This window comes from Lissotriton vulgaris, chromosome 3_1 (genome assembly GCF_964263255.1).
Source record: "Lissotriton vulgaris chromosome 3_1, aLisVul1.2, whole genome shotgun sequence".
NCBI classification, from domain to species: domain Eukaryota; kingdom Metazoa; phylum Chordata; class Amphibia; order Caudata; family Salamandridae; genus Lissotriton; species Lissotriton vulgaris.
In genome coordinates, this window is record NC_141689.1 from 1,253,828,308 (window position 1) to 1,254,405,023 (window position 576,716).

The following is a 576,716-nucleotide window of genomic DNA, read 5'->3' on the forward strand; positions in this document are numbered from 1 at the left end:
TACGAACTTTTATATGGGAGGGCTCCCCGAACCCTGTTGGGCATGGCAAAAGAAGCCTGGGAGGCCGAACCTGATCGCACCAAACCCCTCCCGGAATATGTTGCTAACCTAAAAACTCACTTGGGACAAATAAGAGAAATCGTGCGTCAGAATCTGTTGACGGCACAGGCCTCTCAAAAGCGTCAATATGACAAAGGAACTAGGTCCCGTTCCTTCAACCCGGGTGATCTGGTACTCCTCCTTCTGCCATCCTCAGACCATAAACTTCTGGGTCAGTGGCAGGGCCCTTTTGAAGTCTTACGACAGGTAACCCCTGTGACCTATGAAATAGAGTTAGATCCTCAACGAGGGGTCACCCAGATTTACCATATAAATCTCCTAAAACGATGGGAAGGACCCCGACCTGTTCTATCCAGTCTCGCTACCCCAACAGTCCTCCCTTATGAGGTCTGTTTTGATCCCGACTTGCGGGAACCCCAAAGAGAAGACCTACGTACTGCCTTGACCTCCCTTCAGCAGGTGTTTTCCTCCTTACCAGGCCATACCTCGGTCATAGAACACTGTATTCGGACTGAACCTGGAAAAACAGTGAGACAACGGCCATATCGAGTTCCAGAGGCTCGAAGGACGGTGATCAAGGAGGAGACCGACATGATGCTGAATATGGGCATCATCGAACCGTCCATCAGTCACTGGAATTCCCCTATTGTTTTGGTACCAAAGCCGGATGGCTCGGTACGGTTTTGCATAGACTTCCGGGAGGTCAACAAAATCTCCTGTTTTGATACATACCCGTTACCCAGGGTAGATGAAATGGTAGAGCGCATAGGCAAGGCTAAGTTCATCAGTACCCTTGACCTATGTAAGGGCTATTGGCAAATCCCCCTCCGCGCAGAGGACAAAAAGAAAACAGCCTTTTCAACCCCTGATGGCCTGTTTCAATTTAAGGTCATGCCCTTTGGCCTTCACGGTGCCCCCGCCACCTTCCAGAGGGCCATGAATCAGGTCCTACAACCTCATCCCAAATACGCCGGGGCATACCTGGATGACATTATCATTTATAGCGACAATTGGGCCCAACACCTACATCACTTACAGGAAGTCATTACCTCGCTGGGAAGCCATGGGTTTACCATTAATCCCTCCAAGACCACCTTGGCCGCTCAAACCGTAAAATATCTGGGGTTCCTACTGGGCGAGGGTGTCATCAGACCACAAAACAAAAAAATAGATGCTATACAGTCTATCCCCTTTCCACAAACACGGAAGGAATTAAGGGCTTTTCTGGGCCTCCTGGGCTACTACAGGAGATTCATTCCCCGCTTCTCACAGACGGCTGCTCCCTTAACAGATCTCCTCAAAAAGTCCACAAAAGCCGAAGAGGCCCTACGCCATCCAACCCCGGAATTGCTTCAAGCCTTCAGCCAACTGAAGCAGTCTCTGGTTTCCGAACCCGTTCTAGTTAGTCCCGACTACACCAAGGCGTTTATCCTTCAAACGGATGCTTCAGACCAGGGTATAGGGACCGTGCTGTCCCAGAAAGACAGAGACGGTAGCGAGACCAATCCTCTACCTTAGTCGGAAACTCTTTCCCCGGGAGCGGAATTATGCAGTAATCGAAAAAGAGGCCTTGGCTATTAAATGGGCCGTAGAAAGCCTTCGATATTACCTGGACGGTCGCGAATTCACCTTATATACGGACCATGCGCCATTAGAATGGATGGCGAGAAACAAAGGACACAATGACCGTGTTCTACGATGGTTCCTTACTCTTCAGCCCTACAGATTCAAAACTCTACATCGGAAAGGGGTGGAGCAGGGAAATGCCGACTACTTGTCTCGTTACCCACCCCCAACAAACCCTAGTAGAAAGATGGCTAGGGGAAAGGGATGTGGAACAGAACCTTCCCCTACCTCTATTGGGCGATGGCTCAGTACTGACTCTCTGGCCTCCGATGATCCCAACGCGTCCCTGGCAACCCGGCATACTCCCCTTTCTCTTTCCATGCAGGAATCGAACACGAGTGACGGCAAACCGGAAGTACCTGTCGCTGACCCCGGAAGTCCCGCCTATGGTCCCGGACCGGAACCCGGAAAAGGATGCCGCGGAGAAGGAGCAGAGTTCTTGACGGCGGACTCGTGGCAGGAGACAGCATACCAAGAACTGGAGGCGGTGGACGGAGAGAGCGGAGACCAAGGAGAAGCGAAGACCGGAGGCGAGGAGGAAGAGATCTGGAGCGAGGACTGGTGGAGTCCCCAAGAGGTGGCTGGAGAGCGGCCGCAACTCGGAGAAGAGTTGCGGCGGGGCATGTGAGTACCCTGTCTCCTGAACTTCAGGTCGACTTGTATAGTAGTGTATATAGACCATCCCCTCACCGTATAGCACTCCTAGGAGCACTGTATATACGAACACTCCCCGAGACACTGTACATAGAGAATTCCCACACCGGATCCCTCACTACTTTCACCCTCTGCCTTCCCGCTTGTATTCCCTCCCGTCTTCGACCCTTCCGAACCCTCCTCACTCTCTCCTTTCTCCCACCACAAACCGGGTGTTGGTGTCAACGGTCAGAATCCAACGACGAGGTATAAACTGCCCTGTTTTGTCTCTCTTTAACTCCGAGGGTCACCGGATCCCCAAGCCTAGAAGAAGAAGACGTACCACGCAAGCTCATCCCGGATTATTCCTCCCTGACGACTACCTTCAAGGACCTTCCCTCTTCAATCCTTTGTTGCCTGTACCTCTACAAACCCTACATCTGTGTATGATAATAAAAACAGCTAAGACATAGCTCACTACATACGGCCTCCAAGCCTGTTATTCCGGTCCGCCCATACCCAAAGCCCACAGTGACTTATTGAAAAAAGGCGGAGTGATCCACTTCGCACAGTTACAACAAAAAAAAAATATGAAATGACCAAGACACAAAACTTTTCGATATCTACAGGTCCAACATGCGTTGCAGGCGGTCATTTCAATGGGTCAAACGCTCCCCGGGGCCTCCCCACTAGAGGATAGGATATTAGAAGAACACATGCCCAAAAAGGAGATCTTTATGACATAAAGAAAGTTGGTTAATAATGTGCCTAACCCCCTTCTGCAACTCCGAAAACACTGGGAGAGAGATATTTCGGGGTTGGAAGATGATGACTGGCAGGAAGCCCTTATGTTCCCTAAGGAGGTAGCAATCACATCTAGATTAAGGATTAGTACATCTCAAGGTGCTACATAGACCGTATTTATCAAGTACGGCACTGGTGAAAATGGGTTACAGAGCTGACCCAGGGTGTGACCAAGAAGGAACATTCATCCATATCCTCTGGGATTGTATTCATATACAACGTTACTGTGACACTGTGTATGTCAAATGTATTGGGGAAACATGTTGAGCCCAAGTTAAAGCTATGTCTCCTAAATAAGTGGGACCCCACTGACCTAAATGAGAAAGAGAAGATCTGGGTGTCACTGGGGCTGATAATTGATAAGCGAAACACGGCCAGACTATTGAAAGCACACGAAGCACCTACATGAGTAACTTGGAAGAAATATATGGACTGGTGCATGGTAATGGAAAGAACTGTATACAAGTCACTAGGTTGTCCCAAGAAATGGTTGCAAATATGGGGCAAATGGAACGAATACAGGGGGAACATATGCGAAACACACAGATAGTGCAACATCCTGAACCTGACACGGACTGAGTAGTCCTGAGGGATAGATAGCTTAGAGCGATCAAGCATGGTAAAGGGAGGAGGAATATAATTAATGTGTTAATATATGGATATAAGTACAGCATGGATTTGCAATTGTGTTGTATCAGAGATGTCATCAATAAAAAGAATTGTTTGAAAAAAACAAGATGCCACTGGTCGCCAACAATGCAATTCAATTCCATCAGAACAATCAGCACTCCTGACCTTAATTTTTTTTTTTACAAAGAGAAAGAAATTGATGCACAGCCTTTTCTTGCTTCCACAGTATTTTGCCAGCCCATGGATTTTAGTGGCTTGGGTCTAGGATGAGGAGAATGTAAAGTCCGAAAAACTCTGTGCAATCGCAAAATCTACCCTCTGGAATAAATTCACAAAAAATTGACAATTGTTTTCTGTATGCATAATTTATCTCGCAGACAGATTGTGAATTTCCTCAAAATGTTTTGCTCACTGCTACACGCATATAAAGTTCGGTTCAAACAGCAAACCAGGGAACTGTAATGTGTATTTGAATAAATTAATGAATCTTTTCTAAAGCACCCCGCTACCACCCTAAAAAAAAAAAAAGCTGCAATGGGCCCATTTAATTTTTTTTGTACTTGAAATGTTTTCATGGGTATGGAAACTTTGGCTGATAATGTATTGGACGTATTTTGTCGTAGATCACCAAACACAAAAACAATTTAAGTTACCTAACTTTATACAGTCCCATACTCACTCAGATGTTAACACTTTACAGCAAGACATATCTTATGAATTAAAAAAAAGTGCTCAGAAGTAGGCCTTTAAAATTAACAAACAGCTTATTTCCTTAATAAAATTCAGTGCATTCATGTACAGCCACGCATCTTCATAATCAACATTAATTTATCTTTATTATATTCATGAGCAAATACAGACACCAGTACCCCAACTGTAAGAGGTGAACAATTTTTAATTTTATAATATAAGTGGGTTCTTTCCAGCAAGGTTTTAAAAAAAGAATATAAATAGAATCTTTCCAGCAATTTTAATTTGGAATTTTCCTTTAAAAAACACACAGAAGCCTTCCATTTCCCCGGTTCTATTCACAGGTACTGAGCTTTATTTAAGACTAAGGGTTGGCTTTAGTGTTTAGCCTTTGCACATCCACCAAAAAGCGGCGAACGTCCTGTCTGACCTATATATGGTGCACAGACATCAATGCACTCTAACTAGAGCGGACGGAATATCAGCCACTGTTTAGAGGGCATCCGCAGGATATGCTGCTAGTAATCGACGCGGCAACCTCTTACAAGATGCCTACATTTATTTTTAATCAAATAAGGCAACTGTTAAAAATAATGACTTTAATACCATCACTAAAGTATGTTAACAGGAGATTTCTCGTGTTCCTTTGGTGTTTCCCCTTTTTTTTGCTCAGGATGAGGTAAGGGAACAAGAAATCAATTACTGTAAAATGTATTGTCTATTAATTTAGAATATTCTTCACATTACCAACTAGCTAGTAAGTATTTGATGGAGTGAAACCAAAGATTTGTTTTCGTCAAAGTGGAAACCGTAGCATTTCCATGCGGTTTGTGCACCCTCTGGTACTGTATAAAAGTTCCCTCTACTTCACTAAGCATAGGGTTTACAAAGTGATTTAGACACTGAGGCAAGTAGAGCATTCTCCATGTAAGATGCAGCCGAATGACTAAGAAATCAGTCAAGTAACTTGTATATTTTCTCTCATAAATGTTGCTTATTCATGTCTAATGGAGTGCAGATAAGTATACAGAAAAAAATGTAAAGTCCAGGAGCCTTGGTTTTTCTTTTCTTCTTCAACCGATTTCAACGGCCAGGGGCACCATGATTTCTTGACAGATTTACAGAAAGTACCCCTGAGGGCTAAGGTAGTAAAGAACACTTGCCCCAATAATACAGAGCCACCACTTATATATGCCCAAAACATGCACTTCTCTGGATTACAGAAAGCGATGTCAGAACCATCTCAGTTGTCAAATTTACCAGGTTATTAAACTACTTCTTTGGAGACAATTTATTTCAGAACAGATTTAAAAAAATCTTCGTACCTTGCATGCGGCCGCGTTTCTGCGCCTGTGCGGAAAAATCGCAAGTGGGCGGGTTCATGACGGCCCCCTGCCACCATCAGCACACGAGCACCGTAGTGCATGGCGGCTGGGGGCCATCGTCAGCATGCAAGGGGTTAAAGATGTAAGAAGAACATTGGAAATGTAGCCGTAGAGCTAACCCCATGTGGTAGTTATTTGACTTCACAAATAGATTTTGACAAAGTACTAGAAATTCAAGTGCTCTTCAACAGTGCTAACCGACAAGTTACTTACTTTTGGTTACACTGGCGCGCTGACATCTGTTTCTTCATGAATATATACATATCTACACACACATATACATATATACACAAATGTATATTCGTGTATAGGGAATATTGTTAAAAAGAAACCACCTTTAGTGGCTTCTCAATGATGAGTCGCGACTGGCCATATTACAAATAGGGCGCAGCTTCACCTGGGTGCACTGGGCACAGAACGGGATAGTGCACCTTATGGCAGTCAACGCACTTGTCCACATGCAGGTGAGAAATCATGTACGCACTGATAACAGCTCATTAGAGAAAGGCAGACTGATCTGTTTTTACTGAGATAGCAACCCAGCCTCACATTTAAAGTGGGGAAGGGATCCCTCCACCAGCAGGGTGCAATTAGGGACTGCGCCACCTCCAGCGGGATGCTTGGGGTTCCACTATTAAGAGGTACTCTGGGTGAGTTTATTGATTTTGTGTCACCTCTATGTAGCCGACTAGCCTCTCTGCTTTGGGCTCACGAACTGCAAAGGATTCACTTATTTACGAGGGACCATGCCCCCATACATATGAAGGCACACCCTCCATGGTTTGCATTGGCACTAAATGTGCACCAGCGCAATTCATGTTAATGAAGCACATGCATCTGCATTCTCTTTTGTAATGCCAACGTGGCCCAGGGGTACAAAAAGCAGGTGCCCATGCAGCCTCTAGGGCAATTTATATTATACAGCCCCAGATCACCAGCAGGGAAGCCAAATCCTCCATAACAAGAGGACACTGTTCTTTGGAAGCCTTCTAAGAATTCATGGTTATATTGGAAGGAGACTGAGAAGACATGCCTGTGGGAATCTTATTGGTGAATGCTGGCCTGGAGTGTAGGATGTAGAAAAGTGGAGCAGATTGGATCCTAGCGCTACAAAGGATTTGACATCTTCTTGTGTAACATCAAAAGAAACCAGTGAAAAATTATCTGAAATCGGTGGTCACATAGTGAGGCACTGTGGGCTTACAGTCGACTTCTCCAGTGGTCACGCAGATTCCGTCTATGGATGACACCTAAAATAAAAGTTTCCTACGTAACAAGCATAGTTTGCCAGACGTAACCATTAGATGGCTGAATATTGCAGAGTTGGTGAACTCAGAATGGGTTGATGCCTCAAAAACGCACACCACAGGGACAGAAATGTTCACTACCGAATATAAATGTCAGTACTGAAAACAGCTCATGACAAAAATGTACAAAGGATATTTTCAACTAGTACTGCCCTCTTGTTGTGTTCCTATTTGAGGAATGCATGTGAGGCTCAGACTTGGAAAGACAGAATTTGCATTTGTACAACTTCACTAAACACAGCACAGCCTTAGACATTTGAGCACAGCAGCTCACTGATGTCTAAAGTCCAGAACACACACCAGGGCAAAATGAATAATCACCATGGAAGACTGTGGTCTGCCCTAATTCCATTTTATGGTTTTGTCTATGCTGCAATGAGATCAAAACAAATAACTGTTCCCATTAATTTCCACAACACCAATCCATGATTCATATTACCCACTGAAGACATTTGTTTTCAGATGTGGCACTCTAGAATGCCCTCTGTTGTGTATTCGTCCAATGATTAATCAAGGACATTTCACTGAATCAGCAGCTATAAACATGACAAAGTTTTCTCTGACTTCAGAGTCATGTTGCATGTGGATCAGTAGGGGCAACTGGATTGCTTGCACACATCACAGGGTCCTGCTCCACTTCTGCCAATGGAACGCTGTGATCCCCTACAGTGCAAGATTTATTGAAAGAAATATGTGGCAGAAAAACGGCTTTTAAGAATCTCAGAGCGGAGCGTGTTTCTACACACCATTCAAAATATTGTTCAGCCTCACTAGCCTCACTAGAAGCATGGGCAAAAGTATTGGATATTTATTGGTGGAATCCAAGGAAATCGTGACTATATGGACCACCAGTAAGGAAATAACAGGTTTAGATACAGCGCAGAATCTCTAAATAGGCAATTCTTTATACATATAAATACAAAATCAATATTAATACTCCTGTACCACTAATGCTACTGTTTCATAGAAGCAGCATAACACAAGGATTGAAAGGGAGATCCTCCAGTAGATACTACAACTATACACATGTATCTCTCATTTCTGAATATTCTCCTAATAAACTGTCTTTATATCCATGTAAATGAATAAATTGCTGGGAGCTTACTGAAACCTTAACTAGTTTCATATAAGTATATATTTTCTAAAATAATAAAAGGTATTTATAAACAAAAGGTACAACGAGCATGGAGAAATGGAATGCAGTAGTGCACTTAATGCGTGCCTTTAGTAATCCCAACTGAAAGCAGTTTATATAATCCAGTTCTAGTTATTCACAGTATAAAGAAAGAAGAATTCACCATGCCCCCAGCATCTCCACATTATTGTTTGAAATAATCACTACATACATAAAGAGGTACCATAAAATACAAATTCAAAACTGTACACACAGTGATACATTCATTGGTCTCAACAGGAAATTAAGTACACTCAGAATGGAAGGAAGACAAGCTGTAGGGATATAAGCCGAAAGAGGGCTTCAGAACGCCAACTGTGGCAAAGGTCATTTCCTGTAAATCAGATAAGCAAACAAAAAACACTTTTTGAAGCTACCGTTGGTTCTGGATTGTACATTTTCTTATCACCCACAAATGATTATTTTTTATTATTATTGACGTTTTTTTGAAGTACGTAGTCTCCTAGTCGTTTGCAGTGCTCGTGCAATTGTGCAACAATTTACAATTAAAGAGCAGGTGAGAGAAAAAAAACATCCTTTGTCAGTCAACCTCGTCATTTCATTTGGAAACGCACATGACTGATCTCTAGCTGCCTTAAATCTTTTTTTAAGTCTTGATTTGATAGCTCATGTACTGGTGAGCTTCAATATAACAATCCAACCAGATAAACCAGAGAGCACATACTGAAATCAGTGTATTTAAGTTTGTGGACCCTGAAATCAGAGAATCGCACGTCCTGTAACACTGGTGCTGCCATTTTTTGTGAGCAAGATTTCTCAATATCCCTTTTCGAACGCTTCACATTTAAGTGATGTTTCGTCAATGTTGGTCTTGAGATAGAATCTTTGTAGTACACCTGGTCCTGAAAGCACGTCGGCAGACTTGTGTTCGCGTCTTCACAATGGGCTTAACGAGTACTGCTGAATCAGTTGCTCATGGCAAGGGTTACAGACACGCTCTGGATTGATGGAGGATGGAAGTGGCAGTTCATTGGCTGAGCAGGCATCACAGAAAACACCCCCACAGTTCTTGCACACAGTCTGAGGGGTAGGAAAATACAATATATAAGGTAAATGTGTTCTCTGATCAATTCACAGGTTAATACTCTTGCATAAGAATACCAATGAGGTTAAGGACATATCAGTATCTACTGTTCACAGGCAGTCTGTCTACACATTACTTGAAGGCAAAATTCTCCTCAGAGGCTGCAAACATAGTGATTGATACAAGTGTAGCTTGAGATTCAATACATAAGGCACGTTTGGGTCTGTTCTATAAAATGCTAAGTTTGGAACATAGTTTTAAGTCTGGCCTAAAGACACCGTTAGCTGCCTTTACAGCCTCCTGCTTTCCAAAACCAATATATCATTAGTGTCATATGGTCTCTACATCCCCCTACACTTTCTATCAGTTGGGGCCCTAAAAGGTAATTCCTAGGCTTACTCCTAGTCCCCTTATACACCATCAACCCTGATTACATCCTTCAGCTTCTCGTATTAAGTTTAGATCAATACTACAAGACGTCTTCTCCTAATCCAGCCTAAATAACATTGGATGGCCTTAGGATCGCTCATGTTGAACTCATTCAAAGTCGAAGTCCATTACTTTTCCTCCTCTTCCTCAGCCTACACACATAGTTGTATCTACTGTCCCTTGACATATGACATTCTCATTTTCTGCCAAAAACTCCAGGCTTCTCTTTAACCCTTCTATAAATATGGAGTCATTTACCCATGCCACCAGGGCACATTACCGGATTCTAATTATTAATAAAATTGGGCCAAGTCTCCCATTTCACACTTAGGCAATGCACATATTAATTCACTAACTTATTAAATTGCATTAATGTAACAGCCTGCTTGTGGGTCTCCATTATTATTTCCTCTCCCCACTGGACAAGGTTCTTAACTTGACCACCAACCCCCCATTCAACCTGCCTACACGCACACACTGCTTCATTTCAAAACTAAGCTGGTTGGCTCTCCGCTACAGCACAGACGTTTACAAATATTGAAAATAGTGCATATAAGTGGTGCATCATACTTCTGCAGACAACATATTGACCCCCTACACACCTGTGATGAATTTATAATCTTTCAATCAGAACTTACTGGCAACATAAAGCCATGGCGTGTAATGTCGCAATCTCAGTATACTCACCCAGTAGACTGCCCTGACTGGAATGCATTACCCCAGAGATACACGCATGCCCCAATCTCAATGAGTTAAAAAAAAACCTTGAAATACCTTCACATGGCACTGTACCAATACAACATTAATGAAGCACACAGTGCCAAACCATTAAATAGTTCTACTGCCTTATTTTTCTATTTATGATTGTGCTATTGTTATTTTCGCTCTGTTGCTGGCTCCATCGCAATGCACCTTCTTGCTTCAAAATACTCTCTGGTTTATGTTCATTATCATCAATATTTACCTACGAACTACACGTAAAGTTAACACATGCTTGTTCCATAATATATAACAACAAATGCCGTGGTAGCTGTTCTTGGTGTCTCAAGGGATGTTAGAGTTGTTAATTTGAGATGACACTAAGAGTTACATAGTGTCATCTAAAATGAACAACACTAACATTCCTTACTTGTTTGAGCCCATACAGGACACTTCAGGCAGTTAGCCTGAAGTGGCCCATATAGGGTCAAGCAGCTATCCCTTCGGACTACTAATCCGGCTCTGCTCATCAACTGGTGCTAACATGATTTGCACAATTTAGGTGAAAGATATTCATAAAATAGGTTGATGGCGATCGATGCTTACGCATATGATCTATGTGCTGACAAATGTCCTTATAGCTTCAGAACAAAACATTGGAAATGTTTGAGAAAACTTACTTCTATTACAACACATTGTTACTCAAAATAAACTACAACATAAGAAAAAACATTGGTTATAAAACTTTTATATGGCATGTGGAGAGAGATCCACATCCCCCCCCCAAACAACCTGTTTTTTTCAACAAAAACAATCCCAACACAGCTTTATATGGTAACCCATTACTATCTCTATTTTCTTCATTGAAAAACATGGATCCACAATATATGTACATCAGAAACATATTTGACTCTCAGATATAAATGCTAAATTAAATTGAGAAAAAATAAAGGAAGAATGAGATGAAACTGTTGAAACAGAATATTCACGAGCTATCCCCGTACATGCTTCAGCGAACAAAAAGATTAATTCAACACTGTACTCCTATAACAATTCATGTCTTTCTTTCTTAAGTCAAAAATCATAGAAATATTCAAATAGCAGTCTCCTCGTCAATCCCTTTAGCGCCACATAGTAAATCTTGAAACCGGGTCTTCTGCTAGGCTAAAAAGTTTTGAAGGAACCAGAAATCCAACCTCAAGCTAAATGTTGAAGAATTTATATTAGCTATGTGTAAGATTATGCATCACAAAAAGTGACTTGGCTATGTTAACTCCGATCTACACTGTCATAATTCGATTCAGGGCCCTTTCAATAAATTAAACATCCAAAACATGTATTAAATGTAGAGAGCTTGTAGTCATCATAGTCTTTCTTAAGAAACAAAAAGGTCCTGTTTGACACTCTGCCATGTCTGATCTCTTTCTCCTCGTGGTTCTACTGGGTTTGTAGTTGGAACGTATAGAGATATTTTACTGTTAACATTTGCAACTGGTGATTTATTATGTACTTGGTATGTTCCTAAAGAACAAGCTACTTACCTTCAGTAACAATTTTTGTAGTGGACACTAGACTGGCAGAAATTAATGCAGAAAACTTAGTTGGAATCTTATTTTTAAACAGGCACAACTACTGCTCAAAACTGGTAGGACGGTGGGTTGGTGAAAAATGTGCAAGTATCAATCAAAATCAGGCGTTTGTTGAACGCGACTACTCACCCGTATGTAAGAAGCCTATTAGCCTCATCATTTAGGAATCAGAATAAAGTCTCAAGACGTGTAAACTTCTGAGCATGAGGCAGAGGCTCATCAATGAAACAGAACTGAACCTTCTTCTTGGCTTTCAAAAAACATTGATTTGGTTCAGAATTTAAGATGGCTCAGAGACTGGATCAGAAATCAGTGCCAGTGGATCAGAAGGCATCACCAAGGGGGAAAGCCCTAGGCGATATGTCCAATGGGGGAAGCCCCAGGCGATATGTCCAAGGGGGAAAGCCCCAGGTGATATGTCCAAGGGGGAACACCCCAGGTGATCTGTCCAAGGGGGAAAGCCCCAGATAATATGTCAAAGGGGAAAACCTCAGATGATATGTCCAAGGGGAAAGTGCTGGGTGATAAACCTGGTGGAAAGCTCCAGATGACGTGCCAGAGGGGAAAAGCACCAGATGATAAAACTAGGAGGAAAGCGCCAAGTGATATACTTGGGGGCAGGTGATGTGCCTGATGAGGAAGAGCACCAGTTGATGTGTCCAATACCGATGGGAAGAGCCCGGGTGATGTGCCTGATGGGAAAGCGGACGACAGAGGCGCTGTAGCTTTTAGAGCAGTGCTTGGCATCTCACTTGCTACACTGCCCCAAGCACATAGTGTGTGATCTGGACCCCGAGTTGAGGAGAGGTGACTGGTATTGTGCATCCTGGCAGCAAGCGTGATATGCAGGATGTGGCATAATATTCCAGACAGTTTGGAGTGGTGTCTTCGCCATAACCACCAGATACCACATCAGAGGGCAGGTGATAGACCGTGACGTCATATGTTTGCAATGCCCCTGGACCTGCTGAAAGGTTTATAGCAGCAGTAGCCTCTAGATAATACATCAGCTATGCAGTTCCTGTTCATATTTCACTTTATCTTGCATTTTTAATATGATGTTTTTTCTATACTTGTTTCCTGAAGCCCGCTTGCGCCTGACATCACCTGCACCGATCTTGTGTGCAACTGAGCACAAGCTATTTCCTGGATACTCAGATCACGTGTGGACCCAGCAGAATCCGCTGTGCAAAGGCTTGTGTTGAGGCATGGGACATGTATTCATTGTGGGGAAAGACAAGAGGTAGGCACGAGACCTGTGTTTAGGTAACGGAATCACTCCCCTTGTTCGAGGCAGCACCTTCCACTGTCATCTGCGGTGCAACAGAGAAGGGAAAATGTGCTGTAGTCCCCTACATTTTCTGACATATTATCATGGGCAGCAGTCAACAGCTAGAGATTAACAGGAAAACCAAACATTTAGAAAAAAAAGTTTACCTTTGCTTGCATTGCCCAAGTGTATTTACATTTTCCAGATGTTGTTTCTGAAGTATTTTCATTTCATTAAACATAAGTGGACAGCACATACTGTGAACTGAGTTGCCTCCAGGTGTCTGGGTAAATTCAGGGTGATGCTGGGTGTTTATAATGGCTATGATTGAAAACTCCGGAAACAATGTGAGTATCTCACAGTGCAGGTTGCTGGGCCATACAGGTGTTAAGAATACTTGCTCATCCATTGCTGGGCCTCTCCACATGGAGCAAAAAGTGATGGTAAACCCTTAGGTAATCCATATCAGCAATGTAGTGTCTGTTTGCATTTCACTTCATCTTGGATTCCCTAAGATTATATGCTATTTCCAGGATATCCTTCTGTAGTTTTTTCCCCCATGCAACATATGATTATTTTGTATACTGCATATTCTTGAACTGATTTGCTTCAGGAGTCAAGGTAAGCTCAGGTTGTAGGTGGGCGTGCAAGATGGCACAGCTGATAGCTCTGGAGTTGAGGCAGAAGCCAGCAAGAGTTCATCACAGGGCCTGTCAGTGGATTATTGCCTGTCAGTAGATTATACAGCTGGTGATGCTCATCCAACCCATCACACAGAACAATGCTCAAGTCTGTCTCAACTGTAGTTACTATTTTATAGGAAAGCGTGTTAGGGAGGCATACCCAGTTGTTGAAATATTAACAGCACTAAAAGAAAAGAAAATAGTGTTTAAAGAGGAGGAGGGAGAAAGAGTAGGTGGATGTGTGTTAAAGGGGGCAACACAAGGAAATACATACAGAAAGACAAGGCGAAAAGACAGTGATGACCAAGGAAGGAGTCAAGTCAAGTCAAGTCATAACATTTATATAGCGCACTACATACCCAGAGGGTTTCAAGGCGCTTAGGAAGGGGAGGAGGATTATTTGTCAAATATCCACGTTTTAAGCTGCTTTCTGAACACTAGGTGATTCTGGGTGAGGCGAAGGTAAGCGGGGAGAGAGTTCCATGTTTTGGCAGCCAGGTATGAGAAGTATCTGCCTCCCATGGTGGTCTTGTTGATGCGAGGTACAGTGGCGAAGGCTTGGCTGGAAGAGCGAAGTTGGCGGGAGGGGGTATAAAAAGACAGTCGAGAGTTGAGGCACTCTGGTCCGATGTCGTAGAGTGATTTGTGTGCGTGGGTAAGCAGTCGGAAAGTAATCCTCTTATTGACGGGTAGCCAGTGGAGGTCTTTAAGGTGACCAGAGATGTGTTCGTTGCGTGGGATGTCTAATATGAGCCTGGCTGAGGCGTTTTGGATTCGTTGTAGTTTCTTCTGGAGTTTTGCGGTAGTACCTGCGTAGAGGGTGTTTCCGTAGTCCAGTCGGCTCGTGACCAGAGCGTGGGTGACTGTTTTCCTTGTTTCGGAGGGGATCCAGCGAAATGTTTTTCTGAGCATGCGAAGAATGTTAAAGCAGGAAGAGGATACGGCGCTGACTTGTCTGTTCATTGAGAGTGAAGAATCCAAGATGACGCCTAGGTTCCGTGCGTGGTCTGTCGGGATGGGTGCTTTTCCGAGGGCTTCCGGCCACCAAGAGTCGTCCCATGCAGAGGGGGATTTACCTAAGATGAGGACTTCTGTTTTGTCTGAGTTCAGTTTCAGACGGCTTTGTTTCATCCATTCTGCGACTTCTTTCATTCCCTCGTGTAGGTTAGTTTTGGCGGTGCTGGGGTCCTTGGTGAGAGATAGGATCAGTTGAGTGTCATCCACGTAAGAGATGATGTTGAGGTTGTGTTGGCGGGCGATAGCCGCGAGGGGGCTCATGTATACGTTGAAGAGGGTGGGACTGAGTGAGGATCCTTGTGGTACGCCGCAGATGATTTCAGAGGCCTCGGATTTGAATGGTGGGAGGCGGACTCTCTGGGTTCTTCCGGTGAGGAACGAGGTGATCCATTCCAGTGCCTTTCCTTGGATTCCGATGTTTCTGAGGCGTTGTAAGAGGGTGCTGTGGCAGACTGTGTCGAAGGCTGCAGAGAGGTCGAGGAGGATGAGGGCGACTGTGTCTCCATTGTCCAGTAGAGTTCGAATGTCGTCTGTTGCTGCGATGAGGGCGGTCTCAGTGCTGTGTTTGGCTCGGAAGCCAGATTGTGAGGGGTCGAGTGATTTGTTGGCTTCGAGGAAGGTAGCGAGCTGGTTGTGGACAGCTTTCTCGATGACTTTGGCCGGGAATGGAAGAAGCGAGATGGGGCGGTAGTTTTTGAGTTCGGTGGGGTCTGCTGTTGGTTTTTTTCAGAAGGGCGGTGAGTTCAGCGTGTTTCCAGTCTTCTGGGAAGGTAGCGGAGTTGAAGGAGCAGTTGATGACGTCTCGGAGGTGCGGAGCTATGACGGAGTCTGCTTTGTTGAAGATGTGATGAGGACATGGGTCTGTGGGGGATCCAGAGTGGATGGAATTCATCAGGCGGATGGTGTCCTCAGTGGAGATTGGGTTCCAGGCGTTGAGGGTGTTACCGGGGGGAAGATGGTCAGCTGATGGTAGGGTGGGTTGGCTTCCGGGTTGGTTGTCAAAGCTGTTGTGGATGTCAGCAATCTTGCTGTGGAAAAAAGAGGCTAGGGAATCGCAGAGGGTTTGAGAGGGGGTGATGTCGTTGGAGTTGGCCGAGGGGTTGGAAAATTCCTTGACGATGTTGAAAAGTTCCTTGCTGTTGTGGGCGTTGTTGTCAAGTCGATCTTTGAATGCTGTTTTCTTGGCTTTTCGGATCAGTTGGTGGTGAGTACGGATGGCGCTTTTGAAGGCGTCCTTGTTGCTGGTGGATGGGTCTTTTTTCCAGGTCTTTCCAAGGGAGCGGCACAGTTTCTTGGACTTCTTGAGGTCGTCGTTGAACCATGAGGCCTTATTGATGCCAAGTTTGTGTTGACGTTTTTTCAGTGGTGCTAAGTTGTCGGCGGTGTTGGATAACCAAAGGGTGAGGTTGGAGGCGGCTTCGTTGGCGTTAGAAGAGAGGGCTGGGGAGGTTTGAAGGAGCAATGTGGAGATCTGTTCTGTGGTGATTTTGTTCCAGTTTCTTTGTAGAGTTGGTTGGAGGTGGATGGTGGGTTTCGGCTTGTTGTAGGTGAAGTGAACGCAGCTGTGGTCAGTCCAGAGGAGATTCGTAGTGTGGCTGAAGGAGACATGGTTGCTGGAGGTGAAGATGGGGTCGAGAGTGTGACCTGCGATGTGGGTGGGGGAAGTGATCAGTTGTTTAAGTCCGAGGTTGGCGAGGTTGTCCAAGAGGGTGGCGGTGTTGCGGTCGTTGAACTTTTCAAGGTGGAAGTTGAGGTCTCCCAGAAGGATGTAGTCTTTGGAGGGGAGCGCGTGTGGGGTGATGAAGTCCGTGATGTCTTCACTGAATTTTGCGCGTGGTCCTGGTGGTCTGTAGAGGAGGGTGCCTCTGAGTGTGGTCTTGGGGTCGATGTGGATCTGGAAGTGAAGGTGTTCGGAGTTGGCGAGGTTGGCATCAGAGCTGGTTGAGATGCGGATTGTTTTCTTATGGACGATGGCGATTCCACCTCCTGTATGGTCAGTGCGGTCCTTGCGTGTGATCTTATAGTCATCAGGGATAGCGATGGCGATGTCAGGGGCGGAGGAAGCGTTCATCCATGTTTCCGTTAGTAAGGCGACATCAGGAGAGATGGTGTCTAGTAGGTTCCAAAGGTCAATGGCGTGCCTGTGGACCGAGCGGGTGTTGAGAAGGATGCATTCTAGGTGGTTGGGGTCGGGGATCTGTGTTGTGGTCGTAGCGGAGATGTTGTCGGTGCCGCTAAATTTGCAGGAGAAGCAGGAGAACGGTCCATGGGTGTGTCCAGGAGCGGCTTGGACGCAGTTGGGGGCGCGACCGGGGTTAAGGGCTAGGAGGGTGGCGGCATCGTAGGTAATGCAGGGGGGCTGGGGAGCGCGAGGGGCAGGGGGTCTGGTGCTGGGCGCGGTCCAGGCGCGGACGGGCGTAGACGGGCTTACCTTTGGCGCACCTTCGGCGCGGGTTGGGCGCGGTCGCTGCGCGTAAACGCTGCGCGCGGGAACTACTGTCATATATGGATAGTGGAGGGGGAGGGGCGAGGGCGTCTCAGCTGGGAGGCGGGGCGGGCTATAGATGACCACAATAACAACACCAACAAAATGGAGGCGGAGGGGGGGGGCACAGCGGAAACGCGCTAACAGAAAAAGCGGCGCTTTTAAATTGTAGAGTGCAAAATTATCAGAGCGGCAGCTAGGCAGCTAGGCACACAGCAGGCAGCACTTATTAGGCACTAATATAAACAAATGCAAGCAGCAACGATACCGAGTCACACAGCAGGAGGACACTGGGGAGCGACCACTCAGCCCAAGGGAGAGGAGCAAGTCACGGCGTTTTCCGGTGGTGGAGCGCTGTAATGGTCAGTGGGAGGGCGTCTCAGCTGGGAGGCGGGGCGGGCTATAGATGACCACAATAACAACACCAACAAAATGGAGGCGGAGGGGGGGGGGGGCACAGCGGAAACGCGCTGGATTTCTCAGCGCTGCCGGTCGCTTTGAGAAACTGTTTGCGTTAAGTAGAAAATCTACTCGAGCGGCTGAAAGAAGCAGTGCCCTGAAACATTTTAAATTCTACTCACAACAAAATTATTGCTATTACTCATTTAGCGCATACGGTTAACAAGCATTGCAAAAGTCAACAGGGCAGGCTTGTATTTGGTGTCAGCTCACTTGTGAGATACGTATGGATGAAATTCTAGAAAACACACAGAGGCACTCAAATACTTGTCACTGCTTTGGTTTACTTGTAAGAATGTGTCTCTTAAAGCATCAAACATTTGACAGTAAAAAGTCACTCCTATGCACACTCGCGACACAAGCTATTTGAAACTTGCCATCTATGCATCTCTCAACCAATAACACTGGCTGTTTTCATGTGTCCTTCCTACTTCTCCTCCAGTGCCTGCTTGGCAGTGTGTGAAGGCCTATGTTACCTCCCCTTATTGTGGCTCTTCATTGCACCTTCAAGCCCCTTCCTTCGGAGGACCCACTCTCCCGCCTTTCTAGTTCTGTTGCTTCCTTTTACCCCTCCCGCTTCTTCCTGTGTCACTTCTTTATTCCAGACCACCCCTCTCGCTCATTAAGTTTGAAAAGGTCCAGCAGTTCCACATAATATTCTCCTTTGCATTACACTTTTAATTTACTATTATGTATTCAATTAATATGCATGTTTACATGAAAATGGCACAGCTTGCAACATATTCTACACTGTTCTGCCAAATTGCTTGAGTTTTTTAAATCCGTCTTGCGGGCAGGATTGATATCTTGCCCCTCATCTACTTTATTCTCCGTACAGCAATGCTGCGTTGGAAAATAAAACATCTGAGAAAGAGGCTGCAAACTGAAGGTATCTTCTGTGGTGTGAGAAAAGGCTGCAATTGCCTTGTTCTGCTTTAAAAAGCTTCGAATGCAACGAAATAAACAGCAACTCTATTAAGAATAACACATTACCAACCCTGAGAATCATCCGGCAAACCTTTTAATATTAATGGGCAATTACTTTAAAGATAGCACCTGATTATGAAAGAGATGGGCGAAATATTTCTTTTACGCCCCCGCCTTCATCCACCCAATGACAGCGCATAAACTTCTATTGTAAATATTTTGTTATGCATGCCCCCCCACAGAGAGCCTCTAGTTTATTTCAGTTTCTAAATGTGATAACTCACTGCTTTTATGTAGCAACAGTTGATACCAAAACTCGTTAACACTGTTGCTACATTATAAAGGCCTTTGAGGCCAGGTTGGCAGGGCTCTCAGAGCCTGTCTGTGCACTGCTGCGTGCCTGCTTTGAATAAAGCAGAAAGCACAGCTGCAGAAGGGGGGAGAAAGGCAGGGGGGGGGGTTTGCTGGTCAAGCATGGCACGTAAGACCTTTATTTCTTTCCACCTTTGAGACAGGGTTTCATAACAGAGGCGTGGTTACCCCATTACTCCTCTGCCACTGCGTAGCAGCTGAAAGCAGGGGCAGTTGATTGGGGATGGGGGGAGGGCATACATAACATAATATTAGAGAAGTAAAAAGTGAATGACAGGGATGTTTTTCACCTTAGGTTCTTCACTCTTGTAGTCTATCTGATGTCGCTCAGAACCTCTCAGCGAAAAACATTCCCATAATTCACTGCTACCCATTTATAATTCTATATATAATACATAGGTACCTGAAATTCCTGTATACAAGCCAGTCTCTAGTAACCCAATTCCAGGCAACTTGTAAAATCTCTAGTTCTCTATAATCATGACCACTGGAATTATTCAATTCGGAGGCCGTACTGTTTTTGGCATAATTATATAGATTTGATGCATTTGCCGCAATCAATCGTCTGCTGCGTAATCTGCAGATTTTAACAAAATACAAAATGTATTTTTAGCTCAAATGGATCAAAAGTTAGTAAAAATGCAGCGACACATGTTACCGCACAGTGGACAGCCCTATGCAAAAGTTAACTGGTCATCTTTCAGTTGCTTATAATTGTATTTGGATGCTAAACTGGTACTAATGAGGTGAAACCTTTATCCAGTGTTGACATGTGAATTTATTTTTAAAATTATGATAGAATACTATCACAGAATGTACTGCCTTTTGTTGCATAATTTGCCTTATCTTGCTGCATAATCTTTCCAAGCCTGCCACATAATTTGGTCCTCCCCTGATAATTCCATTGGCCCTTGCTATAATAAAGTAATGATGTAGCCTTCAATTGTAATAACTTACTACAGTTGAGTTCTGATGTCACAATACCTATTGCCAAAGACAGTAGCCAACGTGAAAGGAACAACACAGAGCGTAATTAATGCTGCAGTTTCAAAAAAGAAAACTTAACATATCTGTTTTTCTAGATGCACAGTGATCAGCAGAAAGGAGATATTTATTGCAACATGTGTATTTCTTCGACATTTTAATTATTTCAAAGATAATATATCTTCAAGTTTTTATGCACTCAAGGTGCAGCATTTAAAAAATGTATATTAAACTGACTAATATATTCTGTTGTGTTTAATTTTGAATTAGGGTTTTTTTCTATTATTGTTCATGTTTGCAAACATCTTACCTCATTCATATGCAAGAGCAACACACCATTTTCTAATCAAAACATCAGTTTGATATAGAAATTAAAATAAAGCTAAACTTAAGACAGAGGAGCCTTCAATAAAGTCCTGCTGCCATTTCTTGCACTGCATCTTGTCTGCCTTTAATGTACTAATGCATGAGTTTGCACATTAAAATCCGCCTTATTGGCTTTGCTTGACTAATGCTTTTTTTTTTATAACACTTCGCTTCCCAGACGTAGACACCATCATTCAAGTCAATACATGTTTTTTCAGTAACTATGGATTACGTTGCAATCTTGTCCTAAAAAAGCATGTAAAGATCTAGGAATCGTTTGTCTAAAATATAACCATAGCAAATAGAATTACCTTATGCTGCTTCAAGCTGGCGTCATCTTTGCAAAGCGAGCACAACTGAGCTACAACAGTTTCTGCTGGCAGGTCCTAGATCATTGATGGTTGTAGGAAGTAAAAAGGAAAACACTAAGATTCAAAGAAAATTCCTCATAAACAAAAGTTATATACACAATTTCTTGAACAAGTTACTTACCTTTGGTAACAGTCTTTCTGGTACAGAATCCACACCTTTTGAATAGTTCCCTGGCAACAGACTGGTCTGGTAAACTTTACATCAGGACCTCTGCATGCCTGTAGGTGGCGCAGTGCAGACTCTGCACTGAGGTCATTCCACTCCATAAGTCATGTACGAAGCCTATTTAGGCGCTACTGCCGTAAGCGGACGTCAGTTGTTTTTGAGGCTGTCTGCACTCTCAGACGCAGAGCCCCAATAGAAAATCGGTTATGACCAGTGTGCAGATTCCTACGCTTGAGAACTTATTAATGGATAGTGTTCAATCACAGAAGGGGGAGGATGAATGATGAAACTGTGGCTTAATAAAGTAGTCTCTACCAGAAAAAAGCATTACTAAATTTTAAGTAACTTGTTCTTCTGATACAGATCTTCTAGCTGCAAATTCCTTATCTTTTGAATAAATACCAAAGCAGTACTTATTCGGAGGTCAATCTGTGAATGGACTCCAGCCTAAAAGTCATGCTTCCTGACCGAAAGAGCAAAATGCCCCTCTCGCCATACCTGCATGTCCAGACAATAGTCCTTCGTCAATGCACTAGGGATGTCCACGTAGCTGCCTGGCAAATGTCCAGGACAGGGACTTCGCATGCCAATTCAGTAGTAGCAGCTTTAGCCCTAGTAGAATGAGCATGTAGCAGATCGTAATGCAAAGCCAATCCAACTGGAGATGGTTCTCTTCTGCACAGCCTTGCTTTTGTACGCTCCAGAGAACCCCACAAAGAGCAGGTTGTCCACTTGGCGTTCTTTGGTACGATCAATATAGAAGCTTAGAACTCTCATGAGGTCCAAACAGTCAAGTCTTTCCTCCTCCTTAAACGGGTGAGGTAGAGCATAGAATGCCGGCAAGGGGATGTTTTGACTGACATGGAATGGAGTCATGACTTTAGGCAAGAAGAATGCCTGTGTCCCCAAAACCAACTTGGTTGGGAAAAAGGTGGTGTAACACGGGTTGACACAGAGAGCTTGAAGCTCACACACCACGCCGACGAGGAACACTGTCTTAAGTGTAAGAAGTCGTAAGGGGCAGATGTGAAGCAGTTCAAAGAGAGTGCACATTTATTTATTTATTTATTTAGAAGCTTATAAAGCGCGCGGCTACCTCTGGCGGAGTTGTCCCGGCGCTAAGATTACCTGAGTGTCCCCAAAGAGAGTAACCAGGATCAAATCCAACTGAGAGAAATAAGAGATGCTGAAGAGCTATTACCGTTTGGTAAACAACCAGGTTTTAAGTTTGCGTCGAAATGCGAGGACCAAGTTAAGGCCCTACTGTGGAATGACAAATGGAGAGCAAGGAAACAAATGGTCTATACCTTTCAAAAAGTCCATAGTAACAGAAAATTTAAATAATGAGGGCTGATATAGCAACCGTAAAAAGGCTGCAAGGTACCCATTAATTGTGCCCTGAGCAAAGCCTTGCAAACAACAAAATGTTCAGATAACTTAGCCCTGAGGGAGGTCAATCTGCAGAGAACAGTACTAAACCATACATTTGTCCCAACGTCGGGCGTATTCAGTTTTTGTCGAGGGACGTCTGGCTGTCAAGATGACAACAACCTCCAGAGTAAGATCGAAGGTGTTCAGCTGTCACCGCTCAATCTCCATGCATGACGGTGGAGAGCGCGAAGGTCTGGGTGCAAAACCTTGCCCTGATGTTGCGACTGCAGGGCCTCTCATAGGGGCAGCCTGTTCAGAGGAAAGATGCTCAAGCCCAGGATTTCTGGACACCACAAGGCCTGCGCCCAATTGAGAGCCACTAGGCAGCAAGATAACTTGGATCTGGTCGATTTTGATCTTCTTGAGAACTCAGGTCAGGAATGCTCTCTGCAGAAAAGCATGCAGGAGTCCCGAGTTCCACTCAAGGTAGAACACATGTCTGAGTGAGTGACCCCTTGGGAAGACCAAAGAGCTGAAGAGCTGACATTGTGCTCTGTGGTGACAAACAGATCAAGCCAAGGTTCTCCCCGTTCATGGAAGAGACCTTGTGCCACCTCTAGGTGTAACTGCCACTCGTGATCCGATAGGTGCCAATGGCTGAGATTGTCCGCCCTTGCATTCAACATTCCTTCCAGGTGGTTCACCAACAGGAAAATTCCTTGGTGGTCCTAACATTTTCAGAGGCAAAGGCCTCCTGGAGCAAGTTCTGTGACCTCACCCAGCACTATTTGTTGCCGTACCATATGGCGGTGCTTTTGTCTGCGAGCCCTTGTACCAGCCTCCCCTTGATGGATGGAAGGTTTTCAATGCCAAGCGGGTGGACCTCAGCTCCAGAAAGTTGAGATGAGCTGGGCCTCCGCTGGAGATGAGAGCCCTCTGATCTCCATCTTTCCCAGATGGTCATGTCAACCCGGAAGGAATGCATCGGTCACCACTGTCAACTTCAGTTGGGATATGGAGAGGGGTCAGCCGCCAACCCAATCGCCCTCCAGAAACCACCACTGCAGATATTTCACAGTCTCTTATGAGATCTGGACGTGGTCAGAGAGGTCCCCTTGATGTTGGTCCACTCAGACTTCAGACCCTACAGCAGAGCCTGCAAAGCCACCTGGAATGATTGGCAAGCAGGATGAAGGAGGCCATCAGTCCCGGTAGCCTCGGAGTCGACCACACTGAAATCCAGGACAGAGTCTGAAAGATCGGGATCACAGCCTGAATATCCTTGACTCTCCTTTTCAGGGCAAAGGCACAAAACCAAACAGTGTTCAGAATGGCTCTGATGAAGGGTAACGTCTGTGAAAGAGTCAGGTGGAACTTCAAAATCTGAAGGTGGTTGACGACTGCCTGGGGCGAGCTCATCTTCAGCAGCCAGTCAACGAGATATGGGTAGACCTGGATCCTTTAAGCTCCGAATTTGTGCTACTGCCACCACTTTTACACTCTTGAACACCAGAGGGGCACTAGTGTGACGACAGGGAGCAAAGCAAACTGAAAATGCTCCTGTTTCAGTGCGAACCACAGGTGAGACTTATGGGCCTGAAAGGTGGGCATTTGGAACTATGCATCCTGCAGGTCCAACACCACCTTCCAGTGTCAAGGGCTGACAAGACCTGGGCTAGTGTGAGCATCTCAAATCCTTCCTTCCTGAGGAAGGCATTGAGAGGGCGCAGGGCTATGACTGGAATATATTCAATATTAGTCATTGCCCAGACAAACAAGCATTGGCATACCCAATAGGTCTCGTCTTTGGGACCTTATAAGTGTTTAGTTATCCAGCACAATATCCTTGGTGCAACAACATCAAGTGTTGTATGGCTAAACACTTATAAGGTCCCAAAGGCGAGACCTATTGGCTATGCCAATGCTTCTTTTGAGTGAGTGGCTCGTGCAGGTATGCTACTGTGAGGTAGAGATGCTGCGAGTGCTTTTACAGGAGCCCCTGTGACATTGTGCCTCTTAAAAATGTATCTTGGGTCTGGTGTAATACTTCGCACCCAATGCATCCTTAAATGTCCCATGTACAGCCGGGGTTGACAATCCTATTACCCCTGCCCTCCAGTGACACTTAACCCATCACAGGTGGTGGTGGTGGATGTGGTGGTGATGGTGGTGGTGGATGTGGTGGTGGACATGGTGGTGGTTGAGGGGGTGGTGGTTGAGGGGGTGGTGGCGGACGTGGTGGTGGCGGACGTGGTGGTGGCGGACGCGGTGGTGGCGGACGTGGTGGTGGTGGCGGACGTGGTGGTGGCGGACGTGGTGGTGGCGGACGTGGTGGTGGAGGACGTGGTGGTGGAGGACGTGGTGGTGGAGGACGTGGTGGTGGTGGACGTGGTGGTGGTGGACGTGGTGGTGGAGGATGTGGTGGTGGTGGACGTGGTGGTGGTGGACGTGGTGGTGGTGGACGTGGTGGTGGTGGACGTGGTGGACATGGTGGTGGTGGATGAGGTGGTGGTGGTGGACAAGGTGGTGGTGGTGGACGAGGTGGTGGTGGTGGACGAGGTGGTGGTGGTGGACGAGGTGGTGGTGGTGGACGAGGTGGTGGTGGTGGACGAAGGGTGGTGGTGGACGAGGGGTGGTGGTGGACGAGGGGTGGTGGTGGACGAGGGGTGGTGGTGGTGGACGACTATTGGGTAGGAGGGTGCTGGCAGAATACAGACGGAGAGGAGGATCTCGAAGGGGGTACATGGGAGAGCAGAAAGAGGCCGAATATTAGAAACAGGTGGTCCCTTCTTATAGCACATGTGAATGTTCCTTAGCACCCCGTTTTTAGTAAACAGGGGGAGCATGGGGAGATTGATTAATCACGCATGATCACGTGCGATTAATTGATTAATCACGCATGATGATCGCGTGCGGAAGCTGGTGTTATATTTAGTAACATAAATGTCAACAAATTAGGTACAAGACTACATCTCAAGGAAGGTGCGGGAAGACCACTGCTTTCAGCTTTCAAGCACTCGCACACGTGGCGGCATCCATCTTGCAGGAGCGAGCAGCCGCGTGGCCATGTTAATTACAAACAGTGTGCCGCTGCTCGCTCCAGCAAGGTGGATGCCGCCACAAGCGTGAGTGCTTCAAAAGTGAAGACCGATTTCTAAAGGCTGCCTAGGCGAGACCTAAAAAAGGCTAAGAGGACCATCCGCTCAAAACTCACAGACCACTTGATAACTCACTCACACCATATTTTGAGACTTGAATTAACCACCTCCAATTTGGCTTCCACCAACTGCATACCATGAAGAGCCATTATAACCACTAATCCACTGTTACCCCTTGCACAACAACCTCCACCATTTATCTCCTTATACTTCAACCTACCCATAGTATCCTAGTCTTAACTGCTCATCACTTGCTTCTGTCACATTCAGCCTATCACTTTATTCTTATTTAGTAACCTTGTGCTATGCAAATACTATATGCACCCTTACTTAGAATGCTTCTAAGGCTCCGTCCTTGATCAGGTTGTCTTCAAAGTATATAATTCCTCTTATGAACACTCACCTTTTTAAAATTTTTATTTTCTTCATCAACAATTTTTAAAGCCTTTTTTACACTTATCGAAATTCAGAACAACGTAATAGACTGTCACACTATCCCATGATGCTACACAACCAACCTGTGTTATAGATACCAGTTTGTCCAGATGGAGGCCTACTTCACATTGTATGCAGCATAAACTATGCACCATTCTATCTCCAGTGATCATCCATGTCTCTACGGAGAAGCTACTGATTGTGCAAGCATATCAGGCAATTACAATACTGTGATGAAAATTGACTTTATATCCAAGTGCCACAGCCGGACATGACGTTATCGTTAGACCATATAACCAAAGGTGAATCTCATAAAAATAGAGCATGACCATCTAAAATCAATGAATTAATTCTGCATATGAAATTGGCGCTCTGTGAAATGGTCTTAGAATGATTTTTTCTTTCATCCACACCCTCCACCAGTCAAATAATGAATCCAATATCCAACCACAGTTCTGGTTAATATTTTTGGACCTCAGCTAAAAATTGTCAGGTTAAGCTAGAAAACTTAGGATACAAATGAAAGTATTGCCATACCTCTGCATACACACACACACACAAACAATCTAACGTCCGTGTAATTAAAAGGGGGATCAGTTAAACTACTATTTACCACCAACCTATTCAAGTCCGATGAGCACAAAATTATTTTTCAAAATTGATGCATCATGCCCTGGCTCTCTAAACATGCAAAAAAAAGAATAGCACAGAATGGATAGCTTGGCTATCAAATTGTACACCACTATCCACCATCACAGCATGTAAAGATATCAATTAAAACAAAATCCCTGAGGCATCGCCTGATCTATTATTCAGTCATCACTCGGAAGACTGAATGCTGAGCTCCCAGCCTACAAACCCAAACCAGCTGCTTAATGAAGACTGCTCTTCATGAGCACATGACCTACTGCTAGAATTCACCAACCTGACTAGTGTAGGTACTTTTGACATGTGACTAACAGTTCCATATACCACATCACGAAGTGACTGGGAAGAAAATGCAGTCGTACCAGTGTCCTCACTATGCTCCTATCACAGCCAAGGTGGCATTTTCAATGACTGGCAACATTAAGAAATGGGACGTATTCTCCGCCCCAAACCAAACGCACAGCGCAATGGGCCACCTTGGCTCAGCTTAATCCATTTTTAACCACTTTAACTTGTTTCCTTCATCTTTTTTCCCATCTTTTTGTTTTAACTCTTGAAATATCGTCCCCACATGGCTTCATATTCCTTTTTTCCAGGTTTCTAATGTTCTGCCTGTGCCACTTCGGGCCTCTTGAAAGAACATGATTGATGCAATAGTTTCGTAAAAAGCAGTGTTTTATTAACTGGAACCCAATGCATTTCGGGCCATTCTCTTCTTTTCTCCCAAACAATTTTGTTTGGGAGAAAAGAAGAGAATGGGCGGTTTTTAAACGTTGTCTGGCAGTGACCCCCGAAGAAGGGCAATAAATGCCCGAAATGCATTGGGTTCCATACGTCCCATTTCTTAATGTTGCCAAACTACTTAGTGTCCTTTGGGCAGGACACCATAACTAAGCTGCACGCAAAAGGAGTACATTGAGACTAACCGAAGTTAAGACAGTACGAATAGGAGTGCATTCCACACCCCCCCTATATTGTTTACACATTTTCAATGACTGGTTCATATATTCTTTCAGCACAAGTGTTTGTGACTGAAGAACGTAAAGAAATAGGGTAAAAACAAAAAATAAAGATGCTGAACATTTGAATTTTGGACAACAGTATGGTTCAAAAGCCTGCAGAACTACCATATGTCAATGGAGACCTCTCATGGGTGGCTGGAAAACACAATGGTTGGTTCTTTACGATCTTTTGATTTTATAAAGGAACCAAACTTGAAGCCAAATGATACCTGCTGACTGAAAAAAGTATTAAGTGTTGAACAGGGGCCCTCTTAACTTATGGATTTAGTCGAACAAACTTGTGCCCACTAATCCATGCTATAAGACATATTTAATCATTACTACAGCATTCATATTATTTATTTCATTGCTCAAGGAGAGGAATGTCAAAGCCCATGAGTGGTGTAGAAGCCGTGTAGGTGGAGATTTATTTCCCCATAACTCTGCCTCAGCTGGGATAGGTCATGAACGAATGAATAATTTATTTGGTTGTCAAACTTTCTGGTGATGTTAAGTGAACAGGAGGATTGTCACCGGGTGCGGCTGGTGAATGCCAAATGGCATCCTGCCAACAGATGTTTTCATTAAAAAGTGATGTGGATTTACCTGCCAGTGCAAAATATTGAATCTTCCCAAATACTCCACTTTGTTTCTTCATTACCACTGGTAATGTACTCCATGCCATCGCTCTTAAAAAGGCCACAAAGTGGGCCCATTCAGAAGCTTCGTGAAGCGCAAATGCCAGAATGCTCATGTGCAAGACATGGTCAGCAAGGATACACAGCACTCACCTGGGAACAGAAGCTCTGTATTAGCCTCAGAACATGGGCTACAAGTAACACAATGCTATGGAGCCAGTACAATGTGTGTGTTCAACTTGTTCCAGATGAAAGCATAAAAGCAAAAACACCGAACTGCACAATGCCGAACATAATAAAAGAAACTGGTTGTGACACTGACCTGTTCCTCTTGCATACTGGATGACACCCTACAAGGAAAAATCGACACTTTACTGCAAGATATCCCAAACATTGTTGCCTTAAAGAGTGCTTACAAGGTCCATATTTTCTGAATGCTATATTAAACAAGAATCAAAGAGTTTCTTGTTTTGTATTGCATTCAAGCTCAAGATGTACAAACAGGCTAAAATACACATATGCTCATAATAACAGATCTCAAACTTATCAACTTTACATCACAGCATGCAGGTGTCTAAAGCTTTTCTTAGGACCTGCTTTATTTAACCTCATTTATGTTCCTAACAGGAGCCTACATGTCCTCTGCCTTCCTAAATCTTTTCTATTGCAAATTGAAGTTTATTAAATCTTCTGCGTCCAGCCAGGTCTGGGGATTAGTATTAACGCATTACATTTATATCTTCAGTACGTTTTACACTTAATTCACAATTACAATTTCATCATAAATAAATCAAAATTATTAATATGCTTTAAACTATTTCTTTTTCATTAAGAGACTCGTACAATGGAGTAAATTGCCACATTTTCCAGTACCAAGAAACATAAAATTGCAAAGACTTTGGGGTCTGTACTAAACTGTTTTTAATGCAGGCTTTAAGCATCTCTTCCTCTCAGGAGAAAAAGCACGGCAAAACAAGCGAATGTGAATTGATTCATAAGCTATTCAGACCATACATTTCTCATTAGAGGCCTCTGCTCACTGCTAATAATCAATATATCATAAAATTGACTGGACCAGACAATAGGTTTCTATTCAAAGTTGGCTGGGCACACTCGATAGATAATTAACAGCCCCCAATGACTACTGTAAAGAGTGAGTTCTAATTTTTTAATAAAAATCCATATCTGATTCAAATACCGTCTCTTTTTCCCTCAGGGTCTTCTTTTTATACAAGCAGCTGATCTCTCACAACCTTATCTGAGACATACCAAAGCCCACATTTTCACACAAAAAAAATCTACTAAATGTATTTCTTTACTCTTATCAGTAGTTCAGACACTCCTATGCACATGTCTTTAAGGCAGTATCCAGCCTTGGATGTGACCATAGGACCTCTACTCAGACAGCGGCAGACCTGCTCAGGGCACACCTTAAACATTTTCCTTCAAATAATTTCAAATTTAGGGGCGGGGGTGTCCACGACTAGCTCATAAGGGTGATGTCTAATAATGTGGGCCTCCTTCGCTTAGTATGCCCTTAACCTAGGCCTTATGAAGAAAGAGACAAAGTTCCTCTTGCAACTGCACAAGCCCTTCGTCACTGACATCCTAACCCTAAACACGGACTACCCATTTTCTTAAAATACAAATGTTTCATTAAAAACAACACTCAAGTATGTAAGGAGATGTTAATTTTTAAGGAAATACTATCACATTTCTACTTAGATTTTTTACTTCCAAGTGTAGTATGCGCATTTTGGAAATGTTGAACCTTAAATTATTTAAACTGCAATATTCATTCAGCTGTCTTTGCAGCTTACTAGGGTACAATCCATACCTGCCAAGTCACTGGTGTATAACAAGATGTTATTATGTATCCAGTTTGTTTTTCTTGGATTTCATTTGTTGGCTTTAAATATTTTTGAAAACTAAGTTTCTACAGTGCAAACACAGATGCGGTTTGTAAAATGCACAGAAAAATGTTGCATTCATACATCTATGCTAGAATATACATTGTTTGCAGGCTTTCAGAACATAAGCCTAGATACACATATCGCAGAGCTTTAGTACATCAACACAAGTGCATGAGAAAACAACTGAGGTTCTTCTTTGCCTATACGGTGTGAGGTATTCCCTCCGATCGGGGTATTTGGGTGCTCAACACCACACATGCTTGCGGTACAGAGACACGTCTCTGGTTTTCTATATCTTTAAAGGACAGCATGCCTTAATGTACATAATGCAGATTCCTCATAGGTGGTTGGCGACATACTTCAATCAGCTGCTTCATTGCCAACCTCTCAGGCCCCCATGCGTTACTGGGGTTGGCTCCTACCCGAGAGTGATTTTAATGTTGTCTTTATTCACCTAGGTTTGTAAGCTACTTTTATTCTGTTCTGAAACTGGATATTACTTCTAAATTAACTTATGTTCTGACTTGTTTATTTGCTTAAGCTAAACATTCATATTTCTACTATAATGCCAGAGGGCTATGTTAATGTCACAGAAAACGGCATAAATAAAATATTCACTCTGCACATTTTCCTGACCATACATAAAACGTAGGGACACGTTTTCTTTTTAAATAAAGGTGGTGTTGCCTGCTTAGAAGGTGCAATTAGATGATCAGTGACACACAGTGGTAAAGGCTTGGAGTCTACCTCACAACAGCGGTTTGGATTGCACTTATGATGTCCTTGACAAGTCAAGTCATTCTGTCTCTATCTACACATTGTGGCATGTATTGAGTGTTAAGGGGAATGAACAAAACCAGTTTCAAACCATACTTGTTTACATGAAAGTTGTTTTTTTGATCCACTTCTTCTCGAACCATTTCTTCTTGTTTGCATTGCCTTTCCTAATAAAAGAAAATTACAGCATTATTTAAGAAGTCCACCATTAATACAGTCCACTTTTCAAAAACAAGCCACACATTCAACTTTGTAAGCAAATTAGAAGTAGAAATTACCATACTTTGAATTTTCATTTTTACCAGAGTTGTCAGCTACTACAAAAACATATGCAATGAAAGGGACTAAACTTTTAAAATGTACTATTTACCAAGGGGTAAATAACCGTATTTCCTATGACATACAAGCAATTAGCAGTGACATTAACGTGAAGAACCAATGAGCTTTATTTTGCAGGTTAATAATAATTGAGCAAAATGTATAAATCCCGAAAAATGTAATTAACATTTTATATTCAGACCCAGCCTTACTAAAGCATAGAATATAGAAGGATAAAGTTACTTTCCCAGTAAGCATCTGTTTTTGGCACGTAGAGCTGTAGATTCACATGCTTTGCATACTCCTGCCATCTAGTGTTGGGTCCGGATGTTCACAAGTTGGTTTTCTTCGAAGAAGTATTTCTAGTCACGAGGTAGGTGACTCCTACTTTCAGTGACAGTGCGCATAGGCATCTACTCCATTGTTAGATTGTTTTCTCGCAGAGGGTGAGAATGGCGATAGTATCGGTAGAATAGAGATGACCATATATGTACCCGGGGAGGCAGGTGGGCGCATGTGAATCTACAGCTGTACATGCCAAGAACAGATGCTTACTGGCTAAGTAACATTTTCCGTTCGAGGCATGTCAGCTGTAGATCACATGCTTGCATAGACTATACAGCAGTATTCTCCCAAAGTGGTGGCTAACCTGTAGCAGTTGCAGTTGTCTGAAAGTGTGTTCTAAGTACTGCTTGGCCTACATTAGCCTGCAGCCTTACTAACACATCTACACAATAGTGTTAGGTGAATGCGTGTGGTGTAGACCATGTTGCAGCTTTACAAATGTCAACTATGGGAATGTTTCCTAAGAAAGCCATACCGGCTCCTATTTTGCAAGTGGGATGCGCTCTAGGGGGAATTGTTAAAGTTCTCTTTGCTTTCGTATAACATATTTGAATACATTTAACAATCCATCTAGCAATACCGGATTTGGATATAGGATTGCCTTTGGGAGGTGGCGCAAAAGCAACAAAAAGTTGTTTTGCCTTACAAAATGGTTTTGTTCTTTCCATGTAATGTAACAAAGCTCTTCTAACATATAGAGCCTGCCAAGGAATCTGGTTGAGGAAAGAATACAGGTAACTCAACCGATTGATTGATGTGAAAGGCAGATACTAACTACATTGGGTAGAAATTTAGGGTTGGTACGAAGGACCACTGTCTTTGTTAAGCTGGAAAAAAGGTTCTTCATAGTTAGTGCCTGTAGCTCACCCACTCTCCTCAGTGCAGTTAATTGCAATGAGGAAAGCAATTTTCCCTGAGAGAAATTGCAATTCACTTTATGCATTGGTTCAAAAGCTGGACCCATTAATCGTGCAAGGACTATGTTAAGATTCCATACTGGGGTAGGTGGAAGTCTTGGTGGTATAACTCTTTTTAGTCCTTCCATAAATGCTTTGATAACTGGTGCTCTAACCAGAGACAAGTGCTGTCTGTTTTGGAGGTACGCGGCTATTGAAGCAAGATGTAAGCAGATGGATGTGTAAGCTAATTCTGACCGCTGCAAATGTAATAAATAACAGATGATATTTTGTATGGAAAAATCTAAAAAATTGATATTATTGCAATAGATACAAAATTGTTCTATTTAGCTGCATAACAAGCTTTGATAATGTTCATACAGTCTGGGTGAAGATTGAGATATCCAAACTCTATGACTTCAGGAGCCAGGTCGCTAAGTTGAGTATCTTGGCATCTGGGTGCCTGATTTCTCCATTGCTCTGTGTGAGGAGACTGCATGTGAGATGTAGCTTTGATGTGGAACTATTGATAACTCCAACAGGGTCGTGAACCAAGGTTGACGGACTCATGTGGGAGCTATTAGGATTAGTGTGAGGGATGTTGGCCTGAGTTTCCGAAATACTGATGGAATGAGCGAGAGAGATGGAAAAGCGTACGCAAATATCCCTGACCAGTTCATCCATGGTGCATTGCCTTTGGAGAGCAGGTGTTGATACCTAGATGCAAAGCTTGGGCATTTTGCATTTTCGTGCGTGGCAATAAGATCTATTTAAGGAAAACCCTAACTTTGAAAGTATGGGAGGAGATCTTGAGGGTGAAGTTCCCACTCGTAGATTTGCTGTCTCCGTCTGCTCAGAAGGTCGGAAATTTGATTGTTTACTCCTGGAAGGTGTTCTGCTATGAGATACATTTTGTGGTGTATGGCCAATTCCAAATGTCTTGAGCTAGGTGTGACAGTTGGAGTGTGTGTGTGTCTCCCTGTTTTTGTATATAGTACATAGCTGTCATGTTGTCGGGCGGCCTAGGACAGCTTTGTCTAGAAGGTGAATTTGAAAGCTCTAGCACCACTAGCAGCTCTAGATGATTTATGTGGATAGCCTTTTGGTTTTGACTCCACAAGCCTTGAATTGTGTGATTCTTAAATGAGCTCCCCAACCAGTGAGTGACTCATCTGCTGTTAGTACTGTCTGTGGAACAGGGTCTATGAAGGGCCAACCTTTTGATACATTTTGTGGGTTCCACCATGCAGAAGGAGAAGAATGCGGCCGTTTACCAACACTAGATCGGTCAAATGAGACTGCAACTGGTTCCACTAACTTGCTAAGCATTCCTGGAGGGAGACGCATATGACGCCTTGCATGGGGGACAATCATGATGCAAGACGTCATCCTTCCCAGCAGTTGCATAGACACTCAAGCTGGTAGTGAGTAGGTGGGTTGAAACGGAGCTGCTAGAGGCTGAATATTGCGAATTCAGGCTGCACTGGGAAAAACCAGAGCTTTTAGAGTATCTAAAGTGGCTCCTAGATAGGTTTGTGTGTTGGAAGGTTGGAGATTAGACTTTTATACATGGACTGTAAACCCCAGTTGGTGCAGTTACTGTAGTGTTATGTGAGTGTGCTGGAGACACTTATGTAAGTGCTGGCTTTGATGAGCCAGTCGCCTAAGTACGGGAAGACATGAATGTGTTGTCTTCTCAGGTGAGCAGCGATTACTGCCAGGCATTTGGTACACACTCTGGGAGCAGTGGTGACTCCGAATGGAAGCACTCTGAACTGGTAATGCTGCCCACTTCCACAAATCTGAGATATTTGCGACGAGCGGGATGTATTGGAATGTGCAAATATGTGTCTTTTAAATAAAACATCAAATTCATGTTCTTAGATTGGAAAAAGATAATCGAACAAAGAAAAAAAGAACAGGCCAAAGGATTGTCAGTGTTCTCACGCTTATACACAAGCTGGTGCCCGTGAAGTCACTTTTCTTTTCTGATATTGCTTTGGGAAGCATGCATAGGAGGATGTCTGTTCCACTCTTGAATAAGAGAAATACATTTTTTGATACACTTGATGTACAATGTCATATACATGGTTTGGATTTTCATTATTGTTTGTATCATTTTTTCTATAGTGGCCCCTGAAGAAGGGATTGAGTAATCCCGAAATGCATTGGGCATACCTGTATTTTCCAGGATTATTGGAGAAATGTTTATTTTTCGTTGAATGTTCATGAGCTTGCACAATATTTCAGTTACATGCAAATCTATGTTTTGTTTATGCAAAGTATTCATTTTATTTGTGTGAACAATACAGATGCATTATAAGAACAACGTTTAAAGTATGAGACATTCATTGTGGTTTATTTTGGATGATTCATTTTGGTGTTGAGTTATAACACATTGAGTAACTTTAATACATTTATTCACGCTGTGCACCCGGTATACTGGTGGTTGCTCACCCAGACACCACATGCAAACTAAGTGAGGCGCCATGGCGGACATTTGTAATCCACAGGACTCGCAAAGCTTCAAGAAAAAGGCACACTGCTCTGTCGATGAAAAAACAGCAAGTAGGCCGAAAATGTGTGGAAAAAACGCCAGTGAAAATCTGTGTGTTAGCGCGGAAAAGAAAGAACTAACGTCAGAGTATCTGGGGAGGACTTAAATGGACTCCGATTACGTCATATCTGGGAGAGGACGTCACTGCGGAGTCGCTCAATGCCCTCTACCGATGCGCAGATGTACTTATGAGAAAAAATCGAGATCAAGTGTGGCGCCTGAGGAGGATTCTAAGATAAGGCATCTGTGGTTAGATGTCTATCAGATAGATAGTGCTGATCAACCTCAAGGCAATGCTGGCCAACCAGAACACCTGTTTTCTGAATGACTCATTCCTCCTAGATTTTCTGTCCAGTGAAGATGTCAGAAATACACATTGGTTCACGTGCAGGTGAAAACCTGGACAACAGACTCTTCGCAGTAGGATGTTACATCTGACATTTATGCCAGTCTGTACCCAACAGTCTGTTTGAGGGTTTTATTAAAGAGTAGAAGAGGTTTTAAAGAAGTTTGCCCAGGCTTAAGTATCTCTGTCAGTGTATTAGTTTTGACTTCCGCAGAGGGGAGCTTGAAGTGAAGGACCTCAGTTGAATGCCGAATCACAATAGGAAAGGATGTGCTCTCTTCTAGCTTAGCTGGAGGGGGAAGCAACTGGGTGGTAGGATATATATGGAGCACCACAGCCTACGAAGTTAAAGCAATGTTCTATCTTAGTCACACTGAATGGGGACCAGGGGTGCCAAAATAGGTTTGGGGAGAGGCCTTGATAAAGGTCAGGGTGAGTTTGCTTCAGAGTTGGACTCCACTAAAAAAAGACTCCAGTCAAACGAACTGGTCCAAATCTTGGTGCCAGAATGGAAGTCAGCACAGAGGTCGGTGCAGAACCCAAGTCGGCACATAGGACTGATCCACCGGTGGTAACCAGACAGGAGGCTGCTGCAGATCCTTGGTGCCCGAAGGCAAGTCGGAAAGAACCAGAAGAGTGGCAAAGATGCACAGCATGGCCTCCCTAAAGACCTCAATTTACAGCAAGGTCATGGATGGTCTGAGAAATTCAGGGTGCATCAGTATCGGCTACAGAATCAGCTCCTCTGTGGAAAGGGAGCAAGACAGAGTGGCATGACAACATCCTTGCACCTTCTTTAGATACAAAGAGTGGTGGGATGGGGATGATTTATGCTTGGCTTTCTTGTGTTTCCTCTTTGACTTCAATTTAGGATTGCGAAAAGACTTTGATGATGACATGTCGCCAAAACGAGTCTGCTCTCTGGACTTCGACCAGGATTTGCAAGTTTTCTCCGGTGTTTCGCTATTAACCGCTTTGCTTCTTCATCCTGGATCTCCTTTGGGTACATGTGGACACAATCCTGGCTAGATTGGGAGTCGGCCCCAAACTCAAACATCAAATACACACCTTGTGGGGGTGGTGTGACACAGACATCTGTTTGTGACAGACTATGCAAGGTTGAAACCCTGTAGTCTTTGGAAGGGCCATGGTTCCCTTGCACACTCCTTTGAGAATTTTTTGTGTGAAAAACTCTTGTCAACTAATGAAGGAAAAAAAGGAAGCCGAGCTCTGGATCTATATGTCTGAAGGCACAGAAACAAAGGAAATTAAATCTGCACACCAAGGTAGTGTTTATATGTGGCTCAATTTGTCTCTTCCGGAGCAGAATAAAGTCAGCGCGGAGCTGCACAACACCTCCTACTGGCATGAGGGAGAAAAGCTGTTTAAAACTCCTAGATCCATTCTGGTGCCTGGGGATATTCTAGAACCGAGGAATATGGAGTTAGAAGTATTCAACAGAAATTTCATGTTTAACTGATTCATTACAAATTCATTTAAATAATTTATCACACCAAGTGGGTATCACAAAATGTATCCTCGGAGTATGAAAGCCTGATTGAGATGTCAGATAGATGGGAGTAAGTACAGACACATGGGGATGTCTTGTTGCCAGATTGATGTATAGTGAGCAGTGGTTCATACACTGCGGTTCATATTCTGCAAATCTTATTGAATATATTAAGCTATGTGTTCTTAGTCTGAATTCAAAGCTACCTAAAATGAAAACCGGATACAAGTTTGCTGTTCTTTGCCTTTTACTTGCTCACAAGAGAACTGCTGTACATTGGCTACAAGTAGCTGGCCCGCAGGTGAATATGAGGTGTAAAGGAATGTCGGAAAAAAAACTGTAGTAGAGGCAGTGCATATTCTCAAAATTAGAACTCATGCCAAAGTAAGTGAGGATGTGGACATGTAGTGGGAACTGTCACAAGATTTGCTCCACCCTCCAGATTACCTTCCATCCACAGTTCCTGGATATGTTCTGCAATATTTAGAAATGTAGACTAAATGTGAATTTCATTTTATGTTTTAATCCTTTCAATTGTTAGAGTGCACTTTCTGGTGATTGCTGCGCAACTATGGATATAAACCTAGTGCTCTTTGTTTTTTACTGAAAGTCCGTTAAAACCAATAAAAAAGTTTTTGGGAAAGTGCTAGAGATGGGTGTTTATCCTCATCTGCAATTGTTTATACCTTTTTAGGAAAAGCATGATGGTATCCTAAGTCAGGGCCTGATTTAGATCTTGGTGGACGGGTTACTCCGTCACAACGGTGACCGATATCTCGTCCCCCAAAATATAAATCCCATTATATCCATTGGGATTTATATTTCGGTGGACAGGATCAATCAGGCCCTTAGAATTTAGGATCGTAAGACGACCAGAGTGAATATCTGCCAAACATCTGGTGCTTGGGTTCTTTCTGGGTAAAAAACTCAGAAAGAGAATGTCACAAAATTCAAGTTGCCACAAAATTAAAGTAGCCAATATTTACTGACTTGGTGAGAAAAAAATTATTTAGATGTATACACCCCTAAATTGCTTGTATCTCAGCTTCATACAGATTCTGTTGAAACCTCAGAACTGGACCTCTGACAGAACCCTACACTAGCCTTATGGTCTGGCTTTAATGCAAAGGAGACCTGCTTGGTGGGACTCGCCAAAATAGGGAAATAATTTAGACTACGCCCCAGCTTCCTTTCAAGTGCTCAGAATTAAAAGTCTCCATCAATTGAAAAAAGATAAATATTAGAAATACAAGAAATACAAGAAAGATGCTTTGCTGTTACCAAGAAAGCGGGAAGTTATTGAAGTTAATTTTAAACCCTTTTATAGTGATAATGTTTTAAAATTCCACCTCAATGTTGTTGTCAAGTGTTTAGGTATCATTCAAGGATCAGATCTGTGCTTTACAGAAAAAGAAATTTACTATACACTTAAGCTACGTCTTGTAATTAACTTTTTATTGCAGAATGCTCACAACATATCCAGCAATGTGCATCATGTAGGACTGAAAAGAAAATGTGTATATTTTCCAAGTTACTCCTACATGCTTTACTGTTGGGCCCTTCCAACAAGGTTCATTCACTCTGAGTCAGACTGCTGCATTTGTAATTTCAAAATTTGTACCACAATATAATTAAGATATCTTATCCTCGTTTTAGAATAGGTGGGAAAGGGTGCCTATGGCAAGAGTAGCTGACATTTGTAGACTTACTCTGGTTTATCGCATTTAAGTTGAGTCACAAAAATTCCATCTTCATGTATTACTGTAAACTTGTGACAGTCGTAGATTTTCAGACTCACTTCTCCACCATACTTAATGATGCATATTATACACCACCTGTTGAGGTCCCTCTCTCCCCCACAAGGCAAACATTTACCCTGTGACAAATTCTATGACTGCATTCCCCTGAATCAATGGGTATGTTTGGGAGAACTTCACCTCATTTTCACAACTGGACATTTTTTTTTGGGGGGGGGGGGATAATTTTAGATATGTACATACTGTGGAAACTCACTTAAAAATGTTGGTTAACACCTACAAAGATATAACTTGTAGGCGTTCACATTACATGTAATTGCCAGACACCTTCAGTGGAAACATACACGTTCCCATCCTCCAACCCTGAACTTACTTTTTAGGAAAAGCCGCTGTGAAAATTACATTTCCACCATTATAACTGATAATTATCAATAGTGAATACCAAAATATGGCATTTATGTTCGCTATTCCAGTTGTTTATGTACCAAGGTAACACTTCTGTGTACTAAAATGGCTGAGAATTGGGCTTAGACTCCTTTACTGGAAGGAGAAAAGCCAAACACATTTATCTTCAATCTGTATGTAATAAACTAGAATAGTGCACACAAACTAGAGCAAAGCAAATGCGCTGAAAAGTCCTCACACTTTTGGGTTCATTCTTGTGGGGTTGCGGGAAACCTCTACTTTGAGCTGGTGAGGTTCTTCTCGATTGGATGTTGTTGGGACCAGGTGACCGCTTCTCCTTCTCCCGCTTTAATTCAAGCTCAAGATGAGATCTGCAGAGAAGAGTATTAACAAAACTAAGAACCACATCTTCCTGCCCAACCAGTAGACAGCATAGCCTCAGTCTATCTGAAATGTCACAATAGTTGGACACTACAAGGCAGCCAGGGATTGGGTGGCTGTGGTCAATTGTGTATAACGATCAGCCACATATATCAAGTTATAAATCCACATGGAAATCTGTATCTGGCTTGCCTGTTGCATAACACCAAATCTGTACTATGGCTGTGATTGCATCAGGATAGGTGCAAATGAGGAAAAAAGAAAGAAATTCAGAGACCAGGAGAAAAAAAGAAAATATTTAATTGTGCTATTCTATTAGCCAATGTTCATATAGGAAATAAATGAAATCCCATTCTACCGGAATTCCGTTTCTTAATTGGTGAACTGCCAGCAAAGTCACTGCTCCTAATGAACAGTAGATTCTCCCTTCATGAGAGGCAGAAGCTTATGACTCTCTTAGGACTGCCTGATGTCTGCTACAAGCAATGGCTACAAGTTTCTTAGATCAGGCAGAAAGTGGCCAATCAGAACACGTTAGTCAAACACGTTGAGGATTTGTTTATAATCTAACTGCAAAGGATTTTTGAGAAGCCATGCTTGTAGTCCTTTGTATGAGTCATTAAATTTGGAGTGTTGGGGAATGAAGAGCTGATAAACAAATCCAGAACCTGGATGACTAACCGCTTACTGAAGGAAGAATTGAACAGATTAATTCCACCTGGTACTCCCATAACCCACAAACACTCTGTCTGGACCGTGTTCTGTGGAAGGACCTCATTCCCTGGCTGGTCTAGTCAAACAACAATTCCTGAAGAAGACACTGCACGTTTCTTTCACAAAACCTCTTAAGGAGCATGCATACACAATAAAAGCTAGGCATTCCTTCCTTGACGCAGGATTCTGTTATTACACTACAGTGATAATCTACTGGTTTAATAACCTAAGCTCTCTTTGACAATACAATTTTAGGCCCTACCTCATTATATGCAACCAGCATCTTGTTCCCCCCCCCATATTAAGGTATGTGTATACGGAGGTAATGTGCACTGCATCATGAAAACCAAGGTCCTTCGATCCACTAAACACCAAGAAAAGCTAATTGAGAGACAGACTTTGTCCTTTTTTTGCAAATAAGTAAGATCGATCTTGAAAAAGGGTTGCCATCCCTCTTGTAACAGTACATTTTCTACAAATATAAACAGTTATGTAAACATTCTTCTCTATTACCCCTAAATTATCCCACCATGGTCTCTGCCCTAAAGAGATCTGCAAATCAAAGTGGGCGCAAGAGGTCAAAAAGCATCACACCTCTCTTCCAGGGAGCAGGACTTCTAAATATCACCTACATGTGGTGCCTGAAAACTAACTATACAAGGAAAGGCGACATGAAGCCCTATTATTCCAACCACAGAACCAGATGAATATCTGGGGGACTAATAAAAGAGCTGAAGAAAATATATTGTCCAACGATCTATTAAACATCTTGGAATTGGTGTCATATTGGAAACCAACGTTATCTGAATTTTCAGACAAAGACATTTACTTGTCTAAAACAGACAATCAAAAATCTTAACTTGGGTACTTCTTTTCTTTCACTGGTTACTGTTCTTTAAAATCTCTGTTTTTAACTTTACAGAGAAAAACAAATGAATTATTTAACAATATAGAGTATCTCAAGACTTAAGGTATTTGATGCAAGTGACCCGTTTATGTGTTTGCTTCCAAGCTTTCCATAAAACAATTGCTGTGCCATCAATGTACAATGAATCTTATTGATTGATCTTCTTGAGACAACTTTTGTTTTACGTTTTGCAATCTAAAATAATCACGTAAAGAGCAAAAGAGGCAGTTTGTTTATTCAATTGTTTGTAAAGATGAAATTCAAGTCAGGAAGAATCTACCAGTGAATATTTTCGGCAAAAAAGAACGAGGACGCTTTGGTTTGTCACTGAGAGTAGGGGTGTTTTCCGTGGACTTCCATTAAGTCATTTCGTCCAGTTCTCCTGTCTGTATACACAAACACAACATTCATACAAGTGCATGAACTACTACCTCTTGCATCACCTTGAATGAATCTTGCAGATTAATGCATTTATCCAACACATCACTTCAAACCTTGGGGTGCAGAGGGGAGTGCCAGAAAAGCTAAACATACCAAGTCGGTCTGTATTATGCCTGCAGTAAATCTCAATAGGAGACAAACTGTCCATCATCGACCCACAAAACGTTAGCAGTAAAACCGCTAACAAAATAAGAGATCTGGTACCATATACATATTTTTCACTTACTGTAACATCTCTGTGATTATAGAGGGTACGCAGAGATGAAGGATGAAATATTGCTAGAGCATACCGAGTTTACAGTTAAGAAAATTGTGGAAATTATTTTAGCCACATAATTTTTAAAAATTTTTTTACAGAGTTTTATTATACCGCAAACTTGACCCAAATTGGGTATCAGAGCGCTTTACATAGCACCAGTTGCATTACATGAGGCCACATTAATCTTTGTTAGGCACAGGGAGATTACATGATTTGCCCAGAATCACAGGATGTTCAGCGTCATTCCAGAAAATCGAATCCAGTTCCCCAGATTCGAGGTCGACCGCCCTAGCCGTTAGGCCCACTCCTCTCCCAAACTCCTCATTATTAGCAGCTAAGTAACTCCATGTCTCTGATTACTTTTTTTAAAGATTTCCTATAAAAGCCAGCCCAGGTTAGGAAGTAGGACCTGAAGAGTCACATAAGCTCTGCCAAACAGATAGATTCTGCTGCACTGAGTGCCCTATTCTCACATTTGCCGGCATATCCGAGACCAGGTAGAGTTACTTTGCTCCCTTCCCACCCTTGCAAATGTCCGAGTCCAGACAACCTCTTGTGGTGTGAGATTAGAAGCAATCAAAAGCATGGCCTACCTGCTACTTTATAAGAGACCATGCTGTGGGAAATGGTCAGTCTGACGAAGGCTTCTCCTTTAGACTCAGTCAGAGGCTGTCATTCACTTTTGGCCTCATCACTTAGGAAGTTGTAATACTAGTGCCCCTACGTGCTCCTATGGTTCTGAACCTCTTCTTCAGGCTTTGAAGTAGCAAAGAAGTTTGCATTTTAAAGCGTAAGTTAATAGATGCATACGACTTTTAAAATAGTGTTTCACAAGGCAGATATGTTGCTTTGGCATCAATTTTTAAATCTGTGAGCCAATCCAGTGTTCCCTAGCAGTGCTATTTTTAAAGACACGTGTGTGCAAGGTTACTCAGCCGAAGGCTATCAAAATACAGTAGAAAGCTGTGGGTATGATAATTTTCAGTGGGAAAGTCGGATTTGTACATTCAATGATAAACACACGAAGTAAAGTTAGCACAGTGGACCTATTAATTGCACGAAGCGAGCTAACTCGCAACAAATCCAGATGACCCTTTTTTTCTTTTGGTTTGGAAGTGTGATGTAGTCGACAGGGTCTGACATCACTGGTTGTTCAAACATTAATACAAATACACTGCCAGATTCTAACGAGGGAAGGAGAGGAATAAATATAAAAGTCGAAGTGCAGCAGAAAGGAAAGCCTGCACAGCATTATCTACCATGTGCCAGAAACTGTGACATGCTGATGAAAATATGTTCAAGCAATACAGATCCTTTCTGAAGTGATGGACGTATTTATCCCTATTTCTCAGGTTTCACATGCAGAGGCAGGATACACAGTGGTAATTTTTAAACTCCATTGTTTTAGGAGCAGCCATTGCAAAAAGCATAAGAAATGTTAAGATTCATTTGCACACATGACTGATATGTAAAAAATGTACCATAATGAAGTGCATGCATAAGGTGGTGTGATGTACTGAGACGTTTATAAACCGGATACAGTAGCTAAACGTGAAGCTGGTGACATGGGGACTCTGATGGGTATACTTGGTGTCCGAGCTGTGCATTTGGTGGTCTATATATGGTGCAGGAACACATTTCAAAAAGTGAAGCGTTTGCAAAGGGATGGCATGTGTGAGAAGATTCCTTTCAACAATGCTAACTCCCTCTTTGCGTGCCACTACTCACACTTCTAGTGAGTGCCAAGAGACCTTATGGCAGTACTCCATACACTAAGTCCAATGACGTAAATTCTCTTTTGATATTTATTTGCTTTAAAGGGTCATAGCTTCACCATGAACAGTTCCTACTTGAAGTTTATTTAAAAAAATTCCTTTTCCCACTGCCCATTCATTGTGTCCAACATCCTAAAAACTCCCCCTCCTTTTCATCCAGTTGTGACAAGCTCACATGTTCACTACTCACAAACTCCCTTTACCAACTCACTTCCATTATTTATCCATACTCAAACCACTACTAAGCACAGGAGAACTTGAGAGCACAAACTTAAACTTACCACAAATAATCCATAATATAAAAGAAAGCACATATTACTAATCCACTAACAATTTAACTCTAATCTTGGGTTCCAGAGTAGGGTGCGACTCACCTCAAAGTGCTTCAACACCTCGTATGGGGTAATAAGCGCTAGTTAGCACTATATAAATATAATTTACAAATTACAATTGACACGCATGAAGCTGTGCCGATCTGCTACTCTCTGAGCTGCTGGAACAGGTCTATGCATCCTCAAAGATGGAGCACTAAAGGAGGAGAACGACAATAATCAGCTAGTGGTAACATTCAGTGAAGAGCTGGTCCCGAAATACACAAGGCACAATTTTTGCATCAAAACAACAGTACACATTCACTAGGTAGATGCCATTGCTATGCAATATGCCCCAGTTGTATCAGCCTCATCACCTGATGTGTCAATGTTGTGCAATTGTCCAAATAAACTTGCAGGCCCGCTACTGTTCTTCGAAGCTTGCCATTTTTAAAAAAAAGGGAAATCATCCACTTTATTTTTATATGCATTGTTTCTGGAGTGCTGCTAATCACTGTTAAGCTACCTAAAAGTGCTTAAGAATAACAAAGCCTAGGGTTACTCGCAATCATGCATTGTACTATAAAAGATAGAAAACCCGGTCCTATTCAAACTGCACTAAAAATCATGCTTTGAAGGGAGGAACATGCATTTAAGATACAAACTCTTATACGGTCCCATCTGTTTCACCCTTAAGTTTTTACCGCAGCCAGCCTTCTCATCCATGAAGCTTTATCGAGTTGTTTCACAGAGTAGCATATCTATCACTAGAAGTAGTCAACAAAACAATGTCTTCACCGCTGTTTCACGAGCTGTTCCACGTGTAGCTGCAGGCTGTCGATCTTGTCCCCAAACTCCTGCTTGAAGAGCCTGTTAGCGTCCTCTGCTGACTGGCGATCTCGCTCTGCCTGTCGCAATCTGGATTTGAGCCACATGAACTTGTGATAAAAAACAAAAGCCATGGTGGGGAGGAAAAACGAGTTTTAAACAACAAAAAATAATAACCCAAATGAAATGGCGTAGAGGGGAAGAGCAAGTAAAGCATGGGAAAAAACAAGAAGGAAAGTTTGAAGGAAATAAAGGTAAAAAAAATGTTCCGCACAAAAAAAAGTGGTGAAGCAGGCAGAAAACAAAATGTCTTTTTAAATTTTTTTTTTTTTAGCTTTGTTTAAGGGGTCAAGGCCAAATAGTGATAGATTTGAAAATCTAGCTGAACATATCACATACACATTTTTAGCTTTTTTAGGTCAAATCCGATTTTAATACAAGTTACATCTAATCTTTACACATGTAACTGGAAATTGCAACACAGGATATCAGTACTAGTATTTGGGTTTGGTGCATTTCTTCGCCTCTTTCACAAAAGGTGCATCTGACAAAGTGCACACAGGCATTTACACCTAGGCATTTTATGCTCCTCAATAAAACAGTACATAAAACAAACAAAATTAATTGGTCCGCAAGTTGTTTTAATTTCACACCACAACATTTCTGAAGAAAGCAGGGTTGATTTCTAGTTTTATGTATGGTTTCTAATGATAGCAAAAACAAATGAAACTAACAACATGGGGCACATGTCTGCCTAGGTTTCATCAAACGTACAACAAAAACCGCGAGAAAAAGAAAGGAGATGAGGGGTCAAGCCAATACCAGATGTCTAAGTAATCTATGCAGTTGTGACACCTCACATCCAGCGCTCATTAGTGCTTCCATTGTGAATGGGCTCTTAAAAGAACATAAGTGGATGATGCAAGGAGGATCGCCCTGCTGTCAATCAGTCCAAAGAAGCACACATCGAAACACGCAACTGTCCAAAACATTCTTCCAACTGGGGTATCAGGGTCTGTTTGGAGGATTTAGAGGACGAGGGCACATCTAAAGTCATTATAGAAGTGGAAAAACATACTGAAGTCTTCCTCAAGCCTGAAAGTCTGCAAATGACTTTTGAAGGGATCCCCTGATCAAGGACCAACGAAGACTCATAACCATAAATTTTGAATTCCAAAGTGGAGACGTCACACAAATGGTAACAGAAGGAAAATAGGGACACATCAATTTAAAGTTTCACAACCCAAGAACCGGAAATCTCAACCTGTGATTTCACTATCTTCTGCATAGATCTCAGCACTGAACTAAAAGCTTTAGAAACGGCCGCTAGACAAGGAAAACACCTCGGCGAATTGAAGCCCCAAATAGAACACAGTAATAAAAGTCCTCGGTTATAAGTACTCAGATGTAGGTCCCAATACTGTACTTTCTTTTCCACTTTAAATACCTTTGGAAGTGAAAAGAAACTCTAAACTCTACACAGTAAAACGCAGCATTTTGACACTGTGGTGGCAGACTGAGCTTGCCTCGGATATTCACATCTCTTGATCAAAGCAGTTGCTCTATTTTTAAAATGCTCTGAAGCAACCATGAGGTGGCATGTTGGAGCCATCCAAAACATCTTAAACCAAAATAAAACGTTTTCATGAGTGGCACTTGAGAATGCTGAGGTGTCTCAGGGGGGTTGTCCCATCATCCATTTGTGTTTATTTTTCACTTACTAGTCATTGTAGAACCTTCTACTTATTACAAGGCTGTATCTACATCTTAGTGAAAAAGTATATATTATGATTATGATTTATCAAATTAAGACAAGAACCTTAATTAAAATGTTTCGAATAATGACCCACGTCCATGGGGGGCTTAACATCTACAAGCCCAATAACCAGGAAAGGAGGGAATGTGAACCGGTGGATGTTCCATCAAAAATGCACTATTAAGGATCATGAGCCGTATCCTAAGGACGAACTGCACTTTACAAATCTTGATGCCATTTCATTGTTTGATAAATTGCGCATGTACAGTCAAACTCTATCCCTCCTCTTTCAGCACAAATACAAGGCCCAGTACTTCCACAACAACAAAATGTTGTCAACGTTTTTCAAATTTATACGGAGATTAGGACCTATGATTTTTTTTTGGTAGACATATCAAATTCACCTTATCAATGGCTGCCATTCTGCAGAAAATGCAAACCGCCTGTGAAAAAGGCAGCATGAATTGAATATTCTGGAGGCTAAAAGAGAACAGTGATGCTTTGCTTTCCAAAATGCAATCAATAATTTGGGAGTGTCAGAAAAAACCTTGTTTGCCCGCTGCCCAATCAAAGAAATAAAAATATGAGAATATCTCAAAATATAATAAATTATCTTATTACATGTTTGCTTTCATCTGCAGCTAGACCAGCAAATATTACAACTAGCTAGGTAATATTTTTAAATCACCCATACACAAACAGTATAAACTATCCTGTTCTACACAACCAAAGAGCGAGTAACTTGCAAAGCAAAAGTAAATCTCTGGTGCTCAGTAGATTATTCTGAAAATATTATTTGATAACAGACACACAAGATGCATGACAAATCTGCATTTAACAAAGGAATAATGGTTTATTGCAAACACTGTCACCATTAACAATTATGTGTGTATCATTTTTTTTATCATCAATATATACGTGATTGATTGGAAGCACCAGCACCAGTATTTTTAAGTGAGGAGAGGATGGAAAACAGGTATCGGAGCCCCTGGCCTGACCATGATTGAGCCTGGATGCACCTCCTTGAGATGCTTAGGTCTGCTTAGTTCCACTTGGGTCAACAGTCGCAGTTACTACCAACCTAAATGGACAAAAGCTTGCGAAGGAGAGTATCCAAGCTCAAAACCATGGTCGGGCTATGGATGTGATTTAAAAACACTCGGCTGGTGAATGTTGTTGATATACATCTGTTTGCACATACAGACTGTTTGCATTAAACAATGACTGTCCTTTGGTGTGCTTTACGGTCATAAAACCTTCTATTCTAGCACCACATTTATATATTGATTATTCCCACACATTTGTCTAAAGAGTTATTTGTTTCTCTCACTGTCATCAAAGCATGTGCAGGTAAGCATTTAGTCAGCTTCTCAATGGGGCCTCATCACTTAAACTCAATAAAGTACATTCATGTCGCTTCTCTATTTCCTCCCGACAAACCATGTATCGCAATACCCAGGGACTTTCAATGAAGAGCAATAATCAGTAATTCAATTTCGAAGTAGGAGAAGAACTTAATCTGGTAATGTGGTTGATCGCCTGTGTGCTTTTCTTTCCTCAACTTCTTCCAAATGCTCAAAATGCTGAAAAGAAATCATATTTCAGCGAAATCAAGGATTGCACCTCAGATTTTCTAATAAAGTCTTCTAGGGACTGGGGTTGTCAGGCCATGTAAAAGATGTTCCAGATGTAAGAAGAGGCATACTCCAACAGGGTGAGGCAAAGAGGCATTACTAAAGCAAGGCAGGAAGGACGTCTGTTGAACTTGACAGCAGCAAAGTTGCACTGCTGTCTGATCTTACTGGATGTAATCACCACCAAGTCTACTGGGACGTATGTTCCCTGTATACTAACTAGCCTTATTTTCAAATATGTTTTAAGTAAGTCTATCTGGCAAAACCAAATATTAAAAAATAATCAGCAGTTCAGAATGCAGGTAAACATTTTCCGAGATCGCTGGTTTCCGCTCTCAATAGGGTGAGGCCCTTGGCCCCTTTCCAGCCCTCCCCCGCCACCATTTCCAAGCCACAATAATCAAGTTATAATGTCAGTTGTGAGGGGACCGGTTGCAGAACGTCTACTGATGTTTCTGTATGAGTTTGTTTGCTGCACTGTTTAAATTTTTTGCCTGTTTCACCAAGTCCTTTTCACTATTCAAACATACAAGGGGTTGAAAGAAGATGTGAGCAAAGGGATAAAAATGATAAGAAAAAAACATTGCAAGAGAAGAAAACCAGTTAAAAACAGTTACTATAGAAATAACAAAATTAGTGCAGAGATCACAAAATAGACAGGCGGAGGCAGATATTAAAGGCATGCAACTTCAAGTGCGCATCAAGAGCTCCTCAGTTACCCTTTACTGGAGCTCTTCAATAACTAATCAATTTTATTAAATTATATACAGGTTTGATAACATTTCCTCTTAATTAACCCTTCACGAAACAGCACGTTCTGATATTTTTGATTTGTAAGAGTTATTCACTCAATGATAAAAACCTTTTCAGTGGCACACATACATTTTGAAAAATCCACACATTTATAAAAATGTCCTAAATTAAGAATAAAACATGGTTCGATCTAAGGCTAACCAACTAACCTAGTTGGTTTTGGTGACTTTCCCAGAGATATTCAGTTAGTAGAAGGCAACAGTGCGCTACACAGTAACAGGCAGGGGGATATCAAGGGATGGAATGCAAATGGGTTATTACTTTAATGCACCATTTACAATGAGCAAATTGATGCATATCACAGACTATCCCCATTACTCATTGAGGTTTATTTAGCTTGCACTAATGCATAACGAGAAAAGAGAAAATGTCTGAAAACCAAGCCTTTATTTCAAGGCATTCCCTTGCACAACATACAAGTTGCTGAAGGTCTTTATTCCCACCCAAACACACTTATTAGGGTGTTTCCTTCCCCAAAGGCACTCACTGCAGTTTGTCTATCACACTTCTTACGGAACAACCCCACCCACAGATATTTTGTCCTGCCCACACTGTGATTTTGGCAGCTGCTAGCTCGCAGATCATAACCAAGGAGGCATGAATTTAGGTAGAATATTTTTTAAATAAGCAGTTACTACAAGGAAATTATGCAGACACCGGTCATCTGACTGACACCCATTTCTTCACATCTACGACAATACAACTATAAAAGCCTCGAGTAACCGTCATGCTACATAAGAAATTGTGTCGCTTCTCATAGTACACTGTATCCTGACAGAAGCGGTCTTCAGTGTTACCTTTGTTCCAATTGTTTAATGGTAGCCGCCATCTGATTTGTTTTCTCTTCCAAGCGGCTGCTTAATTCACTTTTCTGCTTTGCTGCCAAGTCTGAACTCTGAAAAGGGAAATTATACATTTCAGTAATGTACTAAATAAAAATATATTTCAAACATCTATCTATGCAGAAGAAAACAGCAGAATTTACACTTTGACAAAATGTTCAGAACATATGTCATTCCCATGGGTCGACACTTCTGTCTTGCAAATAAGTCATTTGATATTTATGAGATGATATAGCGCCTGAATCACCCCGAAAGGGGTAGCTCTGCGCTAAGGCTGCGTGCTACAGCCAGACAGACATATCTATTAGGTTTTTAACAGTTTTCTAAAATGTAAGAGGTTATGGCATTTGCGTAGTTGGCAGGAAAGTTAATTCCAGAGAGTAGGGGCGCGATGCATAAAGGTCCTGCCACCCAGACAAGCTTTTTTGATTCTCGGGATGCAGAGAAGTGACTTGGATCTAGACCGAAGAGACCTAGAGGGTGTGTCCCTTGTTAATTTGTTGGACATGTAAAGGGGTCCAAGCCCGATAAGAGCTTTGAAAACGGTGCAACAGATCTTACATTTCACTCGTTTTCTCACTGGGGGCCAGTGGAGTTTGTTTAGAAGCAGTAGCGAGGCTGTTTGAGGGGGAGCATTTGCTACTAATTGGGCCGCGGTGTTCTGGACTACTTGCAATTTGTCCAGGGAGGCCTCGTTGGCGGAAGCCAACAAAGCATTGCAGTAGTCCAGTCGGCTTGCATCAGTGTTTTTCGTGTGAAAGTAGGTAGTAGAGGGAACACTTTTCTAAGAAGACCAAGTACGTAGAAGCATGTTCCAGCAGTGGTGGTAGCATGTGCTTCTAATGTTAAATTCTGGTCAATGCGGATACCCATATTCTTGACCACTGTTTTCGGGGAGTGTGCCGGGCCCAGTTCCTCCGGCCACCAACTGGGTGACCAGCTTATTGCCGCGCCTCCAAACAAAATAATTTCCGATTTCTTGGCATTCAGTTGGAGGAGTTGGCCTTCATCCAGGAGGCAATGGTCTTCAATCCTTTTTGAAAGGATGGGTTAGGTGTTAAGGCTGGATTTATCAAAAGAGAATAAGAGCTGGGTGTCGTCCGCATTGGACATGGGACTAAACCCTAAAGTCTTCATTAATTTGGCTAAGGGGGTAAAATATATGTTAAAAAGGGTAGGGCTCAAACATAAGCGCTGCGGTACGCCCTTGGTTACTTTGGTGGTCTTAGATCTGAAAGGGCCCATGGTGACTGTTTGAGTTCTGCCCGTTAAGAAGTCTGCTAACCATTTCAATGCAGCCCCTTTAACCCCAAGGACCTCAAGTCCCTCCAGTAGGATTTGGTGTGAAATGGTATCAAATGCCGCTGATAGGTCAAGCAGCACTAAAAGTGCTGCCTGACCTTTGTTCAGTGCCATACTGATGTTATCAGTAACCTCTATCAAGGCAGACTCGGTACTGTGCTTGGCACGGAAACCTTACTGGGGACATCTAGGCAATGTGCAGCTCCTACAAACTCGGATAAGTGCCTGTTATTGTTTTTTTCAAGTACCTTGCTTTGCAAGGGAAGCAGAGAAATGGTGCGGTAGTTGGACAGTTTTTAGGGGCTTTTAGGTTTTTCCGGATAGGGACAACTTGTGCAGCTTTTATTTCAGGAGGGAGTCTCCCATCCCTCAGGGAACGGTTGAGTATGGTGCAGATAGGGGTGGCAAGTTGTTTAGCAAGCCAGGAAGTGATTTTGGCTGGGACTACAGCCAAGGGGGACCCTGACTTAACCTTAGTTAGCTGAGACTCCATCTCTTGAGGGATAAGGAAAGTTATGCAGTTGAACGATGTTAGATGAATTTGCTAGGCGTTCTGTGGAGGTGTTATTGCAGACGCTGCTGGCCGCGGTTATTTTGTGGTAAATAGCATCAATTTTCTGTATGAAATAGGCTGCTACGTTGTCACATAAATGTTGAGAAGGAGCTTCTACAGTGTTGGTTGGCGATATGTAGCTTACGTGCGGACTTTAGATTTTTGTGGTACGAGGATAGTGCGGCTTTGAATCTCTTTATCCTGAGCACTATGTGAGTGTCACCAGTTACGTTCTAATTTTTTACATTGGTTTTTTTCTGTCGCAGGAGTGGGAAATACCAACTGGTTTGAGTGTGGTTAGGAAGGTGGGTCTGTTGTTTCAGGGGTGCAACTTGATCAACCGTGGATTGTAGGATGGAATTATAGTGGGCTAGCTGTTCTTCCACACTACCTGTATTTGTATCACTGATCCAGGTACGAAAAGGGGTCTGGAACTGGTCAGGGTTGAGTTTGTACCATTATCTGTACCAAGTTTTGGGCATAGAGGGATTTCTAAAATTAATAATTCGAAAATCAATCTGAGAATGGTCTGTCCAAGTTAGAGGGTGGGTTTCCCCACAAATGATATTGGAGGAATTAGTTAAAAGTTGGTTTAAGGTGTGTCCTGCTAGGTGTGTGGGGGCATGACTGATCTGCAGGAGATTAAGGTTTGCCAGATCTGCTAAACAAACTGAAGCATCAGTGTTGGCAGTATTTTCACTGTGGATGTTAAAATTGCCCAACAGTAAAACAATTTGGGTGGAGACAACGTATGGGGAGATGAGTTCCATTAGACTATTGGTAAAATTGGACAATGAGCCCGGGGGTCTATATACGAGGGCACCTTTCCAAATCAGTTGGGGATGTAAGTCCAATCTAAAAACTATACATTCTAGTGTGTACTTACACATCCGGTCTAGAATAGAGATAGTGATGGAATCCTTATGTAGAATGGCTAAACCTCCCCCCGTCCTTCCTGGCCTATCGAGCTTTAGGATTCGATAGCCGTCCGGGAGAGCCATCGCAATGGCGGGATTGGAGGAGGGCTTGGTCCAGGTTTCAATATGGGGTCGTTTTCAGACAGGAAATCCCAGATGTTAACGGTGTGTTTAGGAAGGAATCTTACATTGACCAAAAAACAATTCCAACTTAAATTAGTGGGCAGAATCTGGGCACAAACTTGTAGGGTACGCACACCTGGTCTGGAGTTCATTCTCAGATCAGGAAGTGGGCAATGCGTAGAAGAGTCTTCTACGACAATGCTCTGAAACCTACACTTTCTGCATGTAAAAGGACCTTCTGGGCAAATGGAGAGAGGAGGGGCAGGATGTAATAAGTGCTCACAGGGGCTAGAGCAGTTGTGCTTGATCTTTATTAAATCCTCTCATGTGTGTAGGCATTGGCTGTCCATGGTGTAGACATTTTCTAGGGAAAACTGACATGGGTTCCGGTTCCAGGCGACGTCCGGGCACGGACGGGTGTAGACGGGCTTGCTTTGGAGCGCCCGCTGCGCGCCCGCTACGCGTCGAGCCAGTCATTGATTAAATAAGGGATCAGGCCACTAGACCGTCCCCTCCGTTTCCGGTAGCCGCCGGAAGTGACCCGGGTCGCTTTCTTCAGCGCAATCTCCCTCCACTCAAACGGGACAACCCGCGATGGACCGGGGAGGAGCGCTCAGAAGGTTACTGAAGGCAGGTTATGGTGGGGGGGATCAAGAGGCAAGTGAACATAGGAAAGCAATTTTAAAAGTATTTTGACGAGTGAGAAGTGCTCTAAAAAGTCAGACTTAATTGTTGCTGGAATACAGTGTGCATGAAGAGCGTTGGTTATGCAGATCTAGCTGTGCGCATCCGCTACGGGTCGAGGCAGTCATGGATTAAATAAGGGGTCAGGCCACTGGACGGTCCCCTCCGTTTCCAGTAGCCACCGGAAGGGCCACCGGGTTGCTTCCTTCAGCGCGATCTTCCACCACTCAAATGGGTCAACCCGCGGTGGCCAAGGTGAAGTATAGAGTAAAACACCTTTCAAAATGGAGCTACGTTACTTATTTTGAAGGAAGCTACTCTGACCTTCTAAGCAATTTGGGAAATGAACGTATTGCTCTTCGTGCTCCCTGTAAAATTTATACTCTTATACCCAAGTGTGGGTTTGAGAGTCTCTAATTCAGTGGCCAAGCGACATCCTGCACCTCATCATGTCACTATGAGCTGCCGATTATGTTTTCCTGTGAGGTGACCCGTATCTCACAAACAACATGCAGAGTGGCTTGCACGGCTGGACTATAAACGTCTTTAATGAGAGTACCTTTGAAATGCCACATATACTGCTGCTGCGCCGGTGGAAGAAGCACAAAGTCTTTGTCAGAACCTGTACTCTGTTAATATCATGTAAATGCAAAATACTATTTATTGACATAAGTGATGTTGCAGTTTTAATAGCTGGTCAAAAACGACCAGGTCACTGAGAGATGCTCAGAGCTCCTACGTGCTTTTATACTTTCTATAAGGAATTTCGGAGGGGCAATCCAAAGACAAACTTGTCTTTGTTGAAGATAATGAGGGCTCTTTAGATGAAAGAACTTAAAGCTTGCTGATTCTCCTGGTAGAGGAAATCATCACCAAGAAAGCAGTCTCTCCAGTCAAAACATTGATGTCACAGGAGATCAGCGGCTTAAATGGTTTGTTCATATGCAAGGTCAAGAGCTGGTTTAAATCCACTATGAACGACAAGATAGGGAAACATAATAAGACATGGGCCAGGGGTGGAGGTGCACGTGGAAGGCACCCACGTGGCTTCAATATAGGAATGAACTGAAGATAGACTTCTTTAAAGACTACGATGCAACAGCAGCGCACTTCTGCAAGGAATTAGAAATGCCTGCACTAAGAGCTGCACATTTAACATCCTCCACAAATGTTATTTGACCAAACAACTTCCAGGGCCTTCACCTTTACGTCTGAAGAACAGACCTAAAGTAAATCGAAAGAACTCCAGTTGCTATGCTCTGTTCTTCAGACATACAGGTGGAGGCCCTGGAAGTTTATATGCAGAATCTGTCTCCGACTGCAAAAGGAGTCCCCTCTGAGCATAAGCAGAACAGGGACAAGCTAAGCAGATCCAAGTACGATATCCTCCTTGGCCAGTAACGTGCGTTCAGGATCATCCACGCATAGGCTGGGATGGCTGGCGATGCCAAAAGGACATTCTCTTGGATTATCCGCAAAACAGGAGGGACTCCATATGAAATGGAGAGAAGGGAGGCCAGCGCCGGGGGAAAGCTGCAGCCTTCCCCTCTTAGAACTCATGAAAAGGGAGGGAGGTGTCCTGATTTACTATCTGTAGGACGCAATATTCCGTTGTGTTGCCCCTAATCGGACAGATGGTAAAATACCCTTACCTCCCATGCAGGCTACAAATGTTCCCTTGGGGGTGAGCTAAAGCAGTTTTGCTGGTGGCATGGGAGAGGAAGAATGCAGCTGCTGGTGTTTGTGATGGCCTGTTAAGCCACAAAACATCCTGTTCGGGTGCAGGCTATTGGCTTGACTGCTTCATTGATTGGGATGGCTGGCGTTGTCAAATGGACATTTCCCTGGACTAACCGCAAAACCGGAGGAACTCCAGATGAAACTGAGAAGCAAGGGAGGCAAGCACCAGGGTACAAACAATAGCAGGCCCTTCTTGGAATCTCATAAACGGTCAAATCTGCATTTTCTTCAAACAGATAAGACAGTGGAATACAACCTGGGATGCCATCGAATTTACAGAGGTCCCCATCGAGCAGGCTACTGAGTCCACTGTGCTCAGTCCTGACTGGAGGATCTACTTAGCTGCTCCTATTCACTACACATGACTGCTGCAAAGTAGCCTCTTAGTGGGCCAGAAAGCTTGGCACAGCCATAAAAGTCAGCTCCCACAGGGTGTGCAAATAGCATGCTAGCAGGTAGGTTACATTTGTGGAGCAGACAGCAAGATTCCTGAGAAAACCACCATCCACAATGCTTGGATATTTTTTGCATCCCGATCGGGAGGGGCCATAGGGAAGAACCCTGGGGTTTGCTTTGTTTGGAAAGATGCCTGCCTGCACCATCAGACTCACAAGGGAAGGATGAGCAGAGCATACAAAAACATCAGGTCTTCAGTCAACAGCAGAGTGTGACCTCACTATTAACCGTCTGGGCAGAGGTTGGTTTGTTCTAAACAACTAAAATGGGTTTCATTAAGGTCTGGCTGAAAGAAGTACTGGCTATGAGGCCAACTGCAACACCTATGTCAAAACACTCGTCTTTTTCCCTTTCATGGGCAAGAATAGTTCCAGCACTTCACCTGCCTTCATCAGGACAGCTGGGACTGACACCACTTCTTCCGACAAAGTCACCTTCTGGAAAATATAAAACCAGCTGACTTTTGTGTTAGCTTTTTTTAGGGCAAAATAGTCCCCCAGCATCAGTGCTTAAAAGAATAGAGGTTACCTGCCTTACTACTGCCATCATTATCATTCTGGACAATGCCAGGCATCTGTATGACATCAAATTATAACCAAATAATGAATGCATCCTTTTGAAAATGTTGTCTCTAGGTAGGGGATCTATAACAGTCTCTAACCAGCCTCTATGCCTGGTATCCAGAATGCTTTACAGGGGGCTTGGTCATGGGAAGATTTGGCCCACTATGCAAGGACTCCAAAGATGACAATGGCAGCTCTGAAGACGATGCTATGCCAGTGCATGTACAACCAGCAAAGTCTATGGCAGAGGGAGGACCTCCCCTGGCACATAAATGGGTGGGGGGCCTACCCGCTACTGGTGGTTCAGTCAGTACACCCACTACCACCATGGGGGTAGAGGGCACACTAATGAGGGCCTGATGGAACAAAGCTAGCATTGCCCGAGAGAAGGTTGCAATTTGTGCAGGACGGGAGAGAGCTAGGGCCTGGCAACAAGCTCAAGCTCGGACATTGAGGATGTAAATTAAACATGGTGACGGATGGAAGACCCATCTCAAGAGTGGGAACAAGAGCACGGCTTGACGAAGACCTACGGTATTTCTCACACTTCTACTTGGCTTTGCCCAAGATCTTGAAGGATAAGCTTCAAAATGGTGAATAGCCCAACCTAGAGGAAGCCCTTTATCTAGAACAGCTTCAAGTTCTGCGCTCGTCAAAAAAAAGTCATAAACAACCTGACCCTCCTGTTAATAGATAACTATAATGTGTATAAGGCCACATTTACTGCAAGGCCTGGAGTGGAGCTTGGGACGCAGTCACCACAAACCCATATCATGGGATAAGAAATAGTGATACATTTATGCTGGAAATGGCACTGCTAAAACCCAGATTTCCTGGAAGATTACATTCTGCAGACACTCCAAAATTTGAACCTGGTGAACGAAGGTTCCCTGCTGAAGAGCTACAAAAAACTGGTCACCCAGGTAGGGCTTATATGGCTCTGTTATGCCATGTACAGGGTGGTGTCCCGCCCTGATGGCGAGCCCTGCCTTACCTAAAAGAGAAGGAAAGCTGCTTTGATTTTTATAGATGCCAGTCTGGCGTTTGAAGGAGATACAAGCGAAAAGGAATCTGCAGGCGTACGTATCCATCCAAACTTAGCTTAAATTTCCAAATCTGCTGCAACACTGCAGGGCACTTCTTAACTCAGAGGGTAGTTAGTCATAATTGACATCCAGAGATAAACCATTGAAAGTACTCAAAACTAAGAATGAGGATATACTGTGAACTTTGAACTGAATTACCTTAAAATCAAGGAGAAGGGGCTCTATAAACCAAAGAGATAGAGTTCCCAATAACCATAAACTTGAAAAAAGGATTCCCTTTGGTCAAGATCTATATGGCGCACCATTCATGCCTCAAAGATACTCCTATCCACCAACAAGCATCGCTCCTCACTCCGAATGTATCAAAGCACTTCTATAACAACAAATTAAATGAAAAATGTATATATTTTAATCAGTAAAAACCTGCCTATTTGTACAATTTATATCATGAGAGTATATTATAAACACTTTAAAAAAAACACATGCATCCAAAACACAATTACAATATCCCTAAAGGAGAATGAACACAGATAATCCAGCTTTTTTTTGTTAAATTTGGACAATTCAGCTGTCAACTAGAGACAGGGAATCAAGACCCATGCCCTCTACTGTTTATAATGGATCCAAATTAACACTTTCATGACGAAGTAGATTGTCTGTGTTCATTCTCCTTTAGGGATATTGGAATCATTGAGAATTGTGTTTTGGATGCATGTGTTTTTTAAATAGTGTTTTTAATGGTGAACAGTCATAATATCGAAAAAAATATCGAATTGACAGAATAGCTAGCTTTTTATATGGAATGGACAGAATATCGAATTGCCAAAATATAGTGGTGCAGAATATCGAAATTCAGGTAAGAAATATAGATTTCCATAATATCGAAGTTAGTAATATCGACAGTCATAATATAGTTGTTAAAAGTATCGGATTTCCTATAGTGTTTTAAGTGCTAGTATATGTGTTAAAAGTATGTATAATTTTTGTAATGTATGTTTGTATTTCTTTAAAGTAATGAATTTTATGTTATTTAATTTTGCGTAATTTACTTCTGTAGCGGGTTGTGGGTTTATAGGGGAATAGGGTGGGAAGTAATTTAATTATAGTAAAATAAATATTAATTTTTAGGAATTAATTATTTTTTATTTAATTTTGCTTTTTAGTTCTGTAGCGGGTTTATAGGGGAGTAGGGTGGGAAGTAATTTAATTGTTATTAAGTAATTATTTTTATTTATTGGTATTGATAATTTATTGTTCATTATTAATTGATAATTATTTTGAATTAATTGGTAATTAATGTGCATTAATTAACTGATAATTATATTAATTGTATTCGTTTATTATTCATAGCGGGTTGTGGGTTTATAGGGGAATAGGGTGGGAAGTAATTTAATTGTAATTAAGTAATTATTGAAATAATTTTTGTGCATTGATAATTTACTGTTAATTATTAATTGTTTTATTACTTATAAAGTTTTGGTATTGGAAATTAATTGGTTGTTGATTATTAATAGGTAATTAAGCTTTAATAAATATTTGTTGGTATTTATTGCTAATAATTAAATATTTTGTAATTGTAATTAATTTTAATTAATTTTTTATTGGTAATGATAATTTATTTTTATTTAAATACTAGCTGTACCTGGCCACGCGTTGCTGTGGCTCGTCTGGTTAAATGGAAGAGAAAGAAAAGAGTAAGCGCACGTTTCTAATATGTTTAATTTCACAATGCTTGTGGGTATACAATATGTTTTTGAGACTATTGTCTGTATGCGTCCCTTGAAGTTGTTGCGCAGCAAGCAAATCGATAGGGTCTGTTCGGCCTTTCGATTAAAAACACGTGCGTATTGGACACGCCCGTATTCAAATCCAACATTGGGTATATATAAACGCACGCTAATGTTGCAAAGTGAACCAACTCCTCCCCCCTCCCTCCACCCACTTCCTGGTCTGCCATCCTGACACCAACTGTCCATCCTAATCTATGTAGACTATTGTCTCTATGCGTCCTTTCTTAATGTTGCAAAGTGAACCAACTCCTCCCCTCTCCCTCCACCCACTTCCCGGTCTGCCATCCTGACACCAACTGTCCATCCTAATATATGTAGACTATTGTCTCTATGCGTCCATTGTAGTTGTTGCGCAGCAACCTAATCGATAGGGTCTGTTCGGTCTTTCGATGAAAAAACACGCGTGTACTGTGACACGCGCGTATACGAATTCAACGTGTATATATAAACACGCGCTACTCTTGCAAAGTGAACAAACTCCTCCTTCCTCCCTCCTCCCACTTCCCGGTCTGCCATCCTGACACCAACTGTCCATCCTAATATATGCAGAATATTGTCTCTATGCGTCTTTTCTTAATGTTGCCAAGTCAACCTACTCCTCCCCCCTCCCTCCACCCACTTCCTGGTCTGCCATCCTGACACCAACTGCCCATCCTAATACATGTAGACTATTGTCTTTATGCGTCTATTGTAGTTGTTGCACAGCAACCCAATCAAGAGGGTCTGTTTGGGCTTTCGATTAAAATCACGTGCGCATTCCACACGCACGTATTCGAATCCAACATTGTGTATATAAAAACACGCGTGTATTTGAATCCAACGTTGTTAACAAATTTCAAAGCAATCCGTGAAGAACTTTCGGAGATTTACGGTTTTGAACAAATGAACATTTACATTTTTATTTATATAGATAAAATCATTGCTTTCCCTACTGTTGCACTCACTGGAGTGGGAATAGTAATTTTCACCCTCATGTATCCAACGCTTTCCCTACTGTTGCACTCTCTTGAGTGGGAATAGTAATTTCCACCCCTACGCTATCCAATGCTTTCCCTACTGTTGCACTCACTGGGGTGGGAATAGTAATTTTTATCCCTACGCTATCCAACCTTTCCCTACTGTTGCACTCACTGGAGTGGGAATAGTAAATGTTACCCTCCCACTATCCTACGCTAAAAATATTGAATATTTTTTGTTAATATTACGTTAATATATATATATGTATTAAAAAATAAAAAATCTTTTTTACTTACATTATTCTTTATTAATTTTAGGTTATTTAAGTATTTTTAAGTATGTTTTAGTTAATTATATTTATTATTTCATTAATTTTACATTACTTTTAAGACATTTAAAAAATTTGATATTTTGACTATTTTTTTACAACGATATTTTGGCAGGTCGATATTTTGCTCCTCGATATCGTCAGTGATCCGTTTTAAGGTCTCACTGAGTCAGCGCATGCGCTGCTCTGCGAGACATTTAGTAGGTGAGTTTTCAAAGTGCTACTTGCTGGCCTAGCGCTTGGGTTCACGTGAGCGTGCACGCGCGCAGCCGCCATCTGTCTTTCACAGGTCATTAGCACCACTCGGCCGCACGTCTTGTTTTTTTGCGTCCGCAGTGAATTTATTCCTTTGGACCTATGTCGTCATAACAACCCCACCCCCTCGACCGGTCGTACCACTGCTGTCCTGAGGAACAAGCACTTGTGCTGAAAGAGTGTGATTTGTAACACTTTGAAATATTTCACACATCAACAGATTTAGTGTTGCTAAGGCTGTCTCGGGCTGGTATTTCCTTCCTCTGGAACAGCTCTTGGTTGGTGATCGGTACATCTGTGTATGTTCAGATTTCTCCTGCCTTTCTGATTCCATTAGCAAGCATAAGCAATATAATTTGTTATATCATTGTGATGACTATTTTCCACCAGCGACGGTCTACAACTTTAAAAACAGCTCACATGAATCAACAATATGAAATTAAATATGGACATGATCTGTTTTTTCTTCAAATAGTTTGTGTGAGATGCTGTAATTTCAATAATATGAACATAATACAGTTATTCACTTTTGCAACTGTGGCGAGAACAAACAGAAATCAGCAACTGGCAGGTACATGGCAAAGAAAGAACAGCGCAGGATTTGTCCAGGGAGGAAGCAGTCCTGCTGCAGGCCTCCTTAGTGTTTTTCTACCAGAGCCCCTCCTAATAGCTTCTTAAAGCTTGAGCGATTTCATCCCGGATTAACAATTTCTGGTTGTATACGGAGTATCTTTAAAGGAATGAACACTACACGAAGCGCTCTGCGCATTCATTTCTTTTCACCATTATAAGAAGTTGTTTACAGCTATAAAATAGAACAAAAAACCCCCATCGTACATTATTAATAGGATTCACGGTTTTAAGGAATTTACTCTTTAAACTTTTCTGTCTGCATTTATCCATATTTATTGTTAAATGTTTTTTGTGCATTTATCAATAGTTACTTTATGTTTTCTGAAAAAGTGAAGCTGCAGTTTGTATATTTCCACTTCTATTTAACTCATGATGGCACCTTTGCCCTTTGGGCTTTAGTGTTATAAGAAGGCATACACGGTGCATCACTGGTATATATAAATTAGCATTGTAGTGTAAACATGTGTATGTCTGCAGCTGTGTAAAGCTTCACTAGAAAACCTTTTTAAGTCCTTTCTCTGACAGTGGACACAGCTTTGGTCTCGCAGTGATGACTTACTGCATTGAAAATAACCGAAAAGAAGGCTCATTTTCAATTTCTTTCCACTATTTAAAAATAAATACATACAGAAAAACAGGTGGTGTTCTGACTATCTGTAAAAACAAATCAGCAAAAACAGTAATCGGGTGCATTATTAATAAGTACTTCCTAAATCACGAAGGAGTTTCATAACCTGGTAGAGGAAGGAAGATTAAGTTCCAGTTTCTAAATTTAATTTAATGTTTTATTTTGGGGTTTTGTAAAGGGCTTTTAATGGCCTCAGATTGTCTAAAACCAGGAAGCTCATAGAGACGTATTCCTTACTACAATGGTCACGTGAACACTTCGCCCAAAGCCTTGCAAGATCTCTAGCCTTTTGTTTCTCCTGCTGAAGGAAAATGCTACTTACTAGTATGCATCTGTTCTTGGCAAGTAGAGCTGCAGAGTTACACACTGTGCATAGATGGTCACCTAGTGTTGGGGCCGGATGTTTGCATTTTGTTTTTGTTGTAGAAAAGTCTTTGGAAGTCACGGGACAGGTGACTCCTCCTTTGGATCATACTGCGCATGGGCATCGGCTCCGTCCCCAGATTGTTTTTCGCCATTAGGGAAGTGATGGAGCTGTACAAGAAGTAGTGATGTCCATTTGATTTGTATCTAATTAAGATAATACTGGAACAGATAAAGGCAGCCGGGGAGGCGGGTGGGCCTGTGTAACTCTGCAGCTCTACATGCCAAGAACAGATGCATACTGGTAAGTAGCATTTTCCGTTCGAGGCATATGAGCTGCAGATTACACACTGTGCATAGATTGTATAGCAGTACCCACCTTTAGCGGCAACTACCCGTATCTGTTGCAGTTGTTTGAAACTGAGTTTTTAGTACAGCCTGTCTCACTGTGGCTTGTTGTTTAGTTTGCACATCTACACAATAGTGTTATGTGAATGTGTGTGGTGTAGACCATGTAGCTGCTTTGCATATATCATCTAGGGGAATGTTCCCCAAGAATGCCATTGAAGCCCCTATTTTCCTTGTAGAATGGGCTTTTGGAGGAATTATTAACGTTAATTTGGCTTTCTGGTAACATTTGTATGCATTTAACAATCCACCTAGCTATCCCCGATTTTGATATGGGGTTGCCTTTATGTGGTGGTGAAAAAGACACAAAAAGTTGTTTAGTTTTACGAAAAGTTTGTGTCCTTTCGATGTAGTACAGTAATGCTCTTTTGACATCTAAGGTGTGTAGAGCTCTTTCTGCGACCGTTTGTGGCTCCGAGAAAAATACGGGCAGCTCAACAGATTGATTTAGATGGAATGGTGAAACGACGTTTGGAAGGAATTTAGGATTAGTACTAGAACCACTTTGTTATGATGCATTTTCAGAAAGGGTTCTTGAATGGTAAATGCTTGTAGTTTACTAACTCTTCTGAGAGAAGTAATAGCTACTAGGAAAGCTACTTTCCAAGTTAGGAATTGCAAGTCACATTTATGTAATGGTTCACAGGGATGTCCCATTCACCGTGTGAGGACAATGTTTAAGTTCCACACTGGTGCAGGTGGTGTTCTGGGAGGGATTATTCTTTTGAGTCCTTCCATGAAAGCCTTTATAGCTAGTACTCTAAAAAGAGATAGATGTTAATATTCTGTAAGTATGCTGCAATGGCAGCAATGTGTAGTCTGATAGACGTGTAGGCTAAATTACACTTTTGAAGGTGTAATAGGTATCCTATGATGTATTGAATAGACACATCTAAAGGATTTATGTGGTCGTTTTGACAGTATATCACAAACCGTTTTCACTTAGCAGAATAACATGCTCTAGTAGTGTGACGTCTAGCTTCTTTAATAACGTTCATACATTCTGGAGGAAGGTTGAGGTAACCAAACTCTAGGACTTCAGGAGCCAGATCGCTAGGCTGAGCTGAGCTGAGCTGGGTCCGGGTGTCTGATCTCGCCATGGTTCTGTGTTAATAGGCGTGGAGATAGGCTTAGTTTCTGGTGTGGTACCACAGATAGTTGCAGCAGCGTGGTGTACCACGTTTGTCTGGCCCAAGTTGGAGCAACTAGAATGAGTGTTAGGGAATGTTGCTGTAGTTTGCGTACCACTAACGGAAGTAGAGGGAGAGAAGGAAAAGTGTACGCAAATTTCCCTGACCAGTTCATCCATATCGCATTGCCTTTGGACAGAGGGTGTGGATATCTGGCGGCGAAGTTTGGGCATTTTGCATTTTCGTGGGTGGAGAAGAGGTCTATCTGAGGTGGTCCCCACATTTGAAAGAACGATTGAAGAACTTGCGGATGAAGTTCTCACTCGTGAATCTGCTGTGTTTGTTGACTTAGCAGATCTGCCATGGTGTTTTGTACTCCTGGAACGTGTTGGGCTAAGAGGAAGATCTTTAGTGGAATAGCCCATCTCCATATCTGCTGTGCTAACAGAGAGATGCAGAGAGTGTGTTCCCCCTTGTTTGTTTATGTAGTACATGGCTGTCATATTGTCTGTGCGGACTAAGACAGCTTTACCTGATACTTGTTTTTGGAATGCTTTCAGGGGTAGAAAAACAGATAGTAACTCCAAGTGGTTGATGTGGAGTAACTTTTGTTGCGGTGTCCTCCTGCCTTGCATGGTGTGATGCAGTAGGTGAGCTCCCCAGCCGGAGAGCGACGTGTCCGCTGTCATGATTATTTGGGGAACTGGCTCTAGAAACTGTCAGCCCTTTGAAAGGTTTTGGTGCTCCACCACTGCAGAGAGCGATGAGTCCGACTGTCTACCAACACTAGGTCCGTTAATTGACAACAAGCCTGGTTCCATTGGCATGCTAGGTACTCTTGAAGTGGATGCATTTGCAGACTTGCGTGAGGTACTATAAATATGCAAGATGCCATCATTCCTATGAGCTGCATGAACACTCGAGCTGGAAGCAAGTGTTGTAGTTTGAATCTTGTTCGAGTTTGTACACTTGTTATCCTGGCTGGAGAGGGATAGGCTAGTGTTAGTTGGATGTTTATAGTAGCGCCAAGATATTGCTGTATGTGTGAAGGTTGCAGATGTGACTTCGTATGATTTACTGTGAATACCAAGTCGTGGAGCAGTTGAATTGTAGCACGAGTGTGTTGTACACACTGGTTGTATGAGCTGGCTTTTATGAGGCAGTCGTCTAGGTATGGTAAGACATGAATATGCGGTCTTCTTAAGTGTGCTGCTACCACTGCTAGGCATTTGGTAAACACCCTTGGTGCATTTGTGACTCCAAATGGGAGCACTTTGAACTGGTAGTGCTGCCCGTCCAGCACAAATCTGAGATATTTTCTGTGCGTTTTGTGGATAGGAATGTGAAAGGAGGCGTCCTTGAGGTCTAGAGTGACAAGGAAGTTGTTTTGTAACAGGAGCGGAAGGACTTGTTGGAGTGTGACCATATGAAAATGATCCCACTGTATGTAAATGTTTAGAGGTCTGAGGTCTAGGATAGGTCTTAGAGATCCATCCTTATTTGGGATTAAGAAATATAGGGAGTATACTCCTTTGTTTTGCTGATGCATTGGGACTATTTTTATTGCATTTTTGTGCAGGAGGGATATCACTTCCTGCCTGAGCAGTGACAAATGTTCCTGTGACATTGGACGCTGCCTGGGTGGTATGTTTGGGGGGGTGGATGTTAGTTCTAGACAGTAACCTGACTGAATTATTTGAAGCACCCACCTGTCTGATGTGATGTTTTCCCAGGCTGGTAAGTGTTGTTGTAGTCTTCCCCCGACAGGAGTGGAATGGGGCGGGGGAAGGAGAGGGGAGTCATTGGGCAGGGGTAGAGGTAGAGCGGGAGTTGTTGTTTTTACCTCTGCCCTTATTGTTGTTACCTCTGTAACCACCCCCTTGGTAGCCCCTACTATAGGTGGATTGTGTGGGGGCTTTGTACGAGATAGAAGGTGTGTCTGAAGAGTATCCCCAGTGGCGCCTCTAACATGGGCGGCAACATGAATATCTGGGAGCCTGCGACTGCAGGGCTCCCATAGATTTGGCCGTATCTGCATTCTTTTTCATCTTTTCAAGGGATACATCTACATTGGGTCCGAATAAGTGTTGCTCATCGAAGGGTTGGTTAAGTATAGCACGTTGGACTTCAGGTTTGAACCCGGATATGCGTAGCCAGGCATGTCTACGCAACAAAACACTGGTGTTAATGGCTCTGGAGGCAGTGTCTGCTGCATCAAGTGCACAACGAATGGAGTTTTGTAATATTTTTCCCTTCTTGGATAAGCTCATTTGCTCCATCTTTGTACTTATCAGGGAGGTGCTGCTTAACAATTCTAATTCGTCATAATGTGCCCTGTCATATCTTGCCAATAATGCTTGTGTATTGGCAATACGACACATTGAGACGCAGTTCTTTGCCCCGATGCGTCAAGGAGCTTAGACTCTCTATCTGGTGTGGGAGCCTCACCTGATGTTTGTGAATTTGCTCTTTTGCGTACATCGGAAACCACAAGCGAGTCTAGTGGTACTGGGCCTTTAATATATGCTGGGTCTGAAGGGGCAGCTTTACATTTCGTCTCTATTCGTGGGTTCATGACCTGAGTTCTAACTGGGTCTTTGAAGACTTCAGAAGCATGCTTAATCACTCCTTTAAGCATGGGTAAAATGGATAAGGATCTTTGTGCATTATCAAAGGTATCCATTAGGAAGTCTTCATCTACAGGGTCTGTATGCATGTCCACCCCATGATACTGCGCAGCTCTGTGTACCAACTGATTGAAGCCCATAGTGTCTTCTGGTGGGGAAGGCCTAGAGGGGTATATGTCGTCCTGAGGGACATTTGGGATGTCTGGGGTGTTATAATCCTCCCACGGGTCATGTGAGCCTGGAGGAATAGATAGATCATCTGCATTACTCCCTATATCATCAGAGCTATAATCCCTGTTGTAATCAAGCGCCAGGACGCCGACTGGTAACAGCGCGCTCTATAAGTGTTAAAAATAAAATAAATAAATAAATAATCATCTGGTATGGTAGAGGATGTAGGGGAATGTTGTGGTAGGGGCTCAGGTGGTGATGGCATAAGTGGAGGAGAAGGGGAAGGAACTCAGAGGAGAGGTAGCCATGTCCTTTTTTGGATGAGGAGCCGGTGCAGGTGTATCCAGTGGTCGTTTTTTTAAACTTAGAATTAATCAACCAGTGATTGGATCTTTATTTCAAATCCTTTTTATTGGAGAATGCAAATAATACACAAAATACAAGAAATACCAAAGAAAAAGGAGTCAGAGAATAATGCATGGTTGAATATCTACGGTACTATCAGGAAAGTGATATAGCCAGGATACATAACACGAAAGAGAAAGACGTAGCATATCACACACGGGCAATTCCAATTGAAAGGCATTATACATAACATCCATGCATAATTTATTGGTCCTGTGTAACAGGTGCAATGAAATAAAAGGGGAGAGAGAGGAGAAGAAGAAGGGAGGTAGGCAAAGAGAGGGGAGGAGCTTAGGGAAGGGAGCAGAGGGGAGAGAAAGATAGAAAGTGAGTAAGTGAGACAGCAGCAACATGACATAAGCCAATTGTCTTAGGTCAGGACAGTAAGGTTGCAATTCCGGAAAAATTACCATTGTGACACCAGTTACGGGGCGTGAGACAAGATGTACAACAGCCGGGTTAGCCTAAGGTGGGTCGTAACAGAGCTCTAGCGAATCAAGTAAGCTCCAGAGTTTGGTATGAGGTTTTCGCCAGGGAGATGAGTGAAGGACGTCATTATCTGCTCCCCTCAGTGAAGACCATTCCTGCCAAAGTTTGAAGGAAACGTCAGAAGCGCTCTTCCATTTACTCAAGATGACCTTACATGCAAGTCTGAGCATGAGGTCCAATAGACATCAGTCGTGCTCTTTTGTTATTCTCGGGTCAATCGCTCCCAGTAGGACATACGCAAAGTCTCTGGGCGGTTGGAAGTGGAAGGTTCTTTGGATGTAGTTATACATTTTATACAGAAATTTTGGAGTAGTGGGCAGTGAAAGAGCATATGTGCCAGGTAGCCCACATGGGATTTACAGCTCCAGCAGAGGGGATTATCAAGGAGCTTGAGCTTAAAGAGTTTTTCTGGTGTCCAGTAGGATCTGTTTATTCACATAAACTTGGTCTGGGAAAATATCGGTGATATTTTATTATAGAAAGGAGTGAGATGGATCTTATCCCAGTCGAATATCAAGTTAGAGGAGTTAGGCTCAGTTTCCCAGCCCCGTTCACACTTTCTGTGGGCTTTCTGAGGCATGGGAGAGAGGATTTTGTAAACTTTCGACACCATATGACCCATTGACATGAGTTGGAATAATTTATTGCAAAGTGTGGGTACGCATGATGGGATGGCTCTGGCAGAGATAAGGGCTTTAAGACGTAGGAACCTATAAAAATCAAGCGGTTGGAGGTAAAATTGTGATTGTAAGGTGGCAAAAGCTAAAGGTGTGGACCCTTCATATATATCTTGTAGTGAGTTCAGGCCCTTCTTAGTCCAGTGTTCCCAAAAGAGGTATTTGCCTTCATCTTTAAAGGCCGGATTGAACTAAAACGAAGTTAAGTTGGATTTAGAGAGTTTTACTTTAACTTTACAGTGCCTCTCTAGGTTAAGGGGAGCCCTTTTGGTGTTAAGAAAGATATACTTGGATTGGGGAAAGGCTGCGACATCCATAGTCATTATGGCGGAGAGTGGTAAGTTTTTGATGATAGACTTTTCAACTTGGACCCATATAGGAGTATAACCCTGTTGAGCATGGAACCAATTTGCCCCTTGTTTGCATAAATAGGCCGTCTGGAAGCATCTAAAGTTTGGTAACCTATTCCCCCTTTATCTTTTGGTAGGTGGAGTTTTCGCAAGGAGATTCTTGGTTTCTTTTCCTGCCACAAAAAGATATGAAAAATCTTATGTATCTTGGCGAGGAAGTACTCAGAGAGGAGAATGGGCAACATGCTTATTAAATAATTGACAAGGGGCGTGATCATCATTTTTAGGGTTTCTGCTCTGCCCCACCAGGACAAAAATTTGGGATCTTTAACCAGAGTCTTTTGTGCAGGGTCTGGGTGAAATAAGTCCTCTGCAGGAGGCCGGTCTTTTGGCGCGGAGGGAGGTTTCGGCACCGAAGTAGCTTCTTTTGGTTTTATGGCAATATCTTTAACAGGAGAAGCAGGAGTCTTTTTCGGCTCAAATGGTTTTTCCGGCTCCGATGATTTTCTCGGGTCGGGTGCATTTTTTTCGGATCCAATGGTTTTTTCGGTTCCGGTGGTCTTTTTGAATCCGAAGCGTGTTTGCTTGGTACCGACCTGGGTTTCGGTGCCGAGGGACTAGTGGTATGCTTCTGCGCCGATTGTTTCGATGCCGGCGTGGTAGGTGATGTTGTCTTTTTCGGTGCCGGTAGGTGTGCGCCGGGACCGCGAGAAGGCCGACTCGAGCCAGAGTCGCCGGAAGGCTTAGCTAGCTTCTTAGCCGGGCCCGAAGGTGGGGCAGTAGAAGCAGTGTCTCGGTGTGCACCCGAGGGCTCGGGTGTGACCAGAGCCTTCTTTGGATGTGTCGAGGAAGGGTCGGGTCGACGGTCTTACTTATGACCCGCTGTGCTGGAGTGATGTCCTCGACTTCGGAATCTTCTGCCTCGGAGATGCTGTCGACGCCATGTTGTTTTGGGACGTCGACGCCCTTTGCGAAGATGTCGTCTGGAATCGGAGCTGAAGATCGAGCCATTGTTCTCCTAGCTCTTTGGTCCCGGATCGTCTTCTTGGAGCGGAAGGAGGCACAAGCAGAACAGTCTCTTGCCTCGTGCTCCGGGGAGAGGCAAAGGTACACACCTCATGAAGGTCAGCGTGGGGAAACTTTGACCCACATTGAGGACACTTTTTAAATGGCGTCCTTTCTATGAGCTGGAGTCAATGCCTAGTTAGGCCCGAAGGCCGTCGTCGATGACCGGAATCGAAATCTTCGATGTTGAAGAGTAGCGTCAACTGGAAACACGTTCAAAACTAAATTCTGGAAGCTGGTGAGGATTCCGCGTCGAAGGAAATCGGTTCCAACACGGAGCACTGGAAACACATCAGAGCCCAGTGGCGGAAAAAAACTATCGGGGGATGGAGCCGATGCCCATGCGCAGTATGATCCAAAGGAGGAGTCACCTGTCCCGTGACTTCCAAAGACTTTTCTACAACAAAAACAAAATGAAAACATCCGTGCCCAACACTAGGTGGCCATCTATGCACAGTGTGGAATCTGCAGCTCATATGCCTCAAACATAGGTTCTATATAGAATACATTTAAAAAGTTTAGTGTAAATAGAATCTCAAAAATGTGAAGTTTCTAAATTACTGTAAACAAATTCAAAACATGTTTATATAAGTCCTTATGGAAACTGACTTTGTGGTTTACAATTAGGGCTCCATGTTTTATGTTGGTTTTACCTCTCTCGCTCTCTCTACCGCTCTACCCACCTCTCTCTACCCACCTCTCTCTCTCTCTCTCTCTCTCTCTCTCTCTCTCTCTCTCTCTCTCTCTCTCTCTACACACCTCTCTCTCTCAACACACCTCTCTCTCTCTCTCCACACCTCTCTCTCTACCTCTAAATGGCAGACGGAGCCTGATAGCACTGCTTGTCCTAAAAAAAAAAAAAAAAAAAAAAAGGATTGGCATAGCCAATAGGTCTCGCATTTGGGGCCTTATAAGTGTTTAACCATGCAACAATTAATGTTGTTGCACCATGGATATTGTGCTGCATAACTAAAAACTTATAAGGTTCCAAAAGCGAGACCTATTGACTATGCCAATGCTTGTTAATATACTGTCATGATATAAATTGTACATATAGACAGGTTTTTACTGATTAAAATATATTTTTCGTATAGTTTGTTATTATATAAGCGCTTTGATATATTCGGAGTGAGGAGTGATGCTTGTTGGTGGATTTGAGTATCTTTGTGGCATGAATGGTGCGATATAGATCTTGACCAAAGGGAATCCTTTTTTTTTAACTTTGAACTGACACAAACATGCTCCTCGTTCTGCCTTTTAATAGCACACTTGCATGATTTGTAATCCATGCTTCACACATCTGAATTACCAGAGTGATCATGCCGAGATAAGACTGCGCGCTCCCCCCTCTCCTGGCTTCTCATCAAGATAGGTATTGGAGCTATTATCATACTGGCATCAGAGTGCACGCCTTCCTTTTCCTGGCTTCTCACTAAGACACCGGTGACGGCAAAGTTGGGAAGAACAATTCCAAACAACCCAAAAATAAAAGAGCTGCTTCTGAACATAGAAACATCCTGAAGACCATTGGTAAACAATAATGCGTCACCCCCATCTACTGCATTTGGCAACTCTGTTGTCTTTCATTTTCTTTGTAACTTTATCAATTATGTTGTTTTCCTTTATTTGCAATACTCTACTATTTTGCATTCCTTCCATAACTGTATGTGTTGCCACTATCAGCAGGTTCTTTTATTTTAAAACGAAACATTTTAATTATTTTGAGCGGATTACCTTAGTTTTATTGGTTTGAACTTATTTTCTTAAAAGCAGTTTATTTTTGATTTCCTCTTCTTTGTACCACTCTCTTCACATATATTAAGCTTATTATCTATGGTGGGGGTTAGTTAGAGAAGGACATCCTTTCTAACTTGCACATTTTCGACGTGTTGGAATCAGAGTAGCAAAACAGGGTGTCAATGCCGTGGTTAAGGCAAACATGTCTGGATCTGTATGATGCAAAGGACTCCACATGCTGTCAGTTTTCGGGGAGGTTGTTACTCCCCCCTCCTTTTTCATAAAAAAATGTTTTATAGATTTTCCATTAGACAAAGCATACAATGCAATAACAAGCGCCATAGAAATAATTAGCATTGTACATCTCAGTCGGACAGTATTACACAAACCCATGGCAACAGCATACGACTTCAAAATGGAAATACAGAAGGAGAAAAGCATGACACAACCCTAGTTAGAGTATATTTAATAAAGTGCGTGCATGCAAGCTTCTCAACCTGAAGGTGAACTTGTGGCAAACTAGGAAAGGTAGGGACAGGAAGAGACTGGTGGCACTCCGGGGCGACTTGTGAAGAACTAACAAATCAAAATCCAGGATAAAGTGGCGATATCAGCGGACTGCGTGACCATATCTATCCTGGGAGAAGGGCCAACAATATGGAGAGAGGAATCAGGAGCAGATGAATGCACCCAAGAGTTGCCAATAAAGGAGTAACTAAGTGTGCCCTAACTAACCTCGTGCTTGGTGACCATACCTGCCTGGAAAACTGGGCTCAAAGCTTGAATGAATCATCCAAACATATGTGAGAGGGGCTGGTCTGAAGGAGGAACTCGCAAAGAAGAGGCTTTATTCTGTTGAGGGTCAGTTAACTGGGACAGCAGATGGTCCCAAGTCAGAGCTATCGGCAACAGAAAAGAACTCTGGCCTCCTCCCTATGTAGGGTCATCACCTGGCCCTTCGCCTACAGACTAACAGTATATTTTTAAGCCGCACTGCTGGGATGTGATACATTTTTCTAGTTCATTGCAAGTGCACGCTTCACAAGCACCAGGGCCACGAGAGTTTATTATCCCTTGTCTGTAGGGAGGTGAAAATGACAGTTAAAAGATACATTTTTAAACAAATGAAACCATTGAAATTCACCAATTCTAGTTATCTCAAGTAACTAACCGCACTCTTTCCATGTACTGCTAATTACCTCACATTTACATCACTCATATTGTATTGTAATTGCATTTATATAGCGCTTACTACCCCTGACGAGGCGTCAAAGCGGGTACTCCAGGACCCATAATTATTAGTGTTGAATTAGTATAGTGAAATATGAAAGTAATTTAAGTGGTGGAGAGGTTAGTCCATTTATTTGGATTCGGAAGGATAGAAGAGGAAAAAAGGTTTGTATTTATATAGCGCTTGTTACCCCTGATGGGGTGTTGAAGCGCCTTTTTCTTTTGGGCGAGTAGCATACTCCGAAACTCATGACTTGTTCTAAGACATCCTTGTTGCATCTGAAACATCAATGATGACAACACTGCACAGAGGGGCTGCAAGTTACGGTTACTTTACTGCGCAAGTTATAGATTCTTGAGATGACCAATGGATCTGCCTTATCTGGGCGCACAGCTATGGGGCCAGGAAAATGTAAATCTGACACAATCTGAAAAGAAATTTATAAGGACACTGCTGAACCTACCCCAAAGCACTCCACACCTCCTGCAATTTATACACACTGGCATTCTTCCAACTGCTTTAGGATGTAAAATTCGACCTCTGCTGTACTACCATAGATTATGGTCCACAGAGGAATTGGCTCCATATACGCTCCCTCTTACACAACTAATGTGCACAAAAAAACTTTTGGAAAATTCTTTGGCTAAGGTTTGTCAAGGAAATTACTTTCAAGCTCGATTTAACAGTTCTCTGGAACTCCCCTGATGATGCAGCCTCCATCCCTAGATCCATGCTAAAAGACACACTAAGATGTTTTCTATGGGAAACCTATGCATCTTCTGTTAGGCGCAAGGAGAGTAGAACATGCACTGAGAATAATGAGAACAGACAATGACGAGAAGATCTATATCTGTGTCACAAAGTTCTTAATCTCTGCGTGGACAATTCGAAGCAAAGTCCTTGCGCTGAGACTGAATCAGGATGCAGTATGATTACAATGGCTACTGAAGATCTTTCACACCAAAATGCCGCTTTACATCTACCATAGTTATGATTCTATATGATAATGTTGGTATGCTTTTGCCGGTGCTATCAACTGATTGCAGCTAAGCACTTGCACTTTAAGAGATTATCTCCCTTTCTAATGGTTATTCGTACACCCTATTACTCGGGAATTACCATCTAGTACATCAATGAATAATTTTCCGTATTGGATATGTGCTGTACATTGCCTAATGCTATTTTAACATTGTTTACCACAATTACTTTTTATATATGGATATGTTCTTATTATGATCTATGTGGTTTTATGTACTTGTTAGATATAAAATAAACCTTTTGAATGGGTACTTGAGTTAACTATAACTGGTGAATGCGATAGTCATGTAAATACAAACAATGGGTGATACACTTGAAACTTGTATCATATGAGACACCATGATGGACATCATGCTTGTATTTCACTTCTTGATGTACATTAGTATTGTGTTTTAAAATGATTTTAATGAAGTTAAAAAGGCTTTGTGTTTATTAATGTTTGGGGAATTGTATTTATAACAATTTTTATTTGAAAGTGATGTATTGTTAGATTTTACCTTGTGCATGTTCTCTTTAGGATTCTTCACATTGTAATATTGTTGATGTATGTTTTGTTTCTGTTGCATTACAACCCTGTAGAATTACACAGTGGCTAACTAGACGTGTTGGCTTTGTTTTTTTGCTGTACAAGTTTGGGTACATATGACTATCGCAAAAGCAAATTAAAGAAGATATGGAACAGTATACATGTTGCATTGGACGTTTTTGAATTGTTACTCTCTGTTGGTGCAGCCCTACATGGGTTTTTTCTAAACTGTGGCCATTTGGCCCACCATTGAGCAGCGGGTGTTTATAATGAGTGCACAGCATGTTCCTGTAAATACTAAATTAGGGCCAAGTGGAGGTGCGGTTCATTGGGGCCCGCTGGTATTCTGGAATTGTAACATATACAAATATTCAATGATAAAAACAAAGGTTAAAGTGATGTTCTAGCTAGGCATTTCTCGGATTGTATGAAATGCAAGGCCTGTACTAATTATTCCACCTGTACCAAGATCCGAGTTCCCAACAGTACCAAGCAACACATTACCAGGGGCAATTTTGTCAGTAACACTGAATACTGCTTTACTGCCTTATCTCCCCCTGTAGGAAAATTTACATAGGGAGTACAATTCATAGAGTTAGGAAAAGGGTGTTGGAGTATAAACGGGCCATTAGACATAATGACCAAAATTACCAGATAGCACAGCATTTCAGTAAATGCACTTCCAAAATGTTTGTGGTCCTTGACGCCCTTGCTCCGAATACTAGAGGTGGCAATAGAGAACAAAGATGATTGATTCTAGAATCCAGATACATTGTGAACTTTGAGACACTTACACCAGTGGGCCTGAACTCTAGTGAGGAATTGTCTGTTCATCTGGGGCAATGAACGAGAAAAGTGAAACTTTGTGCATTTTAGTTCTAGTTTTTTCTTTTGACGTTTTAGACAAGGTGGTGCCATATTACAATAAAAGGCCTGGACGAACACGTTATCTAACTTCAGTAAAGCTTTTTCTGGTGGAAATCCTACTGTTTGTCTTTAGCCCAATAAGGCCTTGCCGTGAGCCATGTAAAATGTTACTTGTCAGCCCTTACTATGGCTGTAGGTTCAACCATTCTTGTTCAAATCACCTGTTGAAGTAAGATTTGTTAACGTTTTGACATATATGTATCCTCCCAGCCAGATGTGGCAGCTTAACTGGGCTTGTCTCTCCTCATGTGCATATCCTCCGAGCCTATGTAAAACTGTTGCGGTCTCTACTGACCTTGAAGACTGCCCTCCTCATTGCAATTACATCAGCTTATTGCAAGGGTGAACTGCAGGCACTGTGGATTCACACACCCTACACCTAGTTTTTCCAGACACATTGGCGCTGAGAACTTGGACGGCCTTCATACCAAAATCCATTGCTCTACCAGTGTTTTCTGCTTCACCTGTCCCTTCAAGAGGAGTAGGGGTACAGTCGGCTGGACCCCAAAAGTGCTTTAAGCTTTCGCATTAGTACAAGGACTGCTTTTCCTTGATATCTGCCATGCTCTAAAATGGGCCCATCCTGATGGAACCCCTTCGTCTCCACTGCCGGCCTGCACCATCAGCAAAATCAGCAACTTCATTTACAAAGCCATCATGATCAGCACCCTCGCTTATCTTTCAAACGAGCTCTCCATCTCTGGTGGTTCTCAGCCCACCTTCAGACAGGACACCATCAGTCTGGAAACTAAGAAGGGTAAAACATTAAAGATACAAGGCGGCAGACCTTTTCTATTTTCACACCCAGAATTTGGAATTCCATCCCAATATCCATTAGGACTGCCCAAACACTGCTCGATTCAGCAAAGAGCTGAAGACTCACCTCTTTAAAGAACCCTACATCACAATGAAATAACATGCTACCTCTCAGATCACTCACTGACTTTATACTGGTCTTTGACCCTGTACAGGGCTTCTCTGCCTTTTGGCTAGGTTTTTACTATAGAAATAACATACACATACATGGGCACTGGTGCATATGTTCATGTAGCACTACTGCCTTGAAAGCCATGTCCAGCAGGAAGAGCACTGAGCCCACTCGGTCTCAAGTTAGTATTCAGCACACTGTAAACAATGTTCATGCTACGCATCTGAGGGCGCGGAAATGGAAAGGAAAGATTAGAAACTGCTGTTAGCGTGCAGTGGTGGCACTTATGAGCACCTGGGTTGTGTTCTCGAGCAGTATGGAGTCAACACAGATCTGCACCACTCCACCTACTGGTGCAGAGGAGCATTGCCACAAAATTCTCCAGATCCACACTGGCGCCCAGAGTGGGGGGTGTAGGGGGGCTGATGGGGCGTTATAAGGTGAGGAACCTGCAGGTATAAGTGTCTATCACAATTGGTCCCAGTCATGCAAATGCTACAAATCGGGCGCCCTAGTTAGAGTTCCACAGATAAGTGTTCGTCCTACTTAGGGTTCAGATAGGTCCAATACACTTTAAGTAGAGCGGACAGAATATCTAGGATGAAGCACTAAACAAAGTCCCTAGTCTTGAATAACTATAGCTGATGTATTTAACCCCTTAGATGCTCATGACGAGCTGAGCTCGTCATGCAGTACACTGCTCGTGTGCTGATGACGAGCTGAGCTCGTCATGAACAATGGGATTTACAGATCCTCAGCACAGGAGGGGAAAAGTCAAAGCACCCAAGGTGTTAATTTAGAACATGTGAGTGGCAAAGGATTCACTAAAGTCAAAGTATTAACTGGGAATACAGTGGCTATGTATTTTATATAGTTATACAACAAACTAGATGAATGTTTGGCAGTTTCACATCACTTGCATAAAAATACATAATCAACACTACAGTGAAAACTTTCTCCTCTCCATACCTGCAACTTAAAGGCCAGTTCAAGCTTTATTGCCCTGAGATCATCAAGCTGCTGCCGGAGAGCTGCTAGTGCATCCTGCTTCTCACACACATCTTTCTCCAGCATCTTCATGGCCAGTTCCATTTCTTGTCTCATCCCAATTTGGACTTCTAATTCTTTCTCCACATCCTGAAAAGCAGACCAGGTGATATTGATTACTATAAATCAGGAAGAACACATTTCACAAATCAGAAAATTTTTCCGAAAGACTTCAAGGCTATATTGCTTCACATAATGAATATGCGTATCTGAGAATGATAACCAATACATTCAAAGCTTGTTATTCAAGTCCTAAGGCATGCTTTTGAGAACTGCCTCAGACTGTTACAAGACAATCAGCATTGTACCACAACGCATGAGGAAGAGCAATGTAAACAGTGTTACCAAGGAATGTGCTATAATGTACAAAGATCCCCCCAACTTTGAAATAGCCTCTTTACCAACTCCCAGATCCCACTGGACTTAAAGCACAAGTTACTTACCTTCGGTGACAATATATCTGTAAGAAACATTAGTAGTGATAGATTCCTTACCCCCAGGCGTCAGACTGGATCCGGAAAGTTTTTTCGGCAGCAGTACCCCTGCAAGTCGGTACGTGTCATCGTGCAGCTCCGCGTGCGCCGTTGGCACCAGGATGACGTCGCCAGAGCTACTTAGATGTGCCCACGCGGGCTGACGTCAGTTCTGTACACGACTTTCCGTGCCAGGAATGCAGAGCCATGCAAGAAACTGACCACTGGTGCCATGAAACTTGGGCCATGAAAGGGATGACCTTAACCCTAGAAATCAGTTCGCAGAACGGGGAGGATGGGTGGGGCAGTAAGGAATCTATCACCGCTAATGTTTCTTACAGATATATTGTTACCGAAGGTAAGTAATTTGTGCATCTGAAAGAAACACGTAGTGATAGATGTATTACCTTAGAATAGATACCCCAGCAATACCAACCTCGGTGGTGGATCTGCGAACCAAGATCACACCAGAAAGTTCTGGAGAACAGAACGGCCAAAGAAGCTGTCTCTCCGGACTTGGCTGTCCAGGCAGTAGTGCTTGGCAAACGTGTGCAGCGAGGCCCACGTAGCTACCTGACAGAGGACTTGCAAGGGAACTCCTCGTCCCAGAAGAGTAGTGGCTGCCGTCGCCCTCGGTAGAGTGGGCGCGCAACCCCACAGGTGGGGTCCTTTTTAGCCAAGGAGTAACAAGCCTTTATGCACAGAATGACCCACTGAGAGATGGTCCGCTTGTGAACAGCCCGACCTTTCTTGGCACCCACGTAGCCAACAAAGAGCGGATTATCCACCCAGAACTGTTGTGTGAGGTCCAGATAGAAAGAGAGCGCACGTTTTGGGTCCAGGCGGTGGAGCCTCTCTTCCTCTTTTGAGGGATGCGGAGGAGGAAAGAAGGTGGGCAAAGTGATGGTCTGCCTGATGTGAAAGGCAGTGACAACCTTTGGCAGAAAAGAAGGACGAGTCCTTAGAACAACTTTATCCAGATGGACAGAGAGAAAAGGAGGCTTAGAAGAAAGAGCCTGGAGTTCACTCACTTTCTGGCAGAGGTGATGGCAACCAGGAAAGAAGAGGGCAATTGTGAAGTGGCTCAAAGGGAGCTCACATCAGAAAAGAAAGAACTAGATTCAAGTCCCACTGAGGCAGCACTAAAGGAACAGGAGGAAACATGTGTGTGGTGCCTTTCAAGAATCTATTTACAACAGGGTACTTGAAAAGGGAAAGCTGACCTGGAAGCCTTAAAAAGGCAGAAATGGCCGAGAGATAGCCCTTGATAGTGCCCAGAGCATAGCCCTGCTGAGCCAAAGAGAAGAAAAAGAAGAACCTCTGAAAGAGGGGCAGAAAGGGGATCTACAGCCTTTGCTGTGCACCATGCCACAAACGTATTCCACCTGCAGGCGTATACTGTCTTAGTGGAGGGACGCCTGGCTGCCAAGATAACATTACAGACTTCGGGAAGCAGGTCGAAAGACGTCAACTGCTGCCGCTCAAACTCCACGCAAGGAGGTGGAGACTGGACAGGTTCGGGCGGAAAACCGTCCCCTGCTGCTGCGACAGAAGATCCTCCCAAAGAGGCAGACGGATCAGGGGATCGATGCTCATACTCAGTAGCTCAGGATACCACACTCTTTGAGCCCAGTCCGGAGCCATAAGGATGACTTGGGCCCGGTCGCACCTGATCTTCTTCAGCACTCTGGGCAGAAGTGATATAGGCGGAAAGGTGTACAACAGACTGCAACTCCACTCGAGACTAAAAGCGTTGCGAGCGAGTGCCGCCTTGAAAATTTCCAACAAGCAGAACTGATGACATTGCGTGTTCTCTTCGGATGTAAATAGATCTAACCAAGCCTCTCCCCATTGCTGAAAGAGACCTTGCGCCACATCCGAGTTCAGACACCATTCGTGATCCATCATGCACCGGAGTTCTTCCGCCCTGGCGTTCAAAGAACCTGCCAGGTGTTGAACCACCAGGGACATGCCCTGATGTTCCAGCCAAGCCCAGAGGCGTTTGTTGCAGTACCACATGGCGGTGGTGTTGTCGGTTAACATCTGCACTACTCACCCCAAGACAGAAGGAAGGACTGCCTTCAGTGCAAGTCGGATCGGCCGAAGCTCCAGAAGGTTGATGTGGAGATTGGACTCCGCCAGAGGCCTCTGATCTCCGCCTCCCCCATGTGGCCGCCCCATCCAGAAAGGACACGTCTGTCACAACAGTTTGTTCCGGTTGGGGAAGGGAGAGGGATCTGCCATTGACCCAATCGCGGTTTGTGAGCCAACACTGCAATTGCCGTGCAGTGCCCTCCGAGATCAGGACGTGGTCGGACAGGTTGCCCTCATGCTGTGCCCACTGGAACTTCAGTGCCCACTGCAGAGCCCGCATATGCCATCTGGCATGATCCACCAGCAGGATGCAGGAGGCCATCAGACCCAGTAGTCGAAAGGTGATCCTGACCGACACCGGGGACAGAGGCTGAAAGATCGGAATGATAACCTGAATGTCCCGAACTCTCTGCTCGGGAGGATAAGCTCGAAACTGCCCCAAGTCCAGAACCGCTCCAATGAAAAAGAACTTCTGTGAGGGAATCAGGTGCGACTTCAGCACGTTGATTGAGAACTCCAGCAAATGCAGGAGGTCGGCCGTAGGCTGGAGGTGGGAGACAACTGCCTGGGGAGATAGGGGAAGACTGAAATCCCTGATGGGCGCATATGAGCTGCGACCACCGCCATGACTTTCGTGAACACCCGATGGGTGCTGGTAAGGCCAGAGGGGAGCACGGTGAACTGAAAGTGCTTGTGGCCTACAGTGAATCGCAGGTAGCGCATGAGGGCAGGCAGGACGGGAATATGAAAATAGGCATCCTGCAAGTCCAACGCCCCCATCCAGTCTTGGGAGTCCAGGGCAGACAAGACCTGAGCAAGTGTGAACATCTTGAACTTCTCCTTTCGGAGGAAGCGATTGAAGTTCCGAAGGTCTAAGATAGGATGCAGAACCTTTGTCCTTCTTTGGAACCAGAAAGTAGTGGAATAACAATCACAACCTACTTCTGGTGTCGGAACGCGCTCGATGGCCCCCTTGGCCAAGAGGGCCGCAACTTCCTGCTGGAGAAGCGCCAAGTCATACCCGGACATGCGGTGGTACTGAGGTGGCATGGCTGGAGGTTTGTCCCGAAGGGGAGGGAGTAGCTCCTTCGGAAAATTTGCAGGACCCACTTGTCTGAAGTGATGTTACACCAGTGGTGGAGATGATGGCATTTTCGTCCACCCACTGGCATCTGATGGGCCCGAGACGTCAGACTAGGAAGGCTTTGAAGTGGATTCTGCGGGGGTGGAAGTGGACTGGCCCACCTGCTGGCCCTCTGAACCGCATTGACGGTTCCCACGTACGTTACCACGCTGAGGTTGTTGCTGCTGTGGTCTGTAGCCCTGCGAACGCTGTGTAACGCCCCTTCCATGGCCACGAAAGGAACAAAAAGCAGAAGGCGGAGGAGGCCGAGTGGCCGACAGGCCCAAGGACTTGGCCATAGCCTAGGAGTCCTTGAAGCGCTCCAACGCACTATCTGCCTTATGGTCAAAAAGGCAATGCCAACTAAGGGCATGTCTATCAGATTGTTCTGGACATCCCCTGCTTCATTAAAAGGCAGCAAAGGCCCCGAAGAGGTAGGCGCCGATTGGAGCACTTCTATCAGAAGATTAGCCCTGGCGGCCACCGTAGGGAGTTCGAGGTGGAGAGCCTCGGCCGCCCTTCGCAACACCACTATGTAACTGGCTCCCTCCTCCGTAGCCATGGTAGGAGGAGACAGAATGCCAAGGTCAGGCGAGATGTCAAGACCATTGGCCTCCCCCAAATCCTCTGCCAAGTCCGGATCATAAGCACAGTCCTGTGCTAGAGGGTCCTCAGACCCCTCCCAGTCCTCCCCTTCAGGAGGGACCTAGGACACAAAAGGGCCCATCAGCGTTGGCGTCGGGTGACGCCGATCCGGCACCATGTCCGGGTCTGAGCTGAACCTGGTGATGACATCCCGAGGAAAGGGCGACGTCGGAAGTGGTGCCGGTGAGCTTGGCGCTGGTGGAGTTGTCACTAGGTCAACCAGCGTCGAACGGGATCCAATCCCGGATCCTTGGGGGGCCTGCTGCGTCGGGCCAGAGCCGCTGGCGACACCAAGGCCGGAGCCACTGGAGATGGCAAAGCAGGACCCCCAGTCGGGCCAGCGGAGCCTGCAGGTGCACCAGCGGGTCCACACGGCATAAAGAGTCGGGCCATAGCAGAAAGAAACTCTTGCACCTGAGCAGGCGTCGCCCCTGCACCGGGAAAGACTGGGGGCGACGTCGCAGGCTCCGCCGGAGCCGAGGGGGTGGCACCGCCCGCAACCTCAGCTGTGACGGGAAGTCGATGCTTGCTAGACTTCTTCTTGGAATGCTTCAACTTACCTGACCCCCAGTGCGAAGACTTAGTTCCAGAAGAATGATGGTGACGACTCCGCGACCGGTCCCTCGACCTCCCACGGGACCGGGAACTCTAGCAGCGCGGAGCCGACTGCCGGACTTCAAGCGACTTTTGGGAACGCAAAGTCTTCGGCGCCTTGGCCCGGCAGTCGGGGCACGACTTGGGGTCATGGTCGCGCCCCAGGCAATAGAGACACAAGCGGTGTGGGTCAGTCACCGACATCATGCGGTGACAGTTACCACAGTTCTTGAACCCGGGAATCCCTATGACACCAGGAGTCGATAGACTCGAAAAGATAAGGTAAAAGGCCTCAGAAAACGTAGTCAAAAAGTGACTGGGGGTACTTGCTCTTCTCAGATCTGCGCTTGCTGGCGCAGAAAATAAAGAACTGACGTCAGTGCGCGTGGGACCGTCTAAGTAGCTCCGGCGAAGCCACCCTGGTGCCAACGACGCACGGGGAGCCACACGACAACACCTACCGATGCGCAGGGGTACTGCTGACGAAAAAACTTATTGGATCCAGTCTGACGCCTGGGGGTAATTCTAAGGTAAGGAATCTATCACTACGTTTCTTTCAGATGTGTACAGTTAACTCCTACCACAATGCTACAGAAACTCACAGACACCCTGTTCCATCTACTAAGTGCAATAGAAGCCACAACTCATTCTACCTTCTTCACATACTCCAAAACAAAGAATTTAGTATGGCTAGATAGAAAAAATGTGTCATAATATCTTCAAATCTTTAAAGTCAATGCCAGCTTTCAACCCATAATTCCTTGAGTATACTTCACATGTGAGTATCTCCCATCCAACTGTCTCACCTTTAACACATACATTTGATGCCACCTGTTTTTGCCATCTAAAATAATAGGAGTTCAAGTTCCATTTTGAGCAATCTTCAGATTCATAATTACCTTATACCCTTGTTGGACAAGTTACTTACCTTCAGTTACGCCTTATTTGATAAAGACATGATATAGCTGTAGATTCCTTAGCTTTGAACTTCCATGCTTCAGGCTAGAACCAGAAGATTTTTGATAGCAGTACCCCTGCATGCCGATGGTTCGTCACGATGTCCGCGTCATCTATAAAGGCGCCACCCGGCGCACTGACAGTACTTTTCACGACTTTCCATGCCAGAAGCGCAGAGCCATAAAGTGACTGACCCTGGTGCGTTCAAAAACAACTAGGGCCCTAGGAAAATAGCACTGGCACTAAAAGTAATCAACATTGCGAGGAGGATGGGTGAGTCGGTATGGAATCTACGGCAAGATCATGTCTCTACCAGATAAGGCGTTTCCGAAGGTAAGTAACTTGTCCATCTGATAAGAGACATCTTGCCACAGTATCCTTAACTTGGAACAGATACCCAAGCACTACCATCCCAAGAGTTGGGACTGCGGAAAAGCTTCAAAACAAAAAGTACTGCAAGACAGAATGGCCAAAAATGGGCCACCATGCAGTTCTGATTGTCCAGGTAGTAATGTCTGACTAACTTGTGCAGAGATGCCCACGTAGTGCCTGGCAGATGCCACGAACCGGAAGTCCATGTGTAATTGTTTCCCATATCAAATGGGAATAACGGCACAAGAGGCATGCAGTGTTTACCGACCAGAAGGCTGGCAGAAGAAAAGATCTTCCTACTGAAGCTGTCCAGCCTTTTGGATTTCCTGAACGGGGATGCGGAATGGAATGCGCCACAGGAAGTGTATGCTTGGACTATCAAGCTTTGTGGTGTGGAGAGAAAAGATAGGTTGCCCAGGGCAGTGGTAGCGGGCACTGGTTCTATTCACAGGAGTCCCTGTACCGAGCTTGGACCCGGTGCCTAGTAGAACGTCGGTCAAGGCCTTGTTGAAAGGCAGCAAGGGTTCTGAGTTGGAGACACCTCGCTGCAGGACCTCCGTCAAGATGTTAGTCTTGACTGCCACCGTAGGAAGCTGCAGGTTCAAGACCTCCGCAGCCCTACCCACCACCATTGCAAAGGAAGCCCCCTACTCCATAGCCAGGTTAGGGGGAGACAGCATACTAGAATCTGGAGAGGTGTCCAGGCGGCTGGCATTATGCAGGTCCTCATGCCAGTCCAGGTCTTGATCTGGTTGCGAAATATCTAAGGGATCCTGCTGCCCCTCCCAGTTCTCATCCATTCCTATCCGTTCAGAATAGGGCAGGGTAAAAGGCATGGAGCTGTACAGTTCTGTCCGGTGGAGGTCCAAACGTGTCTTTGTTGTCTGGAACAATAGAGGAGGCACCAGTGACGCCAAGGATCTTAGCATCCGATGCGGTGTCGGGGAAAGTCGCAGAGGTAAGACCGGCACTGGTCTGCATCCAGGAATGAGCCGGAGTGGCGGAACCCACAGTATCTCCTTCTGCTGAACCTGTGGAGGCCTGAAGGAGCACCAGCAGGTTCAGGCAGCCCATAAATGGCGCACATGGTGTCATAAAATTCTTTTAATTGGGCGGGGGTCGCTCCCGGACCCGGAAAGGAAGGGAAAAGCGAGCCAAACCAGGCACCAGCTCCACGAAGTGGGGCTTCGAACGCCAAAGCTCCTCCGTCTTGTCACGTGATGGACGGGATGCTTCGACTTCTTGTGCTTTTTAAGGTGCTTCTTACCTTACCGCGATAACTAAGCCTGGGAGGAAGAAGACTTCGGAAATCCCCCCCCCCCCCCCCCCCTCCTCCCCGGGGGCCGCACTCAGACCTTCCTCTCGACCTGGAGCGAGATTGAGCAGGCGACCTCCGTGGTGCTGTACGCCAGCCCACAATTAGCTTTTGGGACCGCTCACTGAAAGCCTTCGGCGCCATGGCATGGCAATCGGAACCCCATTTTGTGTTGTGGTGGCGCTCCAGGCACCAAAGACACTCCAGATGGGGGTCCGTGACCAATATGGCGCGGTGAAAGGCGCCACACGGTTTGAACCGGGAGGGCTTTTTGGACATGCCTACACACCAAAAGGACTCCGCAAAAAGTGTTTTTTTTTTTAAAAAGTTTGTCAAAAAGTGACAGGGGGTAGCTCTCTACACTGGCTGGCACGGAAACAAAAACACTGAAGTGCGCGTGCTGCCTATATAGACGGCGTGGACGTCATGACGACCAACCAGAAGCCTATGATGTCATGCGGAGTCGGCTGACGCCCCCTATCGGTGCGCAGGTGTCCTGCTATCAAAAATCTTCCGGATCCAGCCTGACGCCTGGAAGTTCAATGGTAAGGAATATGCTGATAGATGTCTCCCTCAGATAACCACACAAGGACAACAACCTTCTAATCTATATCTTGCACTCAAATTCTCATCATAATAATCTTTGAATGTACTTTGTGGACTTTGAAATTGTGCGTCAAACACTTTAAGATCAACCACCTTCTTTCCCCCTCACTGTTGAAATACCCAGATTTAATACAGACATTGCCATGATACATTTTATAACCCTAAAATGATTCACCCACATTGTGGAATGTTCTACTGACCAGGATGACCACAATATTTCACCAAAATCTTGCATGGCAAATGGTTAATAACTGCCAATTGCATGCACTTTTCGATCACCTGATTTACTTTCTCAAGTAACTTGCTCTGTAACTGTAAAGAACAAGTTACTTACCTTCGGTAACGATATATCTGTAAGAAACAGTAGTTAGTATTAGATTCCTTACCTTAGAATATCCCCAGGCGTCAGTCTGGATCCGGAAACTTTTGCGTAGCAGTACCCCTGCGCGTCGGTAGGCGTCGTCTGCAGGCGTCCCCTGCGGCTCCGCGTCCATCGTCGTGCGCCGTGATGACGTCGCTGGAGTATATAGACGCCGCCTCCGCGCGCTGACGTCAGTTCTTTGTACACAGCTTTTCCGCGTCAGAACACGCAGAGCCATGAGAGAACCAACACTGGTGCCATTTGAAACTAGGGCCCTGAAAGGGATGTCCTCAACCCTAGGTATCAGTTCGCAGAACGGGGAGGATGGGTGGGGCGGTAAGGAATCTAATACTAACTACTGTTCATCTGAAAGAAACAGGTTAGTATTAGATTCCTTACCTTAGAATAGATACCCCAGCAATACCAACCCCGGTGGTGGGTCTGCGAACCAATACAATCCTACACCAGAAAGTCCTGGAGGACCGAACGGCCAAAGAAGCCATCCCTCCGGACTTGACTGTCCAGGCAGTAGTGCCTCGCAAAAGTGTGCAGCGAGGCCCACCTAGCCGCCTGGCAAATGTCCTGCAAGGGGACTCCCCGGCCCAGGGCAGTAGTAGCCGCCGTGGCCCGAGTGGAATGGGCCCTCAGCCCAACAGGAGGCTCGTTCCGAGCCAAAGAGTAGCACGCTTTGATGCACAGAACGACCCACCGAGAGATGGTCCGTTTATGTACCGCCCGTCCCTTCTTCGCACCCACGTAGCCAACAAACAGTTGGTCATCCACCCGGAACTGGCGTGTGCGATCCATATAAAATGAAAGCGCACGTTTTGGGTCCAGACGATGGAGCCGCTCTAAATCCTTTGAAGGATGCGGAGGCGGGAAGAAGGAGGGGAGGGTGATGGACTGCCCGATGTGAAAAGCAGAAACTACTTTGGGCAGGAAAGAAGGTCTAGTTCTCAGAACCACCTTGTCTGGATGAATGGACAAGAAAGGAGGTTTGACAGAAAGAGCCTGGAGCTCACTCACTCTCCTGGCAGAGGTGATGGCAACCAGGAAGGCTGTCTTTAAAGTCAGGAGACGGAGAGGACAGGAATGAAGTGGCTCAAAGGGAGCACACATCAAGAAGGTTAGAACCAGGTTCAAGTCCCACTGAGGCATCACAAACGGAACAGGTGGATACATGTATGTGATGCCCTTCAAGAATCTTGTTACAATGGGGGACTTGAACAAAGAAGGTTGATCAGGCAGCCTCAGAAAGGCCGAAAGGGCAGAAAGGTAGCGCTGATAGTGCCCAGAGCAGAGCCCTGCTGGGCAAGGGAAAGAAGGTAGAGAAGAACCTAAGAAAGAGGGGCAGAGAGAGTATCCACAGCCTTTGCTGTGCACCATGCCACAAACTTGTTCCACCGACAGGCGTATACCGATTTCGTGGAGGAACGCCTGGCTGCCAGAATCACATCACAGACTTCAGGAGGCAAGTCAAATGGCCTCAACTGCCGCCGCTCAATCTCCACGCATGGAGGTGGAGGCTGGACAGGTTCGGGTGGAGGACCGTCCCCTGCTGCTGCGACAGAAGGTCCTCCTGAAGGGGCAGGCGGATCGGGGGACCGACTGACATGCTGAGTAGCTCGGGATACCAGTACCTTCGAGCCCAGTCCGGAGCCACAAGGATGACTTGGGCCCGGTCGCGCCTGATCTTCTTCAGCACTCTGGGCAGAAGTGGTATAGGCGGAAAGGCGTATAACAGACCGCAACTCCACTCGCGCCGAAAGGCGTCGCCGTGCGAGTGCCGTCTTGGAAACTCCAACGCGCAGAATGCAAATGCTACTTACCAGTATGCATCTGTTCTTGGCATGTAGGGCTGCTGACATTCATATCTGTGCATAGATCGCCGCCTAGTGTTGGGTCCGGATGATTGCACATTGTTGTCCTGGAAGAGTCTTCGAAGTATCACGAGATAGGTGGCTCCTCCCCTGGACTACAGTGCGTATGGGCATCGACTCCATCCCCAGATTGTTTTTAGCCATTGTGGCCGAGATGGAGTGAACCTTGTGAATGATGACCATGCCATGAAATGATATGTAAACCCTGCAGCTGCTACAGGCGCGGGAGAGGAGGGCGGGCGATATGAATGTCAGCAGCCCTACATGCCAAGAACAGATGCATACTGGTAAGTAGCATTTGCAGTTCGAGGCATGTGGGCTGCTGAATTCAAATCTGTGCATAGAATACATAGCAGTCCCTCCATTAGCGGCGGCCGCCCGTGCCAGCTGCAGCAGTTTGGAAAAGTGTCTTGAGAACAGCCTGCCCTACAGCTGCCTGCTGTTTGGAGTGCACGTCTACACAGTAATGTTTAGTAAATGTATGTGTGGTAGACCATGTGGCTGCTCTACATATGTCCTCTAAGGGAATGTTTCCAAGGAATGCCATAGAGGCCCCCAACTTTCTGGTGGAGTGGGCTCTCGGTGGAATTGTAAGAGTGCGTTTAGCTTTCGCATAACAGATTTGAATACATTTCACGATCCACCTAGCAATACCAGCCTTGGAAATAGCGTTACCCTTGTGGTGTGACGCAAAAGCAACGAAAAGCTGCTTAGTCTTTCTAAAATCCTTGGTCCTATCAATGTAATACATTAGGGCCCTTTTAACGTCAAGGGTGTGGAGCATCCGCTCCGCCAGTGACTCAGGATTTTGAAAAAACACCGGCAACTCAATTGTTTGGTTTAAGTGGAATTGAGACACAACCTTGGGTAGAAATTTAGGGTTAGTGCGGAGCACTACCCTGTTAGCATGAACCTGGAAGAATGGCTCTTGGATTGTGAGGGCCTGCAGCTCACTAACCCTCCGTAGCGATGTAATTGCCACTAAGAAAGCCACTTTTCAAGTCAAGAACTGAAGTTCGCAAGAATGTAGTGGCTCAAAGGGAGGACCCATCAGTCTTGTAAGAACCACATTGAGGTTCCATTCTGGAGCTGGTGGGGTCCGTGGTGGAATGACCCTTTTGAGTCCTTCCAGAAAAGCTTTGATAGCAGGCACTTTGAAAAGTGAAAGGTGCTGTCTATTCTGGAGGTATGCGGCCATCGCAGACAGGTGAATGCGGATGGAAGTATATGCCAAATTACACTGGTATAGATGGAACAGGTAACAGATGATGTTCTGAATGGAAGCATCAAGTGGATTAATGTTGTGGTTTGCGCAATAAATGACAAACCGCTTCCATTTGGCCGCATAACATGCTCTAGTAGTGGGCTTTCTTGCCTCCCGAATGATGTCCATGCAATTGGGAGGAAGGTTAAGGTAGCCAAAGTCTAGGACCTCAGGAGCCAGATCGCCAGGTTGAGCTGTCGCGGATCCGGGTGCTGAATGTCGCCATGGCTCTGCGTCAGAAGGCTGGGTGTGAGATGAAGCCTTTGATGCGGTACCACGGACAGTTCTAGAAACGTGGTGTACCATGGTTGGAGCAACCAGGATGAGAGTCATCGAGTGTTGCCTGAGTTTGCGTGCCACCAGCGGTATCAGGGGTGCTGGGGGAAAAGCGTACGCAAATTTGCCTGACCAGTTCATCCATATCGCATTGCCCTGCGGTTGCGGGTGTGGGAACCTGGCGGCGAAGCTTTGGCATTTTGCGTTCTCCCTTGTGGCGAACAGGTCTATCTCTGGATGACCCCATCTTTGAAAGTACGGCTGGAGTACTGATGGATGTATCTCCCACTCGTGCATTTGGTGGCTGTGCCTGCTGAGCAGGTCTGCATCTGATTGTCCTTGCCTGGGAGGTGTTCTGCCATGAGGAAGATGTCCCTCTGAATGGCCCACTTCCACATGCTCTGAGCCAGATGAGACAGCTGCGGAGAGTGTGTTCCTCCCTGTTTTTGAATGTAGTACATGGCCGTCATGTTGTCCGTCCGGATCAACACGACCTTGTTGCACAGATGTACTTTGAACGCCTTTAAGGCCATGAAGATCGCCATCAGTTCCAACACATTGATGTGCATCTTCTTTTGCTGTAGAGTCCATAGTCCCTGCACTGTGTAATGGAGTACATGCGCTCCCCAACCCTGGAGAGAAGCGTCCGTCGTCAGGATAATCTGTGGCACAGGCTCCTGGAACGGTCGGCCCTTGCAAAGGTTTTGTGGATTCCACCAATGCAGAGAGTTGTATGCCCGACCGCTCACCAAACACTAGGTCTGTCAATTGCCCGTGAGCCTGAGTCCACTGACGTGCTAAGCACTCCTGAAGCGGGCGCATATGTAGTCTTGCGTGCAGGACAAGGGAGATGCAGGAGGCCATCATGCCTATCAACTGCATGAACACTCTTGCTGGAAGCGAGTGCTGAGGTCTGAATCTTTGGACCAGCGACTGAATGCTGTCGATTCTCACTGAATTCGGCTGCGCAGTGGCCGCCAGAGTGTTTATTGTCGCCCCCAGATACTGCCGTATGTGGGCGGGCTGGAGATGGGATTTTGGGTAATTCAGTGAGAACCCCAGATTGTGCAGAAGGTTAATAGTGTGGGACACGTGGTCGGCGCACTGCTGGTTCGACTTCGCCTGAATGAGCCAGTCGTCCAGATAAGGGTAGACGTGGATGTTTTGACGCCTTAGATGCGCCGCCACCGTTGCTAGGCACTTCGTGAAGACCCTGGGCGCCGTGGTGACCCCAAAAGGCAGAACCTTGAACTGATAATGCTGGCTCTGAATGGTGAACCTTAGGTACTTTCTGTGAGAAGGATGCAGGGGAATGTGAAAGTATGCATCCTTGAGATCCAGAGTTGCCAGGAAGTCCCCTTGCCGAAGCAGTGGGAGAACCTGCTGCAGAGTGAGCATATGGAAATGCTCTGACAGAATGTATAAGTTGAGAGGTCTGAGGTCTCGGATGGGCCTGAGGGATCCGTCCTTCTTTGGAATGAGAAAGTACAGGGAGTAAACACCTGTACCCCTTTCTTGCAGTGGAACGAGCTCTATTGCCCCTTTTTGCAGCATGACGTTGACTTCTTGCTGCAACAAGTGCAAGTGCTCGCCGGACATAGGACGGCTTTTTGGAGGTATGTTGGGTGGAGTGGAAGTGAGCTCCAGACAATAACCGTATTGGATAATAGATCTGACCCACCTGTCCGTGGTGATGGACTTCCACACGGGCAGGAACTGCTGGAGTCTCCCCCCGACCGGTGTTGCGTGGTCGGGGGGCAGTGACAAGGCGTCACTGTTTGCTGGCGGTGGAGGACCTGGAGCTGTTATTTCCACGCCCTCTGCCTTTGACGTTGTTGCCACGGTATCCACCCCGACCCTTGTTGGTATATGAGGATTGGGTGTTACTTTTATAGAATTGCGTGGATTGTGACGCCTGACCCCTCGAGGTGCCTCTGTTATTGGAGCGGCGAAAGGAACCACCCCGAAACTGCTGGGACTGCAGGGCACCCATAGATTTAGCAGTGTCAGTGTCTTTCTTCATCTTTGAGGGTGGCATCCACTTCTGGCCCAAACAGGTGGTCAGGATTGACAGTTTGGTTTAGGATGGTAGTCTGAATGTCCGGTTTAAAGCCTGAGATTCTGAGCCATGCATGTCGGCGCAGTAGAACGCTAGTGTTTACTGCGCGTGAGGCGGTACCAGCTACATCTAGAGCACACTTAATTGAGGCATTAGTGATAAGTTTTCCCTCCTGAATCAACATTTCAGCAGCCTCCTTGTACTGATCTGGTAAGTGCTGTAGAAGGGTCTCTAGAGTGTCATAGTGTGCCCTGTCGTAGCGTGCAAGTAGCGCCTGCGTGTTGGATATGCGCCATATATTGGCTGCCTGCGCAGCAATACGTTTCCCTGATGCCTCAAACACCTTTGATTCCTTGTCTGGGGGAGGAGCATCACCTGTGGTCTGTGAGTTGGCTCGTTTACGTGCGTTGGAGACAACCAGAGAGTCTAGCGGCAACTGTCCTTTGATGTACGTCGGATCAGTGGGCGCTGCTTTGTACTTTTTGTCAATACGAGGATTAATGACTCTTGCCCGGGTGGGCTCCTTGAAAACCTCTGGCGCATGCTTTAACACTCCTTTGAGCATTGGCGGTGTCTTGACAGTTTTTTCAGCCACTGAGAAAGTGTCAAAAAGAAAATCGACATCCACTGGGTCTGCATGGAGGTCGACGTCATGATTGGCTGCAGCCCTTTCAATTAGAGCGTTGAAGGCCGCAGAGTCTTCTGTCGGGGAAGTTTTTGCAGCAAAAAGTTGTGGCTCGTGTCCCGAATGGGGGTCCCCAGGGTCTCCCCCAGCAGACCATGGCTCAGTGACATCCTCCGAGTAAACTGGATAAGCATACTCATCCTCGTCTTCTCCATCACCCTCCCCAGCATTGGAATGAGTGGGTGAGAGTTCCTGACCTTGCGGAGATACAGGCTCCATAGGGGCAGATGTACCCGCAGAGTCCAACTTCTTTTTAAGTGGGATGTGGAAGTGCTCCAACGCTGGATCCGGCGTGATCTTCCGTTTAAGGAGAGACAGCTTGCCTGTGTTGGCGTCGATGACCACCTCTCGACGCTCCTCCTCCGCCAGTGGGTTTGGAACCACCGACGATGCCTTCGGCGTCGAAGCCAACTTTAAGGGCACTCCGGTCCCAGGTTTCGCAGTGAAAGCCTTCGGCGCCGTCCTAGGCGGCAGCGTGAAAAGAATCGGCGTCTGCGCCTTCGCCGGTTTCACCAGAGGCTTGGGCGACAGTCTTCTTTGGCTCGACCTCCGCGGCCCCCTCCTGAATACGCTGAAGGGACTCCGTGACCTTCTTGGTAAACGAAGCAGAGGGACGGACCGGCTCGAGAGAGTCCTCCGAAGCCGGATTAGGGTCGGCGACCAAGGCCGCAGTCTTCGGAGCCGACGCAGCTCCCCCCTTCGCCTTGTCAACCGGAAGCGGTGCAGCCAGAGACTTGGGGTCGTCCTGGCGCTTCTTCGGGGCCTTCTTATGGTCATCGACCTTCTTGGCGTCGACGCGACTTTTGAGAGCGTCGACCAACTTCGGCGCCGACGCAGCCGCGTCGGGCGCCTTCGCCTTCGACACCGCAGTCTTCGGATCGGCCATTTTGGCGTGGCTTTTGAGCTCGGCGGCCATCTTGGATTTCTTCGGCGCCGAGGCCTCCGAAGCCTTAGATCCAACCAGTGTGACTTGCCCTTTCGGTTTCGATACTGGTGGCGTTGAAACCGATGGTTTCACTTTCAGTTTCTGCACCTGGAGCGGTGCTGCACCAATGTCCGTGGCCGGGCCGGAAGGCAGAGCCGTGGGACGGGTATCGAGGTCTTGGGTAAGGCCCGAAGGCGATCCCTCGACCTGGGCCTCATAATGGTGGCCGGCCCCGGAGTCAGTGTGAGGAAGCTCCTCCTCCGAGCTATCCTCTACGGTGGCAATGGCCCCGTCGTCGTCCCCTACCTCCTCGACGACTTCCTCGAACTCCTCATCTTCCGCGTCGTAGCTTTCCTCGACCTCTGACGCCGGGTTAGAGTCCGAGACATTTTGGATGGCGTCGTCTTCAACATCCTCCTCGAAGATGTTCGCCGGAGGGGGTGCCGAGCTCTGGGCCTGCAGTCTAGCGGCCCGTCGTAGCTTGAGAGTCTTCTTCGACCGGAACTTGGAACAGGCCATACACTTGGCCTCGTCGTGGTCCGGTGACAAGCACTTGTTGCACACTGGGTGCACATCGATGTGCGGGTACTTTGAGGCACACACTGGGCACCTCTTAAATGGACTTCGTTCCATGATGAAGTAGTCTGGAGCGTCGTGTAGGCCCGTCCGCGCCGATAGCACGCGGAAGGACAGCAGGTGTTCGGAGCCGATGAATAACCAACCCGAACGATAAACAATACCGACGTGAGTCCTAAAGACCTTTTGGTCTCAAGTAAAGAAAGTTAAACAACTATCGATTCCGACAGGGGGAACCGAAACACATCCGAACCCAATGGCGGAAAAAAACAATCTGGGGATGGAGTCGATGCCCATGCGCACTGTAGTCCAGGGGAGGAGCCACCTATCTTGTGATACTTCGAAGACTCTTCCAGGACAACAATGTGCAATCATCCGGACCCAACACTAGGCGGCGATCTATGCACAGATATGAATTCAGCAGCCCACATGCCTCGAACCTGATGACATTGCGCGTTCTCTTCTGTGGCGAATAGATCTAACCAAGGCTCTCCCCATTGCCGAAAGAGGCCTTGCGCCACGTCCGAGTTCAGACGCCATTCGTGATCCATCGAGCACCGACGGCTGAGTTCGTCCGCCCTGGCGTTCAGAGAACCTGGCAGATGTTGAACCGTCAGAGTCATGCCCTGACGTTCCAGCCATTGCCAGAGGCGCAGAGCCTCCTGGCAAAGGGTCCACGACCCCACCCCGCCCTGCTTGTTGCAGTAGCACATGGCGGTGGTGTTGTCCGTGAACACCTGCACTACACTCCCGTTGACAAAGGGGAGGAATGCTTTCAGTGCCAAACGAATCGCCCGGAGCTCCAACAGGTTTATATGGAGCCGGGACTCCGCGGGAGACCAGATGCCTCTGATCTCTGCCTCTCCCAAGTGGCCTCCCCAGCCCTGGAGGGACGCGTCCGTCACAACAACGTGCTCCGGTTGGGGAAGGGAGAGGGATCTGCCTCTGACCCAATCACGGTCCGTAAGCCACCACTGCAGTTGTCTTGCAGTGCCCTCTGAGATCAAGACATGGTCGGACAGGTTGCCCTGATGCTGGGCCCACTGAAACTTCAGGTCCCACTGCAGAGCCCGCATCCGCCACCGGGCGTGATGCACCAGAAGGATGCAGGAAGCCATCAGCTCCAGCAGCCGCAGCGTCAACCTGACCGAAACCCGGGATAACGGCTGAAAGATGGGAATCAAAGCCTGTATATCCTGGACTCGCCGTTCCGGAGGATAGACCCGAAACTGCGCCGAGTCGAGAACCGCTCCGATGAAAAGGAGCTTTTGAGAGGGACACAGGTGTGATTTCAGCACATTGATGGAGAACCCCAGCTCGTGCAGGAGGTCTGCCGTCATCTGAAGGTGGTGGACGACTGTCTGGGGCGAGCCCGCCTTCAACAACCAGTCGTCTAGATAGGGGAAGACTGAAACCCCCAATCTGCGCAGATGGGCTGCGACCACCGCCATCACCTTGGTGAACACCCGTGGGGCGCTGGTAAGGCCGAAGGGGAGCACGATAAACTGAAAGTGCTTGTGGCCTACCGTGAACCGCAGGTAACGCCGGTGGGCCGGCAGGATGGGGATGTGAAAATACGCATCCTGCAAGTCCAACGCTACCATCCAGTCTTGCGGGTATAGAGCAGCCAAGACCTGAGCTAAAGTCAACATCTTGAACTTCTCCTTCCGGAGGAAGCCGTTGACGTTCCTTAGGTCCAAGATAGGACGTAGGCCCCCTTTGTCCTTCTTGGGTACCAGAAAGTAGTGGGAATAGCAACCACGTCCTACTTCTGGCCCAGGAACGCGCTCGATGGCCCCCTTGGCCAAGAGGGCCGTAACTTCCTCCCTCAGAAGTGCCAAGTGGTCCCCCGACACACGGTGGTTCTGCGGTGGCATGGCTGGAGGAGTGGTCTCGAAGGGGAGGGAGTAGCCCCTTCGGACGAGCTGCAGCACCCACCTGTCCGATGTTATTGTGCGCCAGTGGGAGAGGTGATGGCGAACCCTGCCCCCCACCGGCGTCACATGGGCCTGAAAGCACGGACTAGGAGGATTTAGTGGCAGATGCTGCGGGGGGAGGTGTGGCCTGACCTCGCCGCTGTCCCCGACCGCCACCACGGCGGTTTCCACGGCCGCCACCGCGTTGATAAGTCTGTTGCGGTGCGTGGCTGGTAGCACGTGTGGGACCGCCCATTCCTTGGCCACGAAAGGAGCGAAACGAACCCGTTTGCTGGCGCTGGGTCGAGAGACCCAAGGACTTGGCCGTGACCCTGGAGTCCTTGAAGCGCTCCAGCGCGTGGTCCGCTTTGTCGCCAAACAGCCGACTGCCATCAAACGGCATGTCCATTAAAGCATTCTGGACATCTGCCGAGAAGTTGGCGGATCTCAGCCAGGCGTGGCGACGAATCGCCACCGTCGTGGACATCGCTCTGCCCAGCGAACCGGTCGTATCAAGACCACACCTGATGGAGTATTTTGCTGCGTCTCGGCCTTCAATCATAGCCTTGCCGAGCTTAGCCTGTACCTCCGGCGGGTATTCAGGCAGCAGGTCCGCGACAGTATCCCACAGAGAGTGGGTGTAGCGGCCCAAGAGGCACGCGGTGTTGCAAGTCCGCAGTCCCAGACTCGGGGACGAGAAGACCTTTTTGCCATATTGGTCGTACCTCTTTGATTCCCTGTCGGGCGGGGCCGACGGGAATGCGGTTTGGGAAGTGGAGGCCTGGATCACCAGACTCTCAGGGGTGGGATGGGTGGACAGAAACTTGGGGTCGTCCGAACACGGACGGTGGCGTCTGGCCACGTTCCTATCAACAGGCGAACCTGAAGCGGGCCTGGACCACGTGCCCAAAAGAACGTCAGTTAAGGCCTCGTTGAACGGCAGCAGTGGCTCCTGTGGGCATGACTGCGGTTTGAGGACCTCAGTGAGGATGTTAGTCCTCACGGCCGCGACGGGGAGCACAAGGTTTAGGGCCTTGGCAGCCCTCATCAACACCACTGAATAAGCTGCCCCCTCCTCCAAAGCCACGGTAGGAGGTGAGACAAAGCCAGGGTTGGGGGAGTCGTCCAGACCACTGGCGTCACCCAAGTCACCCGTCCAGTCCACGTCGTACTGACACTCACGTGTCAGAGGGTCCTCAGATCCCTCCCACTCCTCTCCGTAATCTACATCTTCACCATGTTCGGAATCAACAATGTAGACCGGCTCCTCGGGGTTGACAGGCCCCATCGGCGTCGGACCCGGCGTCGGGTGACGCCGGTCCGACTCCGCGTCCGGAGTCTGAGAGGGAATGGGGGCGGCGCTGCCCGGAGCTGGCGCCGGAGAACCGGTGCCGCGTGGGGGCGGTGCCAGGGGTTGCCCCGATGGAATCGGCGCCGGAGAGGCCGGTTGACCAGCCGGCGTCGACCCTGAGGGCCCCTGCGGCGCCGGGGTCGGAGCCGTCGGCGGCGCCGGAGCACCCGATGGCGTCGAGGCAGGAGCACCCGAACCGCTAGGGCCCCCAGACGGGATCACAGGGCCCGAAGACGACGCAGAACCCGCCGGAGGAGACAGGGCCCTCATGGCCATGAGAAACGCCTCTATCTCCTCGGGCGACGCGCCCTGCCCAGGGACCGCAGGGTATGGAGCAGGCCGCGTCGGCGACTCACGCAGAGCCGCGGGGGTGGGGCCACCCGAACTCCCGGCCGCGTCGGGGGGAGTCGGGGGTACGATGACGACGCCCCGACTTCTTGTGCTTCCTACCTGAGGAACCAGATGAATGGTGACGACTCCCGGAGCGCTCGTGACGGCTCCGCGACCGCTCCCTCGATCGCTCCCTTGACCTCCGGCCGGACCGGTACCACTCTCGACGCGGGGCCGACACCCGGAGCTCGAGCAGCTTGCGGGACCGCTCCCATCTAGCTTTATTCGTCAAGGCCCAGCAATCGACGCAGGCGTCCACGTCGTAGTCGGGGCCCAGGCACCGGAGGCAGAGTCGGTGATGGTCCGTGACCAACATCGTACGGTCACAGTCGTCACAGTTCTTAAAACCGGGCATCCTACCGGCACTGTAAGAAGAGTCAAAAAGATCAAAGATCAAAGATCAAAAACTTGGTCAAAAGACCGGAGTACTGCACTTCTCGGATCTGCGCTAACTGGCGCGGAAAAAAGAAGAACTGACGTCAGCGCGCGGAGGCGGCGTCTATATACTCCAGCGACGTCATCACGGCGCGCGACGCAGACGACGGACGCGGAGCTGCAGGGGACGCCTGCAGACGACGCCTACCGACGCGCAGGGGTACTGCTACGCAAAAGTTTCCGGATCCAGACTGACGCCTGGGGATATTCTAAGGTAAGGAATCTAATACTAACCTGTTTCTTTCAGATATGTAGTCACACATTTCCTCTTTTCAACTATCCATCAAGTACTTACATTTTTTTCCAAGTAAAACTATCCTAATACAAATTAAAGTAAATAAGGAATAATTGTCTTTGAAAAATACACTCTAGGAATTCAGTTGCTCTCCTTATTGGACTTTTGCCTACAAATTCTACATCTGCCACTTAAGAGGAATAATGAAAAACATGAAAATGAAACTGCTTCTATCATCTAAGATTTCAATCAGTCCAAAGGAATATCACTATGCTGCAAGGCTCATGTTAACACCCATCAGGATCAAGTCCATGTACATGTCCAGCATACTTTGTTGCTACTGCTGCACTAACTGCAATCTCCACCTGTGTCAATCTCTGCCAACAAACAACTCTTGCAGTTTCCTTTTTAATTACGCTGCGGCCTCCACTGCCCTAATGGCCCAAACTTATCAATCTTGCTCTTACCACAGCCTGTCGAAAAGGGTATTTTCTTGTCACTCTAGGATCTCATACTCATCCTCCACCCAATTGTTTTATGTACCTTCATGCTGCCACCATCATGTCCCGACACATCCACTACATTTCTCTGAAAGTCTGCAGGTTATGCAAACTTCTCCACCTCATTTTCCATTATTGACCCTAATGGCAACCTGACCACCTTCTTTCAGTACCTTCCGAACCCAGTGTTCCTTCTGTATACTCGGTTAACTCTTCTTTCATCTTATTATGAATCACTCTTGATACACAGTCAAGCTACCCTCCTATTGAAAATGCACACTACCAAGTAACTGAAGCTGGAGTTTGGCTAAGGGAGACAGCCTGTCCCAGGACTTTGTTTCATCTCAAGGGGTGGAAGAGGAGGACGCCTCATGAATTCACCAGTGTTATTTAGCGCGTTCTACCCCCCCCGCTGCATGGGACGCTGGAGGTTGCCTAAAGTAGACTACCTGTTTCATCATAAGGGGCAGGAGGAGGAGGATGCCCATGACTTCATCGGCGCTATTTAGTGCGTTTTACACCCCCTCCGCGCTGGATGTGCCCGGGCAAACCCCATGCCAAGAGCTTGTCTGTCCTGAGTCCATCAGTGCCAGAAATAGCCAGACCAGGACCAACCCCCTAGGCTCTGCCATTAACATCGGACCTCATGCACCAGTACGTATGCCAATATTCTTAGAAAGTTGGCGTTTTATTACTTTAATCATTCTGTGCCTCTGCCTGTTCCTAGGGTACATGTCTGGGCTGGATGACAGTTGGGCTCTGCGAATTCCCTCTAGACAGTTACAGACAAAGGGAGCCTAGGTGTGCCCTGCATATCCTGATGGCCCATCACCAGGCTAATGGGTCTTCCTGAGCTAGAGTGGTGGGAAGATTTGACACTTGCAGCTGAATAGGGCTGTGCCTGTCCCACCCAAACAGCTGCATACCCCCTGTGGTGTGTTAGGAGGCAGGGCCAGGAAGGGCTGGGCTGTGTGCACTACAAAGACCTTTCTTTGAAGTCTCCCTACTGCAAAGGCTAAAATAGGTATAAGTACTGGACCTCAGACACCATGTACTCAGAACACTTCTGGACTGAGGACATTCTACCAGAAATTAGAGCTGTTGTGCTGCCAGGAGGGACTCCCACTTTGCTGCTTGCTTTGCTCTGCTGGCCTGCTGCTTCTCTCTTGGGAGTGAGAGGGTTGGACTTTGCTCTCTATATCCTGACCCTCAACGCTTCATTGACCCCGCTATCCCAGTGGAACCGGCGCTTCGCCTGGCATCATCCCCGGATGTCAGCGGCTTAATGACTCTGCACAGCCTCTAGCAACCAACGCCTCACTTGCTTCAGTCACACCTCACCTCTGTGGTGCAAAGCACCGTCTCTGAGTGCTGATGTGCCAATGACCTGCACAGGAGTGGGAACAAACATCGCACCTGCCTATGTGACGCCCCTTCTCCCCGGCGCAGTGCAACATTGTGGTGTCTCAACGTTTCCAAGGTGCTGCACTGGGGGTCTGACTCTATAGCTGGCCCCCACTCCATCGCAGTCAGCCCGAACTTGTGGATTCAACTCCTTCAAGCACATCAAGATAGCCCCAGCCACAACTATTGTGTTTGTGCATTCAATCTTGAAAAATTCTTATCTTGACTAGTGTTTGTCGGACGTTTGTCGTTTTGGTCTTGTTTTACTTAGATAAATATTAACTATTTTTTTAAACTGGTGTGGAGTACTTTTGTGGTGTTTTCACTCTGTCAATGTGGGTGTGTGTGCACAAATGCTTCACACAGTGCCTCTTTAGTTCAGCCTGACTGTTCTGAGCCAAGCTATCGGATGGTGAGCACAGCTAAACTCAGTGTGTACTACACTTACCCTGACAAGAGTGTGGGTCCCTCCTTGGACAGGGTGGAAATCACTGCGAACAAGAGAGCCCATTTTTAACAGAGGCAATAAACCGGAAGCCCTGTAAAGATCTAAAAAGGATGTTTTCTTTTACATAACAAGCAAACATTCCTCACTAACATTTTTTATTTGTTATGCATTCCCTCCATCACCTTCGTGACCCTCCTAGTTCACTTACCAGAAATCTGTACTGGCTTTTGCAAAAAAACATAACGTGGCTAGGGCAAGCACAATGATTACTGCAGCATGAGCATGGAAAAACAAGTGCACCACCTGCTTAAATGCTTACATTTCATACCATGACGAACTCAAAGAGGAGCCCTCGGTCATTGCTGCACACTTGGAGCACTGAGAACCATGTATTCAGCAACTTGATGCTGCAATCAACCTGCCTCCAAACTTCTGTTATAGGTCCAATTCTCTGGAGGTGGACGTGACCAATGACAACCCTAGTATTGCCTTTCACCCCTCCCTCTTTCTCTATAAATTAACAGCAAAGGTTGTGTCAGATTTGCTAGTTCCACCCTGCGTTAGTGACAACATGAGAAGAGAAAGGCTGTGGTGGGACGATTGAACTCTTACCCTACCCAGCCTGTGACATAAGAAATGGTGAGGTGAAAGGCAGGTTTGGACCTTGGTCCCTACTACAGGTTCAGACTGGGCTTATAAGCCCCCTACACAGAGGTGTTTTAAAATGCTGCACTTTTGTGCTACCTCCAATGATGCCTTGAATTACGGATCAGAGGGCTGAACAAGTTTCATCTATAGATTAAAGGACACATGCGCAGTTGAGTCGATCATTTTGGCTGCACTGTCTAGTTACCATTAAACAGTACAGAAGTCTATTCAGTCTTTTATGAGCCTCTGCACTGTTTAATGAAATAAAGGGCTGAGACAGGGTGGGCACAGTCCCCTATGATTAAGACATCTCTTTTGTATTAAGATGCACTGTAGTGGGTGACTATATTTAGGTCACTCCAAAGGACTAGCTAAAGAAAAAAGTATTTATGTGGTAGGCTCTGATCTATTTTATTGGACTAGCAAAAAAAGGTACAAACACAGTACAGTCTATTCACTTTGGACAACACACAATATCCTCTTGTGGATACATTAAAATTGACGAAGCGCTACGTTCCTCAGAAAGAGAAATGTTGGCTAATGTCACTGGTGATGGCTGCACCCTAGCAGGTTAAAAGAGTTGGACCCTTTTTGTCACCAACTGAAAATAAACTTTTTTTTTAGTAAGGAAACAAGAGGCTCATTTGATTTTAAGAAAAAGATACTTCTATTCACTAACAAAGCGATACAAAAGGGGATGATGGACGGAGCGTTTGAGCAAATCAAACACTCACCCCCAGTCAACTGATCTGGGTTTAATCCTTCACCATTCTTTAGCTCACTCAGCCACCCCAGTTCAGACATGGCCATATGCAAATCAGTGCGACCCTGTGCCCCATGGGAACAGTCCAGCCCGAACTGCCAAGCCATGTCTTCCCAGTACCGGAAACAAGCATCCTGGGACAGGTTTCGGATTCAAAATCCTCATCAGCCAGGCTATCTTGAATCCAGTGGCCAAGTGAGCAAGGGACTCACGTCTGAGCATACCCTGCCAACTTAGGGCAAACAAAGCGATACAAAAGGGGATGATGGACGGAGCGTTTGAGCAAATCAAACACCAGTTCAGACATGGGGGTGAGTGTTTGATTTGCTCAACGCTCCGTCATCATCCCCTTTTGTATCGCTCTATTCACTAACATGCAAAACCACTGCAGGTACATTTTTGTAACCAATAGAGACGTTCTATTGTTGAGTTAATCTCCAATTTAACCTAAAAAAGTGTCTTGGTAAACAATCCTAAAAAAAATAAAGCTCCCAACTGCGTCATTTTAAGGCAGTTTGAAGGGATGAAGTACTAATTCAATAAATATGCAATATGCCTGTAACAAACAGACTGCAATATTCAAATTAATTGTGCAAGGACATAATGCATTAAAAATCATTTATATATTATTTAAGACTCACTGTGTTTAATGGTGCTATAGATATATACAGATACTGTTCATGTTAATACAGAAAAAAACATCTGCAGATGCCCCTGAACTGTTTTTAACATTTCATGTACTTCTGATTTTCAATGTAATTTATGAATGTGGGCACTGATGAAAGCACTCACTGCTACATCCACTTGGATGGTAACTTAATTTACTGTTGCACTCATAGGGATGGTGGCCTGCCAGGGTCAGCAGACCACCATTTCTGTGACCACTTTTTAAATAACGTAGGTTTTTTGTGTGGAATTTCAGCCATTTCCCTTAAAGGAAAACAGTATGTATTTCGAAAACAAAAATGAAAAGGTTTCTTTCCATGGGATCACTGCGTACTCCGAATTTTTTTTGCCACCCCATTCACAAAGGGGAAGGAGTCCCTCAGGCACCCCTTCCAGTTTGTGAATGGTTTACCACCAATTTGAAATTAGTATTGATCTGCAAATCTTTTGCGACCACATTCTCGGTTGCAAAACATTCATACATACCACTGCGACTCGCTATTAGGAAGGGACGCCCTTTAAATGCCTCACCCTAATAGCGACTCGCAAACCTGAATTGGCGAGTCGGTAATAGGTTACCAACTCAAAAAATAGGGTTGGTACATAGGAAAACGCATTTTATCGGTTGCAAACGGCCCGATTGCCCATTTACGACAGGTAAAATGCCCCATACATCTGGCCCTAGGTGCATTTTCAATACAATAATGCAATATGCCAATACACAATTAAACTGTATATTGCATGCTGATACAGAAAGTATTGTACATTTTACTAATAGGCATTCACACCAACGCACTTCCCCCAAATGGTCATGAAATTACTCAATTGAGAACATGCATCTTTCTGGATCTATTTAGGATGTGCCTTCATTGTATTTTGGGTAATAGGGTCATTTTGATGTGGTAATAACCCTCACGTTCTGCGATCACAGCTAAAAATGTGTACCATTTCCAAAGTATTATGGCTTTTTACAAAGAATTACAACAAGAATCCTTTATCTAATGCCTCCAAGCTTTGCATTTTCTTACCAGTCTTAGTTGGGTTTCCTCTTTCAAATGTTTCTTTGCTTCACTCACTGCGCTTCCATTTCCTGTTCTGTCAGGCTTCGTTGCCTTAAAGAGAGGAAAACAGAAAAGCAATTAGGTATCTTAGTACAGACTGTAAATATTATAATACAGAGAACAAAATAAAAATTACTTTAGAGATTATCAATTGTACCACAGAAACAGCTGTAAAGAATATTTTGCTTCATAAATTTCTAACTGAACAATTCATCATACAAATGCAATTGTAGCTACTGAATGAAAAACTATTTATACAATTAAAATGCAGTACACTGCCATAAATTAATATTTAAAGTGCAAAGTGCTACCCCCCAAAGGGATCCCAAGCCAGAAAGTTCAAGAGCTCAATTGGTGGTAAGTAATCTAGTCCCTTGGTCTGTAATAGTCCAAAATAATTATTTTAATTAAAGGTGACGATAGTGTTCACTGCTTCTAATAAACAGCTCTTGCAAAGTCAATTGATCTGGGATTAATGCCGTAATGCATGCAGGCTACTAGAGAAGTAGCCAGCAGGAGTGGCCAGCGGGGGGCTATAATTGTAAAGTAGCCCTCATGACGTTCAATGCAAGCACTTGAGTGGAGGTGGTAAAATAGATCCAGACAGTCAACTTCATTAAGTGAGAGATGCATACTGGCCTGAGCCTACACAGGATTGACAAAGTCTCGAACCAATGGCTGAAAGAAGTAGACCAAAAACCCATTTTACGTGTACTGTAAGCCATAGGTGTGTCTCACAGCAGCACTTTCAAAGCCCAGATCTCAAAAGTAGACACGTTGGCAAGCCCTCACTTCCCCCATAACAGCACAGCCACAATACCAACTAAAATAAAAGGAAGGTGGAGGTTTATATATATACAAGAAAGCGTGCTACAGCGACACCGCAGAAATCAGTAATCCCAGTCCAAATTATCCATAGTTCTTAACGCCGGTCAGCCATTCCAAAACACTTACAGCACATTCATTAGGTGGTGAGATCCCCACAAAGGTGCTCTATAACCACTTTATGATATACTATTAAATGTATGGTAGGAGAGTCCAAATGTGGACCAACAGCCATGGGGACAGGGTGGCACGAAAAGGAGGAGCACAGACAATGAGGTAGTGCCCACACTGGGCTTGGCCTACAGGTCAGGCCTTGAGTCGATGAAGGCAGGGATCATCCCACGGCCTGACAATAAGCAAAATGATCAACCAGGTAAACGAAGCACGATACTGGCTGAAGTTCAACTTCAGCACCAGTTTATCTATGTCCCCTGCCTTTAACAAGGAAATGATGGTTCACCCACCTACTAAAATCATATCAGACCACAAAGGAGGTCCATCTAACAAATACAATCACCTAACAACATCATCAAGTAAGCCAGAGGGAGGGACCACTCTGGGAGAATCTGCAATGACTCCAAACTTCTCACGTTTGGAACAGACTAAACATACAGGTGGCAAAATAAACACAGGTAGTGATGGTAAGTCTCTCTACTGCACCTTATGGGGGATAGGTGGATGAACATGAAAAAATACCTATTCAGCAACTAATGACCTGGACAACTTCAATTTGGAAAATCTGACATCATTCATAATGCAGAAGCAAATTAATTCTGAACTCGTACTATTCATGCAAAGCCAATACCCTATTGAGCGAAACTTTTAGATTAAGCAAGACGCCCTTGGGCATTAGTCACACTCTATAAATCTCAAATCAAATATTGGTAAGAAGCCACGGAGGCAGCAGGATGCAATGTCTGCCTACCCAGCAAATACACTGAATTCAATGGCATTGTTCCTAACCTCGATGGTGGAAGCACGGAACATACAGCAACTTAAGATGGTGGTCCAAATTGGCCTACTCTCAAAAAGTGTCATCTCAATCTGCATTCTCCCCTTCTGAGCTCACTGTTTCTGCAGAGAAATAATTGAGAAACTAGGGATGTTACTTAGCCTGTTACATACAAAGGTAACGGGCTGGCTGCAGATTGAAAAGGAAATCAAGGGAGGCTTCATCCGCCATTTGATAACGCCATCATTAATACTGCCTCTAAAGCACAATTACATAGTAATATCTGCATCTTCACAACTCGCCAAACCAATGAATGAGGCCACCAGAAGAACATCTAACACGTATGAAGACAGCCTACCAATAACTTCGCTGTTTCAACCACAACCAACAACCTAGCAGTGGTGGGTGGCACTGTGGAAGGTTCTTGTTTGAATCAGATTGGCCAAAGGAGGTCGGAGCAGTACGAAAACAATTCTTCTATGCTTGGGGGGGGGGGGGGGGGGGGGGGGGGGGGGTATCACAACCCAGAATTGCCCAGGACAGCTTTTAAGGAAGAACAAATAGAGGACAAAAAAAACTCTTCAAAAAGAACGGTAAAGATTACAGAAACATGGGGGCGGAGCTAGCCTGCAACAGAGATGCCTGCTTGAGCCCTGGGCTCCCCCGCTTCTATCACAATCCTATCAATAATCCTTGCTATAGCAGTGCCCTACGAGACCTGGAAGGCTGTATTTGTGGCCCGGAATGACGGGGGCTGCTGTCAGGCGAGTTTCACCCCCACACGCTATCGGAGGGCGCTGATCCGGCCTGTCTGGCCTGGATGCGCAGTGAGCTGTGGTGCGGCCTACTGAGCGCCGCTGCTCGAGTCACTGCCACCCCCTGAGAGACGCAGCAACGGCGACGATCCGGAACGCCTGCAGGGAGGCGCTGATGACCCGAGACTGCTGTGTGCGCCGGGCGGCCCCGGACGTGAGAGAGGCGGTGAGCGGGGAGCTGCGGTAAGTGCGGCGCGCCGCCTGGGGCCTCTGCCCGGGCACCCTACCTGAGCGCCCGGCTTTACTTGGGCCTCCGTGCCTACCAACTCCCGGAGGAGATCTCCGACAGGCGCGTCTGGCACTGGTGCGCGACCCGGATCGCCTTGTGCCTCCCCGATATCCCCTCAGCACTTGGGGGGCCCGCGACCACTTTCTGCAAACGACGCCGAGGGGGCAGTGCCAGCGGCCCAGGGACCTGGGGTAGCCCACCCACTGCTGGCTTTGAGGTGAGGTGACGAGGCTGGTGGATAAGAGCCGCAGGAGCAGTGTGAGGCATTCTTCTTTCGGGGGTGTTTGGCGTACCCCCCCCACACACACATTTGCCCCGGCGATCTGAGACTGGCGTGTTGTGGAGCCTGACTGAGCACTGTCGGCTGAGCTGCGTGGGGCCTGGGGGTGTGGGGGCCAGGTGCGGTACGAGAGCTACGCCTGGAGGAGGCATTATCACGCTGGAGTAGTGCTAGGCCTCTTGTTGTGGATGTTGGTGATTTGACCCTGTCTTACTGCCCGTGAGGGTCGGAGTGTAGAGTGGGGCCTGCTCACTTCCTTCTGGACATCCCTGTCACTAGTGAATCACAGCCACGAAGTGCGTTGCCCTGCACCGGCCTAGCAGGGAGTGAAGTCCGAGAGGGAGCGGGGCCCCTCTGATTCCCAGAGCACGAGATCGGAGTTGCCGCTCTGCAGGCCTAGCTCGGGCCACTGGATGACTCTGGTTCACATTCTGTTACCTACGTCAAGTAGACAACTGAGGCGGAGATCGCGCTGTTCTTGCTATAGGAGGGTCCTCAGCACTTCTGTGATTTGGAACTGGCGGGGATAGAGGGACATTGTGCCGTCATGGGGCGCCCGGACCGGTCGCAGCCTAAACTGACTTTTGATAACAAAAAATCTAAATCCAGCGACCCCCCGTCGAGGATGGAGAAAGACGGAGCGGGGACTACGACAGAGGAAGACACGGCGGAACCGGACATACGCTGCATATTGCTAGCCATGGAAAAGAATTTACAAGGCAGTATCACCTCCTATGGGGCAAAGATGGACGCCCTCACATACCGTATGAACCGGATGGCGGAGCGGCAAGACAAACACGCCGAACGTATTGATATGTCGGAGCGACGCATAGGTGAGGTGGAGGAGGCGCAGACAACTTTGGTCTCTGAACATAAGCAGCTTGGCAGGGTGATCCAAATTTTACAGGACTAGGCAGAGGACTTGGCGGCGCAGTCTCGTAGATGTAACATACGCATTACGGGCCTGCCGGAAAGTACACAGATGGGAAACATGGAACTATTCGTAGAGGCCCTTTTGAAAAAACTGCTGGGAGAAACAGCCTTCTCGGAGATGTTTGTTATTGAGAGAGCGCACCGCACCTTGGGCCCGAGGCCTAAACTGGGGGCCCCCCCGAACCCCATTGTGGCCAAGCTACTTAATTATAGAGATCGAGACACTGCTCTGATGTTTGCCCGAGAGAAACAACTGCTGACCTGTGAGGGCAGCACACTCGCTCTCTTCCCAGATTTTACGGCGAAGGTGCAGGAGGTGCGGTGCAGCGCCAGTTTGTCGCAATGAAGCCTCAACATCGTGACCTTGGAGTTGACTATGCCATGCTGTACCCTGCCAAGCTGAGCGTCAACAGGCAGGGGAAGTCCACAATATTCACGGACCCGAGGGCGCTCCAGAAGGCCATGAAAGATTGGAGCAGGGAAACGCGGCATTCATCCGAGGACGGCCGGCCTGACTCCTCTACAGGTGGATCCATGAACGATCAGGACTGAGATTGTGGACTATGACTGGGTGAGGTACTCATATCCCTGGGGAACTGAATTTGTGTGACCCAGACTATGGATCCTGACATGGCTGTTTCTTGGCCTGGACTGCGGTCTCTGCTGGGCCCTATCTTTTGGGCCTATGTGTCACTATGGGCCAGTGACTGAATGGGATATGCGGGGGGGGAGGGGGGTTGTTTTCGCTGACGACACGTCATTACTGTTACATTAATTGCCCTTAAACCCGCCACTATACTGTACGTAAAGTGTTTGGTGCCGAGTGGATGATAGGCGATGCAGCTCTCGTGTCGGATGACATGTAGTGCCACTGACTTCCTCTTTGTGCCGGATAACATGGGACATGATTGATGTCAGAGACAGTTGTTACTGATGATGGGCGATATATTCCGATATAATGTGCCGATGTCCTACATTGTGTTAGGGGAATTGTTACTCTTTCTGAGGTCACTTGCTATAAATTTCTTACTTTCTTTTAGAGGCGGGGTGGCGGGACGCTGCAGCGAGCTACACGAAGAGACATTGTTATAGACTTGTTGTAAGCGAGCTACCTACGCCCCTGCGTGTTGTACACCTTTTTACGTGAGGCTCCTCTAACTGGGGGTCCTGTTTCATCTTTGATTTGTATTTTGTATTGGTTTTAAGGGTGGTGGGAGGAGGGACGAGGGAGGTGGGAGGGTTTGGAGTTAGGAAGGGGGGCTGTAGTGGGGTATAGGCTGGGAGGGGAGATGGGACGCGGCCGAGTTGGGGTTGGGCAGGCGTGGGTGGGAATACGGGATGATCCTCATGTTCTTTCTTTGATGCCGATTGCGGGTGGCGGGGTTGTTTTGCTGTATGTTCAAAAGGGAGCCTTGCTGGCGCGAGCACGATGCGACGGACACATAGGTCAAGGGCATGGAAAGTTACTTCTGATTATTTACACAAACTATCTCCCACCGACATGACGCAGCAAGCGCATGACGATGACACCATTACATTACTGACATGGAATGTTAGAGGCCTGAATGACCACAGAAAGGTCAGGCGTGTCCTTCAGTACCTCTCGAGACATGAAATAGATATAGCACTGCTTCTGGAGACCCTCTTGCGCCCTGACAGTCCGACGCTAAACTATAGGGGTTTGTATAACATCCACGCTGCCGGTTTCACCTCTCACGCCAGGGGCGTTCTAATTTGGGTGAACCCTAAGACCTCACTGACATTGACCCCTGTGGCTACGGACGGGGAGGTACGGTTCGTCATCCTTCTACTTGACGTTGGCCTCTAGGATGCGGGACCTTTGCGGGGAGTATGTTTTGTGGGGAGGTGATTTTAATATGGTCCGACAACCTGCGCTTGATAGGTCAGATGGCCCCGACAGGCACCCTTTGGCCTCTGCCAGAGTTGGCCAACTATGCACCCGGCACAGGGGGGATATACTCAGCTCCGCATGATATCCACACCAGCATAGATTACTGGTTTGTCACCTCACACCTCCTCTCTATGGTACAGTCGTGTGTAACGCTACCCCGCACTTATTCGGACCATTCTCCGGTGCATGTTACTCTTAGGGACCTGGCGAGACGTCCTCCTCCTTTTTCTGGTGTCTTCCTCCATATTTCGGGAGGAATTAGCGAGAGCCATTGAGGAGTTCTTCGACAGGAACGTGGGTTCGGTGGACTCCTGTCTGATGGTCTGGGAGGCCTTTAAGGCTTATTTTGCGTGGAATTGCGATCTCTAAACACGTGGGTGTCCTTAAATCCATTAGGGGCCGGCTGTCCTTACTGGAAAATAGACTTAGGGATATCGAGGCGCGGCGACTCCATGACGCTGGAGCAGTGCTGGCTCGGGACTTGGCTCAAAAGATTCTTGAATATCATGAAGAGGCGGACGCCGAGGTGAAACACTTAGGGAAATATGCCATTGCGAGATCATATGGCGAGGGAGAACGCCCGGGAGCGGTGCTGGCGCGAATAGCGAAGCAGCGTAGACACTGCGCAACGACGCCTGCACTGCGAGCCACACAAACTGGGGAAGATTTACCTGACGCTCAGGTGGCGGCCCGCTTTCGGGATTATTACGAAGAACTATAAGCCTCCAGGGGGCCGACTCCGGAGGAACGCATCTTAGACTACTTAACACATATCCAGCTACCATGGCTGACCAACACACATCGCGAGTTCCTAATTGGCCCATTTGAGAGGGAAGAAGTTGTTTGGGCATTGTTGTCCATGAAGGCTGGCAGCGATGGCTTCCTGGCCTCCTTTTACAAAACGTACTCTGATTTGCTGATACCCAGATTATTGACGCTTGTCGAGCAGATGGCGGAGGCGGGGGAAATGCCCCCCACGATGCGGGAAGCTATTATAGTAGCTATCCTTAAGCCTGGGAAGCCCCCTGAGGACTGTGCTTCATATCGGTCGCTGTCGCTGCTTAATGTTGACGCGAAGATATTCGCGAAAATCATTGCCAATCGCCTCAGTCCGTTGATCCCTACGCTTGCGGCCCCTAAACAGGCGGGCTTTGTCCCCAACCGCAACCTTACCTATAATCTGCGGACCGTTTTCGCGGCATTCCAACACACACGCCAGGATGTGCCTGCGGTAGCAGTTTTCCTGGATATGGAAAATGCCTTCGATTCTGTCGAGTGGCCTTTCCTCCGACTGGTACTGCGCCGCATGGGTATGGGTGATCTTTTCCTCCAGCTATTGAATACACTTTATGCTTCTCCATCGGCGCGGGTCCGCATAGGCTCGCTCACGACTGAGCCCTTCTCTATCGGCTGTGGCACCAGACAAGGCTGTCCCCTCTCTCCCATCCTGTACGCCTTAGTCGCGGAGCCTTTAGCTTGCGCTTTACACGAATACCACAGCCATTGTGGCATCCGATTCCCCACGTACAACTTGATTGTGTCGACGTATGCGGACAACACTTTGCTCTATGTGCAACAACCGGACGACAACCTCTCGACGGTGCTGCGCGAGGTGGTATTGTTTAGTTCACTTTCGGGGGTACACGTGAACTGGAGCAAGACAATGTTTCCGCTCACCCCAGCCACCAAGAGAGTTGATTCGGACTATCCCATTCAGTGGACTACTGATTCGGTCCGCTACTTGGGTATCCGGCTACATACGGACTCGTAAGTTGTCCTTAGGGAGAATTACGGGGTAGCGATTTCTAAACTGGAGGATGATGTGAATAAATGGATAGGTCTACCCTTGTCATTGATGGGCCGCATATCCTTGCTGAAAATAATAGTACTCCCCCGCTTTTTATTCCTATTCAGTATTATTCCTATGGTCTTATCGGGAGCATTCTTTCGGCAGCTCCACGCTCTGGTGCTGCGCCTGGCATGGTCTGGGAAACAGCCCAGGGTAGCATGGAACATCCTCACCCGACCCTACGAGGAGGGCGGCCTTCACGCTACAGACTCGGAGCTATATTATCGCGCAGCACAAGGCGCGCATGCGTACGGCTGGATACATGGCCCGACCGACGTGCCGCACCTGCGTTTTGAAGCAATAGTGGCTGACCAGACTCCGCTGCCGGCACGGATGTCCCGGCCTAGGGACAGACGGACGGGTATCCTAGCTTCACTGAACGTTGTGACATGCCTGGCATCACCTGATGGATGCTCAGGCTTGCTCGCTGCTATATGCCCCGGGAGCACAATTGGCCTGGTGTTCGTGGCTTGGTCCCTGTAGTGATAGAGGCGTGGTATCCGCTCTAACTAAACTGAAAATCACCAATATAGGCGACCTCTTTACGGATGGTAGGGCTCGCTCCTGGGAGGACTTGGACCAGGAGGACGGCTCCGGGCCTCTGCTTCTCCCACACTTTCAGTTCCACAGGGTTAGACATGCTTTGAAGGGGCTGCTGGGCGAGGATATGGCTGAGCCCCAGACGGTCCTGGCGTATGACTTTGTTGTCACTGCTAAGACGCCGGCTAAATTAATTACGAGCTTATATCGCATCACCCTTGCAGAACGGACAGCACAATATGCTAAGACTCGCTTGGCATGGCAGACTGATTTAACCACTGACCTCCCTGAGGAAAAGTGGAGATACTGCTGCGCTAATGTTGAGTGTCCCTGAACGGCCATCACCGGCTGATGCACTTTAAATTCCTGAATAGGGTCTACTACACCACTGAAAGCTTGTTCTGATATGGGTTAAGGGAGAGCTCCGGCTGTGAAAGATGCAGGGTTTCAGACTTTTGGGGCGCGGTATATGACTAGGTGAACAGAGTCACCGGACTGACGCTGACCCCATCTCCGCAACTGGCCCTACTGGGGTATTCTAAGGATATTGCGCCTGCACGGCAAAGGCTTGTAGATATGGCCTTTTTGGTTGCTAAGAGACGCGTCGCGCTCACTTGGATGCGCGGGCCGACCCCAACGCTAGCTAAATGGTCTAGTGATATGTTATATTGTTGTACGCAAACTGAACTATATAGTGAACTGCTCCCTCCCCGTAACCGTCCTAAGAACTATTGGGCGCTGTACCTGGAGAAGAGGTCTGTACACGATGCTAGTGACCCGAGTGAGCCACACTTAGTTTTTGGAGATGGGGGGCCCACGGGAGGACTCATCACAGCACACTGACGTGGAGACACTTGTTTAACGAATGCAGACTGAAACTCCGGTTTCTGGGTGCGGGGAGTGCGGCGGAGGTCTGTGATGTGGAAGAGAGGAAAACAAGTTACTTACCTGTAACTTTGGTTCCCCAGTATTGGTAACTTTCATAGATTCCCATGCTTTGTATCATTCCCCGTCGTCAGAATGGGAGCCTCTGTAAATAGAAAATACCTTAGTAGTAAGCACAAAGTGAAAAAATAGGCCTAGGCCTCATCTCATGTTGTAGCTTATCCACCTCTATGTAAAAGAGACCAAATTCTTGCAGTAGCCAATCAGAGCAGCCTCACCCCATAGAACCTTCCTGAGAGAGCCTAGGAGCCTCAGATTTCCGTAGCCATTGTGAACAGCAACATCATAGGACAATAAGGCTGAGCTTTCCCAGGGGAGGAGGGTGGGCGCATGGGAATCTATGAAAGTTACCAATACTGGGGAACCAAAGTTACAGGTAAGTAACTAGTTTTCTTGCCCCAGTATTGGAACTTTCATAGATTCCCATGCTTTGTATCCGAATAGCTAGCAGTAAAGAGAAAAAGCATATTTTGTAATATGTGTACCTGTAAATGTCATACATAATCCTGATCAGAAAAAACAGATACACATTTGCATCACAAAGCAGAATAATAATAAGTAATACAAAATATGCAAACTGGAAGGTCGGATAGTAAGGAAAGCTCACCGACTTATTGGAAAAGGTTCCTCAAAACCGCCTGGCCCACTGCTGCATCCTCTTTCACAGAAGAATCCAAGCAGTAGTGGCGAGTGAAGGTGTGGACACTGCTCCATGTCGCCGCTCTACATATGTCCTTGATCGGGACACCTGAGAATAGAGCCACCGATGAAGCCATTGATCTCGTAGAATGAGCACGAACTGCTGGTTGAAGTGGTTTTCCCGCTACTTGATGGCAAAAGTGTATTGCACTGGATATCCAGCGGGAAATGCAGGGTTTAGAAACTGGACACCCCTTCCGTGGAGCACTGAATGAAACAAAAAGCTGGGAAGATTTTCTGAATAGCCTTGTTCGCTCCAAGTAGAACTTGAGACATCTGTGAATGTCCAAAGAGTGCAAAGCCCTTTCAGCTGGTGTGGAGGGCTGCGGGAAGAAGGATTTTAAGACTACCGGCTCATTCAGATGAAATTCTGAGGGTACCTTCGGAATAAATTTTGGATTTGTCCTTAGGTTGAGAACATCATTTTTGAATTTTAGAAAAGGTTCCTCAATTGTGAAAGCCTGGAGCTCACTAACTCTTCTAGCCAATGTCAGGGCCAAGAGAAGAGCCAGTTTCCATGAGAGAAACTTCAGGTCGGCCCTATGAATAGGTTCAAATGGGGCCTTCATTAGATGTGAGAGGACCAAATTAAGATGCCAGGCTGGTGGTGGAGGCCGGACTGGTGGAAAAACCCTGAATAAACCCTTCAGGAATTGTTTAATGATCCTTGCAGACCAAAGGGAAGGACCTGATGATGACCGTCTAAATCTAGAAATGGCCGCTAGATGTACCTTTACAGAAGAAGAAGCCAATCCAGATTTCGCAAGAGAAAGGATGTAAGGCAAGAGTTGGTGCGGTGCAGAAGTATATGGATGTAGACCTTCTCTCAGACACCAAAGGCAGAATCTCTTCCACTTAGCCCGATAGGTTTTATTCGTACTAGGTGCTCGGGCCTGGGCCAAAATGTCTTTACAGTCTCCTGAAAGATTTAAACCCTGGAACTCTCTGAACTCAGGAGCCACGCTGTCAATCGTAGTGAATTCAGGTCTGGATGCAGAACCTGTCCGTGAGCCATTGTCAATAGTGATGGAACAGGACGCAGGAGAATTGGTTGATCTTGGGAGAGGAGAAGAAGTTCTGTGTACTAAAACTGCCTGGGCCATGCTGGTGCTATCAGAATCATTCTGCACGGTTCCGCCTTGAGCTTGCGGATCAGTCTTGGGATCAGCGGAATAGGAGGAAAGGCGTAAACAAAAGCACCATACCAGGCAATCAAAAGTGCATTCTCCAAGGACCCCTAATGGTGAACCCTGCTTGCGTAGGACTGGCATTTGACGTTTCGGGGAGTTGCAAACAGATCGATGGTTGGGGTCCCCCAACGTGCAAACAGTTCCTCTAGAATGGTCTGATCCAGTTCCCATTCGTGGCTGATAGTCTTTTGGCGACTCAAAGCGTCCGCTGTGGCATTGAGTGTTCCCGCCAGATGTTCCGCTGAAAGGGTGATGTGTTGGATCACCCAATTCCAAAGCCTCTGTGCTTCCTTCGAAAGGGTGCTAGATCTCGTTCCACCTTGCTTGTTTATGTAGTGCATGGCTGTGGTGTGGTCTGTACGAACCAGCACTGAACGGTTGCGGATCCTTGGAAGGAAAGCCTGTAAGGCTAGACGAATGGCCATAAGTTCCAGTAGATTGATGTGGAACTTGACTTGGACTGGGCTCCAATGACCACTGAACTTTAGTTCTTGGAGGACCGCTCCCCATCCTGTTGTCAATACCATGGAAGATGGTGGAAGTTGGAATGGTAAACCTACTGAAAGATTGTCTTTTAGCAACCACCAGCTGCTTGCCTTCCGCATTTCCGGAGTGATGACAATCCTGTCGTCGAAGGAGCCTGTCACTGGATGCCATTGTTTGTCCAACTGTTCCTGCAGTGGACGCATTCGCAGCCTGCAGTGTGGTACGAATGGTATGCAGGATGATATCGATCCGAGAAGTGATTTGTATTTGCGAACTGACAGAAACTTCCGTGTCTGTAGAAGGCGAGCTGAAAGAATTAGCTTGGTTTGGCGCTCTTCCGAAGGAAAAGCCAGGCAGCACTCTGTGTCTAGGATCGCACCCAAAAACTTCGCTGTTTTGGAGGGGCGCAAAATCGATTTTTCTCTGTTGAGCCTAAGGCCCAGTTGCACGAACAGCTGTCTGCAGCTCGTGACTGCCCTGGACGCCTCTTGGAACGAAGGAGCTTTTAGCAGCCAATCGTCCAGATATGGGAAGACTTCGAAAGACTGCTTTCTGAGAAAGGCTGCCACCGGAGCCAGTACCTTTGTAAAGATCGAAGGTATTGCCTGTGAGCTGGATGAATGGGTACATGGAAGTAAGCGTCTTCCAAATCTAGGGTCGCCATGTAGTCCCCTGGATTGAGAAGGCAGAGGATGTCCTGAAGAGTGACCATCCTGAAGGACAACTTGATGAGATAAGTGTAGAGCTGCCGTAGATCTAAGATCGGACGCCACTTGTCCTTCATCTTCCGAACCAGGAAGAACCTGGAATAGAACCCTTTCCCCTTTTGGGAGAGAGGTACAGGTTCTATTGCCCCCTTGGTGAAGAGTTGGTGGGCCTCGAGATGAAGGAGTTTCAGATGTTTGGGTGTAAATGGGTCTGGAGCTCTCGTTTGAGGAAGATCTTGGAACTCCAACTTGTGTCCTTTCTTGATGATGTTTAGGACCCACTGGTCTGTTATGACCATCAGTTGTTGAGGCAATGGGCAATCCTGCCCCCCCCACTGGTGTTAATGAGGGCACAGGAAACAGTAGAAAGATCCACCTGGCCGCTATTGTCTCTTAGTATTATCTCTCCTCTGCTGCCCTTGTCGACCTCTCGGCGGGAGAAAGAACCCCTCTGTGAATACTGGGGTTTGTATGTTTGGCCAGGTTGGGAGTTGGAAGAGTAGCGGTGCTGATTGCCGCCTCTATAGGAGGAGAATCCTCTACCTCTTGCTCCTTTGAAGGGCACTTTGCGGTATTGTAAAGTGCCTAAGGACTTGGCCGTATCCGTATCTTTCTTTATGCCCTGTAGGGCGTCATCCACGTGTTTGCCAAATAACATTTCCCCATCGTATGGCAGATCTAGAATTTTATTTTGTACCTCCTGTCTGAGCCACGTGGCTCTCAACCAACCCTGGCGTCTCAGAACTGCCGAGCCGGCTAGCGCTCGGAAGGCCGTAGTTGCTATATCCATAGCGCAGTCGATTACCTCAGAAGAGGCTCGCTCTCCTTTCAGTAAGATCTTTTTGACCTCATCCTTAGATGCATCCTGAAGTTCTTACACGAACGGGGAGAGGTCACGCCACATCTGGCGATCGCATCTCCCCAGAATCGCCAAAGCATTAGCCGCCCTAACGAGGAGGCTGGCCATTGTGGAGAATCTTTTTCCAACATTGTCCAAACGCCTGCCCTCTTTATCCGGTGGTGTCGTTAACGGCGTGGATGGGTTTTTAGATTTACTCTGTGCGGCCTGGGAAAATGACCGAGTCCGGTTTTGGTTGACTTAGTAGACAAGCCGGGCTGCCCTCTGGCGCCTTATATTTTTTCTCCAGTCTGGGGAGCACCGGGAGGACCGTGGCCGGATTCTGCATAGCCTTTAGGCCTTCATACCAAATATGTTCAATGATGGGGATTGAACGTACAGATTTCCGGAATGGTTCTTTGAAATCGTATAAAAAACAGTCGGACTGAACTGTGGTAACCGGAAGACCAAATCTCTTGGAAGCTCGTTCCATCAAGTTGTGAAAGCCTCCGATATCTGCTGGAGGAGAGATTGCGGTATCAGGCCCTGTGACGTCTGGATCTCGAAGGTCATCCTGATTCCAGTCTACATTCTGGTCAGGGTCAGGGTCCACTTGCTGATCTACATCCGATGAGGCATTGTCATCATCTGTATCATCCCGAACGGGCACCACCTCTTGTGGATATTCTACGGGCTCTGTGTCACGCCCTCTTGAAGGCAAAGAGTGTCCTGCCACAGGCTGTGATAACTGAGGCGGAGGTGTAGGAGGGCGTACCTGTTGAACCTCCTGAGGAGTAGGAAATCGCCTCAGATAGTCCTGCAACATTAGTTGTAGATCAGAGATGAGAGTGGATGGCATCGCCACAATCTCCTGCTGAGATTGACTTGAAGGTTTCTGCAAAGGAACCTGCATGCTTGGCATTTCCTGTTGTTCATAATAATCCTGTGGAACATTGTTGTTGCTCCATTTCCCCTTCCTCAGAACTGATATCCTGAATTTTTACTTGTAAGTCAGAAGGGCTATAAGCCTGGCCTAAATCGCTATAAGCCTCTTCTTCAGAATCCTCATCCAGCAATAGGGTAGGAGGAAACCGTTGGACTTGCCGTGGAGATGTCATTTCCGGTGTTATTTGCCACCTTCTGTGTGAAAAAACTATTTTTCCAGCCGTCGACGACATCGTCGGCGGAATCGTCGTCGACGGTAGTGTCTTCAGAGACTGTTTCGCCGACGAAGAAACTGCGCTCGTCGTCGAGGATTGAGTTGTCGACGGGGAGATGGTCATCGTCGACGATGGTTGGATCGTCAACGGGACCGTCGACGAACTCGTCGTCAGCAGCAAGGTCACAGGTGTCGTCGACATGGTCGTCGACGACGTTGTACTCGTCGTCATCGCCGAAGCGACTCTCGTCGTCATCGTCGACATGGAGAAAGTCATTTTCGTCGATGATGAACAGGCATCAGGCGTCTTAAACATCGTCGACAGCGCAGGCGCCGTCGTCGCAGCCGTCGTCGACGAGCCCGTCGACGGGGCTAATTTTACAGACAAGTCTTTCTTAATAGAAATCGTCGGCGTACCTGTGGTTTTCACCATCGACAAACGCCGTTTCTTGTCTGAAACGACCTCTCGAGTAGTAGTAGAAGGCTTTTTCACCCCTCTATCCTTGTCAGAGGGTAGTGAAGTCACAGGGACGATCTTCGCCTTTTTTGAAGGTTGCGACTCCTCAAGCTTTCCCTGCCTCTCCTTTTCACCGTGGTGAGGAGATTTTTGGGAAGCAGGCCTATCAGAGGTCCCTGGCAAGGCCTTGACAAGGGGCTTGTCAGAAGTAGTAGGGGGAGACCTACCCCTCTTTTTCGACCTTCTTGATGACACCATCGAAGAGGAGCCCTCACTGTCAGAAGACATAAGTTCTTTGCGGTATTTCATTTTCTGCAGCCAAGTGAGGAGACGTCCCTCTCTGTCCCTCAAGGTCTTGGTGGAGAAGGTTCTGCAAATCTTGCAGTCCGTGGCCTTATGATCCGGATATAAGCAGTATATGCAGTCTTCATGTTTGTCCTCAACAAACAACCTCTTTTTTGAGCAAGTAGCACAGGCTCTGAAAAGTGCTTTCTTCTCTTTGTCAGACATGACGAAAAAAATAGGCACAAGTTGAAGAAAAAATACTAAGAATTGAAGAAAAGTGAGCAGAGCTCAATGGAGACTCCCTTGCACAACGTGCGGTAGAAAATCTGAGGCTCTGAGGCTCTCTCAGGAAGGTTCTATGGGGTGAGCCTGCTCTCATTGGCTACTGCAAGAATTTGGTCTCTTTTACAAAAAGAGGTGGATAAGCTACAAAATGAGATGAGGCCTAGGCCTATTTTTTCACTTTGTGCTTACTACTAAGGTATTTTCTATTTACCGAGGCTCCCATTCCGACGACGGGGAATGATACAAAGCATGGGAATCTATGAAAGTTCCAATACTGAGGCAATTGTATATATGTCAACATTGGTACCTGTGTGGGGAGTAATGCCTAGGTCTCTGATGGATGTGTCCATGCCAAAGAATTACTGTGCTATTACAGTACATATTGTACTGTATTTGCCAGCTCTGTGCTCCTTGATTGTAAGTTGTTGAAATGCCAATAAATACATTACAAAAAAAAAAAGAAGATTACAGAAACATCTCAATCTTCTTCCTAGCTAACACTCAGACGGCTAGCTGCGAAGATGAAAAAACTACGGGAATGATAACAATAGCCAGGAAGTAAAGTCCAACACTCAGTTCAGGCAACAAGTTAGAAAGAGATCCAGTGGGTCAATCAACAACAGTAATGACCTAATCAAAAGCAGTGGCACTGGAGGTGGAGCAGCCACTAGAGGTAGGACAAGTGGAAATCAGGTTGAAGAGGGATGAAGTCCCTAAAAAGACCTAAATTAACACTGACTAACCAACAATAACATAAGTTGATTGCATTGGGAAGGCCGAAACGCATGAAGCTGAGATAACTAGTAAATCAGTCCATCCACTGGCAAAGCAGATATTGAATGTGGAAACACAATGCAATATTGCGTAACTCTAGGCAAGTTACCACAACCAGTTGACGCACGACTCAACGAAGGGTCGGAAAAAAACTGGTACCTAGTATTCATGGCCCAAAAACCGGGCTTCTGCAGTCTCCGTACAAGCATCTACTGATACAAATCGAGATTACATATTCCTACCGAACATAAGAAGCAGTACCCATTCTGGAACAGAAAAAGAAGCTGTCAGTTGAGTTAATAAAGACCCAGACACCATATATCAGCCTGTCAAAGCAGCCTGGCCATAACCTCTCTCAAATGGAGGTCAAGACAGCAACTATCAGGGCGATGCAGCGCTCAGTGCTGTTTCTGCCCTTATACCAAAGTGAAGGTTTGCATGACAACTTAAACAGTGGAACGATTTCACATCTTTTTGCTGCTATTCGCATCCTTTCCAAAATTAAATCATGCAACACTGAGTGTGTAGCATTTTTTGAGGAGAAATGCCAAGCAGGAGAAAAACCTCTAAGGAACACAAAAATAATTTTCTACAAGATGGATGCAGCCACCCTCATTATGTCCCAATGAAAAATCTTTGCCTGGGGAACTGACGCACTGTACGAGGCAGAGTCTACATATTCATGGCTGCTCGGACAGCTCAAAGCCAAAAGGGAATTTGTCCCCCAAAGGGCTAAACATGAGCTGGTGCTTATCCTGCAAATCGCCTGTGGTCCCCTGGTAACCTCTGGAAAAGAGGACAAAATATCAATTATTGCAGCCGGTGAGGGGAACGGTCCAGTCAATCGGAATATCATCAACAACAAAGCAGCTCATGGAGAACTATCAAAGGAGTGAGGCTGTCTGCCAAGAATTTTATCAGCCACTGTCAATTGTTGGCTAAACATATTTTGGGGAAGTCTTGATCTAATAATTAATAAATTATCCCTTGTTTCTTGGAATCTGGCAGGCGCCTATAAACCTAAAAATTATATAAACCTCATTAGATGGCTCAATGGATTTTCAGTAAACTGCATGTAGGAAACCTGGGCAAAGTATGAGATAGCACTAATTGGTTACATCTCAAAGGTAAAGTCTGCAATTAGACTTTCAGAACATGGGAGATTACGGAGTGGTCTGGGCACTTGTATGCCATCCTAAGTGAACTTCACCTGGTCCTCAGTCTAGGTTCATTCAAATTATATCTTGGTGCCTGAAATAACTTTTCATAATAATGAAGGAGTTCATCTATACAATGTTTACATTCCGCTTGACCTGGTAAGAAAGACTTCCTCATGACACATTATTACAACATCTAAGAAGCTAACCATCAATATTTTCAGACCTTGCAATCATTGTGACTGGGAACTTCTATGAGGTACTCTCTTTTGAATTCTTGCAATCTCCGGGCCGTCTATGAACTAAATAATTTTTACTACTTCCCAGAAATGGTATCTAACCCCATAAAGTGAAGCTGTAGCAGTAACCAGTTCTGATCATCTTTTTTTCAACAATAATCTCAAATACAAATATTTGTTTTCATCCAGATATACCAGCCAGGCCAATTGATGAGACAAGCCACGTAGTAAAAATCCTGGTCTACACCTTAATCGCCCCACGATAACTGGAAACAATAGAATTCTTCCAAATAGCTCGTAGTGACAAAATATATCACCCTAGTTCTTAAAATTACATAAAAAGTGGAACTCAACAAAAACTTTTAAAAAATCTCATCTGAGGACTACATCTCCCGTCAGTGCAAAATAAAATGGAACATTCATTCACAAATTAAATCCAAAGAGTGGAAGGAGGTTGAAGGTAAGGTTCTTCTTTCAAAAATAGACCAGATGAATGGAAAGGAACTTATCGTTTCTGGACTGGCTAAAATGATTATATCATTGGTAGATCACCAGCAAATCAAGGAGCACCGAAGATATGCAATAAAATAGGACACGAGTGCCAAAAGTAAAGAAGAGACAACAACTATCTGGTACTATGTAGAACTAAAAGTGCTCCGCAAAGGACCAAATAAATTAGTCAAACACCACCAAAAGTGTGGCGCGAGCACAGCAAAAAATCCTCACGTACAGCAACTAAAAAAAGAAATCAAAACTAAGTACTGGACAGCTAAAGCTGAATTTATAGCTAGGAAATGGGTGGATATCAACAAATGGGCGCATGTCAGGGCCTCCACGGCATTCTGAAGGCTAATGCATATAATCATTTTTCCTGAGCAATCAGTAAATTCCACTGACTAGCGGAGATGGTAGGAATCTTTTTTAAACCTTTATCATGTTCATCAAAATAAAACGCTGTCAATAGATGGGTGTATAAATTCTCCTTTAATGACCCAATCTCAGGAGCAAATAAGAATAGCATTAGGATAGCAAATTATTAGGTTGACACCTACAATTTTCTATTAGCTATCACTAATGATAAAGTGGCCACAGCTGTAAACGCATCGAGAATTAATGGAGCGCCAGACCAGAACGGAGTCCCCATGGTAGTATTCAGGCAAGATTTAGCAATTTGGACAACCACATTGTACATGCTCTATAGGGTGATATTACCTAACGTCATTATTCCTGACAATTGGCTATGATCAGTACTTCAACCCAGCCATAAGAAGAGGCTGATCAACAACCTGCAAAACTACAGAACGATTGCCCTTCGGGATACAGAAACAATGGCATTCGCCAAAATTCTATTAAGTGAACTACAGGACTTGGCTGTTAGCCTGAACATACTTCCAAAATTCCAGATTGGTTCAGGAAAGACTGTAAAACATTAGCCAACATCACAGAAATAAGTCTACCTGCAAAGAAGGCTTGAAAGCCGAATTCCTCTCTATCTGCCTATTTTCTGGACTAGAGCGAGGCCTTTGATAAAGTGAACCCCAATACCCTATGGGGAAAAACTGAAGGGCTGGGGTGTCAGTCAGATATTATGAGACAGCCTGTCTCTTAATATGTATCTACCTGCTTTATCCTAACTGTTTCCATTCTATTCTATTATGTACCTTCCCCCTCTAAGTTTCCTTGTACACTACTTGCATTTCCTGTAAAGCGCTCTGATACCCTTAAGGGTCCGGTTCGCGCTATATAAAACTATAAATAAATATAAATTTATCATTGGTTTGTATTAAGCTGCGCAATGGTCCAACAATTTCAAAGAAAATCTCCAATAATCGGGACCCAAAACAGGGCTGTGTATTGGCCCCAGTTCTTTTCATCCTCTACACTGCTGATTTACTACCAGCTTTGGGCTGACCTAAGGATTTATCCTCCTAAAATCAGGGGCTAACATGCAACCCTGCTACGGTAAACAGATGACACAGTATTGCTTGACTAAATGGGCCTACAAAGTGCCCTTAACTGTCTCCATAGTTACAATCAAAGCATGACCTAAAAATAAATCTGTGAAAAAAAAAATAATAATAATTTGGCAATTGTTAAGCCAAATAGAACTGAAGCGTCAATAACCAAAATATATTAACAACAGAGGCCTATTTATGTGTAACGGTTTGGCTCAATTCAAAACTAAAGCTCGACCTCCAGTTTCGAACTCTGTCCACCTGCTGTACGGAGCTCCAAAATCAACTGAGGAAAATCTCCAAACTACTAAATAGACTGAAAGGTATCTATAGTATGGAAATATTCATTGTTGAAGTTGTTCCAGCAATTTAATGTGGCTCTCCTATCTGGGGTCCCATGCTTCACAGAAGCCTCAAGAGATTATATTCAGGAGCAATCAGGGCATTATTTGCTTTACCGAAGAGCATAGCTGCAATCCAGCTAAGGCTTGAGTTTGTACTAATGAATATGACCATATTTATCTATTTATATTTCACGAAGTAAAAAAGCTAGCAAATTTTCCTAAAATCCATGATAAGAATGACAAGGGGTACCTGGATAAAATCTTGAAAGATCTACAGTTGGGGAACCTTTGGGAGAACAAAACTAATTACAATCACTTCCAAAGATTGGTAGAATCTGCAGCCTAGAGCCTCTCCTTTAGGCGCAACGTTGAGGCTCTTACAAAGCTATCAAAAGCACAACTATTATTGTCAACTTTAACCTTGCCACATCCAGAACCTTATCTGTTTGTTAATCTCAAACAATCAGCACAACTGAAATTTATAAGATGCAGATCCCTGTTTCTACCTTTAAAGTCCACCTAACCCTGGAAGAAACCAGATGGGTGTGCCTGTTGCAAACGCAGCAGAAATAGTCCTGAACCGCTATTGCATTTAATATGCTTCTGTCCCTTCTTATTGGTCCTTAGAAGGAAACTTCTGCATCAATGGTTCATTCGACTGGGAGTGAGAACAATCAAAACAGCACTCTGCCAATGGCTGAGTGAAACAGATATGCAGCTTATGTCAAGACTACTTACATTTTTAGATCTAGCAGTTGCATAACTGAAGAAAACAAAAGCAAAATGGCACACCCAGCCATGCCCTAGCTGGGTCTTTCAAACAGAAAGCACATTATTTAGTGTTATAGCCCTAAACGGACCAAAGTCTTACACTCCACCAACATTAATTTCACTGGTGGCCAATTCTGGCATGCAGAGTCAGCGTGGTGATGGCTTGTTGCTTGCAGCATGGCACACTTTATACAGCTGTGATTACAGCTGCCCTCTCCTGGCATACGAGGGTCATCCGACTGTTCCTGCATACTTGCAACGACCCAATCAGTCTCTCCTCAGACTTCGTGCAGGGATTCCACTGAGCAGGGCTCCCCACTGGACCTCGTTCGCTCTAACTCTATTCTTTTTCTCACAGGGAACACTGGTCTTGGCAAGCAGGCAGGCAATGGTGCTCAAGGTCAGGTGATCTTGGTTTCCCTGGGTGATGTCCCTTCACCCAGCGGGAACACAAGCAGGCCTTGGCCCCCAGTCCTGGTCACAGGCAAAAGTTTTGCAGAGCTTCCCCCTCCTCATACAGCTCATCTGGCTGCATGAAAAGGTTAATCTCAGATGCCAGCCCGACTTGTTAGGATTCTCTGATCAGCAGTATCTCCTTTCTTAAGATGTGTCAGGGCAATATCCTTGAGATCTGTCATGGAATAAAAGAGCAGTCTATTGAAAGTGTCTCCACCCAGCTCACATGAATCCAGCAACACACAAACTGCCTGGGCATCCCTCTCTTCCTCATGTCTTTACCAGGCAGGTCTGGGCTTCCTAAAATGGAACCCAGGGGTCCTCCACATACTGTGCCATTGCAGGCACACTAACTCTGAGTACTTTCACGACACACTTTCAGTCCAGCACTGTTCCTCCGTGCTGGATTAGGGACAACAATACTTCAGACAGTTTGGCCTGTAATGGGCCGATCTATTAAGAAGCGCACCAGGCCATAAACCTATCCAAATAGCATGTATATACAGGTTTGGTTGAGAGACCCAAGCAGCCAGGATGACAACAACTTTGGGATGAAGGTCAAAGACACTAAGCTGTTGCCTCTGAATCTCCAAGCATGGAGGTGTGGGTTGTACAGGTTTGGATGCTGGACCCTGTGCTGCTGTTGCAACACGAGATCTTACAGAAGGGGAAGCCTGATCTGAAGACGGATGCTCATGTCAACAAGTTTACAATACCATATTCTCTGTGCCCAGCCTGGACCACGAGGATGACTTGGGCCTGGTCAGTCCTGATCTTTTTCATAATCGGTGGAAGGAAAGGTATCAGCAGGACTGCATACAGGAGTCACGAATTACACCAGACACAAAAATTGTGTCCAAGCAAGAGGCATCTTGGAAACCCCAACATGTAAAAGTGCTGAGATTGCCCGTTCTCATTGTGCCAAAGGAATCGGGCCACGGTTCTCCTCGTTCACGGAAAAGCCCCTGCACAACCTCTGTATATAACTGTCATTCGTGAACTGCAAGTTGTCAATGGCTTAGTTCATCTGCTTTGAAGGTCAAAGAACCCACCAGTTGGCGAGTCACCAGAAAAAAACATTGGTGTAGCTATGAGCAGAGATGCACGGCCTCCTGGCACAGAGGCCATATCCCCAACCGGTCCCACTTTTTGCAGTACCACATAACAATTTTGTGGTCCGTGAACAGCTGCAGCTTCCCTGGAAGGCAGGAAAGCTTTCAACGCCAAGTGTGCAGGTCTAAGCTCCAGAAAGTGGATATGGAGCAGGGCCTCCACTGGAGCCTAGATGCCATTAATCTCCACCCCTCCCAGATGCCCCCTCTAAACCAGAAGGAATGCATTGGTCGCCAAAGTGAACTCTACATCATGTAAGGTGAGAGATCTGCTGCTGACCCAATCACGGTCCAGCCGCCACTTCAGATCATCAGTCTCCTGTAAAATTTGGTCCAGATACAAGAGATTCCACTGATGTTCTGCCCACTGAGATTTCAGATCCTACTGCAGAGCTCGCCTATTCTATCTTTCTTGCTTGGCAGCAGGATGCAGGAGGCCATAAGTCCTTGTGGCCTCAGAGACATCCTCACAGAAATCCAGGACAGAGGGTGAAACATCAGGATCATAGCCCTAATGTTCTGGACTCTCTGCTCTAGGGGTTAGGCACAAAAGTGCGCTGTATCTAGAATGGCTTTAATGACTGGGAGCACAGTGATAGAGTCAGGTGTGAATTTGATACTTTGATAGTGAAATTCAAGGATGTCAGGAGTTCCTACATCACCTGGAGGTGTGTGATAACTGCCTGAGGCAAGCTCACTTTCAAAAGCCAATCATAGAGGTAGTGGTAGACGGATACCCCTGACCTCCGAAGATGTGCTGCGACCACAGCAATCACTTTCACAAACACCCAAAGGGTCCTGATAAGGCAAAGGAGAGCACAGGTAACTGAAAATGCTTGTGGCAAGTGCTAACAACCAGACTCCAGGGTCAAGGGCAGTCAAGACCTAGGCCAGAGTGAGCATCTTGAAATTTTCTTTTTGCATAAAGGCATTTAGAAGGAGAAGATGTCATGGGATTTCGAGAAATGGTACAGCGTAACCTCACAGAACAATGTGTAGTAGCCAAATGCCCAAAGATATTGCCTGTCACCTTGACAGAAAATGTTGAATACTGTCTCCGACAGTGTGGCTGTCAGCAAAGTCATGCTAGAGACTTGGGGATGGGGAGTGCAGCAGCTGGTGGGTGTAAAACTGGGCACTGTGGCCACAAAAGGGCTGGGAAGATTATCAACGCCAAGTGTGCACTTCAGTTGAGCCTGGTGGAAATTTTGGAAGCTTCTACAGTAACTACGGAGGAGGCCAAATTGTTGATAGGAGTAGAGAGGCCCAGAGAGAGTGCTGAAGCCTGGATAAATGTAAAGCACTAGGGCTGAGGTTGCTTTTACCCTACAAATATGGGAACCAACAAATGGTATGTCTGTAAGGCTAGCCTGGACGTCTCCGATAAACCCAGTGGACTGCATCCAGGTGTGCCTGCGAAGGGCCACACTAGTGCTGATAATAACTTCCAGAGAATCAACGGCAGAGTCCACAACAGGTTGTGAATTTGGCTGCTTCACGACCATCCATCTTGGCCTGAGAAACAATGGCACTGGATTCTTCCGGGGACCATGGGAAATACCTGGGCTTTAGTTCCACAAGCCATGAGAATAGCAGTCTAGGAGGCAGCTAGTGTGATCCACTTTGATTCTCTGTCAGAGCGGAGGAATGGGAAACAAGTTTGGATTTATCTTACTGGCCAAAAATGGTACCACACGGCTCTCGGAGGAAGGATGCTGACCAAGAAATTCTGGGTTGCTGGGAGCAGGGTGGTGGCGCCAAACAATCTGTCGATTGACAGGTGGCCCTGAGGAGGGTTTGATCTAGGTGCCCAAAAGTGTGTCAATTAGAGCTGCATTCAACAGAAAGAGAGACTCTGAACTTGTTTGGCCAAGCTAAAGTATCTCATTCACCACACAGGTCTTACATTTCTGAGTATCCCCTGTCATGTCACTGGCTTTCTCCCTCCCCAGACTATAAAGTAATCAGTTTGGTCAGAGGAAAATAAATGTAAGGGGGGGGTGTCACAATTGTGTTTCGCAATCCGATAAAAATCATTTTATTGGAATCACTCATGACAGAATGGGCTGAAATCTGTATTTTTTAAATGGTAACACCTGGGAGAGGACCCTGGAGAGGGGCCCTTTCATATAGGCTGTCTGAAACAAAAACAGAGTTTAGCAACAGACTGATAGAATGTCAAGCCACTGCAGTCAACTTTTTACTGGTGGAGGGACTTTAACCCCAAGCCGAACTTAAAACAGACCCTGTAACAACAGCTGCCTACTTATGGATTTGCAATTGGAGTCCTTTGTCTCACAAACCAAAGTCTTGGACAGAGAGTGCTACAGGGAGGCATTTAGGCACCATCAATGCAGGCCTTGGAGTTGTAGCCTGACCATTTTGGCAAACTACATGTGGGTCACACATAGACATTAGCTCACGACATTCCTCAAAGAGCTTGAACCCTGTAGATTTGGGGGATGGGGGGTGTAACATGTTCCCTTACATAATTTAGAAACTTTTTGTCAAAATTCTGCCTCATAGAGATGAAGGATTGCTCTGGATCGGTGTTCATTGGTGTGGATAAAAAGGAACGAAGGCCAGCGCATACAAGTAGTGTCTAAATAGGCTTGTGCATGTCACATCTGGTGTGGAATGACAGACACAGAGATTCTGGCCCCACCTATCAACGCACAGGGGTACTGCTGAGATTCTTCCAGATCCAGTCTGATGCTTGGAGAATATTCAAAATATGAGGAATCAGCTGTTAGAAGTCTATCAGAACTGGAAGAAGATCTTGCAACTGCTGCGTGGAAGCAAGATGGCAGCTGTGTGAGAGGATCCGCGGAGCAGCAGTGGGATGTGATGCAACATAGCTCCATAGATCCTCCCCCTCCACCCCCGCAGGAGTAGCCGTTAATCGCTTGGGATTACCTGCCGAAGGGTCGGTGAAATTCTGTATCACTCCAATGCTGGATTATTGTTGTCGCAGCAAGACAGCAGGTATTGCCGGAGCCTGCAGGGGAAAGCAGACAGCTGGAGCAGCCGGGATTTTGAGGTTGCTGACGGCCGTGCTGGCGTTCTGGGCTCGGCATCGGCAGCGCTGTGGGAGGAGTGCTGTGTTAAGCCGGGCCGAAGTGGAGACACCGAGTTCCCGGAACGGATTTGGGTGGCGGCTGCAGAAACGGCATTCGAAGCGGACTACAGCGGATATGGCCCCCAAGACGGTGTCCGGAGGGTCGGCAAAAGCAGCGGCAGCTGCAAAGAAGAAAGCCCAGGCAGCACAGGCTGCCCAACCTGCTCAGACTGTTCAGGCAGTGCCAACCACGGGGCAGCTACATGATGATATACCGGAGATTGTTCCCCCGGCGGGTGCCACCTGCCGTGGAACAAATAGAGTCACCCGAGCCAACGAAAAAGGGCAAACAAACGGCGACGCGCCTAAGGCAGACTCCCTCTATATCGGAGCTGCTTGTCCGCAGCGGAAGAGGGCATAAGAACACTGCTGCGGCGGCACCCCATTCACCAGCCAAGGAGGTAGTGCTGAAGGACGCTAAAGATCCAGGTACAAGCGCCGAATGCACCCCTTGCCGGAGGATGTAGAATGTATAACAGACACAATGGAGCAGGGTGCTGGGCTGTCGGTCAGCTCGATTGATGCAGGGGGGGTAGTGATAGTCCAGGGACCCCCCCGAGCCTACTGGCACAGGGACGGATGACCAAGTTAACGGGACTACAACCAGCAATGATCCTATTGGCGAAGCCTCACTACAAGCTGCGCGCATACCTGTTTTGGAGAACGATGAGCGATTGGAGGCAGCTACAGGACAGGAGTTGGTGACAGGAGATGATGGCAGGGAGAAAGATATCACACTGCTATGCCCCCTTCTCACCCTGATGACTCTAACGGACTGTAGGGAGAGTGAGCAGGAAAAGGAGAAGGAGAGTAACAAATGTTTCTACTCTCTGTCTGAAGAGGCAGAGTGGTCTGATGACGAGAGGAGCTCCTCTCAGGAGGGAAGCAACCTGGAGTCCGATAGCGACCTGGAACAGACACCCCCCCCCCCCCCCCCCCCCCCCCCCAGCACGGCTGAAAGACCAGCCACCCAGGATAATGCTCACGCACAACCTCAGAGGGATCTGGCCTGGGACCACTCCTCAGCTATGCCACTTCAGGGAAACCCTAATGCTGTGGTACTAGCTTCCCACCCTCCCTTGCTGGACGTTATCTACCAGACTATCCTCACGCACAAGGAAGAAGCGAGACAGGACACTCGAAAATCACAGGCGGCAATGCGTAAGTTGCAAGGCGTTGTCAGAAAACTGTCTAAGGCATATGCTATTTTTGGGGATAGGGTTACTAACCTAGAGGAACGGATTGTGGCAACCGAATCAGAAGCTGCTGCGGCCTCACATAAAGTTGACTCCCAGGACGCCCAGGTTGTCGATATCCAGTGGAAGCTGGAGGACATGGAGAATAGGCTAAGGCGCAATAACCTGCGAGTACTGGGGGTTCCGGAGGGGGACGAGGGGTCAGACATCAGGGCCTTTATGATCAACCTATTTAAGAAAGCATTCCCGGAGCTCTCAGACTGGAATTGGTCATCAGAAATCCAGAGAGTCCATCGCACACTGTTCAGAGTGCGCCCAGGGGCAGTTGGTGATAAGCCAAGGGCAGTCTTAATCTTTCTTGGGAACTTCATCCTCCGGCAAATCATATCTGACAAGGCTAGACCCGATGCAAGAAGATCCAGTGAGGGCTTGGCTTTTTTGTTAGACCGGATTTTTGCCAGGCAACGGTTGAGAGGCGCTGGAGACTCCAACAGCTGATCAAGCCTCTCCAGGACAAGCACACGCAGGTTTATTTAGTTAATCCAGCACAACTTAAGGTAGTGAGAGATGGCAGGACTCAATATTTTTCGTCTGAAGTGAAGGCAAAGGAGTTCCTGGACTCTCTGTAAACTAGGAAAAAAGGAAAAAAAGGGAACAAGAGTAATTAGCAAGGCGCTGGGACTCTCGGGTATCTCGGAGTAGAGACGTAAGGGTCCGAACTGTCACCGGGGTTTATCTCTTTGAACTGCTTTATTGTAACCACAGATGTTTTCGTTTTCGTTACTGGGTGTTTAGCACAGGTGGATGGTTTTTGGCTGTGCGCTTCCTCTTTTTTTTTTGTATGACTTTGAGTCCCGTGGGCGGTAGGGTCTAGGGGTAGGGTACGCTATTTATGCATTCTGTTTTGAAATGGTAATTGCACCCACTGCTGCACACATCCATCAGACGCACAGACCTCGGTCTGAGCGCTTCCAGTGGGAGAGGGGGGGATCGGGGGGGGGGATCGGGGGAAGGGAGTCTGGGGTGGGTACCAAGGGGGGAGCTGGGGGTCACGGGTGGCGGGGTGGGGGAAAAGCATTAAAAAAATGAGAATATACGGTATAAAGTCTGTTTTCGCAAGGTATAATATATATGGTGTGGAAATCGTCCTTATTCAATCTTTGGCAATAAGAATTAGGAGACGGCAGAAAAATAAGGATGTCGAGCCTTAGTATATACTCGATCAACATAGGGGGGCTGAACGACTGGAGAAAGAGCTAGACTGGCGGAGTTTATTAAATCTCAACCCTTTGATATCTTGTGTTTGCAGGAAACGAACCTACCTTGGGCGAAAAGACAGCTGCTAAGGTTTGGTGGATTTGATGTCTTGTCATGCTCCTCTCAGACTTCAACAATAAGGGGGTAGTAATTCTAGGTAAAACAATGCTGGGGGAGCTAAACGAGTTAAGTCGGATCCATTGGGTAGATGGGCCTTGGCGGAGCTGGAGTGTGGCTTAACAATCTGTGGGATTTACGGATCAAATCAGGAAGACCCAGCAGTATTTGAAATACTGGAGGGGGAATGGTCAACCTGGCCTGTACCCATTTTGGTGTGCGGTGATTTTAATATCTCAATTGATTTGACTGAGAGGGTACCATATATGGGTAGGAAGCCAAAGGTCTCCAGGGCACTTCTCTCAACGATGCATTCACATGGTTTAACTGACATATGGGGGACAAAGCACCCCGACGATCCAGGGTTCACATATTTTTCATGCTCTCACCAGAAGTATAGTAAATTGGATTATTTCTTAATTTCATCTGTAGAAATCGGTAAGGTTAACATTATGAAGCTCCCCAAGGTGCTTTCGGATCATAGCCCACTGGTAATCAGATACAGTGGTCTAGGGCCGGTCAGAAAAAGCAGGGCCTGGACTTTCAATCGGAAACTTCTGTCTGACGCTCCGTTCGTGGAACATCTACGGAAATGGGCTCAGGAGTTCTTCGACGCTAATCGATACAGTGCCTCGAGGAACTCTGTCTGGGACTCATTTAAGGCAGCACTAAGGGGGGAGGTTACCAGCTATACTGCCCAGGCTAGGAAAAAACTACAGGCCGGCAAGAATAAGCTCCTAGCAGACTTAGTCAAGGCAGAGGAACAGCACTGCCTTGATCTGACACAAGGGAAGGAAGGTAGGGAGAGTCGAACCAGTATCTGTCTGATTAAAGCAGAATTGCAGAAACATCTGGCCAAAAAGGCGGCGACAGAATACTGGACGTATAGGAGGAAAATGTACGAGACAGGGGAGCAGGCCGGGAGGGCATTGGCATTGAGAATTAGGCAAGATAGTGTTAAAAATGTAATAACCAGTATCCACGAAAATGGACAGGATTTTGTGGAGCCTCAGGACATCCTCTCGGTGTTTGCAAATTTCTATCAAATCCTGTACAAGGAAGAAATAGGGGATGCATGTCTGGATGACCGCTACCCGGACATAGGTCCCAAATTGGGACCTCTCGAGATGGAAAATCTCGAGAGCGATGTAACGGCCGATGAGGTACGGGAAGCATTACTCAATCTGGCTGCCGGCAAAGCTGCCGGCTCCGACAGCATTCCCTTGGAGCTGTATAAATGTCTATCGGCTGAAGTCGCTCTGATGTTATTGGATTTATTTAATGGAATCATCTACACGGGCAAAATCCACGAAACATGGAGGGACACTAATATAGTGGTCTTCCATAAAAAGGGAAAGCCAAGAGAAAGCCCAGGGTCCTATAGGCCGATCTCCCTTATAAATTCGGACAACAAGCTCTACGCGAAGATCCTGGCCACGCGGTTGGGGAGGATCGTTGGTGGGCTCGTCTCCCCCTGGCAGCATGGGTTTATCCCTGGTCGCGGAACGACGGACCATATTAGAAGAGCAATCTCATTGTTTGAGGCCCATGCTGCGGGGGGAAGGGGGTTGCCATGATCCTCCTCGACGCAGAAAAAGCGTTCGACCGCGTTAGATGGCAGTATCTGTGGGACGTCCTTGTGGAGAGAGGCTTCGGCCCAAAAATGCTGACGGCAATAAAGGCCATGTATTGTGACCCGGTGGCGTGAATCCAGATGATGGGTCAGAGATCAGATAAGAATATGATAAGCAGAGGTACCAGTCAGGGATGTCCCTGCTCGCCTATTTTATTCGCATTATATATCGACCCGCTGGTTAGGCAGATACTGGGGAATCATAGTATTAAGCCGGTAATAACCAGCGGGTTCGAGAGTAAAATATTAGCGTATGCCGACGATCTGGCAGTTATAACATCTGAGCCTGCCGAGACCATGCGAACTTTGGTGGAAATCACTAAGCAATTTGGATATCACTCTGGGTATCGCCTGAATGAGGCACAAACTCAGGTAATATGCTCTAAGGACATCGCCAAACTCTATCAACGGTAGGTCAACTCTGCGACTTATCTCGGGGTAATAATTAATGCAGCAACAGGCTCAATCGTCCAAGATCATTTTAATCCACTCTTAAAAAAATCGAGATGGATCTGAAGCGAATGGATGTACTTCATCTGTCCCTTATAGGTAGGACAAATGTGCTAAAAATGACCATGTTGCCCAAACTTCTCTATCTATTTAGGTCCATCCCTTATTTAATTGAGGAGGGGGTGATAAAAAAATGGAGTCTATTTTTAATAGTTTCCTGTGGCAATATGGCAAGACTAGGCGGTCAGTAAAATACATGTCCCTCCCCCAGGAATGCGGAGGTTTAGGGGTTCCGAATGTAAGATTCTATCATTGGGCCTGTTTGCTGACTCAGATGTCTACCTCTTTTGAACCTACACCTAGTGAAAAATATACTCAGGACCCGATCTCCGATTTGTACGCCCTCCCATCAATATATGAACTTTTGATGGGAAAGGAGGCCGTAGGCGCACTGCTGAGAAAAGCTGGTTGCAGATTCTTTAAGAAAACCCGGCACAAGGTTCCTCTTGGCACTTGGGATCTGTGGAAAACACTGCAGAAACTATTACAGATCCCTAGGATTAACACGCATACGCCACTGTGGAAATCTGGTTTCTTTCCGAATCGGAGCGTGGACAGGGCCTGGAAATGCTGGGAACAGCAAGGTATCTAGACAGTGGGGGACGTAATGCTGAATGGCAGTATTATGACACTCGATGCCATCCAGCAGAAGTATGGTTTGCCGACTGGCCAAAGCTTTAAATATTTCCAGGTCTGGCAAACGCTTAAAGCTGTTGGCTCTGACGCTGCTCTTGGCGCTCGCAGCCCCACACTTGAATATCTATTGAAAGGAGGGAATAGGATCCGGGTTATATACCAGGAACTAACCGAAAAGGTGCCTCATGATCTCAAGGCTGCCTGGGCAGCTAAACTGCAAGATCCAGATGCAGATCTCGACAAAGCTCTATACCTGGATAGGCAGGTACTTCGGTCCTCAAATCTGAAGGTACAGCATTTCAAAACTCTCTTTAATCTGTACTACACTCCATCTAAGTTGTATGACTGGGGTATGAGGACGGATAGTAATTGCCCCAGATGTCAGAAAGGCCCTGGGATTTACTGCATATGTTCTTTCATTGTGAAAAGCTTACAGTGCTTAAAACCGAGATCGAGAAATTCCTAGAGGGGCTGCTAGGCTCTAAGATCAGTCTATCCCCGACAGTTATGATTCTCTGGAACGATAGTGAGCTGGGTTTCAGAAGCGGAGAAACTGAGGCATTTATTTTCCTGGCTGTTGCCGTCCTACGTATTCTGCGGTCAGCTGCCTGGAAAGACCCGAATCCCCCGACTTTTTCAATGTGGCTGACCAGGCTTCTCGCTATCCATAATATAGAATCTACGCTGTATTTGCACAAGGGTAGGAAACAGAGATTTTGGCTGTAAAATATGGGCCCCCCTGAAAGAGTGAAGGGAGGGTCAGGTTTTAAATAAATAATTAACCAAGGTTGGGTTGTGGGAGTTCTGATATTTGCAACCCCCCCCTTGATATAACGTATTGATCATCGGTAAAATCTTAGCTGGTTATGTATATATATATTGATGGGTATACTTATATGTTGCTTATTTATATATTCATGTCTTGTACGGATCTTTTTTCTGCTCTTTAAATGCAATTATATCGATTTGTATTATTATATAACCTGATCTGATAGCATTTTTTAAAGACCCATTGTCTTATGAATTGACTTGTATAACTACTGTATAACTACTTGTTTTTGATACCGTATGAATTCAATAAAAAAATAAAAAAGAAGTCTATCAGAACTGTAAATTATTCATGTTTTAAGTAAAGTCTAAACACTCGATGTGTCTATTACCTATAAGCTTCACAGTCGGACCGGTCTTAACAAGGGGTGCCCCTAAGTGCTTTAAGCCAGAATTTTAGAATGGGGTCTGACTGTTCCTCTGTATTACGTACCATAGTCAGTACACAGATCGAGACAACAAAGTCTGACTTACACATTTTAGCAAGGAGTAAAACTGGACTGGAGGCTTGCTTGAGTTCCAATAATTACCAGCAGGGTTATTCCTCAAAAGTGAATGATGAATTAATATACCCATCACTTTGGCCAGGGAAACTACCCACTTCACTTGGGAGCTATCAAGCACTTGGAAAGCAAATTTAAGGATTAGAAAATTCTCAAACCATACAGAACCTGGAAAACCTTCCTCCAAGAGAACCCACCAAGATTCAGGGGATCCACTGCTCTCTAGGACTAGGAAATGTCACATTGAGACAGGACTAATTCTAAGTGTAGAATTGCCTGAGAATATCTATTTGTATTAAAGACATCAAGGATGTGTAACAAGCCGAATTTAGGGGAATAGAGGGAAGGAATAGCTGATTAGGTAAGGAGTACCTCTTCACAGAATTCCTGAATATAGGGATAATCTCAGTTTGTAGATCAAAATGTGTCATCAGCTGGTTATGTCATGGTACGATCCCTGCCGATTTTACATGATTGGGCTAAGGTACCATAAACCCTGTGTGGATATTTGCACTGAAGCTCAAGTTACTTACCTTCTGTAACAATATATCTGTAAGAAACATTAGTTAGTTATAGATTCCCTACCTTAGAATTACCCCAGGCATCAGACTGGATCCGGGACGTTTTTTGGTCAGCAGGATCTATGCGAGTCGGAAGGTGGGGTCGGTCGGCTTTGTGTCCGTCGTCGGCGTCGTGGTCGCCGGGAAGATGATGTGGCAGCTGCTTAGACGCTGCCCTCACGCGGACGTCAGTTCTGTCTTTCCGAGCCAGAAACGCAGAGCCATGCAAGACACTGACCATTGGTGCACAAAACTAGGGCCTGTAAGGCTGCCCTTAACCCTAGAAATCAATTCGCAGAATGGGGAAGATGGATGGGGCGGTAAGGAATCTATAACTAATGTTTCTTACAGATATATCCTTACAGTAGGTAAGTAACTTGTGCATCTAAAAGAAACACGTTAGTTATAGATTCCTTACCTTAGAATAGATATCCCAGCAATACCAACCCCGGTGGTGGACCTGCGAACCAAGATCACACCAGAAAATCTTGGAGAACAGAACGGCCAAAGAAGCCATCTCCACGGACTTCGCTGTCCAGACAGTCGTGTTTGGTGAACGGGTGCAGTGATGCCCAAGTAGCCGCCTGACATGTCATTCAGAGGTGCTCCCTTTCCCTAGGCAATAGTGGCTGCCGCCGCCCTGGTGGAATGAGTGCTGCTGGAAGCTCCTTTTTAGCTAGAGAGTAACAAGCATTAATATACAACACAACTCATCGAGAAATGGTGCGTTTGTGTTCGGCCCGACCCTTCTTTGCGCCCATTTAACCAACAAAAAGTTGATCATCCACCCGGAACTGCTTTGTGCGATCCAGATAGGAGACAGCACGTTTTGGGTCCAGACGGTGGAGCCTCTCCTACTCCTTTGAAGGATGCGGAGGCGGAGAGAAGGTGGGCAAAGTAATGGTCTGCCCGATGTCGAAGGCAGTGACCACCTTAGGATGAAAGGATGGACGGGTCCTGAGAAGCACCTTGTCCGGATGAACAGACAAGAACAGAGGTTTTGAAGAAAGAGCCTGGAGCTCACTCACCCTTCTAGCAAAACTGATGGCTACCAGGAAAGCAGTCTGAAGAGTCAAGAGACATATAGGAAAGTTGTGAAAAGGCTCAAAGGGAGTGCACATTAAGTAAGTCAGCACAAGATTCAAGTGCCATTGAGGTATAACGAAAGGGATTGGAGGAAACAGATGTGTTAAGCTTTTTAAGAAGCGGTTAACTACCGGGGACTTGAAAAGAGAAAGCTGATCTGGCAGCTGAAGGAAAGCAGATCTGCTGAAAGGTAGCCCTTGATAGTGCCCAGAGTAGAGCCCTTCTCGGCTAAAGATAGAAGGAACAAGAGTACTTCAGAAAGAGGGGCACTGCAGGCGTATACCGTCTTTGTGGAGGGACGCCTGGCTGCCAAAATTATGTCACAAATTCAGGAGGCAGGTCGAAAGACGTCAACTGCAGCTGCTCAATCTCCACGCAAGGGGGTGGAGACTGGACAGGTTCGGGTGGAGGACCGTCCTCTGCTGCTGCGACAGAAGATCCTCCCGAAGAGGCAGTCTGTTCGGAGGATCGATGGCCATGTTGAGCAGCTCGGGATACCAGACTCTTCATGCCCAATCCGGAGCCACAAAAATGACTTGGGCCCAGTCGCGCCTCATTTTCTTCAGCACTCTGGGCAGAACTGGTATAGGCGGAAAGGCGTACAACAGACCGCAACTCCACTCGTGACAAAAATCGTCGCTGAGCGAGTGCCACCTTGGAAATTCCAACCTGCTAAATTGCTGACATTGCGCGTTCTCTTCGGTGGCGAATATATCTATCCAAGGCTCTCTCCACTGTTGAAAGAGACCTTGCACCACCTCCGAGTTAAGACGCCATTCGTGATCCATCATGCACCTGCAGCTAAGTTCGTCTGCCCTGGCGTTCAGAGAACCTGCCAGGTGTTGAACCACCAAGGAAATGCCTTGATGTTCCAGCCATGTCCAGAGGCTGAGGGCCTCCTGACATAGGGTCCATGACCGCAGCCCGCCCTATTTGTTGCAATACCACATGGCAGTGATGTTGTACGTAAACACCTGCACCACTCTTCCTGGGACAGGAGGAAGGAATGCCTTCAGTGCAAGACGATCAATGGCCATGTTGAGCAGCTCGGGATACCAGACTCTTCATGCCCAATCCGGAGCCACAAGAATGACTTGGGCCCAGTCGCGCCTGATTTTCTTAAGCACTCTGGGCAGAACTGGTATAGGCGGAAAGGCGTACAACAGACCGCAACTCCACTCGTGACAAAAATCGTCGCTGAGCGAGTGCCACCTTGGAAATTCCAACCTGCTAAATTGCTGACATTGCGCGTTCTCTTCGGTGGCGAATATATCTATCCAAGGCTCTCCCCACTGTTGAAAGAGACCTTGCACCAGCTCCGCGTTAAGACGCCATTCGTGATCCATCATGCACCTGCAGCTGAGTTTGCCTGCCCTGGCGTTCAGAGAACCTGCCAGGTGTTGAACCACCAAGGAAATGCCTTGATGTTCCAGCCATGTCCAGAGGCTGAGGGCCTCCTGACATAGGGTCCATGACCCCAGCCCGCCCTCTTTGTTGCAATATCACATGGCAGTGATGTTGTCCGTAAACACCTGCACCATTCTTCCCGGGACAGGAGGAAGGAATGCCTTCAGTGCAAGACGAATCGCCCGGAGCTCCAGAAGGTTGATGTGAAGCCTGGACTCCGCCAAAGACCTGAGACCTCTGATCTCCGCCTCTCCCATGTGGCCACCCCAACCCAGAAGAGACACATCCGTCACCACAGAGTGGTCTGGTTGGGGAAGGGAAAGGGATCTGCCATTGACCCAATCCTGGTTCGTAAGCCACCACTGCAGTTGTTGAGCAGTGCCCTCCGAGATCTAGACGCAATCGGACAGGTTCCCCTGATGCTGCGCCCACAGGAACTTGAGGTCCCACTGCAGAGCCCGCATATGCCATCTGGCATGATCGATCAGCAGGATGCGAGAGGCCATGAGGCCCAGCAGCCTCAGGGTCATCCTGACCGAAACCTGGGACAGAGGCTGAAAGATCAGAATCAAAGCCCGAATATTCTAGGTTCGTTGTTCGGGAAGATAGACCCGAAACCGCGTTGTGTCCAGAACCGCTCCGATGAAGAGAAGCTTCTGAGAAGGAAGGTGCAACTTCGGCACATTAATGGGGAACCCCAGGATGTGCAGGAGGTCGGCCGTAGTCTGGAGGTGGGAGACGACTGCCTGGGGCGAGCCCGCCTTTAACAGTCAGTCGTCAAGATAGGGGTAGACTGAAACCCCTGATCTGCGCAGATGAGCTGCGACCACCACCATCACTTTCGTGAACACCAGAGGGGCGCTGGTAAGGTGAAAGGGGAGCACGGTAAACAAAGTGCTCGTGGCCTACCATGAACCGCAGAGAACGCCATTGGGCCGGCAGGACGGGGATGTGAAAATAAGTGTCCTGAAAGTCAAACGCTACCATCCAGTCTTGCGGGTTGAGGGCATACAAGACCTGAGCATGCGTCAACATTTTGAACTTCTCCTTCCGGAGGAATTTTGAAATTCTCCTTCCGGAGGAAGTGATTGACGTCCCTGAGGTCCAAGATAGGACGCAGGCCCTTGTCCTTCTTGGGAACCAGAAAGTAGTGGGAGTAACAACCACGACCTACTTCTGGGACAGAAACGCGCTTGATGGCTCCCTTGGCCAAGAGAGCCGTAACTTCCTGCTGGAGAAGGGCCAGGTGATCCTCCGACATGCGGTGGGATTGCTGTGGCATGGCTGGAGGGGTAGTCTCGAAGGGGTGGGAGAAGCCCTTTCGGACTATTTGCAAAGCTCACCTGTCCGAAGTGATGGTGCACCTGTGTGGGAGGTGATGGCGAACTCACTGGCGTTTGACGGGCCTGAAATGAAGGACAAGGAGGGTTTGCAGGCTGCTGCAGAGGCGGGGGGGGGGGCGTTGGTGGACTGGCCTGCCTGCTGGCCCTTGGAACCTCGCAGGTTGTTTCCACATCCCCGCCCGAGCGAAGGCTGGGTAACTTGCTGCGGCCTGTGGCTCTGGGTGGGACGTGGCGGGACACCCTTCCATAGCCACGAAAGGTGCGAAAAGCAGACTGCGCTGGACGGGAGGAGAGGCCCAAGGGCTTGGCCATAGCCCGTGAGTCCTTGAAGTGCTCTAGGGCGTTGTCTGCTTTATCGCCAAAAAGGCAACGGCCATCAAAGGGCATGTCCATCAAGGTGTTGTGGACATCCCCTGAAAAGCCAGTGAACCTCATCCAGGCGTAGCGGCGAAGCGCTACCGACGTTAAAATGGTCCTGCCCAGAGAGTCGGCGGTGTCCAGCCCACAACGGTTCGTAAACTTTGCTGCATCTCTCCCGGCGGTGACAGCCTGGGAGAGCACTGCACGGGCCTCCTCCGGACACGGAGGCAGCACGTGTGCCACCGTACCCCACACTGAGTGCGAGTAACAGCCCAATAGACATGCTGTGTTTACAGACTGCAGTCCTAAGCTGGTGGAAGAGAACATTTTCTTGCCAAGATGGTCCAGCTTCTTGGATTCCCTTTCCAGTCGAGCAGTAGGGAAGGCGCGGTGGAGGCTTGGATCACCAAGCTCTCTGGGGTGGGTTGTTGGAAGAGGAAAGTGGGTCGCTCAGAGCAAGGAGGTGGCGTTGGGCAATCATCCTGTCCACAGGAGCCCCCGTGTTGGGCCTGGACCACGTGCCCAAAGGGAAGTCAGTGAGGGCCTCATTAAACGGCAGCAAGACCTCGCCGCCGGTTGAAGCACCTCAGTCAGGAGGTCAGTCCTGACCGCCACCGTAGAAAGATAGAGGTTGAGATCCTCGGCCGCCCTAAGCAACACCACAGCATATGACGCTACCTCCTCCGTAGCCACGGTAGGAGGAGACAACATGCCAAGGTCGGGTGAAGTGTCAGGAACACTGGCATCGCCCAATTTCTCTCTCCAGTCCTGCTCAGTATCTAGCTGGTCAGTTAAAGGGTCACCTGACCCCTCCCACTCCTCCTCACCCTCCTCTGGCTGCCAATCGGGCTGAAAATGGCCAGGGTGGAACACAGGGACAAAAGTACCCATCAGCGCCAGATCTGGAGTCGGCCGATGCCGGTCCGGCTCCGTGTCCACGTCGGGATGGAAGCCGGGGTCGCCGACAGCCAGGGAACCAACCGGTGCCGAACACAGTAGTGGTGCCAGAGGCTGCGGCCCCGGCAGAGGTGTAATGAGGTCAACCAGCGCCAGTCCGGATCCAGGCTTGGATCCAAGGGGGGGCCTGCGGCACCGGGGCCAAATACCTAGGCTCCCCAACCGAGTCCGTGGGGCCCAAAGGCGCGCCGGTGAGGTCGGTTCGCCCAAAGATGGCATGCATCGATTCATAGAACATAAGAAGCTGGGCGGGGGTTGCTCCGGGTCCCGGAAAGGGAGGGAAGCTAGGAGTTGAGTCGTCTAGCTCCGCGGGCGGAACCACGGTAGGGGCAACACGGTAGGGGCCTCGTCGGATCGGCAGACTGACGAGGAGACGTCAAAGAGGGACGATGCTTCTTCGACCTCTTCTTATGCTTCGAATTACCCGACCCGAGTGAGAAGACTTCGATGATTTGTCGGAATGGCGATGGCTCCGCGGCCTCCCTCTCGACCTGGAGCTCGAACGGCGCGGAGCTGACTTCCAGCGTTCAAGCAGCTATTGGGACCGCTACTGCAAAGCCTTCGGCGTCACCAACTGACATTCGGAGCACGACTTGGGGTTGTGGTAGCGCTCCAGGCAAAAGAGGCACACACGGTGCGGCTCCGTCACTGACATCAGCCGGTTACAGGAACCGCAGGCCTTAAAACCGGGCATCCCTCATACACCTACTTGGAGTCTAAGACTTGATACAAGAAGTCGACAAAAGTCGAGAAGAACTGACCGAGGTACCACTCTTCCCGGATCTGCACTGGCTGGCGCGGAAAAATAAAGAACTGATGTCAGCGCTTGAGGGCGCCGTCTAAGTAGTTGCTGCAACGTAATCCCGGCGACCACGACGCCGACAACGAACGCGGAGCCGACCAACGCCACCTTCCGACATGCAGAGGTACTGCTGACGAAAAAACTTTTCGGATCCAGTCTGACGCCTGGGGGTAATTCGAAGGTAAGGAATCTATAACTAACGTGTTTCTTTCAGATTTAGGCATTAATGAGCCATAATTGCTACCTCTAGGGGGAACATGAACAAGTCTCAGGTAGTCCTCCAAAAGGTCTCCCACATAATATCTCCAGACCTTCTGCACATTAGGAAAGGAATTAGGAGAGTGATAACCAGTGACAGATATAGTCTTAAGACTTTCTTCACCTTCAATGTGTGCATTGCATGTTTGGCCTACGGGGAACTTAAATTGGTTATTTCCCTCACAAGAACTGATATTTATGCAGTCCAAATTCATTCTTCAGTCAGAGAAAGGTTGGAGCTGGAAGGGTGATTATGTCTCCAATTGGAAATCCCAAGCAAGTTCCATTTGCAAATGACACAGAAATAAGGTAACATGGGTCAGGCATGTCCCCAGCCAGAGAGAGACCATTCCAGGCCTCTTGCCTTCTAACTGAGTTCAGCAAAGGGAGTCTTGCCACACATTGAAGACATTTTTTGTATTAGAAGGGATGTTGACCGGAGCCAACTACCATGGATCTCGACGAGGACGGAAAAGTCAGTTATCGATTAATAAAACATGAGAAGTGGGCTAAAAGGAGAATCTATCCGTCACGCCAATTAGCACACTAAAGGATGATTTGTAACATTTTGTCATGGTATTTCTGAGCTCAGACCGCTCATAAAAACTAAGATTTGTGAGTGTCTGAAAAAGAGGTTGGGGAACAAGATGTGGATAGTTCTGAAGGATATATCAAGGAATTTTGTGAGAAATTATAAATTGCCCATTTATTTCGGCTTATTCAGAAAGGTACTTATGTCCGGAGTCCAAACGATGAGTCCTTTACACACATGAAAAATATCTCTGTGACCACAGTACTAGGGGGTATTCAATTTCAGCCTAAAGGCCAATCTTCAAACAAATTATTCACAACCACTCACTTAGTTAAAGGAATCTATCTGATTCCGCCTCTTGTCATAGTTACTGGGAAGGAATCCATCTGTTGCAGACTCCTATCCTGGTCACAACATTAAGGACAAGGGGAGTCTGAAATAACACTACCATTTACTCATTGGAAAAATATATTTATATTATGTCCTGCTAGTCGTCTGCTCTTAGGTGTAGGTTTCCTTCTACCTTCCGTTATTAGTGGTATTCCACATTGTTTCTTATTCCATCTCATTAACGGAGAAGCTGCCCACCAAAGAGACAATAAAATAACCCTCAACTATAAAATTAGGAGCCAATTTAGTCTATGACAATCTTGAAATGCATTTTTAAAGGTTTCAAGTTTGCTTAAAATCTCAATTACCCACATGACTTAATTTAATACATATGGATGACAGAGACCACCAGTAACATGCAAAACATTCCTTTGCATACACTTTTATTTTGGTTATAGACTATTTATGTAGAGCACATTGAAACCATGTGAGTTTCAAAACATTGCACATACGGCGAGAGAGTAAACATACCTCTGGTTACAATTTACATTTGTGCTTACTGTAAAGTATACATAAGTATCTTTTTACTGTGCATGGGTTTGGAAAGCATGTGCAGTTGGCTCAAAATCACCAAAGCAAGCTGTGGCTTTTTGACCCCTCACACCCTCCAATACACCCAGCAGGAGTATTTTCGGGAGGAATTTAGCTACATGGATTGATACCCAGAACTGTGCTCGAAGGTGCACACCACACTGGATTCCATTTTGTGTTTTCTACATTCCAATAGTACGTAAGAAGAGATGTTGGTGGGAGAGCTTAGACAGGAGATGTCAATTGCAGGGCTTCCCCTGAGAGTATTCCAGGGACTTGCTTTTAGTTGGTCAGAGTAAGGAAATTTAAAGAAATCAGAAAGAGGGGGGCTTCTTCCCGACCTGTTTTTCACCCATTGTTCTCTGGAAGGGCTATCTCTCAACTGTTAACAGGGAGTTACAAGAGACAGTCTCCTTAGCTTTTGTGTCCTTCTGGGTCTCTTTGAAAGGAAACACGGACTGCAACCTACCACCCTGCTGATACCTTACGACAAAGACTAAGGCTAAGCCAGTTTAAGAGTAATAAGCAAATGACAAGAACTGCCTGAAATCAGTCTCAGAGCTGTACATTGTAGTCCATAACACACTGTCTGCAACGTGGGTATTAAGATAGGATAGAAACTTCCACTCAGTTCGACAAGATTTTGAATTCCAGAATCCGTGGTCTTCCCACCAGTGGCAACAGAGAAACTCTGTGCTCCAGGGTCGGGGTAATTAAGATTATCTCCCTACACAAGGTTCAGAATCAGTAGCCTGAAAAAATTCAACCAGCCTGCTAGGAGCAGGTACCTGGATCTTGCTTTGAGGAACAGAACGGACTGACTGCTCAAGAGGAGCACTAGAGACCCTTGCACAAGGAAAAGGCTGCACTATAGAAGAGGGATTGAAAGGGGCCTAGGCAAGACAAATCAATGCCACACTGTATTATGGGGAAAGGCCTGAATCACTGTGCAAAGGGTGTAGTCCAAGGGCCCCAATGCATCCCTACAGCTTAGGTGGCTAAATCAACTCCTGAGCCCGAGGGTCTCATGAAACTTGACAGGCTGTGAGGTCTGACACAACAATCTTGCACCTAAAAGAATCCATGCACTAAATACATTCTGATCCCTGTCTGCAGTTCTACTATAAAGAGAACTACAAGTGCAGAGAGAAGATAAGCATAAAACGAGGACTTCGTCACAGGGTGGACACCTACCTTATTTGGGAGGTGAGTTTTGCAAGTGGGCTCTAGGAAGAACTCAGGAAACAAGATTCCCAGGACTGTGAGCACCGCTACCTTGGAGCAGCCCTCTCTCAGTTCGTCCTGGTGCCGTGGAGTATAGTCAGCGAATGCCGGCACCCATATCTCAGGGGATGGGAAGTTAGTTATCTACTTGAAAATGGGGAAGGGGGAAAGAGCTGCGCACCACCAACAAGCCTGGTTAGTCCCCCTCAGATACAGACTATCAAAGAACACCAATGGGATCCTCAGAGATCGTAATTGCTTTGTGCAGAGTAACAGTGTGGACTGTCACACTACAGTTATCCTTTAGCCATCCAAATATCTACCTAATGATACCGGATATTATATACCGTATTCAGCAAGAGCAAATTGGTCAAGACTACCACTTCATTTCTTAAGATTAAGATTTGGCTCGATATTGATTTACTGACCTGTTTCAACAGCCTTATGGAGCTCTGAATCTCTACCCCACCCCACATCTCTGAGTAAGTCTTGGATGCTTGACTTTGCTACTCTAAAGGTCAAAGGTAAAGAGGTTCAGTTGGTGCTTAGTCGTGGGCTCAATACTAAGGTTAAGCCCCAGAACAACAGTGATAAAATGCTCTGATTGTCAGTGTGGACCCAGTGACCTCAGCCTGCCCTCCGTGTAACACGAAAAAGCTCTGTTGTACATTATCGACTTTTTATTAATTTTACGGATCAACTTACAATAAAGGTTTTTTTGCTGTAACATTTCAGTTATCTCTATTGTAGAGTAACACATACCTTAATTATTATCATTGCCTGCAGGATGCCAGTCTAAATACAGTGTATCAGTCCTAAGAATGAGGTACAGGTCAGGGGCATTCGAACATCTCACATTAAACTTTTTGTCAACTTACAAAGCAGTTTAAAAGCATTCTTAGTTTCAGTACCGTTAATCATCTCTTTTCTGTACAATATTTTATTTTTTGATTGCAGACATTGATATAATTCTTATTACAGCGAAATTGCCCTAATAATGGAGAAACCTAGATCAAAGGTAGAACCATTATCACCCTCCACAATACTATTCTAGTTACAATGTACTTGTTCGGATAACCGAGAGGTAGAGATCTGAAGCAGTAACAGTACCCTGTGGGTAGAGTTATTTCAGATTTTAAGGATGAGGAGGTTCTAGGCCGGCAGACATCCCATATGGGATCAGATATTCAGATTTTTGCTTCTGAGGCAGTTTTTCAGAGATTTATTCTAACATAAGACAGGAGCGTGCATTCCCATTGTGGACTGGATTGGGCTTCAAAATGTTTGACGCATGTCTTAAAAGGATCTGGAAGGTGTCGATTTTTTTTTTTTTGATGAGAGCCTGGGTAGTAAGAGTTTATTTCAGCTTTTCAGTTTCACGGATCCTTTTGGAACGAAGTTGATTTCTGAGATATTTAGGAATATTGAGGTGGAGGACTTTGAAGGATAGGTCAAGTGTTTTGAAAGAATGCAGATTTTAAAGGCAACGAGTATATATAAAACCAATGTATATAAAATGCTATCAATTTGGGAGGGTGTATGGGAATCTGGCCGTGACAGTTGGACTTTGCCCATTCATTGCTTGGCTGAATGTGACTGATCTGGCAAAGCATCAGTTAGAAAGGAAATGGATGCATGCAGTTACATCAAGTTATGGGCAAACAATAAGGACTGGACCTCCCAAAGGTCTCGTCTTTGGGGCCTTTCTCGAAGCACATCACCTTTTGTAAGGAGGATAACAGTACATCGTTCTTGAACTAGATCGATTGCAAAATCCTCAAAACAGGCATTTGGTAATCAGAAAAGCACACTTTATAATGCAATGCTCAAATGTCTTGACATTAAGGAGCAAAATACAGCATATGCTGAAACACTTCTTCTACCATAATTGCTGGGTATGAACATGGCTGTGTGGTGCGATGATGAAGAATCGAGTAAAAACTTGACGCAAACAGATTAATGAATTTGAGACAATATTAAGAGTCAATGAAAGATGTGCCGAGTACACTTCCAAAATCTAGTACGCAGAGTTTAAAGATATTCAACTTGGGCAGAATAATCCTTACTTGTGAGGAACAGGTAAGAGGCCTGGCAACCATACACTGATTGACAGGAATTGGAGTTCACATACAACAGCAGCTTATTTTGAGTTCTTCAATTCTCTCGGTACAATACCTGCAATAACAGCACACCAGAGGCCTGTGACTACTGGCACACCCTCATTCACAGGAACATTTTCCAGATGTAACACATCAATGGCAAACCTGAACTGCATTCTTCATTTAAAAAGAGGACCCTCTTAATATTTTGTGAAGCAGATTAATAAAAAAGCAAATAATCTTAAGTGAATACATCTTTAATGATACATATATTTAAAAACCAAATAAAGGTCTTTGAAACATTGTAACTTGAAAATATACCCTAACGACTAAACTTGATGGAAAGGGAAAAGACTCCTGTCTTTTATGTAAAATGCTTGTGCATTTCAGAGAAAAAAAATGTTGTGTGTACACATGACTGTGTACAATGATCAGATCTAGCCACCAATATAAAGGCTGAGGACCAAACCAACCCTCACTTAGCTATGATGTAATTAATCCCTTGCTCAGCCCATTTTAACGCATCACTCATCTGACTCCTGATAGAACCTTTCCTCATGCAGAACACACCTAAGCCACACATTTCATCAGTCAGCCTAAAAGGTCATTCATATACGTCATATATGTGCAACATTCACAGTATCCTTAGATGTCACACCTACATACTGCAGGGTTCTTCCAGCCTAATTTTTTTCAAATTTGAAAATTTCTAAACATCACAAAAATGTCGGATTTAAAAATTCCCTCAAAATGAGTTTACGCAAAGTTGGTTAACTTCACAGATTCCTACTGATCACACATTCTGATTCTCAATCAAAAATGCAAACGGATACAAAAGAAACCAAAGATAACCTTTTTAATATCGATCAGTGTAGAAGTACTCTTTACGAATATTAAGTGGTGTAAAGAAATGAAGCGAAGAGATTACATTTTAAAGACATCACATATCAACAAGAAAAATTAACTAATTACGTTTTTTTTTTTTTGTTTTCATGTAACTGGTGCCTGGCTGTAGGACAGGATTAACCTTTTTATGCCGACGAAGTAGTTCAGCTGTGAGAATTATAGTATATAAAACCTGACTGGAAGTAGATTATTGAGAAAACAGCTTGGAAAATGCACTAATACAATATCTAACATACATAATTCTCTTACAAACATTTCGCCATGCACCTTCTCCCCAAATATGCCAGGACTGATGTTACAACATTAAATCAATCCATCCTGCAACAGAAGTGATGTGTTTGTACGAATTCAAACACACATTTTTATAGGAATTTATGTGCATAGTAGTAAAGGTTGTAGAGCTAATGTTTTAGCAGTTTATGTTTTTGAAACAGAGTTTTCGAACAAACAGAAGCCTGCAGTGAAGTATTTCAAATTAGGTGTAAAACAGTTATTACGGTAAACAGAAAGTCAGACACAAACAAAAGGCATATAGGAACAGTGATTAGATCTTAGTCTGCTGGGGGAACAGAAAATGAATATTTCTCCCAACGAACATGTGACTTAGGATGTGAAGAATATTAAAACGAGTCTAAACAAACTATGCCAACATTTTTACCTAAGTCCTGGGTGGTAGATATGTCGAGCTGTTTATTAGAATGCTTAAAAGTGGGATTTTGCAGCAGAGTATTACAACATAGAAACAGTAATGCTGTGTACAGCAACCCTTTGATTCGTGTAGAAAATGTTACTACCAACCTTACGATTTGATTCAAGCATGTAGGAACTTTCATCCTTCATTCTTTCCATCTCCTCCTGCATGGTTATAATCCTGTTGTTTGCAACAGCAAGCTGTGGATGTAAACAAAACATTGTTTTTTTTTTTTTAAATGAATGAAGACACTGTATTAAATTGCATTAGTGTACGCCAGATCAACTTGGTGGATGATCAGTGCACAGTCAGTAATATCATAGAGTGATATGAATTGTTGATCAAACCCTTGAACCCATTGTGGTATATGGAGAGAAGTATTCAATGAGGACCAAGGTCCTGTTTAATATGTACACATTTATTCATTTAGATGGAACTTCGAGTGGCTTAATAGCCGCCTCTGCAAGACCGAGGTCCAAGGAGAGTGTGAGAAAGATGGTACATGGCGCAAGAGGAAGTGAGGCCAGAAGAGTGGTGAATACCAAGAGGAGAAAAGAGAGCACTGAATCCCTAAGTATTGTGCTGGAGGTGGAGTTACCCTGGGATATGCATGCTGAGAGAAGAGCAGACAGTCACTGCTTTTTCCAACCAGAGCCATTTTGAGATTCTTAAAGACGTGAAAAGAGCCCCTGGACAACTTAAATCTATGCCAGTAATCATACTATTTTCGAATCCTTGGAAAGTGTTCTGAAAAAATTTCCCTAAATGCAGTGGCCGGACGGTTGGTACTGAAAGATGCTGATGGTGTACGGGATAGTGAAGTTGACCATACTTGGAATAGGCAGGCACTGCGGATCTTTTTAGCAGGAGGCAATGCGAACTTTCATGGTTGATTGGTGAATGAGTGGGTCTTCAGTATTTGCGTATGGTTGGCAAGATAGTGTAATTAGTTTTGCAGTAATACATTCTCTACGAAGCAATCACTCTATATTAGAGCACGCACAACAAACAGTAGATTGTTAGTGGAAATTAGTAAATGCAGAAAAGCATAAGACTCAATGCCAACCATTCTCCTATCATCTGGAGCACCATCCTCGTCAAGATTTGTCAGGCCCAAGTCTTTCATGTCTGCAAGAAAACACTTCATCCTAGTGTAACCATCATATGCCGGACCACCCATATAGAGTTCATGCTCATACTGCTTTTTGCACCCCCTCTCCTGTTGCTGCCTGATTCCTATGCTAGCTTTACCCCAGTATGCTCCCCTCTATGCTAAAAACCATTGCCAGCGATGCTGCATTTCCACCTTTCTTTTATTCTACCCACTGCTTTGGAGCTGGGCCTTCACTATGTGTCACATAAGCACAGAAAATGTCACCAACATCTCCAAATTTCTCTGTCACCATTTACTTAACTTGATTTAAAAAAAAAGAAATCTCATTTGCAACGATACTGATGCAGAAGTTGGGAGCAATGTCTTATTTTTTTGCACATTTAGAACTCAAAATGTCAGTCTTTGTTTTCAGATGAGTGGATTATATTACAATTTTTGACTGGAGTAGGGCTTGGTCTCAATATTAGTGCAATATGGCTTGATCTATAATGCTTTCATTATTTATTAGTTTGCCATAAGGCAACATTTGTTACAAACTAACATTTTATCGCATTCCAGATGTCAATCATTAGAGGCCAGAAACCAAACATTTTTATGCAGGTAGTTGCTGTCAATGGGTGTTCAAAATACAAGATTTCTTTATGCAAAGCAGAAACTCTAATTCACATCAGAATTTTGGAGTATATTTGTTCTTGGTCCAGCGTCAGTGTATTAAAAATAAAAAAATCTGCCTATTACATAGACAAATGCTTCCAAAGACGTTAAGGAAAGCCACAGAAAGGAAAATGAAACCAGCATTGGCAAAGCCAAAAGGTTTCACCTATGCAAGATATTTCCTTTGTCAATGTTTTTCTGAAATGTTGCACAGAAGCGTAGCTGCTGTGCAAAATGGCTTAGAGTAAAGAAAAAAAAGTGCTATGAGGCAGCCAGCATTTTGTTTTCAACAGCAGCACAGTTTCCTTTAAGGAAATCAGGCTGCTTTTAAAATAAATGTACAATTTTAAAGCAATCACAGAATGGTGGTCAACTGACCCTTGAAGACCACCATCCCTTTAATGGTGACTAAACGGAGCGAGTTGCAATTTCCAAACTATCTAGTGAATATTAAGTTAAGTAGGTCAGACTGTGGTCCCTTCCAATTCCTTACTTTTTGGAACCAACCTATCAGCATATAGGTTGGTGTGCAAATTAAGTTTCTGCTCGCAAAAATGACACTAAAAAGTGACTATGCCTTTTGTGACCAGTGTGTTCGCACATCTGTCCCTTAGATTTTTCTTGTGAGTGGCAACTTCAAATAACCAGCATTGGCAAAGCCAGTTAGTTTTGCTTTTGGGACCTATTGTCTATGTCAATGGTTTTAGCTGTGTTGTACAGCATCCCAGATGGAGTACAGCATGGTAAAAAAAAGTGTAAATAAGTCTAATAGGCGGCTATCTGTATAATTTTCTAGGTGTGCATACCAAAATGAAGCAAGTGTTTTATTTTTTTACCTCGCGGAGTTGGATCAGTAAACAAAAATAACAGCACGAGTGGGAGGGGAAGCAACAGGAGGGTTATAGGGAGTGAGGGGAGTTTGAGTCCTGGAGGGTGAGGTGGGGAAGCAACATGAGGGTTTTAAGAAGTCTGGCAATATATAAATCAGTGAGTTATGCATATGCCATAGATAGCATTGTGTGCTAGTAAAAACAAATTCATAACCAAGCATTTGGATTCCAATGTCAGTAAGGTAGATTGGTGGGTTAATCCAACTGCTGCAGGAATGAATCTATGTGTGGGAGGGTATTTGAGAGCAATCACATGCTTATTTTAGGATTTGTACAGCATGCTTATTTTAGGATTTGTACAGGAGACGAACTCAACTTAATTTCAATGAACAAGGTTTCCTTTTACAGAGAGCATTTACATACAATTTATCAGAAGGAGTGAAATAGCAACATGTCATTGGGACAATACTAGTCCACACACTGTGCTACCCTTCGCTATCTACCGTACCTTCATCTTACATCTATTCATGTGGCAGTACACCAGGGGAACTTCTGGACCACTGATCATCACCATTTACCATAGAGGGCTCTACGTTAATACCTCACAGACAGATGCAGATGACTGCACCCCTGTTGGCAATCTCTCATTTGTCAACGGTGTCATGAATGCCAAAGCTGGGAGGAAGGCAGTTGTGGAGTGGAGTCAATGGGGAGATTGCAGGAGGGCCTGGGTGCCAGATGGAATTAGAACATTCAGATCAGCATCATCAATGGGAGCTGTCCTGGCATATTTTCACCCAAAAGGAGTTATTGGTGCTCACAAGCCCCTGGTGCCACCAGATCTGGCTCTAGTACATCGTTTTGGCTGATGCACATAAATGAGCTCTTCCCATGGAGCAGTTCTGGTGCTTCTACTAAAGAAAGTGCTGGACCTGGACAGGCAACATGGTCTGCTATACGTCAGCAATCCTCACGCAGATAACCTTGCAACACGAGAGCGGTCTGGGGGTGGGAGCAGCAGCATATCATAGGGCAGGGATATGCATCAAGGAACACAACAAATATGAGGGAGGAGGGAGGGAGTAGCAACATAAGGGAGGGTGGTGGAAATGCGCAGGGCCAAGGAACTCCAAGGAGGTGCGGGAGGAGGAAGGGAGCACGGACGGTGGAAGGAGGGAGGGGCTGGAGACACATGCGCTCTTACAGAGTGCATATAAAAAAGTAAAACATATATACATATATATACATATATATATACATATACATATATATATATATATATATATATATATATATATATACATATACATATACATATACATATATATATATATTCACTGAAAAAACCATAGGTTTCACACCAGTTATAGTTAGGAATTAGCATTTAAAAAACCTATTAAATTCACTGAAAAAACCATAGGTTTCACACCAGTTATAGTTAGCTGGAAATTTTACTGATATAAAACCATTGAAATTCCCACGTTATAGTTAGATGGACTCACTATAACTTGCGCGTGCAATGCACTGCTGATGACGTCACATATTACATCACTCATGACATGGTCAGTGACATCACTCATGACATCACTGATGACATCATCCTTGAGATAGAGTGACAGACCTCCTTTCAGTGTAATGTAACCCATGAAACACATATTCAAAAATAGAAATTAACATTTTGAAAAAATGGAGATACACATAAAAGTTACAACAACCAATTCAATAATTCCACCATCTATATACACATCCACTCATTCACCAACAGTTCTATATAGTCACTCATACATATACTCACTCATCATATGTAGTGATACACCTATACATCCTGTTACACACCAACAGTCATCCAAAAGTTACTCTCACACATACTCACCCATGCAAGTAAACTATTGAACATCCATTTATTTGCATATACATCTAAACACACACTACCACCTTACTTCTAAGGAAACTTACACATACTTACTCTTAAACAATCACTTATAGAAACACATACTTATTTAAACAGGAACTCTTACAATCTCTTACTCTCACATATACTCACTTATATACATCAATATTCACATATACTAGATTAAAACATATGTAGTTACTGATAAAGACACTAGTGAGACAGTCATTCACGCAGTAACACACACATATACACACTCATCCACCCATACAGTCCTGCACATATGCTGTCTTCAAAACACATACAAAGAGAGAGTCAGTCATTCATCCATCTATGTGATAAGTAATACCCCCACCAAACCATACAAACACTCATACTGATACTAAAAAAACATCTAATAACCAATATACCTACACATGTAGCTACTCACCAACCCATGCAGCCACTTATAAACAAAGTGAAACACTAATACATATATTTAAATATTTAAACATTACTCACTAATATATGTATTCACTAACATACACTTAATAAGCCAGTTAACCAGTCAATTTTTTTTTAAAAACCATCCATTTAGACACTTATTTAAACATTTATTCTTCCATCAACTTTTACATATACATATATAAAATATATTTATTTTTCAGAAAGACACACATTCACTGGATGGTGTCATCAGTGATGTCATGAGTGATGTCACTGACCATGTCATGAGTGATGTAATATGTGACGTCATCAGCAGTGCATTGCACGCGCAAGTTATAGTGAGTCCATCTAACTATAATGTGGGAATTTCAATGGTTTTATATCAGTAAAATTTCCAGCTAACTATAACTGGTGTGAAACCTATGGTTTTTTCAGTGAATTTAATAGGTTTTTTAAATGCTAATTCCTAACTATAACTGGTGTGAAACCTATGGTTTTTTCAGTGAATTTCATAGGTTTTTTAAATGCTAATTCCTTTGTATATCGAGTTTCTAACCTTTTTTTTTTTTTTACAATTTGCTGTTTTTTTTAAAGTATTCATTTTTTTAATATAATTTTTTTCTTTTGCGCTCTGGGTGCGCGCTCCGGGAAGCTTTCAGCTAAGCTCTCCGGTAAGCTTTTCCGTGAGCTCATCTGAAAGCGCACCCAGAGCGCAACTGTCGTTCGTGAAAAAAAATATGAATGAAAAGTTAATAATAATGCAAAACATTTTGTACCATACAAATAAAATTAGTTTTTTTTAATAAGGAAAATGATTATGCATTTCTGTAAAAGTTTGATGACGTCACTTCGGCGCGCAACGTAAGTGCCCTCGGAAGCGCCTACGTTCGCGGCGCGTAAACGCACGCAAAAGCGCCTACGATCGCGCTGCGTAAACGCACCGGAAGTGCTCCGGAGCGCGCAGCGTAAACGCGTCGGGTCATGTGACCCTAAAATAACACTTTTCATTGGTTGCTAACAGTTTTTTTTTTACAATGAATGAAATCCCCACCCATTTCCTTCACTTCTTCTTTCACTTTTGTGACTGAAAGACCTGCCTTTTTGCTCTTGCATATTTCTTGGATAATCATGGCTGCCAGACCATCCAGCAGTGAAGATGAGCCTGAATTCATTGATGAAGAGCCTCCTCAGCCGAAGGTCAAAGAGCATTTCATCTGGAAATTTTTTAAGTTTCCAGCAGACCAGAAAAAGGTGAATGCACCAAAAGTGGAGTGCAGGATCTGCAAACAGGTCCTGTCACGGGGTAACCCCCAAAAAAAGTACTCTTTTGGCAACTTTACCATGATTCGCCATGTGGAGAGGAGGCACCCCCAGAATTTTGCCCGGGAAAGTGTCAGGGCTCTGGCACAAGAGGTTCCCAGAGATGGGGCCTCTACATCAACCGGAGGAGCAACTTCTTCTGGGAGAGAGCAATCGCAGGAGCAGGTGGCAAACATACAACCTGCATTTAACCATGGGGTCGTCAAATGCAGATACTGCAATCAACTCCTCACCTATGGGGAGCAAAGTGTCCTGCTCATGGTTCGAGCATTGGAGAACCATCGCTGCCCTTCCCACCCCTAATTTTTTTGTTTTCTTTTTGCTCCTGTTGAGCAGTTTCCATTCCCTGTTTTTGTTCCTGTTCAGTTAAAAGAAGAAAACCAAAAGTTCTTTTCAGAACTACCTCCAATTCTCATCAAAGAGCTATATTCTTAAAAAAATGAAGAGTAAGTGAAATATAGTGCATTGATAATTGAAAGGAGAATGAGTAAGAAAGAACAGAAAGGTATGAGAGGTGAAAGGAAGTGAAGTAGGAGGAATGAAAGAAGGTGAGTGTTAGAAAAGAAAGTTATGACACAGTGAATAAACTGGAGGCCTCATTTCTGAAAAGTGACGCATCGCTACGTGAAAACAGCGATGCGTCACTTTTGTGGACGCACTCCTTATGACATTCCAGATATGTCATATTTAATATATGACTAATCAATTCGCAAGGAGTTACAGATATGTCAGTATTTCTGACGTATCTGTAAACACAAAAGTAACGCATTGCTGGAGTGCGTCACAAAAGTGACGCAACTCCAGTAATGTGTCCTTTCACATGGAAAAAGCACCATGTGAAAGGTTTGCTGTGAAGCAGGCGCAAGATTTTGACGCAACAGCATCCTAAAAGTGACGCACTGCGTCATTATTACCAAGCTTTTTGCAGGGGAACACCCCCTCTGCATGCATTATACCTGACGCTATTTTTAAAAAGTGACGCATCTAGGTACATGGGTCACTTTTTAAAACTCTGCGCCACATTATATCTGCATCAGGTATAATGTATGCAGAGGGGGCAATCCCTCGCAAAAAGCTTGGTAATAACGACGTACTGAAATCTATGAGATTTCTCTGCGTCACTTTTAGGATGCTGTTGCGTCAAAATCTTGCGCCTGCCTCGCGTCACTTTCATGTTTACAGATATGTCAGAAATACTGACGTATCTGTAACTCCTTGCAACATGATTCGTCATACATTAAATATGACACATCTGGAATGTCATAAGGAGTGCGCACAGAAAAGTGACGCATCACACCAGCAGTGTAATAAAATGTGCCTCGTTGCACTATATTTAAAGGACGCAACAGCATCCTAAAAGTGACGCAGTGAAATCTCAAACATTTCACTGCGTCGCTATTACAAAGCTTTTTGCGGGGGAACACCCCCTCTGCATGCATTATACCTCACGCAGATATAATGTGGCGCTTGATTTTAAAAAGTGACCCATCTACCTAGATACGTCACTTTTTAAATATAACGCAACGAGGCACATTTTTTTACACCACTGGTGCGATGCGTCACTTTTCTGTGCGCACTCCTTATGACATTCCAAGTAACGCATTGCTGGAGTGCGTCACAAAAGTGACGCAACTCCAGTAATGTGTCCTTTCACATGGAAAAAGCACCATGTGAAAGGTCTTGCGTCAGTCTAACAACTGCTGTAAAGCAGGCGCAAGATTTTGACGCAACAGCATCCTAAAAGTGACGCAGTGAAATCTCAAAGATTTCACTGCGTCGCTATTACAAAGCTTTTTGCGGGAGAACACCCCCTCTGCATGCATTATACCTGACGCTATTTTTAAAAAGTGACGCATCTAGGTACATGGATCACTTTTTAAAACTCTGCGCCACATTATATCTGCGTCAGGTATAATGTATGCAGAGGGGGCATTCCCCCGCAAAAAGCTTGGTAATAACGACGTACTGAAATCTATGAGATTTCTCTGCGTCACTTTTAGGATGCTGTTGCGTCAAAATCTTGCGCCTGCCTCGCGTCACTTTTATGTTTACAGATATGTCAGAAATACTGATGTATCTGTAACTCCTTGCAACATGATTCGTCATACATTAAATATGACACATCTGGAATGTCATAAGGAGTGCGCACAGAAAAGTGACGCATCGCACCAGCAGTGTAAAAAAATGTGCCTCGTTGCACTATATTTAAAAAGTGACGCATCTAGATAGATGCGTCACTTTTTAAATATTGCGTAACAATGCGCATTTTTTTACACCGCTGGTGCGTCACAAAAATTGACGCACAGGAGGCGCAAAACTGGCAGCGCAAGGCCTTCATAAATATGGTCCTGGATTTTCCCCGTGCTTCGCCGGTGCGCGTACCATGCGCTTCCCCCGCGCAAAACGAAAAAAAAATAAAAAATTTAATGCCCCGCAGGACCCTATTTTAGCCCCTACATCAAACCTAGGGGGTCAGAGGGGGTCTACTCTTCCACCTTATGGTCATATGCCCCTTTTTTAGGTCTCGCCTGTCGATGCGCATGCGCATCGAGCAAGGCGAGAGTATTGGCACTTATCCGCTCTTTATCCACACTGCAAGGAATCGTGGCGATTCCTTGCAGTGCACGATAAATTTAAGCTCAATGCGCATGCGCATTGAGCTTAAATGCGCGTGCACATGCCCCCAGCCGCCTACTCTCTCTCTCAGCCTTCCCACAACTCCGCCCCCTCACTACTTGATTGCACGGCCGCTAGGCCGTGCCTCCCCTACTCTCCTCCCCCCTCCTCCTCTCCTAGCACCCCCAGCCCGAGGCAGCTTCCCCTGCACAGACCCGCTCCGCCCCCTCCCCTTCCCGCCGTCTCGCATTTCCCCTGTCGCACTTCTCCTCCCCCCTCCCCTCTCTTCCCTCCAGCTTGTCCACCTTAACTGCTCCATGGCCTTCAGTGAGAGTCCTCTCCTACAGTCACCACCTCCAAATGCCGCTGCTGACCACTTCATAGATTCTCAAACATGCTCAGTCCCCACGCTGTGGTCCCCCATGTAGCACTGGTTTCATAAATGCGACTGCTCAGATCCAGCAGCATCGACATACCCCGGTGAGGACTTCCTCTTATGCCGCTAGGGTTCCAACCTCACTCCATTTCAGCAAGAATCCATGTTCCATCCCTGGTCTTGGCTCTTAAAAACTACACGTATCATTTCAAGGCGTGCAGTGCCCTCCTCCTCTCCTAGCACCCCCAGCCCGAGGCAGCTTCCCCTGCACAGACCCGCTCCGCCCCCTCCCCTTCCCGCCGTCTCGCATTTCCCCTGTCGCACTTCTCCTCCCCCCTCCCCTCTCTTCCCTCCAGCTTGTCCACCTTAACTGCTCCATGGCCTTCAGTGAGAGTCCTCTCCTACAGTCACCACCTCCAAATGCCGCTGCTGACCACTTCATAGATTCTCAAACATGCTCAGTCCCCACGCTGTGGTCCCCCATGTCTCCACCCCATGCAGCACTGGTTTCATAAATGCGACTGCTCAGATCCTGCAGCATCGACATACCCCGGTGAGGACTTCCTCTTATGCCGCTAGGGTTCCAACCTCACTCCATTTCAGCAAGAATCCATGTTCCATCCCTGGTCTTGGCTCTTAAAAACTACACGTATAATTTCAAGGCGTGCAGTGCAATTGGTTGAATATCTAAGTAAACCCAGACTACAACTCCCAGAGTGCAATAGGTTTACAGATAAACCACAGAACTGGACATGAAACAAGGTAGTAACTAAATTATCAAATACCTCCAGCTAGTGCCAACGATCTTGCTCGAATTCTTCGTGCACTTGGTTAGCTCTCAGGCAGCACTAATGGTGACCAATGACACACTCCGCACCTTTTAAAAAAAGCCACTGACGTCATTTTTTTATTAGACCTAACTGCCATGTTAAACATCATCACCGGCCACCAAATTCTTCTGGACACTCTTAAAAACAGGATGCGCAAGTAGGAAAGCATTGTGAAATGGTACCAATCCTACCTCTCAGAACACTCCCAAATAGTGAAAACTGACAATTCCCTTTCTGACCCCACTTTAATTTCCGTCCGCACCCCACACAGTTGGATCCTAGAACAAATCCTTGACAATGTGCAAGTCAAAGAATCACAGAGGGGGGACTACTTAAAGATCTTGGCATCTTATCTCACCAATACACTGAAGACACGCAACTCGATCTCAAAATGGATGGATTTCCTCAAACGTATCTCCAAGAATTAATCTGTCCTGCACAGCAGCCACAAATGGATGGATCAAAAACAATTTAAATATAATGCCTTCAAGACTGATTTTCTTCTCTTCCCCTCCAAATCTAACCCAACAGTCATAGTCTCTAGTTTGAAACTAAGAGATGTTGACTTCAGAATGGTCACTACTGGGCGTCATGCTCGACGAAAATCCGGATCTCAAAGGGCACATCAAAGCTGTAACAGATTCTGCTTCCAAGGTCTCCTCCCCCCTCCTCCTCTCCTAGCAACCCCAGCCCGAGGCAGCTTCCCCTGCACAGACCCGCTCCGCCCCCTCCCCTTCCCGCCGTCTCGCATTTCCCCTGTCGCACTTCTCCTCCCCCCTCCCCTCTCTTCCCTCCAGCTTGTTTTTTGTTTATTTGACCGGCTCCGCCCCCTCCCCTTCCCGCCGTGTCGCATTTCTCCTCCCCCCTCCCCTCTCTTCCCTCCGGCTTTTTTTTTGTTTATTTTACCCGCCGTGTCTCCGATCCTTTCGCTCTCCTCCCCCCTCCCCTCTCTTCCCTCCGGCTGCTCTCCCCCGGCCAGTCCATGGACGAAGAGCCCTCTCACATGCCTCGTCTCTCCACCCCGGGCACGCCAACCATGATAACCTCCTTGTCCACATTAACTGCTCCATGGCCTTCAGTGAGAGTCCTCTCCTACAGTCACCACCTCCAAATGCCGCTGCTGACCACTTCATAGATTCTCAAACATGCTCAGTCCCCACGCTGTGGTCCCCCATGTCTCCACCCCATGCAGCACTGGTTTCATAAATGCGACTGCTCAGATCCAGCAGCATCGACATACCCCGGTGAGGACTTCCTCTTATGCCGCTAGGGTTCCAACCTCACCCCATTTCAGCAAGAATCCATGTTCCATCCCTGGTCTTGGCTCTTAAAAACTACACGTGCGTGCAGTGCAATTGGTTGAATATCTAAGTAAACCCAGACTACAACTCCCAGAGTGCAATAGGTTTACAGATAAACCACAGAACTGGACATGAAACAAGGTAGTAACTAAATTATCAAATCCCTCCAGCTAGTGCCAACGATCTTGCTCGAATTCTTCGTCCACTTGGTTAGCTCTCAGCAAATTTTCCTTTAAAAATGATGTCCCACCTACTAGCTTAAAACCACACAAGCAGAAGGGAATATCTTGTGGGATTTCACAAACTGAGGTCCCACTTCCTAATTTAGGAGAAAAAAAAAGCCCTGAAGAACCCCTCACCCTCACTCACCCTCAACCCCTCACCCTCACCCTCACTCACCCTCACTCAACCTCAACCCCTCACCCTCAATACCTCACCCTCACTCACCCTCACCCAACCCCTCACCCTCAATACCTCACCCTCACCCAACCCCTCACCCTCAATACCTCACCCTCACTCACCCTCACCCTCACTCACCCTCAACCCCTCACCCTCACTCACCCTCAACCCCTCACTCACTCACCCTCAACCCCTCACTCACTCACCCTCAACCCCTCACTCACTCACTCTCACTCACCCTCACTCACCATCACCCTCACTCACCCTCAACCCCTCACTCACCCTCACTCACCCTCACTCACCCTCCCTCACCCTCACTCACCCTCAACCCCTCACCTCACTCACCCTCACTCACCCTCACTCACCCTCAACCCCTCACCTCACTCACCCTCACTCACCCTCACTCACCATCACCCTCACTCACCCTCAACCCCTCACTCACCCTCACTCACCCTCAACCCCTCACCTCACTCACCCTCACTCACCCTCCCTCACCCTCACTCACCCTCAACCCCTCACCTCACTCACCCTCACTCACCCGCACTCACCCTCACTCACCCTCAACCCCTCACCTCACTCACCCTCACTCACCCTCACTCACCCTCACTCACCCACCCTCACTCACCCTCACCCACCCTCACCCACCCTCACTCACCCTCACTCACCCACCCTCACTCACCCTCACCCACCCTCACTCACCCTCACTCACCCTCAACCCCTCACTCACTCACCCTCAACCCCTCACTCACTCACCCTCAACCCCTCACTCACTCACCCTCACTCACCATCACCCTCACTCACCATCACCCTCACTCACCCTCAACCCCTCACTCACCCTCACTCACCCTCACTCACCCTCAGTCACCCTCACTCACCCTCACTCACCCTCACTCACCCTCAACCCCTCACCTCACTCACCCTCACTCACCCTCACTCACCCTCACTCACCCTCAACCCCTCACCTCACTCACCCTCACTCACCCTCACTCACCCTCAACCCCTCACCTCACTCACCTCACTCACCCTCACTCACCCTCACTCACCCTCACTCACCCTCAACCCCTCACCCTCACTCACCCTCACCCTCACTCACCCTCAACCCCTCACCCTCACTCACCCTCAACCCCTCACCCACCCTCACTCACCCTCACTCACCCTCACTCACCCTCACTCACCCTCAACCCCTCACCCTCACTCACCCTCACTCACCCTCACTCACCCTCACTCACCCTCACCCTCACTCACCCTCAACCCCTCACCTCACTCACCCTCAACCCCTCACCCACCCTCAACCCCTCACCCACCCTCAACCCCTCACCCTCACTCACCCTCAACCCCTCACCCTCAATCCCTCACTCACCCTCACTCACCCTCACCACCTCAGCCTCACCCTCACTCACCCTCAACCCCTCACCCTCACTCACCCTCACTCACCCTCAACCCCTCACCCTCACTCACCCTCACTCACCCTCAACCTCATGCTAAAGATTTACAAAAAAACCCATAAACAATTCTAAAAGCACTAACTCTAATGCTGCGAGACCTATTGCATTTCTAATGCTTGTTTTTCAAACCCCTTGTGTCTCGATTTTACCGAGACACAAGATGGCGGCCGCTCCAGACTGTTTAGAATGTTTACAGAAACACAAGAGCCAATCAGCTTCCTGCGCGCAAGTCGCGTGTCGCGCCTGGAGCGCACTCCGGTGCGCGCACCGGAGAGCGCCTATAGATATATATATTTTTTTTGAACCTAAATTACTCAAAATCCACTGCAGCACATATCTTGAGACATAGCAAAGGCACATCGGGCTACCAGTCCCTTCAATTTTGCCAAGTTTGCTGGAAATCCATTCAGCCGTTCGGGCTAAAAGTGAAATCGACCGCCCTATGGAAATTTACATGGGGAAAACGCGTTTTGGGACCCCCCTTTTATCTCGGCCCCCGCTTGACGTATCCCCCCCAAACTTTCAAGGAAGGACCGGAGCTCGACGAGGCCATTTTCAGGAAATTTTCAGGCAGATTCGTCAACCGGTGCCAAAGTTATTCCAAATAGAATTTTGAGATTTAACATTGAAAAAAATCCTAACTATAACTACCTACTGGCGACCGCCAGTAGGTAATATATATATATATATTTATATATTTATTTCCCAAGGGAGTCTGCGGCGGCCAGTGGAAGCACTTTGGCCGCAGACGGGAAACTATGCTAGGTCCCCTTTCCAGAAATTTACCGAACACCTGGAACACAAATACCTCTTGGAATCCTCTCAATCCAGTTTGCGAGCTAACCACAGCATAGAGACAGCCCTGATCGCAGTCACTGAGGCCTCCTGGACCGCAGAGAGACCGCAGTCCTCATCCTCCTGGATCGATCAACCACTTTTGACATAACCTCCCATCATACTGTACTGCAGGAACACTAAGTATGAACCAACGCTCGGCTCCTGAATAGACTACAGACAATACAAAACTCAGCAGCAAGACTCCTTCACAACCTCCTCAAAAGGGCCCACTTCACCCCCCCCCCCTTAGAAAGCTACACTGGCTCCTGATCCAGAAGAGATGCTACTTCAAGATGCAGACCCATGCATACAATGTACTACACAACGAGGGCACTGAATACATCAACAAACGCCTGACTTTCAATCCAACCGATAAAACGCCTGACTTTGAATCCAAACGATAGGACACCTACGATCAGCTTCCCTCATCCTCACAGAGGCCCCCCTAGATTTGCTAAACCCAGAAGGGTGGGCAGTCCTTCTCGCACCTAGCAACCAAGACTTGGAACAACATTCCCCTACACCTCAGGACCGCACCTTCGATCCAGCAATTCAGGAAAGAACTAAAGACTTGGCTTGTCAAATGAACAAACCATCATATAGCTTCTCCAGTGCCTTGAGACAATCACAGGTGATTTGACGTGCTACATAAATGTTTGACTGAGTGATTGTTTTGGATTGGAGTGGGGTGCGTTGGGGGATTGGAGAGTAGTGGATTGGAATGTGAGGGATGGATTGGACTGGAGTAGATTAGATTGAGGTTGGGTGGATTTAAGTGAGGCGGATTGGGGTGCACTGTACGATTATGTGTTAAAGCATTATTTCAGAAATTACACATAAGAAAGAAACAATGTAGCTTTGCATTAAGATAATCCTCATCTTTTGAGAACAGCGCTCACAAGCAAAAACATAAGAAAACGTGTAAAGTGAGAAAAAAAGATTTGGCAAAATAAAAGGAAATTAACTATAGAAAATAAATCTTTGCAATTGTGTTTGTCCTGCTGGGCATATTGTAGCCAGTCACACGCCTTCTGTTTATAGGGCACTAAAAGTTCAAAAGAACAAAATGGTACCTCAATCACATCTGGAGCAGTGGATGGGCACTGATTAAGTTGAATCAATCAGTGTTTGGACCTTGTTCCACAGAGAGGAACGAAAATGTTAGAACTGCCTTGGCGAATTACGAGGCTTTAAAGACGAGTGCCAGGCATGCCAACAAATGTTAAACAATGGTCAGACTCCAAGCCTGTGTTGTTAACCCCTTCCACGCTGATGACGAGCTGGGCTCGTCATGGCGTAGCCTCCTCGCACGCTGATGACGAGCCCAGCTCATCACGTTACATGCGTTTTGAAAAATCTCAGCGTGCGAGCGGAATTAAGCTAGCGCGCATGACAGTGTTACTCAAGAGACGCATGCACATGCAGGCTCGACCGAAAAAAGAGAGCGGATTAAGGTCAGCTATAAAGAAAAAATTCAAGTGATCAACAAGGATCTTTAGATGTGCACTTCCAGCAGAATAAATAAAAAATGAAACAAAATATTTTTTTTATGAAGTTCAGATACAATTTCACGAAAAACTACAAATTTCATCTAGGGCTACTAGAAGCCAGCAAGTACTCGTAACAGAATAAACTTTATTACAATCATTCAAGTAAAATTGCACCAAATACTCAAACATCTATCTAGGACTACTAGAAGCAGGAGTCAAAGTTTTACAACATACTAAGTGCCTGTTAGAGAAATAAAACCTATTTCAGCATGCTTATTGTCTATGTTAAAGGCCTTAAGAAAGGATCACAAAACTTTGCAAGGAGAATATATACGCAAAGGTATATGACAAAACCAGATCACATTGCTTAGGCAGGTATCAGTGACAGAAAAAGGATAACACCATTTAAATCATAGCCCTATGAACACAAGGACATGGAAGAAGATCTCACTTATATGAAATTACAGAGATGCATCCAAAAAGACTTTGCTTGATAACAGACCAAATGGGAGATAATCCAATTTAGTATTAAAAATTACCGATGTATGTCCTCCAAGCGGTGGGGGTGGGCCCCAACTTTTGCCGTTGGGTCCGTATATTGTATGCTGACCCCGTGCCAGAGTGAAGCGGGATGCTCGGAGGAGTGGCGCTTACGTCGAGGGACGCGGCAGGGGTGCCCCCTTTCGCCGCTCCTCTTTGCACTAGCGATAGAGCCTTTGGCAGTACGAATTCGGTCGGAAATGGCGCAGTGGGGGATTCAGGTGGTGGACACCTGCAACGTGGTGTCCTTATACGCGGATGACGCCCTCTTTTATTTAACGGCACGCGAGACTCCGTGCCTATATTATTGCAGCACTTCGACCGCTTCGGGGAGGCCTCTGGACTGAGGATTAATCGTGGCAAGTCCTTAATTTTTCCTCTGGCGGGATTCGGTGAGGGACAGTTACCGGACATGCCGGATCTGGAGCTGAGATGGGAGCGGTCACGTTCTGGTACCTCAGGATCCAGGTGGCCCCGACCGATGCACAGGTCCTGGCCCGAAACGTGGATGGGATGCTCGCATCCCTATAACGCTCGGTGACATTTTGGAACACCTTACCGCTCTCCCTTATGGGGCGGCTGGCGGTCGCAAAGATGGTCATGCTCCCCAGGACGCTTTATGTCCTTCAGAACTTGCTCTGCCCTATTCCCCACGTATATTCCGCAAACTCAACTCACTGCTCACGTCTCTGCTTTGGGCGGGACGTCGTAGTAGGGTTGCACTACACACCGTGGTCCGGAGCTGGGAAGAAGGCGGGCTGGAGGCTCCAAGATTTGACCTGTATTACTACGCGACTCAACTACTGCCAGCTGCCAGATGGTTTGCGGAAGCGGACAGTTGGGATATGCAGCTCTTGGCCGGGAGGGCTACTGAGCGGTCACTACAGATCGCATTGGGGGAGGGGAGCGGCTGTGTCCCTACCGCACATGGTGTGGCACACGACCGCCATCTGGCAGAGGTTTGTAGAGAGGGTATTGAGACGGGCGCCCTTTCATAGGGAATTGCCGGTTTGAATCATGGCGCCGTTAGTGGCTATGGAAGAACACATGTCCTTTAGGGATTGGAGGGCGGGAGGCTGCACAACCCTGGCTGACCTCTACCCAGGTGACTCATTTCTGTCCTTTGAAGAGGCCGAGGAGACCTTCGGGTTGAGCGGGGGACAGCACTTGCGCTACCGTGGCCTTCAGGAAGTGGTGAAGGCGGCCTGGCCCCAGTTTCCCGAGACGCCACCGACTTCCCATACCCTGAACATCATTCTCTCCTGCGGCAGGGGTAGTAGATTGATCACCTTGCTTTACTCCGCCATGCATCAAGATTCGGTCCCACCGGACCAGCCCTCGTGGGGAGCCTGGGAGGTAGATCTGGGCAAGCCCCTAGACCAGGGACAGCGCAAGCGCGTATGGAACCACACGCGTAAAGTGTCGTGCAATGCACGGTTTAAGCTTACACATTTTAACTTCATGCAACGTACATATTTGACCCCGGTGTCATTACAGCGCATTTCAGGCGACAGGGAGGACACATGTCCCAGATGTGGGGCGGAGAGGGCGGGGTTCTTACACCTGGCCTGGGAATGCACCTTGGTGAAATGCCTCTGGACAGATGTGGTGACAAGTATAATCGCAACTACCGGCCTTCGGATAGACATGACACCGGTCCACTGTCTCCTAGCGTTGGTTCCCAAACCTAAAAAGAGGGATCTATCCTACAAGTTACTACAGCTCATGTTGGTCCTGGCGCGGCGTAGGGTGGCCATTACTTGGATGGGGCGGCGGGCACCGGAAATCTCCACATGGCTGAGGGATGTCCGTGAGTGGTCACTGGCGGAGGAGACCCATATGCAATGCACGCGTAGAGATGTGAAGTTGCAAGACGACCTGCTGGCCTGGAGGGCTATGTGTAGTACGGGACTGGCACTGAACGAATCGGAGGGAAATAGTGAGGAACTGTTCACGCCGGAGGGATCGGGGAGTGATGGGGAGGGGGAGGGGGAGGGGATAGGGGTCTGTTAGCCTTGATTGATCTTTTTGCTTATTCCACCTGCTTCCACATGTTCATATAATTAATCTTCTGCTTTATTATGCTGATTTCTTTTCCCATGATTACTGCCGTCCCGCACTAACCTGTACCCTTAAGTGCCTTAATGAGGTAATCGATCTGTATGCAACGGTTTGTTACTTGATGCCATGTCTAGGGGGGTATGTTTTTTATACTTGTTGTACAACTCAAAAATAAAGTTTAAAAAAAAATAATAATTACCGATGTAGGGGTCAGTGACCTCTCTTAAGATAGCCCGAGGAGAAAGGCAAAATAACAACTGAAATATGATTTTCTAACATTGTCTTCCAGAGAAAAAAGACAGATAGACAACTGTGAAGAAATAAATATTGCCCATGAGCAATACAAAGAGTATGCCTGAAGGATCTGAAACGGATGTGAGATAAAAAGAAATTCTGGAACTCAAATATGCAGAAAAACATTTATAAGCAAAACTGATCCCACACCAAAAAAAAATCACACGCTTTGCATCAAGTTACCTGAAGTGTACAGTTATTGCTGAATATTAGTATTTATTCATTATTTAAAGACAATTTTTTTCAATTATGAGCTTTCGCTGAAAACTATGAGCTATAAAGCAAAAGAAATTCTCAGAAACACAAATGGCAGACAAGAGCTTATTGATTTCAACCCATAGCATATAGGAAGGTTTATAAAAAATTATCTAAGCAGGTAGGGAGTCCGCAGTTGGAGAAAAAACTCAACCTGGGCTCATCAACGTACGTGAAATGGAGAACTATTTAATATAAGATTCTACAGGAGTCTAACACACTCTTTTAGAAAAGTACATACATGTTATCATCTTTATAGCACGTTTTGCATGTTTGAGTTAATAAGTCGACAATCAACACTATAGAAAAATAGATGCCTAACAAATTAAGAAGCAGAGACAAAACAGTTGAGTTCTCCATAACTGATTTGCAGCTTGCAATAGACTTTTCCTTACCCATGAAAATTCAGAGAGAATTCAAGAAAGCAGTTATTGGATTTCTCACTTGGATGTGGAATTGAAAACAATGCACCAATAATTTTGCAAACAAATTAGAGGGAAGCTACATACCACAGGAAGAAAATAAAACAAGGTTCAAACCACTGTTGGTGGGAAAACTACAATGAAAAAGTTTAACAATGGATCTGAGATTATAAACTCGCAAAAATACGGAACTTCCTCACCACAAGTAATGAAGAAAGCTGGATTTTAAAACAGTTTTAAAAATGTACGATTTTTTACAGTTAAATCTTAACACAAAATTAATAATTTTTCAACTAATCCATAGAAATGGCATTGTGCCATTATCTTCCATTTACCTCTTCCGTCAGTTTGGTGTTTGATTTTTCTAAAGCATCCACTTTGGCCTGAAGGTTATTTACAGTAGCACTGTCAAAAAAGGAAAAAGGTAAACATATTTTACTTCCCAATACTGATATTATGTCATATTCAATAATAAGCATGTCCCATATTGTGATGAATAAAGAAAATAGTGAACAACCATATAATTAAGTGTGCAGTAGAACTAAGAGTCCACATGACAACTTAGATGCTTCTGACACCAGACACACAAACCCTGTTTAAAAGCGTTGAACTCAAATAATTGAAATCATCTAAATTGACTGTGTAAATGTATTGCATTTGGGGGTATTTTTTCAAGTGTATATGTAGCACTAGAGGGAAGAGGAGAGAATTTGGTGCAGGAACCGACAGGCAACAGTAGCAGTGGTGACATCTAGAAAGAAAGTGAGAGTTGGTTGCCTCCAGGAGCAGAGAGTAACAAGATCACATAACACATAGAATTAATTACATTGCTCAGAACACCTGTGCGGTTTTGGAGACACAAAATTTACAGAGTTTTCAGACTTTACATGGTAACATTGGCAAAGCCACGATATTGATGAATAGGTTAAAAAAAGATAAGACCAGGGCATCCTATTTCCTTTTAAAGGCAAGGGGTGATTGACAACGTCTTAGAAGCCAGAGTTAGGTGGCTGAAGAACCGAAATACTGATGTTCATGTTTCTTTTCTTCCCACACATAGGGAGTGGCTTCAATCAATTGGTTGATGCAGCAGATTTTACAAGAGTGGCCAATGAAGGCGAGTTTGTTAGCTAAATAATCAGGTTTCAGTGTGTGTATTACATAAAACGTGATTCACGCGTATTTGGGTCTGTTGTGAGCAAGTAGTGGGAGCCCATGAAGATTCCACAGTTTGGCAAGATATGGTTACATTTTCATTCTTTGTGATCTGTCGTGCTACTGACCGGAAGGTGTCTTTAAGAGGGTTGACTGTTCGGTTAGGGAGGCAGTGATGAAGTAGGACAACATGTGGTCTCCCACAGGACAGCAAAAGGTATGTGTCATGGTTTCATCCTACATAGAGAGGATATCTAATGCCAGGCAGTCTGTGCTCTCTAACTAGCATGCACAGTTCTTGGACAGGTAGGAGTCACAGATAAAAGCCAAAAGACTGAGCATTAGTGGCAAGAGACGGGTTGAAGATGTCTTAGTTTTATTTTGTTTAGTCGGTTTATCATCTATTGCCATAGTTTACTACCGCAGTTTTAAAACAATTCTGATTTTTTAGGATTCTGTTTTATTTAGGTGTATTGCATGTTATACAACATAGTAAAAATAATAAAATGGCCCGCCCAACCACATAATGCAAACTACAATTTACCTTAATTGTCTGTTAAGTTCTTCTACATAATTCTTTTGGTCAAGAATGGCAGTAATTTGTCCATCACTGTAAAACAAAATGCTTAACGTGAGAGTATTGTTTGGTTAAGTTTGTTGAAAACTGCATGTTCTGAATTGATTCATTCTCAAAGATATCGCAAATTTTTGTGGCACGACATTATGCATTAGTAAAATTACAGGATTAGGCCACTGTATATAAGTAATTACTATTAAAACACTTTAGAAGTGATCCACTGACTTGCTGAATGGTCAGACATCAACGAAACATACTTCCTACCCGTTTTCCATATTAAGAGTTATTGGGGGGGTTTCTTTGAAGACGTGCTTACCTCATAGCCACAGATCACTTGTTTTGGTGGATTTCTTTTGGTATGAGATATGTACTGTACATGATGGCTAAAATGAAAGACCGATTCAGAAAAGGGGGTTTTAGGCCTCCTCAGGATAAAATGAAACAGAGCACAATATGTGTCTCGAACCATCGTACAGCCAACGGAGAAGGGGATGAAGCATTCCTTACTAGCAGTGGAGCATCCCTCATGCCTGGCTCCTGCAGTAAGATGGTTCATCGTGGAATCACTTCACCCGGGAACGATCCTTGATTGAAGAGTTTATCAGTTACCCTTAGAGGCTGTGGATTCCTGTGCCTGGTTGGTTGTACGGTGGATCGAGGCACATATTGTGCTCCGTCTTTCATTTTATCCTGAGGAGGCCTAAAACCCAAAGGCCGAAACGCGTTGACACCTCGTTCATTAAGTTTTTTGAAGTTTTTAAAGAAAGATGTATTAAGGCAACTGCATGCTGTCCTAATACCAACAAAAGGATTCACATTTTGTATATACATACGGACTCAAGAGACCAACAGTCAGAGTGATTGTGCAGGAATTTTATGCACAGCCCTCAATATATATATGTTTGGAAGATAGAAGCGTTTTTATGGTGACTTTTTGTACAAGACTATTTGTAATGTTTTGCATTGTTATTGTATATAGAAGGATTTGAATGTTTGATGCACTACACCATACAGCAGAACGCTTCCGGTATGGAAAACATGTGAACATAACTAGATGTACTCAATAAAAGAAGAATCTCAGAATTTTTGAGTTTCATCAATGATTAATATATGTAATCATTAGATTTAGTATTGATTGTATTTTTTCCTGGTTCTCAATTTCATTTTCCAGGATTTGATTAGCCCTCGAGAAGTGGGGTTATTAGGGTCATGCCTCTAGAATGTAATATTTAGCCACATTTGATCCCCACTTAGGATAACTGGGGCTCAGACCCCTAATACCTATGGTTACCTCAGCCTCTCTGTATTCCCAAGAGGGCAGGGGTGCTTTCTGCATTCCTTCCCCTATCCCCAGAAGGAAAAGAACATTAAACAGAGAGCAATACATTCTCTAGAAAATCTATGACAATCATTTATTTACCAACTGGGGTCTTAAACTTAAATCATAACCTCTTTAACTCCTATGCTGGCTTTTAACTTCTTCGTCAAGATTTTCATTCCTTAATTGTATGATTGTATGATTTCAGATAATTCGACAGGTTCAACACTTGTAATCCCACTTCTTGTGATGTCTTCGGGTTTAAGGGTCTTGTGATGCAACCTCATATGAAATCACAGGGTTTAAAGTGTTTATAACACCACTTCAACTACTCTTTTGATTTAGGGAACTAACCTGTGACTCCGTTTTTTGCCACATATCCTTACTTATTAAGAGTGTGGCAGCTTTGGATCTGTTACAGTTTTACTGGCAGATATCCAGGGGGTGGCTAGCACAGCCATTCACACATACTTGCAGAAATTAGCATCATTCAAAGTCAGTAGCCACACAATTGATACAGAAACTGATGTACATCTATTTGTTAGTTTCCATTATACAAAAAGCCCTCTATACAGACAAAAACCCATAGGTATAACTCACCCTTCACTGCCTTTTGCTATGCTCCCGTCTTTCAAGTACATAGAAAAATCTATGACTCCCACCTGTCAGAGATAAACATGAAGAATGTAACGTTCATTATAGCTCTTCCAGTGCTACTCCGTCATCCAGAGTAGATTTTAAGAATATTATTGACTTTATAGACAAAAGGCTCTCAGCTAACAATCTGGAAATGTGTTTGTAGCTGTGACCATAAGCAAATGTCATGTAATCACTTGTTTCCCAGTCAATGAGAGGTTCCAATGCTTTCAAATGGTCAACTAAAGTTCAGTTCTCAAAGACGCAGGTTGATCAAGGGCTTCCAAGTAAGAGAGTCATCATACATCAAGACAAAATGTCATATCTACCTGTAGAAACACATCCCTCAAAGGTTGTGCACCTAACTTTTGATTGACACATACTGTAAGTTTAACTGTAGCAGAAGCATATATCCATGCAACATCATGGCCATGAGATTAATGATATGAAGTGGTGATGCCTTAAAGATGCATACTATCTATCTATCGCATAACATTAAAGCACACACTTAAATCTAATGAAAATAGAAAAACAAAACAAATTAGTGTATGTTTGGATGATAGCATTGTTGATCCAGTGTTCGAACGCTCTCACTTGCATACTATACCTGCGAATCCAAGTCTTCGCCTTTCATGCAGAAATTAGCATCAATTACATTCAGTCCGACTAGGAGCCCGGCAATTATTGCACCTTCTTCTTCCATCATTAAAGAGTTAGGTTCATAAAATTCACTATGAAAGACAAACATCAAAGGGTTAATACAGTAACCAGAGTTCAATGTAAAACTATAGCTTCTGGATGAGAATGCATTAAGAGTTTAACAGACAGATCTTCCCGCTACTATTCCCAGCCAGGTCGTAGAGCAAATCATCAACAGATGCCGCACTGAATACCTTAACAACCACCAACTCATCATGACAACTCGCTCTGGTTTCAGATCAATCACAGCACAGAAACCCCCGCTCATCGCATGCCAAGGATGACTTTCACATGATTCTAGACAGAGGAGACATAGCAACTCCCATCGTCCTAGAACTCTTTGCAGCGTTTGACACTGTCTCCCACACCCATCCTCATCCAGCGCGTACACAACATCAGAATCCAAGGACATACACTCAGATGGACCTGCTCCTTTCTGAGTGGAAAGACCCAGTCAGCCAAGCACTGCACACTTCAGACGCTTGCAACCCCGTTGGCACAGTTCCGCCAGCATCCTTCCTGAGCACGACTCTTAAATCCATACACAGTTCCTTCAGTCATCAACCTCTGCTTTCACGACATCAACGGCTTCTCCTACACCAACAACACAGAACTCATTCCCTCCCTGACTGACAAGACGCCCAGTACCTGGATCAAATTCAATACCTACATGACTGAAATTGTTCACTGGATAAAGACCAACTGTCTGAAGTTGAACACCGAAATCGTGATATTTGGGAAGAGCATGTCACTGTGGGATTCCACCTGGTGACCAACACCCATCACCCACAGCAAGAACATTGGGATTGTCATCAACAGCAAACTTGACACAACCACCCAAGTCAACATTGTTTAAGCCTCATGCTTTCATATCCTGAAGATAAGAGGAACATTTTCAAATGGTTCCCAATCAGCACCCAGAAAAATCACATAAGACCTCATCACAAGCTAGCTGGACTATAGGAACATCATTTAAACCGGGATAAAAAAAATATCAACAGAGAGCTGCAGACCAATCAGAACTCAGTGTCCAGAATCACTCTCAACCTTCCACACTGCACTCACATCACAACAAGAGTTTCAATCCCCATACACAAACGAGCGCAATTCAAACTCCTACTTTTCAGGGAAGTACATTACACTTCCCAGCATACCTCAACATTTGTATCTGCTTTCAAAAATCTTCCAGACACCTCTACTTGTCCAGAGGTAAAGCCTTTTCCTACCTAGCTCCTAAATTGTAGAAGAACCTGACGCTGCACAGAACAGCCTCTTCCTCACTTTTGAAATTCTGCAAGAAGCAGAAGACCTGGCTTTCAAACTAAGCCCTAGGTTTGGCTACACCCACACCTGCTCAGCGCCAGGATACCTTCCTGGGTGACAGACCGCTCTACAAATCTGCTTAACATCTGCTTAACATGAGACCTATCTCTAACTCCCTTCAACTGCCTGGTCCTGTCCAATGCAAGTAAGACCAGCCCTGTGCCCTGCCAGTAAATAGTTCTGGACGTCTCAGATTGTTAGCCCAGGGAAAACGATTCTGGAGATTCTTGCCAGAGAAGACACCACTGATGGTCTCGCTGTACTCTCTGCTCTGCTGAAGGAAAGGATGGGATTACATTACCAGAGTTGATTCCACTAAGCAAGCTAGCACAGACAAAAAGATTATCTAATCACCCCTGTGACTTAAGTGCAGAACTAAAATGCATTTCCCCCAGGTCTGCATGTAGACAGAGAAGGATAATCCTAAACAACGCTGGAATCTTCAGCCTCTTTTTGGTGATCAGGACTGATGACTGGGAGAATGTGATTTAGCTGGCCTGGCAGTCAATGCTAATTGCAAGGGGTAATGAATAAAGAGCCCCCGCCCACAAATCTGAGAACTGCACTTCAATCACAGCCTTTCTTTTCCACTGGGGGCAAATCAGGGTCTCCAAGAGAGGGATGAGTCCCCCAGATCTTAGTGACAATAAATGGGGGAAAAACTATTCACACACCAGTTCCAACTCCCCTCTGAGCCCTGCATCAAGCTACATCCTTCCTCAGTCCTGAAGAGGCTGCCCATAGCCCTTCGAGGGGAAGGAGCATAGAGTAGACATGATGAAAAACGAAATCCTATCTACCAATCCACCCCACCCAAAGAGGAGGAAAAGCTACGGGGCACCAGGGGTTATTTTGCCACCTTTTTCAACCAACGAAGGGGGGTAAAATGACAGGATGCTGGTGAGGAGACAGACCATACAGGCACTAGTGGAAAGGGGACTAATGCCCTTTCCAACAGTTGCCCTCCTTGATCATGAATCCTGGGCAGTTGTTTTAAGCCCTTGATAGAGCGAAGGGATTTGCCCATCCCCCAACCCCCAGCCATAATCTTTTCCATATCAAGGAGGTACACATCAAAAGTTACCTCTGAACATGCTTTAACTGAGAAGCTAGTAACAATAAATGGGGGTTACCCTATGCTCCTGAGAACCTTGGATTATTACAGTACAAAAACACAAATGGTCCTGTCAGATTAGCTTACAGTATTTCACAAATTCGATGGGAGGTTGTTCAATCCTCTCATATACACAAATTATATTTAAAAAAAAAATACAAATACACAAGAGTTATGTACATAGAGCATATATTGTTGCAAAATAATTCACATCACTTCATCAACAATTAAACTATAGGACGGTGCCCCTTGCACAGTAAAAAGTAAAAGTGCTTGTGCAATGTGGGAATGTTTATGAACGGAGTACAAAATTGAGCATTTTGTCAATCTTGACTAATGACAGGCCTGGCTACAAAGTCTCAAAATGTATTCTAATTAGGCAGGAAAAGAAATCCATCCACTTCTTTTGCAACTCAGATCGGGTGGCCCCGTAACCCGCAAGGTGAATCCCCGGAGTGGATTTTCATCATTCCTGTACCTGTAGACGCCACAGGGGACCTCACAGGGAGAAAGCCACAAGGAGAGGAGTCGACCATTGCTGGGCGACTTGGCAACGCAGGCCTGCATTACACACCGCACCTGGCCTCACTCAGGGGGAGCCAACAAGGCTGCCGTTTTTGCGCCCTCCGGCTGCATCGCCCAGCAAAGGAGAAGGAACCGTCCTGAAGGTCGAGGCCGGGATCACAGACAGCAGCTGTGACGACTGGTGCAGTGGAGACCGGGCCTTCCCTGAGGTTCTCTTTGCGGCCTACTCCAACCTCCACGTGTGGCGAGCGGAGAACTGCACCGGGGAAGCAGATGTCCCGGAGGACCCATTGAAGTGGGGTACGACAAGTGCAGACTGTGGGCCCCGCAGACTGCTGCGGAGACGGCCCGGTTAGTCCGTGTGCGGTTTGAGGCTACCAGGATGTGCCCCAACTTGCCGGCCTGCGTGGGACCAGCTCCTCCTCTCACCTAGAGTGTGCCTGTGGACAGCGAACTGCATGGACCCTCTGTGGGAGTCAGGGTAGACCTGGGCCCGGGTTCCTGCTCAATCTGGGACCGTCTGGCTTGAAGTGGCGTTGACCCGACCAAGCGCTGCAGAGGAAGACCCAGAGGGACCACAGTGAGTACACACTGCCCCAACTGAAGTAACTCTGGACTTTCGGCACGCTGAGGCCCAGGCTCAAACAAGTGGAGGGAAGTTTTGACCACTACGGGCCCCTGATGGCAGCAGCAGCAGGGCGGGCCTCCGGAGGATAGTGTAGCGGAGGCTGACTGGACTGGGAGTGGGGAGAGTTGGCTCGGACAAGTTCGGTGTGTGGAACCGGGCCTCGACCGTGACTCCTAGGTTCCGATTGATTCAAACGTCGAGGATAGAGGACCTACGCTGAAAGTGGCGGCGGGAGAGAGGCAGGGGCCTAGCACTAAGCGGACCTCAGAAATTAGGGTACACACTGGACAGACACAGGGGGCCTTTACTCTTTTAGATGAAACACGTAACAGTACAAAGGCCAGGTCATGAATCGACGGAGGAGCCACACAATCTGAGACGACAGCGTGGCTCAGTGGTTAGAGGCGGCAGACCCGGAAGCTGAGATCGGCCGTGGACCAGGGTTCGATTCCCCGCCTCGGTGGGTCTCGGGCTCAAAAAATTCCACGGAGTCGACAATTCTCGCTCCGGTGCCTACTCGACTCACGGGGTCACACTCTGCGACTCTGGGCAATAGCTTGCTTAATCTCCACTACGGCCCCTCGCGGCGGGATGCCTGGCTTTCACCTTGTGGATACCCAGCCGGGGTATCTCACAGGGGAATACCAGGACGGGTTCCCTAAGCAAGCGCCTTGAGACCCCTGGGTTAAAGTGTTGCGCTATATAAATCGAAACACATTTACATATAAAGAGGTGTGACGTGGCTTTGGAGGCACCCCCAATCATGGCCATGGGCAGACTGAAGAAAGACAGATCGGTCAAAGATAAGATACCGAAAATGCCCCAACCTGAGAACCCATCCAGCCAGGCGCCGCTACAGAGACAGAAGGGGAAGAGATGCGGAGGGACCAGTCAGTCGCTCATTCATGGAATCCTTCTTTTCCTCCTTGACGGAAGATCTCACCACTATGAAGCGAGAGCTGTCTGCGGACCAGAAAGAGTGCGACGGGATATGGATTCCTTGGGAGAGAGGGTTAACACCTTGGAGGACCATGAATCGAGAATGGCGGAAGAAATAGAGAGCCTCCAGCAGGAAGTCATCCGCATAAGAGAGCAAAATATGGATCTCCAGGCACACACAGAGGACCTGGAAAACAGGTCCCGCCATAACATCTGCATCATAGGAATTGCGACAGGGCTGGAGGACACGAACATTGAGGAACGTCTCTAGTAGTGAGACTGCAACTAAAATAGTCACCTACTGGTACCACACCCCACCCAGAATACACAGATATAACCCCCGCCACCCCTCACATTGCTGGTGACGACGTGGAGCAGAGGGCACTTTGTCCCACCTCTTATGGGATTGCCCACGACTTTCCGCATATTGGGAACAAGTCCTATCAGACATTAATAACCATTTTGACATGCAAATCCCACGCTTCCCGGCATACATAGTCTTGGGCTTCCCCAATAAGCTCCCTTTTCATTTCAAATCTCGCAGAGGCAGGCAGATTGGTCTGGCTCTGGGAACGGCACTTCAGAATATACTGACTCACTGGGGCACAGACAGGACTCCAATCCATCAAGCCTGGCTGAGTAGGTTATGGACCGTGCTAGGTATGGAGCACATTACAATCACACTACAGGGGGGTGGGACCTCGTTTGCAGACTACTGCCGCCCTTTTTAGCTTTACTCAGTACAGAGATGAGGGAACTCACTTGCCCATGTATCTGAAGCTCCCAGAACTCACACAAGACCCTATCCCACACACCACTTCTCACGCAGAGGTGAGAAAGACTAAATGGGCAGCTGAGCATTCAGGTTAGATGGGCTGGTGTGGAGAACTACAAGGGAAACAGTGGCGACACACAATCGCATGAGATCCAGGAGAACTTTATTTACCTTTACTTTTTCCTTTTCCTCGTGTCCTATCTAATTTGTAGGAGGGTGGATGGGAGGGAGGGATAGGGACTCGTCAAATATTGTTTTCTAAACTATGTTTAAGGCTATACATTGTTTTACTGCTACTCTGTCTTCTATGTCCATGGCATGGCTTGATTATAAATTGTTCAATAAAAACGATTTAAACAAATAGCACTGCAGCATTCAGAATAGAGAAACGCTACACAAACACATGGCTTTATGTGACAGTACCACAAAAACAGCTAAGGCAATGTACAAGATTTAAATGGGAAAAGCTTTCAGGAGTACCTCCAGGACGGAGATATGCTTCATATCCGGTGGGCTTGCCTGGCACTGTAGCCTTTCTGGAAGGAAATCGTAATCCGTCAAAAGGAGTTCTGGGTACCCTATTCCACTGAACCCAGAGGTCTTACTGCTAGGAAAGAGACCAGATGCCTTGACAAATCTGATTAATTGGAAACTAATTGTAAATTTGTCACAGGTGGCTAAACAACTAATCACCCTGTATTGGAATGTCCCTACCAAGCACCTATGAGTGAGTCTCAAAGTTGTGGTTATTGATTGCAATGGAGAGACTATCATGGGATTTGTTGGATTGTGGGGAATTTGACAAACTTTGCTGCAATATTTAAACAAAGGGTCACAAACATTAGCTTGTCTCAGATCACTCTGTTCCTTGAGACTTGCAAATGGCTTGATTAAGAAGCAAGAGATTATAGTATTTTTAGCTGACTGTATGAAAAAAGTGGTAAGTTTGAATCTACTTACCTTTTCATTTATATAACTGGGAGCTATTCCCAGGGTGGTTTCTCTTCCTCTGTGGGTAGATGTGTGGGGGGTTGTGGGGGGCATGTGAATGACTACTGCTAAATGAGATGGAATTTTGTTTTGTACAATGTTTATTATACAGAAGTGGCTTGTTAGAACTTCTGTTAGAACTTAATAAAATTCTCTGTGGAAAAAATAATATTTTCCTAAGTCAAGTGATGAGTGGTCAGTGCACACCGAAAATCATTGTAAACCATGGTTCAGCTGCTATTGCTGAATCGTCTAATTTTGGACAACCCATACATTTCTGATTATTGAGAATTTATCAGTAAATTACCTTTGTAAACTGGCCTTCAAAGCAAAATGTTGCCGATGTATACTAGGTTACCACTTTCCTTTCATCCAACAGTCACTATTTTGTGAGTACAATAAGAATTTTATTTGGTTAAAGTTTGCCTAAACTATATGATGAACTCTTGCTGAATTCAGAATCATATCTATTGTTCAAAAACGTTTGGCTTTTTTTTGGTTCGCCTATGGGTTTTTCAAGTGGCTCCTCACATATTTCAAAAATGTGAAATAGAAAAATAAAGACAGACCACCACACACTAAAGACATGGTGAAAAACATTCAACAGGTCCAAGAAAACAAAGAAGAATGCTATTTTAGTACATCAATAATTTTTTTAATGATTTGCCATATGTTTTTCCTCAAACTATTTGTGCTTAAATCACAAATGCTGGTTATCTTTACAATTTCAAAAGTGTGCAAACAGGACACAAGTATGGCCTGGCTACTGTTCTTGTAAAAACAAAATATGATTGTTTAACTGTGTACAGTCCGAGGTGTTAAGAAAGTGCTTAGCACTGGTGTAATTCCCTTATCAAATCACGTTACAATCCTAGATTGAACATACCACAGATCAACCTACAAACTAAAAAAGGTTTGTACTGGCATAAATTAGGTGTTTTGATTACCATATGGATACAGAATGTGTCATTAGTTCATGGGTGAAGGTTAGCCATCCTAATCGCTCAAAAGCCATCAGTTCTGCAGTTACTTACCTGCATGGCGCCTCCACTTCGAACAATAGTTTTCCCACTTTAAACAGCCTTTCCAATGAGGCCTTCATTTTCAGTCCTGCTTGAAGAGGCTAGCCCGTGCATACAGCCTTTAGTACACCTGGCAGTCTATTTGGTGCCTATAAACTGTTGTGGTTCATAGAATATACACACCAGCTGAAAGGTTTTCTTACATAAGAAACAAGTGCTAAAGATTTCCATAAAAATGTCTTGCAAAGGCAAGACATTTTATTGGACAATAGGACAGCTACAGTGACTCCCATTAAGGGCTGCAGTGTTTTTCAAGCTTAAAATTGTACTTTGAAGTTCAGCAACTTTAGACATGCTGTATAAACAACCTTTATAGGAGAAGTCTTGTGTACTAACACATTTCATTATAGAGAGATATTTCATAAGCACCACAGCATAAATAATTGTCTTAAAACACTCTGCTCAGTTGTTCTAGCAAAAGAGGTCTCTGGGAAAAGGAGAATGACTCACCTAAGAAGATCTTTTCTGTTAATAAGGGCCTTCATGTATTCTGAGAGTTTCTTCTGCATTAGTGCTAGGCGAAGCCACGCTCTTCCTCGACCCACTGGTGTCCTGTAAAAGCACAAAGCCACAAATATGTCCTTTGTCAATGGTAATGGAAAATGTGCAAATAATGATGGAGGCCAACGCCTTCCTTGTCACCAAAATAACATATCAAATGAAGTACTGTTGGGCTGCAAGAGCCAGCTCGATGTAAAGGCTCCAAGGGACCCCAGTTTGCACACTTAGACCTCTGTTTGTGTATGTTCTCAATGAATGTACAGTGAAGATGAACTATTCATCCGAAAGCCCTGTTCTTATACCTTGGGCAAGCTAATCACAAAAAGTGGATGACGCATGAAAAAAGAACATACTGCTCACCCAGCAACAACAGCTATTCATTGATGAGGCCTAGTAATATACCAAAATTACTTACTGCAATGCAGTAACTGGAATACACTACATTTTGTAAACAAGCATTAGCAAAGGCAACATCTCTCGTCTTTTTGACCTATTGGCTTTGCAAATACTTTTTGGTTCTACTGAGCAGCCCTGGAAAAAGGTGCTACAACACAAATATGGCGACTACCTAGTTCATGATGCACAACCGGTTTGCTGAGAACAAACTTTAATAATGTTGTACAGTCAGAACTTTACATTGCCTAAAAGCCCCCGAACCATATGTAAGTTGGCAGTTTGCTCTGTAACAAATAAGCAATCAATAAGTTAGATGTTAAAAGGGTGCTGTGGGATTCTGTTGAAGACTTATTTCATGGAAAGGGGCGACCACTCGGTCCCCCCGAACGTATGGCAGAGTGCCTCGATCCCCCCGGGAAGACATTTTTGGGCGGGAGGCGAGTCTCGGCTGGTATGCCCGAAGCGGCGTAGCCGGGGCGCGCTTTTTCCCGCCCTTGAGTGGGCTGGCCTAGACACGGACGCCGCCGGCCACGCCCTCGGGGCAGGCAGGGGCGGGTTTACGCCCGCCCTGAAGATGGATAAAAAGAGACGCAAGACCAGAAGACATCCTCTTCTTCCTGTGCTCTGAAGCTGCACCTCCCCGCTGCACGTGAGCTCGAGACGGAACGAAGAGCCAATTTTGAGCGTTTTAATCGTTCTTGTTTGTTTTTCAGTTACTTTGTTGGAGAATGCCGAAGAAGGTTGGAAAGCGCATGAATACCGACCAGATGCTGCGTGTTCTCATGAAAGAGATGTCCGAGCTAAGGAAGCGGGTGGATAAGAATGAGGAAAGGGGTCCAAAACGTCCTTTGGCGGAAGCAGCCCCGGGAGGGAAAAACAAGAGGCCCAGGAGGGGGGCAGCGGGAGAGGAGATCCCCGGTCCCAGTGCTCCGCTTGAGGCTCCAACTCCCGTGCCAGAGGAGGGGAATCCGATCACCCCCGTGTCCGAGGATGATATGCCGCCCGAGTTGGCAGCACAATTGGCAGCGTGGTTGGGAAAAGGTAACGAGGGCGCCACGGCTGTCGAAGCGCAGGAGCTGATTAAGCAATTGCGTGAGAAACGGGAAGCAGCCAAGGTGCCCGTGCCGGCTGCAGTGGGGGACAAGACACCAGGGACGGTTGCGACCACAGAGGCAGCGTCAGGTGCAGGTAAGCGGCCATTGCCGATCGCGAGGGATGAGTCAACACCCTCTCGGAGAGAAAAATTGGGGCAACATGTTCCCTTGGCAATTAAGGAAAAGATTTGGGCGGGGGAGTATGTGAACATTTTTTCGTTACTTGTTGATCATTATGAGGTGGAGCATGTAAAGAGTCAGAAGGACCTAATGCATCCGAGTGTTTGGCGCGCAAAAATGTCCGCCTTTAAAGTGAATGAGAATATCGCCAATTGGGGCAATGCCTGGGGAATCTTTACATCAATCCTGGGGGAACGTAGGCCTGAGTTGCTTTCCGAGTTCCCAATCTACCAATCACGAATCATGGGGTACTCGACATCGCACCAGGGGAATCATTGGTTTTGTTACGATAATATGTTCAGAAAGGAAAAGGAGCATAATAAAAGTTTAACCTGGGATTGTTATGATGCCTTGACCTGGGATAAAATGAAGGAGTCAGGGATGTTAAAAATGCCGTTGGTGGGAAGTAATGTGGGTGAATCCTCCCGACAATATGCGGGGACGCCCTTTCGATCAGGTTCGGGGACTGACGATCACTCGAAACCTGCCGGCAATACCGGAAGAAAGGGTTTCTGTTTTAATTACAACAGAGGAAAATGTACGAGACCGCAGGGATCGTGTAAATTCAAACATGAATGTAGTGGTTGTGGGTCGTCCCATCCTGAGGTCTCGTGCAGAGCCAGAACGGGTGATAACGGGGGGAGAGGAGGTGCCAAACAGGTCTAATATAGTCCGAGGGGCGCCTTTACCCACTCCCATTGATACCCTGGCAATGATCCCATGGCTCAGTGATTACCCGGATCGTACTTCTGCTGGGGTACTGCGAAACGGTTTTTCGTATGGTTTCCGCATCCCGGTAGGGGACTTTCAGGGTGTGGATAAGTGTAGAAACCAACTTTCCGTCCTGCAGCATACAACCGTAGTACAGGATAAGATCCGAAAAGAGGTGACTCGAGGTCGGGTCGCTGGCCCGTTTAGTGTACCCCCAGTCCAGAATTTTGTTTGTTCTCCCTTAGGGGTAGTCCCCAAGAAAGACCCTGGAGAGTTCCGACTAATTCATAACTTATCAGCTCCACGAGGTCTTTCAGTAAATGAGGCAATCAATCCAGAAGTGTGTTCGGTGCGGTACGCATCCTTCGATGAGGCCGTAGCCATTTTGAATCGCCTGGGGCCCGGGGCGCTGATGGCGAAGTCAGATATCGAGTCAGCGTTCCGATTGCTCCCCGTACACCCAGACGACCAGCGTCTCCTAGGTTTCATGTTTCAGGGTTGTTATTACATGGATAGGTGTATGCCAATGGGGTGTTCTATATCCTGTGCTTATTTCGAGAAATTCAGTTGTTTTCTACAATGGGTCTTCACAAAGAAAACGGGTTTCCAAGATGTAATGCACTACCTTGATGATTTCTTATTTCTTGGGGCAGCCGGGGGTCTTAAATGTGGCCGGGCCTTGGCCGAATTTTGTGTGTTGATGAAACAGTTAGGCGTGCCATTGGCACCGGGTAAAACAGTGGGTCCTACGACTTGCCTCGAGTTTCTGGGGATCGAGTTGGACTCCATTGAGGGGTGTTTCCGTTTGCCGGCCGAGAAAGTGTTGAAGTTCAGGGCTGCGCTGCAACTGTGTATAAATGCATCAAAAGTTACGCTGCTACAATTACAGCAGGTGGTGGGACAGTTGAATTTTGCCCTGAGGGTGATACCAATGGCCCGCCCCTTTTCCCGTTCAATTGCCCAAGCGATGGTCGGCCTTAAAGAAGGCCATCATCGCACGAGACTATCGGCCGAGATCCGCCAGGACATGCGTATTTGGTTAGCATTCTTGGCGGATTTCAATGGTAGAATCGTCTGGAATAAACCAGCCGTGTCTTCTGAGGAGCTGGGGCTATGGACAGATTCGGCGGGAAGCATAGGTTTTGGCGCCATCTTCGGCACAAAATGGTCGGCACAAAGATGGCCGACTTGGTGGCATGAGAAGGGTCTGACGAGTAACATTGCTTTCCTCGAACTGTTTCCCATCTTGGTGGCCTTGAGAACATGGCCCGATGGGTTCAAAAATCACTCGGTCATATTTTGGTCGGACAATATGACTGTGGTCGAGTGCATCAATAGCCAGGCAGCACGTTGTAAACTGATCTTAAGACTGCTTAAAGAAATTGTTTTACTATGTATGCAATTGAACGTGCTATTCAGAGCGAAACATGTGCCAGGGGTGATGAATCAGGCAGCTGACGCACTGTCTCGTTTTCAAATGCAGGCTTTTTCGGGTTTCCTTCCCTCAGCGGACCCGGAGCCGGCACCCTTTACCGAAGCTCTCTGGTCTCTCGGTGCCCCGAACTTCGTCACCTCGTGGGAGAGAGTCTAGCACCAAGGACGAGGAAGGCATATGAAGGGGCGTTTCGGGCCTATTTAGCCTTTTTGGGGAGTGATAGAGAGCGACTTTGGGGTCATGAGGAATGGGTGGTGAATTTCCTGATGTCCTTACGTAGGGCTGGGAAATCGGTGGCTACGGCCCAGAGGCATCGTGCTGCCATTTCCTTTGTTGCCAGAGCACACGCTATCCAGGACCCAACAGCGTCTTTCGTTGTACAGAAAGCGCTGCGTGGGTGGCAACGCCTTGAGGGTCGCAGAGTAGATGAAAGGCGCCAGATAGGTTTGGATAGATTGTCCCAGTTGTTGGCTACACTTCCTGCCACATGTTCATCTCAGTTTGAGGCAGTGCTGTTCCGAGCCGCGTTTACGCTAGCATTTCACGGAGCAATGCGAGTAAGCGAACTAGTTGCAAGGAACAGACTGGATGTGGCGGGGGGCTTGTGCCGGGAACACGTTCAGATCAGGGGAGAAACAATGACTGTCTCCTTTGTAAGGTCTAAGACTGACCAAGATGGGATGGGTGACTGCGTCATCATACGTAGGATTCCTGGGTCCTCCATATGTCCGGTAAAGTGTTTAGAGGACTACCTAGCACGAAGGGTGGCATCATGGGGGGGGATTTTGTTAAGACACGCGGACGCCACCCCACTGACGAAATTTCAGTTTCAGCGGGTGCTTGCGATGTCAGTTGCCGCTGCGGGCTTGAACCCTGGCGAATTTGGGACCCATTCCTTTCGGATAGGGGCTGCTACGGAAGCTACAGCCAGGGGTCTTAATGTTGAGCAAGTGAAACGAATGGGGCGTTGGTCCTCCAATTGTTATAAAAGATATGTGCGGTTGCACATGTTGTGAAGCTGTAATTATGTACTCTGTACTCACGCTTCTTGTTTTTGTTTGGTTTCAGTTACGCAAGCCTACGAGGCGGGGCGGACTATGCAGTCGACCTTACACCGGGCCAGCGGTCAGACTTCACCGGCTGTGAAAAAGGAGGTGTGGGTCGTGGGCCACTCATACGTGAGGCGTGCCGCAGACGTATTCAAAGCAGGTGACATGATTCACGTAGCTGGGGAATACGGGTACAGGATGTCCTTCTACGGAAGGGGCGGTCTCTGTATTGACCAGTTTCAAACATTTTTTGAGGGTTTGTTAGGGCGGACAAGGTCACCGCCGTCTATAGTTATAGTGCATGTTGGGGGCAATGATTTGGTCACCATCGGTAGACGACTACTCCTGGAGGCAATGCTTTCCACTGTAAGTTGGTTAGCGAGGAGAGTTCCGGGGTGCACGATTGCATGGTCCCATTTGATTCCACGAAAGGTGTGGCGGGGGGCTATCTCTATACCTGCTTTGAATCACTCTGTTAGAAAGCTTAACAATAAAGTGAGTAGGTTGTTCCGTTCCAGGACATTGCATTCTATTTCTCATAACTGTATTAATGATGACAGGATGTATTCGGGGGATGGTGTGCATTTGTCTTGGGTGGGGAATGAGTTGTTCTTAGGAGACCTCTTAGCATGGTTAAAATCTTTGAAACATGACCTTTAGGTAGGAGTTGTGGGGGGTCCGGATAGCCGGTCAACTATCCGGCCTGTGGCGGTAAGGTCATGATCGGTGAGCACTAATTGGAAGATCCCTATGAGTGGGCGTCACCCAACACGGATGGGAGCGCTCGGGGGAGGTGGCCTTTGGCCCCTCAACGGGGAGGCGGTCCCTTCTAAGGATGGGTCGCCGGAAGAAGAGGAAAGGCGGTCAAGGCCCCTTCCTGTGTAGGAGGGGTTACAGCCCCCTCCTGGGGAATTTCCCGGGGCCGGTGACATCTGCGACGGCAGATGCGGTAAGTTGTGTGGGGTTGGGGGGGAGGTCTACGATACCTTCTAGATACCTCACACGAGTCTTCGAACGACCTTTAACTGGCGTCGAGTTGATAAGTGCCCCCGTCAAGACAAGGGAAATTGTAGTAGTTGCACGTGAGTACGCCTCAGTGCTGTCGCCCCTCCCAAGTGGGGGGGGGGTATGTCTGGTTAGGGATCTTGACACCGGTTACGACCTTGCCGTTGGCCCTTAAACGTTAGGATGTACAATTTCAATATTTCAAGTAAATGTTTTGTAGGATGTTAGATCGGCTAGGAGAACCTCTGTATTAGAGAATCTGTTAAGGTTAGCCAAACATCGCAGTGTGGTATGAAATTGTACATTAATGTTTAAATGTTTTAATTTTTTGTTTTAATAAATACGGCCGGGGGGGTCACTCCCTCCCACTTCCAAAAACTTCAAGAACTGTTTCCGGTTTCCCTCATTTGGGGATTGTGTTGAGAGGGGGTGGCGGGTATCTCAGCCATATGGAAAGGGGCGACCACTCGGTCCCCCCGAACGTATGGCAGAGTGCCTCGATCCCCCCGGGAAGACATTTTTGGGCGGGAGGCGAGTCTCGGCTGGTATGCCCGAAGCGGCGTAGCCGGGGCGCGCTTTTTCCCGCCCTTGAGTGGGCTGGCCTAGACACGGACGCCGCCGGCCACGCCCTCGGGGCAGGCAGGGGCGGGTTTACGCCCGCCCTGAAGATGGATAAAAAGAGACGCAAGACCAGAAGACATCCTCTTGTTCCTGTGCTCTGAAGCTGCACCTCCCCGCTGCACGTGAGCTCGAGACGGAACGAAGAGCCAATTTTGACCCACCCACCAGCCCCTGAGGACAGCTAGTTGTTTTAATAAAGTTGATCAGTTATTCTATTTCGTTTTCAGGTTGTTTTGGTGTTATGTTGATATTTAATGTGTAATAAAGATTGGTATAATGTTACAAGTTGGTGATTAAAGATTGTCGGATTTAAGGTCCATTGAGACACAGGTTTTCGGTCATAGTGGCCAATGTAGTTTCGTTTAGTGAACACTTGTCGTATTTATTTCGGTCAGGCGGTAGGCGGTAAGGTCATGATCGGTGAGCACTAATTGGAAGATCCCTATGAGTGGGCGTCACCCAACACGGATGGGAGCGCTCGGGGGAGGTGGCCTTTGGCCCCTCAACGGGGAGGCGGTCCCTTCTAAGGATGGGTCGCCGGAAGAAGAGGAAAGGCGGTCAAGGCCCCTTCCTGTGTAGGAGGGGTTACAGCCCCCTCCTGGGGAATTTCCCGGGGCCGGTGACATCTGCGACGGCAGATGCGGTAAGTTGTGTGGGGTTGGGGGGAGGTCTACGATACCTTCTAGATACCTCACACGAGTCTTCGAACGACCTTTAACTGGCGTCGAGTTGATAAGTGCCCCCGTCAAGACAAGGGAAATTGTAGTAGTTGCACGTGAGTACGCCTCAGTGCTGTCGCCCCTCCCAAGTGGGGGGGGTATGTCTGGTTAGGGATCTTGACACCGGTTACGACCTTGCCGTTGGCCCTTAAACGTTAGGATGTACAATTTCAATATTTCAAGTAAATGTTTTGTAGGATGTTAGATCGGCTAGGAGAACCTCTGTATTAGAGAATCTGTTAAGGTTAGCCAAACATCGCAGTGTGGTATGAAATTGTACATTAATGTTTAAATGTTTTAATTTTTTGTTTTAATAAATACGGCCGGGGGGGTCACTCCCTCCCACTTCCAAAAACTTCAAGAACTGTTTCCGGTTTCCCTCATTTGGGGATTGTGTTGAGAGGGGGTGGCGGGTATCTCAGCCATAATGGTTTTGTTGCAGATGGAAAGATGGGAGACAGGTTAATGGTGGTATAAGTGGCTGAACAGGCACAACAGATGAGTGAGAGTGAGGTTGTAAATGATCCGGGGCCTGACACCTGAAGGAAGCACAGAAGAAGAAATGGCTGCTGGTGAACAGAAGGTAGATGTGTCCCAAATGTGTGCAGAAGACTGTTAAAAAGTGAGTTTGCAAAGAAACAGTTGTGAAGAACTATAAGGGAATAAACAGAAAAGAAACACCAATATCTTTATCAATTGGGCCGTCATTGAGAAGAAGGCTTCAATGTTGTCTGTAATGAGTGTCTGAAAGTATGAGAGCTTGGTAAAATCTATGGCCTAGTTAAAGGTATAGAGGGAATGTTTAAAATGCTCAAGATGTCCGACATCCATCTCTTGTAGAGGAGGCACATATTTGACAATTCATTAAAAAAACTGCAGAAGTTAAGAAGGGGCTAAGACTCGGTTGGAGGGGGATCAAGTTGTAGAGAGATACAGATGCCAAGATGTCGTAGTTTGGGGTACTCTTAAAAACTGAAAGGGTGCCAATGGGTAGTATGTTAGATGAGGAGAGCAGAATGGGGATTGGTCCAAGCATTAATTCTACCTGGAGGTACTGATGGGGTAGGCAAGCTTTGGAACATTGTTGAGTCAAAAGTGTTAGTGGGACGGCCATTCAGATTTTAGCCAAACTCCCTCGGTAATGTATACACTGTATGAGTCTGTAAGTGGGTAGTATAAGCGGACAAATCTGAGACTGGAAGACAAAATAAAGCAGATAGGTGCTTGAATAAGTACTAGAGGGGGCAGGGATTTGAAAAAGGGTCCTTTTCTGGTGGAGAAACTAAATTGACTGTTGATTCTGCTTTGAGGTCTGCAGTGATGGTGAAGCCAGAATAGTGGAGGAACCTTAAAGGTGTCATGAATTTGAGAGGTCAGTCATGGTGGGCAAGAATGGATAAATCTTGCAAAAGGATGGTGGATGTTGAAGGAGAGGAAATGTGATTAACAAAGTCAAATGAAAACATGAAGAAAAAGTGAGACCTGTTGAGGGAAGGGAATGCAGATGTTCATTGTAGGAGAAAGCTAGGGAGCACTGTAAAACACTGTGGGAGGAGTATTGTCCAATAGTGGCAAGGCGATTAGAGCTGTGGAGGTGGGTGTAGTACTAATGAGGTAAGTGCAGCTTAGTAACAGAATACGCTGTGGGCATTATGTGGTAGAGGATTACATGGCCTCACTGGTGCAGGGTCAAGCTGACAGGGTGAAACGGGACAAATGGTGCAACTATAACGGAGATAAATTGGTGTCCTTAAAATAACTGGAACATAATTAAACTTAAAACGTGAACAGATTTGTTAGCATGGGAAATGAAATTAAGGCACAATTTTAGAATTTTGTGTAATGAGAAACTTAATCAGCTAGTTTATTTTTTGAAGAGGGAATTATCTATATTTTCCTTACTTAAGACCAGGTAAATCTTTAACACTTGCAGTGATTTCTGAGGCTTCAGGGACTAGCTTTTCCACCAATTCCAAAGGTCCCCAGAACGACTTATTTTGTCCAAGGAATGTCTTCTTGCCTAAATGAAAAAAGTGAAAAAACACAAAGGACAGAAGGAACAATTTAGATCAATAAATTACGATACTGTACAGCTGTGTCATTCTGACTCAAAACCTACTGATTTTTCTCTAACACCTCAGTGTGAAGTAAACTAGCAAGCACATAAAAAGTTAGTTTTGGACTTAAGCCCATGACACTGAAAGATAAATAAAATGCACATCAGAGACATTGGTGCCAGCAAACAAAATTGTTCCCATTATAAAATGAGTCTTTTCTGTACTGGTCTCATCACATATCACATGCAATCCATGTGTCACAGCAATATATCATGATTGGAGAATGCACTTTTCAAAGTGGAGGAATCTGATTACTGAAATCTGTGGGTGTGGGCAGTGGTAGAACTAGACTATTTGCCTTTAACTTAGCAGGAATAAAAATGCAGGCCCGCCCACTAATTCTATATTGCACATGCCAAATAGCCCTAATCCTTAGCCTAGCAAAGAGGTCAGTTAACCGGAGCCAAAAAAGCAAGAGGTTTCATTGGTAGGGTGGAGTCGGCGGCTATACTGCCGCGTGGGCTTTCCGATCATTCCCCCGTCACCATTGATCTTGCTCTGGATAGGGGGCGGCAGCCATTCCGATGGCGCCTCTCTACATGGCACCTTCAACACGAGGACTACCAGAAACATATGGGTGAGGCCATAACATTTCTTGGTGGAGAATGTTGGGTCGGTCACAGATGCTGGGACGTTGTAGGAGGCCCTGAAGCCCACGCTTCGGGGAGTGGACATCAAATGGTGTGCGGCTGCCCGAAAGCCACGCAGGGCGAAATTGGTACGGGCCGCAGCTGAAACTGAGGCGCTGGAGTGCCGGAGTAGCGTAGACGGAGAGGGCCAAGTGGTGGTGACACTTCTCTTGGCACAGCAGTCCTATGCATCCCTGCTGTTGGACGAGGTGCGACAGGTATGGCTGGCGATGCACAGCAGGATATACCAGTGGGGAGATAAATCGGGAACGATGCTGCATCGGTTATGCCAGAGCACGTTCCAAATACAGACCCTACCAGGGATCCTAGATGATGCCGGGGCCCCGGTCACGGACCCAAAGGAGTTGGCCGAAAGCTTTGCGAAATTCTATGCTGACCAGTATGCCCCAAATGAGTGTCTTCCAGAGGAAATGGTGGACTAATTTATTGCAGACTTACCACCACGTTTGGTGTCAGATGAGGTGCGAGAGCGCCTTGAACTTCTGCTGACGGAGGAGGAGCTGGGTTTGACCTTAGGTGAACTTAATACGGGAAAAGCTCCAGGACCCAATGGGTTCCCAAGTGAATTTTAAATATCACTTACAGCTGGGTGCACATTATAGAGCGGCATTGGAAGAGGCCAGGGAATGAGGCAGCCTCCCTTCTAATTGGAGGCACGCTGAAGTGGTGATATTCCACAAGCCGGGCAGGCCTCCAGATCAACATGCATCATACCGACCAATATCTCTCCTGAATGTGGAGGCTAAGCATTGGCTAACCGTCTTTTGCCCCACATTGCCACCCTGATCAGGCTGGGTTCATGCCCCATAGGGCGACTAGACACAATATTCGAAGGGCCCATGTGGCAGTGGCCGCGGTTCGGGACACCGGGGAGCAGGCGGCACTTCTTTTAGCAGACATGGACAGGGCTTCGACTCACTCGGCTGGGTTTATCTGTTTGCACTCCTGCCTCTGCTTAACTTAGGTCCCGCTTCCTGTCATATCTGCGACTCTTGTATACAGACTTGACGGCCTCGGTTCGGGTGGCAGGGGCCATATCCTCCAAATTCTCCTTCAGGCGTGGCACTAGGCAGGTTTGCCCCCTCTCGCAGTACCTGTTCGCCCTTGCTATGGAGCCCCTGGCGGAGTGGGTGCGCATTGATGCGCAGTTGCGAGGATTCGAATGGGAGCACGGACCGTCGGATAGAATTGCGCTATACGCAGATGATGTCCTGTTTTTTCTCACAAATCTTAACAGGTCGAGGCCGCGCCTGCTGCAGATTATGCACATATATGGCGAAACCTCTGGGTTGTACATGAACCCTCGCAAATCGACCCTTTGGATGTTGGGGGAGCGTTCCGGGGTGGGGAACTGGGCATCCACACTACAGGTAGCGGTTGGGGGCATTAAGTATTTGGGAGTGTTTTTATCTGAGGTTCCTACGGTCTCCTGGGAGCGAAATCTGGCGCCGGTTTGGGATCGGGTCCGGACAGAGATGAAGACGTAGTCCTGCATGCCCCTCACTATTTATGGTAGGTTGGCCATCTTTAAAATGGTGGACCTCCCTCGGCTGTTATACCAACTACAGAACCATCCTCATCCTATCTCACTCCACTGGTTCCGACAGGTAGATTCCGCGCTGGGGCAATTTCTTTGGGCTGGAGGCACGTGAGGGTAGCGCTGCGCACTTGTTTTTTGTCAACATGGCTTGGCGACGTCCGATATCCTTTCTTATTACCAAGCCTCCCATCTCCTAGTCCTAAATGAATGGTGGTATGGGGACAGGGGGACCCGGCATACGCCCTGGAACAACACTTTATGGGGTCCAACACGTTACATACAATATTATATTCGGCACAATTGCGGAAGAGGTTGCCACCGGCCACCCAGGTAGTATTTCAAATAATGAGGCAGGCCCTGCGCTGCATGGGATGGTGAGGCACATTGACTGAGGAGACCGCCCTGTGGTATAATGGACGTTTACCTGGACTGGCGTCTCTCCAGGGTTTCCGGGGCTGGGATAACATTGGAATCTCGACACTAGGAAATGTGATGTCGGGAGCGACACTTAAATCTTTCCAGGATCTGAGCGAAGAATATGGCATGCCTCGGTATCAATTTTTTAAATATCTACAGTTCCGTCATGCCCTTACACCGAGCCTGGAGAGTCTTGACTCTCTCCCGGAATTTAGGCCACTGGAGGCGAAGGTATTCATGGGAGACTTGGGGGACAAAAAAATCTCGCATATACCAGACTTTAGTTACACATTGCTCTTCGACAATGCAGAAATTACAGGAGTCATGGGAAAAGAATGTAGGGGCATTGGAGGAAGAAGATTGGCGGTCGGCACTGGCGGCCTCCAGAGGTGCGGCCATAGCGATGCCCCTGTGGCTCATCCAATTCAAGTTCCTGCATAGGGTATACTTTACCAGGGAGAGATTGTGGAGGGCGGGACTGATTGCATCCCCAGACTGTTTCCAATGTGGCCAGGAAGTGGGGACACTGATCCACACAGTATGGAGTTGTAGCTCTTTGGCTAGTTTCTGGAAAGGGTTGTGGGATTGTATGTCCGAGGTCCTGGGGTGGGAACTCCCCCGTACACCAAAGTTGGGTCTACTACATGTGATAGAGGGAGTGGGGGGTAACACGTATAAGAGACACTTATTGTTCCTGGGTCTAACGTTAACCAAAAGAGATGTGGCCAAAGAATGGAAGGATCCCCGGGCCCCCTCAGTGCTGGTGTGGAAGAGAGGGCTAGATTTCTGTATGGGGCTGGAGCAGCCAATCTTTGTTGCCCGAGGATGCCCAGGAAAGTATTACAGGATATGGAAACGCTGGGCGGACTTTCGGGGCCTGTGGTTGGAGCCTCCGGTGGAACAGGAGGATTGTCCGGAGGTGGCATGAAGGGGCCAAGATGGAAGGTGTGTGCATGCTGTCAGTTCAGAGTACAGTTCATAAGAGATGTGAGACGATATTGTGCGACTGGGATGGGTGGGACCCGGGAGGGGGGAGTTGGGGGGAAAGGGAGGGTTAAGGGGTGGGGGGTATAGAATTGTTAGGTTTGATGTTTCCATTAACTCAAAATGATGAGTAGATTGCCAATCATCTGATGTGTATATTTGACCTGCAGTTACCTCCAGAGTGCGGAGCCCTGAGCCATATGTGCAATCTGTCAATAAAATGTGTTTAAAAAAAACAAAACCAAGAGGTTAAACATGTGGACTACTGCAGGTTCACCATGTTTGCAGGAAGTAACTTTTACTTTACTTGCACTGATATTATAACCTTCTGCTTGGTTGAACTGAATACAAAGATGTGATATTCAATTTGATGGCTAGCAACAAAGAATACGTGTTCATGAGACTTGTGAAGTACACAGATTGACAGTATTTAAATGTCCCTTGAATGTAAAGGTAAACAAAATGTGACCACTAAAATCATAACCTGTAAGTTCTATTTACTATTTATTCTCCCTTAAAGAAGTACTAGCCATGCCTTGAGACACACTGCCTTGTTCCAGGGACTCCCATGGCCTAATATCAGTTCAAAATCAAACAACGCACCTTATATCTGTTAAGAGACGACTGACAAAATAGAGCCATAAGGTGTCTGCATCTGTAGCCTATAAGACATTGCTTTGTTCATTACCATCAGCAAAATTTCTACGCAGGATTCCACTCTTTGAATTTAACTCAGCAGACCTGGAGTGCACCTTATCGAAGACTGCAGTATGGCAAAAATTCATGATACTGCTACCTATCCTCCTGCTGCTTTTACTGTTGATACTTCAGTGCCATTTATTTTAAACCACTCACCATTTTACTAAATGGCATGATCATGCCCCAAATACCTTAGTACATCAACAAATTTACCGCTCTCTCATGAACATTGCTCCCCTTTTGATCTATGTGTAACATGTTAAAGCCAGCTGCTCTGCTAGATGATAGAATCTCTTCTAAAGATTGATGTTATGTATGACAAACTAAATGCTCCTGATAATGGCTCTGGAATTTAGTGCAATGCAAGATGAAAAATCAACTTGCCACTGGATTGGACAAAGTACACTAATACCGTAAGGTTTATAGAACTGAGTTTTGAGACTAGATATATCTTCTTCTTTATTTGTCTATGTATTTTTATCTTTGCAACATGTAGATGATTAATTATGCACATAAAATGTTTTAGCGGACTATGTTCTCCAACCTTTTGTAAATATAGTTGCGATACATCAACATTTAATGATAATACTGTTAATCCTTTAAAGCAACCGTCTGGCAGAAGTGTACGAAAGTAGAACAAACGTCAACATATTTACCGATACCAATCTTTAAATTTCAATTGATAATTCTTTAGAGCTTGCAATCCACAAGGAAACATGAAATCAACTGCAAAGCATTTCACAAAATTCCAATCAACTCACTCAGATTACCCTAATGGCACACTGCTTTTCGTCAGACAGCTATACTTTCCTTCCAGTCATATGGAAACTAGGGAACCATCAGCACTGGGAGTATACTGTACACATCTAAAACCTACTACCTCAAAAATGAAGATTCACTATAGTCTCCATACTTTGCAAAGACTGCTGAAGAATAACTTTTTTTTTACTTTAAATATTTATCACCCACCTAGTTCTTGTCCTAGTGGCCAGAAGGGACCTATCACTTGGAATGCTGCTGCTCCACAAAGCATCCAAATAAACTGACAAGCGCTATTGTAAATATTTTTTGGGCCTACAATCTGTGTACAAGCCCACAGTACAAAGAACAGTGAAGGTAGATTAGTGCTTAGACTAAAGCACAACAGCATGCAAAAATGTACAATTGGCGACCATCTATTCCACCTTGTTTTTATAGACGATACTGGAGGATGGTGAAACCATATTATCAACAAAGTGTCCGAGTTGTAGGACGACCAGGACACCATTTAAATAAGTACAATTTATTTTCTTAGTTATCTGTTCAAGGGAATATAGAACAGCTGTGGGCTAACTTACCACTGATCAGTTCCACTCCGATGAAGAGAATGGCTGCAGGGTTCAACAATGACTCGTGAACTGGTCTGTGTGATAGTGGCTTTCCGTTCTTCAGCGAGTTCCTCTTAAAGAGGCCTAGGCAGTTATACAAAATGTGCTTGTTTACACAATAGTGTTGGTTTTCCCAGAATACCTCTCGGCTTTAGTAATGTCCTGTGTTTTGATGGATCAGTACTAGAAGCCACAGGGTGATGGATCTAAGATCTTCTGTTAGTTCCAAAGAGGCTCTTAAGGTTAGGTTTTCCTGTGGGCTAGGGCATATCCTGTCCCTTATCACTTTGCACCTGCGAGTGCCTTTTAGTTCCAGATACGTGCTCTAATAAAGGATATTTCTCACTTACTTGGATACCAAACAGAGCTTATATGCTACGATACCTCGATGACAGTTGTCTGTCAGCAGCAGGTACCGAGGAAGCCACTATATTAGATGCAACAGTATCAGTAGAAGAAGTGGAGTTGGCGGTATCAGCATTGCCAACGGGGAAGGCGGCAGGAGAGGACTCAATACCACTAGAACTTTACAAATCTTTTTAAAAGATCCTGCTATTACCCCTCAGTAAGGTAATACAATGTGTGGCTATCAGTGGGAGGGTACCGGAGTCATGGTGAATGACACAGATTGTGTTCTTTTTAAAAAAGGGTAAACCACCAACAGAATGTGGATCATATCGGCCAATTTCTCTTATAAACGCGGACGCCAAGATATTTTCGAAAATCTTGGCGAGCTGCCTGGCCCTATTAATGCCGGGACTAGTATCTGAAAGACAGCATGGATTCATTATGGGTTAGGACACTACTGTCCATGTTAATATGGCTATCGGAGCTTTCGATTTTGCTGAGAAAAAAAAGATCGATCTCAGCGTGATTCTTTTAGATGCCAAAAAGGCTTTTGAATGGTCAGATGAGATTTCTTATGGGCCATACCGGTCAAAGCTGGTTTCGGATCGCAGTTTCGGTCTTGGGTACAGGCCTTTTATTGTAACCCTCAAGCTAAATTGACTTATATGGGATCTCGATCCATATCATTCCAAGTTTTCTGTGGGACTAGGCAGGGCTGCCCGTTGTCTCCATTATTGTTCGCTCTATATATAGAGCCATTTATATGCACTCTACAATCCTGCATGCATATTAAGCCGTTGGAATCCGAGATCTCTAAGCTTAAGGTAACGGCATATGCAGATGACCTCACGGTGTTCACAACTAATCCACACGAGGCCGTGATAAGCATCAAGAAGAAGCAGAAACATTTGGTGGAGTTTTGGGAAATAAACTGGACGTTAAGACTCAAGAGCTCAATAATTTTGGGACCCAACATTCAATTAGCGGGGTTTGCACTACTGTAACTTACTTGGGGGTAAAGATAACAGCTAAAGTCGATCAGATCATTAATTTAAATTACGTACCACTTCTGATTGAAACTACTAAATTGCTTAAAACTTGGCATAGGCTCTCTATAGGGTTATTAGGTAGATGAACCTAATAAAAATTAAAATACTCCCTAAGTTTCTATATTTGTTTCGGTCCATTCCTTTAAAAGTTCCTAATACATTTTTTCAAAAACTTGAGGGTATTTTCAGCAGCTACGTATGGTGATATAAAAAACCTAGGAGAGAGACTGATTTGTTTAAATCTCCATTCGATCAAGGCGGGTTTCCAGATTTTAAAATTTATTTTTGGACTGCTTTTATGGGAAGTTTCCGTAGTCTGCTTGGTCTTGTCCAGAGAGACTATCTAGGTTTTTCCTATGCAATTTGAGAGAAAAGTTTTTATATGGAATTAGAGATCCAAACTATTTCAAGCGAGCCAGGTTTAAGACCGTTAGATACACTATAAATATCTGGCGAGCTAGGTCTGCTAGATGTAAATTACCAGCAATTCACGAAAAATGTCTACTATGAGGTAATCCTCTGTACCCTGAGGTGTTCCAGGATCAAGCAGGCAAATCTTGGGCCAAATATGGAGTTACATGTCAAGGTGATGTGTATGATGCGAGAGGAATTAAGTAGTTTGAAGACTTACGAACACTTTATAAACTTCCTGCTCAGTTTTTTTTAAGTATCTACAGATAAGAGATTATTTGGCCCAAAATTTGGATGTAAAAATATTAATGCATTCAAGCATCTGGGACTGCTTATATGGGGGGAAAACTAAGTCTTTGATAGGGTTAATGTATGAACATCTGCATAGTTTTAGGTCAGATGGCAGCGAGAAACTAGCACAGCGCTGGAGTCAAACTTTGGGCATAGTTGTTACACCTAGAGTGATCAAACAGGCTCTAGGCCACATTAAGGACTCAGTTCACTCTGTCAGTTTGCAACTTCAGCAAATACGTACTACATGTACCCCGTACAAAATAGCTAAATGGGCTTAAGGGAACACGACAGGGGATAAGATAAATTGTCCTAAATGTGGATTATACGCTGCTAATTTGATACATTTGATTGAGTGTCCAGAGCTGAGGAGTTATTGGCATGAAAATTGGACAGATACTTAGGCTTAAATTGGGTTTGGACCCCTCATTTACTGATCTTGAAATTATGCTGGGCTTCAAGGGGGATAAACCGGCACTCGCATGCCTTTTCTCAATACTGATTGCTGCTGCTAGATTGGTCCGTTGCCCCTTCTTGGGTCTCTACGACACCGCCCTCGGCCCAGGATTGGTGGTCTATCATCAGGGAGACATATGGATTAGAGGCAGCCTTAGCTAAGTCAAAGGGCGTCCGTTCCTTGATCAAGCTAGGAGCAATATGGAGACCATTGGTTTTGGGTGGAATAGTCTAATTATTGATAGTGCTGTATGAATTAATTTTGTGACTCCTCTTAGCTTTCTTTTTCGGTTTCCCGTACTTGTGTTTTCACCTGATGTATACATTTTTTTTTTAAAAAACATTTTTATTGCAGATGCACAGATACATGTAGAAATACATTTCCATAATCCAACAAACAGTAATCAATGCCTACACCGGTAAGAAAGAGGCCCATCAAACCCCCTGTTCTCAACATTGCGAAAAAACAGTAATCAAATCGCCATCACATAAGGGTCACATAGGCGGAGTCCCGCCCTAGCACAGAGGGTGGCCATAGTGTCTATCCGGGCATCTGCTTTTTTCTTTTTGTTTATTAACTGTCCTCCGAACCCAAGTAGCAAAACCAACCCCCCCCCCCTCGCTGAACACAACTAAACAATGCGGGGGAAAGTAAGAGCTCATCCATTGAGTTAACGTGAGTCCGGATAACCTTGAGAATAGTGCATTCAGTGTCCATCAGCCACAGCCCTCCCTTTCCCGCCCCACATGCAAGCCGCCCCTGGACTGTCAAATTATTGGCACACTCCCAGCACACTGGGTCCCCTCCAAATCAGGCCCGCCGCCCATCCCAACATCCCCCCCAAACCCCGGACCCCTGCGTAGGCCTCCCTACCCCGACCCACTCTCCAGCCCAGGATACTGCCTTCATTTTGACCAAACCCTTTTGAACTTCTTGGGGCAGCCCCTAGATTTATATGTCACCCGCTCCGCCGCCATGTAGAGGTCCAACCCCCTCCTCCATTCCTCCATGGTAGGCACGGACTCCACCCCCCAATACTTAGCAATGTCTCGTTTTGCGACCACCAGGGCCAAGGTTAGGAACGTTAGCAGAGGGCGGGGGAGGTCCATATCATTGGTCATTACCAGCAGGGCCAGTTTCAGCTCCTGGACGAGTGGCACTGCCAGGACCTCCTTCAGTTCGGTAAAGACAAGTGTCCAGTATGACTGAATCTTGCCACATTCCCATAGAATATGGAAGAAGCCCCCCCCCCCTCCCGCTGGCAACGGAGGCACCTGTCATCTGAAACCTTCCCCATCTTAAACAACCTGACCCTGTCAAAGTACGTCCTGTGGAGCACGTTGTACTGGATCAGGCGGAGTCCGGATTTAATGGCCACTTCCCTCGGGTGCATTAGGACTAAGTCCCAGTCGATCTCCTCCATACCACCCACGTCATGCTCCCATGCAACCTGATGTATACATTTAAAACTTCCAGCTTATTTTGATGTATTTATGTGCCCTTTTTGATGAAAAAAAATAATAAAAAAAGAAAAATTAAAGGCTATTTCAAGCACGATTTACAGGTTGACTTATGAGGTTGCCTTATGCCATGTTGAAACTTTTCAAGTTTGAGAGAACCATGTTTCTACCAAAGTAATTGTTGTTTGGGTCCCTGGACATAATGTAGTCACTGGGACTTGCACACTAATATTTAATCAATTTTTTGATCACCTCTGTTGTAAAGGGTGATTTTAACAGATGCCTTCCACATCACCATAGGCTCTTGTCCTCTCGTGGTGGCTGCCCTTTTCTCCTGTGTTTGCCTGAGGTGATACTTAGTAGGGTGGTCATATTAATATTTTAAGGTTTCTCTGTTTGACTTTATCATTCTTGTACATTATAAGTGTACATGTTTCAAGGGTACTTCTTATAGTCAGAGCTATTTTATGTAACATCCATTCTGCTTCCTTCTGTCACTTCTGATGAAAGGTTAAATCTCAGAGGCACCTGGACCCTGCCGTTGTCTCCACAGTGAAAAAATAAGCCAGCTTTTGTCTTAACCGATTTTATGCTGTGGTACATCCCAAATGGAAGTAACCTAGGCTTTCCACTTCAAACTTTATATCCTGTGCCTCATCCTTCCAGTCAGTCAGGACAAAACAGGCTGTGGAAGAAGCTGCATATTGTTCATTTGGAGGACTCAAAAAGTTTTAACATACTTTGTGGGAGGACATGTTCAGATTAAGGCATGTGTTGTTGGCCCATGAATGATAAGCAGTGTTTTAGTAAAGAGGAGAATGGTTCCATATAAAGTTTAAAGAGAGTGGGAAACAGAATGGAAGCTTGTAAAATGCTCTGCCAAAGTTCTTCAGAGTTGGAGAGAGACTTTGCCAGTTTTAAGTGTTCGAACCAGTTTTAAGATATGATGAGAAGCAACAGAGGTTTGAGCCCCTTCACACAATTACATAATTCAGAATTTGAAGCAGCGTAGAATGATTTACTGAGCAAAATGCTACTGACGGATGCAGGAGAATAAGACACAAGTAACCTTTGCTTACAACATTAAGTGGCTCATCAACTGATTTTACAATTGCTGTGCTGCATCCAGATTTGAAACCACAAGGAAGTGCATCAAGGAGGTAATTTGTAGATATTCACTTGAGCTGAGATTCTGCATAGCTTTCCAGGACACTCCAAAGGATAAGCATCTTAAGAGGCTGAACAGAAATAGTTGACATCCCTATTTACCACTTCTGGTTTATTTTAAGGGGGCCTTCCATAGTTTAGACACTCCAAGACTGAGTTTTGTCAGTCAGTCAGTCAAAATATTTTATTCGGTTCATAACAAAAACCACAAAAGTATACATAGGTCCAACAAAAGGGAAAAGACATTCAAATTGCAATGTGGTTAACTAATATCAACAGCACATCAACCAAGGAAACAATATATGGCAACAATTTAAAATACTGAGTATTAAGTATCAGACTCATATAAATTTAAAAACATGCACAGTTCATCCAAGTTAAAAGTAGAAATTAATTAATTACAAGCTCTAAAAATAAATCACAAAAAAGTAAGAATATTATCTCAGACTTACTATTTTTTTCCTCAGTCTCATAGCTATATTTAAAAAAGTGGCGACATTAAAAATTTCCCACGTATTGGACAGCAGTTGGAGGTATAATAGGGCAGGTTTCATTTGTTTAAACCCTTTGTCCTTTAGTAGGGGTACAATAAATGTTTTCCGTATCTCCTTAAAATAACCACAAAAGAACATGAAGTGGGCAGTATCCATTATAGAAAAACCATCACAAGTGCATAATTTCAAGTCTGTAGCCTTAGTCCAACATGGGCGCCCAGAAATGAGTAGATGAATTTTATTTAATCTGAACTTGGTTAATAGATATCTGTGGTTCGCATTATTAACAACCTTCAGATATAGTTCTAAGTCATTATCCGATGTTACGACTAGCTGATGGGCTCTCACAGTTGGCTTAGTCAATTCAAAGCCCTCTCTATCCATCTCTCTATGGAGTTCAAAAGCAGTCTTGACCCATTTTACATCTCCTCTAACCAGTTTAGATGTCTCCTCAAATATTTCTGGTCGCCCCAGCAAGACTGCAACCTTTCTGGCATAGCTTAGCCACGGGATAGAATCCCAATGTTCTAGACTAAGACAATCCGTCAGAATCTCGTCGTTCACATCTACTTCTGGGTTCAGCCAGACCGTAATCCACTTTAAAAGGGGCGCGATGGCAATCCGGTCTTCTAAATACTCCACCCCACATTCTTGGTGAACTATAAAACCTGGGGTCGATTGTGGAACGGATAGAATGGATTTTAAGAATGTGTCCTCTGCCACCTGTAGCAACTTAACGTTCTTAAAACCCCATAAGTCTGCACCATACATTGCTATGGAAACACATTTTGCGTCGTAAACTTTTAACACTGCTTGTAACGGTTTTACCCCCAATTTGCGGGAAAACCCCAGAACGGCAGAGATGGACCGGACAAATGCATTTCTTTTCTCGGACAGTTGGGAAAGCCAGCTGGAGCTTTCGTCAAAAACCACCCCAAGGTATGGAAATCTGGTTACCCTAGATAACCTGTTACCATTACAGTGGAGTGTCATCAGCTTCCTATGCCTGCCTTTTGTGCCCACAGCCATGACATGAGATTTAGTGTAATTAACGCTAAGATCCAGAGAGGACATAAATTCATAAAAATAATTTAAAAGACTTTGTAAGCCTACTGATGTGCGCGCTATAAGTGCGGCATCGTCCACATATAATAATGCAGGAAGGGTGAACTTGCCCGCCTTTGGAATATCCTTACAAGTTGCTCCCAGGACACCTGCTAACTCGTTAATATATAATGTAAATAATAAAGGTGCTAAAATACAGCCTTGCCTGACCCCGTTAGTTATACCTATCTTGCCCGTACAATTCCCCTTACAATCATATCTCACTGTGGCTGTGAGGTCCCGATGAAGATCAGCTAGAAAGTATACTATATTTTCGTGAATGCCCATCTTTAAAAGCAAGTCCCATAGCTTGGACCTGTTTACTCGGTCAAAGGCCGAGGACAGATCCATAAATGCTATGTACAAACAACCTTGCTTCGCTAGGGTGTACTTTCCAATCAGTAATTGGAGGTTGAGGCTCTGATCTATAGTACTACGCCCCTTTCTAAACCCATACTGTACAGCTGACAGAGTTCGTGTCCTCGAGCCAATCAGATAGTTTACACAGAACCACTCTGCCTAGGACCTTCGCGGCGGAATCTATAAGGGAAATTGGGCGGTAATTACTTGGCTCACCTCTATTACCTTTTTTAAAAATAGGTACAATTACCGACTGCGACCAGGTCGTTGGGATACCAATTGTGGAAATTCTATTAAATACATTAGATAAAACCTTAGACCATAGTGCTGTGTTAGACTTGAAGAGGTCGGCTGGTACGCCATCAGGGCAGGGGGCCTTATTACTTGTCATTTTACAGATGGCATCAGCCACCTCATCCTCATTCACCACTAAGGTGTATGGGTGAGTAGCCCCCATGTTGAATCGTCGACCCCTGTGGGCACATGTTCATAAACTGACTTAAAATGGGAGAACCACTTGTCCTCCTGAATACCACAGTCTAAAACATTGTTACTCGAATCAACAAAATAGGGTTGATTAATCACTGCCCAGAATTTGGCGCTGTTTTTTATAACATCAATAGAGGTCAGTTCTGCCCAGGTGTCTTCCCTAATCTCCCGCCTCCTCTGTTCTACTGCAGCTTTATATGCTTTCCTTAGGAGTGCCACACATTTCCTATCAACAGGCTTACATTTCAAGGCCTCCTTCAGTTTGCGGTTAGCTACTGAGCAGTTATGGTTGAACCAGCCAACTGACCCGGATTCTTTAACTTTACCATGATGTGTTAAATCAGACATAATTTGGTGACAAACCCTTTGGTATGCCTCCACTACCTCACTGTCCCCTGCTTCCTTGTCCATACATATACGCAACTCCTCCCCTCTACTGTGGGAGAGGTTGCCTAGGAAATCCTCGGGGACGATTTTGCACAATTTAATTCTCCAAGCCTGGTCTGTAGCCCGAATATCTTGTTTATCAACCATATTCAGTTGCTTTTCGGATCTGCGAAGGACACCTCTAACACGTAAAAAAACGGGATTATGGTCACTAAAATGGGACCAGACCGGAGAATAGTCTACTATATTACTCCCTAATGTTAAACTTGTGAAAATGAAGTCAATAGTTGACCCACTACCATTACCCTTAAAAGTTGGTATGTTCACATCATCCCCCATGGGTAGCATCAAACCATTATCAGCCAAGATGTATTCCAATAAGATCCCCTGCTCCGTATGCTCAAAGTGGGAGTCAACCTGATCGATGGGGGCAAAGGATCATTTGGCAGGCATTTATCTGGGCATATGTGGATATTAAAGTCCCCCAAAAAGAGATTGGGAAACAGAATGGAAGCTTGTAAAATGCTCTGCCAAAGTTCTTCAGAGTTGGAGAGAGACTTTGCCAGTTTTAAGTGTTCGAACCAGTTTTAAGATATGATGAGAAGCAACAGAGGTTTGAGCCCCTTCACACCATTACACAATTCAGAATTTGAAGCAGCGTAGAATGATTTACTGAGCAAAATGCTACTGACGGATGCAGGAGAATAAGACATAAGTAACCTTTGCTTACAACATTAAGTGGCTCATCAACTGATTTTACAATTGCTGAGCTGCATCCAGATTTGAAACCACAAGGAAGTGCATCAAGGAGGTAATTTGTAGATAGTCATTTGAGTTGAGATTCTGCATAGCTTTCCAGGACACTCCAAAGGATAAGCATCTTAAGAGGCTGAACAGAAATAGTTGACATCCCTATTTACCACTTCTGGTTTATTTTAAGGGGGCCTTCCATAGTTTAGACACTCCAAGACTGAGTTTTGTGATCGGAAAGTGCAAATATGGGTTGTGCAGAAGGATGGAACTGAATAGATAATCTCTTTGAGAAAGCAGAATGTATGGTTTCAAGGAAATGAGAACAAATTGATTTTGGCAATGATACTTAGCATTTTAAAATGAGTGACTTCTATGAAAGATGACCAAAGGGGGATTAATTTTTGTATGGTATCCCAGGAGGTTAGGCCCCTTGTACAGGAGATACGAAAAGTTCTATTTGATCATATCCTAAAATAATCTTTATAACTTCTCCCATGTATTTAAGGAGAAATTAGAATTCTACCGATTAAGTGTGAGTCCATACTATTACATGAAAATACTTTTGGACAGTTGGTTGCTTGATCAATCTCCATTCTAATAAAGAGGTATTTGGCTTTAAAAACGTGTTGCTCATATTTCTTTTTCTCACTCCTTTCTTTTGCCAAAATTGCAAAACTTTTCTTCAATTGGTGCTACGTTTTCTCAGTGACTTTCTTCATTATGTGTTTCTTTTTGCTGAATACCATTATGATGATTTTTTTTAGAATGGATTCTTTTTAAGTTTTTTGGGTCTGCAATGTATTATTCCGGTTGTAATTTCAGAGTGTTGGTTTCCTCAGTTATTTCCTTCTTGGACCCTTTGTGTTGATGTCAGTAGATGAGCCTACATTTCAGTAAGGGTGTCAAGCTCAAGTTCATTGAGCTGTCTAATCAATTGTTTGGGTCTCTTAAGCTAGCCATATGTTGTCACTCTGAAGAGGAAGTAAGCGATAAGGAATGAAAATGACTAACCTAAAGGGATTGGTTCTTCAGTCTCAGTCTGCAGCAATTAGGAGAATTAAAATGGAGCATTTCAAGTGAGTGAGAGTAGTACATATTTTTGAATCGTTGTTTATTAAGAATGTAGAGACCTGTACCTCATCCAAGGAATATATTGTTACCCAAGTAGATTGCGTTATCAGTTAAGGATTCCATTAGTTTCTCCTGTAATATGTTGTCATTCATTGGGTGGTAGATGAGCTGGTTTAGTGTGAACTGGGTTTGTCATTTTGATTTGCAATGAAAGACATTCATATGGCATGAATACCTCATTTTTATAACCTCATATTTGAAAAAGTCGATTTTAAAAATGAAATGCTGCTGTGTATTTTGGAGGGGCACTTCGACAGTGTATTCCAATAGATAATTGTGCATGGCCTGATTTTTATAAGTGTAGAAGATGACAAAAAATATTTTGCATGGAGACCTCTTGCAGCGAATGCTAAGATCAGTGCAGTGCAGTATGGTACACATGTTTTCCATTAAGTGACTAAACATGCCCTTGTGGTGCATTTTCAGACTTCTTTTAGTATTTCCATACATTCAAGAGCATGGTGGAGGTCTACAAACTTGAAGATCTACGGTGCCAGATCGCATGACGGAGAGCATTGGATTGGGATTATACCATTACTGGACTCAACTGCAGTTTTCAATGCAGGTGCATTGACATATCTAGCAGAAGCAAATACTATTGGTGTCCTGCAAATCAGGTGCTTTGAGAAATGATGTTAATAACTTTTCACTAGATACCGAATTATTGATATAGAGGGGAAAAGTGTTGGCAAACATCATTGACCAGCTGATCCCAAGGGCATCATATAGAGACTGTGGTTGTGGATATCTGGAGGCCATGTTTTGGCATTTTGCATTTCACCTTGTTGCGAGCAGGTCTACTTTTGATGTTCTCCTATGCTGGAAGTAATGATTTAATACAAGTGATTTAATGTCCCATGTAGGAAAGTAGCCCTTTTTGACATGGTCACCCCATCTTTTTGCTTGGTAACTGATGTGATTTTGACTGATGTACACTGGGTTCCTGCTAACCAGGTCCCCAGTACCAGACCTCTTTCCCAAAACTGTGCAACTATTATCTCCAATTGACAAAACCTTTAGCGCCCTCTGCAAGTTCCCAGCAAATGGTGTCCATGGTTTCTAGGGCCTGAGGTACTAAAGAGGGTCCCTAAGGGCAGAAGCACAAATTGTTCTGCCCTAGGAGACCCCTCACAAAGCACAGGCAAGACTGCCATTGCAGGCTACATGTCTTGGTGCAGACAAAATGAAAACACGTGTTACAGATCCCTGTGTGACCTGTCCCCTACCACTGCATGTCTAATGTATAAGTTATCCCTACAGCAGGCCTAACATCCCTAAGGCAGGCCGGACATCCCTATAACATGTAAGGGTTTACCTGAATGAACTGGTATGCCCCTGTGCTGGTCAGTCCTATTACTGCCAGTACAAGTGAACAGGGAAGCCATTTTAAAACGTGCAGGACACCGGTGAAAAAGAGTTCACCAGCTACATGATGGCTTTACTGAGGATGTTTGTTATCAAACATCTCGAATTGGTAAACCCACACTGCTTCCAGTGTTAAATGTATCACAGAGGTGCATCCCGAAAACCGATCAGCCTCTGGCGTGGCTGCTGACTGCTCTCTGCCAGTCTGCCACCAGAGGCACTGTTTTGACCTCCTAAGGTTACTACCTTGCGCTCTCAGGAGGCCCAGAAAAAATGTCTGTTCGGGAAGAGGGTGTCACACCCTCTCCCACAGGATGAGCTGCTGATTAGCCTCCCCAGGCGACAAACTTCAAAGAGCTGCTGCCTTTGAAATACGAATCGAGCTCCCCTCACAGTAGAAGCCAAACCCCTGTTCAACCCCCTTTTGCACCTAGACAGGTGGGTAAATGAGCTAGTCAGGTAGGTGTGCCACCCCCAGGCTAGTACCACATATAAGGTGGGCTACATTGAGGTACACGATTTTTCAGAAGTAGCCATAATTGTGATGGCATACTTAGGAATTCTGGAACACAGTTATGCCCACTTCCCGCAGGAAGTGGTCACATAGGGAGCCTAGCTACCGAAGGGTCAGTAGCCCATAGGATACTACCCTACACCCCACCACCCCTAAATTGAGCAGCTGAAACCAGAACAGCAGATCCTGACGACCTGAAGAAAGAAGACAAGCGATAAGAGACGCACAGCAAGAACAGAAGCCCCAGCAACTGATTTGGCGCCAACCGTGCCGGCCTGCCTTCTGACTTCACCTATTGCACCAAAAGTACACTTGTCCAGCAGCTGTTTAACCCCCAAAGCCCGGAAGACCCGGCTGCCTTTGCCCTGAACCCAAGACCTTTTGAGGGAGAGTGGAACTGTCCCCTGCATCCTACAGACAGCCAAAGGAAGACCAAGAGAACTCCGGCTCGCCAAAACCCTTTGCCGCAAAGCGTCACTGCACCAGAGCCCTCAGCCCGTGTCGAAATGAGCCAACCGTGTCAGCATGGCCCCTAGCCCTCAAAATACTGAGTCCACTATGGAGTGATTGCGCGTGAACTTCCCAATGTCATCTGCAGCCTCTGTTGGCAGGCCCCCTTAACAGAAAGTGTTGCTAGACAAAGTAATCAGACACCCCAAAGACCCTCTGTAACCCAGATGCCCCACCCGAAGAGGACCAAAGGTGTGCCCACGTCCCCTAACATTGCAAGAACCAACGCCACTCTGTTTCAACGGACTGGTCAGCCAGCCTCCTCCTTCCAACTCTTTACTGCAACCTTCCTCCACTGGATAACATTAAACAACTGGCACTGTTTGGCACCTATGTACGCAACCGCACAAGTGCAGCTGGTGTTGTACTGTTGGTGCTACCTTGCCTCCCTCTCACCCTAACTCCTGGAGAAGAGTCCTGTAAGTCGTTGACAAGAACCAATAAATTACATATTCTATCACCATTCTATCTCAAGGGAGCTCACCAAGGGAGTACCACAGGGCTCTTGCCTAAGCCCCACACTTTTCAACGTGTATGTGGCTCCCCTGGCGGATATTGTAAGATCTTATGGGTTCACCCCTGTATCGTACGCTGACAACACTCAGCTTTTGTTCCCCTTTAAAACCTTAACGCCTGCAATAAAAAAATCTTTTGCGGACGGAATGAGGGCAATATCCCACTGGATGGCCATCAATCGCCTCCAGTGCAATGTAGGCAAGACTGAGGTAATGCTGTTCGGGGAGGCCACACTTTTGTGGTCCCCGGATTGGTGGCCTCTGGATTTAGGACCAACTCCAAGCCCCAAAAAATTGTCAAAAATCTTGGTGTGCGCTTAGACAGAACACTCCTGCTTAAAGAACACACAAATCAAGTAGCAGGTTCCTGCTTCCAGGCCATTGATCTGCTACGACGAGTCTTCCCATTTTTATCAGACTCTTATAGGAAGACTCTCGTCCAGGCCTTGGTTATAAGTAGGATGGACTACTGCAATGGCCTGCTGGTCTCGGCAAATGAGGAACAACCACAGAGACTACAGGTGGTCCAGAACATTGCCGCGAGACTAGTCCTCAACGCCCAGCCAAGGTCTGCCTCACTCCCGCTGCTGACAAAACTCCACTGGTTGCCAATTAGACAGCGTGTAAAATTTTAAATCTGCTGCACAATTCACAGATGTCTGTCAATGGACCTAAATATCTAAAAGAAATATTCAAACCCTACATACCCAATCGAACTCTACGATCCAGCAGCCAGCAACAATTCCAGGTTCCTAGGATAAAAAAAGCCAGGCAGGGAGGGCGAGCCCTGTCCTACAAAGGCCCCATCCTTTGGAACTCATTGCCCTCTGTTCTCAAAAATACAACCAACTTTCAATCCTTCAAGAAGTCCCTGAAAACCTTTCTATTTGTCGCCTGTTAGGTCTGTTCCCCCTCATCTCACTGTATAATTACTAGTTTCTGGCTCTTTGGTATTACGAAAGCGCGGAGATACCCTTTCGAGGGTTGACTTCCAGCGCTATACAAGAGTATAAATAAATAAATAAATAAATAAATAAATAAATGTCCTGCCACAGGTTAACATTGCAGAAATCAGAATCTTTGAACTGAAAAATATTGCTATTTAAAAACTTACTTACCTGAATGATTTTCTTCTGATGCCATAACATATATAAAGATACTTGCTATTTTTATAAATTAGTGTGGATCTCCTTGAGTTGTGTGTCTCATTTATTGATCATAGTGAGCACTTCCAGATGTCTTGCACTCTTGTGATAAGCCTATGGCTGCTCAGCCAAAGTACCCCCTAACAGAGCAGCTTGAGGTTGCCATAGCAACCCCCTGTCCACTCAAAGAGCCAGCTTCCTACATCCCATTTGTGAGGTTGCAGAGGACTCCTACTGAGGAGATTGCCTGCAAAGTTGTTTTCCATACCTGGAAGGTCTTCTGAAAGGAGTGATACTTCATAAAAATAGCCAATGGTAGATGTTCTTTCACAATTGTTTTGAATGAGCCCCTGGACCTTTTGTAATTAACACAAATTTGTGTTGAACATTTGTCAGAAAAACTCTTAGTGCCAACTCTACTGCCATTGGTTCTAATACACTGATATGTAGGGAACCCTGTTGTGGGGACCAGTGACCCAGTATTTTGAGTTCTCCCATGTGAGCTACCCATCTTATCAATGATGCGTTCAAATTGATGGTCCCTTGCAATTGCGAGCCAAGGAACAACCTGTCCAGTATCCATTTACTCAGTTTCCAACATTGCAGACTGGCTGAACATTGGGATCCATTACTAGTTCTTCCTCATGCACTGGTGCACGACTACTGCCTGACTGGCCATTCTTGTAAAGAATGCATGTGCAGGCTTGGATATGGAACTTGAGCAGTAAAATAACACCATAATTCCCAACAACTTCATTAATCTCAGCATCTGAGGGTGTCTGGCTTCCAAGAATATCTGTGTTTGTTAAGGAGACAAGTGTGATTTTTTTCACACTGACTGTGAAGCTGAATGGTTTGTTGGGGGTGGGAAGGACACTGACTGGTCTAATTTACTATTTATTTATTTATTTATTTACATTTGTAGAGCGCGGCGAATACCCGTGGGCGTCTCGGCGCTAATTAAGGGATGGATCAGCAACTGGGGTAAAGAAGATATACAAGGCTATTGGTCAAATAACCACGTCTTTAGCTGTTTGCGGAATGTGAACAGGGAGGGACTTGCTCGGATATGTGCAGGAAGGGTGTTCCAGAGTCTAGGGGCGGCAACCAGGACAAGCCTGTCGCCCCAGGTGACTGTTCTAGTGCGAGGCACAGCCAAGAGGTTCTGAATAGAGGAACGAAGAGATCGGGTTGGGACATGATGGAGAAGATTCTGTTTGAGAAAGTGGGGACCTTGATTATTTAGTGACTTGTAAATAATACACAGCGATTTGAATTTGATACGGCTGCGTATCGGGAGCCAATGGAGATCCCTAATGATGTTTGTAACTGGTGCGAACTTGGGGATCCCAGCCAGCATTCGTGCGGCTGCATTTTGGATTGACTGCATCTTATTTGTCACTCGGACTTGGGCATTTAAGAATAGAGAGTTACAATAGTCCAAGGAGGACAGGACTAGTGAGCTGACCAGTGTTTTCCCGGCCGTGTTCGGAAGGAAAGGTAGTATTTTCCTAATCATTCTCAATTTCATATGAGCTGAAGCCGCAGTTTTATTCGCATGTGCCATAAAATTGATGCCAGCATCGAAGATGACGCCTAGATTTCTCACTTTGCTAGCTGGACTCGGCGGGGGACCGAAAGATGGTGGCCACCAGACAGGTGACCAGCCCGGGGAGAGGTGACCGAAGATGACCAATTCAGTTTTTTCTGAATTGAGTTTCAGACAATTCGTGGCCATCCAGTCACCTATTGCCATCATTCCTCTCGTGAATAGATTGGCCACTTCCTCCCCGTCCCCTTTGATAGCCAGTACCAATTGGGTGTCATCGGCGTAGGAGGTCAGGCTCATCCCAAATGCTTTGATGACATTTGCAAGGTCCGACACGTAGATATTAAATAGTGTCGGACTCAGGGATGAGCCTTGAGGGACCCCACACGGAAGAGACACCTTCGATGATTGGTAGGGTCCTAGAGATACTGCTTGTGATCTATTGGCCAGAAACGATACAAGCAGGTCCAGAGCAGTTTTCTGGACCCCCAGTCGTTCGACACGGTCGACTAAGATCTTATGGTCGACCGTGTCGAAGGCCGCCGAAAGATCCAGCAGTACCAGGAGTGCTGTCCCCCCCTGGTCTCGTATGGCTCTGATGTCATCCGCAGCCTTTAGAAGGGCAGTTTCCGTGCCATGACATTTGCGGAATCCGAACTGGGTGTTGTCGAGCAACTGGTGCTGCTCCACAAATTCCGACAGTTGCTGATTCATGGCTTTTTCTATTACCTTAGCCAGGAAAGGAAGACTGGCTATCGGACGATAGTTTTTCAGGTCATCTTTATTCAAATTAGCTTTCTTTAAGAGGGGTTTGACCAATATATGTTTCAGAGAAGCCGGGAAAATTCCGGAGCTAAACATAGTGTTGCAAACATGAGTAATAACCGGTATCAACGTGTCCATAACTGGCATAAGAACTTTGAGCGGACACGGGTCTAATGCAGAACCTGATTTGATTCTTGAAATAATACTCCTTGTCTGATCCATAGTGAGCTCGACAAAGCGGGTCAGTGTGTTATCCCGTGAGGTGGAGGACAAGGATAGTGGTGTAGAGTCCGTGTTTAGAGAAAAAGCTATCCAGTCATCAATTTATGAAAGGACGTGAGTGTGCCTCAGGTGCACTGCCACTAAAGCTAGGCATTTGTTGACACCCCCCCCCCCCCACCCCCCACCCCCCGCCTGGGGAAAACTTTGAATTGATATTAACCCCTTGTATGCTGGTGACGAACCCCAGCCGTCATGCACTACGGTGCTCGTGTGCTGATGATGGCTGGGGTTCGTCATGGCCCGCCCCTGTTCGTTTGTTTACCGCACAGCGGCGGAAACGGGCCAGCAGCGAAGGGGTTAAACTCCACTTATCATGAACCAAACATACTGGCAGTAAGCCAGATGTATTGGGATATGGAACCAAGCACATTTGAGATTGATGGTCAGCATGCCATCGCCTACACTCAGTGGTGGAACATCAGGCAGTGTCATCATTGTGAACTAATGTGATGTAATATGGTGGTTCTGGGCTTTTAGATCAAGGAATGGCTGCAGGGTTCTATCTTTTGGGATTAAAGAAGTACACCGAATAGACTCCTTGTGCTTGTTATTGAGTTAAAACTATTTCTATCACTCCTTTGAATGGAAGTGCTTGTATCCCCTCTCACAGCATCTTGCCATATTCTAGGATGGTGCTGTGCCTTCGGGGGTGGAATGTTTGGAGAGGATGTATGACATTTTAGGCAGTAACCATGGGCGATAATCATGCACACCCACTGGTCTGAGGTTATTTACTCTCACTAAGAGAAAATATAACTTCAGTCTTCCCTCAAAAGGTCTAATATAATCAGGGGGTGGAGAGGTTTGTCAATACTAATTGGCAGGGGTGCCTATACAGTAGGCACCTCTGTTTTTGTTTTTTTGCAACCTTTGCTGTGAAATGTGCCCTACAGTCGTCTCCTACTCATGATCTAGAAGAAACTGATCTGTGTGGGATTCTTGGCCCAAATCTGATTCCACAGAGGATGGTGGAATATCTTAATTATAAAATGTCTCGAACATAACATTTCTTTTTATGGGATGGAAAGGTTCAAACCTTCTTTGAAACAGTTCTTTCCTCAAAGGTGAGTTTTCTTTTCTTATGGAGGTGCCAGTTTGTTGGTTGAGGTGCAAGGAACTTGATGGCCCATAACTGGGTCTGTGCACGTTGTCCTCTGAATGTTATCAGGTTGAGACCCCTATTCTTGTGGCACTGTCAGTGCAGAAATGCCATTTAGTTTTGGCACTTTCCTCGGCCAGAAGACAGTTTGTTTACATCTCAGCTTCGAAGCTTGGAGCCTCTGCTTCAAGAACTTACCAGCGCTGAAAGATGCTTTTCTTTATTTTACGCATCACCTATGCGGGTAGAGTAGAATTCCTTATCTTTTCAAGAGGAGGCTGTTCAGTCTAGGAGCCCTCAAGAGTGCTTTATATGTGTTCCTCAAAGTTGAAATAATTATTTTGCTCTCAAGAAGTTTTCTGAGCTATTTCCCCAAGGGGAAGATCCTTGCTTGAGAATGTTTTTGTCAGTCCTCGGAGTCAGTGGCTGAAAAACAAGGTGAAGTCTTTTTCTTGGGTGAGTCTGTGGAAATCCTTGGTGATTTTTGGTATCCTGAGGCAGTTATGGAAAGATACATATGTAGGGCTCTGCTCCTGATGGGTCTGTGTGCTACTGTATGACCCTTCCCTTTCATGGTCTACATCAACTCCTCCGATGACTTTGCGGATCTAGTGGAGGGGAACTTGGTAGAGACCCGGCTCTGTATAGCGGAATAATTCACCCATCTCTGATCTATTTGGTACTAAATTGTTTTTTGGAGGGAAAGGTATTACAAGCTTGACACACGCTCCTCTTGCGGTACCCTCGGGAGACAGCAGGCACATACCCAATGTTGGTTGAACTATGGGAAATTACTGCTGTACTTTATCTATAAAACAACCAACTATAAATACAGCTCTAAGACAATTTCTTCCGACACTCGGTTTTTTGCAGTATTCATTTTTACCACCTCTGCCAAAATCTGTTCTGGGTTTTCTTTCTGCTTTAATTCTGACATTTTATGGTCTTGGGTCTTGGGGCTATTAAGTACAAGGTACAACATTAGTAACAGAAGAGCGTTATCTCTGGTAGGAAGTGATTAAGTGCAACAGATATTGACTTCTCCTTCAAACAAGCATTGGCATAGCCAATAGATCTTGCATTTGGGACCTTAGAAGTGTATAGCCATGCAACAGTTGGTGTGGTTGCACCAAGTATATTCTGCTGCATAACTAAATACTTATAGGGTCCAAAAAGCAAAACCTATTGGCTATGCCAATGCTTGTTTCTTTTTTGTTGCCATTTTGTTTAAGTTGCCAGATCTACAGTAGCTGGACATGGTTTTTGTAAACAGTTCTTTGCATCAAATGAACCTGTTTTCATTGCTCTGAATGTTGTTTCCATTCTGGTTGTAGGAAGCATTCATTCCCGGGGGTGTGGGGGCTGCCTAGCAGTGTGCATGCGCCGAACTTTGCAAATGAGAAAAAGCCTGGTGCAGGCACAATTTACAAGTGTGGTGTGAGTGAGACCCAGGAAGCATGACTCACACAGGAGTTCATGCACTGCGCCTGCATACTCAGCATGGGTAAGGAAACTCGAGCCACTCCCTCCCAGGCATCGAACACATATTTACCAAGTAACACTGAGAAGAGCCTGCCTGCTGCACTGATGGCTGGTGGTGTGTGTGTCTGGTGAAAGCGTGCACTGACGGCAGGAGGTGTGTGTGCCTGGTGAAAGTGTGCACTGACGGCTGGTGGTGTGTCTGCCTGGTGAAAGCGTCCACCGACGGCTGGTGGTGTGTGTGCCTGGTGGAAGCGTGTACTGACAGCTGGCGATGTGTGTGCCTGGTGGAAGCGTGCACCGACGGCTGGTGGTGTGTGTGCCCGGTGAAAGCATGCCCTGACGGCTGGTGGTGATTGTGCCTGGTGAAAGCATGCACTGACAGCTGGCGGTGTGTTCCTGGTGTGAGTGTGCACCGACGACTGGTAGTGTGTGACGGCTGGTAGGGTGTGCCTGGTGAAAGTGTGCACTGACGGCTGGTGGTGTGTGTGCCTTTTGAAAGTGTGCACTGATGGCTGGTGGTGTGTGTGCCTGGTGGAAGCATGCACTGATGACTGGTGGTGTGTGTGCCTGGTGGAAGCGTGTGCTGACGGCTGGTGGTGTGTGTGCCTGATGGAAGCAGGAGCATTCACAGTGAAAGAAGACAAATAAAACTGACAAAGAGGAGAGGGGTAAGGGAGGGGGAGTGCAAACAGAGGAGCATGATTCACAGCTAGAAGACACAAATGAAGCTGACCAGGAGGGAGGGGGTAGTGCAAGCAGAGGAGCCTGATTACAGCAATAAAAACACAGATGGCAGCTGTGCACGTGCACAAGCTTGTGAACGCAAGCTGTAGGCCAGCAAAAGCCTCTGGTGGCACTTTTAAAAGTCACTTACTAAATGACTTTAAGAGCAGCGCATGCGCTGTCTCAGTAAACTAATCAAACATTTAACCGCAGTCACAGATCTGGGTTTAATCCACTGTTTTTTGCTCAACACGTCAGCCCAGTTTGGACCTCGCTAAATGCAAATTAGTCTTCACCCTGCTCCCCATGGGAACAGTCCAGCCCGAACTGCCAAGCCAGGTCCTCCTTGGACCGGAAACAAGCATCCTGGGACCTGTTTCGGGGTATCACCCTTCATCAGCCAGGATAGCTTGAATCCAGTGGCACAGTGAGCATGGGACCAATGTCTCGGCATCCCACTCTCACGTACGGTGACTAAAGAAAAAAAGAGCAAAATAATGGACAGAATGCTCAACAAATCAAACATTCACACCCAGTCACAGATCTGGATTCAATCCATTTTTTGTTTGCTCGCCACACCATTCCCAGTTTGGAAAAATTATAGGAATTACAACAAGCCCCCCATCAACAAAATCAGAACGAGATTTAGGTCCCATTACGGCATGACAAAGCGTGTAGGGGCACACATGTAAGTAAGCTCCTTAAAAAAAGAGGAACGTAAAGAGTAAGGGACGACGGTTGATCAGGAAGGATCAGAAATGTCAAAAGAGCTGAAATATAATGTTTAACTGTATTGACTGAAATAGCTTGAGCTAGAGAAAGGGGAAACCGTAATACATCATAGAAGCAAGCTTTCAAGGGATCTACATTTCCATTCGTTCAACAGGCAATAAAGGTGTTCTTCCAGCATACACGGACTTCAAAATTGTTGCATTTGCATCTCGCTCCTTTAAGTCCACGCAACGCCATTATTCAGATATTGAGAGGGAGGCTTTGGCGGCAGCATGAGGAATGGAGCACTTCAGGACATATATATATGGGGAAGTCAAGTTAGACTCCGTACTGATCACAAACCTCTGGGAGGTGTAGGCAAAAGTTCTGACAGACTAGCCAGACTGTACAGTAAGGAGTGGTCCCAGTAGGGTAACTTTAGCAAAACCAAACAATTTAAACACCAAATATTAAATCCCTTATACGCCAAAGTTATGTTCAGTATTATTTAATCATATTAAACACACTAGGATGTTCAAGAGCCAGCATAATGTCTGGAAATCATGTACAGCAGAAGTGCCCCACGTGGAAGGAAAGGGGGGAAAAGTGTATCAGGTGAAGGTTGGAAGTACAAAGAATGTAGTGACAATATACACATCACATAGTTATTTACAATAAAACAAGGGCTTGTCAAGCCAGACAATTGCATATCAACAAATTAATAGCCATTGTTTGTGTTACATAGGCCCAGTGACAAAAGCACTGTTGGCCGCACTGGCATCAACATGTGATAAAGTCGACGTTTCGACCACAAGCAAAACGTAGGTCGCTTGGGTCCTTACAAAGGGGTCTTCCTCAGGACTGTGTATGGGGCCCTTTATTGGGCACTCCAAAATGGTGTGGGTGAGCCCGTAGGCTCCTACTTCAGAAAGCGAGTGGATGGCACTGGATTTTTGGTAAAGTTCCTCCCTAAGTAGGTACATTATTGAAGTAGATAGGGCCAAGTTTCTTTTCAGGTTCCAAGATACTTATCCGTAGTTCACTCAAAACTTAAAATTAGCCTCAAGGGTGCGGATATTCTTGGTGTCAATGTGCATCCGATCTCTCCAGACTAGCAGCCAGGTTACAGAAGTACAACTACATAGTTGAATATATACATGGATGGAGAAATGTACAAGCAAATTGTATCTCGAGCTTTGCCTTTGGATTGGGAATCGGTGGACAAGGAGGCTTTTACTCGGAATGGGAAGATAGGAGCTGTGGCAAGTGAGAGTGATGAGGTCCAATGGAGTTTAGAAGTGGTGAGTAATCATGAGAGGACTAAAGCTATGATAAGTAATGAGGTCCTGAGAGAAGTTATTCAACTGATATTGAAAGGTGAACAAAGAGAAAGTACTTTGCTGATGGCTTTGATTCATTATGTTAAGGTGTTGGATGAGTTGTTATGGTGAGAAAATTGCACCATCTGTGGAAATGAGGAAGAAACTATATGGTATTGCGCCTGAAGAGCATTTGGGTCAAAGGCTCAAAAAAGAAAAGGCTGAGTTCAGAATTTTGGTGGCCAGGGTTAGATGATTATGGGGTGAATTGGATACAGCAGTACGAGATACGCATGGAGAGTGAAAAGAGGTTGAAGGTCAAACAGAATTAGGTACTGTGCGCAACGCTGGACATGTTTGGCACAGTGAGTGTGGAATTTATCGGACACATGTTTGGAGTTAGGCATGAGGATAGGTTTGTACTTGTTTAATTTGATGTGCATTCCAAGTGGCTAGCAGTGAAATTGAGGTCTGAAATATCACCAGTATCCACAATAACAGTCTGAAATGTTTAAGCATGAAGAGCTTGCAGAGTGTCTGATAACAGATAATGGTACCCAACTGATATCTCATGAGATGAGAGAATTGTTGTCATCATGTGGAGTAAACATTCAATCACAGCTCTGTACAATCCCCAAGCTAATGGAATTGTGGAAAGGGCCAACCGAATGTTTAAAGGGGCTATTCAGATGGCACTAGTCAACAAATGAAATGTGGAAAGTACAGTTTTGGAGTTGGGCGCATCGCACAACAGAGAATGCTTCTGTAAACATTTTACACTTCTGTTTGAAGTGGGGTAGGAAGCCCCGCATTAAGCTAATACCGTCCTGGTTGAAGGAGCTAAATAAGGATGAGAAGACTCTAGAAAATAGTATCACTAAACATAGTTGGGTGATGACTCAAAATTGTCAAATGGTGAGGATAAAGGTAGAAGCAAGATTGTACCAGGTGAATGTGTAAAAGTAAAGTCAGGTGGAGTGATCAAAGGCTTTTGTACATTCCATAGACAGTTTCAAGTTAAGAAAGCTCATAGCTGGCATGTGGTGTTGGAAAATGGTGAAAGGTAGAAAGAACTATAGGAGAGTTGCTTAGCATGGATCGCATGGGTGCTAGGTCAGGAGGGATGATGATGGGTGCCTCTGCTTTATGCTGATGGGAGATAAGGATAGCTCAACTCTTTCGGCTCAGTTTTGTGCGGTTTCATCTCATTCGGTTTCTGGTGATTGTGGAGCTGGTGAAACATTGCGAGAAGATTTAGGAACAGGACTCCCATCTATTTACAAGATTTTGTGAGAAAAATTATTGTTGCTTTTATCCTCATTTATTACATTTTTTAGAGTGATTTGTGGGTGGGGGGGCTATTCCTTGCTTATTTTTGATGTTTTTAGTTTATCTTTTACAGTTATTTATTGGTATCATTGAATGTTCTCCTTTTGTAACAAGCTAATAAGAGCAAATAAGGAGGATATGCTGTAATTTGGTTCTTTAAAAGACATCAGAATGTTTAGGGATTCCATTGTTTGGACTGTAAGCAATGACATTCTAATCTTTGGCAGCTGTGAAGAACTGGCAAGGACGTAAGTCATGCTTGATCTCTGAGCCAGAATAAATCAATATATACTAAAGATCAATGCTTTAGATTAATTTTCTACAACAACCTGCTATTTCCAGAGCTTCGAAAAGGGAAAACTGTAGTATTAAGTGTTCTATTAACCCCTTCCATGCTCATGACGAACCCCAGCCGTCATGCACTACGGTGCTCGTGTGCTGATGACGGCTGGGGTTCGTCACGGCCTGCCCCTGTTCGTGCTGTTTACAGCACACCAGGGGAATCGCGGCCGGATCGAAGGGGTTAAAACAGGTTATCATGGTTGTAGCAGTCAGCAGTAAATACTGTTCACATTTTGGGGAATTCCATTTCTTGTATAATTATTTATCACTTAACAGTTGTTGCCCCATGGACCAACTCTCACGCCTCAAGCTGACAGAAAATAAACTTTCAACACAGTGACCCACAGGGGTGTCGGAAAGACTCCCTTTAATAGTCTGCGTAGCCTGTCGATCTCTCGTTTAAAACGCTGCCAAATGTATGTCATTCCTATATCCACTGAACATAGGGTCACTCCACGCCTTACAGGTTGTCAAAATATTATCACGGTTGCCATCTTTGATTTTTTTTTTATAACTTTGTTGAGGGTCCTCGATACCAAAATGACATCTTGCACAGAATTATTCTATGGCAGGCTGCATTTATGTAGGAGTTATTACTCCACTTTGCCTCTAGTAACTCCTGCTACCCTTTACCTGTGTGGCGATTCATAGCTTTCTGTGAGGCAGCATGGAGACATTCATACGGACAGAGAAGAGAGGTTGCAAATCATTACTCTATTAGGACAAAAAGAAAAGCTGCCAGACAAAAAGACCTGCAACAAACAGCACACCTAAAAAATTGACTGTGGTGCAGACCACAATTGTGTATGCAAACCACAACAAGCTTTGTCCTGGTCACTGCTTTGCCCAAAGATTGCCTGCAGATCGCACAGAAGGTCTGTACCAAGTGATGAAGATAAAGGCAGCTCAGTGAAGAGGTACCCTTAGTCATTTGTCAGTAGTGGTACAAGCACTTAAATAAATCTCTGCTGCAGTTTTATAAAGAATTCTAAACTCTTGTTAAATACAATTAAGGATTTCTCCTGCTCCACCATTTTCTTTCAGTGAAATTTGAAGGGAAAGAATCTGAGGTCGGTAATGTCACTTAGGCACACAGGGAGGAAAAGGCTAAGCTGCAAATACTATTAACTTATAACAAGCATTTGCAATGCAATAGGTCTCGCATTTGTGAGAGTTTGAGCTATGGCGTTGTAAATGTCAATGTCTTATACCTATATGTTTTGGTTTTGAGTGTAGTGGATGTATGTGGTGTGGAATTATGTGGGCTGTCGCTGTATTGGAATTATTATTATTGGTCTGTGTGGTGTGTAGTGTGGATTATTATTATTAGTGTATTAGTGTAGTGGGATTGTGTGGTATGGAGAATAGACTGGGGTCAGAGCTGCACAGAGTAAGGAGGTACAGGAATGTAGCACGTGTGAGTAGGCAGTATAGAGAGGATACAGGGAGTGTGAGAGAGGGGGCTGTGGGATGCAAGTTGAGACGGGTGGTGGGAGTGTGAAGGAGAGGTGCGAGGGGCAATGGGTGTGTGGGGGAGAGATGACAGTGTTGGAAGTGTGAGAGATGTGTTGTATTGTAAAACGGCCTACTTGGCCATTAAACAGGACCAGACGTGCTTATAAAAACAGCCCACACATTGATCGGTCAGACGAGCAGATTGGGCACTGCTTGATTGCGCTACAAGTGAGATTGACTCTGCAGAGAAGTAATGAAACCTCTGGCTACACGGGGTTTACCAGAGACGCAAGGGGTGAGCAGGTAGAGATGAATTATTACACAAACAAGACATTGTCGCAGTAATTACTTTCCCACCTCAGCGCCCACCCCCTCCCCTCCTTGCAATTTCACCTGAAGATTTCAGTTGTGTTCAGCTGCCAGAATCTCGAAAGCAAAATTAACAGGCCCTTGGTGTTTTCACAGACCTTGTAATTCTGTACTGGGGCTTATAACTAGGGTGTTTCCTTATTTATAGGACAGCCTTTAATGCAGGGATCAGCACAGAAAATAACAAAGTGTGCCATGCCACAGGAATCTGTTTCACTGGAAGTTGTTTCACAAGAACAGCCAAATTACCAATATTGTTTTGGAAATGGTCAGCAGACTACATGACACACTATAAAGAAATGGAACCATGTATTTATTTTAAACAAGGGAAACCACAAATTAAACACAAACATACCACATTTCTTTTGTGATTTTTTTTTAGGTTCAATTGAAAGTGAGGGCCTGGAGGGGGGAGGGGCACTTCCTGTGAATGAATACTACTGCTGAAAGATGAAAGCAGGGAAAAAGACGAGTGAAAACAGGGGGAGAAGAAGAGGGACGCAGCAGAGAAAGTGAGCTGGAGGGATTAATATGTAAAGAATTGTTTAATGGAAAGAAAGTGAGAGAAGTGTATCTGGGCCAAGGTATTATTCGCTATAATTATTGTGATGCAAGGGGTGGGGTGAGATCCCAACAAGGAGACATTAATATGACATATACTTCATGTCCTGACATGCACCATATACGTATCTATAGCAACCTTCACTGATATGACCCCATCCGCAGAAGTTGTTTACAGAAGAGATTTTGTTATAGAAGGACTATAATTTTAATAGATACTCAGAAAATTGAACCTTCTGTGTTACAGCGAAGATAAACTAGTTTCTGTAGTTTACATCCATATTAAAATGTCGGTACTACATAGAAGCAACTGTAGTTTAAAAGGTGTAGAAAGGAAAATATGATAACACCAAACAGGAAAAGGTTGGGAAACTAGGCTTGTAGCTTCCCTGATATACCTATTAAAGAGGGACTGGCATTTCGATCAATTAGAAGAGACTCATTAAATACAGTAAGGTGCATGTGAATGGACATCAGGAAAGGGTGCCGCAACCAGTAGCCTTTTACAATCTCTAGCAAAACCGGCCAGACAAATACAATAAAACATTTCCAGGTACAGGTTATACTACAATTTATCAAACAAAAACCCCAAATTAAACGGTTCATTTTCTTTTTAAAGTGGTGAGAGGGAGGATGATGGCTTTAATAATTATGTCCCTGTCCTTTACTGTCAGATATCCTAATGTAATAACAAGAAAAAATACACCGGAAAAGACTCTGAGAATAGTTAGAGCTACTAACCTTCTAGTCAGTACAACCATTGAAAGCTTTTGGCAATGCAGGCACAAAGGCACGCCTTGGAAAAGAGGGCTGGAGGAATGGGAGAGGTAGAAGAAATAGTACCTGCATTGCAACAGACTGGAACTAATCAAGAGTAATTAATCTATACTTGGCCGGTGCTCCTCAGCTAAGACCGGAAGTAACGTATCGTCTGCGCGAAGCAGTTAGGAGGCAGCAAAGAAGAGCGACACTGGAGACAACCTATGGTAAGCAGCAGGTGGGATCAAAGTCCTTTTACTGAATACAACATGTCTCGCAAACAGCGCATGTGCCCTGCCTAGGCTCAACCTAAAAACAGAAGGCAGTAAAATTAAAATAAATCTGGTTGAGGGGAAAAGCAGCACAAATGGGAGAGAGCAACAAGGGTATGAGTGAGAAGCACAGGAGGAAGACAGCAAAACAGACTACAGGCGTAGAGTTCGGCAGGTGGAGCACACAAAAAATACAGTGGGAGAAGCAATATAAATTGCAGGGGCTCACATTTGGCATGGGAGGCAAAGAAGGGAGAGAGAAAATATATGCACTCTCATAAAATGCTTGAATAGAAAGAAACAAAGAATGCTAAATTTGAGTGGTAGAAATCAGCCATTCAAAAGGATGGTAAAGAGGGCATGCTCCTGGGGAGAGATTATCGAGAAGGCAGCAAGCAGTTGAATAATAAGCCAGCAAATGAGTGACAATAAAGACAACCAATGGAAAGGAATGGGCAGGCAGCCTTAAAAAAGTATTTCACAACCAGAGCGCTGGTGCAGTCTGGGAGGTGAGACCAACGAAGATAAAGTCCCAGGGTTTTAAGAAAAATAAAGCCACAAAAGAATAAAAATCTAAATATAATGGCTATCGATCAACAGTAGGACTATTAAACTTGCATGGAAATAAATAGGAAACTGGGCTGCGCTCCAGCCCAAACTATGCAATAAGAAAACTTAGTATCAACTAAGCAAAGAGAAAATTCAAATTTGACAGTTAAAAATATAAATTGCTGTCCTGTCAGTTACTGTACAACTAAGCGGGATGCCAAGTAAGAAATGATGTATACCTGTTAGTCTTTTGTGACCACGTTCCTGTAAAATGTAATCAGGCAAACAGGCAACATAATTACCTTACTTAAAAAATGCTGCTGCCTTCTAGTAAAAGACTTCTATTTGTTAAGAGGCTGGAAGGAGAAGACGTCCAGGCATCAACTGTCCACTACAACACAAATAGTGTTCGAAATATGGTCAATAACAGTGGGGCTTTAGTCAGGTTTTTTTGGTGCAGATGTGCCTCGTTTAAATTTTGTTGTCACAATATAAAAGAAATAAGAGGTTGCGAGAAATCATTAGGTCTTAGCCCTACATTTTAGAGAGGCCGCTAAAATTAAATCTGAAGTGTATGCGATAAAGATAACTATAAGAGATGTCCACACAACGTGAAGACGTTCTAAAGAAACGCAGAGAGCAGAAAGAGGACTGCATGCACCCAGAGAGGTTCTAAATGTATAAAAATGCCACCTTCCTTTGTTTTCCCAGTTGGCCTCCCCTAAGTTTTTTGTTTTTTTTCAATTAACTTTATTGAAATTCCGTCAATGACATAGAATCAGCACATCACCAATGACAGTAGAATGTGATTACATCTTGTACAATATAGAGAGATATCCATCAAATAAAAGCTGTGGCATCTGGAGCAAAGGTTGTCAGTGGGTAGATAAGACCCTGCCAGCATGGAATAGTAAAGTGGAAAACCATGGCATGGTGATCTGTATAAGCACTGCAACAACCACACGCATAATTAAGGACGTCACACAGGGAGGAGGCACCCATGGACAAGGAAGACCAAAGTGTTAGAGGGCACATTCAATGTATGCCCCCCTTCTGAGGGGGAATGTATCTTGCTGAAGCGTACAAGGAGCGCAGGTCTCATAGCGCCGCAGTAGTAGTGGTAGGGTGCGTTATGTCGCGGGCGTGAGGAGTGGGGGAGTAGTTCAGCATAGGTGCAGAGTTGATCTTGCCAAAGGATCATATCGCCTAGCTACTCCATTTGGGCGCACGGCCACGGCCCCATCTACAGGCCACACAGCGTTTTGCCAACACTAGACAAAAGGACGCGAACTTCCGACAAGCGACAGGGATATGTTCAGTACACTCTAGGAGTGTAATAAGTGGTGATCTGGAGATGGGCGAGGAGGCCATAGCTTCGAGGGCTGTGAGGATCTGCCGCCAGTACATAAAAATTACACCTTTTCTTTAGAAAGGAAGTTGCTTTTTATGTATGAAAAATGCAAATGCGCTCTGTACATAGCACCATCAAAAGATCATTGTGGGATAATCTATAAAGATGGACGACATCTGTTTCTATGGAGACGGAAGCACCTGTCCAACCACCATAACCTTCCCAAACACCGTAGTGCAGCTTTGTATACTTTTAACACGCTACTTGGCATTGTATTGTTGGTTAGTTGCTAGGTATTCTAAAAACGCTGTTGTCACAAAGGAAGAAGTGAGAATGAGGGAGGGACCACTGTTGACCGATGAATCTGCAATTTGCACGACAATCATTAGAAAATTAACTGAGTGTTGCATTTCAGAATTATTCAAAGGGCTCTCATTTGGAGGTCCTGATAAAAATGACAAAAAGTTCCGGCAGAACCCAGGGCGTCGCCTCCCACCCTTTCGATCCGAAGCCGCCGCCATCATCTGCAGCGTCCCCCAGGGCTCATCCCTAAGCCCAACGCTGTTCAACCTCTACATGGCCCCCTCGCACAAGTGGCCACCCATCACGACCTCAACATCATCTCCTACGCCGACGACACCCAGCTCATCCTCTCCCTCACAAAGGACCCACACACCGCCAAAACCAAACTCCACGAGGGAATGAAGGCCGTCGCCGACTGGATGAGGAACAGCCGTCTGAAGCTGAACTCTGACAAGTGAGAGGTACTCATCCTCGGACCCACCCCCTCAGCCTGGGACGACTCCTGGTGGCCGACCACACTGGGAACAGCACCAACACCCACCGACCATGCACGCAACCTAGGATTCATCCTCGACTCCTCCCTCTCCATGTCTAAGCAAGTCAACGCAGTCTCCTCCTCCTGCTGCTACAACACCTTCAGCATGCTCCGCAGGATCTACAAGTGGATCCTGACCGAAACAAGAAGAACGGTGACACAGGCCCTCGTCAGCAGCAGACTGGACCACGGCAACACACTATATGCAGGAATCCCAGCCACTACAACGCATCCAGAATGCCTCTGCCCGACTGATCGTCAACGTCCCCCGCCGCAGCCACATCACCCCCCACCTTAGAGACCTACACTGGCTCCCCGTCGACAAGAGGATCACCTTCAAGCTCCTCACCCACACACACAAAGCACTCCACAACGCCGGACCAGCCTACCTGAACAGCGGACTCCGCTTCTACAACCCCACCCGCCAGCTACTTTCCGCCAGCCTCGTCCTCGCCGCTGACCCCCGCATCCAACGAACGACCTCCAGTGGCAGATCCTTCTCCTAACTCGCCGCCAAGACCTGGAACACCCTCCCTACCCACATAGGCAGACCAAAGATCTACTCGCCTTTAGAAGACTCCTCAAGACCTGGCTCTTCGAGCAGTAGCAGCACCCCCCTCCCCTCGGCGCCTTCAGACCCTCACGAGTAAGTAGCGTGCTCTACAAGTACTCGGATTGATTGATTGATTTTGGTTAAGAATCGACATGTTGATGTAACCAAATCAGATTTTTTCATTTCAACCTTGCCATTTAATAGAAAAATGTATTTCCATTCTACTGTCAAAGGCAGTGCAATAAAACCATAGAATGTTGTGCTCTAGTGTAATCAAAGGAAGCTCGGTCACAGCCGCTTATCGTGGATGTGGGCCTCGTGTGCTGTACAAATAAAAAGGCAATTGCTGTAATCCCTCAAAAGTGTCAGTAATGCATAAGACATCAGTAAAGTGGAGACCAGCGCTCAACGAACAGAGGCCTTACAAAACAGCAGTTGTAGAGATGTGGGCACAGCCCCAGGCAGCACCATGCTTGCTGGAACAGCTAATATGAGGATGTTAGGATTAAGCATCACCTGCCCACCCATGAGCAGACAACCCCACTGTGTAGATACCCTTCTGGCTGCAGACTGCCTCCCCAGAGGTGGGTTCATCATGCACAGCCAGAGGCCCTTCTATCGCCGCCATGTTCAGACCCCAAAAAGAAAGGAAGGGAAGGAACCGGTAAGTTGAGCAGAGCACCCGCTGAGGAAGGTTTGCGACATTTCAGGAGGAAGTGAAGCAAAACACCAAAATTCCTGACCTACGGCCTATCGACGTGGTAGAAGCCTGATTCTCTCAAAAGGATAATCCTTAGCAACAACGAAAAAGAAAAAAATCTATTTGTTTTCTAAGAGTGACAGAGGAAGGGAGCGTGATGGCTGTGATATTTACTTAACTGTCCTTTACGGTCAGATATCCCAATGTAATTACAAAAGACAAATACACTGGCTAAGACTATGTGAATAGACTGTGCTACTAACCTTCTAGTCACTACAAACATAAGAAGGCTTTAGCAATGCATGCACATAGGTATGGGATGTGTACCAAGCATTAACCTGTGTCTATCTTAGAGCTGATAATTACACAGCCTAATATACAAGTTAGCGACACCAGGACTATTTCAAGCAAAGACTGGTGCAATCAGTACAAGCACAGGTAAGAAATGCCCGAGTTAGGGTCCAATCCTCGAGCCATCTCAGCAGAGAAGGGATAGAAAGACATTTGCAAAAGGTGGCCAGGTGACCCATTACATTTCCAACCTGTTGTAAAACAGACAGTCCACACTGAGAGGAGTCCACACGCGCTATCGGCACCCAGTGTCTAATTAGACAGTAGAGCCCGGACACCAAGGCCACCTTAATGCGAAAAAGCTAGTTAGACTCCAAACTACCACAGGACCAAAACCCAACCAGGTTTGTAAACATGGAGGGTCCTGGTTGAGAGAACGATCCTGTTTTCCAAAAGAGAGAAACTTGGGAGTTTTGAGCCGGGATGACAAAGATTCCACACGGATTGAACTTAGACCCATTCTCTCAGCTCCACATGACTACAGATGCATGCACGTACTCTGACCCTGCTTACACTCAGTTCCACTGGGATACTCATGTTTTTAAAGAGAGCAAACTTTCTGGTGTGCTTTTAAATTGTTTTCCAATCGTGCCACATTTGACCTGACTACCAGGAGCCTTCTGCTTCTGCTGTGCACCCCGGTCTATACCGTTTGCGTGGAGGGTGAAGCCAGCTCCATTGCTCCTCGGCCGGCTGGCGAAGGGGCAGAGACAGGGGAGTTAGCGCTCTAGTGCGCTGAACCTGTCTCCTCATATAAACAGCATGCCCTTTCCCCCGCACAGCGGATGCGCACAGCTGGCGCGCCGCCTGCTCGCCAAAGGCAAGCCCGTCGGCGCCAAGATCGCACCAGGGGCCAGGGATGCTGCCTCTCTGCCACAAGTCCCCCACCCCAAGTTAAGGTATTCAAGGCGGGTTCTCTTAGATCTGGGTAGGAGGAATCCGCCGCTATGTGATCACACTTCAAATATTGAAACGTTTATTAGAAAGGGGCTCTCCACTTGTTTGCAGTGTGGCCTGTGCTTCATAGGCAGTGAAGTGAACAACCATTCTAATATGAAAAATAGAGCAATCCTCACGGGAAGGAGGAAGACTCTACAGGGATTTCTTTTCAACTCTAGGTCCCTGATTAAAACCAATGTGCCTTTTAAAGATTTTGTTCTTCAGCATTCGCCGGATTGGCTATTTTTAACCGAAACCTGGGCAAATGAGTTTTCTGGTCCTGAATTTGTAGAAGCTATTCCATTTGGATATCGCCTCCCTAGACTGGACAGGGAGGACCGACAAGGGGAGTGGGGGGGGGGGAGGGGGCGGCGGTTGGGGTGGGGGCTAGGTATCTTTGTCAGGGATACCTTCACCTGTAGGTCAGAACCGCTCACCTTGTCGCCCGATTCATACCAGGCACTATACTTTTCGAAAAATTCAACCCCTACGGAAAGCTTTTTAGGGGTCCATTGCCATAGGCAACCTGGCCCTAGGGCCACGTTTAGCCAGGTCCTGTGCAACCGGTTAGAGCCCTATTTAGAAAGAATGACTTTTACTCTTCTTGGGGATTTTAACTTTCATTTAGAAAACAATGCATGAATGGTTGCGGCTTTTCACAATTAGTTGAATCTTCCACACGTGGCGGGCCACACCCTAGACGGAATATTTTCTAATGACCCTCGGATCGTGGTGGGTGTGCCCCTCCCGTTAGCGTGGTCCGATCACTACACTATTCCTTTTCAACTAAGGGTTATAATATCAGGCAACTCTCAAGTTGCTAATGTGGAAGCAGTCGATAAGCGAAACCTTAATCTGATTACTAATGAAGAGGTCGCCATTGCTTTCGCTGATTTTCAGCACCTGGAACATTTAAGTGCCGATTCGGCTGCTGCTAACCTTTCTAAAAAGATATTAGCAGTGATGGACACTCTCGCCCCCAAAAAACCTCACTACTCAGCTAGGAAGAAGCCCTCTGCACCCTGGTTCTCTGACAGTTTGCGTAAGATGAAACAAGAGTGCAGAAGGAAGGAAAGACTCTGGCGGAGGGATCTGGCTCCTCTGGGCAGAGAGTTACACACAAACAATCCCTGAAGGCATACAGAGCAGTTATCATTGAGGAAAAGGGAAGTTAATACTCAAAGATTTCAGAGGACCTCACCTCCTCTAAGGAGCTTTTTAACATCTTCGGATTCGGTGCAGCCATCTTAGGTGCTTTTTGATAGTCTTTCCTCCTTTTTCTGCTCTAAGACATCTGATATTTATGCTCAGTTGGAGATGATATTTATGCTCAGTTGGAGATCTTAAAAGCTAATCAGCTATCCGTTGTCCTGTCAGAAATCTATCCTAGTGATAGCCCGAGCAATATGGCATAGGCAAAGTCTCTCTGCCTTTCCGAAGCTTACTCCTGAAACAGTTGAGAATTTACTTGGAGTTAAGTCGGGGTCGCCCCTGGATCCCTGCCCCCTAAAAGTTCTGAAAATTACTAAGACAGCGTTGAACCCACATTTCACCACAGTTCTTAATTTAGCCTTCTCACGGGGCCAGTATCGTCCGAGTTGGAAGGCAGCAGTGGTTAGGCCACTTTTAAAAAAAGCCCTCCCATCTCCCTTCTGCCGGTCCCAGCGAAAATCTTAGAATCCTACTTGAACTTTCACTTGAGTGCTTACCTGGGGGAGCATCAAATTCTGGATGGCTCTCAACACTGATTTAGAAGGCCTCATAGCACGGAGTCTGCCCTAACTGCGGTTTTAGATAACATATGAGTCCAGGTGGATGCGGGTCATGCCACCCTCCTGATCTTACTTGATCTCACTGCAGCATTCAACACCCTGTCTCCCCAGAGATTGGTGGAACATCTCAGGGAGATAGGGGGTGGGGGCTTGGCCTTGGACCTACTGGTTTCCTTTCTGGACGAGCGGTCTCAAACACCCAAATCATGGAGTCAATCACGCAAAACGCCACGGACTCCGCGCAGAATTTTAAGAACTGCATGTTAGCAGTCTCGTCATGGATAGTACAAAACTATCTAAAACTGAACAGTGAGAAGACAGAAGTCCTGATTTTTTGGGACAGGTCTGACATTTGGTCTAGGGAATGGTGGCCCGACTCCCTGGGTGCCTATCCAACTCCGTCTCCCATGGTAAAAACCTGGGAGTAGTGGTGGATGACTCCCTATCCATGAATTTGCAGATCTCTAGGACAGTGACCATCTGCTTTGGGCTTATTCGGATTATACGGCAAATGTCTCAGTTCCTTTCATTCGAAGCACGCAAAAGAGTGGTGGTAGCATTAATATTGTCTAGATTGGACTACTGCAACGCCCTCTATTTAGGCATCAACAAAGGCCAGCTGCGCCGCCTGCAATTGGTCCAAAATGCTGCTGCAAGGCTGGTGATGGATCTACCCAACCATCATTCAGTCTCGTCTTCTCTTGGTTCATTGCACTGGCTCCCGGTGGATCGCAGAATTGTGTTTAAGACCCTCTGCCTCACTCACAATGCATACTATGGCCTGGGCCCTTTGGGCTTTAATACCATTTTTCAACAGTATGTGTGCTCCAGGAACCTGAGGTCAGCAAAAAAGAAACTTTACCGGGGGGGGTGGGAGCTAGGAGGAACATGGCGGCCGCTAGCTGAACGGCCGTTGTCACCTTTCTTGTCCCATGGAGTCGCTAGTTTTCCTGCATTTAGAATGTATTATTTATAGACCCATATTGTAATATTTCTGCATAAACTTATATCTATCCCTCTATTAACTCTTGTACGCTCTATATCGTACTATACCGTATCATGGTGTTAGTGCTATTGTAGCTGGCCGGTCGTTGAGTATGCCCCCGGATCTTGGTGTGCGTCAGTTGTCCCGCAGTGAGAGATGAGAGGCCAGCGAGGAGAAGCGTGGCTGGAGGAGAGACCAGCGCGAACAGCGCGAGGGGGACGGTGACGACGTCTCTAGGAACCGGGCACTGGCTGTGGGAGGAGGCGGCCAGGCTACGGAAGAGGCGCGGCTTCGCTTTGTTAGTGTTCCAGGTCAGTGGTGGCAGAGCCAGCGGGAGTTTCTTTGGAGCTGAGGCGGCGAGAGAAGCAGTACCAGCAGTACCAGAAACCGCAAGAAGCATTCTGTCCTGGGAGCGAAGTGGTGCAAGCTGTGAGACAGAGAGCCGCAGGGGGGGCGGAGGGGGTGAGAGTAGTACACGAGCTAGCGCTCTCAGAGGATTTAACCCTCTCCAACTAAATGACAATAACTTCACAAGTATATCGGCAAGGTGTATGGATGTAGAGGGTGGCTGTGACAAAGTCAAAGGCGTCGGTGGCAAAGAGAGTACAAACAGTGCCAGTAACAGAGGAAAGCCATTTCCCCGAGAAAAGAAACAGGTACACATTAAGAGCCGGGACAGTGTATGATTTACCCAGGGGAAAACCTGTATATCCATTGCGCATCTCACCCCCCATTTTGGAAGTAAAGGAACATGCAAGAAGGGGGAAAAACAGGCTGAAGACATCTGAAGAGTATTTAAGCCCTAAAAACATCAAAAGCAGGGGAGAAAATAAAGGAGCTAAAGTGGCAGAGGCAAGTAGTATAAAAGTTACCCCTTCACTCAAAACCTATTATAAGGTAATGTCTAACACCGTTACTACAACCTCTGCTACTAGCTGCCTCCCCTTAGAAGCTCAACCTGCCCAGCATACATCTCTTACTCAGCCTGCTCAGAACAATAAGGGTATCCAGTCCTCTCAGCATACCCAGCCTACCACAGTGACCCCAGAGGCAAGCACCATATGGGCATTGACACAGGGAGGTGCCGAAGGGAACAGCACTGACAATTGTACTGTCCCAGTAGAGGTTGAGGCAATAATACATCCAGACATCGGTCTGACCAATCGATATTCGGCGCTAGAGGAGGATGGCCCAAGCGTCACGCAGGATATCATAACATTGGCCAGAAGCACAGATATATTGAACACAGTGCAAGATGTTCCAAAGCATCAATCTGACTCCTCTGACAGTACAGGCGCCGAGTTCCATATAGATAAACCAGACGCAACTGCAGGCACACTGGCCGCTATACTATTGGCCATGAAGGAAGAGATCACTAGTAGGTTCATAGTATCGGAAACCGACCAAGCCGAGATGGCCAACAGATTTTCAATATCGGAGGACAACCAAGCAGCAATAAAGGCTTCATGTGAGGAACTGACCAAGAGGGAAGATGAGGTTACTCTAAGGACTGAGGCAATGGAGTTGGAACTTCCTAAGATCAAGGAGTTGATGAGAACTACTGAAGCAGAGGTTACTAAGCTATCTGCACAGAATAAGGAACTCAAGGAGGACATTGAGCGTCTGGAAAATTATTCACGTCGGAATAATATAAGAATCTTGAATGTGCTGGAATCCATGGAGGGGGGCGACATGAAGGGGTTTGTCATATCTTTACTGAAGGGGACAGTATTAAAAGATACACCAGAGGTGGATTAGTCGCACGACATACAGAGAGTACATTGTGACCCTTTCAGGAGAAACCTCACAAAACAGAAGCCCAGAAAGATTCTGGTGAACTTTTTGACTTATTCCATAAAAGAACAGATTCTCTCCACTGCACTAAAAGAAGGCTCCATATACTTCAACAGCTCCAACCCCTTTACCTTCTATATAAGATCTGATATATCACACATTACCGCAGCAAGGCAGTGGGAGTTGGGAAAAAGGCTGGAGGAGCTGAACAGCTTAGGAGCCAAGGCGCAGTGGAAGTTTCCGGCACAGTTAAGAGTGATGTGGAATAATCACATGCACCAGATCAGGTCAGGGGAGGAAGCTGACGCTCTTATAGCCAAGATCAGAGACAGAAAAGAGGGGCAGGGGGTGAAATAGATTAAGTGGGTCTTCAATTAAAAATGATGTGTAACCAGTAGGAAATTTTGTAAACAAATAACGGGGATCACATAGTTGCTCCGTTGGGGGGGGGGGAGAAGATGGCTAATAGGCTTTTGCCTATTAGTAGGGAGGGTTCCTCACGGGTAGAGGGGGCACGGGGTCATGGGGGGGAGGAGGGGGTTCGGGTAGGAAGGGGGGCATGTGGTGGGGGAGCAGTGGGAAAAAAAGCAAAAAAATTGACCTCATCTAAACCTTCTGTATATCCATGTCAATTCTCGCCTCAAAAAGGGACGATGTTTTCACGTAGGAAAAGAGGAAGATGGCAGGTGCGATTTTAAAGAATAGAGGGATTATATTTGTCTCGGGGAACGTCAATGGGTTAAGGTGCCCTCAGAGGCAGAGGCTAATCCTTAAACATCTAGAACTATCAACTGCACAAATATGTCTGTTACAGGAGACACACCTGAGCCATGAAGAAAGCATCTCAATTTTTTCTAAGGTTACGTGGGTAAAGTGCTTTGGTGCCTCAAAACAAACAGCCCAAAATAGAGGGGTCGCCATATTAATTAAACAAGGGACGCCCTGCAATATAAAAAAAGCGCAGTCATACTCCTCTGGTAGATGGTTGACCGTTCTATTCGCATTCGAGAATCATGATATGGTCTGGGCCTCTTTTTACGGTCCAAACATGGACGATCACGCCTATATCCACAAATTACAATCTGTGCTGATGCTGGAACCTCCACCATACGTGATAGGGGGAGATTTTAATGTCTTGTTAGACCCCCTTAAGGATAGATCTAATTTAAGTCACTATAAAGGTGCAGTGAAGGTACGTCGGGCATTAGTTAACATGATCCACGATATGGATTTAGTCGATCTATGGAGGGAAATAAAAGGAGACGAGAAGGGTTTTACCTTTTATAGCAAAAAGCATTGTCATTCCTCTAGGATTGACTATATATTTTTGACAGAGGCTCAATAGCCATCCTAGGGGTGGTTTCAGTTCTCCCGAGTCACTTGTCCGACCACACAACGCTACATTTTGTATATCAGATTAAGGAGGTACAGCGGCAAGCAAGGTGGACCCTTAATAGGGCCAAGTTGCTGGACCCCGAGGTGATTGCCGCTGTGCAGGCCCCGTCCTTGGAGTTTTTCTTGCTGAACTCAGGCTCTACAACACCAGATGTAGTTTGAGACGCCTATAAGGCCTGGCTTAGGGGTAAACTCCACGGAATTATCTGTTATAAGAATAAGATCGAAGCTGGGGTATTAAAGGGTATCGCAGGGAAGATAAGTGGCTTGGAGAGAGAAAGAGAGGGTGTCAGTAACGGGGACCGGGAGCAACTCACTCAGACTCTGAGGAAGTTGGAAGAGGCAAGATCAGAATACAGAGGGAAACTGGAAGCTAAATGTAGGGTGCAGTGGGATACCAGAAGGATGCAGAATTACGAATATGGGGAAAAGGCTGGTGCCTTATTGGCATGGAAAGCCAGGTCTGACCGAGCTAGGAATTATATAAAAACTTAAAAATCAACGCCAGCGGGGACATTTCAAATAAGACCGAGGATATACAGTCCTGTCTTCTTTCCATGTTCTCAGAGCTGTATAGAGAAGACCTGGCTCCCCTGCCAAGTTCGATTCAGTCATTTCTCAGCAATAAACAGCTCCCCATACTTTCAGAAGAAAGCAAAATCAACTTAGATGCCCCCTTCACGTCAGAGGAGATTGCAGTTCAGATAAATAAATCTGAAAACAAAAAAGCTGCTGGTTCAGATGCACTCCCAAGAGAAATATATAAACATCTTAAAGTGGAGCTTTTAGAAGCATTGGGAGATACCTTTAATTCAATCTATAGTTTAACGGGAAAGGCCCCCAACACTTGGAAAGAGGCAATAATAGTTCTGATATTAAAACCTGGCAAGGATCCAAAAAAGGCAGACTCTTATCGTCCAATCTCCCTGCTGAATGCCGATTATAAGATCTTTATGGGCATTTTAGCAGGGAGATTGGCCAAACTGATACCAAAGTTAATACATCCAGATCAGAAAGGGTTTGTCGCTGGGAGATATATCCAGGAACAAACGCAGCTCCTAATTGGCAACATCGATTTGACCATCCAGAGGACAGAACCCTTGGCCGTCGTCGCGGCCAAGGTCTTTGATAGAGTTTGCTGGGTATATCTATGGGAGGTTCTGAAGGTTATGGGCTTTGGCCCAATCTTCATACAAACCCTGCAGAACTGCTATCAGGGTACCTCTGCTCGAATATTTCTAAATGGTCTCCTTACGGCGAGCTTCAACATTCAGAGAGGAACTAGGCAGGAGTGCCCGATATCACCTCTTTTGTTTAATTTGTACGTGGAACCATTAGCTCAGATGCTCAGACTGGATGATTCAATCTATCCATTTAGATCAGAACAATATAGCTCAAAAATAGCTCTGTATGCCAACGATGTAATACTGTACACAAGTGACCCAGAGACAGCTATCACGAGGGTGGAAGAGTGTATGTGTGAGTTTGGATCGCTCTCCGGGTTTCTTGTTAATAAAACAGATGTGATGTGTTGGAATCTGGAGGGGTCAGGGACAGTAAGTGAAGAGATGAGATACTTGGGGATCTATGTAGTGAAGGAAATTGAAAAGATACCAGAGTTGAACCTCAAGGGGGTGGTAAAGGAAATTGATAGTCTCGTTAGCAGATGGAGGAATCTCCTCCTGACCATCTATGGGAAAACCAACTTGGTAAAGATGGTTATCCTTCCTAAGTTGTCCTACCTCTTCTATTCAATTCCATTAACATTTCCTAGCAAAAGTCTGATGAAAGTACAGAGTAAGATCAGCAGTTTCGTCTGGCGTGGAAAAAACTCAGACGCAGAATAAAAAAAGGTGGGTTAGCCCTCCCAGATGTAAGGCTGTACGCAGCAGCATTCCAGTTTAAAAGCATACGGATGCTGATAGTGAAACCTGGGGAATCAGCCTGGGGGAGGCTGCTGGGCGAAATGGTGCGGGTGGAAGGGGGGGGGGAGATGGCGAGGCATTTCTGCATAAGTTTGGGTCACCTAGGTTCTTCAAGAGGGTGCGTCTGAAAGTTTTGAGGGCAGCTTTGGAGTTATGGTGCAGGCTCAGGCGCACCTGGGGCATTGGATACTACTCTGAAAATGCCCCCGTGTGGGATGCACCAGGAACACCGGACTGCTTACAGGATCGTTTGGCATTGCCGATAAAGGGGGCAGGTATTACAATTTGGTCCAAATTGTTGGACTCTGGGGGGATATATCCTTGGGAGTACCTGAGGGCAAAGATCAGCCCGGGGCTCAAGATTTAAATACATACAGCTAACATCATGGTGTGAGGCAGAAAAGTGGGAGACCAGAGATTGAAGACCTGTTGCGAGGGATATGCCCATTAAACAAGGACCTTTCTGTGTGGTACAACAGCTTGTTGGAGGTCAAGGACCATGAGACACCCCCCCCTTGCTGCAGTATGGACGGAAACCCCACTTTGGCCGTCAACAGACTCTTTGTATGAATCTTCATTAAAGACCCTGTACAGATCTGTCAAGCCTGCCTGTTTTAAAAAAAAACATTTCTTTGTCATCAATAAACTCCACTATACCCCTGCAAAAATTGCAAAGTTCTCCCCTGACCCTGCCCCCAAGTGCCCCAGGTGTGCGGCACCTCTTGCCAATGACCTACATATCTTCTATTAGTGTCCAACACTGGCGAGATTTTGGACTGAGGTAGGTGACAATTTATGGGACATTTTTCATACCAACAGAGATTAATATACAACTGGTGTTCTTTGGAGATGATGGCCGCCTCAGCCAGAACCTCTCTCAGAAAGATAGGGGTCTATTATTGTATTTGGTTTTGTTGGCCAGAAAGGAAGGGTGCAAGAGGTGGAAAGATCCCCTACCCACGCAAAGGGAAGACTGGCTCAAAGCTGCATTCTCTATGGCACGATTAGAGTACAAGGGCGTGGAGGACAAGATATCGAATATCTGGGACCCACTCGTGAGCTGGGGTAAGAAGCTAAGATTATTGTAAACATCATTGGTCTTATGATTACACCAGGGTCCCTTACAAAATAAAGGGACTGGTCTGATGACCCAAGCGAGTGCGGTAAGCCGTAGGGGCGACAGATTATGAAGGTGGCTTCATAAGACCCGCAGAGGCTTGAAAGGTGAGATGAGGACCAAAAAAAAACAAAACAAAGCAAAAAAGAACCTCCTTGTGGTTCCTAGGGTCAAAAAACATGAGATGGGGCGGGAGGGCCTTTTCATTTGCGGCTGCCATTTGGAAATCTCTCCCGGATTTTCTTTTGGGGCAACATGTACACTCAATCTTTCGAAAGACTCTAAAGACGTGGCTGTTTCCTGAGAGACAGGTTTGAGTAGGAAATCGGATTTGTATGCATGTTAAGTCTGTATTGTAGCGCCTTGATGCCCTTGGGCTAAGTCCATGCAATAAAAGTTTCACATTCATTCATTTATTCATTCATGTGAAGCAGGAAGAGGCAGCGGAGGACTCTGGGAGCAGCATGAAAGCTTCAAAATATCACAAGACCTAGATCAGCCGTAGACAATCCATACGCTTACATCATAAAAAAAATGTTTTAAAACAGCTTAATTCATTAAGAGCAATCACGTTTTGAAAGCAATCAATCTAAATCAAATATGAGCATTGAATTTGAATTTGATAATATTTCAAATGGAAATTACGCTAGTACTGACAGAATACGTGTATATTTTTGTTAAATTGTAATGCTCATTGAATGTAAAAAGAGTAGTTAGAAAAAATAGATATTTCAGTTAGTGCAGCAATTGTACTCCAAATTCAAGGTTTAAGCCCACTTCTAAGATGGCCACCGTGTTTGTATAGAACAAGCCCATTTCCACAGTCCTTTAAATGCACGCCTTGGCAAAGAGGGCAGGGGGAATGGGAGGGAGTGGAAGAAATAGTACCCGCACGCAGCGGACAAGCACTAATAAAGAGGAATGTATCTATACTTGGCCAGTGCTCTTCAGCTAAGAGTGGTAGTGATGTATCAGCTGTGCGAACAAGTTAAGAAGCAGTAACATTGGAATAAACCTATGGTAAATGCAAAAACAACAATTGATGGACAGAATGCAGAACAATGTCATACATTCACCCCAGTACAGAGATCTGGGCCTAAATCCATCGTTTTTTTGCACTCCACACCACCCCAGTTCAGACATGGCCATATGCAAATCAGCCTTGCCCCTGTGCCTCATGAGAACAGTCCAGCCCGAACTGCCAAGCCATGTCTTTCCTAGACTGGAATCAAGCAACCTAGGACCGGTTTCTGGCTATCAGCAGTCTTCAGCCAGGATAGCTTGACTCCAGTGGTGTGGAGAGCATGGGACTCACGTCTGAGCATACCCATCCCACTCGGGGTGACAAATGCAAAAAAAGTGCAAAAAAACGATGGATTTAGGCCCAGATCTCTGTACTGGGGTGAATGTATGACATTGTTCTGCATTCTGTCCATCAATTTTTGTTTTTGCATTTGTCACCCCGAGTTTGATGTGTATGCTCAGACGTGAGTCCCATGCTCTCCACACCACTGAAGTCAAGCTATCCTGGCTGAAGACGGCTAATAGCCAGAAACCGGTCCTAGGATGCTTGATTCCGGTCCAGGAAAGACATGGCTTGGCAGTTCGGGCTGGACTGTTCCCATGAGGCACAGGGTAAAGGCTGATTTGCATATGGCCATGTCTGAACTGGGGTGGTGTGGAGTGCAAAAAAACGATGGATTTAGGCCCAGATCTCTGTACTGGGGTGAATGTATGACATTGTTCTGCATTCTGTCCATCAATTGTTGTTTTTGCGTAAACCTATGGTAAGCAGCAAGCGGGATCAAAGTCCTTTTACTGAATACAGCATGTCTTGCAGACAGTCCAAGCACGCTGCTTAGGCTAGACCTAAAAAGGGATACTAATGGTCCATGTGCCAGGTTGGGTAGGACAAGCGACTTGATAAAGAGAAATGGTATAATTACATGAATGAAGAGCATTGATGGAAAGAGTTGATTTACTGGCCCACCAGCTAGTGACGAGTATTGAAATAATTTTTCTGTCATGCTTTCATGGTATCCTGGCAGTTATGTGTTTTAGAGAATCGCTCTCTTTTCTGTTTCATGTGACTTCATATTTTGACAAATTAAAATGCTGCTCTCACAGGGTGTCCCTCTGTAGTGATTTTGTGTACTTGCCAAAGGGATTTAAAATGTTTGTCACAGCCATGAAAATCAAGAAAATGCAACCTTTATTATTACTTAGTCTTATGACCATCTAAAAAAAAAAAAAACCACAAAGATGACCCTTAGTGCAACAATTATGCATCTTCTCATATAGCCTTCCACTATTTAACTTTACACAAGTGAAGTGTGCCTCTAGAACATGCAACTATGACTTTTCTTGCTTTAAAATATGCAAAAATTATGATTTTTTCCATTTGTGTTCCCAATTCATCAAGGTTCACATGAAGATAGAGCTCTACCCAAGTTTTACACTTCATAGTCAACATATACATGGGATACTGGAGGTTCTTCGCCATACACTCTTTGACAACCAATACAATGCCAAGACGGAGCACTAAAGGAGAACCAAATTTCTATTGATCTTAGATTGGTAGTCTGGTGAATACTGAGCATCAATTTAATGTTCCCCGACGAAAATCATTCATATAAAATGAACTCACATTGTGGCCAAAACCCCATCTTTCTCCAGAGATTCATATGTGGCCTTTGTATAAAGCCACATACTGGCCACTGCACAAAAATATGAGTAACTGTGTATGAGGTCTAAGTGGTTAAAGCTGACATAGGATAAATAGCATAGCAAATAGAGGACAGGAAACAAAGCAATCATGAAACCAAATGAACAAGAATAGAGTGAAAACAAGCATGTTGTATAACAGTCAAAAAGGAGAGGAGTGACCCTGAACCAGGAGCAATACATCTGAACAAGGATCAGAAATATTCTAAATCAACACCTTTGTTCCATATTCAATATGAAATGAGTACTATAGTCTTGAGAAGAACAGCAAGATGATTATTAGTACATAGTAGATTCCATCCTACTTAATCAACACTGTAATATGACTCTTAAACACTAAGACTGAGCAATGTAATCGTATGGGACACATTAAATTATAATGGGGGGCTGTAAATAATGGAGTTATTTTCCACTGAGTATTTCCAAATAACATTGGACAACAAAAAGTGGAAAACGTTTTGTTGGTGATAGTTACACAACTACAGTTTTAATTTCTGTATTCCCATCGCCCAAATTCACTCACCCAGCTCATCTGATCCTACTGATCAGCTGTGCATTAGTAGTGGAGTCAAGGAGGAGACATGCACAACATGACTCTTTACCCACCGGATTCCTTCCTCTAGCTATACTTAACAAATAGTATGTACCTGGTGTCCTGTCACTAAACTCTCGGCATTTTGCAACCCTATCCATATAAGTTTGAAAGGATGCCCTGCACACTTCTCCACCATCCTTAGCAATTCACTCCCTTCTTACCCAAATACACAAGAAACCCCATATATATTGCAAAACCCACCCACTAGCTGTAACTCACTCTAGTACATACCAACATTCCCAATTTAGGCAAGAAACTCAATTTTCGTTTTATTTCATTTTTCTCTAGATTAGAAAATGTATCATTTCAATGTTAGTTAATGGGGAAAAAATGCTACTTACCCAGTATGCACCTGTTCTTGGCATATAGAGTTGTCAAGTCATATGCTTTAGCATAGATCGCCATCTGATGTTGGGTCCGGGTATTTGCCATTTGTTTTTGTTCGAAGAAGTCTTTGCAGTTACGAGGTAGGTGACTCCTCCTTTCGGTGATAGTGTGCATGGGCATCGACTCCATCCCCAGATTATTTTGCCGTAAGGGTGATGGAGTTAGTAAGAGTATAAAGAGATGTCCATGTTAGTGTATCGAAGTAAGATAATACTGCAACTGATAAAGGTTCCCGTGGAGGCGGGTATGCCAAGAACAGATGCATAGTGGGTAAGTAACATTTTCCATTCGAGGTATACGAGCTGTGGATCATATGCTTTAGCATAGACTATATTTCAGTTACTCCCAAATGGTGGCTAACCTGTATCTGTTGCAGTGGTCTGAAATAGTGTTCTTAAAACAGCCTGGCCCACACTCGCTTGTTGTCTCCATAACATATCCACACAGTAGTGTTTTGTGAAGGTGTGAGTTATAGACCATGTTGCAGCTTTGCAAATGTCATCTAAGAGTATGTTCCCTAAGAATGCCATGGAAGACCCTAGTTTGCATGCAGAGTGTGCTCTAGGGGTAATTGTTGATGTGTGTTTAGCTTTGGTGTAGCATATTTGTATACACTTAACTATCTACCGTGCAATACCTACTTTTGATATAAGATTGCCTTTATACGGTGGTGAAAAAGCAACAAAGAGTTGTTTGGTTTTCTTAAAAGATTTAGTTTCAATGTAATAAAGTAATGCTCTCTTAACATCTAAAGCATGAAGAGCATGTTCTGCTACTGAGTCTGGTTGAGGAAAAAACACTGGTAACATACTGGTTGAGATGGAAGGCAGAAACCACTTTGGGTACGAATTTGGGTTAGTCCTAAGAACGACTTTATTTTGGTGAATTTGTCAAAATGGTTCTTGTATGGTTAGTGCCTGGAGCTCACCAATTTTCCTAAGACATGTGATGGCAATGAAGAAGGCTACCTTCCAAGTCAGAAATTGCAGTTAACATTTGTGCAACGGCTCAAATGGTGGGTCCATGGTCCTACTAAGGACTATAATAAGATTCCACACAGGAGAAAGTGGAAGACTTGGAGGAATGATTCTCTTGACTCCTTCCATAAAGGCTTTGATAGCAGGTACACGAAACAAGGACAAGTGTTGTCTGTTTTGTAGGTAAGCCACTATTGCAGCAAGATGCAGTCTTATTGATGTATATGATAAGTTAGCCAGCTGCAGGTGTAACAGATAGCAAATTATGCTTTGAATTTATAAGGTTTTATATAGCGCGAACGTGACCGCTGCAGCAAGGCTGGTATCCGGATCAAAAAGAAATAGCCACATTTCCGAGACTTTGAAAACTTTGAATTGACTTCCATTTGAGGCAAGAATACAACTAAAGTTGTTTGTATGACCTATAAAGCACTGTATAACACACCCAGTTTTCTAGCCCTGAAGCTTGAACAATCCGGTGGTAGCAGACAATTGAGGAGCGCTAGTTCTTTACTTCTGAAACCACAATCCTTTCATAAAATGAGAACTGGTCGCAGAGCCTTTTCAGGGATCGCGCCTAAGATTTGGAACGTTTTACCTCCAGTGGTGGGGGAATCTCTTCCATTACGGCCTTCAAAAAGGAGGTAAAAATACTCCTAATGAACACATTTACACCCTAAGAAGTTATGATCCTATCATAACTGGCTATCTTGCATGGATTGTAAGAGATTATTATATGTTTATTTATTTCCACAATATTGACCTAAGGTGTAATATTCGCTTAAACTGTAATATGCTGTTTCCCTAACTGGTCATCTATGTTATCCTATACCTATGTTTTCTCATACTTCTTAACTCTTGTGAGTAATGATGAATGTCAAATGCATGTACACTACTTATTGAAGCATCAAGCAGATTGTATTGTATTGTATTGTATAGTATTGCGTTTTTGTAAAGCGTGTAGCTACCCGGAGGCATCCCAGCGCTGAGATAGAGTTACACTCTGAGAGGGGTATGAGGAGTAGAAAGGAAGTTATTTGGGGAAGAGATGGGTTTTCAGTGTCTTTCTGAAAAGAAGGTGGCCGGATTCTGCCCGAAGTTTCGGTGGGAGAGAGTGCCAATGTGAAGCCGCCTTTACCGAAAAGTGACGGTCTCCAGTGCGTGTCTTCTTGAATCTGGGCACGGTGGCCAGATGTCTATTATCTGAGCGCAGAGGTCTATTGGGTTTATATGGAGTGACTAGGCTACTCAGAATTGGAGGTCCTTTACCTTGAATGATTTTATGGGAGATACAAAGGGATTTAAAAAGGATTCTCTCTCGCACGGGGAGCCAATGGAGAGCCTTGAGAGCAGGTTTAGCAGACGACCTGAGGGGGGTACCCGTTAGGAGCCTGGCAGCGGCATTTTGGGTTTGTTGGAGCTTGTTGATTGTAGCTTCAGGGGCTCCCAGGAAGATGGCATTACTGAAGTCTAGTCTAGAAAGGACTAGACCTTGTATCAGTAATCTCCTAGAGTGAAATGGAAGGAGGGTAAGAACTTTGCGGGCAGACCGGAGTAAGCCGAAGCAAGTGCCTGCTGTCTTTATAGCTTGTGTCTTGAATGAAAGGTCCTGATCGAGCCAGACCCCTAACCTTTTGATTTCTTTTTTTGGGGTAGGTGGATCCCCAAGACAGGCCGGCCAGATGGAAAAAGGCATTGGGCCGATTTGTGGCCTAACATCATGATGTCTGTTTTGGACCCGTTTAGTTTGAGTGAGGAGTCACACATCCAGGCATGGATCTTTATCAGACACAGAGAAGTTGTCAGGACAATGGTCGAGCTGGGAGAGTGAGACGACCAGTTGGGTGTCGTCAGCGTAGCTTACTATTTTAAACCCGAAAGGGGCGACCACATCCTCCAGGGGGGCTATGTACACATTAAACAATGTGGGGCTCAAAGATGAGCCCTGCGGCACCCCACATTGGAGGGGTATTAGGGCAGATCGTGAATTGCCCTCCCAAACTTGAAAGGTGCGGTTGGAAAGATAGGATGTTAGCCAGGTCAGGGCAGACCCTCGTATTCCTGCTTCGGCCAGGCGCTGGATCAGGATACGGTGATTCACCGTATCAAAGGCCGCACTGAGGTCCAGGAGGATCACTGCCACTTTTCCTCCTGCATCCTGAATGCGCCTAGCCTCCTCGATGATGGAGAGGAGGGCGGTGTCAGTACCCTGGCCTGGGCGGAATCCGGTTTGGGATTTACGCAACCTGTCATTGTCCTCGAGAAAGTGGGAAAGTTGGTGATTCACCACTTTTTCTGTGATCTTGCGGAGTCCAGGGAGAAGGGAGATGGGTCTGTAGTTAGCAAGCTCCAGGGCGTCGAGATGGGGTTTCTTAAGGAGAGCTTTAACAATGGCTCCTTTCCAGCTAGGTGGTACAATGCCCTGGGAGAGAGAAAGGTTGATGAGTTCAGTAGCCGGGGTGACGATGGAAGAAGCTATGTTTCAAGAAGCGCATCGGGACTGGGTCGCTGGGGGAGCCACTTTTGATGGTGGATAGGGTTTTTAGAAAAACCTCCTCGGAGACGGGGTTGAATGCGGAGAGCTGGGGATCCGTGTCCAGGGGAAGATTCTCCTTAAAAGCAGGGCTCTCCGGGTGGGGTAGGGTAGATAGAATATTATTAATTTTCTGATCAAAGTACGTGGCTAATTCGTTGCACTTGGACCCTAACTGGTCCTGGGGCGGCGGAGGGTCAGGGATCTTAAGGAGTTCTTTAACTATTTTATAGGTTTCTCTCGTGGAATTAGAGGTGTTTTTAATCCGGTCATCGTAGAATGTTATTTTAGCATTTCTGAGGGCGATTTTGTACGCTCTGATCGCTTTGCGATAGGAGTCTTTGCTGGCAGTGTCCCAGCCTCTTCTCCAAACACGCTCCAGCTTCTTACATACTTTCCTGAGTATTCTGAGCTCGGGAGTGAACCAGGGAGCAGAACCAGCTCTAATCTGCTTTTTCTCCAGGGTTTTTTTTAGGAAGGACAACATCCAAAGAGTTATTAAGCCAGTTTTTAAAGTTGGAGTCGGGAGCGTTTAAGAGTGGTTATCCACTTCTCCACCGAGAGTTTGGACCAAGTTCTGTCATGAGTGGAGGTGCTAAGCGTTTGTACGCTTTTGATCTCTACCTGCAAAGTGAAAGTCAGGAGAACATAATCTGTCCAGGAGAGGGGCAACGGGGAGCTAGTCTGAAATGACCTAATATTGAAAAATAACGGGTCAAGGAGGTGTCCTTTGTCATGAGTGGCTCCTGAATTCATAAGGTGGATCTGGTAAGATGACAGGTCGAGGAGGAAGTCATTGGCAGCTTTGTCTGACGGATCGTTGAAATGGAGGTTCAGATCGCCTAGGATAGTGAAATTGGGCGCTGAAGAGGCAAGGACCGTGACTGTTTCCAGGAGAGAGCTGGTAAAGTGACCAAGGTTCCCAGGGGGGCGATATATTAGAAGGCCTGGTAAGGACGCGGTGGGAGAAAGCTGAAAGTGGAAGTGGCAGTTCTCGGAGTCTGAGATGCTACCATCCGACATCCTTCCGATAAGGTTGTTTTTATACACTATGGCCAGTCTGCCTCCTTTACCAGATGGTCTCATGTGCGAGTGAATAAGATAACCTGGTGGAAGAGCACGGACTATGTCGGCCTCAGAGTTGGCTGATAGCCATGTTTCTGTAAGAAACAGAATGTCCAAGTTATGGTCCTGTATCAGAAAATTGACCTCCAAAGAGTGTTTCGGGAGAGATCTACAATTGAGTAGAGCCATGCGTAGATCTGTGATGGCATGTTGGGTGAGACGCGATCCAAATGGATCAGTGTTACAAAAAACGCAGCGCGTATAAGTGTGATCGTTATTGAGCACGTAGTGACAATGTCTGTTCCTACAGGGTCTCAGGGAAAGGAGCTCACCTCGGGTGTAGGAGATGGGGTTGTTGATAGAAACGGGCATCGAATCACGCCCTGAGCCCGGCAGTGCCCGGACGGGCCCAGACGGGCTTGCCTCTGGCGCGCCTCCGGGGTTGATGTGATTGTTGTTACAACAAATTACAAATAGTTTCCATTTTGCTGCATAGCATGCTCTTGTGGTAGGGCGTCTAGCCTCTTTAATGACTATCATGCAGTCTGGCGGGAGACTAAGGAAGCCAAACTATGATTTCAGGTGCCAGATCGCAAGGTTGAGTTGGATGGGATCTGAATGCCTTATCTCTCCATGGTTCTGAATGAGATGCTTGGTGGGAAGGGATAGTTTTTGATGAGGAACAACTGATCGTTCAAACGGGGTTGTGAACCAGGGTTGTGGACCCCATGTGGGAGCAACTAGGATCATTGTGAGGGAATGTTGCTTGAGCTTCCGAACCACTAAAGGAATTAGCGGGAGAGGTGGAAAAGCGTAACCAAATATCCCTGACCAATTGATCCATAGCGCATTGCCTTTGGGCAATGGGTGCGGATACCTGAACGCAAAGTTTGGGCATTTTGCATTGAGGTATGTGGCAAACAGATCTATGTCTGGGTAGCCCCACATTTGAAAGAATGGGAGAAGATCTTGAGGGTGTAGTTCCCATTCATGGTTCTGTTGTCTTTGACGAATGAGTAGATCTGCAATTTGGTTGTTTACTTCTGGGAGATGTTCTGAAAGGAGATATATTTTTTGAGGTATGGCCCATCCCCCTATGCTTTGAGCTAGGTGTGAAAGCTGTAGAGTGTGTGTGCCCCCTGTTTTTGTATGTAGTACATTGGGGTCATGTTGTCTCTAGGAACTCTGACAGCTTTGCCTACTAGATGAATCTTAAAAGCTTTTAATGCTAGAAAGATTGCTAGCAGCTCCAGATGGTTTAAGTGGAGTTGTTTTTGTTGTAGAGTACACATGCCTTGAATGGTATGTTTTTGAAGATGAGCAACCCAGCCAGTGAGGGATGCGGCTACCGTGATCACTATCTGTGGAACAGGGTCGATGAATGGCCGCCCTCTGGAAAGGTTTTGTGTGTTCCACCACTGCGGAGAGCGATAAGTGTGGCCGTCCACCAACACCAGATCGGTTAACTGACCTTGAGCCTGGTTCCACTGACGTGCTAAGCATTCCTGTAGGAGATGCACTTGGAGTCTTGCGTATGGAACAATTAGAATGCAAGACGCCATCACTCCGATCAACTGCAAAAAAACTCGGGCTGGTAGTAAGCGCTGCGATTGAAATTGTGATATTAGGTTTTGTATGTTGCGTAATCTGACTGGGTTGGGATACGCTAGAGCTTTGCAAGTGTCTATTGTGGCTCCTAGGTACACTTGCGTGTTGGAGGGTTGAAGGTGAGGTTGACCGTGAATTTCAAGTTGTGAAGCAGCTGAACTGTTTTGTGAGTGTGGTGTTTGCAGCTGCGTTGCGAGTTGGCTTATATTAGCCAATCGTCTAAGTAAGGGAAGACATGAATATGATGTCTTCTTAAATGAGCCGTGACTACTGCTAAACACTTGGTAAAGACCCTTGGTGCTGCAGTTACCCTGAATGGAAAGACTTTGAATTGGTAATGTTTTCCATCCACCACAAACCCGAGATATTTTCTGTGGGCTGGGTGAGTGGGAAAATGGAAGTAGGAGCCCTTTATATCTAGAGTGGAAAGAAAGTTGCCTTGCTGAAGCAATGGGAGCACCTGTTGAAGGGTGATCATGTGGAAGTCGTCAGATTGAATGTAGAGCTTTAGTCGTCTGAGGTCCAGTATGGGCCTGAAAGGGAGCAGTCTTCTTTTTTTGGAATCAAAGTATAGGGAGTACACTCCCGTCCCTTGATGACGTAATGGGACCGATTCTACTGCATGTTTGTGTAACAGCGAGAGGACCTCTTGTTTTAACAGGGTGAGATATTATGATGATATTGCACACTCTCTCGGAAGGATTGTTGGTGGAGTACTGGTAAGTTCCAGGCAAAACCATGTTAGATCATTTGTATTACCCACTTGTCTGAGGTGATTGAATGCCATACAGGTAGGAACTGTGAGAGATGTCTCCTGACAGGAGTGGACTGATCGGGGGGTAGTGGAGGGAAGTTCCTGTTTATTGGCAGGGGAAGTGCGGGTGGAATTACCTCTGCTTCTTCCTTTGTTATTATTTCCTCTGTAACCTCCTTGAAAATAGCCTCTGGAGGAGTTAGATTGGTTGTTCTCCTTGTAAGAGGAGGAGGAATTTTCTGATGACAGTGTTTTTGAGCCACCCCTATAAAAGGAGCAATGAAAGGACCCTGTGCTAGAAGATAATCGTAGGACTCCCATGGACTTTGCAGTTTCGGTGTCTTTTTTTTTCATCTTTTCTAATGAAGTATCTACTGTTGGCCCGAAAAGATCCTCCTCATCAAAGGGCTGATTAAGTATGGAGGATTGTACCTCCTGCTTGAATTCAGAGATTTTTTTTTTTGATTTTTTGAAAACCTTTATTGTGCAGAAATAGCAAACAAATACAGGCCTACAACCATCCGGCCGGCCTCGATAACATTGTAAGCACATTTGCAGGTAGACGGATCCCAGCAGTATCGCAGTACAAGTTAGCAATCAGTCCGAGTTACACTGGATATAGTTGAACTGCCGAGAAACAGGAGTTATGAAGGTTAATTTTTAAAACTTATTAAAATGTACTATGAAGAATAGAGACTAAGAAGGATCAGGGACCAAACAACCATCTAGAACCGGAGCGGGCAACTTCCACCAGCAGTCATTAAACAAGCAAAAACATAGTCAATGTAGCGGCACGAAGCAATATTTTAGGACAGATCATGACTAATCATACTGCGTGCCGATCGTTACCCCCCCCCGACCTAACCGCCCCACCGATCCAAAGAAAGAAGTAAGAAATTAGCAAAGATCAAAAAGGAAGAAAAAAAAAATAAGGCCCATAGAACTGAAGACAAACAGAAGCCCCTCCCCCCTCCCCCCACCCTACACGCATGCAGAGGCTACGGCCTACCCCCCCTGCAGTGTGCCTGTCGCCCAAAAGGAGTACCCGAAATACAGGCGAGAAAGAAATGGAAGAAAAAAGGAAGGAAAGGGAGTCGCATATGAACCGAGAGGAGGGCCAAATCTGTGTGCTCCCGGTCTCCCCAGCCACACATACATCCCCAACCCCATGAAAACAGTAGCCAAATAGCAAATAACAGTTACGAGTGCAAATGGGGAGAGTCATCACATATTGCGCGTCCGAATCAGTTACAAAAGCATTCCAACCCTATTCTCCGCCAGCCAGTAAATCACAACTACAAAGGAAACCACCTAGCCCTGGCCCGATCTTGGATGCCTCCCGAGACATACCCTCCGGGGAAAGCCAGCCCCACCTGAAACAAAGAGACAAAATGGCCACAAACGGGAGAGGAGAGGCACGTAAATACAAAATGGACGTCGCCAGTCACCATTAGTTCCGTCTTCCTCAATGAAGAGCGCCTCCAGGTTCACCCGATGGCACAAGGTCCACAGTGGGGAGAACGGAGTCCGCAAAGAGATAGCAGTCGAGGGGGCCAGTAGCTGCAGAGGCGGTGCCCGAGTCAATAGTGGTGGTAAAATAGACAAAGACTCATTCCTCGGAGGAGGGGGAAACATTGTAGCACAGTTAGGGCTGGCGGACGGCCGTCCGCAGGTGCCAGTACAGTCAAAAACAGTCCACTCCTCAATGTGAACATGTGGAAACACTGTAGCCCCTTCAATCACCGGCAAAGGCAAATCCAGACGTTGCTGGGAGCAGGCCCGCCGCGTCCGCCCCAGTACGAACACGATGTCATTAAGCTTCTCAGCCAATACACGGGAGCCATCTTCCAGCGCAGACCATAGATCACAAAGGGCAGCTAGGACGGCCCCATAGGACAGTACAGACTGCGGTCCCCCCATCTCAACATCACGGGAGGACTCATGCAGTCCGTCCCCCAGCTCATCAGTCAGGGTACTGCAGTCCCAGGGCAGGGGTGAGCGATCTTTCCCATTCTGTGAGCCATCGGGCATGTCCATCCCGCCGGAAAAGCAATGGGAAAGCTGGGGCGAGTGCGGCATGGGCGAGCTGCAATCTGAGCCACTGATGCTAGCAAGGCCAACTGCCATTAAACGACCTTTGCAGAGAGCCATCTCGTCTCCGGTACAGAGCTGGTGCGAATCCAGGAGTGGTCCGCCGATGTCGGACTAGATCAGTAATGGAGACTGCACGGCACACCTCCAGCGCATAACAAAGAAGATGCACGCACAGTCTGCCCCTTCCTCGCAAGTGTGCTGCAATCGCGTTGTGCGATAAACAATGTCAGAGCTACGCAATCCGGTCCATGTCCCCTTCAGGAGGCAACGCTTCCCAACCGCCGGCACCGCCTGGGCCAATCTGGCCGCTATCGATCCGAGTCCGGCGGCGCACGGCGGCTCAGGCACGGTTCCAGGGCCGCGGAGGCCGCCAGACGGCTTCGCAGATATCTCCAGTCACCGGGCAGGCAGAGACCTCGGGGGAACGCGAGCGATGTCAGCGCGTCTTCCCAGGCGTCCCGCTGCAAAAATACACCAGGATAGTGAGCAGGATTTCGGTGCGGGGCTCAAGGGCTGGCGGAGCCGGGAGCCTACGCTTCTGCTCCGGTCGCCATCTTGGCTCCTCCCCCCTGAATTCAGAGATTTGAAGCCAAGCATGTCTCCTCAACAGTATGCTTGTGTTGATAGCACGAGAAGCTGTGTCCGCTGCATCTAGGGCGCATTTTATGGAAGTGAAGGTGATGAGCTTCCCTTCCTGCATGAGGTCGTTAGCTTTAGTTTTATACTCCTCTGGCACATGTTGCATGAGTTTTTCCAACTCATCATAGTAGGCCCTGCCGTAGCGTGCGAACAGAGCCTGGGCATTGGCAATATGCCAATAATTGGCTGCTTGTGAGGCTACTTTCCTGTCAGAGGCATCAATAAGTTTGGACTCCTTATCAGGAGGAGGGGCGTTGCTTGTAATTTGAGAGTTCGCTCTCTTGCGTGCGTTAGATACAACAAAAGAGTTTAAAGGTAACTGACCTTTTATGTATACAGGGTCTGTAGGAGCGGGCTTGTATTTTTTATCCACCCTAGGTGTCAGTATCCTGGCTCTGACTGGGTCCTTATATACCTCGTTGGTATGTTTTAACATGCCCTTGAGCATGAGTAAAGTGTTAGTAGACCTTTTGGAGTGTGTAAATGTTTCTACAAGGGAATCCTCTTCTAGAGGGTCTGTATGTAGTTCCACCCCGTGATATTGGGCAGCCCTGTAGATAAGTTTGGAAAGCCAATGTTGTCATCAGGTGGGGAAGGTCTGGAGGGATACAGGTCAGGGTCATTAGGGTGGTCTGGATCCTTATCATAATCATCCCAGGGATCAGTGTTATGTGGTATGTCCGGATCTTGTGGGGTATGATGATAGTCATCCCCATCCCCAAAATCGTCATCCTACGAGTCAGGTGACATTGGAGGTGGTGAATATGATGGTGTAATGTGTAAATTGGGAATAGGAGGGGGAGAGGGAGGTGTGTAAGGGGGAGAAGGGTTAGTACCTATATCTCTTTCTTCAGAGGTATAGGGGCATCTCCTGGGAGGTCTAACGTCCGTTTTTTAGGAAGAGTAGCCAAAAGGGGTCCAGTTTTTGGATCAATACTAAGTCTTTTTTGTTTTGGACCCAAAGGTGTGTCTTCATACGGAAGTTCCTTGGAAGGAGTATCTCTTCCTTTAGGAGTGGATTTCAGCATCAACGATTTGGGCTCAATGTCTTTTGGTGCTGAGTGTTTGGAGTCGGAATTCTTAGTTTTCGCCGGTTTAGGGTGTGTAGTGTTTGGAGTGGCCTGTTTCTACTCTGAACTTTTCGGCACAGAGGGTGTCGGCTCAGAGCTTTTAGATGTGGAGTGCTTCGGCTACGAGGCTTTAGGCTTGAACAATTTCGGTTCTGAGTCTTATTTTGGAGGGTTTCGGCTCAGAGGTCTTTGGTGCCCAAGGTGTCTTTGGTGCTGACAGGGTAGTAAGTGGCACGTGTTTTTCCTTATGTTTCGGTGCCAAAGGTGTTGGTTCGTCACCCGAATGGGGCTGGCTCAAGCCCGAGCCAGAAGGCTTGTGTTTAGGTTTCATTGCCGGGCTGGAGGGCGGGGCATCTGAAACTTTTTCTCAGTGTCGACCGGAGCCCGAGGTTGATACCGGAGCCTTATCTTTTGGTTGAGTGGTTTGGGCATCTATACTTGCGGTACAATGACCCAGAGTGACGTTCAGGTCTTCCTCCATGTCGGAGTCGGCTTCGGACACGGAGACCAGTTCTTCTTCTTCTTCGGCTTCTGCGGCAGGATGTTCTAGGTATTCGCCGAAGATGTCCGGTACGGAGCCGCAGCCGCCTTGCATCTCGTGGCGTCGAACCAGACGATCACGGATGTCTTATCCGATACGAATGATTAACACACTTCGCAGTATATTTCTTTGTGTTCAAGGGATAAGCACAGGTTGCAGACCTCAGGCAAGTCGGTGCATGGAAACTTAGCACGACACCCGGGACAAAGCTTGAACGGAGTCCATTCCATCCACTGTTGGGGTGGTCGGCACAGGTAGGCCCGACGGCCTGCCTCAAAGTGTTTTTGATTGAAGGTTTTCACAGTGGACACAATACGCGTCAAATAGGAAACCGCAATCTAAAGACAATACCGTCAAGGGTAGAGCATTGCGTGTCGAAGGGTTTCGAAAACAATAACGAACCATAACGCAGCAATACACATCCGAACCCGATGGCGGAAAAAAAAAACTATTTGGGGATGAAGTCTATGCACATGCGCACTATTACCAAAAGGAGGAGTCACCTACCTCATGACTGCAAAGACCTCTTTGAACAAAAACAAAGTGCAACAATCCGGACCCAAATCCAGATGGCGATCCATGCTAAAGCATATGATCTACAGCTCATATGCCTCGAACATTTATTTCCTACTATTTTTGTTTTCTAAATGTGCTTCTTCTTGAAACCTAAAAACAGGCATGAATACCCTTTCCCTCCTAATATAGAAAAATATATGAATACCTGGCTTCCTGCCGTACCATCAGCAACCTTCCTCCTACTCCTCATCTGCCATATTTTCAAAGAGCTGACATGCTCTGTAGGAGAACAGCTGTCAGCAGGCCTGGAACTTTCTGTGAGCCATACATCTATCTAGAGCCCATTTATGGCATGAGAGGAAGCAGTTGCCTATCCCCCACCTCTCTCGAGTGGCAGACACATGAAATCAGCGTACAACATGGTGAACCAGCAACCTAGATTGTATTGCATCCCTCAGGTCTTTAGTGACCTGGCTGAGGAGGTGGATTCGAATCCAGTGGAGCAGAGGGTTCACAGCCTAGTTGTTCACTGGTTTCTTGTCATAACAGTTAATAACAGAGTTTAGAACCCTAAGTCCATGATAAGGGCTTCTTTTGGAAACCATACACAATACATATTCATTATTACATGATTTAAGAGGGTTTCTGTCTTCATTATTAGCAAACCGCTGCTACTTATTGGTTGAAAAAAGAGCCTTCAGAGTATTTCAAAAAGTAAAATTTTGTTCAACTCCAAGAAAGCTATAGCGGAACACAAGCTGACAACACTGCAGCAATCAGCATGGTCTCAGAACAGGGATTCATTACAAAGAAAAGTGAACCAGAGGCTACTCCAATGATTGTGCAACAATAAGGACGAGAATTTCAAAACCCCCAGTGCCTTGAGAGCCAAAAGGGAAAGGATGGAAGAAGCACATGGTATTGCTAAAAGGAGAAATTAAAAGCAAGGGCTATGTAAGGGTCAATAAGTGCCTACAAGTACACATCACTGGAGGAAGACTGGTACCTGTGCAAGTATTCAGTTGAATATACAGGGTAGGTTATCGGGTGCAACAGTAGTGTCCCACAAGTAGTATGATGTTAGTAGTTCAGTCTCTGGACAGCTTCTAAAGATCTCAACTAATATCCTCATGGTCCCGAGACAAAACACAATGACATCACAGAGATACAATGACAGAACACTGAATCAAAGCAAAAAAGGTCGACAGTTGGGCTCAAGACATCAAACCACAACAAAATGTGACGGACTATGAAAAGTGTAAAACTCTTAATCTCCTTGGGTTTTGCGATTGAAGGCCACAGTGCTTCCACAATTAAAAATCACACCAGGTGATCCTGATTAAAGATCTGATTGTGTCGACAGTGAATACGAATTGCTAGGCAAAGTATGTGTTTTCTTGCTTATGTCCGTTAAGATTTGATTACAGATCTAGCACCAAGCTTTTCAGCTTATTTGCAGGAAGGACACGTGGCAAAGAAGGACACGTGGCAAAGAATGTGGAATGAAAGGTACGTCTGTCTAGCAATTACACCAAAAGAATAGCCCAAAACGGGTGGAATATATGTAGGTATTTTAAACGGCACGAAGCACTGTCGGGAAGGAGCCAGTAGAAATGTACTACTTAATGTACATCGATTACTTTTACATTAGGAACACAAAAGAGTTATGAAATGGTAAATACAGCTCCTAGGACAAACAGCCTAGAGGCCTCGCCTATAAAATCTATAGGTTTTATCAGAGCTTTTCTGCCATGCAGTCCAACAATGCAGCTGTTGGGCAGCATGACTACTAAAAAAATTGAAATATGCGATAATGCAGAGCCACATTATATGGTAGGCAAGTGCATGCATTCAACACGCATGTGTGTGCCTACAAAATAACTGTAGTCTTTTTTTATTTTAGTTTTATTTACTATCTGAAATTAGCAGTTCAAACAATAATATCCCCGAAAGTGAAATCTGTTAGAACTAGTCCAAAACCAAAGGGTCCTTTGAAAATATGTAACATTTTCTTGTGCCCTGTCCCATCAACGCGCGGAATGAAGTAAAGGAGCCCCATACTCTGTTACACTGCAATGTGCATCACTCAGCACCAGGGACAGGAAATAACTTTAAAACTTAAGTCCGTTCAATGGCAATTCTTAGGCAAACTTTTAGCATGTCCCTAATATGCCTTTGAAGAGCGATCCAAGAGCTTAAAGGGCACAAAAAAGAAAAGAAGTAAGCTTTTCGAGATTGTAGAATAAGGTTTTTATAATAGAAGACAGTACAGAACGAAAATATTGTGTTGTAGCTGTACTACTCAAAACTTGACTTAGGACAGAGCATCCAGTGATAGTGCAGCGATTTCCTGAAGAATAGCATAGGGTCAGAGGGTGTCTAGAAAATAGCATTCAAGGGAGTGTAGGGTTTGAAGCAAAGATCTTAGAGGAAAAACATAGATCACTGGTAGAATAAATGGAGAAAGGCTATGCTAGATTTTTTTCAAATGAAGTAGCAGTACAAATGACATGCACTTCAGCAGAAAGGCATTTCTGTATTTGTGGATTATGATAGGAGATTGGAGGGAGAAGCAAGACAAATAATTTCAATTCAATGGCAGTGAGTACACATGAGTGCCTGCAGAAAATAGTGGTGGACAAGATATAATACAATTAATGTAACTCTTCCTGGTACAGGTAAGAGTAGAAATAATTGTTCAAGATATAAAAAGGACATTCAGGTGACCGTGAGACAATTAAAATGAGTTGCAGTTCTAGCTCTCAAACTTCTGGTATAAACAAAACAGCTTAATCTAAATTGTGACCTTCAATCCTCAAGTCACATTTACAGTAGTCACAACTTCACAGAATCCTTCCCTTGCCTCCCTGGTTTTCTGTGGGAGCATAAGGATGCTCAGAAGGCACTGTGATTAATACCACAGCTTCGGGAATGTGCTGCACAGCTGCTTGGTATCTGCTCAAGAGGGATGGCAGAGGATAGCAGCCTACTAACTGAACATCCACATCTAAAAAGTTAATACATTGTGCAAACATTTAATGGTAACGTGTTGCCTTTATGACAGAACCAATACTTGGCATTTAAAAGCTTGGATGGCTAGAGTTTAAGTTGGATAACAATTATCACAGCTTCCACTGCGATATCTGTACCGAGAACAACTGTAAGACTGCATTATTATATATACCAAAATATTTTAAGACTAAAAATGAGTAACTGAAACATATGAAATGGCCATTCCACATAACCGATTAGCAAAACCCACATCTGTTTCATACGTTAAGCCTTTTTACTGAAAAAAGGGCAAGGTAGATACCAATTAAGATCTGCAATTCCGGGTAGAACAGGTAAATATGCAGACTGAAAGAGACATCTGTCTTTACTCAAAAGTATGTCTTGTGTTAACCCCTTCTTAAAACCAGCCTTCGCACCTCTTAGAGTGAATCGAAATAGATATAAAGCATAAGTTGCTTACCCTTCAAGCCGTGCTTCAGGCAATGCTCCATCACCACAAAGAACTGCTGTAGCGGTGCGTAGTCAGAGTCCAGGGTCCGGCCCAGGTTCAACGCTGATTCAATCAGGCCTTTGATGCTCAGTTTGGCCATGTTCATCAGGTTCATTCGCTCATTCGCCATGAGGTAATTGGGATCTGAAACAAAAGGTAGGGGGCAGGTTAAGATACAGAGCGGCATAATTTATGTTAGAAGAATTAAGTCTCCTCCCTCCCGTCAATAAATTGGGTGATATGGACATGACCAGAAAAGAAGACAGGAGCTAAGCAAATAGGTTTCATTGTGAAACAAACAGGTCATGGATGGAGGGATGTAGGGCGGACCTTTCAAACTGTAGCTGCACATAGATTGAACGATATTGGGCTATTTATTTGTTGCAGTGACCATAAATATAACTAAGACATGCATCCAATCGCCAGCAAACAATCTCAAGCTAGGATAGGACGGATATATATATATATATATATATATATATATATATATATATATATATATATATATATATATATATATATATATATATATATATATATATATATATATATATATTTTTTTTTACACTGACGAAGCCTGCAAAGGCGAAGCGCGTCTGTTTGGGGTGAGGGGGGGTTTGGTATAATACATTTTTGAAACTGATAATGGTTCGCCATTGCTTCCACACTCCCTGGGGATCTTCCACATACAAGTCAAGCGTGGAAATTCTAGTTTCCTAAATGTTAGAAAACAGCATGATATGAAATGTGTCACTTCGTGCTATGGATGAGCACTCTCCATTTGGGTTCAGCCACCCCTCAGCGAGACAACAAGGCTGCTGCAGAAAAGAAGTACTTGACTGCTGCAGAGAAAAGGTAATAGACAAGACATGCAACACATGCTGTTTTGTCAAAAGCCTTCTAAAGTTAAGCCAATATGGCATCTTCTCTTTGTAAAGGGTACCAACTTTACGAATTACAAACTGCACCAATTTCAATGAGTGCTCCTACCGAAATATACACTTAAATGCCAGGGCATAGTTTGGCATTACTAAGGAAAATAATGATAGAAAGTTTTTGAAAGGTTTTTCAAATAAAAAAAAACTTCATGAGTCAGTAGTCTAGGCTATCATTCAACCTCTTAGACATCAGGGTTATGTCATGCTCATGTCAGGCAGTAAAATGAGATCTCTAATGGCATGTCTTGGAGTCATCATATTTGCCATGGACAACTAGAAGAAAAATGAAATACGGATTTCCGTAAAAAAAATGTTTAGCTCTTAAGTTAGAGTGGAACCCATATATGATACCTACGTCAACGTAAAAGATTGCTTTCAAAAGATTGTTTTCAAAGTATGTGCTAGAATCCGTGTCAAAGGAAAAAACTAAAAACATAGGGAACTTTAAGAATATGTATACTGCAACGACCAAAGAGATATTATATGGAAGACTACAGCTGTTAAAAGGCAAACTATAAACACAACTACAAAATACAATGTGGGGAAAGACCCTGTACGTGTTGGGGGCAAAAGACAAGAATGAATGATATGTATGTTCCAATGAACAAGGTACTTGCCTTGCTCATATGTTCTCCAGTGAGGGGACGTCGCTCCTTTCATATACAATAACAAGCAGTAAGTGGGCAAAGAAAAACAAAACACATTTTATTTAAAGGAACGTTCTCTGAACAGCATCTGCAAGTAAATGTTACGAGTGTATGAAATTTCAAAGCGCCTCTAGGAAATGAGAAAGTAAAGTCAGGCCCGCATTTTATTAACAGCAGCAAGCGTACATACAAGTTGACAGAAAGTTTAGTACAGCTCCGGGTGGCAGTCAGGAGAAAAGCAAGCTGTTACCTACCTTTAGCCGAGTGCTCCAAAGTCAACGTTCGCCTCCGAGGACTCTGGCACCCACAAAGAACCACACAGGTACGGGACTCAAACTAGCTAAGTTGTGAACATAAAGTACACTGTACGGAAACAGCCCCGGGTTTGCAATTAATTATTATTATTTTTTTAAGTTTCTTCCTTCACTCGTTGCTAGGAGTTTAAAATGGCAGCAGTAGATTCTAGAAGTATGTGACTAAGAGTTTCAGGGCTTCCTTTATATGAGCCACTCCACTCGAGCTGCACCCACAAAAAAGCGCCTGCAACTCAAGTGACCTGCAGCCCAATGAGATTGTCTGTAGATAATTAGAATGCCCTGAGCACAAAGAGTCCCAAAATACACAGCATTCATTCTCCCCTATATGAAAGGGCCACCACAAGCCCCCAAACAGAGGTCGCGCAGGTCATTTTTCATTTCACCTAATAGGTGGGTGAAGACCACACCATGACCATTAATTACCAACAGGCGTCATTATGCAACACAGCGCTCTTCCTTTAACAAAAAAAAACTACAAGGAAGCAACGAAAATATACAACCAAGGTAGTGAAAATATTAAAGTCCATTCCAGGTTTAGTCAGATGTCAGTCAACAACAAAATATTTAAATTATTAAACAGAAAAGATTAAAATAAAATACGGTCATCCTCCTAAGCTATAGGTAGGGATGGATGCTCTTCTACAAAACAGTAATTAATTTTAACATAATCAAAGTTTGTTGCAATAATGACCTCTTTTACAGCGAATCAATAATTATAATACAAAATTAGTATAATCTGCCTGCCAGGCTTTCTATTACCTGTCAGATTACTTTTATTAACGTTCATGAGTCCATTACTTATTCTCCGTGAGGTATTATGTTAAGGAGCAGTTCACACGAATAGCTACAGGGGGACACAATCGACCTGACGAAATCTGGGGTACTAAGAAATCAAGGAGCTGGATATGGCACAGAAGAAACCTGAGAGCAACCTATGGGGCCCTACCTTTTGAACAAGAGTGTGCCGGTAAACACAAGAAGAATCAACTCTCAAACAAAGCAAGAATTAACAAGGAACCAGATCTCAAATTCTGACTGCAAAAAAACAGTGGCACCCTTAGCCAAATTGTGGAACTCTTGATAAGGTTTTCATCAAAAAATTATTCTGTTGATGTTCAAGCACACAAAAAAACATAGATAAAAGCATATCTGAAAACACTGATTTTATGGAGTATTGATAAGAGTTGGTGTGACTAAATCCAGTGTCACAGCTCTCCCAATAACCAATGCTCTCGTTGTCAGTGTTATCAACCCTCACTATAAACCTCAAGGTCATCAACCCCATCATCAGGCACTTGCCATCTAAACCATAATGTTCCTCCATTGCCCACCTATCTTCAGGAATTTTTGTGGGGCAACCCCTTCTCCTCGTACATCACCCTCAACCTTCTTGTCCTGTAGTAGGTCATGTTCCATTGCCTCAATCTCTCATTATGGTTCATAAATGCCATTTTTGACATCAGATACAGGCCATTGGTTTTGGCATTGCTAAAAAGAAACTTAAATGATAACACCTGCCAGGACAGAGCAGACAACTTAGAACACATTTCCATGTCTTCTCCCAAAGGCAGGACCTATGAAAAACGAAGCCTTTCCTTTCAAACCTGAAATCCCCTAATTTGATGACTTACGTTTTGTCTGAAAGGATAAACGGTGCTAAATATTTGGGTAGAAAATCTGAAATGGGTATTTCACCTGGCACAGATTGTTACTGCCCATGTCTACAGGGATTTTAAAAGAGTGGTTTTGGTCTATGCTCAATTCACTGGGCAAGAAGGACATTTTTTTATCCAGTGATAATTAAAGGCAATATCAAATAACTTTTTCCTTACAACTTGTGATAAAGATATCTGTTATTTAGTGGCAGGCTATGTCAAGGGCACTTATAGGCAGAACGCAATAAAAAAATAACATCTAATACATGATAAGTAATTTTTGTTTTTAAGGTCTGGTAATGACCAACTGGTGAATGAATTGAGGAAAACGACTTTTGTACCTGTGGAAAAATTCTACTAGCCAATGCAGACAATATTCCAAAATGAATAAGTGAGATTGAGGTTTTTTTGTTTTAAAATGTGCTATTTCGCATTTGAAAAGAATATGAAAATAATGGAGTACTGCATAGCATCCTACAATTTTTTTTTTAAAGGAAAAGCAAGAGCTGTTCAAATTTTGCAGCTGAGAAAATGAAGGGAACTGTAGTCTGTACAATCTTTAACATTATGTGGTGAAGCTATGCATGTGTGTACGAAATACGTAAAGAGGATGTTTCTAAGAAACAGGTATACCAACAAGGGGGCGTAAACTTTTGGTAATCTGTTGAAAAGTTGCCATAACAAAAACAATGACGTACAATGCGGTCACTCAAAGAGTAAACAAAACAGCAAAACACCTTGCTTTAATTAATAGTCCGTCACAAACTGAGTTTTCCCGCACACTCCCACTCACACCATCAATAGACCGGTGTTTATAAAGTGACTGAATTCTTCCCGCCGAGGAGAAACTAGGCCATTTGCACCCCGAGTCATTTAAACCTTTTGAGATACTTTGGAGGCAGCTTCTTATGTTGATGTGTACACTGGAGTAGTTTAGACAGTTTTTTTGGGGGGCGAGGTAAACAAATATTGAAGTCACTCCCAATATCATGCTTCCTGTTTCAAAACACGCTGCAATCTGCAGATCCATTTACTGATCTCCTGTCATGACCTCAAACAATGCATACATAAATAAACATATAACCATCTATATTTTGTAATCGCCTATTATGGCCAAGCAATGAAGTCACTTTCTTAATAAGTAGTGATGCCACAAGACTAATAATAACATGAGCAGGTCTGTAGCCTGATATTGTAGGGCTCCCACTTCCGTAACTCTCCCATGTAGTATAACATATATTGGTTTCGTAAAGCAAAGTTCATCCAGATATAAAGGGATGGACTTTCACAGCGTAAACATGGATCTACTATTACTTGAAAATATAACCTAAATGAAGACTAGCCAAAATAGCATCAAATAGATATAGCTTGTTTCTGTGTAACATTCTGCACCTTAGAAAGAAGAAAGGTTGGAGTGTTATGTAAAGAGCACCGCTGATTGAGGGTCTCCCACAATTACACATGCGGATATTAAAACGTGGTGTTTGGCAAATCCAAACTAATAATGAATAATCCTCAAGTATACTATGAACGAGCACCACACACACACTTGTTTAGAATTAGGGATATTTGCGTTAAAGTTTAAAAAATCCACATTTACACACTCCTCACATGTTCAGAGATTGTTTTTATATAAAAAAAAAGATAATCAATACAATACGTCATATGAAATTGGGTTAAAAGAATAAAAAGACTAAAACAGGAGAGGGTGAGAGGCAGACGCGAAGGTAGCTGTAAGACTCGGGATCTCTCAGGCATTCATTCTTCTTAGGGCTGTCCTGCTGCGGATGTATTTGACAACAAAGTACCTTATGTGGGCCTTGACAAGATGGACGTGTGTGCATGGATGAAGCTGGTTAGGCCATGTGCAGCTCCCTCTGGGTATCCAGAATGTCATACTGATCCGGCCTTTCTCCTCCTTGGCGCTCTTAGTTTATAGCCACGGGCTGTGACAAGCAATGAGGAGGACACACAGTGAAGTGCCTTGCAATGGAGCTCAAGCCACTGATGCACTGGTTTGGGGAGCGCAGTGTGAGGTGAAGGGGTGCCGGAACAGCAACTTCAATCCAAACCAGCTGTGCCCACTGAATGTTGTTGGTAGCAGAACACAGAAGATCCTAGGCTGGACACTGCAAAGCTGATTTCCCAGGCTGGGAGTTGAAGCGGGGGTGAGGTGACCTTGGAGGAGTGACGTCCTAAAATATTGCGACTGAGGGTTGATACATAGGAGACGAATGGCTACTCCAGCTGGTCACTGATTAAACGGCTGACATAAGCTGAGCCGGACTACCATTCCTCCAATGATATTCAATATCTAGTCCTGGAAAGAAACTGACGAGGCCTGGAAAGGAGGACTATTTTACCTTTTACTCACAGAGTTCTGGATGCAAGGCTTGTTCATAAGATCATCCTAGTCCTGGAAAGAAACTGACGAGCCCTGGAAAGGAGGACTGTTTTACCCTTTACTCACAGAGTTCTGGATGCAAGGCTTGATCATAAGATCATCCTAGTATGGCAAGTCTCGCCATATAAGAGAAAGGCTTTCCTATGTTCGCTCTACAGAAAGAGTAACACCTCCGACAAGAAAACTGTGGGACTGGGATCAAAGCTTGAGGGTTTGGAGGAGTGGATGGTTCAAGCCAAAAGCTTCTTGCTTCACCTGAGAAAACAGGCAAAGATGTGAAATCCAAGGAGGCTCACTTGCTGGTACCCAAGATCATCAGGATGACTATAGGAAATGCGTCTTCGTCAATACTGTCTTTGACGTAAAAACTGGAACGACTGAAAAACCAACACACTTCATTGTTCATTCGTATTTCTGGGTTTGCATCAGAAAATGTGGAAAAAATCTTGGATTTGATGTGGGCTACGTTTTTAATAAAACAGTTAACCCTGATGAAAATAGCCCTGCTGTGAGATCGAGCAGGGCTTTATGTCTCAAAGGGGACAGTACATTGGTAATGGACTTATAACTGAGTTACTAGAGAAATCCTAGCACTAGTGTATTTGGAGACAAGCATAGGTTAAACGAGGCAAGGAACATTGACTGGAAGTACTCCTTGATTTTGTCTTGAGACTTTCAGATGGAGTAACAGTTTGCTCCAAGCAAGTAAGTCACTGGTGGGCCTGGTAGTCTCGGACTCCATCAGCTTTGTGGTCATGTTGAGGATTTAATATGGTGAAAAATACTTTTTTTCCCCTCACCTGTTGCTGCAGCCATGGACGTTTCTGGGGACTGGGTAGAAGAGACCAGATTGTGTTGATTATGTTTAGTGTTGAATTCAAAGGCTTTTTTTCAGGTCATTACGGAGTATTCCCTTAAGTCATTTTCTTATCCAGCGGTTTCTTAAAGAAAGGTTGTTCATACACTGGTGTCAAAAGGGTCCTTTTTGGAACCAAGTCAGTCATTTATAATTCTGATAAAACATATTCCTATAATAACTGGTAAGCAAAATAATGCACACCCACGAGATCCTAATAGCAATGGTGAGAACACACTGCATACAAGTGTAAATGCATCTCCTGACCAAAATATAAGACATCAGGGCTATGTCACATGGGAGGGAGGGGGGCACGTGCTGATACGTTAAATAAAAGGAGCTCTTACACTTGGTAGTGAAATGTGTCAGAGGAGGAGACCTCTTTCTCTCACACACCTGAGATTAAAGTTCGCAGTACTGAGCTTGGCAACTGACCGCTCCTACTGCCGCTAAAGCAAATGCAATTCAATTCAATTCAATGGCCTAATTTGGTCAAACAGATCCATTAAGGGAACACAATGGTCAAGAAGTGGAACTGGTTTCAGAGAACCGTTGCCTACATGAGACTAGTGTTGTGTAGGTGGTCCCCAGGTGGTGGATTCCTCTAGAGATGCTGGGTGTTACCTGCATGAGCAACCCAGTCTGGTTACTGTTTCGGGCAGGCTCCTGGGGACTGCCTGAACAGAATTGGTGTGGACCAGAGGACAGACTAAAGAAAAGATTGTTGCACAATCTTCAATCATTTCTTTAACAGTACAACAGGTTGATGAGCTGGGCTTGCTGTTTTGGTTTTACTTCCTTATTTTTTCTTCTAACACAATATGACTACGAGGGCCGGCTATTCAAATGCCACTAAAGCACACGAATCAGACTATTCAGTCCACCACACTTTGGGTACAATTACACACCAGGATCTTTAAAGCGGCAAACCCAATAGGTAAAGCTAATTCGAAAGTGCAAGTCAGTTTAAAAGTGCAAACACCTAAAAGATGTGGGTGTGACACGCACCTTTAGTCTCGCCACGTATTTGCTCCATCAACTCTGTCAAATCCTCCCAAGAGTCTTTGCAAAGAGCAAAAAGAAAGAGGAAAACATGAGAAAATGGCATGCAAACAAGGATTCAAAGAGAAAAGCAGAACAAAGAAAGAAAGTATTAAGGGGTGATGTAGCACTGGCAAGCTTTGCCAACACTAGGACAAATGAATGAAGCGAAGCTAGGATTTAATCCAACATAAAACAAAACATAACATGGCTTTGCCAAGGAGGAGATCCAGGAAGCTGTTATGGTCTGCAATGCATGTTGAAGATGTGTTTACCACAGAGTGGTAAGGGTTTTGTGAAACGATGAGGGTGATTGTTAAAAATGCGCAAGCAAAAACATTAGCTCGTGCTAATCAAACAGAACACAAAGCATGCCTTGAGCAAACATCAGGAACCTACTATTTGTTCCAGTCCAGTGTGCGTGACCATCTCATCACGTAACCACAGGCCTCCAAATCACTATAATAGAGTCGACGTGCTCCTCACTAGTATACACAACCCACAATTAAAAGAAGCCTGGATAAAAGGTGGCAGTTATCCACGAAAAGCTGTCAGCGGAACGAAAAATATTTTTTCGCCTTTCTGGCTGAGGCTGGAACCTATAGCACCTCCGGTATTAAGAGCACACTGCAACAAATAAGCAACGCGAAGATACCACAGCAGTTTTCCGAGACTCACTGCAAGTAACACAAAATGCAGTCTTCTTACAGCAGGGACCCAGGACAACTGAGAGCCGCTGGGATGCTGACCCCATGGAGACCCGCAATGCATCAGGAGGTTCCGCGAGGGTGCGGCAGTAGTTTAATACAATAGTCTCCCTGAGACTAGCGTCCTAAACCTTGGGGTTTGTCCTTTTGTGTCAATCAGGTACACTGGAGGAAGTGCCAGCTGTCACCTTACTAACTCAGCGGTCACAAAAGCACAAAAAAGTGAAGACCCCACTCCCTTGTTTGCACACGGCTTCACTGCTAGTGTGGCTTGTGTGCGCCACCGCTGCCTTTGAGAAGCAGTAACAAAAGGCCCGAACTGTTCTCCTAAATGACCTCTCCGCTCTACTGGTACCGCCGAGGAGTTACTGACTGACAGACAGACAGCCCATGCACTCAAAGAGCAATGGAAGGAGAAAGTGCTGCAAGGCCTATGCAGCCCCTCAGCAAATGGAGAGCGGAAAGCACTCCTCGCTACGCTATGGGTCAGAGGGCAAATGGAGCCTGAGAAGTGATGAACTAGCATTGGAAAAGCCAAAAGGTGTCACCTATGCAAGAGCTTTTGGCTTTGCCAATGTGTTTGAGCCATGCTATAAACCAGTGTAGCTGTTGTTCAGCATAGCTAACAGTTTGAGGCATAGAGGAGAGTGGTGTGGAGTGTCGTATAGTGGAATGGCGAAGAGTAGAGTGCCATAGGGTGGAGTGGCATATAGTGTTGTGTATTGGAGGGGCATAGAGTGGAATGGCGACGAGTGGAGTAGAGTGTCATAGCGAAGAGTGACATAGAGTCGGTTGGCATAGAGTAAAGTGGACTGGTGTAGACTGCATTGGCATAGAATGATGCAGAGTATAGTGGGGTGTAGTGGCATAGAGTGCAGTGGTGCACAGTGGAGCCATGCAGTGGAGGGACGTAGCATAAAGCTGGGCATAGTACAGTAATGCAGAGTAGAGTGGCACAGAGTGGTGCAGCGTGGAGTAGAGTGGTGCAGAGTACAGTGCCGTAGAGTGGAGTGATGCAGAGTGCAGTAGTGCCCACAAGAGTGGCATAGAGTTCAGTGTTGCAGAGCAAAGTGTTGTACATTACAGTGGTGTAGAGAGCAGTAGAGTGGTGTAGAGAACAGTCACAAACTACAATGGTGCAGAGTAGAATAAAGCAGCACAGAGTGCATAGAGTGAGGTGGCATACAGTAGAGTGTTTCAGAGTAGACTGCAATGGCGTAGAGTGAAGCAGTTTAGCGTGCAGTGGTTTAGAGTGCAGTGGCATAGAGTAGATTGTTTCAGAGTAGAGTGAAGTGGCGTAGAGTGGACTGGTGCAGTGTAGAGTACATTGGAGTAGAGTGGCGTACATCAATGGCAGAAAGTGGTGCAGTGGTGCAGAGTAGATTGGCATAGACTGCAGGGGCACAGAGTGGAGTGGTGTAGAGTGCATTAGCATAGTATTTTGGCCTACAGTGCAGTGGCGCAGAGTACAATGCAGTGGCTTACAGTGGAGTGGATGGGGGTAGAGTGGAGTGGGGTGGGGTGGGTAGAGTGGGGTGGGGTAGGGTGGGGTAGAGTGGAGTGGGGTAGAGTGGGGTGAAGTGGGGTAGAGTGCATTGGCATAACTTGTTGCATAGTATAGTGGCATAGAGTGCAGTGGCATACAATTCAGAGGCGTACAATGCAGCGTTGCAGAATTAAGGAGTGCATAGTAGTGTGCACTGGCATAAAGAGCAGTTGTGCAGAATAGAGAGACTTAGAGTGTCAAAGTGCAGTGGGGTAGTGGCAGTGGCAAAAAGGAGATTGTTTCAGAGTAGAGAGGTGTGGCCTAGACTGCAGTGGTGCAGATTAGAGTGGCATAGAGTACATTGGTAAAGAGTAGAGTGGTGTAGAGCAGAGAGGCGTAGAGTTAACTGGTGTAGAGTGCAGTAATGTAGAGTGCAATGGTGCAAATTAGAGCGCAGAGATGCAGAGTACAGTGGCATGATGTAAAGTGGAGTGGTACAGAGTAGAATTCAGTGACGTGGAGTGGCGTGGGGTTTGCATGGTGTGGTAGCACACTGCCATTACAGACAACATATTTTCAATTCAAACGATCATTAATTTTGCACATACACGCACATTTTGTAATAAAACTATACAGCTTACAAATGGAAATTGTATCACCTAGTGCAATATGATTTGTTTTAATATTAAAATATTTGTGTCCAATACTTCAGAACTGACAAACAAATGTGCGCCATTTGTGCTTTGCTAATTCTGATATATCTGAAATACTTGCACAGTTCATTTAAATGTTGAGTGGTAGAAAACAAAATCCTCTACCCCAGTATCCAGCAAGTTTGTCATATACATTCTCTCCCTTAAAAGTCACAGAAAGAAAAGTAAACACCAAGCTACTCATAAGACAGAGCCTGACATTTGAATGCACAGCAAATGCGACAAAAAGAGAACAAGACTTACAGGCTATTTATAGAAAGGAGCACTCGTGAAAGAATACAAGGAGAGGTAGTGAGAAAAGGTTTTGCTCCGTGGGAGATACTAACTGACCCAGGACAGCCTAAAAAAACAAGAATTTGCAATGCAATAGGTCTCACATTTACACCAGTTTGAGCTATTGACATTGTAAATGACAAAGCCTTTTATTTTTATTTTCGTTTTTAAAACATAAATAAAAGGCATGGACATTTACAATGCCATTAGCTTAAACTCTCGAATACCCAACACGTGGTATTCTATATATCTGCAGTGATAGTGATCTCAAACCTATATCTGTAGTGATAGTAATCTCACACCCATATCTGAAGTAATGGTGATCTCAAACATATATCTGCAGTGATAGTGATTTCACACCTATATCTGCAGCGATGTGATCTCACACATACATCTGCAGTGATAGTGATCTTACACCAATATCTTTAGTGATAGAGATCCCACACCCTTATCTGCAGTGATGGTGATCTCACACCTATATCTGCAGTGACTATCGGCAGTGACTATCGGCAGTGACGGTGATCTTACACCTATATCTGCAGTAATAGTGATCTCAGACCTATATGTGCAGTGATGCAATAGGTCTCACATTTACACCAGTTTGAGCTATTGACATTGTAAATGACAATGCTTTTTATTTTAGTTTTTAACATAAATAAAAGGGATTTTTATTTACAATGCTAATAGCTTAAACTCTTGTGTACCGAACACGTAGATATCTATATATCTGCAGTGCTAGTGATCTCACACCTATATCTGCAGCGATGGTGATCTCACACCAATATCTGTAGTGATAGTCATCTCACACCTATATCTGCAGTAATAGTGACCTCACACCTATATCTGCCGTAATAGTGATCTCACACCTATATCTGCAGTGATAGTAATCGCACACCTATATGTGCAGTGATGGTGATCTCACACCTATATCTGAAGTAATGGTGATCTCACACCTATATCTGAAGTAATGGGGACCTCACAACTATATCTGAAGTAATGGGGATCTCACAACTATATCTGAAGTAATGGTGATCTCACACCTATATCTGAAGTTATGGTGATCTCACACCAATATCTGCAGTGATAGTCATCTCACACCTATATCTGCCGTAATAGTGATCTCACACCTATATCTGCAGTGAAAGTGATCTCACACCTTTATCTAGTGATGGTGATCTCACACCTTTATCTACAGTGATAGTGATCTCACACCTTTATCTAAAGGATAGTGATCTCACACCTATATCTGTAGTGATAGTGATCTCACACATATCTGAAGTAATGGTGATCTCACACCTATACCTGCAGTGATAGTGATCTGACACCTATATCTGCAATGACCGTGATCTCACATCTATATGTGCAGTGATGTAATCGGTCTCGCATTTACACCAGTTTGAGCTATTGACATTGTAAATGGCAATGCCTTTTATTTTTGTTTTCATTTTTAAAGCATAAATAAAAGGGATTGTTATTTACAATGCCAATAGCTTAAACTCTTGCATACCGAACACGTAGGTATTCTATATATCTGCAGTGATAGTGATCTCAGAGCTATATCTGCAGGGATGGTGATCTTACACCTATATCTGCAGGGATGGTGATCTCACACCTATATGTGCAGTGATAGTGATCACACACCTATATTGCAGTGATAGTGATCACACACCTATATGTGCAGTGATAGTGATCACACACCTATATCAACAGTGACAGTGATCTCACACCTATATCTGCAGTAATAGTGATCTCACTTATATCTGCAGTGATAGTGCCCTCACACCTATATCTGATGTGATAGTGATCTCACACCTATATCTGAAGTAATGGTGATCGCACACCTATATCTGCAGTGATAGTGATTTCACACCTATATTTCAGTGATAGTGATCACACACCTATATTGCAGTGATAGTGATCACACACCTATATTGCAGTGATAGTGATCACACACCTATATGTGCAGTGATAGTGATCACACACCTATATCAACAGTAATAGTGATCTCACACCTATATCAACAGTGATAGTGATCTCACACCTATATCTGCAGTGACCGTGATCTCACAACTATATCTGCAGTAATAGTGATCTCATAACTATATCTGCAGTGATGGTGCTCTCACACCTATATCTGATGTGATAGTGATCTCACACCTATATCTGAAGCAATGGTGATCGCACACCTATATCTGCAGTGATGGTGATCTCACACCTATATCTGCAGTGATGGTGATCTCACACCTATATCTGCAGTGATGGTGATCTCACACCTATATCTGAAGTAATGGTGATCTCACACCTATAGCTGCAGTGATAGTGATCTGACACCTATATGTGCACTGATGGTAACATCAGACCAATATGTACAGTGATGGAGATCTCACACCTATATCTGAAGTAATGGTGATCTCACACCTATATCTGAAGTAATGGTGATCTCACAACTATATCTGAAGTAATGGTGATCTGACAACTATATCTGAAGTAATGGTGATCTCACAACTATATCTGAAGTTATGGTGATCTCACATCTATATCTGAAGTGATGGTGATCTCACATCTATAGCTGCAGTGATAGTGATCTGACACCTATATCAGCAGTGATAGTGATCTGACACCTATATCAGCAGTGATAGTGATCTGACACATATCAGCAGTGATAGTGATCTGACACCTATATCTGCAGTGATAGTGATCTGACACCTATATCTGCAGTGATAGTGATCTGACACCTATATCTGCAGTGATAGTGATCTGACACCTATATCTGAAGTGATAGTGATCTGACACCTATATCTGAAGTGATAGTGATCTGACACCTATATCTGAAGTGATAGTGATCTCACACCTATATCTGAAGTGATAGTGATCTCACACCTGTATCTGCAGTGATGGTGATCTCACACCTATATCTGCAGTGATGGTGAGCTCACACCTATATCTGCAGTGATCGTGATCTCACGCCTATATCTGAGGTTATGGTGATCTCACACCTATATCTGCAGTCTTTGTGATCTCACACCTTTTTACTGTTAGCACATCACTACAGCAAGGCCAAGAGAAAGGAGCCCCTTGGGTGTGAAGAAGCATCTTGAGACCTCAATAAACAACAAAGCAAGGCTGGACTCAGTTGTTTAGCAGTGAGCTGTGTGTATATATCAGCACAAAAATCTGTTTAAACTAAACATTAGATTTTGGGTGAGTAAAAATACAGTAGCGTGAACGTTTTATTTCGGTGTAGACCTTGCGCAGTGGTGTTTTGTAATGTCGTCACTGGCAGACATTCACATTTAGAAGAAAAGAAAAACTACTTCGGAAACATGATCCGTCAGTACACGCCTCATTCAGATCAGAAATACTCTCACGAAAGCAGTTATGCAAACGATCCAGTCCGGATGGGCTGTCCCAAAAGGAGACAGGCCGGTAACAAAGAAGCCTCATTTTCAATCGGACACCACCGTTCAGCATAAACGATGACGCCAGCCAATGAAAATGGGCGGGGCTTCAAGTCCTCTACTGAAATCTCCTCTATCACAATATGGCTTGCAGAGTGAGCAGCGCATGAGCGCTACAACGCTAGGCGAGACCTAAAGGCTAGCAAATAGAAAGCCAGATAATTTGAGTTACCACAAAGCCAATGGTAAGCAACGGGCAGAATGCCTTGCTAAAGAAGCTGTCTGAATGTTTGCAAGATGTCTTTTGCAAACCAGACAACTGTGCTGTCTGGCAGGCTTCGACCCAAAAATCAGGGGAGTGGAAGTCTTCTTTCAGTCAACAAAATGCACAGGACATCCTATCTCACAAGAATTTTGTTGCATCCATGAATGGTTCTGATTTACTCTACTAAAGTAAACTATTAGACACATGAGAGGAAAAACAAAATGTAGCTGTGGGCCAATACCACAACTGTACAATGACATTTTAGGCTAGAATACACAATACTTTTCTTTTCTTTTTCTAGATTTTTGAGTTTGGTGTTAAGAAAATGAATAGTAAATTAGTTATTCAGAACATGAGGTTTTACTTAAGAAGGATTTTCCAGGTTTATTAACACTAAAGCATAACATTTCTTTAGCAGGTCTCTAAAATATTGAACTAACAAATGAGCCATTGACGTTTGAACATCTAGAGACAGAGTTTTAAAGATATTTACGACCTTAAGCAAAAGGGAGGTGGCCAACTAAAGGCGTTTAAATTAGCAACGTCCCCAAATACTAAAGGCATAAATTCCAACAGCAAGGTGTAATATCCATGTGAGCAAATGCGCTTGTAAAGGCAGAACAGTGGGCTTTCCAGATTGGGTCCACCTGTTAACGTTAAAACCCACAAAATCACGTTTGCTTCTGTATTTATATATAGCAAAATTGGAAGAAAACACATATTCGCTCTGTAGACTTTGAAAATAAATCCCCTTAGACTCGGATTGTGTTACCTTATGACAGAATGCTGATTAAACAAAAACGGAAACGCTAAAGCATGGGCAATGTATATTATGTTTCAATAATTAATCACACTGTCATGTTTCTAAACTAATTAGCAGTCGAGAAAGAAATTACACTCAAAAGCTCACTTCCTAGGCTTCAGGTTTAATACAATCAATAATTCATACGAATGATAGAATTTCTGTGAATACGTGAAAATAATTCAAGGGAGGGTATGACTATTACATTGAAGGATCTGCTTTGAAAGCCTTGGCTTTTGTGCATTAACAAATGTCAAACAAGCAAACTATAACTATACTAATATTTAAGTTCGCTCCTGACAAGATGACAAATTACGAGCCCGTAGATAGTGTGATTTTAAAAGGCAAACTATTTCATTTGGTTTGAAGAGAAACCAGAGTATAAAGTGATTTTAACATTTTATCAGAACCCTCAGATGGCATAAGTTGACTAGCATATACATCTGCCTCTTGTGAAATTAATACATGTTTTAATAAATATTTTTGATTTTGTAGGCTTCTTATTGTGAAGGTGAGTATAAAGCATGGCCAAGGGGGTACGTAACGGGACTGACAGCAGGCATGATTGGGAATGTGCATGGTAAGAGTAATGGACTGGAGAGCAAAATTGGTTCAAGTTTCAGATCACTTCAGACTTCCCAAATGTTCTACCCGTATCCCAGACCCTATAGATACTGTTGGAAGGTGAACAGGGACGAAAACTGTTTTCCAGGTTATACCAGGTGCCGACTGCAGTGCCCGAGACACAGATTAAAGCACAATAGTCATGGGAAATGGATTTGCAGACTTCACTCACTAATACGGAATGGTTGTTGGCTTGTGCCCAAGTTCAGGAAGTTGATAGTAACACCAGGATTAGGCTCACAAACTTTCACTTGTTATAATCAGACATATAGGACCCCTGCTAGGTTACATAGGATCTACACTAACAGGTAATTGGAGTGCCCTAGATGTAACAAATCAAGCGCCACATTGGTACACAGGACATAGACGTGCAGGATGTTACAGACATATTGGGAAAATGTGGCTGGGATAAAACAGATAGTGTCGGGGGAGGGTATTCTGCTGAAGGTTCAGCACAGCCTATTTGGCATGATTTTCGACCCAAGAAAAGAATGATTCATTATAAATGTGCATATTCTGGGTCTTCTGTTTGCAAAATGGTGGGTGGCAATTCACTTGGTGGCCAATGCTTGGCTTTCGGTGAAGAGATGGCAGACTGGGATAAACTGGAATGTGTGCTGGCGGAAAGGATCCACCTCAAACCAGTATGAACAGACGACAAGGTTGAGGCGGACTTCAGGGACTGGGTGGACATGCTTCACCACCTGACTGGGGAAGGGGACTGGTCAGGGGACGACTGTTCCAAAGTGTTGAATGGAGAGTAAAATGGGGGAATGCTAGAGGGAGAGTGTCGGTTCACATGCTATACAATTGATACGGATATAGGCAATAGGGTCAGAGTGGATGGGAGAGTGCTTTCGGTATAGCCTTCAGAGGGTTGGCGTTGTCCTGAGTGAGTTGTTCTATGGAGTGATTCGGGGAGGGGACACGCTAGTATAACATTGTACTGACCTAACCCTGCATTTCCATTTTGAATGCTCATGTCTCAAAGACGGATATGCTCATTTCTTCTGAAAGTACAATAAAAACAGAGTTTAATATTTTATTTTTTAAGCTTTGGAGCACTTTTCTAAATCTCAAGTGTATGACTGTTACATGGCTATTTGAACAAGCATTGACAAAGCCAATATGACACTGACAATTTTTTACATGTTGCACAGCAGTCAAGCTTTTGTGCAACATGGCTGAAAGTTATAAAAAAAATAACGCTACAATGCGACCAGCATTAACTGCTTCAGAGTGCCTTTTAAAAAAAATACAAACTTTTTGCGTAAGTGAAACCTATTGGCTTACCCAATGCTTGTTGTCTGTTGTGCTTATAGAGGACAATCTCTTGATGTTTACTGCAGTGATGTGTTCTTTACAGCAGGGGGAGAAATTGATCTACATTTGAGCAAAAGCTTAACAAAGTGACTATTGTTTTCAGATTAAACGAGCAATTGACTATCCTAAAATGGTAGTAGTTTTTATATTTTTTATTAAAAGATGTTTGAACTCGTAAACAGGACAAAAAGCAATCTAAAATTCAATGCAAGCTTCTCATGCTACGCATCGAGGATTTTCTTGATTTCAAGTAGTTTTTTATTGAAAAGGTTTGAAAATTGTAACATAAGGAAAACAAGGAGACAATGAACATAAATATCAAACAGAAAATAAGAGAAATAAGCGATAAGAAAAGCATGTGGGCACTGGCGAAGGTATCCGTCGTTCTGTAGAATTTGTAACGGAGAGATTAAGTTATGCATGCCAAACCTCCCCGTTAACAATAGCGACAGTAAAATACTGATTAGCATGTTTAATAACCCAGTGATACGCCTTCCAGGATAGGAGTGTCTCAGTACACTCTGCTTTAAGGTAGATTCTGCTATACAAAAAATAAATAAATTAAATTAATAAAACTTTATAACAGATTTGGCCCAAAAATGCATACGATTGTGGGGGAAGTTGATAAAGCAATCTCTGACATTGTAAGCAGAAATAAGACCCAAATATAAACATCATCTGGTTAGGTGTTTTCAATATACACCCCTGTAACCATAAAATACATCATTTTTTACACAGTGATTATGGTAATGGCTTAAATAAACTATTAGCTACTCTAAATATGAAGATCATTTCTGACCCAGATCCCAAAAGAGATATTTTGCCAGAGACTTTTCAACGTAACGGGTCTGGGTCAACAATTGATTATATACTTCTGACTGGCCCCCTTATTGAAAGGGTTATCAAGGTAGGCTCTTCCCTTACGAGTTTTAGTGATCATGCCATAGTCTGAATGGAAATGAAGAAATTAGCAAATGAGAGACAACAGTGCAGTCCTGTTGAAACACCAACTGTGGCTAGGAAAAATGGGATACAGCTAAAATGGGCACACATTGATAAAAACCAAACTGGTTCCAAAAATCGTAGCTAATACACAAGAGGATATACAACTATGCTTAGACTCAGAAGCTAAAGCAGGGAAAATAGTCCCAGCCTTTTGCAACATTTTGAAAAACATAAAAATAACCCTAACCAAAACAAAATACTCAAAGAGAGATAAAGATTGGGGCTGGTTTGATCCTTTTTGCACAAAAGCTAGCGAGGCTCTCTTACATGCCCTAAATGTCAAGCCTAGAAATTATGATCAAATAAGAAAATTGCGGGCCCTATATAAAGCTGCTAGGAAAACCAGAGAAAAGGAAATAAGGGAGGACCTATGGGACAATCTAAATAATGCTGCAAGCTACGGCAATAGCTCTGATTTCTGGAATCTGGTAAATGCACCTTATTTTAAGAACTCAAACAATCCATCATTGGACACAAACGTCGATTAAGAGGCATGGGTATCTCACTTTGAGAATATTTTCTCTTTAAATCCTGGTATACAATTAGACTTCGTAGCAGCACAGGATACACACCATGTGCCTGTATCATTTTCATTGGCTGAAGTAAAAGTGGGTCTGGGTTCATGTAGCTTGGGAAAGGCTCCAGGACCAGATGGGGTCCCAATAGACTTCTTCCAAGAAAATCCAGAGCTATGGATCCCACTATTAACAAACATACTGAATAATATAGTACTGGTGCTCCCCCTCCCTTCGTGGTCTTCAGGGGTCATAGAACCTATCTTTAAGAAAGGGGATAGGGCCAACCCAAAAAATTATAGGCCAATATCCCTGTTGGATACAACATCTAAGCTTATGGGCCGCCCTCTTCTCTCTAGATTAGAGGTGTGGGCTAGAGAAAATAAGATCTTGATTCAGGCCCAATATGGTTTCCAGCCGGGAAGGGGCACAGTTCATCAGTGCTTGAATTTAGCACTGATCATAGACAAATACACAAGAATAAAGGAGGGAAAATTATACATGGCTTTCATGGACCTAAGCGCAACGTTTGACTGTGTGGTCCATGATAAGCTATGGTCTATAATGGAAATGAAGGGAGTCTAACCAGCCATCCTAAACTTTGTTAGGCAGTCGTACGCAAATGCGACGGCAAGAGTGCGTTATACAAAAATGAGAGATTGTACACGATCTTTAAAAATCTTGAGCAGAGTAAGGCAGGGCTGCGTGTTGGCTCCTTTCCTCTTCTCTCTGTATACAAATGGAGTGGAAAAGGCAACTTTGATTTCTTGAAAATCAAATGTTACCACAACTGGCCTACGCAGATGATGCAGTATTAACCACATCAGTGCTAAGGGTATTCCCCTCCTGTGCTGTTACTCCAGGATCCCCATTGTTCATGAGCAGCGAAGGGGTTAATGGCCCGAACAGGGATAGCGCTAAAAAGGCTGATAACTGCGTATGTCTCCTTTATGGAATCACTCCAGTGGAAAGTGAACCAAACTAAGTCCTTTATTAATAGCAGGGGCTACAAAAAAGAAAAGGTGCTGCACTTCAGTGTGGAAATGAAAAAAATAGAGATTGTGGACTCCTTCCCCTACTTGGGCATTCTCTTTGATAAATACTGGTCATGGACAAAACTGGTTGAGGGTAGAAAATGGTGATGGAGAGGGGCACTGTTGCTATAAAATTATTTGCTAGAAAACTGGGTGCAAAACCCCTGTTACCGATAAAAACATCTATCAGGCTAGAGTTAAAGCAGCAGCGACTTATGGTGCAGGGGTCTGGGGGATGGTTCCATCGACACCCCTCCAAACGGCTGAGAATATATTTTTCAAATCTGCAGTGGGACTACCTTCCTCCTTTATAAATGGTATTTTACATTCGGAATTGGACCCCACCCCTACATCTCAGATTATATACACCTAGCTCCTCTACTCCTATGGCATTCAATTTGGAGGAGAGATACAGTCCCACTAAATCATCTAATACTAAAGAGCTGCTTAGAATTGGACAAGTGGAAAAGGTCTAGATGGCTTAGCTATGTGGAGTCATCTTTAGCTGAGATTGGTCTCCAAGAGCTTTTTAAAGATCCACTAACCTGTAGAAAGATCTCTAAATGGAAGGTCAACAATATCTTTATGCTGATGGCTGAGTACAGATATTGACACAAACGGAAGGTGAAGGACGCGATCCAGGAGAGTTAGAAATGCAAAGGAGCAACCTTTCAACCATCTGTATAGACTAAATCATTACAGAGGTTCATTCAACATCTAGCCGGCCTGACTAAGACGGACCGACAATAGGATTCAGAAAGAGACCAGGACTCCATGCAGAGCTAGGTCTGCAAGAGGCTGTCCCACATATATATATACAGTCCTGATGAAGACCCGCCCCTGATGCTTGAAAACACTGCATCGCCCCCCAGGGTCGAAACGTCGACGCAGTCCCCGCTTTTGGCGTGAACAAACTATTCAAAACCCTGTAGGATTCAAGATTGAATTGATGTACCTACAGGATTATTGTATATATATAGTTGTTGATTCCAAAACGTATATGAAGTAACACATTTTACTTGTTGTTTTTTGTGTGTATTATGCTTTAGCACAAAGGTTTTGTGCCATATATGTTTTAAATATTCGTTTTGGGACAGTCATTGAAGTAATTTGTCTTCACATGTGAAAGTATTTGAGTAAAAATGTGCTTTCATTTTTCTTAGTGGTCAGTGTGTTCGTTTGTGAATGTATTAGTACACCTGTCTTGATATCCTGGTTAGGAACGAGACCTGCAAAAGGAAACATTGAAATACTAAAGCAGTGTGTATTTTTGTCCGACAGAACCATTATTATTTTGTCTATTACCCACCCAGGTTCTGAGGGTTACAGGGTTACCCCATTACATGTAATGATGGCTGAGTACAAGCGCAAGGAACTCCTTAAAGAGAAACATGCAGCCTGGGCATATGGCCTTAATCCACCAATAACTGAAGGAGGTTTTTCCTACCTATCAAATGTAAACTGGCTGCAACACAGATTTATATTACTGAGGTTCCGTACTAACCTGATCCCTCTCATATTAGGGTATTCCGCAAAAATATATAATTACGCCAATTTAAGTGCGTGTCCATGCGATAACCTATCATCACAAACAGATTTACATATATTTCTATTTTGCAGCCTATATGAGTTAAGAAAGGAATATCTACCTTAAACCAATTTTAAAGAAAATAAACTTCAAGCAGTGTCAGGTGGCATTATATTTCTTAAAAACACTCCCTGACCCTTTGGTCTTTTAGGTATTTGCGTCATTCCTATGGGCCTGTATGAGGAAGAGGAAAGGGATAGAGCGTAGATTTCCGAGTCTGCAAAACAATACTACAAGCATCTAGACTAAGTATATGAAATGGTTATTTCTTTTTAAATGTTTTTGACCTAAATTCATCTTTATTTAAAAAAAAAAAAAGTGATGGCATTTTTTTCAAAGTTTAAAAGACGGAATTTCGAAATAATTTTAATATGAACTATTTATATTGTGCTTTTATGATCTTTTTATATGATCAAATAAAGATGATTGAATGAATGAATGAATAATGGCTCACAGTAATGACCAAAAGGTGCATTGAGGGATATCTGTAGTAGGCATTTGAGGTGAGTATGGTGTAATGATCAGCTAGAAATCGGTATATGCCCTTTGAAGAGTCGACTGTTAAGGGTCGTCACGGAGGCTTAAAGATGAAGGAGGATGAGTCCACGCTGCTGGTCTCAAAGACCCCCAGTGGTCTCCAACTGTTGCTAGACAGCTTCAATACTTTCTGTGGGCTGAAAGGCCTGGCGGTCAACACGTCAAAAACAAAACTTCTACCGATGAACCCCCACAAATCCTTTTAAGGAAAACGATCACTTGGAGGGATTCCTCTCGAGAGAGTAAGAACGTTTGATTACTTCGGCGTAACTCTCTCTGATGAAATGGCCTAGAAGCACCACATAAAGAAGCAGATCCTTACGCAGAAGCAGACCACTGGGGCTCTGTTGAAGGAGCATAGACACTCCCAGTCTAGACCAATAGCAGCGCCACTGCAAATTTATGATCACAAAGTTGTGGGCTCTGCTCTACAAGGCTGAACTCTGGGGGTATGAAAACTTGGGGGGTCTACTTACCACCGAGAATACATTCCTGAGATCCCTCTGTTCTCTTCCCCAAAGTACTCCACTCCTTCCCTTACGATTTGATATGGGCAGACCATCCATGGTTGACAAAGCACGACTTCCCCCCTTGCTCTTTTGGTTACGTCTGAAACTCACCCCAGAGCTTCCCATTATGTTTGCTGCAGTTGATGATGTTTATTAACTTGATCGCTTTATCAAAATTGGGTGGTTTACTAAAGTCAAATCCTTACTTACATCAATAGGTTTAAGAAGTTCATGGAATGTTAAAGACCCCTGTTTGCTACCAAGTAAGGGGCTGGTCAAGTCGCAATACTGAAACTGGGTCGCCCAGTATAATGTATCAGACTCACTAGGCGGCAGCCTTACATCAGAGTTCTTGGACTTCAAAATCGAAAGCGCGCAAGAGCAATATATGGAGGTCATTACGATTCCTCAGGAAAGAAAGCTCTATATCCAATTTAGATTTGGATCTCTTCCTGTTAATTCCTTCATATCCGCGTGGCTCAACATACACATGTGCAGCTGCATTGCTCCGGCAGCCCTAGTTCCGTTGAGTCTATTGCACACATTTTCTTTGCTTGCCCGCTGAACAAATCGCCGAGGAGCAAATGGTTGGCGCCCGTTTGCAGTTTGTTGGGGACATGATGCCACTAAGAAGTGTTGCACATTCTAAGATCTGACTCAAGACCACTAATTGCGTGTGCAGTAGCCAAGTCCCTTTGGAAAATATTGATAATTAGAAGACATGTTAAAGATGTGAATTGGTGTCCCTACGGTTTCCACTCCATCTACCCAAACTCCCCAACAGAAACAAGGCAGTATCACTAGGCATTTGCTACACAGCGAGTTTCATCTTTTTAATGTGACCTTTAGTGGGCTTTTAATTGCAATCCTTTTTGGCTTTCCCCATGCTATCTGAACTTTTTATTCTTTCCAATTGATCTTTTTAAATTGGCTTTACCTGGACTGTTATATCTTTTTTAACAGCTTATTGTAATTGAATATTGTGAATGTTTGTCATGTATTCAAACTTGAAGTTCCGGACTGCAAGCACTTGCATTTTTTTCGGTCATAACAAATTCATTGAAATACTGCAATGTCTTCAATCTTGTAATTATGTACTGATTGCACTTGCACTTTTAAGTCCGGAACGACCGAATAAAGATTGATTCAATTTGAGTACATACCATTCCACATTTTCCTGTAGACTCAGCACCACGTGGAAAGTTGTATAGCAGTATTGTCGGCACCTCTCAAAAAGATTAGCCATTCCTGCAACATCTTGAAGTTGATTAATTTGAAGTTCTTCCAATTACCCAAAATTATTTTGCAGGGTGAGCATTAAGTCAAGTAGATCCTGATCATTGTCATTCTGTATTTGTGGATCTAAGTATCCTAGCAAAATAAATGAGAATTCTCTGCTTGGTCAGATGTGTAAAGTGCGTATTATGTATTTGTAAACCCTATTCCTGAATGGTTGCAGGATTGGGCAATTGACTACGTATGTGGCAGTTCTCCTACGTGAGAGTCACAGTTCCAGCATAGGGGAGATTGAATAAGATTATGCTTGTGTAGTTTAGCTCGTATCCAGTACGCTCTATTTACGATCATGTATTTCGTTTGAGAGTATGGGAGAGACTATTCCTAAAGGGAGTCATAAGTATGCGTTCCCAGTTAAACTCGATAGATTTAGCATTGGGTTCTGCTTTCCATTTCTTTTTGTTGACTGTATTACATGGTTTGGTCAGGAGGAGTTTATAAATGCTAGAAACTGCATGGCCGCTTTTGAGGAGTTGGGATAGTCTGAGGGGTATAGAGGGGTCCACTGGTCTTATAGGATGTTTAGCTATTCGGACTTTAAGTTAAAAACATTTGTACAAGTCCATGTTAGTCATATCCTTCTCGGTTTGAAGCTCGGAGAAAGATTTTGGGGAGGTGTTCTTGTATAAGTCTTGGATAAAGTGAACATCTTTCTGTGACCCGTTCTGCCAGAAGATTAGGTGGTCATCTATTCTTAGTTTGGGGTTATACCAAATTACAGTCATGTTGGATTTGTTGTGCTTAACAGCGGAATGTGTTTCTAAGCGTAAAATCGCCTATTTTGTATTCTGGATGATATATTTGGAATGTTGTGGGAAAGAAGTGTGTATTGTCATGATAGGGGGATATTCTTAACTAGGTTTGTTTCGACTTCCAGCCATATGAGACTATAGTGTGGGTTCTCAACAAACCAGGCTGCCCCTTGTTTGCAGAGGAAGGCTGTTTGATAATGTCTAAAGTTGGGTAGATCAATTCCTCCTCTCTTTTTTGCCTGTTTGAGTTTTACCAGCGATGTTCTAGATTTCTTCCTTTGCCACAGGAAGTTGGTAAAGGCCTTGTCAATCTTCTTCAAAAGGCCTTTGGACAAAGTCATCCGGAGCATACTAATAAAAAAGTGAATTAGTGGATTGACTTCTGTTTTATCTTTATTGAGCGTGTAGCCTGAGACTTCGGAGAGCTCCTGTATAGTGTTCATAAGGGCCAGTATAGCTGGCTTAGCCTCTCTCTTGACTAACAGATCATCTGCGTAAGCGGCCACTTTGAAAATTGTATTACCAAATTCTATTCCTGGGATTTCTATGTTTTCCCTCACGTGTTGGAGGAACGGCTCTATAGCTAATAAGAAAAGTGACCGGGAGAGAGGGCATCCTTGTCTGGTGCCTTGTCATAGTGAGAGAGGAGAGGAAACTACCACCTGACCCTACTTTTAGCTCTAGGTTCATGATATATTGCCATGATCATTTGTATTAGAGAGATACCCAAGTTGAACCTTTCTAGTATCATTCGCAGAAAAACCCGGTCAACTTTGTTGAACGCTTTTTCCATGTCTAGGGAGATGGCGACAGAAGGGGAGTCAATTTGCTTAGCTCTTTTAATTGCGTGGCAAAATATACTGGTGTTATCACTAGAGAGCCTGTGTCTAAGAAACCTACTTGCAAGGAGTGGATGAGTTTACTAATATGCTTTTGCAGGTGGAGAGACAATATCATGGCGTATATTTTGCAGTCAAGGTTTATTAGTGAAATCGGCCTATAGTTTTTTGTGAGGAGCGGCTCTTTACCCTCTTTTGGAATGACTATTATGATTGCCTCTACAGGGGTACCTGTGATTTTGCCTGTATTTGCAAACGGATGTTATAAGTTCAAGAGAGGTTGTCTTAAGTGGCAGTCAAATGTTTTAGTATTAAATCTTTTTATTAACATATGAGCACACATACATGAACAGCATATGATCATATGGCACCTACGCTATAGGCAAATAAGCACTGACAATAGAATAAACTGAGCCATATCTTGGGACAAAACCAGCACCAGGGCTGAACACACTGTAGGTGCTGACAAACTTTCGCAAAAACAAAATAAAACCCCAAAACCACCCAACTACCCCAACCCCCAGTCCACCCCCCGGCCTCCCACCCACCACTCGTGTTCCAGGTCCACTACCCCCTCTCAAAAAGTATAACATTCCACTAAAATGATCCCCAACGGTCCACAGTTGACAGGCGTAACAAACGCAAATAGCGAGGGCACATGACCTCTCTGAACTACGTGGCGAGAAGGGACAAGAAAGGCTGCCATAGCTCCGAATATTTAGCACCCTCCCCCATCAATGTCAAAGACAGATTCTCCATACCAAACACGTGCCACAGTCGATGTAACCAACCTTGGAATGTGGGAGTGTGCGTGGTACACTAGTGAGATGGGACATTCTGGATGGCAGAGCCTAGAGCAATAGCTATTAATCGACCCCTACGAGAGCGCAATGGATATGTGATGGGATTAGGCAACCCTAGCAGGACATATGAAGGGAACCATGGGATTTCTGTGTCAAAATGTGTGTCAACCTCGTCAATGACTGGTTTCCATTAACACTGAAGCTGAACGCAATCCCACAGTAGATGGACCAATGTGCCAGTCTCCCCACACCCGCGCCAACAGGTTGCCTCCCTTGAGGGATCCATCTTGTGTAACTTCTCCGGCGTATAGTACCAATATGATACTATTTTAGTGAGGGTGTCTGTAAGTCCCATGTGGTATGCGGAGTGTCGGGCCGAGTAGTAAATGCCCTCCCGATCTTTGTTGCTAAGCGTACGCCCCAGCTCTCTCTCCCAACGTGCCTTCCCCGAATTATAAATGTGTGTGTACTTGTCTTGGAGCATGCGGTATAAGTCCGATATAAGCTTTTTATCAGTTTTACAGGTAATTAACCAATATTCATATGGCCGCAAATGGCGATCCGCCTCCGCCCGTACCTGGCTATTGAGCGCCCAATGTCGTGCTTGTAGGTACCGAAGCCGCTCCGATTCCGGCAGGCCATATTTTTGTCGAAAAGTCTCAAATGATCTGACCCCTTCCTCTGCGTATAGATGGTACAAAAACCTACACCCCGGATGCCATTTTGCAAAAGCCACAGTATCTTGCCCGGGTACGAAATCTGGGTTGTCCATCAGGGGAGTGAGGGGCGATGGAAACGAAGTGAACTCATGTTTGATATTAGTGCGATCCCACACCTCCCGCGGGGCCCTGTTAATATGCGAGGCATAGAGGTTGGAGGGTCTATGCTGCCGGCGTAGGAAGGGGACCACCTGAAGCGGGCGACCTGCGACCGCCTGATCTTGGAAAAGCCAATGCTTCTCGGACTCCCATCTGCTCCATTCCACAAGAAAACGCAGCAGAGCTGCTAGGAAGTTGAGAAGCAAGTCTGGGAGGCCGAGACCCCCTTTCTGGGGAGGAAGTGTCGCCAGGCGGAGTTTCATTAGCTGCCGTCTACCATTCCAAATAAACTGAGCCAGCTCCAATTGAGTCTGGCGGATCCAACCAACTGGTGGACACAGCGGGATTGTACGGAATAAATAGAGAATCTGCAGCAGAATTGTCATCTTTATTGCTGCCACCTTCCCCAGCCAGGACAGAGGAAAGTGTCTCCATCTGCCCAACTCTTGTCTAATTTTCTGGCGATCCCGTGCGTAATTGATACGAACTATGTCGTGCAGCGTAGGTGCCAGCTGAATCCCCAAATATGGGATGGCTTCAGATGCCCATCGAAAGGGAAAGTTCTCCTGCAAGTGCGTCCGCGTGTGCCCTTCCAGCAAGAGTTAGAGCACAGGGACCATCCCATGGGCTTCCGTGGACCTGGAACAAACCCACCCCCCTCCCAATTATCCTACCCCAACTAAAACCCCAGGAAAAAGATTTCCAAACATGTCCAAATTGTCCATCATCCTCAGATGATCGGAAAAAGGTCTCATTGGGGTAATCCATACAACACCTAACAGCTCCCCCTCCCTCCGACGACCCTTGTAATAGGCAAGCAGAAAATAAAACCAGCAATTATCGACAGCCACCATAAATCAGCCAGCCTCATCCGCCGCTCTCTGGCCCTCCGCGATCACAGCCGGGGCAGGTTCCCTCACTCTCCGGCGTCTCCTCTGCATTCCCCACCGGGGTCTAGCGTCGTCCGCCTCGGCCCCCGGATTTGCAGACTCCTGCTCCTCCGCCGGTGGTTCAATTCCCAACAGTCGGCAGGCTTCTGACACTGAGCGCAACTGATATAGTTTGTTCTCCATCTTGAAAACCAAGCGAAATGGATGGCCCCAGCTATAGGCGATTTTCAATTGCTGCAAATGGGTCGTGACAGGCTTAAAGAGTCTGCTTTCTGCAAAGTGAGCGCGGAAAGGTCTTGATAAAGAGCCGGTGAATGCCCCTGGAATGTCAACGGTTGCATCTGTCTAGCTTTTTGTAAGATCGTGCGGAAGTCCTGAACACAGACCAAAATGTCAGGAGGGGGCGCCAAAGCCGTTCTCGGGGCCCCAGCACGGTGAGCCTTGTCCAATCGTATCTTCGCATCCAACGGGCGCCCCAGGATATGATTGAAAAGTTCCCAGGCATAGTAGAACAAGTCTCGAGTGTCCTCCCCAAGTAGAACATTGCGTATCCTTATGTTATGTCGCTGGGACCAGTTCTCCAGATCTTCCAAGTGAGCCTGTAAATCAACCTGCTGATCGTGTAGCCTTACAATTTCCTGCTGTAGAGCCACTAATTTCGTGTCGGTATTATCTCCTTTCGTTTCCAGCTCCGCGACCCGTTCTCCTATCCCGTCCACGTCTCTACGCTCCTCTCCGAGTTCACTGGTGAATTCCTTCTTCAATGTGTGAATATCATCTCTTAGGGACGTGAATAGAGATTCTAAGAAGGCCTTAGTGATGGGTTCCGCACTGGGCGCAGGGTCAGTCAACTCTTGTTTTTCAGCCGATGTCATAGTGCCTTGCTGCCGATTCTCCTGCACCTTGGCAAAGAGATCCTTCACTGTTTTGTCCCGTCGCCCCCTGGAGGTGGACATCACCCGCTCCCGGTGTCACCACACTTTCTCAACCCGTCCAACGGCCAGTGATCACCCAGAGGACCGTGCCACCGTCGACAACCTCACCCAGTCCTTTAGTATCCAGCCTCCTGCACGACCGTCAAACAGTGGGGCCCAGCCGGGTTCCTCACCTCACTCTTGCAGGGCCACAGCCTCCAACACTCTATTGGGGGCGCTTCAAGCTCCGCTCTCCAACTCACTACTTCAAGGCCCGCCTCAGCTGCATGGGGCCCCACCAGTGATCGCCAGTGCCCTTGATCTCCAAGTCCCAATTCTGCCTGCAGCGAGTGCACCGTGGCCACTTGGGAATGTGCCACTCAGAATGGCCCCGCCGCCAACTTCTGCACCCTCACACCATCCGCCACCGGGCCTTCCTCCTCAGGCACCAGCGGAGCGCCAAGCCGCACGCAGTCCAGAATGCGATGTTCAGCTCCTAGCGGGGCCCACACCAAGATGCCCCCGCGCCGCCGTCCACAAACCAGCTGGCAGCCCGGGCCAGTCGTCAGCCTGCCGCCACTTCGCTCTCACTCAGCTTGTGGCGGGCACCACAATCGCACTGCACCCCTGCAGCACTTCATACCAATCCACACCACAGCTCCGGGATCGTGTACCTGGGTTCCGCCGACTCCTCACGCTGCCGCACACGAATGGGCTCAGACAGGGTCTCCACTCCAGCGCCAATCCCCAATGAGTTCCCGCTCCTGGCAGCACCTCCGCAGAGACTGCCGCCGCAGCAGTCCTCGCCACCTGCTCTACCACAAGGCAAGGCTCTCAGCTTGCCAGAGAGCGGTACGCTGCTGTTCAGATTCCCGGAGCCCCCACTCCCGCGCTGCAGGCCTGGATTCGTCCACTAGCAATGGCCCCCAGGTCCTCCACTGCGCCCAGGCACTACGACCGCTGGCACCCGTGGGAGAATGGCGGCTCGTCCCCGCCTCGCCAAAGTCCGCCACCAAGTTCCTCCACCATGAAACACCTAATCACCCTGGGCCCGGTGATCGCCTGTGCCGTCTGACCTCTGGCCCCTGCTCCCGCACCCTGCAGCTCACCGGTGGCCCACAGGCACTGTGGGTGGCTCCTCCCGCTGCCGCGCAGGACGCACCACGAGGCCCACGCAAGATGGCGAGCAGGCCAGGAGCGCTGCCGCGCTGCAGGCCCCAATTGCCCGGGGACGAACCCCAACTCTCTCTCGCCACAGGCAACACAGAGCGGCTCTCCATGGCCGCCGCCGGATCTCGGGCTCGTCAGCCCAGCAGGAGGTAGGACAGCTCAACTGGCCCCGCAACGCTCCACCTGAGCACTCGAACTGCGCCGGGTGGCCCTCCACCACCGCTCTGATCCGCTCTACTCTGGACGCAAACGCTGCACCTCAGGCGCTGTTCATCGGGCCAGCACAGCCCCTGCCAAGTTCCGGGCGGGCACCTCCTCACAGGTCTGGCCGACTGCGGCGGTAACGGCCGATAAGCCGGTGCTAAGTAGGGCTGTCGGCGGGAGCTCCAGAGCAGCCATCTTAGCCACGCCCCCCAAATCTCTGTCCAGTCAAATGTTTTGAAGAAAGTTGCATTGTAATCTGGGACTTTACCAAATTTGAGCTTTTTAATGGTGGTGTCTCCTTCTTGGATGGTAATAGGACCACTGATGGAGCACATTTCATGGTCAGATAAGGAGTTAAGTGAGATCTAGTCTAGGAATTCTTTAAACTTCGTGAGATTCAGTTTTGTGTTGGAGTCGTACAGTTTTTGGTAGAACGTACAGTTTTTGGTAGTATGCCTGGGACATAGCAGCAATTTTAAGTGGATTAGGGTGGATAGTACCGGTTTCATCCTTAATAGCATTGATGCTGTTTTTCTGCAGTTTAAAATAAAGGTATGAGGCTAGGGATTTCCTGGCCTTGTTGGCCTTTCATAGACGTAGACTTTTTTGTTTATTAACCCAGACCCCTGCTCTGGTACTATTCATTTTATTGTATTCATATTTCTTGTTTAGTGTCTTGTTTAGCGTTTGAGAGTCCTTCTTAATTATATGAATCTTCTTTAGTTCCAAGATTACCTTCTCTAAGGTGTGTAGTTTCTCATTGGCCTCTTTATTCATCGTGGTTTTCAGTGCCTCCCACTTGGTGAGGTGCGATGTTTCATTTTCCTTGTTTTCTATCAGATAATGTTTAATCGCTTCTTCAATAAGCGCTTTGTGTTGTGTTTAAAACATCATCATTACATCTTCACAGAGGTTCTTTTAACAGTGGTGTTGAGTCTGTAATAGTTACTGTTCTGCTGGAGTGGTCTGGGATGACTCGTGGCTCTTTGGTTGTTTGGTCAATTCTGCTAGTTGAGTTCCCTGAAATCAGGAGATAGTCTATGCAGGAGTACGAACTATGTGGGTAAGAATAGAATGTACTCCCTTTCTGCCGGGTTTCGTAACCTCCATGTGTCTATCATATTACATTTATTGCAAGCTTTTGAGTGCTTTATGTGTCTTATTCGGTCTAAAATGGCAATTTGCGTTCCTATCGAGGTCAGGATCCATTGGGAGATTAAAATACCCCCCTAGAATGAGTGTGGCTGAGTCGGGGATCAGACTAATCTGCTCTCCAATTTCATCCCAAAACTCTGGGACATCGAGGATTTCTAATAGAGCTGTAAGTGGCCTGTTCACGATTACCGACGGCAGGGATGCACTGGGGAAGTAAGAAACTATACAGCCCCCCTTTGTCATATTTCTAAAGTGAGAGTAAAAGCTAAATCAACCTGGTGGGTAATTAAACAAGGGTGCGCATGTAGAGACTTCAATTTTCAATTGTTATTCAAAGTAAACACATTTGAGAACGACATCTACGTTTTTTGTGAACCTTTATGTAGTAGACAAAAGGGGAGGGTGGAGCTTGGAAGTTATTTCATCTGAATTGTTTTATGAGAGACTGCAGATGCATGCACTCTCAGTGCATGTGCATAAGTAATTAAGAAAAAAAAAGTACCTGCTTGCCATGTGGGAGTCAGTCAATGGTGAGCAAAGAGGTGCTGACCAATAGGGAGCAAGAAAATGAGAACCACCTGGCAGCCAGCCAATGGTGAGTAAAGTGATACGGGAGCCAGCCAATGGTAAGTAATGGCCAGGCTTTAAGCCCCCTTTGAGAGATTCTCTCTCTCACAGAGGAATTGAGTCGCACCTTTCCGTGGGTTATTAAATGCTTTTATTAGCTGGATTGCAGCACACGCGCGTCCTGATGCATTTCTATCACAACTAGACCTTTATCAAAGGAAGAAGGTGCTTCGGCAATGTCGGGTGCAACAGCGTTTCCCAGCAGACTGGTTGTTTTTGAGAGGTCTGTCCCTCTAGTGGCTGCCTCTGGAGGCTGGCAGTCTCTCTGGGTCTGCTGGTATTGGTAGTCCGTTCCTGTTGCTCCGAGTGTTTCCCTGCTGGCGGAAGGTGCCGCTTTCTTAGCGCTGCAATTAGTGTCCACGAAATCCCAACTACCACTTTTCAGGCTGTTAGGACACTTCCAACGTTCAGTCCTTGGAGGCTGCTCGCTTCCCGGAAGGCTTACACAGATTCACACAAGGTGGTCAGAGTTCGGGCAATGCGGCGGTCTTGAAGGAGGTGCGTAACTCGAGATATATATATATATATATATATCTATATCTATATCTATATATCTATATCTATATCTATCTATCTATATCTATCTATATCTATATATCTATCTATATCTATATATCTACCTATCTATATCTATCTATCTACCTATCTATATCTATCTATCTACCTATCTATATCTATCTATATCTATCTATCTATCTATCTCTATATATCTATCTATCTATCTCTATATATCTATCTATCTATCTCTATATATCTATCTATCTATCTATCTATCTATCTATCTATCTATCTATCTATCTATCTATCTATATATCTATATATCTATATATCTATATATCTATATATCTATATATCTATATATCTATATATATCCAGGTTTGCCTGCTATGAAGTCAGCCACATATATACACATACACATATATATAAATATGTTTTCAATAAGATAGATTTTGCAAGCGCTGTGCATGCAAAAACTAAAAAGGACTAATTAGAAACTTTTTATACCGAACACAGTGCAAGAATTTTCAAAGCAACACATACATGGCAAACTTTATAAAATGAGAAACAATAGTCTTGGAAAAACTCACAAGAACATTTAGCTCCCTACAAGTAAGCATATCTAAGCAGATAGTGGCCTAGTCACTACAAGAGCACTGCACTAAGTAGTCCATCTTCACCCAGCTAATTATTCCCTGACCTCCTTCAGGTCACCAACTGCTGCACAGCACTAAATATTTTAATGAGTGCCCTAGTCCGATACGAATGTGCTGGTCCTAACACAGCTTTTCTTTGAAATGTTATGGAAATCAAGATACTCCATCGGGTCAGAGAAGACAAAGTTTTCAACTACAATGTTGTGTAACATGCTAGCAAACTCTAGCATTTTACACTGAGTTAATCAAAAACAGACTGGTTTCCTACTCGGATGCCCAAATTCCTAGCTTTAATAAATACAAAATGCTGTTTAGTGCTTCCAAATGTGGGCATTTTTTAAAATTATTGCACTTTACTGGTCAGACCTTCCAAAGGTGTTTTGATAAGCATTTTACACTCATTCTTATTCAGAAAGGTCACATCTCGCTGGGTTCTACCCTCAATCAACGACTGTTCGAGGAAAGGGTGCATCTTGCCGACTTATTCACTCAATCAACCACCGCTAAACTCTTCTCGTCCATGCCAAATCGAACAAGCATTTGCAATGCAATAGGTCTCGCATTTATGAGAGTTTGAGCTATTGCCATTGTAAATGACAATGCCTTATATGTATGTGTTGTTTTTAAAACAGATAAATAAAAGGCAGTAATTTACAATGCCAATAGCTTAAACTCTGCCAAATTCGAGACCAATTGCATTGCAAAGGCATTCGTGCTATAAATAAATTTTGAAAGCGTTAGGAGACAGCGCATCCTGCCTGCAATAGCAGGCAATAGAAAGCTATTTGACAAAATAATGCTTGGAGGCTGTAATTAAAGTGTACCGAGTAACAACATATGTAACAGGGGGTGTTGCCATGGGAAGTTACAAAATGATACAAGTCGATAATAAGGAAGGACTACTAAGCTTATTGACCAATGAACAGCCACAGTTTACAATGGACAATGGCACAAGCCAATAAAAAATATGGGCGGAGAGTGGGCAGTGCTTCAAGTCCCTACCTGAATACAGCATGCCTCGCAGAGCAGGGCATGCGCTGCCTAGGCTTGACCTAAAAAGGGAGTACTAGCAGGAGGAAGAGGAGACTAGGATTGTGATTGGCAGCCTAGGCTTCACTTGTGCAGCCCTAATACACAGCGCAGAATCATTTACCACCATCCCCTTCCCTAAGAGCTACAGCTAAGCTCAGAAAGAGTCAAGGGATGGGTTCCTAGCACTTGATGTCAGCATAATTTCCATCTTTATTTAAAGCAAAATGTAAACTTTCAGCACCACCCATGTGAAAAAGAATCCTTTTACCAGCACGTAATTTCAAACACAATAGACACACATTTACACTTTTTAACATTTAGATTGTTACCGTTATCATACAGTTAAACTTGACTCAATATAATGGGTGTGATGTACGTCTCTCAATGCGAGCCATGCCAAGGCTTCTGAACACCAACGCTACCTAATTTTTATTTCCACCAGCTTACACTTTCTATGTCTTTACCTCACTCTTTATTAGTTCTTTATCATCCTGCGTTCTTACTTGTCAATGTTTTGACATCTTTCTCCCTTTCACTCTGCTGGTCTAAGTAAAAAAAAACAAAAAGTGCCATTTACCAAAAACGCATAACCCGGCATAAAAAGTGCAAAACAATGCACTGCAATCCTCCAGTGAAAGGGGATGGAAGCACACTGCTGACACGTGTCAGCGTCATTACCTCTTTGCATATTGGTCGATGTAGTACGATGTTTTGCGCACAGTACAAAGTTTGAAAATTTCTTAGCTAATGCCAAATTTTTAAAGTGTATCCCTAGACACGTGTTTCTGGGTTCCTCCATCATCAGTAGGGAAAATAGTAGTAGGTTGCTGGACATGCTGCCTCCAACCTGTGGCATCAAACTCAGAGCTCTCTCAAACAGCAACAGAATACACCAATTGGGGACCAGTCTCGACAAACAGAATGGCACAGAAGAAGCATGTAATTTGGAAATAAGAACTAGATTTTAATCTAACTTTTCTTGAATCGGTTTAATATTAGAGATTGAATAGCTGCTTTGAGGTTTTGTTACTCGAAGGCAAATTCTTCGAAGACGATAAAATGGAACTGTTAATTTTCAAATAGCTTTTGATTACACCGTCAATGGCTGTGTACTTGTGTGTATAGAATGCAATAGATCAGCTTTTTTTATAACCATCTTTGGGAGTTTTGAGGCAAACCATAAAGCATAGTACAGCATTCGAGTCATATACAAATACGGCACAGCAACCTGCTCAAACCCCAATCTGAGGTGGCAGCACCAGATCAGATGGATATGTCATAGTAGTCCCTCCATTTTCCCCATTTCCGGGCATGCTACTGCGGGCAATCACAGGCCTCAAAAATTGGATTCTCCTGGTGCGGGCACCAGTCCACTCCTGCACGCCATCCTTTAACAGTCGGCTGCTATTTTTGGTTACAGACACAGGCCACATTTCATTTGGCAACCAAACATGCTGTCCCTAGGAAAGCAAGCTCTGCCCTAGGGTCTCCCACCTCCTCCATCAGCTCTAATAATACAATATGGGGCCATCAATTCCAGTGGGAGAGTTAAGACAGCAGACAACGTATGACCCACCTCCACCCAAAAGGGCTTCTACCAGGCATTCCCAACCACCCTTAGACCACCAGTTCCCTGGGCACCATAACGCCTCCCTCCAGTTATCCTCATCCAGGTACCCCATCCAGGACTCTCACCTCAGTCTGGCCCTTCTGAAACCATCTGGAGCACGAAGGACTAGGTAACAATCGCTGATGTGGCCCCTTTACCCAGCCTCCCCAAATAGATATAAGCCTCTAGTGAACTACATTCCGAGAGAGCTTTGTCTGGGAGCTCCTGAGTCAATAGGGCGTGCCGCAACTTAAGATACGGAAAGAACTGCGAGTTGGATAGTGAGTGGTTGGATTTTAGATCCAGGAATGTCACAATGGTTCTTCCCTGTAAAACATCTCCCAGGTAGGTAATCTCAATGCGATCCCAAGGCAGGAAACCTAGTATCGACAGCCGACCAAGCCATGTACCATGTCACATGGGGGTCATCCCAGTCAGGAGGGGATCCCAACCTGTGAGACGAAGAGTTGCCCTCCAGCAGTCAAAGGAAACCAATTTACATTCAGGTAGAGTAGTTGGCAGACACGCCCTATAGAGAAAATCAAGCGCACTATCAAAGCCCAATGAGCATATTTCTAACCGATATGCCAGGGCGTCCCAACCCCTAGTGAACCAATTATTGATCAGCACCATGTGAGATGCGAGGTGGTAAATACGTCAGCTTTTAGTGTGAGTCGATGTTCCATGTTCAGGCAATTATTTACGATTAGAATGTTCGGGGAGTTGCTGGGAGGCTTATGGATGACAAGACATAAATGAAGTACTATTGCGGGGGTTGTGTTACAATAAAGATACTTGGGTTCCATCACTTGAAATATGTGGTGATTACCACAGAGACTGGTGATGAGATTCAAAATTGGAACAACCCCCTGCACCCACAGTTTCAATATCAGCATGTTCCAGTGTGGAGCGCATTTAAAAGCTGTGTGATCTATTTAAGTCTGCTTCTCATCGCTTTGTAATTTCTTAAAATTAAGGAATTATTCTGGTTCTACAAGTGTATACAGGTGCGTGTACCTGCTCTCTTTGGATAATATCTGCAATCATGACTAAATTCTTCAGTTTAACTTTTGGCTCCTTTTACAGGTTCTGCATTGTTTGAAGTGCAGCTGCGTGCTTTGGAACGCACATGTCTTATCAGCCTTCTGGAGATTAAACCATTGTCAACGTGTGGGTGACACAATGTGACCATTAAGTGCCACCACCTTGCAGGATGTTTCCAGCGGAGTTTTACTCGACTAGTTAAGTCGCAACCAACTTGAACTACTCCGTTCTGATATTTTACTCAGAATTACAGATTCTAGTTCTGTAAAGTTAGATCTGGGCATGTCAAAGGACTTTCTGGCTGTGCCTTGAGAACCTGTGAATAAATGGATAGAATGGAAAGAGTGATTTCTTAATTTTATTGCAACTCTAGAAGTTAATGACAGTTCTTTACCTGCTGAAAGAAAAAAGAGAATTTTACTGCATTGCTTGAGTCCCAAAGGTCTTCGCATTTACCACCAACTACAGAAGGTGGTAGAAGCTGGTGATACTTATGTTTTGAAAAAAGTGATTCTTGACTTCGATGAGAAATTTGAGAATATTGAGGATTATATGTCATATTTAAGAAAATTAGCAGCTACTTGTCGCTTTGAAAATTTGCATGACAAATACATTTTTGACCAAATTGTTACGTATGCTAAACGTTAATGCATACAAGAGAGGTTATGCGTGGAAGGTGAATCCAGTTTGAAGGATAAAATAGCAGAAAGCAAAATTGTAAGAATGTTACGTGAAAGCTACTTTACCCCAAGATCAAAAGTTACAGTAACTCACCAGATAAGATTTCTGAAGGAAAAAGTCGGTACCCACAAAAAGTGTGGCGCAGAGATAAGAAGTCTCAAAGCAAAAAAAAAAAAAAAGCCAACATTCAAGCAAAATTTATGAATGTGGTATGCTTGTAATGTGTAAGCAATTCACATTCTGCAAAATTTGGAAAATGGCCAGCTAAAGTTTTAGGATGCGGTATTTGTGGGCATTTTGTCAGAGTATGTAAAAAAAAGTCAGAAAAAAAGAAAAGTGTGACGTGTACTGGAATCTGACATGGATTCTTCATCAGATGATGCTTCGCTAGATGTCAGTGAATAAAGTACATCAAAGAAAAGTGTGATACTGAATATCAACAGCAAAGAAGGTGGAACACGCCATTGTGGTAGATATCTTTTGAAGGTATGGAATTACAAGTAGCTGCTGACTCTGGTCCATGCACTATTAATGCTCAATCAGTGTGAGAAAACGTATTTGCACCTGTTAAATGGCAATTTCTAGAAGTTCCTTATAGTAGTCCTGAAAGCTATACTGGAGATAAAATTGCCATGTTACACTTTCGACAACTAGTATTCAAATTTAAGAATCAACAGGCAATTTGTAAGTTAGAAGTTGCTAAGGAGGGTCCATCTATTTTGGGGTGGAAAAACCAGAAAGCATTCGATATAATTATGAATCCTAATAATCCAGAACAAGTATTGGTTGCATATTCTAGAAGAGTAACAAGAGAGTGGGTTTTAAAAGTTTTACTTCTGTTGTTTCAGGAAAAGTCAGCAAGTTGAAACATTTCACACTTAAAATTAAATGTGAAAGTAAATGCTCTACCCAAAATTCACAAAGTACGCAATATACCTTTTATTGTGAGGGATGAGGTACGGAAGGAGCTTGAAAAATTACAAGAAGGTAATATTAGTGAGCCTATTAAAGTATCAGAATGGATTTCTCCTTTAGTGGTGGTTAGATCTGCAAATGAAAAGTACGTGGATTTAAGATATTTAAATAACAGTATTAATTGTGATCCGTTTCCATTACCCAGGATTGATGAGATGATATCCCTTACTAGAAATGTTAAGTGATTATTCACGCTCGACAAATACTAGGCATATCACCAAATTTCTATCGTTCTTGTAGACAGCTCACTGCATTTTGTACACCGTCTGGATGTTTCCAATTTTGCAGTCTGCTTTCAGAAGCTTACAGTAGAACTATTTGGTGATATACCGGGTATGACATTTTTTCAGGATGACATCCTTATCATGGGGTGTAACAAGAAAGAACATGAGAATTTGACATGTGAATTGAAAATTTTGGAAGAAAAACGTCTAACCGAAGAAATCACTCCATATAAATTTGCAGAAAGGAAAGTGATGTATTTAGGACAGGAAATTAGTGATCAAGGTATAAAACCAAAAGAGAAGCTTATTGAAGGCAAAGTGAAAGCTCCTCCTCCTCAATACAAGGAGAATCTTAGATTTTTTTGGGTATATCTGAATTTTACTCAAACTTTGTAGGCATTTTTTCGAATGCAACTCATGAAATGCGTGTACTTTTAATGGTAAAGTTACGTTTGAATGCTATGAGGCATGTCTGAAGTTATTCGAAGATATACAATCTGCAATTAGTAAGGCTTCTACTTTGCAGGGATTTAATCTGCCTGCTAGTACTATCTTAACCACTGATACCAGTGAAAAAGGTTTGAGTAGTGTACTTACGCAAAAAATGAATGTGGCAAAAAATTGGTCATTGTGTTTGCGTCCTGATCGTTGTCGCCCACAGAAGTAAAGTACTCTGTAACTGAAAGGGAAACGTTTGCGTGTCTGTGGGCTCTAGAGTACTTTCTGAAATTTTTATGGGGTAGGAAATTTAGCTTGAGATCAAACTGCAATCTTTAACGGAATTGTTAACCACTGAAGATTTATTAAGAGCCTCTTGCAGACTTGCCATAAAGTCTATGCGTGTACAAGAATTTTTGTATGATCTGTAATATGCTCCAGAGGCAAAAAATGTAATGGGTGATTTTTTTAAAGTAGGAAGTCTCTACCTTTGAAGGAAGTGGATCAGAATCTGTGGAATGAGAATTAAATTGCTGGAAACTTCCATGTTGATGAAAAGGGAAATGATTGTGTAAATGAAAATACATGGTTGAAAGCTTGTAACGAACAAGCTATTGATGAAGGTGAAAAATATATTTCTGGCTGTTACAAACGGACCAAAGGTGAAGGTTTGAGAGAGTTGAATACTTTCTGGGAACTGAGAGATGAATGGACCATTGATGGTATTTTCATTTAGAGAGGCGTGAGGGTCCTTCCACCTAAGGATGTCAGAAAGAAAATAATTTCTCTTTGCAATGACGGACACTCTGGTATTACACACAACAAACGAAATGTCAAGTCTTCATATTGGTGCCTGAAAGTTGATTAGGAAATGTAAAGGTTTGTGAGATCATATGTAGCTTGTGAAAAGTTGATAAGTCTTTAAAAACGCTGAATCCACCCTTTACCTATTCAAGTGTCCAGATTTACCATGGGAGGGTGTGGCTTTGGACATTATGGAGCTCATTGTATGGCACAATAATAGTTAAAAATACATCACGGTACTAGCTTACATGTTTCTGAGCTGGAGTAATTGAATTCTTAGACAAGGATTTTTAGGAGAAAGTCTTTAGCATCTGTTTTACCAGAAAATGGTGTGCAGTTTAAATCCAAGATGATGAGAAATGTCTTAATATTTCCTGCCATTGAACAAAACTTTATTGCCCTATATCATCCCAGCGGTAATGGTGTATTTGAGAGGGCAACCAGAGTGTTTAAGGTATTGTACAACTTGCTAATTGTAGAAAGAGAAATTGGAATATGGAAATAATCAATAAAAATGTGTGCTTTTGGAGAAGAATAAAGAAACTATAAAAATTCTATGTAAATGAGTAAGATGTAATGTAATATTTATTTTTTGTCATTTCTACTTCATTCAATGTGGATATGCATTTATTTAGCTACTGTTATTGTCATTTCTACCTTCTAGTATGTTATGCATTTTTTTTAAATTTTTTTGCTAAAAGTTGATTTTTTTGAAAAAGTTATTGCGGAGGGATTTGTAGTAAGTAGTGTGTATAGAATTTAATACACCAGCTTTCAGAGAGCTAGTGAGTAGAATGATGTTCATGCTCAGGTATTTATTTGTGGCAAATTGAATGTTTGGGGAATTGTTGGGAGGACTACGGAGACCTAATTTATGTATTGCAGGGGTTATTGTATAAAGAGTCTTGGATTCTACTACTTGAAGAATGCTGTGATTACTACAGTCTCCTTGTTCATGTGTTTTGAGTATTTGAGACGTGGGTCCCAGGCACTCCACACCACTGGAGTCAAGGTAGCCGGGCTGATGAGAGGTGTTACCTCGAAACCGGTCCGGTCCTCGGATGCTTGATTCCGTTCTGGGAAGGACATGGCTTTTGTAGTTCGGACTGGACTGTTCCCATGGGGCACAGGGTCAGAGCTGATTTGCATATTGCCATTGTCTAACCCGGGGTGGTGTGGAGTGCAAAAAAACGATGGATTATGACCCAGATCTTTTGACTGGGTTGAATGTGTGACATTGATCCACATTCGGTCCATCACCTGTTGTTTTTGCAAATACCGCTCTAAGTGTACTGGGGATGCCCAGACGTGGGTCCCAGGCACTCCACACCACTGGAGTCAAGCTAGCCGGGCTGATGAGAGGTGTTACCTCGAAACCGGTCCGGTCCTCGGATGCTTGATTCTGTTCTGGGAAGGACATGGCTTTTGTAGTTCGGACTGGACTGATTTGCATATTGCCATTGTCTAACCCGGGGTGGTGTGGAGTGCAAAAAAACGATGGATTATGACCCAGATCTTTTGACTGGGTTGAATGTGTGACATTGATCCATATTCGGTCCATCACCTGTTGTTTTTGCAAATACCGCTTTGAGTATTCATGCACACACCCAGAAATTGTATTTGGTGAAGATTAAACTCTTTACCGCTAACACACTATACTACACTGCACATGAATGATGCAACTATTCACAGAGATTGGTAGACACTCCCCCCCCCCCCCACCCCCCCCCCAACTGCCCAAATTCACAACAGCAAGAAGATTACGTCTCAGGATTTGCTCTTCCACATCCATAATCCTAGCAAAACTGCATCAAAGAATGGCCGGAAGCATAGCCAAATGACCGTCACCCCCTCAATGACACTGATCATGTAGTTTTACAACTTTTCCCTTTTTAGGTCGAGCCTGAGCCAGTGCTTATGCGCTGCTCTGCTCTGCTACTAGACTTATTGTAGACGAGTAGAAGCCCCGCCCACTCTCCGCCCCTGTTTGCCACTGGCTTGTGTCATTTTCTGTCCTACATGCTAGCTTCTGATTTATCAATAGGCTTGTAAGTCCCTCCTTAGTACAGCCACCTCTTCATTTGTCACCTCCCATGGCAACTGGCAACTTTACTTTGAGTATTACATGGTATGTGTAATTTAGACTGAGCACAATTTTCTTTAATGAGGTTTTCCTACTGCCTTCTTTACTCCCCCACTTCCTCCCGTTGTCCGTGCCTTATCCCCCCTCCCACCGCCTGCCCTCCGGTTGTCCGTGCCTTCTCCCCCTGCCCTCCCTCCCGTTGTCCGTGATGACTACCATTTGCAATGCAATAGGTCTAGCGTAAATGCGAGACCTATTGCATTTCAAATGCTGCTTATACTTTTTCCTTGCATACCCTGTTTTTCTCCCCATGTCCCATGCAAGTGCTCAATTAATTTTTTATATTTTTTAAACATAGCAAACAAGGAGTGTACGTGCCCACCCAGCTTAGTTTCCCATTAAAAATATCTTTCTCCCCCCCCCCTTCATCAGTATGTAGGGTGAGTATGCTTGGAATACTGTGTGGTGGGCAGTGGGGCTGTGTGCTGAACAAATGGTGTCTTCATAAAGGCTATATTTATTATAGAATACAGTGATGGTTCTCTGCATACTTTAAGGCTACTCCACATTTTCTGTCCTTCAGCAGCACTGAAGCTGCACATAAGCCAGACCAAGAGTTTTATCGTCATGTGTTTTTGCTTGCATTGCATGTTCAGCCCAGAGCTTTGCAATGAACAAATAAAATAGGCAAAACTTTTCTGCTGCGTGGCAACTCTACCTACGAAACCTCAAGGGATGCCAAGAAGATGACTCAATTGGCCTGGAGGGATACATCTCTTGCTGCCCTGCACATTGTAAACATGGGAAGAAGTGCCTGCTAAAGGCGAGCATTTAACATTAGCCTAGCTAAATGTAGCTTTACTTAGTTGAGCTAATAGGTAGCTTCTTTACTGAGATCTTATACCGTCCAGGACATGTAAGTAAATGAATAATTTATCCGATTGAAACGGTTCTCACCATAAAAGATACATAAAATCAGATAAAAACAATCATAACATCTCACTTAGGTTAAAATAGTACATATCCCGCGTTGCAACCCTTCTGGCGTAGGGTATGCTCTTGTCTCGGTAATGTATTATTATGGGAACTCCCACATGACCCACGACTCTTCCTTCTGTACAATACAGTTGAGATAGCGGGCAATAAATACAAACAGCATTTACTCTATTTGGCCCTCACTATCGCCAAACGTGATATTGCACAGTTGTCGAAAGCACTTCTCCCCTGACGTTGGGCAAGTGGAAGGCAGAACTAGATAAATGTACGTGGTATTTTCAGCTTGCGGCTTCCCCCAAAAACAAAGAAAAATTTGGGCGGCAACATATCGTGGGATCGAGCTCCCCCCTCTCCCATTGATGGACTCCTAAAAGAAATCACTGTATAGATACATTTTTCTTGACCTATTGATTCCACATTATGTATAGTCTATCACTCTATGAACGTATCCATGGTATGACCACTTGAGTCTCAAGAATCTGCATGTTTGTTTATGTTATCTCCCCTGCATGTTTGTAGGTATTGCAAGTGTTTAACCCCTTGCATGCGTCTGACGTCCCCCAGCCGTCAGATGTCACGTGGGCGTCTGCATCGGACGGCCGTCGATTTGCACACGCGTGGGATTCGCCCGCACCGCCGGGGAATTCCAGCCGTGCCCAAAGGGTTAAAATGTTGGTATTCCTGCTTTATTTGCTTTTATACAGGTACTTATAGGGCTACGGCCCAAACGTCAATGTAATAACCAAGTAAAATTTATAAAAAAGAATAGTACATATCATATTCTAAAAAAGAAGATTACGAGATATTTAGCTCTGTGCAAAAAAATAAAGACATTAACCAACATTCAGGGACAAATCACCAGGCTAGGTTATGCGCAATTATCAATTAAAAACAAGCCCCTTCATAGGGGAAGGGGACATAGTAAAATAAACAATAGAGTACATTCCAATCCCAAAGAACCAAATACGCATTACTAGCCCAGTTCGATGCCCGAAAACAAGCACTAGTCAAATACAGAGATGTCATAAGGACCACCTCAAGTAAAGATCAGATTTAGACTAGGGCCAAGCTTCCCATAATTTAACAACACTGCTCAGAAAAAAAAAACATATTCACATAAGTTTTAACATTATTCAGCATGAGGAGAAATAACATTGCAGATTTTACTTGGTTGAAATGAAGACCTTTTAAAATTGTCATTAACATTTTCCACCTTGGACAAGTATAAAGTGAACGAAACAATACATAATAAGCCTCAGTCTGGGCCGATGAACTGTCACACTCACAGGGTCCAAGGGTGCCCTGTGCAGCCCTGCCTTTTGGAAAACTGAGTGGCAAAAGAGGTTCAGTTTAAACCTGGCGAAAAGCAGACGGTGGTACACATTGCTGGCCCAGGTCACGTAAGGCTCGATTGAAGATACAGTTTTAAGCGAGCAATAAGCTTGGGCAGCCGGTTTATTCAATTCAAACCCTTCTCTATTATCAATACTGCCCCTCAAGAAATTCTGTTTTAACCAAGTGTAGTCCGCTTTGACAATGCTTTCGGTGCAAAAGAACAAGCTGTAGCGATCCAAGGCTGTCACTTTGTTTTTAATATATTTCAGCCCAGAAATAGCACTCAAATTATCAAGGGAGAGAGAATCCCTAATAATCAGCATATTCACCATTGGTTCATTTTTACAGAAAACTGAAATCCAGCGCAAATGGGTTCTCAGTTTTATGGTATCAGTGATATATTTGAGGCCAAGCTCTTCATAAACAACATAGGTTAGGGTGGGTTGTAGGACAGCCAAAAGGCGCTTGGCAAATTGTTTTTCTTCAACTGAATAGGACTACAGTCCCTATAACCCCAAATATCCATTACCATAGCAGGTAGCCATGACACATTTGGCTTTATAAATGTGGAGTAAAGCCTTTAGTGGCTTACTACAACCTTAGCATTAAAGTCCATAACCGCCCCACATGAACGAGCTAACAAGTCTTTTAGAAAAAAGTAAAGGTCCCCAGGTGCTCCCATCATTAAAAGAGAATACCTAGCCCATTAAAGGTGCGAACATGACTAATCTTGATGTTATTACAGAAATGGGCATAAGGTTTGGATGGTTTGTCTCTGGTGACAAGGATAAAGGATTTTGTGTTCTATTTTGACAGGTCCGGACCAGCCATAAAATCAGCGAAGGTGTTGAGCAGCAGTTGGAGCCGTAATTTCGTCCTTGACCTAAGGATGGCATCGCTTGCATATAATAGGATTGGTAATGATCGTGCTCCAGCATAAGGAGCTTCACATGGTTTACCTGGCAACACCTTGTGTATTAGAGAAATGATTGGTACATGAACTAACCACCCCGAATCTAACGGAGGCAGAAATGCACTGGTGAATGGCCACCAAGGAAGATACCAGCACTGGATCAACAACAAGAGACATCAGCATTGCCTAAAGTTTAGATCGGTTCACCCAGTCGAATGCGGACACGACATTCATGAATCCCAAGGAGAGTGCGCCCTTCTTGGCTATGGTGTACTTCTGGATTAATAAATGCAGGTTCAGGTCGAAAGTACTCGGACCAGGCCTGAACCTGTACTGTGAGTTCACTATGATACTATACTTCCCAGCCCACTTAGATAGCCTCTCCATAGCCACCTGGCCCAAAACCTTGACAGTACTACTGATCAAGGATATGGGCCTGTAGCATCTAGGATCAGCCAGATTGCCCTTTTTAAATATTGGGATAATAATCAAGTGTGACCATGAGCTATAAGAGACTGACACAGAAGCATTTAAGGTGTTAAACAATAAAGGGGTCCAGATAGGGTTACTCTGGGTCCCACCTCCACAAGAAATCAAACTGCCTCCCTCTGCTACCATGGCTTCACACTACTACAGCTTCAGGATCAACAAGTGGAAACACGGACCATGTTAAAGGCTTCTGCTTGCGCTGTGCTCTCCTACTCCTCTGGAATCTGCAGTTGGGCCCCTGCCTACCCCGAAGTGCAGCAGCCAAGTAAGTCATGGGGAGGTTTACCATATAAAAGGGCCTAGATGCATGGGTTTCCTCCTCGTACAAAATGGCAAGCAATTCCTTGCTCAGCAGCAGATAGATCTCTTGCTCAGAGCAAACAGCAAAGACATTCCCAATTTCTCACAAACAGCAGAGTCACCAGTCACTTGTTGCAGACAGCAGAGGTACCATTGGTCTGTCTATCTATCTACGGGAGGAGAGACATTAAGATTAAATCCTCTCGGAAGGCAGTGAACAGGGAGGCTTAGAACACTGGCCATTGATTACATAGAACCTCAGAGACGATGATTCTGGTGAGACAGTGAAAGCATGAGGTCAGGGGAGAACCCACGACAGTGGCAGAGGAGCTTTGACACATCAACGCATGGTAGGGAATTACTGGGACAGGACAAGGATTAGTGAATCAGAAAATAAGAAACTATCAAACCTCTTTCACCTTAGTGCGAAACAGGAAAAACAAGAACCCAAAGTAACATATTTTCATGAGAACGCAAATTAGAAAAAAATACATCCTAGGTAAAAAACAGAAGAACCGCACATTGCACTACAAAAACCTCAGACAGGCAACCAGCTAATACAGTGATTCTTAAACTGTGGTCCAGGAACCCCTGGCATTCGTGAAACCTATTCAGGCCTTCACTCAGGGTTTTATTAACAGATTAATAAAGGTTATATAAAGAAGCAACATGTAAAATTGCAATGTTTAAACGGTTCTATAAATGCGAGGGGATTTGAAATTGAAAGCGGATATTTAGGAAGTATCCTCAGATTGATTCAAACGAACGGAGTAGTGCAAGTCAAGTGCATTAAACAAAATATAGTATGATAATGAGTACATTTGGAACAGGACAAGATCCAATGCCCCTGTAGTATCTGGTTTCCTTTTGCCTGCACATGCTTAGCTTATGTTCTTCTGTCCCTGCGTTCTATGAGAATGTTACCCGTGGAATGCTAAAGGACAGAACGGTTGGTTTTGCAGTCGCAACCTGTTGGCTGCATTTTTGCTGTGTCGTAAAGAATAAATCATCTTTATCAACCATTGCCTGGACCTGCTTCCTTACAATGGCGACGAGAGGACACCTCCTGTCATCTCTGTGACACAGGAACAGATAGTTTCCTTTACCCATGTGTGGATTTCTACAAAGATTTGTCCCGCTGATCATTTTCTTTTCTCAACTTGTGACCAGTTATATCAGGAGGAGTGGATTACCATTTTTGTACTGTTTTTTGCCTACTCTGTGAATCCCTTGTAGCATTTGTGGGAGATTACCTGGCGAGATTGAGGCTGGTGTTGCTAACCGTTTCAAGTTTGAAAATAATCGACGGCTGGTTGCCTAGCACCCTCAGTCTTCTACATCTTCTGGATTGTATCAGCGGCGCTTTCGGACTCCTACAGCAAGCTGCCATCAGAGAACCCGTGGTGAGATCCTTCTTCTGTTCTCCTCCATGTCACTGCATTGCGTCCCTTGCCGCTGCCACCCATCTAGTCTTTGTGACTCCTGCCTGCTTCCATCAAGGTGCAGAGCGTGCACCCAATATCACAGACGTGTTCACGCTGTGTGAGCACCTCGCAGCTGCCATTATGGGTCGTCGTTGTCGGATTCTTCTGGAGTTTCCGGAATTTGACACCTGTCTCTCTTGTGGGTTGTTTCTTGATGATATTATCAGCTAAAAGTGCCAGACAAGCTGCAATTGATGCTCCTACTATCGACAGTAAGTTCACCTGAATATGCACTTTGTTTTTTTAGTATTAAATCTTTTTATTGCTGATTTTATCACAAGCTGTGTGCATCTCTTTCTGGCACTGACTAAGCACATTTCCTTGTTCATTTTTTTTTTCGACCCACAATATCCGCCCGGGCAGGTCTATGCACTGGTTTGACTATCTTCACCTGCTTATATATTTGGTTTTCGCTTCCCAGGAAAATTGAGTTCAACATTTTCCAATCTGATGCTCTCAGAGAGGGTGTTTAGTGCGACTCTGTTGTAGCGCAATCTGACCCTCCTGCCTAATTCCTACAAAGTAAGGGAGAGCCCCCCTCATTCCGTGAACAAGATGGAAGGAGGAATTTTGAACCTACAAGAAATCTGTAGACTGAGAACCGATGGGTGCAGAGCGCAAGAAAAGCATATTTCTGCACTGATTCGGAGGGCCCGGTGGTGTTCAGGACTTTACCACAAGCTACCCTTCCGAGTGGACAAGGCAATATGGATGCTTACAGGGAGGTCATGTTAAGGATGGAGCGGAGGTTCAAAGCCACCACAAGTGTTGCAGGTTCAAGTTTTATAGGAGGGCTCAAAAGGAAGAGGAGTCCTTTGATGAGTTTCTGACAGCCCTGAGGGGGTTGTCCATGGACTGTAAATTTGGTCCTAAGTCAGATGAAATGATAAGGGATCAGATCATTTAACATGTTAAGAACAAGAAGACTCCAGAACAACTGTGGGCTATAATCCTAAATTGGAAGAAGCTAATTCTACTGCAAAGAATTTAGAGCAGTCAGAGAGATAAATGTCTGCGTTGAAAAATGTTAATCAGCATATGAGAGAGGAGAAGGATGTGTGTGCCTTAAAGCGTGTTGAGGTTGGGAAGCAGAGGGCAGATTCTCGTTCGGACAGATGGGGAATGATTGCTGGTGCTACGCGAGTTGTTGGTGGAGGAAGTGCCAGGAGGTGGCACAGGAAAGTCTAACCTAGTTCAGATCAGTGTTACAGGTGTGTTAGTAGTACACATATGGCTTCATTTGCTGGTTGTTCCGCAACCCACAATGAGTGTGTTAAGTGTGGTCGCATTGATCACTTTGCACATGTGTGCAAGAATACAAGGAAGAATGCTAATCAGGCTCCTGGAAGAGTTTTGTACATTACAAAGTTGGGTGCTAGTAAATCAGGGTGCGTGTGCGGAAGTGGAAGTGATTGTGACAAGGGCACTGTGTTGTCCATTCAGCAAGGATGGGTTGTGGCTACTTCCTTAGAACAAACCATCAAGGTTTCTCCTAAGTGTGTGGTGACTGTGTCTGGTGTGGAGTTAATTCTTATGGTTGATTCTGGGTCCCCTTGAACTTTTGTGACTTGCGAGTACTTTATTGAAAGATTTCATGATGTTTTCATCCTTGGTCAATTGGAACCATCGGATGTAGTAGCGGAGAGTTTCGATGGTTCCATCACTTCTTTAGATGGCTTTGTGAGTGTCTCTTTAGTTTTTAAGGGAGGGTGTGTTCAAGTCAAGTTGTATGTAGCAACTAAAAGAGTGAATGTATTAGGCTGGAGAGATCAATGAAAGTTAGGAATTATCTTTAACCCACGTGCTGATGACCCCGTCCAATTTTGCGATGAAACTAAGTAATCCCAGATTTTGTCGGTCGATGAGTGTGAGAGCGGAGAATGTTAAAGGAAAGTTAAGTGACTTTACTCGCAGCTAATGCTGTTCCGGTAAAGCAGAAACTGCTTGGTGTTCCGATCAATGTGAGGGGTGAGTTCAAGATGTTGAATGGCCTGGTGAGTGAGGGCATCACTGAAGCCATTGAATCTGCTGAATTGGTTACCCCACTATTTTAGCATTTTAGTACGCAAGGCTGATAAACAACGGAGATTGTGTGTTGACTTGAGGGCGTTGAATGCCAATATTGTAATCAACTGTCATCCTCTTCCCAATATTAACGAGATGGGGTCAATGTTACAAGGCACCAACGTTTTCTCTACATTGGACCTCAGATCTGCGTATCGTCAGATTGAACTATCAGAGGAGTCTAAGCAACTTATCGCTTTCATTACTCCACAAGGCCTGAATCAGGCGCCAAGAATGCCGTTCGGTTTAGCCTTTGCGGCTTTGTGGAAAAGTTGTGGGAACAATTTGAGGAGACAGATGAGTTGTGAAAGGAAGTGAAGAAATATGTGGTTGAAGGCTGCCCAAGGAAAAATGATGTCAAGCCGGAGATGGAGTCTATGTACGAGGTGGCTGAGGAGCTTGAAATGAAAGGCAATTTACTATTCAAAAATGGAAAGTGTGTTTCCCCCTTGTGGGATTTGTGATACTATTCTCAAGTTGGTCGATAAGGAACATCCCAGTATGTCGGCAATGAAGTGGTTGGTGAGGGTCCATTTCTGGTGGCTTGGTATGGACAGAATGATTGATCGGGTTGTGAGGTAATATGAGGTGTGTGGTCAAGCGAGAAGATGCTGATGGTGAATGTGCCATTTTTGAAGAGTGTGGAATGGCGCAAATTACCCTGACAGGAATGAGCCTTTGATGTATCTGGACCTTTTAATTATCGACCTGCGGATCTCCATCTTGCCTTAGTGTTGGTGGATTACCATTCTAAGTGGCCTGATGTTAAGTTTGTTCCACACGTCCGGAACAGTGCTGTTATCGAGTTCATTAAAGAGGTATTTGTCAGGGAGGGCTGTCCCTCCACTCTTGTGACCAATAACTGGGTCCAATTAATGTCCAATTATATGGAAGCGTTCCTAAAGCACTTTGACATAAAGCATGTTACTACCTCCTTGTACGAACCCCATGAAAATGATCCGGTGGAAAGGTTTCATCTGGTGTTGAAGGGGTTTGTGGTGGAAGCACATGCTTGTTGTGCAAATAATTGGAGAAGTGTGTTTAGAGAGAAACTGTGAATGTATAGGATAACTCCGCACACCTGCACATAAGTCAGCCCTTTCAAACTGTTGAAAGGTAGGAATCCTGCATTCCATTTGTGTCCTTGGTAGTTCAAGAAGAAATGGAGTGGTGTTGGTGAGGAATGTAGCACAAAAGGTGTAGCAGAAAGGGTCAGGGGGAAGCAAGAGAAGACCAAAGAGTGGTATGACAAGAATTGGAGGGCTAAGCCTCATGGCATTGTTGTGGAAGATTGGGTGAGAGTGTGCAAACCTGGTTTTGAAGACAAAGGGGTGCCTACATTTTGTAAAGCCATGAAGGAACACTAATTGCATCATTACTTAGGGTGGCAAGGTGTGCAATGCCAGGAAAGTTGCCAAGTGCACCAAACCCATTAGTGATGGCCAGAGAAGTGTGAGTGGTAATGGGGTCGCAATTTCTTGGTGAGATCCAGGGGTAGGGATGTTGGTAATCATCCAATGGATATTCTCTTAGATGTCCCCGGGACGCGTGATGTGGGGGGAGGACTCTGTGGCTTCCCGTGTCAAGGAAGGTCTTAGGAACTGCACTGCTCCCAAACGATTTGCAGATTTTGTTAAGTAGCTGTTTCATTTTCTGTTTTTCCATTTTTTCCTTTGTTTCTTTTCCCTCTTGTCTTGTTCTCCTCTTTTTGCTCCTATTCCCTTTTATTTTGTTTTCTTTTGTTCTGGGATGGGAAATGTGTTGTCTGGTTTCCTTTTGCCTGCACGTGCTTTGTTTATGTTCTTCTGTCCCTGCGTTCCATGAGAATGTTTCCTGTGGAATGGTATAGGACAGAACAGTTGGTTTTGCAGTCACAACCTGGTGGCTGCATATGTGCTGTATCTCAAAGAATAAATCCTCTTTTGCCAACAATTTCATAGCTAACATGGATTAAATGGAAGGCTATAAGACTTACCCCCGTCTCCTCCATTTTCCCGTAGAGTACCCACCAGGGAAAGCATATGAAACAACTGTCCCTTTTACAGGTCAAGGTGGAGGATCACAAGCTCTGTCTCCCCATACAAAGCAGCACAGTAGGAAAAACCATCATGTCAAACTCTTTTGACCAACTCCGCCCATCCGACAAATACACAAGTGTAGAAACAGGTCTTTCAACAACAAATGTAAAGTGCCGCATGGCCAAGAAATGCACAAACTACTGGCATGTGCAACATCCTCATAGCATAACACGCTAACTTCTGTCTCCAGCAGCCCTGTGACTGGGAATTCCTCAGAGAAAAAAGCATCTTGCAGGATTACTTAGCAGCTCAGTGCCATTGCACCTTAAAACCACAGCCTACAGTTTAGTGATCTTATTTGTTCCATCTAATTAAGCCAACAAAGCAAAGAATCTGGGTGAAATAACAAGGACCTGGTCAGCTATACCAGAGAATGTCTTTGCCATCTCCAGCTGATGAACCCTAATTATAGTGAAACAGGTCCTGGGTTGCTTGTGTTCAAGGTTCAGGGAAGATCTGGTTGGCAGTTCAGGCTGGACCGTTTCCACTGAAGTAAGGTCAAAATTGATTTGCATATCGCTGGGTTCAGATTGAGGTGGTATGGTGTTAAAAATAATGATGGACTGAGATGCAGCCCCAAGCAATTACTAATGCCTGTGTTTAACTCCAGCATTCTATCTGTTACTTTTTAATATATTTAGTATGTCAGTTTAAGTGGGAAGGGTATTCTCAGACGTGTCTCCTGTGCACACTGTCACTGGAACTAATCTATACATGGCAGATGAGCCCTAATTAGGGTTAAACTGGTCCTAGGCTGCTTGTGTTCTGGTTAAGGAAGGACCTGGCTTGGCATTTTGCATTGGACTGTTTCCATTAGAACAGGGTCAATACTTATTTGTATATGGCTGGGTCCGAACTGAGGTGGTATGGTACGCAAAATAACAATGGACTGGAATGCAGCTCGACTAGTTCTAGAGCCTGAGATTACTTTAAGCATTTCCCCATCACTTTTTTCTGTATACTTTAATGTAGACGAGATCCAATCAACAATACTGGAGACCTAGGTTGCCACAAGGGAGCTCATAGCGAAACAAATGAGAGCCTGGATGACATACATGATACCCTACGGAAAGCTCTTGGCATGGCACTGCCATTTGATGGGTTGTGGAGGGCAGGGGTGAGCCAGATGATTCTGTTATTAAAGGTAGGCAGCTCGTATGCATAGGCTTTACTTTTGTTTGTCCAGAATTGCTACTCGAGGAAGGCTGGTAGCAGCCAGATGCCGAAGCTTCACACGTTTGTGCCCATGTTTTGGATACTCCTGCTTGCAGCTAACGTTATCAGCACCTGCTACAAGAGCAATCACCTTGCACAAACTCTGTGCCTGAACTATAGTGAAACTTACATCTGAAAGATAACTACCACAAACCAGTTCTGAAATCGTAAACAGTGGTTCCACAACCCCTGTATAGAAAATGAGAATGAAAGTGGAATCCAAGCCACTCCACCTTGTTCTTGTTCTCATTGACCAATGAAAGAAACACTCCAAAATATAAGGGGTGAGGGAGCACACTGCCTCTCATCCAAGCACAGTTTTCCCCATTGCACTCTAATAAATGCAGTACGCTTACTTCAAAGTTGTTGTAGTTTTTCACCAAAGTTGGTGCCGGTACAGCTGTTTACCCTAGGCATGTGATTCTGGGTTCAGCCCTGCATCAGTGGAGATCAGAAATAATAAAGAGCAGAGAAAAGCAATATGGGGTTGCTAAAATGCTTCACAAGTCTTCACGGGTCACAGTACCATTCTACAGGCACACAGGTGCTACCAAGGTGAGCTCGTCAGCTCATAGGCGACTTTTAAACAAACGGGTTGAGGGAGCACACTGCCTCTCTACCAACACAGTTTCCCGCATTGCATTCTGGTAAATAAGGAAGGCTTACTTCAAGTTGCTGTAGCTTTACACCTACGTTGGTGCAGGCAATGCTGTTACCTCTAGACAATTATTTCTAGGTTTAGTCCTTCATCAGTAGAGAGCAGTAGTATTAGAGAGCAGAAGAAAGTCAACTGGGTTGCTGAAATGCTGTACAACGTTTCACAAGTCACAGTACGACTCAATAGGCACTCCAAAATGTACCCTAACAGATGCAGTGCCACCAGGGCTGGTGTGTGCATGACAGCCAGTCTCGCTGAAATGAGGGGTATCACCTGAAGTCTGCATCTTGCTGGAGAAGCAGTGTTTCTGCCTAGAAGTGTGTGCCTACTCAGGAAGGAGGGCATGTCCATTGCAGGAGTCTAGACTGTCCTAGAGGAAACCCCCAGCTGTCCCCACAGTGTATGGGACATACAGATTAAGGTGACTAGCCAGTGGGAGCATTGGACAGATCTACCTGTTCTTTGAGAGATCACCCAGGCTCCTCGAGCATATTTCTAGAAGAGTGAAGAATAACTGCAAACTTCATGCGAACCAGCATTTCTACAGAGGAGGGTGCTGCTGCTACCAGAGTGCGGAGCAACAACAAGGGACCAGTCACTACCAAAACGAGAAGTCTGCCACAGAGGCTGACCCTGCCACGAATACTCAGCCCAGCGACTGCAACTCCTGTAAACCAGCCATCTGCCAGCCCTGCCTGCCAGGCTGGAGCCTTAAGCAGTCTGCGCTCACAAGAGAGACATGGGACCATCATTGCTGATAAACAGATGTCACTGAAGATGCAGACCAGTGTACGCCAGTGTACACACTAACTAGCGCCAGCCAGGGTGAATTTTCACCTGAGCAAGTAATAGGGACGCACGGCTTCCAGGACCAGAAACCGCAAACAAAAGTAAAGCCAGTATGTAGTCGGGATTTAAAAGTATCCGGAAGACTCTTCTGGGCTAAACGATTATATGAACATCCATCAGGGACATTTTCTTAGCAAAATTTGCACCAGTACCTAATTTTCCCAAGAGTCGGCTTACTGGAGGGGACCACCACGGACATGGGGGTGGGGGAGAGAACACTGTAGCGTGTGAAAGGGGGCACTCAGATGGCTGCAGCCTTTCAGTACAAGGCAGGGGTGATATGTTTAAACCCTGAACCTGATAACTATATAATTGTGTACTCTTGCTTACCACTGTGGTATCAGACATACTTTCTTTTCTAAAGAAAGACAAGCACCGGGCTGGACAGTGATTCACTGGGTCAGTTGATGGTTCACTGGGTCAGTTGATGGTTCACTGGGTCAGTTGATGGTTCACTGGGTCAGTTGATGGTTCACTGGGTCAGTTGATGGTTCACTGGGTCAGTTGATGGTTCACTGGGTCAGTTGATGGTTCACTGGGTCAGTTGATGGTTCACTGGGTCAGTTGATGGTTCACTGGGTCAGTTGATGGTTCACTGGGTCAGCTGATGGATTTACTGGGTCAGCTGATGGATTTACTGGGTCAGCTGATGGTTCACTGGGTCAGTTGATGGTTCACTGGGTCAGTTGATGGTTCACTGGGTCAGTTGATTGTTCACTGGGTCTGTTGATTGTTCACTGGGTCTGTTGAGAGTTTACTGAGTTCCGAGTCTTTGCCTCAATACTACAGCCATAAAAATCCTTTGACTACTTGTTCACGCTATTCATGCGAAGTGCTGGAATGGGTATACTTGGACTATTTTGCAGAGTAAGAGTAAAACGGAACTCAGGACCCCAGTGGCAAACACACTCAAACACCATAGTTTGGGCCCTGTGACCCCGGTCTACCTTGCTGCACACTGAAGTGCGCCTGACTGCTTAGGGTACACAAAGTAATGAATCTGATATAGGCCTTTGAGACTCCGCGCAAATCGCACATATATATGGTATAATTTCCTACGACCTGAGATTACATGGAAAATATCACTCAATTTTACCTTCGGGGAGGGGAGAGTGGAATCAGGAAGGATATTCTATAAATCATTCCATCGGTCAGCGAGGAGAAAACACCAGGATCTATATAGCACAACAAATTAGTATGGAAGAAGTGTTTCATCTTCAGGATGAGGCTCAAAAGCCAAGCAACCTGGAGTATAGGGTGAACGGTAATGAACCCTGCATGGTTATGATAAGTAGGACAGTACCCGTTTCTTGCGGCTTTCCAAATGGGGGAGATTGTACGCTGTCTTTGTTGGGTTTAATTTGAGGGAACCAGCATTCATTAAATGATCTGAGGTGTTAAGGTCTTCTGCAGATGACACCATAATGTTGAGATATGCGCTGTCTGTGAATTAATGAACTAGTAGTACGAGTGCATAGATGTATCCCAGGCAACCTTGTAGACGAGAGGAAGTGAAGGTAGACCTGAATGAGCTGTTCATAAGAAAAGGACCAAAAACACCCAGTTGAGAACAGGTTGCCTGGTACCAATGAATGCGACTAAGGCACGTAGGAGGAGCTGGTGACAAATTGTATCAGAAGCTACTGCCACAACTTAAAGGTCAAATAGGCAGCGATCGCCTATGTCAGGGATGCAGAGGGAGTCATCACATAACTGGAAAGCATCTACTTTTCTGTTGCAAGAGAGGTGTATGACATACTGGCAAGCATGCATTAGGGCTTTGTGGTCTATGTGACCTTGGAGTTTTGGTACCAATCTTTATTCTAAGATGTTCCCAATAAATATTAGCATGTGATTAGATGGACACAAAGTTTGCTGGAGATTGAGATTAGTTTTTTTTTTTTTTTTAAAGATATTTTATTTGTCAAAACATCACATATGACGCAGAACTCTGTGCCCCAGAGACAACTGCCGCATGTAAGATACTGAAATTTAAATTTGACCATTTTCCCCATTTTTCATGAAAATGCAGGAGAATATGAAAGGCAATACAAATAAAATCAATCCCTCAAGACAACCAACCCACCCTCCAGCGCACTGTCCTCTTATTCTCGAGCAACTTATCATTGACTTGCAGTGCCATTGATCCACATAAGAGACCATCATCCACGAAACAGTTTCCTACTTAGGAGCTGCAGACTGATCACAGATAAAAACAAAGTACAGGAGATACTAACATTAGAAGATATGGAGGTCACACAGGGTCTCGGCTCCGGTCCCCCCGCGGCGGCTCAAGCTCCAGACCCAATAGTAAGCCCAGCTCCTCCAAATCTTGTAGTGTTTCCGGGGACACCAGCTGGCCTCAAATATTGTGATCTCCAGGCCATACAGAAGTCCATACCATTTTTCCAAGCAGAGAACGAGGGGGCAACTGCCGCCTTCCAGGCCCAAGCTCTGTCCCTCTTTGCCAATGTGAAACCCAGGAGCATAACATGATGCTTATAAATATTACCCCCGATCCCTTAGTTTTATATTTTTAACATAGCAAAATGTGGCATTTTAGTTAGTCAGCAATTGCGGCTAATAAAAAGATGTGCATGGGTAGCAGATTGTGTGACCATGCCTTCCTGAAGTAAGAATATAATCTCCACAGGAGGCAGCTTTAGCAGAGAAGAGGATTTAGTATGTGTTATTTGAATTGAGTATTGTGAAGGTGTTGCATATGGGAATGTCACATGGACCAACAGCAAGACTATGGTCAGCAGGGATGTCGGGTACATTTTATGTCTTATGTTGTAGAATCAGCAGTCAGTGAATGTATATATTCACTGGGAAAATAAGTGGCAACAAAAAGCTGATGCGCGTCTTTAGAGTTCTGAGAGAGTTTTACTCGTGAGATGGACTGCTGGTACAAGTCCAATTTGATTTTGTGTAAATTGCTTGCTGGCTTTGACTGTGGCCAATAGTCCAGTGAGTTCAGTCAGGTCTTGGAATTTATTTCAGAGTGTATCGATTTAGAACGCATGCTCTTACTTGCCTTTCGGTCCAGGTAAGCCATGGTGTTAATGGATTTATGTTTTTAAAAGGACGTGGTATCAGGAGGTAAGCCACAAAGCTTAAAGTTGTGTTAACTTAATTTATAAGTGAGTTGGTGTGGTGGGTTCAAGATCAAGGAGAGGAAACATTCTCAGAGAGAACAATTATGGATATATTACCTTGCAGGACATTGGTTAGCTGCACTTAAATTTGGTGTTGTAGGATTACGTGATCAGGGTTGGATTGGTAATTAGACCATGTCAGGGAGGGTGATGTCTATTGTTTTTTCTTTTAACTGGGAGGTGGTGTTGTAAGAAGTGAGCTACATGGATGAGGTGAGGGTGTACATCATCATGGTATCTAATTCACCCACAAGATTGAAGCTGCTTATGTAGAGTAAGGTGTTCAGACAGGGAGAGACAGGGAGAGATAGTGAGAGATACTCTAAACTATGTGAATACCTCTATAAAAACGTTCTTGACTGCCCTTCACAAAAGCTTCCACAACAGCTAGGGGTAGAAGGACATGTACATCAGGAATGGTCACTTTAGTGTCATGAACAATGCGAGCCAGCAGGCCTGCTTCAAAACTAAACAAAGGATTCAGGTTGTTAAATGCAGTGCAGCGAAGTAGTGCTGAAATGAAAGCCTTTCCAGGAACCTCAGCCTAACTCCGGAGTTACAGGTTAAGTGGTGGGGGTATAGCTAATATAGAAAATTTCAACAGTAAAAAATATTGACAGGATTTCCAGATTATCTGTGTAGAAAAAAATCCACTATTACATTTCTGCTAAACTGCAAGGAGCACAACAGTTGGGCTATTAAAAATAGTCTCCTAAAAGTTAACACTTGGTATGGAGAAACCTATTAAAATGAAAACTGAAGTAATTATCTCCAGGGCAAGCTCGGACACATAACAACCTTGGGGCTTACCAAGATCTCATATACAGTCATGGCGGCTCTGAAACATTGGTTCCACCTAATGGCTCTTACAGCCACCCTTCTCTCTCTTACCTCAGAGTGACCTTGGTCATGGTCTTGGGGGCCTTTCGCCAAGGGTATTGTCAATTGCTTGTTTATGTACCAGTGAGTCAATGCTGTCAAGACACTTTAACAAGGACAGAATGAATGGGCTCATACTGACCAGTCAAGACCATGTGGCCAACATTAAATTGCCTAAACTCGATTCCCATAATCAGATACCTCAAAATCAAATCCCTATGTGTTTCACATGCAATGCTTTTCACAGTACTCACAAATATTCCTCCCTGAAATAACTCAGTTACTCCCCTATGAGCTTTGTGCTCATACAAGGCTAACTTTTTAAGTCCAATTCAGTATAACAAATCCCACGTGGATGGCTGATTCCTCCCATTCCTAGCTGAAAATATTAAGCATTCAGCAACCGCTTCAAAACTTTCTACTCTCCAAACACCGAGCGCTTTGTGAAATGCAAAGGTGATCATCTCCTACTGTTTCTCATTCTAACTGCAGGTGTAAAAAGCCATGGCACTGATGGACACATGCATTTTTTAAACTGATACAGCCACTGCAGCTAGATCTACCAATGGCTAAATAACAACCCAGCCATTTTAATGGTCATTTTTCACTCTTGGATAGCACGACATAGGATTCGGTATATGTTACATCTCCCTAAACATATGTTGCTTACTGGGTAAAAATAGCTTGTTCGTTCAAGGTAAGATATAAAGAAATTCCTCCAAGGAACAATTTACTCGCGAATATCATATTAGATATATACGTAACACTGCAGGAAAAGCTTAGTTGAGTGGTTTCTATTCCAACAGCACCTAGTTTATTTTTGTAATCTTTCTGAACTTGGGTTACTGATCCATAAGGAGAACAAGCCACTCCTGCTCAAGGTTAGGCAGAGGAGAGCTGTTCCAAAATTGATGACCAGCTCTGGTTTCAGTTTGTCTCACACTGAGGTGCAATGAGACCATTTTTCACTGCACGTGACACTTTCCCCTTATTTTGTAACCTGTGCAGAGCAGACAGATGTGTGTCTAAATATCTGCTACTGCCAGCCTCTGCTGCGATTATTACACCAGCACCACACAATGCATCGTAGGCAACTTGCACCGTGCATCTGACTTACTTTGTGCTCAACGCATGTCTCTAGGTCAGTGGCTGATAATGGACATTACAAGTCTCATGCTGTCAGACCAACAAAAGAAAGCAAATAGGCTGTTGTAGCCAGGCTAAACTGCAGGTAGTCCCTTGACCCTTTTGCAATGAACGAGCAAATTCCACCAGTAGATTCTCCTCTGGCACCCATAATTTCGCCAAAAATGGGAACCTTTTATATCATCATCTGTAAAAGTCAGACGCAAAATATTTTGCCTGGTGTGCTCATGATAAAATTGAGGCAAGTGTTCCATCATAAAACATTATACACCGAGTCAAACATTGATGAGGGAAAAAAACTTTTTTTAAAACAAATAAAACCCTGCAGATTTGGCTAGTGAGCGACAGGGCCTCTTAATAAGTGTTTTTTCAAAAAAGCTGTATTGAAGAGATCAAACAATGTAGTCTTTTAGTAGCTACATTGCAGCGATGAGTGGGCATTGGGCAGAGGATAATGTGTACAAAGAGAGCACATTGACACAATCTTGGGGTATCAATCGGTGCGCACCCCAGGAGCACACTGGGTGATGCACAGATGGGGAGTGTGCCATTGGGGTACAGGGTGATGTACAATAAAGGGGATATATAAATGTTCCCACATCATGTGGGTGACTTCCAGGGGCATAGCTTCAGGGGTGTGTTTGGGGTGTTAAACCCTCCTAAAAAATGTATTCTCTAATAAATAGTTGGGTATCGGTGCTTTAAATTGGGTGTGGGGAGTTGGTTGTAGGAATTCACTTGGGATTTTTTAATACACGCAGACAAAAACATACATACATTCTTGTCTCTGTTTTGAAGGACTTCAAAATGGTTCTCCCTTTCCATTGCTCCTTAAGCCCTCTTGGTGCCCTGCTTCTCATAGAATGTATTTTACCAAGACATGCCAGCATGATTGTTAGAAAATCTGAGGCTCACCCACGACAACCCCTTCCCCACCCAATCTTACTGACCAAGCTATGCCCCTGGCTATTTCAGCCATTCCTGGGTAGTTACCAGCAGTATTATGCACACTAGACATTTTAAGCTAACACTTATAATGCTAAAATAGACAAGCATGTGTAAAGTCAAAAGGACTTGCATTTGCTGCAAGCCTTCTGGCAATTTTGGTCTTGTCATGGTTTTTCAAAAAACGTTTGTTCGGAAAAACGCCCAATCCTCATCAATCTAAAAAGTTTTAACAAATTCTTTGCTACAGGCAAAACAAGTTTTTGGGCCTAAAAACAACAGCAAAAAGTTCTTTACCATAGTAATCCCTGGCACGGAAGTACCATTTTGTATGTCGATGTGTTCCTAGGGAAGCTGGCTGATACAGTGCCCCTTAATGCATGCCACAATGAGAGTAAGAAGAATATGAAAGACATCAACCACAGACTAATGGATGAAGCCCTGGCTGCAACCCCCTTCAGTAACTATGTTATACACATACTTTTAGTAAAATTAAAAGGTCTTGACTAACACAGACATAAAAAAGCCAATCAGTCTGGCATTGGCTGCAAGCCTCTTGCCTTTAAGAAAGGAATGGAAAGCAAAGGAAGGAAAAGAAGAAAGAAAGAAAGAAAGGGAAGGAAAAAAGAAAGTTAGAGAAAAAAGGGAAGAGTGAAAGGAAAGAAAGATGGGAAGAAATTAGGAAAGAAAGAAGGACAAAAATAAGTTAAGAAAGAAGAGAAGAAAGAAGGAGAGAAAGAAAAGCAAAAAAAGGATAAGTTAATATAGAACTGTTTCATTTTGAACCAAACTGGTCTGGAATGCTGTGAATTAGCAGCAGTCAGAAAAGTAAAAAACATTCTGAAAGGAATTTACAACAGCATTGGCAGGAGATGGGATCTGATAAAGATGGAATGTGAATCAGAAGCGTTATAAATACAAAAGCAACAGTAAAATTATAAAGTAAAACAAAAAACTGGCACTGAAGGAACTAGCTCGTGTGCAGATATATTCCGTGTGAGAGAGTAAAATGCAGTCACTCTAAGTGAAGTTAAGCAGAGGCTTAAGTAGGATGACCCATTGCCCCATATGTTGTAGTGAGTGAAAGCAAAATGTGAATGACAGCAGGCCAATGGATGAAGGGAGGAGGTTGAAAACACCTATATGTATGTTATACATGTATATAGTAAAATCAAAAGGTCTTGGCTAATACCAGACCTAAAAAATACAAATCTCAGAACCCCTAGTTCTTTCTGCTGGCTAAGCACCAGAAATGGCTAAAGATATCACACATGACCGGAGCAACTGCACATTGGTTGTCCAACACACTGCTTCCGGAACAGAAAAGAAACTAAGTAATGTATTCACATTTTCAATAACTGTGCTATTCTCGTAGAATTTCGCTAGCCATTTGGACGCTTACTAAGGAAAGATGTAAACCAACATTCTGAATTCAGATAGTAATATGTTAGAAATCTTTTTCCAGGCCCATTGAACTAAAAAGATTTTTAAGTTCCATTCATAAACTGCACTCCACATATGGCTGCACTCAAGGTTTTTCTTTCGCATAAGTCCTTTACTTTTTGTTGCAAAATAATAGGTATCCGATGCAACAAACTTCTACAGTGGCCAAGTCAGTCAAACAGGGGCACTGATGTACATTTGGCTAGCCCAGAAAAGAAAATAACTTGGCTTCCAAACTGCTGCTTTCGGGACAGCTCCCTTTCTATCAGTGTCCAGCCAATGAAAACAGCACGTGCTGCATGTAGAATGTGGAGCAGAAGCAAAACGTCATTCCTGAAGCATGATGCTAGCCGTTCAACTAATGACCATGCCGTTCAACTAATGACTATGCCATCCACTCCATCAGGTATTATGGTTCTGCTATCCCCAAAAGAAACAGGGATTCCAGGTCAAACCTAGCAAGGAAAAATGTAAAAGCAGGTATCCCCCTCCCTTTAGACACTCACGATAGTCTTCAAATATGTGGGACGAAAGAAGAACATGCATATTAGGAGAAAAAAGCATTAACCATGGTCAAGTCTTCATGTTCATTCGAAAAACCAAGAGAGCGAAAGTCCTTCAGACTCTTTCTGCAGCGTTAAATAACACAAAGAATATCAAAAAAGGGGGAGTGAAGAGGTGGTGCTTAACGGCACCAAGGTGGGCGCATCCTCCTCTCCTGAAAGTACAAATAATCAACAAGGTCCACCTCAAGTAGAATTAGTGTATATCCTGGTGTTCCATGAACACCAGGATATACACTAATTCTACTTGAGGTGGACCTTGTTGATTATTTGTGTTAAATAGCACAACACCCACCACGTCTACTGATGGTTTAATCGGAGGAAGGACTTTGGGATTTCCAAATTAAGAGAGTAAAAACAAGCTTTTTACTGTTATCTTGCTGGTAAATCTACCTTCAGATCTCTTAATCCCTTAGTTGTGATACCTCTGAAATTATTTTTTGAAGGATTTTCCAAATGATGCAAACACAAAATCAGATATGCTTTTATTAGCACAGCGGATGGTACAATTTCTCTCCTAATCATGCTAATTAACGACTGTACTGGCATTTTATAGTCAACTGTGGAATATTACTCATCCCAGATTTCCAAAATACAAACATGGGACAACAAAATGACATTACCTGCAAGAAACGGGGGGGAAACGCTCTTTCAGTATGAACAGCTTACAAATACCCTAAACAATCCAAATATAAAACCTTAATTGGTTTACTGCACTGCAAAGTATTCACGACCATTCTTCGAAGGGCTCATTTTCTCTGTTTGGCTGCATAAAATGTGCATTCCACCAACGCATGGACATTGTAAAGGCCAAGAATCACAAGGTTTCTTTGACAAACATCTGTTAACACTGTTTAAAGCCCAACTGAGCAATCCCATGCCCCTCTATGCCACTGTTAGACAGCTTCATTTTTAAGAATTCTTGAAAATGCAGCAATACTTCTCTTCAACTCCACAGACATGGATATGTGCGATCGTGTTTCCTCCAGTCCTCAAACACTCTAGCAGGCCATAAATGGTGTCAACCTCGGAGGTGACAACTTTCAATGGCTTCGCTACAGGAAAAACATGCAGGCTTAGAGAAGGTGTCAAACGTAAATGCAGGAGTCCACGACCGATTTTCGTTCAAGGTAAACGCACATACATTTAACCTCAATGGAATGTATTTACAAATTTGGTGGTTACCTTTAAGCCTACTATGTGTCTGGCCCTCACTGACGTACATAGAACGCCCTTGTTCTAGGTGCTATATAATAAGGTCAGAGTCTGTTCAAGCATCCTTGCACCCATTAACCTGATGTTTGTCCCTTGCTGGCTTTCCTTGTCCACATCTACCTCGTTACTTTGGATTTAATAAAAGTTACATGATTTTTTTTAATCTTGCACACGCGCTGTGCATCACCAATGCATGTTTTGAAGATTCTTCACTCTTCAATATTACCAACACTCACATTTTGGTCTCATATTTGTAACAGTGCTTTCAAGCGAGGAAGAAAATAGTTTCACAAACCTTAACGCTTATCATTTGCAGTGTATAGTTATATCTGGGCCTGAAGACTATGACGACCTCATTCATGCACTCTATATCATTAAAGGCATAAGTTCAACTTGTCCGAAGACATTCTTTGGTCCCGCATTTATGTTGGCATGAAACATTATCTACAGAGACGTGCTGAACTAGAAAAAGACAAGGTAACTTTTGTAAGGCGCTAGTCGACTCTCCCGCTCTTGCACTCTTTCCTGCCCCGTTCCCCCCACCATCTGTACTAGAAAAATGCAGAGAGCATTTTCATCCACATACACTAACTTATAATGCAAATCTCACGTCTTGGGCCCATACAAAACAATTTCAACAAGCACAGGTGTATCAGCCAAACATACATCTCAAATCATACATTCATTCATCTACATAAAATATGCGCAATAAAGTGGCACAGCAGAAAAATATTTACGCACAAAATAAATAAATGTAACAAATTAGGGAGAGGAGTTGGACTAACGGCTAGGGCGGTCGACCTCAAATCTGGGAACCGGGTTCGAGTCTCGGCAAGGACGCGCAACATCCTGTGATTCTAGGCCAATCACTTAATCTCCCCGTGCCTAACAAATAAAATGTAATGTGTCCTCATGTAACGCAACTGGTGCTCTCGTTAAGCGCTCTGATACCCGATGCCCTCGCGTCAAGTTGGCACCGTATAAAAACTCAGTAAAAATTTTTTTTTTAAATTTCAACCATGACACAGGATAAAAAGTATTAGTCAATCATTACTTCTTCGCCTCTATAAGTAGGAAGAAAGTCTTCTTTCTTTTCCAGAGGCCATCCCTGCGGCTAGGCGCAGATAAACCAAGGTCTTGCATTGTCTCACGGGTTCATTTTTGCTAATACGCTTTTCAGGTCAGAATTTGAACCTTAGACTAAAGGCAGGGCCCAACTATTCCAGCGTCAGAGGACTTAAAAATGACATCTTAAATTAATGCGCAAATCCTGAAAGCATGCTGCCAAAGCAATCTTTTCCGTCATCTGTGGATGCTCCCGGAGTTAAAATGATGCACTCAGCAGTGACCAAACAGCCCCAAACCCCAGTATCGGGTTTACAGTCAAGCACGATGCATTTGAGGCCAGTTCAGTGAACCCTAATGAAACTGCTGGATAATGAGCGTAGACAAACGCACATAGAGTAGGATCATTTTTAGAATATCCATACTTAGAAACCAACATAATATTGATTTGTTCTAACATAACAACCCAAGCTGCGATGCATACCAAGCGCCAGAGACTGCATTACATCTGTACCAAGGCTCCGCAAAATTCTCCATGGTATGCTTCACAAGGAGAATGAAGCCCTGGGACGGGCATGCCTTGTCCCATCTTTTCCATGAGCTTTCATAACAGCAGACAACTAGGAGTGTGTGAAATTCAAGTACTTTGCTGTCTGGTGATTAAGCGATTTTTTGGAAAAGTTATGGGAAATAATATATAATTACGTCAAATGCAAATCCTTAATTTGGCGTAACATTTCACTGCAAAATGCATCCACGTATCAATTTTTGACACAAACATTTCATGCTAAAGAAATAACAAGAAAAACACAACTGCCACATACAACAGCTGCTTAGATTCTGGACATTTGTGGTAAAATCCTGACGCAAATGGCGGCACAATAACGCAATGGAGTAAATTTGGGAATTTCACATTAACAAGAATATTGTGAAGTCCCCAAAATTATGCTAACAGGATTTCAATTTCGCTGGGGCCTACACTCAACTCCATTAAATGTCCTCCACTTAGCAACAAAGCATAAACCCCCATTCAAGAAAGTTATGGTGACTTTAGGGCACGATGGTTGTACTGTGTGACTTGTTTTGTTGTTGTGTCAGATGCCACAGGTAAACAAAAACATATGGGCAGTGCATGATGAATTTCTAGCTTACATGTCAACACTAAAGTCTTCAAATAAGGTCCTAATGGGAATAAGTACTTATTGTCAATTCACATAATTAGCCTCCATGTTACGTCATATGTCTCAGTTGGGGTCTTTGCTATATTACGTTTTCCTGCATGTATCCAGCATTACAAAGTGCATCTGTAAAGACCACTTTAGTCTAGTTGGAAATCGGACCTTTCCACACCCCTATACCTTTGCATCACATCTGCAATTTTTTTTCATGTTTGCTGTGCACTATGACACTCTCAGTGAATGTACATTAAGCATGGCAACCAGTGTGTTCTTGGATACCGGACTATGTACACCTGCTACTTGTAAATAACTGAATTACAAGATATTCCTAGGGTTCAGGAAATCTATAAATTACATGGTTTGTCATAAGAACCAATGTATCTCTTCACAAAAAGTGTTAGAATCCGTCTTGTTGCTCAACTTGAAACATAAATAACGTTTTCTTGGCTCGACTTTTTCACATGGCCCATCACTTTAAATACCCTTTTCCCTAGCTTCCTTACCCAAAGTGTTACAATTTTGCAGATACCATTTTGCCGATGACATCCAATTAATTCCCTAACCTACTCAAGCAGTCTCTAAAATACCATGTGGTAATGTAGTGAGCGAGCCCCTGCATAGCGGTGACATGGAAGATAGATGTGACCTGGGCGCTTGCACCGGGAGATTTACCGAACAGACATGGGTCAATAGTGGAGAGGCTTCAAGAACTTCTCAAACATATGAATGTAATAACTAGCATGGCAGAAATCAAGAGTAACTGTGTACGTCATTTGTTTAAAAGCACGTACAAGGTGGTGGTTAAAACATCTGGAAATTGAACAGAGGAATGTGGGATTGAAAGCAGACTGTAAGAAGGGACAATGCTATAACTTCAAAATATTAAAAAAATAAAGAGACTTTAATGAGGCACTTGGTCAACCCCTTATAAAGCAATGCACCGTGGGAAGCAAGGCAAGGAATGAACTACAAGCAACGGACAGGCAGAGAGCTATACTCATCCATGCCCTGCCCTGTGCACAAGGACGAAGGGCGAAGCGCTCTTGTGTCCGGCTAGAGGCAGCACCTGATCCCGGGAGTGAAAGGAGCAGTTTTAAGCAGGATTTATTTTAAAAGACGGTTCTGCTTTCCATCACATTGGAATAGTCACTAATGAAATGATGCATCCATTTTGAGCAAAATACTAAGCAGGGTATCTTTGACCTGTACAATACATTCGACTTCAGTCACGAGTAACAAATAAAATAACAGTTGCTTCCAGGCTCCAAAAACATTAATGACTTCAAGCAAGCTTCAAGAAAGCACGCCAACTCAACCCACGGTAGCACAAAAAGAGGAGCGTCACGCTTCCGGTTACACACAGACTCATTAGCAGTCACAAATCTAGTCATGGTTTACATCCGTTTTTAAATTCTTCTCAGTTAGGTTCTAACATTACAAAACCTGTCAAACCTATTTGTAGCGGTCTAGCACGGGGTGGGGGGGGGTGAAGGGGTCAATAAAATTTCTGTTTTTGCACTGGACTCGGATGTACTTCTCACAAAAATAAATGGAAATAAAAGCTTTCAGGTTTTGTGTGTTTTTACCACAATTGCAGAATAAAGCTACCACTGCCACACATCTCGCTGCTGTCACCCCAGCACGCGCCCGCCACCCCTGGTAACGAGTGAGCCGATTCAGAGCACCACAGGAAGACAAACAATATAAAGAGAAAGCCTGGAAAGCAATGTTGCAAAGAGTGGGCGCAACACAAATCAGAGCAGTGAATTGCAATGCCATTTAAGAGTTGAATGTGAATGCAAGAGGTGGCAGTGACGCCACAGATGCCAATGAGAGATGCTGCAGCAGGTGGGGGGAGGGGCAGAGGGGGACAGAGAGAAGGGGGGCAGCCATGGTTGACATTTCCACCATACCTTCATGGGTAGGCTCGGGGTCCGGAGTGAGCGAGATGTCGTCCAGCTCGCGGAGACAGAGCCACTCCCCGTCCATGGACACCCGGAATTTGCACAGATAGATGGTCTCCATTGCAGCCTGCGTGATCTTGTCTGTCGTGGGGGTTGGCATGTCACTTTGAGGCGTCAGGGCCGACATGATGACTCAGCTGGCACAACAACAACAAAACACAATCCTAAAGAGAAGCTTTCAAAAATACAACGCACAAATACCTCACCGTGTGGGATGACGACAAATGAATCTCTTTGGAAAAGGGGGTTCGACTATCAAAGGCCACTGGTGGGCTCCCCCTCCTTGTCGTTAAAATCTAACACGGCTTTCAGCAGCCGTACAACAAGCTATGCATCCCCATCTAGCGCCACAAAGCAAACCTGTCTCCCGGACGCTGGGCTCTGGCTCAGGGCGAAAGCAGAGCCCGCTGGCTGGAAGGAAGAGGGGCGAAAAACGGAAAAGGAACTCCAGTGGTGCTGAAATGGCGAGCAGTCCGTCCTCGCATCAGCCCGGACGCGAGTGCTAGCAGGACTGGCTGGCTGTGCGCAGTAAGCAGGGTGTTGACCAAAATGGCTGACTAATGAACTGAAATGAAAATTCACACTCATGTGACCAGCTGCTCCCGGCGTAAGCAATTCCCAGGATGCTGTATGGATGCTGCTGATGCAGGAGAGGATTACGCGGATCCCTTCTCTCTCTCTCTGTCACCGACTCCCCGCCTCGGGTCAGGCTGAGCTAGTAGATCCGGCTCCATCAGACAGTGCACGGTACCTGCGCGCATCCATCGCTCGCATGCGGAAACAAAGGCTGGGAATGCGAAACATGGATGGCAGCCTTCGACGGTGCAAATCTCAGAGCATACTGTGTATGCGTTTTTATCATGAGAGTTAAACGTGTCCATCAGTTTATTTTTTGAGGCGCTTTTTTTCATCCTTTTAAATTGCATTCTGGTATTTGAAGTCTACGCGTGAAAAAGGCAGATGAACCTCCAGCCCCACCCTATTTCTTTTTTTTTTAAGGAAGCCAGGACATAACTTGTATTGCAGTGTATGTATAGTACTCACTACCCCTACGTGGCACGCTGAAGCGCTTACACACATGAATAGCAAGCTACCCCGTATGGCGAGTGGCTAGAAGGATTCCTCCTCCGACTACGTGGCAATTGTTTTGAGGTCAATCATGCATGATGGCCACCAATGTGCAGTTAGACCGTTATGGGAAAATTGCGAGAGGCAGTTTGATGGGCGAGCTTATGTGACAGACAGGCACACAAGCTGTAAGAACTCAAATATACAAGCAGTTGTCTGCACCAGTCCAACCATAGGAGCAGAAGGATGCTGTGAGTATGCTTCAAAAAGCGTGTTAATCAGAAAATCGGTTCTATACGGCAACATGTACCAGGCACAGACTGCGTTAACGAGTACAAGGATGCCTAAAAGGGCAAGAATGGGAATTGGTGGCACGTTCTGTAGCCATATGCCTTTATTTCTTTTTAAAGGGCACCATTTACTCCTAAATACATGCACCCTATGAACGAGGAAGGAAGTGGATAAGCAAGTAAGGTCCACACCTGAGTAAAAACTACAAAATCTTTAAAAGGCTCAGATTCCACCTACTGCTAGGCTGAAGGAACTTTGCATTTTGAGCTGAAATGTGTGCCTCAAACCCCTCTCATGCCCCAGAAGGCTCCCAAAGCCAGGTAACCCCTTTTTGGGTCATGCCCCCCCGACCCTAGGCAGTCTGGCACCCTGCGTGTGCGAGAATGAGAGGTAACGCTTCTGCTAGGTTGCTGTCCCGAAAGAGAATAACAAATCAGCAACACATACATAGAACGAAGGAGACGGGGGCGTCACCACGCCAAATGTGGCCTGTGGCAGAAACCCAAGCACAAATGCCCGAGCAAACAATGAAACATACCAGAACATGTATACACCACATCCACAAGCGTCAGGCATGCATAGGCATGCACAAGCATCAAGCATTCACAAACGTCAGACATCCACAAGCAACAGGCATCAGACATCCACAAGCAACAGGCATCAGACATCCACAAGCAACAGGCATCAGACATCCACAAGCAACAGGCATCAGACATCCACAAGCAACAGGCATCAGACATCCACAAGCAACAGGCATCAGGCATCCACAAGCAACAGGCATCAGGCATCCACAAGCAACAGGCATCAGGCATCCACAAGCAACAGGCATCAGGCATCCACAAGCAACAGGCATCAGGCATCCACAAGCGTCAGGCATCCGGCATCCACAAGCGTCAGGCATCCACAAGCGTCAGGCATCCACAAGCGTCAGGCATCCACAAGCGTCAGGCATCCACAAGCGTCAGGCATCCACAAGCGTCAGGCATCCACAAGCGTCAGGCATCCACAAGCGTCAGGCATCCACAAGCGTCAGGCATCCACAAGCGTCAGGCATCCACAAGCGTCAGGTATTCACAAGCGTCAGGCATCCACAAGCGTCAGGCATCCACAAGCGTCAGGCATCCACAAGCGTCAGGCAACCACAAGCGTCAGGCATCCACAAGCGTCAGGCATCCACAAGCGTCAGGCATCAGACATCCACAAGCAACAGGCATCAGACATCCACAAGCAACAGGCATCAGACATCCACAAGCATCAGGCATCAGACATCCACAAGCATCAGGCATCAGACATCCACAAGCATCAGGCATCAGACATCCACAAGCGTCAGACATCCACAAGCGTCAGACATCCACAAGCGTCAGACATCCACAAGCGTCAGACATCCACAAGCGTCAGACATCCACAAGCGTCAGACCTCTGAGGTCCCACGGACACCTTGCTCTTCTGTTCCGCTCTCCCCCGCCGCCGCTCCTGACACCGCGGCCGCTGAGAGGGGGGGAGCGCTGCTAAAACTACAGTTCCCAGCGTCCCCTGCTGGTACACGGGGACGCCGACATCCGCGCCAGACTCCCGCACCCGGAGGCGCATAAGAGCGAGCTGCTCCTGCGGTCGAGCGGGGGCCAAAGCTCGCTGGGGGATATACAATCCTGCTCCTACCTCTGAGGACCCACAGACACCATGCTCTTCTGTTCCACTCTCCCCCGCCACTCCTGACACTGCGGCCGCTGAGAGGGGGGAGTGCTGCTAAAACTACATTTCCCAGCGCCCCCTGCTGGTACACGGGACGCCGACAGCCACGCCAGACTCCCGCGCCCGGAGGCGCATAAGAGCGAGCTGCTCCTCCCGCCTCGCGGGCGGCGCCGGGCAGAGGGCGGGCCATCTGTGGCCATCAGGGGCCAGAGGAGGCCGGGCTGGGCCACCCCCCTTGGATCTTCCCTCAGGTACCTCTGTGTGACTTTTGATTCGTATAGAGACTAATTCGCTTACAACAAAACTTTGGACATTGCATAACATCTGATAAAGTGATTGATAGATGGTTTGTGGGAAGGGCAAAAAACTGATTACATTTGCTGATAGCTGTTGCTCCATTAAGTAGTATCTAACTAGCTCTTTATTTAGCAAAGTGGGTGGCTGGAAATAGTGGAGATTACTGCCATAACCACCATGGCTACTAAACCAAAAACTCCCTCTAATAAGGGCAAATCAGGAACCCCCCTCACATCCACCAAAACAGGGATTGACCCCAACAATACAGTAAGTCATAAAGCAACACCAACAGCTATTGACCTAATGCTGAGGAAGGTCATCTGGGCTGTCACAGGGGAGATAGAGCGCACTGAGAGGCGCTTATCAATGACACCAACAGCTATCCCCCTCACACCCACACAAACTGGGACCTTAAACTTATGCGAATCATTACCAAATGGCAGTCTGGACAACTCACTTGAAGTTGTCCCTTGTGCAAAACCGGTAATAGACGTTGGGGTAGACACGGACAGGGCTGATATGAGAATACCCAGAAATAGAAGTAAAAAACGGGGTAATAAGAATACATGTCCTGCCAACCTGGATTACTCAGGTATTCTGTATGTCCCTCTGTAAAAAACCCTCATACACTCGAGATGGAATCGTGGGTAGCGGTATATCTTGATTCTCCGCTGGAATTATCGAGTGTCTGCATAATCACTGGGTTCTTTGGTATGCAGCCTCCGCCCGGAGGTAGTCATCCAAGGTTGTGTGCAGTAGTGTCCAGTGATTTGTGAGAGTGGTGAATTTAAAATAACTCGAAGAGCCAGAGAGTGAATTTTATTATTCTGGGTAAGAGTTAGTGAAAGTGAAAATATCCTTGGTATGAGATTTGAGAATTGTTAGGGTTCTCTTCGCTACCTATTTTCGTGGGTTAAAAGGTCGACATGTTTCAGCCCTTGTCCGTCAAAGTGATCGTCGGGCTTTCTTCAGGACCGGGTGAATTGGTGAGAAGGGATCATTAATATCTCCTTCCTTATGAGGTCAACTTTTGTGCCTGTGGAAAAAGGGATGTGTCAGAGGGTATTAAAATGGGGCCTTTACTTAGTCCAACTATATGTTATGTGTTCAAGGTAAATTATTTACCATTCATAGCTTCGCCATAATCCTGTCTTGGGTAACCACATACTCAAAAAACTTGCCAATTGAGATCACACTTAAAGTCACAGAGTTACTCTATCATCAACCCTCATTCAGAAATGAAGTTTTTCTTATCGCTGTTCGCAAAAATATCACGTGATTTTTATTGCGTATCTTGCTTAAACATTTGGTATTATCCACTAAGATTTTTTCTCTACTGACTATATATATTCTAAACATTTTACAAAATTGATCTCATCTCGTGTTTAGAATGACTTTTTGTTATTAGCCTAAAGCTGTTATATGTTCCAAACATAGGGCGTGTTCTCAATAGCATGCTCGTTACATACCTCCGCACGTGTTAATCCGTGCTTCCACGGGTGCCTTGGGAGTCTGTTGGGAGGTCTTATCTAAAATTTAAGAAAATTTAAGAATGTTGGAGGTTGGGATTGTTAAGATTCAGCGGGGATAGCTGTACTTATCTGTTTTTTCTGGAGTGATTCCCGCGTTCTACCTGTATATCCTCCTCTGCAACTTGTGCTGACTCTGCCATCCAGGACCCGGTTGTGTTACCTAGTTCCTGGTTCCCTTTTATCCTCCCCAATGGATATGGAAAAAGACTTAAAACTTAGTTAGGGAACATTGTAGTAGCTATAAGTAGTGGATCAATGCTAAAGATTAATTATAATTAAATGAGTGTACATCATCTATTCATGCTGGCCCATGGGATGTTATCATTTAGACCGTGTACATCTGTGCCCAATCGGTGTACCCACCTTTGTTCTTTCTCGAACAGTATGCGTTCCGCATTGTGGTCCTTGGTCTGTAATGTTTCTAGGATCACCCACTGAAGATCATCTACTGTGTGGCCTTTCTCCAGAAAATGTGTTGCCATTTTTGTTGTTTCCTTCTCACATCTCACGTTGCTGCGATGTTCGCTGATTCTTGTTTTTGCCTTACGGCATGTCATCCCAATGTAAGTTTTACTGCAGGGACATGTAATCATATAAATTATGACTCGTGTTGCAGTTTGTGTGGCTCCGTATTGTCCATTTGAAATTTGGCAAGAGTTGTAGTTCTTTTGTCGGTCTCGTGAGTGGACAGACCGAACATGAGCCGCATGGGAAGTGTCCCACAATCGGTGGTAAGTTCCACAGTGTCGTTTCTCTTGGGAGTGCAGCAGGTTTAGGTCTCGTGTGGACTAGTTGGTCTTTTAAATTCCCAGTTCGCTTGTTAGCGAAACGTGGTTTAGGCCACGATATATTTGCTGATGTAAGTATTCGCCAATGCTTGTTTATGATTTTCTTCACTTGATTCGCTATTGGACTGTATGTGGTAACACATGTTAGGAGATCTTCTTGTGGGGCTTTTTCCGTATTCTCCAGGAGTCCCTCTCGATTCTGATTCTTAGCTCTCTTGTTGCATTTATTGATAACTCTCTCTGGGTAGTCTCGTGCTCTCAGTTTTGTACAGAGGTCTTTTGCTTGTGATTTTTAATCCTCCTTTTTGCTGCAATTCCTACGTAACCGTAAGAATTGACTATAAGGAAGATTTTCCCTTAGTGGGCGCGGATGGTAACTGTTAAAGGACAGGAGACTGTTTTTTGAGGTGGGTTTGAAAAAGGTTTTTGTGTAGTTGTTCTCTACGAATATAGTGATGTCTAGAAAATCTATACTCTTTATCAGCTGTATACGTGAATTTCAGCCATTCGTCGTGTGTGTTCAGCCATGTGTGGAAATTCACGAAGCTTTCCATATTACCTTCCCAGATTAAAAGAATATCGTCAATAAAACGCTTCCAGAAATGGATTTGGTGATGGAAGGGATTTTGTTGGGTATTGATAATCTGTTTTTCCAGATTGCTCACGTAAAGTCCAGCCACACTCGGGGCGAAAGAACTGCCCATGGATGTGCCATGTCGTTGTCTGTACATGGTGTTCTCATATTTGAAAAAGTTTTCAGTTAATGCTAGATTACAGCATTCCAGGACAAAGTGACGTGGTGTTTTGTAATTCCACTCTTTTTCAAACAGCACATTCTCCAGGGTTTCCAAGGTTTTTCGTTGGGGCAGACTAGTATATAGACTTTAAACGTCCAATCCTATCAGAATCATTGTGTCTTCTGTATAGGTTATTTGGGTCAGTTGGTTAAGTAGATCCCTTGTGTCTTTCAGATACGTTGGTGTCTGTTGCACTAGTGGTTTTAAATATTCGTCAGCAAATTTGGACAAAGGTTCCAGTACAGACCCAATGCCAGAAACAATGGGCCTGCCAGGAGGGGGTTGACGTGCTTTTTGAATTTTTGGCAGAGAGTAAAAATATGGGATCCTTGGAGTTTTAGTAATTAGGAATTCTCCTTCCTTTGTAGAGATCCAGTTGTTAACCACTGCTTCATCAATCATGAGGGAGATGGTTCTCTGTAACCTCGGTGTCGGGTCAGTTGTTATGATCTCATAGTACCTTTGATCAGAGAGGAGGTCAAGGCATTGTTTATTGTAACCGTCCTTACTCAACAGGACTATACCTCCCCCCTTGTCCGCCGGTTTGATCACAATTGTCTCATCTTTCTTTAGTGTGTTTAGGGCTTGTCGTTCCGTTCTGGTCAAGTTCTGGAAGGGTTTGGTGGTTTCTTTGCTCAGGGTGTCTAATTCATTCATCACAGCTTGTTCAAATGTACCAATTTCTATTGGTACCTGGGAATTTAGTGGGCAGAATTTGGATTTCGGACGTAGTTTTGTATCTCCGTCATCCTGGGGCATCTGGTTGGAGAAGAACGCTTTCAGTTTCAGTTTGCGACAAAACTCCGATACTTCACATTTGGTTTTAAAAATGTCAACTGTTGGTGTCGGTAGATATCCTAAGCCTTTGTTTAGGATATTTGTCTCTTCTTGAGAGAGTACACGATCTGTGAGGTTTACGATGAGGGAGCCGTGCTCGGTCCTGCCTTCGCTTTTGTCACGCTCCTGGTTTGGTACTGGCGTGATTGATCTGACCACGTCACTCCTCTGCGCCGTTGTCTCTGCGGCGCGCGGCCTACCCCTAAAAAAGGATTCCGTTGGTTGAAGTTTGATCCATTCCGTGGTTGGTATTGTTGAGGATTCATCATCGGGGGGCCCGGGAAATATGGGTTCATCCATCCCTGAAAGTGTGGATTAAATGGTTGGAATGGTGATGGACCCATTTGATGTTGGGGCCACATATTGCGTCTTCTTCGGTTGCCTCTGAAACCCTGATTCCCTCTTTTTCCTGTGTTGTGGTATTCATCGCCACTTGAATCACTGTCTTCACCTGATGAGTTGTTATTTGAACCATAATTCGAAGCATTATCATTTGTCCTGTAGTCTTTGCTACTGTATGGGTGAATCTTTTCCAATGAGAACTTTTTTAGTTCTTTTGTTAGTTTCTGCATTTTGGATTCTGTGAGGAATTCTTCCATTTCACCCATCTCTTTGTTGATGTTTTCTAGTTTCGTCTTATAAATTCTTATGTCCACCATATTGTTGAGTTTTGTTTCAATTACCTGGATCTTGATTGTTAGTTCTGCTGTTAATCTTGTCGCTGTTTTTATAATTAGGACCAGATAGTCTTGTGTGCACTTCCAGGATATTGCAGACCAGTCTTTACGGAATGCAAGATCTTTCAAGAATATTCGCGGTGAGTTGGTTACCCAGAGTCCACGAGGTGCTGCGTTTACCCTTAAGTATTCTGTCATAATAATCCCGTGGACTGCTGTCCTCACTTGTTCCTTCTTTAGATCTGTCAGTTCATCCCATTCATTTGTATTGGCTAGAGTTTGGGTCAGGTTTCCCTCGGCTCGGATTGGTGGTTTGGCTAGTATGGCATCTATTTCCTCTATTGAGTAGCTTAGGCCAAAATTTTGTTCTGCCATATTGTTTCCAGGACGGTTGCTACTCGAGGTTTTGTAGTTTTCTTTGTCTATCCAACGATAGTACTTTCTGTTAGCTCCCACTGCTGTTCGCAGCTCAACTATTCTTCAATCAAAGCGGGGGAGAAGGAAATCGACGATCCAACCAGTTTCCTTAGGCTCAAATCTTTAAATCAGTGTGGGGTTGGATCACTTGTCCTGCCAACCTGGATTACTCAGGTATTCTGTACGTCCCTCTGTAAAAAACCCTCATACACTCGAGATGGAATCGTGGGTAGCGGTATATCTTGATTCTCCGCTGGAATTATCGAGTGTCTGCATAATCACGGGGTTCTTTGGTATGCAGCCTCCGCCCGGAGGTAGTCATACAAGGTTGTGTGCAGTAGTGTCCAGTGATTTGTGAGAGTGGTGAATTTAAAATAACTCGAAGAGCCAGAGAGTGAATTTTATTATTCTGGGTACGAGTTAGTGAAAGTGAAAATATCCTTGGTATGTGATTTGAGAATTGTTAGGGTTCTCTTCGCTACCTATTTTCGTGGGTTAAAAGGTCGACATGTTTCAGCCCTTGTCCGTCAAAGTGATCGTCGGGCTTTCTTCAGGACCGGGTGAATTGGTGAGAAGGAATCATTAATATCTCCTTCCTTATGAGGTCAACTTTTGTGCCTGTGGAAAATCGATCACTTTAGCGAAGAGAACCCTAACAAGGGGCTGGTACCTAACAAGGATCACAAAACAACCAACAGGGGAAGGGGCTGGTAGAACTTCCATCAAGTCAGGACAGGGGAGAACAGGGGGCTATACCAATGAGGAAAGACTAATCTAGGTTAAATGCTCGGAGCACTGTTGTTGTGAAAATGTCAGGGGGAGGGCTGAATATAATGTCCTGGAACATAGCAGGCTTAGCCGGAAAATTTGAAAATATAGACTGGAGAAATCACTTACATGGTTTTCATATATTAGCATTCCAGGAGACCTGGGCAGTTGAATCCTCTCCCTACCAAATAGAGGGCTACAAGTGTTTTTTCGTCCCAGCACAAGAAAGTAGAGCGGGTAGGGCGAAGGGTGGGCTAGCATTATATGTTGCTCTTAACCTAGAAGGAGGATGGTTGCTACCACCTTGGACGTCACACACCCTTCAAGCAGTAACAATCCAAGGAAGAGGGCTGAGGCTACAGTTGTTTAATATTTATAACTCAGGCCCAACATATGGGAATAATGCTGTTTTACGGGAACTAGATGGAAGACTCACTCAAGAGGCCAAACAAAGAAAGGGGGGGGGGCAATTGTGTTACTGATGGGAGATCTAAACTGCCACCTTTGCCCTACTCTGCTCCCTGTAACTGCAGATTGGGCCGCTTGCCCGGCCAAGAATGGTCCACATTTTGAACACAGCACTGAGGGCACAATATTAACCACTTTAATTGAAAATCATACACTAGCACATACAATTGACCTGATAGACCCGGGGGTAGAGGGCGCGTTTATCCCAACATATAAAGGAAGAGGTTGTTCTTCCATCATAGACTTTATGTTGCTATCCACTTTTGCTAAAAATCGAATCATAGAGACCAGAACGGAATGGAGCACTTTTAGTGACCATAATCCCCTAATCTTAGAACTAATGTACAATGGCCGCTCATATATGAAAAAACAAGCGGACATAAGACTGAGGCCAACGGATCAGGGGAGGCGACTAAAGTGGGTGAAAATTAACTCCCAGGAGTTTTATATAACATTAATTGAAAAAGGCAAAAAACAGGTTGAAGACGGCTTAGACCCTCGAATAGTAGACGCAGAACTAGTCGAGTCATTTGGGTTGCTGACTAAACTGGCCGACAAATTGCTGGAAGCAAAAGGACCCAGAAAGCCTATCTTACAACCACGTTGGTTTGATACAAGCTGCTCAAGAGCATTAAGGAATTTAAAAGCAAGCCTTAAAGCCAACCCCAGGGATAAGGTAAAAGTGGCCACTTGTAGACACATCTACAAAATTAAGGTAAAAGAGAGAAAGGCCACCCTACAAGCTGAAGTTTGGGCTGATTTAAGAGAGGCATGAGAAAATAGGGATTTCACAGAATTCTGGAGGATCATTAATAGGCCCTGTTTTCAGGATAACAGTACCCCGGTTATTAGTACTAATATCCTACCGGAACAATGGGTTACTCACTTTGAGGGTCTTTATAACCACTCTAAGGAAACAATCCAAGATGAGGGCTGGGATGGTACCCGGAGTTCAGACATAGATTTCTCACTAATAGAGATAACCAATGCAATCCAAGGCCTGACACCGAACAAAGCCCTAGGGCCCGATGGCACACCCCCAGATTTATATAGAAGCAACATAGATCTGTGGGCGCCAATCCTGACAAGGGTCCTGAATGCAGCTATTAGATCTGGTCTCCCACGATCATGGTCTACCGCACTGATTGTCCCGATCTTCAAGAAAGGGAATAGGGACAATCCTCAGTGCTATAGACCGATTTCATTAATTGACGTCTCAGCCAAAATTCAAGGGCGAGTGATATTAAATCTGCTGATGGCTTGGACAGAGGAGCACCATATTATAGCTGATACACAGTATGGGTTCAGAACGGGTAAATCGACCAGTGATCAATGTCTCAATTTGTATTTATTAGTCGCTAAGTACACCAAAGCAAGTAATGGCACTGTTTACATGGGATTCATGGATTTGGCTGCGGCCTTTGATAATGTGAACAGGAACAAATTATGGGCCATGATGTACAAATTGGGAATAGATCCAGGCCTTATAAACATTCTAAAGGAGTTGCACTGGAACACCACTGCTAGGGTCCGCTTTAGTGCAGAAGGGGGGGGGCGCACTGACCCATTTCCGTGCTCAAGCGGAGTAAGGCAAGGGTGCATCCTTGCTCCCTTTTTGTTTTCGTTGTATATCAACTATCTTGAGAGGACCCTTGTATCCCAGAATGTAGACTGTCCCAAAGCAGGAACGCGTCAAATTCCGGTAATTTTGTACGCGGATGACGCGGTCCTGCTTGCACGAACATCACGGGGCCTACAACACCTCAGTGATGGATTTGTGAAGTTCATGGACAATTTAGACCTGTCGGTGAATTTGAGCAAATCCTTCGTGATGGTGGCTGGTAAAAAACCCTCTAAGAAATTTGTGTTCATACATTAAACACTGTAAATACCTTTCCCTACTTGGGCCTTCTTTTTGAGGGCGAAATCCAGTTTAATTCCCTGATTGAGCTACATTGCACAATGCTGGTTTCCTCAAACGGTGCAATATTAAATTTTGCCCGCAGGCTGGGTCGCTGGTGTCCGGAACAAATTTGCAGAGCGTACAAAAATCTAGGGAGGGACATCATCTTGAAAAGAGCTGCACGCCCCAGTGGAGATAGGGGCAAGCGGTGCCACCGCTGGACGTCCAATTTAAGTCGCCGGAGAGGAGCATATAAGTTGCGGTTATAGCGGACAGAGGGGTCCAAGGAGACATGAATTCCCAGGTACTTGAAACCAGTCTCCACTACCTGGATCGGGAATCTACGGGGTAGTGGAGGAAGCTCCCCCGCTATAACATAAATACATGATTTAGTCCAGTTAATGACGAGACCCGAGTTCTCCCCGAAGGAGATGGGGACATCAAAAAGCACGTTGAGTGACTTCTGGGGTGAAGTGAAATAAAGGAGAATGTCGTCGGCGTATAACGAGACACGATCTTCAAGGTCAGGGGCCCACCGGATGCCCCTGATCGAGGGCTCCCACCGGAGCCACTCCGCCAACGGTTCCAGTGCTAAGGCAAAGAGGAGGGGGGGAGAGCGGACAACCCTGTCGGGTGCCACGCCAGAGCGGGAACGAACCAGACACTCTGCCATTGACCACCACCTGGGCCATTAGTTGTTCATAAAGGAGTTTTACCCAGGCAATAAAATTAGGGCCGAAGCCAAACTTTGAAAGAGCCGCCCAAAGGTAAGACCACTCGATGGTGTCAAAAGCCATAGTGGCATCGAGAGAAGCTAGAATGGTGAGTTCGGTCAGCGTCTCAGCTCTCGCGAGAACACCGTGAAGTCTACGAAGATTGAGTGCCGTATTCCGATGGGGAATAAAACCGGACTGATCCGGATGGATCAGGTCGCAGATTACCGTTAGCAAACGATTCGCAAGTAGTTTAGCCAGGATTTTGGGCTCAGCATTAAGCAGAGAAATGGGGCAATAGGAGGTGCACTGGTCACAAGGTTTACCGTCCTTGTAGATGACAACAATAGTGGCCAAACGCTGATCGAGGGGAGGAGACCAGCCTCAAAGGCATCCGTGAACATATTTCGCAGATACGCCGCCATCTTATCAGGCCGCAGCTTGTAAAGCTCGATAGGCAGACCATTCGGCCCCATAGCTTTACCCGAATGAAGGGATCGTATAGCAATAGCGACCTCATCCACCGTTATAGGCGCATCCAAAGTGGACCTATCCTCGTCCGAAATACAGGGCAGCGCGATATCACGCTTGAGCAGGCAGGAATCAGACTCATCTCTATCACTCACCGATCGATAGACCGTCCGAAAATGGTCCACAAAGCACTTCACAATCTCACCTGGGTCAGACACACACTCCCCAGTCAACCGTTTAATCACTGGCACCACACGACTCATTTTCTCATATTTATCCAACCATGCCAGAAGCTTACTCGCCTTATCGCCCACATCACAGTCTGCCCAGCTGATTCCTGTACATGATTTTAGCAGCGTCGGTCACCAGGGCCCTATAAATCAGCCTGCTTTAGCGCCAAGGAGTGTAGGACTGCAGGAGTATCATTACCACCCAATTCGCTCTCAAGTGAAGTGATTTCTTCCTCAAGGCGCACTAGGTTCTCCCGTTTGGCCTCCTTATCGGCAGCGATCAATGACTGTGCACATCCCCTTATTACAGTTTTAAAAGCCTCCCACAGGGAAATAGAAGAAGAGATGGACCCCACATTCTCATTGAAGTAACAATCAATAGCCTTGAGAAGCTCGGAGCGCAGCTTAGGATTCCTTAAGTGCCAAGGATGGATAGGGGGAACCCTGCTCCCACCACAAAAACCGAAAGCTCAAGCAACAAGGGTGAATGATCAGAAATGCCCCTGGGAAGATGGCGAACCCCACGCACAAAGGGAGTATGAGCAGACAACATCAGAAAATAATCGATCCTAGAGAGACTGCTGTGCGCTCCAGAGTGGAACGTATATTGCATGTGCGTAGGGTGCAGCATCCGCTAGACATCCACTAATCCGAAAGTCTCAAGCAGCTCAGATAGCCACAACTGAGACGCCGGCAGGACCCTGGGGGGTAATCGGTCACACTCACCCGAGACCACAGAGTTGAAATGCCCACCCAGTACAAGGATACCATCTGGAAGCCCTAGGAGAGTTCGTCCAAGATCGGCGTAGGTGGTAGCCTGAAGACCCGGGGGAATATATACACTAACAACTGTGAGCACCTTCCCCTCCCACCGCCAAGAGACAGCAGCATACCGACCCCTATCATCAAGGGCAACTTCGTCTATTTCAAGGGGCAGGGAGGATTTGACCATTATGCCGACCCCTCTGGAGCCAGATGTGAATCCAGCATGTGCCACCAACCTATAGCCTCGTCTATCAAGGGCCCTACACGCATTTCCTATCAGATGGGTCTCCTGTAACAGGACTATATCAGGGGAGTGACGTCTGAGAAATTGGAGTACAACACCGCGCTTTATCTTGTCACCCGGACCATTAACGTTCCAAGACAACAATTACAAATCACCCACCCCAACCCAGCAAAGCGCCATAACCACCCCCCCCCCCCCCCCCCCTCGGAACCCAAGAGCAATAGGATAACAGCAATATCCATTGTGCCATAAGAAAAGAACAAATACGAAAACAATAACAAACCCCCCCCTTCAACTCCAACCAACAGCCCGTTACAACACCCCCCACCCTGCACCCCTACGTACGACTAAAATGCCACCCCAAACTGCAGTGTGCCTGTCGCCCCTTCATAATACACTACAAAAAGAACCCCAGAGGAGGAAAAGAGACCGCCCCACCCTGCACCACCCTCGGGCCTAGAGCAATAATGAGTCAATAAAAGCAAAACTCAGCCAGTGAATGTGAACCAAAACCAGACACCAAGAACCAAAATGTCATTCCTGTGCCGATGCACCTCCGTCCGCACCGCCAGGGCCTCCACTCCCATCGTCCATCTCCGGCAGCGAGTCTAGCCAGTCGCCAACACTGTCCGGTCGATCAAAAAAGAAAGTACGCTCTTGATACTCGATGCGAAGTCGAGCCGGAAACAGCATCGCATATTTAAGTCCTAAGTCCCGCAAGCGCTGTTTCACTCCCTGGAATCCCATCCGCTGCCGCTGGACTTGAGGAGTGAAGTCAGGATATATAGAAATTGAACTGTTCTCATACTTCAATGAGCCGTGCCTACGAGAAGCCTGGAGGATAGCGTCCCGATCCCGAAAGTGGAAGAGCCTAGCGATAATAGGCCTCGGGGGAGCCCCCGGTTTAGTTGTCCACCCGGGAAGCGGTACGCACGCTCGACCGCAAAGAACTTACTAAGTCTGGCGGGAGCGAGAAGAGTAACGATTAAATCCTCCACTAGTAGGTCAACGGTAGTGGCGCCGCTGTTCTCAGGTACCCCGACTAAGCGAATGTTGTTACGCCGGGCCCTGTTTTCATACTCGTCCAGACATCTGGCCATCATATCATGCGATGATCGCAGGTTGCCAATCTCCGACTGCGCGTCCGCCATATCAGTAACAAGACTGGAGGCCTTAAGGTCCAAGGCCTTGATCCTCTCGTTGGTCTTAGCCAAGTCCGCTCTAATGAGGGTAACATCAACGGCCACCGTGTCGATCTTGGAGACAATGGCCTCGTATTGTAGCCCCATATCAGTCTTGATCCCAGCGATGGCACGCATTAGATCCTGGAGTGAGACCTCCGATGTTGCCACAAGGTCCGTCCTCGGGTCCTCAAGACTACGGCCAATACCACTGGGGGAACCCTTTGGTTGTGTATATCGGTCCATAACATTAGTTTGGACGGGACCCCCACGGGTCGGCACCCTCGTCTTGCGCTTCTCAGTTTCAGGTTTGGTCGCCATATTGTAAGCCGCGCCCCGAAGGGCCCCTCTGGACCTGGTGTAAATGGCAGATATCGTTAGGTCGCCAATGCAGAGTTTCCGTCCAAAATCGTAGCCTGTGAGTCGAGGGATATGGCTGGAAAGCACAGCGGGTCAGGCCAACGCGGTCCGAAGTCAGGAGTACTTTCAGAACAGTCAATTAGGAGGTCGAGGAGAAACCGAAAGTGAAAGTGACAATGACACCGGTGGAAAGGATGTCCGTTGACCGCTGTTGTTGAATTGCGTCTCGGCCAGCCAGAGCAGTAGAGACCCCGGTCCCGTCCGGGGGCAGGCCAGAAAGTTGAAGACGGTGTAAAAATGATTCCCAAAGTCCGATCTCGGTTCTTGAAAGTGTATCAGGATCAGCGAGAGTAGAACTTCAAAAGCCCATAGAAATATTCAGGGTATTGCAAGGATATTTGCAAGAGGGCGGCGCAGGTCTCAGGAGCCCTCTGCTCACGCGACCATCTTGGATGCCCGTGTAGCTCCTCCTCCCAGAAATGTAATTTAATGAAATTTTTATTGTATAAACTGTATTTTTATGATGATTTTTAATCATCGAAATAAAGATTTACTGAACTGATGTGGTAAATGTTCCCTGGGCTAACCTTACCCTCTTTAAGCATTTTTAGGATGTCAGAAGTCTTCGGTCACACTAACTTTGGGCTCCGAGGGTTGAGGTGTATGTGTGTAGCAATCCTAGTGTCCTTATATATCACATACCAAAACTCAGTTTGAGGCAGACCATGTACCAACAACAAACTCAGTTACAGAAGTCTGGCAGAACAAAAGAGGAACTTTCAGCAACCAGACTGTGGCTACCCAAGAATTGTTTTGGCATTCTGTTCCTCTTCATTGAGGTGTGCCCCAAATATTATATGTAAACCCGGCAGACAGGTCAAACAGGCTTTGACGCTGTAATGTCAAAAAGATATCCACTGTGATAGGGGTCAGTCTGGCTGGAGGGATAAAAGAAGAGCCCTGCCAAAGTGTCAGCTAACATCGGTCTGTGACAGAAAGGACTGTTTGATGTGCGTACCAAGTGTCCTATCACAACCCCAGTAGACCTATCAAGCAGGATGTGACATTCAGGCAGGATTTGAAACTTCAATGCCAAAAATGATCCGCACAGCCCCACCCTGCATATCCCATCAGATTCAGAAGGGTCACCTCTACCCATTTAGATCAGTCTATTGTTTGCTCTTGGGAAGCATTTCACATCAATTCACACCTATTTGAGTGATAATCGCCAGCTGCTAGAAGTGGGAGAACAAATGCAAAGGAGTCTCCAAATGGTTTAGGCTGGGAAAAGGTAACTTTCTGAAAGTGCCCTTTGCTAAATATTTATCACACATTTGATTTTACCATTAAATTGGATTTGAAATAACTATTAAAAGATGCAGTGAATTATATTTCAAACTGTGTTCAAACCAAAATTAGTATTAAAGCTAATAATGTACTTAGTGTTTTCCTTAAAAAAATATTTTTTAACTGCTCACACAAAAAAAGAAGCAAAAATAGTAAATATAACAACATTTTCAGAGAAAGATACATCAGTAATCGTGTGTAGAGCGCAGAGGAGCATTTATGAAGAAAAAAAAGATAGAATAGAAGAAATGAAAGGAGAGAGGGAGAAAGGAAAGAAGTCAGAGAAGAGAGAAGAAAAAGATATGAAAAAAATAGAGAGAAAAAATGAGGATACATACAATCACTAATCCCAATGAAGGCAGGACAAAACCCTGCTCAGTTTTAACAGGGATCGGGGGCCTCTAGCTTTAGCCAATGCAGTTTCCATTTAAAAAATCTCCCTCAACAGAGACCAAAATTTATTTATACTGGGATGAGTGGCAAGTATCCAGGAGCGGGCTATACACAGACGAGCACAAGAATCCATAATAAAGGCTAAGGGTTTCATAAGGCACCCAGTGTCCGAAGAAAGCCCCAACAGCAGCTCCTTCCCCGATACCGGGCTATCGTAGCCAACCCAAGTTGTCAAAGCCAGAACAATGTTAGACTAAAAAAGTCCTTCAACCGAGGGCAAGTAAAAAACATGTGGTGTAAATCGGCAGCATATTCCTGGCATTTAGGGCAGTTGGTCTTAGCAGTTGTTGAGTTGTTAGCCCATTTGGAAATTCGCTCTAGAGTGTAATAGAGCATAAAGATAATTTTATGCTGTTGTAATTTTAGATTGGCAGATATTACAGCTGAATCAATAGTTTAAAGAGACTCTTGCATTTCCTCCCTAGAAATATCAGAGCCAAAAATCAGACTCAGTTTTGCAGCAATTTGTGTACTGTCATCACCCACCGCCCGATAAGTTTTTGATATATTTTGCCCATAGCTCCTTGCCCTCTGGTGCCAACAAGTACAGACAAGAGCGCACATGGGCTAGACAGCTCATAGTCCCTGACCTCTAATAAGATAATCCCTGACTTACAAATACTTGAAAAAAAATAGGATTGTGAGAGATCAAATTCTATTTTTAACAATAGAAAAGTTCGATAACCCTGATCATTGTATAGCTGACCCATCCGCGTTATGCCCTTAAGAGTGCCATTGTTTCCCGATATGATCGTGAAATATGTTAGGGAACAGAGGATTTCCCCATAGCAATGTATATTGGTGCAAGTTGGCTATTGCATAGGTTTTACAGATTTCACGCCATATTTTAGTAATGTGTCTGATTACCTTAAAGCAAACTCGCTTGAAATAGCTAGGATCGGATGTTTGATAGAATAAACCCAGTATTTGGCCCACACGCTAGCTGATATGAAAACCAATTGGGATTTGTTATCAGTTCCTCTGAGTAGATTCTGTAACCGTCCAATAAATGCTGCCCAAAAGTATAACTTAAAATCAAAAAGGTTAAATCCGCCCTTTATATAGGAGAGTTTTAAGTGTCAAATAGCTCTTCTAGCCAGTCAATATCACCAAATAAAACGCCCCAAAGCACTATCTAGGCGTTTGAAAAAAGAGGATGGTACAATAAGTGGAAGAGTACGGAAAAGATATAAAAACTTTGGTAAAATATTCATTTTAACCACATTACACCGTCCATAGATACTGAGAGGCAGACGGTGCCAACTCCGTAGCTTCTCCGTCACTTTCTTTAGTAATGGATCATAATTGAGTGGGATAATTTTGTTGACTTGGCTGCTAAGATATACCCCCAGATAGGTAGCTGTATTTGTAACTCCAAGAGTTGCTGGCTGGGGGTCCAATAGGAAATTTAAAATCGTCTGTGTTTTATACAGATTTAGCTTATAGCCGGAGAAGGCGCCAAATCGTTGTGCTTCAAACATAATTGCAGCCATAGCTTTAACAGGGTCAGCTGGGGGGGGGGGGGAAATCGCAATATCATCCGCATATGCGGTTAGCTTTAAATTTGTCCCATTAAGAATAACTGGATCGATATTGCCATTGATCAATAAGTGCTGAATAAAAGGCTCGATATAAAGAGCGAATAATAAAGGGGATAAAGGACAACCCTGTCGGGTCCCCCTTTGAACTGAGAAAGAGGGAGAGGAGAGCCCATTGAGTTTAATTGTGGTTGTTGGGTGGATATATAGCTCCTGTACCGCCGAGATAAACCTCCGACCTGGTCGAAGGCCTTCTCGGCGTCTAACATCAACATCCCCATCTGCTGACCTATCTGACCGGAAACATTGAATGCGGCAATAGCCGTGTTGATATGAGCAGCGTTGTCTCTAAGGAATAAAGCTGTGCTGATGCTTTGAGACAATTAGGTGAATTACTGGAGCAAGGTGAGCCGCCAGAATTTTAGAAAAAAGCTTAGCGTTGATCAACACTATTGGTCGGTATGAGCTCATATGGTTAATGGGCTTCCCCTTTTTTGGAAAGACAACAATATTAGATGTATTCCAAGAAAGAGGGACCTCTTCTCCTTGAAAAATAGATTTGCATACCTTAAGAAAAATAGGGACCAGTATATTTTTAAAGATTTTTTACAAATTCTAGTGGAATCTTATCCTCGCCAACTGCCTTACCAGCCGGCAGGGCCTTTATAGCTTCATCGATTTCCCATGCCTCAATATATGCATCCAGAGGCTCAGATACCATTGGACACAGAGTTGACGACTGGCATTCCTGCACATATTCCAGAATAAGCTGCTCTCCCGGACTGCCTGAGCAACTATATAAGTTAGCATAAAATTACCCAAATTGTTCAACTACATGGACAGATCTAGTATATATCGAACCATCCATCCCTTTGATCATTTTAACATGGGTTTTAGCATTTTGATCAGCTATTTGATTAGCTAGTAGCCGACCTACTCTTTCACCGTACTCGTACTGTTTGGTCTGGAGCTTGTGATAACTATTAGCAGCTTTATCTGTTAGCCGTCCTTTGAGCTTAGCCTGCGATTCAACAACCTTTTGATATAGCGAGTACTCAGTCACGTTCTTGGTACCAATAGCCGTAGCATGCTAACGCTCCAAGTCTAAGCACCGTTTTTGCTCCTGGTCCCACTGCTGGGAGCCCAACCTATTTTGCCTTATAATAAATTGAAGTGTGACCCCTAATCAGTATTTTCCTATCGAACAGCCAGCCTTGCAACCATGCAAATAGATTTTAGGGCTTTTTCACTGAAAAGATGTGTGACACTAAACTTTCATATGCCCTACTTTAAATACCATGCACCCTGCCTAACAGACATTAAGGTCTCATTAGGAATGACTCAGATGTTTAAAAGAAATGGTTTAGGCCTATCAAAAGGGGTTATTTTGGCAGCTCAAAGTTGTAGTTTGAATCTGCACAGCCAGGCTACAGGCCTGTGGTTATGTTTACACTTTCACTGTGGTGGAGGCACATTCAGTGCTGCAGTCCACTCAGAACATTTAACTTGCAGGCCTTGGGTACACATTTGTACCATATACTCTGGTCTTATTGGGTAGTTAAATATGCCAATAAGGTAATGCACCAATTTCATAATGTTAAAGGAGATAAAATGCAAGTAGTTCTAAAGCCAGCAAAAACAGCCAAGGCAAAATTTGGGGTCACATCAAGAAAAAGATGGTCGTTTCCAACACCATCTAATGCTTCTGTGCCTAGACACAACACAGTTCTTCAAAGTGTGCAAAGGTAGCAAAATAAAACAAAATAAAACAAAACAAAGAAACATAAGCCCAGAAACCTGCACCTAAATACTAAGAGGCCTGCTCAATATAGTCAATACTGGAGTTCAGGTTACCTTTACTATCTATGTGTCCACGTCAATGGTGACTAGAGGCTTGGTTATCAGTTTCCTTACATGACACAGTTCAATAATATCAAACACTTGTTAAGGTCAGAACGGATTATTTGAAGTGGGCAAGTATAGTGGGCTGGCACAAATTATGAAGTAAGCCATAGGTATCCATCTATACGGTCTTATAGCTAGAAAAGTGACACTTACTGTAATTTTCCAGTGATGGAGCAATCCTGTGTAAAGGAACATCCACCAAAATGCTAGAGTTCACCAGTTCCCTTTGTGAAGTGCAATTTAGGGTTATGGGCCGAGCGCAAGTAGATATGACTGACTTCAGAACTTTTAGTACTAGAGAGATTATTCAAACAGTGCCAGAATTAGAATTATCCGGTTCCAGCCAAAAAGACTAGACACCCTGCCAGATGTGGGGATCCACAAAAACTTGTAGAAACCTTTGAGACTGCAGCATGTAGATATTGGGGAGTGTAAGTGTACTGGCTGGGCCGAAAACTATGCAAGCTCACCAGGAAAACATCTCTGCAGCTATGCAACAGAGACTGTGTTTGCCTTTGTTTTTCTCAGCCATCTAGACTGCAGGATTGAGTTTTAGTTTCATTCTCTACACTGATTATTTAATTAGTTGAGCCTTCCGTAGATCTTCCAGAGAACAACACAGCCTCTCTACTTTAAGGGGCAATCCAGCTCCTCTTAAGGTGGGGGGCAGGGTTTGGGGGAGAGATATTGCCTACTCACCAAAGGTCACGAGGGCAAAGTCTTTTCAGAGACAACAGCCTCTGTCCACTACCAGTATGGGAGAACTGCAATCCAGCAGAGGACCGGTTACTGGAAACCATATGATTGGTGCACAGAGTCCTCTTGAGGCACAACTGATCTACAACTCACTGAGTCAGGGATCGACTATTTATGCAACTTTTAATGAAGCCAATCGCACTTCAGTATTTTAAAGGTTCAAGCAACCTCTGAGAAGCACATCTTCCAATTTGTCCTCTGGTTTCTGTGTGCTTGTACAGCAGTCTGGCCAAGGTAACATACATTTTGATTGGTGAACTGTGTAGATGTGGATTGTCTTCAGATGAAATCAAACAGAAGGCCACAGTTTGATATTTGGGTTGGGGGAAATGGTGCATGTGTGTCTGTGTCGGGGGGGGGGGGGGGGGGGGGGGGGGGATGGGATTATCCCCGGTGGACAAAAGACAATCTTCAGGTAGAAACCATCTTGTGCATCCATCACCACAGTGTTCCAAATGGACACCATCATTAACTCTTACTTTATGGACCACAACTAGTTACACAAACCATACACACCCTATTCAAATAAATGTATAGGCATAAGAACTTTACAGTGAAAAGTAAATTTTCAGTCTCCAAAACAAGGGTAAATGTAAAAAAGCCTTAGGCCCGATAGATACTCAAGAGATCACTCCAGCCACTCAGCTCACAAACTGGAATGAGGGGGGCACCAGCTACTCTCACTCAAGTTTTAAGCTCACTTTGGGTCGCCCCTTTTCAGCAGAGCTAGAATTTTCTGACAAACAGTACAGATAAAAACACGGAGCACATCCAGGATACATGCAGACAGTTAATTCACTAGAAGAAAACTTTAGGGCAGTTCGGTAAATTGTATACAACACACCTAAGTAATAGCAGGCAGAGATAGGAATTTTCTCACAATATATACGTTTATCCTGAACCTACAGGATTCATTTGGACTAATAGAATGGAAGGGAATGGCAAGGTCCTAAGTGACTAAAATGAGACAGACATCATGTGCCCTTTCCCAACCAGGACATAAAATGCTGACGATTGGCCCTCCTAGTGAGACGAAAAGAACCTCCCACAGGGTTCAGCTCATTTCCAAATAGAACTCCATTTTAAGCTATGATTGATGACTGCAGTGCATTAAACCATGGCTCCAAAATCTAGCATTCCCTCTCACTTAGGCGCAAGAGGTCATAAGCCCTGTCCTCCTGGAACGACTGAAGAACAGAGAGCAAGATCTCTGATGGAGAGTCTTATGGAAGCCGACAATTCTCTGTTAGGACAACGGGACTTCCTACTGAAGTCTCTGCATAATTGATAAGCTAAGAGATTTCCTTGTGTCTGCAGCCTGACCCTTTGCTACAGGAGTAGCTCTACAGTTCCTGCCAAAGTGACCGCCTCGACAGCGTGAGGGAAGGACCATCTGTTTGGCCGCAGCGGAGGTGAGAGGCGCCGGCCCCGGGACTGCGAGGACCAGCATTCACCACCAACAGCTGGCCCTCTTCCCGCGTGAGCCGCGCCCCCTCCCAGTGCCACGCCCCCTCTACGCCCAAGTGAATATCAGTAAGCCCAGTAACGCGCATCGCGGGACCCGCGCGGGTCGCAGCCCGGGGCGAAGACCGGGCAAAGAGCGGGCCGTTTGAGGCCGTTCGAGAACGTGAGGAGACCGGGCCGGGCCCCCCCTCTAAGTCCTACCACCCCCGCTTTACTACATCATCCTTCTGCACATCAAACAGACAAATCCTCCCCAAACCTATCCTGCTGAAAATGAATACCAGGAGTAACAAACTGAAGAAATTAAAAAAGGGAGGGATAGGAGAACAGCTGTTAGGTCCAATGGACGATTTTCTTACCAAGGCTAATACCTTTATCGACCAAAGTATTAGTTTGATAGAGGGAAGAGTATCTACAGACCTCGCAATTGCGAGGCGATCCTCTATGGGACCATTGGCCACAGCAAGAACTCCAGAGGTAGAGAGTGACTTAGCCAAATCACTACAAGGCAGCAAAAGGCTTAGTCTCCCGAACAACGTAGACCTCTCAGCCTCTCAACTTTCCCTTTCACTTACCAACTCCGACTTAGAAAAGACACCTGAACTCCTATGTGAGCACACACCAGAAGAAGTTAGACAAGCAAGAGGGAGGAGGGAGGGGGCCGTTAAGAAAAGGAAGGATAAGGGGAAAGCAGACATAGTCAATGGAACCGAAATAGCAGAGACAAATGACCTAACTACCCCCCCCAAATCTGGCTTGCCCGCCATCAAGAGCGGCGGATACCACCAACCATCAGGTTTTAGTACATCATTCCTCACCTAATAAGAATATAAACACCACTGTTATAGGCTCACCTGTAATTATTCCCCACAGTAATGAACCAGGTCCTCTTGATCTGGTAAACAAAATTACCTCAGTATTAAAATCCTTATTTCAACCCCTTGAAAAGAGACTAATAAACATCGAGAGCCAAATGCTAATACTTACCAAATCTTTGCAACCTAATTTAACTCGTGAATCCCAAAAAAAGGGAACAAATAATCAATCGGCATCCTCCCTACAAAATAAAAAAACTACACAAACCTGTCCTGTAACAAAACCGCAACCAGTTGTAAAAGATCCAGTAGTAGGAAAACCGCTCCCGGTAATAACAATACCAACCCCTAACCCCAACACACTCCCACAAGCTCCTGCCACGAAAACAACAAAAGCAACCACACCAGCCCCTAAAACGCCAGCTGCCCCAAATATTCCTCAGAGTAAACCAAATCCCACGGTAAATAAAGGTAACACGAGAGGAGCTTTTGATGGAAGATCCTATATGCATCTACCACCCGAAGCATCGCTATTCGTGGTTGTAATGACGGGAGTACCAGAGCTAGCAGGGGAGACTTCAGAGCCTAATTGGTCATTAAAGAATAAGGTCCAATACTGGCTAAACACAAATCGTCCATCTCCCCCTAACTGGACAAGCAGGATAGCAACAGTTAGTAGGACCCCATGGGTGGGACATACAAAAAAAGTTATACAGGGTGATTGCATTGTAATCACTTTTGAGGATCCCAAAGTTGTCGAGTATATATGCTCTTGGGATCAACATAACTCAAGCGGGGGAATAGACACAAAGAGTCTTTCCTTTTTCTATCCCAAAAAGCATTACAACAACCATTTTAGTGAACAAGACAACCTGTGGCGCAAAGCAGTCCCACAGCCTTGGGACTTTACTAATGCTAGATCTAAAATCCCCCCACAGCAGAATGTCCAAGGACCCCCCTGGTGGTCGGTCGACCCAAACTACCACCAACAGGACGGCCCATGGCAGGTAATGGGACCCCGTAATGGAAGAAGAGACTGGGATCAATGGGGTGTTCCACCACAGAGGCACTTTAGACCCAGATATGGAGAAGCTCCATACTGGGAAAACTGGCAGGGCATACCAACTATGAACCGGTATAGCAGTCTGGAGATGGTCGACTGACCATTACCGGATTCCACCGATGATAAACCAACCATCTCAGCTCGGGACCCGGAAAGGAAAATGACCACAGGACAAGATAATAGGTCACGCTCATTGTCTGTCATTTTCTGGAACATAGCGGGACTTCGCCCCAAAATAGACGATGGTTCAGCAGCCCAATTTTTCGAGGATGGCAAAATAATATGCCTCCAGGAAACATGGGCTACTAAAGAGCTACACATCGCAGGTTACAAAACTCTTTTTTCCCCAGCCCTTTCCAGCACTGCGGGCAGGCCCAAGGGGGGTTTGGTTACCTATGTAGCGAATACAATCTCTATCCTGAAACTCCTTAAAACTGAAAATACACCAAATTATCAACTACTCTCTTTTTCAGTTGCCAAAGAAACTACTGTCATCCTAGTAAATCTCTATAATAACTTAGAAGAGGACAAATTCATCAAAACTATTCAGACAATCCAAGAAAAGATCGCTAGATACACAGTATTATACAGAAAAAAGGCAATTGTTCATCTACTATGGGGAGGGGACTTTAACATACACCCCTGTCCACTTTGGAACAACCATCATTGTGGGATAGTGGATGAGCAAGATAATCCCCTCGCCCATTTCATTCACGATGGAAAAGGGGAAGCGATGAACAATCTTCTTACAGACCTGGAACTGTCAATAATAAACAAGCAAAATTCGGATGATAACACTTTTTGCCCCACATACACAGGGAGGGGACATGAGACCACTGTCGACTATGTCCTATCAACGGATGGGCTGAGACAGCTAACTATGGACTTTTCTTTACTGGAAAACAACCTAAGCGACCATTCAGCACTTAGAGTGGATCTGGACCTCTTAAATCACCCAACACAGGCACCATAATTGCACACACTCTTTCCCAAAATTGGCTGGAAGTGGGCAGAGTAAATGGATTCACGGTCAAATGGGGTAAGATTGATCCAGTCCAACTAAGTAATAGCATAATAAAGACCTTGTACTCAAACATAATAAAATGCATAGATTTGGAGTCTGATGATAACACCATCCTTGAAAACTTCAAGATTATTCTGGATAAAATCAAACTAATGCTGACCAGGGAAAATAAATCAAAGAACTCAACAACTCCAGGCTGGTTTAATCATGACTGCACCACCTCACTAACTAAGCTAAAAGAGGCTCTCAGGCAACCAAAAAGGGACAAACAATTGATTAAACATCTAAGACTCCAGTACAAAAAGTGCAGGAAACAAAGAAAACATGAGCTGAAACAGTCCTTATGGAACGATTTACACAAAAGCTCACTCACAAAAAACAGTGAGTCTTTCTGGCGGATTGTGAAAACCCCCTTTCTTTCGGACTCTAGCAGACCTCAGATTGATGTAGCAATAGAAGAGGAAACCTGGGTAAACCATTTTTCCCATATTTTCAAACTAACATCAGCAATTGAAGAAACAACTTATTCTCATCCTCCTGTCGACTTTCCAATAAATATGCAGTTTGACATCCCCGAGGTTCTGAAAGCACTGAATCTAAGTAAAGGGGGAAAGCCCCAGGACCAGATGGGGTCCCTGTGGATCTCTTTAAACAACGTCCGGATCTTTGGGCCCCTATACTCACCCGAGTATGCACCGCAACAGCGAGATTGGGCTTAATGGAGTCTTGGTCCAACTCCATTATGGTCCCGATTTTCAAAAAGGGCGATCGCCAAGATGTTAAATGTTATCGACCGATCTCTTTTTAGATTCCGTGGGAAAAGTAGTTGGCAGAGTAATCCTGGAACAACTCCAACAATGGGCCGATGACAGAAAGATGCTATCGGACCTTCAATTTGGTTTCAGAGAAGGGTTTGGAACTGTGGAACAGGCCCTCAATCTAAGTCTAATTGTGTCCAAGTACGTTCACGCAAAGCAGGGGATAATGTACATGGTGTACGTGGACCTGTCCTCTGCTTTTGACTGCGTCTCCCATTCAAAGCTGTGGTCCCTACTGCGAGACATGGGGGTGGATCCCCCACTACTGGACTTCCTAAGGGAATTATATACGGACGCCTCTGCGAGAGTCCGGTACGGGACAAAGGGAGAACTCACTGCGTCATTCAATGTAGAGCGAGGTGTCAGGCAAGGGTGTGTCCTAGCCCCCTTCCTCTTTTCCCTGTATACAAACGGGCTGGAAGAAAGGATGTTGAGAGGGGGGCAGGACCTCCCAAGACTAAAACAACGCATGATCCCGGCACTGCTCTACGCGGATGACGCTGTAATCTTGGCTCGCACTCCCATAGAACTTCAGAAATCATTAAATAAATATGCTGACTTCATGGGTACACTAGACCTGCACATAAATGTGAAAAAAACGTTCGTAATGGTGGCCGGAGGAGGGAGAAAACGAATAAAGAACATAACCTTAAATAATCAAAATCTTGAGAGAACCCCACAGTATCCATACCTGGGCATAATGATCGACGAGAAACTAAACTGGAAAGCAGCGATTGAGTCAAGGAGACATTTGTTTAGGAGAGCCAATACTGCCCTGATTAGCTTCTCACAAAGACTTGGAAGGAGATCACCAGTGGAGATGCTACAAATCTACTCTGCAAAATGCCTAGCCATTGCCCTATACGGGGCTGGAGTTTGGGGACACGTTAACGCCGGATCTCTCCAAACAGCTGAGAACTCGTTTATCAGATTCCTTCTATCTGCCCCCAAGTGTTCATCTACATATGCATGCCCTATGGAATTGGGAATCCCCTACATAGAGGATCTAATAAAAGTCCAGCCAGTGCTACTCTGGAGGCGCATATGGTTATCTGACAAGAACATGCTGACCAAGGCCATTCTGGAGGACTCAATGGCCCTGGATGATGCGCACAGAATAGCCTGGCTTACCTATGTCAAACGATTCTTCACGGATATGGGCCTAGAAAGATTTTATCTCAGTCCCTTATCTCTGACTGAGATAAGCAAGAAAGAGCAGAAACAGAAAGCAATGAGCCACCTAGAGTCACTCATAATTACCCTGCTTTCAAATAAACAATCTGTACAACACGCAAACATGGTACAGCTAACGCCACAAATCCAGCCTTATCTTGCACTGGAAATTAACTCATACAAAAGAATGCTTTTGACCAGACTCAGACTTAATCTGTTTCACAGACTAGTCGCTTTCCCGCAAATGAACACTTGGGAATCAAAATTGACTTTGTGTCCCTGTGACGAGACTTCCGCACAAACATGTATGCACACGATACTGTTTTGCAAATATTATCTCCCTCACAGGAAAATCTGGCTTTTTTCATTACTGAAAACCTGGGGTCTTAGACAATGTCGTCCGGCCATGATTCTTCTACAGATGTTAGTCTCTGAGCGCACCTGCTATCACACACTGAACTTTTTAAAATGTATTATTAGGCACCGAAAGAACCTTTAAAATTCTTTTTTGTGTGATCTATTTTTATGCTGTAAATTTTATACTGTTGCTTTTATGGTTTTACAATGATAAAAACCGAATAAAGGAATTTATATAATTGATAAGACAAATGGCTGAGATGGTACCAAGAAAGATCTCTCAACAGTAATCAACAGCTGCATGTTTAAAACAAGAGATGCAGCTAAGTGAAGCAGCATAAGCGTTCCTAGAACAACCAACCTTTAAGTAGGAAAAGAGGCAAACACCCTGATGTATGCGAAAAGCCGAAGCCATTCCCATTTTCATGGTGAGAACTCTAGGGTCAGGCGTGAAACCAAAAGGACAAATATACTGTACTGGTCATGTATACCCAATAATACAAATCTGATGTATACCCTGTGATACTGCATAATACTAGGTATGATTATGGAATAATGCATTTTTGAGGTCCAATAAGCGGAACAAACCCCTCAACTGGTCAAATTATTCAGTGGCCTGTATAACGTTCTTGGATGATACCAAAAGAAGATAGCTACTGAACTGCCATAGGTCAAAGATGGTTTGTACACAAAGTTTTTTTCCCCGCTAACTGCAAAGTAGGTGTTATACAGCTGGAGGCCAAACCATCATTGTGAGTATCAGGGACTGAGCAGGAGCACTAAATGTTGGAGGCCGCACTGGGGGAAGTCCTTTTAGAGTAGCTCCCTCAAAAAACACAAAACAGTCTTTAGTAAAGGTCTTCTACATATGCAACATAGTTGAATCGCCTTTTCTGACAGGAATGTTCAGAAGCCCGAGGGATAATTACCCACAGAAGTAGGATAAACACAAAAGAACCAAACTGGGATCTTTTCTCATGTGAATGGAATTCCACTATTGTAGCATGGTCGCCTCTTGTCAGATGCATGACTTGCAGGAAAAGGCAATGCCAAGACACTGTAGATTAGCGTACGGATGACAGGAGGAACAGTGATTTGCTAGGGAATCTGACACTTTATTTTTTTATTTTTTTAGAGGTAACGCATCACCTAAAGTTACTGTGTCCATAGCTTCTCTTCAGTATACTACGAGTATATGGCCCATAGAATGTCAAACCACAGCACATGCCCAGGACCTTTGTGGTCATCATCATGAAATCTACTGCGATGAACCTCTGGGCATGTGCTGCTGCTCCCGGTTTCCATGTGGAGCCAGTGGGCGGAGCAAGTCATTGTGGCCAAGCCCACCTCTGTATCTTTTGCACAACAGCAGAACATAAGGAGGAACTCAGGCAGCCATCAAGAACAGCCTGCCAGGTATCCAAAAAAGAAGAGTGTCGCATAAGACGCACAGCAAACATGAGCTCAGGAAAATATACATCTATTGGCAGATGCACACACAAAGGAGCCCAAGTGGCACCAGTGCACTCCACTATGGAGAGTTGGTCAGTCTCAAACCAGCAGAGGAGGATAGCAGACATCTTCATCACCAGTTTCACATGACTGCACCTCACCATCACCTTCTCGCTACGCTTTGCAGGACTCGTCTTCACTGCTCCAGGACGGAAGCAAGCTACTCAAGGCAACACCAGCAGTGCACAAGATGCTGTCATTAGGAGTGCATAAAGCCCTCTTGCACTTGCATCAATGGCTTTGCCACTTTCATCACCATAATAAACAACATCTTACGAGTCAACTACAGAGCAATGGCAGATTTACCAAACAAAAAAGCCACTTCCGACCACAGCAAATCATGTAGCAGAAAGGCACAGTCCATGACGATGAATAAAAGGTTAGAGTACCAGAACCTTCAGCCTCAGTGGAAGACCTCAGAGAGAGGTCACATCTAAAGAAATGATTAACAACCACAGGGGCTGTCCACAAACCCCGAACCCGGGACAAATACTTATTATATCAAACAAAAATGCTCAGGGGAAAAGAAGTATTAAAAATTGGAAAGATATCCAATATGTAGGTTAAAGAAGCCCTTCACAACAGCCTAGTAGTATCAAAATGATACACTTATTTATTTTGACATTTCAAAGGTTTCATTTCAACATATAAATAATCTCAAGCAAGAAAAAACGCTGGTGTACAAAGACGATACACATAAACCAGACAGCTGGCAACAACAGTACAAATCACAAAAAAGGAAGGAACACCATAAACATGAATACTGTGTCCTTATAGGAAATTTTTAAGCCACAGAGAAGCGTCGACGGCGTTTCGACCAATGCATTATTTAACGGTCATCTTTAGGACTCAAAATTTGTTCTTGAGCAAGAGATCTTCAACTTTAAAAAGTGAGGAGGTAAACCAATTAAGAATTAAGGTCCTCCAGAATAACTGTTCAATAACACAAAGAAGCAGGTAAGTTCGCAAAGAAATTTGTAGCTACTGCAAAATTGTAATCGTCAAGTAATTCATCTGGTCACCCAATGACCCGACTGGTTACACAAGAATTTATCACCAGCTCATTGCCTGTAGGTCGATTCAAACGACAGCAAACAATTTTCACGTGCATGAAGCCGGAACTCATGCACGTGAAAATTGTTTGTACACCAGCGTTTTTTCTTGCTTGAGATTATTTATATGTCGAAATGAAACCTTTGAAATGTCAAAATAAATAAGTATCATTTTGATACTACTAGGCTGTTGTGAAGGGCTTCTTTAACATACATATTGGATATCTTTCCAATTTTTAATACTTCTTTTCCCCTGAGCCTTTTTGTTTGATATAATATACATTTAAAGAAATGTCAAAAAATGAACAAAATCATTTCAAAATAACCAAACGAAATTTCTTGAGGTAAGCTGCTCCTCATGCAACGCTGCATTTGAAATGCTCTCCTTTTGAGGGAGATAAATCTAAACATTAGAAAAAACAGAACAGTGAGATGTCGTATGCTTCTCTGTTTAGCACCAAGCCACCATTTACATCAAATAATGGAAGTCAGGGAATGTTCAACGATTTCTTATCTTGCCCATAGCCTAAAGAAATGTTCTACCCTTTACCCCCAAAATATTTTTTAATTGTTTTGGATTTTGGAATGCCACAACTGGCTGTCAAATATGCCAAAGCCTAACAGAGGTATTATCTAACAAGATCAATAAACGAGAAGTAGTTAATGAATGGAGAATTGCTTTTTCACTGCATTTATTTTAACAGTGTTTGTTGTTTTAACTGGTTTGGTGCCATTGGAAAATAATTCTGCTCTAAACAAAAATCATTTAAGGTATTCAACGTATTGCCGGACGCCACAAAAGATTCAGTCTGGAAGAATCTTATTTACACATGTCCTATTAAATGATTTATTGCATGAGCCACTTTCTTTTTAAGATTGTTGGACACTGGGAAAGCAGATAACTTTAACCCCATGGCTGCTAAGGCAATTCCCCTCCTGTGCTGGCGATTTTACTTTTCCATTGTTTTATGACGAGCTGGGCTCGTCATCAGTGTACGAGGAGGCTACACCATGACGAGCCCAGCTCGTCATCAGCTTGGAAGGGGTTAATTTTCCATCCATCCAGTGAACTGCATAACTGCTGTGGCGTTCTGTCACGGGGCATGTGGGCTGCTCACAGGACGGGCATTCTAGCGCTGCAGGGACTCACTCTCCCAGGAGTCTCTGCTCGGCCTTGACCACCTGGCCTGCGCACCTGTGAGCCCCGCCCCCGGACCGCCATTTCCTCTATTTCTGTCAGTCATTCTCCACGCTTCGCGGGACGCGCCGGGAGAAGCCCGGGCAAAGTGCGGGCCGTCTGTGGCCGTCCGGGGACGACCGAGGACGGGACGGGCCACCCCTCTTACGCCTTCATTCTCAAGGGGAAGGTAGGATTACATCATTATGTCTACAAATTGTGACAAACCTATCACCGCGGGGGGAAGCAAAGGTACATTGGAGAACTACTTCACCAGGGCCTCTGTGGATTTGGATAAGGATAACCTGTTGACTGAGCGTAGGATTGAACGTCGCCGCTCTATCGAGTTCCTGAAAAATAGACCATTTACTGATTTGGCGCCTATATCTGTCCTGCCAGATACCAACACCGATACCTGCAGTGAAGATCCACTGCCCGTGGACAAATTTCCCCTACTCCTCAGAGACACTCCACCGCTCCCTGGTACAGCAACCATCGGTCCTTCACCTAACGTGTTGTCTTCATGCGCTCCTTGCACAGGAGCGGACGTTGAAAATGTGCCTTGTGCTTCAGCTAGGGAGTTGCCTAAAAGGAAGGGCAAGATGCTACACATGACCAAAGCCCTTGGCTCACCACCATCTAAAAGGAGAGGGGGGGGGGTGCACCTCAGAGGGGTAAGCTTAGCCATTCCGAGTTCGGTAAATCCCTGAAAAGTAAGACCACTGTTGTAACTATGACTAAGGCCCCAGCACCATCTGATATAGTGCCAGCAGCAATAGCATCTCTAGACACAAATGTTATATTGCCTGATACCAACCTATTGAGTGAAGCTGGAGTAGTTTCCCCCCTTTGTCAAGAAGCCTTACCACTCTCTGGTACCCGTGGGATTCCATAGATCAGCTATTTAGGTCCTTTATGCTTCCTATATTGGATATTCTAAAGGGGGTGGAACAACGACTTGGTAATTTAGAGGCATTGTATGTTGATAAAGTTGGGGTAGGGCCTTCTACAAACATCCTAAGGCCCACCACTTCATCGACGATTCCACCTCAGACTCCAACTGCCCTTGCCCCTACTCTGGTTGCCTTTAAGGGTCCTAACAATGCCAATATTGGAGCCAACAAACCTTCTGGCAATAACAAACCGAGAGCAGCAGTTGTTCTCAAGAGCTCCAGTAAAGATAATAATACAGCTAACAATCCCCCCAGTAATACCCAACGGAAAACTTCGGCATCCCAGCATGCTTCAGCTCCTGTTCTTCGCCTGGGCATTGTTGTAGCCCCCACTCCTCGCGCTGCCTGGAGGCAGCGCTGATCTCTGTGGCGTTCTGTCACGGGGCGTGTGGGCTGCTCACAGGACAGGCATTCTAGCGCTGCAGGGACTTACTCTCCCAGGAGTCCCTGCTCGGCCTTGACCACCTGGCCTGCGCACCTGTGAGCCCCGCCCCCGGACCGCCATTTCCTCTATTTCTGTCAGTCATTCCTGTGGCAACAGCGGCAAAATCTATAGCCCAGGCTGCAAGAGAACCACAGAAGGGAGGGGATAACCCCAGCGTCACGAACCAGCAATTGGGAAGGGGAAGGTTGAGCTTGCCCACTAATGATAAACTACAGGGCCATAATGTTGAATTACCCCCCGAGGCTGTGCCTTTCGTAGTCGTACTCACAGGAGTCCCTACTTTAGAGGCAGGTAAAAGGGAGGGGCATCCCCAGCTAAAAAACAAAATTCTCCACTGGCTAGGACAAAATAGACCACTCCCATACTACATTAACGGAGAGATAGTCCACGTCAGGCGCCTCCCTTGGTTGGGCAGCAGGAAAAAAAACCTCAAGGGAGATATTGTAGTAATAAACTTTAGGGACCCAGAGGCAGTCAGATGTATACTAACAGGATCCTCGGGGAACTTGAACACTGCCATAGTCCCACACGATCTAACATTTTTATCCAAGATCGCTTGTGACTCCCCCTTTTTTCCCCGTAGGGCCTGTTGATCCTCACTGCAATAAGAATGTGTACATGCCACCCTATAACAGATACACGGGTCATCCGCCTAGGCCCTTTCCTACTGGGAACACATCGGGTTGGAATACAGTCCCTGTTGGTTGCCACAGCATGCTTCCAGGGGGGTCGGACCATTTGTATGGTAACAGGAGTATGGAGCACTTGATCCCCTTTACCCCGTTGGAAATTTCTAACAGATATGGTGTTCTTTCCTGTTTCGATGGCTGTGATTGACTTCCCGTTTCCACCACCCCTCCCTTAACTAGTTCAAGGGTAGGTAAAGGGGAGCTAGCTTGGGTGGACGCTCAGAGTGGGACTAGGTTGATGTCTATATTCCCCCAATCTACCACTGCTCTCTCTATATCCCAAATGGCCAAATCCCCCACATTTAGCCATGACTCATTTAAGGGACAAATGTGCCCTGATTCAGGCGACCCAATCGTAGGAACTGCTACATCTTCCAACCAGTCAATTGAGCCATCTAGCCGACAAAGCAGACATTTAGCGGCCCTATCATGGAATGTGGCGGGTTTGGCTACAAAATTAGACAGCACTGATTGGTGTGATTTTGTGGATACTCATGGAATCTGTATATTTCAGGAAACATGGGCTACGACCGCCCTCCATAGAATGGGGTATGTTACCTACACTGAACTCGCCATAAAGGGTGCTAGAGGCAGGCCATCTGGTGGCTTGACTATATGGGTGGGTGTCCATCTTGGGTTTTCTGTTAAAAGGATTAGCACTAATAGCCGTGACTTATTATGCATTCTCTTAGCTCGCCCAAAAACACCTAAATTAGCAATTATTAACATTTACTCACGTCCTGTTCGTGTGGGAAGGACCTCACAGACTCTAGAGGCCTTAACTAATTTATTGAATAGTCTCCCTAGCGAGACTAAGGTGTTAATAGGGGGAGACTTTAACTGCCACTATGAACCACTTGGGGGGGCCATTCAGATATCATCAGACGAGGAGGACGTCTGCCAGATTCCATTCCCTAATGTCTACCAAACTAAATCCTGGTCACCTATGGTCATGCAGCTCACATCCTTAACGTATACACATTCACTTAGAGCATGTAGCGGTCGCTTTCCAGGGGATAGCCCAGGAAAGTGTACTTATAATGGAATGGGCCATTTCTTCAATAATTGACTATTTTATGGCTAGCTTGTCTTTATGGCCAATGATTTGTAACTTCCAGGTACATGATCGCTCGGAAAGTGATCACAACACTTTGGTGGTAGAGTTGGATCTGCCACAGCCTGAGGCGGTGCCACAAGAGGCTGACGCTGTATCAAGTAATATTAGAATTATACAGGGTGGGAAAAGAATCCGTTGGGCCACTATTAAGTCCTCACCAGAAAATCTGGCTTTCCTGTACAATAGTGTAATTCCCCAGCTAGAGCGGGTGCTAGCATTGAATGAGAGTGCCTCAAATTTTGCGGCAGGCACAAAGGCTGTAGAAATCCATAAAGAATTAATGAAGACCCTGGCAGGCAGTTTTTACAAATCCTCCAACCAGAGCCAACGGCAGCCACGGGACTCTAATCCCTGGTATAACCAGTCATGTAGGAGGGCAAAAACTATTTTAGTATCTGCTCTTAAAACAGGCAGTATGACTTCCATTATGACTGAAAGGAAGGCTTATAAGGATCTCCTGTTCCATGCAAAATCTGAATGGGAAACTGAGAGATGGCAGGCAATCAAACAGGCACTGATTGTGAAAGATGCACGATCCTTCTGGAATCTGGTTCACACCGGGAAGGCAGAGGGCAAGTCTAAGATCGACCCTAACATCGCTGAGGAAGTTTGGTGTGCTTACTTCAAAGATCTTTACTCTAGTCCTGCTTCCCGAACTCTTGAGCTACCAAGTTCTCCTCTGTGGTTGGACCCTAGCTGGTGCCCTCCTCTATTTATTTTGTCGGAAGTGACACTAGCGGTATTAGCACTGAAACCTAATAAGGCCCCGGGGCTGGACAGGATTCCTGGTGATCTTTATAGAGATGAGTTGAAGATATGGGTCCCCTACTTGACAGTCCTATTTAATGCCATTTTGGACGGACAAGAACTCCCCAGCACCTGGCTGGGGGCCGAAATCATCCCGGTTTATAAAAAGGGCTCCCCGCTGGTACCATCAAACTACAGGCCAATTAGCCTTATTGATGTCACACAAAAAATTTATGCCAGACTCCTTTTACAACGCCTGCAGGATTGGATTACAGAGAATAATATTCTTTCCCATCTGCAAGCAGGGTTCAGAGCCAAAACATCAACCATCGACCAATTACTACGGCTCCAGGTACTTTATTGGAAGCATGTGGTCTTGGATGGGGTAGCCTGTATCTAACATTTGTGGACCTCAAATCCGCCTTTGATATGGTGGATAGGAACCAATTGTGGAGCATACTAATCAACATGGGGATCCCTCTCTACCTGTGCCATCAACTTAAAAGACTCCATGAAGGAACCTTTGCAAAGGTACGCTTTGGTAAATCTGGCCAGCTGTCTAGGGCATTTCCAATCAAGAAAGGGGTTAGGCAGGGGTGTGTACTTGCCCCCACACTATTTTCCCTCTTTCTAAATGGCCTTATAGAAGATCTGACCAGCGCAAAATATATTGATGCCCCTAATTTAGCTGGCGCTAAATTCCCTGCACTAATGTTTGCAGACGACACCCTGCTGCTTTCAAAAAAACCAATGGGGATGCAGCGGGTGTTAGACCAATTTACTAAATTCTGTAAGAAAAGGAACCTGGTAATCAACATAGATAAAACAAAGTACATGGTGTTTAACGCCAGCACAATTAATTGCCCCCACCCGAAAATGGATGGACGACCCCTGGAAAGGGTAAATACCTTTGTCTACCTAGGTTTGACACTGAACGACAAAATGAGGTGGGACACTCAAATGTCTAAGGCTAATCTAGGGCTGTCACAGGCCGCGGGGGGAATCTTAAAAGTGCAGAAAACTTGTGTGCATAAACTAGTGAGTGCTCCGCTAGAAATATACAAAGTCCAAGCCAGATCTTCCACCCTCTACGGGGCGGAACTTTGGGGGCACCGACAAGTAAATGAGATCGGTGTTACCGAGAATAACTTTATTAGGCAGCTGCTCACTCTACCAAAAAGCACAATGCTAATACCATTAAGGCTGGGTCTAAATCTGAGGCCAATTGCAGAAGTAATTGCCTCTCGCCCACTCCTTTATTGGCGAAGATTGTGGAGTGTCCCGGAGCTTGAGAGCTATAGAGAAGAATTGAAGACCGTGATGGCCTGTCAGGGTGCAGGTAGGATACAGTGGCTATCATTTATAAGGGGGTTAGCGAGCAAGATTGGACTGGAGAACCTGTGGTCCAAACCTGAGGCTGCATGCCAAGTTATCTCGAGACAAACCCTGGCTGAGACCATAAAACATCATAATCTACAGGAAGCTCTTCAATCAGCCAGGCCCTCCAGTCTCACTGATAGCTTTTTAGATCACAAGAATGTTTACAGCTTTGAGAAGGAACTAGATATGATTGAACCGGTTCTAGCAAAGAAGCTGTATCTACCGTTTAGATATGGCACACTGCCCCTGCATTGATATACAGACAAATGGAAAGAGGGCCCAGCTCGCCCCTTCCCAGGATGTGAAAACTCTAATAAGACCCTAATGCAAGTAATCTTGTTCTGTCCTGCCTATAGCAACAGCAGAAAGAAATTGATTATACAGCTATGTCTGAACCTGGGAGTTAGGAATTATCTAGAGTTTTTTAGAATTTTAAAATCCGACACTAATGCACTAATAGTTACAGCCGTCACCAAGTTTCTGTTCTCTATGTGGCTAATAAGACGGAGAATGCTTCGGAAGTAACAAAGTTCCTGGGCTGTTGTTGGATAACACATCCAGGAAGACTTTGGGCTTCTAATGTATTTTAACTTTTTAAATTTGTTAATATATAACTTATTGTCTTAGGAATTTTAATGGGACTCCGCCAACAAATGGAAATTTGTAGACTATGTATATCAACTGGGATGTAATATGTGTATTTATTCAATGTCTAAAATGTGTTCTGTACTTTTATGGTTCATAAACAAACCGAAATAAAGTTTTTGAATGAATGAATAACTGCTGATTAACATGGTGTGTTACAGCAAACAAATGATGGACAGAATGCTGACAATGCAAATATTCTCCACCGGTCAATACATCTGGGTTAAATCCATTGTTCTTTTGCCCACTACGCCACCCCAGTTTGGATCCAGCCATATGCAAATCAGTCTTGACTCTTTGCCCCATGGGAACAGTCCAGACCGAACTGCCAGGCCAGGTACTCCCTGGACCGGAATCAAGCATCCATTTTTGCATTTGTCACCCTGAGTGGGGCTCTCCATGCCACTGGAATCAAGCTGTCCTGGCGGATGAGGGCTGAAAGCCTGAAATCGGTCCTAGATGCTTGTTTCCAGTCCAGGGAGGACCTGGCTTGGCAGTTCGGGCTGGACTGTTCCCATGGGGCACAGGGTCAAGACTGATTTGCATATGGCTGGGTTCTAACTGGAACGGCATGGTGAGCAAAAAAACGATGGATTTAGGCCCAGATCTCTGTACTGGGGTGAATGTATGACATTGTTCTGCTTTCTGTCCATCAACTGTTGTTTTTGCGAATAACATGGTGTGACACATTTAGACAACTGTAGATTTTTAACCAACAAAACTTGCTTTTTGAATATTGTATTTTTGAGTTTACGGTTACAAAATAGATTGTTTTTGCATTGGTCACCCAGAGTGGGACGGGTATGCTTAGACACGAGTCCTGTGCCCTCCATGCCACTGGAATCAAGCTATCCTGGCTGATGAGGGCTGAAAGTCCGAAACCGGTCCTAGGATGCTTGTTTCCAGCCTAGGGAGGACCTGGCTTGGCAGTTCGAGCTGGACTGTTCCCATGGGGCACAGGGTCAAGACTGATTTGCATATGGCTTGGTTCAAACTGGAATGGCATGGTGAGCGAAAAACGATGGATTTAGGCCCAGATCTCTGTACTGGGGTGAATGTATGACATTGTTGTGCATTCTGTCCATTAACTGTTGTTTTTGTGCGATTAACATGTTGTGACACATTTAGACAACTGTAGATTTTTGACCAACAAAACTTGCATTTTGAATCTTGTGTTTTTGAGTTTACTATTACAAAACAGGCTTTCTAATCTCAGCATGCAAAATGTTCCTGGCCAAATAAATCCAGGCCTCACTTTAGGGGGGTCACATGCCATGGGGCTCATTGACAAATTACTATATTATACATCACCCAGTGAACATCACACTGTGCTCCCTCCTGCACATCATCCTGCACCTCATTGGTACACACAGTCATTTGCTTAACATTACATTAACCAACGAACCCCCAATGCGCATCACCCTCTATTCCCCCTGAAGCACATCACCTTGTGTTCTCCTACTGCACACCAATCTGCAATCAAAGTTTGCTCTTCAGATTATACCACTTGCAGCACATCATCCTGTGCTCTGATGATTACCAGCACCTTCTGCAAAATACAGTTGGTAGTTGGGCGTGACGACTACTCTGACTTCACAGATGCCTGTACGTTTGCTGATCATTGTGGGAGCGCTTGTAAATTTGTTGGACTTTGAAAATAAATGGGTGTGTTGGAACACAAAGGAAACCATTGGAAGATGCTGGAAGGACCCCAAAGAGAAACCAAATATCAACAAGCTCATCAGCAATATTTACTACACTAAAAGTTTCAGAAAACCCATTGATCTGGAATGTGGATCCTGAAGACACATTGATGAACTCCATCTTCAAAGCAGTCCACTACGATGGAAGTCATCAAAAGAATAGGGCAAACTTCTTTTCTTCCTTACTGGAACAATAAAAAAGCAGACAGAAGTGGTTGTCCATTCATGGCCTCAGCACGGATCACAATGCAGCCGAATGTGTTACCCAGGCGGAGCACTACCAACCAGGAAGGGACTGTGATCCCCGAGAATGTGTGAGTCTGGGGTAGTGGAAAACTGTGAGGCTTTTCTCTACCTTGGGCTCTTAAGTCTCCAGAGTGTTATCAGTTTTGTTACAATGTAATATTAAATGCTCAAACATAGTACAACTATATCCACTAAGGAACAACCAATTGAAGGGTGTATGGCTGGATCTTATGTTGGTGACATGCCCAACTTCAAATAACACCGAATAGGTGAAGAGAGGTATTGCTTGATGAAGAGATTCAGAAAGAATAGCATTTACCTGTGCAGCAAACTCAGTGAGTCACAACACTCCCAGTTAACCATCATCTTTGAATGGTTTTGAGGTAGATGGACATCTTTTTGTTACCAGGTTAAACAAATGAGGAGTTAATCAATCCTGGGTCCTTCCATATTTTTCACCATTTTGAATACTAGTTTATCTGTTACCTTAACAGTACCTCCTTAGAGACAGGGAATTCTACCTTTAACAATCTAGGTCTCTTAGGTATTAGTTTGGTATGCAGAGGGCACTCATTCCATGTCATTTGTTTTCCACAAGCAGTGCCCTCTTCCTAAATACGGTCCTCTGATTGCAAGAGAGCACCCGAGCAACACAATCTCAGGAGAGGAGCAGATTCTTCCTCCATCCTGCTTTTCGGCATGCAGGGAACCCTGGTCCATGTTGAAAATGCAGTCTGGGAACTGCACACTTAAATATCCCTACCACAGTGAATGCATCTTCCTTACAGGGCCTGGTGATAGATGCCCCTTTACGGGGTATGAATTAGGCTAGTCCAAGCCTCCTTACATATGCGCTGCTTTTGGGACACCATCCAGGCCCTGCCCGTACAAATTTAGAGAACAGTGTCCTTTACCCCATTGGGCTTGCCCCATACAATACAGCGTCCTTGGTGCTCCACATACCCTGCATTAATATAAATCTGGAGTAGTGGTCCCTTATTGTGCCCTCCCGAGGCATCCTAATTCCCTGCCAGATCAACAAAGGCATCATGCAAGGGGCTGACTCCTCATATTTAGGAGGAGAAGGAGCTGGAGTACATGCCAAGGGGCGACCGCCTTGTAGAGGCAGCCGCTATGGTTAAAAGGCTGTTCAGATGCACTAGAGACTCTGAAAAGAAGCATTTTAAATTTGGGCATGGGCCAACCAAAACCCCACAAGAAGAGGGAAGAACAGGGGGAGCATTCTGAGTCCTTAGACCTTTCAAAACTGCTAGTTGCGCCCCTCTAGGAAATTCACAAGCGCCCCAGAGACAACAACCCTTCAGGGATCCCTTTGATAAGACAAGGAACCGGAGGGCAATCAGGATTCTCCCAGATCCTTGCACCCAAAGGAAAACTAAACAAATTCAGGGTTGTTCACCCAGGGCAGAGCGTGCTAGTATTCCCCCTCCCTCAGACATGTTGTACCCCGAGGATATCTAGCACTTTTGTTCTATGGAGTGGGTCCCAGCAGACAAAGTGGCCGCCTACGAGGCAGGCTGTCTATGCAAACCATTGCCTAAGGAGATTACTAACTGGCTTACATACCCATGCCCACTCTGGAGGGTAAGTTGGCTCCAACCCCAGATGTTATTAGCAGAAGTACTATGTTTCTAGCCATGTTAATGAGGCTAAAAAGGGCATTGATAATTTCTGCCGTTATAAGCTGTTGGACTTGGCAGGATCTCTCACCAAAATCTTAGACAAAATCTTGGACCATTATTTGATTACATTTTTCATCCTATGTACGAACAAACCACCTTGTAGTATTCCTTTACGTCGCTGTCAGGCCCCAGGGGCCTATCACCTCGTAACCCCTGGAATGTTGGCCCAGGCTTTTTTACTTCTCCCTTGCCCTTTGTCGGGGAATTTAGAGAGGGATCTGGCTTCTATGCAGGCCTGGCTTATTGAAAGGCTAGAGGAACTTGCCCCTGTAATTGTTCCTCGAAAATCTGCCAAGCGTGCCTCCGCTCCTTGGTTCACGGAAGCCCTGGCTTTGACACAGCAGCAGTGTAAGGTTGCGGAGAGGGCGTGGCGCAGTCAATACGACCCCACGGCCAAGTTGGCGTACAGAGCTTCCATCAAAGCCTACTATCAAAATATTCTTCTGGAAAAGAAAATGTATTTCTCTAAAAGAATTGAGGCAGCCACCAATTCCTGCAAGGAGATATTCACCATTGTAAGGGAATTTACTGCCCCAAAAATGAGTACGTCGCGGCGTGCCCACTCAGAATCCTGGGTGACCTCATTGGCTAATTTTTTTACCACCAAAATTAAGACCATTCAGGACTCCTTTGTATTAGCGGGGCCAGTGGCAGTCCCTGGCGCTAATGTCCAGGTAGGATCTGGGATTAGCTCTGAGCCCTTGTTTTCGGAATTTCCTTCTTTATCCGTAGGCACTTCTTTGGAGCTCTTAGGTAAATTAAAGTCGGGTTCCCCACTAGACCCCTGCCCAGCCACGTTTTTGGCTAGAATGGCGGTGGTTATAAATCCCCTTGTCAATCCCTTGCTGAACCTTTCTCTCAGTACAGGAGTGGTCCCTTCAGTCTGGAAGCAGGCGATGGTTACCCCATTATTTAAAAAGCCAAGCCTAGATCCCGAGGTTTACGCCAACTACAGGCCTATCTCTCTTTTGCCTGCCTTGGCCAAAATTGTGGAGAAACACGTCCACACATCCCTCTCCAATTTCCTCGAATCTCACAACTTATTACATTCCACGCAATCCGGCTTCCGTACCAATTTTAGCACCGAAACGGGGCTATTGGAAGTTACGGAGGCAATTAAGGAAGTATTGGATGGAGGAGGCAAGGCTATGCTGGTGATGCTCGACCTGTCGGCGGCCTTCAACACCGTCCCCCATGAGGGTCTCCTCACTAGGCTTAGTGAGGTTGGTCTGAGGGGGACGGTGTTCGACTGGTTTAGATCTTTTCTAGCGGGACGCGGTCAAACGGTCTGGGCCCCCCCTTTTTCCGCTATAGTGCCGCCATTGGAAGTCGGAGTCCCTCAGGGCTCTGTTTTGAGCCCTACTCTTTTTAACATCTTCATGACTCCTCTGGCGACACTGGCGGAGTCTTATGGGGCCCAGATCGTTTCATATGCCGATGACACCCAGCTCCTCTTCACCTGTGGGAAGGGGTCGGAGTTTGACGGAGAGAGCATCCGAGGGTGCCTTGGGGCTGTCTTTAAATGGTTCCAGCAAAACAGCCTCAAGTGCAACTCAGATAAATCTGAGGTGCTCTTCTTCAGCTGTCGGTCGGATCCCAATTGGCAGGACTGGTGGCCTGCAGATATGTTCCCTCCATCGGCCTCAACCACGATTGCCAAAAACCTTGGTGTTAAAGTCGACACCGGCTTGACACTGAAGCCTCAGATTCTTGGCCTGGCTGGAGTATGCTTCGGCCTTTTGAAGATTCTCCGTGAGTTTCTTCCTCTGCTCCCGTTGGCGCATAGGAAGATTACGGTGCAGGCCCTCATTGGGTCGCGGCTTGACTATGTCAACGTCCTGTATTTGGGCCTGCCAGAGTATCTTCTGCAACGGCTGCAAGTGGTACAAAATTCGGCTGCGCGGGCCATTTTTGGCCTGCATAGCCGAACGAAAGCATCTGACCTCTTGCAGTCCCTACACTGGTTGCCTATCCGTAAACGGATAGTTTTTAAAGCACTTACTTTGGCCCACAAGGCCTTCAATGCCTCTGGGGCCAAATATATCCAAAAACGGCTGGCTCTTTATCTTCCTGTTAGATCTTTGAGATCAGCGTCACAGTTTCTTGCTGTGGTCCCAGCTATACGAAGAGCACGGACTGGGGGCCTGTCTTTTAAGAGCCTCGTGCCTCAGCTCTGGAATACTCTGCCAATTGCTCTTCGCAGGAACTCCAATTTGCTGGCCTTTAGAAAGGGCCTGAAGTCCTGGTTATTCAGTCAGTAGGCCATGCTTTCTTTCTGCCTGTAGGGTTTTGCGCGCTACTGAGACGTAGGCGCATCCCTGGTGTCGGGCACACTTATATGGTTCGTTGTGAGGGAACACAACTGATTCCACAAAAGTTCAATAAAGAGTTTCAAAGTATCATGTTGCTGTATTTATTTTGAAGTTTTCATTTTGAAGTTTATACATTCTTCATATAGATCATCAAACCATGAATTGTGTCGACATAATTAAATTGGATTAGAAATGCTCCAATGCATTTCGGACTCGAAGAGTCCTTTCTCAAGGAGCGCTGCAACAAAGAACAAAAAGTAGCTCAAATCAATGATTGTACCAAAAATACAATTAAATCATCCTATCAGGTTAACATTGGTGCGTGGGTAAATCAACTGCATGCGTCCACAAAAACAATTCTATGGCAGGACCGGAGGCTTCGGATTATGCCTTACTTTCTTCACTTTATCTCTCACAGCAGCAAGAAAAACATGTAAAAAAAACTACTTTTCCCATGAACATCATGGAAAAAACAGAAAACTGAACAGTAAGTCCTTTCTCAGTCTCTATGCACCGGCAGCAACCATCATGCCTTGCAACCACTTCCTCTTCCTCTTTCTCTTTCTTCGCTGCTCAGCAGCAAGTTAAGTGGTTTTTTCTCTCTTCTCCTGGGTTTCTGGTGGGATTCTGTGGCAACGCGTTGTTTTGTGGTTGGTGCTGGTTTTGCGACCCCTACAGGTCCCCTTTGGCATCGCGGGACGCTCGTGCGCTCCTTACGCGATTTGCAACCCCAGTAGAGTGCGGTGCGCTGGGAGCGCCGCTAGGGGGCAGCGCTTTCTCTGCGTCAAGCGCCCTTTAGTTCGCGTTTTTCTGCAGCTTTGGCGCTGTCCCTTGCTACCCAGTGTTGACACCCTCCGGGGTCGAAATTAGGTTTCCCTTCAATTCTGACGCCCCGAGTGGGTTGTATTGGTTTATTGAACACCCTCACCGGGTCGTAATTTGGCGCTGGTGCGCAGCGCTTGGGAACGCTTGCTGGGTAGCGCCCTAGGAAGCAGAGGGCTGTGCGTTCCCTGGGCTAGTCCCGTAATTTGTGCCTTTGGGCCGCCACATCCTCTGGGTTGCCCAGATCCATATTGTGCCCTTAAGGGTCTTGTTATTGGCTGCGCCGTACCTCTCTCCTGTGGAGCCTAATTTAACTCATCATGCAGGGAGAGTCAGGCCGGTACCATGAGGAAGACCCTCTCTCTTATGCCACCTGGGATGCGGATTTCTACCAGGCGGTGGACAATTCCATTTATAAAGCGGTGGATCAGGCTATGGAACCGCTAGAACAACGCCTGACGGCGCGTTTGGACGAGGCGTACGCAAAAATCGCGGCCCTCATTCCGGCGCCGACTCCGACCTCGGATCCTTCCCCGTCACCACTTTTCCCCCCACCTAAAAAGGCTTGCGTTGAGGGGATCGATCCTGTCGCCTTTGACAAGGTCCGGCACGCCTTCAAGGCGCTTGAGGAACCGCTACCTGTTCCTGCTCAGCCGGCGACTGTCGCTCCGGTTACTCCCCGTACCATGTCCCCAAGGCCGAGGCAGGATGACGACTCTCCGGATTCGGAGGAGGAGGAGGCCTGTTCCTCCAGATCGTGGCTGCCTTCCCAGCAGCCTTCTACGTCCGCGGCTCCTTCAGACATGTTGGACCCGGACGAAATCGTTCACCCGCGCTCCTCCGAATGGGTGCCGGGTGACAAGGTGGCTGCGTATGTGGCGAACCGTCTCCGTAAGCCGGTGGACAAGGACGCTCGCAGCCGTCTTCGGGCGGAGTGTCCCAGACCTTCCCTAGAGGGGAAAGTGGCCATGACCCCAGATATAGACCCCAAGATGGCCACTTTTCTGGCGAAATTTGTCAAAGACCCCCCGAAAGGGCATCGATCGGTCCTGGCGCACGTGCCAGGACAAGCTGCTTGACGCAGTGGGCCCCTTGACGAAAATCCTAGACATGGCGGAGGAAGCTAAGGTGTCGGGGGACGCCATTTCCCCAGAGGTACTCTCAAATTGGGCGCAGCGAGCCATCGTGTTCCTCGGAAATGCTAACTGCGCGCTCTCTACTGAGAGGAGGAGGTCGCTGCTAATAAAGATCGATCCCAAACTGAGTGACCTCACTTCTTCGGAGGCGGGCGCCGTGGCGCAGGGCGGTTTATTCGGCGATCCTTTTTATTAAGGAATTGGGCAAGTTCGTTGCGACGTTTACGTCTTTGGACAGGGCCCAGTCCAACATAAAAAAGGTGTTTGCCCCTCGGGTTTTCGAAGGGGCCGGACGAGGCAGTGGCCGCTTGTTCGGCCGGGGTGCTCCCTCCGACAGAGGCCAAGGCTCCGGACGTGGACATGGACAGGACCATGGCTCCAAGTTCAATAACTTTTACCCCACCAGTCAGAAGTTCAGAGGACGTGGTGTCTATCGTGGCCAACAGCAAGGTGGACGAGGTGAGTGTTCTGCCTTCTGCGACTTTACGGGTGGGAGGCCGCCTGGCGCAGTTCTTCCCTGCATGGCTTTCCCTCACCAAGGACGCCTGGGTACTACAGACGGTTCAGGGCTTTCAGCTGGAATTCCATGGCCGTCCCCAGCAGCCCCAGCGTCCACGTCCCATTACCTTTTCGCAGCGCGATGCGGCTTTGGTGCGAGACGAGGTTTCCGCCCTCCTTCACAAAGGGGCGATTTGCCGCGCATGCGAACACCCGGACGGCTTCCTCAGCAATCTCTTCTTGGTCGACAAAGTAGATGGAGGCCGCCGTCCGGTTATCAATCTCAAAGAGTTCAACGAGTAGCTGGTTTACCGCCATTTCAAGATGGAGGGAATCCACCTCCTGCGGGACGTGCTGCGGCCGGCCGATTGGATGGTCCGGCTCGATTTGAAGGACGCCTACCTGGCGGTCCCGATTTTCCCTCCTCACCGCCGTTTCCTCCAATTCAAGTGGGACGGACAGGTGTACGAGTTCACCACGCTGCCCTTCGGGCTCTCTTCCGCGCCGTGGTGTTTCACAAAGGTACTCCACCCCGCGGTAGAAGCCTTACGGGCTTGCGGTGTCCGATTGATAGTGTATCTAGACGATATGCTTTTCATGGACCAGTGTCCGAGGCGCTTGAGGGCCCAATTGCAGTTTACAGTGGACCTGTTGCAGGGTCTAGGGTTTGTGATTAACGAGAAGAAATCCCTCCTGGTCCCGGCTCAGTGCGCAACCTTCCTTGGTTTCAGCATAGACTCGGTTTCGGCTACCTTGAGTCTCCCCGCACGGAAAATGTGCAAGATTCGCCACGAGTTGCGCCAGACTCTGGCGAAGTCAATGGTCTCGTTGCGGCATCTAGCACGGATTGTGGGCCTGTTGTCATCTTCGATTCAGGCCATCTTCCCGGGGCCGCTCCATTACCGGGCAATGCAGCGGCTGAAGGCGTACCACCTCAGGCAGGGCCTCACGTACTCGCAGCTGATCCCGCTGTCTGCGGAGGTGAGGGACGAAATGCGCTGGTGGCTGACGCACATGGAGGCCTGGAATGGTCGTGCCATATTTGGGTCGGCTCCCGACATTGTAATAGAGTCGGACGCCAGTTGCGCAGGTTGGGGGGCCCGGTGCGGAGAGTTCTCCACCGGCGGCGCCTGGTCTCCCCACGAGCAGTCTTTACACATCAACTGCTTAGAATTGCTGGCAGGTTCCTTTGCGGTCCAGTGCTGGACCAAGGAGCGGGTGCAGTCGTGTGTTCTTCTACGGATGGACAACGTGTCTGCAGTCCGATATATCAACCATCTGGGTGGCACCAGATCCAAGATGCTAGCGGATCTAGCACGGGACTTCTGGCACTTCTGCCTGGACCATCAGGTCTCGGTCACGGTGGAGTATTTGCCGGGCCGCCAGAACGAGGTGGCAGATTGGCACTCCCGCCATCTCCTGGATGCCAGCGTTTGGAAACTGGACCCGGAGGTGTTTTCCCAACTGATGGCCCGGTGGGGGCCGTTCTCGGTGGATCTGTTCGCCTCGCGGCTGGACCATCAACTGCCGAGATATTTCAGCTGGCGCCCAGACCCGTCGGCGGAGGCGACGGATGCGTTCCTCCAGGACTGGTCGAGCGAACAGGGTTATGCGTTTCCCCCGTTCTCCATGATCACGAGGGTGTCGGCGTTGTTGCGCCGTCAGTCAGCGCAGGTGGTGATGATCACGCCAAGTTGGAGGTCTCAAGTCTGGTTTCTGGTTCTTCTGGAACTTTCTTAGGATTTTCCAATCCTACTCCCCCACTCTCCTCACATTCTCCTGAACCCGGACGGGAATCCCCACAGGTTGGTTCAGGAAGGTTCCCTGAGGCTGATGGCATGGCGGATCTCCGGCGTCGCTGGTCTCTCCCAGGCCTTTCGGGGAAAGGCAGAGGATCTGCTCTCAAAGGCATGGGCGGTCAGCACCACCAAGAGATACCGGTCTGCATGGCACAGGTGGCGTCGCTGGTGTGTGCGACGGGGTCTCGATCCCGTGGGGGCGGATGTAGTCTTTGTCCTTAATTTCCTGGCCGACTTGGTGGATGAGGGCTTGGCCTATAGGTCTCTCAATACCTTCCGCTCGGCCATTTCGGCGGGGCATGACCTGGTTCAGGGTTCCCCGATTGGGGAGCACCCTTTGGTTTGTAGACTGTTGAGAGGGGTTCGCCTCTCGTTGCCCCCCGGTATTCAGTCCTCTGGGACGTCAACAGGGTTTTGAATTTGTTTCTTTCCTGGCAACCGAATAGGTTTTTGTCCCGCAAAGAGCTTTCTGCCAAACTGGCAATGCTATTATGTATGATTTCCTGCAGAAGAGTTTCTGACGTGCGGGCGCTTGATGTTTCAGCGCGGACTTTCTCCCCTGATGGGGTGTCCTTTACGGTCAGCAGGAGGACCAAGACCCTTACGAGGGTTATTTCGTATCCGGCCTTCCCGGATTCCCCCAAGCTGTGTGTTGTGCAGTGCCTCCGTGCATATGAGGATATGACTGAGGATACTCGCCCTCCGGGTGAGCGACAATTACTGATTGCCCTACGGAAACCGTACAAGGCTGTTTCTTCCCCGACCATCGCCAGATGGGTGCGTTGGGTAATGCTTGGAGGCGGGGATTGACACAAAGCAGTTTGGTGCTCATTCCGCTAGGGGAGCCATGGCCTCGAAAGCCTTTGCGCTGGGGGCTCGGTTGGAGGACCTGATGAGGGCCGCGGACTGGTCCTCGGACTCCACCTTCAAGAGGTTTTATTTTAAGCCAGTAATAGAAGTAGCTCGGCTTGTGGTCGATAAGCTTTGAACTGGCATAATCCGAAGCCTCCGGTCCTGCCATAGAATGAGAATTTGCCTAGCCTTGGTGCTGGTAAGTTCCAATTCTATTAAGGACTCGGAGGCGAGGATTATCCCCCCCGGGACTTCCTGGAAGAGACCCCTCCCCGTATGGACCGTAAGTAATCTATTTACGTGGTTTTACGTGGTTTTGATGCAGTTCTTAATGGTACTGTTCCTACCTGCATTGTATTATGTACCTGAGGTTCTGTGAGATCGGGTCCTGACTCTGATATTTTCTTCCAGGGACTGATGGACCGAAACAGGATGCGTGAAGTTGACGGACAGAGTGCTTCGCGCGAAGAAAGAGGAAGTGGTTGCAAGGCATGATGGTTGCTGCCGGTGCATAGAGACTGAGAAAGGACTTACTGTTCAGTTTTCTGTTTTTTCCCTGATGTTCATGGGAAAAGTAGTTTTTTTTTACATGTTTTTCTTGCTGCTGTGAGAAATAAAGTGAAGAAAGTAAGGCATAATCCTCGCCTCCGAGTCCTTAATAGAATTGGAACTTACCAGCACCAAGGCTAGGCAAATTCTCATTAACCTTCAATAGTGTCACAGACAGTGTCCATGTGTTATATATACGATCATGGGTGGAAAATTAATAAAGGCGATCGTGGGTAAGAAATTGGTGAAAGAAAGGGTGATGGTTGGTGGTGAAAAATCAGGAAAACGACATGTCGCCGGTGCATACGGAAGCGGAGAGTGGTGGGGTGTTTGGGAAAATCAATGAACCCACTGCTCGTGCAAGTCGAGACTTACGTAATGGTCTTCAGGTCAATGTTTGCGTGACACTGCAAAAGAATAACGGACAAAGACCGTTCAGTATTGGGGAGTTAGTGGGGAAATGCCTGGGCGGGTGGCCGTGGTTTCACAACAGGACTTACTTGGAATGCGCGTGAAGCGTGTCGACAGGGTCTGTGTTCGGATTCCGAGAACTTCGCGGAGTGAACGCGGAGTTCCAGGAAGAAGTTAAGGGATGGTGGAAACCGATGAGGGACAAAGGGGATGGGGGCAGAAAAGTGTGGCCATCTTGGAATGGGAAACAGATGTATAACACAATGGAATCATAGGATGAAAGTAACAAACAAAACTGAGATACAATGTATCAGAAATGTACCCATAGGGGTACTATAGATAACAACTTAATTCAGTTCGGTCATTAAGGCCAAAAGGCTTCTGTGATTGAAGTCTATAAATCCATGCTGTCTCCCTTTGTAGGAGGGTCTTGTTATTGTCTCTTCCTTCGATCTTTGGAACAATTTCAAGAACCAAGTATTTCAATTGAGCCACGTTGTGATTAGCTTCATTGAAGTGGGTGGCCACACTGGATTTGATGTTTTTGGTGCATATATTTGATTTGTGCTCATTCAAACGGATTTTTATTTTCCTGCTGGTTTTGCCAACATAGATTTTTCCGCAAGGACATTTGAGAAGGTAGATGAGATTTGTGGAGTCGCATGTAGCATCTACGTTTAATTTAATGTTGAAACCTCTCATTGGGTGATCGATATTGTTGCCTCTGATAATGTTATTGCAGTTGTTGCAGTGGTGACAGGGGCGTGTGCCCGTATGTTTCACCGATGCGGTGGTGGTTTTTGACCAAATCAAATCCATGGCATCAAGATTCCTCAACAGAGGATACCCAGAGGAAATAATCAATGAGGCCATAAATAGAGCTTCTTCAATCTCTCGTTCGGAAGCCCTTAAGAGCACCAAAAAAACCGACAATCAAAGAATGGCTCTCGTCTCTAGATACTCTACATCCAGTAAATCTTTCAAGAACATTATCCTAAAACATTGGCGTATCCTATCCTCTGAACCAGACTTTGGGGACCTTTTCAAGGAACCTCCCATTTTTGCTTATACCCGCCCTATGAACATCAAAGAGATCCTATCAAAAACCACCACCGCATCGAGCAGTGGGTTCATTGATTTTCCCAAACACCCCACCACTCTCCGCTTCCGTATGCACCGGCGACATGCCGTTTTCCTGATTTTTCACCACCAACCATCACCCTTTCTTTCACCAATTTCTTACCCACGATCGCCTTTATTAATTTTCCACCCATGATCGTATATATAACACATGTACACCGTCTGTGACACTATTGAAGGTTAATTGTTTTTGTGGACGCATGCGGTTGATTTACCCACGCACCAATGTTAACCTGATAGGATGATTTAATTGTATTTTTGGTACAATCATTGATTTGAGCTACTTTTTGTTCTTTGTTGCAGCGCTCCTTGAGAAAGGACTCTTCGAGTCCGAAATGCATTGGAGCATTCCTAATCCACTTTAATTATGTTGACAAAATTCATTGTTTGATGATCTATATGAAGAATGTATAAACTTCAAAATGAAAACTTCAAAATAAATACAGCAACATGATACTTTGAAACTCTTTATTGAACTTTTGTGAAATCAGTTGTGTTCCCTCACAACGAACCATATAAGTGTGCCCGGCAGCAGGGATGCGCCTACGTCTCAGTAGCGCACTCAACCCTTCAGCCATTTGGACGCATTAGGACAGTTCCGTCACCTGCAGGAGCACCTTCACTCCCTCCAAACAACACCAAATTGAACTTAACCATTGTTCAAACATACGCAGTGCGCCGTGCCCACTCCTCTGTTCTTTCTGCATGTCCCTGCTTCTGCTGTGGGTCATAGAGCGCCGGGACACTCCCCGGAGTAGCCGAGCGCTATATAAAACACCACCTAACATTAACATGCCGGAGGCCAAACAATCCAGGTCCCTTATTGTTCGTCCCACCTCTCAGAGACCTTGATGGGTTGGGGTCAAAGAGCCATCATTTTTCTTGGGAACTCTAACTGTGCTGTATTTATTGAGTGGTATAGGAGTCTTCTGATTAAAATGGACTCAAAGTTGGCCGACCTAGCCTCTTCAGAGGTAAGTGATGCTGCCTTTGGTGCCTTTTTAGCAACCACTCATTAAAGAGCTGGGGACAGGGGTTTCCACTTACTTCCCTGGACACAGTGCATGCTTCCATTAAAAAAAATCTTTGTACCCAAGGTTTGCTCTGTGGCTGGACGAGACACAGGGCGCTCAGCGGCTGCTCCTAAAATGCTCCTCAATGCAGAAAATACCTGAAATGGGGCCACTGGCAGAATCAAAGGAACTTTGTAGGTTTTCCCCCCAGAAAGTGAGCAAAAAGGCTAATAGGCCCCAGAGACATGCCACAAGGCACTCCTAATGCTGGACATTGTCCTGGTAAGTCGTCCCCTTTCTTCCATTGTAAGTGTAGGGGGGAAGTTGGGGAGATGGTCATCAATTGGAGACAGCTAGCGAGCAATGCTTGGGGTTTACAGATGCTCAAATGGTTTCACAGAGTTCTATGGCTCTCAAATCAGCTGTCTAGACCACACCTGTTGTCCTTTTCAGAAGAGGACTCACTCCTAATAGACAGAGAGGTAGCAGATATGGAGAAAAAAAGCTGCCACCTCTAGGTCCTACTTTTACCCAGAAGGATTTCTAAGTAGTCTTTTCGTACTGGGTCAGCGCCTTGTCATAAACCTGTGACAGTTCAACAAACAGCTGGCGTTCTGTCACTCCAAAATGGACATTTTACATCAAGGGGACAGGATGCATATATCACAATCCCCATTTTCAAACTATACATCAGGTTCCTCCAGTTCACCTGGAAATAAAAGTCAAAGCCGTTGTCAGTCAGCCTCTCCTCTGCATCATGGTGTTTCCCCAAGATCTTGAAATCCATAATTGAAGACTATAGGGCATTCAACACAGTCTACCTAGCTAACATGCTCCTGATGGATCAGTGCCAAAGGAGATTAGCAGCCCAATTTATTAAGATGGTTGCCCTGCTGGAAAGCTCAGGATTTGTCATCAACAAGGAAAAATCCCTGCTGAGGCCCCCCCAAAGGATGCAACCTTTTTGGGATATGCAATAGACTCAATATGAACTAAACTCAGTCTCCTTTCAAAGAAGGTAGACCAGATTCAATAGGAGCAGAGGAGAACAATGTCCAAAACCAGAACGTCACTGCACCAGAACCACGTGACTGACCTCCATCTCAATACAGGCAATCTTCCCAATACTGCTCAACTACAGAGCACTGCAGAGAGAGATTCGAGACCTCCCACCTGGGAGGCCTCACCTACTTAGAATCAGTACCCCTGTCTGAGTATTCCACGGTGTCCCAAAAAGAGGCATGGAATGGACGAGCCATCTTCGAATGAGACTCAGATTTCATCAGTCAGATGGCAGCAGAACCAACTAGGGCACTAAATGTGCGGCATCATCTACAGAAGGCACTTGGTCCAAATAGCAGCTCAGTATTCACATTACCTTTGTGGAACTTCTCTTGGGATCTTCCACGGTCAAGTGTTTGACCAGGGCAAAAGCAAAATGTTGTGTACTATTCAAGATGGACAACATTTCGGTAGTTTGCTACAAAAACACCTGGGGGGAATGAAGTCTAAGATCGCAACAGAGATACCGAAGCATTTCGGACACTTCTGCCTGGGCAACTAGGTGGCGATTATAGCGGAATTTCTTTCAGGTATGAAAATAGGGTGCTGGACCAGCACTCCAGACACCTACAGGATTCAAGTATCTGGAAGATGGGCCCAGCAAATTTCTGCAGGCTGGACCAGACCTCTGTCCTTTATCGACCTCATTACCTCACAGCTGAACCATCAGGTCAGCAAACAATTCAGCTGGAGAATAGATCCCGGTGAACCAGCGACATATGCGTTCCTCCAGGATTAGAGCAGAGACAAAGGATATGCATTCCCACTAATCGCCATGTTCACGAGAGTCACAGTTCATGTCAAGAGACAGGTGACCGAGGTGGCGATGGTCACCTCATTTTTGAAATCAGGAGTATGGTATTTAGTTCTTCTGAAACTTTCTTGGGATTCTCCAATCGACCTCCCCATCATCCACACATTCTGTGGAATCCGAAGGGCCTTCCCCACCATCTGGTGATGGAAGGTAGCTTGTGACTATTGGCATGGAGGATTACAGGGGACCCTGGAAGAGTCCAGGCCTATCAGAACAAGCTAAAGATCTCATAGAGAAAGCTTTGGCAAAGAACACAGTCAAACGATATAAAGCACCAAGGAATAGATGGCTACATTGGAGTATAAGATGACAACTAGATAGATCCCTTGGAGTCAGAACTGGTCCATATTCTGAATTTTTGTGAGAATGCTATGGAGGGTCTTGCTTACAGGTCAATAAATACATTTCGCTCTCGACATATACGGATAGATGGCTTTCAGGCAGGTAAAAGCCAGATGATAAGCAAGCTATTAACCCCTTCGATGCTCATGACGAGCTCAGCTCAGGAGGTACACCTCTCGTGTGCTCATGACGAGCTGAGCTCGCCATGTAATAGCACATTCTGAAAATTTCAGCACAGGAGGGGAATCTGCTTAGCAGCCAAGGTGTTAAGGTGTATTCAACTTTGCCCCCAGTGCCAGTTTACTGCACATTGTGGGATATAAATAAGGTCCTGAATTTCTTGGTCTCTTGGCCACAGAATACAATATTTGAGCAAGAAGTAATAATCAAGGAAATTTAAGAGGATGCTTTGCATAATTTCCTGTAGAGTTTCAGATACACAGGCCCTAGATATAGCAGGCAGAATGTTCTGCCCAGAGGGGAACACCTTCAGTCTGAATAGGCACTCCAGAGTGATTTCATATCCGCCCACCAGTGACTGTCTAAAATTGTGGACGCTTAAATGCTAAAAAGCTATGAGGCCATGAGCTCCAGCGAATACCAATTTTAAAAAAATATATCTAGAAGGAAACCATTTAAAGTGGTGACGGTCCCACTAAAGCTAGATGGGTTTGTTAGATTATGCAGGAGGCTGGCACTCATGTTAGTTTGTTTGAAACCCACTCGACCAGAGGGGCCATGGCATCTGAGGTTTATTATATGGCAGCAAGGCTGGAGAGCATCAGAACTACAGCAGATTGGTCCTCTGAATCCACCTTCAAGACGTTTTACTTCAAACCTGTGACTGTGGTAGACATTGCCTATCTGAAGGTAAAGTAAGCTCTGAACTGGAACATTTGCCTCTGGTCCAGAAACAGAACGAACAATTTCCTAGCTAAAATAACAGATGGAACACTGATGATAATGCTCTTCACTGTCTAATGTAATCTGCAGAAACTGGATTAGTGCAATGTATATTGAACTCACTGCAGATTGGTGCAGGCTGCTCAGAAGTTCGGCTACGAGAAAATAGTATCTGGGGACCAATAGTGAGCAGAAAATCTCAATTCAAAGAGATATACGATAGGGTCTATTGGTAAATAGATTGTCTTTTTCATGAATTCTCCTGCACATTTCTTTTTAACTCTTTAATTTGAAACGACATACGAAGATACAAATGTGCATCACATTCACTTGAAAAATACCAGTTTATTGTTGATAAACTCGGTCCTACTTCTTCAGCCAAAGCAACAAAGTAGTAAAAACTATGTACAAGACAGATGTCTTCTCAACATTACGAGCTGCCAACAAATAACCACCCCAACAATCAATTTTTCATGTATGGATTTTATTAATCTTCCCTATAAACACAGAGATGGCTATTTATGCTACTCTGTGGATTGTATAAAACAGAGAATGGTAAGGCAGCTATTTGTTATGCATGATAAAATGGGAAAATATTATAAAAAATGTTCAATATGATCAAAGATTGACTGCACCACAAAGCTCTGCATGGTAAAAAAAATCTTCAAAATGATATAAAAAGTCAGTATGACAGACTAGCAGATGCAGTTTGAGAAATATTAAAGCTGGGTTTAAAAAGTGCTTTAATCAGTTTCTGGAAGTATTTTCCCCTATGCGTAGTCCATAGGTAGGCAGCAAAAGTGGCAGACTTCTTGGGCCCACTTGAGAATATACCACCTTACCTGAGTCCATTAAACAGGCCAGAGACATAATGAAGGTAGTGCCTTATCAATCCAAGCCAAGACTGCTTAGATCAAGTACAGTTATTTGTGTTTCCAAACAACAAGACAACAGTAACTGAACGTTCCTTATAATGCCGAAGAAAAGTACAAGAAAGGTGGCACCACTAGAGTCAAGGCAAAGCAAGAGAGAACCAACCATTTAAGGGCAGAGGGATGTGGGCACATTCTACTGCCACAAGCAAACAGCACCCCAAGGTTCTCCACCTCTGAAAAATTAATAAAATTATCAGTTATGAAAGGGAATTCCACCAAATGTTGCCACACGCTCCCCAGTTCCTCGGAGCTAATGCTCACCATGTCATTCTTGGTGTGGTTCAACTTAAACCTTTTTGCTAAATCAAGTGTGCTCTAACAGAGTCAAAAGTGTTTAGCAAGTTTAGGCAATTCTTTAGAAGGTCATGCCAGAAGAGGCAAGACAATTTCGACCACAGGAAATTCTGCAAAAACAGGTTTGAGAGAAGCAGGTGCTAATTACAGACTCCTGCATTGGTTCATAAAACCCACTTGAAAGAAGTCCCCCAGACCAGTGAAACATCCACAGTTCTGCAATAGGATAGCTCTACAATATTAATTAAAAACGCCTAGTTGGTCCAATATAACACAGGCAGAAAAAACACAAACCAGCACAAAAGAATAGTTTGATAATAATCATAACAATGTAGAACCCTCAATTCCCTTATATGAATATTTGTGGCCCGCACACACAAAGCAAAAAAAGTCAGTTCACTCAAGGATAAATCACACTAATATGTGTTTCTTCAATCTTTATTTTCTCATTTCTGCAGTAGCCAACGTGTTTCTTCTTTTTGAAAGACTTCTTCAGGGCTACAAAAACAAATATACAAAATATTGTTTAAAAATCACATAGCTTTAAAAATACAATCTCATATATTTAAATTTTTTCAGAACCAGACATCACTTGATCCTTATTCCGTTTGAGAGGCAAAGAGAACGAGATTAAAAAATTTACAGCATATCATTACATCAACACACGTTATTGGTTTTTTCACTAAAACCGATAATGATTTTTTACTATTCCATGATCGCTACATGTTTCAATTTATATTTATATTTATTAACAGGTTTCTCGAATAGCGTGGACTGTAAGATTTCGGAGAAAGCAAAATAGGTGATTGGAAAGAACTTGGATGGCTAAAGGAAAGTGACAAGTCCATAGGCGCGATATTACAGGTATAATGAAGAAGTATAATACAATTTTTGCAAGTCTATTGACAATGAACAATGACAATTGTGTGACTGAATGGATAAGTGACAGACTTCATCACTTTTAGAAAGGGGGTTAAAATCCATGTGTAAGGAAGAAGGAACGCTCAGTGGCAAATAAACAGTGGGTGAAAAACTTTTTCCATGGAGAAAGCTGAAAAATTACAATATGTTAATCGAATGACGATGAAGTGACAATAATAGGATATGAGGTTTGAAAAGAGCCCTTTGTGTGACAGATTACCTTAGATCTGTCTAAGGATGAGAATAATAGAAATTGAAACATGTAGCGATCATGGAATAGTCAAAAATCATTATCGGTTGTAGTGAAAAATCATAATGTGTGTTGATGTAATGATATGCTGTAAATTTTTTAATCTCTTTGCCTCTCAAACGGAATAAGGATCAAGTGATGTACATGATGTAGCAATGGATAAAGGACGGTTCTCTTAGTAATAGAGTTTCCCATACCGTCCTGAGTTTGGTGATATTTGTGCTGAAATGTACTAAAGGTGTGAATAACTTTGTTCTTGGACATGTAGATGTGTCTTTGAATTGAATTTAAGATCATGGTCTCCTTTTGAAGAGTTGATCTGGTTCTGAAAAAATGTAAAAATGTAAATATGAGATTGTATTTTTAAAGCTATGTGATTTTTAAAGAATATTTTGTATATTTGTTTTTGTAGCCCTGAAGAAGTCTTTCAAAAAGACGAAACGTGTTGGCTACTGCAGAAATAAGTAAATAGAAATTGAAGAAACACATTAGTGTGATTTATCCTTGAGTGAACTGACTTTTTTTTGCTTTGTGTGTGCGGGCCACAAATATTCATATAAGAGTCTGTTGTGGAAGGTTCTTCCACGATCAAGAGAATCAAAAGGATCTGGCTCTGTTGGTCAATGCACCTCTTGTTAATACAATTCTCCAATTTAAAATAAGTGTGGTACTGTTTCTTGGGGGCACATACATCATTGAAAATTGCATTCGCAAATGGTGAGAATTGCAAAAATAGGCCGTTTGCGAATGCAATTTTTACTTTTGGGATGCATCATAATTTGTGCTTTTCGCAGTTTAAGAAATCGCAAAATTGCTATTACTTAAATTGCGATTGCATTTAAGGAATCTCAAATTGAGATTCCTTAAATGCAATGCATCAAACTAAAAAAAATTAGCGATTTTGCTCATAGGGGGAGCAAATTACCATGAAGTTGACCTTCATGGTAATTTGCAAAAACTTTGAAAAATGCACTAAAGTGAATTTTTCAAAGTTCCATTTTACACACACACATGCCCTTGGGTCATGTGCGTGTGCAAGATGTACTTATAGGCAGATTTCAGGTGTGCAACAGGGTGTCCTTTTGACACCATGGCACCCTTGAAATTGCATTCACAATTTGCGATTCTCTAATTGAGAATCGCAAATTGAGAATGTCTTCCCATTCATTCCTTTGGGCCTCTAGGCCCACAGGAAGGAATGGGGAGTTATTCCTTAATTGTGAATCGTAATTTGCGAGTCGCAATTAAGGAATTTTAAGAAATCGCAATTTTTTTAGCAATTTCTTCATGCATAGCCATTTGAGATTCCTTAATTGGGAATCCTTAGTTTTCGCTAATAAGTAATCGCAAATGGCAATGCATGTGGGCCCTAGACCCTTGTTTGTGAATCCAGAACCCTCAATTCAAACTGGGTAAAGTGAAGCAAGCCTCTATGCCCATGACAGATCTGGGATAGGTTCACCTTATGCCAGAACATTTTTGAGACCGGAAATCACACAACAGCTTGCCAGATATTCATCAAATTCTAATGGCAATAAGAAGTGCCTTACCACAAGCCCCTCGAGGGGTGAGTGCCAGAAGCCACTGTGTCAGAGAGGGTTGGTATGCCATTGCAACCATCAATAGGGCCACTGTTGTAAACGACTCCTTCAGAGGCCATAAATCAATATTGTTCAGGTCATGGATGATCGCTCTAGCTGCTTAATGTTTACTACATGTTGAACAGATCCCTCTTGTAATGCAAATAAAGTGTGAATGTTCCTGCATTGCTATTCCTACACATTGAGATACTGTCAGGATGAAATCAGGCTGTCACCTTAAAGAGCTGTGAGCAGTTGCTTGCTCCACCAAACTGAAGTGCTACAAAAGATTTCTTCACTCAAAAAAACAATTCTTGCAAAGATGCAATGGTAGTCCTGAAGGAGCAGATGATCCACTACGCCAAGATATGTGTTGCCATTTCTACTCTTTATGGAGCTGCTTTTTTCCTACAAATGTTGGTTATGACCAAGAAGTGGGCCCTCTGTACAGATATACAATTTTGTGAATAATTCAATTTCTTGATGACTTAGTAGATTGAACAAATACTTCTCATCCGTTTGGTTTCCCATAACTAACTGATAGACCACACTCTTTCCGTTTCTGTTTAATTTCATTATATAGAATATACAATCAATTAGGATAAAGAACCATCACTAGCAAAAAACACATCTGCACTTATAAAAATAAAACAACAGTAACAAAAATAAAGGCCAATAAGATTAGTCCTAAATATTTCTATAAACTAACATCAAGTCATTAATCACAATCAGGACCTGAACGGGTAAGTACATATCAATTTATATGACTAGCTTCATTGCTTCCCGTACAACTTTAGCCTCACAGCCCACATCTTTATTTGAAGCACCTGAGAAGCAAATTTTCCTAAGGGAAGAAATAGAATAAACAGTCTGCAGCACGTAATATATGTTGTGGGTTTCTAAACCTCAAAATACAATGGAAGAGGTCCAATGTAAAAGATGTGTGCCATTGTTTCCCTTGATTTCAGGCAGTCTACAAATTGCATCGTTATACTAATAGGTAGACTATGTGGCCTCAAAGTGGTATTATACTAGGTACAGAAGGAGGAATGAAGGAGGAATCAAAGATAAGCTGTTTAGTCCCAGAGTTGAGTACACCATGCCGGCCTTTCTGTTGTGAGTACTCCAGCGGCGGCTGCTACCATGGAAAACTGGCGAGGCAGTGCAGGGAACAAAAATAACAATCCTATAAACATTCTATAAGCGGTGCCTTGAGAATCAAAAGAATACGCCTCCTTGCAACTAAAGTTGCTTCTGTATTGTTGATTCCAGGATGAGAGGCAATTTGCCACCGGAAGTGGGGACAGGGAGCATCACCGTTGCAGCTCACCTCAATGAGGGAGGATCATGTGTAGCTGAGGTTATGTTCTCCAGATTGTGATTTTAAAATTATGTATCTCGACCCCACATCTCAGAAGAAGAGGTGGCCTCTGAATGAATGAATATATATATATATATATATATATATATATATATATATATATATATATATATATATTCAATGAAAAAACCATAGGTTATAGGCCATATATAGTTAGGAATTAGCATTTACAAAACCTTATTTTACTCGCATAAAACCATTGAAATTCCATATATAGTTAGCTAACTATAAGCGCTAACTATATATCGCGCACCCGCAATCCACTGCTGATGATGTCACATATTACATCATTCATGACATGGTCAGTGACATCACTGATGACATCACTGATGACATCTCAAATGACATCACTGATGACATCACTGATGACATCTCAAATGACATCACTGATCACATCACTGATGACATCATTCATGTGATAATACGATGAACCTCTTCAGACTCTAATAAAACCTTAGATACACTCAGTGTAACCAGACACTCACAGACTGTCACTCATCCATGGAGTTACTCACACACCTAGTCAGTCATGCAAAGAATCAATCACACCTCCATTTCCTCATCTAAACAGTTATACACACCTTACTTATTCAAACATATACTAACACATATTTACTCTCTTATACAATCCCTGATACAAGTTTACAATGTTCCATACAGCCACTCACACATTCACTGGCTCTTATGCACAGTTATTTATATATGTCAACTCTCACATGTACTGTGTTTTACATATGTACTTACTTGGACATGTAGCACTGAGATATCCATTCACTCACCAATACACTCATGCACACAGTCAACTGCCCATACAGATGTTTCCACATGCACTTTTAAACCCATACATCTAGTGAATCCACCGCTCACCCATCTATGCACAGAGTCACACACCTCACAGCCACCCACACACACACTCACTCTCTCAAACAAATACTTGGGCAACCTTTCATTAACCAATATACATAATCATAAAGCAAATGATCAACATAAGCAGCAGTTTACAGAACAACAGACATAATGATGCACAAATTAAGACAGTTTAGTCACTAACCCATGCACTCAGTGAGACATATTTAATCATTCTCTCATACAGTCAGTCATGCACCTACTAAATCCTTCATCCAGAGACTTATACATCCACTCATTCTTCAATATGTAAGACATATTTTGACTTTTCATAAACATGCAGTCACTGGATGTTGTCATCAGTGATGTCATCAGTGATGTCATCAGTGATGTCACTGAGCATGTCATGAATGATGTAATATGTGACATGATCAGCAGTAGATTGCGGGTGCGCGATATATAGTTAGTGCAACTAACTATATATGAAATTTCAATGGTTTTGTGTGAGTAAAATAAGGTTTTGTAAATGCTAATTCCTAACTATATATGGTCTATAACCTATGGTTTTTTCAGTGAATATATATATATATGTTTTATATATATATATATATATATATATATATATATGAGTGGATGTATAAGTGTCTGGATGAAGAATTTAGTAGGTGCATGACTGACTGTATGAGTGAGTGATTAAATGTGTCTCACTGAGTGCATGGGTTATTGACTAAACTGTCTTAATTCGTGCATCAGTATGTTTGTTGTTGTGTAAACTGCTGCTTGTGTTGATCAGTAGCTATAAGAGTAGCCATATGGGTTATTGATTGGTTGCCCAAATATTTGAATGGGAGGCTGAGTGTGTGTGTGGGTGGCTGGGAGGTGCGTGACTCTGTGCATAGATGTGTAAGCAGTTGATTCACTAGGAGTATGAGTTCAAGAGTGCATGTGGAAACAGCTATATGAGCGGTTGACTGTGCATGGGTGTGTTGGTGAGTGAATGGATTTCTCATTGCTACATGTGCAAGTAAGTACGTATGTAAAACACAATACATGTGAGAGTTGAGATATATAAATAACTGAACATAAGAGCCAGTGAATGTGTGAGTGGCTGTATCGATCACTGTGAGCTTGTATCAGGGATTATATAAGAGAGTAAATATGTGTTATTATATGTTTGAATAAGTAAGATGTGTATAACTGTATAGTTGAGGAAATGGAGGTGTGATTGATTCTTTGCATGACTGACTAGGTGTGTGAGTAAGTCCATGGATGAGTGACAGTCTGTGAGTGTCTGTTTATACTGAGTGTATGTAAGGTTATATTAGAGTCTGAAGAGGTTCATTGTATTATCACATGAGTGATGTGATCAGTGATGACAAATGAGATGTCATCAGTGATGTCATTTGAGTTGTCATCAGTGATGTCATTTGAGATGTCATCAGTGATGTCATCAGTGATGTCACTGACCATGTCATGAATGATGTAATATGTGACATCATCAGCAGTGGATTGCGGGTGCGCGATATATAGTTAGCGCTTATAGTTAGCTAACTATATATGGAATTTCAATGGTTTTATGCGAGTAAAATAAGGTTTTGTAAATGCTAATTCCTAACTATATATGGCCTATAACCTATGGTTTTTTCATTGAATTTTCAAGGTTTTGTAAATGCAAATTCCTAACTATATATCCACTATAACCTATGGTTTTTTCTGTGAATTTCATTGGTTTTTTAATAGCAAATATGAAAAGCTTTAAAATGTCAAGTACGTGATAGATAAAAACATTTTCGTATTTATGCACGCTGATGTGCTTTGAACGCTGCCCCCCCCCCTCCCCTCTTTTGCCTTTGTTAGTACTCTCTCTTTGCAGATACAGAAGGGTAGTTAACGCAGGCCTTTACCCCCGTTGTAATCCGTCGTACCTCCTTGTCTCTCCATTTGATTGATTGTTGTCCAAGCATTTACTGTTTTAGAATTGGTTCTCTTTGGATCATTCTCTATTTACAAACAAGCACAAAGTCGCAATACTCTGTTTAGTCTTTGCAGATAGTGAAAAATCGTGTAAAAAAATAAAAGTAATCGAGCAAAATCAGTAGGCCACTAATTGGATCTCTTTTTGACCTCGCTAAAATAGAAATATTAGGAACAACCCTTCTTGAGAAATACGAAAATAGTGAGATGAACTGAGCTCCACACCATGAGGGCTGCAAGACAGCTCGGCTCCATCACCCATCCCGCACAAAATAATGACAAACCCTATGCAAATATTAAAAATATAGACAACACACCAGCAAAGAAATAGGGTAAAACATTTTATTAAAAAACTATTTACATAACGTTGGTTTATAAGATGATGTCAGTAGTGGACCGATGTGTGAATAGATCGAAAACAGCACAAGGCTCCAAGATCCGGATAGCAAGCTCCTGGATGTTGGGTGCCATAGTTTAGAGTTCTGAATTTCAGCCTTTTTCAATGCCTGTGCTTTGTTGAATCAAAATGGCGGCTTGACACAAAGCTGACTCAAGCGTTGTTACTGATGCTATGCAGACCAAAACTGGTTTTCAGTTTGTACATTTTTCTAGATTTTTCAATCCAAGTTTGGTTGACTTTGTAGAACGATGGCTTCAGATTTTCAACATACGGTGTGGTGGCGCTGACTGGGAGGGGGCGCTTCGCTCCTGCCCCCTCCCCAAGTAAGATTTTCATACGTGAAAGTACGTTAATGGTTTTGGTCCCCGAGATGCTTCGATGTCACTACCATTCTCAAATAGCATAAGTTCTGGATGTTGGGTGCCATAGTTAAGAGTTCTGAGCAGCGCTTGTAACACTGTCTGAAGCTTATTTCCTCCTACTGCAGCTTCACTATTCTCAAAGTAAGTGAGTGTCGTTTGTGGACCTGACTGCATTAGAAAACAATATGATATGTTACCTTCCTAAACAGCTTGACGGAGGCCCCTGAGGGGCGCTGTGATGGCCATGGACTCGGAGAAGACGCTTGGCTCCGACACCCTCCCCAAGTCTTATAGCACTGGTGTAGCCTGAGATCGCCCCCGACATAGGCGGCCGGCTCCCGGGGTCCGGCGGTACTTTTTGCCTTTTGATGACTCTTCAATTCTGGACCTTGTCCCACAATCCGTTTGACCTGAAGACAAGCTGTAGTGAGGCGCCCCTTTATCGTTTTAGTTGCCATTCCGCCCGCTTTTGCTACACTGTGCCTCTTCCGCCATTCAGCTGTTTTCCGCCCGCTCTTGCGACTACAGCGTCTCGCTCACCATGTAGTTGAGATGCGCCCGCTCTAGCGGTGCAGCGATAGGCGGCTGCCACAGGACTCTCAAAATGGCGGCCGGCTCTTCGGTTTTGGGCCTGGTCCACTAAAATGGCCCTGGGACACCTTGGAACTCGGACGCTTGTCTGCTAGGGCTTGGATCCCATTCTCGAAAAGCGTCCCCTCAGCCGTGAAGATTCTACAAAAGTCATGGGGGCCTCCGACTCCCGCAGGCTTCTGGTGGGGAGCGGCTGCCATGATTGCTCGTGGAATGGCCACGACGGAGCTACGAGATGGTAGTGGTCTCATGCTGACGCCAGCTTTAGTCTGAAACATCCAGAAACACTGTAGACTACCAATTCGATCAGTTCCGGTAGCGCCCCAACATGACCCGGAAGAGAAGAACTTGCCCTCCCCTCTTTGACTGATGGTTCTTGTTGCCTGTCCCCTCTGTTGTCATTTAACAGAACTTTTTGGACTACTGAAAGGGGTTGTGTTCTGAACGCTGGTTGGTGGAGACATTTAGACTATATTCTTGACCTACGTTGTCGCGTAATGCGTTTTATGACACGCCGCGTTAGCGCACCCGGAAGTGATCCGAGGCGCGGCGCGCAGCGCGTAACGTAAGCATAACAGGTCATGTGACTTGTTAATAAAACTTTTCATTGGTTCATTTTACTTTTGTTAATTTAATGATGAAAAGCTTGGTCATATGACCTAAAAATTACGCTTTTTATTATTTTCGAACAATATTTTTTTTTCAAACATATGTTATAATATTCCAGGCTAATGTACTTTCCCGGAAAATTTACAACTGTCTGGCAAGTAAAATATATTCCTTTTTCGAGAAAAAGGGCGTTTCTTCCTTCCATGACGGAGCCGTTGAGTAAAAGAGATTCGGCCTGCTGTCTTAGTCGCCGATGCGCCTGATTATCAGATTCTTATCGATCACTTTATGTTGCAGACATGAAAAACACAACTGCCCTTGACCATTTATCTTTACTGCGTTCCTACATATTATACCTTTTATCCGTCATGTAATTGGACTGCTTTATTTCACTTGCCTTTTACTGATTCGAAAACAGTCACTAAAAGTAAAAACTTTACAAATGAAAATACTACTACTGTGTTTTGTTTTAAAAACCTTTATTGTGAAAATGTCAGTATACAAATACGGGCCTATAACCACGTGGGCCGGCCACGGAGCAAACTCAAATCGTATATGATGAGGAGACATTTACACTGTAGAAGAACGTAACGAGCGGGCCATTAGGTGACAAGAACAAAGGTGTCTAACAGTTGCGGAATCGGTGGACGTACATTTTGTAATTAAAATACGACAGGGCCACTTACAATAACATTTTCTAGATATACATTTGCGGGCAAAGAGTTACGAGTCCCATTTATACCGGCGCCATTTTGGGCGAGGCCGGGCAGGTCCAAGATATAGTCAAAATGTCTCCACCAACCATCGGCCAGACCAGAACCCCTTTCGGCCCTTTATGCTACAAGATGGTGTCTTCCATTCAGAAAATATTGGTGGCAGCATTTTGAAAGGAAACAGAAACAGCCGTTCTCCTAGTGAGTTTCACATTGTTACATTTAGGAAGAATGTTGAAGAGTAGTATGTGGAAAATCTGAAGCCATTTTTCTACAAACTCTCAATCAGACTTGGATGGAAAAAAAAACCTGAAGAATGTACAAACTGAAAACCAATTTTTGTCTGTATAGCACCAACAGTAACGCTTGAGTCAGCTTTGTGTCAAGCCGCCATTTTCATTCAATCAATAGCGTCCCCCTGCACACATTCAGGGACCTGGTCGTGTCTTTAGATGAAACGCATTGTAGGAAAAGAAGCAGAAAGGAAAAGGAAAAAAGTTCCGCCGGACCTAGTGAAGCTGCAGCAGGTGCAAATAAGCTTCAGACAGTCTTACAAGCACTGCTCAGAACTCTCAACTGAGGCACTCAACATCCAGGACTTGCCATTCGGATCTTAGCGCCTTGTATTTTTGTTTTGTTCTTGATGGAGGGGAAACAACAAAAAACAGGCATTGAAAACGGCTCAACTGGAGCAAAAAAAAAATTACTTCTTGGGTGCATTAGGGCATTTATGATTTTCGAATGCCGTATTCATCAGGTTGATGCTCATGTTGCCATAGGACAGCATAGCACCACAGTGTATACAAGTTAACTTCATATGTTCAGATGAGGCAGGTGGCATATTTAGCATTCACCTTCTTTGATCCAGGAGGGATGGAGAAAAACTGCCAGATGAAACTTGAAACTTGGCCATCCAGATCTCGGCGCGTTCGACTCACTGTACCGCAACAGTGACCGCAATTCAGCTGGACACGCCGTCTTTCGGCGCAGCATTGTAGGATGGCCACACCAGTGCGGCAATTTGCTGGACACCACCTCGGTGCCATCCGGATCTCGGTGCGTTCGAGTCACTGTACCGCAACAGTGACCGCAACTCAGCTGGACACGCCGTCTTTCGGCGCAGCATTGTAGGATGGCCACACCAGTGCGGCAATTTGCTGGACCCCACCTCGGTGCCATCCGGATCTCGACGCGTTGTGCTGCCTTCGGCCTATTCGCACATCGGTCCGCTACTGACAGTGACCGCAACTCAGCTGGACACGCCGTCTTTCGGCGCAGCATTGTAGGATGGCCACACCAGTGCGGCAATTTGCTGGACACCACATCGGTGCCATCCGCATCTCGACGCGTTGTGCTGCCTTCGGCCTATTCGCACATCGGTCCGCTACTGACAGTGACCGCAACTCAGCTGGACACGCCGTCTTTCGGCGCAGCATTGTAGGATGGCCACACCAGTGCGGCAATTTGCTGGACACCACCTCGGTGCCATCCGGATCTCGACGCGTTGTGCTGCCTTCGGCCTATTCGCACATCGGTCCGCTACTGACGCCGCCTCACGTGCCAACGGATTTTCTACGCTTTTTGTAGCCCTATGCCGCAGAACAGGTCATGTGACTTGTTTATAAAACTTTTCATTGGTTCATTTTACTTTTGGTTTCCTAAAGATGGAAGGCTTGGTCATATGACCTAAAAATAACACTTTTCATTGGTTTAGAACATTTTTTTTCCCAAACGATGAAAGCCCCACCTTGTTTCTGGATCATTCAGACTGAAGCTGGCGTCAGCATGAGAGCACCACCATCTCGTGGCTCCGTCGTGGTCATTCCGCGAGCAATCATGGCAGCCGCTCCCCACCGGAAGCCTGCGGGAGTCGGGGGCCCCCAAGACTTTTATACAATCTTCACGGCTGAGGGGACGCTTTTCGAGAATGGAGCCCAAGCCCTAGCAGGCAAGCGTCCGACTTCCAAGGTGTCCCAGGGCCATTTCAGTGGACCAGGCCCAAAACCGAAGAGCCGTCCGCCATTTTGACAGCCATGTGGCAGCCGCCTATCGCTGCACTGCAAGAGTGGGAGCAACTCCACAACATGGTGAGCGAGACGCTGTGGCCGCAAGAGCGAGCGCAACTCAGCTAGATGGCCGCCACCTGGGGAGGCCCGTTCACGCCGCCTCCCCCCCCCCCCCGGGCCGCCGCACGCCAATTTTCGGAGCAGCATTGTAGGATACCAAAACCAGTGCGGCAGTTTACTGGACATCACCTGGGTGCCTGTCGTACATGTTGTGTCAGCCATGTGACACTGGACACAGACCGCTACTGACGAGGCCTCCCCCCGCACCACCCGGGACGCCCCACGCTGTTTTTCTGTGCTGCATTGTAGGATCCCTAAACCAGTGCGGCACCCAGGCGACATCACCTGGGTGCCGTCCAGAACTCTGCACGTTGTGCTGCCTTGGGACTATTCGCACAACAGACCGCTACTGACGAGGCCTCCCCCCGCCCCACCCGGGACACCCCACGCCAATTTTCGGAGCAGCATTGTAGGATCCCTAAACCAGTGCGGCACCCAGGCGACATCACCTGGGTGCCGTCCAGAACTCTGCACGTTGTGCTGCCTTGGGACTATTCGCACAAAAGACAGCTTCTAACCATTGTTGCTTTTTGTGTTAATAAATGTTTAAATGTTTTTAGTTTTTGTTCTGTTCATTATCGTTAAAAGTTAATAAAGTTTTATAACCTTACTTTGTTGGAGTGTTATCTATTTTTTGAAAAACGGGTGAATGGGGCCTTGAATCGGGTTATTGTCATGTGTGGGCTTTGGAAGTGTGCTGCTGCAGGATCGGACATTTCAAACTCAAATGCACGTTCTTTTTCTTACCTTTCCGAAGCATGGAGCGCAATAGCAAGCAGAGAAAGGGTGATGCACGTGTTGAACACTACCTGACCTGGCAAGTTGCTGGCAGTGCCCCCCCGCCCGCTCCTGAAAGAGGGCACACACACACCGCCGCCCCGAGTACTTCAGAAATCTTTAAAAGACCATGCGCTTGTTCATGAGGCTTAAATGGTTTATCACCTCTTCTAGAACCCCTACATCGACCCTCTGACGTTTCATGGAAAAATTACCATGTAACACAATACCAAGCCCTATCAGCTGAAACCCCCAAGGAATCGTGGGGCATATTAGCAAGGGGGTTTATCTCCGCTTTTTTGGCTTTAAAAACCATGAAAGCGGAGATAAAATTATTTCCCTATTATCAAGCTGTCGCTAACACCAGTTAGTGACACCTAAAAGGAGATAGCGACCATCTTGGGCCCGGCTTTGCATGTCAGTGATACTTATCACTAATGACATGCAAAGTGGCGTGCCAAGATGTTAGCGACTGGAAACAGTCCCTAACATCGCTACCTTCTATTACCAACTTTTGGAGATATTCGCACTAAGCGCAAATATCTCCAAAAGCTAACACCTGCCCTGAGCAGGTCTTAGCCATGTTATCCAATGGGAGGTGGATAACATGGCTAAGAGCATTAGGTCGATAATACATGAATATCGCTGACTTTTCTGCGATAATAGCAAGGTTTATCTGCGATAAAAATCGCCGATGTGCGGCGATAATTTTTGTCTCTAAACAAGTTATAGACAAAAATTATCGCTAGTTGTTAGTAATATGCCCCCGGGTTTTTGCTTGCAGAAATCGGGAGGCGGGAGACTAGCACTGAAATCAGTACTCACACGCCTGAATCAGGAGAATTGGCATGTCTGAATTCTCTACAGCTGGGGCCATAAACTACATCCGCAGGGGTAGGTGATAGCCTGGGACCAGCCTGGCATCTAAAATGGCTGCCGTGCACGACAAAATTGTGGCATTCGAAAAAAGGCAAGATGGCGCAGCCGCTGGAAGAGATATATCAACATATATCAGCCTCCTCAGCCACCCTCAGGAAACATAGGGGATTAGGATATGTCTCCCGCACCCCCTTATACCTAGTACTTTAATTAACGAAGCACAAAATGGCGAATTCCCGTTTCGCTACCAGTTTGCGGCCCAGTTCGCGGCCCGTGAAGCGCTTCTACCGTGAAAAATCATTTTTTTTTTATTTTCCCCACGGGACCCTTTAATAACCCCAACAACATTCCTAGGGGGTCAAGAGGGGGATACCTTGCCCCCTTTCATTAAATTCCCCCTTAGTTTTTCACCTTTTCTTCTCTCTCGATCCTACCGAGAGACAAGATGGCGGCCGCTCCGGACTGTCACGCAGCAAAAAAAAAAAAAAAGCTCACGCACAGCCGCTGGAAGAGATGTATCAACATATATCAGCCTCCTCACCCACCCTCAGGAAACCTAGGGGATTAGGATACGTCTCCCGTACCCACTTATAACTAGTAATTTAATTTACGAAGCACAAAATGGCGAATTCCCGTTTCGCTACCAGTTCGCGGCCGCGCTTCTACCGTGAAAAATCATTTTTTTTTTATTTTCCCCACGGGACCCTTTAATAACCCCAACAACATTCCTAGGAGGTCAAGAGGGGGATACCTTGCCCCCTTTCATTAAATTCCCCCTTCGTTTTCCACCTCTTCTTCTCTCTCGATCCTACCGAGAGACAAGATGGCGTCCGCTCCGGACTGTTTAGAATGTTGACAGACACCGGAGAGCCAATCAGCTTTCTGCGCGCAAAGTTCCGATAAGCGAAAAGTAAGCGGACCGGATCGCTGCCCAGAGCGCTGTTACAGATATATATCTTGGTTTGAACGTTAATTTCTCAAAAACTACTGGAGCACATATATTGAGACCTAGCAAAGGCACATCGGGCTAACAGTCCCTACAATTTTGCCAAGTTTCGTGCAAATCCATTCAGCCGTTCGAGCTAAAAGTGAGTCCAACCGCCCTATGGAAAACTCAATGCAAAAAACGCGTTTTGGGACCCCCCTTTTTTCTCAGCCCCCCCTTGACGAAACCCCACCAAATTTTCAGGAGCTGCTCAGAAACAAAATGTGCCATTTTCCTGAAAATTTCAGCCGATTCCATCCACAAACGCCAAAGTTATTAGACATAGAATTTTCAAAAGTCCCATAGGGAATTTATCCTAACTATATATACCTACTGGCGAACGCCAGTAGGTAATATATATATATATATCATTCAAGGTGCCTCTGACACAGAAACGCACTCCAAACTCGCAGCAGGTAACAACCTTCTTTATTGGCAAATTTCACACTTCCGCTGGTGATTCTGGTCCCGACGCGTTTCGAAGCCCCTGGCTTCTTAATCATGGGATGGCAGTGGTGAGTCACCGGAACCGGCTGCAGCCATTTTCATCCAATTATGCATGCGCCCTTCGGTGAGTAGCATGCTGGTAGCTGCAGTCCAATTAATTCCCCTTCAGTGGGGTCCGTGTCCTTCACTCGATTTTTGGTGCCTTTTATATTGTCATTAGTTCTACAGGTAGTTCCAGGGACAGTGATCCATTTAGATCTGCAGCTGCTTGTCGCTTTTGCCTGGCTGCCGGGGTGACAGCCTAGCAGACCCGCTCTTCCAGTTAGCGCGGGCGGTGCATCTCCCACGGCTGAGGTCGCCGCGTTTAAACATCATTCAAGGTGCCTCTGACACAGAAACGCACTCCAAACTCGCAGCAGGTAACAACCTTCTTTATTGGCAAATTTCACACTTCCGCTGGTGATTCTGGTCCCGACGCGTTTCGAAGCCCCTGGCTTCTTAATCATGGGATGGCAGTGGTGAGTCACCGGAACCGGCTGCAGCCATTTTTATCCAATTATGCATGCGCCCTTCGGTGAGTAGCATGCTGGTAGCTGCAGTCCAATTAATTCCCCTTCAGTGGGGTCCGTGTCCTTCACTCGATTTTTGGTGCCTTTTATATTGTCATTAGTTCTACAGGTAGTTCCAGGGACAGTGCAATTGGACTGCAGCTACCAGCATGCTACTCACCGAAGGGCGCATGCATAATTGGATAAAAATGGCTGCAGCCGGTTCCGGTGACTCACCACTGCCATCCCATGATTAAGAAGCCAGGGGCTTCGAAACGCGTCGGGACCAGAATCACCAGCGGAAGTGTGAAATTTGCCAATAAAGAAGGTTGTTACCTGCTGCGAGTTTGGAGTGCGTTTCTGTGTCAGAGGCACCTTGAATGATGTTTAAACGCGGCGACCTCAGCCGTGGGAGATGCACCGCCCGCGCTAACTGGAAGAGCGGGTCTGCTAGGCTGTCACCCCGGCAGCCAGGCAAAAGCGACAAGCAGCTGCAGATCTAAATGGATCACTGTCCCTGGAACTACCTGTAGAACTAATGACAATATAAAAGGCACCAAAAATCGAGTGAAGGACACGGACCCCACTGAAGGGGAATTAATTGGACTGCAGCTACCAGCATGCTACTCACCGAAGGGCGCATGCATAATTGGATAAAAATGGCTGCAGCCGGTTCCGGTGACTCACCACTGCCATCCCATGATTAAGAAGCCAGGAGCTTCGAAACGCGTCGGGACCAGAATCACCAGCGGAAGTGTGAAATTTGCCAATAAAGAAGGTTGTTACCTGCTGCGAGTTTGGAGTGCGTTTCTGTGTCAGAGGCACCTTGAATGATGTTTAAACGCGGCGACCTCAGCCGTGGGAGATGCACCGCCCGCGCTAACTGGAAGAGCGGGTCTGCTAGGCTGTCACCCCGGCAGCCAGGCAAAAGCGACAAGCAGCTGCAGATCTAAATGGATCACTGTCCCTGGAACTACCTGTAGAACTAATGACAATATAAAAGGCACCAAAAATCGAGTGAAGGACACGGACCCCACTGAAGGGGAATTAATTGGACTGCAGCTACCAGCATGCTACTCACCGAAGGGCGCATGCATAATTGGATAAAAATGGCTGCAGCCGGTTCCGGTGACTCACCACTGCCATCCCATGATTAAGAAGCCAGGGGCTTCGAAACGCGTCGGGACCAGAATCACCAGCGGAAGTGTGAAATTTGCCAATAAAGAAGGTTGTTACCTGCTGCGAGTTTGGAGTGCGTTTCTGTGTCAGAGGCACCTTGAATGATGTTTAAACGCGGCGACCTCAGCCGTGGGAGATGCACCGCCCGCGCTAACTGGAAGAGCGGGTCTGCTAGGCTGTCACCCCGGCAGCCAGGCAAAAGCGACAAGCAGCTGCAGATCTAAATGGATCACTGTCCCTGGAACTACCTGTAGAACTAATGACAATATAAAAGGCACCAAAAATCGAGTGAAGGACACGGACCCCACTGAAGGGGAATTAATTGGACTGCAGCTACCAGCATGCTACTCACCGAAGGGCGCATGCATAATTGGATAAAAATGGCTGCAGCCGGTTCCGGTGACTCACCACTGCCATCCCATGATTAAGAAGCCAGGGGCTTCGAAACGCGTCGGGACCAGAATCACCAGCGGAAGTGTGAAATTTGCCAATAAAGAAGGTTGTTACCTGCTGCGAGTTTGGAGTGCGTTTCTGTGTCAGAGGCACCTTGAATGATGTTTAAACGCGGCGACCTCAGCCGTGGGAGATGCACCGCCCGCGCTAACTGGAAGAGCGGGTCTGCTAGGCTGTCACCCCGGCAGCCAGGCAAAAGCGACAAGCAGCTGCAGATCTAAATGGATCACTGTCCCTGGAACTACCTGTAGAACTAATGACAATATAAAAGGCACCAAAAATCGAGTGAAGGACACGGACCCCACTGAAGGGGAATTAATTGGACTGCAGCTACCAGCATGCTACTCACCGAAGGGCGCATGCATAATTGGATAAAAATGGCTGCAGCCGGTTCCGGTGACTCACCACTGCCATCCCATGATTAAGAAGCCAGGGGCTTCGAAACGCGTCGGGACCAGAATCACCAGCGGAAGTGTGAAATTTGCCAATAAAGAAGGTTGTTACCTGCTGCGAGTTTGGAGTGCGTTTCTGTGTCAGAGGCACCTTGAATGATGTTTAAACGCGGCGACCTCAGCCGTGGGAGATGCACCGCCCGCGCTAACTGGAAGAGCGGGTCTGCTAGGCTGTCACCCCGGCAGCCAGGCAAAAGCGACAAGCAGCTGCAGATCTAAATGGATCACTGTCCCTGGAACTACCTGTAGAACTAATGACAATATAAAAGGCACCAAAAATCGAGTGAAGGACACGGACCCCACTGAAGGGGAATTAATTGGACTGCAGCTACCAGCATGCTACTCACCGAAGGGCGCATGCATAATTGGATAAAAATGGCTGCAGCCGGTTCCGGTGACTCACCACTGCCATCCCATGATTAAGAAGCCAGGGGCTTCGAAACGCGTCGGGACCAGAATCACCAGCGGAAGTGTGAAATTTGCCAATAAAGAAGGTTGTTACCTGCTGCGAGTTTGGAGTGCGTTTCTGTGTCAGAGGCACCTTGAATGATGTTTAAACGCGGCGACCTCAGCCGTGGGAGATGCACCGCCCGCGCTAACTGGAAGAGCGGGTCTGCTAGGCTGTCACCCCGGCAGCCAGGCAAAAGCGACAAGCAGCTGCAGATCTAAATGGATCACTGTCCCTGGAACTACCTGTAGAACTAATGACAATATAAAAGGCACCAAAAATCGAGTGAAGGACACGGACCCCACTGAAGGGGAATTAATTGGACTGCAGCTACCAGCATGCTACTCACCGAAGGGCGCATGCATAATTGGATAAAAATGGCTGCAGCCGGTTCCGGTGACTCACCACTGCCATCCCATGATTAAGAAGCCAGGGGCTTCGAAACGCGTCGGGACCAGAATCACCAGCGGAAGTGTGAAATTTGCCAATAAAGAAGGTTGTTACCTGCTGCGAGTTTGGAGTGCGTTTCTGTGTCAGAGGCACCTTGAATGATGTTTAAACGCGGCGACCTCAGCCGTGGGAGATGCACCGCCCGCGCTAACTGGAAGAGCGGGTCTGCTAGGCTGTCACCCCGGCAGCCAGGCAAAAGCGACAAGCAGCTGCAGATCTAAATGGATCACTGTCCCTGGAACTACCTGTAGAACTAATGACAATATAAAAGGCACCAAAAATCGAGTGAAGGACACGGACCCCACTGAAGGGGAATTAATTGGACTGCAGCTACCAGCATGCTACTCACCGAAGGGCGCATGCATAATTGGATAAAAATGGCTGCAGCCGGTTCCGGTGACTCACCACTGCCATCCCATGATTAAGAAGCCAGGGGCTTCGAAACGCGTCGGGACCAGAATCACCAGCGGAAGTGTGAAATTTGCCAATAAAGAAGGTTGTTACCTGCTGCGAGTTTGGAGTGCGTTTCTGTGTCAGAGGCACCTTGAATGATATATATATATATATATATATATATATATTCCTTAGAGCAAACTACAAGGAGCTATTAGATAAGCATGTTGTATGGTTAAGTTATATTGACTACCTTTATGGATTTGGCGGGGTACCAAAGAAAGTGCATTGAACGTCATCTCACAGATTATAGTTAATAATATCAATTTGCACTTCAAGGCAACTCTTAGTCGAGAATCAGTTTGTTTTCTGGATGTAGAGGTTTATATTGTAGACAGAAAAATTGAAACAAAACTACACCACAAACACACAGCTGGCAACACCATCCTAAGCATTTAATACATAACATCCTATATGGAGAAGTGCTTAGAATCAGAAGAATTTGCAGTAACTATAACGATTTGAGGGTAGCCCAAAGAGAAACTAAAATCAGGTTCTTGGCAAGAGGATACTCAGAGAGCACTATTGACACAACAATTAGAAAACCTCAAGCTGCGAGCAGATCAGGGCTGTTGTTTACAACATCAGACAGCGAAACAGGTTCTACAGCAATAAGCCAAAAGCCACAGAAAAAAACAGAGTATAAGGCTAATTCTCAAATACAACAAACAGAAAAATAGTCTATGTAATACAGTTAAGTAGAATTGGCCAATTGTACTAAGTGATCCTGTCCTAGGAGGCATATTACCAAAGAGACCAACCATCACCTTTAGAAAAGCCACCTCAATGAGTGATGTGCTGGTCAGCAGCAGCCCGGAGATCAAAACAAAGACTAACTGGCTAACACAGAGGAAAGGATTTGTAAAATGCACCACATGCCAGGCATGTAGATTTGGAGTTAATAAAACATCTTACTCCGTACCATTTACATATGAACCAACTAACATTAATACATTTCAAACATGCAAAACAGACCATTCAGTATATGTATTGGAGTGCTCCTGTGGACTGCGATATGTAGGCAGCACAAAGCTGCAAGTACACAAGAGAATACTCCAACATGTCAGGGCAATCACTAATTCTGGCCAGTCGTACCCCGTGGCACGTCATTTTAGAGAAGCGCGTGAAAATAAGTTGGAACATCTAAGGCAGTGGTCTTCAAACTTTTTAATTCCGCGCCCCCCCAGTGTAGAAAAACAATTCGCCGGGCCCCCCCTCAAAATATTTCACAATTATTCTATTTAACTGGCAATTTTTAAATACGTCTAGACCTATTTAAACATTGCAATTAAGTTCTGTCACTGTTTTAAAAATGCAAACAAATACAGGATTTCCAAACATACTATTCTGGTGAGGCAGGCCTTGCTAATGTGCAAAGGATCCACAGTGTGGTTATTCGAAATAGTAGTGTGTGTCTTGGAGAAAATGTGAAGTCCCTTCCCTTTTGACACCTTCTCACAGCCGTGATTTAAATGACAAAGGATGTTAATGATGGCCCATTACAGACGTGCTTACTGCTGCTCATTTTTTTAGCTGAAAACAAAGTATAATGTTTCTTCTAGCCAGAGCCTGGCGCCCCCCCTGGGATCACTTAAGGCCCCCCTAGGGAGGCCCCCCCCCCAGTTTGAAGACCTCTGATCTAAGGTACTTTGTAGTAGATTCAGTTGTTTGACCAAGGTGTGGTGGAAACCGAGAGGCAACACTAAGGAAATTAGAAACATGGTACGTTTTAGAGCTCAACACCAAAAGCCCACAGGGTCTCAATTCCAGTGAAGACTTCTATACTTGTCTATAAAAACAATAGGAGAATAAGAGATAAACAGACTAAGTGTTTAACCACAAAAATTGTTATGAGAATTACTAACTTCTGCATGTCCCCGTTTGCAATTTGCTGAACACTGTTTTTTAACTCATTTTTTTATTATTAATGTATGATATTTAATTGTAGGTGGCACTAAAGGTTATTTTGCACTGGAGCCCTTTACAAGCACTATATGATGGGAACAAATGTAGGCCCACTTGGGCTACACCATACAGCCAAAGGTGTTAAAAAAAGACAACAATAACTGTGCTGAGGACTGTTATGGACTCTGTGTGAAATGAAAAATAAGTCAATTGTCTCGAAGGATTCTGTATATGACTGCTCAGTTAGATGTAAAAACTAACAAATAAAAAAAAAATAAAAAACTGAGCTGAAGACTGTAGTAGGCATAGGGGAAACTGGGGAAAACCGAGGTTTACCCAGATACTACTGTAACACTTAAAGAGGTCCTAATAAAAATGTCTAGATACATGATGCAGTCACTGACCAGGTCTATTGCATTTATAGTATCAAATACATGATTTATTTATGACCATCGACATTTTAATATATGGGGTACACATTTTAGAAAATGTAAAATGAACTCATAATTATGTTATTTATTGTTCCCTATTGAACATTTGAAAGAACGGCTATGTTGCTACAAGAGGAATCACTCTCTGAGGTCCAACTCACAAAATCTGCTCTGCCCCCCTCTCTTTAGGAAAGCTCGCCTTGGCGGCAGATATTTCACGGTCAGGGATGCCAAATTATGGAACTCCCTGCCAAGCAACTTTCGCCATATCGAATCAGAGCCACTCTTTAGGAAAGTGGTCAAGACTTGGCTCTTTAGGTCAGAGTAGGTGGGTTAGGTCCCTGCTGTCGGTCTCCGTCTGCGTACTGCCTGCTGCTTTAGCGCCTGGACACCTCTGTTTGAGGTAGCTGTCAGCGCTTTATAAATGTCAGTATTAATATTACTACTATTGGACTGCATACAATTGTGTGAGTCTTTTTTCTATATCTACCATTACCACTTTATCTATGCATTTGTCACTCTAAAAATGAGCATCTTGTCTGCAGCCGCATCATGTGATCAAGACCTACTGAGGCCGAAACGCGTCATGGCGGAACAATGAGTAAATAAACTTATTTGCACCAGCATAATTGGAGTCCGTTTCTGATTCTTCCATATACCAAGGGACTTTAATGAATAAAGGATACATTCGATACAGTTTGATGTTAGAAGTTTTTATGTTCATTTGTCAAGCACTAGGATTGCGAAACCAATAAAATTGCATAACACAGGAGAAAACCAGGAGACATTCACCCTCCGAATCATAACTTCCCCGTCGTAATGTTACTAGTGATGACATGGCCGGGAGTCCCTCCCTGACTGTCCTAACTTGGAACGTTAATGGATTGGGAGACTAGATCAAACATGGACTAGTGTCACAACACATAAAACGACTCCACCCAGAGGTTGTGATGCTCCAGGAAACGCATCTCAGGGGAACACAGTGCGATTTTATCGCTCTTGGGGCTTACAGAGTTCTGGCACATTTTGTGTTCACCTCTGGGTCACGGGGAGTAGTAATTCTTATCAAGAAGAATATTCCCTTTCAATGGACTCGCATTTGGCACAAATCTCTAGGCAGATACGTAGGAGTTCTAGGGATGTGGGGCCGGGTAGAGACCCTCCTGATATGTGTATATGCACCCCTCAGATTGCAGGCCCCAACCATGACAAAGGAAATTGACGTACTGATCGAGACACCGTTCGCACTACACATAGTAGGGGTGGGGGGGGGGGGGGTTTAATACGTAATGGATCCGGTGATCTACCGCTCTGGGGGTGGGGTCTGGTAGACAATCACCACACCACTTCAACCGTTTCTCCATGACAATGGGGCTGACTGACATCTGACAGGCAAAACACCCCCAAACCAGACAATATTCCTTTCACTTGGGGGCTCATGACTTACACTCCAGACTGGACTACATATTTATTCCCAGTGGGGAAGTATACAGTGCAAGGCGGGATGAATATACAGCCAGGGGCCTTTCGTATCACTCCCCACTCTTGGTGGAGTTATGTTTGAGTAAGCGAGGTGGGGTTCGGGGTTGGAGACTAAACCAATGGGACCTTCAGAATACCAAATTCACACAGGGTATCAAGGCAGACACCGACATATACTTCTTAGAAAACAAAGACTCCGTCTCATCTGGTGTGACGGTCTGGGAGGCTTACAAAACTGTGCTACGTGACAGGGCCCAGAATCGTATTGCGTGGGAAAAGCGAAATAAAGACAAGTGCCTGACGGATTTGGAACAAAAGATAAACAAGTTAGACGCGCAGGTTGTTCAGCATAACGATCCCGAACTGTCCCATAAACTGGCAAGCCTGCGAAGGGAATACAAGGAGCTGGCCTCTGACAAAGATATGAAACTTCACCTGGCGACCTTACATCGCCTTTATGAAGTGGGCGATAAGGCTGTGAAGCTTCTGGCCTGGCTTAGTAGACGTAAAGACCAAAATAGGTGGGTAGCAACAGTGATGGACTGCCAAAGGAACACTCAATGCACAGATGAGGGAGTGGCTATGGCTTTTGCCGATTATTTTAGAGATCCTTATAAGGCACAGCCACAAAAATCATTGGTGGAGACGCAGGAGTATCTAGAGGTAATCCAAACTCCAACGTTGGAGGAGGCTGACACTCGGGCTCTAGATGAAGACCTGACACTTGCCGAGGTCCAAGATACGGTGGCAAAACTACGCCCTGGAAAGACCCCTGGTACTAATGGGTTGCTCATGGAATTTTACAGACGATATGCGACCACTCTCTGTCCCCACCTCCTCTGGCTTTTTGACGCCCGAACAGAAGGGATTCTCCCCCCTGGACCTGCAGATGGCCACTATCGTGGTCATATATAAGGAGGGTAAGCGTCGCGATCAGTGTGAGTCTTACAGACCCATCTCTCTACTAAAGTTGGAGGTCAAGATTTCGGCTACACTGCTAGCGACGCACCTCGTGGGTGTGATTGGGAATCTGATTCATGAAGATCCACCCGACTGAACCTCAGACGCATTTACAATTGGCTTATGGAGGTACGTAACCATCTGAACCCACAGGTGTTTCTGTCACTGGACACAGAAAAGGCGTTCAACGCCGTTAACTGGCAATTCCTGGATGCCACCTTTGCCAAATTCAGACTAAGGCCGAAATTCCGAGGTTGGGTGGCACTCATATAATCATCCGATGGCTACATTGAGGGTCAATGGTCGATGTTCGGCTCCCTTCCCTATTGAGAAAAGGACGAGGCAGGGCTGCCCCTTATCGCCCCTCCTCTTTGCGCTTACTCTGGAGTTTCTTGCCTGCACTATTAGGATACACCCTTCGATCCGGGGCTTCCATATCACAAACGCAAAAGCGGAAGAGTAGAAAACCTCCCTTTACGTGGATGACACCCTGCTATATATTAGGTACCCTGAGACGACGATACCAGTTCTCTTTGATTTGATTACCAAATACAGACACCACTCAGGCTACAAAATCAATTGGAATAAATCCACGATATATAGCCCATCGGACGCCCCCCCTAGATTGTCCTTTGCCTGGGGAATTGCGAGAGGTGTTGAGAGGTTTTAAGTATCTGGGTATCTTTGTTGAGCCACACGCAAATGTGTGCAGACGCAAGTATCTGCATGTCGTCGCGGGCAACGTTAAGGCCGATTTAGAGAGATGCAAGGACCTTCCACTCCATGGTGGGTCGCGCTGCACTCTTTAAAATGATCCCCTTGCTGTAACTCTTATAAGCCCTTTAAAATACATACCAACTATTGCCTAGAGATATTTTTATTGAAATCGACGGCAAAATTAGATCTCTAGTATGCCAGGATGGACACCCCAGAATCGCACTACAGAAACTAAGGCGCAACTCCTACAATGGAGGGATCGCACTCCCTGATAAAGAGGCCTATTATTGGGCATCCCACTTGATCTCCATCAAAGAATGGGTGCATAGAGACCACCCCACATACCATCTTGAAAGGAAGACAATGCAACCTCATACACATCTACTTTATCTATATGGGGGCATGGGCAGCTCAAGACTGCTACCGGCGCGACTCAAGTGACACTAGTGGCGTGGAAGAGGGCTAGTAGAACTATGGGATAGACGAAGCGGCTTACACGCTCCACACCGCTTTGTGAGGGGGCCTGGCTTAGAGAAATCCGGTAACTTACCGTGTTCGAGGCCTGGGACCTCCTTGACATCTCCACGATAGGGGAGATAGTTGAAAGGGCAACTTAAAAGTTGGACTAAATTAAAGCAAGAATAGGATATGGCCGATCCTCAATTCCTTAAGTATACACAATTGCAACACGCGTGGCAGGCGGAAAGCATCAAGTATGAGCAACTCCTGGAATACGCTCCCCTAGAAGGTAGGTTCCTACAGGAGGAACTTATTGGTAAAAGCGGTATATAAAACCATCAATAATAATTTTCCAGATGGTTTGCTAGGTCTCCGAACAAGATGGGAGAGGGTTATGGGGTTCCTAGAAGATATCGACTGGGAGGCGGCTTTGATGCATCCCAGGGAGGTGGCCATTAACGCTCGGCTTCGACTAATTCAATTCAAAATATTGCATCGGACATACTACGACAGGGATAGACTCCATAGGATGGGGAGAGCAGAGTCGCCGCTGTGCAAGATCACAAATAGTGATTTTTACCATACCGTCTGGGCTTGCCCCATACTCAGGCCATACTGGTCGCAAGTGATCGGCTTATTGGGATTGGTCTTGGTGGTGACATTACCAATGGAACCCAAATTTGTGCTCCTGGGAATCCCTAGCGAAGTGGACGTCACTAGGGCCAATTGATCTTTGCTTCGTTAAGGTTGGTGGTGGCCAAAGGGGACATAGCTGGGACTTGGGGAGTGACAGGAATAAACTAATGTGATGGACATGTAAATGACAGCAGAGCAAGTCATATCGTAGCAGGGGGTGTCCGAAGAAATTTCACAGGATATGGGACCCATGGAGAAAACACTTTAGGTTGGCTACAGGGGATGCGACGCAGCAGTTCACTGGTCACACAACACAGGAGACCTTGACAGAGACCTGAATCTATACTGTCTCACAAGACTATTCTGCCAACTTACCAACAACCATTTCTCGATCCAAGGCACAGTCCCCCCACAACAAGGACAGTTGATACCGGCATATATTGGCTTTCAATGGCTCATTGGTCGGCAGAGGGAGATGGGTCCAGTGAAAAGGATTATATTCGCAACAATTTGAGTTCTACTTCTGTTACTGTACTATACATGACTTCCTTAGTGCTTATTGTACAGTTGAACAAAATAAAAAATGTATTTAAAAGAAAAAATAATCAGAAAGGAGAGGATAATTCTGAGGGCGGCGCTAAGAACATCAGTGGTAATTGTTTTGATGAGGATAATATGATCTTCCAAAGAAGTTGTTTTTAGAAAGTGTATGATGATAGATTCGGATTCAATATTCAGGGTTGCAGATTTGTTGAATAATATGGATTTTTGAGATATCCGGATCATAAGCCATGTGGTTTTGAGTTTTCCAAAGGCTCTTTTGTTGTTATTTAGTTTTTGTGTGTACAGTAGTGCACGATGGTTGGGCTCTAGTTCACGGGGAGCTTGGTGACCTGGCATTGATCAGAGTACTTCATTACAAGAGATAAAGAGCGAGTTTATTTTGTGCAGAGTAATCTGTTTGGAACTCATATACAAGGCATTGTACTCTACCCACTTAAAGTAGTATTACAATCTATACCCAGATTCGCCCACTAAAAAACGAGGGATGTGAAGCACTGGAGTTCTGTCTTCAGATCTCCCATCAGGACTCCTTTAGAGGCTCCCTTATTTACAGACCTCCAGGCCCTCGAAAACAGTTTATTGCCAAGTAGGCGACATTTTAGAGATTGGGCTAAACACTCCTTCATTTACAATACTAGGCGATCTTAACTTTCACCTTGAGGCAGACCATGACCCAGACACAATCAACCTGATGGACCTCATGTCAGGTGGCAACCTGGAACAACGGGCCAATGTACCCACACACTCAGCGGAGCACACTCTGGATGGTATTTCTTCTAACAACCCCCTATTCGCCTTTACAAAAGCACTTCCTCTTACGTGGTCAGACCACCTAGCAGTACTTTTTAAACTCACTATGCCTCATCGTTCGGTCAACAAACCCTCTAATAAATATGTTGAAGCTAAAGCATGGAAAAACATAGCAGAGGAGGACCTTCATGATTTTCTCACAATCACAGACACTCCTACTCCGACCGATCTGGATCAGGCCACTAAAACTTATTTCAACTGGCTAGAAGGCGCAGGGAAGAAGTTGGCCCCATTAAAAACAGTTTGCCACCACAGAACACGTCCATCTGCGCCCTGGTACTCACAGGAGCTCAAAGACCAGAAACTTGTATGTAAAAAGCTGGAAAGAAACTGGAGGAAGGTTTATAACGACAAAGATAAAAAAAGAATACAAAATAAGCCAAGCACAATAAAAACAACTGTTACAAAATACGAAACAAAAATACTGTACGGATAAAATACACAAGGCAAAAAACTCTCCCAAAACACTGTTCAAAACTGTAAATGACTTAGCTCATCCCAAAGCCCCAGCTATTCCGGCAAGCCAAGATCTATGCAATAGAATAGCCAAATGTTTTTTTGACAAGGTCAACATCATTTTTTCTACATTATCAGACCTACCTAAGGAAATCTCAGTCAAACTGGGTGCCAGCTCCAGTATAACCCTAAATATAAACGCCAAACCTGAACTTACCTTCTTTAGTCCTCTTGCGGAAGGGGACATAGACAAATTGTTGGCTAACACTAAATCAGGCTCCCCCTACGACCCCTGTCCGATAGATGTACTAAAACTAGCTGGTCATACGGTGACGAGTAAACTCACTTCCATTTTTAACCTAATATACAACGAAGGATACTTGCCGCTGTTGAAAAAATCCAATCTGAACCCAGATGACCCAAACAATTTTAGGCCCATATCCAGACTGTTATGTTATGTTATGTTAAATGGCACTTTTTGAGCGCACTGACACCCGAAGGTTTCCTGGCTCCCCCTCCCAGCCACATTAATAGAAAAGAACATGAATAACCAAATTAACCAATTCCTCAATCAGACTCAGGCTCTGGACCCCACCCAACACAGCTTTAGAGAAGGCCACAGCACCGAGACGGCCCTCATTAAGTCCACGGAGGAAATCAGAGCTACTCTGGATCAAGGAGGTCGGGCAGCCCTCATTATGTTGCACTTATCGGCCGCATTTGATACGGTACACCACACATTAATGATTAACCGATTAGAGGAGAAAGGAATAAAATACACTGCCCTAAAACTCTTAAAATCGTTTCTCTCGGAAAGAATTCAAACGGTCAAACTTGAGAAATATGAGGCAGAGGCCTTCTCACTGCCATGTGGAGTTCCACAGGGATCTTCACTGAGCCCGACTCTAATGTGTATGTCTCCTCCCTTGCGAAACGTATCGAATCCTACGGCTTCAGTTTAACATCTTATGCCGACGACACTCAAATCGTTGTTGCCATTCAACCAGAGAGACTGCATGACACAGCTGCCAAATTCCATGACTGCATGTACGCTACAGGTAATTGGATGGCAAATAACTGTTTGAAGTTAAACTCCAGCAAGACTGAGGTTATATTATTTGGGAATAACCCAGTCTTTTGGTCACCTAACTTCTGGCCGAATGCACAAGGACAATTGCCAGTCCCAACCAGGAAAGTGAAGAACCTGGACATTTGGATAGACGACACTCTCAGCTTCAAGGACCAAGTCAACTCAATAGCATCCTCGACTGCATTTAACCTTAGAGCCTGCAAAAAAATCATGCCTCTAATTCCCAAAGAAGCGCAACAAACAGTAGTTACAGCATTAGTGTTGTCCAAACTGGACTACTGTAACAGCCTCTACCTCAAGTTACAAGAAGGCCTAATGAATAAGCTGCAGCTGCAGCCGCTAGACTTCTCTCAGGAACAGCCAAGCATGCATTGATTAGCGGTGTAGTCAAAGGCCTACATTAGCTGCCTATGAGGAAGCGGACCAAATTCAAGGCCTTGTGTCTAGTTTTTAAGGCACTGCAGGGCATAGCACCAAAATTTCTGAAGCAACATTTTAATTGATATATACCTAAAAGAACTCTCCGCTCCTCCGAGGCTAAACTGGTGATCACCCATCGGATAAAAAAAGCCAATTGGGGCGGTAGAAGCTTCATCGCCAATGCAGGTATCGCCTGGAACTCCTTTCCTTCTCAACCAAGACACCAGACCAATTTGATGGCCTTTAGAAAGGCCTTAAAAACCTGGCTTTTCATAAATTAGGTGCAAACCAATGGATTCGGTTCTCTCTCCCAGTATTTATCAGTAGGTACTTTACCCCAGCGCCAGGACACCTCTTTTGGTAACAGCTGCGCTTAATAAATGCAAAAAACATAAACATAAACATTCTATAAATGTGGTATGTTTGTCCTCCAAAAGTTTGTGGATTTATCTAAACAATGTGGATTTATCTAAACAATTAGGTTAAAGCGATATAAAATATGCTAATTCTGGGCAAACCACACCAGGTAGGTCCCCAATGCATCCTCCGCTATACTCAACCTCTTTTCAGTGGGTGTGAGCAGACCATTTACCGGATAATACTGCAGAGACAGTACGGAGACAGGCTGGCAGAATGCGAGAGTGAGTAGAAACGCCTCCGCCACCACGGGCTTCATAACTGGTAACCAAGGGAAGAATGGGGTAAGGAGTCCTCCCCACTAAGAACATCGCTCAATCATCATGTAAGAGTATAGGTGGGAAGAGACACACAAGGGACACCACAAACACATTCAAGATGGCAACTGCCTTAATGGTCTTTTGAATTGTTAATCCTTAACACAGTCCATCTAGATTAGGGATAGAGGCATGGGCCTTCAGTCTCAAAGGGATGAGGTTTTCACATCCTTGCAAATAATTGTTGAATTTGATGAAAGCTTCCCATTCCACCACCACACTGGTAAAAGACAAACAACTATGCAGTGAAAATAGGAAAGGCTACTATAAACATGTGCAAAATGGCATGCTCCCAAGAAGGACCCACAGTACACCACATCTCAAAAAACTACATTGGCTCCTGATTCAGAAGAGATGCCAGTTCAAGATGCTGACCCAGGTCTACAAGGCCTAGCACAATGAAGGACCAGCATATATCGTCAAACGCCTGACCCTAGACCAACTGACCAGACACCTTCGATCAGCTCTCCTCTCCCTCACAGATTTGTCAAGTCATCAGCGGAGGACGCTTCTTCTTGCACCTGGCAGCCTCCCCCTGCACCTTAGGACCGCACCATTGCTCCAACAATTCAGAAGAGAACTAAAGATCTGGATGCTCGAATGATCAAACCTCCACGCAGCAGCAAACAGCCGCAGCACTTCAAGAATCTCAAGGGTGATTTACCGCTATCTATAAATGGTTGATTGATTGATGCTCCGTTCCCAATAACTGTTATTTTGAATGGTTTACATTTCTGAAAACTCTTGGAATTATTTTAATCCTACACATTTACTTTAAGTTGCCTTCAATTGTATTTGTTTATTATCTAGCCGTCTGGGTTTTGCCTGTCTAACAGAATGTGGCACCATATCACTTGGTTTCTCGAACCTGTTAGATTGCATGGGCCTTGCCATGAAAAGTTTAGCTGTTAAACTGGTTAATGTGTGGCTATGCTGCCTTTATATGTAGTAACGGGGTGAATCCAGCTCACATCCTTCTCGTTAATGACCAACAAAGGGTTATTTTGTGCACTACAGATCCCAATTAATTTACAAACTTAGTTAAATGCCAAACCAAAATTGAGGACAAGTCCCATAGCCAAGGTCAAACTGCAAGCACGTCAACACTGCATACTGCAGAGTGGTTATTAAGGATTAGATTTCTGCCAGCTCTGCACTACAGGAATAGCTATCAGATGACAAATCTCTAGGTCTCCCGCACGGGCGACCTGTGCAATCGCTTCAAAGCTGCACGACTCCGGAAGTGCATTGAGCGGCTGCAGCTTCGCAGGCCACTCCTGCACTAGGTGTCGGCAGTGTGGAGTCATGGACAGGCTGACAAGTGTACTCTGTAGATGAACTGTGCACTTACAGCAGCCTTGACACAACTAAACACGTTCATTGCTAAGCAGCGATTGTGGTTTTCCCAGTTCAACATAAAGAGATTAAAATAAAAACATGGCGAAGCAGACTGCGAAGAACAGTGATTGTCACTAGGCAGCGGAAGACAGTGGGAAGCAGTCATGACAAATAAGCATTTCATCCTCCTTAAATCTGATCAAACACGCGCCATTTATCTGCGTGATAACAGTCCCAATTATTTGAGCTCCTGAAGTCAATTTCCTTTGTTTCAGGCGCTAAACATACATTCATTACAAATTACAATGTTTGGATGCAATAAAATGTTTTCTGTTGATTGGAGAGAGGTTTAAGATCCATGCGGTCAAATGTAAAACATGCACTGTACTCAAACAGTTCTCCTTCAAACGAGCAGATGATCTAAACAATAAAATAAAAGGTTGCTCTAATTCCTCAAGTAAGTGAAAATGTTACTTGGCAAACTGACAGACCGATCGCTCTTGAGGTATCTCTTGGCAGTGTTGGTCTGTGAAGAACGGAGTATGAACTGAATAAAAACTGTTTTTCTTTACACAGGAGACCTGAGTGTCGGTCAACCCGGCACCAATTACCTCATAGAGAAAGGAAGATCACACAATATGCGACTTTTTCGTTTAACGCTCTGGAACTCGGACAAACCAACGTCAGAAAAGGTTATTTATCTATGAATGCAAAAGTGCATTTCTTCAATACAGACATCAGCCAGAAAATGACTGACTGACACCACAAAACACGGTCTCACCAAATATCCTGCTATGCCCTTGAAAGAATGAGGCCCAGGAAGTCCAAGTAACAAATCAAGTTGCAATGAGCAATCAAAAAGTGAGGTGTCATTTTTGCATCTGGTCATCTAACAAAATGGCAGAGCTATGATGGCAAAAAGCACGGGCTGTCACTAGTATGTAAAGTACCTTGGAATAGTGGTTGGACCTACATTTGCAAGTTTTGGGATGACCGTGAAAATGAACATTGCACCCATAGCAACTGCCACAATCAATACATACAAGCCTTGGAGTCAAGAACTGATGGGATAGGTGCCCGAGATGAATCGTGAGGCATAGCTGTGAGGTAAATGAGGAATAAAAACATCTAAAAGCCTGCCCAGGTGGAACCTAGCCTGCCCTGGTGCAACCTACAAACAGAAATGAGAAGTGCCAGTACAGTTGTACAAATAGGGGTTGATCCATAATCAACTGGAATTCTGAGAAATATTATTCAATGCAACACTATCATAACTCAAAATGACGGAATTCAAACCGCTCCATATGGTTCTCTGGGTTCTCACATTTCTTGACGAGCATGGGCACGTTTTACCATTACTTTATTTTTTATTTACATTACCAGCTACAGGAGTCACTGCTCTGTAGAGCATGAAAGGCTACAAATGCTGAAAGAGCTACAGTACGCTATTCATTGGTTACAGTCATTACTAAAAACTTCAAACTTTTAGTTTGAGTCAGTAATGCCGATGTCATGAAGGTCGGGTTGTCTGAGCTGGAAATGGGTTCTGATGTATTGGTTTGAACATTTGTGGGACAAATTGAATCATTACCTCAAATGGATGATGGGAGTAATTTAAGTAGGCTGCTGTGATTTTATACACAAATGCACGTGCCTTGTGTTTTAGAGTCAAAGTTCTATGGTGTCAGTGTTGTAAAGCCTAAAATGCACAATATCTATACTAAGCAAATGGAACAACCGTTTAACCAAATGAAATGGCCTAGAAACAGAGTAACAGTATCTAGGCTCAAGTCTATGCACAAAGACGACAGAATTCTGAGGCAGGCTCCTATGGAAGCATAAAGTACACCTTTGTCCTCGGAAAACAATGGGCGGTTGAGAACAGGCCTGGAGAAGAGAACCTCTGCATTGGTCTGTAAGGTGAAGTGTCCCGGCCTTTAAGACGCTTAGCTGCAGAAATGGAAAAAAGGATCCACGAAATAGGAGTTGGCATTCTCTTGGCACTGGTGTTAAAAATAGCTACTTCGCTCCATCCTGCGATATCCAACGATCCCTCCTGATCATATGGCGGCTGTTGTCTTCTACTAAAAGAAGGTGTCAATGAAACAGTGAGGCCCTTGCTCATCAATGTTCTTAATGCCAGATGAGGAAACACGAATGTTGAGTACTGAAGATGTTGCTGCAGTTTGCAATAACCACAGACACAGAGAATGAAAAAGGCTGCAAGAGCAGAACACATCATGCCATTAACGATGACTGTATCTGATCCAGAGCGGAGCGAGGCAACATTGCTTCTAACGAAAGCAGTACCTAGCGTACTCAAACCCCTCGTATAACACACACAAAGCCACTGGAAAAGGCCCACACCACCAATCGCCACCGTCCGAAAACCTATCCATCCCTCCCCCGTGTGAAAACACAGTCTGTTCTTGCCCACTGTGAGATGGGCATGAGGAGGGTAGCATCTGGTGTGGGAGCGGATGACCGTGACAACGCGACCTTTCTTCGTTTCTGTGGGAGGCAGCAAGACAGATGGAGCGACCCAAAACCAACCTATCACACAGCCTGTGAGAAAATCAATCACCAAAGAATCCCCCAGCACCACTCTATCAGGTTTCCTTTTCAAAAGAAAGCATCATGGCACACCGCCCCACCAAACCTCTACATAAGACAGTGCCAATTGCGCACAGGTGCCACTTATACAAATTTATCACAAATATCCTTACAAACACGGAACATTTTTCAGTTGCACATCAGAAAATCTATTTGACTGTGTGTGTTTCTCAGAGACACTGCTGCAGTAGGTTTGAAATGCTCGGTGTGTTCTCATTTTCGATATCAAACTATATTTCTTTGCTTCTACAAAACACATTGTATTTTGCGCATTGGAAAATAACTTATCACATATTTTGCCATAAATTAGGTAAATGTCCATAGACAACTGAATAAACTGTGATCCTTGGTGAATGACGCGCAGTCAATGTGTTCATTCTTGCGACGACCTACTCATGCAAGTTGAGATGAATCTGAGGAACGAACGTCATATTCCGTCAAAAAATTATAACCGCGCTAGCAAACTGCTGTGTGTACCATACTTCTCAATTATTAACTTCAACAGAGATGAACAACATGCCCCTTACACAAGGCAGGCCTTTGCACGGAGAGCACCCCTGCAAGAACCACATGTGACGTCCCTTAATCCTCCGCTTTTCATGATCCCGGTTACTTATAGCAAGTAACTTGAGAGATACAAAGAGCAAATCATTATCTCCATTAACTTAGAGAATATGCGTTTTCTTTGCATCCTGGTACTTGTTGTCCTATATTTACCGTGAGGAGAAACAAAACTGCAAGTACTAAAAAGCATGGGCGTAGGAACTGTGGGGGACGCGGGGGACATATACCCCCCAGATTTTGGAGTGGGGGGACGCAGGGGACAAGGGTGGGTCTCCCTTCTAAGAGGGAGATTGGCAGGCCTGTAGCTCACGAAAAAAGTGCGAGCGGAGCTGCGTGACCTAATGGCCCTGCACTTGACCTGGCGCCTCTCCAGTTACCTTTCTATGAGCCACCAAGGATCCGATAATCACAGCATAAGGTGACGTCAGAGGCCACTCGCCCCCCTGCCTATGCCCTGTTCAACTCTTTGTGTGGCGCAGCACCCCTGAGGCTCCGGGATTTATTTATTTCTCACCTCAGCTGCCTGTAGCCAGTGGGGAAGCACCCAGAGCATCGGTGTCAAAACACCGCGACTTTGACATCGCATCGTCGTCCAAATCGCAAGCTTTTAGTACGCATGCTAAGACTGCGATGTCATTAACATTGCATGCAATTACAATGCATGCGATGTTAATGGCATTACAGCGCAAAGCAGTGGTTATCTTTGGCAAATACAGCGGATTAAGCGGTGGTTTATGCAGCGGATTAAGTGGTGGTTTTATATTTGGCAAATGCAGTGGTTTATAAAAGGGGTTTTATTATAAAAGACTGGGATTATAAAAAGGGTTTTGCCGTTTTGCCATATAAAAATGCTGCGGATTTTACAAGGGGTTTTAACAAAACGGGATTTGTATGCGATGTTGACGGCAAAACGGGATATTAAAAACATCACAGTCACATGCCATTTAAAAATGCATACTGGATGGATGGGTGTATGGGTGAATGGATGCATGGGTGCATGGATGGATGCATGGATGGATGATTAATGGATGGATGCATGATGGGTGGATGGTGGCTGGATGGCTGGGATGAATGGGTGTATGGGTGAATCGATGCATGGTGCTGGGTGGGTGGAGTGGGTGGGTGGATTAATGGATGGATGCATAATGGATGGATGGGTGTATGGTGCCCGGATTACTGGGATGGATGGGTGTATGGGTGAATGACGAGGGCAACAGAGGGCAGAAGGCCACAAAAAACGAGGGCAACATAAGGCAGAAGGGCACGCAAAAACGAGGCAAACAGAGGGCAGAAGGCCACAAAAAAAACGAGGGAAACATAGGGTAGAGGTGCACGAAAAACGAGTGGAACAGAGGGCAAAGGGGCACGAAAAACGAGGCAAACAGAGGGCAGAAGGCCACAAAAAAACGAGGGAAACATAGGGCAGACGGGCACGAAAAAAGAGGGCAACAGAGGGCAGGAGTCCACAAAAAACCAGGGCAACATAAGGCAGAATGGCACGCAAAAACGAGGCAAACAGAGGGCAGAAGGCCACAAAAAACGAGGTAAACATAGGGCAGAAGGGTACGAAAAACGAGGCAAATAGAGGGCAGAAGATGCAAAATGGATGGATGGGTGTATGGTGCCCGGATGGATGGGATGGATGGGTGTATGGGTGAATGACAAGGGCAACAGAGGGCAGAAGGCCACAAAAAACGAGGGCAACATACGGCAGAAGGGCACGAAAAACGAGGGCAACAGAGGGCATAAGGCCACAAAAAACGAGGGCAGCATAAGGCAGAAGGGCACGCAAAAACGTTGTCAAGACGTGCTAAGTATAGTCGCCGATGTGACACGCGATCCTATTACATGGCCACATTTGCGTCGCAACTACGTGCGATGTGAAAATGGCTGGTGTAACTGCCTTTACGATGTAATTGCCACAATGCGAACGCACGTGATGACGTTGAGGCCAATGGATCGTCATACAACCTAGCCAGTGGCAGTGCACTGATTGATTTGCTGACCTCGGACTCCTCGCCCCCGTGTCTGTTGCCTGGCTTGAAGACAGAAGGGCTGCAGCAGCACGCTCCCACTAAGTGTGAGGTCCCTCCTGCGTGAGTACCTATCCCATTGAAGTGACTGACTTTTGGTTCGGTTAACTTGTAAGTAAAGCCAAGGGCTGTTACACTGCATTCATCTGTCGGTCTGTTGTACTCGTTTTTCCCCCTCCCTCCTTCTTGCTTTCTCGTTGCGCCTCTCCCTCTCTTCTGTTCTTTGACTCCAATTTTAGTTTGCTATTTGCTGAACTTTGATTTTACCTGACATTGACATGTGATCAGCCAGGTGTGACATGACAGTGAAATGTTGTGCTCCCCAGTTTTAGGATTCCAGTGGCTCTGCCTAAAACCCATACCCTCCTCTTGTGTAACGCAGACTCAGCTCCAGTGCGCTGGCCAGCAATGACATTCCACAACAAGGGAAATGGAAGACCCATGGCTTGACCACTGTGTATCTAATGATATTATAGAGTACGCTGATAACATTAATGGTAAGCTACATTTATTCAGGCAGAACCACTCTGAACCTGGAGAAAAATATCAGGGCCCTTTTTGCAGGCGCGGCAAGTGTAAACTGAGTTGCCCCATTATCAGTGCTTTAAATTGGAAAAAATAAGTGCAGGTACTCATTAAAATTAGTTAGAGGTGTGGGAAAGGGACGGGGCTAGCGGCGGGGCTAAGGGTAAGATATGATGATACATAATGACCTCTATATCAGTTACAGCACATATCAAAACGCATAAGGAATGCGTTTATGTTGAAAAAAACACATCTTTATTTCATTGGTAGACTAGTGTTGATTATGGCATCTGTTGGGGCGTTCATTTATCTTATATAAATAACGTTATAGAATGTTCTGCTGATTGGATTGTTTGAGAGCTGTTCTTCACACGTTACTATTTCCACCTGCGTTTGGGCCCTTATGATGTTACTACTTGAATAAACATAATTTATCCACTTTACATCTTCATTTCCTGCTACAACAGAGGGGCACACAAAGGAAATCAGCCTTTGTGCTGAACTAAAAGGTGAAAAAAACATCTTTGGGAAGGTAGAGGATTGTTTGGCGCTGCTGCTCGTGCACTTCCCTAAATCGGACAGGATTAATGACTGGCAGCCCCAGCCCATTTGACATGCCTGATGGAGGAACACTTTAAGCTGATAGCCGTTGCGCACCTGATCAACAGTGCAGGGTCGGTTTAGACCCTGTACTGTTGATCACAGCATGACACAGGGCAAGCCCTCTCAGACCTCTGCAGTGGGGCCATTCAATTGAGCACTGATTGAATCTCCAGCAGCGACTCTGCAAACGGCCTTTCATACGCTCTGTGACTTGCAAGCTCCTCGTAAGCAAAGCGGCGTCTGCCCTGAGCTGGAGGAGTCACTGAACCTGAGCCTGCTGTGCTCTCAATGAGGGTACCGGTACTCTTCCCTCAACTAAGAAAAGTGCCGGTACTGGCGGACAGAAAATTCGGAAGAGCCGGTACTCAGTACTGGTGAGTACCGGCCCATTTAAAGCACTGCCCATTATCAAATCTTTTACCATTAATGGCCTGACAGTGTTCCCAAATTAAAAATTGATTTTCCCACTTAAGCCGCTTGTGTTTGTGATTCACAAAAAGTGCAAGAGATTTACTCACACTCTTGAACCAGCATTTGAAATGTGTGTAGCCCTTATGACCTTACTGCACCAGTCGGTGCCTGTCCACCTTTAGAAGTGTCAGCCCTGCTAGGGCATCTTCTTGATAAAACATGTGCCAAGTGCCACATGCCCTCCGAGCTTTCTGTTTGTGTTTGTATGTGACAGCTGTGGGTCATCTTGAATTAGGGACACTCAAGTGGGATTTCAGGAAAAATTATGCTTTTGAACACTATACAAATTAGATTTTCAGCTAAGTGACTTTAGATTTTTACTCACTCCCTTACATATTTTGGGTGCAAGGGCAGGCAATGGCAGAGTACCGGTGGACTATAGGATAGAGGTTACCTGCACCATGTTTGAGCCTTCGTGCAGCTCACACACACTCACACTCTCTCCTAGTTCTGTGTTTCACAATTCTCTATTGCTCTTAAAACTATGTGGAGTTTTACACCTGATGGTATCTCGGCTCAGGATACTGCTAGTGAAGTTTTTGTCTCAAGTCCCTCAGTTTCATTTCTTTGTACTTGTCACCATTTAGCAACTGAGCAGGATGATCTTAGAACCACATTTGAGTAGCCAGTACATCTTCCAAGTCCACTTCTTTCCTGCCTTTCTTAATATTTCTCTTCATAACTATGCGATTGTATACATTTAACGCGCGTACGGTCTCTCACAATGGGCGATTTGTATAGGGTCACTGGAAAGTCCACAAGATTGTCCCTGTCCCCCCCAGAAATTTAGTGTCTCCTACGCCCATGCTAAAAAGCAAATAGAAATTGTAGATTTTTTTTCCTCAATATTTTTAAATGGCTCAAAGGCCCCTTTTCATGAGCACCAGGGGCCGTATTACAGATGGTGCCCTGGGGGCACAACTGGCGTCTGCAACCACTTTGCGCGCCCCCTGGGAATTTTGTTATTCTAGAAGGAGACGCAGATGCTTGTGCGTCCCCTTCTAGAATACAGATAGCGCTGGCGCTTTAGGTGCGTCAGCGCTATCAACAGAGGGCGTTCCCTCACTTGCATAAGGGTGTGCCCTATGCAAATGAGGGGATACCTTTAACTCTGCGCCTGCACCATATTACAGACTTGGTGCAGAGTCAAAGAGGCCCTCAGGAGGCGCACTGACAGTGCGCAATTTAAAAAGTGGCGCACTGTCAGTGTGCCTCCTGAGAGCAGTCCTCTGCTGGGGGTCCCATGGACCCCCCAGACATCCCCTTGCAGGCGGGTGCAGTCAGTGATTGCACCCGCCTGCAAGGGGATCTCTAATCCCCTTTGAAAGTGCAGGTAGGTGCTGCCCGCCTGCACTGTGAAAACACGGAGCGGCTGCTCCGCGTTTTCACATGAAGACCCCTTGGCAATGCAAATTCGCAGATGCCCTGGGGCAGCGCATAAACCATAATGCGGCGCAAACAGTGATAATGTGTAGTACGGACCCAGTTACATTACACAAGGTTAGATTCATGTAAGCATGGTTGATTTAGCCAGAATCATGAGATGTTGAGCTGACGCTGGGACTCAAACCTGGCTCCCCAGTTCCAATGCCACATCACTCCCATAATAAACTTAATGAAATACCAGTAATTGAGTAACACAGTAGTTCTGTATTTGTAACATTGTGACCAGAAGTATGCAAGCCGTTTCATGTCTAAAAAACAAGAATTGAATTTAGTGTTATAGAGGTGCAGCAGCCTCAACTCTGAAATGGAGGCCTTCCAATCTGACTGTCAGCTGTCCTGTCCCACCTTTTCGACTTTAACTGTCTGTGGACTTCTCTAACATTTTCTTCCTTGCTGCTGCTATTAAGTACAATTTTCCAGGGAGGGGAGGCTAGGGGCTTTGTATTTAGGGCAGGTCTTGGCTGATGACTAACTTCGCTATTCCTACCCCATTTTCATCCTAATCACCCTCAGCTCAGCTTCTTCCTGTCACTGCTAACCTGTAGATGAGATACATTTGAAGAATTTCATTTCCCCTAATCCCTGCAACGCTTCCTGAAGCCCTATATTTTCCCTTGAAGTCATGGTCCACAGACCTGGTATGATATATGGGAATACGAATACACACAAACTCCAATTAGCGTCCAAGAAAATTATGGCAGAGCCATTACCAAATTAGAAGACATTATTAGATGGATTCGCTCCCCCTTTCACTTCTAGCCAAAATCTCCATCATGAAAATGGAGGTCCTCCCCAGATTCCTTTTCCTGTTTGTCAATATCCCAATTGTCCCCCCAGCACACTTCTTCCAACACCTCAAAATGTTGCAAATAATGCTGGCCTGGGCTGATAAACAGCCACATGCCAGTTGGGAACACCTCACTCTCCCATACACAAAAGGGGGACTGGGTGCCCCAGACCTAGACCTCAACTATCGGGACGCCCGAGCATTTCACGCCTACTATTGGATACATCAGCAGACACCCCACCCCCATCTACACATTGAACGAATCGCGCCGACTCCTGCCCATTTAGCTATGGCGTTGTTCCGCGTGGCACATCGCTGCACCGGGATTCTTCTTGATTCAATCAATGCTACTATGCACGCTTGGCAAAACCTCCTTAATTGCCACTCTCCATACTTTACTCCCCCTTACCTCCACTACATGGTGTATGTGGCTTCCAGTCCTCACCACACCCGAAATGGTAGAGGCCCTGCACACCTTAGGAATAGACACTATTGGCTCCTTCTTTCGTGACTTGCAGGGGAAAGATTGGAATGAACTGGTGCCGAATGAGCCACCGCCTACCCCCTAAACACTATTCTATTATTTCAGTGCTAGAAGTGCACTGCGCGATCTACATAGGGATGAGCTGCTAGAACTTCCAGAGGTACTTTCTCCACCATGCTTTGCACTCCCCGAGCAGACTGGTCTCACACATATAGAAGACGACTCAGGAATTACGCCACAACCACCACGTAAAAGCTAGATTAGACTGGTAGGTTGACCTGGAACTTACTATCGATGATGACCTGGCGATATTGCGGTGTGCAAACTAAGCGCATTTCCCTTAATAGCAGACACCTCCTCATACAATTCAAATTCCTCAACCGAATTTACCACATACCTGTCCGGCTACACAGATTTTGATTGCATGAAACAAATAACTGCAAGAGATGTGGAGTGGGTGAAGTTGGCTTCATACATCTAGCATGGCTCTGTCCCCCTGTCGATAGCTCCTGGTTACAAGTGTTTGCTAAATTAAGCGATATAACAAAGGAAACAATAAGACCTGATCCGCTGTTAGCCATAATGGGCTACTCAAAAAACTGAGGAAAAACCTCAGACGCCTGGTCGATATGGGACTTCTGGTCGCTAAAAGAGTAGTAGCTATGCACTGGTCGCAAGGCCCCCCACCATCTCTATCCCAATGGTCTAGAGATATGGTATTTTGTAATACACAAGCAGAAGCATATAGTGAATTGCTCCCCCCAGAAGCTACCCGAAAAACTTCTGGAGTTTGTATAATAACTACATCGAAGCTCAGACTTAAGGGCCTATTGCACCAACTAATTGCACACATAGGACAAAGCAGAAATGTCAAATCCCACCAGCCTCCGATTACAAATGCTTGCTGCTGCCTCATGTGTGTGCTACTGTGTAATGATATCTCACGATCAATCCCTGTGAACATAAATAATTTTTTCCTTTTTTCGTTGAGTTCAGTCTGATATTAGTTTTTGTGTTAGATTTAGATTTATGGTAATTGGACAATTTCTTGATTGCATTCTCCTTTGCGATTTATAATTTATATTGTATGTAATATGGTTTTATCGTTTGTTTTCAATAAAATGAGAAATAAAATAATTTAAAAAAACCTGTAGTTGAGAGGGGTACAGGGTGGTAAGAAGAATGGAGAACAAGAGTATTTTAATAGAGCGGCTGCAGCTTGTACAAGAAAAAAAGCATGATTAAACACAGTGGAGGCTGAATTGCAGGAGCCATTACAGAGAGTGACTGGTGCATGATCTGCATGCAGACAACTCCTTGAGCCCCTACAAATGTCAACGACCCAGGTGTGGACCCGGCTTACCTGTGCTAAAGGCTGCCCCTGTCCCTATACATTTTCACATGAAAGTCACAGAAGTAGGTGCTCGCCATAGGCAGATTGCTGTGAGATACATTCATTGATGGGTTGGGGTTTTCGCTCCTTACATTGTGCTTAGGGTGGGTGAAATGTTTCATTCCGCCTGCGGAAATGGAAGAATTTGGCAACTCCAATTCTGCCAATTGTCGTGTTGTGGAATTTTTTCCCACGAGGCTCTAGAAATAAAAGCGAGATTTGGTGTCTCCTAGCGCCATTTTCAAAAGTGAGTGGTCGCTGAGAGAGGGCTGCTTCTCGAGTAGATTTTCTACTTGAACACCAGCAAAATCAACTGAATGGCTGCACACTCTTGTGCAAAACATGTTGAAGTTTGCGCTGATTTTTCAGCGTTGCTCGTACTACTGGCACTAACTTCAACCGCAAGCAGCACAACATACATAATATTTACACCTGCTGGCGAAACTCCACTGAGTTTTTATGTAACTTGAGAATTTCAAAGGGTGAAACTCTGTGAGTTCCACCCACACCTAATTGTATTGTTGTGGAGAGATGTGGTGCAGCGGCCAGAGCAGCTGACTTTGGAGCACAGGGCTCACAGTTCGATCCCCGGCTCCGGCGGCAGATCAGCTCAGCACCATGTGACTCTGGGCAAAAGCTCCCTTAATTTCCACGACTGCCCCCAGCGCATAGAGACCCGTAAGGGTGAGTAGTTTGCGCTTTACAAATACCAGATTTATTGTACAGGCCTCGAAAAATGATTAAAAAGCTACTAGCCCTGCAGGGCTAGTGACTTAAATAATCTACTTGACCTATTTGTAATGCTCTTGACCCATAAACTAGTTTTAAATGATGTGATCGTGGGCAAATAATTTAATGTATTGAGCAATTTTCTTCATTATCACGAGAGCACCTTCAGATGTCAAAGTTTGCATGTCTGCTGTACAAAAAACTTGTTTGATTTAATAGGCAAAACTTTTTTTTCATATATAATACAAATATTACCACGTATAGGATACACATGAACCCTGACTTGCCTCTTAGTTCATTAACAGCATTTTCATCAGAGCGGGGGTAGGAATGTTTCTCAAACCATGTTTAAAAACTATCACTTTTAATATATACATAGCTAAAGCACAAAGTAGTAGCACACTCATTTGTAATCAGCATATTTTTTGTTGAATGGCCAAAAACGTTCCCAATGACATGCAGCTTTACTGAATAAACTATATATTGCATAGACAATGATGTTTGGAAAAAGAGTTTCTGCAAATATGTGTCATTTGCACATCACCAAGTAAAGTGTTTTGGTTTGTTTAGCTCCTATATTTAACTCTTTGTTTGCATCACACTTCTTAATTACAAAAAAATGTGCATTTGTAGTTCCCGATATATTTTGAAATATTTGTGATATTAATGTACAGGCTATTTATTTAAAATGTTTTAGAGAAAAATGACTGACATCTTCAGATAGCTCACTTGACAAAACCCTCTAACTCTTGTAAGAAATAAAAAAAATTAAACCTCATTTTCCAAACAGCAATAAGTTAAAAGACAAACTGACATTTGACCTTTCCTTGAACAGACAACAAATGTGTCAAGATAAAAACAAGATTTGATGGCATCTTTATTGCTTATTCACTTTCTAAATACACAGAACACCAGTTCATTTCCAGCCTGAGTTTACTGGCCAGAAGGGACTAGTAGGTGCTAAAAAAATAGCTCTCGCAATTGCGAGTAGTCGAGTAGATTTTTCAAGGCCTGTTGTAGTTGTACTTATATATAGTTTACTACATCCAACGAGGCACTTAAAACACTTTATAGCGAGTAGCATGCTACTTTGATACCCAAGAATAGGGGTTAATCCAGTGGGTTTTTTTGTGGTTATTGCTGGTGAATGGGATTAGTCTTGGGCTCTCAAGCAGACCACTCCATGTGCCTGTTTCTTTGTACCAAGCTGTATTAACTGAGGTGGAGTGTGATCAGTTGTGGGGGCTACTGAGTTTATTCATGATTGGTGGAGTGAATAGATAGGCTAGAAGAAATAAAAAACACAGGCTAGAAGAAATAAAAACAGATTGTTATTACTATCACATTTGCTCCCAAAACCTTGTGGTGTAGAACAGTAGGGTATATGAGGGGGGCAGGTCGCCCAATTCAGAGCGATTGCTTGAGCTTCTTTAAAAGATGGAGCTTTTGTTTTCAACAAAACAGGTACATTATGAAATTTGAAAATTAACTATTTATCCAGTGTCAAAAAATAATGCTGGACTTGGTTTGACACTAGTTTTTTTTTTGTCAACAGGGCTGGACCATTACATTTTTATTACTATTTCACAAAGTACGCAGAGGCATTGGAAAAAAGTGCAAATCACAAGGCATGAATTAAGAGCCTTACTTCTGAAAACCCAATGTTCGCCTGGTGCAGTATCTCAAGTATAGGCCTGCCCACCAGCCTTCATTACTCGTAACTCCCAAAACCTAACTCTGAATGCAATGTTTGACTGGTTGAGGGCCTTCAAATGAACATACCTGCAACTGATAAAAAGAACTGGATAACCTGTGTTCCGAGAATGGACTGAAGGTTGCGTTATTTCTATGCTGAGAGGGATAGAATATTGTATTGGAGAATTTATATAGCTCTTACTACATATTTGTGGGTTGCTGAAGTACTTGGTTACATAAGGAGCACACTACATCGTCTACGGTGAGGGTTGGAAGGATGTTGTTATTGTTTTGATCCTATGTGGGAAGTGCTTCCAATGTCGTGCATATTGATCATGGGGTGAGATTATCATGTTATGGGACACAGCGGTAAGCAGTGTGGTGGAGGATTAAGTGTGAGAGAGGAGCGGTTTGGCCTCTGGGAATACAGTAGCCAATTATTTCCTAAGAGCAGCTACTGAATGACCATGAAGCTGAAATATTAAAAGCTCTCCCCTATCTAAACGGAAGACAATTCTTTTCATGAAGAAATTGATTATTTTGCTCACTTCGCTAGAATGACCTACACTCTGAGCAGTCAGTGGAAGACTATAAAGTTCGTCTCCTTTTCCACCCTCCACATTTCAACGTCTTTTAGACCTCATACTTTTTTTTTGCAGACGAAAGAGGCTTTTGTGTGCGAAACAATCAATGGATTGGTACTTTTCTGGGCAGTGTACACTGTTGCTTTTAATGTAAAGTTAATTTACCAGAGTGTGCCCAAAGCAACCTTACTGCTTGGTGCTCTCGCTAGCTACTCCGAGTATCTGAGCAAAAAAAAAAAAAAAAGCTATCTGGTTGTCTGCCTTCTTCTGAAAACACCACACCCAAAGTAGCGCCTCTATAATAGCATCACGGTGAACGATTTCCGACTGCAGCTTCTATCGCGGTTTATGGCGAACTCTCTTGATATTGTGACTGAGGCTTTAAGAGGACCCTTTCGAACCAAAGTGCTTAAAACGTAATTAACTAGAATAAGGTTTCCAATCTCTTTAACTTAATGTATTTCCTAAGTTCAAACCAGATGCTATGGAAACACGGTCTCTTGCCATGCCCTGGCCGGTGCCAGCAGTGGGGAGGAGACAATGCAAGATGACACTCAGCTGAGGCAGCATGCATGCATGTGACAGCTCTGTGCGCACGAGGGTCTGGTCTGCTCTGCCCTCTTTTCAGTCCGATACTAATGGAAGCAATTTCAGTCCTCGCTTGCTCAGGTCATGGATTAATGCATGCCCCCAACGACGCCCTGCTGGACCCACATGTACCCCCCATGAACCCGTGCCCGGCGGTACTCACACTTCTTGGACAGCGCCGCTCGGTCGCCGGGCGCCCCCGGGTAGTTCATCATCATCATCAGTAGCGGTAGGTTGGAGGAGGGCGACAGGGGGGAGTCCTCGTCCCCCGCCGCTGCCGTCCGCCCTCCACCGAGCTCCGGGCTGCTCCCGGACGCTGCCTGCTGCGGGCGCTGGCGGGCCCCGGGGTACAGGAAGACGGGCGGGGGCAGCGGCGACACAGGGGAGTCGCAGCGGGCCCCGGCACCCTCGTCGGGGTCCCCGCGTCGCCGCTGGCCGCCCACCATGGTCGCTCCGCTCCAGCCCTCCAGCGGCCGCGGGGACTCCGCCATCTTCAGCTCCGCTTCCTGCTGCCTGCGCTCCCCGGCTGCTGCCATGCCCCGCCCCCGGCGCGCCGCGCCCACCCCGGCCTACGAGTGTACACAAACTCCGGCGGCCGACACCACCGCACCTGGCAGGGGCGGAGCCGGCGCGTCCCAAATCTCAGGTCCCGTTCCTTAATTCATTCCGACAAACAGCCCTATCCTTCAACGGCAGAGAATTTTTTTCATATTTTCTTTGTTCTTCAGATGTAAAAAAAAAATCTATTAGTAGACTGGTGTGGATAAGCAGTGTTTGCTATTGTAAAGAAACAGCAACTCCTAGGGAAAACATCTGTCACACCGGCGAAAAGCTGTCATATTTAAAAGGTCAACAAACACCTTCGTTTGAGTGACAGACCATCATTTTACCACTCATTTGCTCACAAGTTATTTGATATTACCTTTACACAACCTTCACCCACTCCATAAACGTCAATACATGGTCAAACTAGACCAGAGTTATAATGGCTGGGATTTGATAACTACAAAGTTGGGTGAAAGGGGGAGGAGCAGGAGCACAGACCACTGACACTTTAATGTGTGTAAAAAAGGTCACTTTATTGCAGGTGTGCATCACATTATCCTAGGCATACTGTCCTACAAAACGAAAGCCTCACTATACAATGTTGTTCCCTACTATTCCAACCCCCAACCCTAAGGTCCCGCCCCCCACATAAATATGCGTCATGATCTAATACACACCTGCAATAGTAACACTTTTAACTTCCTCTACCATTTAAGAGTGAATCTATAAATGTCTAGTAAACTGAATTTCCTATGACATAACCTTTCAGTTCCTGCCTCAGTCTGGTGTGAGCTTGTTCACACTCTCCCTTTCAGCCTAGTTCGCCTTTGGCAACAATAACCTCTTCTAAAGCCCTGCAAACCTGTGAGCCAATCACCACCAGAAAAATACACTCGCTTAACTTTTTCTGACCCCTCCCCTCTGTCCACCCTGGCTGGACAAGTTCACCCCTGAACTGTCAAATTCCTTGCCAAAAGTCCTTCACTTGCATCAAACACAATTTCATCTCATACCGAGAAAGATGTACCCCTTCTCCTCTAAAGAATTCCACTGCATCATAATAAAGATCAGAGTGTTCTACTCAACCTAGTCCCTTGTTCCTGCAAAAATGTTGCATCTCCCTGTTTATTTTTCACCTTGCCTTGTCTGTTGCTGCTGGCTTGCTGGCACCGCTCCAATTTCTCAGAGGAATAAACTCAGTTATGCTACAAAATACCCTGACCTCTGGGGTTTGCTCTCCTTTAGGTTCTTCTTCATAGCTCGCAATAAAGACAGACCTTTCTCCACAGCCATATCATTTTCACCCACATGTAAATGAAGAATATCCAGACAATATTTCCCCTGTAACAGCCTATTTAGGGTAGGCAGAAGCTCTCAACACCTCATATTCCCATTCCCATGCCAAGTCATCGAAAGAGTCGTGGAGTCAAACCCCAGGACACGTCCCAAGGAACTTGTCCCAGCTTCCTGTTCAGGCCATTTCACAAATAAGCTTACTCTGTCCAAAGAGAAAGTGGCAGACATAGGGGTGCTCCTGGCCGCAGCAATGTGTAAATTGGACTCACTGTCTGGATTGACAGAGGAGGTCTCTATGTCCTTTTGTGAACTGACCAGCGCCTTGAGCAACCTATTCATTCTCCCCAGCAGGGCCCCTGTGGCTGACAAAAGGAAGAAACCGCCCAAAGTACAGGGGTGGTTGACTAAAAACTGCAGGGAGAAGAAAAAATCACTGGTTGGTGCTGTTAAATCTAAATCCCAGGCTGCAATTAGGCTCGCTACGAAGGACTATTCCGAGTCCATCAAAGTAGCAAAACGAGAGTGGGAGGAGAAATTTTGGGCGGACCTCTTGGTTGCAAGTTTGGCAAGGGATGCTAGGGGTTTTTGGAGCTTGGTAAGATCAAGGGATAGGCCTGTTGACTCTCTGCTGACATGCGATATCCCAGCCCAGAACTGGTTCAGCCACATCCTGTCTCTCTACACCGCTGCTGAAGGGGCCCTCACCAACCCGTGGTCACAAGTGGAACACACAATGGATATAGAGGGAAACACTTTTACTGCTAGAGAAGTGGAGGACGTAATCAAGTCCCTGGTGCCCCTTAAAGCCGCTGGGCCTGACGGGATTCCCGGTGACTTGTTACTTGCCAATTTCAAGAAATGGGGGAAGCTGGGTTCTACATTATTAAATGCCACCATGAGGGGAGCCCCTGTACCTGAATCTTGGAAAGGGGGGAGGTTGTTCCGATATTTAAGAAGGGTTGTCGGGACAACCCTGCAAACTATAGGCCCATAAGCCTAATCGATTCATCTCAGAAAGTGGCAGGGAAGGTGATCCTGGGGAGGGTTCTACAATGGGCGGATGAAAACAACATCTTATCAGACTTCCAGGCTGGATTCCGCTCAGGCACTGGGACTATTGAGCAGGCCTTTAGATTAGTCCTACTGCACTGGAAGGTGGTGGTGCTGGGCAAAGGCAGTCTCTACTTGGCATTCATCGACCTCAAGACTGCCTTTGACCTGGTACCTAGGGAGGAATTGTGGAGGGTCTTACAGGGTCTAGGGCTGTCCCCTTATATCCTATTGCTCCTGATAAAATTACACACAGGCAATTATGCGCAGGTGCGGTGGGGTACGAACGGGGAAAAAACTGACAGGATCCCAGTGAGAAGGGGCGTGCGACAGGGGTGCGTGCTAGCTCCCACCCTATTCTCCTTGTATGTGAATGGTGTGGTTGAGTATCTGCTTAAAGAACCTGCAGACGCACCCTCCCGGGCAGGGACACAAATTCCAACACTGCTCTTTGCAGATGACACCCTTCTCATTGCAAAGACCCCCCAGGGCCTCCAAAAACTGCTCAACCGCTTCCAAGAGTTTTGCTCCCTTAGGGGATTGGTGATCAATGTTGACAAGACCAAATACCTGATCATGAATCCTCCCGGGAAACTGGGGCGCCCCCCCGTTTTTAACTCGGCTCCCCTTGAGAGGGTATCGGGGTTCGATTACCTGGGAATTCGCCTTAGTGATTCATTGAGTTGGACTCCGCATATAAACAAGATGCTGCTTAACCACAAAAGGGTGGGAGGAGTGCTGCTTAGGGAACAACGCTCCTCCACAAAAAAACCTATCGCCCCAGTTGTGGAGATCTACAAAGCCAGAGGGGTCAGTGCAGCTCTGTATGGGGCAGAGTTGTGGGGCACAGGTAATTTGGATGTATTAGTAAAATCTGAGTCCAAAATCCTGAAAGATCTGTTGGCTCTCCCTCTGAGCACACCCACAGTACCTGTGTTGCTGGATCTAGGTTGTAGATCAATCGCGGACCAGGCACGACTTTGTCCCTTGCTTTTGTGGGCTCGGCTTTGGAGGGTGCCCGAACTTGCCTCCTATGCTAAGGCCTTGTCTGAAGTTATGGCTATGGGAGGCTGGCACAGGATTAAATGGCTGAGGGATGTTAAATGCCTTTTGGTGAACTGGGACTAGGTGATGCCTGGGATACTCGCTCTGCCCCTCACAAAAGCCATGTTAAAGAAAATTTACTGGGATTGGGTCAATTCTGAACTCATTGTCGACCCACGTCACTGTAATTCCACCTCAGATTTTCTGAAGTTCAAAGACGTGGTGGCTTATGAACCATACCTCGACAAGATTTCTATTCCCTTTGACCGGGCCCTATATTTTAAGTTTAGAATGGGGACTTTACCTGTTAGTGACCTGGTATCCCAGTGGAAATCGTCCTCCCAGTCGTCCCCCTACTGTGCCCTTTGTTCCAAACGGGTCGAGACAGTAGCACATATCCTCTTTGAATGCCCAGACTATTCCGCTCCCAGGAGGCAATGGCTTAAACCATTGTGCAGACTCTTAGGAACTCGTCAGCACTCTGTGGCCCTTCGGATTTTATTGTCTGACACATCCGCCTTGGTGGTTTATGGCGTGTCTAAATTTTTTAAATGGTCTTGGTTGATTCGTGCTAAAAGGCTTTCTCTCTCAATTTAATCCTAATTTTATTTGTATTTATTGGTTCTCAATCATCTCACTGCTTTTATTCCTTTTCATTGTAAAGGTGTTGTACATGTTGTAAATATTGTGACTATTTTATCTGTTGTATTGCTTTTAAGATATTGCATATATCGAAATAAAGCCAATCAATCAATCAATCACAAATAAATGTCCAGCTATTCAACTTACAAAGCCGTCAGCCTCCGGGCCTGGAACTGTCATGGGGCTGAGCCTCGCATTCACACTTTATTAAGTTGACATGAGATTAATTGAAGTTTAAACGCCATTTTTCTTTTCTGCTGCCTTTTGCACACGGCACACATTATAATAAATGTGTAGAGTTTAGCAGAGTGTTTTGCTTCACACGAGAATAATATGTTTTTTTATATTAGCAGCCTTGCTTGGTAAGCTTTGTCTGAACAGTGAGTGCTGAAGCCTTCAAGGTTATTTCAACACAGTGGTTGTTGTTCGGACTGATCAGCGCACGTTCTAGACATAACATATATGCAGCTGTGGCCACCTCTGATTTTGGCGCGTTTAATAATGCACTGCGTAGGCATGATCACACACACTTGGAGAAGATTTGCATGCTGAGAACTGGTGCAGAATCTGATGTGATCCATTTCTGCTAGTACCAGAGGTATGGGTCCGCCTTTGTAATCCCAAGACACCTTCTGTAGATATAAAATAACCTACTAGTTAGTAAGGGAGGGTGAAATATAAGTATATTTTAAACCTGTTTCCATTTAGCATTATAACATGCTTTCTCCCTTTGTATTTTATGGAATAGTAACTATTCTGATAATCTTGTTGCTAATAATTTGTCTTCTTGTATTAGCTAAGATACTGCGCATGAGAACACAGCAAAATAAACATTTCAAACTGGCACGTGTCTTCATTTACTCCCTGTTTGGGACTGGTATGATAGTATAACGAAAGAGTGTTCATGTGTTCCACATTGCCTGAGGTAATGTAAGTTCCATGTTCTGGGTTGTCTAATCATTGGTGTTATGGAAGAGCCAATGAGACACTGATGCTAGTCTGGTAGGGGATGTTGGGTACTAAGGTGAGTTTTGGCACACCCTAATTCACTGAGGATCCAAGTCTCTATGAACAGTTCTGTGTAGGAGCAGAATCCCTGCTACATGACGCCCAACGATGGTGGTCTTATTACATGAATCTTGGTAGTACTTCTATCAGTCCTTAGCCCCTTCACTATTTTTTCCGGATAACAGTGGTGTCGGACAAACCTACCTATAGTTACATAGGTCTTTTCAAGCTTGAATCTTTCAACATGGTTTCCTTTTGAATTACTACCCAGTTGTGCTACATTGTTTTACATTGTACCTCTTCTTCTCTGTGTCACTATGGCTAACGTTGACATACCGCAGCATAGTCGCATTGCGGTCTGCAAGCATTTGCAGGCCTATAACGTTGGCTTGGAGGGCATTGCAGTTATTTTGGTGGTGAGTGCTGAGGTTGCTTACCCATTTGAGATTTTCCACTCATGGGTGATGTTTCCTGCAGCATAGGCGGCTACTCAGGTGTTTAACACTTACACTCACCCTGCTGTGCCCTTGGAATATGTTCCTTATAGGACACAGGACATTCCGATTTCTGCATGGCAGCACCGTGTTTGGTTTGATGGTGCCCTTCCCCACAATGTAACGGCGATTAGATTGGGTCCTTTGTCCATTCCAGGCGCTTCTTGGCTGGTTTTGGCTGGATTCACCCCGCATCCTCGTGCGAGGTTAGTCCCCGTTGCTGAATTACGGACCTTGTATAACTCAGTTATCAGTGTTATTCGGGCCCTAGTTCACTATATTACCCGCAATTTCCAGGGTGGGGCCCCTGGTGTTGCGGCCCTTCCAGCTGGACCGAGCGGAATGAGCTTAGTCCTGTGATGGTCAATGCGGTTATGGGCAAGCGTCCCCAGGATAAGGATGATATGCCTTTTTGGCTTGCCGAGAAGTTTGACCAGCTGGAAGTAGTATTTCCTAATTCGCCCCCGGTAGAAAAACACAGGATTCCTAAAATTAGTTTACCCAAGGACTTGGTACCAGAAGCCGGTGACTGCTAGTCATGGGGTAGGATTTTTGCGGCAGTGTACACAAGGTGCTTCGGCACTCCCTCAATGACTGTCCTTCCGACGGTCATTAAGCGTGTTCAGGACGAACACGGACCGGAGGCTGAGGTTGAGTTGAGAATGAGACTCGTGGGCTCATTTGATGGAGTTTCCGATCTGGTCCTTTCTAATATAAAGGGAGATGCAGTGAAATTTCAAGTGGCTAACGCCTTACGTGATGCCGACAAACCCCGACAGTTACAGAGAATTATTACGGCGGCTTATAAAACCATTGGCTGCAATAGTTTAGGTGTCAAGCCCTTTTCTGCTGAAGATAAAAAACAAACTCAGTGTGCGAAGTCTGAATCAGACGTTCAACCCACAGTTCCAAAGAAAAATTGGAACAGAAATAAAAAACAGGGGAAACAGCAACAGAAACTGGAGTCCCGTCCCCCATCACCAGTGCCTGCGTCTACTGAGCTCGTTTATGATTTGCGCGACCGCACTACGATTAAGTTGCCTGATAGATTTCAGGTTCCTGATAAACGCTCTCCTCGTTCTTTATAGGACACATCAGCCTTTTCGTCCGGTGGTGGAAGCGGCGGCAGAGTTCGGGGTGGCCAGCAGAGTCGCGACCAGCCCCGCCCGAAAGACGGAAAAGGCAAGCAGGACAATTCTTCACAGAAAAGACCCCAGTTTCAGGAAAAGAGAGTTGCCACTTTAACAGCCAGATATGCCACAGATAGTGAGAACGCAGCTTCGGAATAAGACATGGGCACTGACGTTGTTGGACAGCGTGGCGGAGATTACCATAGTACGAGAAGCCCTGCGTCCACTACTGAAGGTGACAGCGACTGACCAATATGTTGTTGTAGGACAGCTGATACTAGAGTAGCTCCCCCTGATAGGCTTTTTGGAATTGTCCTTTTAATTGAAAGTGACATACAATAAAAGGGGTATTTTGGGAAAATCTTACAACTACCTATGACATCTTGTTAGCGGAGGCTGACTGGTCCCCACCTTTTGTTCCTACTGCTCCGAGGGGGGAGGAGGTAATCCTCCCTAGTTTCGCGCACACAGTGTCTAAGGAGCATGCGCTGAATTTTGCAGAAGAGGAGCTAAAGCCCTTGAGCCAGCTTTGTACCGTACTCACTGTGGTTGGGATAAATTTTCCCCGCACCACGAGATTCCCTTATGGTCTATGGCACAGCCTCAACCTCAATATCCCATATGGTGAGAAGCAAAGGCTTCCGTGGCGGAAATCCTTGAACAATTAGAATATCAAGGAGTGATTGAAACTTGTGTGTCACCGATGAATAACCCACTTTTTACTGTGACCAAGCCTGACGGTTCGAACCGTTTGGTATTGGATTACCGGCATTTAAACTCGCATTGCGGTACCTGTGCAGTACAGAATACCCACGGCTCTGCTTTAATGGATGGTCTTGTGCGGAAAAGGTTTAAAACCACACTTGACATATCCAACGTTTTTTTTGCCCACAATTTTTCTGGTCTAAGTTCCCAATGGACCAGTTTTACCAGTGGCGGCAAACATCGCCAATTTAAACGCTTGGCCATGGGCTATAAGAATAGTCCGCGTGTGTTTGCTGCCCGCATTGTCTCTCTTTTGGAGAGAGTGGACCCAGATGCCTGTTCCTATGTGGATGACATCTATCTCACAGACAACGAGATTTGGGCGCATCTGTGTCGCGCTAACTGCATTATTTGTAACTTTGCGGACTTCAGTTACAAATTCAACTTTGCAAAGTCTCACATTGCAGAGTACACAGTGTTGTTCCTGGGCTATGAGCTCAACAATGAAGGTCGAGGTTTAGCTCCTCACTTCTTGGAGAAATGCCCACAGCTGCGCGCTCCTACAACACTGAAACAATTACAGTCCTTGCTGGGATTTTTGAATTTCGGGCGTACATATATTTCCGAATATGCCCAGCGTATCAAGCCTTTGTATGCTTTGATACAACCTACTTTTCCCAAATTGTGCTGGATGCCTGAACATGCAGCCATTTTCCAATCTTTGCAGGCTGATCTTCTAGAATCTAAATTCTTACTGACTCGTGATAACCACACCAACCTCATGATAAGAATTATCCCTGGGGCGGTGGGTTTCATATACCTTACTTTTAACGAAGGTGACACCGTGCCTATCGCTTACAAGTCACACTTGTACACTTCGGCTGAAATGCGGTTTTCCACTGTGGAAAAAGTTTTGACAGCAGTGCAAATGGCGATTCTTAAGGAACTTGCACTGTCACAGGGAAAACGCATGTTGGTTGTTACCCAATATCCTGCACTAGAGGCAGTGACGAAAGCCAGTGAACCAAATTCGAAAGCTTTGCACCCACGGTGGATACAATGGGCTGCATCATTGACGTCTCTGGATGTCACGTTTGTTTTTTATGCCTCCTTGCAGTCACAAGAGTTTTTGCAGTATGAATTTGTTCATCCTGCACCATTGACTATGCGCCCTTTGGAGGATTTCCATTGTATCATTTACACTGAGGGTTCAGCGCAAGTTGCAAATGGGTCTAAGCATGCATACGTTTCAGCTTCCGCCATTGTGGTAGGTACCATGGTGAATGATGAGTTCAAGTCCGATGTCGTACATACTCAGACATTAGGTGACTGTACCGCACATTCGGCAGAGCTCCGTGCTCTGATGCTTGCATTGGAGTACGCTGATCCTAGTGTGACTACTCTTATTGTAAGTGATTCTTACTACTGTGTCCAGTCTTACAATGAAAACCTATTCTTTTGGACTCAGAATGATTTTCATGATTCCAAAGGTAGCACAATAAAACATAAAATGATCTGGGTTCTAGTGGCTGAACTTAAAGAGCAGCTGCCACTCGTGTATGTAATTCATACTCTTGGTCATCAACGTGTGGGAGTTCACGCTGTTGGCAATAGTTTGGCCGATGAGGTAGCAAACACAGCAGTATCGACATATTTGGTTGCAGCGGTTACACGTTCCAAAAGTAAGATTGATGATGACATCTTGGCGGCTGTTGCCGCTACTGAGAAGGGAAGTAAATATCCTAAGGGGTTTCCTTCGAAGTATTCTTATCATTTAAGTCCTGATAAAGTTCCTTATGTGAAAATACCGGACGTTGGTGAAAGTTTGATTCCCAATGCGGACCGCAGGTCCATACTGATTACAGCTGCCCTCGAGGGTGTTGCGTCTGCGCATGCATGCGTTTCAGCTACTGTATCTCAGTTACAACAAAGTTTCTGGTGGCGGGGACTGTACAAACAGACGCGAGACTATGTCCTTCAATGTGACATTTGTCAGCAGATAAAGCCTTCAACTGCTACTCGTCCGCCACAGACACAGTTGTACATTTCTAATAGACCACTTGGTTGTGTTTATTTAGATCACTGCGGTCCTTTTTCCTCTGATACTGCATATAAGTACATCTTAGTTGCAGTTGATTCGTGCACACGCTTTGTTCGGGTATGGCCACACCCCAGTGCTGATTCGCGAACTGTCATAAGAGACCTGCGTATCTTTGTAGGGATTTTTGCCTGTGGCACCTTCCACTCGGATCAGGGTCCAGCGTTCGCCTCTAAGGCATACAAGGATGGCATGAGTTGGGGGCGCTAGAGGGCGCACTAGCAGAATGGCCGCACTGCCGTGAGGCTCCTGCTCCATGGGACTTTTATCCTGCAGTTATCCTGAGAATATGTTTATAAAAAGCGCTGAAAGTTGGCTGATCTGCTAGTCTCACCTTCCGCTAGGATCGGAGCGAAAAGGAAGCAAATCGGTGCCTGTCAGCCGCCGCACCAGGCACCGTGAGGTGGGACCGCGTCAGCTGCTGAACTTGTGTTGACTTGTGGAGCGGCCGCCGCATTTACACCAGTCCGAGGCGTAACACGAGGATCCTAGGCCGCTGGACCGGCAGCCGCCAGATAGTGAGGATGCCTACCCGGTGTTTAGCGCGTGGAGATCTGCGGCCCACTATTGAAGTAAGACACAGGCGACATGTGGGGGAGGATTGCCAAGAAACACACCAGAAGCGCGAAGTGAAGGGAGACCAAGACTGCGGTCCTTGTGGATCAGAGCAGGCAACCGGAGCGTGCTGCATCATTTAGCGGGCCCCGCCCGGAGAATCGCGGGAACCGCGACGAGGGTCTATGCGGGTGACAATAAACCCGAGGGCAAGCGTTGCAGTGAAGGGTGCTGATGCCACTGAGAGCCCAAGGAATAGTGAGGCAGAGTGACGGAGCATTGTCGGGAGTCGGGACCCATCCCCTCCCCCCCACGTAGCGTGCACATTGAAGCTGTCTGCCACCAGCACAGAGATTGAACACTGCACTCCTGTCAGGGGCACTGTGCCTAGACTACAGGAGCACCAGCCAGCCACAACACCTCTGAGTGCTGCAAGAGGCTGTTGAGGGGCCAAATAAGGAGGAGTGGTGGTATGCTGCAAACTCCCACTTGCTGCTGCGTGTGGCGGGGAGGCGCTGGGAACCCAGGGGACTATTGGAACTGCAGTCCACTTCCCCATCGGATGGCACTGGACATACTGGGTTCTACTAGCCCCAGGATTAGTGAACTGCAGAGGGTGTGCTGAGGAGAAGCACGGGGCCACTGAACGTAACAGGGCTGCACGTGAGACCCGCAGGGGGGGCACCCCGGAGCTGCCATTTGGCATACAGAGATCCAAGGCACCCAAAGAACTTGGATGCGATGGGCGAAAGGTATCACCAGAAGGAGGCAGTAGCGGAAGGCCATTTTGGAGGCTCACGGGTGGCGGTCGGAAGAGGACTGGTCGGGAAGGCGGAGGTCACTGGGCTGCCCCTGATAAGGTCGATAGACGCGGTGCCGGACCACGCACACACCCCTGCACTAAGAACTAGAGCACAGTTGAGGAAAGTGGGAGACCAGTGGAAACAAGTGTGATACATCACCTGCTTGCACACGGTAGGAGGTATGGGGAAGCCAGACGCATGCCAGCCCAAGCTTAAATTTGATGCAGCAAAGAAAGGGAATAAGGCTGTACAGGATGGCCAAGAGACGGAGACTGAGGCACATACTGGCGGAGGGGCCACAGCGCAAGCGTTGGATATCAACAACATACTGTAGGAGATCCGTCAGGGATTTGCAACGGTGGTGGACGGTGGTGGATCGGATGTTCTCCAGGATGGATGCTATAGCGCACAAACTCGACGGACACGAAGACCGCTTTAAAGAGGCGGAAAGGCACATATCTGATGCTGATGACATCACTGCCAGTCATACTACACAATTAACAAGGATGGACAAACTCTTAAGAACGATAGCGGCCAAAAATGAGGATTTGGAAGCTCGCAGTCGGCGCAATAACATCTGCGTTAGTGGAATTCCAGAATCGACAAAGACTGCTAGAATGGAAGAATACATAGAGCGGTTACTGCTGGCAGCTGTTGGTACAGAAGCATTCTCCTCGCAGTTCATTGTAGACCGAGCGCACAGATCGCTTGGTCCGCAGCCGACGCCGGGCAACCCCCGCGGCCCATTATTGCGAGGTTGCTGAATTATAGAGATCGAGACGTGGCTCTGCGCGCAGTGCGGAACAAGCAGACACTTTCTTATGATGGTAACACCTTCTCGATATATCCAGACTTTACACCCATGGTACAGGAGGAAAGACGCAAGTTTATAGAAGTCAAGATAAAGTTGCGTGCGGTGAAAATAGATTATGCACTCCTGTATCCAGCGAAACTCAGGGTGATGCATCAAGGAAAACAGAGGTTCTTTGTGAATCCACAACAAGTTGAAGATTTTCTCCGGTTGGTGAAGCGGGCGAACCGAGGCGGAGGAGGGCAGGATGCTTCGCAGCGCCCGGACCGAATTGGCAGCGATGAGGACTTGGAATGAACATGCTCTGTGAACTCTATTGTGTATCATAGGGTAATGTTTGGTGGACGGATGGGTACGACTGTTCAACCTGGCTTGAGGGAGGTGAGATCTTTCTAATTCACTCATTTGCTCCTATGTTCTTGTTGTTCCAGGCTCCGCTCCCCCAGCATAAGGACTGGCACGACACCACAGGGAGGCTTGTAGGGAGCAGGGAGAATGTGTTGCTGTCTAGACATGTCCCCAAAGGGGGTATTCCCCCATGGAAGATCTAAGCACAGGGTGCAAAGGGGGATAACATGATGTTTGCTCCAGTTCGGTGGAGGGGAGGGGGGGATACTGTATACTGGCAAAGTTGGGTTGCTTCAGTGGGAGGGGGGTGGTAGGGGACGGGGTTGGTTGGTTGCTTTATAAGTAACATTGAATGTACAACCTCTTTTTTGGGGGCGAGTTGGTGGGGTGGGAAGACAGAGAACAGCATCGGCCAAGTGGCGATTGGCAGAAAAAAGAGCAGATACAGGGTTGGGTGTGGATTACATGGATTACAGTCATGACGTGGACAACACTTCAACGAAATGGCTAACACATCTATGGGTACACTAAACATTATTACATGGAATGTGAGAGGGATGGGCGACCCCAGGAAATAGGAGTCATATATTATCCTACCTTGACAGACATAATGTGCACATTGCTATGTTACAGGAGACTCACTTTGCGTGTCAGAAGCAACACAACTTCGCCGCCAGATGGGCGGAACACAGAGTATTCTCTTCTTACTCCACTTATACACGGGGAGCAGCAATATTAATAAAGAAACAAGTTCCCTTCAGGCTAGAGGGCACAACGGGAGATGCGGAGGACAGGTTTTGCTTAGCATGGGGACGATTGGGCACCACGTCTGTAACACTAGTCTGTTGTTATGGGCCGAACTCGGATGAGCCAGGTTTTTTTGATACGCTGTGGGCTAGGATTTTTGAGGTAGACACCACTCATATCATTTGGGGGGGGCAACCTCAATGTGACCTATTGGCCTGGATTGGACAGGTCGCACCCTGCCCTACACCACTACACTAAAGCACAGGCTGGGCTGAGAGATATTACATCTGCCTTTCAGCTTATGGATGCCTGGCGTCATACGCACCCACATACACGAGAGGGCACACATTTTACAGAGCAGGTGTGAACATGGGCCCGGTTGGATTACTTTTTAATATCCAGAGGGACTGCCCCCGCGATACACTCGGTGAAACACTTGGCACGCTCTTACTCGGATCATGCGCCTGTGGTGATGGCACTCTCATCTACAGATTTTGCTACACCACGCAGCCCCTGGCGACAACATGCCCCTATATTGCTTGATACAGTGTTCCAGGAGGAACTGCGGGAAGAAATACGTGACTTTTTTGAACGCAACAAAGGCTCGGTGAATAGTGTTGAGGTTGGTTGGGAGGCCTTTAAGGTCACAATCCGAGGTTACTGCATAGCTAAGGGGACCGGTGTGCTGAGGAATATAATGAACTCTCTGCGCGCTCTAGAACCAGATCTGAAGACACTAGAGTCGGACCTTACACAAGATCCACGGGGGGACACACAGGCAACTTTTAGAAGTAAGCTTACGGCATATATGGAAGAGGCGAGGAGAGAAGTGCAATCCGGGGTAAATACTGGATTGCCCGCCAGTATGGAGAAGGGGAAAGGCCTGGTAAGGCACTTGCACAGAAGGTGAAGCGGCCTTGTTGCAATAATTATGTAATAGAAGTGGTGAATCCGGAGGGGGAGGTATGCCGTGATACAACTGCTATACTCAACGCTTTTTTGAGGCACTATCAAAACCTCTATAGTACGACTAGAACACATAACCTTGATTTGGATGACTTTCTGGGAGAAGTAGCGCTGGGCTGGCTAGGCGGCGTACAGAGAACTTTCTTGTGTGCTCCATTTGAACTGGGTGAGGTACGGGATGCGATCATGGGTCTGCAGGCTGGTAAGGCCACTGGATGGATGGTATCCCCGCAGAATTTTACAAAACATATGTTGATCTAATGGCCCCTATACTTCGGGAGGTATATGAAGACGCACTTGAAGTGGGTCATCTGCCTGCCTCTATGAGGGAAGCGCTCATACTGTCGCTGTTAAAACCAGGAAAGGAGCCAGACAAATGCGACTCGTATAGGCCCATGTCGCGCTTCAATTGCGATGCAAAAAGTTTGGCCAAGTTGATTGCAACGCGCCTGAGCCTTATAATGGAAGGCTTGATACTCCCCGATCAATCTGGCTTTGTACCGGGCAGGGCCACTTCCCACAACTTGAGGACTCTGTTTGCCGTCTTAAATAATGTCTCGCCTGACCTGCCACTGGCGGCCGTTTTTTTTAGATGCCACTAAGGCATTCGACTCCATAGAGTGGGATTATATCTTCGGAGTCATGAGACGAATGGGCCTCCCCCGCTGTTTTTGTCATGGATTGAACTGTTATACTGCAGGCCAGTGGCAAAAGTCATCATTAACGGACACGTATCACACACTGTTAGTATCACGAGAGGGACACAGCAAGGCTGCCCCATCTCCCCCCTGCTTTTCGCAATAGCGACAGAACCACTGGCGGCGAAACTAAGACAACGCCACAATGATAGAGCTCTCCGCTGTAATCTACGCCAGGTACTAATCTCATTATATGCGGACGACATCACTCTGTATGTGCGAGATCCCTAGCACAATCCGAATCCAATATTGAGAGAATTTTAATGTCTTTGGGCGTCTCTCAGGCGTTCAGATAAACTGGGGAAAATCATGCATTTTTCCGTTGACTGCGGCTACGACATGCTTCTCACCAGATTTCCCTCTGGAATGGTGTGAGGAAGATGTGAAATATTTGGGGAGCAGAGTTACAAGGGACAGAGAAGAACTTCTGAGGCTAAATTATGGCGGTGCCATGACTAACATAACAGAAAGTGTCACGCGCTGGGTGGCACTGCCCCTCTCTATGGCAGGCCGGGCTTCCTTAATTAAAATGGTAGTACTCCCCCGGCTTCTGTATTTATTTCTAAATATTCCCTTTTATCCGGGTGCCTTTCTCTTCAAATCCCTTAGATCAAAGATGTTGCGTCTAGTGTGGGTGGGGGGGCGGGGGGGGGGGGGGGGGGAACAGCCTAGAATGAAATGGGAGGTGATGGTCAGACCACATTCGCAAGGCAGTTTTGGCATACCAAATTTTGATTTTTATTTCCTGAGTGTGCAGGCCCACTACGCTTGGTTCTGGGTGAAACAGCCTAAGTACATGCCACAAGTGACGGCAGAACACTGGCTGTCGCTCCCCATACCAATCGAAGGAGCGCTGTATGTTGAGGTTGCGAAGAGGGATAGGGCATCCAGCGCCCTCAGGGCACGATAATGGCCTGGCAGCACATACAGCAGATGTTGAACGTGCCAATGACATATTCGCCCCTACTGCCCCTTACTTATCACCCCGCCATGCCTCTATTACAGGAAGGAGTCTTTCGGAATTTCCAACAGCGGACTCATGTACATAGCTGGGGAGATCTGTACCACGAAGGCCAATTCCGTAGTATTGATCACCTGTTTCAATCCACGCAGAAGACGCCACTAGATGTCTTTCTGTATCTCAGACTGAGAGTTGGGATAAGAAATATTACTCCTGATTTTCCTGCAGAGCTGCAGGTGCTGACCCCACTCCAGCTCATGTTGGAGAGGACCTCGCCTAGACGGTGGTTTCGCTGATCTATAGCTCGGTATACACACAAAGGGTGACCACACCTCCGCCTTCACGAGCGAAATGGGATGTGGAATTGGGCTTCGAGCTGACGGACGAACAATGGAGGGACAGCTGTCTGCAAACTGAACGGGTTTCTGCTAGCAGTAGACTTAGGCTCACACATACATTTTTACACAGACTGTATTATACCCCAGCAAAGATGTACAGGTTCAAGTTGAGGGAAGATGTTAGGTGTGATAGATGTCGCACGGAGGGGGCAGACTTCCTTCATCTGGCGTGGTAGTGCCCTGAGGTGAAAGCATACTGGGATCAAGTATTTCATGCATTGCGCGAAATGCTAGATGCACCTTGAAGGCCACACCGCTTACAGTGCTGCTGGGGTATGCCAAACCAATCCGCTCAGAACACCGCAAATTCACCGCGCTGGTGCTCCTTATGGCTAAGAGACGAATAGTGTGTCGATGGGGCAGAGGTCGGTCGCCAAAGTTTAAGGATTGGATTGCTGATTTGGTATGTGCCAGGAGAGATTCACAACCTATGCAGAGCTACTTCCAATGGCCCCCAGGCCCAGAGATGTGTGGGCCCCACTCCAGTGCTACTTGCTAGGTCACCCAAGGGAGAAAGAGTGATAGACTAAAAGGGACGCATGAGAGGAGGTGTAATGGACAGAGAGGCCTGGGGGTGCAAAGGAGAATGACTGGCCAGGGCAGTGGGGATGATACCTGTTAGAAACAGTGGCAGAGGTTACAGAGCTGCTTCAAGATGTATGGACATTGTTTATACTTCTGTTGCTGTGTTAATATATTTGCTTAGATAGGGAATGACGTTGAGTATTTCGATGCCCATATTACTCACAATGCACGCGGATATTTTGTAATTGTTGTATTGAAAGGTACCTTGAAGGAACACATAAGGGATGTATGAACTGTTGATCTATGCCTGCTCTGTATCACAAAATACTGTAAGATGATGCTATAGAACTGTTCATTTGGAAAACAATAAACAGATGTTTAAAAAAAAAGGATGCCATGAGTTCATTGGGGGTCCAACTCAAGTTTTCGTCTCCATACAGACCTGAGGGTGTTAGTGTTGTGGAACGAATGAACCGAGATTTAAAGCAGTCTTTGACAGCCAAGGTTATAGGTACTGGCAGGAACTGGCTAGCCCATCTCAATAGCGTACAACGTGCACTTAATAATCTCCCTAGAAGGTCTCTGGGTGGGCGTACCCCATACGAAATGCTCTTTGGTATCAAAATGTTCGTCCCGGATCTTGAAGGTCTAGACCAGGTGGCGGCTGCTGCCCCCTTTGTCGTAGATGAACATTGTCATGTTTTACAGAATCTACAAGAGACGAGAGACAGTATTGCAAAGGAACACTGCCCTCCACATCAGAAGCTGCGTTGCAGATTCAGGTAGTTGGCTGGCTACCCCGAGTTGGACAACTGGTTCGAGAGAAGATCGAAAACAAGGAAGAATTTGGTCGCTTATATCGAGCTCCAGTTCCTGTACTTGGCGTGCAGGGCACAAGGACAGTCATTTTACAACCACTTCCAGGCCGTAAAGAAAAAAGGTACATCTCCATTGACAATGTCGAACTACACAGAGTGGCCGATTCTTCGTAGTATGACACCAGCAGTCTCCTGTCCATCTTTTTTGAGACATTCAGTTTTGGCCCCGGCTCCTAATACCAGGCCTGACGTTGACCTCGAGATGCCTACAGTTTGCTATCCTTTATTGAGTTCTCCACCTGATGCTCATCTTGATGAGACTGAATATATTTACCCCACAGACTTATCGATGCCTGATTTGCAAACTTGTTTGGCTACAGAGTCCAGATTTTCATTTTACACTGACTCTAACACATCGAAGACCCCTTCAAAAATTTTGTTTTTGCAACATGGTTCGAAAAACATTTTTTGATTCCTCCTTGGACCTACATTTGGTTGGTGTTTTTTTCAATTTACCAGTTCATGTCAATTGGATTTGTGGTGTATTTTTTCCGTCTTGTCAACTGACACTATGTTGAAGAAAGAACATGTATTCAACACATTAATGGAACATTGGCACCCCATTCCTCATCGCATAGATTGAAGAGGGACCTGGCTTTTGTTAAGATTACTGCTTGGCTCGTCTTAGATGGGATTGTGTGGGATGCTATTAGATTTCAAATCCACGGACCCAGAGAGGTTAATAATGTCCCAAATGTTCTAAGGGTTTCTATGGGTGATGTGATTAAACAAAATATACGCTTTGATGATTGGGATGTTCAGGCCGTAGAAGCTTTGTTTTCTGATTTGAAAAATTATGCTGCCTTTGATGCTGAAGATTTGTATTTAGATTCCGCAAATTACAGTGATTTGTTTTGTTATCAACACTTTGGCAATCACTACCTGCATAAGGCTAACACCAGGAGGAATATGGTTAATTATACACAATGGGAACATTGTCCCGCTCCTGTTGAAGGCAGGTCCAATTCTCTTTTAAAGAGGTTCACCTATTTTACTGATTTTAATCAGCCTATTCCCAATGCATTTTATTTTAAAATGAACGAGAAGTCTACTTCCAAGGTTAGACTTACCTACACGAAATTATTATATTCGAAGTCCTTTATAGATCAATTGGCTGTTGGGGGCTATGAACTGTGGAAGGACACTATTGATCTTAAATCTGTTTGGGGTTCTAAAAGTTGGCAAATGCAAGGCACTGTAGCTTTGCATCGTGCATGTCTCATCTCGAACCATATGTTGTTTTTGAATTCTACAATTTCACAAACGTCTTGCTTTGGATTGGCTACTTCTAAAAAAATTAAATGCTCCTTCTTTTCCTGATTTAGAGGAATACTCTGGTTGGGATAATAATAACAACTTTTCAATTAGAGATTTACAGATGCCTTTATTGAATTCTAGTTTTAACATATCCAGTTCGGATCCTAAGAGTTGGTTGCTGTGGCACAAAAGTGCAGATTCTTGCCAACATCATTTTCTGGGTTTAGCTCAAGGCTACACACAGGTTAGGGTGGACCCCGTTTTGAAAGTGGCCATTCTGTGACTACCTATTCAGTAGGCAAATTATGTCAGAGTTGGCTCAAACATTCTACTTTAGCATCAGTTAAGCTGCATTTATCTAAATTGACTGACAATGTTAATCTGAATGATTTTCTCAAGGGCCCTGCTTCCGGCAGATCTAAAAGATGGATATATGGTATTTACAACAAAGTTTGGAATCTGTCCCAGATTGAGGCTGCTTCTCGCATTAGGGCAATAGATCAAGCAAATTTAGTAAAAGTGCTAGCAGTTGTAGATAACAGCATTAACACGCTTTCTTCCCGCATTTACACATTCGATAATATCATTTCGTCTGTTGTTGATATTGTGCCAAGAGGATTTGTCTGTTTTGTACTATGGTCAAAATCAATTGCATTCTATTATGCAATTTGCCTGGACTTTGCAGACGTTGAAGTCAGGAAAAGTGCCCTGGCACTACATGAATACATCATCATTGTTTGCCCCTTTTAATTTGACTGAAAAGCAACGTTTTATGTCTATGAAAGATGCAACTTTTTCTATGTTACATATTGAGAAGTTGGAACCTTTGCCGTTTTCTGTGGCCGAGACAAATTCTGCTGTGTGGCTTATCCATGGGCTGATAACTTTACCTTTTCCTCTGTTCAAGTTCGAGGCCTGCATGAAGTACTACGCAATTGGCAGATGTGAACCTTTGGGCACCGCTTATCTTCATGTAGCTTGGTCACTACCATTTACCTATAGGTGCCTTAGGGAGGGAAAAGAGGTTTATTTGAATGGAGAGGATTGCATTACAACACCAGATCACTTATTAATGTTTAGGAATATCCAATTTCATGGCTCTTGTAATCAGAATGAGCCAAATTTAGCCTGTATTTTAAAAGGTACACCGGCACCTGCTATCATACCCACATTCACATTACTAGCAAACGGTAGTCATTTACTTTTAAATAATGAGGATTGTTGTGGGATGGTAGCCGGCATTCCTTACGAGGTTACAGTCAGTGAACGTGTAGTCTGCTGTAAAACCGTAATGTTTCCTCCTCCACATGGGAAGCTCGATGTTTCCATCTGGCCGTCGATTCCGACCTTGAAAGCAGAGTTCAACAAGATGAGTCGCATAAGAGCTCTTTTGTCTCAAAAAGAAGTCGCCCTCACATCTGCTTGTGTAACATTTGTCCTTCACATGGTAAACACCAGCACAGAAGTGCATGCTTTATTAAATACGGATTTGCCCTTGCATTTCGGTGAATTAATTCACACTATCTTTAATGCGTCCTCCACCACAGGGCTGGCTCACTTTTTTAAAGTTGTTAGCAGTGGCCTTGTGACTTCTTTTCAAACTAGATTTGGTGGGTTCCTGGCATGTTTTCATTTGATTTTTTCCAGCATTTTTGGTGGATTTCCCTTAATTCTCGCTCTGGTTGCAGGCGTGCTTCTGTTGTTTTGTTTATTTCAAAATGGATGCATGTCCTGTGTTGCGAGAAGATCTGTCAGGGCTTTTGCTGCTCCCCAACCGAATGCTTGAATTTTATGGAGCGCTGCCTCTTGCTACATTGAGTGCAGCTTATGGATTATCGTTTCGATTTTCCTTTTTCACATGGATCCAGCCTGTCTTTCATTGCCTGAGTTGCGATTTTGACTGGGCCCTGGATTTGTGTCTCTGCAATACGGTATCTCCCAACGCGGATTATGATCAACTGATGAGTTGTCATGAAGTGCTTTGTTCTGGCGGAGGGATTATGCCTTTGCAGTGATGCATGGAGTCCTGGGACGTTGGAATGTGTTCGCAGTGGCCCATGATTTCTTGGTATGCAGTTACATTTAAGAAGACCAGAGTTGTACTCTGACGGTGCTAGAGGCTCTGGTTATTGGGGAACATGTATGTTCTTTCCCATTGCTAAATTGGAGGGCTGAAATGTTTTCCGATGAGAACAATAACTTCCTATTGGAGGCTGTTGCGACATACTTTGCATATACATTGTTGGAGTGAGATGTGTTATCGTTTCTCTCTCTTCCGTGACTGAGGTCACATGTTAGACATCATATTTTTTTTTTCTCTCGTCTTATGTGGATATAATTGCTTGATTTGAAGTACTTTCTATTTTTGTAGTTTGCTCCCATTTTTTCACATGTGGCAATTTGAACTTGGTTCTGACTATTGTTCTTGAACTCTGCTTTCCAAGTTTGCCCCCTTCTTATCGGTGCTCAGATCAAGGGAGGGTGTTGTGGGGCTGAGCCTTGCATTCACACTGTGTTAAGTTGACATGAGTTTACTAGAAGTGTAAACGACATTTTTCCTTTCTGCTGCCTTTTGCACACCCTGACTCAAATACTGGAGCATGCTGACCAAATGTCGTGGATCAACAACAGCCTTCGCAGTTATCTTACAGTACCCCATCCTAGGAGACCGAGGCTATATATGCTTCCTAAAGTTCATAAATACCTAAGTGACCCTCCCTTCCGCCCCATAGTCTCCGTGTGCGATTCTATTTTTGCACCAGCGGGACGTTTGGTGGATCATTCTTTGCAAAATGTGTTCAATCTTGGTGTAGTTACGTCCAAGACACTACCCATTTTTTAAATCGCCTACAAGAAATTCAAGACCAGTATTCCTCTTCTTGGCTAATGTGTACAATTGATGTCACATCATTGTACACATCTATACTGTTGAGAGATGGGATAGAAGCTTGCGAATGGGCGTTTTTATAACAGCCTAACACGAGTGTTGATAAAGTTTTTTTGCTCGAGTTGTTAACAATCTGTCTTCAACACAGCTACCTCAAGTGGAAAGATGATTTCTACTTACAAGTGAGCGGAACCTCGATGGGTTTTTCGGGGGCTCCCTCGTACGCAAATACCTTTATGTCGCAGTTTGAAAATGAGCACATTTTTAAGCAAGATCACTTGAGTTCCAACCTGGCGTTCTACGTCAGGTTCATAGATGATATGTTTTTGATTTGGAAGAATTCAAGAGAAGCATTGGAACAATCCATCACGGAACTAAACACCAAGTATGAGAGGATTAAATTCACCCACAGCATCAGCCAAGACAGCATTTCTTATTTGGATGTATTGATACACAAAGGAATTGACAGCTTCGAGACATATGTTTATACCAAGTCCACTGACAAAAACAATTTATTGTTGTACACCAGCTTCCATCCACCAGGCTGATGCAAAATCTTCCATATTCACAGATGTTAAGGATGAAAAGAATCACTTCTGACCAAAACAAATTGGTGATCACTTTGCAAGAACAGAATGACAGATTCAAGAAGCGGGGTTATCCCCAATCTATATTGTCACAAGCAGCCTGTAAAACACAGTTACAAGATCGCAAAAGTTTGCTACAAACAAAAGTCAAGAGTGATACCACCAGACATGTATTTGTATCCAAGTTCTCCACCAGATCGAACGCCATCAAGAAAATCATTAAATTTAGATGGGATGTACTTAAAAATGAACCAGATTTTCATGGGCTGTTCACAGAAGAACCGTTATTCGCATACACTCTAAGCAAAAATATCAACGACATATTATCGCCTAAGCAGATAGAACAACAGCAATTTCAAGGTATGCGCAAATGTCATAACTGCGTACATTGCATCAATGTAATTGTGGGCAATGTAATTCATCATACGCACTCTGGAAAGACTATTACACTCGGACACAATGGGGATTGTAACACATCTAATGTGATCTACACAATTAAATGTCCCTGTGGACTTTTATATGTTTGCAAAACTTCACAGAAAGTCAAAATCAGGGTTACTGAACATAAGAGCACTATTCGGACTAAAAGCACAAAATCATATTTCACTGCACACTGCACAGAACATCACCACTCTAATGCTCAGCTCAAATTCACTATCTTAGAAACGTTGGCGTCCAAACCAGGTCAAGATGCTAGTAGATTGCTTGCACAGAGGGAACCTTGGTGGATCAAGCATTTACAGACCCTCACACCAGGGTGCCTCAATGATAGGATTGAATTACAGTGTTTTTTTAAATTACTTTACATATTCAGTCTTGCTGTTTTCACCAGCAACGCATGTTGTCAGTGCACGTGCGAGCGCTGTTCTGGTTCAGATTGTACGTGTGTCTTCTTTTAGCCAATTGCAAAATTTCCCATGTGTTTGTTTCTGGAAGCAGAACTCCATTTCCTATTCTTTTTTATCACTAATATTCATCTACTTCCCACTGATTGTTTTCTATCAGCACTGCTTCCAAGCCAGCATGTGTTTATAACCAGTTTTTCTGGGTGTTTGTTTTTCTCTTGGTAATTATTTCATTTCACTTCACATTTTTTATTCTTTATTTCTATCCAGTGGTGTTCACATTTTCTTGACAAGTTTACATTTTCGATTAGCACGTAGTGTTAACATGTGAAATTCAGTCGCATGAATTACGAGCAAACTCAGCATCTAACACTCCAAGATGTCCGCCATAACCAGTCCGCTCTCGGTTTCCATTATTTACCGAGCATCAACGCTTTCGCGTTTATTAAGCTCAACCACAGTGAAGCGGCTCACGCTTCAGTGCAGAGACGCTGGTGCGATTACGAAGGATCTTTTTCACTCGTGTTAGGTAAGATTAGTTTGTACGCGATCGTTTTCCTTTGGGAAATTGTGTGGTTTGTTGGTCTTAAGGCAGTTTTTCTTCGTGTTTTTCCAGGATACATTTTGTTGTTGGCAACTACAGTGTATGGAGTAACTTTACCCGTATGCCAGTGATGGCAACAGAACGTGATTGAATTATTAGCCATTCCAGCCCCCGGTGTATGCCAGATTTGAGAACATAGTACATACGATTTTCCAGGTAAAGATCTGTACTGGTCAACAACACAGGTGTTCCTACAATTTAGTAACACATTATAGTATGCCAATTATTTTTATTTGTTTAACGCAGCAGCAGAGAGCAGATTTTTCATCGTGAGAGGTGTTGGAGTTGTAGCTACTTTTGTTCTCTTTTAAGTATGTTTCTTTGTGTATCCAATAGTCAGATATGGTCTGGAGTTGCCTAGTCTAGTCTCCTGACCAGTAGATATTGTGTCTTTCTTGCATACAGTGACAACAGTTATTCACAGCAAGAAGAGGATTCTCATTTGGATTTAGTGGTCACATGTGAGTGTTGCCTGCAGGCTGTCGGCAGTGAGAGAATAAGTTGTTCACCACAGCATGAACTAATGAATCACTGTTCTTTCTTTTCACCTTAGTTTAACAATTTTTCAGTTATTTTGGTGCACTATCTGTTATTCAACTTTTCTCACGGCGGTTTATTTCTCCCTTTCTTTTCATAATTGTACTCATTTTCCCTGCAATTGACTATGAGCAGTTACACTAGAGGTATCAGTTTTGTTTCTTCTCCACATCACTGGTGTCACCCTTGGTCACTCTGACGTTGCCTTTGATCAGTTATAACATCTATTTATTATGAATATCGATCATATGTTTGATTATGGATTCATTTTTTTGTTCAACAGTGCCCCTGAAGAAGGGATTTAATCCCGAAATGCATTGGGCATGACCAAGTATTTTGAACAATACTGAAGTATTTCGATTGCATCACTGTTTGATTTACATGATTTTCTGTACATAATTGAATCAATATTTTTTTCTGTATGAATAAGTTTGTTTTCAATACAATCGCAAAATTCCAGTTTTGTATGTCTTGTGATCAAATTTTTGAATAATTTCTGATTAATTTTTTTCATAAAAATCTGTTTCCAAACATACGAATATGTACCTTGACAGTTTAATACTTTAATCTCAGCAGTGTGCCTGGCATACTGGTGGTATTCCACCAGCTATTTCTCTAGTCTTTGGCTGGCAGCCTATCCACCAGGCAGCACGCATCCTTTGAGTACATTACATTAAATTGGTTTTCAGTTAGACTAAATAGGGAGTGCCCAGACCCACCATAATCATTGCCTCTTGCACACGGCACACGTTATAATAAATGTTTAGAGTTTAGCAGAGTGTTTTGCTTCACACGAGAATAATATGTTTTTCTATATTAGCAGCCTTGCTTGGTAAGCTTTGTCTGAACAGTGAGTGCTGAGGCCTTCAAGGTTATTTCAACACAGTAGTTGTTGTTCGGACTGATCAGCGCACGTTCTAGACATAACATATATGCAGCTGCGGCCACCTCTGATTTTGGCGCGTTTAATAATGCACTGTGTAGGCATGATCACACAAACTTGGAGAACATTCGCATGCTTAGAGCTGGTGCAGAATCTGATGTGATCCATTTCTGCTAGTACCAGAGGTATGGGCCCGCCTTTGTAATCCCAAGAGATCTTCTTATGATATAAAATAACCTACTAGCAAGGGAGGGTGAAATATAGGTATATTTTAAACCTGTTACCATTTAGCATTATAACATGCTTTCTCCCTTTGTATTTTATGGAATAGTAACTATGCTGATAATCTTGTTGCTAATAATATGTCTGCTTGTATTAGCTAAGATACTGCGCATGAGAACACAGCATTAGAAATAAACATTTCAAACTTGCATATGTCTTCATTTACTCCCTGTTTTGGACTGGTATGATAGTATAACGAAAGAGTGTTCATGTGTTCCACATTGCCTGAGGTAATCTAAGTTCCATGTTCTGGGTTGTCTAATCATTGGTGTTATGGAAGAGCCAATGAGACACTGATGCTAGTCTGGTAGGGTATGTTGGGTACTAAGGTGAGTTTTGGCACATCCTAATTCACTGAGGTTCCACGTTTCTATGCACAGTTCTCTGTAGGAGCCGAATCTCTGATACAGAACTGAACCTGAAAAGAAAAACATCAATAAGGGAACATATAGGAAACTAGGTGCTCAACACCCCATACCCCCTTTTGCCCTTACATACTGCTGGAAACAATAAGAAGACCATTCACCCAGACCCACAATTTGCTCCATGGACCAACCATTCCTGCCTGCCTCCGTGGCCGCCTGATTCAAAAAGAGTGGGCGCCGTAGTCTGTATCTACCAATCCCAGTCTGGCAAGTGCTTTCCTCAGAATTGTCAACAGCTTAAATGCCGTCACCTGGTCACCTTGGGATCCCTTGAAAACCTCACCCGCAGGAGTCACTCGGTGCCCAATCAATCAATCAATCAATCAGTGACACTTGTAAAGCGCGCTACATACCCGTGGGGTCTCAAGGCGCTGGGGGGGGGGGAGCCGCTACTGCTCGAACAGCCAGGTCTTCAGCTTCTTCCTGAAGGAGAGGTGGTCTTGGGTCAGGCGCAGGTCGGTCGGGAGGGAGTTCCAGGTCTTGGCGGCCAGGTGGGAGAAGGACCTTCCTCCTGTAGTCGCTCTTCGGATGCGGGGGACGTGGTTGGCTGATCGGAGGTGGCGTTTGGGAGCGTAGAAGTTGACTCGGCTGTTGAGGTAGCTCGGGCCTTGGTCGTGTAGGGCTTTGTGTGCGTGGGTGAGGAGGCGGAAGGTGATTCTTTTGTTGACGGGGAGCCAGTGAAGGTCTCGCAGATGTCCGGAGATGTGGCTGGTTCGTGGGATGTCGAGGATGAGTCTGGCTGAGGCGTTCTGGATCCGCTGGAGTCTCTTCTGGAGCTTGGCGGTGGTCCCGGCGTAGAGGGCGTTGCCGTAGTCCAGTCGGCTGGTGACGAGGGCCTGGGTGACGGTCTTCCTGGTCTCGGTGGGGATCCACCAGAAGATCTTCCGTAGCATGCGTAGGATGTTGAAGCATGCCGAGGAGACGTTGTTGACTTGCCTGGTCATGGAGAGGGAGGAGTCCAGGATGAAGCCCAGGTTGCGTGCATGGTCTGTCGGTTTGGGTGCGGTGCCCAGGGCGGGAGGCCACCAGGAGTCGTCCCAGGCGGAGGGAGAGGAGCCCAGGATGAGGACCTCCGTCTTGTCCAAGTTCAGTTTCAGGCGGCTGGTCGTCATCCACTCGGCTACCTCTTTCATCCCTTCGTGCAGGTTGGCTCTGGCGGCGGCGGGGTCGTTGGTCAGGGAGAGGATCAGCTGGGTGTCGTCGGCGTAGGAGATTATGCTGAGGTTGTGTTTGCGTACGATGGCCGCGAGGGGGCTCATGTAGACGTTGAAGAGGGTGGGGCTCAGAGATGATCACACAGTTTCGTACCCCATGCTACTGGGCAAAAGCTCTCTAGTGGGTACACTAGCAGGAGAACTGTTATTCCTCTGGACCTCTGATCCAATTTTGAACAACGCAGGTGTGCCCCTACTTCCGATGCTTGAAAATCAACTTCCCCCCATAGCAACCCCCACTACCCCCAACAATTCTGACACATTGAGGGCTCCAAAAAACATCAATGTATTCAAAGTGGAAAACAAAATGGCTTCATGTGCCAAAGAGCAAATGGCTGGCAAAATCCACATCACCGTGAAAAAAACCTGCCACGTAAGAGGCTTTCTCTTGTTCCCCGCACACCCCTGCTCCCTAGCCCAAACATCCAACATCCACTTGGCCAATTCCCCCGCCGATGGAGCGTACACACAGAACATCTTTCCCATTAAAGTGATGCTTGCCAACCTACCTGAGATCGTGACTCGAGAAAGGCCTTTCTCCATCAAAAACAGAATTAACTGCTCCACATCTTCAATTCTTTCCCACTCCCTAAATCTCCTACAAGCCCTTGTACTCAAAAATTCATCCCAAGCCTGGACATACACCTTCTGTGTGGGTAAAGCCAGATACCCTACCACCAGCTACAACATATTCTGTCTCCTACTGTCCATAACTCCGGTGGCATGTGCGGCTTGACCCTGTCCACTTCCATGGCCAGTCCATGGAACCTCTCCCACGGTGAACAAGACAAAGCATCTGTGATGTCCTTGTACACACATGCAAAAGAAACAAATGATGGAAGGAATGCTGGACAATGCAAACATTCACCCCCAGTCACAAGGTAAATCCATCATTTGTTTGCTCACCACACCACCCCAGTTTGGACCCAGCCGTATGCAAATCAGTCCTGACCCTGTTCCTTGTGGGAACAGTCCAGCCCGAACTGCCAAGCCAGGTCCTCCATGGACCGGAAACAAGCATCCTAGGTCCGGTTTCAGGGTTTCACCCCTCATCGGCCAGGATAGCTGGAATCCAGTGGCACAGCGAGCCCGGCAGCCACGTCTGGCATACCCGGCGCACTTAGGGCACACAAATGATGGACGGAATGCAGAACAAATCAAAACATTCACCCCCAGGGGGCGTGGCTAGTGGCCGGCAAGATGGCTGCTTGCTGTGAAGGATCCGGGAAGAGGTGCCCTTCCTAATCAATCCAGACATCTATCCTGAACTCTGATGAGAGGCGGGGGCTCCCGCAAACGTCCGTGACCGAGTGGCATCGACTGCCGCGGTTCCGGGAAAAATCCGCCGACGGAAACCGGGGTCTGCTGCAACCACAGGGTGGTGGCCTGCTCCTTCTGAGGAAGCCGGGCCTCGATAAGAACACTCACCCGAACAGGCTCCGGGGGAGCCTGCGCGACTGAGGCGGCGGTGGGGCTGCCCCAGGTCCATCCATCGATGACGATAGGAGACTGGCGCGCACTCATAATTGCCAGCAGTACAGAGGGACCAGCAGCAATATCACATAACCTGGGGGCGTACATCGAGGCACAGAGGGGCCTGCGTGTGTGAGAGGCCGGGCCCGTATTTACAGCTCTCGCCGGGCCCTCTCCGCGCGGAGACGCAGAGAGAGACTAAGAACTCGCTGGAGTGACGGGGTCACAGCGAGAGGTACGTCCCGACCCCCCCCCACCCCCCGGAGGCATATCCTGAGCCAGCTGATCCTCGGGCTACACGGAGGACTCAGACCTTGGACTACAGGGATACTACATGTGCGGAAGCCCTAAAACACTAAGACTGGGCTCATTGGCCGCTCTGCAATCGGATTACGACCGGACAAGGACACTTGCATCATGCCCCCGCCCTCCTCCACGCCCCCGGTCCTGGAAGTGGGGAATCATTGACCCTTACAGATCACAATATCATCTCTAGGGGAGAGACCTTGGTTCCCATTGACCCCTACCCTGGTGGAGTTGTGGCCCCCCCAGGCCACGACTGAAACGTTCTCGCTTCCCCCCCCTCGGTCAGCAAACACACCGGAGATCCTGTGCGGGGCGCAGCAAACAAAGGACCGACACACCTCGGGGAGACGTTGGTCACACGCACCATCACGGTAGCTGGCGTCATTGCACGACGGTCCCCACTGACGACCCAGGGTGACGCCATGACGGGCAGAGGCCCCAGGAATCAAAATGCACAAGCCAGGCTGGATAAATACGCCTACGCAAAAGACTTTCCACCGCTGCCGGAGGGGAAAAACTCGTCGGGTGGGGCAACAGGAGATGCAACCGCCAAAAAAGTAACTCTGGAAGGCATAATGGCAGCACTCGCCAGCGTACAGACCACGGTGGGTTCCATCTCCACCGATGTATTATTACTCCGGGCAGACTTCCAGAAAATCACCACCAGGGTTGCGGAGGTGGAGCAGACCACAAAGACTTTGATCATCAACACGGCAGAATTACAGAAGACTGTCTCACGACTCGAAACGGAGAACAAAATGCTGCCCGAAAAACTGGACGACCAGGAAGGACGCTCACGCAGAAATAACGTCCGCATTTTGGGCATTCCAGAGACTGAAGGTACCCAGGCCATGGACTTATATGTGAAGGAATTGATAAAAACCAGACTGCAGCCGAAGGGACTTTCCACTTTCTTTTCGGTGGAGCGGGCGCATAGGGTGCCGGGTGGAAGGGCCAAACCAGGGACGCCCCCCAGACCGGTGCTCGCACGCCTGTTCAATTTCCGAGACAGAGACATCATCCTCCAGGCTGCGCGAGTATCCCCGCAAATTTGTCTGCTTACCTCCTCAATCTCCTTCTTCCCTGACTATACGGCGGCGGTTTCAAAGTGCCGTCGCAGTTTCCTGGAGGTCAAAAAGGCATTACGAGCCCGAGAGGTGCCCTACTCAATGCTGCTTCCAGCAAAGCTGAGGGTTGTGGCAGAGGGGAAGACATGGTTCTTCGAGACACCTGAGGAGACCGATCACTGGCTTGAGGGATGGCGGAAGACGGGCAGACCCCGACGCGGAAACAGAGGGCATCGCCACCGGACCGACGACGAGGAAGTGGGCAGCCAAGAACTTTTTCCGTCTGAAGAGGACAACTCGCAGAGAGTAGACGCAGACGACCTCGGCAATGGATGAACCAGACCTGCGGACAACGAACTTTAACTAGGACACCTGTTTGTAAATGTCACTGTACATAAGCCGGCTCTGGACACTGGGCTGATGCGGGCCCGGCCGGAAAGGAAGGGAAACACTCTCACCGGACTTCGTACCCCCTACAAGCAAGTACACTGTTTTGGGTTGAGATGAAGCACTCTGCTATGTTGGGGTGGTGGGCAGTTAGAAGTCCGTCGGGCATGGAGGCAGGGAGGAGGGTTGGATTCTGGGGTTGGGAAGTTCATGTTTTTCATTTTTCAGTTTTGGTTTATATCGGAACAGACACCATAGCATGGTGTTTACAGGTTGATAGATCCTCACATGACATGACTGGGTTACAATCCCCGTATGCCTCTCATCACTCAAATGGCGACAGACACACCTCACACTAACGCCCGGGCAGAGGCCCCAGTGGTCCCGGTGGCCCCACTCACACTGCTTACGTGGAACGTACACGGACTAGGGAACAAAATTAAAAGAGGGTTAGTACTGCGAGCCCTGAAACGTCAGGCTCCCACGCTGGCACTTCTGCAGGAGACACACCTCACGGGCGCGGCATGTAAGGTGATGGATAGATGGGGGTTCAAAATGGTGGTACACTCCAAGTTCTCAACAGGGTCTAGAGGAACGGGTATCCTGTTATGAAAGAACTATCCCTTTATAGTTCTACAAACCAGACATGATGATCAGGGGAGGTTTGCTGCACTGCATGGTTAGTGGGAGGGTAGACTCATTAATGTAGTGTCAGTATATATCCCCCCTGCGCTGCAAGCTTTGGCGCTCCCGGCCCTCAGTGAATTTTTGTTATCTCTGCCTATCGACGACCTTCTCATTGGAGGAGATTTTAATGCAACGATGGATGCCAACGTAGACAGGCACCCAATGAGGGCCTTAACACCCGAAGTCTTCCGCCTACAGAGCTTCTCAGAAGCGTTAGGACTGGTGGACGTATGGAGACATAAACACTCTGTAGCAAAACAATACACATTCCACTCTTCAGTACACAACAGTTTATCTAGGATAGATTACTTCTTGGCCTCAGAGCCCAGTCTACAACATATAGAGACTGTTGATATTTGGCCTAGGGGTGTCTCTGACCATTCGCCAGTAGTATTAACATACTCTTCCCACCACACTTCCCGCAAACGACTTTACCCGATTTATCCAGGTTACTTACGGGTCCCGCAGATACGGAAGGAACTGCGTAAGACCACCAAACATTTCTTTGCTGAGAACGTAGCCTCGGTTAGCTCCCCAGTCATCCTGAGGGAGGCCTACAAGACAGTCCTCAGGGGACAGGCTATAGCCTCCATCACGGGGTACAAACGCACGAAACACCAAGACCTCATAACTTTGGAACAGGGGTTGCAAGCAGCAGACACTGAACATACGGCTGACCCAACACCCGACTGGGCACACACCCTTCACCTAAAACAACAACAATACAGGGAACACCTTAGGCAAGAGACGATGACCGCCCTTACAGCAACCAGACATAAAATCTATGACTTAGGTGATAAGGTGGGGAAGTTATTAGCCTGGCTGGACAGGAGGGCACGTGGGGCCAGGACTATAGCACAACTACGAACGGCCGAGAGTAATCTTACATCGTACCCGGGGGCCATAGCGCACACACTGGCTGAGCATTTCCGGGCGGTGTACGCTTCATCCTCGATTGCCTCAGAGGTTGAAGCCGCAATTTTTCTGCGGGACATGGAACTGCCTCGACTTGAGCTGGAAGCTTCCTCGGAGCTTGAGACGGAACTTACCGTAGAAGAAGTGGGCGCTGCTATTAAATCGTTACAATCCGGGATCCCGTTAGAGCTATACAAACTTATGACACACACTCTCTGCCCCCACCTACTTGATATGTACAATGACAGTCTGGAGCGGGGGCTACTACCTCTGGACCAAAGAATGGCCACGATTGTGGCTATTCTGAAACCCGGGAAGCCCCTGTCGGAGTGTCTCTCCTACCGCCCAATATCGCTACTCAATGCGGAGTCAAAAATATTAGCTAAAGTGCTCGCCAATAGATTACAAGCACACCTTACCAAATTAATTCACCCGGACCAGTCCGGCTTTATGCCCAACAGAAATACTGCACTTAATCTCAGACGCCTACATAGCGCGTTAGCTCGGGAACATGTCCTGTCTGAACCGTCAGCAGTCCTTTCACTAGACGCAAGAATGGCCTTTGACATGGTGGAATGGGTCTACCTTTTTGCGGTTCTTCCACGCCTGGGCTTCGGCCCCAAGTTTTGTGCGTGGATCCGGCTTCTCCACACAGATCCGGTGGTGTGCGTGGCAGTGAATGGACATCTCTCAGAAATTATACCACTGACAAGAGAAACTCAACAGGGCTGCCCTTTATCGCCGTTTCTCTTTGAGCTGGTATTAGACCCCCTGGCGGCGCAACTTAGAGAGACCCCTCTTCTGCGAGGTATTAAATGGGCGGAGGATTGGGAGGACCGCATTTCCCTCTACGCGGATGACATTCTGGTGTATCTTACGGACCCAGAAGGCGCTCTACCGGTATTACTTAAGATCTGCGATGCAGTTTCTGGATACACCATAAACTGGTCTAAGTCAGTTCTATACCTACTTAAGGGACCTGTGCCGCGACTTCCCCCACACTGTCCACTGGCAGTGACCCAAGATCCATTCAAGGATCTGGGCATACATATAAGGAAGGAACCTGCAGCCTTCTTCTCCAAAAACCTGGCACCCTCCTTGGAGCGCTTGCGTAGAGATGTGGCGCACTGGGAATCACTACCCCTGGCGCTGCTGGGGAAAGCAGCTTTATTTAAAATGATGGGTCTGCCCTATTTTTTATATGCGCTGGAAAATACGCTGGTTCTGGTACCCTTGAGATACTTTAAACAAATAGCAGCATTGGTGTCCACGCTCCTCTGGGGTGGCAGTCCGGCACGCATTGCACAGGCAAAGTTGCCCCGCAGCTGGTACGACGGTGGCGTAGCACTTCCCAATATACACCTCTATTATTGGGCGGCACACCTCAAAGTCATAAACCAGTGGGTACACGCCCCTTAGACAGACCCTGCATACAAGGCGGATAGGGCACAGATAGGAACAGACAATATGCTGGCGGCCCTGTATAACAAGAGACGGGCACAGAAACTAGAGGGCCCGACAAAGTACACAGTCATGCTGTGGTACGCAGAGCAAGCGCATTTGGGATGGAGAGAGACCATCACCAAACTCACTCCTCTTTGGGATGCACAGCAGCTAGGATCACTCAGGAACAACTGGGGGTTTGAGCACTGGGACAGTATAGGTATATCCACAGTGGACGACCTATGGGACAAGGGGACGGTCATCCCTTTTGATCAGCTTAGGCGACAATACGAACTTGCACCTACCGAAATATTCCGTTATATACAAATTCGACACACACTCCTGGCAGTACTACCACAGGACGAAGACATACCTGAGGCTTCTCCCCTAGAAGATAGACTATTTACAGATTTCTTGCCCAAACGTGCCACATCATTCACATATCACAAATTAATTAATAACCTATCGGATTACACGGCAACCTTAAAAGATAAGTGGACCGCAGACATTGGCGCCATGGATGAGACAGAATGGCAGGAGGCACTCGCCTCGCCCAGGGAGGTGGGAATTCCGGCCAGACTCAGGCTCGTTCAACTTAAAATCTTACATCGATCCTACCTCACCAGAAGTATGCTCCACAAAATAGGTAGGGCACAACATCCATACTGCCTTAGGGGATGCGGGGATGAGGGCTCCTTTTTCCATAAAATCTGGGATTGCCCACTGATAACTGACTATTGGTGCAAGATTCTACGAATGATATACCAGATATGAGTGTCTCGCTACTGCCTGAACCACGCAGATGCCTCATAAATATATGGGAACCTAACGACTTATCACGACACGGACAAACATGGGCGACGCTAGGCCTCACGGTAGCCAAACGGAATGTGGCGCAGAAATGGGGAGCCATTGAACTGCCCTTGTTGGAGGCTTGGTGTAGGGACATGGATGCCACTATGGTTACTGAGAGGACTGTCTATATAAATCGGAAATGCCCCCGAAAGTGGACCAAAATATGGACTGCATGGAATACCTACAGGGGGGACATCTGCGACCCCATTCCTGAATCTGATGTTGATAGCTCAGATGATGATTCCGTGGATGATTGAAAAGGCGGGGTGGGTGGAGTGTTTTTTAGATCACATTTTGATTGCCGGGGGAGGGAAAGGGGTAGATGAGAATTTATGTTTAAAATGCTTTATATTTAATGTGACCTTGAAAGCTATACATGCGGCTTGTCTTACTGATGATTGTTATATAACCAATAAAAACATTTTCAAAACAAAAAAACATTCACCCCCAGTCAAGAGATGTGGGTTAAATCATTCATTCTTTTGCTCACCATGCCACCCCAGCTTAGACCTAGCCATATGCAAATCAGTCTTGACCCTGTGCCTCATGGGAACAGTTCAGCCCGAACTGCCAAGCCAGGTCCACCCTGGATTGGAAACAAGCATCCTAGAACCGGTTTCAGGGTTTCACCCCTCATCAGGATAGCTTGTAATACTCATAAAGAGCTACGTTCGTGCCTTTTTGTGTGTCTACGTGGGCATACATTGGGGTGGTAATTTCAATTATAGGTATTTAAGGGGAAGAGTTTCTAATCATTTGGGTGAGCATTGTACCCGACTTATCTCGTTCCACATGTATTTTCTGAGCGTATGAGCGGTAACCCACTGCACAGAGGCACTCCAACAGGTCTGCATATTCAATGTGCGCAGCTTTCAACTCAGGTAATTTATCTGCATTGTATACTGCGTCCCATGCCGGTTTGCCCAGGATCTCCTCCACCGGCTTCAGGTCTCGGTTTATTGTAAGCCACGCTCCAACAACAGAGCTAATCGCTGCCCCCCTCGCGATGACCTTGAAGGCCTCCTATTCTCTTAAATTTTAGGAGGTCGTGTTTGTATTAAGTGTAAAATGTGTGTCGATGGTGGTAGCCTTATTGGTACGAAAGACTCCATCTTCCAGAATATGGGGGTTTCGCTTCTAAGTCTAGACCGGTGTAGGCACTCGCCCCAAGACATGCTAAGTTTTATTTATTTATTTATTTTGCGATTTCTAAAGCGCCTGGTGACCCGTAGGCATCCCCGCGCTATAAACCTGAGGAGATCCAGAGGAGGGGGAGAGGGAGTGAATTATTTGGGGAAAAAGTTCCAGGGAATTGTGATCAGAGAGTGTTTTTCCTAGATATGCAGTATGAGTAATGTGGATCATGAATGTGGGGGAGCAGAGAATATGATCTATCTGTGTATGCAATGCATGTGGAGGAGATGAAAATGAATATTTCTGCATTCCCAGGCCTAGGACTGGAGGGCTTTGGCCTGGCAAATTGTTGCTGCTCATGGCGGGGGGGGGGGGGAGCAGTCTATGTTTGTGTCCAGCAATGCGTTAAAGTCAAGGCCAAGTATCCATGGGTACATAGTCCAGTCTGGTAGTGCTGTGTTAACTCAGGCCAGGGTGGCATCCTGTGCTGTGTGCGGCACATAGAGGATGCCAAGCACCACTGGCATGCCATCTAGGTACATGCCATTAGTCTCTATCAGTGTATCTAGTACTTCAAAGGAGACCCCTGATCCACACTGCAGCTCCCCTTGCAAACGCAGAATAAGAGGAGTGTTATATCTGCCCCTGCCATTTTTTCCATATTTTGAGGGCCTTTGAGGAAACACTATCTGCGCTTTGCGCCTACACAGTTGAGTGTAAATTGTATGATGTAAATGGATTGAGACCATTCCTCTAACATTCCAAGTTAGGGGGGTGCACCCGGTGTCCTGCCCCTTGTGAGGACCCTGTGCACTCTCTCCACACTGAACAACTCGGTTAGGATTTCCGGGGCTACCACTTCTTGCAGTCAAATGTCTATGAATTGAGTGGATTGTTACCTTCACAGTTTTCAGGAAGGCCAATTATTCTCATGTTGTTTTGACATGAGCGTCCTTCAGAGTCTTCAACTCTGTCCTGTAGCACTGTTAATTTGTGCTGAAGCCACGCAACAGCTGCAGTTTGTTCAAGGGGCGATTTCAGTCAGAGATGCTGTGTTGGCTTGTCTACCAGCTTCAAATGGTCCACCCAGAGGAGGTCGGCATCAACAGTAAGGGTCCCCTGTTGTTGTTCCAGGACCGCCCAGGACTCTCTGCTTTCTTCTAATATGAGGTCCAGCTTGTCCTGGGGAGGGTCGTATTCCTCTGCGGTCATTGAAGGGGAACCATCAGCTCCTCTGAGCAGTGTTTGCCCAGAATTTCCGTGGTCAATCTGTTTCCTTTTGGTGTTCCTCATTTTGCAGAGCCCCTAATCTCTAATTGCCTTCTCCAAGCACTGGGTACTGGTCGTCCGCTTCATCGGGGGACCCAGCAGAGCCCCTGAGCCATCCGCCTTCTCTCATTGCACTGACCAAAAAACAAGCCAGATGAGATGGAATGGTGTTTTATCTCCAGGGATTTGACCTTGCATAGACAGGGGGCAAGGCAACACCACAGGCTCCAAGTGTACTCTAACGTCTGCTGGGCTCCCCTGAACCACCCACTGCTGGCTCCAGTGGCACATAAGCCCACTGGCCCCATCACAGATCAGGTCTCAAATGTAGACAGCTCGCGCTTCCGTAGTAAGTGATCCTGCAGATTCAGCGCACTCCTGTCCCCACACCCTCTCCAAGGCAAGACTGGAGCAGATCGGGCCTGCCCGGCCTAGTAGAGTTGTCGCCACTGCCTGTGCCTTCCAGGTCAGCCAAGGTTGCGCTGTCTAGTTGTGTACATTAAGGAGCAGGCCTTGCCAAACTGTTATCCCCATGCAGCACACTAGCGATTTAGTTCAGGTCTTTGAAACCGGCATGTCCAGCCGTCCGCTTCAGAGGGAAGGATGCACACTAACCTGTGGGCTCCAGTCCGCCCACACAATGGGCCTTCCATCTGTACAGATCTTCAGTCAGCGAGCAATCGGGTGCAGTGGGCCCCACAGTCACTGATGCACAACTCGCCATTTCAGAGATGAGTCCCGGTCTTTGATGAGGGGGTGCCGTTCATTTTGCTCTGGGGGGGGATAACTCGTCGGCTCTAGAATGTTCGTGTGCAGCACTCTACACATCCACCGGCTCCGGGGCATCCGACACAACAAGGGTCCCCGGCGAGCGCCCAGAGACAAGCCAGATCCTGGCATGCCCCATTGCCCAGTGGGCATGGCCCTGGACCCGTCTAGGACTGCAGGAGCCCCCCTCTACGCTGCAGACAACATAACAGCGCCAGTCCACCGGACAGGTGCGCGCCGGCACAGCTAGGAGATTGAGTGCCCTTTCTAGTCGAGAAAAGGGGGTGGTGATGGACAGAGTTTCTGAATTAAGCAGAATACTCTTACCCAGTCAAGAGATCAGGGCTTGATCCATCACCGTTTTTTAGCTCACTGCACCATCCCAGCTCAGAACCTGGCTACTGAATCGTTTTTGGCCACTATAGGTGTGGCAGGGTATACTCAGACATGAGTCCCTTTCTCACTGCACCATCAGGATTCAAGCAAGCCGGGCCGAAGAAGGCTGAAATGCCAGAAACCGGTCCCCGGTAGCTTGTCTCCTTTCTGGTGAAGAATTGGCTTGGTAGTTTAGTCTGCCCTGTTCCCATGATGCACTGGGCCAGGGACAGACTGATTTGCATATAGCCAGGTTCTGAGCTGGGATGGTGCAGTGAGATAAATAACGGTGATGGATCAAGCCCTGATCTTTGGACTGGGTAAGAGTGGTCTGCTTAATTCAGACACTCTGTTCATCACCACCCCCTTTTCTGAATCCTTTCTAGTTGAGGGCCTGCATGGTGGCGCCTCCTCTCCCGGGCTACTCTGGTGGCAGTATATGCCCACAGCCGCCAAGCACATGAGGGTGTGCCGGCAGCCTGCAGTCTTCATTCTCACTTGCTCAGGTTGGCAGCTGTGTCTCATCCCGGGTGAGTGGCCAGCTCCGTGCAGAGGCCTCACCACCCCTGCCGAACCCGTTGGGCGTTCCACGATGCCGTGGCCACTTTGTCCATGGATCCCACACTCATGGGGTGTTAGCACTCTGCTCCTTGTTTCTGCCAGTTTTTTGGGTAGGATCTATGTTCTCCACCCCAAGCTTTAAGGAGGCAGTCTCATTGGTTATGTTCAAGCCTGCCAATGGGAGCCGTTTGTCTGTTAGCCTGCCATGTTACCACTGATCCCAGCTTCACAGGGAGCATGGCAGTGCCGTAATAGGCACACAGGTGCTGGGCTGGAGTTCTTGCCATACAGGGAGTCAGTAGCAGCCAGCAGCGTATTTTCTGGGCAGATGGCTCAGAAATGCACATGATTCAGCGAGCGAGTGGCCCTTTGTGCTTTTTGGTGCTATCTTTAAACTTGCATATCTCCAAATCTACTAATTTGATTTTTTTCATTTTGGTGTCAAATTATTTATTACATTTGACTCTATTTTCTAAAGTGGTGTGGGAATTTTCATGAGAAGTGTTTTCACTTTATTACTGTTTGAACAGCTGTATTACTACATTACACCTTAGCGCGTGTGTAGGTACCGCACAGGTTTCACGTGGCATTCTTCACCTTTGCCACTCACTAATCACTCACTTGGTCCTGACGAAAGCCATTTCACTTTTTATACGGGCTGAAACATGTAGACCGCCACACATAGTCAACTAACGGTAATAATTCCCAAATAGTTGCACTACACATATGGTCTTTTAACCATATCCTGAGCCGCCAATATTAAAATTTGAGGCAAGGATTCTCAGAGATATTTTTAACCGTAGTAATTCACCTCACATCACACATCTGCACAACACCAGCTCCGCTGTAATCAGGCGTCGTAGCACAACCGGGGGGCACTCAGCCGCCCGGTTGGGACCCCAATAATGAAGCATGAAACCAACTATGTTGGTGTGTGAGGGGTCTTTTAAGAACACCTAATGGGTCCATGTTCATACTACACACAGATATTGTAACTGACCCCAAAAGAGGTCACCAGCTACCCACCCTACACAAAGAGGAGACAGAGTTGATGGAAAACTACGCTGCATCAATTTGGCAGCTTTAACAGCCAGGATCCATTCTGGGGCAGAGAAATCGGGCTGCCTGCTGGCCAGGATTTCTTCAGTGAACCAACGCCAACACCCCATCACTACTCTTAGAGGTCAATCGGATTCACCCATATACACAAAACAAGCCATTTGCCACATGCTTTTTTAATATTACACTGACCTCTATACAGATCCACAGCCTTCCAGGGAGGCAAATGTCCAATTATTTCTGGGGGACACGGATCCATCAAAGCATCCACCAGATCTCTCTGCCACCATGGAAGAACCTATTTCTCCACAGGAAATAAAAGTGGCCCTCATAACTTCAGCATCAGATAAGAACCCGGGACTGGAAGGCCTACAGATTGAATTTTTATAAAACATAATCAACAACTATTGCCCCAAAACTGAGCTGAATCTTTCAAGAAGCTCTGGATACAGGAATGCACCCTTCATCCATAAATGAGGTGATCTTAGACCCTATTCTCAAACCCCACAAGGTCCCCCTGGATGCCACATCATACAACCCAATTGCATTAATAAATATGGAGTATAAAATACAACAATCTTAGAAGACTGACTTTTCTGGGGGTCATCTCTCATCTGGTCCAACCAGGTCGACTTCCCTCAACATTTGAAGATTATACAGACGCTTGGATGTAGCCCTGGACCATTGGCCGTATTCTGCATCCCTAATTCTGGACTTAGAAAAAGCATTCCATACTCTCAATTGGTCATAGCTCTTTTTGGTCCCTGGAAAATTTGGTTTCGGACCCAGGTTCCTACAAATGGTAAGCCTATTTTATTAAGCTCTACAGGCATGGATCAAGCTTGGGGCACACATCTCACCCCCCAGTGAGGATCGGCACGGGGACCTGCCAGTGCTGCCCCCTTTCTCCCCTATTATTTGCCCTGATGCCCAAGCCCCTTGCAGCTCGGATGCGTTTGGAGGGTTGTACATGGTGTATCCACCTCCCTGATGATGTACAGGCCTTATCCCTGTAAACTGATCATGTCCTACTATACATCCAAAATGTTAGAGACAGATATGATTGCTCAGGCCTTGGAGACATTTGGTAGGGCCTCAGGTCTCTTCATCAATAGAGACAAATCCTACCTTTCCCCCCTGTATCAGGACAACCCCCGCTTGCTCTTTCTCTGGGTGCAGACCAGGCCAGATGGCAAGGTTACACCTTTTGTTAACAAGGTATTAATATGTTTCATGAAATACACAACCTCCGCAATGGCAAACTCACCATGTGGGCTCACTTATATTACATGTGACCTTTTGGAAGACACTTCCACTCTCGGTTGAAGGTCTTGTGGCCAACTCTAACTTGGTGGTGGTTCTGAGACTCCTGTACTATTTTGTCAACCTTCCTCTACTCACAACACGTCGATTCTTTTGTGAACTGGATTGATTCTTAATTGAACTCATATAGTCAACGGGCCGATGATGCATGACCTTGTTGTTTCTGAGCTCCACTTAGGGCGGCCTGGGAGCTCCTCACTTCAAAGCATACCATGTGACTGCCGAGCTGCAATGGCAGTCCAGGTGGCTTGTGGGCATAGACCTGGAAGAAACTGGGACCACTCAACCAGGCTACAATACTCAATTTGACTTCCCCAGGAGTACGTGCCCCCAGAGGTCTCCCTCAACTACTCAATATGGCCTTCTCAGCCTTACAAAATCCAAAGCCTCATCTGCTCCTAATATTCCACTCTTTGGCCTTCCACACCAACAGACACATGTAGACTCTCAACTCCGGGTGCCCTAGACGGATATAGCGATAAAACCATTAGAGACCTATTTGAAAACAACCAAATCCAAATTCAATCCTTTCAAGATCTTACCTAAAATTATTTACTTCACGAAGGACAATCTTTTATGTATGCCCAGCTCCGATATACGCTCCAAAGCACCTTGGAGATCAACACAGAGGAGCCTACTACTCACCAACCGACCCATACCCTGTACATGGGCATTACTAGACAATACAAGCCTGATTCACAAAGATAAACTTACAGTTCTTTGTGAGTTCATGAATGTTTGCTATTTACAAAGGTATTTTACTTGTATTGTTACGCAGGGCCGGCTTTAGCACTGGTGGCGCCCAGTGCGATAATCACTTTTGGTGACCACATGTCCCAAGACAGCCTATTCGGATTCTCTCCCTACCACCTACAAAAATGCCCCTCATCTCTCCTACCATAAGATATTGCTAAACACAGTGCCCCTCTGAGGTCACTGCACCCCCCTCCACAAGTCAGCGCCTAGTGCGGTCGCACCAGTGGCACTGCCCTAAAGCCGGCCCTGTTTGTTATGACTGTGGAGTCTCCCGACATAAAACAATAGGACTGCCCTATCTTTTTATGTGCAGACACTCCACAGTCGCAAAGATATTACTTTGGGGAGAGGATGTGGCATAATGGACAGAGCTGTCAACCTTGGAACTGGAGAACTAGGTTCGAGTCTTGGCGTTGGCTCAACATCCTGTGATTCTGGGCAAATCACTTAATCTCCTGTGCCTACCAAAACGTGAATGTGTCGATGTGTAATGTAACTGGTGCTCATGTACGGTGCTCCAATACCTCCAGATCGAGTTTGTGCTATATTAAAAACTGCAAAAAAACTAAAAACTAGTGTAACACCTTTGTGAATAGCAAACAATTGTAAACGTACACACAATTGTAAGCTTGCAGTTGTGAATCAGGCCCAGGCGCGCAACACCCATTGGGCTCACCGGGCTTCAGCCCCCCCCCCCCCTCCCCTCGCCTGCTCTGCCCGGGCTAAGATGACACGCACTGAAATGGTGCAGGAAGGCTGCGCATCCGATCCGAGAATGAGATTGTTTTAATGATTTCTGAGAGGCCCAGCAGCCCGAGCCAGACAGCCAGCCTCTGAATAGTTTCAGCGAGTGAACCCCCTGCCCTGACCTCTTGTGTTTCCTTTAGAGTGGCGCAGAGGTGAAATCCTTGCCTGAAGGCAGGGATTTCACCTAAGCACTTGATGGGTTGTCAGCATGGGGTGTGAAGATGTGCACAGCAGGGGGAAGGCATGGCCAGTTAAGGTGATGCTTTTCCTTTGTAAAGGAATTTCTGCTGGCATCTTAGCCCAGGGTGTGCTGTCTGTGCACTTGTATAGATGTGTATTCCATACAAGTGCACAGACAGCAAACCTCGGCTATGACGCCAGCAGGAATTCATTTACAAAGGAAAAACTTCACCTGCACTGGCCATCCCTTTCCCCCCTTCTGTCTGTGCATTTGACCCACATTGATCTTCACAGTGAGACCTTCGGGAGGGGCTGGATGCCAGGACACAGTGCTGCTGATCAGCCAGACTCCACAGTATAGTATCAAAAGAGCAGGTAGCAGTTTTTTGTGTAAGTTCCAGTAACTTTAATGCATTTCTCAGCACAGCATTACCTACTGCCTGCATATCTAGGTTACTGTGAATGTTGTTCTTGACTTACATACATAGAAACGTCAAAGAGGACAGTCCCCTCCAAATATGCAAATGTAGTGTAAGTTTGTAGCGTTAATTTTTTTTGGGGTGCTAGTGGGTAATTTTAGAGTTCAGGGTGGGTGTGGGTTTTAGGGTGCCATTGAGTAATTTTATGGTTCAGGGTGGGTTACGGATTGGGGTGCCAGGGGGTAATTTTAGGGTTCTGAGCGGGTATGGGTTTTGAAGTTCCAGGGGGCAATTTTAGGGTTCAGGGTAGGTATGGGTTTTGGGGTGCCAGGGGACATTTTAGGGTTCAGCGTGAGAATGTATTTTGGTGTGCCAGGGGTAATTTTAGGGTTCAAAGCAGGTGTGAGTTTTGGGGTGTCAGGGGGCAATTTTAGGGTTCAGGGTGGGTATGGGTTATGGGGTGCCAGGGGGGAATTTATGGTTCAGGGTGGGTATGGGTTATGGGGTGCTTGGGGAATTTATGGTTCAGCATGGGTATGGGTTTTGGGGTGCCAGGGGTAATTTTAGGGTTTAGGGCAGGTGTGGGTTTTCGGATGTCAGGGGGCTATTTTAGGGTTCAGGGTGGGTATGGGGTGCCAGGGGACATTTTTGGGTTCAGCATGGGTATGTGTTTTGGTGTGCCAGGGGTAATTTTAGGTTTCAGGGCAGGTGTGGGTTTTGGGGTGTCAGGGGGCAATTTTAGGGTTCAGGGTGGGTATGGGTTATGGGGTGCCAGGGGGGAATTTATGGTTCAGGATGGGTATGGGTTATGGGGTGCTGGGGGAATTTATGGTTCAGCATGGGTATGGGTTTTGGGGTGCCAGGGGTAATTTTAGGGTTTAGGGCAGGTGTGGGTTTTCGGATGTCAGGGGGCAATTTTAGGGTTCAGGGTGGGTATGGGTTATGGGGTGCCAGCGGGGAATTTATGGTTCAGGGTGGGTATGGGTTATGGGGTGCCGGGGGGAAATTATGGTTCAGCATGGGTATGGGGTTTGGGGTGCCAGGGGTAATTTTAAGGTACAGGGTAGGTGTGGGTTTTGGGGTGCCATGGGATTAATTTTAGGGTTCAGCGTGGGTATGTGTTTTATAGTGCCAGGGGTAATTTTAGGGTTTAGGGCAGGTGTGGGTTTGGGATGTCAGGGGGCTATTTTAGGGTTCATGGTGGGTATGGGTTATGGGGTGCCAGATGGGAATTTATGGTTCAGCATGGGTATGGGTATGGGTTTTGGGGTGCCTGGGGTAATTTTAAGGTTCAGGGTGGGTTTGGGTTTTAGGGGGCAAGGGGGAATTTATGGTTCAGCATGGGTATGGTTTCTGGGGTGCCAGGGGTAATTTAAGGTTCAGGACGGGTATGGGTTTTGGGGCTCCAGGGGGGTGATTTTAGGGTTCAGGGTGGTATTGGGTTTTGGGGTGCCAGGGGGTAATTTTAGGGTGTGGGGTGGGTATGGGTTTTGGGGTGCCGGGGAGGGATAATTTTAGGGATAGGATGGGTATGGGTTTTGGGGTGCCAGGGGTAATTATAGATTTGAGGGTGGGTATGAGTTTTAGGGTGTGAGAGGGTTAATTTTAGGGTTCAGCGTGGGTATGTGTTTTGGTGTGCCAGGGGAAATTTTAAGATTCAGGGTGAGTATGGGTTTTGGGGGGCAATGCATCAAACTAACAAAAATGTGTGCTTTAATTGTTGTCCAGTTTCAAATGCAGAACTCACCACATTTTTTTCTCAGCTTGACCTAAGCATTAAGTTACCGATCCTGATTATCTGCCATTTTAGCTCCGCCCCATTGATTTACATTAGCCACGCCCCTTCATCTGCCATCTTAGCCCCCCCCCCGAAATTAAGACCTAGTTGCGCCCCTGATCAGGCCCAATGTGCCCTGGCTGTATGAAACACTGTACTGTGACCCACAACACCCTCTGTGGTGCCTCCAAGATATGTGGGAATCGAATTTCGATGGGTGCAAAATGATAAGGAATGGGTGAAGGTAGCAAGCATCCCTGGAATACCCAGGTACGTCTTGCGCAATGCACGCTTCCAATTACTTCAATTCTACATGCTCCATCATGGCAATCTTTATCCTGTTTGCCCCCACAGGATCTTCCCAGGGGCATTTGCCTTCTGCCCTCAATGTCCCCACTCCATCAGATCTCCATCACCTGCTCTGGGACTGTCCATATTTGAGGACATTTTGGATACAAGTCTTCCAAACACCAACACGCTGCACTGACGCACTCAGTCCCACCCTCCTGAGAACATTGTGCACTGGGGATTTTCTGCCGCCCCCTTAAAAGCAAAGTTTTCGGACGATTTCTGGACCTAGCATTAATACCGGCAAAAAGAGCGATCACGTCCCATTGGAAATCTATGCCATCTCCCAACCTCTCAATTTGAAACACGGAGTTGCTGAGATGGTCACGGCCCAAGAGTAAGGCCTACATGCAGAGTTGAGCAGATGCCTGCCGAAACATCGAATAGCAGAACAGTGGGACAGTTTTTGGCAGCCCCTGTCCGAGACTCCCAGGGATGCCACCCTTCAGGAATACACTCAGGGATAAATTCCCCTCCCCCTTACTTGATTCATGCAGATCGAAACTCCCACTCGGCCGATCCCGTTGAGCATTTTGTAAGAAACTGGCCCCTCCGACCCCACTTCTCTTCCCCGCACCAGCTCCTCTGCACCTGATTCACCCTTCCTGGTGGTCCCCCGGGCACGCCCTCTCAAAGAACAGTATTCTCCTGGTCAATGAACACCCACTGCCTCTCTGCTTTTCCTCCGCACTCAACTGGCACCTGCAGATGGAAATCTTAACTCCTGTTTAACATTCAGAACAGCCAGATATAACACCATACGGTTGTCCAACATGCATGTGCTTTCGATGATTCTAATGATGGTAAACATCCAGATGAATATTTTTTGTGTCCATTTTGTTTTGCTTATGTTTTAGTAAAAAAATCAATAAAAACATATTTTTAAAAAATGGGTTGCAGTGATGATCTGGGTTGTGGTCGAAGGTGTTAGTTGATATTCAGGGTCGTCGCCAACCGTGGCCAGAAGACTTTTTTGGTGGCCAGTTATTGAGGAGCATTGGAGGGGTCTCCATGCAAATATGCCTGTGGTATGAAACATGTCAATGCCAAGTCATCTAGGCGCATTTGGAATGTCTTGATGAAACTCCTGACTTCAGCTGCAATACTTCATAGCGGCCCATTGCCACAAGACTCCAACATCTTGAGAAATGAAATACTCAATTCCAGGCATGATGTAGAGGGGCATAATGTTCCACTACAGTGTCTGGTGATGCCAGATTGTTCCTTGAATTGGTAACAAACTGATCGTTTGCACTTTTCACAGACTACACAACACCTCATCTCCAAGGCAGCCTTCCTAACACGTAGGCGCATCTCCAGCACGCCTCTCTAGAAGACAATGGGCTACTGGCTCTAGATGGGGGCAAACAGCTGTTCCAGGCAAGATGCAGACTTTCAAAGACTGTCTGGTCTTAAACCTGAAGAGGGTAGTTGGCTGTCAGTGATCCTTGCCTTGGCACTTAAAGGTTCTTTCCATTTCTTCACTAGTATGGGACCCGTAAACGTATTGATGAAAAATTGTGGCACAATGACATTTAGTTTGTGGATTCCAGTGTTCTGGTGCTGGTACTGGTACTGGTTTCAGAAAACTCTAGTTGTTGTGTATTCCACCCAAACTGTCCCACCCACAGTCTTTGTCTCACAATATCAGCTGGAAGGAGGAATAGGCTGATAGCTTCCTGTAAGGAGAAACCAAGAAAAAGGCAAAAAAGAATGAGAGGCTTGCTCATTCAAATCCATCTTCACTTGTTACGAAAGAAAGGAGCAGGAAAGAGTCAATAACAGTCCTGGCACTATAAAGGGGCCTTTTGTCTTGTATCCTTTACAACCTAGAGTCTAGTCAACTACAAAAGACCACGGGAATGCATTGGAGGAGCCTTGCAATCTACATCACCATCTAGCAGGCTCTTTCCAACATCCATCTTGTTTGCCACTTTTGTTCAGGCAATTTAAAATAGATACCTGCTTGCCACTATTAAGAATGGCACACACACTCCATGCTTACTCTGTCACACATGTATATGTTAATTAACTCATTCCTATAGTATGCTGTTCCACTGTATGGCCACAGAATACATTTAAACTTCGGTCCAAAAGTTTTCCACAGATCTCGGGAATCATTATTTTAAGGATGCAATAGCCCAAACCAACTTAGGTGACATGCTTCATCGTCGGGCCTGCTCCTCTCTGGGTTCCTAGAAACTGGGGTTCTTTAATGGAGATCTTTTTCTTCTGGCCTGGCCTGGTGTTTGCCAGAGCTCAGGTCAATGCCCTAAAGATGGGTGTCTGTGATGTGTAGATTGGGTAAATAAGTGGATTAAAACTGATTATGGGTACTCCCTTAGTCCCTTTGCAATTTTATTCATGGTTAGTGACTGAATCAAGATGAAAAACAAAGCTAAAACAAGAAAGGCTGTAATTAGCCCTTGGGTGTGTTTAGTATGGTCAACATATTTCATGCCCAAAAGTGACAGAAGGGTCTAGGTATTTCATCAGGACCATAGATAGGCCCGACTCTATTTAGTGGATGATATTGTATTGCAATAAACTTAAAAAGAAAGAAGATTTCATAATGTCCCCTGACCTGTAAGATAAAACAAAGACAAAACGAAAAAAAGATAATATAAATATGAATGTTATATATGTTCTCATTAAAACGCGGTGCACATGAAATTCTTGTATGTGTCCAAAACATACAACTTGCAGCGCATGTGTCAGAGGTCCCCAAAAGGGGACGTGCTCAGACATGCGCATGACAATTAAACGTGCCCATAGCAATTAAAACCACATACAGCACTAGACTGCAAAGAAACGTTCCAATTTGGTCCAATACTGAAGGCCCCTTAGGGAAACAGAGTGATGAGTCCTCATCAATACTTTGTGACCAGAAAACAGTAAGGATTAACTTGCATGTAGAGTTGCGCTGGTCGAGTTGCTTGGAGAAGGACCCTGCTGGCACTTACTCCTGCCACATGTGAAACACTGATCAGCTGGGGCCGTATAACACAAGGTGCCCCAGGGGCGTAATGGGCATTTGCGCCCACTTTCCTGGGGCACTTTGGTATAACAGAGGGGACCACAGACACTTCTGCGGCCCCTTCTCTGTAATACTGAAAGAATATACAGCGCCAGCGCTTTCTCAACGCTAATGAGGGAATCCCTTTGCATCTGCACCTTCGCTGTTTTACAGATGCAGGCAACGAGGCAAAGAAGCTCTCAGGAGGCACACTGTTAGTGCGCCACCTCAAAGGTGGCACACTGTTAGTGTACCCCGTTATTGCAGCCCCCTTGCAGGCAGGTACAGTCACTGACTGCACCTGCCTGCAAGGGATCTCTGATCCCCTTTAAAAGTGCAGGCGGGTTTCCGACTGCACTGTGAAACATGGAGCTTTAAAGCCACTTTTAATTTTACTTGAATGACCTGACTGTGCGCACAGTCAGTGCAATAAAGTTTCCATTGTAAAAAAACACCCGACTTCACACACAAGCTGCGACGCATGCGCGCAATTCCGTTTTGATCTAAAACCGCGAGAGTACGGAATTCGCTTGAAATGCTGTAAGAGAGAAACAGGAAGGAGAGGAAGATACTCAGAGGTAAGCGTGGTCAACATCACGAAGCGTAGGAAGTTAGATAGGGCAAATAACATCATGCAACAGAGAGTAAGGTATTCAAATACACTAGCAGCGGTTTCGGCCCGCGCAAATAGATGCACGACATTTGTAAAAAACAGCGAGAGTTCCACACATTAACTAATAACGGTTGAGGAACCACTCACATAGTCAGCGTTTAGCGCATGAACAGCCACAAACCAGCGGCGTACGCAATACAAGCACGAGATGAAGTACACAGTAAACTGACACACCCTGATTAAATAATGACACGAGATGTTAACATGAAACAACAATATAATAGCATTTTGTAGTAGCAATGTATATGATTTCTGATGACATTGTATATAGGTGGGCAGATTCATAAAATGGAGTAAAGAGTTGTAATATTGCACAGTAATTGATGTGATGACTTGAACCAAGGGCACCGCTTGTGATTAAGTGGTAAAAAATGTTATGTTTACTTTTCTTTTAGAATGTTTCCCTGATGAAGGCGAATTAACACCGAAATGCATTGGAAAAAGAAATTACAATCTGATGTATAAGAGAAGGAATCAAACTTAAACAATTATTTGATTATATGTGATTACAACATGATCAAGTCTAAAGAAATGAAATAAAAAGAACTATGCATTATCAATTTTTGGATTGAGCCAGACAGATCTATGAATCATAGGGCTGCAACCTACCAGACTCCTAAGTTTTGTCTGCACCAAAACACATTCTGCAATAGCTGTGTACGTGTGTTTGGTGAGCGGCCTCTGAGGGTGGCACAATACATGCTGCAGCCCTTAGAAACAATCTCTGGTCACAAGGCCTTTAGTACTAGTGGTACCTTTTACAATGAACCTACATGTGGGTCAGGGGTGTGCCAATTGTGAAAACAACGGTACAGTTTTAGGAAAGAACATAGGCACTGAGAACCTGATTGGCAGGGACCCAATGCACACTCAGTCAAAGTGCATCAGATATCAGGAAAAAAGTGAGGGGCAACCATGCAAAAAGGGGTACTTTCCTACACTAAGATAGCGTCGCACTTTGGAATCTAACGGGCTAGCTTACACTTTCAGCCGCTAAAGGTTGATAAAATGAGTACCATTAACATGCATGGACGTCATTTAGAGGTCACAAGAGTCACTACTGCAATCCCTGTTCTGCCCCTTGTGACCCCTAGCACTTCCTTTGCAACCTCTAGCGTCAGCAGTGGCAAAATTAGCGGCAGGAACAGAAGCAGCTCATCCATATGGATCTTGGTGGGGACTTCACGTACCTCGATTTTGTCAATTTTAATTATACTAATAGTGAATAATATTACATTATTCACTATTTGTTTGATAAAAAATGGAGTACAAATAGCCGGAATATGACTTTTCCTGACTACTGAGTTAAGTTAAAAAAATGCTTTTAAATGTATGTATGTTGTGCGCGTGCTTGCAGTTTTGAGTGTGTTTATGTAAGAGAGAGTCTGTGTATGTGTAAATATGTGTGCGTGTATAGGCAGAGCGTGTGTATATTTGAGTGTGTTTGTATATGTATGAATGCGTGTGTATGTATAGGCATATGTATGTGTGAGTGAAAGTGAAGGTCAAGGTGCATATTAAGTCACTTCCCCTACCTCAGGCATTTTGGTGAATTGATGTCCATGTTTAGATGAGTAGAAATACAACCTCTTTTAAGTACCTTGAGTTTAGACTATAAAGTGTAGCTGTAATTACTACTGATTGGTGGGGAAGCTGTCCTGAAAACTGCACATGTGATGCAACTTCATCACCCTAAGCTAGTGAAACTCTTGGGAATTTTATCAGCACAACTCTACCAAACTCAGATATCGCCCCCTTGGGAGACCGTCTTTTAAGAATAACCACACAAGAGACACTTCAAACATACTGAATGTCTCAGAATAGTGGCTAAAGTTTGGTTTATGCTTAGATACCTCAACTGTGAAATTTGGCACCATGGAGGCCTTGTTGGGACATCCGCCACAGAAAGAAGGGACAATAACTGGGTTTCAAAATGTGCATACAAGTACTTGTAAACCCATCGATAAGTTGTGTCTTTGTGTGTCTGTGTGCACTTTAATGTGCATTTGTACATATATGACGTGGCGTTTGTATGAACACATTCGTTTGACTACATACATGTGTGTGGTTTTGTCTGCATGTAAGCACATGTATTTTTTTTTATTATTATTTTTTTTTGGGGGGAAAACCTTTATTGATACTTCAACCAGTTACAAATATGGGCCTACAACCACCAGGGCCGGCCGCTAATCAGTTTCATCACAGCAAGTCAGTTAGGACAAGACTCTGCCGCCCGGGAAGCGAATGTACCACAACTTCAATCAAAACTGGCAATAGAGCATACCAGGCGATTGACAGGATTCTAAAGGCTCCATTTTACAATATAAAAATAGAAGGATCAGGTGCCATACAATATCACAAAGTCGCATAGAGAGCGAGCAAAATAGTAGGATTTCCACAATTAGATCAATCTCATTTAAGACAGTGGCGCTAAGGCATATAATTCAGGATAAACAAGCATACAATCACAGTTCGCACCAGTTAAGCGCCCGCCCAATGATACTGAATTGCCATGAAAAGTATAGGCACAGATAGTCGAGAATTGACAGAAGAGTGGACCCACTACGCTGACCCAAAAAAGAAGAAGCGAAAGAAAAGGCAAAAGGAAGGATACGAAAGAGAAAAAAGGGCCATAGAACCAATAAGGAAAAACAAAATTCCCCTCCCCCAACCCCCCACCCTGCACCCCTGCAGATGACTACGGCCTACCCCCCTTGCAGCGTGCCTGTCGCCCCAAATAACTGAAACCCGAAATATAGGAAGAACAAAGAGAAAGAAAGAAAAACTGAACCCCTACCCTAAAAATAGAAAAAGAGGAGGGCTTTATTGTACGCATTCCCGCTCTCTCCCGACCGCCTTAACAAAGAATCCCCCACAGAGCTAACACAATCGAGCAGAACACAATAGAAAAGTACACCGGAGGAAACTATAAACCCCGCCTGGTCTCCGTTGACCTAGTAAAGCAATCCCGTTACCGATGAAATCATAGTGTGAAACCCCAAACAACAGTCTCAGCCTTGGCCCCGTCGATCAAATTTGCTGATTCCCTCCGATAAGTAGAGCTCCATCGTCAAATTGTCAAAATATACACAGAAGTTGCCGAAATATGGTCTGTTAGATGGAGAAAGGATGGCAAATCCCAACGTAGACGGCCGGTTCCAACGATGCCCCTCCCCGATTCCAATGCCAGACACTGTCCCATCCGCCATCTTGATGTACCAGCTGGGAAGGGGGTGCAACACAATTTCACACAGTTCACAGTTCCGACCAAAAGTTTCCAGAATGGGAACAGCAGTTACATGTTTCGCCGGCCGCGAAACTAAAGATTCCGACCATATAGTTGAAACGCCGATCTCAGCATGTTCGATCAGTTCCATTTCTGTAGGGGCAGGCACAGCTCCAAGCACCGGGTTTGAATGCACCACTGGGGTGTCTGTCGGGAGTTGAGCTGGCCGCCGGGTCCCGGGCAACGAGTCAGGGTCCAGTCCCAACCCTCTAATTCCATCCGCTGCCGACATCAGATTCCAGACCTGGGCCTCCATAGTCACCTGAAGTGCCTCGAGGGCTGCCAGCACTGACCGCAATGACGGGCCGCACTTAGCCCGCTCCGCCGGGTTCCACGTAACATCAGGCATAGTGATCCCCACGGAAAGTCCCCTCCCCAGGGGCAGATTAGTCGGAGCAGGAATGAACCGTGAGGGACAGATCGTCAACATGCGTTAGTGCGCGCCAAGTCTCCAACCCAAAGGCACCGGCGGTGCGAACGCTAGGCCTCCGGGTCAGGGACCCCCGCCACACCGCCGTGTCTCCTCACCTCCGATACGGGACCAGGCAGCAGATCGGCAGCAAAGCAATTCAATAGATGTCGAAAGTTCCATGGACCGGACCCTGCCGCCCTCACCGGTCCGCTGTTGTTCAACTAGGACCTGGCTGGACCAGCACTCCAGACCCCGGCTTCCAGACTGGGTTAGGCCTCAAATCAAACCTCAACATTACTCCACTCCACAATGTCGGAAAAGTCTCGGGATCGCTCCATCGGACTGCAGATTAGTTCATATATACGGATATGGGGCTGGAGATCAGGATAGATGACAGGATCTTCGAGCGAAAGACGGAGGTCAGCGGAGCCGGGAGACTATGCGGCCATCTTGCTTGCTGTGGTAGTTTAGTCTGCCCTGTTCCCATGATGCACTGGGCCAGGGACAGACTGATTTGCATATAGCCAGGTTCTGAGCTGCGATGGTGCAGTGAGATAAATAACGATGATGGATCAAGCCCTGATCTTTGGACTGGGTAAGAGTGGTCTGCTTAATTCAGACACTCTGTTCATCACCACCCCCTTTTCTGAATCGTCTTTGGCCACTATAGGTGTGGCAGGGTATACTCAGACATGAGTCCCTTTCTCACTGCACCATCAGGATTCAAGCAAGCCGGGCCGAAGACGGCTGAAATGCCAGAAACCGGTCCCCGGTAGCTTGTCTCCTTTCTGGCGAAGAATTGGCTTGGTAGTTTAGTCTGCCCTGTTCCCATGATGCACTGGGCCAGGGACAGACTGATTTGCATATAGCCAGGTTCTGAGCTGGGATGGTGCAGTGAGATAAATAACGGTGATGGATCAAGCCCTGATCTTTGGACTGGGTAAGAGTGGTCTGCTTAATTCAGACACTCTGTTCATCACCACCCCCTTTTCTGAATCGTTTTTGGCCACTATAGGTGTGGCAGGGTATACTCAGACATGAGTCCCTTTCTCACTGCACCATCAGGATTCAAGCAAGCCGGGCCGAAGACGGCTGAAATGCCAGAAACCGGTCCCCGGTAGCTTGTCTCCTTTCTGGTGAAGAATTGGCTTGGTAGTTTAGTCTGCCCTGTTCCCATGATGCACTGGGCCAGGGACAGACTGATTTGCATATAGCCAGGTTCTGAGCTGGGATGGTGCAGTGAGATAAATAACGGTGATGGATCAAGCCCTGATCTTTGGACTGGGTAAGAGTGGTCTGCTTAATTCAGACACTCTGTTCATCACCACCCCCTTTTCTGAATTGTTTTTGGCCACTATAGGTGTGGCAGGGTATACTCAGACATGAGTCCCTTTCTCACTGCACCATCAGGATTCAAGCAAGCCGGGCCGAAGACGGCTGAAATGCCAGAAACCGGTCCGCGGTAGCTTGTCTCCTTTCTGGTGAAGAATTGGCTTGGTAGTTTAGTCTGCCCTGTTCCCATGATGCACTGGGCCAGGGACAGACTGATTTGCATATAGCCAGGTTTTGAGCTGGGATGGTGCAGTGAGATAAATAACGGTGATGGATAAAGCCCTGATCTTTGGACTGGGTAAGAGTGGTCTGCTTAATTCAGACACTCTGTTCATCACCACCCCCTTTTCTGAATCATAGCTCCTCCCCAAGCACATGTATTTTTGTGCTTGTCTGCGATGTGTGTTTGCCTGTGTGTGCGTAAATAACTACCATTTGTTTCTGCCTTCTCGCACGGCGAGAAAGCAGCTGAAGTTCCTGGTTGGGGTGGGTGGTGTTTCTCGAGGGCAGGGGGAGTGGCTTGCCCACTGTTGTGCATACTGACTGTTTGGGCAGCCTGAGGCTGCCCAACAGTCAGTATGAACAACAGAGGACAAGCCACTCCCCAGGGGCGGCTCTAGGCTCATGGTGGCCCTGGGCAGGGAGCGTAGGTAGGGGGCCCCGGAAGAGGGGGTCCGGGTGGGGCGGAGCGCAGAGGCCAGTGAAGAAGGGGGGGGTCAGGGTGTTTAGAAGTGGAACAGAGCCGTAGGCTGCCTAATCCCTGCCAGGCAGGGGCGGCCTTAGGCATGTGCAAGCTGTGCACCTGCACAGGGCCACCAAACCCCAGGGGCCACCACGGAAAATATATATCCTTAATATAATAATCCTCTGAGGATGGATACATATATGCGTGGCGGCCCCTGGCAGTGATTAGGCAGCCTACGGCTCTGTTCCACTTCTAAACACCCTGACCCTTCCCCCCCCTTCTTCACTGGCCTCTGCGCTCCGCCCCACCCAGACCCCCTCTTCCGGGGCCCCCTACCTACGCTCCCTGCCCAGGGCCACCATGAGCCTAGAGCCGCCCCTGTGCCAGGGGCCGCCACGCAAATATGTATCCATCCTCAGAGGATTATTATATTAAGGATATATATTTTCCGTGGTGGCCCCTGGGGTTTGGTGGCCCTGTGCAGGTGCACAGGTTGCACATGCCTAAGGCCGCCCCTGCACTCCCCCCTGCCCTCGAGAAACAAAGCCCACTATCCTTGTTCTCTATGTATGCAGCATACATAGAGAAAATGACGCTGGTGGGGCAGCGGTCTCACCAATCACAAGGCTGCAGTGGAGGGGAGGGAGTCTGCCTGCAGCCTTCCTGATGATGAGCACTGCAGGATTCAAAACCAGGACAGCGGGAGTCGGGAGTCTCCGGGACGGTAAGTTTTTAACTTTATTTTATCTCTTTTTTTCCCTTAAACCCCACCCGCCTCCCCCCTCATCCCCTCTGGGGCGCGACCACCCCATTCCCCCCCCCCCCACCCCCCACCCGTAATGCTGGCCGTGACTGACCCTAAAGCATGAATACTTGTTGCTGCCTGTGCATCAGTAGGTTCCTGGAAAAGATGCAGCCATGTAGACATTGGTGCAGGTGACCAGGCACCGAATAATATTCACACTGAGGCACAAAGCAACCCGTCTTTGTTCCTTGCTACGAATGAAATTGCAAAAAAAAGGAGGGTGGGTGTCGAGCTATGAACTGTAAACACGGAACTGTTGTCATGTGGCCTTCTCATGCACTCGGTAAACATGTCAGTGCTAAATACAGTAGTACAACTGTAAATAAAGACATTACTCCTGTATTCAGATGGTGCCTGTTAATCATGGGGAATAACCTTTGGGGGGCGTGGCCAGGCGCCGACTGAAATGGCCGCCTAACTCCGAGCTCCCGCCGGGACCGTGATTGTCCCCTGAAATCCGGCCACTCTATCCTCGCTGGGGCGTACTGCCAACGACGCCCCAGCTTCCTCAGGCAAAGGCCGACAGCATCGCCTTTGGAGTGGAGCCCCGGGACCCTCCAGGACAGCAGCACCGCGGCCGGATCTCCAGCGGCCCGGCGCTGTGAAGGTGTGGAGCCCGAGCGCCGCTAACCGTCAAAATCGAGGCCCTGGACTGCGGCCTGTGCGGAGAGCGGGGCAGGAGTGCGGCGGTGGCGCCGGTGCAGGTGGCGCGTTGAAGTAAAGTGAGTGCGGCGCCGAGACAGTGGCCCATCTGGAGGGGGCGCCACACGTAAAACGCCGCATTGGGATCCAAGCACCCCAAGGGTCCAAAGGAAGGGCCGGGACACGGCTGGCCGCCAAAATCGAGGCCTAGGACTGCGGCCTACATAGAGAGCGAGGCTGAAGTGCGGCGGAGCCGGCGCGGGTGGAACCTGCACAGTGAGTCTGGGCACAGGGATCAGCTGATTGGAAAGGGGAGCAGTGCCTAACATGAGTGCAGATAGCTGGAAGTAGTCTGGGATTCGGGGACAGGGCTGCGACTCGACGCTACTCTCGCGAGGTGGCCATCGGGCTAAGTACAGGCCGTAGGCGACTGTGCCCAGGGTGGTCCGGTCCCCACAGACAGTGAGCCGGGTGACGGAACCCCCTGCTAACATATGGACTTTAACTGAGGACCAACTGAACCCGGACCAACCTCCGGGTGGCGAGAGGCGAAGGAGCCGCAATCAGAGGAAGACGAGGGCCCGAAAAGCCGGTGAGTGCTGCTGCTCGTCGGAGTGCGGACATCCTAAGAAACTGTGTGCCTTGCCCGCGTACATCAGACACCAAGGGCAGCGGGACAACAGTGGTTAGGCCAGAGGCCGGAATTACGCCAGTGAAAGGGGTGAGGCAAGGTAGTCGCTGGCCAATGCACGGACCGAACCCTGAGCCAGCACAGGCCCGCAGAAGGTACTATCCCAGACAGGCGACGCGGGCGCCTGACGCCAAAAAAGCCCTGCTCGTCATGTGGCCTAAAGGGGGAATGGTGACCCAAACCAACAAGCTGGACCAATATGCAGTGACCAGAACGCAACAGCAGTCCGCCGGGGCGGCAAAGGACAGTAAAGAACAGGCGGAACCGTCCCTGACTTCCATCATGACCGCAATCCAGACCCTAGGCGCTAACCTCGAGACGAAAATAGATAAGATCTCCATCGAGGTAAATTTGCTGCACGAGGACTTGGGGAAAACCACAGAGCGGTCCAAGACTAACAAAGGGAACATAAAGACTCTACAGGCCTCTGAAAAACGGCTGGAGGACAGGGTAAACGAGCTCGTTCACCAACAACGACAAATGGCGATGAAGCTCGAGGATCAGGAAGGGAGGGCTCGAAGGAGCAAGATCCGCATGGTAGGTGTACCGGAAGGACTGGAGGGGGACAGCACGGAGCTGTTTCTGGAAGACCTAATCCTCCACCACCTAAAGCCCATGACTATCGAACGGGCCCACCGAGCTCCGATCTCCAAGCCTAAACCAGGGGCCCCACCGAGAACAATCATCGCTAAAGTCCTTAACTATAGGGACCGCGACGCGATCCTCCAGGTCGCCATACAACAGGGAGACCTGCAATACGAGGGGGCCACGGTCCGCTTCTTTCCGGACTTCACGTTGCAGGTCCAGCAAGAACGGTGCTGCTTCCAAGGGGTTAAGGCGACGCTTCGTGAACGAGGATTGAAATACATGATGTTCTTCCCAGCTAAGCTAAAAATCATTTCTGGAGGTAAATCACACTTCTTCACTTCGCCGGTGGCAGTTCAGGAATGGTTGGATGCCGCGGAGCCGGAGGCGCAGGCAGGTGGAGACATCGACATCTGGAGGGAACCCGGGGTCTCCTCCCCTGGTTCCGCGACTGAGCGCATGGAAGGTGACGAACAGAGCCAACAATCTTGGCGTTCCAGGTCGAACAGTCCCCATTGGGACTCGCCACGGGACAACTCAGCGAGATGAGGACACAGACACTTGATGCAGTGATTCTTTGAACTGTAACGTATACCATAGACATTGTACTTTTGGGGCTGATGTCAGTGCGTAATTGTGTGTCTGACCTGAAACTCTAAGACTTCATACTGAATTTTTAAATTATTTCAGTCCTGAGGAAACAACGCACTGGGGCAGCGCGGGGAGGGCGGCCATGGAGGGGGGCGGCTTACGTTTTTTCCCGCAAGAAGTTCCTCGGAGAGGGCTCGCCTCTCTCCGGGGTAGGGTTGGGCGACAGGCGCTCTGCTAATTGGGGTGGTGGGTAGTTTGGAACCCACAGAGCAGGGAGCAGGGCGGGGGGCACTGTTTCACGGGGAAGGGGAGGTACAATGCATGAAGTTGGGGGGAAGGGAATGGGAGACTCCACAAATGCGGTGATGATCAATGTTTGCATTCAGTGGGAATGTTGGGGTGGCGGCTGGGAGGGCAGGGGAGTTGGGAAGGTTTTACGGTCACGTGTAGTTAGCAATGTCAGAATCGACCCAAGCACCACAATGCAGGTACAAGTCATCTCACATAGCAACGGTTATGGCTAGACGGTGGGAAAAAAGCCTCAAAGTTCTGAGCTGGAATGTCAACGGGCTAGGAGACAGACTCAAACGCACCATAGTCCTGCAATTCATAAAAAGGTGCCAGCCGGACGCAGTCCTATTACAAGAAACGCACCTCATGGGGAACACATGTCAGGCCCTCAACAGGTGGGGGTATACCCTTGCAGTCCACTCGGGCTTCACCTCAGGCTCCAGGGGCGTGGGGATCCTGTTGCGCCGCTCTTTGCCCCTCCACATAGATCACACGGAGACAGACCCTCAGGGCCGCTTTGCAGTAGTGTCCGGCAGATGGGAGGGGTATCGTCTAAACCTCCTCTCCGTCTACATCCCACCTGGCCTCCAAACTCAAACATACACAGATCTGGGCAAACTGCTACTCTCCCTCCCTGACGGGCAGTTGGTAATGGGAGGTGATTACAATGTGGTAGTATCAGGCACCCTGGACAGACACCCCCCCAGAGACATACCACAAGGGCAGAAATGGCTGGCAGACTTCCTAGAAGCCTTCGGGCTCACAGACGTATGGCGACTGCTACATCCACTTGATACTCACTTCACCTTCTTTTCCGGGCCGCATCGCTCATTCTCCCGCCTCGACTACATCCTCAGTATCCTACAACATGACACAACGATACAAGAAGCAAAACATCTTACCCGCAGCATCTCTGACCACTCGGCGGTCTTTACACATATAACATTTGGGACTCGGCGTGAGGGCTGCATTACACCAATAAACGCCTGGCACCTACACAATGAGGAGACTAGGAAGAAATTAATTAAGGCAATCACTCAATACTTTGACATTAACGCAGGGTCAGTGAACTCCCCAGTTACCCTATGGGAGGCGTTTAAAACAGTGATCAGGGGGGAGGCGCTATCGGTCATCGCAGTAAAGCGAAAAGATAAAGTACAACAGGTAGCCGCCATGGAAACAGATCTCGCGAGGCTGGAGAAGGAAGTGCGGGACACTGAGGCGCCGGACGTACAACACAGACTACAGCTCAAAACAGCAGAATATAGGGAGCTGGTTACGCAAGAAGCTCAAGCAGTAGCCAGACACAAGATGGGGAAACTATACGACCAGGGCGACAAAGCTGGGAAGCTTATAGCATGGCTCGACAAAAAACAACAGGCTGGTAGAGTAGTACCAGAAATCCGAACCGACACAGGGACTGTTATAACCGAACCCCGGGAGATAGTGGCGGAATTTGCACGCCATTACAAAAAGGTTTATAGCCGGGAGTCGGACCGTCCAGAGGAGGACTCTGTAGCCCTCCTGGCGGATATCCGAATGCCTTGTCTGTCGGAAGAGGACCGAGAGGCCCTCGAGAGCCCGCTCGACGTCACTGAACTGCAACGTGCAATCACTGACCTCCTCCCAGTCAAAGCCTTAGGACCCAACGGCCTCCCAATAGAGCTCTACAAACTGAAGCCGGATGCACTTAGTAGACACCTGAAACACATGTTCGATAGAAGCAAAGAGACGGGAAGGTTGCCACGAGACCAACGCATAGCCACTATCGTGGCAATACCTAAAGAGGGGAACCCTAAAGAGTCTTGTGCTTCATACAGGCCAATCTCGCTGCTCAACGCGGAGCCAAAAATCCTGGCCAAAACACTGGCAAATCGACTCCAGTCGGTCCTCCCTACCCTGGTCCACCCGGATCAATCAGGGTTCATGCTTCGCCGCAACACCGCACTCAACATACGACGCCTTCACGGGGTGCTCGGGCAACGACACAGGTTGCGAGAAGATGCGGTGGTGGTCTCTCTCGATGCCACTATGGCATTCGACACCTTAGAGTGGCCCTACATAATCGTGGTACTTCGTAAACTGGGCTTTGGGCCTACTTTTATATCATGGATCCGTCTCCTCTACACTGAGCCGCTGGCCAAGGTAGTAGTGAATGGTAAAGCTTCCGAGATCTTCACCCTGGAGAGGGGGACTAGACAGGGATGCCCTCTCTCACCTCTCTTATTTGCACTCTCCCTTGAACCGCTCGCGGCTTGGATAAGGCAAGATGTCTATCTTAAAGGAATAGCCTGGACAGAAGAATGGGAGGACAAGATCTCCCTATACGCCGATGACATCCTACTGTACCTTACCAGGCCGCAAAGATCTATTATGACGGCGCTCGACATCTTCACGAGCTTTGGCCAAAACTCCGGATTTCGGATAAACTGGAGCAAATCCCACTTGTATGTACTCCACGGGGCCCCTCCGAGGCTCCCTGACTCATGTCCCATAACAGTGGCGGAAGGCGGCTTTCGATATCTAGGAGTCTTTGTCTCCACAGACAAGACTCTGCTGCACGAGAGAAATCTACTGCCGCCTTTACGACGGCTCCAACGAGACGCTAAATCCTGGCAGCAACTCCCATTATCATTGCTAGGCCGTGCGGCCCTCTTCAAGATGATGGGGTTGCCAAGATTTCTCTATGCACTGCAGAACTACCCTGACCTAGTACCCAAATCGTACTTTGCAGCTGTTGAAGCGGCACAACGTGACCTCCTATGGGCAGGGGCGCCTAGAATCGCACTGCGTAAACTCACATTGGGGTGGTATGACGGTGGAATCGCCCTCCCCGACATCCGCAAATTTTACTGGGCCGCCCACCTCGCGGCGATTAACCAGGGAACATATAGTGACGGGAACGAACCCGGGTACGGGATGGATAGATGGCTGTTACCTGGGGGTAACTACGAGATCGCTCTCTACTCTAAGCCAGGTAAACTACAACTTACGGGCCCGACACAACACTCAGTACAGATATGGCACATTGCTCAGCGGGAATTGGGGTGGTCAGATGTCCTTACAATGTCAACTCCATTCTGGGCCTCAGAAAAGCTTGGCAACTTGGGGCGCACCAAGGGGTTCCGTAACTGGGACCTGATAGAAATCTCGCAAATAAGAGACCTCTGGGGCCCTAAAGGAATCCACACTTTCACCCACCTACGGGAAACATACGACCTAGCCCATACCGAACACTTCTGATACATGCAAGTGCGACACTCCCTACAGGCGAACATTCCACCAGATACGACACTGCCACAGACCTCTCCACTAGAGGACAGATTATTGGACGAACTCATCCCAGAGCACGCCATCTCCCTTACTTACAAAAATTGATAAATAATCCCCCCAACACGCTCCTTCCCCTAAAGGAGAAATGGGTCACTGACGGACTAGAGATAGATGAGGAGGAATGGATGTTCGCGCTTGCCTCCCCTAGGGAGGTGGCGATATCGGCCAGATTGTGATTAGTCCAACTAAAAATCCTTCACAGGGTGTATATCTCCTGTACCAGGCTTCAAGCGATGGGGAGGGGAGGAGACGGGCTCTGTAGGCGGGGATGTGGAGGGACAGGCACCTTCTTTCACATATTATGGGACTGTCCGATAGTGCAGAAATATTGGAGAAGAGTGGTGCGGTGTATGCAGGAGGTTTGGGAAGTCGAGATTCGTTTTAAGGCTAAAAGATGTCTCTTGAACATTTGGGAACCCACGGACCTATCTCCGAAAGGGAGGATCTGGGTAACACTTGGGCAGATGATAGCAAAAAGAAACATTGCTAGACTGTGGGGAGCCTCTAATCCACCGAAACTGATGGACTGGCAAAGCGACATGGATTGGTGCATGCTGCAGGAAAAGACTGTGTATATAGCAAGAGGGTGTCCCCGCAAATGGGGAGAAGTATGGTCAAGATGGAACGACTTTAGGGGCAACATATGTGAGCCTCCTCCTGTCCCTCAGTCCGGCCCAGAAGATATACACTAGACTGGTTCCCAACCGGCTATAATCGTAGCAATGTATACATTTCAGATGCATTACTGGTGCTTCAACGGAGTCGAGATTAATGTAATTCACTGACCGTGCTTGTTTTCTTTTTTACCAGATATAAATTTTTGAACACTTCCAAAATACAGTTTAATGTTATAAAACATAAAATCGGACCTACATGAATCCGCATCCTGAAAGACAACCCAAAAAACGCACATTGATATACAATGCCGCCGTACCCCCGGGATGTCGGCACATGGGCTGTGTGACTTGGTTATGACTGCAAACATAATAACATGCTGCTGCTGGCCCCAGGGTTGTAGGCAAAAAGCTGTGTACTGCTAAAGATACAATAAAGGTCTTTAAAAAAAAAAAATCATGGGGAATAACCGGTCGTCACATTGTGAATGAACATTCATTTCCACATCCTCACTATGGCAACCTTTAGCTGCTGGCTGTTGTTGCAGGCATTTTGAGGAGGTATGCGGTATTAGCATCAGACACAGCTTGGTCATTTTCACACCTGTAGAGCATCAAAGAGAAAAATGGCAAATAACCTGGAAACGGGACATTCTTTCCACTTCGCTCCATATCTGGTGGGTTCTAAGGGACCCCATATGTTCTTTTCAGGCGTCAGTGAACGAGTCTGACACGTCTGCTGAACATCATTACATCTCCCTAAAAGTATCAGAAGTTTTTGCGATGCATGGGTAAGTAAGTACATATTATGCACCACTCTATGCAGAAGTTTCCGGAGGAGCTTAAAGAGGGAGCAGCTGGCTTGGAATATTTGGTCTGTTTGCTTCGTCATGCTCAGCAAGGCATGGAAGAGAACTCACATGGGGCCTGTACCTTGGGTTTAAGGTTAACGTCCATGCCCTTCAACATTTACTAGCCTACTCGTTTCTTCTTTATTAGCAGCTTGTAACGTGAGGCTCTTCAGTGCGCGTTACCTGGTTTGACTTCTACCTCAGTTTTATTAGGATTGAGTTTTTGTTGCGGTGACCTCAATTTGAGATTCTCATTGGGTGTGTAAACTGCACGTGGGATGTTTTATGAGCTGCAAGGCTATATATGGAATGTGCGATCCTGCCAAATTCATGTTGAAATTCAGTTGTTATGGGGAAAATAAATGCCATAGTTTCTGTCTTCTTGCTTCGTGGTGGATTCCAATTCAGCTTGTCATCTAATTAGCCTTTCCTTTGTAGGGTCTGCTTCCCATATTACGGTGGGCCGCTGTTCTCATTCAAATACTTTGGTGTCAGGCCCGAGGCAGTTGTGCCTTGGTTGTCATGCTGCATCCAGACACTTCAAGGGAACAAACATTCATGGGCGCCCGCAAGAAAACGTTATTTTAGGGGGAGGGGGCATCTGAATGTATGTGAATTAGTGCTGCGTGCTTTGAATTGGTGAGTGCATGGGTGTGTGCCAGCGAATGATGGGTGTATGTGTGCGCGCTTGTTAATGGATGGGTGTGAGTGCACATGTAGATGGGTGGGAGTGAGTATGTGTGTGTGGGTGCTTGTGAGTGATGGGAGGAAGGGAGTGTGCTTGTGCGTGCCCGAACCACTACTCCTCGACATTACGAGCCGCCAAGTGGCTCGCACACGTGCCACTTGCATCATTCCTTTAAACAATAGGAGCATGGCTGCAGGGCTTGTAAAGAAGATTGTGTAGCTTTTTTAGTTCGCGATAATTTGTTACTGGGGGACGGTTTTGTAGCAGTGCAGCAGTTTTAAAATCAATCAATCAATCAATCAATCAATGACATTTATAGAGCGCGCTACATACCCGTGGGGTCTCAAGGCGCTGGGGGTGGGGGGGTGCCGCTACTGCTCGAACAGCCAGGTCTTCAGCTTCTTCCTGAAGGAGAGGTGGTCTTGGGTCAGGCGCAGGTCGGTCGGGAGGGAGTTCCAGGTCTTGGCGGCCAGGTAGGAGAAGGACCTTCCTCCTGTAGCCGGTACGGCGGCGAGGGCGTGGTTGGCTGATCGGAGATGGCGTTTGGGAGCGTAGAAGTTGATTCGGCTGTTGAGGTAGCTCGGGCCTTGGTCGTGTAGGGCTTTGTGTGCGTGGGTGAGGAGGCGGAAGGTGATTCTTTTGTTGACGGGGAGCCAGTGCAGGTCTCTCAGATGTCCGGAGATGTGACTGGTTCGTGGGATGTCGAGGATGAGTCTGGCTGAGGCGTTCTGGATCCGCTGGAGTCTCTTCTGGAGCTTGGCGGTGGTGCCGGCGTAGAGGGCGTTGCCGTAGTCCAGTCGGCTAGTGACGAGGGCCTGGGTGACGGTCTTCCTGGTCTCGGTGGGGATCCACCAGAAGATCTTCCGTAGCATGCGTAGGATGTTGAAGCACGCCGAGGAGACGCTGTTGACTTGCCTGGTCATGGAGAGGGAGGAGTCCAGGATGAAGCCCAGGTTGCGTGCGTGGTCTGTCGGTTTGGGTGCGGTGCCCAGGGCGGGAGGCCACCAGGAGTCGTCCCAGGCGGAGGGTGAGGAGCCCAGGATGAGGACCTCCGTCTTGTCCGAGTTCAGTTTCAGGCGGCTGGTCGTCATCCACTCGGCTACCTCTTTCATCCCTTCGTGCAGGTTGGCTCTGGCGGCGGCGGGGTCGTTGGTCATGGAGAGGATCAGCTGGGTAAAAGCACCCTCTGCAGAGTTTCTGGTATATCCCGTAGTTTTCAGGCAACAATAAAAGTGTCAAAATAACTCTGGTGATTAATGTTCCTGCTAGAAAGAGAGATCAGAGTTTTGCATAGTGGCAGTTTTAACTCATCTAAAGTAGCGCAGAGGGTTAATATGCCTGCTGTGAAAGATGTGTACTATGCAGATCACAGAACAGTATTTTATGTGCATAGCTTAGTAGGTTACTGCTTTTGTCACTGACGGTGGTGGCTCCTCCGCATCGTCTCACTGCTTTTAAGCAGAGCCAAGTAAAAACATAAAATTATATTAATTTAGAGTTATTATTTTATGCTTTGTGTCCTGCTGCTTTGCGGGCGGGCGGGCGGTGCTGCTCTCGGAGCAGGGGAGCAGTGATTTGCCCACTCCTAAATGAGCAATGACTGGTCGGATTCATCTGATGGGGCCCACCATCAAATGCGAAATATTGGCCACATGGATAAGTCCAATGAAGTCGTATATGATCCGATTCAGTCTCTCGTGATGGGTTGAAATTCTCAACTCCTCTGTAGCTCAGCCTGGGCAATACCTTGGTATACCTCCCAGGTGGCCCCTCGGAGCATTATCTCTTTGCATGTTTTGTGAAAGCCTCGAGGATTTCTTCCTTTTCTGAGAAGCCGTGGAATTTTAACACCACTTCACAAGGACGTTGTTTATGCCGTGATCGTCTGAGGCCCACTCTGTGTGCTCAGTCAACTGTCAGCTTTGGACGGGTGTAATGTAAAATAGTACTCCCACAGCTTATCATATCTGCAGAATAACTCAACAGTTAGAAAATTATTTTATGCTTTTATAAATAATTGTAATGCTCTAATTTGATAGCCAATGTTTATTCCAATGTCTGCATTCCTAGTATGCCTCACATCTTTATTTACAGTAGTTCAAATATGAATGAATGATTAATGAATGAATAAACATTTACATAGTGTCCTCCACAACTAACACCCTCATTTAAGGTTTGGCAGGCAGCCTGCCCTCCCTCAGGGTGGCTGAGGTCATTACCTCCGCCTGTCTGTGCCACCTTCGTGGTCTACTGGCCACCATATTTAAACATCTTTGCCACCATGGAGGAGATTACTTTACTTTCAAAGGAGCCACCGCCACAACAACTCCTCTGAGAGCAGTTTAAGTTTGCTAAGTGCCCTCCATGTTTCATGCGGCCTCTAAGCAAACATTTTTATTTTACAAAAACAAACTCTCAAAGTGGAGTTTGTTTCTGTACAAGGAAATACTAATGACCCTGACATCTAGGAGTTTCCTACCATGGTTGGGTGTCTGTTTGGGCTGGCAGCCTTTACCATGTAATGCTGAATAGAAAAAAGTACATCAAACCTTTTGCTCTAAGTAGGGCGGGCAGATATACCTACACCGACAGCCCCTTGTCCATTGGTGTAAGGTTTCTGCTGCCATAGTCAAAGAGGTCTGCCCAACTCCAGATAATAAGGTAGACAGGGTATTTCATCATGTTTTTGGCAGAGTACCCTGTCCACCGAACACTAAATAACCTCCTAGGTTGTCTCTATGCCACTGTCAACTTATCCCCCTACTGCCATGTAGAGCAAGGAAAGTACATCAACAAACTTGCAGTAGTTATACAGTTACAGGTGACAGAATCATCAGTGATCGGCAGAGCATACATTAGTAAGCCAACAAGTGTGGTACAGGGAAATTCAGTTCACACTATTATACTAGGCTTTTCACCCCAACCATTATTTTTCGTTCTCCCCTGCAGACGTGCTTGCACTAGTATCAGAGTCAAGCGGGTCACTCTCATCCAAGTTGAGGTTCATAAAAGCATCACGCAACTCCCTCCATTCCATTCCCTAAGGTCGTCTTCCAGTTTCTCTGCCCTTCTATTTCATTTCATATGGGTCTCTTCGGCTAGCGTCCACCCTCACAAGAGCAAAGCAAGTACATTACAAGAAGGATTGCTTTAATCTTCTTCAAAAGGTCTTCATCGAGGTTTAAAGACATTGGAATTGTATTCCATGTGATAAAAACCGCTGAACCTTGGCATCTCGGTCCTCTAGATTTTACCTTCAAATGTGTGTATACTGCTAGTTCTTCGTACGGACACTCAAGAGATGTCTGGGGAACATAAAGCCTCACCGTTCTGTCAAATATTTAGGGGAAATGTTATGGAAGCACTTAGAAATTAAACACAGGCACTGAAATGGATTGTAGCATGTATCACCAACTAATGTAGAGCTCGTCTGGTCTACGACACATGATCATATTTCCTGGTGTTACATATTCTCTGGACTTCTGCATTTTGAATCCTATGAAGCTGATCAATTTGCAATTTAGAGGCAAAGAGACAAAGAGACAAAGAGCAATACTGAAATAGTTCAGGTTTTAACTTTTGAGGTTTACAGTTGACAACTTTAATATATCAGGAGAGATGATGTAAGAAGATTTTCCACTTCTGCAACTACCTGGTTTTCAACAGAAATTCCTCCATCCATAAGGACCACAGGCTGCTAACATGTGACCTAAGGGTTATGCACACTCCAAACATCACAAACTAGCAATACCCTTATGATGCCTCCTCGTCCCTCACTATTATTTATCCACATCAGAATCCCCTCTGTTGTCCCCAAATAAACCCAAGATAGCCCTTGCTCAGCCAAAAACATCACCTCGCTGACGCAAGCTGGTAAGGCGCTGTAATTTCAGATGCCTCCCTATACTCACACAATGACCTCTTTGTGATCAGCGTGGGAGTGGAAGGGAAATGCTGGCACTCAAAGATGCTCATCTCCGGTCTGGGGTACATTTTAAACAAGCCTGAGAAGAGTGACTAACCTTGTGGGACGCCGCACGTGGCACGCAAGCTGACTGGCGCAGAAGGGTCAATTTTCCCATAATAGGCTTGATTACAAGTTGCTGGATAGGAACTGGGATATTGAAAAACTCATGTGGTTTTTCTGTTATCGTGTGGTAACTTCAATTGATAACTGTACAATTAAGAGTACAACCCTTTGGAATGGGGAATTACAGTGTAGGACTTTCTTCGTTTGCCAAACCACCTGTTCTGAGCCAATGGTAAATACCTGTGGGTGGGGTGAGACTGGGGGAAGGTTTATTCTGGCACGGAGAATGAGGTTTGGCTCCTGCTGCAGCTAAAGTCCTCATGAGATTATTACGGCCGGAGTTCATCGCTAGAAAAATCAAGTAGGGTTCTCCCACATCCCGAAAAACTGGATGTGGAAATAACCTACCCACTCTGAATCAAGCACAGCGAATATTCCTGTGGTCATTTTGCTCGGCCATATCTACTATTTTTTATGAAGGATGTAAACCGTGCGAGAGCGGTCCTCAAACCCTCCTACAGTTTGTTCACGGGGAACTAATATTTCATGGGCGCCATATTGAACTCCACTGAGAGTTCCACAAAGGATCACAATACTGCCCCGCCTCTCATTACAGACACAAAACAGCTATCTGTTATACCCAATAACACCAGATGTTCATTCAGTTGTGCAACAGCCAGCTGATGGATTATTGTATTGATTAGTGGCAGACCTGCAATGCGATGATAGTTCCCTGGTTTGCCACTTCCAGGATTCATTTTTTTAGGAGTAGTGTAAGGTATTGTAATGCAGTGTAACAATATTTATGAGCGCATGTTCATTGATGCCTTGCTTGCTTTCCTCTTTGGTGCAGAACTTGTCTGACGTTGTGGAATTGCCTACCTGGTTAGCAGTGGCGGCTCCTCCGCTAAGGCAGATGAGCATCGCCTCACTTTCTTAAAGCAGTAAAAGAAAGGGAAAAAATAAAATGATAATGACTAATGTTATTATCATTTTATTATGTCCTCGTGCTGCAGCAGATTGCTTGAGGGGGCGGGGCTCGGCTGAAGAGCAGGGGAGGAATGGTTGAACCCTCCTAATAGAGCAATGACTATTTGGTTCACCCTCTCTGGCCGCCCAAAACAGTCATGTGCACTTTACCTGTTCTCCATGCAGGCTGCATTACAGCCTGCGTAGAGAACATGCCCACCCCTCCAGCCTCTGGCTGAGAGCTGTGTCACGGCGCTCCGACCATTGCAGCGTTGTGATTGGCTGCGAGGCGTGTGGGAGCTCCGGTGTTTCCTATTTCTCCCAAGAAGCCAGGAAGAGGATGCAGGAGAGGAGGCGGCGGCCAACCAGCCGGGAGGTATGTTTTTTTTTTTTTTACCTGATCCCCCCAGCCTCACTACGGTATACAGTCAAAATATCGAGTTTTTATTATCGATTTGCATTAATATAGATTAAAAAATATAAAATGGACACAATATCGACTGGACAGAATATAGACTACAAAAATATCGAATAGGATAGCATTAATATCGAATTAAAAAATATAGAATAGACATAATATCGAATGGACTGAATATAGACCACAAAAATATAGAATGGACATAATATAGACTACAAAAAATATAGAATGGACAGAATATAGACTACAAAAATATAGAATGGACAGGATATAGTCTACAAAAATATCGAATTTGAGGTAAAGAAGTTAATATTAATTTTTAAAGTGTTTTTTATGTTAGTATATGTTTGAAAAGTGTATATTTATTTTATTATTTCTATTAATTGATTATTTTTATGGTATTTAATTTTTGTGTAATATAATTCTGTAGCGGGTTGTGGGTTTATAGGGGAATAGGGTGGGAAGTGATTTAATTATAATAAATTAAATATTTTAATTTATTTATTGGTATTTATTTTGAATTCATTGTTAATTAATTATTGATAGGTAATAAATTAAAAATATAATTGGTAATTATTTTTAATTTATTGATTAATTGATAATTATGGTAATTTTTGTAATTTATTTTCTATAGCGGGTTGTGGGTTTATAGGGGAATAGGGTGGGAAGTAATTTAATTATAATTAATTAACTATGTTAATTTATTTATTGGTATTTATTTTGAATTTATTGTTAAATAATTATCAATTGGTAATTAATTAAAATATAATTGATAATTATTTTTAATTAATTGATAATTATGGTAATTTTAGTAATTTATTTTCTGTAGCGGGTTGTGGGTTTATAGGGGAATAGGGTGGGAAGTAATTTAATTATAATTAATTAAAAATGTTAATTTATTTATTGGTATTTATTTTAAATTAATTATCAATTAATTATTAATTGGTAATTAATTAAAATATAATTTGTAATTAATTAAAATTAATAGATTAATTGATAAATATGTTAATTTTAGTAATTTATTTTCAGTAGCGGGTTGTGGGTTTATAGGGGAATAGGGTGGGAAGTTATTTAATTATAAATAATTAAATATGTTAATTTATTTATTTGTATTTATTGTGAAATAATTGTTAATTAATTATTAATTAGTAATTAATTAAAATATAATGGGTAATTAATTTTAATTAATGTATTATTTGATAATTATGTTCATTTTATTAATTTAGTTTCTGTAGTGGTTTGTGGGTTTATAGGGGAATAGGGTGGGGAGTCATTTAATTGTAAGTAATTCTATTTTAGAATTTTTTTTAATTTTATCAAATTTTTAATTATTTTCTCATTGTTAATTAATTTATTGTTAAATGGTAAATAATTTGTATTAGTAGGCAATTATTTTTATTAATTAATTTGAATTTGCATTTTTAATTGATTAATTAATATATTATATAAAAGGTTTAAGTATTTTAATTAATTTGTCATTGGTATTATTATTTTTTTTTTTTATTTATATATGACATATTTACTTTCCCTACTGTTGCACTCACTGGAGTGGTAATAGTAATTTTTACCCTCCTACTATCCAATGCTTTCCCTACTGTTGCACTCACTCGAGTGGGAATAGTAATTTTTACCCCTACGCTATCCAACGCTTTCCCTACTGTTGCACTCTCTGGAGTGGGAATAGTAATTGTTATCCCTACGCAATCCAACGCTTTCTCTACTGTTGCACTCTCTGGAGTGAGAATAGTAATTTTTACCCCTACGCTATCCAACGCCTTCCCTACTGTTGCACTCTGTTGAGTGGGAATAGTAATTTTTACCCCTACGCTATCCAGCGCTTTCCCTACTGTTGCACTCTCTGGAGTTGGAATAGTAATTTTTACCCCTACGCTATCCAACGCTTTCCCTACTGTTGCACTCTCTGGAGTGGGAATAGTAATTTTTACCCCTATGCTATCTAACGCTTTCCCTACTGTTGCACTCTCTGGAATGGGAATAGCAATTTTTACCCCTACTCTATCCAACGCTTTCCCTACTGTTGCACTCTCTGGAGTGGGAATAGTAATTTTTACCTCTACGCTATCCAACGCTTTCCCTACTGTTACACTCTGTGGAGTGGGAATAGTAATTTTTACCCCTACACTATCCAGCGCTTTCTGTACTGTTGCACTCTTTGGAGTTGGAATAGTAATTTTTACACCTACGCTATCCAACGCTTTCCCTACTGTTGCACTCTCTGGAGTGGGAATAGTAATTTTTACCTCTACGCTATCCAACGCTTTCCCTACTGTTGCACTCTCTGGAGTGGGAATAGTAATTTCTACCCCTACACTATCCAGCGCTTTCCCTACTGTTGCACTCTCTGGAGATGGAATAGTAATTTTTACCCCTACGCTATCCAACGCTTTCCCTACTGTTGCACTCACTGGAATTGTAATAGTATATTTTACCCTTTCCGCTATCCTACAGTAAAAATATTGTAATTTTTTTTATTAATATTAGGTTTATATATATATATATGTATTAACAAATCAATTTGTATGTTTTTTTTTACTTACAATAATTATTTATTAGTTTTAAGGTTATTTAAGTATTTTAAGTATGTTTAAGTTCATTATATTTATTATTTCATTAATTTTTAATTAATTTAAAGCATTTAAAAAAATTCGATTTTTTGACTAACTATATTTTTTACTTACCTGTTTGGAGATAGGAGGTCGATATTTTGGCATTCTATATGATGTCAGTGATCCCCCACTACTGCTTCCAGGTAGCAGCGACTGCTGGTGGGGCTTTCTGATGGATGCAATCCGAGAAGTCCTGGCCCAAAAAGGAAGCAAAGCAGGGTCGGACAGGGAACCATAACTGGCCTTTGCAAACTCCTCAGCTGATCGCCTGGAGGTTCGGCCGAGCTGTTTACTAGGGACGCTTTTGGCCGATTTTGTTACAGGGGCCGATAATGCCGGCTCCCAGTAACAAAATGGCTCAGGAGATGCCCAAAACCGGCCCCCACCCTCGGGCCCACCGGGGAAACGTCCGGTGCCCGCTACAGCCAGTCCGGCCCTGAAGCGAAGTCCTGGGCCAATAAGGAAGCGTAAATTAGAATATGTGGAGGATTTTCCATATGGATGTGGTCCATATGGGGGTGGGTCTTGCTGCCTGTTGTCAAAACTCGAGTGGGGTTGATTTATGTTTGGGTTGTCTAGTGGGAGTCTATCACAGTAGGGGTGCAGGTCTGCTGATCCTCATGCTTACACAAGTCATCCCTGGAAGCATTGCTGGTTGTTTGGTGTCCCAATAAATCTCACTGAATAGGCTACAGTATTTCCTTTAGGCTGATGGGTAATTGTGCTGGTGATGAGGTGGCATAGTACAAGCTGCTAATAGTCGTTTCACAGTTGTCTTCGACTGAAGCAAGGCTGACATATTTGTAAAGTAACCGGATATTCTCTTTATATATTGTGTTCAGTGCATTGTCTAGCTCAGTTAGGGTGCTTTAATCCATCTTGTACTCTGAACAGTATTCTAGCTAGCCACATTTCCTCCCCTTGGTTTTAGGATGTCCTTGTACTCATAATTCTCCAGTGTTTCTCAAAGTCCCTGCTTTCCTCCTCCCCATTCTAGCTGCAGTGATTTTAGTCCCATTTTACCTATTGTTGATGCTTTTCTCTCTCTCGTCTTTGATTACTCTTTTTTCTATTCCCCTACTCTCAGTGCTTTTCCTCTGTGATGGACCAGTTAATGAGATCATAAGATGCCTCTTGCTGTGACGTTCGCTGCATGATCATGGTGAACTCAATGGTGTAACAGTTTATTTGGTTGCTGGGGTATGTGGAATGATGAATGATTGGATGTTGGTTGGGATGCTGACGAGAGATTAGTCAAGTCTTGTAGGGGAGAAGAAATGTAAACAGAGTAAGCAGATACAAGGCAACATATCAGCTTTAGAATCAATACTACCTGTCTAGAAGAGGTAAAGCAATTGATATGGACAGAGCATGATTTATACATGCTGTTGTATTGTCTGAGTACTGTTGTAGCGATGCAAATGCTCTGTGTACCAATTTCTTCTGGAAGGTACTAGCAACAGTTCTCAAGACACAGAGTGTGTGAGGATGTATCCAACTTCAGTTTCTATCCAAGTTCAGTTGATCTGATTCACAAACTACATTTTGTAGCACATAAAGTAGCACTACAGCAGTACTACTGATTTAAAAAAATCAGTGGGACTTTTCAACATCACCTTTCCTATCTTTTCTGTGGGAAGATCCTCACACATGTACGTTTTCTACTTAGTAGTAAATGTGGGAAAGGCAGAGGGAGTGCTGAAAAATGAAGACTACTTCCACTAAATAGGAGGGGTTTAACAAGGAGTAAAGGTAGGTTAAGGGAGAGATAGACACGAATCCCAATTCCATTATTTTTCACAGACTACAGTTGAAAGTTATTACAGTCAAATGGACCCAAAATAGTAGTAAATGTACTCCAACTCAGAGCTTGAGTAAGTCAAGCACCATACATTTCCACCACTGGCACTCCAACTCCCTCCTACAGAAAATAATGGAGGCAGAGACTTAAAAAAGATCCTGAAATGAAATGTAAAACAATTATTTAGACTTTTTCAAAATGTATATACTTTGAATTTAATTTAATGTTAAAAAAATATATATCAATAAAAATATATATATTTTTTTTATTTCAAGTCAGAAATGTTCCATACATAATATTCAAAAAACATATTCGTACAGGTAGGAAAGAAAGATGAAAAAAAATAAAGACATATAACAAAGGAAAAAGAAGAACCCTAGGAGAAAAAAAAAAGATTCAGTAATTCAGTCTGGAACTTGGATGTCACCAAAATCAATCAACTTTATAGTTTGAGAATTCCCAGCTGAAACCTACCCAAATGTTATCAATCATTTTCAAAGAAGAACAGCCTCTAGCTTTGGCCAAGGCCAGCTCAGACTCATAAGTTTGTCTCATAATAGCTCACCATTCAGATGCCATTGGGGGAGTAGCAGAGATCCATGCCCTAGAAATACATAACTGGGCACAGACTATCAATATTTTCATTTAACACTTGATACCCATATTACTCAAGCTTGACTCCGATCAGTATCTCTTTAGACAATAATACATCTTGGAAGCCTAAGCCAAATGACAGTAGCTTAGTTACCTCGACCCAGATGTCTTGTAAGCCAAGGCATGTGGCAAACATATGTACAATATCTGCGATTAGCAGACTACATTTGGGGCATCTAGTTTTATCCATAGAAACATTTGCACCCCATTTGGAAATTCTCTCCGGGGTGTAATACAAAAGGCAGATAGTCTTGAACTGTTGTAATTTTAGATTGATCGAGAGTACCAAGCAAAAAGCAATCTTAAATGCCATCTGGATCTCTGAAACAAGAATATGGGAAATAGTAGTTTGTTCCATTTTGTTGCTAATAACACACTATCGTCGGTAGCATACTGCCCAAGTCCTGATATACCATGCTTATCAACGGTTTCCTCCCTAGCTTATATAGATGTAGCATTAGCTCTGTACCTACAACATCAATCAAGTATTTGCATCCTAACCAAAAATAATCCCTCACTGGTAAGTACTTGATAAAAAGGTGCTTAGGAAACCTGTAATCCGGCAAATGAATAGAAGCCATTGAAGTCATACAACTGCATTATAGTTTGAACCCATATAGCGCCCAGAACCTGCCAATTGGATCATGAAACACTGGTGGAAAAGCAGGATTATCCCAGAAGGGCGTTTCTTTATTTTATATTGAATATTTATTACAAATTTCCTGCCAAATACGATTTGTATTTACAACCGTACCCTCTTGTAATAATTAGGATTCACCAGCCAAAAAGAAGCCTGAACTCGGTCTGAGCACTAGCTGATAACCGAAAGCAGCTGAATCTGGAGCAGTCAGGATTAATAACCTGTGCAGGCGCACTGCAAATGTGGCCCAGAAATATAACTTAAAGGGAGTTTAATGAGTTGTATTGCTCCTCTCGCCTGCTTATAACCCCAGATAGCACCTTCCAGACATCTAAAAAAGAATCTGGGACCCGTAGTGGAATGCCCTGAAAAAATTTCGGGAGGACATTCATCTTACTAATGTTACATTGACCAATGAGTTTATTCCATGATTTGATCTTATATTATTTTATGACAAAATATTTTAGTCACAATCCTTACTGTAACAATGAACGGAACTTTCATTAAAAAAAATTACGTAAACGAATTCTATAAAAAACTTTTTTGTAATAAATAAATATAAATGTTTCACTTTAGGTGGGATTTTTCAAAAAAACTTTATACAATTTTAATTTCATTTATATATTTATTTGAATTATATATTAATTCAAAATTAAGAGGACAGAGTTGCAGCCTTTTGACTTTTTTTCTATATTTAAAAGCAATAAATAAAATTAATGTACATTCGAATTTAACAGAAAAATATTTTTACTCGTTTTATTTTTAAGTTTATTAAAGTTTTTCATTTTTTCAACAAAGTGTAAGAATACATTTACACCTGTAGATTTACTGATGTGTAAATTTACTTTTCTGAATAGCCCCAATCTCTCTATGCTTTTTTTCATCAACCAAATGCTATTGATTTTATCAATTTTTTAATTCGAACAACAACCACAGCGATGCAAGCAGTCAAGTGCAGTACAAATGGTAATTAGACAGTACATGGTCTTGTGACAATCAGTCCAAACCATAATAGTCCCACAATTCGCCCCAAATGTCTTTCTTGTGCTTTAGGGGGCAGCCACATACCACATAGATGGGCTATTCCATTTTTGCAAAACAGCTAATTTCCCCATGCTAGCCTACCAATGCGTGCACGTCTGCAGAATTCCAAGCCTACACAATGTTTCTTAGCAACCAGGGTGACCAATCCCACCAGAACCCTCTTCCACCTTCTCCCCTGCCTCTCCAGATCCTCCATGAGTCCTAGGATGGCAGTACATGGTGAGGGGTCAACAGATCTTTCCAACATGCTTGCTCTTTACGCTTTGTAAGCAAAGAGTCTTCTTTCTCTCCTACCATTTTGGTATTCTTAGACACATATGGGAGCACCTAATGCTGAGCACAGTGTGATCCTATTGCAACTGATTCATATATCTCATAAAGTGACATATCCCCAATACATCTTCCTACTGTGTGCTTGTGTAATGAGATGGTAAAGTAAGTCAGTACCACAATTAAAGTAATTCCTTTTCAGATGTATGCTGCAGTCCCTCCAAGTATCTTATATTGGGATGTGATTCAGAATATAGGAGTCTGCATCTTCTTTTAACTTATTCTGACAGACTGCAGCATGAGCACAAAGATTTGTTGTGTAAAAGAGCACTCACAGTTTATATATGCAGGATTGCTAACCTCTAACAGACATGGTTATTTATTTTTGTGTGGCTCTGTACACTGCGCCAATTGGGTGTTAAGGTGGCACAATCTTGCTTTGGTGCACGTTAGACTGTCAAAATCATCACCAGACAGATATTCTCAACTTCACCGTGGTGACTCTGTATCTATGTGTACACAGGTTGGTGACCAGACTAAAGCCTAATGTGAAACTAGCACTTGACTGCTTTGGAACATACACTGCACAACAAGTGATATAGAAGAAGTGGCCTGTGGGCCTAAGAGGGCGGCAGGATTATTCTTAATCTTTTAACACATTTTCAACATCACAAGCTTGGTACAAATAACAGAATTGTAAAGAAAGTGCAATTTTCAAGAAACTACATAACAATTAACTGAAATCAATGGAGTCGTTCATCAAAGAGCTCAGCATTTTAATTGATTCAGTTGGTACTAAAGAAATCTAGGTGAGTTTTGTTAATCTACAGAGGAGACCATTTAGAAGGTGAAACGTGTATATATCCTCCACATTTCCTGGCCTAATGTTGTTCTGCTCCCCAAAATGATTGTAGTCACACCCTGTAGATTTCCTAAGCCCTAAAAGGAAACTGAAACCTTTTCAGATAAAAAGGAAAACAGGCAGGTGTCTCTCACTTCACCCAATGATGTATGATCTTGTGGGAAAGTGTTTTAGGAGTCAATGAAACCTGTCAGAGGATCTCTCATCTGCATGTGAATTTGCAGAGCACTTCCCCAAACCCCAAAATAATTACACAGAAGTAAGTATTAGTATTTTACAATTAACTAATATTTATAATGTGCTATTCTGCTACACATAATGTGACTAAGAATTACTTTAAGTATTAACAATTCAGATAACTAAGTAAATAAAAGTGTGAAATCTAAATACACTCCAATCATATGTCATACACATCCCAAACTAATTACTCGAACCCCTCCCTAGGTTATAGACCTGACGTCAGAGACCTCACTCTCAGACCCCGAGTAAGCTGTCCATCTGCTGTGCCCAATTAACAGCGTCTTTTATATACTTTTTCATACAAGGAAGAATAAGGAGTGATTGGTTGGGTTTGTCCTTGCTCAGCTCCTATATGTATTACACAAGACAGTAAACAATCACTTTGTTTAAATTTGAAGAAGCACATTGTGTCTATATTGTATCTCTTCAGTTCTTCTGATACGGAATGAATATTTGCCTAGCTTAAGTGAAGTTAAGTTTCAATTCTATTAAGGACATGGAGGCGAGGATTATGCTTTCCTTCTTCGCTTTAATCATACAATTAACAACACAGCAGCCATTAAAGTCATACAAAACTATTTTTCTCATGAACACTAGGAAAAAAAACACAAGAGTTTGACAGTCCTCTTTTAGTGTCCACAACCAGGTCACAACAAAGTCCTCTGTCACTGCCTGCTCTGTCTTTCTTTGCACGAATCACGCCAATAGTTTTCTTCAAACACAACAGGTGATGGACCGAATGTGGATCAATGTCACACACTCATCCCAGTCCAAAGATCTGGGCCCAAATCCATCGGTTTTTTGCACTCCACACCACCCTGGGTTAGACAATGGCGATATGCAAATCAGCTCTGACGCTGTGCCCCATGGGAACAGTCCAGTCCGAACTACAAAAGCCATGTCCTTCCCAGAACGGAATCAAGCATCCGAGGACCGGACCGGTTTCGAGGTAACACCTCTCATCAGCCCGGCTAGCTTGACTCCAGTGGTGTGGAGTGCCTGGGACGCACGTCTGGGCATCCCCAGCGCACTTAGGGCGGAATATGCAAACACAACAGGTGATGGACCGAATGTGGATCAATGTCACACACTCATCCCAGTCCAAAGATCTGGGCCCAAATCCATCGTTTTTTTGCACTCCACACCACCCTGGGTTAGACAATGGCGATATGCAAATCAGCTCTGACCCTGTGCCCCATGGGAACAGTCCAGTCCGAACTACAAAAGCCATGTCCTTCCCAGAACGGAATCAAGCATCCGAGGACCGGACCGGTTTCGAGGTAACACCTCTCATCAGCCCGGCTAGCTTGACTCCAGTGGTGTGGAGTGCCTGGGACCCACGTCTGGGCATCCCCAGCGCACTTAGGGCGGAAAATGCCCAGATCCTTGTACTGGGGTGAATGTAAGACATTGATCTACATTCTGTCCATCAAATTGTTTTTTGTAAATTTCTCCCTGAGTGTACTGGGGTAGCTCAGACGTGGGTCCCAGAGCCTCCACACCACTGGAGTCAAGCTAGCCGGGCTGATGAGAGGTGTTACCTCGAAACCGGTCCGGTCCTCGGATACTTGATTCCGGTCTGGGAAAGATATGGCTGTTGTAGTTCGGACTGGACTGTTCCCATGGGGCACAGGATCAGAGCTGATTTGCATAAAGCCATTATCTGACCCAGGGTGGTGTGGAGTGCAAAAAACGATGGATTTAGGCCCAGATCCTTGTACTGGGGTGAATGTAAGACATTGATCTACATTCTGTCCATCAAATTGTTTTTTGTAAATTTCTCCCTGAGTGTACTGGGGTAGCTCAGACGTGGGTCCCAGAGGCTCCACACCACTGGAGTCAAGCTAGCCGGGCTGATGAGAGGTGTTACCTCGAAACCGGTCCGGTCCTCGGATGCTTGATTCGGGTCTGGGAAAGATATGGCTGTTGTAGTTCGGACTGGACTGTTCCCATGGGGCACAGGATCAGAGCTGATTTGCATAAAGCCATTATCTGACCCAGGGTGGTGTGGAGTGCAAAAAACGATGGATTTAGGCCCAGATCCTTGTACTGGGGTGAATGTAAGACATTGATCTACATTCTGTCCATCAAATTGTTTTTTGTAAATTTCTCCCTGAGTGTACTGGGGTAGCTCAGACGTGGGTCCCAGAGGCTCCACACCACTGGAGTCAAGCTAGCCGGGCTGATGAGAGGTGTTACCTCGAAACCGGTCCGGTCCTCGGATGCTTGATTCCGGTCTGGGAAAGATATGGCTGTTGTAGTTCGGACTGGACTGTTCCCATGGGGCACAGGGTCAGAGCTGATTTGCATAAAGCCATTATCTGACCCAGGGTGGTGTGGAGTGTAAAAAACGATGGATTTACCCAGATCCTTGTACTGGGGTGAATGTAAGACATTGATCTACATTCTGTCCATCAAATTGTTTTTTGTAAATTTCTCCCTGAGTGTACTGGGGTAGCTCAGACGTGGGTCCCAGAGCCTCCACACCACTGGAGTCAAGCTAGCCGGGCTGATGAGAGGTGTTACCTCGAAACCGGTCCGGTCCTTGGATGCTTGATTCCGGTCTGGGAAAGATATGGCTGTTGTAGTTCGGACTGGACTGTTCCCATGGGGCACAGGGTCAGAGCTGATTTGCATAAAGCCATTATCTGACCCAGGGTGGTGTGGAGTGCAAAAAACGATGGATTTAGGCCCAGATCCTTGTACTGGGGTGAATGTAAGACATTGATCTACATTCTGTCCATCAAATTGTTTTTTGTAAATTTCTCCCTGAGTGTACTGGGGTAGCTCAGACGTGGGTCCCAGAGCCTCCACACCACTGGAGTCAAGCTAGCCGGGCTGATGAGAGGTGTTACCTCGAAACCGGTCCGGTCCTCGGATGCTTGATTCGGGTCTGGGAAAGATATGGCTGTTGTAGTTCGGACTGGACTGTTCCCATGGGGCACAGGGTCAGAGCTGATTTGCATAAAGCCATTATCTGACCCAGGGTGGTGTGGAGTGCAAAAAACGATGGATTTAGGCCCAGATCCTTGTACTGGGGTGAATGTAAGACATTGATCTACATTCTGTCCATCAAATTGTTTTTTGTAAATTTCTCCCTGAGTGTACTGGGGTAGCTCAGACGTGGGTCCCAGAGCCTCCACACCACTGGAGTCAAGCTCGCCGGGCTGATGAGAGGTGTTACCTCGAAACCGGTCCGGTCCTCGGATGCTTGATTCCGGTCTGGGAAAGATATGGCTGTTGTAGTTCGGACTGGACTGTTCCCATGGGGCACAGGGTCAGAGCTGATTTGCATAAAGCCATTATCTGACCCAGGGTGGTGTGGAGTGCAAAAAATGATGGATTTAGGCCCAGATCCTTGTACTGGGGTGAATGTAAGACATTGATCTACATTCTGTCCATCAAATAGTTTTTTGTAAATAGTTTTCTTCAAGCATCCTGTTTAGACTCATCATTTTCTGGAAAGGCATATTGCGTCAGTGACTATTCCGACATAAACTTTTACAAACGCCATTAACCAGTCATGCAAAAACTCCAGTAAGGTAACCAATACAGTAAAATCAATCAAACTCTATCACATAGCACTAACAGAGCTAATCTTTAAATTAAGAAGAGACTGCTTACTCAAGCACAGGACGGGTCTGTGTCTGACTTGACCGTCGGGTGGGATAATCCTTGTGAGAAGTTGGCCTGGGATATGCTGGCCACTAATTAAAGTGGGCACCTTGTACCAGTCCACATGACCCTTATGATGTATGAGGTCAAAGATAACCTTTAGAAAGCTATCCTAGTGGTCACTGTGGAGAGCAGCCTTCAGGCTTAATCATGAAGGAATGTAAAGCAGGTTGTTTTACCAGAATATCACCTTTAGTATCAATCAAATGAAACGAGAACCACACAGTAGTTATAAAAATATGTATATATATATCTATAACACTCCCTAGTACTCCTCTACACGGGGATACAACACAAAGCACACAATACGTTAGCAAAGAAACAGTTGTAAGTAGCACAATACACAGTGGGCTCCAGGGGGAGACCAAACCATATACTAAACTAGCGGTATAAGAACCACAACTGGAGTCGAGACAGTGTCTAGAACACGTAGAATCGCTAGGAACCCAAGGAACCACCCAGGGTGAGTAGAAAGGGACCCCACGGAGGATGGTGAAGTGTGCTAACACGACTGCGGGCTCTGTACAAATCTATGGGGAAGTCGCAGTTACAATTTTAAAGTTTAAGGGCGCTTCTCGGTGGCCTTTGGGGAAACCCTTTGGAACGTAGGAGGTTGGAGAGCCACCCCACCTGTGGATATTGGAGTACCCGAGTTACCTATCCCAGAGAAGCCGGGTGCATATGCCTGGAGTGCTGTTGGACAACCAGGAGCCAGATACAAGCTGCCTCATGAAGGATGTCGAGTGCTGAGGGGTCAGTGTCCGTCTGGAGCACCAACAAGCCTTGGCAACAGCAACCCACGCAGGAAGGTCAAGCAGGTTACGGTGTGGACCAGCAAGGTCCAGGGGACACACCAAGCAATGGGGAGTCAGGGAACTTCTAGAGCAACCAGGGAAGCCCAATAGAAATCAAGATGACCCTCAAGAGGACCCCCGGGTCCAATGACCAGGAATCGCGAGGGAACCTCGATCAAGATCACAAAGAACAAGCCGAAGGAGCACTTAGTGCGAGGAGGCTGAGATCTTTGGCGAACGTACTGCTCAGGGTCAGGACTACAAGAAGTCCAATGCACAAGCTCGGGAATTGCCAACAAGCATATGCACTTGCAAAAGTACGCTGCGCAAAAGGGTTGGGGTTAGGCGGTCACCACAAGAGATACTGGCCTCAAACTTGGTGAGATGGCAGCTCAACCTCAAGGAACTTCGAAACCCCCCTCCTGTGTTGCTGGAGCCTTTGGAGTCGGCAGGATCTCAGGATCAGCAGACCGGGCAGTTGATTTCGGTGCCTGCGAATGCTGGGGAGTGACTCCTTCACCCCAGGGGAGATTCTTCAGTTGTCCGTAGTGCTTCACAGGTCCTGCGCAGAGCCTGTATGGTGCAAGGGCACAGACGATTCTTTGGACGGAGAAGGATACGAATTCGGGCCCATTTGAAGCCCAGCGAAGTCCAGAGTGTTCCAGGAGGTCGAAGGTCAGTGGTTTCTTGTTGCAGAATCTCATCCACGTAAAATCTAAGGTTCTACAGCCAGGGAAGCCCTTTTGTACCTATGGAGAGGGTTGGAGAGATTCAGGGGACCCTCCTAGGGGAGGGTCAGGACAGAGGGGAGGTTACTTTGTCCGGTTCCGAGCCAGAACAGAAGCCAACAGCTGCCAGAAATGGTTTGAGAAGGACTATGCACAGGGACACTAAATGTGACCCAGGTGCAGCCTTTCAGGCAATTTGGAAGTGCACCCATCCAGTCCCAATACACTAAATCCTGTCTGGACGGTGGTCACACCTCCCTGTGACAAGATGCCTATTGTACTGCCTTCCTCTGCTTGAGCTTGGCTCAGCAGCAGTAGGGCAGAAATGTGCCTCTGGTCGGCAGCATCCATTTTGTGCTGTCCGGGTCGAGTCGGCTGGCACCGGAAAGACCAGTGACCCCACAAAGTTTGCTTTAGAAGGGTGGATCATACCTCCCACACCAGTTACTTGTGTGGAGGTATGATTCCAAGGTGTTTGATACCAAACACAACATGTTTTGTTAATGCACCTCTACCTATATGTCTGGCTGAGTCACAGACAACCCGGGAGAATGGTCTCCGAAGGCTGCAGTGGGGCTCTGCTCATGCAGGGCCACCCTCTCACGTAAAACCCAGCACCCTGCCTTCAGGATTGTTAAGGCCTGCTATGGGGTGACTTATACGTTTTAAGTGTATGACCTATAGATATAGTGAACCCAATATCTAAAGTAAGAGGTGCAAGCACCAGCTTACACAGGCTAAAATGGCAGACCTGGAGTTCCATTTTTCATGGCCTCTCATGGGTGGCATAATGCACGCTTCACCCCATGGGAGGCCTCTGGGGTACTTATGCCCTGAGTACATGTGTACCATATACTAGGGACTTATAAGGTTACCCCAGTATCCTATCTGGAGTGTACCAAAGTACATTGTATAATATTTCAAGGAGAAAGCAGATAGACTGGGGTCCTGATTAGCAGGATCCCAGTCAGACCAGTCAATACAGTGTAACATCAGGCAAAAAGTGGGGGTAACCATAAGAAGCAGATCCTTCTTTCCTACAACCCTCACCTCTGTGTCCTAACTAGAATTGAAACTTACCTTCACTTAAGCTAGGCAAATTTTCATTCTATGTCAGGGCTGGGGAGAGGATTATGCTATTTCAAAGCTTACTTACCACCAATTGGGCTACGTTCACTACTGGCTTAAAATATAATCCCTTAAAAGTAGATTCTGAAGACCAATCTGCTGCACGTATGAGATCTTCTAAGCGTTCCCCCAGACAAAAAGCTTTTGAGGCCATTGCTTCTCTTGTTGAATGCACCCCAAAGGCTTTAGTGTCAATACTAGCTTCTTGCATCAACTATCGAACCCAGCAGGCTATTGTAGGTGAGGATCCACTCTGTACAGTTTTCTCGGTACAATGAGAAATTGTCTCTTGCCCGGAGGGCGAACTTCCTCAGTCATCTCCTTGTATTAAGACTTTAGGCATTGAACCACACATAGTTTGGGAGATTCTGTAAAAGCTGGATAAGAAATTGTGCGGGTATTGCACTTAGTGCGTCTACTAACTGTAAAAACTACCCCCTCAGGAGAAACACGTTGGCTGTTAAATCCAAAGCTTGAAAGTCTGAAACCCTCCTGCCAAAATGAGGCATAGTAACATTGCTAATTTAGCTGAAAGCTCTTTCTGGGACAAAAACTATTCGGTTGCCATGACAAGAAAAAGGTTCAAAACCAAATTAACATCCCAAATCACCAGATAGTGAGGTTCTGGTGAAAGATCGAGATGAATCCCTCTGAGCAATCTGCAGACAAAATGGTGCTCCCCAACCAGGGCACCATCTTTAAGAGCATGTCCTGCTGAAATTGCTGAGCAAAGGCGTTAATTGAAAAATATGCCAATCCATCCTTGGCTAGGCTTGAAAAGAAATTTAGGCCTTGAACTACATCAGATCCCACATGAGCCACACCTTGTCGTAGACATCAACAAACCCATCTCATCCAAGGCGAGCTGTAGAATTTAGTTGTGCTGTCTTCCTAGGCTCTGGATAGGACGAACTCAGCCTGGCTCAAAAGGCCTGGGTGCTTCCAGCATTGCCAGTAATCTGCCACGCCATGAGATGTAAAGACCACTCTGGCACCAACCGATCCGGTTTGCGATCCAGGTTCAGCAGAATGTGAGGAAAGTGGGGGAGTTGGATGGGAGAAGCCCAAGAAAGTTCCATAGGAACTGGAAACCAAACTGGAGACTTCCATATGGGCGTTATCAAGACCACATCTGCCTTTTGTCTGCGGAATTGAGCTGACGACCGGGTGATCATCGAGAAGGGGGGAAAGGCATAACCTTTCTCTTGACTCCAGTCTTGGAGGAACACGTCTGTCACCTCCGCTAGAGGATCCAGTCTCCAGCTAAAGAAGCGTGGCAACTGGCGATCGAGGCATTAGGCAGACTTGCCAAATCAAAAATTAATATAGCATGTTACATTGCATGCTATTACATTGCATTCCTTCACAAAGCAGTCGTTACAACGATTGTGTTGTTAGAACGCAATACCTTTACAGCGCAATTCATTAGATCGACTTGCTGTAGCGGGTGTGCTGGACTTAGTAATAGTATAATTCCGACTCCAGCCTGCGCAATAGTAGGGAAGGTGTTGGAATAGTAAATCATACTATTCCTTATGTTAAAGCGCCCCCTACAGCAGGTTGATCTAATGACTTGCATTGTAAAGGCATCCTTGTAAAGGAACTGCAATGTAATTACTGTGTTGTAAACGCTGTCTCCCATCAAAAATAGGCCCCACATGTTGGCTAACCCTTGGAATACCTGAGGGTCTAGCTTCCAAATACCCGAGTCCAGAAGTTAACAGAAGTGCTAATCCGCTACCTGGTTCATCTGGCGCGGGAGATACTTCGCTGTGACCAAGACCTGAATCTCCCGAACTCCGTTGCTACGTTTGCCACTGCTTACACTCTGGTGGCTGATATATCTCATTGCTGAAACACTGTCCATCTTTTATACAACTGAGGACTGAATGCGATCTTTTGTCCAACACTGAACCGCGAAAGACCCTGCCAAGAAGTCCACACAGTTGACATGCAATTGTTGTTCTAGTGGTGACCAACTTCCTCCTGTGGAGAAATCCCAACACCTGGCACCCCAGCTGACCCTGCGGGGGTCTGATTCTATCACCAGGTTGGGAGTTGAACCAAAAGTTGCTCTGCCATTTCAGGCCTCCATATGAGTACGCCAATACTCTATCTCCCTTCTAGTTTCGTCTGTCAACAGAACTAACTGAGAGTATGTTATGCCGTCCCTCAGATGATGTGCTTTTAGCCGCTGCAACGTCTGATAATGGAAAGGGCTGGGAAAAATCGATTGGGTCAAGGAGGAGAGGAGCCTCACCAGACGAGCGATTTGCCTGAGAGTTGTGCACAGTTTGGCCAGCGTTTGGCCAAGATCATGACTGATCTTCGTGATCTTTCGAGATGGAAGACTCAGGGATGAAGAGGTGGAATCTACGATGAACCCCAGGAAGGACACTCTCTGAGTTGGTCTGAGAATAGACTTTTTTTATCACTGCTAAATAACCTAAAACCCTGCATTAGATGTATTGCTATCTGGAGGTGTGCTATCTGTTTCTTGGGGCATGCATTAAGCTAAAATGAGCATGTCATCCAGGTAGATCATAAGCCAGATTCCCTGAGCTAAAAGGAACTATACCCCCGGGTTAAGGGCCTATGTGAAACTCCAGGGGGCTGAAGACAGGCAGTAGGGAAGAGTGAGGAACTTGAAGGTCTGGGAGTGCCATATGAACTGCAGAAAATGATGTTGGGGGTGGACCACGAAGTATGCATCGTTCAGGTCCTGGTGCACCATCCGATCGGATGGAACCAGCACATCCCTGAGAAGATGAATGCCTTCCGTTTTGAAGTGGCGGTATATGAGCCACTCTTTGAAGTCCCTGAAGTTGATCACAGGTCTGCAGTCCCAATTGACTTTGTCGACTAGAAAAAGGTTTATGAGGAACCCCTTGGGATGTACCATAGACTGACAGATGGCTCCTTTCTGCAGAAGGGCTAAAACCTCTTTATCCATAAGCGCTGCATCGTGGATGGAGAAGCAAATAGGATGAAACTGAGCGTCTTGATGCAGGGAATCGTAAAATTTGATTTGGCACTTGCACCATCTGTAGGACCCATGCGTCTGACATAATGGAAGCCCAGGCTGGAAAGAATAATGCCAGCCACCCCACCACCTTTATCTGAGCAGAAGGGAGGACACAGTGTTTCCAGCACTTCAGCATGCTTATCCTTTGTAGTCTCCACAGCCGCAGAAGGGTTGTCCCTGTGTCGGGTAGAAATAATTGTAGCATGTCTTAACCTGATATTGACCACGCCCGAGCCTTGCCCCCTGGAGGAAGAAGAGTAGGAGAAAGGGCTAGTCGAGCGGTCCCTGTCATGACTGACCAACTGGAAAACCCATGGTGTGAAGACACGTTTGATATTAGCCTGCGCATTGTCTAGCGACGTAAATGTTGCCACAAACTTCCCCAGCACCTTTATAAAGGGATCCCCTAATAAGCCCCCCTGTCCAACTGCACCCATCACTGAAGAGGCAAGGTACCCCAGCTTGGGGGTCTACCTTGATGAAAAGGGAGCGGTGATGCTCCATGGACAGGGCGCAGCACGTTGCCCATGAAGAATATAGCGTGCTGCGCCCAGTTGGAAAGGATGTCAGGGACAATGAGGGAACCTGATTCCTTGGCCTCTTCTGCTGTATCCAAAATGTTGGTCATAGTACCTATGGCATCCAAAGGTTTGTCTTGACTTGAATGCCAAGACCTATCAATGCTCTTCTTAGGGTCTTTGAAAAACTTTGCCAGGAACGAGGCCATTTGCGCATCGATGTCGGTGTGAGGGCCACTTTTCCCTCCAAGATGGTGCAGGGACATACTGCTCTAAGGCGATTGTAGGCATATTTCTCTAGGGACTTTCTAAACCGCGCTGCAACATATATAACTTTCTAAACCGCGCTGCAACATATATACGCCACCTTATTGGCTGGAACCCACTCAGCTGAACTGGGGTGGATGATGTCATCCAGGTCCAGCATATCTCAATCCTCTTCTGGAAAGGGACCAGGAGCTGAAGCTGGGCACCAAGATTTAGAGGAGCCCGCCTTGTCGACCTGGTCCTCTGGGGAATTTCCATCCTGTTGCTGTGGGGTTGTAGTGTGGCCTAAGGCCTGCTTTACACCAATGTTATGTTAGCATGGCTAATTAGAAGTTTAAATGCCATTTTACCTTTTGCTGCTTTTGCAAATGACACTGTATAGCTGTTTCTGTAAGTTAGGCTTCGTGAAGGTCTACACATGAGAAAAGGTTTGTTTTCGACATCTCTAGACCTACATCGTGCCCCTAGTCTGCACTGTGAGTGCTGAAACCGTGAAGGTTATCAATACATGGTAGCTGTTGTTCGACATGATCCAGTAACACTTTCTAGACACAGCAATTTGGCAGCTGTGAGCCAACTGAGATTCTGGAGCCCTTATTATTGCACACTTGCCATGATTTCACACACTTGGAAGATTTTCCGTTTCCAGGGATGCAGAGATCTTTTGCTTATCCAGATGTGATTTACTCTTACTGAGCGGAAAGGTAATGGGGTCCCCCAAACAAGCCTAAGAGACCTTCTTTAGTTTATAACCATAGTTCCTATATAGGGAGGGTGTTAAAACTAGGCAGTATAAGACCTATTTTCACCATCATTGTAATATGATTTCTCCTTTGGTATTTTATGGAATTGCAACAATGCTGACCATATTATTTCGAATTATATGTCTGCATATGTTTGCTAAAATACTGCACCTGAGATCACGTCGTTAAAATAAATATTTTATCCTTACCCATGTCTCTAATTTACTCCAGTTGTGGACTGGTATGAGAGTATAATGAAAGAGTGTTCTCACTTCCCACCCTTCCTGAGATTGTACTAAGTCACATGTTCTAGGTTGTCTAATCATTGGTTACTTTGCTATAGGACAAAGAGCTAACGTGACACTGATGCTAGCTGGTTGGGGTTTACTAGGTACTGAGGTGAGTTTTGGTACACCACAATTCACTGATGTCATTGGTCTGTGTGCACAGTTCTGTGTGTGACCAGGATCCTTGCAACATGGCGCCACCACTACAGGGTATCATGGCGGGGTTCGGTATATGCCTTCGACGGCCCCTCAGGACTCTATTGGGGGGAAGTTTTAGCAAAAAAAAGCTCATTTAACCTGCGCAAATGCATCCATGTCAACCCCCTCCATGGACTTTTTCTTTTGAGGGTGGGGACCCCTAGATTGGGTTGCCCAATGGAAGCTATTCTAGGGCAGGAGCAGTGGACTGGGCAATTTTTGGCGCACTCCTGCACAATTTTCTCAGAGAGGCCTTGTTCCATGGGTTCCCTAACTGCCTCATAAAACTCCTCGCCCATTGGTGGTAGGACTCTGAGTCCTCCTCCTCATAAGCAGCCTGTGACATCCTGCAACAGCAACAATGAAGGTTGCTGGGTGTCACCCTGAGCATCTGGGCACAAGGCGCAATCTATTTCAGGCTCCGAATGAACGTGTCTGATTCCCGATATGGGAGATACAGGTGGGGAACAAGAACGTCTAGCCCTCCCGCAGCGTCTTCTAAGGGGCGGAGGACTGCACCGCGGTCAGAAATCGGGGGCAAGTCGTGTATGGAGTACAAGAGCAGTGCTGCAACGACAGGGAATCTAATTGGCAAAAGAAACGCCACAGAACGCTGGTAGTAACAAACACAATAATCGTGTAAAAGTCAATATGTCACCGTAATCCACAATAAATGTCAAGAAAATGAGAACTGCAAAAACCACAGTTGATGGACAGAATGCAGAACAATGTCATACATTCACCCCAGTACAGAGATCTGGGCCTAAATCCATCGTTTTTTTGCACTCCACACCACCCCAGTTCAGACATGGCCATATGCAAATCAGTCTGACCCTGTGTCTCATGGGAACAGTCCAGCCCGAACTGTCAAATCATGCCTTCCCTGGATCGGAAACAAGCTTCCGAGGACCGGTTTCCGGCATTCCAGCCGTCTTCAGCCCGGCTTGCTTGAATCCAGTGGTGTGGAGAGCATGGGACTCATGTCTGAGCATACCCATCCCACTCGGGTTGACAATTGCAAAAACCACAGTTGATGGACAGAATGCAGAACAATGTCATACATTCACGCCAGTACAGAGATCTGGGCCTAAATCCATCGTTTTTTGCACTCCACACCACCCAAGTACAGACATGGCCATATGCAAATCAGTCTGACCCTGTGCCTCATGGGAACAGTCCAGCCCGAACTGCCAAGCCATGCCTTCCCTGGACCGGAAACAAGCTTCCGAGGACCGGTTTCTGGCATTCCAGCCGTCATCAGCCCGGCTTGCTTGAATCCAGTGGTGTGGAGAGCATGGGACTCACGTCTGAGCATACCCATCCCACTCGGGGTGACAATTACAAAAAACACAGTTAATGGACAGAATGCAGAACAATATCATACATTCACCCCAGTACAGAGATCTGGGCCTAAATCCATCGTTTTTTGCACTCCACACCACCCCAGTTCAGACATGGCCATATGCAAATCAGTCTGACCCTGTGCCTCATGGGAACAGTCCAGCCCGAACTGCCAAGCCATGCCTTCCCTGGACCGGAAACAAGCTTCCGAGGACCGGTTTCTGGCATTCTGCCATTCACCATCAAGCCCCAGAGGCTGCAATCCACCGGTCGGAAAGTGAAGTGATAGATCCACTTGTGCCCATAGCAGCTGCAAAGAGTAAAGCGGCGCGTCTATAACTTAGTGAGTGGTTTTTAACTGCGCGCCTTTGTGGAAACAAGCTCCCGCGAGGGCCTGGCTTTGGGGAACACTGCGGGGCCATGCCGTGGGAACAATTTTGCCGAAGACGATTGTGAAGGAGTGCAGAGTTCTTCAAGTACATAACCACCCACAGATCTGCTACCAAAGTGCAGGACAGCCGGTCACAGTGCTGCTTCTGGTTGGAGTGGACCAGCGGCCCAATACGCTGCTTTAGCAAACGGATCTTGGTACATTGGTTGCGTTACATTTATCCAGACCCGACATTTTGAAATTATCGCAGGAGTTTGCTGCCTCTGTGGGCCGCTGCAATGCACACATTGGGGAAACCCGACAGGAACCAGCCTCGACTAAACTTCAAGTTGCGTAAGACAGGCAAATCCACGCAAAACGCGACATGGGACACGAAATTGGACACTGCTGAGCAGGCCCCTACAGCGCTAGAGAAGACCTTGGCTGTGATTCAAACCAGCTTGCAGTCCATAGACGGTAAGATTGAGGTGCTGAATGGCTGCATGGACACTATGTTAGCTAAATTAGATAAGCAGGCGGCACGGCTAGAGCAGCCGTACAAAGGATATTGGATGCTGAGGATGGTTTACAGCATGTGGCTGCAAAAACAATGGACATCAAAAAGATATTGGCGCTTATCAAACACAAGAACGAGGACATTGAAGTGCAATCTAGACGCAATAATGTGTGCATCCTGGGACTGCCGGAGTCAACAAATGTAGGACGGCTAGAGGACTACGTTGAAGCTCTATTTCGGGAAGTATGTGGGCCAGACACTTTTTCGCATATGCTGGTAGTGGAGCATGCTCACAGATCTCTGGCGGTGCTTCCACCCCCGGGTGCTCCGCCTCGACCCATTATCGCACAACTTCTAAATGTTAGAGATAGAGACACTGTGCTACGGGTGGCCCGCCAGAAAGGGAATGTGCAGTATCAAGGTAATGAACTTGCGTCCTATCCAGACTTTATGGCCTCGGTCCAAACCGAGAGAAAAGAGTTCCAGGGTGTAAACAAAGTGTTGTTGAAAGAGCAGATACCATACGCAATGCGGTATCCCGCACGCCTGCGAATTGGAGTTGATAACACGGCAAAAATCTTCAACAATCCGAAACTGGCTATGGACTATGCCAAGACTCTGAGGCGCAAGAAACAACCACCGGACCATACTTCAGACATTGATGAGTAACGTTGCATATCTGTACTCCACTCTTTTTCTTCTTTCTTCTTCTTGATTGCGGGATCTGAGGGGTGCACGCAGTTGCATGATTGACTAATGGGAACTAGTGGTGCCCGGGCTGTATGGTGACTATAAGCTGCTTGTGCAGGGTGAGACGTTAGATTTAGCGCATTGGAGAGTTGTCTAAAGCAAGTGGTGGCAAACGACAGATTAGCGTACATTAGGAATGCATTGTGAACTGCTGGAGTAATATCCACTGTTGTGTATTGTGCTTTGCCGAACAGGCGTTTAGAATGTTGACTCAGGTCACTACTGATGTGAGAAGAATAGTTGCCTGCACTAGGAAACTGAGCAGAGTTAAGTACTTCTTGTCCTCTCTGGGCATGGGCGGGTTTCACTAGCTACTGTACATCCGATGGCGGCCCTCTCCCTCTAGTAGGAGAGAGAGATGTGGGTCGCTACGATCCCCCTCTATGGGAATACCCCACCTTGAAGTTATTTGTTGGGTGGGGTAGTTACCAAAGGTACTGTCTTTGGGATATTGGGGTTGCCAAAGTGGGCGGGGGGAGGGGAGGGTTATTGCATAATGCTGGGGTTGTTGATGTCTCGAACTAAATGAAAACAGATGCAGATTGAAATAGATTTCTGACGGGCTTGAAAGAATTAGCACCTATGGGCAGATTCACACAATATAGCAGTAGCAATGGGGGAAAGGTACAACTGTGTAACATGGAACATTCGTGGTTTAAATACTCCTAAAAAAGTCAGGCAAGTATTAGCATATCTAGATAGGCACAACATTCCTATAGTCCTTTTGCAAGAAACACATTTATGCAAGCAGAGGGAGAACAATATAGTACACAAATGGGTGGGGCACAAGATAGTGTCCTCTTTTTCTACGTACGTCAGGGGTGTTCTCATCTTGGTAAAGAAAGGTATACCATTTTCCGTAACACGGTCACAGACTGATAACGAAGACCGCTGGGCACTAGTGAAGGGCAAATTAGGCAACACCCTGCTTACACATTAATGTATATGGTCCAGTAGTGGATGAGCCACATACTTTTGTACAATTGCTGGGAGTGCTTCGAACATGGCTGGAGGTGGCGACGCTGTGGGGAGGCGACTTTAATACACACCTCGACCCGAACCTAGACAAGTCCAACCCTCAGGGGGCGCGCATGATCAAAATTGTGTATTGTGTGCGCGATGCTATGGTGGAACTGAGCCTGGTCGATGCATGGAGGCTACGCAATGGAACAGAGAGAGTGGGCACACGCATAACACTGACACATCAAAGCTGGTCCAGGCTAGACTACTAGCTATTGAACGAAGAAGCTAATGGATGGGTAATAGACGTGCAGAATCTGCCCCGCACACTTTCAGATCAAAACCCAATACTGTTAGAAATCCAAATACCAACTAACACGCATTTTCCTTTCACCTGGAGATTCAGAGCTGAGGCACTACTTGAACCTTTATAGGAAGACACGGTGAGGCAGGCCATTATGCACTATTTCGAACTGAATGTTGGGACGGTAGATAGCCCTGCAGTCTTTTGGGAGGCATTCAAGGTCATGATCCGGGGGGTTTGTATTAGCACCACTGCGGGTATTTTGAAAGATCTTAGGGGTCAGCTGATAAAGCTTGAAAAACATTTATCCACAGAAAAGGGTTTTTAGTATGAAGGGAATACTTGCGTTCTGCAGAATAACTGGCTGTCAGGTTGACATACAATCAAGGAATATGGTGCTAACAGGAAAGAGGTGACCCTAATAACCCCTAAGCTAGAGTTTGGAACTCCAAACCTGTACAATAATATCCAAAGACCTGTGCACACATAAAATCACAACATAGAGTATGTAAATGTAATGAACGGATAGACAAGAAATCGCCACATCTTTTCTTGTTGCTTTAATGCTTATTCACACGGACATAAGCCGACACGTGTTTCATCAGATTACATTCAACTCTGACTCTTCAGGACCAAGTCATAATAGATGGCATGGATAATCCCAAGACCGGTGATAATTCCAACCCGGTCGGGGTCTGAGTTGGTCGAAGATGCAATTGTAGTTGCAGTGAAATTGGGAGGTGCTCAGCTATACAAAGTAAATAACTTCCAAGTTCAATGACCAGTTTCAAATAGAAAAGTGAGTATATCTGTCAGGAATCAAGCGTCAAGTTCGTCCACTGAACAATAATCAGTGGGCATGGAAGAGCCGATCAGGGGTCTAGGAAGAACGGGTACATCTTACTGTAAGTTATCACGTTGCGGACGAAAGTAGGCAAACCCCGTGGGTTACACAATTGGTTTCAAAATCATTAAAAAGTGAGTGACCCCATGTCTCAGCGTACGTTTCTGCTGCCCGGAAGCTTTGAATCTCGGAAGCTTGAAAAACAGTTAAGGGAACTTGAAACACAATATATCACAGACACAGCGACTACTCCCATCGATAGACTCCATGCTTTAGTAAAAGAGTATGATGAGTTAGCGTACTCTGAGATACGTTACAAGTCACGGAGGCATGTGGCCAGAGCCTATGGTGAGGCTGGAACCACGGTAGGAAGCTCGCTGAGAAGCTACGATTTAGAGCTAACCACCATCACATAGTGGATGGGAATGGAGAGGAACAATACAAACCCCAGGACATAGTGGAACAGTTTAGGGTCTTTTACAGCGAGCTGTACGCTTCTCGGGGCACGTATGATGAAGCTGCTCTGTCTGAATATCTGGAAGAGGTCGCCTGTGTGTGGCTTGCAGATGGACATCGCGAATACCTCAGCCAGCCTATAGAGGAGTCAGACATTAAGGAGGCGATTAAGTCTCTACCTAATAACAAGGCCCCTGGCCCGACGGGCTCACTTCGGAATTTTATAAACAGTATGCGGACATCATTACCCCATATCTGCTAGAGGTTTATGCGGAAGCTCATGATTTAGGGACCCTGCTGCCATCTCTAAGGCAGACACTTATTATCACTCTTCTTAAAAAAGATAAAGATCTGACACTGTGCGAATTGTAGCGCCCTTTGTCATTAATAAACCTTGACGCAAAAATAATGGCTACCAGATTGCAACCGCTGCTTCCCGTCATAGTTTTACCGGATCAGTCTGGTTTCGTGCTGGGGTGCTCCACCTCCAATAACCCCCGTACAATATTCGCCATTCGCTATGTTTCACATTTTGAATCCTGATCTCCAAGCGGCGGCGATCATGCTTGACGCCGCAAAAGCATTTGAGTCTATCGAATGGGGTTACATGTTCCATATTCTTAGGAGAATTGGATTTCCCAATGTTCTGTTACGATGGTTGCAAATACTCTACACCGACGAGAGTCAGAGTAGGCGGCCTCACCTCCGACCCTCTCCAAATAGACCGCAGCACCAGGCAGGGATGCCCTTTATCGCCTCTCCTGCTTGCTATCATGCTTGAGCCGCTCGCCTGCATAATACGTCAGCGTCACAGACAGACATCGCTTAATTTCAAGCATAGACCGGTTGGGATTTCCATGTACGCGGACGATATGGTCCTCTTCATACGCGAGCCGCAGACCCACCTTTAGCCGGTGTTGCGAAAGTACATTAAGTTTGGTCTTTCCTCTGGCCTTACGATCAATTGGGAAAAATCAGTGATTGTTCCATTAACACTTGTCCTCCCCCTTAGAATACCCATTGATTTGGACAGCCGAACCCGTTAAGTATATTGGTGTTTGGGTGCATCGCGATCCGGAGATAGTTATGAAAGAGAACTTCAGAAGAGCACTCCATCATTTGGAAGAGCAGGTCGAAAAGTGGATACATCTCCCTTTATCTTTGGCAGATCGGGTTGCAGTGGTCAAAATGGTAGTTTTGCCCCGGTTTTTGTATCTTTTCTGTAACATTCCAATTCGATTAACCAGACATTACTTTGCTATGGTTAAGACACAACTTTTAAAACTGCTGTGGGGGTTACAGGTAAGAATCAGCTGGGCCACATTGATGCTGCCATATGCCAGGGGGGGGGATTTGGGGCACACGTTCTCCATCTTTATTATTTATGTGCGCAGGCGCAATACGCCTACTATTGGTTCAGGACACATTACTTTGGTACACATAAAACATAATATCAGTTACAAAGACCAGACAAGTGGCGAACTGAAGGAAAATATATAGACAGGGTTTTCTGAACAATACAGAAAGTGCCACAAACAGAGCAATGTGTCCTTCGATAATTGCAGCCACAGTCGTGCCAACAGCGTTTCGACCTTTATTGTAAATTCTAGGTCATCATCAGGACATTAATTTTGACTGAGCATCCAACAATTAGTCTACAAGTACAAAAATAGCACATATGTATGAATGTACTCTTTTATATAAAGTTCCAGATTAAAAGACGGGTGAAAGTAGAAAAATTGCAACAAAGAAGCATCCAATTAGGGTGCTTAAAGCAAGAAACCAAGGTACCACACCAGTTTGTGCAAAAAGTGAATAGTTTCATACTCACTATAAAGCTAGTGAAAGACAGAAATAAATGATAAAGTAAGAACCAAGTAAGAATTGATTTTATAATTGTTTTTATTGAATAAATGTTATACATATTTCCAGATAATTCTCAGATGGGCCTTTTCTAAAAGTTCTAGTTTTCTGTTTTGTATGTTTTTGTAACTGTTATGCTTTTTGTTTAATTTGTACACATCTTGAGCCTTTGTTTGTATACAATATTGATTGCCCCTGGTTCAAGGATACAGGGCTGCCCTTGTGGTGGTTAGTGATCCCACAGGACGACAGCAGAATCAACTGAGTCTTTATTTTTTAAGAAGTAGAGTTCAGACTCTGCACGAATCTCCTGTGGTGTGGTCCCATCAATTACTCTCAATGTTGATACCATTCATGATTCTGTGTAGTGAGCTTTCTAGTTCAATGGGAGCAACATAAGACCTCAGGTGGCAGTTCCTGCATCCCTCCCCAAATTCCCTTTTGGTGCTCTCAGCACAGACCACTCTATTTCTTCCCATTTGCATACCCCTAAATCAGACAACCATTCGACATAGGGGCAACAGGTTTTCCAAGACATAGCAATACTTCATTTTGCTTCAGTAGTGTCAGGTCAGCACATTTACCTTCCTGGCAGGATTTTTTGGTAACTTTTAAGATCAGCATTTATACTTTAGATTTACACTCAATCATTTTACCAGCCAGTGATGACATCATGTCAGTTACTTTCACTCAGTGCAATTCCACACCATATGATGGAAGCCAGCGTCTTTAGTTTACCGCCGGGAGATCGGTCTGTCACAACAATATATGTCTTGATGATTAAAATTAGAGTAAAATAAATTGTGACAAAAATTAAACTGCATTAATTTAAATCCAGCACTTCATGAGGTCACACAGTAAATTAAAAATTAGGCCAAGTCTGCATCTATGCAGTCAGAACTAAAGTCACCTTCCACTTTCCCTAGGCATCATCAACTCTGGCTGCACCGCAAAACAACAGTGCCTGATACTGTTGAGTTACGACTTTTGTGCTATTTCCCGGTAATAGGACAGACTGCATCACTCCATAAGTCACTGGTCTGATCATTATAGAAACCTCTTGCATCATAAGCCGCCTGGTAAGGTGGCCATCAGCCGGAAACTGACCTAAGGAAATGTCAACTCCTGCTTAAGATCCTAGAAAGTGTGCATGTTCCTTCATTCATAGATGTCTCCAACTTTCTGTGACTTTCATACTAACATATCTTCTTATCAACTAGCTTGGCTCCGTCTAGAACCCAGGACGGCACTGCATGACTATCTCAGGTGCATATGCAACGTTTGTTTCGTACATTCAATGCAAAGCTGGTAGAAGTGAGTAATGTGGGTATTAAATTAGGAAGATGGAAGTTATGGCGACATGTCTCCAACATCATCTAAGCTATTGACAATGGTAATATTGTACCTATCAAAATTCAAGTTTAATTTGATCTGACTTTTGACAGATCAAATTAGTAGGGCTGCAATATAGCACAGCTCAAAGTCTCATCCCAATAATAGAGATGGAGCTGGCCTATAACCCCACATTTCCTGCCCTGTATTTTGTTATCAATTAACGAAGTTTCATGGAAATTCTTTGAGGCACTGGAAGTGGTATATTGAGAAAATAGTAAGAAATGCACAGAAGCATAATATTTTTTTTTGCTAATGCTGCTCTTCTCATGTCTGAACACGGGAGCTTCTGCCAAAATATATACTGAATCATTCAATGCTGTGAGCACTCTCTAGACGTTCCTGTCTATTATGCCCGCACTTTCATATTAAATTCTGTTTCTCAAATATTTAAAAGTGGAAATTGCCCACTACCATTACAACTCCAGCACAAAACTATTTACAACAAATTCCACAAAGACCTAAAAACTTGGTTATTTAACCAATAGTGTCTCTCTCTTCTAGCGTTGTGTCCGATGGCGCCGGGAAACCTCCAGGTAGCTGTGCGCCTTAGAAAACGAATAATAATTACAATAATAATAATGCAATAGACTGCATGGTATTATGAACAAATGTGGCCATCTGGGGCCTCAAGGTAAACAGGCACTACTTACCCCCATTTACTCTTAATCAAGAGCAGAGGCTCAAGGCACTGATAATCATGATTATTTTAGCCTTGCTAGGAATCAAGTCCTGAATGTAAGGGACAGCATCTGCATATAATATAAAATGATGTTGCAAACTCATCATATTAGCCCTCTGTCATGCCCTTCCTTTCTGACGTCAATGGTCAGTGATTTCATTGCCAACGCAAACAGAAGCTGGGAGAGTGGACTGCCCTTCTAAGGGCCCCTCTCCATTGACCGTTGGTTGTAGATAATGCGACCCATACAGACTCATGTTTTTCGTTCTGTATCTAACAGCTTGACTCAAGCAATCAGGTCAGACAAGAAGTTCATAGCTTCCAGTACTGCATAAAAATGTTCCCAAGAAAGCGTATCAAATGCCTTCTCCACATCTAAGGAGCCAATCAGTAATTCATCCTGGTCCTCTAGTAGACTAGCCATTAGATGTAGTGAGGTCAGTTGGCATGCTTTCTCTTGGGTCAAAGCCACTCTGGCCTGGGTGGACCAAACTCGTCAAAACGGTCAGTATTCTGGATGCCAAAACCGTATTCAGAAGGTGTAGTCCAGGCTCACCATACACATGAGAGGATGTCGTGTTTAGGCTGTCCCAACCAGCTGTAGGTATCACTACCACCAATGCCAGACCGCTAATTCTTCCACTGTGGCAAAGCGGGCTGGTTTGAACAATTTTGCCAGAGTGGATTTTGGTTTCCAGCCTAACCCTGACTACTACCACCAGTTCTCAAATTGTAGAAGGAGGTTTGACCACCAAGTAGAGTTGTACACAACTGTCATTCATACTTACTTACTCATTCGTTCCAGACGTTCCTAGTCTCTCATATGTATCATAAAATCCAGCTGGCAGTCCAACAGAACCTGGGGTCTTACTTGTACCCATCAAAACAGGATTATTCTTCCGAAAGAGTCTCCGGAACCTGAGTGTCCCCACAAAGCCTTATAGAGTGGGTGGCAGGGTACTAGGGTTGCCACCTGGCTGGTATTTTACCAGCATGACCAGTATTTTTTTCCGTTTTCAATATTTACTTAAAAACAGCAAACACAAGAAGTCGCTTTAATCACTATAAAGGGTGCTCTAGACCAGTTTAAATGATTTCCGAAAGATAATATAAACAAAAACAGAATTGTCATGTTGGAAAAAAATATACACGATTTTACTAAATACTTAAAAACGGAGACCAAGTACAGTCCCCCACCCCAAAGAAACTTAAAACGAGAACAAATGGCTAGTATTTTTTTCATCTGAGATAGGTGGCGAAGCCCACTAAGTGCCATTTGGGTACTGGTACCTTTGGCCGCAAGTGCCGAAAGAAAGGACAAATATAAAGGTTAGCGTTGTTCGAACCTACTGGGTCCGAAATATATTTATCTGGTGCAGTAAATGAACTACATTTCAGCAATGCTTCCTGTTTCAAAATGACGCCAGAGTACATGTTTTAGAGGGCTCCCAGGTGGCGCCCAGGTAGGGGTGAAAGTACGTTTCATAACAACAGGCGCTCGCTCGTCTTCCTTTAGCATGCCACCCTTCACCGCCTCCTTTTAAAGAGACAGCACGGATAAAGGCCCCTCTAGATTACACCTATTTACTATTTTTTATTTTAATATACCAGCAGAGAACAGACTGAGATGAGACTCACCTTTACCTGCACTGTGCTAGTTGTTTTCCATTGACGTCTGCGAATATCAAGCGACTCGGCTGCTCCGGTGCGACGCCATCTAGTCACGCACTGGTGCCTACAGGTTTTCAATAACACGCCAGAACAATTCTTTCCGAAATCTGCAAGTTATTTTCGTGCCATCCTACACATTTGTCAGGCAGGTCGTACTCTAGGGAAAGACTTCTTTATGGTCTGTACATTAAACCTTTGACGAGTATATATTTTGCGCCACCTAGTGGCTACATTTGGGTATTTACTCTTATTACAACCAAACGATTTGATGAGAAATAGGAGCATTGTGTTATGTTGTGTAATGACCCCCAAATGAACCCGCAGACAGCGGCGACCATTCCTGGAAAGTTACAGCTGTTTAGAGCACAACAAGGGAGCAGACGCAGTTCCCACAGGGTGAGACATAATTCGCTTACACATGTTTCTATATCTTAGAGCACAGCTTTCCAAACTTTTCTTGTTGGTGACACACCTTTTAGACACTCTTCATCTTGTGATGCGAGATTTAATGCGAGCGTCGTGCAAGCCTGAACCATTAGTGGGCTAATTGTGCATTTTCAAGCAAATTTGAGAAGGCAGGAAGGTTAATAAAGCAATTGTGAATCAGTTCTAACAAAGAAAGTGACTGGCAAAACTGGGTGTAAGCAAGGTTAGGGAAACAAAAATATAATCATGCACACATTGACACGTGCCCCAGTGATTTACAACACAAAAAGGTGGGGGGGGGGGGGGGGGGGGGCGGTGCACGCACTGCCAACCCTTTCAACCATGCACAAAGTCTGCCTGCTGCCTTGTTGAATATGAGTTGTACAAAAATCGGTTCAGGAAGGGGAAATTGTGAGTGGTAAAACAATCATACAACTTATCAGTTGGTCTCTGCGCATTGAACTCAGGTGGGACTGCTTTCCTCAGCGCAGCGCTCCAAAAGGCAACAGAAAATAAGACGAGTCATATGTTTTTCCATTCAGCACTTTGAGGTAAAATTAACTGCATATAAGCGATAAGGACAAATACATATGCATAGAAATTGTAAATATCAAAATGTATGGGGACACAAAGTACAAAAGTGAATTTTAGCAACACACCAGTAAACTGATCTAAATGCTCAGTCAAGAGTGCCTTTGTCTTTGCTATGTGCCGTTAAGATTTTATTTCTCACTCCCTACCTTTGTGGGTTAATCAAGTATATTTGTTAAGGCATTTTGTACTTTATTGTTTAATTATCTCGCAATCAGGTAGATTATGTAGATGCTTTTATAGGAATAAAAATAAATACCTTCATACGGTTAAAATGTGATGGGGTGACAGTCTCATGTTACAACTACAGCTGTTTTAATGAACTTGTGTGTTAGGCTGTTTGTACTCATTTATTCAGATAGTGTAGTTCTTGGGGAAAGTAATTTCTTCTAATCTTGTTTAAAAACATCTGCAGTAGGAGTAAACATATTAGATTAAAAACACACCAACCTCTTCGCTGGCGCAGTTGCTTCAGACTAAAAACATAACAAATGCAATCTCGAATAAAAATTAATGACTTTCCAGGCTACCAGGAGACATCAATCACAAGCCTGAAGCCTTCCTCAGTAGGGTGGGCTGCAGCCTGCTGGGACTCCCCCCCACCCCCGCATTGGCGGCCTCTCACACGTCATCCACCAGAGATTTATTTCACTTCATCGCTGGGGTTTCCGGAAAGACACAAGGCCTGGGCCGGAGGGGCGAACCTGCTAAGAGTTCTGTACACATTCGGGAAGTGGGTGGTGGCACACATGTGCAAGGCCGGGCTGGAAAAACAGCTGCATAAACGTAATTCTGCATCTCTATCAAGCATGCAAATTTGGCAATTTAATACATCAGCATTTATTAACTGAGGTATCCCTGATTTAACTTGCTTAGTTTTGATTTGTTGTGAATAGCGGCACCGGATGACTCTGCGTCACCTTGTTTGGCTTGTGAAGGCGGGGAGAATGTTAAACAGCACACAACGACAAATATGCACACAATACGAAGAAATATTATCAAAAAAGTGGGGCACGTGAATGAGGTTTAAGATAAATGCACTATAAAATAAAAAGGCAACAGGGGCACCATACAAATAAACGTGTTTTTCCGGGATAAATAATTCTGAGAAGAAGAGAAAACCTGAAAGACCCAGCCACCGAGAACGGTCCGCTGTGCCCTGGGCAGGTGGCCCATTCAAGGAGAGCCACAAAGTGGTTTGAAGGGCCGGAAGGGGAGAAACCTGACTAGGCCGGGGGTTAACTTCGTGGTGGGAGGAGGGATGGGAACAAAGGCAAGAAAGTGAACGCTTCTCATTCCTACGCCGTGATGCGTCACTGAATGCAAGAGCATTCACCCTAATCTGGCCGCAGACGTAATCCTCACGCGACACACCCACAGAGGGGAGGCGACAGTACTGTGTCGCGACATGCACTTTGGAAAGCTCTGTCTTAGAGGGTTGTATGACATTACAACGCATGCTTTTACTACGCATGCCTTTACATCGCAAGTTTTACAACGCATGCTGTTACAACGCATAGTGTTGAGGGGTGCTGGATAGTGAATAGTTTAATTTACTATTCCAACTCCAGTCCCCGTGGATAGTTGGGAAGGTGTTGGATAGTAAATTAAATCTATTCCCTATCCTAGAGCGCCCCCAGCGCAATGCGTTGTAATGACATGCGTTGTAAAACTTGCGATGTAAAGGCATGCGTCGTAAAAGTTGCGTTGAAAAGGATGTTCCCCGTCAAAGAGGATACTGTGTGATGGGAGGGGCACAGTTATTTGGTCATTTTCTGAGTCTTTTGGATTGCCCACTAGGTTCTTTAATGGTCTGGGAATGTAACATTCAAGAGTGCTCTCATTTTGGGGTCACCCCTTTCGCCTGGTTCGCATTTAGCAGTTACTCACTCATTCCTGTGTTCTACCAGCAGCTGTTTTGGGTTTTTTTTAATAGAAAGGAGGATTTTAGTGGAGTGCGTTGGTCTGGTTAATATTCCCCTAATTGTTTTGGATGTTAGGTTGATTCAGGCCTACTTAACAGGAATTCTGGCATGGATGTTAGAACACAAAGTTTTGCTGCCGCCAGGACGTGGAAGCCAGGCTTCAGCTGCATAGGGGGGAAGAAATGTTTTGTTAGAAAATGGGATGCAGGGCTTTTTGATTGCAGGTTGATATTTTCAGGATGGAATCATCCGGAGATCCTGACATGCGGACATGACAGCTCAGAAAGCTTTTAGGTATGGAGAGGCGGTAGGGTAAGGATTAGGGCCATAAGTGTAGCCCTGTGCTTCTCCCCGACCTCTCCCTCTTGACCTTGCCGCTGTTACTATCATGGATGCACCCCCCACCCTGTGTTTGCTTTGACACTAATACATAGGTATTCACACTTGCAGAAAGGTAGCACAGCTAGGTTGCACCCCAGGACATATCGCACGAATGACATCCAAGCCATGATGTTGCAAGGAGGTGGGGCTTCTTTGCTAGATAAATGTTACTTAGGGCTGAATACACATGGCATGATTTCGAATAAATGCCACAGTAAAGGTAATCTGGCCAACACCCCAGTACATTTGTATGATGAAAAAAATGACCTCAGTGATTTATCGCTTTTTCATCTGTGGAAAAGTGAATCCAGAACATTAGCTTTGCACCACATTCCAGATGATTTATGTACTGCTTCTTGCATTTGAGGAGCTTTTCTAAGAGACAAATATTCTTTATAAAGTACCCAAAGCTCCTTTGAACCCTTTGCGCAGTTTCAACGTGGAAGCAGTAGTAGCTGTCCATGGCCCACAATGCCTCCCTAACGGGATGCTCTATAAAATGCCTTTAGGGCCTACTCCTGCTTTGTCTTCTGATTCACCTCGCTGAGATGTCACCGCCACTCACAAGGAGATACAGGTTCTCTCTGGGAAATGCTTTGTGAAGGAAAGGCGGATGGTCGCCCCTGCCTCTCATCCTCACAGTCAGAGAGGAGTGGGTATGCACAGAGCGTTGCTTTTTGAGACGGTGTGCTAGTGTTCACCACATTTTGTAATTGTGTAATAACCACACTGCTTTGATAGCGTAAAAGGCCATTTATCAGGACAAGGTTGCTCACACACTCATGAACTTTATTAACATTAACAATGAATTCTAAATGATAAATCATTGACATAACCCAGACATTTCCATTCTCCCCGCACCATTCACCACTCACCAGCTTCCACGTCCCGGGTAAGACCATATCATTTATTCCACTCTTCCCCTTCTCATTCACCTCATTCCATCTACCCAAAGTTTTTTTCACTTGCCCCTCAAACATCCTCCCTTGAAGATCTTTCTCTTGTTAGTCGCATCCCGTGCATCGCCATCAGTTCCCTGTGCACTCTTCCTCCCCCTGAAGGGTGGGTATGTCCGTATGTGACTCACCACCCCCAAAATACCACAAACCAGGGAGCCCTCATAGGGTGGTTCCCTGCCCCACCAACCAAACAACCCAGTGCACCTTTCACCCTCAACGATAATCTCAGCAACACTGTATCGACTTGTTCCACAACACACTCACCACATCCCTTATTTCCATTACATAATAGGCATTTCCCATACGTGGAAAGTGCACCCCATCATCTCTAAACAGACCTGCTTCCTCCTTTTTTAGTCCCACATGTGCAATCACCTTGATGTCTTGCACAAGGCAGAAATCCCTCATTGCCCTAATCAACTTTTAGATTGATGCATGCTTCTCAGCCCCCCTCCAGACCCTGGCATTACAAGCTCCTCCCAAACCACACATGTTCCAAAACAAATCTGTTTAATCGACTCTAAGTTCCTCTGCATATGTTGGAGCAAAGTCAAACCAGATAAGAACACCAAGTTGTTTTCCCCCAGATGGATCAAGAGAGCATATTTGGGTTGCCCCGTTGCAGAACCAACTTTGTCACCCAATGCAATAGCACCCCCCCCAATTTCATTCCCCCTTTTTCCCACCGAAACACCTCATGGTGGCTGCTCTTCAAGCCCTACTTCTGTCCATAGATCTGTTGGTCTGCGTACTTGGCTTCCCAGTGTACAAAGAAATGTCCCACGATCCAGGTAACTGTCTTGGTTCCCGGCTCGCTAACAAACCCTGCAGTAGAAGAAAGAGACTATTCGCTCAAACAAAAACCATCCCGAGTCCCCCCACAAGACAAAGACCATACTATTTTTGCACATAGCCCTCGCAACTCCGGGACTTCCACCTGCCAATCTGTCAAGTCCTACCACATGAACAAGCCAAGCGTGCAGTTGCTGTCGCCGCCCCTATCCTGAAGGAATGCGTGCTAAAACTAGCAGGGTCTCTGCCCAACATGCGTGGCGCCTTGCTCAATACCGCTAACAGCTGAAAAGCGGTGACTCTGCTACCCTCTCCATGACAAAATACTCCAGATAAGCATCTTCCAGGCAATAGCAAAAATTCATTCCATTCCCGGACCGGGCATACATCACTGCAACCTCCTTCAAAGAGCCAGACCCATTTACCCCTGCCTGCTTTATCCGTTTTTGAATGACGCAGCCAGATGTCTAATCCGCCTTCGTCCAAACACAAATCCTCATACAAGATACCCCCTTGGTGAGCAGAACCCAAGAGTACGGAAACCCGAAATACCCCAACAAACATCCACCTCGTACACATTCAAAACAGTGAAACTTCAAACGGGTTGTAACAACACTGAGGCAGAACCCCCCAAAACACCTGCACCAATTCGAAAGTAATAGCCTCCCGTAACACTGTGCTCCCCCCTCCCTCTCCCTGCCCCACCCTTTCAAGATTTTTCCAGAATCTTGTCTATTGCAGGGTTGAAACCCAAGTAGTGTGGCAACACTGCCCCCGCCATGGCCATGCCGAGGTACCTGCAAAATGTCCTGCCTGCTCTCACCAATCTGCACGCAAAGTTGAGAAAACCCAACAACATTTGCACCATCCTCAACTCAATATTTTGCTCCCATATCACATGCAATAGAAAAGCCTGTTTCTCCTCCACTTTCCTACTCGGCAAACATACCACTCACTGCACCGAATGCAGCTGAATGCCTACCAAAGTCCACACTACACAAGGTCCCTTTGTCTCTTCGGGGGCCAAAGGTACACCAAAATCATGTGCCAAGGCTCTAAGTGGTGAAATGTCCGGACACATTCACCATATGCTTGTGTCCCCACAAACAAGAAATCGTCAAGATAGTGTGAAATCTCCTGATGTCCACTGCTTCTGCTGCACAGTCATTGCAAAAATGTCCTGAAAAGATCGGACTAGGCACAGGAAATAGCACACCCCATCGGCAGCACTTTGTCCATGTAGATGGCCTCTCCAAATTGCATACCAAGCAACTGGAAATCCGCAGGATAAATAGGCAGGAGGTGGAAAGTGGATTTAACATCACACTTCGCCATTTCGGCCACCCTTCCACACCTCTGACAAAGCAGTATGGTGTCATCCACAGATCTGTACAACAGCCTGGTGCCCTCTTCCACAATGAAGTCATTGACGTACCCACTCTCCGGCCATGAGAGGTGGTGGATCATTCTGAACTCCCCTGGCTCTTTCTTGGCCACCACTCCCAGTGGATAAATGATCAACTCCTCCAAGGGCCACTCGGAAAATAGTCCAGCAATCCTATCCGCCGCCACTTCTTTGCCCAATTTCGCTGCTACCACCTGTGGAAGTTCTTTTGCTGACCTCAAATTGTCTGCCCACCTGTGTCCCCTTGGGCCCTGTTACCCCACCGAAAGCCTTCAGTAAAACCCAACTTCAAATGCAAGGCTGCCACCCTATCAGGGTAAAAGGAGAGCCAAGGTATCAAGGACTCCACTTTAAGAAGGGTAAGGGCCCTTAGCCCCAGACTACCCTGGTCTCTAGCAGCCTTCCACTGTTCCGCCGAGCTGGCCAGGTTAAAGCATTGGGTGATGGGATGACATCCCCACACTTAAACCAGTCATGCTTGAATTTAAATGGGTGTCATCAATAGAACCCCTTGTTAAAGTTCCAACACACCCCACTTGTGGGTCCAATTTGCTTCTGCGCGAATACCGCTCACCGTGGAGTTGGAAGGGGCTGAAAAGACCAATATGTCAGAGGCAGTTCACTGGCTTTATGTGTCGAAGCTGAGGATTGAGTGGACGACATCCACTGCATCCACAGCTCTGAATTAACCTCCCCTCATGGCTTGTTGGATTGAAGCTGACCCTGGCCCTAAACTCCTCATCACAGCTCAGCCATGCATACCCCCAAGATGCATCTGCGCTTTGCGGATGCTGTCTATATACTTCAACAATCACCGTTTCCCGCTGGATAAAGATAGACGGCATTTCATCGAAAGCCGCTCCTGAGCCGTACACAATATATTCATTAAGCGCACAACATCCAAGTTGCAGGCTCAATATTATCCTGACTACAGTCTGCCATCCAAGCAAGACTCTGTCTTTAAATTTTAACTTGATTGGATTGTTTATCCATCCACCATGGAGATCGAACGATTCCTTGTTGTTATCTTTGGAACATATTGAATAAAAGAGTCCAGTCACCTTACTAAATAATCTGATCCTAAACAGAGATACCAGTAACCAACGATAATAAGCACCTGATGAAACTGATATATAATAAATAAGGTATTCATACGCCAGGGAATTCTTTTCTTTCTCTCTTTCTGAAACCAGGTATCCTTCTCCAGCAATACAGGAACCGTGGCTCTTTCCTGACGAAGACGTTACTACGCCGAAACGCGCGTCGAAAAATATACAGTTTTACCACAACTCCATTTATTGTTGTTTTTTGAATGACAGTTATTGTTTTGAGCTTTTTTATGGTTTCTGTTTGACATTACTATAACTGCCTATGTGACACATATTTACCATTTGTTCATTCACATGATTGTCTAGGAATTAACTTCTATTGTGGACGACATCCACTGCATCCACAGCTCTGAATTAACCTCACGGCTTGTCTGGATTAAGGCTGACCCTGGCCCTAAACTCCTCATCACAGCTCAGCCATGCAAACCCCCAAAATGCATCTGCGGTTTGCGGACGATGTCCACATACTTCAACAATGCTATTGACCTGTTTAAATGACGCTCACAATGAAAGCTAGCTTAGATAAAAAATGCTGAGGTCCAATTATCCATGTTTATCGGTACCCTCGGTCTCCTAGTCAACTCCCATTCCTACTCTTTGGACCCTTCCTTGGCCTGAATCTACTGATGCTAAAGTTTAAAAACATCAACATATCCATATTGCCAAATCCTAATTTTGTGACCCCAATGGCATTGTCAAGCCAGTATATGGCATCTGCTTCCTATGTTTGTCTGCTTTGGTCTCCCCTTTCCCATCTGCCCCCCCCCCTCCCCCGGTACTGTCCGTTTGGAGCCCGGCACCCACTACCTGTTTGCTGCACTCCCCTTTTCCTTTACTCCAGGAACTGTTGCTGCTTTTGTCAAGGAGTCATCCACCACACTATTCCCAACACCCACTTACCTGGACTGCTTACGCTGTGATCCCCCCATCCCTGATATGTCATGTTGTCCACCAATCGCTGTTACCTGGCAAAACTTTAAACGTATTCTCTTTGCGCCATCCTCCGCTGCTTCAAAGTCTGGCAGGCTTAGCACTCCCCTTGTCCGCAGTTGACACCTGTAAGACACCAATGTCACTGGTTGCCTGCTCCGCCTTCCCACACCTCTCTCTCGGTTCATCTTCCTCCTCTCACAACTCTCCTTCTTCCCATTCATCTCTATCATCTCCATAGTCAAGCAACAGTTCAGCATCCCTCGCTGTTTCATCACACACAGGCTCCTGCACCCCACGCTTCAGCCATTACGCTGACACACCATGTCAAATGATATGCTCATCCAATGCCACTACTTGTGTGCGATCCCGCAACAGAGGGCAGGCTGCGGCGGACCCCCCCTACTGCTTTAGGCCAACGTACTGGGGCCATGTTGCGCCCCGCTGGCATCACCACCACTATCCAGGCCTCCACTGCCGGTTTGATGCCTCCTTCCCGTGCTTGGCTGCTCCTTCCTGAGGGGTCCCTACAACCACTGGGCCCGAGCTGTGCTGGCTCCAACCTTGTCTCTGTCATCTTAGTGGCCCTCTGGAACCCACACTCACTGCTCTTTAGACTTGTGGCCCACTTTCCTCCCGTCCCCTATGCATGTGTCACTAGATTGTAATACCCCAAACTCGGGCTCCATGGCCTGCAATCCTCTACCTGGAGTCGCACATCTGGGCTCAGCGTTCTTCAGTCTCCTGAATAAGGAGAATCCCTAATGTGCGCCTCCAGGTCCACATTTTGCCGTTTGGTATAAAGTGCCTCCCTGGGGGTCACAGCCCCCACTACATCCATGTGGACCCATCCCACCCTGTTCAGGGCCTTGTGTCTAGTCTCCTTCCCCCGAGTTCCACTTTCCTGGGTCCTAAGTGTGGTCTATTTACTCTTTTTAATTACTGGGCCTATGGGCCCACAGACTGTACTAATTGCCTCCCAGGGGGAGGCCTTGCCGAACGGTCCTTTGGCCCTTCCTCTCCTGGGAGGTCTTGCATTTGGAGCGGGTGCTCCTATGGGGCACGTTCTCGAGTAGCCTCTGCTTCCTTCTGCCCCACCTCCTTGCTCCATTCACTTTGTAGGAGCTCCACCGGAGGCTGTTCCTCCTCTTCATCTTGAGAGCGTGCTTTACGCTCCGGGTCGCCCCCACCCTGAACAAGCCTTTTCAGACGGCAGAGGCTCAAAGAGGCAAGCCGCTACCGCTGCTGACACCCCGCCTGACGCTGCACATGTCAGACGCTGCACCCCCACCCATGCCTGGTGGTGTGCCTGGTGTAGTTCTGTCTTCCTTCCCAGTGGTTATCAGGTGTCAGTAAAAGGCCAGATACTCCTCTCCTGACACCTTTATACCCTAACTAAAACCTGCCACTTCTCTCTAACTTGGCCTATCCCCCACCCTGTACTATTGGCCCTGCATAAGAGAACCCTGGGGGAAGACTGGTCTGCAACCATCACGTCCCCTGTGGCCCGACATCCTGCCCTGCTCCTGATGGGGCATTTGCTCCTTACACTGAAAGCTTCCCTGTCTAGTTTAGAGATTGGCGAACCACTGAAAGCTCAAGCTTGGCTCTGGCTCTGCTCTGGTTCATTGTGGCTGGTGACATTTCAAGGCGATAGGTCGTAAAAGTTGGGAATGAGTGTCACAAGTGAGCAAGCCTGACTGACATAAGAGTGGTTTGGGGGGTTTTCTTTTCTCTCCTAAGCAGAGTGGGCAAATGATGTATTTAAAAAAAAATGAAAAAGCAGGATGGTTTATATAAAGCTATTGTGAACATGTAGTCCTTAAATTTTTAAATACATTAAAACGGCCTCATAACTTACTGCATTCAATATTTTCTGCAGGCTACAATGGAAGCTGCACATCTGCTAACTCTATGGTCACAAGACCATCATGTGCAAAGGAAAGGCTGGGATCTACATAGTTTACTGCCAGAGTCTGTATGTAATGTCACCATTACCATCATTCACCCCATCAAATGTAGCCAACAGTTACCTGGCTGTGTTTGCCCTGACAAATGGCTTGAATTGTAACAGCTTGCATTTTGAAAGGGGTGAAAAAAGATGTAATCAAAGCAGCACTTGAAAGTACCAGCCTTCTGCAAACGACAGTTGTATCCAGGCTTCAAACCATTTGTCTCTCTGCCGCAATTACACCTGTTGGTACATGCTGCGTGACGCGTACACAAAAATCAAAAAGTGATATTACATTATAGAACCGTGTTTTGCTGTGGCGCAGTGCCATCACCTGTAACCAACTTGGGAGTGTTTGCCCACTCTGCCGACTGCCTTGGGGCATAAAGTAATGGAGCAGTGGTGGCTCCTTGAGGGAGTGCTGCGGGGCGGTGGGGCGGGGAAGGGCAGGGTGGGGGGTAGTAAACTCCGGAATGCGGGCGAACGAAGTTGTGTATATAAATAAATAAAAGTAATTACATTGCACGCTCTGCAACGCCAAATCGGCGATGCAGCGTGCAATGTAATTGTTTTATTTATTTATTTACTCAACTCCGTTTTGCCACATTCCGGAGTTTACTACCCCTGACCCTGCCCCTAACCCGCCCTGCCTCGCCACCCTGCAACACACCCTCGAGGAGCCGCCACTGTAATGGAGAAAGTGAATAATAACTTCATCTTTGCGCCTGCGTGGCAAATTAGGAGAGGCTGCCAGGATACATGAAATATTTACAGAACACAAGCAAATTGAATGTCTGCACTCAGCTCAGCACCATGCAGGCTGAATACACTTCTGGGTCACTGGAGCCTGCCTCACACACTCACCTCACCTCAGGAGCCCATTTCTCTGCTGTTTACAGATGAGCTTTCAAGTCCTGGAGGACTCACCAACTTCCTCGCTTTATCATCCAAAAAGGAAAAGCAAATAAAAAAGCTTCAGCTTGCAGCCATTATTTTCCTTTATGGATAATAAAGCGACACATTTTGCAAATGTTCCAGGACTGGAAACAACCGAAAATTATCTGAAAATGACGTAAATGAGTAAGCGGAAAAAACAAGTGCTCTGACAATTCTCCCTTTGGGAGGGAGCAGACCACGAACCAGATTTTGTGTGTAAAAGGCCGCTTTATTGAAACAGGTGCACCTAACAATTATAAAACCTTGGCCAAACGTCTTATAAAACTAAACGTCACTAATAAAACACTTGCTTAACCCCATCTCCCCCACCCCTAAAATTTCTCTCAAACCCGCCCCCACCCTACAATACAACATTACAAAATTGCAAGCAGTACAAATCAATGCATCAACGTATGAACCTATAAATCCAAACCATCTGTTACACAACCTCCCCTGCCTGCCCTTTTAGAACTTCCGATCACCCAACCTATGTAAACACCCCAACCATAAACGTGCCCAAACTATCCCTGTCGATGACCCCACTTCTAAAAATGAACAACAAAACTCAGCCAACCCTGGCAAACTTCCAATAACCCCAGCACTGCACCTGTTCCAAGCTACAAATACAAAACTAAACCCTGCTCACCTGTACCAACAAAGCCACCATAAAGAAATCACAAAACTAAATAAAAGCCCCAAGAAAAAGAGACAAAAAGAGGGTGGGAGGGAGGGCAAAAACTCTAACTATCTAGAGCTCCCGGCCACCAGGTCAAAATAGTGGCCGGGAGCAGGAGCCCAAAGCATTTATGCTTGGGCTCCCTTTGGGCTATAAACAAGCCCAAAACAAAATGTCGGGCTTGTAGCCTGCTAGCCCCTCACCCCTGCCACTCCCAAACCGCCCGGGGGGGGGGGGGGGGGGGGGGGGGAACCTCCCTGCGGTCAGCTGCCCCCCCAAGTCCCCCTTGGGAGGGAGGTGTGGGGGAGGGAGCAGACCACAAACCAGATTTTGTGTGTAAAAGGCCGCTTTATTGAAACAGGTGCACATAACAATTATAACACCTCGGCCAAATGCCTTACAAAACTAAACATCACTAATAAAACACTTACTTAACCCCATCTCCCCTCCCCTGCCCCTTAAATTTCTCTCAAACCTGCCCCCACCCGTCCAATACCACATTACAAAATTACAAACAGTACAAATTAAATGAAATAACGTATAAACCTATAAATCCAAACTATCTGTTACACAACCTCCCCTGTCTGACTTTTAGAACTCCTATCACCCAACCTATGTAAACACCCCAACCATAAACCTGCCCAAACTATCCCTGTCGATGACCCCGCTTCTAAAAATTAACAACAAAACTCAGCCAACCCTGGCAAACTTCCAATAACCCCAGCACTGCACCTGTTCCAAGCTACAAATACAAAACGAAACCCTGCTCACCTGTACCAACAAAGCCACCATAAAGAAATCACAAAACTAAATAAAAACCCAAGAAAAAGAGACAAAAAGAGGGTGGGAGGGAGGGCAAAAACCCTAACTATCTAGAGCTCCCGGCCACCAGGTCAAAATAGTGGCCGGGAGCAGGAGCCCAAAGCATTTATGCTTGGGCTCCCTTTGGGCTATAAACAAGCCCAAAACAAAATGTCGGGCTCGTAGCCTGCTAGCCCCTCACCCTTGCCACTCCCAAACCGCCGGGGGGGGGGGGGAACCCCCCTGCGGTCGGCTGCCCCCCCAAGTCCCCCTTGGGAGGGAGGGGTGGGGGAGGGAGCAGACCACAAACCAGATTTTGTGTTTAAAAGGCCGCTTTATTGAAACAGGTGCACATAACAATTATAAAACCTCGGCCAAATGCCTTACAAAACTAAACATCACTAATAAAACACTTACTTAACCCCATATCCCCTCCCCTGCCCCTAAAATGTCTCTCAAACCCGCCCCCACCCGTACAATACCACATTCCAAACAGTACAAATTAAATGCAATAACGTATAAACCTATAAATCCAAACTATCTGTTACAAAACCTCCCCTGCCTGCCCTATTAGAACTTACTATCACCCAACCTATGTAAACACCCCAACAATAAACCTGCCCAAACTATCCCTGTCGATGACCCAACTTCTAAAAATGAACAACAAAACTCAACCAACCCTGACAAACTTCCAATAACCCCCGCCACCCAGACAGCCGGGGGGGGGGGGAGAAATAACCCCCCCCCTTTCTGCCTCCCAAACTGACAGCCAATTTCAGGCCTACACGGCATGCCCCTGAACATTCAAAACCTTGAAAAGACTTCTCTAATCTCTAACAAATAAAGGTCCATACCCATCCTGTATAAATGAACCCCATTGCCCATATAAAACTCCACAGCCTCAAAACGAATGACCCTATGCGTCACTCTCCCAAAACCTAAAATCCTATGGAATCTGGAGAACTCTAAGTTCACCTTCTAACGCGCCCTATCAGTCGCCCTATGATTCAAAGCTCCCCTCCAGATTCTGAGCGGCACCAGTTCTGTCCACAAAAACGTGGCAACCAGCCCACTGCTCCTTCAAAAAGTGCCAAGTCCCTCTTCATTGCCCTCAACAAAACTACCCCTTTAAATACCACAAAGGTTGTTCTCTCCCAAATGAATTAACAACCCAACCGACCACTGACCCCAATGATCCACTTGTTCAGAGCAGGTATCTGCTCCCTTCAAAGCATCCCCACTTTCCACTTCCACCCGATTTTAAACAAATGCTCATTGAAACCCAACATTGTCCAAAATAACAACGGCACGCTTGTATCTGTGCCCCTATGATGAACGAGTGCCCAACTATCCAGATGGTCAGTTGCGTCGGGCGGGGACCGGCTACTGAACCTGTAACGAAAAACATAATGAGACTCATGACAATGAGGATGACGCATGTGCCTTCTCTGCATAACTTCTCACATAGCGCTGGAAACATTTAGAAGACCAGAGCCCCAGCCGCATAATATCCCTCCTAGCCCAGCCCCGGTTAGAAGCTTCTGTTGCTGCACCGATCCTAAAAGAGTGCACCCCATATTGCACCCCATCCAACTCAATACTCCGAAAGGCCCTGCGCATCACCATTCGCAACTGATACCTTGATACCCGGCTCCCGTCAGCGTGACAGAACACCTTTTTAACTTCCTCCCCTCCAGACAACGCCTTCCAACGATGAACCTATTGTAAGGGAAATGTCAACACGAGCGAAGCTGCCTCCTGCAAAATACCTATCCCTAAGCCTCGCTGGTCCGTCTTTAAGCTGGCCAGCCATAAATGCACCCCCCTTTCTGAGAAAAATACTTCCTGCCAAAGAATGCCCCATTACCACTTAGTGTTTAACAGCTCTGAGACTATAAAAGCTCAGAAAAACATCCATACCATAAGGGTAGAAAGCAAACAAGACTCAAATACATCCTTACAAACACCCAGTAACACTTCCAACAATCGTGCTAACTTCCGCCATGACAGAGAGCTGCGTGACAAACTCTCCAAACCCTGCTCCCTAGCCCAACCTTCCAACATTCTCCTCCCCCACAGGGGTTTCCCCATGAAAGAAATGCCCGCCAATTTCCCAGCAATGGTGACCTTGGAAAGACATCTCTCAATGAGGTCGAAAAGAAAATGGATCGCATCTTCCTCCCGCCTCCACTCTTCCTCCTGCCTGCAGGCCCCTGATGCTAAGAAATCCTAAAAGCACTGAAGGCCCCTGCTTGTTGCCACTGGACCAACTATTCTGATTGGCCCCTCTATTTTGCCTTGCCCTGCCAGTATATGCCAAAACGAACACTGCCCGCTGCATCTGAATTTTTTTTAACATCCCATTGAAAATCCTACTCCCTATTCAACGGGACTCCCTTAAAAGAGTGGAGAAAAACTGCCCACATGCGCAAGTCCTCTATCACCCCAGACGACAGGCGGACATGGTGGTGAGGCAAATGATAACCTGCCAATGCTTGCCCCAATCTCCTGAAAAAGGTCCTACCTGCCCTGACTACCCTGTAGGCAAAATTAAGGTGGCCAAGCAAGACCTGTCTGTTTTTCACCGTCACTTCCTGTTTTGATAGCATTCCATCCAGTAATTGTAACATTTCACTTTTTGTTATCCTCAGGTAAGCGAGCCTGCATTTCCACATGGTCGTGCATGGACCCATTGTCTTCTCTGGGGCCAATAGCACACCCAAATCCTCCATGAGCTCATGGAACATGACCAGTGCTACCTGGCACTCTGTGGAGCCCGGGAATCGACAAAAAAGAAGTTGTCCAAATATTGTGTAATCAACTCATGACCAGTGTGCTGCGTGAAATACGACTGCAAAATGGTGCTAAAGCACTCAAAAAGGGGCACAATACATTGCGCAACCCATTGGTAATGCTTTGCCCATGTACCATTCTCCTTTAAAATGAATCCTCCGAAGATTCCAATCATCTGGATGGACTGGAAGCAACCGAAATGCAGATTTTATAGCACATTTTATCATCTCTGCAGTTGCGCCCGCGGTCACAACTAGTGACATTGCAATATCAACTAAAAGATGCAAATACACTCAAACAGGGCACAATACTTTGAGCAACCCTATGGTAATGCTTTGTCCACGTACCATTCTCTTTCAAAATGGATCCTCTGAGGATTCCAATCTTTTGGATGGACTGGAAGCAACCGAAATGCAGATTTTATATCACATTTTACCCTCCCTGTAGTTGCGCCCATGGTCACAACTGGTGACATTGCAACGTCAACTGAGGAATATGAAACAAGGCCGCCTCCTCATCCATAAAGTCATTAACTGAAGACCCCTTTGGCCATGACAAGTGTGTATCAAACGGTACTGGCCCACCTCCTTTTTGGGCACCACTCCGATCGGAGAAATAATCAAATCCTCCAATGGCCAGTCATCAAAAGGACCCGCCATTCTCCCTTCTCTCGACTCCATGTCCAGTTTTTCTTGCACAACTGCCTTAAGTTCTACGGCCGATTTTAAATTGTGCACCCTTTTAAATGCACCGAGAGCCCCTATTAGTTACCACTGGACCATCAGTTCTACACCGCCTCTGCCGTGACCCTGCTGTATCCCAAATGAAAACCCCTCCCTAAAACCCCATCAAAAGCCCCAGTCTTGCCCCTACATCTCCATACACCCTCAAACCTTCAGCCAGTGCCACTAGCCTAACTAGCGTCTGAGCCTTTGTGCCCAGACCCTTTATCTCCTTTCCGACCCCTACCACTCTGGGATGGCGAAGAGGGCACTGTGTTGGTAGCACTTGTCTGATGCCACTGCTGCCCTCCCTGCTGCTTAACTCCCCAACATTTACCAAGGGGTGTTTCTTTCCACACTGAGAACACTTGTGTCGGAACCTTACAGTTTTCCCTTGTGCACAGGCCTTTGTTAAAATCCCTGCACACCCAGGTCCCAGATTGTGTAGCCATTGTGCTCCCCACCCCTCCCCGGGTAGGCTTCCCTTGGAAGGGCCTGTATACTATTGGCAACCCACTAGCCGTGAATATGGTCTTACTCCCAGCCTGTGCTTCCATCCTGTGCTCCCACAAGTCTGTGTCTAACTCACCCCACTTCGCCTCCGGGTCCCAAGCCATACAGGCCCGAAATTCCTAATCATACTGCGCCCACGCGTAAACACTACCCGTGATCTGAGCTTTCCTAATAACATCCATATATTTCGAAATGGCAACGCAGCGCTCAGGAAACTTTTCGCAATACACACTGGCATAAATGAAAACTGCAGCCATCCAATTTTCAATTGTCAAGGGCACCTTAGGCTACTTAGCTAACTCATACTCCGCCCCTTTATAACTGTCCTTCGACCGCACCCCCCTGTGAAGAAGCTTCAGTATTTCAACTTATTTCCCCTTCCATATGCATTCTTTGGTAGCTAACATCAAATGAGAACCCAGGGGCTCCGTCACGCCCATATAAGGCAGTTTTTTATACTTCAACTCTTAACTCTGTAAAGGCTCTTTACCTACTTCAAGTGCCTCGGTGTACGTTCCACTCTCCACCTTAGTGTCCTGCGGTCCCTCCATGTCCCTTGATCCTACCCCTTGATCCTTTACGTATTTACCTTTGTGAAGCTTCCCTTCCAACACTCCCCTTACCCCTTCACCCCGTCCCTACAGACACCAGTTTTTGGTTTGGCCCGTTGTTCACAAATCTCACCTGGCTCTAAAAAAGCTGCCCGGCCGGGTGCTGAGCGCCATGCCACTTGCTCCATGCAGTCTACCATCCGAGGAGCCCTCACCGAGGGGCCGCGCTCTCTTCGGGGTCCAGACGCCACTGCCCTCCTGGGCTGCACCACCACCGGTGCCTGTAAAAAACTAGGAGACACATGAGAAGGCCCCCCCATCCTCGTTGTTCCTCAGTTCCCCTTCCTCTGGGCTATCTTCATCATAGTTGAGCACAACTGGCTCCTCCATTTGCCATGTATGCAAAACCATTCCAACATCACAGGCCTTACCGGACCCTACATTGCTCATATCGGCCCTACCAGCCACTGAATGCACACCTGAGGGGGGAATCCGACTGTACTCGCTGATACTCCCCCAAGAGTTGACTACCCAGAAAAACTCCGTCCGCTGGCTTTGCTGAACAATGTATCCTGCTTGTCTTTGGGGCCAGGGAGGTCCCCCCTGACCTTCTTATGCTGGCCGCGCTGGGATCCCCGCTGGTACAGAATGTGCTGCGCAAGGCTCCACCCTCCCATCCCCTCGACGATGTTAGGCTGCACTTCGCCCTACTGAGTCTGCCATCCTGCCCTGTGAAGAAAAATTTGGACTGATGTGCCGGGTCCCTCAAACCTGCTATCTACCATTCTCAGCTGCCTACCCAAAACGTTATTCCCAGACTGCCGGCCTACGTCCCGCCCTACGCGCCCCCCAACTAACCTTACTTACCAGGGGCAAGACAAGGGGGGGTTCCCCCCTTCCTCACCCCCACTCCCCTCCAACCTTGCTTGCAGAATGACAGAAGCATGCCCCTGGACCTGGTGCCCACTTCCCCAACCCCTAGAAACCCCTGCGACCCCACCCATGTTCCCATAACCCCAATTGGACTCTTCAAATTAGCCGACACTGCACCGCGCCGTGCGGGGCTGACAAAGTCTCTCCGAACCCCCTCTCCAAGGCCCTGCACACCAGCCGACCAAGAAGGAAAAATATCAAGGCCCTCCCAAGCCATGCTCCCACTAGTCGAGGCCAGTTCCGCTGCCCGAGTGCCCTCCTGTACCCCACTACCCCATCGTTCCAGAGTTTTCAACCTCTCAGGGGTTGAAAGAGGAACTGGTGTCAAGATCCCTACCTCCTGAGTAACCTCCAACGTGAGAAAACCTCCCCAACCCCCCACCTGTGCCCATTCCCCACCCCCCACTGAGCTACCGACCACCCAGGCCACTTAGCCCCCAGGAGAATATGGGGGGAAAAATTAAAAGGGGGGACTAAAGGAATCCCTACCCCCACAGCCTCATGCTCCACAATAATTTGACCTCCTTCTCTACCTAAATGACATGCTGGGGCCCCCATAAATGATAAAGCGGCCCGCACCGAAGTGTTAAACTATGCCCCCCATCCACCCCACCAGCCACAGTGTCCAGCTCCACTACACTCGGAGAGGAAACGAGCTGCACCTGCCGCTCCCCCTCCGCTACTCGCTTCCAAACTCTGCTTGCTCCCGGCCTGACAATCACTCCCAGGCGGGGGCTGAAAACGTCCTTACAAGCAGCTCTGGAGCAGGCAACGACTCCGCTGCTCCCAGCGCTGCATTGCTCTCCAGTGCGGGGCCCCCCCCCCCCGCCCTCCCGCATCAAAAGCCCGCCTCATCCAGCATTCCCCCCACACCATAAACATTCGCAACTACCCTCACCTACCAACAAATCGAGCCTGCCAGCCTCGTTAAGAAGCCTGATGGCTCCCAACACCTTCTCATCCTCCGCCGCCATTGAAACCTCTCCCTAGACCACCACCAATTTATTAGCAAAAATCCTAACTATCCAGAGCTCCCGGCCACCAGGTCACCAAAGACAAAATGGTGGCCGGGAGCTCCCTTTGGGCTATAAACGAGCCCAAAACGAAATGTCTGGCCCGTAGCCTGCTAGCCCCCCCCCCCCCCCCCGCCCCTCCTAAACCTCCCGGGGGGACCTCCCTGCAGTCGGCTACCCCCCAGGCCCCCCATATAAATCAAGAATCCAAATAACTTGGATTGTTGATTCATATTATTTGAATTGTAAGGTAACTTGTTTTTTTAACTCATAGGTAATGTAACCTTTACTGCCTGAAGGAACAGGTTACCAAGCGGCCATTGTACATTAAAGGCAGTGTTTTTATCTTGTTGGGGCTCAGCGCATGCAGAAGGATTGGACAAGCCGCTCGCAACATGAACAATTGCAACAACAATAAATGCCAAACAGTAACACAATGAGGAACTCTGAATTATTTTTAGCTCCTTATTCCAACATGCATAAATTTTGTGAAAGCCTTAGTAACTCTTGTCTGACCTGTTTCCCTCTCAGATTACAAACTTCCTCTGCGCTTCTCGTGTGCTTGCTTGATTAGTGGAGAAGCCTGCCTGCTTCTCTTGAGCCAGTCCAAATGCTGCTCTCTTGCTGGTTATGTCATCAAACAGCATGAGAGCAGGGCTAGGATTAGTTTGGTCAGGCAAACCCAGCATTCCTTAACCCCTTCGCCGTGGCACGACTTCCACTGAGGCGCGGGCGGAAGGGGTGGGGGGGTGAGCACGGCGCTTCCGTGCTCGTGATGGAATCGTGCCTTCATGTGACACGGGGGGCATGTGCTCATGACGCTGTGGTTCCGTCATGACCACGCTCGCTCATATTCGCCCAATTTGTGAATCAGTGCCGCGTGGGTGGAGCGGCCGCAACATGACGGAACCACGCCGTCATGAGCACACGCCGCCCGTGTCTCATGACGGTGTGGTTCCGTCACGAGCACCGAAGAGGTTAAGAGACCGGAGGCAGCAGCTTTGATTCCCTGGCTCACTTCAGTGCATGGATAGAAGAGGCCTCAAGTGTGCATGTTGGGCTGGCTAGAAAAAGGCACCTGTTTAACTTTACATGCGTGCTTCACTTAAAGCCTGTGGCCCAGTTAAGTCTGAGCCTGCATCCAATTATACCCTACCCCGCCTAACATAATTCATACAGGAAGGCACCTGCTGGCCAGCAGTTAAAAAACAAGCACCTGGCTGGGGCAATAAAAACGAGTTTATTCTTAATCTATAACTTTTGATATGGGGAAAATAAATACGGGAGGGCAAAGCTTTTTTGCCCATATAGAGGAACCACCCCTGCTCGAGGTCCTTTTGGACCCTTGAGCTCAAAACTGCCAAGCTTTCATGTGGCTTTTACTTGCCACTCATGTTTTTACCAAATGCACCAAGAATTAAAGTAAAAACACTAACCTTCGATGTATAGCAGGAGAAAGAGGTACCCATCTTGTGGCTGAATAGCATAATGTGAAATCAGAAAACGTAAGGTGTCCTGGCTTCCCCACTTGACCAAATTGTGTGATCCCGAGCAGATGTTTTATTTCTCCCTGCTTTCATTTTCCTTATTATATTTAAGAGCACTTTGAAACATACGAGTTCAGGGTGTGTGCCTCTCTTGAGTCTAATTTAAATCGATTATAATGTTACTCCATGTAAAAATCTAGCCTCTTCGCTCCCTAATTGCATAGCTGTCATATGGAGGAGGGAGGGGAGTGGAGAGGAAAGGATGACTATTTTTTAAGTTCATGTTTAAAAAATTGTCTCTTTGAACAAATGCCTCTCAATGCAGAGCTATAGTCTGATGTACTAAGTTAAAACGCTTCTGCATGTTAAGGAAATACACTTTTTGGAATTTTGAAGAGATGTAATCATATTTTTTCATGGTGTTTGTAACACAGTTTATATATCAAATATGTTCAGAGCTTGTCTCGTGCATGGGCTGTTAGAGCCCAACCAGACCATTGGCCCGGCTCTGACTCATCTCTCATCTCTAGTCTATATGTTTGTGAAGCTCTCGCTGGAGGGTCTGCCTTACTAACTATCGGTAGTGTGCATCAGGTAACAGTGGGGTAACAAAGGCCCCCGCACGAAGCCTCTGCAGGGGGGGGGGGAACTCCAGGGTAACCTCTCAGCACAGTACCCTGAGAGCTCCTAAGTGAGTCCGAGGGGGGCCCCACCATGTATTAATAGGGGCCCCCTCAAGTTTTGTTACGCCGCTGTCAGGTAAACAATTTTAATTGGTTAATGAAGCATGTGTTTTTAGACTGAGACATGATGTACGTGCTGGGCCCGTAGCACGTGTAAGGGAAGCCTTTACATGACCTCAGAACTAGCTCGGGAGTCGGCACTCAACACACACTCACTTATATACCTACAAACCCACAATATACATTAAACATTTGTTTTTTCGCATAGGTTACACCCAATACAGAATTATTTCTAGGTGCAGTTATATTTGGCATTTAATGAAAATGAGCCAGTGGATAATAGTAAATTGTCTAGGCTCATTCAAGTTAGTCTAATGGGGTTGCCAAAATTCTTATCCACACAACCTGGAATTTAGTCATTCACTCCCAAGTTTTACACATAGGAACAATAAGATACAATGACTCTCTGTAGTCAGTGGGTGTAGACAACAATTTTGATACAGTCTCAAGCTTCCAATTGGACAGATTTTTGGCATGCAGCTCCCGTCTATGCAGATACACCATCACATGCTTGTTGTGCATTGAAACTGCAACTTCAGTGAAAGATGTATAAAAACCACACACAATTTGAACTTAATTTATGCCCACATAAAATATTCTTGCTGTCTGTTTATCTAGCAGACTCAGCATTTTTAGGCCTTGTCTAACAATGCAAACTGTCTGTCGGCAAAAAGATCTATTGTCAGCTTAGAGTGAGCTTAGTGGCCACCCATTTCTTACCATTGGTTGGCTTTATTGTCATAGTCATTTGCTTGTTTTTTAGGTCTCGCCTTCGCAGCGCGCATGCGCTACAAAGGCAAAAATACTTTTTCTGATCGCTTGGACTTTTCAACCAAGTACGTGCAACCGTTCAATTGCCTTCAATGGCAACGCGTGCACGTCAGGAGATTCACTTGTGGGAGCACGCGCCGCCATCTGGCAGCAATTATCGCTCCTGTAAGTGAATCGCGCCCACCCCTCTCCTCTCCGCAGCGCGAGGCGCTTGTGTTTGTGCTTGTTATATTGTGGTAGAAAAGAAATACAATTCAAAGCAAATAAAATCCATGGCAGGTGAGGATATATTGGTGCAGTAACAATAATTTGTGAGTCTCGAATCAGGATATCAGGGTCTCAAATGTAAAATGAATCTCTGAATAGGTACAGGCTCCTCGGAAGCCAACAGGGCAGAGCATGTCCCACGAATATTAATACACATTTTGAATGGTGCAGTTCGCCGCCATTTTTTTTCTTCTTTTACTTTCGTGTGCACCAGATTGCTCCGGACCCGCAAAGAATTGACGCTGTGGGGCCACGCAGCGCCGCTTCTTGCAAGCGCACATATCTGGCACAAGCTGCTTATTCACTCTTTGCCGCCAGGGAAATGTTTCTGATGTTGCGGATTGTGTGCACACGGTGTAGCCCTTGATACACACGGCCTTTGTTATTTTGGAGAGATGATCATTTTCCTGTGGAACGGGAGCTGGGGTTTCTGGCACTGGAACTGCAGACATCAGGAAGGGCTTTGTCAGGCTGCAGTGAGGTAATGCCCGCTGCAGAAAGCGAGCGCTATTCAGGTTCAGGGAAGGAAAGATTTTAGGGGAGAATTTCTTTAAAACCAAATGATATGCATGGACTTCTGCTAAACAAATTACTGCGCGGGGAATAGATTATTTCACGGTTGTACGGTATTATTATCTTTCATACTTAAAAGACACGTTTGGATTGTCATTCTAAGGACTGGTTTGGTACTTGCAATAGGTCACACTCTGCAGGAGGCAAGGCAGAGTGTTGGTGAATGAGAGCTCATGTGAAGGCCGCAACAAATGAAAGGGTATTAGTGGCGAACTGGTGCAAGGCCGATCTAACAAGGAAAGGACATGGAAGCAGTGCGAAGGTCAAGGTGATGGTTTTTGCGAAGGCTGATTGGGCAAACAGGTGCAGAGATCACCCAATCAGAGAGAGGCTGATTTATAAAGAGCAAAGGGGGGCTTTGTAGATGTTTATTCGTTTTTAAAGTAGTGTAAGAAGTGAGCACTGAAATGCGCATCTGTGAAGGGAGTTTGGTACCAGTGGTCCAGCTATAACAGGGTGGGTCTCATGCAGTGCTCCCACAATAATAGAGTGGGTCACGTGTGGATTTTTTAGGGTTGCCAGTGGAAAGCAGAGGTTGCCTGAGGGAACAGTGTCTCTCGGTTGTCCACTAATTGGAAGAATGTGCTCAATTTCAACAGTACACCGCAGGGACCCCATGTCTTCATTGTATGGTGCCACTTGTTAGGAATCATCCCCAGCATCTTTAAGCCCAATTTGACTTAAAAAAAACAACTTTCCAACCTAGGCAACTGGGTCCTGTATGAGGGACCTAGCAATACAGCTGACTATATTATGGGAACTTAGAGACAGCTTATGCATCATGACATCAGGGACTTGGCAGCAGCATTCATAAACAAGCATTGGCAAAGCTATTAGTTTTACCAATGCTTTTTAGCCATGCTGTGCAGCATGGCTAAAGAATAAAAAAAACAAGCATTGGCATAGGCAATAGGTCTCGCTTTTAGGACTTTATAAGTATTTAGTTATGCAGCACAATATCCTTGGTGCAATAACATCAACTGTTGCATGGCTAAAAACGTATAAGGTCCCAAAGGCGAGACCTATTGGCTATGCCAATGCTTGTTTTATTGGTCAATTTGTGTGTGTGATTTACTTCCTGTTCTTGTGTTTGTCCTTCTTCTGCAGCATGGACGCATTACATGTGTTCTTAAACTGCTCACTTTAGAAGCACTCTACAAGAGTGCATGTGTTTTCCAGCAGCCTCCCTTGTGTACTGCTCTTCCCTCCTCTTCCATGCTCCGCGTTGCTCTGCCTCGCCCATGTATTTGTTCTCCACTGCTTGTTTTGCTGATCCTTGTGTGCTTTCCCACCCACATTGGTTTCTTGCCATTGAGCTTCCCCCACGACAATTTCACATTCCTTTCTATAGACGGTGTGCGTCTCTTCCTCCCCTTCACTCTGCATTCCTCTTTCTCGCCCATGTTACCCCTCCGTCCATGTTGCTACTACCTCGTGTTGCTTTTCCTTGTATTGTTTCCATGTCCACCCATGCTCTCTGCATTGCTTCCCCCCACCTGCGATCTTCGTGTTGCTTTCACCCACCCATGCCTCAAAAAAAAGAAAAATCTTTGTGTTGTTTTCACCCACCCACTACAAAAAAAATACGTTTTTGTGCTACTTTAAAAAAAAAATACCATTCCAACTTTAGTTTCAATCGGTGAAAGAAAAAAAGCTACTGCATCATTTTGTAGGCGGGTGCATGCGTGTTGACTCATGGAAATTTGTCATAGCACCTTTCTTTTTTGTTTAAACTTTGGTCATGCTGCACAGAATCGGAGATGCTTTACATCACCGCTAAAAACCATTGACAACGTCAATGGGTCCTAAAGATGAGATCTACTGTCTTTGCCAATACTTGTTGCAGTAGCATCATTGTTTAGGCTAATCTTTAAAATGTTGAAGCCAGGTTGCTAAAAAGGTTGATGCAAATGAAAGAGCTATTTCAGTAAAGTGTTCTTTTTCAATGCTTGGTACTGTTGTTGTTTCGACCAACTGTTCTGGTTGCCGATGGTTGTAGCTTAGTAAATAAGCTAAAATGTTGGTTTGCGATGAGTACGCTATGAGTGAGACTCTAGAGTGTGAATTGTGACAAATCACAATTTGTAGTGCCTTCTGTCCAAGGGCTTAGATTTAATTTGGCATCTGTTTAACACTCAAGTAGATCTTTTCATCAACTGTAAGGGCCCCCACATTGAGGGGGAATCTTTCCAGAAGATCACATCTTGACTAGGTAATGGTTCTTAGGTGTTACCTTTGTTTTCCTGCAGTTAAGGTGAGTCTTCCTAGTGCCATGAGCTCGGGTCCCCTGGTGTGCCATGTGCATCAATCGCCCACAAATTCAAGACCACTCGCTTTCTTATAGCAGAAAAGGCCACTTTATTCAGGATATATGAATTTCCCAACAGATAACCATTCATGGATATTATAAATTATGTAATTTGGCAATTGAACACGAAACCATTTATTTTATTATAAATCTGAATTTATACCGAAACCATCAAATATATATATTTCCTTGTATTTAAACTTAACATAACTTCCCCAACATTTTCTTTCCATCTTTCCCCTCAATTGTTCTGTAGAAGTCCCCCTAGCTAACTAATAACTGGAGAAGCCTGCTCTAGACTTTTCCTCCCCGAGGATTTTATGCCACCCAGGAAAACCAAGGAGTTTTCCTGGCCCCACCTAAATACCTAAACTAAATCCCTTCACAATTTTGAGTTGCACCACAGATTTACCTGCAATTCCTGAGCCAGCATATCCCTAATCTCAACCAAGTAGTAGGCCATGCCTAAATGTGACAAGTGAACTCCGTCATCTCGAAAGAGGTGACCTTCGCTGCTTGTGATATTCTCATGCACTAGAACCCCAATCTGCATGACCTTGCAAAATACTCTCATGGCTTTGTTCAACTTACGTCTAGCCTTTTCAACCGCCGCATGAGATCTGGCCTGTTGCCATGATTGTCTATAAATTAATTCTGTCCATATTAAGCGAGTGGTCGGCCAATTTGTTTTGAGGACCGTTAAATCCAGTTGCATCTGTTTGATGAGAGTGAGGCCCGATGATTTCATCAAATCGTTCTCACCTAAATGGATAAGAAGATAGTCCGGGCAACCTCGTATATGGAACATCTGCGTTAACGTTGGGAACAAGTCAGACCATTTCATCCCTCCCTTTCCCTTCCATACCAATTCATGCTGGGCGCTAGGAATATCAAGGGATCGTCCGTAAATCTGTTTTTCTGCAAACAGGGCTGCCCATTTCACGAATGAATGGCCTACCATCCACGTCTGTCTTTTAAATCACGAATTCTCTCCCCGAACAGTACCTGAAAGAAAATAACAATTAGTCTGACGCAATCAAGCGTAGTACCATCCCAACAGTTATTTTCGCACATATCTTTTGTAACTGCCAGACTTCCATCTGCCAATACGCTTCAGCACATCTAAACCCAGTCCCAACCTAGCTGCCTCGGTTGCTGCCCCTATACGAAATGAATGCGTGGCAAAGCATTGCGGTTTCTCTCCTAAAAAAGTTAATGCTCTCCGCAATACAGCTAAGAATTGAGAACTAGTTATTATGTCTCCAGACTCGTGAACGAAAATGTGCCCTTGTTTAAAAGTATGCAAAGAAGAAAATTGAACCCATTCTTGTAAAGGGCAACAGTATGAAATACCGCTGCTATTTAGAAAGACCCATGTACCCCGACCCAACTGATCAGTTTTGGACTTCCTAATCCATATTCCTATCCTGTGTTCCATGACTGAAATCTCTGTGCTGGATAAACCTCTGTCTCTACCCGCACCCAGCACTTCAGAAACCCTGAACGCACCAAAGAACATCTAAATCATGGCCAACCTAAAACGCCCAACCTCCCAAAAGTCATAACAAAACAACTTCAACTGCTCCAACAATCGTTGCAATAGGTCAAATGTAATGGGAGCTCATGGCTGCTGGAACTGTCCTCCGCTGGAGTCCCCTCAACATTCTTTTAACCAAACTATTATCAACTGGGTCGAAACCCCACAACAGCTGACCATAAAAAGATAAACCTGACAAATTTCCAGCAATGGTTGTGTGAGATAACCCTTTGTCTATCAACGTAAGAACAAAATCACAAATGTTACCCCTCTCATTTCCCACATGTCCTGACCCGCCTACCACCTGTGTATAGTGTAAGAACTCCTGCCATGCTTGTACATAACTTCTTCTAGTCGAAGGGGCAATTGACTGCTCGACTAGCTGTACGATCCTCATTCCCCTAGGGCCCAAAGGTTGGGTGGCACTTTCGTTTTGGTGAGATCTGCCCCTGGCGCCAGCTCGCGGAACTTCTGCCAATGAGAGCGGGAAAGAGCATCAGCAATGGAATTGTTAACCCCAGGGACATGCTTAGCTTTGAAGATCATGTTGAAGCGCAAACTCAAAAGCATGAACATTCTCAACAGTTGCAACACACTGACATCCTTGGCCTTCTGATTGTTCACCAAATTTACTACCGCCGTGTTATCTACGTGAAACAACACAGATCTGTTTTGGAATTTGTGACCCCAAACTAACAAAGCCACAATTAAGGGAAACAGCTCTAAAAAGGCAATGCTTCGGCCTTGATTTTTCCAATGCTCTGGCCAACCCTCGGCGCACCACCTTCCTTCCCAGAAAATTCCAAAACCACTCGATCCAGCAGCATCAGAATAAATTTGGACTTGCCACACAAAATTGTCATCCAAGAATTGCAAAGGTATGTCATTAAAACTGTCCAAAAAACACAACCACACTCTCAAATCCTCTTTGATACCTTTAGTTACTCGAACTCTGTGGTGTGGGAGAGAGGCACCTGATAAAGACATGACTAAACGTCTACAAAATGTCCTCCCCGCTCTTACCACTCGACACGCAAAGTTCAAGTAGCCTAACAAGCTCTGCACCTGTCTCAATTCAATCTTGCGTGCATCCATAACCAGGAGCAAAAATGCTTTGATCTCACTAATCTTACTCTGTGGAAGGCGCGCTGTCATCTGTATGGTATCTAACTCAATGCCTAGAAAAGTCATGCTCGTACTAGGTCCCTCAGACTTGTCAGGCGCTAAAGGAACCCCTAAAGACTCAGCAAGCCTCTGGAAGTGTGTTAGTGCTGTTGTACATTGTCCTGTCGTAGCCTTTCCTATGAAAAGGAAATCGTCCAAATAATGACAACTGATACCTTCTGTACATATCCGTGAAAAGATCCACTGTAAGAATGTGCTAAACATTTCAAACAGCGCGCAAGAAGCCGCACATCCCATTGGTAAGACTCTGTCAACATAATAATGTCCCTGAAAAAACATCCCCAACAATTCGAAATCAGAAGGGTGAATGGGTAGCAAACGGAAGGCAGATTGTATATCGCATTTAGCCATTTCCGCTCCCTTGCCCATCTTTGTTACTAATTCCATCGCTTCATCCACTGTCGTGTGCGACACTGAGGTATCTAAAGCTGATATGAAATCATTGATGGAACCTCGGGCCAGGAGAGATGTTGTATCATCCTATATTCGCCAGTAGCTTTTTTGGGAATGACTCCAAGAGGGGACACTATCAAATTCGGCAAAGGACAATGCCGGAAAGGGCCCGCTATCCTACCTACCTCGATCTCTGCATCAAATTTTTTACGAACCACCTCCGGCAGCGCCCTAGCCGAACGCAAGTTATCAGCCCACCTCTGTTGACGGGGGCCCTGATATCCCAGCTTAAAGCCCTCTCGAAACCCCCAAAACAAACGAGCTGCTGCGTCAGTGTCATGATATTTGTCTAACCAAGGTATCAAACCGGCTAACTTAACTGGTGTAGGCGCCTTTTGGAAAAGTAGGGAAAGAGGCGCCTCTTCCCCTAGCTGCCCAGCCACCCTGTTCTGGAAATCGTTGTTGCTCATGGAATCGGTGGCCACCAAAGCCACCCGCTGAGGAACCACATTGTGTGAGCGGATGACGCCCCCCGCACTGGGAACAGTCGTGCTTAAAGCGGCATATTGGTCTAGTACACATTCCCCGGTTGTAGTTCCAACAGGATCCTGTACCTGAGGTGAAACTCCTTCCCCACGCACCCGCTCCAGAATGAGCGGGACGCCATAGAAAGGGCCGGTAAGGCACGGGCAAGCCACTTGCCGTGTGTGTCGTTGCCGATGGGTGAGACGTGGACATCCATTGGAGCCAAAGTTCGGAATCCACGTCCCCCCACGGCTTCTCAGCACAAATGCTGATACGGGCTCGAAATTCCTCATCGTAGTTCAACCATGGGTATCCCCCAAAGTGCAGCTGCGCCTTCCTGACGATATCCATGTACTTATATAGGGCAACGGACCTGTCCGGATATCTTTCGCAATAAATACTTGCATATATCAGGAAGGCTGAGGTCCAATTCTCGATTGTACGAGGCACCCTGGGACGTCGCGCTAACTCCCATTCCTCCTCTTTTGAACCCTCTTTGGCTTGCACATCACAGTGAAGTAATTTGAAGATGTCAACAAACTCATGATTCCATATACGTTGCTTGGTCTTATCCGATAAGTGCGACCCCAAGGGCATCGCAAGGCCCATGTAAGGAAGGTGTTGTCTAACATTAATAGAGACTATCTGATCTGACACCGCATCCTGTGTACGCCCTCCCTCCAGAGTGACTAACCCCTGCGGGGACTCTACTGCACCTAGTGCACTAAGCGGTGTCAGTACTCCAGATGATATTGAATTGTATAACGACACACTCTTCCTACCGTCCTTCTCCCCTACTATTTTAACCACTGGTAAATTTCGTACCTTCACCCCTCTATCCCATCCATCATCCCACACTGCCCACCAATGAGGCTTACCGCATGGTAGCTGTACCGCTCGTTGCTGTAGCTCCGTCGGAGACATTCGCTCTTGATAGTCTCTTGGGGTCAGCTCCACTGCAGAAGAGTCCGCACTTGACCTCTGAAACAATAAAGAAGAGTTTGTTGCCCCCCGCCCTTTTCTGCGCTTTACCAGCTGTACCCAAGACGGTTTGTTTATTCTGCACAATTTTCTTGCCCTTTATTTTTTTTCAGCCTGTTCTTTTTTCTGACTAAAATCACCCCTCATCTCTGACCCCTCACTAGTACCAGGACAAGCCCCATCTCCAACCCCGCCATCATAGGTTGACCAAACCAGATCACAACTCCGCTCTAGAGGTCTGTCTGATCGCGGAAAATCCGCTCTGGATTCGCTAGGATATACTTTACCAAGCCCCTCAACGTACGATGATACAATAGAGGCAGCCGCGGGAACAGATGGTACATTCTGGAACCCAACCATCTGCGCATCAGCCATGTCGCGAGCACCTCGCGACAAAGTAAAGTCATCTGTGGAAATATGTCTCTCTGAGTGATTGTCAGCGGAGCTCGAGTGCTCAACCCAAACCCACTGACCGTTGCCGCTCTTGGCTTGTGTGCTCCTTATGTTTGGTGCATCATACGGTGAAGGGCGAGCACGCGGAAATAGGTACTCGGTATCCCACCTCCTGACTTCCTGACCTGAAGAAAGTGTTCCATGTCCTTGTTCATGTTCACCTTCTTCATCTCTGTCATCCTCGTCATAAGAATCCTCGTCCAAATCCGAATCACTCGCCTCCTGTGTCTCCTGAAATACTCCAACTTGCTGATGAGCACGGGGCCCACCCCTTATAGGCAAGGGTGGCCCTTCTAAGCTAAACTCTGCTGCTCGCACGAACCCGCTACTATTCTGAGGTAATTGTCTGGGTATCGTGATGTGAGGTGGGTCTTGAATGGGCTGTGCTTCAAAATCTGCATCGTATCTACAACAAGAGAGAAAGGGAAAGAAGGCTACTCTCCTACCCCTTAATATAAATGACTATAATCAACAAAAGAGCGCCCTAAACACTACAACCATGAAGAACCCTATTCTTCTGTGCAAACTAAGTGAAAGACCTATCTTTAAAGCGAGTGGTCAGTTGGTACAAAATCATATGAAGGAAAAAGGGAAAATTAATTATTTTCTAAAAGAACCCTCACTCACCCTAGAGGTGACATGCTTCATCATTGGGTTTGTTCACAGGGGGGGCTGACTATCCCCTCCTGTGTGCTACCACGCCTGCGAGTGCAGCGGAGCAGGTATGTGTGAAAAGTGGTGATCAGTGAAAAAAGTGTGTGGTTAAAAGATCACAACTGTGCCTCAACAGACTTTATTCCGGGCCAGTTGTTTCACATTAAAAATTGGTATGATCACTGGATGTTTTAATTTTTGTCCAGGGATACCAATAGGTGACTGGTCAACATGTTTCTGCTGTAAAAAGCTCAAGTCAGCTCAGCTTTCTTCAGGACCAAAAAAATAAATAAAACAATCCTACGAGGGTCCAAGCACGCTAAGGCCTGCCCACACCGTTAGGAAATGAAAAGTGAGGTAAAATAACAATTTTGTACTGTCCTCAGGATAACTCACGGTTTACCCATCCAACTCCTGTTAGTCATCAGGCGTTGTATAGTGCTCGTTTTAGTGAACCGCTACATGGGCTCAGAGGGATCAGCAGATCTTCACTCGCTGTCAGAATTGCAGACCGCGAGACTCGCCGCCTCTCAACCTACTCGGTTGCTCCCAAAGGCCCGGAACGCTGCATCATCATCACTGTCACTAGAATAAGCCACCAAAGAGCCCGACCGCCCCCTCACAATAAATTTCTGACTGACATTGGGTTGCCCATTGTCCATACAAGCTGCATCACGAACGGTCAAAAAGTTCATGGGTTGGGGTGGTAAAGGTAATCCCGCCCCCGACCTGTTCTGGGTAACTGCCAGCTTGTTGACAACCTTTTCTTTCCCTTTTCTCTTAAGGGCAACCTGCGTAGTACCCTTAGTGGCTCCCATGGTTGTGCCCACCACCTGCGCATTTATCTCAGTAATGTCCGGTCTGTTATCCATATCACTCACCGCCTTTGGACGTGTGAGGGAGGTAGCCCTGTGCACAGCCACGAATTTCCCTGTCACGCCGGGTCGCAATGCCTTCTCAACACCTGCACTCAAGGAGCGAGATCTCCTGCTCCCCTTTTTGCCAGAAGCCGGCTGACAAGCCTCAATGGCATACTTCACCCCTTTTGCTGCTTGTCTCTGTGGGGGACGCTTTGGTGGAAGCATTTCCTGAAGCGCCGACTGCGTCAGCATGTCCTCTCTCCCTTCTTGCTGGATAACCCTCAAAGCTGCCACCAGCTGCTCGCTCATTTCCATTCTGAAAACGAACTAACTGTTTAAAACTAACCTTCACCTCTAACACCACAATCATAAATAAACTGTCTGACACTCGGATTTCGCTAAAAGAGCAAAATCCCCCTCTCTAACCTGCCTGCGTCTAATCTCCTCAGAGCCTACACACTAAAAGCCTGCCCTGACGCTCCCTCCCTAGCTCGCTCCTGGGCCCTACCATCGTGCGCGAAATCCGCAGGGGGGGACGTCTCGCGCCGCTCCCCCTGCAGGGCCATTCTGGAGACCAACATTCTAAGACTACAAGGTCCTGATGTCAGTATTGTGACAGTTGTTTTAAGTTCATACAATGGTGATTTCATAATCCAAATCTTTTTAAAACACTTTTTTTACACAAAAACATTAAATTATATAATTTGAGAAAGCGAGGCAAGATGGCGGCCGCGTGATCGTGCAGGGGTTAGTCCCTGGTCAAGATGTGCAGTTTCCTCGGCTTGTACGGGAGAAAAGGCTAGTAGGAGTGAAGGAGACTTACGCAATAAGATCTGAACAACGGCAGAAGCATTGTTAACTTCTGACCATATGTTCGGCGATTTAGAACAGCGAAAACCCTTGCTGAGGTCTGTCCGGCTGATTGTAACAGAGCTCCGCTGCCGCACTCACCTGAGGCTGCGGTGGGCGTGGTCTGTGGGGAAGCCCGTGCAGGAGCAGGACGTGGAATCCAGCGGCGGCGGCGGCTTGGGGGAAAGTATGCCTCCTCGGAAGAACGGAACTCTACCGGCAGTAAACACAAAAGCACAGGGGTCCGCTCTGATGACATCAGCAATCGGGGCGAAAAAGATTTCGGCTGCGGAAGAGAAGTAGGCTAAAATCGAGAAAATGGCAGATAAACCTGGAAGTAGAGGAGGAGTAGAGGTGAGTGCTAAGAAAGGGACTGTACTTAAAGGGAAAGGTGCAGAAAAGATACAATCCCCTGGTATATTAAATCAAGAGGCTGTGAGCAGGAATGAGTGGCAGCCACGCAGTACTAAACAACCACTTTCCCAAGAAGGTACCGGACAGGTAAAAAGACTCACTGTTCCTGTGATGTTTTCCGGTAAGCCTGCAGTTATGAAAACCACGGTTAATTCCTCTTCCTGTTCTATAACCCCCGTTAGTTCTATGAACCCCACATTAGGCATAACAATGAGGGGGAAGGGGGAAAATTAGAGCTGGGAGCCAAGGACTCTGTGGCTGATGGGCTCGATAAATCCCTTGTGGCAGTACATAAGGCTCTATCTGAGGACTCTGAAAATCAAGGGCTTGGTGTTGATATTGATTCTTCGCCCTAAACTTGTTAAAAAGAAAAATTAATTGTCCATCCAATTAGCATTTGTTGAAGATAATATCTGCAAAATTTCTCCCATCTCTCACGTATGGATCGGAGTTGTACAAGGGAAAAGATGCTAACTTTTTGAACACACAACAATCAGAGTTGTTCAAATACATCTTTCATATTCCGAGGTTCGTATCTCAATCCCAGATCCGCTTGGAATTCGGTCTACTAAACCAGCACCAAATCAGACAAGCAGCCATATTAAAAACATGCTGGAAACTAAGAGCTGCTGAAGAGGACACCCTTATGGGCCATTGTTGGACTGAGATAAATAACCAGAAAAAGACAAAAAACTCACGGAAAATGGTATGGGAGAACACTGTCTCGAGCCTTAATATGGAAAAGGCATGGAACACAAATCAATCATTTGTGACGTTCAAAAAAGAGACTAACGCAGCAGCAAAGCAAATATCATGGACTGCAGATAAAGCTGCCACAGCAAATAAAAAACATGGATGGACTGTGTTGGCCACATATGGGAAGCCGGAGCCACAACCATATTCAGTCAACCATATATCCCCAGCTGCTCAAAAAATACTTTTAAAATTACGGCTGGGAACCACCATATTAAAAAATCACACACCCGAATGGAAGCAAACATGGCCGACACCCTTTTGTAGACTATGTGGGGAAATGGAAGAATCCTTGATGCACATTTTGTGTATTTGCCCATCTTTAACAAATTTGAGACGTTATTACCTACTTCATGTTTTTTGACTTTCTCAAATTAGATCATGCCGCCTGGCCGTCATGCTGGCCCTGAACAGCTACAAACTGCAGACAGTTTGTAGGGCCGCTAGATTTTGCCAAAAGGCACTTCAGCTAATCATGAACACTGAGGTAAAGGACGGCAAAGGTCCAAATCCGACTGTGCGAAGTGCAAGTACAACCGCAAAATCACTATGTACACAGACATTTTAGAAAGTTTCTCTATTTTAATGTATGTCTAGTTTGTACACTTTAATTTTAAAGTACAAGTTGCTTCTTTTATATGAACAATATTGTAAAGGTTTTAATTAACTATATACAATAAAAATTTACTTACGATATTGATTCTGAGACTACATCTATCTATCAAACACCGGGAGGTGGTCAGTCAGATACCGAATCAGGTACTGATAGCATTCCAGACACGGATGATGGAGACAGCTTCTTTTCCTTGGCGGAGGGATCAGACGTAGATTCCACCACCGACTCTGAAAACTTAGAGGATACTTCGAGTGAAGACAGCCCCCCAAACATCGCGGATACCTTAAAGAGGGTTACACCTCGGTGCAAAAAATCCAGAAGGCTCCCACAGCCTGGCTCAGCACGACGGGAGAGTAACTGCTCGGAAACCAGTAACAATCTGCAGTGGGGCTATTCTGGAGTCACAACGAAACTAGCTAGTACAAGAGGGCACCAAGGGCAGGAACAGGAAACAACGCTGCCTGGTACTGAGCCAAATTTACCACCATCAAATACTCTTATTTATGCAATGCTCAAGTCTATACAGAGTGAAGCGTGACAGGAGCATAAAAGAGCACAGCTTGCAACAAAAAAAATACAAGGGGCTATTAGCAAAAACATTAAAGCTTGTGCAGAAGTTATTCCCAGGTCAGCAGCCCTGGAGGAGCGAATTGTTGGTATGGAAGCTGGCCTAGAAACTTTAGAATCAAAGACTTCAGCTAATGATGAAAGGTTTTCCGATATATTGTGGAAACTGGAAGATTCTGAAAATAGGCTCAGAAGGAACAATTCACGCCTACTAGGGATCGAAGAAAAAGCTGAAGGAGATGATATCAGAGGGTTTGTTTTGAAATTATTTAAGTCAGCATTCCCGGACCTGGCCCATTGGTCGTGGGAAACAGAGATCCAGAGAGTCCATCGCTTCCCTTTAATGCTGAAAAGAAATACAGGGTCTGAAGCTAAACCTCGGGCTATTTTGATTTTTTTTTGGCAACTTTTTGTTGAGACAAGCTATTTTTGAAAAAGCAAGATCTGATGCTAGGAAGTCCGCTGAGGGCCAAACCTTTTTTGTGCGGCCTGATTTTTGCCACACAACAGTGGAGAGGAGGTGGCGTTGCGTCACTTGATTACTCCATTTGAAAAAATTGATGTGAGATCTATCTGATGAATCCCGCCAGGCTAAAGGTCATCTATCAAGGGAAGATCCGGGTTCTCTCGTCGGAAATTCAAGCTGAAAGTTATTTAAAAGAACTAACCGATCGTTAAAGGACATCAGCCCGGCTTGAGACTTATTTAGCTTGTCTTATCTTTTTTTTTTGGTTGTCAAAATTGGTATGCCCAGAACCCATATTTCCTTAGTTTTTAGGGCTCGCCTGCTGTGCGCATGCGCACAGCTGGCAAGCTCTATAGGGGCTTACCCAGTGTTAAACCACCACTGGCGATTCCTTGCAGTGCACGAAGCGCGTGCACAATGCCACCAGCCGCCTGCCTGCCTGCCTCGCATTACCACATCAAAGGCAGCCCTCCCAGCGCATTTGTCACCCCCTAATTATTCACGGCCTGCCGACCGTACTTTCAGTTTAGTCTCCTTTTATAACTTGTTTAACTTGTTGTATTTTGCTGACTGGGTTCCGATGATCAAAAGAAACTTTGAGAAAGCTTTTCCAACTAGCGGAACGAATGGAATGTACCGGGAAGCTGCAGTTTGTTGCTCGACATAGAGGTTATGTATGTGGGAGGAGGTCGCGCAAGAGACTTTGATTTTGCACTTCAGAATGAGAAACTTCCTGACCCATTTTCTTTCTCATGATTGTAGACTCATGGTATGTAACAAAGATGTCTGCACATAATAAGGAAGTTATGTAACTTATCTGAAATCTTTCAATCCGTTTCTTTTTTCCGACACGAAAATACATTAGATAGCAAGGTTATGGACAGCGTGGTATCTGTTTCCCTCTTTCAAAGGGGTTGGCTGGGTGATTGATGGTATGTTTGTTTAAACTCCCTGCCATCGGTTGATACTTAGTTCTCTAATGAGGCGCTTTAAATTCCAGTATGTGTGGTAACTCCTTTCACTGCACATACGTGAATGATGCGTTTTGGTGCAAACCACACACCCACAATTTTTCCCAGGTACTTTTCGGCAGGTCAAACCTGCCAAATGAAATTGCGAGGAAAATGCAGAGACCTGTTGGTTTTGGTGCTCCGAGTCTCAAAATCTACTTGTTACGCCTCGGGGAAAGACCTAGAGTAGATGACCATTATTATACCAAATAAATGCTAAACATATTGGCACAAGATTTTATTGGGTTCGATAATTATGGCTTCCGACAGCAGGGCACTTGTAATGAGCGCCTGAGTTCCTCCCATGCCTTGAGCCGTGTATTGTTTTGATGAGATGATATCATAGTACATGGCTCAATAGTATTGTTGTTTAGGAAATCAAGGTTGGTGGAACGTCTGCTATACATTTTCTGCCTTATTATTCAGATTTCGAGGATTTCGAGGCAAGCACTGAGTCTCGGACTGCAGACCTCTTGCTGGCTCCTGCTCATAAATTCAAGAGGTTGGGGAAGAGATAAGAGTCAGGCCGTACATTCACCATATTTATCCTGTAGACTGCCTCTGCTTGGAATTAAGTGATAAATGTGGATATCTACCTGTGCATTTTGGATGGTGCTTGTCTTCAGCCAAGTGTACAGGTGCATAAACAAGGTTTATCAACTAACTTCAGAATGAGAGATGGGTATTAAATCCAGAGTGGAGCGGTGCCTCGGCCACCAAAGTGTTGCCAAAAGAGAGAAACGTCTTTGGCAGTCTTCTTTACTGCTGCCTGTCTCTTACTCACTCCGCCTGCCTAACCAGTAAGGCTTACCCCAACAGCCTCTTCCATTTTGCATCACAGCTCCACCCACCACACAGCTCCACCGATGCACCCAGCACACAGCTCCACCGATGCACCCACCACACAGCTCCACCGAAGCACCCACCACACAGCTCCGCCGATGCACCCACTACACAGCTCCGCCGATGCACCCACTACACAGCTCCGCCGATGCACCCACCACACAGCTCCGCCGATGCACCCACCACACAGCTCCGCCGATGCACCCACCACACAGCTCCGCCGATGCACCCACCACACAGCTCCGCCGATGCACCCACCACACAGCTCCGCCGATGCACCCACCACACAGCTCCGCCGATGCACCTACCACACAGCTCCGCCGAGGCACCTACCACACAGCTCCACCAATGCACCCACCACACAGCTCCACCGATGCACCCACCACACAGCTCCACCGATGCACCCAAGACACAGCTCCACTGATGCACCCACCACACAGCTCCACCGATGCACCCACCACACAGCTCCACCGATGCACCCACCACACAGCTCCACCGATGCACCCACCACACAGCTCCACCAATGCACCCACCACACAGCTCAACAGATGCACCCACCACACAGCTCCACTGATGCAACCACCACACAGCTCCACCGACACAGCTCCACCGATGCACTCACCACAGAGCTCCACAGATGCCCCACCACACAGCTCCACCGATGCACCCACCACACAGCTCCACCGAGGCACCCACCACACAGCTCCACCGAGGCACCTACCACACAGCTCCACCGATGCACCCACCACACAGCTCCACCTATGCACCCACCACACAGCTCCACCGATGCACCCACCACACAGCTCCACCGATGCACCCACCACACAGCTCCGCCGATGCACCCACCACACAGCTCCGCCGATGCACCCACCACACAGCTCCGCCGATGCACCCACCACACAGCTCCGCCGATGCACCCACCACACAGCTCCACAGATGCACCCACCACACAGCTCCACCGAAGCATCCACCACACAGCTCCGCTGATGCACCCACCACACAGCTCCGCCGATGCACACAGCTCCGCCGATGCACTCACCACACAGCTTCGCCGATGCACCCACCACACAGCTCCGCCGATGCACACAGCTCCGCCGATGCACCCACCACACAGCTCCGCCGATGCACCCACCACACAGCTCCGCCGATGCACCCACCACACAGCTCCGCCGATGCACCCACCACACAGCTCCGCCGATGCACACAGCTCCGCCGATGCACCCACCACACAGCTCCGCCGATGCACCCACCACACAGCTCCGCCGATGCACCCACCACACAGCTCCGCCGATGCACCCACCACACAGCTCCACCGATGCACCCACCACACAGCTCCACTGATGCAACCACCATACAGCTCCACCGACACAGCTCCACCGATGCACCCACCACAGAGCTCCACAGATGCCCCCACCACACAGCTCCACAGATGCACCCACCACACAGCTCCACAGATGCACCCACCACACACCTCCACAGATGCACCCACCACACAGCTCCACAGATGCACCCACCACACAGCTCCACCGATGCACCCACCACACAGCTCCGTCGATGCACCCACCACACAGCTCCGCCGATGCACACAGCTCCGCCGATGCACCCACCACACAGCTCCGCCGATGCACCCACCACACAGCTCCGCCGATGCACACAGCTCCGCCGATGCACCCACCACACAACTCCGCCGATGCACCCACCACACAGCTCCGCCGATGCACCCACCACACAGCTCCGCCGATGCACACAGCTCCGCCGATGCACCCACCACACAGCTCCGCCGATGCACCCACCACACAGCTCCGCCGATGCACCCACCACACAGCTCCGCCGATGCACCCACCACACAGCTCCACCGATGCACCCACCACACAGCTCCACCGATGCACCCACCACACAGCTCCACCGATGCACCCACCACACAGCTCCACTGATGCAACCACCATACAGCTCCACCGACACAGCTCCACTGATGCACCCACCACAGAGCTCCACCGATGCACCCACCACAGAGCTCCACAGATGCACCCACCACACAGCTCCACAGATGCACCCACCACACAGCTCCACAGATGCACCCACCACACAGCTCCACTGATGCACCCACCACACAGCTCCACTGATGCACCCAACACACAGCTCCACCGATGCACCCACCACACAGCTCCACCGATGCACCCACCACACAGCTCCACTGATGCACCCAAGACACAGCTCCACTGATGCACCCAAGACACAGCTCCACTGATGCACCCAAGACACAGCTCCACTGATGCACCCAAGACACAGCTCCACCGATGCACCCACCACACAGCTCCGCCGATGCACCCACCACACAGCTCCGCCGATGCACCCACCACACAGCTCCGCCGATGCACCCACCACACAGCTCCGCCGATGCACCCACCACACAGCTCCGCTGATGCACCCACCACACAGCTCCGCCGATGCACCCACCACACAGCTCCGCCGATGCACCCACCACACAGCTCCGCCGATGCACCCACCACACAGCTCCGCCGATGCACCCACCACAGCTCCGCCGATGCACCAACCACACAGCTCCGCCGATGCTCCAACTAAGCTCCACCGATGCACCCCCCAAACAGCTCCACCGATGCACACACCACTCAGCGCAACCACAGCATCACTCAGCGCAACCACAGCATCACTCTGCGCAACCACAGCATCACTGGTTCAAATATGTTCTTTCAATGTTTCAAGCTGTTTTCAAGCTTTCACGCTTTATTACAAATCACAAAAAGAAGTTAATATTTCACTTCTGTTCTTGAATTTTCGTCACAATAAAAAACACTGAACATAATCTTCACAAAAGTTATTTACAAAAGTTTAAGCTATTGCCATTACAAATTAAATAAATTATTTAAGTATTATTTTGAAAAATTAAAAGCCATTGTTATTTGTAATATCAATACATCTAAGTCACGTAAATACAAAACGTGTTGCATTACAAATGCTATAGGTGTCACATTTGCGAAAGTTATAACTATTGGCATTGTAAATGACAAAGCTATTAATTTAGCTATTTAAAAAAAAACACATAAATAAAAAAAATTCATTTATAAGACCAATAGCTCAAACTTTCCTAATGCGAGCCCTATTGCATTTCCAATGCTTGTTTCTTTTTGGTGTTATGGCAGGGATATGAAATAGATTAGGGTTTTGGGTGGGTTGTGGGCTTGGTTTGGGCTTGGCTGGGTAGGCTTACCCGGTCTTGTTTCAAATTATGATTGTTCTTTTTCTGTTGTCTTATAATTCGGTGATGTCTCCTTCTTCCTTTATCTTCTCTCCTTTCTGATTTCTAGAATATCAGGGGGTGACCAGGTGGCACTTTGGCATGCGGGAGGCATCGCAAGGGTCCGCAGAACTTTTTTGCCTGTATGGTAGGGAAGGGAGGTTGGGGTTGGGTAGAGTGGAGGGTCTGGGTGCGGGGTCTGTTCCAGGGAAAGGGGAGGTTGGAGGTAATAAGAGGTTTGATTTCAGGAAGAGGATTGTTTTGTTTAGATGGTTATTTTGTTTTTCTGATGTTGATGGCGACTGTGGTACGATCATTTATTTGGGATGGCCGTTATTAGGATTGCATCTATTAACATTTGTGGGCTGAATGACCCAGTTAAACGGCGCCGGTTTAGAGAAGATATTCGATTTTTGATGCCAGATATCATCTGTCTCCAAGAGACACATATCGAGGCTAGCAGTCAAAAACTTCTAGAGTTTGAGGAATTACAATTGGCTTCTTGGACAAAATTAGAAGCAAAGACTAAAGGGGTTGCTATTCTTGCTCGTCGGAGGTTGGTTACTATACCCCGCTCCTTGGCAGATGTATATGGACGGTGGTCTATTATTCATGGCAACATTCAAAATAGATCCTTTACACTATGTTCAGTCTATGGCCTGGTATTGGATGATCCTGAACTCTATAATTGGCTCAATCTGGAGTTGGTCGGTTGGCCCGCCCCGTTTATAATATGCGGGGATTTTACTATTAACATAGGATGTGAGCTCGCCAGCTGTCCAGATGCAGAGTATTGTGGCCTGATTTCCGATAGTTATGTCGGATCATAATCCGTTAGTACTTGAGGTCAATATATAGCCCAAGGTAAAAAAAACAGATGCTTGGACTTTTAATAGAGGTCTGTTAAGTGATAGCGGTTATATCGATTGTATGACTATATGGATTACTAGATTTATTAATGAGAATATAGGTAGTACGAATATACAAAATGTCTGGGACACACTTAAAGCTGGAATGAGGGGAGATGTGGTAAATAAAATATTACCCTGTCATAATTTCTATACTTAAACAAAGGGTCATGCATAAAATGAGAGGCAGAGTCCGTGGTGTCCGATTCAAAAGGGCTTTATTTCAATAACGCGAGTTAAGGGAGAATCGGTTCCATCACCACTAAGGTTCAGGAAGGGTCTTCTAAACTTTATTCACAGAGTACAATATTTATACATTCAATCTTGTATAGAGGAGGAGCGCTCTAGGCAGAGCAAGAGAAAGAAAGAGATAAGAGCATGTGGGTGTACATATGGGCGTACATGTAGGCGTTCACTTGATGAGTCATAGGTGAGTCATAGGTGGGTGGATGCATGGAAGGGGGTTGCATGGCCAGCTGGAACCTTTGCCCTACTTGTGTGCGCAACTTGATCATGACGTGCAATTGACGTGTAACTGGGGGAAGCTGGAGGGAGCTGACTTTCGGTCTGATAGGGAGGCCTTCAGTGTCAGGGCGACCAGAACGTCTGGTATTATCTGATATCTTAAGTCAGGGGATGTATTATCTGAAACAAAGGTCGCTCATCACCAAGAGCCAGTGTGGGCATATATTTCTTCGTTCATTTCATTGGGGCTTTGAGCTTTCTATGGATGCAAGCTCTGCAAATCACTTAAACGGAGACAGAAAGGCTAGGCCCTATCTCTGCAGACGGGTTCTGTTTACCTTTTTCACCAGGCAGGAATGTGATTCTGTAGAGCAAGCAGATAACTGTTGTGCAAAATACTGTCTTGGCACTCCGGGCTGGGCCCCTCTCGGCTGAGCAAGAAGTATGCGAGGTCAGGGACACGTAGCTGCAGCCCTCAGAGTGTCTGGAGGCATGAAAAACCTGAATTCGGGAACTGGCTCTGGCTGAGCCACATAATGGGGTTTTCGTGATACATTAAAAGTGCACAATGCAAACACATGGGCCACATGGGCCTCAGTGCAGAATTAACGTGTCTTTCATGGGTGACTTGGTGACTGACATCCTAATGTGGGACGCAAAAGCAGAGGCATTATTATTGCAGGTCATAGAGGGAAAATGCATGGGTGACATGCACATACACTAAACGTTGGGGTACATGCAGGGGACATACTGGCCATGTAAAATTTCTTTTTCCTCATTCCCTCCTTGTCCCCTACTGTACCCTTCAGGTCACATCTATATTCATGATACCGTCTATTTGTTCAAATAGCATCATTTGTTCATTCTTTATTCTTTGTACATGTGGATGTGGAACACAGGCAGTCGCACACAGGCCGCAAATGGCCGGGCCACACTGCAGACAGAGACAGCAGCCGAATATCATAAGCAGTATCATTCCTAGGAACGACAACACTTTCCATCCCCATGCCGATATTACACCCCAGAGCCAACCGGACCAAGTCCATGTGCCTGGGTCTTGATGTATATCATGAGCAATCTTGTGGAGCCTTGATATTGCTGCGTACACAGATGGCGCGTTATTTGGAATGAAAACGCAGCAACTGGAGCCGATCACTCTACAAGCCCCGCCCCTATCCACCAGGATGACGTCAAGAACAAGGCGGTTCTGAAGAACAACAAGTCTCATGGCAGACTGCTCCTGGGTCAAGTTCGCCAGGGCACATGCAGTCTCATTCACAACTGCTTCCAGAGTTCTTGTTAACCTGCGTATCAGTTTACTGTTTTGGACAGGACCTATGAAGAAAAAGAATCCTCTGTTGAAATCTGTATATTGCTCCCAGGCTGTCTCAGTCTGATCAACCACGGAGGAATCAGTCTCTCTCCTGTGTCTAACATGCTCTAGTCGTGAATCTCGATAATAATTGGATGGGGCCAGAAAGACGGGTGGCAGCAGGAACGCTATATAGCACGTCCCACCCCAGTCTAAGGGCAGATGTACATAGGCTGTCTGACCGCAAATGAAATAGGAATGGCGAGATGCTTTGAAAGAAGACTTTCCTTTATCAGTAAACTCGACTACAGCATTACACTCGCTGTGTCCCATATGTACTGATCCTTTCTTTCTAACGCACAAATCACCTTTAACTGGTAGGACTGAAATAAACGGTGGACCTGCATTTTGCATGGGCTGAACATTCAGCATCATAAAGCTGAGGGAAGCATTTCCTTGCTCGTACTCTTCATTTTCTAGATCGGTCCCCTTCCTTTGGGGAAGTCCGTCTTCGTCTGGAAAACATACCTCATTTATTACTTTATTCAAATCTCCCCATATCCAGTCACCCTGGGAAACTGTGAACTTTCTATCTAATGTCATTAAGGCAAACCATGCTCCGCACGAACCATTGTGGGAGAACGGAAAAGGGAAAAGGGGCAGAACTCCCTTCGTCTTCTGATAAGGTGGAAGTCGGCCACATACCCAGCAATCTGTAGCATTGCTGGTCTGATGAGAAAGGTGCAACATCCGAATAAAAGTATTGTTGCGCAGGGCCAGTCGATATGACAGTTCATGGGGTGGCAGATCACTGAATGTATGCTCTACGGTGTCATTAATGGAAATGTGTATATGTGAGGCAATAGGAGGAAAGAAAACATGTAGTATTAAGCTGATACAGATTATAGTGATGCACAGAAGAGATAGAAAAATCAGAGTTACTATACATCTACTGCGTAATATCTTGCAGTATTTCTCTTTCATTTTGCTCTTTTTACTATTGGGGTCCGCGATCCTATACATGTCAGAAATCCTGTCTAACCGATTCACCACCTAGTGCACTTAAACAATTAAACGCTGTCTGACTTTCTAGATCTTAATTTGGACCTGTACTCTTGCTTTGGAGTCTTTTCTAGCAAAGGGGGCTCAAAGTCTGTACTGTCTTTAATGTCTTGTTTCTTAACCAAAGTTCCAGAGTTTCCAAAGTACTTTTTACAATGATGGGCATGGAGCCATCCTTTTCTCCCTTCGACCTTGATGGCTGTCCTCGTGGTCAATAACATCAATTTCGGCGTCTTCCAACGCGGCTCAAGGGGGCTCGATCGATCAAAGTTCCTGATAAACACGAAATCGCCGGGGACTATGGCGTGCTCCTTGACCTGGGTGTTGTCAGGGAAGGCGGCGGCAACCTGTGAACGACAAGAGAGTAGTGCAGACATCAAGGAAGCCAGGTAATCTGTCAGCATGTTACTGTCAACATCAGTTATTTTCTTAGGCACAGGCGTACCCCACATATTCGGCGGTCTACCGAAAAACCACTTCATATGGAGATAGGCCTGTTCTGGAATGGGCTACCATACGCATGTAAAAGAGGGCAACCGGCAAGGCTACCATCCAATCCACGCCTTTTTCTGCACAGATCTTTGCTAATTTCGTCTTAATTGTCTGATTATGTCTTTCTACAAGACCAGCTGCTTCAGGGTGTCGCACACAATGAAATTTCCAATTGTATCCTAACAGAAGGGACACTTGTTTCATTAATTCAGATGAAAAAAGCTGACCATTGTCTGAGTACACGACACGGGGCAATCCGTATCTAGGGAAGAATTCACGCACCAATTGCCTGGCTGTTGTCACAGCAGTATAATCTGGGACTGGATACGCTTCTGTCCATCTAGATAGTGCACACACAACTACCAAGACATACTTGTAACCTCTACATCTGTCCATTTGGATATAATCCATCTGGAGGGCCTCAAAAGGATGGTCAGGAGGATGAAATCCGCCTTGTTCCACCGGGATGCCTTTACCTGGATTGAACTGACAGCAGATCATACATGTCCGTACTTTCTGTTTCGCTGCTGCACGCAGGTGCTTGTTAAACCAGATATTATGTAAGCTGTCTATCATCGCCTTCTCTCCCAAGTGTGCTGGACTATGTGCTGTGTTTATGATCACTTGTACCATGGAATCTGGGAGAAACCATGTTGCTTTGCCCTTAGTCATCCAACCCTGGTCAGTCTGGACCCCTCCTTGTTCAGTCCATTCCTTTATTTTATCTGGAGTGGCATGTGTCTGTATGTCAAGTACATCTTGAGAAGGATCCCTGACTGTCATACTTTTTGTCAGTAATGGTACCTCTGTCTTTGTCGTGTCCGTTGGCGTCTGTGCTGTAAGTTTAGCAGTTCGGTCTGCCAGGTCATTACCCTGGGAAATGGTGTCTGTAACTTTGGTGTGTGCTTTGCATTTCAGGATAGCTATGGCTGCAGGTAAATGTATTGCTTCTAACAGGGCCTGAATAAGCGGGCCGTGCTGAATTTTGGCCCCATGAGAGGTCAAGAAACCTCTCTCCCTCCAGAGTACTCCGAAATCATGAACAACGCCAAAAGCATATTGTGAATCTGTGAAAATGTTTACTTTCAAGTCCTTAGCTCTTATGCAGGCTTGTGTCAGAGCGATGAGCTCTGCTGCTTGTGCTGACAATATGTCTATTCTTTGTGTCTCTATGACTTCTGTAGCAGTGGTCACGGCATATGCTGCCACTAATTCTCCCGTGCTTGTTCTCATGCATGATCCATCTACATAGAGTGTCAGGTCAGGGTCTGGAAGTGCCACATCTGTCAGGTCTTGTCTTGGTTTCGTCACAATATTCATTATTTCCACACAGTCATGTGGTGCAGTGTCTACTATACTTGAGGGCAAAAGTGTAGCAGGGTTCAGAATGTTACATCGTCTGATCTCTATGTGTGGCTGAAATAACGTCAGTTCATATCCTGTCAGTCTCGCTACGGTCAAGTGCTGTGTCTGTGTCCTGTTCAAGAGAACTTCCACTGCATGTGGTACCTGTACTGTCAGGGGGTGTCCCAGCACAATCGAGTCACTTTGTCTTATGGCTAGGGTTGTTGCTGCAACTGATTTCAGGCACGTAGGCAGAGCCTGGGCCACTGGATCCAGTGTACTAGAAAAATAAGCACAAGGCTTGTGTTTTCCTGCTTGGTCTTGTGTGAGGACAGATAATGCTGTTCCATCTCGTTCAGTCACGAAAAGCGTAAAGGGTTTGCTGTAACTAGGAGTCGCTAAAACTGGCGCTTGACATAAGGCTCTTTTTAATTCTTCAAATGCCAAGGTGTGTTCCTGTGTCCAAGGGAGGACAGTCGAAGACGCTGCCTCCTGTGTTGTCAACTGTATGAGTGGTTTGGCTAGATAGGCATACTGGGGAATCCACTGTCTGCAGTATGAAGTGAGGCCAATGAAGGCCCGCACTTCCTTTTGTGTCTTGGGCTGTGAAAGGTTAGCAATTAACTGAATGCATTCTTGTGTCAGTTGCCTACCCCACTTGGACAGCAAGTGTCCAAGGTACACCACTTGCTGTGCACAGAATTGTAACTTTGAAGGGGACACTTTGTGCCCCTTGTCTGCCAGAAAGTGTAAAACCGTCAGTGATGCATGTTCGCAGTCTGGTTCTGATCGTGCTGTAATTAGGATGTCGTCTACGTACTGGAGCAGTGCAGTGTTGGTAGGCATATTAATACTGTCCAGATGTCTTTTTAAAGCTTGACTGTAAATGCTAGGACTTTCTGTAAAACCTTGTGGTGCTCTCGTAAATTTAAAGCTGCATCCTTTTAGACTAAATCCGAAAAGGTATTGGCTATCTGGATGAATTGGAACGCTGAAAAAGGCATTCTTCAAGTCAATTACTGTAAAGAACGTTGCTTCTGAATCCATAGCAGTCAATAATGAAGAAATATCTGGAACCACTGGGTATTGTGGGACTACGCATTTATTCAATTCTCGAAGGTCAACAACTAGTCTGTAAACTGGTGGTGCATTAGGGTCTGATCGTTTAAGGATAGGAATGACAGGTGAGTTACATACATTCGAGTCAGTTTCCACTACCACCCCTTGTGCAATGAGTTCGTCAATAATTTTCAATAAGGCCACTTCGGCTTCTGGTGGTATTCTGTATTGTCGTATACGTGGTAGTACTACTCCTGCTTTGAGTGTGACACGGTGTGGTGTTATGTTCATGTAACCTACGTCAGTCGGACCTTGTGCCCATAGGTGCTGTGGTAAATCCTTAAGTCTGTAGTCAAAATCTGTCAACACATAATGTCCCTTAAAATCACGTAAGAACAATCGTACTCCCTCCGGAGAACAACATATAACTGCTCCTAGTTCTTTTAATGTCTTTATACCAAGTAAGTTTTCTGGACATGATTTAGTAAGTAGCAAGTCTGTGGTACGTGCCAGTGGACCATCCTCGAGGGAGATTGGTTTCGATACTTCATTAACAATAGGCTTTCCTGAAAATCCCAGGGAAATATTCTGTGAGCCCGAGAGGGGTGCCCCTGGAACCTCGTCATGGCTGATGGTCGTTCTGCTCGCCCCTGTGTCAATCAGAAACTTTCTGTCCTTTCCCAATACACGACTATGTACATAGGGACCCTCTTGATCTACAGGAACCTCAATAAGGGGCAAGCCATCTTCCCTCTCAAGGCTGTTTCATGAGAATGCTTGGTATTCAGGATAGTCAGACTGTGTGTACTGATACATTTGCTGTGTGGCATGAACAGGCGGTGGTGGGGGTGGAAATGTCGCTACTGTCTGTTGTGTGCTCTGTGGGGTGCTATTTTGCCTAGGCGGGTGCCGTCGTTCTTTCGTTTTGCCTGTAGCTATATTGTGTTTCAGGACAGCACAATCCTTTACAAAGTGACCTGGTTGCTTGCACTAATTACAGTTCCCTTTGACAGGTGTCGGGCCATTTTTATTCGTGTTTGCCGGTACCGTTTGGGCAACCAGCACCTTCATTTTTGTCTCTTTCATGCGTCTCTTTTCCTGATCCTGCTCTTCTCTAATCCTGTTCTGGTGATATTGTAGCATTTGTAACATTTGTGAAGGGCTGTTTGCTTGCCAGGTACTCTCAACCTTCAGTACTCTATTCTTGATCTGGGGTAGGGAATTCTCTACTAATTTGCTCACGAAAAGATGCGGATATGACTCGCTACCAGGCTTAAGGCCACTATTAATAGTAAAGCATTTCTCGAATCTAGAATAAAAGTCGCTTGTGTTCTCATCTTGTTTTTGTTTACAGGCTGAAATAGCATCCCAGTCTTCCTTTTTAGTAATCAATAGTCTCGGCAAAACCTGTATTAGGAGTTCAGGTAGTTCTCTAGCTTTGTCCCCAAGACCAACCCCTGGGAGCCTGGCTTTATCCTCTGTTTCCAATTCTGTCCAACTTAACTTTTTCTCTCCCACCTCCCAGTCTTTTTCCTTAAGCTTTTCATAAATACCTGCAGGCAACAGTACTTTCAATAGTTTCAGAATGTCAGCGTACGTATAATCTCCGATGCGGAGAATGTCTTTTAATTCTCGGTGAAACCCCCCGGGTCTTTATCATGGCAGGGCAACATCTTTTTCATTTCCAGTATTTCTAATTTCGTTAAGGGGGTGTAAACATACACTCGTTGAAGCTCGTTGTTTTCATTTTTGACGGGATGTACCTCTCGTAGGGGGTTCTGTCTGTCTATGTATAGGGGCTTTCTGTCGCGGTGTGGGGCGGGAAGCATGCGCGTGGTCAGAAAATGGATGTACTTATGTCGTTGATCCAAGATGACATTAATTAAATCATTACCTATGCCTGTCCATCTGTCTAGGATTATGTCGTCCAGTAATTTATACAAGTGACCGGGATCGGAATATTGACTCTCATACAACGTTATTAAATGTTGAACCATGTAAATACCAGCCAAACGCTGTTCGTTCGGCGGAAGGCTCAAGAAAGTTTGAGCCACTATATCACGCTATATATGTTAGAATTGGACACCCACTGGGTGGCTGACCGGGCCAACTCCATTTCGTGCGGGTGTGGGATCTCTCATTCTCTATCCGTCGTTTCAGTGCCTTTTCAGTAGCTTGGAATAGATTTTCAAGAGAATATCTTTCTTTTATAGCCTGTCCCTGTTTACGGTAGTCGAGGCACTTGGGCCTGTCAAACTGTCTTGCTTTGCCAACATAATTTATCTTCTCCTTTGCCATGTTTTCCTCTAACTCTTCCGTTGATGACCCACTCTTCTCGTCAGACTCTGCTCTGTGTATTGCTAATATTTCCTTTTGTATTTTCTTCATCATGTTATCTGTCTGTCACTGTTTATCATGCCGACCGGCATCTATGTTACCACTCCATTCTATCAAACCAGGCTTTACATCCCCGTCTCCTTCGTCTTGTTCTCTGATCAGGCAGTTAATAATAAAACGGAGGATGTGGTTCTTAACCCCTACCTTTCTGTTTTGCATGGCCTCTGCTATACACTCGGGTCCCTGCCCCGTCCTAATGAAACGATATATTTTATCTAGGTGTTCTTTCATGTCTGGTAGTGTCTCTAAATAGTCGACAGCTTGTCTTAGTCTTAGTGAAATCACGAGCATTGGGCCCTTTCCTGGTTCTGGATCGTATATACAGTGGGGGATTGCTACATCTATGGTAGGCTCCCCTCCTCCTACGGCCCCTTGTCCTACGTCGTCTTTCACGAGCTGCTGGAGCTGATGGAGCTGATCTGCTGATGGGGGCGGAGGGAAATCTGCGTTTGCGTAGTCCGGTGCGGGCTCTTCTAGATAGGAGGAAATAAAAGCCTCGGATACTGTTGGCTTTGTTCTACGTACTCTATAGGGTACAGGTGGTGGCGTTCGCGACCTACGGGGTGTTTATGAGGGGGTCACTCTAGCTAGTTCTTCTGAGAGGACGGGATAAATACCAGTAACGACGGCATTTCTTTCTCTATCGGCCTGTTCTGCTTTGACCCGTTCCCCCTCCTCCCGCAGTTCTTTTTCTTTGGCTTTTTCCGCTGCTTGTTTACTTCTCTCTGCTTGGTGGAATTCTTTCTCTGTTCTCCTATGTGATTCTTTACGCCATAACTCAATGGCATCTTTCTGAGAGGGTCTTGATTTCCTTTTCCATAGCGCTTCCTCTACTTTCATAATGCATTCAGAATCCCACGTTCCTGAGGCAGGCCATCTGTACTTCTCTAAATGCTTTGTGTAATCTACCCATAGATCTAAATACAATATGGCATCTAGCCCGTGCTTATTATACATGTAATGACCAGGTGTGTCTCTAGGCGGGATGTCAACTGACTCTTCTAGTATGCCTTTTCTGGTCCCTATCTGACGTAATTTCGAAAACAGTGGCATGTTGAAACCAACTTAACGAAAACACAAGACACACAAAAATAGACTTGACTGAAACAATCATTCACACTAAAACACTAAAACAGATACAGTTTAACTAGATACATGGAGTAAAACATGTACTTGAAAACAGTTAACTTTATGCACTGGAATACAGTACAACCATACCGGTCTCGTAAAGAGACACGTCTTGACCGTGTCCACGTTTACCGTGAACCCGTCTTTACCGTGTTCATGTGAACGGACACGTCTTGACCGTGTTCATATAAATGAACCTGTCTTTAATCTTTATGCATTCCCAATAGTGGTACTCACCGGGAAGCAGAACTTGAAGGCCTCGGAAACTTGATACTGCGCATGCGCTTCGGAACAGGTGGGCCTCTGGAAACCTCGGACATTGCTCTCTCACGGCTTGGGCTCTGGTTGGGATGATCCGCGATCCTCACCGCCTCGTGTGGATGCCTGGTCGCAGTCCGTCTCCTCCGTGGGCCTGAGGGAGTAAGCAGGAAGTCCCGCTGGCGTGTACACTTTGAAGTCCGTCACAGCTGTAGAAGGGGGCAAGGGCTGGACCTACATCTCCGGCGCGTGGGGAAGGGGATTTGTCCCTATTCGGGCGCCAGATTTATATGGTAAATAAAATATTACCCTGTCATAATTTCTATACTTAAACAAAGGGTCATGCATAAAATGAGAGGCAGAGTCCGTGGTGTCCGATTCAAAAGGGCTTTATTTCAATAACTCGAGTTAAGGGAGAATCGGTTCCATCACCACTAAGGTTCAGGAAGGGTCTTCTTAACTTTATTCACAGAGTACAATATTTATACATTCAATCTTGTATAGAGGAGGAGCGCTCTAGGCAGAGCAAGAGAAAGAAAGAGATAAGAGCATGTGGGTGTGCATATGGGCGTACATGTAGGCGTTCACTTGATGAGTCATAGGTGAGTCATAGGTGGGTGGATGCATGGAAGGGGGTTGCATGGCCAGCTGGAACCTTTGCCCTACTTGTGTGCGCAAATTGATCATGACGTGCAATTGACGTGTAACTGGGGGAAGCTGGAGGGAGTTGACTTTCGGTCTGGTAGGGAGGCCTTCAGTGTCAGGGCGACCAGAACGTCTGGTATTATCTGATATCTTAAGTCAGGGGATGTATTATCTGAAGCAAAGGTCGCTCATCACCAAGAGCCAGTGTGGGCATATATTTCTTCGTTCATTTCATGGGGGCTTTGAGCTTTCTATGGATGGGAGCTCTGCAAATCACTTAAACGGAGACAGAAAGGCTAGGCCCTATCTCTGCAGACGGGTTCTGTTTACCTTTTTCACCAGGCAGGAATGTGATTCTGTAGAACAAGCAGATAACTGTTGTGCAAAATACTGTCTTGGCACTCCGGGCTGGGCCCCTCTCGGCTGAGCAAGAAGTATGCGAGGTCAGGGACA

General features: G+C 45.6%; 2 protein-coding genes across 9 annotated transcripts; one reads left to right on the plus strand and one right to left on the minus strand.

Moving 5' to 3' along the window:
- Nucleotides 1-4,563: 4,563 nt before the first annotated feature.
- Nucleotides 4,564-425,171, minus strand: RUFY3 (RUN and FYVE domain containing 3). 8 transcript variants are annotated; one of them, XM_086961769.1, is made up of 21 exons: nt 323,196-323,321; nt 322,785-322,972; nt 262,575-262,628; nt 256,305-256,340; nt 254,720-254,893; nt 188,637-188,754; nt 179,474-179,575; nt 171,556-171,679; nt 170,913-170,974; nt 168,962-169,027; nt 167,598-167,667; nt 148,269-148,361; nt 102,991-103,074; nt 76,924-77,091; nt 49,863-49,960; nt 44,833-44,952; nt 39,485-39,617; nt 31,209-31,279; nt 28,745-28,772; nt 20,946-21,020; nt 4,564-9,350 (listed from the first exon to the last, which is right to left on the minus strand). In XM_086961769.1, the coding sequence occupies exons 2-21, from the start codon at nt 322,960-322,962 to the stop codon at nt 9,207-9,209; spliced, it is 1,998 nt and encodes a 665-aa protein (XP_086817895.1). In that variant the 5' UTR covers nt 322,963-322,972; nt 323,196-323,321; the 3' UTR covers nt 4,564-9,206. The 8 variants fall into 8 exon arrangements, 7 of the variants coding, with proteins under 7 accessions (XP_086817895.1, XP_086817894.1, XP_086817897.1 ...); XM_086961768.1 differs by lacking the exon at nt 323,196-323,321 and having other exon boundaries at nt 322,785-323,111; XM_086961771.1 differs by lacking the exons at nt 262,575-262,628; nt 323,196-323,321 and having other exon boundaries at nt 322,785-323,111.
- An 8,074-nt stretch (nt 425,172-433,245) lies between these two features.
- Nucleotides 433,246-436,344, plus strand: LOC147727759 (uncharacterized). Its single transcript, XM_086963678.1, has 2 exons — nt 433,246-434,377; nt 436,187-436,344. The coding sequence occupies exons 1-2, from the start codon at nt 433,246-433,248 to the stop codon at nt 436,342-436,344; spliced, it is 1,290 nt and encodes a 429-aa protein (XP_086819804.1).
- The last annotated feature ends 140,372 nt before the right edge of the window (nt 436,345-576,716 follow it).

Excerpts from the sequence above, each read along its gene's own strand:
- RUFY3 (XM_086961767.1), bottom strand. The coding sequence starts at position 425,130 with ATGGCGGAGTCCCCGCGGCCGCTGGAGGGCTGGAGCGGAGCGACCATG. Across the intron at positions 188,755-254,719 it reads CCTGAAGCACGGCTTGAAGG|GCAAGAAGACATTCCTTGGA; the intron begins GTAAGCAACTTA and ends TTTTTCATTTAG. Across the intron at positions 77,092-102,990 it reads AGGAAACCCAACTAAGACTG|GATGTGGAGAAAGAATTAGA; the intron begins GTAAGAAAATGC and ends TCTGCTTTTCAG.
- LOC147727759 (XM_086963678.1), top strand. The coding sequence starts at position 433,246 with ATGCCTGAACATGCAGCCATTTTCCAATCTTTGCAGGCTGATCTTCTA. Across the intron at positions 434,378-436,186 it reads AATACCGGACGTTGGTGAAA|GAGGTATGGGGAAGCCAGAC; the intron begins GTTTGATTCCCA and ends TGCACACGGTAG.